General features: G+C 32.6%; 25 protein-coding genes and 1 long non-coding RNA gene across 41 annotated transcripts; 14 read left to right on the top strand and 12 right to left on the bottom strand.

Moving 5' to 3' along the window:
* Positions 1–27,961: 27,961 nt before the first annotated feature.
* On the top strand, positions 27,962–32,173 carry LOC132700926 (uncharacterized). The gene has a single exon (XM_060668519.1). The coding sequence runs from the start codon at positions 27,962–27,964 to the stop codon at positions 32,171–32,173; it is 4,212 nt and encodes a 1,403-aa protein (XP_060524502.1).
* A 22,800-nt stretch (positions 32,174–54,973) lies between these two features.
* LOC132700928 (uncharacterized) lies at positions 54,974–91,102 on the top strand. The gene is made up of 23 exons (XM_060668524.1): positions 54,974–55,045; positions 55,281–55,363; positions 60,620–60,759; positions 61,420–61,564; positions 62,058–62,364; positions 64,185–64,324; positions 64,377–64,530; positions 65,572–65,808; positions 68,008–68,205; positions 68,264–68,492; positions 69,263–69,405; positions 71,538–71,722; positions 71,781–72,153; positions 74,017–74,240; positions 74,320–74,420; positions 74,875–74,996; positions 75,062–75,221; positions 76,134–76,528; positions 78,085–78,341; positions 80,095–81,431; positions 86,484–86,828; positions 89,262–89,351; positions 90,972–91,102. Exons 1-23 carry the CDS (start codon positions 54,974–54,976, stop codon positions 91,100–91,102), a joined length of 5,568 nt encoding a protein of 1,855 aa, XP_060524507.1.
* Positions 91,103–106,097: 14,995 nt separating this feature from the next.
* LOC132700580 (uncharacterized) lies at positions 106,098–112,359 on the bottom strand. The gene is made up of 6 exons (XR_009618657.1): positions 112,245–112,359; positions 112,043–112,187; positions 110,875–111,468; positions 106,724–108,281; positions 106,391–106,642; positions 106,098–106,325 (listed from the first exon to the last, which is right to left on the bottom strand). It is a non-coding gene; the product is annotated as an uncharacterized LOC132700580 (long non-coding RNA).
* Positions 112,360–112,772: 413 nt separating this feature from the next.
* On the top strand, positions 112,773–120,875 carry LOC132700527 (PHD finger protein 14). Of its 4 annotated transcripts, none has more exons than XM_060667904.1 (16): positions 112,773–115,587; positions 115,646–116,121; positions 116,513–116,674; positions 116,773–116,912; positions 117,010–117,158; positions 117,213–117,370; positions 117,449–117,620; positions 117,678–117,952; positions 118,026–118,330; positions 118,785–119,303; positions 119,361–119,671; positions 120,027–120,132; positions 120,187–120,374; positions 120,426–120,560; positions 120,617–120,725; positions 120,785–120,875. In XM_060667904.1, exons 2-16 carry the CDS (start codon positions 115,995–115,997, stop codon positions 120,794–120,796), a joined length of 2,868 nt encoding a protein of 955 aa, XP_060523887.1. In that variant the 5' UTR covers positions 112,773–115,587; positions 115,646–115,994; the 3' UTR covers positions 120,797–120,875. The 4 variants fall into 4 exon arrangements, with proteins under 4 accessions (XP_060523887.1, XP_060523886.1, XP_060523888.1 ...); XM_060667905.1 differs by having other exon boundaries at positions 112,774–116,121; positions 118,785–119,049; positions 119,101–119,303; XM_060667903.1 differs by having other exon boundaries at positions 112,773–116,121.
* A 13-nt stretch (positions 120,876–120,888) lies between these two features.
* On the bottom strand, positions 120,889–123,453 carry LOC132700528 (uncharacterized). Of its 2 annotated transcripts, XM_060667908.1 has the most exons (11): positions 123,262–123,329; positions 123,111–123,182; positions 122,954–123,057; positions 122,705–122,878; positions 122,466–122,649; positions 122,280–122,416; positions 122,045–122,213; positions 121,873–121,990; positions 121,710–121,818; positions 121,541–121,659; positions 120,889–121,406 (listed from the first exon to the last, which is right to left on the bottom strand). In XM_060667908.1, exons 2-11 carry the CDS (start codon positions 123,145–123,147, stop codon positions 121,034–121,036), a joined length of 1,524 nt encoding a protein of 507 aa, XP_060523891.1. In that variant the 5' UTR covers positions 123,148–123,182; positions 123,262–123,329; the 3' UTR covers positions 120,889–121,033. The 2 variants fall into 2 exon arrangements, with proteins under 2 accessions (XP_060523891.1, XP_060523890.1); XM_060667907.1 differs by having other exon boundaries at positions 122,954–123,182; positions 123,262–123,453.
* Positions 123,454–124,074: 621 nt separating this feature from the next.
* Positions 124,075–126,885, top strand: LOC132701129 (importin subunit alpha-7). Its single transcript, XM_060668828.1, has 10 exons — positions 124,075–124,166; positions 124,317–124,493; positions 124,563–124,781; positions 124,963–125,088; positions 125,146–125,240; positions 125,296–125,512; positions 125,652–125,903; positions 125,963–126,090; positions 126,227–126,402; positions 126,468–126,885. The coding sequence occupies exons 2-10, from the start codon at positions 124,317–124,319 to the stop codon at positions 126,656–126,658; spliced, it is 1,581 nt and encodes a 526-aa protein (XP_060524811.1). The 5' UTR covers positions 124,075–124,166; the 3' UTR covers positions 126,659–126,885.
* A 5,115-nt stretch (positions 126,886–132,000) lies between these two features.
* LOC132700364 (cation-independent mannose-6-phosphate receptor-like) lies at positions 132,001–139,348 on the top strand. Its single transcript, XM_060667617.1, has 19 exons — positions 132,001–132,348; positions 132,400–132,554; positions 133,862–133,983; positions 134,184–134,532; positions 134,586–134,728; positions 134,780–134,927; positions 134,984–135,094; positions 135,148–135,299; positions 135,351–135,577; positions 135,830–135,965; positions 136,020–136,138; positions 136,189–136,295; positions 136,533–136,762; positions 136,957–137,070; positions 137,664–137,766; positions 137,955–138,013; positions 138,064–138,148; positions 138,202–138,326; positions 138,406–139,348. The coding sequence occupies exons 1-19, from the start codon at positions 132,212–132,214 to the stop codon at positions 138,418–138,420; spliced, it is 2,637 nt and encodes an 878-aa protein (XP_060523600.1). The 5' UTR covers positions 132,001–132,211; the 3' UTR covers positions 138,421–139,348.
* Positions 139,349–139,515: 167 nt separating this feature from the next.
* LOC132700365 (AN1-type zinc finger protein 6) lies at positions 139,516–148,839 on the bottom strand. Of its 4 annotated transcripts, none has more exons than XM_060667620.1 (6): positions 148,712–148,839; positions 148,312–148,365; positions 142,802–142,994; positions 142,587–142,718; positions 141,906–142,092; positions 139,516–140,819 (listed from the first exon to the last, which is right to left on the bottom strand). In XM_060667620.1, exons 3-6 carry the CDS (start codon positions 142,898–142,900, stop codon positions 140,671–140,673), a joined length of 567 nt encoding a protein of 188 aa, XP_060523603.1. In that variant the 5' UTR covers positions 142,901–142,994; positions 148,312–148,365; positions 148,712–148,839; the 3' UTR covers positions 139,516–140,670. The 4 variants fall into 4 exon arrangements, with proteins under 4 accessions (XP_060523603.1, XP_060523604.1, XP_060523605.1 ...); XM_060667621.1 differs by having other exon boundaries at positions 148,722–148,787; XM_060667622.1 differs by lacking the exons at positions 148,312–148,365; positions 148,712–148,839 and adding an exon at positions 144,820–144,952.
* A 422-nt stretch (positions 148,840–149,261) lies between these two features.
* LOC132700444 (transmembrane protein 138) lies at positions 149,262–150,100 on the top strand. The gene is made up of 4 exons (XM_060667766.1): positions 149,262–149,527; positions 149,582–149,654; positions 149,735–149,906; positions 149,960–150,100. The coding sequence occupies exons 1-4, from the start codon at positions 149,397–149,399 to the stop codon at positions 150,079–150,081; spliced, it is 498 nt and encodes a 165-aa protein (XP_060523749.1). The 5' UTR covers positions 149,262–149,396; the 3' UTR covers positions 150,082–150,100.
* Positions 150,101–150,293: 193 nt separating this feature from the next.
* On the bottom strand, positions 150,294–156,555 carry LOC132700441 (eukaryotic translation initiation factor 4B). Its single transcript, XM_060667764.1, has 10 exons — positions 156,402–156,555; positions 156,071–156,202; positions 152,117–152,298; positions 151,930–152,052; positions 151,510–151,873; positions 151,288–151,458; positions 150,796–151,166; positions 150,650–150,722; positions 150,501–150,594; positions 150,294–150,449 (listed from the first exon to the last, which is right to left on the bottom strand). Exons 1-10 carry the CDS (start codon positions 156,409–156,411, stop codon positions 150,344–150,346), a joined length of 1,626 nt encoding a protein of 541 aa, XP_060523747.1. The 5' UTR covers positions 156,412–156,555; the 3' UTR covers positions 150,294–150,343.
* Positions 156,556–156,844: 289 nt separating this feature from the next.
* On the top strand, positions 156,845–157,927 carry LOC132700442 (transmembrane emp24 domain-containing protein 3). Its single transcript, XM_060667765.1, has 3 exons — positions 156,845–157,123; positions 157,180–157,425; positions 157,547–157,927. Exons 1-3 carry the CDS (start codon positions 156,914–156,916, stop codon positions 157,772–157,774), a joined length of 684 nt encoding a protein of 227 aa, XP_060523748.1. The 5' UTR covers positions 156,845–156,913; the 3' UTR covers positions 157,775–157,927.
* A 144-nt stretch (positions 157,928–158,071) lies between these two features.
* On the bottom strand, positions 158,072–162,823 carry LOC132700440 (kinesin-like protein Klp68D). Its single transcript, XM_060667763.1, has 10 exons — positions 162,466–162,823; positions 162,216–162,409; positions 161,868–162,131; positions 161,436–161,794; positions 161,072–161,381; positions 160,560–160,779; positions 160,284–160,507; positions 160,005–160,224; positions 159,712–159,953; positions 158,072–159,044 (listed from the first exon to the last, which is right to left on the bottom strand). Exons 1-10 carry the CDS (start codon positions 162,499–162,501, stop codon positions 158,999–159,001), a joined length of 2,115 nt encoding a protein of 704 aa, XP_060523746.1. The 5' UTR covers positions 162,502–162,823; the 3' UTR covers positions 158,072–158,998.
* A 522-nt stretch (positions 162,824–163,345) lies between these two features.
* LOC132700450 (FERM and PDZ domain-containing protein 4) lies at positions 163,346–248,604 on the top strand. Its single transcript, XM_060667774.1, has 13 exons — positions 163,346–163,542; positions 173,207–173,481; positions 229,875–229,994; positions 232,659–232,842; positions 235,513–235,761; positions 237,673–237,921; positions 237,984–238,243; positions 240,494–240,788; positions 240,948–242,127; positions 242,176–242,624; positions 244,470–244,821; positions 245,070–245,431; positions 245,485–248,604. The coding sequence occupies exons 2-13, from the start codon at positions 173,255–173,257 to the stop codon at positions 245,845–245,847; spliced, it is 4,290 nt and encodes a 1,429-aa protein (XP_060523757.1). The 5' UTR covers positions 163,346–163,542; positions 173,207–173,254; the 3' UTR covers positions 245,848–248,604.
* A 1,915-nt stretch (positions 248,605–250,519) lies between these two features.
* Positions 250,520–253,690, top strand: LOC132700451 (acyl-CoA Delta-9 desaturase). The gene is made up of 5 exons (XM_060667775.1): positions 250,520–251,016; positions 252,257–252,387; positions 252,460–252,665; positions 252,743–252,928; positions 252,982–253,690. The coding sequence occupies exons 1-5, from the start codon at positions 250,824–250,826 to the stop codon at positions 253,292–253,294; spliced, it is 1,029 nt and encodes a 342-aa protein (XP_060523758.1). The 5' UTR covers positions 250,520–250,823; the 3' UTR covers positions 253,295–253,690.
* Positions 253,691–256,812: 3,122 nt separating this feature from the next.
* LOC132701381 (acyl-CoA Delta-9 desaturase-like) lies at positions 256,813–268,912 on the bottom strand. Of its 2 annotated transcripts, none has more exons than XM_060669241.1 (5): positions 268,583–268,912; positions 262,437–262,663; positions 258,634–258,764; positions 258,107–258,495; positions 256,813–257,812 (listed from the first exon to the last, which is right to left on the bottom strand). In XM_060669241.1, exons 2-5 carry the CDS (start codon positions 262,648–262,650, stop codon positions 257,494–257,496), a joined length of 1,053 nt encoding a protein of 350 aa, XP_060525224.1. In that variant the 5' UTR covers positions 262,651–262,663; positions 268,583–268,912; the 3' UTR covers positions 256,813–257,493. The 2 variants fall into 2 exon arrangements, with proteins under 2 accessions (XP_060525224.1, XP_060525225.1); XM_060669242.1 differs by lacking the exon at positions 268,583–268,912 and adding an exon at positions 264,971–265,110.
* A 4,105-nt stretch (positions 268,913–273,017) lies between these two features.
* Positions 273,018–276,807, bottom strand: LOC132701382 (acyl-CoA Delta-9 desaturase-like). The gene is made up of 6 exons (XM_060669243.1): positions 276,740–276,807; positions 276,430–276,690; positions 275,507–275,637; positions 275,200–275,405; positions 274,716–274,901; positions 273,018–273,727 (listed from the first exon to the last, which is right to left on the bottom strand). Exons 2-6 carry the CDS (start codon positions 276,668–276,670, stop codon positions 273,469–273,471), a joined length of 1,023 nt encoding a protein of 340 aa, XP_060525226.1. The 5' UTR covers positions 276,671–276,690; positions 276,740–276,807; the 3' UTR covers positions 273,018–273,468.
* A 1,108-nt stretch (positions 276,808–277,915) lies between these two features.
* LOC132700929 (acyl-CoA Delta-9 desaturase-like) lies at positions 277,916–283,355 on the bottom strand. Its single transcript, XM_060668525.1, has 5 exons — positions 282,687–283,355; positions 281,955–282,085; positions 279,882–280,087; positions 279,283–279,468; positions 277,916–278,186 (listed from the first exon to the last, which is right to left on the bottom strand). Exons 1-5 carry the CDS (start codon positions 282,955–282,957, stop codon positions 277,916–277,918), a joined length of 1,065 nt encoding a protein of 354 aa, XP_060524508.1. The 5' UTR covers positions 282,958–283,355.
* Positions 283,356–285,426: 2,071 nt separating this feature from the next.
* On the top strand, positions 285,427–302,100 carry LOC132701385 (glutamate receptor U1-like). Its single transcript, XM_060669248.1, has 9 exons — positions 285,427–285,483; positions 293,335–293,505; positions 295,019–295,259; positions 296,506–296,716; positions 298,516–298,686; positions 298,841–299,070; positions 300,712–300,920; positions 301,335–301,603; positions 301,748–302,100. Exons 1-9 carry the CDS (start codon positions 285,442–285,444, stop codon positions 302,007–302,009), a joined length of 1,806 nt encoding a protein of 601 aa, XP_060525231.1. The 5' UTR covers positions 285,427–285,441; the 3' UTR covers positions 302,010–302,100.
* Positions 302,101–306,394: 4,294 nt separating this feature from the next.
* On the top strand, positions 306,395–312,601 carry LOC132701383 (trypsin-1-like). Its single transcript, XM_060669244.1, has 6 exons — positions 306,395–307,365; positions 309,051–309,231; positions 309,741–309,903; positions 310,002–310,207; positions 310,513–310,764; positions 312,379–312,601. Exons 1-6 carry the CDS (start codon positions 307,291–307,293, stop codon positions 312,495–312,497), a joined length of 996 nt encoding a protein of 331 aa, XP_060525227.1. The 5' UTR covers positions 306,395–307,290; the 3' UTR covers positions 312,498–312,601.
* Positions 312,602–314,832: 2,231 nt separating this feature from the next.
* Positions 314,833–322,228, top strand: LOC132701384 (venom protease). Of its 2 annotated transcripts, none has more exons than XM_060669245.1 (7): positions 314,833–315,009; positions 316,374–316,494; positions 319,290–319,452; positions 320,932–321,137; positions 321,192–321,397; positions 321,457–321,514; positions 322,074–322,228. In XM_060669245.1, exons 1-7 carry the CDS (start codon positions 314,941–314,943, stop codon positions 322,193–322,195), a joined length of 945 nt encoding a protein of 314 aa, XP_060525228.1. In that variant the 5' UTR covers positions 314,833–314,940; the 3' UTR covers positions 322,196–322,228. The 2 variants fall into 2 exon arrangements, with proteins under 2 accessions (XP_060525228.1, XP_060525230.1); XM_060669247.1 differs by lacking the exon at positions 314,833–315,009 and adding an exon at positions 316,156–316,231.
* A 147-nt stretch (positions 322,229–322,375) lies between these two features.
* LOC132701380 (uncharacterized) lies at positions 322,376–324,813 on the bottom strand. Its single transcript, XM_060669240.1, has 8 exons — positions 324,627–324,813; positions 324,395–324,569; positions 323,886–324,205; positions 323,682–323,834; positions 323,481–323,622; positions 323,268–323,428; positions 323,077–323,132; positions 322,376–323,027 (listed from the first exon to the last, which is right to left on the bottom strand). The coding sequence occupies exons 1-8, from the start codon at positions 324,662–324,664 to the stop codon at positions 322,519–322,521; spliced, it is 1,554 nt and encodes a 517-aa protein (XP_060525223.1). The 5' UTR covers positions 324,665–324,813; the 3' UTR covers positions 322,376–322,518.
* Positions 324,814–327,064: 2,251 nt separating this feature from the next.
* On the bottom strand, positions 327,065–373,981 carry LOC132700390 (uncharacterized). 7 transcript variants are annotated; one of them, XM_060667665.1, is made up of 20 exons: positions 373,772–373,980; positions 372,463–372,517; positions 362,816–362,947; positions 351,037–351,250; positions 349,351–349,474; positions 348,977–349,265; positions 346,846–347,050; positions 346,362–346,581; positions 346,196–346,306; positions 345,975–346,134; positions 344,967–345,222; positions 344,592–344,908; positions 343,657–343,862; positions 343,498–343,605; positions 331,646–331,934; positions 331,441–331,467; positions 331,210–331,365; positions 330,955–331,104; positions 330,693–330,766; positions 327,065–328,338 (listed from the first exon to the last, which is right to left on the bottom strand). In XM_060667665.1, exons 3-20 carry the CDS (start codon positions 362,915–362,917, stop codon positions 328,152–328,154), a joined length of 3,195 nt encoding a protein of 1,064 aa, XP_060523648.1. In that variant the 5' UTR covers positions 362,918–362,947; positions 372,463–372,517; positions 373,772–373,980; the 3' UTR covers positions 327,065–328,151. The 7 variants fall into 7 exon arrangements, 6 of the variants coding, with proteins under 6 accessions (XP_060523648.1, XP_060523647.1, XP_060523649.1 ...); XM_060667669.1 differs by lacking the exon at positions 372,463–372,517 and adding an exon at positions 329,416–329,431 and having other exon boundaries at positions 328,196–328,338; XR_009618639.1 differs by lacking the exon at positions 372,463–372,517 and adding an exon at positions 328,760–329,431 and having other exon boundaries at positions 328,199–328,338; positions 373,772–373,981.
* Positions 338,546–339,509, top strand: LOC132700391 (uncharacterized). Its single transcript, XM_060667671.1, has one exon. The coding sequence runs from the start codon at positions 338,628–338,630 to the stop codon at positions 339,114–339,116; it is 489 nt and encodes a 162-aa protein (XP_060523654.1). The 5' UTR covers positions 338,546–338,627; the 3' UTR covers positions 339,117–339,509.
* A 3,978-nt stretch (positions 373,982–377,959) lies between the features above and the next one.
* On the bottom strand, positions 377,960–465,205 carry LOC132701521 (acetylcholine receptor subunit alpha-like). The gene is made up of 13 exons (XM_060669505.1): positions 465,018–465,205; positions 429,255–429,348; positions 399,455–399,594; positions 390,818–390,862; positions 390,511–390,620; positions 384,172–384,356; positions 383,386–383,497; positions 381,248–381,416; positions 380,291–380,427; positions 380,083–380,226; positions 379,690–379,842; positions 379,397–379,613; positions 377,960–379,062 (listed from the first exon to the last, which is right to left on the bottom strand). The coding sequence occupies exons 2-13, from the start codon at positions 429,304–429,306 to the stop codon at positions 378,865–378,867; spliced, it is 1,662 nt and encodes a 553-aa protein (XP_060525488.1). The 5' UTR covers positions 429,307–429,348; positions 465,018–465,205; the 3' UTR covers positions 377,960–378,864.
* LOC132701379 (uncharacterized) lies at positions 442,984–456,929 on the bottom strand. Its single transcript, XM_060669239.1, has 5 exons — positions 456,647–456,929; positions 456,426–456,594; positions 443,428–443,595; positions 443,211–443,363; positions 442,984–443,165 (listed from the first exon to the last, which is right to left on the bottom strand). Exons 2-5 carry the CDS (start codon positions 456,474–456,476, stop codon positions 443,016–443,018), a joined length of 522 nt encoding a protein of 173 aa, XP_060525222.1. The 5' UTR covers positions 456,477–456,594; positions 456,647–456,929; the 3' UTR covers positions 442,984–443,015.
* LOC132701493 (uncharacterized) lies at positions 457,269–458,728 on the top strand. Its single transcript, XM_060669449.1, has 3 exons — positions 457,269–457,575; positions 458,353–458,423; positions 458,477–458,728. The coding sequence occupies exons 1-3, from the start codon at positions 457,293–457,295 to the stop codon at positions 458,489–458,491; spliced, it is 369 nt and encodes a 122-aa protein (XP_060525432.1). The 5' UTR covers positions 457,269–457,292; the 3' UTR covers positions 458,492–458,728.
* Positions 465,206–475,094: the final 9,889 nt, after the last annotated feature.

The following is a 475,094-nucleotide window of genomic DNA, read 5'->3' on the forward strand; positions in this document are numbered from 1 at the left end:
AGCTTCTTTTTTCATCACTCATGAAATACCTGGCCCACCCCACTATGAATAAATTATTTATTAATGAGCAATACGATATACTTTGAGATAAACTATACCGAGAATTATATTACAACTGTTACGGCATTATAAAGTGCTTCATAGAATTATCCTGATGAATACAACAACACGGTTTTGTGTTGCAGTAACTAGTAAGTGTGCACAATAATAATTAATGGATTTTGTTTCAAAATTTGTAACTAAAACTAGTTCAGTTAATTAACTACCACAATGTGATTGGCTTTGACGTTGGTAAAAACATCTTCTCTATAGTAAATCCATTTTACGATATACCAATTTAAATCAAATTAGCTTTTGAATTTTTTTCTCCAGAGTTTAAAGAGATTAAATATTTTTTTCTACTTCCTACTCTAAAATACCCAAATATGCACCGATAATGCATGTAGGAAGTGTCACTTCAGACGTCGGTAACTAAATGGCGTGTTTTCGGTATTTTGGCCACGACTTTAGGACCGATCGGATGTTTTCATTTTTTTTTAGCCTCAAGGTATTTTGACGATTGCCAGTTCTGATGGTCACGACACACGTCATTTAGTCAAAATATTCGTATTGATTTGCACAAATGTACTTAAAAAATAACGGCCTCAGAAAAAGAATAGTATGCAGCACGTTATAAACTTGTGACTAAAGGGACGTTTATCAAACGTGTTGCGTAATATACTATAAAGTTGTAAAGTTTTAAATCAAGTTCAGGTTTTGCTCTCACGGCACAAAATTGAAATTATTAATCGACCGACTTCCTGACTTTTTATCTTTTTCCTTGAAAACTTTGCTACGAAAGCTCAGTGCGCAAATTTTAGTTTGCTTACACAAATGAGTTCAAAGTTTGTTCCTGGTTACTCCCAATTTTTCTTTTACATTTAAAACGTCTGAAAGTTGTTAATTATAAGCTGATATTCGCTTTGGCTATAATTTTGCTCAGTTGACTATGAATTTTTTAAAATGGCAGAAAACTTTCATATTCGTCTGCCTTGATAAGAAAACTACGTTTAGGCTCTACCATGCAGACAAAGTATGCGCAATTCGACTAAACACAAAAGCGTGGAGCGTTAAGGCACGTAGACAAGTAGACAAGGGTCTAACGTTTATACTAGACTGCCTGTCATGATATTAACCAGTTGCCTAAATTCCAAAAGCAACTTAAATTTAAATTATATGAGAATTTAAAGTACTGTTTTAATGATGGATAATATGCAGGTGAGCCGATATTAAAAAATAACCCTAGATAATAAGACACCTCAAAGGTGGAAACATCTCTCAAGTAACGGTGTAAAATTGGCTATTGATTGATATAATCTAAAAATAGTTTTGAGATATTTTGATTTGTAAAAGAGTTAATACCTATATTCATTTTTAAAAATCTATTAACTTTTGCACAGTTAACAAATTGAAAATTTCAATATCTTCACCCTGTACCATGGTTAGTTTTCGTTAGTTGTAAATCTTGTGGGTATAGTTTGAATTTGTTGGTACCTATCTCTATGTTTCTATCTATTGGTCCATGGATGAAAAATTGGGATGACACCAGTAACAATTTTGGCGTTATATTCGACAAACCTTCAACAACAATTACAGTTATAGGATAATGTTGTTTCCACGACATTTTGACAAATAGGTTTTTTCATAAAGAGAAAAAGCTATACAGTGTTGATACGAATTCTCCGTATTACGATTAAACATCCGAGCGGATAATTAAATTTTGTTTCACCCTATAACTTAAATTGCGTTATCTCTTTTTTGTTCCTTCCTTATAAACAAAAAAAAATTGGTTAGGTGCTATCGTCGGTGGATTACTTGCGGTTGAGAGAGTGAATCTAGGTGGAAACTTTTGACGCGGTATTTGCAATTTGCCTATTGAAAATTTGATTTATCATTGTATTCTCACCCAAGCCCAAATTCTTATGGTTATCTTTTGGTGTTGTGGTATTTCGGGTCTTTGTCGTATCACTGATTCTATTTAATCAGTTTGGTGCTCCGAATTTTGGTCAGTGAACGTCTACGTGTCTTAGGTGATCTAGACTTCCTCCCGTTCCCATTTTGACCAGGCCGTAATATAGTCATCTTTCTATCTTTAGGCGTTTTTTTTCTCTCTATGAGAGTACTCCGATTGAGATTGTTGTGGCCTAGGAAGCCATCTTGTTTTGCTCACTGTCATCTCCAGTGTCGTACTGTAATGTCATGTCATAGATATAAGAAAGTGACTAACTGATACGAATTAAGGAAAGACCCGGGCAAGCTGTAAGAATGAAATATGGCCGAACAGGTCCGTACTTTGCTTAGAATTTAATTATTTGGGGTTTTGCTATGAAAGATACTAAACAATATTTATTTATTTATGTATGTATTTATGTTTATTCACATAATATATCAGTAACACTATCGCTAGCATCGCCTGTTCTAATTATTATTTGTTCAATATTATTTGCAATATAGATATAGGCTTTGTTCCTCGTATAACTGATAAATTTTGCGCTGTATTATATCTTGATCATTTTCATCTACACTCGAGAAAAGGTCAGCATCGCTTCTTTTTTTCCTCGCTTCCATACAGTTGGTGTTGGAATTTTCACCAATGTGGCCGTTTCTTCTAAAGTTGCTTGCTTGCTGACACCACGTTTAATGAGAGTCAAATAAACATTGTTTATAACTTCCTTAGTCTCAATAGAATAGTGTTTTCTACATTTGGGCGGGAGCATCTCCTGAGATACACTAGACGCAAAATATGTGCGATTTTGCATAATTCGCACACGATTCAATACCCGCAGTATTACACACGTAATAAGAATGATTATTAATAAACTTAAACTAAGTAGTATACCAAACCAAATAATATTAAACACAGGTAGGTAAAAAATTATTTTCTATTGCGGATCACAATTTTACCTGAATTTATATTCCGAAACTCTAGGTCATAATCTTGTTGCATTATCTGTTAATGACCACCCGTCGATAATGCCATTCAAAAGCAATTGGTCACTTTCTTATATCTATGAACAGATCAGACCAGCGAGCCCGTAGTTTCAGTTTGCAGGGTTTGCAGAGCCAGTCCTGCGGTACCAACCGATTGGACAAGGCTAAGTACACCCTAGGGGAATAAAATGACAATTTGCGAATCGTTCTTATACTTACTATGCACTCGGTGTAGATATTACCTATACATATTCTCTTTAGGATGGTTCGTGATTATCTAGTAAGTTCTATAAACATCATACTTATATTGTTTCTGTAAAACCGGATTTAATTTCAATTTCAACCCTTAAAATGTAATCTAATTTTAGGTGAATATTATTGGCCAAACGTAGCTCTCGAGAGTACACCGGGTTTATATTATTGTGCGATTTTTCGGAAATGCTATAGGGTGTCACATGTTGTAAAGTCGCCCGGTTGTATTATATTATCAATATTGTTGGATTAAACGTTAACTGAACCTCATCAACCGTTTTTCCACTACGTAGCGTAATTTCCAGTTCCGACCGCGATTTTTAGTGTTTTTTTTATCATCGTCTTACTTAAACAGAGGTGTGTGTAAGTGATAAAACACTTGACGGCCAATTAAAAATTGTAATGAACTATAAACAGACGACACACTCCGACTCCACTGGCTAGTCTAGGTCTATGTTAGTAGCAACTCAAAAGTTACGTAACCCTACTGGAATATTGGAGCGTAATTTCGAATCCAAGTCCCAAGGGCCACATTCACATACTTGCACTGGTACAGAGTAAGTGTGTCAAATATCTACTATCAAATCCAGAATTTTCCTTAGTAAGAGAAATTCCTAGCTATTACTGCTACTTGACCTAAACTATTGCAGGAAGTAGAATTCCTAGCCTCTTCTTCGATAGCTGCTCTTTCGCCATTCAAGGCACAAAACTAACTACTATGGACAAGATGAAGTAGTTGCGAGAGTTATTACAAAATATAATAGACACGGCAGACATGGTTTTCATTTTCGTACTTACAATCTCTTTCTTGCTTACAATATCTTCAGTATTAATCACAGTTCAATAACAATTCGAAATATCCTTAAACGTTTAGAATTTAGATTTTACTGTAAATAGTTCCAAGACTATTTTCAGTTTATACAATTTTAATAACACTGTAATTTTGCTCCTTGTTTACGCACCCTATATGTAATTAACGATTTAATTGAGCAATTAAACCTAACTCACTCCAGTAATCTCTAAGTTACCTAAATTTTATTATTCGAGTTGATAGAAACAAGGATTGACATGAACGAAATTGCGACTGGGCAGCTAACAAGTTCCTTAAATTTGAGAAAACTTAATATACTTATAAGCGCTCTTTATAATAATACCCTTTTCACTGTGTGTTTCGAGCTGTTGCAGAGCGGAAATGATCATTAAGGATAAATCCTTCTTCTTCCGAGATTAGAGGTACACTCATGCAGAATGATGCGAAACGGATGAAGAAACGGGCAATAGATAATGCCGAATAAATCTAACGCCCCATCTTATTGACTAAAACGTTTCTTATAACATCTAACGGGCTTTGAAAAACTGTTCTTGATCTTTTCTCTCTATAGGCAGAAAATAACGACTATTCTAGACAGGTCGAAAGTATAAATCAGCGCTTGCACAAGAATTATATAGATTGGTGTACAAATAATTTGTTAGAAAAATTAATAAAGGTTATTATTGTCAATTTCTGATATTCGTCTTTCGTTAAAGAACTGAAATATTTTGTAATTATCTTGTACATTAGCAACGTTTAACTGAATCGCAATAAAACATTTCCTTTCTTACTTTTAAACCATTTTTATAAATTTCAGAGGACAGGATAAGAAACTTAATATTCTTCTCTTTATCCCTTTTATAACGTGCAAGGATACGACTCTGAATGGACAGAAATTTTAATAATGATCATAATATTTGCTTCAATTTTTTTGAATGACACTACAATTTGTTATAAAATGGCCGTTTGTTTCCGAGAAAGTCAGTTAGCTTTAGAATAATTTTAGATTTTTCTTCTTAGGCCTTAAATAAAAACCGCAGCCAATGATTCAAAATATAGAACATTTTGTTTATAATTAGATTTAGATATCAAGGAATATTGCGAAGGTTAAATAAATGAATGAATCAAAACATCTGATTTGCAAACGATATCGACATTAGGATAGCTGTATTTTGAGCGTTTAGCACACTCCGAATGAAGCCTATTTCCAATTTCCGATAACTAAATACCCACCAGACCGCCGCAGCCCGAACTTTCAAATAACTTTACAGGGTCAAAACTCACGCATTTCACTTTCCCTTGTTTTCTAATGAATTAGGGTATTTTGTTGCGCGAACAATTTTAATCAAATGGGAAAATTAATTTTAATCAAAAACGCAATATCATGCAAATAAATATGAGAAATGGGAGGGAACGGGAAACAAAGAAATCTCATTAGAAAATCTCGAAGAGATTTTTTAACTTTGTTCGGCTACGTCTTCTCGAGATGTATCACTTTTCTGCCTCGCGGCTTAATTAAACGCCTTTCATCAGTTATTTTAATTGGGCGGATTAACATCCACAAGATACGGCCCCCTAATTTACAGAAAATTCAAACGGCAAAATTCAATAGTATGTTTTAGTTGAAATGGAAGTTTATTCATTACACTCCTATTATTTCAATATTTTAAAATTAAATTTTGGGAAAATCTTATTTTTTCTCGGGTTTTGTCTAGTTTTGGTTGATTTGGTTAGTCTTATTGTTCCCCCATTATCTTATATGCGCTTAACAGACTTGTACTACATATTTTTAAAGTATAGAATGTGGTCAGTAACACTATCCAGAGCCTCACACAGATAGCAAATGTACAAAGCGCTCTATTCTTCTAGATAAAAGTATAAAAAATAAAAACATTTTGGTGTGTATTGATCGAGAAACTCAAAACAGTCCATGAAAATATTAGACACTCGAAGCCCATTGAAATCCATCCAGTATATTTGGCTTTGGTTTTTATGGAAGGGAATCGTTTATTAACGAGGATTTTTCAAAATAATTTCAATCGTTTTTCCTATGTTGAAGTGATGGCGATATATTTCGACTATTTTTACGGTGACAATCTTATATTCCTATAATATCTACTAAGTATATTGCTCGTATTTTGGTATTCTTTACTTATTTTTGCCACAACAGATAAAACGTTTTCCTCTATATTTTAAAATATTTAAAAATTATTATTAAAATTTAAAAAAGTATTTGTTAAATACATTTGGCTTAAAAATAATATTACTAAAATATTAGAAATTCAAATATTTTTAATTTCAAAGTCTATCAATTTACACGACTTTTTTTAAATGTTTTTAAAGGAGTTAAACGTTTAAAGCAAATCTAATGCCGAGAAAAAAAAAGACAACAATTCTAGCCTAGCCCAACCGTCTTTTTCTACAGTAAAATTTTCTTCAGTTTAGATCGAGTTCAAAGCTGAAGCTTATTACGTTGAATGTCATTTATATTAATCCGTTCGGTAGAGTTCATGTTGCACACAGCAATCACTTGAGTTTTTTGACGCACCGAATACGGGTAGAAAATTTCGGGTCTCGCCTCTTATTCTTATTTCTGACGGAGTCAATACTTTCGTATTAACTGAGATGGTCCATTACGCTTCTTGTTTCATGCGCAATGAAAACGTATTCGTTATCCTTTGATGATGGAAGTAACTTCGACAATGATGAGAACGCTTTCAAAATTCTCTTTGATGCCGGTTTGAAGAGAAATAGAAGCGACTAAGTGATCCCCATGTTATAAGAACACAGCTCGGCCAACTCAAAGGTAACTAAAGTTAAAGCGCAAGTAACTTTTGACTCAACCCGGTATTTACAAATTCTATCGTTCCTCGTTTCATCAGCGAGGGTCATCGGCTGTCAGCAAGAGAAATGAAATACCCTCACATGAACACCGATGCCTATATCAGAGCGTAACTATAATTATATCGATGCGGGAAATTTCAATTAATGTCGTCAGTTCCGCACTTTATTGGCCGTCTGGTAAACGATTATACGTCCACATCGAAAATCATATTCGGCGCACCGGAGAGTAATTTATTCATTTTTATGGACTGCTGCTATCGCTGTTGCACATGACAGTTGTCAATAATCTCCCCCGGTTACCATCGACACCGTCATCCTCGATTGAATAAATTGCGAAAAATTTTTTTCATTGGCTCTTTGTTAAGCGTAATTCCCGATCACTCCGAAATTTAAATCCATTTTATGCGTCTAAATTTTCAGAGACTGAAATACACGCGATTCAAAATATCTATTTTTTTAGATCAAACAATTGGTTTCTTGTTTTGCCAAACAAAAATCGTGTATAAACTACTACCAACATGTGTATGCGTTGATTGGGGAAACATTTCAGCAATCAATAGAGTAGAATAGAATAGAATACTAAATACCAATACTAAACTAAAAATTTCTTTGTTTTGAAACTAAACTAAACTCTTCACAAGACGCTTAACGAACTGAAATCATATACGCTGTAAACACTGTTTTATTAACAAAAAAAATCTGCAGCAAGAAGGATATGAATATGCGTTATGAAAATCAATTTTGGGGAAACCCAAGCAAAGAAAGTCTAATTAAAAATTGAGAAAAATATAATTGTAACCAACGAGAGAAGTACCTAATGCCCATTGTTCTTTGTATTTTAAAGAATTGAATTTTTAATGTTGTGATATTTCCTGGTGCTTCAAACTACTGCTAGTATCGTGTGGTAGATACCTTTTTCCTTTCTCGCAAAGGCTTATAGTTCGTTTTGATATTGGTTTATCCTTTTAAACGAATCGAATAAGATCCAATTACAGTTCGATATCAAGTTTCACGGGCAATTAGTTACAATTAGAAAAGGTTCGCCCTGATTGATTAGGCAATAAGACTCGTTCGTGTTCGAACGCTTAAATGTCCAATCCGAACTTTTTTCCGTTCTGTCAAACTTTAATAACCGAAGAGAAAGTAGCCCTCAGAATTTATCCGACTGGAGTTTATATTCTATCCTGGTAATAGGTTATGTGCGGAGAGAATTACAACCAATAAATAATCGGCGGCCCATATTTACTATTATAATTGGATTCAAAATTTTATGGCGACTGCTGTCAATTCAATAATTTAAATTGTAGGTTTATAAGGATAGGAAGGAGAAAGAAAAACAATCTATGACAATCGAAAAAATCATAATAAATAAGTAATTATGCATTCGGAAATAAAATCTAAAGTTTTCTCCAAACTACTTCAATTTTAATTTTTGTTTTCACATCCATTATACTATTCTGACTGTTCCGACATTTTGATAAATTTAGTCCCGGAAAACGGACAGTTACCAAGGAAGAACGACCCGGCAAAAATATGGACTACGAATTGGGTACTGGAATATCACATCATGGTACAACAAAGACCCAGAAATCATTTTAGAGATGAATAAACACAAAATAGACATATGCAGACAGTGTGTGTGTAACACCGAATGCAAACAAAATAATTGAAGAGAGAGAACACTTCTTTGAAAACATGCAACAGACTATAGAGAACCTAACAGAGAAGAATAAAATATTTGTAATGAGAATTTTCAATTCTAGGATTGGAAATCGACCCATCCCTGGTATCATGCATAAATTCAACGAAGCAAATACTAACGAGAATAGAAATATGCTGCTATTCCTCTGTGCTATCGATGAGCTTAGAATTAACAGCACATTAGTACAAATTTACATTTGCGAATACAAGGAGATAAAAATCAATTATCGATTATGTCATCCCTGCCAGATAGTTGATGTGAGATTATTTACGTCGGCAAACAGCACAGGCTGCTACTGTGTACGCTAAAGCAGAAGTATACAATCCAAAAGAAAAAGCCATCGAATTAAATCACGAAATTCAATATGGAATCGATTGAGAACGACAGAACGGGAACATTCTATCAGAACAGATTAGCTTAAAGATCAGGACGAACCCCATTACACCAAGAGTGTAGAAGAAGCATGGCAAAAATTTAAAGTAAACACAACACAAAGCACAACAGAATCGATAGGTGTAAGAACAGTTCACACTAAACCGCTTATATATTAATAACCGAAATACTAGTTAAACTACATAAACTCGAGGAAACTGCAAAGAGATATAACATCATAACATTCAATTACTTAAGGGACAGCATATCCAGCTCCAGATGTGAGGAAATTCGAGCACAAGTTAATAAAGAGACACGCATTGGAGGATATGTCAGCTGAAAGTAAAATCAGGATATAGAAAACGTGTGTAAGACCCGTGCTATCATATGCCGCGGAAACAAGAGGCACCATCTCAATAACAGAAAGAATGCTCCGAACTGCGGAAATGAGAATACTCAGGAATATAAAGGTGCAAATCCACGATGCAAGTTTTTCATGAAATTTTTGTGTCATGAGTCAAAACTTTCATGTTTCACAGTAGAAACACTATAGAGTTGCGTGAAATATTGTAAAATGACACGAGACATTTGTTCATCGGCAAGTTTCAACGTGTATACACGATATAAGTATTGGTTCATTTCAAATATTTACTTCACCTGCTGCACGTGAGTTTTGGTGTTCTTTCTGACACAAAGTCGGTGCATCCGGTGTGTTTATATTTATATTTAAGAAACTTGTCTTGATTATTGTTTTTAGTTGGTTTATTGTGACAATGCATGAAATAATAAATCAGAAAAAAAGCAGTAAAAGAAAAGCTTGTGGTAGAATCAATTAGTCACGATAAGTGACATTCAACTATACGAATCACATGTTAATTTATGGGATTGCTCATTAGAGCACTAGAATACTAGAAAGTCACACACAATTAAGAGAACATTAGCTAAAGTGGTACAATCTTGTAATTTTTAGCTACCTTTGACTCATAGCAAAGCCTTTACTTTGTATTTAAAGTATCCAGTCCAATCCAATCTATTTCCAAAGGTGTTAAAGAAGTCTGTTCAGTTTTCAACCAAATTCATAAGGATGAATGTAGAGGCAATAAAATATCAAAAAATAAATATATTTATAAAACAGTTTAATGACATGAAAGTGTAAGTCTAAATTAAATAAAAGAGTACTGGAAGTGGAACTAGATAGAAAACATTCATTACACTACTTTTTCTTCTATATTCAAGACATTTTTCATTTCATTCCATCTAGGAATACAAACAACAAACAAATAATAATCGTACTAATAGTAATAATAATACATTCATAGCTTTTGATAACCCCAAAAACCAATATTTTGGGCTAATGACACAGAAAATAATGTTAAAAGGGTCGCTTTTTCAAATCACTGTTGAATGAAATTTAATTAATTATTTTTTCTACTCCCGTCTGTAAAATGCCTAATTACACATTGATCTAGCGTGCGGGAAGAGTCATTTTACCACGTCAGTTTCGTTTCCCACCGATCCTACCCACTTCGGACATTTCTGGGATTTTACCGCACGGGTTTGGAAGCAATCGGATGTTTTCGGAGATATTTCCCACGCCTTGAATTTTGATGTTTGTCAATTTTGACGGTCATATCAGTGAATGTATTCGTGTTTTTTTGCGAAAATGTACCCAAAAACTAACGGTCGTAGAAAAAGTAGAGTATGCAACACGTTCAGTAAACTTTTTAAGTCACTCGTTTATAAACTCGTGAGTCAAATGTCGTTTACCGCACTTGTTGCATAATATACTATTTCAGTTTGAAATGTTGATAGTAAAAAGAGGGATATTGTAGTGATCAGGTTAACATTTATCAGTCAACAGTTTCTAGTCTAATTTTGAACCCCACATACGCCACCAACATCTGGTCAGATTCAAAATTTTCTGCCTCTATATTCTACAATTTATAAATTTTGGACTTTAATTTAACTTAATTGTAAATTTCAATTAATTGACCTTTAAAATATTACGGCATGATAAATTTTGATATCAATGAAGAAGTTTTCATACGGAGTCCTCTGCTCTAAGCTCTGAGCTGTAGGACCAAACAGCAATTTATTTTTTCTACTCCCTTTTGTAAACACCGATTTAGAGTGCGGGAGCGTCACTTTACCACGTCAGTTTCGTTTCCCACGGATCTGAGCCACTTCGGACATTTCCGGGGAAATATTTCCCACGCCTTGAATTGTGACGTTTGTCAATTCTGAAGATCATGTCAGTGAATTTATTCCTGTTGTTTTCCGAAAATGTATCCAAAAACAAACGGTCGTAGAAAAAGTATAGTATGCAACACGTTCGATAAGTTTAAGTTTAAGTTTAAGTCACTCGTGAGTCAAATGCCGTTTACCGCACTTGTTGCATAATATACTATGAAAGTATTGCTTTTACTTGTATGAAATTTTATCTTACCTAATTGGTTTTAAGAAACGAATTTGATATCAATGCCACTAGGTCTCCAAGCTATTAATTTATTTATTTTTTTGGTTTAAATTAGTTTAAACTAAATAATGATTAGTGGTATCACCGACCGACACGTTTTAAGTAAAAATAAGACAACGGAAGTTCCAAAAATATTTTTTATCACTTATAAATCGTTGTAAGGGTACATTTTTTTACAAAATAGTTAAAAACCTACATTTAGAAGTTTCTCTTCAAAAAAAAGTATCAGTGTAAATTAATAAACAATATTAAAGTAATATAACTTGTAAGTCGTAGGTAATGATTGCTGATTATAGAAAACTGAAGCATTACAACGAGTAGATTACCGATGCCGGAAGCTTATTTTTAAGACAATATTTTTGTCATTTTAACGAAATTAATAGCGGCACATAAGAGAAATTCCTTAATTTGATAAAAAGGGCGACTTCTCCGAAAAGGGAAAAACACTTTATGCATAATTCAGGCTCATTAATTAGAAAACGTCAGCAAGTAACGGGCCGATGGACCCAGGCTGACGCTCCCACGAAAAGCCTGTCGGTGCCTCGAAAATTTATCGGAACTATTTTCTAATTAGATCAAACTTCGTGTCCGATCCTAACCTTTCTACAAATTAAATCCAGAGCATGATACCGACATTGTTGCAGTTACGATTTCATTCGAATAAAAAATAAATAAAAGGAGATAAGCGCTTTACTTTTTAAGTCATATCATATCATATTACTATTTTTGTAATTACATGTAGTAATAGATAATAAATCTAAATTAGTCATACATGTAATGTATCTTGACTTATACCTAAAAGCTCTTATAAAAAAACAAATAACATGTGAAGGAATTTTTTTCCTGACCAAGTCCCTGATGGCTGTAAGTGTGCGTTTTTAGAAGCAAATTGAAAAAAAAATTACAAAAACGTTTCCCATAGAGTTCTTCAATGAAGAAAATTTTAATTAAATATGGGTCCTTTTTGTTGTTTTTTTTCTTCCGTACTATTCTTAGTTCGTACCGTAAAATACTCTTATTTATTAATATTATTATTAGAAAAATATTTCTTAAGTTAAGCGGATCTTTCGAAGCTTTTAACACGCCTCTAAAATATTTTTAAATTAATTAAATTTTTCAAGAAGAGGCAGTAACGGAGAGGCTAAATGCTAATTCTCCCACTTTATTCATTGTTAATCAACAACCATTAAAATTAATAAAAACTAATTAAATTGAAGAACTTTTAACTGATTGTTTTTCAAACTCTTGAAAATAATGATCGAATAAATTGATAGTTCATACATTATTTTTAGGAAAAGTGCAACATGAAACAAAACGAAAATTCCAGCAGCAGGCAGCTACTTGACTTTTTCCTAAATTTAAGGTATAATACGACCAAAAATATAGCATTCATTTCTTTTATTTATTTATTTTACAATACCTTAACCGCAGACTTTCGCAGGACCGTGGTAAAACCCATCCCAACCAGATGTTTATTCCGCAATAAGTAGGTCTTGCCTGACATGGACCGTAATGAATATTTGTAGAAACTTGAAATTTTTATTTGAAACATAAATTGACTGTTTTAAATTTGATTAAGCATTGATGCTGCGGGGTATTTTCGAATAAGTTGAAGCGTTTATTTTAACATCAGGTGATATGTTTCGTTCTTAAGAGTTTAATCTAAATTGCAATCGATTCGTGTATATATATATATATATATATATATATATATATATATATATATATATATATATATATATATATATATATATATATATATACACTATCCTTACGGCGTCTATCTAGAGCGTCAGTGTGCATGGAGCGTCAGTATATTGACGCTCTAAGCTTTAGCGATGTTTTAACATTGCAATAAACGTGAAAAGTATAATTTAGTTCCCAGCGTAGACCGTGCGCGGCGCTACCGAAGATTATGTGTATATTTACATTGAGTATATTGTATGGACACTTGTTCGCGTCTAGAGCGTCACACATCTTGGCATCAATGTTAAGGGTAAAAGATATACAAATCTGTTTTAATCATATACTTATTCGCGTATGAAGCGTCATTATTAACTTATATTATTATTTCGGTTATTTTCGCCAGTTCTGGTGTGCGTTGAGTGTAGCATGCGTCATGAATAGGTAGGTACGTATAATTTTCTTCCAGTAGGGGGACTTTTCAAATTGTCGTGTTTTTTGGCATTTTTCTGTTCTATTTCTAGATTGTTTCAGAACGAATAGGAGTAGCAAAATTATAATGCTTACTCGTAATAAGATTGGTAGTGATTGTTTAGACATTGTAGAAATTCCTAAATATGAATCACAAGACACCGATAGAAACGAACAAAAGCGATTTCTAAGTAAATTATCTGGTAAGTACCAAACTATTTTGTGTGTGTGTGTGTGTGTGTGAAAACGTTTTTGCTTTCTTCTTCTTATGAACTTCTTTTCTAAAGCGCCGGTTCTGACGAATTTGTTATCGGCCAGCAAAAAAATATTTTGAATTTTTTCCAGCACCGGGTGGCTCGGTAAATAGTAAATTTCAAAAAATTATAGGGTGTGCCATTCAAAGATTGAAAATTACATACTGTCGAAAAATTGAAAGTTTTAAAAGTTTTTAAAAGTTATAGCGTATTCCCGCTTTCATATGGCACCCGCATATTGAAAAAATATAGAGAATTATTCGGTTTTTGCATTTAGTTTGCAGTGCTTTGCAGCTTTTATATTTTGAAAACTACAAATTGTTATATAGAGAAACGCAGAAAAACCCCAAAACATGAAAAGTTTTTTGGTCTTTTATAAATAAAGCGGATAGCGCAAGCACACTCAAAATCACCTAAAACAAAAAGTTTGTATTAAAATTGTATACAGAATACACATAAATAAGGTTAATTTTGGAAAAAAAAAATTGTGCAAATACAAATAATTCTGCAAAAATTGTCATTTATTTACCAAAAGTACACGTTTGCTTAGCTGTGTTACTCTAATCTTAGCTAGGATTTATACACCGTGCTTAAGAATATTTTTTTCTCAACATCTTGTATGAACGGTATTTTTAAAAGATAAAATAAAAACTGATCTACACGCAAATAACGTATATTCCCAACTGCTGTAATAAATAAATAAAAATCTTTTTTTTGGATAATTTCAGATCATAATCAATCATATATGGAAAGTGCTACTATAATCGAAATATTCGGAATTTTAAATTAATAAAAATTAAAACAATTTTAAAATATCAATAATGGACAAAGTTTTTCCAGAATCTCCACTTCACTAACAAGTAGACGCATGTTTTTTTTGTTCTATTTCTTAACATTTAGGCCATTTAATTGCTGTAATACTTCAAACGTGCATTCACTATCTACAAATGCAATTAAGTTTTTTTTAGTATTAATCAAATTAACCAATTTAACAATTAGCAAATTAATTCAATTTAAAACTTTTACTGCACATAACAGAACCAAAGTTTGGCTAAAATTTTAAAACCGCTAAAATTTTTATTACATGCATAATAATTATTTTCTTTTGTAGATACCGAATACCGATGAAGAAGAAGCGGTAACTTCCATTGGTTCTCGACAAAGCTTAAATCCAATCCATCACAAAATTTGGGAGAGTTTAAGCAGAATGGTGAAAGAAGGAAAAGAAACACAAAAAACTTTTTGTATGTATTCTTAAAGCTATCTATTAAATTTTGCTCGACATCTATGTAGGGGCACATAGTATTGAAAATAGCGTGCAGAAAATTATCTCTTTGCCAGCTAGAGATCCTGAAAGAAGAAAATTGTGGAATTTCTTAAGAAGAAAGGGCAACTTTTTAAATAGTAGCGTGATTCAGAAGCCTGTTTGAAAACAATAATCTAGCCAAAAAATATTACCCTGCACACACTGTAAAGGTTTTTTTGCCTCAAAACTGCTTTGGCGTCACAGGAAAAAATGCATGGGAACATCGGATAAATTGCACTAAGCGAAAGGACAAAATTTGCTTCTTGAGAATTGAGAAAAAAAGGAAAGTCATTCATTTCTTTTCCAAACATATTAAAAAAATGTCAACCTCCCAAATAGTTTGAATGTTTAGCACTGAAAGAAAAATATCCAGGACTGTTCGACAATAAAGACTGGCCAAAAATCAAAGCCTTCGTTGAAAGAAGAAAAGGAGTTTAAAGTAAAACCGCAACCTTTTTGTTTGCAAATGCTTTTATAGATGGATAGATCACTGACGAAAGAAGTGTAAATTTTATTTTTTTTGTCTCTAGCTTTAGTTTTTTTTAATAAATAATATTTTTGTGGAACAGTACTAGTTTCAATAAGTTAATGTCGCGTGTGTGTGTGTGTGTGTGTGTGTGTGTGTGTGTGTGTGTGTGTGTGTGTGTGCGCGTATGTGTGTGCGTGTGTTATGTGTGAAATCACAAGAATAAATATAATAACCAGAATAGACCAAGCGCTAATGACAGAAAAAATGGAACATTTTTTTCTATTCTGCTGCACATACGTATAACTTCAAGATATTGAAAAACATATTTTAAAATCCTTATGTGTACACCAAAATTCTTCTTCGAGTAATAAATTTTCGGAAATCCTCTGAATTCCACTTGATTCCCACGGAATGCCACATAATTCCTTTATAATTCTTTTTCTATAAGCATTCACCTTAAACTAATAAGGAACAAAAATATGGTAGTTATCATAAAATAATACATAAATTAAACAAATCAATTAGTACAATTACAAAATAGTTTATAAATAGTGTAATTTGCCATCTAGGGTGGTCCGTAATTAATGCGCTAAAAAGCAATCGAAAGCGGTATTTTACTTGTGTGTGTGGATTAATTATTGTAATATATTGTCTCAAAACGTTTGCCTAAAATTCAGATGTTTTAAATATATATGGAATTTTGTTTCCATCCTGTACCTGTCGCGTTTTTTGGGTCGGATATTCCGTGCTCCGTTAGGACGATCCGCAAGTACGCGACCAGTACGACCGAGCGTTCTTTCGGCTTTCCGGCAAGCTGGACCTGTTCCGAAACGCAATTCACTATTAGTTTTTTCTCTCCTTTTCAATCGTCAATGAAGAAATAAACACATTGACATTGATATTAGCGTTGACTTGCATAAGTTAAATTAAAAGATATTTTTTAAAACTGAATAAAAACTTACTTCAACTGATGAATATGCCATAGGGATAATAAAAATATTTGTTAGTAAACTGTATCACCTGGTATATACCCAAATCAAATTAATAATAAAAGTTAGTGACACAGCATTGTTGCCGATTTTTTGTGGAGATGAGTGATAAAATAACGTCATTATACCACTTAACTGTAACTAAAGTTCTCTACATATCTTAGAAACTGGAATATGATCTTATTCACCTTCTCGAAAAACCTCCGAATCCAAATTTCCTTGTCCATATTTTAAAAATTGCTGTCGATAACTAAACTTTAAACTTTAACACTCAGTGAGCGACATTTTCGTAGAACACGTTTGGCTCAAAATCATTATTTTTGCGAGTTTAATTTAGGATTGGCTTTTGGTGCATTCATTGCAAGCCACCTGAGATAATTGAAACGTGTCGAATTACTGAATCGTTCATTTCAAAAACCAAAAACTAATAACTATACTAAATACTTATTCGCACCAACAAAACATTCCATTTTTCGTTGACTAGTTTTTAGTGTTTCTTAAAAATTATACTTTTCGATTGTTGTGTTGTTTGAAGTGAGCTATTCAACTATAAAAAGTAATTTTTATAAATCTAAATAGACCCTAAAAATTGGATGTCCGCATTCCAGAATGAAAATTTTAATTAAAATTTAAAAATGTTAAACCCGATTTACCGGATTTCACGTTATATTTCTTACCTTTTAATATGTGGCCAGGGAGGTTTTGGTTGTAAGGAACGACAACAACGGCAAGTGTAGGGTTGCTTTCGGACTCTCACATTCAAAAAATTACTGATAACATATCAAAAGTTTTTAAGAAATATAAAGTCAAAACTAGATTTACCACATGTCCAAAAATCTGTTCAATCAGTCAAAGACCAAATTACGTTTGTTCATACCCGTCCTTCAATTCCTCCACCCCTCAAACAATATATAAGCAGTTATAGAGTAAATAAAATACGAGCCAGTTTCAGTTAAACTCGGAAGAAGTCAATAGAATGTTGTAGTTTGTGGAATTTTCTTTGAAAAATTATTTATTTTTGTTAAATTTCATTTTCAACACTCTGTGGTTCTAAAACATTGAAACATTCTAAAAATTCTTTCCTCTTGACAGATAGATTAGACAAATTCGTAAAAAAACAATTGAAATGCTTCCAAACAAAAAAGTGAAAATATCCTACGGACTCGAAAAACTCTGATCTATATATATATATATATATATATATATATATATATATATATATATATATATATATATATATGTATTATATATATATATATATATATATATATATATATATATATATATATATATATATATATATATATATATATATATATATATATATATATATATATATGAACCTGATTCTCGAGCTTTGACCCTGCAAGGCTGTTTTCACTGGATAGTTCAAAGGGGAAGGACAAGTACCTGTACTCTATTTATCTTACAGGTAAGTTTGAAAATTATCATTTTTGTCTTGTGTGCCTGTCGATTAACAACATTCTTCTATTTTTGTGCCTTCTACATAGTTGTTTTATAAACAACAACAGGCGAAAGATTATATTCGCGGTAGATAAAGGTACGTCATAAGAACACATATAAATGTTTATTAGAATCTTACAATTAAACAATTTTTGAGCGTTCCTGTTTTTTAACACTTTAAAATGTGACCGTGGAATGAAGCAGATGTTGCCCTCTTAGAAGAAGACATGGAAAACAAGACAGAATTTGAAGACAAAGTGGAGATGGTAGTCGAACCTAATGATAATTTAGAGGACGGATGCTAAACAAATTGTTTTGAATATTTAAAATTTTATAAGAAATTCAGAAGGGGAAGTAGGAGCAGCAGTATAAACAAGTGACATGACCAAAGTTCCGAAGTTAACTGTAAGAAAAATTGTTACAAATGAGATAGTCAAGAGGAAAGTAAGAGAAGATGCTGGTACTTCTCGAGTTTTTAAAGAGCAACACGCAGATCTCATTAGGCCTATAATCTATGACGCTGGTAAAGTGAAAAGTGTTTTAACCCTAAAAGAACTGCATAAAAAAGTACTGACAAATTTAAACATTAGTTATGCCAAGGAGTCGTTGTACTTTTTTGATTTTCGCAATTGAGGCTGGATTATTTAAATTCCATTGACAAATTTCGAGGACAAAATAGGCCAATAGACCAAACTCACGACACAGTAAAAAAAGATGGTGTGATAACAGCAACAGTAGTAGCCTTCACATAGAAAACGCATAATTGATCATTGAACTAGGTAAGGACAGTAGCGACAGTGACGATTTTATTATTATTATTATATTTATTATTTTGTATATTAATAATGATACTATGTAGAAATGTAATGAAATAGAACGTAATAAATTGTTACTTTTTACTAATTTTGTTATGTTCATGTTTCAAGAATTGCTCGGCGAAAAAGATTGACAACATACTTGTATCCCGCTTTTCAATGTAGGTAGATAAATTCCTAGGAGGGTCCTGGAATGGTTACGAGTAAGGGTCTGCTCGGTAGGGTGTTCTATAAGGGGCTGCGGCTTTGGAGTAATAAACAGTAGGCAAAGCAAATCACGGGGTCGGTTGTAAAAGCACTATATTTCTGATGCAAGTACACTTTTTTAGATTTCTAAGGTGTTTGGGGTTAGTGAGAAGATCTAAATCTAATAAATCAAATCCCTTTATTCTCGGTGTAATTCAACGGGACATAAAACAAAAATGATACAATCTCGGACAATTTTCGCCACTAAATTACAAACGTTTACCTTCGTAGTCGTTGTAACGTTTCTCGTCATCAATATCCGGGCCCGATAAGTGACAAACGAGTCTCCCGGGTGTCCAAAGGGTATAAATTCGCTTGTCCTCTCTGCGTCTGGAGGTGCTAAGGAAAACATCCGGCGAATAATACCCAGACCGTTTGGTTTATTGCTGACATTTATTTAGGAGATAAATACCCGTTTACATAAAACTCGTATTGTGTGTGTGTGTGTGTTTCGTGAGTATGTGCCAGCCGCTGCTCTCTATGGGCGACGATGCTTAGGAATACGAGGCGAATAAAGGACGTCCCGACAATGGCCTCGCTGAAAACGAACAGGGAAATTGCATTCGCCCTTAATTTATCTTTTACTGTCGGCGAACAATTTACCGGCAAAACTGCACTTCAAAATTTCTACCCCGAACACCAACAATGGTTGTTGGTGTGTGTCAATAAAATTGGTTTCCGCAAAACGTTCGACTGCAAAGAATCGAGATTTTGGAACTTTCAGGAATGTCACTTGGTCGCAGGACGGTTAAAAGAGATCAACAATTCTGCCTCGACTGTCAATGTTGGCATAGAACGACTTTCATTGGACGAATCCTCTGTTCTAACAGACAGTATTCTAAATAATTCATTAATTAATGTGAAGTATGCTAAAACCATATCCATAACCGTTGCAAAAAGCGAATTTCGCACTTAGATTTCGAAAGTATCAGTGTCATAAACTTTAAATTCCGCTAAGATATTATCATTGCAATAATACATATGTACAGTGTTTATGTGTATAGAATACGGTACGGTACACCTTATCGGGACTTCAAGAGAAGCCAAATAACGACCCGACTATATACTGGCAATCCGGGGGTCACGTGACCGCATCCCAGAGGCTAGACGAATCTTCAGGGTAGCAATCGGGGGCCCAAGGGTGAGTCTACTATGCAGCACATGACCTAGTTCTCGTTTGAAATTCTTTTTTTTTTCACGAAAAAAATCTGGTTATTTGTAAACAGGTTGGATCAAAAACCTTATTCATATTTCGCGTTTCACTTCAAGCAGGTATATACTCCGTTTTGCAGTTCATATTGCTAGCAAAATTTTGCTGCCAAAAATTTAATATAAATATTTTAGCAGTCAGTTATGAAGTTCTACGTTTTTGGTGATGCTTTAGCTCTTTTCATTAATTTTGATTAAATGTCCAGGACGGCAAAGGCGAACTTAACGTTGTTAGTTCTAGCTCCACATTTTTTCCTATAAGGGTAAAATTTCGAGTTGGAACAACGAAATTAAAGATTCCTTATTTAGTTTTATGGTTGTGTCGTGCGAACCACCCTAATCCACATGTACAATTTAAAATCATCAGCGTTTATAGACAGTTTATTATGTAATTTAATATAAGATAAGATTGGAGCATATGGCTCGGAATATGAGGACACTCTCTATTCACAATACGTAATGCCTTTTGATATTCCCCGTCCAATGCACCTACTTACCTAGATGTTATTTATGGCTTCGTTACAACGGTTTGTGTTTCCCGTTGTCAATACTCACGGCTGTGATTAATTTAGTTCAGTTCCGGTTTGAGGCTTAGTCCGGGCTACCTTAAACCCCCAAGCGGACGCAGCTCGAAGCAAAAAGGTTTAGCATTGTTGGGTTTAGCAGGCGGATTTTAGTTCCCGATCGAAACTAGGCGACCATATTTTATATTTGCGACGAAATCTATCCAGAAAACAAACCAGACGACTTGCAAATTCATATTTCAAGAACGGAAAGTTTTCCCATTAACCATTGTCAGATAATATTTTAACGGTGTGTAAAAACTTCATTTAACTCTTTGTTTATTAGAACCATTAATCAATAACAAAGGCTGGTGCTGATTTGGTTTGTTTAGGACTTCTATTATTTAATACCTGACTTGTCTTCTATCGTGAGCTTTATCGCTGGCTTGTCTCTAACTCTCGATTCCCGGCTTCAAAACTGAAATATGTCTGATTCTCATCCATCACTACTTTGTACCGGTTATGGCAAAAAGATTCGTACATGTGAGTGCTATTGAATATGAAAAAAGCCAAAAAAATATTTACTTACTAGGACATGAAAAGATTTTATGTTGGGAACAGATTGGAGAAGATTGCTGCAAGGTTAAAATTTGGAATATAAAATTTGTAGAAAAACATTAATATCGTCTAAATTTGTCAAAATATGTAGATGTAATAGATATAAGTACCATTAGGATTCCAAATTATGCAACAAGTTTGATAAATGCAATTTTAGTCACGACAGAAGTCAGTGCTTAAGAAACGAGTGACTGAACGAGTGTATCTATATGTTAAACTTATTCTACGACCAAGTGTTTTAGGTACATTTTTAGAAAACAGAACGGAAAAATTCATAGTCATGTGTGACGTACCTGTTAGTAATGACCAAGGTCAAAATACCAACAGTGGCTAAAATCTACCAAAAATCTTCTTACAGTGATACTTTCGGCGCGCTCAATCAGTGAATAATTGGGTATTTTAGAGTAGGGAGTCGAATTTAATCAACACTTTGTAATCATAAAAGTTTTATAAATAGCGACAATCGCCTCAATTCGAGATTCTCCGCCAACACACTTCGGTGTCCCTAATTCCCTTGATAAATAACGTTAAACAGTCTAATGGGGGTCACCCGATACCTTTAATTGCCTCGTTTGTGTGCCAATTTGCCTTTCGGATTGGAACTTCTCGATTTAAATCACGTTCGATTTTACCAGAATACAGAATATCGCTTAATGAACCTTTGAGTGCAACTTCCTTGAACGGTAATTTGCTTACCCGAAACTTTAAAACTGTCAAAGTCGGTGAGTGACACAGGGAAACAAATTTTGACCAGCTTGCGATTGCTCCAAAGGCAATTAATTTAGTTCTACAACTCAACATGGCCTACTTTGAATAAATGGGTTTTATTGTGCAAGAGAACAAATAGGGCTAATTAAACCTTATACATTCAGTTCTGATTACAATAATTTCTAGGCATTCAATTCTTATCTATTATTAGGTACATAATGTCAAAAACTGACATAGAGTTCCTAATAATAACCAAAAGGACACTCCCTGATATTCAAAAATTATTAATGATCATTTTCTATTCAAATAATATTACAAAAATCACAAAAAATCTTGTAGAGCGCTGAATTCGGCGTAGCTGTTGTGATCATCGGTTTTGTCTTCACTTTAATTCAAAATTACTGGAATATATACAAAACAGGAAAAAGTCGTTTTTGTTTTCAAGTGAATAAGTTCTAAAATATATTATGTTAACGTTAACTTACTTTTCGATTAACTTTTGTATTTTAACTTATGACACCAATGTTTCTTACTTTGTGTATGGGCATCGAACATCGATGGATTATATATAGTGGGAATCCGTTCATATCAGAAATCAAACAATACAAAAGAATGCAAATTGATTTGAAAATGTCGATAATTTAAACAGTATTTTTCAACAAAATTTTTCTATCGATCTGATTCTGACCACAATCAGAAGACTACCGTCTTCATGGTCTATTGAAATTGGCAACAATCTCAGCGGACGTCTAACGCGCGTCTTGAGCAGTTCGAAGTAGGAAGTGATACCTGTCTAATTTTTCAACCAAGAATGTTTCTTCCTACCTATGCCACATTTACCTTCAATTTTTCTTTCTGTTATCAATTTAAGGAGTTTATATTTACTTACATGCATTATATCACCAGGTGTTTTTTGGTTTTATTTAGTTACTGTGGTTGTTGCGTGATCCGAAAGTTGATTTTACAGGTTACCCACGCCACGGAAGTATATTACCAGTCTAGAACAGTGTGTAAAAAAAAATAAAATAATAATTATTATTTTGAAAATTGATTATGCAAGTATCATTATTTTATTGAAAAAAAAAATTACTGCGCAGAGCAACTGCTGCTTACTGCTAGTGAATAAGCCATGAACCACTACAGTAGCCGGCTAGTTTGAACAGATATCATTTTTGATATTTGAAGTTTATATTCATTCCTATTTATTTTCATTACCTGGTTGACTGAGTTAAAAACAGTATTTGTAGACAAATTGATATGAATTATCCTACAAACACGTAAGTGACTAAAAGGGTTAAACAGGCACTTACAGCTTGCGCATTGTCGTTAATGGATGTATGTGTGTTCCAAAAGTACGACGCAGTTGTAAGTGAACACAAGTCAACCCCGCAAAGTCGAGATGTTCATCCAAACCATTTCATTTGCATTGCAAAACTTTCAGCGAGAGACACCGGCTGCTGTGGTCCAACTTAATACTTGAAGTTTTTACCTTCTGAATATTACATTTGGAACATAGATTCTATTTTAGAATTTTAATTAAAGTCGCAAATTTTCTCTAACTAAATAAAAGAAATTTTAATGCGGGAAGGGTGGTCGTATACATTTTTATACTGTTTCATAAATTTGCATAATGATTACAGATACAATGTTATATGCGTGTGAAACATTGAAATTCGAGGACTGAGAATACAGTTTATAATGAAAAATCATGATCACAACATTTAGTATTCAGTCATTACTTTTAAGCAGTTCCTCGTATTTTTGCATTATCATTTTATGTTTAATCACCCTGTAATGTACACAAGTATGTCTTCGTCTATACGAAGAAACATATAACAAAAATTACGTCCGGAATTTCCGCATCTGAGAATTCCCAATTAAACGCCGAATTTCTTTGCTTTTGGATTTATTTTTTTTGTAAAAGTTTATTCGTTCATTAATTCATTAAGGCAATTTGCCAAGATATTATTTATATATCTGTAAAATGTCGGACAAATACATCCACATTTACACCAAAAATTGAGATTCAAACCACAAACTCCAGCGTGTCTAAAATGAAAGTGAAGCAAATTATTGTTTTTCTCTTGTTCAATTCTATAAATAGAAGAATGTTTGAAAGTATTAATAAATTAAATTCTAAAACAACCTCTCAAAGAAGCCCATACAAATTGATCTACTAAGAAACTAAAAATATTTCAGTCTTTTCTAACGCTTTAGAAAAATTTATTAGTCAGCAAATAACATCATTTATTTTTTGAGGAGAATTGTTTAAAAAAGACTGAAAATGCCAAAATATGTACAGACGAGTCAACGATAGAGTAAAGTTTATTAACCTAATTGGTTTCAAGAGTTATCATAATGGTAAATAGAAAACGCGGGAAAAATAAAGCACCTTCTTTTTTATTAATGATGATACATCCCTAAACCCAATAATTTTACCAATATTTTAATTTTTCTAAAAAAATACTAGTTTTCACACTTGAAATTGATATTAGCGTTAGTCAAAGATCACATAAAAGCTAAATGCAACGGAATTTGATTTACATATTACAGGGGATCAAAATAAATTGAAAAATCTCGATTTTCTTCAGTGCCATACCATACATATTATTATTTTCTCTGAAAGATCTTACAAAACGTTTATTAAGTATATCATTTACCTATGTTTCATACTTCGCGATTTATTTTAACTTAATACCTTTATATGAATTTTCCTAAAGTTGAATTAATTGATATGATTTATTGTACATACCTGATGGAAAAAGTACTTTGTTGTCTGCGTTTAATGGAACGGTTTGATGCTAGTGGTAGTATTGATTGTGAATGGAAATTGGAGGGTGAGGAGGAAGAATTGGAAATCCCCAGGTCAGTAGTCATCCAATAGCTCATGTGATACATCCCAATCAACCGTTGATCGCACCATTAGAAAACACGAATATCATCCTTTCCATATGGAACTACACCGTATTTTTCAAGAAAGGGTAAACTTTTACACCATTATAAATGAAGCGATAAAGGCAGATCCAAATTTGTTGTCTAAAATAATGTTTTCCGATGTTTTGAAAAAGTGAAAAATTTAAGATTTTATGTATGAATTTTTGTGACAACAAAATATTTTATTTATTTATATACTCAAATTTGTATATTTTAATTACATATTAAATAAAACTCCTTTCAGAAAGCATCCTCAGAAAACCAAGGCAGAAAAATTAAGAAATACTGTCTACACTTCTCTGCCAACGTGTAAATTTTGCGTCAATCGATATTGGTATTTATTTCATTATTTACATACCTAAAGACTACCCAATAGCGCATATGAAACATACATACGGGAAGAATAGGAAAACGAATAGACAGTTTTAACCGAATTTCGCAAAATTTTGTAAACATTTCATTTAAACAAATTTAGCCCGTATATTAGCTGTTCATCTAATAAGCGGAGAGTAAGATCTCAATCTCTCTATAAAAAAGCTTAGCATAGTGCGCACTTGGTAAGGACTAAAAGATAAGTGACTTGAATAGGAAGATGACTCAATAAGATTGAAGATTCGAATTTTATAAAGAAGAATTAAGTCTGAGCAATTTCTGCGTGTTTTAAGTGACTTCAATTCATAAAACTGTAGGTTATGTTCATACGAATAGTATCGTCCATCTCTATTAAATCTAAAATATAGATTTCTAAATGAGCATTCCAAGATTGATCTGATGACGCTATTATAAATTAGAATGACTGATTTGTGGCTGTTAAAGCCTTTACTTTACGTAATACAAAACCAAGATTTCTCAAGTCTTGCTTTACAATATTTTCTACATGTGCTTCAAATGTAAACTGATGGTGCCGAAATCTTTAACCCGAGGAACTTTTTCAAGTTCCTTATTATCGAGTTTTAAGGCAACATTAATATGTTCCTTTTCATTGTAAATTGTATTACTTGGAATTTATTGGGATTTAAAAAACTCTGTGTGTTAAGAACCTATTAGTTTTCGTTGCTATATGTGAAACCCCGCTATGTGTGAACACGCCAGAGTCACGTGACTATCATGCATCAATCACGGTCCAAGTGCGTGCCAGACCGTTTGTGCAGCCAAAGGGATGCCGCCCAGCGCGCCAGTACCGAACTGACCACCACAAGGGAAAGTGCGTTTGACGGTACGAGAGCAAGATACAGTCCACACACGAAGGTGTATAGAGGTTCTATACATTTTTTGGTCCATTCGATCGGATTTTTGGACAGAAACAAGAATTTCTTGGCTATTCATTCGGATTCACGGTTCATTGAACGGATTCGGTTAGTCAATTGGTTTTTTCAAGAGTCTTCACATCCAGCAGCGTATCCTGGACAAGCATTTGAAGTTGTATTCAGTCGGGTGAGAGATTGTTGTCGCAACGATAAAAACAAACTCGCCGTCGGACAGCAAAATCAAGGTAACCTCGTTGCATGCAGAAAACTGTCGCCGTCGGAACTGTTTCATCGCGTTGTGCGTTCGCGTTACGGACAATCGGAAAAAGTGCCAAAGTTTTCCGTTTTCTAAGACAAACTGACGATCGACTGCGTATAGTTATTTGCGTCCATTCATTCATTGTTCATCAACGTTTTCCAAACAAAATTGTACATTTCATCCAAAGATCGTTGAATTTTTTTGTAAAAAGGAGTTCCAATCGTAAAGAAATTTGCCAATTTACATTTGGAAAAACTGCAAATGCAATTTTGGTGTAAATTTAATTCAAAGAGTCATTTACGTTGCATTAGGATCGAGATTTCAGTGCATCTCAGTGATATCGAGTTCGCAAAATTCTGAAAATAATTCATTGTTGATTTGATTTTAAAAATTTCAAAAAATGCCAGCCCAGATACCGAAGATGGTGAAGTAAATGCTCGAATTCAAATTTTGGTAAGAAAACGGGCTAGCATAAAAAGCAGGTTAACGCGTTTTTCAAATTATTTTCATGCCGCGAAAACTGAAAATCCTAATCGAGCGACACTACTCGAAATTGAATTACGCTTGAAAGAAATTGAATCGAATTTACTTTCGGAATTTTCTGAAATTCAGTTTGAACTTGAGGGCTTAAATTCGAATGATTTCACGGAATCTGAGTTGGAAAAATTTGAGTTTTCGTATTTTGCTTTAATTTCGAAAGCAAAACAGTTCATTTCATCGCACAATGATTTCAACAGAAATTCAACGGAAGATGAAACTCATTCGAGCACATCCATCATTGCCAATGTTCCCCAAAATTCAAATTTTCACCGGAAACCACATGCGAAATTTCCTACCATTGAACTGCCAAAGTTTTCGGGTCAATATGAGCGATGGCAAGAATTTCGAGATACTTTCGTCTCACTTGTACACAAAAGTGAATATCTTGATTCTATCGAAAAATTCCATTACCTGAAAGCTTCACTAGAAGGGCCAGCAGTTCAGTGTATCCAATCCATTGATATTTCCTCCGAAAATTATGATGTAGCGTGGGACATTTTATGTCAGCGTTTCGAGAACAAGCCTTTGTTGGTTCACAATCACATTAAGGCTCTTTTCAACATTCATGATATTAAATCTGATTCGTCAAATTCTTTTAGAAATTTAGTCGATATCATTTCAAAAAACATGCGTTCACTTGAAAATTTAGGAATAAAAACTCAGTTTTGGGATCCTTTGATCATATTTTTGATAACGAGCAAATTAGATGTCGATACGATAAGAGAATGGGAACAGCTAGAGTTCAATGAGGAACTGCCCACCTTATCAGAATTAAAATCATTTCTTTCAAATCGCGCTGATTTTCTTGACAAAGTTTCAATGCACAAAGGAAAACCAAAGAAAGCATTTTATTCCTCTCATGAAAAGAAGACATTTGCATGTTATCATTGCAAAGAACAGCATTCCATTTTTCAATGTCCGAAGTTTCTAGCACTGTCCATTGACCAACGATATAAAACAGTTCAATCTTTAAAATTGTGCCCCAATTGCTTACACAGTGGGCATCCTGTTGAAAAGTGTCGTTCAGGTCACTGCAGGCAGTGTAATCAAAAACACAACTCGCTATTGCATCAAGCTGAATCGGAAAAGGAATCGATTACTTCTTCTGATTCAAAACCCGAATCATCGAAAACTCCTATTCAAGGTAAGGTAACATTACACAATTCCTACCCCGAAAGCCAAGTTTTGCTTGCCACCGCGGTAGTTGAAGTATTTGATTCTGATGGTGAAAAACATTTATGCAGAGCACTTCTTGATAGTGCTTCAATGTCCAACTTTATTACTTCAGAATTTGTTAACAAGTTAGGTATCGAAAAACACAAATTCAATTCCTCAATTTTAGGCATTGGTCAAAGCAATTCCAGCATAAAACACTCATGCATTGTCAAATTCAAATCCTGTTATTCCAAGTTTTCAAGACAACTAACTTGTTTAGTTATCCCACAAATTACGGGTGAATTACCGAATTGCTATTTCGATCCCATCCAGTTAGAAATACCATCCCACTGTCAGTTAGCCTATCCTAAATTCCATGAACCAGGTCAAGTGGATCTTCTAATTGGCGCAGATACATTTTGGGATTTACTTGATAATGAAAAGATATCTCTCGGGTCACACAAGCCTATTCTACATAACAGTAGATTAGGATGGTTCATTTCTGGTCCGTTAGGCATTTCCACCCCAAATCATTCTTTCTGTCATCTCTCCACTTTAGATGTTCAAAAGCAGTTAGCCAAGTTTTGGGAAATCGAAGAGTTGTCAAGTGAGCCGATCCTGTCGGATGAGGAATTTCAAGCCGAAAAACACTTCTCTGATAATTTTAAGCGCGGTTCAAATGGTAGATTCACTGTAGCCATTCCACTTAAGAAATCATCAGAAGTTTTAGGGGATTCCAAGTTACAGGCAACAAACCAATTCTTGCAGCTGGAACGCAAACTTTCGAAAAATCCCATATTAAGGGCCATGTACACAGATTTTATGACCGAATACCACAATCTAGGCCACATGTCAATTTTTGCTTCATCCAATTCCAAACCTAGATACTATTCACCACACCATGGCGTTCTAAAGAAGGATAGCTCTACTACGAAACTTAGAGTAGTCTTTAACAGCTCAGCTCCCTCTTCATCAGGTGTATCCTACAATTCTATCCAGATGGTTGGGCCTGTGGTACAAGATGATCTGGTTTCCATCATGCTAAGATTTCGGCAACACCAGTATGTAATTTCTGCAGACATCTGTAAAATGTACCGACAAATATTAGTCCAAGAGGAGTATCATCCTTTGCAGCTTATTCTATGGAGAGCAGATCCCATGGATGAACTTCAAACTTTCTCTCTTAATACTGTGACTTATGGCACGGCAAGTGCTCCTTTTCTAGCCACACGCTGCTTAAAACAGTTAGCTATCGAATACGAATCATTGAATCCTCATGCATCTCGAGTCATCAGTAAGGATTTCTACGTCGATGATCTGCTATCTGGAGCTGACAGTTTCGAAGAGGCAGTACATTTGTGTCAGGACGTTTCATCAATCTTAAAATCAGCATGTTTCGAGCTAAGGAAATGGAAATCCAACAGTAAGCAATTACTACAAAGGATCAAGGCTTCACAGCCAGTCCAGGATTCGTATTTTTTTGGTTCATTCGAAACAAGCAAAACCCTGGGTATGCTATGGTCATGCGAATCAGATACTTTGCATTTTCGCATCAATTTGCCAGCATCGGCAAAACAGGTGACAAAGCGTACTATTCTATCTGAGGTTTCGAAAATCTATGATCCTCTCGGTCTTGTAAGTCCCGTGGTTATTAAGGCCAAAGTAATTATTCAACTTCTTTGGACTTTAAAACTTGCGTGGGATGAGCCGGTACCTTCAGACTTGTGTCGAAAATGGCTTAACTTTCGATCACAATTGCAGGAATTAAATTCGTTGCAAATTTCCAGAAACATTTCCTGCCAAAATCCTATTTCAATTCAACTTCATGGTTTCTCGGATGCTTCGAACATCGCTTACGGTGCTTGCATTTATATACGTACGAGTGATGCAGTGGGCAATGTTCAAGTTGGACTTTTAACCTCCAAATCGCGAGTTGCCCCTCTCAAAGTTCTCAGCATCCCACGACTAGAACTATGCGGTGCTTTACTTTTGTCACAACTATATGAAAAAGTTAAAAGGTCAATTACATTAAAAATTGACAACGTTTTTTTATGGTGTGATTCCACAGTTGCGCTTGCATGGTTAAGATGCTCACCGCACAGTCTTCAAATTTTTGTTGGAAACCGTGTATCTATCATTCAGAGTTTAACATCAAGTGAGGATTGGAGATACGTTCCAACTGAGCACAATCCAGCAGATATTTTGTCACGTGGAATGTCACCACAAGACATCTTATCAGCATCCTTCTGGTTTCATGGACCTAGTTGGCTTCAAGAGTCGGGAAATAAATGGCCAAAGGATATTACCTGCGGAAGCTCAGTTCCATTCGCGGAACTTCCAGAAATTCGAAAGATAGCTCAATCCTTTGTTCAGATACATCACAACGATCTTTTCCCATTTAACCGATTTTCATCCTTCATGCGTCTAATTAGAGTTGCAGCTTATTGTCTACGCTTTATTAAATCATGCAAAACAAAGTCTTCCAAGGGACATCACAAACCTTTAACAATCTTCGAACTCCGTCATGCAAAGGAAGTTTTAACCAAGTTGTCTCAACGCGAAAGCTTTTCAAGGGAAATACATGAACTTTCAAAGTCAAATCAGGTTTCCTCAAAAAGCAGACTTCTTAGCTTGACCCCTTTTCTTGACGATGGTCTAATTCGTGTAGGAGGTAGACTTAAACATTCATTATACCCATTTCATAAAAGGCACCCAGCACTTTTATGTTCAAAACATCATTTTACCTACTTGTTATTTAGGTACGAACACAAAGTCCTTCTGCATTGCGGCCCACAATTACTTCTCTCCCATATCAGGGAAACTTTCTGGCCAGTCGCAGGTAGAAATCTTGCCAAGCGCATTGTAAGAGAATGCATTGTGTGCTTTCGATTTAATCCCACTATTCCGACTCCAATAATGGGTAATCTTCCAGAGGCGCGAATTTCACCAAGGCCACCTTTTTCAGACACAGGCATTGATTACGCCGGCCCTTTCCAAATAAAAGATCGCAAGGGACGCGGATGTAAAATACAAAAATGCTATCTCGCACTTTTTATTTGTTTGACTAGCAAGGCAGTTCATCTCGAACTTGTCACTGAATTGTCAACACAAGCCTTTCTAGAGACATTTCAACGGTTCATAGCTCGCAGGGGTAGACCAACCAACATATATACTGACAATGGTACCAACTTTAAGGGGGCTAGTAATCAGTTGAAAGAATTGGGCGATTTTTTAAGAAACAACTCAGATTCTGTAAAAAATCAGTGCGGATTGGACTTAAACATACAGTGGCATTTTATAGCAGCCTACTCGCCTCACCACGGAGGTCTCTGGGAGGCAGGAGTGAAATCAGCGAAGCATCACATCAAAAGAATACTATCTAATGTCCTTTTAACATTTGAAAGTTTTTACACAGTTCTCACGCAGATAGAGGCCGTAATGAATTCTCGACCTCTAACGCCACTCTCTTCTGACCCAAACGACCTAGGGGTGTTAACTCCAGCTCATCTATTAATTGGTCGTTCACTTCAATCAATTTCCTATCCAAATGTACAGGATATTCCTTTGAATCGTCTTTCTCACTTTGAACAATTGGAAGTCCTTAAACAACACTTTTGGAAAAGATGGACGAAGGAATATATTGGTCAATTACAAGAAAGAGTTAAATGGAAAAAGAATCAGCATAATCTTGTAGTTGGTACAATGGTTTTAGTTCGCGATGACAATTTACCCCCGTTCAAATGGCGGCTAGGGCGTATAATTGAACTTCATCCAGGTAGTGACAATATTGTGCGCGTCGTTTCAGTCAAGACCACATCGGGAGTGATAAAACGCGCTGTCCTAAAGTTGTGTCCGCTTCCAATTACTAACCTTTAAATTACATTTTTCATTTTTCTACCTGACACTTTGTCATCATGTTTAAGTTTCATTTGACCATTGTAATAAGTGTTTAGTTTGAACTTTCTCATTTTGAAACAACTTACATTCTTTCTAGGCGGGGGGCATGTTAAGAACCTATTAGTTTTCGTTGCTATATGTGAAACCCCGCTATGTGTGAACACGCCAGAGTCACGTGACTATCATGCATCAATCACGGTCCAAGTGCGTGCCAGACCGTTTGTGCAGCCAAAGGGATGCCGCCCAGCGCGCCAGTACCGAACTGACCACCACAAGGGAAAGTGCGTTTGACGGTACGAGAGCAAGATACAGTCCACACACGAAGGTGTATAGAGGTTCTATACACTGTGATTTTTAAAATAGACTGTAAACCTCAGATCATTCTGGAGATCCAAAATGTCAGATTGAGAATAGATTTCTTTTTTGCTTTTAAGTCATCTACTAATGAAGCTGGTACTGAATGCTGAAAACAAATATAAAATATAAAAATATTAAAAGCAAGGGTCGCAAGTGGGGCCCCTTAGTTCTGAGTTCTATCGGTTTGGTAACTTTGCAACAAACGCACCGAAGTTTCCCACCATTTTTACCAAAGTGGAGTGATAGACATCGTTAAAAGCCTTAGAAAAATTAGTGCACACCGCAGGTCTCACAGTCATAGTGCATTAATATTATGGATAAAATGAATTAAGTTTGTAAGTATCGTACGTTTCTTGTGAAATCCATGTTGATTTATATTTATGTCAGTTTTTACCATGAAAAATAATTGGGTGTAAATGGTGTCAAAATGAAATAGGAGCGCGATAGACCTATAATTAGTTACTTCGGTGGAATCACCGGACGTCAGGATTGGTACGATTTGTTCAACTGTCCAACGTTTTGGAAATGTACTCTTAGCTAAACATTTATTAAAAATAATATTGAGGGGCATTGTCAAAGTTGAACACTACTTTTGCCCCTGGTCCTTCTTTTAGATCTAAAACGGATTCATTCTTTAGAAAAATTGTTGATTTCGACGCTCTTATTCAAGTCATTAGATGAAATGTAGAAATGAGTATTATTCGGCTCAAACACAAAATAGTGGTGGGAGTCTGACGCAGTTACCCAATTCTAGCTTATTTTAGACAGAAACGCTTTTGTATTCTTTCTGTTATTTATATATGACCAAAACATTTTTGTATCTTGCTTTAAGTTATTTTCAGTTTTTACTAAATAATCTTTATCGTTATCTTTACTTGTTTTCAAATGGTTTCGTAATAGCGAAAGGAGATTATGAGAAAATAGGAAAGTGCTCCTTTATAACGATTGATATGTAATTATAAAAGACAGACACGTCGTGCATGACTAAATTAGATTTTAGGATACCGTTCCAACTACAGAATTTGTTTTATAGGTAAGTAGAACTATTGCAAGGAAGTACACTTAAAAATTCATATTTATCTCAAGTGCAATATGGTGGAATTATTCCAGTTTTGATCGAGTTCACTGTTGTATAGTGTCAAGACTCGACCACCGAAGTCCTAAATTGAGTTACAAATCTTGATGTTCGGTCAAGATATTTTGCAAATTGAACTTGCTCACCGAACGACTCTCTAATCATTACTAAAGAACCGCCAATAAAACTTCACCAACATTTCCCACGAAATTCGAAGTTGTTGAATAGCATTTCGAGTTATAATAATTGCGAGCAGAGAAATTATTGAAATAAGCGCATTCGCACGAAAATGGGAATATAGTTTGTGTAGCTGATTCTGACTAATGACTGCAGCGTTAATCTTTGTTTAGTATGAATCATGTTTTATACGCTTCTAAAATACAAATAAGAATTTACAGTGTGACTTTTCGTATCATAATGTTTTATCTACTTCTCGTCACTGCTAACCTTTTAATATTTCACTCTCACGAAACTTTTTTATCCTTTAATCTGTTAATTTTTAAAATCAAGCATTTTTTTCCAAGTTATTTTCTAATTGAATCTAAATTCACTAATTTCAGAATTTTTCATGACTCGCGCATAGCGTTGAGCAGAAGTGAAGTCAATTTATTTTTATTTCACATTTCACGTAATTCCAAATATTCCCTTTCGATAACCCTTAGAGTAAATTGTTATCTAAGTACAAAAATCTGGATACAGTTATTGACAAAGTATGATTGTCGATAATATTCTGATTATCGGTCTACTCTAAAGAAAAAAGTTCTTTAATAATTCCATAATGACAGAAATTTGTATAAATTGATATCTTCAGCCGGGCTAACGGAATTTAAGGGTTCTAGAAAGTATATCGAATAACAATGAGCTGATTTTAAATCCTAAAATGGAAAGAAAATTCTACTTTATGATTATTCAAAAATTTTCCATTAATATTACTTTTGATAAACGAAACGTCTGAGTTAAAGACTGCGTTGTATGCTTTTTACAAAACTTCTGGATTCCTCCTGCGTCGGTTTTTACTGAGTCGATCTTGCTGAGGCTTCACTCAGCCAGAGTCACTGAACCCAGAATTAAAACACCTTACCTCTGCTCTTTTCTCTAATAATTTCCACATTAAAGATATTAAGCCTTCGATCAAAATATACACTTCACCACAACATTCCAATAGCAATGAAAGCAATCCTACATTTGAGACTGTGATCCTCCCTTACATTCAAAATATCACTGACCACATATCAAAAGTTCTAAAGCTGTTGCCGAACACCATCATGAAACCGGACATAAATTTTTGTTCGATAAAACTAAAATTCTTGCAAGTAATCAATTCTTCTACCCACGAAAAATCCGAAGATCTGTAGAAATCTATAAACAAAGCTCTGAAGAAGCCAACGGGATGATTGGCGAAACGTTAGCAAGTTCGACTCAGCAAAAACCGACGCAGGAGGAATTCAGAAGTTTTGTAAAAAGTATTACAGTGCCCTGTGCAAGTTTTTTTAAAAAACTACGTTGTATGCCAAAACCTAAACTTCAAAAATTATACCGACATAGTCTGCCTTGAAAAACGTGGAACGCTTGCATAATAATAACGGGAAACTTTAACAAAAACAGTATACAGAAATTGCAAAGAAATAATAATTATAATAGCACTTTATTACAGGTAACATGACCCACAGGAAATATTAAATATAAATCATCCAAATTGTGAAAACAAAAGAAAGTTTAATCTAACTAAGGTAGTCTAGAGTTAGGAAAGAAAAAAAGTCTTTCCACTTATCAAAAAGATTTTATTCGACAATAATAAATGGCATTAGTAGCCAGGGCAGAGCGACAAGCGCCAGAACCAGGACTCAATCCATCTAGCGATTCGACTTATATATTTGTCTCCAAACCATAAATAAATTGTTTGTATAATTCCTAATTGAAAAATTAGAGCTAATTAAATTATTCAGGTCCTGCCCACCTCTATAAAGAAGGCATTACAATTCCAGGATGCATTTGTTTTTGCATGGTAGTGGAGTTGAATAAATAAAATTGGTCTTCTTTTCGCGAGATTTAATAGTAATTGAGTTTTCCAACGCAGTTAGCCACAACCAAAACCTGTCGTGTAACGAGTTTTTTTTGTTTTTTAAAGGCTTATTCCTATTAAAGGTTGTGCGGAAATATTCCTTTGTTTGTATTATTCAATCTGGAATTTAAATATGTTAAAAATATTGTTGTGCGATGAAGCGTCAAAGACATTTTATCTTCAAAAACTCTGGATTTAGTATATATAATGTAATGGAAGAAAAATTTTGCAAAATTTTCTCTACTCCCTACTCCAAAATAGCCAACTTTCGGATGTTAATCAAAAATCATTTAAAGAATCATCAATATGTCGGAAACGAAATGAATGGATAATCAGTAAAACTGATTATCCATGTCGCTACGTTCCAAACATTAAATATACATTTAAGTATTTTTTCATAAAAGTGTGAAGAGAAAGGGTCGCAGAGATTTGAAATGATGGACCCGGAAAATCTTTTCCAAATAATAATTATTAATAACCTCTCGCATCAGCAAAAAGTATTTTATTCCCCCAAGATTCGAAAATTTCATCGAGGAGGGTTTATCTTGAGATTATTATTCGAACTCGAATATCGGGCAGGTTATAACCAGCGAATAGCTTAATACTGCGCTTTTTAGATCGGTCCCTTTGTGAATTTATTAGCATTGCCTTTATATTATTACCATTTTCAATTTGGGAGAGTGCTCTCGAGATGATCATTCGGTCATTATAAAGAGCTCGCCTTTTCCTCCCGCTTTACGTTGCATTTATGAACTATCGCTGAATTTTGGAAAAGCTTATAATGAGGTGAGACCGCTGCTGCCTCGTTTGCCCTCGACAGGGGTTCATGGGAAATTAAATTTTACCTTCGTCAGGTTTTATTAAATTTGATCGGTTGCCGATCGAAGCTGATTCGATAACTCAGACTGGTCCATATGTAGCCAACAAAAAGTATGCATCGAATATTAACTTTGTTGTTCTTCTTTGACGTATCGTTTTTCCGACCTCAAAGTTCAAATATGCAGGCAATACAAAATACAACAAAAGCGAGCATTTATTATGATGATTTTTTTTAAATTTTCTGTTAATTTTGACATTATACAAAAATTATCACTCGACCAAATATGTGCCTCTATATTAAGTATAGAAATGTATTCTAAATGACATCCTCAAATAATTAACTATTAATTCGAACAATTCGAAAGGTGAGATCAAGAAAATTTGAAATTAGAATATTATCACGAGTTTGTCTGGCACCAGCGGAGGGCAGCCAAGCGAGTGGTTAAAAAACGAGTGACTGTTGCGTGCTATATTTTATTAAAAACATTAGTTTTTGTTTTGTTAAGGCAAGTGGTCGACACTATTGTAGAACCAATGACATATTTCAATTATCATTCCTTTTTGGATGGATCCTTCCCCGGCATTCAAAAAATGCGGTAATCACACCACTCTATAAAAAAGCGGTGCAACAATTATTTCAAATTATAGAGCTATAGTACTACTATCTGTTTTTTCAAAATTTTTCGAAAGAGCATTGCATTCAAGACTTTCAATTTTTTTGGAAATTAGAGTTTTGTGCGGCATGCAATTTGGTTTTCGAAGAAAGCCAGCAACGCAGGATGCCATTCTCTATTTATATAAGCATATTCTTGGCGAGTTAGAAGAAAGGTAGCAAGCATCATGAGTTTTGTTCGATCTACAATGAACATTTGACTTGGTCAATGTTGGCATTTTAGTGGACATGCTTTGTTAATATGGTAGTCGAGGTAACGCCTTAAATTGCTTAAGGTCTTTTCTTGGGGATCGTACGCAGTTGGTCAAATTGCGAGATACCTTAGGATTTTAATACGTCTCTCACTCTAGGTCATTGAATTGCGGTGTACCTCAGGGAAGTTTACTCGGTCCTTTATTGTGTTTTCTTTTTTCTCCCATACTTACTTTTCCCTTTTTGCTTATGATGCAGTTTCAACCCTTTCTGCAGCATCGTCTGAGCAACTTAGCATTGGAAAAAAGACAACTATCAGACAAAGGAAACATTATGCAGGAATTAATAAATTGATACTAGTTTATGTAGACTCAAGACCTTCCTGTTCGAACAGGTGCATCACTTTCTCAAAAAACGGTTTATTGGTTTGTCATATGGAAGCTCCGCCACCAGGTTTCTTTTCCGTCGGTACTATTTTTCCTATGTCTATTCCTGCCTTAAATACGCCTTGATATGTTGGGGAGCAACTCTTTAGAATGCACAAACGCATTTTACGCTATTTAAACCGTGGAATTTTTCATGTCGAGATCTATTTTCACATTACTCTTTATTGCCTCTTTCTAAATTGTAACCACCTATGTACAGAACAACTCGACTCTCTATATGCTCTCAAGAAACTCAGATATTTAGTACAATTTAAGACCGAATACAAATACCTAAACACCGATTCATCTTATATCAAACTCCCTCTTGTTCTGACCTTAACTAAAGGAGATAGTTAGTCAAACAAAATTCAAATACACTCTTAAAACAAATTGCTTCGCCTCGACTATTACAATATTAAGGATTTTCTTTCTTGTGATACGTATTCGTTGTTTGTTATTGTCTATGTATTTGTTATTTATCTGACATTATTAATTATTATTATTATTAATTAATTATAGTAAGATAATGTTATATTACATAGATTTGTATTATACTGACAATATCTAACTCAAGATTTATGGAAATAAAGCTATCTTTATCTTTATCTATAAAGAAGTACGAATTCATTCACTGAATGACCGAAAACATTCAATCTCTCCCAAACCCGTGACCAATATACCAAGTTGATATCTTAAAGTGATACTTTCTGTCTTATTCCTGCAAAATGGGGTACTTTAGATTAGGCAGTAGAAACAAGCGTTCTACGCTAAAATACTCAATTATACAAGGATCGATAACACGTTATCTTTGTTACATGCGGTCACAAGATTTCCGGTGCTTTAGTTACGGTGTTTTCGGTAGATTTTAGTCACTGACCAAATTTTGACGATTTCGATTTTGATGATCACATTTCACGTCAATCAGTGAATGTATTGGCGCTGCTTTGCAAAAATGTAAGCAAAAGATAATAGTGGTAGAAAAAGTATGGTATACTTCTTCAGACACTCGTTTATCAACTTCGCTCGTACTTTTATAAAATTTATTACATAGTATCACATAATAACAGAACAAAAATGTCTTTGAAAAACTAGTTTTAAAAACGTCTTTGGGGCAGAATAGTTTAAATTTTTCATTTAATTGTAAATTAAAGTAACAAATGCTGCTCTCGGTTTGATAGTAACAGTAAAATAATCTCCACAGCACCAAAATCTCGCATAGGAGTATCATTTTGAAGAAAACTAGAAAAGAAATGATAAACAACGATTTTAAATTAATTTAATAAAAATGTAGAATGATTTCGATTAACGAAGTTGTTATTTTTGAGAAATTAAATTCAGCTTTGTGTCCCGGAGTACGCCTGAACAATTGTAGTTAAATGAATCAACAACAACAACAACAACAATTTTTCGAAATATTTAATCATGCATTTACTATTTGAATTTTTTCTAATATGTGGAATTGGTGGTTTGCCCTCTGTATTTAATTCCAAATGTTCATCAGTGTCTTTTAAAAGTACACATAGTCAAGCAAATCTATACAACGTTGCTTTAGTTGTCGTGCTTCCTCGTTTTCCGTGTTCTTTATAGTTTTCCGGGGCCATATTTATGTATGAAAGTCTACCTATCTGAAAAATTTCAACTTGAATAACTTCGACTTCAGAATTTTCAAAAAAGTCATTTCAGACATCTTCGTATGCTTAAATAAACCATATAACCTAAAATACTCTTCGTCGAGTTATTTTTACATACCAATCAGGTTTTAAGAATATACACTTGAAATGAAAAATTCTTTTGCTTTTGTGTGACTAAGAATTAATTGAAAAACTTACTCAAGCCCTAAATATAGGGCAATACCTAAAAATACATTTACATTAACCAGTATTTCTATTTATTTTATTATATATTAAGTTTTAAGTTTATATATATAACCAGTATTGCTATTTATTATATTATATATTAAGTTATTATTATGTAAAAATAAGATTTTAAGAGTGTAAGCTAAAAATAAAATATCTTATTGCTTCTGTGTGCCTAAGCATTTATTCAGAAACATATTCAAACTCTAAAAATAGGGGAATACCTAAAAATACATTTCCATCAACCAGTATTTCTATTTTAATTCGAACTAAAATTTGAATGCGCCTAATATATTCCAATTGCAAATAAACCGATATTCGGGAAATCTCATTTGATGGGCTCGCAATATGTTATAAGATTTCAGCGGTATTCACTTTGAAAACACTCTCAGAATTTCAATGAGACGAACGCGTAGTAGTTTAGAATTCGATCAGATATTGTACGTACGAATTTTAATGCTGAACGTCGCTCCGACAGATTTAAATAAGTAGACATTTATGGTGCGTTTTATTAGCGCCGAGGTGAACTCTGAGAAATTTTTCTTAAATTCGGTTAAATCTTTCGTGACAAAAGCGTGGCAAAAATGAATTTATTTTATTTCAACAGCCATGAGAACTTGAATCGGTTCGTATGAAATTATTGTACAAAGAAGAATGAACAACTAAAGCAACACTGATGTGAATTTGTATCAGTTCGAATGCTACCTTTCTAAAAACCAATAACCCCTTCAAGTAAACGAGAGATCGAGCAATCGCTGCAGTATACAGGCGTCAATTATCAATCTAAACGAAATGCTAACCAATTCAGGTCATGTGAATTTGTGGACACGTATTTAAATAATCACTTAAACTACTTTTGAATAGCAAAACGTCGATATCCCGAAGAACACAGGAGAAAAAAAAAATGTTCATAAATTGGAGCTTTTCACTACTACCGCATGCGCATGTCAGCATTTTTTACCCCTGTTAACAATTTCTAAAGCTCGCAAAGCAGGTCTTCTTGTTCTATATGGCAATTGGAGTTTTAACTTTACTTGCATGTTATACACTTGGTTATTGAGAATTATTTAATTGTAAATAGAACGACATTTTCATTACCAATCGAGAAATCTTTAATTTAAATTGAGAACTACAAACAGGGCCCACTTATAAACAAAAAATCACTTATAAGTGAGCTATTTTTCATGACAGATACCTACAGCCATACGTGATTGGAAAATGTTCTACACATTAATTTTTTAAGTCCCTAGTCGACTATCATTGCCATATGAAATTTTTTTTATTCATTTGTGGCAAAATGGGGAATTGTGAAAAAAAATGAGTAAGCTCTTGCATTGCTCAAAATGGCCTAAAATTGACGTCCCATATCTGGTTGGTGGTGATGAACTCATGCAACTTTTAACAACACAGAAGCTCCCAAAAACCAAAGATTACTTGAGTGGGGCAAAAATCCAATTTAAAATGTACTAAAAAACAAACTAATCAAGATGTAAAGGAGGCTTTTTATTAGTAAAAAAAGTGGGCTTTAAAGCGTACATCCTCTTACGTAACTGTTACGTACTGAGTAAGACTCTCCGTATAATTTTAAATTATTCTTGTAATCATTTGAGACAGAATGGCAGAAATTTTCTGAATTATCGCCTTCGAAGGTTTGGGACGCTGTTGGAACACCCTTTCCTTCAGGTTAAACAACCAAAGAAACAACATGCCTAGCAAATATATCTCTCAGAGCGCGAGCTGTATGGGTTGTTGCTCCATCGTGTATGATTCTCTAGCATCTCACAATACCGCGTTTAAAACTGGGGAACTGACTGACTGTGCACTAACTTGTAGAGCTGGGAGTTGAATTGGCTACGTAGGGTTTCGTAGTAACTCGGGTACTGCGCAGCAAAGATAAAGTTTTTACTAATTTTCAATTTCTTCTGTTGTTGCGATTAAAACTTCATTGACAGGGGTTAAAACTCGTCCATTCAATGGTTATATGACGATTCCATTTTTTTCAACTGTTGACCATTAGTAAACCCGAACAATCTTGCATTCACTGCAGTTCTGTCCACGGCGAACGTTACTAAAAACAATAGTAATTACTAACATCAATTTCCATGACAATCAGTTATATATTTATGTCAATCAAATATTTAAGCGTGTGCCTCTGATATACTATCAGACTTGTTTGATGAAATTAAGATTATACGAACAAAAATTCAAATATTTACCGGGAAGATTTTTAGATTTTGCTTTTCCAAATTTAACCATTGCTATAGAAATATTACCTACACTTTTTCTGCTTTATCACCCATTATAACTGAAAGCAAAATATGCGTGAAATAAGTAACAATAAAGGAAAGAAAAATTATGTCAGTTTTTTTCTAATACTTATTTGAGGAGGCCAATTAATAAATAGGTCAATAAATTAATAGGCATGAAAATGTTATATGTTTAGAAAAGGTCCATCCTAATTTTTTAAATCGTAGTCCATCTTTCAAACTGCCACTTTTGCATAGCTCATATTTAGATTAATTTCCGGGAAAGCGGTATTATATTTTCGAATTATGCTGAACTCCAAAACTTTTTTTATGAGATACTTCAACAAACTCGGCCCAGATATATATATCGGTTACCATAGCCCTTTCCATTTTTCGAAACCCGAATAAACCCCGGTTTCCGAACAACCCGCCTTTTTTTATTAATCCGTCGTAAAGACCTTTATTTTTATGTACATCATCAATCCGAAAGGCGGGCGATAATTTTTGCCCTCGGATTTAATAAAAAAAAGTGCTGTCTGTAAAATGCAGATAAGTTGGGAAGCATCTTGGCTGAAATTTTAATTTAGATTCAATTTTGAAAGTTCGCCGAGGCGATACTTTCCAATGGAAGTTTGTCGGTGGAGACATCGATTTATTTCAAGTACGCTTGAGAACATTCCGTTCACTTTACATCTCGAAATGGTGTCACACGAAATAGAATCGCAGAGGAAAACGAAAAATGACGCTCGTTTACTACGATTTTAATCCCAAAATATTTTCGAAATTGCGGTTCAATATTCCAACGAACTAATCTTCCAGGATTAAAATAAGCGAGCACGATGATACAAATGGTCTCTTTTTGATTTATAATTCAATTTCGCACTACAATATTGGTAAAAATCCCAAACTTTTGGATATTCAGTGATACGAAAATGCCAGCAAACTGCTATTATTTTATTACTTAACTTATACCAGAAGTGAAACCTTTAATAAAGCGAATAGTCTTAAAGTTTAGAACACAAATTAGCCATTGAGCAATTACATTCATAGGTGATTTATTCATAAAAAAATACAAAGTTTAAACTAACCAAAACTAATAAATTTTAGTAGTAGGGTTTGCTTACTTTTATATCCCCTGTCCTCCATCTTATTATCTTGTGATAACGAATTTATAAAAAAAAGGATGTAAAAAATATTAATTAGAGATCATTACTGTTAAGACGCATTTGTAACATGTTTAAGCTTTCAATATTGCTAGCCATGTCCACAGATAATAATAATCGTATTTGGCTAACATATATTATATTCTAGGATCTAAATAAATAAATGATAATATTGACTTCTAAGGATGCTAATATTAGGAAAGTATTTTAAATCATTTCCATTTTGTTTAATTTTTTCATAGAAAAAACAAGAAATTCTGTTAAACTAGTATTTACAAGAAACAAAATCTTAAAGCTAGTTTAGTAGTTACTTAATTGAAATATATTATGTACGTGCAAAAACCCAACCAAAATTAATCCAAATGAGGAAATTACAAAGTTTACCCACAACAAAATCATATGGGAAATACTACATTATGCAACAAGTGCGGTAAACGGCATCTGAGTCACGAGTTTATTTGGCACGAGCGGAGCGCACCGCAGCGAGTACTAATAAACCAGTGACTTAAAAAGTTTACCGAACGTGTTAATTATGTGATAGAATATGCTGATGAAATGCTAGCTTCAGTATTCCCAGTATCTGCAACGCGACGCTTGCATAAAAACTTTATATATATAACAACTTTGTACTTTGCGTTCAGTTCTCCTTGTAGCAGGTTAAATAAAACCTCGTAGTTCTGTTTGTAAAACAAAAAAAGTGTTTTTTAAAAACGAGATCCTTCGTTCGAAAACTTTAACTGGCGCAGTCGGTAGGATTTGGGGTAGTTTTCGGTCAAAGCCACGTCATCGGGACGATTTGATCGCGAAACGTGGGTTTCAACCCTTAGACTCCAAAACGAACCTGTGATAGACTGTCTGACAAACCCAACGTGATTGAGTTCGACTGAGGGCAAGGAAGGCAAGAAATCACCCCCGCAAGCAGTGCTACGCAAGGAAAATTCCAATAGGAAGAATAGGCTGACGACTAAGAGAAATCAAGGTTAGTGCCCAAAATTCCTATTGTTCTCCTTTCATCTTCCCTGGTTAGGACGGTGGAAATAATTTTAAGGATTCTTAGTTTTAAGTTCAATTTTAAGAAATTTCAAAATCAATTAAATTTATGAACGAAGATAGAGACGTCGACAATTTAAGTGCGTTTTTTTACTTCGTTAAATTTAGTGGAAAAGAAAGTAGAGAATAGTCAAATCAATTTGAAAATGAATTCTAATCAATCGTCGAATTCAGGTGTAAATTACACTTTGTTAAAAATGTTTATAGATAGTATTCTGCCATATAATGGTGATTCCAACACTTTAAATAGTTTTCTATCAGCTGGAGATTTCCTTTTTGATACATATGGTCAAGGAAACGACGAAATTTTAAAACAATATTTGTTAAGAACTATAAGAATGAAACTTGTTGATCGCGCACAAATTCTAGTAGGCTGTAGAATGAAGTTAGTAACGTGGGACAATATTAAAGGAGCTTTGTTAAATTGTTTTGGCGATAGACGAAATTTAGAATGTTTAGAACAGGATTTGTTTATGGCCACCCCCTTTAAAAATGAACATCCTTTAGATTTCGGGAAAAGATTACAAGTTTTAAGAAGTATCCTTGCTCAAAAAATGAATGCATTTCCTGCCGATACTATGGATAATGCAAGCAAAGTAATTCATTTACGTCAATACGATCAAATTTGTTTAAGGACGTTTATTTGAGGATTACCAGGACAATTACAAAGTATTATAAGACTTAAAAATCCAAGCTGTATAGAATTAGCTATGACCCAAATTATTGAAGGGGAAAATTTGCAATATACACAAAATATCTTCAGAACTCCAATTCAATCAAAAGTTTTGCCTAATACTTCTATCGAACCCGTTAAACAATTTTCACAAAATCCAAATTATTTTAGTAACCAAAATTTTAATTATGTACAACCGATTCGCCCTACAAATTATTTTCAAAACAATAATCACCATAATCAAAATTTTAGAATTAGGCATGATCAAAATCAGTTTACTCCCCAGACTAATAGTTTTCCCAGAGGTCCAATTAATATGCCTCAACCACGCGAAGTTCCAAGAAATTTTCCTACAAATAGGCAAGTTTTTGGCCCACCTAAAAACGTATTTAAACCGACAGGTCAGGTACCTAACAATAAACCCGAACCTATGTCAACAAGAACAAACTATACTATACCACGTCAAAATAATCAAATTAACCATTTCAAACCTACTGGCCCTAGAAATTTTATTTCGCAAGAATTATACCAAATCGACGAAAGTAACGCGGTACAAACAGATGAAACATCTGCGGTATTTCAAAATGAAAATATTCACCAAGAGGAATACTCTGAAACTGAATTTTCAAATCAAACTGAATACTTTAATGACACTCAAAATTTTGACGAACACCCTGAAATTGAAAATCAAATCTCTCAAAATTTTACAATAACGAGCCAATGCGACTCAACGAAATGACATTAGAAATGTATACAGAAATTAATAATAGTTTACCGTACATCCAGATTAAAGAACCCGCAATTAAACTTTTAATTGATACTGGTTGTTTTCACTCGATTCTTCGACCTTCCATTGCAGAAAAATTTTATTATGAAAAAATATATCATTCCCCAACTATTATTAAAACAGGAACTGGTGAAAAGGAAACTCTATTTAAAGCAGATATTCCGGCTTTCCCAGAATTAAAGGCTAATACCAACCTATCTTTTATTCTTTTTGACTTTCATAAATTTTTTGACGGTATAATAGGATTAAACGACCTAAAACGTTTTAATTTTTCTATCGATCTTGTCAATAAACAATTAAGGAATAATACAACTAATATACCAATTTTATTTAGACAACCACAAAACGAAATATATTGTATTACTGTGAATGCACACGAAATTGTTAACGTAAGAATTCCAGTAACACAAAACAATGATGTTATTATTCCCGAGCAAGTCATTGAAGGTCTCTATTTTCCAGAAACACTTACTACTGCAAAAAATGGTTTTGCGCAAAGAGAAGTTTTTAATTACACTGAGAAAAATATAACGTTAAATTTCCCACAACCTCTAAATGTTTTATCTTTTCCGGACTTTCATAAAGAAAATTTTGAACTTTTTAATTTAGAACACATCTTACCAAAACATAAAGAACAATTTAGTAAATGCGACATTTCCAAAATAATTCGTTGCGAACATTTAAATTTGGAACAAAAATCTGCTATAATAAGGCTTTGTAAAGAATATAACGATATTTTCCATCATGAAAACAAAAAGTTAACATTCACCAATAAAATCAAACATTGTATAAGAACAACGGATGAATTGTCTGTATACACTAAATCATATAGATACCCCTTTATCCATAAAGAGGAAGTTCAACGGCAAATGAACAAAATGTTAGACGACGGCATCATTAGACATAGCCAAAGCCCTTGGAGCAGCCCCATTTGGATAGTCTCGAAGAAACCTGACGCCAGCGGTAAGCAAAAATGGAGGATTGTTTGTGACTTTCGTAAGGTAAATGAGAAAACGATAGACGACCGCTATCCATTGCCTAATATAAATGATATACTCGATAAATTGGGACGGTGTAATTATTTTTCAACTATCGATCTTTCATCTGGTTTTCATCAGATCGAAATGGATCCGGAATCAATTGAAAAAACAGCTTTTAGTATCGAGAATGGTCATTTTGAGTTTGTTAGAATGCCTTTCGGATTGAAAAATGCCCCCGCGACATTCCAGCGCGTCATGGATAATGTTTTGCGTGATGTACAGGGAAAGGTTTGTCTAGTATACATGGACGATATCATAGTATTTTCGTCATCCCTAGAAGAACACATCAAACATCTTAAACTTGTTTTCCAAAAACTGCGACAAGCTAGACTCAAAATTCAACTAGATAAAACGGAATTCCTACGAACCGAAGTAGAATTTTTGGGTCATATAATAACAAAAAACGGAATTAAACCGAATCCCAAGAAAATTATTGCAATCCAGAAATTTCCTGTACCGAAAACAGCAAAAGACATAAAATGCTTTCTAGGCCTTCTAGAATCCTATAGAAGATTTATTAACGGATTTGCAAAACTCACCAAGCCATTCACAAATTGCCTAAAGAAAGGAGCGACCATCAAACACACGCCAGAATTTCTAGAAGCATTCGATCTTTGTAAAAATATCTTGTGCAATGATCCAATACTACAATATCCAGATTTCGAAAAACCTTTTATATTGACAACGGACGCCTCTAATGTTTCTATAGGAGCGGTTCTCAGCCAAGGAAAAATTGGTAGTGATCTTCCCATAGCCTTTGCCTCTAGGACATTGAATCCGGCTGAAAGCAATTACTCAACCATAGAGAAAGAATTATTAGCAATCGTGTGGTCAACAAAATATTTCCGACCATATTTATTTGGCCGAAAATTTGTGATAGTTACCGATCACAAACCTCTACAATGCCTGTTTAATATGAAAGAACCAAATTCCAGATTGCTAAGATGGCGACTAAAACTGGAAGAGTTTGATTACACAGTTCATTATAAGAAGGGCAAATTGAACACTAACGCTGATGCCCTGTCACGCATCGAACTAAATATGATAGATAAAGAGTCACTTTTCGGAAATCCTGGAGATATTAATGAAGATATCGATAAATACATACATGAAGAAGATCAAAATATAAGCCTTGAACAATTGGAACAAATTGAAGACGTGTTTAACCCTCTAGAAAATGTAAACATTCCAAAAATTAATATCATCTCGGACATTCAACTTAAACCGCCAAATATTCCTAATACTGGTGAGACAGTACACTCAGCAGCTGAAGATCCAATATTAAATATACCAATTACCGAAAATATTTTAAATACTTACTCTAATCAAATAATATTTAACCAAAAAACAAACGGTCGTTATCATGTGATTAGGAGTTTCAAAATAAATCTAGATTTTCTGTTTATTTAAGTCAGAACTATCAAAATGAAATAATTAAATTCTTTTTAAATTATTTGGATCCAACAAAAATGTACTGCCTTTATGTACAAAACACCGAAATAGATTTAAATCGAGAACTATCTGTTTTGTTACCAAATACATTTAAAAACCATGCTTACAAATTGGTAATATCGAAAACTCTTTTAACGGACGTCACTGACAGGACAAAACAAAAAGACCTAATTGCATATCATCATGAAAAAACCTGTCATCGAGGAATTAATGAAAGCCTAATAGCATTAAAAAGGCTCTATTATTGGCCAAATATGAAAACTGACCTAACTGAATATATTAATAATTGTGACACGTGCCAACAAACAAAATATGATCGACATCCACCAAAATTAAAGTTTATGTTGACACCGACCCCTTCTGAACCATTAGAATCCATCCATATGGATACTTTTCAAATATGTAACGTAAAATTTCTTACAATTATTTTCACGGTACGCCCAAGCTTATCCATTAGAACCCGCTTGCACAGCAATTGCTATCTTAGACGGTTTAGCGACCTTTATAAGTCATCACGGCCTACCTCAACAAATAACGTGTGATAGTGGTAGGGAATTTAAAACGTCTTTGCTTTTAGATTTCTGTAAATTGCATAAAATTGCAATTCATTTTACAACTCCCGGCAATTCTAATAGTAATAGTCCAATAGAGAGATTTCACTCTACTGTTGTTGAATTATATAGGGTACTAAAATTTAAAGAACCTAAAGAAGCCCCTAAAAATTTAATAAAATACGCAATTATAGGTTACAATTCATCAATGCATAGCGTAACAAAACAAAAACCTTTTGACGTTATTAATGGAAAAGTAAACGGTTTAGATCCCTTTGATTTAACGGATGAAATCATTGTAAATAATTATATCGCAGATAGACGTGAAAGACTAAAAACTATCTATCAACAAATTTACGAAACATCGTTAGAAACAAAAACACGTTTAAATGAAAAACAAAACGAAAAACGAGAAAATCCACCTTGAATGAAACAAAATACAAAGGTTTACGTTACTGACAAAACAGCAAAACATAGTAAGTACAAACCCAGAAGAAAACCTGTTATTATAGATCAAGATATTGGGAATAAAATTATTACAAAAAATTAAAAAATAATTCATAAATCTCAGATCCAAAAACCTAAAGCTTTTTCTTCTTCGCAGGTTAATGAACCGGACAACGCTGTTCCTTCTTGCAGCTACGCTGTTATTAGTGATAGCGAATAATGAATGATATTGAAGTTATCCCAATTAAAACACCACTTCTCCCCTTCCGCTTAGGAAATGCTCGAATAATTCAATATCAACATACATTTTTGCATTTTGTAGAAACATCTCAAATTTTTAATCAATTACGTAATTTAGAATACGCTTACGCTGTAATCTCAAAATCATTAAACTATACAAATAAACATAATTATCAGAATGTACACTATATTAATGGAAATAATTTACTTAATAATGTTCGATATTTAATTACTCAAGTAAAATTTAAACTTGGTAACATAAAACCTAATAACCGTATAAAAAGAGGTTTAATAAATGTTGTAGGTAAACTATCGAAATGGCTTTTTGGCACTCTCGATTCAGAGGATGGACAAAAATACGATAAAATTATCACAGAACTTGTGCGTAGTAAACATTCATCTGACATCCAACTAAAAAAACATATAGACATTTTTGAATATAATTCAAATAAAACCATTACTGACATAACTACTTTCATTAAGGCTCAAAATACACTAATGCAAATTATTCTAAATTGCCAAAGTTTTATAACTTTTTTGGATAATTTAGAAAATGCCATTACATTTGCGAAATTAAACACATTACATCCTGTAGTAATATCGGCGGCTGAATTAGAACAAATAATTTTTAAATTGACTGTTCTTTATGGTGATAATCAAATTCTAATTTTTGAAAATCAAAATAATTATTATCAGTTAGCAAACTTACAAGTTAAATTTACAAAAGATAAAATAATTTTTGCCGTCCATATTCCGATTTTTCTTAAAGATATTTTTGAAATATTCCACCTGTTCCCAGTACCTGTGAATCACTCCTTAATTATACCTAATTCACCCTACCTAATATTGGGCACTGACATGCAACAATATCAAGAATCAATCTGCCCAATCATTGAAGACACCTACGTTTGCGAAAATCAACTTACCCAGCCCATCGGTGATTGTGTGACAACCCTCATTAAATATGCCGAAAACAAAAATTGCCACGTAGTCAATGTAAATGTTTCAACGCATATAATACGACCAATCACTAGTAGATTTGTTTTGATAATACCATCGGAACAGAAACTTAAATTACAAATGAATTGTCAAAACATAGAAATAGCTTTTATTGAAGAAGCCTGCCTAATCAATGTTCCATATAATTGTGGTATAAGTACCCAAAATACTGAGCTTTGGAATAAAGAAAAAATTTTTAAAGCAAACCCATTCTCACTGCCACCCATTAAAATTGAAAATATGGAACATCACGATGTAAAGTACCAGCCACTCCAACTACAATCGATTGATCTCAATACGATCAAAAAACTACGAGAAGCTGCGAAATCATCGATCCCCGACATTGGTTATGAAATTCATCCAGTCACTTGGAGTCTCGCCACTTCAACAGAAATGATGTTTATTTGAATCTTGTTAATAGTTATAGCATGGAAAATCTACAAGAGCCATTTGCTGCAAGATTCCAAGAAAACCAAGAACGACTAGTCTTCCGAAAACAACCCTTCGTCCCTGTTGTTTTCCACTTCGGAGGGAGGAATTATGTGATAGAATATGCTGATGAAATGCTAGCTTCAGTATTCCCAGTATCTGCGACGCAACGCTTGCATAAAAACTTTATATATATAACAACTTTGTACTTTGCGTTCAGTTCTCCTTGTAGCAGGTTAAATAAAACCTCGTAGTTCTGTTTGTAAAACAAAAAAAGTGTTTTTTAAAAACGAGATCCTTCGTTCGAAAACTTTAACTTGTTGCACACTATACTTTTTCTAGGATCTTTGGTTTTTGAGCACATTTTTGCAAAAACAATATGAATACATTCACTGACATGATCTTCATTATTGACAAACATCAAAATTCAAGCCGTGCGGTAAAATCTTCGAAAAGATTCAATTGCTCCCAAACTGGTGAGGTAATATCCCGGAAATATCCGAACGGGATCGGATCTGGACAAACATTTATGCGGTAAAGTGAGACTTTCCGCACGCTAGATCTATGCATGTGTTTTACAGAAGGAAGTAGAAAAACGATCTAATGTACATGTTAAGGATTGATATTAGGGAGACTGTATAGTAAGTATAAATGTGGAGGACCATATTTTCAAACATTGTAGGATAGGTGGCAGAAGAAAGGGCTTCGTAGATAACATCTTAATTCATTAGACGATAATTTCAGATACAGAAGGCTATCAAAGATCAGATTGTCAAAAAATCTAATAATTCCACTGACACTGAGCAATCACTTTCTGATTTTGCATGCAGATAAATAATTTGCTTACATTTTACGTTTATAGTACTTTCGACATAAACAAAAACAAAAATACGAAAACGCAGAATTGCTTTCAGCTGTCTAGAAAATCCGAGTAGCCAAAATGGAAACAAAAGAAACGCAACAAAGCTTCTAATGAACGTGACGTTAAAATTAAAGTTAAATCTCCCTGATTTCGCCTCCCGCGTTTATTGTTCGACTAGCTTCTTCGTTTAATTAAAATAAAAGCAATTATTTTTAAAGAAGTATCGCATTCTCGAAATTAATGACAGCTTATTCCTCGAAACTGAACCTAAATAACACCGCGTCGAAGTTAGTGTAAGCATTAACTTTAAATTCTAACTCTAACGAAAAATGAAAATACACTTACCAACAAAGTTAGTTTTTTTTTTTAATTAAAAAAACTTATTAATTGTGAAAAGCACGCATACGTGCTATTTATATAAAGAAGAAAGTACCATACATTTATAAGAAAGCGTAATACTAGCGTATTTGCTACAAAAATAAAATTATTAATGTGAATGAAAAACGAAATGAAGAGAAAAGAAAAAAGAATGGACCCCCAGTTTTTATGAGATATTTAGTCAAATTCGAAAAGAATCCTCAAAGATTTTCATCGTTGTGACAAGAAAAAATGAAAATGAGTGCAGTTTTGATACTATGGAAGCTATAATTAAATACACTTTATGTATTAACTTTATAAACAGGTTGGGGATTACCAATAATGAAGACAAATCAATAACTTGCGGATATTGCGTGCTGTTTTTCATAGGCCGCCAACATTATTAAGGTGGTTTTTATTAAATACTCTGTTATTTTACTCGCCCTTCTCCTTTGCGCTGCTCTTGCCAAAAATATATCTTATCAAAAATTAATCGCCCTCTATAATAACAAAATTGTATCTCCAAAATCACTTTCAATCTCCCCGAACGATATCAAAATAATCCGCGAACAAATTCCGTTCAAGTTTCAGAATTCCTTCGTATTTTAAATTCTTTGAGATCTCCATCCCGCAGCAGACTGATCAATCCCGACTGACTAATTCCTAAAAGTTCTTTGGGATTTAGTTCAGCAGTAAGTAGACAGTAATGGCACGTAATACGGCTCAAAGGATGAGGCTGAAAAGATTAAAGTACGAAAATTGTAATTTGTGGCCATCCCGCTCAACAATACTGGGAGCAAAGGCAATAAATTCTCAAAATTTCTCTCGCGTGCGTCGGAAAGGCCATGCAACAAACATCTATCTAGATAACGTGTCAACTAAAAGGAATAATTTCAAGTAGAATATAATTAACATTTAACACAATTAACATTTCCTTTCATGGGTTTTTTTAGTTTTGGGAACAGGAAAAAGTGGCAGGGGGCCATATCCGGTGAATATGGTGGCTGAGACATGATTGTGGTTTTGTTTTTGGTCAAAAAGTTAGACACAAGCAACGATGTGTGAGCAGGAGCATTATGGTGATGCGAAACCCACGAATTGTTTTCCCACAAATACGGACGATTTCTTCGTATTAGCTTCGCAAACGGTACATAATTTCAAGGTAATACTGTTTATTGATAGTATGACTTTGTGGTGAAAACTCTTGATGTACTACGTCACGATAACCAAAAAAACAGTAATCAAAACCTGGACATTTGATCGAACTTGACGTGCTTTATTCGGTCTTCGCGATTCAGGGTTTTTCCATTGGGATGACTGGGCTTTAGTTTCGACATCATAGCCATATACCCCTATACAGCTCTTAAACGATGTGCCTTCGACGGTCCTTTTGTTCAAAATTAAGCGGTTTCGGAACAAATTTTGCTGCTACACGTTTTATGTCCAAAACTTCGGAAAAAATTGCATGATACGAGCCAATAGAGATGCCGACATCTTCAGAAGCTTCTCTAATAGTGGTTTGACGATTTTTCAACACCACTTCTTCAATGTTTTCATCAATTATTGACGTGCTGGAGCGTCAAGAGCGAGGTTCGTCATCGGCGTTTTCTCGGTCATCTTGGAACAGCTGGTACCACTTATAAACATTTTTTTGCTCAAAGTAGATTCACCAAATGCGGTCGTCAATATTTCAAGTGTATACCACAGCACTGTATACCATATTTTGCACTAAACTTTATGTTAATTCTTTGTTCCAGTTAGGGAAATATGTGCCAACATAACAAAAAAAAATATCAAAGATCGAATGTACGTAGCCCGGCCAATTACAAAAGTCACCTTACTTTTTGCACACGCCTCGTATATCGTGAAGCACTCGTTTTTTATTTAACTAAGCTCTATTTCTAAAAAACTCTACTACAAAACCGTTAAGTAATGGATGTGGGGTAATAAAGATGACTAGACAACGGGGAATGGCAGAAATCCCAAAATGGAAATGAAATTTTCAATATAACATATAACTTACTTATCCTAGACCTAAGAAATCATGCGGTAAAACAGCGAAGATCTCATAGAATTTTTAATTAATTGCATACAACATGTTAAGAAAATACTGTCCCTTGACTGGACTGGTTAGTTTTGTGTTGCAGTTTTTTAAGTTGAAAGTTAAAAAAATATGTTAGTCTGTCAAATTTAAGATCGTTTATAAAGATGTTTCTTAATCTCCTTGGGTTGTTTTAATTTTCTTATACTTACTTCTTTTTGTGTGCCGCTGGTCATTTCATTATATTCTTTGTTTTTGTTGTTTTTGTTTATTATTTGTTTGTTAAGATATCTGCAGAAATGAAATTCGAAGAAACAGTGTAAATTGTTATAAGATATTTTCAAAATAAATCTATAGAGAGACACCAATGAAATATCGATTTCATATTTTTCGTATTATGGATAAGGAGATACAAAGCATCCTAACCCAATCCAATATGTAACAAAATTAGAAATATGTTATTTAATGGTTTTCAAGATTGGTACTCCGATTTCACTGAAATTGATTATATAATGGCATTAAATATGGCACTGAAAATATACAGAAACCTTTGAAAGAGTGCTATATTAAAAATTATTCAAAGTAGCTGTGTGATGTCAAAAACTGTGATGAAGAAGGACATATCGTGGTATTCAAAACCGTAATATATACCTTTTATCACATTTATTTCATTTAAAAAAAACTGGGAACTAGAAATTAATTCAAAACAAGCAGTTTTTCAGTATCTTCCTTTATCCGCATTGGTTACTTTTTTGAATTCTGGCATATCAAAAACGAAAACCAGTAAAGTCAGAACTATAATTTATTATGTTGTTGTGTTTGTCAGCATTGCAAAAAGTTGCCTACCGAAAGCAAGGAGAAAAGAAAACACCGTAATAATGGTAACATTAAAAATTACTACGGTAGAATTAATAAAAAAAACTTAAGTAAGTCGGAATCAGAACATGATCAGAGAGAAACAGAGACGAAAAGGCGACTGAAATATGCAGCCTCCATCGCAAGAAGTTGCTTCGTTTTATGAAAGCGAAGCGCCGGTCCTTGAGCAGTCAGTCAAAGTAAAACCGGGTAGCTTGAAAATATAAATAGTGAACTGATATAAATAGAAATATAAATTATTAGTCGAATTGAATGATATAAATTTTCTGGTCCGTTAAGTTCTACTTGAAACGACTTGTTTAATTTTTCAATTTCACCCTTTCCATTGACAAACCCGAATCGATTTTTTCCGAATTGAAGACGAACAAAATTGTGGCGCTTACTTCGATTGGCATTAGGAAATCTTTTTTATAGTGTTCCCATTCCGATGCTCTGGAAACTTTGTTTTTATTGACGAAATTTCCAACTAGCGATAAGTCAGCATTGGGAATGCAAATGTAAGTTCGGTGGCATTTTTATCGCTTGTCAAGTTCGATTTGTATTTGCAACTTTTTATCTGCCCTGACCCGATTCCGATTTATATTGCGCGATATCGATGCGGCACACGTAAAATGGTCAGTTTTGACCCCAAGGACAATTTGTATCAGGTAAAAAGAAAGGCAGATTGCCAAGCGCTCGTGCGGAAACTACGGCATCGTTAGATGGGTTTGCAAAACCTGCAGTGTTTCGGGTTATTTTTATGTTTGCTGTATAAGAAACCCCAAAGAATACAATTTGCCATGCCGTTTTTGTTTAATATTTTCAAAATTATTTCGGAAATTTATTTCTGACAATTGCGTCTTAATTTGTTAAGCTGCCTCATAAATTTGGCATATATATATATATATATATATATATATATATATATATATATATATATATATATATATATATATATATATATATATATATATATATATATGATGACACTTTATTCCGGGATATCATCCGTTCGCTCGTTGAACTCCGACTGGAATCCTGCAAATTCTGCATCCGACTGGAATCCTGCAGACGTTTCGCCAAAATCTCACTTGGCATCTTCAATGCTCGCGCTCCGAAAACACTTCGAACACTCGGAGCGCGAGCATTGAAGATGCCAAGTGAGATTTTGGCGAAACGTCTGCAGGATTCCAGTCGGATGCAGGATTTGCAGGATTCCAATCGGATGCAGGATTCCAGTCGGAGTTCAACTAGCGAACGGATGATATCCCGGAATATAGTGTTATCACATTTTTCCATCCGTGAATCAATACGTGAGAATATATATATATATATATATATATATATATATATATATATATATATATATATATATATATATATATATATAAGGTGATTCACTCAACAAATTTCGTTTTCACAAGTGCAAGGGAAATGGGTAGACAAAGGAATGGAATGTGAATGCTAAACTAAACGTCTTAGCTTTCATTAGCAAAACAGGGTGGTAAATTTTCTGAAAAAAAAAAAAGTTTTTTGTTTTATCTAAGAAACTATTGTAGATATCTACCTGAAAATAGGAAAATGTATTGTGCATCGAAAGCTATTTCATATAGTATCTCATATTTATGAGAAAAAAAGTTAGGCCACTGAAATTTTTTCAGATAAATGTTTTCTTTATATAGTCGAGTTCTGTATGAAAGTAACATTTTGGTTTTTGTTATAAAATGCATTAATAAAATGACTTCATTTCGTTAGAATATTTTTTGAAGATACAAGTCTAGTTAGCTTGGAATAGATTATAATTTATTATTATTATTTATCATTATTCGTTTTGCTTTCATTGAATCAAAGTTTTTTAAAATGAGCTCAAGCATTGCTCCATTTACTATTGACACGTCATTAAGGAATACCTTGTATATGTATGGACATATTGTGGGGAAACAAAAAGTTCATCACGATAAACTAATGACATATGATGCGTTCTTTGGAAAAAAAATTGGCGTTCCTGCCTCAATAACATAAACATAAATATTAGAAGAAATTGTAATTGTAATAAATCGGTGTAGGTGGATGTTAAATCTACATTTTTATTGAGTATTTCAATTGGTAATAAAATAGAGTTTTCCAGTATAAATTCCACAAATGCCACCAGTTTTCGGGAAGATTTGTATTTATCACAATACTTCTTTGTTAGTTCTCTAGAACTTTTAACAAGAATCGCCTTTGTCTATTATTACCATTCAGAATATTTATCCGTTATCTTTTTTTAATTGGAAAATGCTTATCTGAAACATATTTTTCTTATAACGGTCAAATTTTTGAACAAATGTCGGGAACAGCTACCGGTTTTCCACTATCACCAGTCATCGCGAATATATTTATTGAATCCTTTGAGAAGAAAGCTCTCGACACTTTTCATCTAAAACCAAAATTATGGAAACGGTACGTCGATGTTATTTGGCCTCATGGTTAAGAAACCCTAGTAGATTTTCTTAGACATTTAAACTCTATACACCCTAACATACGTTTTAGCATTGAGTTGGAAACTAATAATAACCTTCCATTCTTAGATATTCTGATCAATATAAAATCAGACCTAACATTGGGTCATTGTCTTTACAGAAAACCTACGTACACAGACCGATATCATAATGAATGTTCACATGACCATCCGACCCAAAAATCATCGGTTATGAACTGTTTACAGAGCCGTAAAACTATCTCAGTCCGAGGCACTGAACCCAGAATTAAAACACCTTACCTCTGCTCTTCTCTATAATAATTTCTACATTAAAGATATTAAGCGTTCCATCAAAAAATACACTTCACCACAACCTTCCAATAGCAATGAAGCCGCAAGCAATCTTACACTGGCAACCATATATCCAAAGTTCAAAAGAAGTATAAAGTCAAAACCAGATTTACCACTTGTCCAAAAATCTCCGAACACAATCACGAAACCGGACATCAAATTTTATTTGATAAAACTAAAATTCTTGCATGTAATCAATTCTTCTACCAACGAAAAATCCGAGAGGCTATAGAAGTATAGTTTCACCAATATGAGAATCAGTCATCCGAGACGGTGTTTATGGCCCTCATTTTGCTCTGCCTCCCTCAAACAATATATAAGCCGGTACAGAGTAAAATGCGAGCCAGTTTTAGTCAAGCTCTGAAGAAACCAACAGGATGATTGGCGAAACGTCAGCAAGTTCCACTCAGCCGATGCAGGAGGAATCCAGGAGTTTTGTAAAAAGTATTACAGTAGCCGGGGGAGTTTCTTTGAAAAATGTTTCATGTCTTTCTATCTTTGAATTACAAATTCGAATCTTCCTTAGCTACAAAAAAGGCCCTCCAGACTCCCAGTTATCACGAATTCAAATTTGGAAAACACAACATAAAAAAAGTCAATTACAAACTATTTACACCCATATAGATAAACGGAAAAATATGATTCTCACAAATAGAGAAATCAGAAATAATTTTAAACTTACTTGTGGAGTCTCTCCATGTTAGCAAAGTTTTTGATGTTCAGTCAAATAAAGAGTTTCCCAGGCAACAGGCTATAATATTCCGAAATAAGCTGAATAACTAAACTGGAATGATTTTACCTGCTTTGAAGTTTATTTGTACGTAAAAAAACAACAATAAAATGGAAAAAGCTCTTGCATCCGCTTCATATAATATACATTCTACACTTAACGCTTAAACAGACAAGTAGAAAAATAAAAACAGAATGATTTTAACATTATGAAAATAGTAACTTAAATAATAATATATCGAAAGTGTTTAGTTAAAAATTTAATACATTTTGTTACAAATTTAATACAATAGAATAACGACGAACTTTTTTTTTTACTTTTTTGATGAACTGGTGAGGTTAAACGGATGGTTTTGTTAAATTAATTCCGAATTAGTTGTTTAATCGAAAAGAATCATCAGTATTTTTAAAAGAAAATTATTTGTTTCCAAACTAACTTTTTGCATAGTTAGTATCAATCCAAAATTGTTTGGCAAAGTTTGCCATTTATTATTTTTCCAACTTCAAACTTATATATAATTCAATTAATAGTTGAAGCAGATTGTGTATAATGTACTTTCTGTAAGATCATCTTAATAAACTGAAAAGTAAAGGACGTTGTGTCTTGCTGCAAATTAATTAAGCTCACTCTGTTTTGTTGCTCGTAGCATTGACAGCTGTCGTGCGTAAAACAAGATTAGTGTTTCGGTTACGGGCTTCAGATTTCTTTGCATTTTCGAATTGTCAATCAGACTCTGTTTTCAAAGCCCGGTTTCGTTCCTTTTTGCCTTTAGCCGCCCCAGTCGTATTGCTTTCCTCCCCGTATAAAATCCACGATCGACCCTAAGAGTTCCTTTTTAAACAAACGAAATCCTCTGATCGAATCGAGACGATCGTCCGTAAATTGGATATTGACCAGAATATCAAAGTCCCCTAAATGGATACATTCGTGGCTCAATTTCGATGTTTCTTTGGAAGCTTCTTTTGGAATTAAACTTCTCTTTATTACATTGATAGATTCTCGTGGCAGAACGAAGCAATCAACAATGCCGCAACTCAATCGAAACTTAAAATGAGCTCAAAACGTTTTATTAATTAAACTGCTTTCTTTGCATTTAATTAATTTGACTAATTACCCTCTTTTAATTAGAAATGCAAATGCATCTTCATCTTCTGTGAAAAAAATTGTTATAAATTTATGGAGAAAAGACCGATTCATAGGAAATAAATTCCCGCCCTGGCTGTCTAAAAAAATCAACTCTTCTTGAGAAAGCGCCCTTAGTTAGGAAACTAAGGAATAACCCGGAGTTAAGTGCCCATCGATTAGACCCGGCACTCAAGGATGCTCTATGAAAGAATCGATCAACTGTGAGAAACTGTTTACATAGACTTGGGTACAATAGTCGAGAAAAAAAAAACCTTCCAATTCAGAGGGTCGAGAGGTTTCAACGGGATAATGATTCGAAATATTTGGATATACTAGCGCAGGGATAATTAAATATTATATAATATGCAGGGACTTTCAAAACAAATGGAAAAACAAACTTAAAAATAAAACGTAGTGTTGGGTCAAAAGTCAACCACTAGAAAATATCGCGCTGTAGGTGGAGCCACTTTCTTGGACCCAACGTTTATATAAAACACTACCCGTTATTTTAAACAAAGAATTACCGCATTTAATTTTTTGGATTCGTTTTGATATAACTTTCGGCTGCAATTGGCTACCAGTTCTCAGTCATCAGATATTAATCCAATCATCATCAAGTTTGATACGGACAGAGGCTAAGGTTCGGATTACAAAAAATCAAGAAATATCTCCCTCCCTCCCTCCCTCCCCCCCCCCCTCTCTCTCTCGCTCTCTCCCTTTCTCTCTCTCTAATATGATTAAGTATCTAAGAGCTATAATAAAGCCTAACCCACATAATATTATGTTTTCAAAATACATTTTACCAACACAAATATTCATTCTAGTTATTTATCTGTGTGTAATTTAATTAAAACTCACAAAAATTAAAGACTGCAATAAATTTACTAAAAATCATATCCGTTAGGAGACTTTTTTGATAGATTGCACATATCCATGTATCAACATGAAATAGAACGCTATTTTTAACAATGACTATTGAACCATCATAATCATAGGCGGCCGTGGCGTGTGAAAATGTCATTTGTGAAGTTTAACACTGACATTCGTTTTTCTTTACGACGGATGAGTTTTAATGAATTGAAAATCGTTTTAATATCCACGCATTAGAACTCGACATATAATGGATCCCTTTGATCGAGAACTTCGACCCATTAGTGAAATTCCACCGACATACAGAAGTGTATTTGCCGGATATCCAACATTCAACCGCATTCAGTCTGCTGTTCTCGATGAAGTGCTTCAGACTGGTAAGTGCTTTTCAAATAACGTACAACTCAATGCTAATAAAGGTAAAACATTGTGTTTTGACTTCGACAATTTGGTTCGAAGCTGGTTGTTATAAACGTAAACTATTGTGTTTTGGCTCCGACAATTTGGGTAGTGTTTGATCGTTATATTTGAAGCAATAAAGTTATTTCAAAATTATTCCAAAGCAAAGGCTTATTTGCTAATCAATTTATTTATTATATTTTAATTTTATTTCACACTTTTAGTTGGCATATAATTCGGTAGCACAGAGGTTTGCTGTCCTTTTCCCCAAAGTTAATTTGGAATTATTGGTATTGGTATAGGGGACAGTTTACCTCCGCATTTTTGAATTGATTCTTATTCTAGGTACATGATTGATATCCCAGATACCTATACAATTTCTTAAATTAAAAATCCTAAAACCAAATTGACAATTGCCAAAATTGGAGGAATATCTAAAATATTACATGGATATTAATATTCAAATACGGCGGCAAATAAAAATTCAAAACTCTTCTCATAACGCTGAACGCGAAAGAATTTTCTCGTTTTTCATGAGTTTCCTAACGTTCCTTCCAATATACAATAATGTTTCTAGTATGCTATCAAAGAACGCAAAACAAACAAAACACTAGTCCTGCTTTTTTATATTTTTTTAGACAAGTCGTTGGTTATATCCGCTCCGACAGGATCCGGAAAGACTGCTATTTTCGAAATGGCTATGATACGTGCTCTTTGTCAAAATGAAAGTTCGGCTTTTAGTGACTTAAGAATGGTATACAGTAAGTATAAAGCAGAAATTTCATGTTATCGTAAAACATTACGAAAAAAAATTGAAATTTCGAAAAATTCTAGATTAAAACATAGCCCGCCATGTTTGCGCATTAGAACTGATTCTTGGAATTTAAAATTACAAATATTGTCTACGACGTTTTGGCTGCAAACCGATATAATATGTCATTCTTGTCATGTTTAGGTGAATATTGACGAAGCAGAAAATAATGCTTTGTTTCGATTATATTCTTTTGGTAGTCTGTCAATGTTTTGAGTAGATCAATGTTTAAGAAGTTGTTACATTTTAGAAAACTTTAAAACTTACCTTTGAAATTTCGGATTCCTGTTGGTAGTCAAATTAGTAAGTTTCAATGATATAAAACATTCTGTAATCTCGTATAAAATGAAAGGCCACTAGCAACAAAATACAAAAAAAAATATTGATTGACTAAAGCTAGATCTGGGGTTAGTTTTAAAGTAAGCGATCATATTACCTCGAATTATTGTGTGAAAATTTCATTACAATCATTTCATTACAATATATTTCAGTTTCGCCAATGAAAGCTTTATGCCAAGAGAGACACTTAGATTGGAACAAAAAATTCTCTAGTTATGGGTTGAAAATAATATGCATTACAAGCGACTACGAAAATTTTAATATGCAGCTTATTTTCTCCAACCACATAATTCTGTGTACTCCGGAGAAATGGGATATTTTAACCCGGAAGTGGAGAGAGTATGGTCATTTCGTCCGACCTATAAACTTGTTCATGATAGATGAAGTGCACTTACTCAATGCCGACGTTAGAGGACCTACACTCGAAGTAGCGGTAAGCAATAAATAATTTGTAGCGTTAGAGTGGATTGATTGAATATCGTAAAACATTTCATTGATGGTCGATTAAGTAAACTCATTCTAGTACTCGTGTGGCATATTTATACGGTTCATTCCATTGTTCATAGCCTTAACATGCCTCGAGTTCTGTTAAATTAATGTATATAGCTTGTAATGGCGGTTTCCTGGATTATGGTCCTAATTTATTTCGCTATTGTGTTTTCACTCTTCACTATTGGATGCAACATTATTTGTAGTTGTCTATGACTTTTACCCATGACGCACCGAAGCCTCTAAAGGTTTTTGGTTGAAAAGCTGTTCGTTGGAACTTACAAAACATATAAGGGACGAAAATTAAAATTCCTTAATATTCATTATTCAGTTATTCATGCTTGACAAATAGTGGATAAATAAAGCAAAAAAACGACATGAAAAAAATATTTCGAAAAACTCGGCATTCGCGAACTTAAACAACGAAGTAATATCAAACGAAATAATGCGTTAAACCATTGATCCCCAAAGTGGTGTATATCGTCCCCCAGGGGCATATGACAGCCTGCCAGGAGTGTAGGTCAGCGGAAAAAAAATTGAGGGTTTATGAAATGAAAATGGGAGTCCACGATAGCGGATTTTAAAATACACTGATAGTATCTAGTTATTTGCATTATACAATGTTATAATATAAAGACATCTTATCTATAAAAGTATCTATAAAGTAAAAAAAATATTATATGTGTTTAGAAAATTGTGTTAGTGCTAAGATGTAGGCCTTCGCTGGCACATGCAAAAAAGTATCATCTTGTTACAAACATACGCGCTGTAAAATTTCTTGGCAATTTTTGTCTCAGAGCTTCGCGCACTTGCATAGACTTGTTCAATTCGTCGCTCTATAAATACGAATGTCAGACGAACGGTTATTTGTGAATTTGTCTGAAGAAAATGACGAACGCTTTCATCAATTACTCCTTTAGGCTGAACTAGGCTGGCTGTCTAAAGGCTTATCTTTGAGAAGATTTTTTGCACTTTTTCATCTAATTGAAACAAAGTCCATCCCATCAGCTTTTCATGTCAGAGTTAAACTAATGAAGCAAAATACAAGTACAAACGAAAAACAAAGTTCAGTTTAAAAACTGATACCAACAATCCTGGCTGCAAAAAAAACATACCCGTTACTTATCGGGTATTATAGAATATTGCGGAAAAATTTCCTTCCATTTCCATCGTCCTATCTTGTGGAAAAGGGGTTTAGACTGGACATAATTTGCCTAGGAGATTTAAGATTAAACCTTACGAAATTGAAGCCAAATGTTGATAATTTATTGTTAAAGAATCAGTTTCATCCATTTCACTAAAAACCTTTACTTATTGCTTAGTTTATGTTAAGTTACGTATATTTTATAAACAGATACAAAATTTTATTTTGAGTAATTACATGTTAAGTTTTTAATACTAAATTTCACTACAGTTAGTAATTAACAAAAAATCAATATCATGTAAGTATACTCAAAACCGAGAAACATGCCAAGGGGTCTACGACACAAAATAGATTGGGAACCACTGCGTTAAACTATTGATTCGTTATTATTATACTCTTGCCAACACCTTCTACAACATTTAAAAAGGCTGCTCGTAAATGACTGGGCAGTTGAAGCAGAAGTCTTGCTCAAACGCTACTGAAATCGGTAATAAAAAGGATTGCTAATAAGTTGTGTTAACAGAGCTACCAGGTATATGCATCGATTATGTCAGCAGTATCAGAAAATATTGATATATTGTCGAAACGTTTTCAATCTTTTCATTTTCTTATTCTCACAGGTTTGTCGAATGAAAACTATCGAAACCTTCATGAATGCAAACAACCCGAAAATACGCTTTATAGCATTGTCAGCAACCATCGCAAACGTGGAAGATGTGGCAGATTGGATCAGTGGTTCCTGCACTACACAATACTACAAGTAGGTACTTTCGTCTGTCATCGGTTACTCTCTAAATCGATTTCACTTTTAGGTTTTCCGAAGAAATTCGCCCCGTCAAGCTTAATAAAATCGTGCTAGGATATCCAATTAACTCCCAAGTTTCCAGTTTGTTCAGATTCGATATGTCGTTAAGTTACAAACTCCCTAGTCTTATATTGAAATATTCCGAAGGAAAACCGACCCTGGTAATTCTATTTAATTCTGCTAAAATCAGAAAAGTTTTATCATAATTATTTACTTTCTTTTTATTTCTGGACTATTGGACGCGCGCCATACTCTGTCATTAATTTAGCACGAATTGCACTTTATGTTATGGTGATTTTGTTTCCTTATTTTGTTTTGAGGATTGTAGGCGTAAATAATTTTTACAGGGCCGACGATCTGATTTTTTTCTTCCTCTTCTTGCTTTAACGAAATATTAGATTATTATCTTAAATTATACTTTCAATTAAACAAGTACAACGCTTTCAAAATTAAATTAAGTATCGAATCGGAGAAAATGGTTAGTAGAACCCAAAAATAAAAAAAATACAGTACGTGCAATTTAAAATTCAATAAAAAAATCAAAGTCCAAATTTCTTTAACTTTAAGAGGAGTCTTCATACATGTTTTTTATATTTTTAAAAATTTCGAAATAACTACAATTAGGTATATACCAAGAAAAAAATATATTTCGTTGAAGACATAAAACTTCCTATAGTTGTTTTGGTTAGTTGTCTAAATTCTTGTGGTATGTTAATGGCTAACTGCGAAATAATAAATACTAGTCTGGAATTTGATCATCAAATAAAAAAGTGTCTTATACGTATAAAACGGTTTGTTATAGGTTTAACAAAAAAACAAAATAAAATTGGTAGATTTTATCAGAAAAAAATAGAATTAAGAAAAAATATTCAATAGTGCGTCACTTTGATTTAACATGAAAAGTAGACTAAATTCGCAAGAAAAAATGAATATTTCTAATTTTTGATTTGAATGTATGGTGAAATATACCAAGGACAAATAAAATTTAATAGAACGTGTGAAAACTTTAGCTGAACTTTTACATAAATTTTTGGGGCACTAAACAATAAAGAGAGACAGGCAGATAGTGTAGAACAGATTAAAAAAAGTCCGTGGGGGTATGTTTTTTGATTCAATTAATTTATTGATTAATTTAGACTTGATGATGATGGCGATTTGTCCTTTTTTACACCTGCTTCGAACGATTCCGGGTTTCCTTTCAGATTTTCTGCAATACCCGCAAAAGTGTAGAAATGACGGCCAAACTTCTTGTCGAACAATTGCAAATTCACCTGAGCGAGGTGCAAAAGCAAGCGTTGCTTGAAGTTCTCGCTGAGGTAAATGATCCGAAGCTGCAAAAATGCGCAGTCCACGGAATTGGTTTTCACCACGCCGGATTGATAATGCAAAATCGACGTGCAATTGAAAACGCCTTCAGGGAATGCAAACTGCCCATTTTGGTAAGTCGATGCGAAAGTAACATTTGCAATAAGAGATATGAAAATCGCAAACGTATCCCCCACATTAGCTGGATCTCATTGCTTCGATGTATCAACTCGTTACAATTTCCGATTTAATCAGTGTGTTGTGGCATTTTAGCAAATTTTGATCCTGAGTATAGTTTGGGCATCAAAAATGATAAATAAGAAATATTTAAAAAATTAAGTTATATGCTTGTTTTTTAGTTTTCTACATTATCAAAATTATCAAAAAACTCTGACAAACCTGATTTTGATTTGGTGCAATTTAAAGAAATAGGAATCAAAATACTAAGATGGACTAGACTGAACACTTTAATAAAGTTTTTCTCGAAACACACGATTTCAAGGAAAATCTTCAAATTTATTGTATTATTGTATTTTTAAAAGTTTGTAATAAAATCAACTAACCTTTTGGTTCGAGAATGTTAAAACCATATTAACTTTGACGATTTCTATAAGAGCATTTGAAGATTTTCTTTGAAATAAATTGCTCAAGATAAATTTAAAAGAAACTACTGTATCAAAGTATTCAATCTAGTCCGTGTAAACATTCAGATTCATATTTCCTTAAATTGCGATGTCCCAAAACAGATTAGGTTTATTTTGGTATCCAGTTTTCTGATAGTATTTTTTTGTATTATTCGCTTCCAATACATTTTATATAAAAAGTGGTACACATTTTTCGAATCAGAAGATTTTTTAGTGACGTCGGCAAACGAGGAGATTGAAAAAATATTATCCAAGCTACTGCTTCGTCTTAAACTATGTTGCAAAATTTTGTTTTTATGCTCCTAAGAGCTAAAAGTGTTTCGTGTTTTTCTGGAAATTACTTTATAAGGAGATGTCTGGTTTTCAATGGTCGCTCTTCAATAATGAAATAAAACATTACTTTAAAATTGGGCAAATTCGGAATCATACTATAACACCAATTTTGTTTGTTGAGATATAGGCTGAATTTGATTCACTGTCGACACACCCTCAACTTCAACGAGGAAACCACTCTTCTTCTTCTTCTTTCTCTGCTTATCCATTAATGGATGTTGGCGACTACATTTTCCATAGCTTGTCTATCTGTCTCACGTTCTTCAGGTATTCTCTTTCGTACCAGTCCTCTTCTACCCTTGATCCTGTCCTCAATTAGCAGTTGCAGAAATTGATATTTATGATTGCGCATTATGTGACCCAGTTATGCAGTCTTTCGTTTTTTTACAACGTCTTGGAGTTCGCGATCTTGGTGAATAATCCTGAGAATATCTTCGTTTCTCATTCTGGCTGTCCATGGTATCTTAAGGATTCTGCAGAATATCCAAACCTCAAATGGTTCCAATAAGTTTATGGGTTTTACCCTTAGTGTCCAACCTTCAACGTCGTATAGAAGCACTGACCAAACATAGCAGCCCACAAATCTCAACCGAATGTCGCTACAAGTGAACACTTTTTTGAATTTTAGAAAACCACAACGTCACATTTCTTCGTATAAATTGCGATTTTCCAGTAATACGCCCAAATCTACATGCGTAAGGATAAACGATTAATAATTTAGACATATATAACTGATATTTTAATATTGACCGGAATAATGAGTACTTATAAGGACACCAAAATTTTTTGATTTAACATCTTTACCATGTGAAAACACTAAAATCCAAATTCGGACCACACCTCAAAAGAAAATATATTTCATAGTATATTTTCTACTCCTTAGTCGAAAATACCTAATTATACGCTAATTAGCAGCGCGTAGCCGTGTCTCTTTAATACTTTAGCTCCATTAAACACTGTCGCGAGTCAATTCGAGCGATTAGATGTTTTGCAAAAATAGGACGTTCGTAGGAAAATTACTAGCATACAACACGTTCATAAACTTCTCAGTCACTCGTTAAATTGTCGTGAGTTTGTTTAGGCACGAACGGATAATAGCGGAGCGAGTATTTAATAAAGAAGTTTATAAATGTGTTGCATAGTAATTTTTTTCGTGATAAATGCAGAACACAATCAGAACCGTGAGAGCTGGAAAACGTCAAAACACCATCAGTAATTAAAATTGTACCGGAACCATTAGATCGCTGTGACTCCGTGACTAAAGTGTCGGAAAGACTCGAAGTGCCTCGGGCTGATCGGGTATTTTTGAGACGCGAGAAATTTATAGTTACAACCGAACATTACTTGCAATCGTAGGTAACGACAAGTACCCTCGCGATGGGTGTGAATTTACCAGCACGTCTAGTAATAGTAAAAACGACAAAATCGTATGACGGGAATGGTCGGTACAAAGATTACGACGAGATATCGCTCTTCCAAATGATAGGTAGAGCCGGACGAATTCAGTTCGACACACAGGGCACCGCCATCATATTAACCACGTCGCAGGATAAGGTTGGCGTAAAAAATAATTAAGTGTTTAATAGGTACAATGTGGTAAAAAATATCGCAGGAAAAGTATGAGAAAATGTTGAATTGCGCGCAACCGATAGAATCGCAGCTTCACAAATGCCTCATGGAGCATTTAAATGCCGAGATCGTGTTGAAGACGATTACGGATTTAGATGTGGCAATGAGGTGGCTTTCTTCAACGTTCCTGTACATAAGGGCTAGGAAAAATCCGGAAAAATACAAACTTCCGCGGGGACTGAAGCCCGATCAGATTGACAAAAAGTTGCTAGGTAAGCGTATATATCATAAATTGTTATTTAACTTTCATGGGTTGAAAAGGATAGGGAACCGGATATCTAACGAATTTCAAACAGTCCTGCCTATGCACAAATAATTGTAATTTTTAAAAGTCGTTCCAAATTAGTACAAAGTTCGTAAACACCTTTGCCAAATAAAACTTTTAATCATTTTATTTTATTCTATTTCTACAAATAATCTAATCAAGTAAAAAAAAATCATAAACTAAAATTTTTCAACAGTTCTTTTCGTTCGTATATTGGATGCAAAATTTTACAAAAATCAATGAATGAGATGTTTAGTTGGCCCAACCTATACTAAGAATATAAATCGTTTATGTACATTATGGGATATACAGAGCAAAAGCCATTTACGCGTTTAAAAAAAATAACTTTAATATATTGGTTGTCGATTACAAAACTGCCCATGTTTATAACCGTTTTTGAAGGATCTCAGAATGTAGTGAAAATGAAAAAAAAAGCGCTTGAACCACAGTTATTTTGGTATTTTGGATACATGTTTATTTTTGAACTTTTTAACAAATGTTGAATAGACATTTGATGATGTATAGTATATAGTACACGTATATCGTATATATTTATATTTCTTCTTCTTTCTATTAGTAATACAAATCAAAATGTGTTAACTTCTTTAATATGAGTAATCAACTAGTGCAAAATATTTTTTTGAAACTGATTCAGTCATGGCAATAATTTCATATTATTGCTCTATTTTAATCCACATCTTTTTCTAATACATCTAGAGATATGTCAGGTTGACCTGAACAAACTCTCAAGCGGTGGAATGATTAAAATCATGCAAGGAATAGAAATTACGCCAACCGTCATTGGGGAGATTATGGCAAAATACTATGTGGCGTTTGACACGATGAAGCTCTTCACAAAGGTAAACCGTAAGTTATAAACAAAGTTGTTAAAGATTGGCAAACTTATAGAAAAAGGAAGTTATTTTTCTCAGTTCTCAAAAAAATTCCGAACACAACTTACTACATTTAGGTTGTTGTCTACTAGCCTCAAAATTTGAGGGCCTTATAGCATTGCAATAGTGGGCTCTTTAAAAGTGTCCGCCTGGAATCCTCATCACGGTTTAAAAGAAATATAGCACAAGTAGCAAGCAAAAAATCTTTTTAATATAAATAAAATAAACCATATTAAAAAACTAATAAAGACGTTTTAAAAAAAACTACAAAAGCTTCAAAGTTGTTTTTTTCTATACGTAATTTAATAAAAAAACACTTGCTTTATGATTACCACACACAAGTTTATCGCTTTGACAATTGTTTCGGTACACTGTACCTTCTTCAGAAAGAATCTCTAAACTAACTATCACAGGGTTGATTACAGACTATCCATACAGTAGGTAGAATCTTTATCTAAGGGTTTAAGACGGGAGAATTATTGATGTCGGTTTGATCGTTTAGTAGCAAATTTGTATATTTCAGTTTATGTCTGACCTATGTATATTTTTGGACAAGATCCACATGTTAATTTGTATACTCTCGACTTACATAACTTATGTATTTTCGTTTTATTATTTTTATTTACAGATCCTAATGTCCTATTACATTTAAAAGCAATATTCCGATTTAGCCTTCTAAGTTTTTTAGCTATTTAACATAGTCAAGACAAAAGCAAAAAACTTAACTTATTAGAAACAATAGAAATTAATAAACTGAAATATACAAATTTGCTACTAAACGATCAAACCGACTTAAATAATTCTCCCCTTGTAAACCCTTAGATAAAGATTCTACCTACTGTATGGATAATCTGTAATCAACCCTGTGATTGTTAGTTTAGAGATTCTTTCTGAAGAAGGTACAGTGTACCGAAACAATTGTCAAAGCAATAAACATGTGTGTGGCAAGTATTTATTTTTATTAAATTGCGTATGTAATGGATTATCATCAAGTAACAGTCAACTCAATCAAATCTTTGTTTTTCTCTTTACAATTTTTTAATTTTCGTCAATATTACAATGTAGTTTTTCAACATCTCCATTTACCTATAAAGTTACCCCCACGACAAAACTATTTTTTAAGCAATTGTCAAAGAACTTTTTCGGTTTCCCCTCACTACCTGGACACAGTAAGCATTAAGTTAGTAAGACTTTATTCAAGTTTGAGCCATTTTGTAGATTGACTTTTGGTCTCAGGATTAAAATAAGCAATCCGCGTTTCGTCAGTGGCTATTCTTCGTTGCCAAAAAATTGTCTAAGGGATAGGCGCACATTAATATGACGAATGGTCATTCGCCTATCTTTATTCTGAGAGTCTAAACCGCTTTAAAACTGCTTTTAATCTACTAGATAAACAGTACTTTTCAATACTAATAAAAAATACTTCTTGCAGACGTTGCATAATTTCTAGTGTTTTCATAGCTTCTTTCCACAAAAACGAAGCTAATTTTAGGTTTTGCTGCATTTTTCATGGTTACAAAAACAATATTGCACTAGATAGTTGAATACACATGCAGACACTTTTCTGCAACAAATAACACTGCCTACAAGTTCTGCGTAATTTATAGTAGAATTGCTAGAACATTGAAAATGTCCCTCGTAATTGCACCTACACTTATGGCTGCTGTATAAGCACAGGCTTATATACAAATAATTGCAACTAACAAATGGTTTTAACTTTGCTTGTTTTAGAGTTACTTACAACTTTCGAGACGGCTCTCAAGCACAACCCACTAGGTTAACTTTAATATGTTTACATATCTAGATTCCCCGAAGGATATTGCAGCTCCCACAGTTTGTTATCTTTTAATTCGGTTGTGATGCACTTTTAGAGTTTACAAAGTTGACACATATTTAGATTTACTTAATATAAAATTGTTCGTATAGCAACAGTTAAAGTGAAGAGACCGTCAAAAATACCCAATGGTTTTGAAAAAAAAGAGCTAGTAACAACGAACTAAATTGTGTTTCGAACCTGAAAGATCATGTACAATTAAATTTACCTAACTCCATCTTTCAATATCATTTTATTTAAATTATTAAAATTCACGTATTTTTAGTTAAACGGCAATGAAAACTTAATTCAGGTACTCGGTTTGATTTCTCAGTGTCACGAATTTTCTGAAATATTTTTGAGAGTGAACGATAAAAAAGTATTAAATTTTTTGAATCACAACTCATCCAAAGAGGAAATCCGTTTTCGCCTAAAAGGAAGGATCAAAACTGTAGATATGAAAGTAAATTGGTAAGCGCAAATTTGTTAGTAGGTATTCGAATTTGATTCATTCCTGCACGTGTTTCAGCATAATACAAGCAGTGCTCGGCAATTTAGAAATCAGCGAGCAATCAATAATCAGCGACTCTCACCGGATCATGAGAAACTGCGAGCGTATTGCGAGATGTAATTTTTTTTCTAATGCTCGCCCGAGATTAGAAATCGATTCGATTTATTTTCCAGGTTTAATTGAATATCTGGAGACACGATCAAACGCCTACCAGGCATTGCTTAGCGCCATAATTATGGCGAAATGTTTTCACGCGCAGTTGTGGGAAAACTCTCCCTACGTGTCTAAGCAACTGTCGGGAATCGGTCCGGTAATATCCAGGCAATTATCGAAATCTGAAAAGAACACGTTTCAGAAAATTGCGAATACCAATCCAAGACAACTCGAAATGGTAAGTCACATCGAAGTTAGTTGGACCGAAGTCATTTTAACTTGATAAAAATCCATTTAACACAATTAAATTAGAACAAAAAATTTTCAAAACTCTATCACAAAATAAGATTTGCTTGATCGTTTAATAGTTTGTTTAGACCAAAATTATTTTGAATTTAATAGACAATTTCACTACATACAGAAATTTTCATGGATAATTTGGAACATATCATATCATACATAAACATCCTCTGAGTAAAGGATTATATATATATATATATATATATATATATATATATATATATATATATATATATATATATATATATATATATATATATATATCGAAAATCGAAGAAACTTGTAGATGACTTGTCCAATATCAGAAAATTATAACATTCGTTCAAATTATAGCTCGTTGTTTGCTTGCTAAATTTAATTTTTCATTGCGACGCAAATGTTATCCTCTCGATATTGATATACAATATTCCATATATGATTTTAGTTATTGGTTTTAATTATGAATTATGACATAAACATATATAATCTGCTGCTTAATGTGACAAAACACTGCCAAGCTTGACAGCGTTTTGTCGATGAGTTCTTTTACTTTGTGTCTCTCATTTTTAATTTCGTATCGATAATCCAAATCTACTTAACTTACTGAACTTGCATTTTAGAGGACATCTTATCCCAACAAGTGCGAATAATCGCCAATGAAGTTTCATTATCCAATTTTCACATTTCCCTCGTTTCTCAACAAAATTGAGTGGGGTCGGGTTTGCGCGCTAAAATAACATTAGACGGAAATTGAAATAATTCGTGGCGTTTATAAAGAGTACTTGAGTAAGTCGACGTTAAAGATAAGGCTTCATTTTTTATATATAAAATGTAACGCGTTTCCATTTTGAATTTTCATGCAATATGCAGGATGTTTTTTTAGCTACTGGTGCTATCCTTTCTGTTATGAATTTTTTACATCATGGTATAATTTTGCTCTCCAATTTTTGAAAAATTCTTTTTTAATTCGCTACATGTTTATTAGTTAGTGTTAGTATGCCACATATAAAAGCTGAGCACTAATGCAAACTAACCAAAACGGACGCAGCAATTTATGTTAACTGATATATTTTGTATATTATTCCAAATTTCAAATATTATAAACAAAACTTCGATTATCTGAATACAAAAACTAAAATCTTTTCAATTCTATATTGATTTGCTACTATAATAAGAAATACTAGCACTTAAATGTCAAAGCATGGATCGTATATTAACTACCACCCTGTATATTTGTACTGTAATACACTACCATACTAGAAAAAGGCGACGGTAGCCATTTTGCAATATTCAGTTATCTAGGTCACCGTCTTACAAGAAATTAAGACAATGTAAACAATGAAAGAGAGGGTAAATATGATGAAATGATAAATAAGCGTCTAATTTGAAAGTGTATAATATATATATAATTTTTTTTTAATTATTAAGAATTTTACTCAAAACGAAGAGTAGTCAGAAAGGTGACACCGTTCGCATCTGAAAATAAAAAAAATACCCTGAGTGCCAATACAAAACCACAAAGAAAACAAACTTAATATAACTTAATTTCGCCAGAATACATATAACAGATATCTTGTCACTGCATAAAATCTGGGATTGACTGTATGTTGGTACTAAGGGCAGAAACACACGACAGAAGCTTCGACTTTTAACCAACAACAAAGTAATACTGTTTATATTTATACTGTTAATATTTAACTAAATAAAAATAAAACCGATCAATGAATTATTTGGTACTTTGGTATTTTAGGCAATAATAAAAACCTTAATTATATACTAATTTACAACAGTCATATCTACAATTTCGCTCGTAACATTCCAGATCACTGCGAAAAAACCACCGTTCGGAAATCAAATCATCGATCAAGTACAGCATTTGCCTCGCTACGAAATAAAACTGGAAGTGAGCGATACAAATATCAAGCTGACAATCGCGTTGGCCAATGTTAATGCTTTAAAAGAAAAGTGCTCGGTGAATTTCGAGTCGACGATGACGCTCTTGGTTGGCAATAGTAAAAACGAAATTCTTCTTTACGAAAAATATACGTAAGTAACATTGCGTATTGTGTGAAAATATTGCGGAGTGTCTTTAACAACTTGGTCAAAATGGCGTTCCTTCTTGCAGGCATGAATGTATGATTCATAATCCCGAAGTGATCAGGAATATAGAACTTGAAAAATCGAGTGTTGAATTTGTGGCCGCGGACTTCATAAGCGACGATTGGGGTAAATTTTTAAACTAAATAATTTAAATTGAAATAAATTCGTCAAAGGAAACAAAAAATTCAATCTGAAATTTTTTTTTTAATTTTATTTTTTCAGAGTATTAATATAGTAACAAAGTTTGTAATTAGTCTATTATAATTATTAAATAAATAAAATTAACCAAGTCCATTTCAATAAAAGAAAATCTCGTATGTAGAATGCGCGATTGAACTTTTATTGTTCTCAGAATAATCATTCTATTAATTCCGAGATTAATTCCTGGAATTACACATGAGGTTTAACTTTCCTAAAAATTTCCTATTTCATTGTTCCTGATTATCTTATGTTGACCTGATCATTCCAAAAGCAGATACCTCGTTTTGGTTAGTTCTTTTTTATCTCTCCCATCTTTAAAAGTCTCATTTTTCCCAACGAAATGTCCCTTTGACAATAATACAAGTGGAAACCGTTTCAGTTGGTATCGATTGCAGCGCAAAGTGCGAACTAACTAAAAATAAGCCACCCAAAAATTATCAAGATCCGAATCCAGGGCAGACATTTTTGGACATGTACGCTACAAGACAAAAAGGCAATAACGTGAGCACACAAACCTTTCTGATTGATTATGACCGTCTAACATTTCGCAATACATATCTTCGTAGAACAAAATTACCGCGACCAACTCGAAAAGCAGATCGGTAGAAGAAAACCATTCCGCTAGAAAAAAGAAACCAGTTAAAGAAGCAAACCCGAAAACTCCGACGAATGCTTCGCTAGAAGAAAAACACACCCTTCCAGAGACTAGCGAACCCGCACTGACAGGTATTTTATAGTGATATATTATAATAATGATGTTGATACTAAAAGAACTTCGAGCTTGGAATTTGCAGCAGCTTATATTTCTCTATTTTTTATGTTATTGTCTCTTGTTTAAATTTTTATAAATCAGTCGTTCGAAATTATTGGGTTGCAAGTTTTGTTGATGACTTCTCCTCCTCATTCCATTATCCTTTAGAAAAGAAGCGGTGACACCATTCATATTTGATTCAGCAGTTGATTACATGCTTGCCTATCTTGTGCAATCTTCTCGGCATCATGCAGTCTTATTTTCATTAAGGGTTTTGTTTGGTCTACCCATTTAGTCGGAGATCTGCCTCTTGGGCGTTCACTCTACTACGCCTTCGTTAAAAGTTTAATTAATAGCTCGTTACTATGCGATATGACATTTTGTAAATTTACTCGTACTAGGGGAAAAAGTACTCCGGAAAATAACTCAATAAACCACAAGCCTAGTTAGCTTCTTTGGCAAATAATTGATGAGCAATCAACATTAAACATTTCTACTTGAGACAGCTTTAGTTCTGATTAGTAAATACACTGTAAGAGATAGTTGACGGTCGATCTTGTATTGATACTAGAGCGCTTAAGATTTTTCAAATAAAAGGGAATGTTTGAAACTTCATACAATGTAATCTTAAGTGCAACATCACATGAATGATATTATTAAATGATATAAATTTAGTAGTTCTGGTTTTGAAAAAGGTCCGGTATATACGCCAGAATCAGAGCGTCATTACCTGGCGAGAGCACCGCTCCTGGGGAGAGTTAGTTAGAGAAGTAAAACCGCACATCTCGGAAATATAAATAATCAACAAATATCAATACTAAACGTTATTATTCCGTTAAGTTTTACGCCGAGTGACCCGTTTAATTTTACGCTGACGATTTTTTTAGAAAGTGGCGCCAAGGGAACTAACCGAAATGATAACGTCAATTCTGACTCGGAGGATCTCTTTCCGGAAGGTGAGATGGAAAATTGGGACGAAATTTTCGACAAAGTTTTAAGTGAACAAAACGCTGCCGATGAAACGGAAAAAGACAAATCAAAATGCACGGACGTTGCAAAAATTGATGCTAACGAGAATATACCGGAGACGAAAAAATACAACTTGCAAAATACATTCGAACAATTTTTCGACCCAGATCTGTTGCGACTGTTGTGTGAAAAATATAACTATAAACAATCCGAGAATATATCTGAAGTCGAAGATGTAGCAGAAAATAACAAACCGAAGAAAATTGAAAGCGAAAATGAAAATTCTAAATCCTCGCGTGAAACGGATAACAAAGTAAGTTCGTGACTCTTTTTTATTTTTGTAGAAAATATGAATATTTACTGCAATAATATAAGTAACTCGGTTTTGAATTAGCAATTTTAAAATTTGCATAGTTTTCTAGGCCTGTTTTTGATGTTTAGAATGTTACAAGAGAAGAAATCTGTTATAAAAACACATCACCTTTTGACATATAGCATACACGTGCTGTTTTTTCTTTTTCTTATTCCGACACGAGTTCCGACCACTAATTTCAAGTTTACATTATTAATATCCTAAAATGATATTGAATTATTTATGGTAATTGCATGATTATTTGAATTATTAACCTGTATTTAAAATGAACAAAAAATATACTTTATAGTAAATTAGAAATAAATGTCTAGGAAATTTTATAAGAAAAAAAAATTAAATATTATAAAAACTAAAATCCCTAAGCCTTATATATTACTCGTGATATTAAGCACATTTTGACAAGCACAAACTTTACGACTTGACATGCATTTTCTCTCTATCTTTACTAGGCAACGCAAAAGATTTTCTTGTGCATAATTTTTTGTAATTTGAATAATAATGCAGAAAAAAGTGTGTAGTTATCATACCAAACACCTTCTAATTATACTAAAATATCACACAAATAAGCGCACACGTTTTATATTAGATCCATAGATTGCTTAAGTTGATCACACATAGTAGGCTTTGCCAAATAAATTCGATCTAAATTTTGACGTTAGAAGCGCTTAAAGTGTCAAGTTAGTGGTTAATCTGTGTTATGTAAGTTATTTTGTTTAGCGTATTTAGTTTAAGTTTAGATCGACAAAGAGCAATGCTCGAATTTAGCCAATATTTAAATGGATAAATACCAACGTTATAGAATTACCTGGAAACATTTTTATTGGACGACGATTCAATGTTAATTCTGTATATATTATATGTACCAATGGTGGATTAGGGAAAGGAATGCCCATTAAGTTAAATGTAGCACCAATTTAACATTAATATTAAAAAAAAAAACAACGGTTCACAATTGCATTTAGGGAATTAATTAAAAATTAATGGATCTTGCTCAATTGCCAAGTTACTCTCCTTTATAGTTAATAATTCCATTTTCTCCCCGTTTGACAGAAAATAAGTCAAAATAATCCCAACAATGTTTTTCAATTGTGCTTGATCGATTTTTGGCAATAAATTTAAAACATCAGAGACAAAACTGACAAAAGAAATTAATGAAATAAGTTGGCTAACTTTATATTGTTAATGGTTAGTTTGGTTAATAGTTGCATGTCGATCTAGATTCACTAAAGAGGCTTTTTTACTCTAAATTTTAAATTAGTGTTAATGGATGCTTACATGGGTCATAAATAATGATGTATAATTAAGATTACACACTCGCCACCGCAATTTTTATAGCAAATTCAACAAAAAAGAAATAACAATAACTATTAAATGGTTTTCTGCATTCATTCTTATTATTTAATATCTATTATTTTAATAGTATGTCAATAAACAAGGATTGCAGATCTACCTTTCAAAATAAGCGACAAAGCGACTATAAAGAAACGTATTTCTAGCCATATTCCATGGATAAACCAGATTCGACTGGAAACGAAATGCCTTTTGGGATTATAGAAGAAATAGAAAATAAACAAATTGAGCAATCTAGTGAGTTCAACCCAGACAGCGATTCTTTGCTAGGACTACAGAGCAAGACAATTCGCTGGCGTTCACCTCTGATTCATTCACCACCGAAATTCGGTTTACTTAATTTTCCAAAGGTTAATTCTAGAGAAGTTCACAGGCAGGGCCACACATTTTCTTACTTTCAAGGGTAATATTTTGGTTTTTTTATAAATTTTTTAATATAAATAGTATTATTTTACACAATCAATAACACTGAACATTTTTATATATTTTTAATTGTTTTTTAATATCAAGTTTAAAATAATACCCATTCAAAAACAAAATAAATATTCACAAAAATGCAAACGCAATAAATTCCCTATCTGGTCCATCTATTATACGTCTTTAAATTGGTTTAGAAGCGTCACGATTCAAAACGCCAACAACCCTGATGATGGTGTGAGAAAAATCAAACTTTGTAAAAGACTCCTATCTTTAATAAAAGATAAAGAACAAAAAGCTTCTCGACAAATTAAACTATTTTTTTTTGTTTCAAAATATTTTCAGAAAAAGGCGGAATCAAAAAAAAAAGAAAAGAATTTTGAATTTTGAAAATAGATCGTCTTTATTTGACTTAATTACACAGCGTTCGAGTTATACTTGATAACGATCCTTGATCTCTCTGTCTGAAACGTTGACCTGTTAAATCAAATCAAGACAATAGTTTCAATAAATAAATATTGTTTCCGTTTTCGTAAGGTTGATTGCATGAGCACGTAAAATCTATCGTTGAAGTACAAAGGATATCTTAGCTTTTGTTTAAAGCAAGACTTTAACAAATTAATTATGTGCCGTAAGTCCATTTGCCGTTGTTATTGCTGGAGTTTCGGAACTTTTTATGTAGAAGCAGTAGAGTCAGCATTTTTTTGTAAAACAAATATATAATTTTAAAGATGCGAGCAAAAGTTAGATTTTTTAAAAGTAACAAATGAAAACAGATCAAATGAAATTTATTAAATAATGAATACATCAGAACAAATATTAGGATACATCAGAGGTGTCTAAATACGAAGCCTGTCTCTGTGTGCTAAAGAAATAAAAAATACATTTTTTACATTATAATATCTTTGGTAAACCTACCCAAAGATTAAGCAAAAAATACTACCAGAGTTAGCGTATATAAAGCATTTTTTTGTTTATATAAATATATTATATTAAATATATTGTTTTAAATTAACATATTTTTTGACATTTTAGAAAATATACTTCTATTCTGTCTTGATTTTATTCCACTTAACAATATTATTATTGTTATTATTTTTATCAGAAAAAATATTATAACTACAAAATACAAAAAATAAATGTAGGACCAGAAAGTGATATAGCATGGTTAACGACAATAATTTATTCTTGAATATTCTCTCTACGATTTAGGTAATTATGCTCCTAAATGCTCAAAGGAGAATTTGTAAATTATGCGAAAACTGTCTGGCAACTGGTGAAAGTCAGTTTTTAGCAGTTTTTCTTTTAAGTTTACAATTTCTTGTTTCTATTAGTATTGTAAAGTAATTTTAAATTTGAAAATAATAATTACATGAGTAATATGCTAACTGGAATAAAATGAAGATAAAAAGCAAGTATAGCTTCTAAAATTCCAAAATATATGTTTGTTTAAAAAAATATATTTGGACAGACTGTTTTGAATAACATGTAAAAATACAGAGCGTTCCAGTTAAATTTGAGTACCACACTGAAGTTTACGTAAAAAATCTATAAGATTCAGTTTTCATCATCTCCTTACGAGACAGGGTGTTTAAAATACAAAGGGTAACTAAAGTGGCCAAACTTTCTGTTTCTTCCTGTATCTCAAGAACAATGTGAGCTGAGACTATTTAGTTTCACGAAAATCGATCCCAGAATTGTATTTTGTTGTATTTATGTCTGTTTATTTTTTCCCTTAGAAGTGACGAAACCAACACAACGGTAAGAAGTGTCCGTACTCCGACGCACTCTCGTGATCGTCAAAATGAGTCGAGGGGAAAAACAAAATTTCCACTTAGCGATCGCGAGTGTTACGAGGCGGAGTTAGCGACCTCGTCAAAACGAAAGAAAGACGGCGATCCGTTGGACGTCCCCAACATATCGATAGTGGAAAAAAACGAAAATCTCAATATAAGCGATTACTGTAATCAACTAATCAGATCCCAAAAATTAAGAGAGATGGAGCAACGAAAGCCGCGCACCCCATCTCCCACCGCAAATAAGTCGCGTCCTTCGCTCGACCATTCGAAGAAATTCGAAACTCCAAATCGAAATTTAAACAGGTCTCCTCCATTTGACGGTTATCGCGAGAACGACCGCGAACAGATAGCGTTTCATCCTAACCGATACCCTTTCCGCGACGCCAATACTTCGCAAATGCCAGAAGTGTATTTGGCACACCCGAACGCCATTTATAAACCGCAACATCGCTACGTTCAATATCGTCAAACACCATACGAAACGTTTTCAACAAACACCACGAATTGCGCTTGCTGCGAGAAGAATACTTATTCTGCTCCTACCAGGATCGTCGACGACATAAATAGTTGTCACCACACCCACCTAAACCGTTTTCATAATCCTTATCTAACGCCGAGCCTACCCTCGGCAAACCAGAGCCTCTGTTTTAATCGGATCGATGAACCATTAATGCAAAGTCCCTATCTCGCTACAAATCCACACCACCACTGGCCTGAACATTGCTTTCCGTTAAAACGTAGCCCATATGATGACATGTGTGAGCAGGAAAACTCCAAACGCGATGAATTTGAAGAAGGCTATCAGGCTAGACAAATGGAACATTATCTAGACCGCAATGCCCAGCGCGTGATTGACCCGCGCTTCCCATACACTGAACGACATCCGGTTCAACTTTCTAAACCGACACCGAGGTTTGGTAACGAGGAAAACGTGGCGATGCGAGATGGTTTCCCTTCCCCGCCCTTCAGTGATTTAAGTTCCGTCAATTATTATCCTTATCGGTCGCCGCTGCTGCCACGGAATGCGGAACACCAAGAGAAGGAGCATAGAGTGCGCGGCGGTCGCTTTGACCTTACTGGAAACGATATTCGCAACTCATACGGTAAACCACAAAAGCCAAAGTTCTTACCCAAGAACAACGCGGTTTCAAACCAGTTAAAAACGGAGTCATTTTGTACGACGCGGGCTCCCAAACAAACATTCGTTGAACAGCAGAGCTTCGAGCATCGGCTAAACGAAATGACTGTCCCACATCAACAGACTCTGATGTACAGAGGTGGGTTTAATTTTGTACCGCAGCCGATGAAAAACCAATCGGGGTCTATGTTTGAATTTGATTATGAAGATAATTTTAAGTGAATTCTGTTGTACTTAAGTTAATGAAATCTTTAATTTTTTTGTAGTTTAAATAAATATTGTTTTCTACCACAACGGAGTTTTAGTGCTAAAAATTGAGAATGTCATTTCACCATCAAAAACTCGGAAAAATTTTTGTCATTACCGTCATTTTAACACCACTTAATCAATTAACCTTTCAACCTACCAATACCAACAGCAGTAAAATGAATTCAAATACAAAACTTCAGCTTTTTTTTCTAACGTAATTTCGACCGAGACCCCCAAATATTCTGAAATTGGAATGATTAGGTTGAGCATTAAGTGTCATAGTACCAAAGTCATATCTGACATCATATATTCATAATGTTATTATCAAAAATCTAGATTTCTTCAAAAATACAAAATCGTTAATCAGTCAAAAATATCGCCGAATGTATTGGAAGAGTACGTTAAATAAACATGCAGGCCGCATTGACCAAATAAATCTTATTAACTAAAATTAAAATATTATACCAACAAAGATTGCTGAGAATTTGACACACCAGCTTCATCAACCGTCAGCTTAAGAAACTTTTCACACTAATTTCTTTATTTAAGAAACAATTAAGTTCTTAAATTTTTCCGATGAAATCCACTGTTCATCAATGATTACACAAGTCTACAGTGATTTTGATATTTCAAAGCTGTTTGCTTATTTGTATATTTTTGGATGTCCTTTCTCCAAAAATGCCTTAAAAATGTTATTTTATTAATATACATACTTATGATATGAATATGTTTGTTGCATGTTAGGCACGATTATTAAATCAATTGATTTTTATGAAATTAAATGTGATTTGGGAACATTGGATAATATTAGATTTCTCTGCAAAGCAACACAAATGGATTGGTCGTCGTACTACTGTGTTCACGGATGTTGTCTTCCTTTTGCATATTCCTAGTGTTCTAGAACGTATAAATATGGAAAGAACACATTTTTGTTATATCTGTGGTATTTATATCGTAATAAATGTGTACGGCGTTTATTTTGCTATAAAAATTGGCGACCAAGACGAGTCCTAGGCTCCACATACTGTTAGTTCCGTTTGCGTTGAAACATTAAAATACTGGCAAAAAGGTAGGAAGAAATTTTTAAGCTTTTGTGTTCCTATGGTATGGAGAGAGCCTAGGAATCACAGTGATGATTGTTATTTTTGTTCGTGTAATGTTCCTTGAACGTTCACATTTAGCGTTTTTTCTGTTGAATAAGGATTCAACAGAGAAAATAAAAAGCAAATTATGTATCCCAATCTTGACTCTGCTATTCGACCAGTTTCTTGTGGACCAGATGTACCGATATCTACCGCCCCATAAGAACTATAAAACGTTATATCATCATAATCAGAGAAATCTAATTTGGACTCAGATGACTCAGATATCACACCACATTTCAGCGAGCCCGAGGGGTTTAACTAGAGCAAATTAAATGATTTAATTAGAAATTTGCAGATTTGCACCTTCCAAAGGATGCATTCGAATTATTAGCGCCCAGGCTTCGTGACGAGCATTTACTGGTACCTGGCATCACATCAAGCTTTTACCGGGATCGCGAAAAAGAGTTATGTCAATATGTTACTCAGGAAGGACCACCAGTGTATTGCAGTAATGTTCCTGACTTAATTTAAACATTAGGATGTGTGCCGTACATAAAAGAAGAATGGTGCCTATTTATTGACTCAAGTAAGCGTAGTTTATAAGGTGTTTTATTGCACAATGGTAAAGAAGTGACTTCGGTTCCCGTTGCACATTCGGTACATTTAAAAGAAACTTATGAAAATGTAGGATTTCTTTTGAAGAAAATAAACCACCACCACCACATCAGTGGATGCTTCTGGTGACCTTAAAATGGTATGCATACTCCTAGGACAACAGAGGAGTTATACAAAATTTCTACGCTTTATTTGTGAGTGGGATTTGTTAAAGTTTGAAGAGTTTGTTAAAGCCCTAGATAAAAATGGAGAGTGTTTTTTGAGACAATGGCCAATGTCGAGAAAAACGCATGGATTTCGTTTAAAGAAGTAATTGATAAGTTTCTTGGAAACTCTAAGGACGAAAACTACAAAAGTATTGTTCAAAATATGTTACACTTTCATCATCTAGGTAGAAATATGAGTTTGAAAGTGCATTTCCTGTTTTCACATTTGAACTAATTTCCTGAAAATCTTGGAGAAGTTAGCGAAGAACGGAGAGAGAGGTTTCACCAGGACATTAAGGAAATGGAACGGCGATAATAAGGCAGGAATAACGATGATGACGGACTACTGCCGGATGTTAAAACGGGATATGCCCTTAAAAACACACAGCCGAAGGTTCTTTTTTTACTTTTCTTAACTACGATTCCACTTTTTTACTGAATACAAACATAAATTATTTTAGAAATATCGTTTTTTTTTTCTTTAATATTTTCAAAAAAACCTTACATGATACAAATAAATACATAGATTTTTTTAAATCAGCACCAAAATTATATAAAACCAGTTTTCAAAATATAGTATCCGGATGGATGTTTTAAGCGAGGTTTAGCGAAATGTTATAGCGTTCAGGAAACCAACAGAATCCTGTTAGGTGCACTCTTATTATACAAATTTCAAATTCAAATACAAATATACCAGGGAACGAGAAATATTTCGAACTACCTAATTTGAAAATATGTTATTCTCATCTAATTTTAGTAATTGTACATTGTACATTCTACGATTATTTGTCCTCTATAAAATTTATCAAATTTTGTACCTAAATTGAGCTTATGTTGCTTATTAATTTGTCAGACAATATTTTAAATCGGAGGTTAAAAAACTTGCAGTACACTATATGACATCTGAATCCGTATTTTAGATACCCTTTAAAGACCAACAAAAAGCAACTTTAAATATTATGTTAGACCACGAAAAAATTAATCGATAAAAGTAGACGCCCTGTAAATAAAATTGGTGTATAAAAATATTTAACTGCGTGTTAATTCAATTGGTCACATAATAGTGAATTAATTGCAAAGTTTTCTTCCAAAGGGAAGCACTTAGTACTTCGACAACTTTTACATCCGTCTGGAATTTAATGTGGTAGTTAAAGCGTTACAATGGAATTTACCTCGCCAATAGTTTTTTATTGAATTCGAACTAAGTTTTATATAGTCTTAAAACTCGAGCGAGGAAAGTTTGCTGCATTAAAAGGAAAGTTGGTCTGAAACATTTAAAATACATTGTGTCGCTCAATTGGTTTCCTGCGTAAACTAATTTAAGCATCGTGGAAAAACCGGACTTTAAAAAGCAATTAAGAGATAATGCTTTTAGAGAGTCGCATTTAAAAGTTTTTGTTATCAGGGGTACGTCTCTTGATGGTATTTGATTTTGTTCGCTTGTTGAACTCCGACTGGAATCCTGCATCTGACTGGAATCCTGCAGACGTTTCGCTAAGATCTCACTTGGCATCTTCAATGCTCGCGCTCCAAAGTGTTCGAAGTATATTCGTATTCCAGTAGGAGATCAACAAGCGAATGGATGATATCCCGGAATATATATATATATATATATATATATATATATATATATATATATATATATATATATATATATATATATATATATATATATATATATATATATATATATATATATATATATATATATATATATATATATATATATATATATATATATATATATTCACGTATTGATTCACGGATGGAAAAATGTGATGACACTATATTCCGGGATATCATCCGTTCGCTTGTTGAACTCCGACTGGAATCCTGCAGACGTTTCGCCAAAATCTCACTTGGCATCTTCAATGCTCGCGCTCCAAAAACACTTCGAACACTGGAGCGCGAACATTGAAGATGCCAAGTGAGATTTTGGCGAAACGTCTGCAGGATTCCAGTCGGATGCAGGATTTGCAGGATTCCAGTCGGATGCAGGATTCCAGTCGGAGTTCAACGAGCGAACGGATGATATCCCGGAATATAGTGTCATCATATTTTTCCATCCGTGAATCAATACGTGAGATATATATATATATATATATATATATATATATAATTTATAATATATAAACATGACGAATTTTTTCTTGCGAACTGGAGATATACAGAATACCTCCTGACCTCACAATCTATATATAATTTCGGTCAAACGAATGTTGCCGGATTTTCGGAGGTAACAATGTCCTAATGCTCTCTCTTCCATTGGCATGTAGAAATATTAGAACGTCGGGATTAAAATTTTTGTCTCTTTGGAATAAAAACTATTTGTATTGAAAACAAAATGCCGTCTGTCGGTTTTAAATGGTCAACTTATTGCGGAAGCGGCACTTGAAAAGAGGTAACAGTGGAAAAATATATTATCATTGCAACAAACGTATACTTTTTATAATAATGCTTCATAAAATATTCTTTTATTTTATCACCTTTTGAACATGTAGAAATATTAGAAATTGTATAATGTTTATTTCCGTTATTGAAATAAATAGTTTTATAACAATCTTTATTTATTATATCTCCTTGGAAATGAGTAAATGAAGGTGCCTCTCCACTGAACCTCACTGCCCGCCTATGACCTGAAACAAAAACATCGATTAAAGACATGGAAGAAGAATGGAAAAACAAAGTTCTACATGGTAGGTATGTTAAGGCGCCAAATGATGCTGAAGGCAACAAAAAACTGTTCACATTATATCTTACGCAAGGATGTCTTAGTCCAGAACCTGAAGGTTTCTTGAGCTCTATACCGGACCAAGTAGTTCCCACGCGAAATTAGAGAAAATACGTCTTAAAACAAGGGGTACCAAACGAAAAGTGTGTGGAAGCTGTCCTGAAACGATTCAGCATTTAATATCAGCGTGTAGTTAAGATTACCTTAAGCGGCATAATCAGGTTGCAGGGATTACGGATCAGCATATCTGCAACAACAAAAAGCTGATAAATAGTGAACTCCTGTACAAGGTTTATTGGACACAGGTATAATAACTGATCGGCAAGTAAGACACAATCGACCAGATATAGTGGTTCTCGACAAGAAAAAGAAAGAAGGGTTTCTGATTGAAGTGAGCATCCCATTGGACGAAAATGTAGCTAAGGTAAGGACCGATAAAATTACTAAATATCAAGATCTAGCACACAAGCGAAAAAGCACATACCACCTTGCAAAGGTATCCATAATTCCAATCATAATCTCTGCAAACGGAATTGTGGAAAAAGAACCTGCCGAAGTGTTTACAACTTTTGGATATAGAAAACTACAAGAAAATTACCACGCTGGTGCAGAAGGCGACAATACTGGGCACGTGCAACATAGTCCGAAGGGTGATGGCGCATGGAGGAGTCGATGACGAGTAAAGTCCCGTTTGTTCCATGGTGAAAAAGGACCCAACAAAAGTTGTGAGAAGACAAAAAAAGAATAATAATAATAATAACAGCAGGTCTTTATTTATATATTTGTCACTTTAATGGAACGGAGGTGCTGCAAGGAACTACAGAAATAAGCAAAATGAAAAGGAAAAAAAAGTATTAATTGGACGGTTTTAAGACGCTTCCTAAATTCGATATCATCTGGAATGGAATTAAAACATTTAGTAACGTTATAGCTAAAAAACATTGACAGAGGGCAGTATGCAACCGCGGGACAGTGTACAGAGAATAATAACGAGTGGAGCGCTGTTGAATATCAGATCCCTTGACAAGTTTTTCAAAAAGATACTTTGGAGAAAGAATCCTTGGTCTATTTTAAGCCATCCGAATTCACGATAATATGATTAAATGTGATCATATTTCCTGATATAACAAAACCTTAGACCATTATATTGCAGCCTCTGTAGTCTAAATCTGATCTTTGTTGAAGAGGGCAGGCTAGTATACTATATGACAGTATAATAAAATGGAAAAACAAGAGAGTCGCATAACCTTAGTTTGATGAAGGTATTTAAAATATCTTTGAATATATATAGAGTTCTTATTTTCCCATAACTTCGAATCGAAGATTGCTATTAAAAAACACACCCAAACTCTTGCAACAATCGGTAATATTAATGTTCTCATTATTTACAACCCTAAAACCAATATTCTTGAACAAGCTAGAGTTTTTTCCAAAAAATAACCTTAGTTTTCATTTCATTTATGAGAAGAGCACAAGAAATTTTTGAAACAACTCGCAAATCAAAATTAATTTGGCTGTTGGCCAGCACTGAGTTTTCGTACTTAAACGCTAAATATAACTGCATATCATCAGCATACTGATGTGATTTCAAATATTTTAAATGGCCAGCAAGATTCGCGGTGTAGACACAATACAATAAGGGGGTCAATATACTCCCCTGCGGAACTCCCGTGTAATATTAAAAAAGGGCGAATATGAGTCGCATAATGGTATTCCCTAACTTCGTTCACCTAAATAGCTTTAAATGAGACAAATGGCCAACTTATTAAGACCAAAGTAATGGCGTTTAGAGCAAAGAACCTCGTGATTCAGGTTCTCAAAGGCCTTGCTGTAGCCTAGGCAGGTTTCCTTTCCTTCATTGCTACTCTTAAAATATCATCGCTTACGTTCAACATACATTGCACGAAATCGAGACTCTGTGGAAGGGATAACTTCGAGGTGCAAGAAATGTTCATTAAGCTGTTCACACATTATCTTTTCTATCGTTTTCGAAAGCATTGGTGATAAACTTATCGGCTGAAAACTTGACAGTTCACTTGGATTATTGTGTTTTGGAATGGGAATTACATTGGCGCGCTTCCAGAGGTAGGGAAACTTATTAGAAGTTATGCAGCTATTGACTAAAAAGTTATTTGCCCTAGCAAATGGGGAGTTATATAATATCATTTTAATATCAATCCCATCACTATCCCTCGCATTTGTCTTTATCTGTCTTATGGCTCTATCGACTCTCATCTCGTCCGCCCGACAAAAGACAAACTCTCTCAGGTAACCATGAAATCTTGAAGTAGCATACTTGTGCAAGTATATATTATTGCTTTTATCAATGTCAACATCCGAAATACTTTCAATAAAGTAATTATTTGACTATTAGGAGAACCGTTGATATAAAGTAATTTTAAAGAGTGCCAAAATTCACCCGCATCGACTTTAAACGAATGCTGGAGATACGAAATTTCCAAGTTGCTTATATGCATTCCTTGCGACATCAATTTTAGTTTTGCTTAAAGAAAATGAAAATTTAACTGGACCATTCTGTTCGGAATTAAAAAGAGGTGTGCCTCCTTGTTAGGAAAATTTAGAAAAGCAAAATTAACATAATCCTTATAACATAACGTCAACAAAACAGGGCAACATGGCGTGAAAAAACAAAAAAATGTTGGATTTAACCCATTTTGTGCCAGTGGTGCGTTAATGCACCACCTATTCTATGATTTTTTTTGTAACATCCAGGAAATATTTTTGCACATCCATTTATACATTTTATTATTACCCCTTCTAAAAGACATAAAACCGTAGAAATCGCTAATTTATGTGTATATATTACATATGACTTCAAAAGTTAACAAAAGCGGTAAATAAATTTGTATCACATTTTCAAGTAAATCCAAAATAGTAAAAAAAAATATTTTGGATTTGTATTGCAATTTTTGTTAAGTCTGCATGTAGGTTACATCGCAGGAAACATACATTGGAAATACTATATTGATTATGCTTTATTTTTTGAAAATATTTATTGGTGAGTGAATGCACCACTGGTTTTATCTATGAAACAAAACTTTGTTAGTTTGTGTCTTGTGCAGTGAACGTTACAGTTCGTAGAATATGGCAAAAGGAATTAGAGGCGACTATGGAGGAGATCGTAATAGATGACGACAATAACAATGAAAGTCGTAAGTATTATTTAGATATACGTATTCTTATGTATTTTAGCCCATTCCTTGCAAATTTATGCTAAAAATAACGTAAAAAAATATTTACAGAACATATTGACGCGGTCTATATTCCACCCGACGTGGATAGCTTGACTGACGAAGAAGATAAGAGCTATAACAGAAATCTACAAGAATTTGGGGAACCAACTGGTATAGTTGGAACCTTCGAGTTACATACACCGAATGATAGAGCTCTATTTCAACAGTCCTGTAATTCACCAACTACTGAACCAGAATGGGACTCATCAAATGATAAAACCCTGGAATTCAAAAGAAGACATATGCTTTCTGCAAACAACAGGCTTGCTTCTACTGTGAAATGGAAGAAAGATCAGATTGAGTACTGAAATAGGCTTTCTGGAAAAACTCCGCTTGAAATATTTTTTATGTTTTTTGATGACGAAGTGATTGATTTGATTTTAAAATTTTCGGTGAAATATGCTCAAGACAATAACCGCCATGAATTCTCGTTGTCCAAAAATGAACTTTTAAATTGTGTAAGCATTTTATTGTTCTCGGGTTATCATTCATTGCCACATATTTAGCATTATTGGTCTACTGACGAAGACAAAGGAATTGATCTTATAAAAAAATGTACGAGTCGCAATAGAAAAGTTGCACTTATCTGACAATAATCTGTTGGATAAAAATAATAAATTTTGAAAAGTTAGACTCTTCTTTGATGTAATAAATAAAAAAAATCTTCAATTTGGCATATTTTCGTTCAACTTATCAATAGTACAAATGGTACCTTACTTTGGGCGACATTCCTGCAAAATGTTTATAAGGGGTAAGCCAGTTCGTATTGGATTCAAGCTTTGGTGCCTTTGTTCATCTGATGGGTACCTATTTTATTCACTTCCATATGCTAGTGCTTAAAATAAACCTCATTCTGACCTTGGTCTTGGCGGTGACGTTGTCATGAGTCTACTTTCTATTGTAGATAAGCCAGTAAATCACCACCACTAAATGAAACCGGGTGTTATCACCATAAAAATTTTTGCGTTTTTTTGTATGAAATCAAGTTCTATTTGAAAAATAATCTACTTTTAGTTGTTTTCTGTCGAATTTGAAATTTCTTTTGTATATTTATGTATAAATAATGTTACATCTTATGTGTCCTAAAATATTATTTAATGTTTTTTCCCAGTGGTTCGTTTACATACCAGTATTTTTTTGTAGGTTTCGAGTTTTTTTTTACACGTCATGTATTCTTAAGTGCAACAAAATAAATCATTTCAGAGCAAAAAGGTGTTTTATATTTTTTTATGTTTGAGATAATATGGGTTAAAATAACGAGTGTGAAATTTGAAAACAGGTGTACAAGGTCCCTAATAGCTATATGGTTGAATTTTCGTTCGGGGGTAGAGTTTGCGGCGAACGAACAAGAATGATTTCCCCATACATGCCGTCAAAGATTACCTCTCTATTATCTACTCGAGTACGAAGCTATCGTGCAATATCGAGCACGAGGGAACGTAGAGGGGGACGAGCGGTGTTAGCGAAATTATCAGAAGCGATTTCGGCTTGGAACAATAATTCAAACCGAGTTTCCTAATTAAGATAACTTTCGAACAGCCACAGCAGCGGCGGCAGCACCAGAAGTGTCGGGTTCTGTGCCGGTCCGCGTTTCCCGTTGCCGCCGCCGCGGCCTCCGAGGGTGTCAGACGTACAACGACTACGACGACGGCGACGTCAAGCAGCAATGATTAATTGCAACGACGCAACTTAACACAGCCAATCGATAAATCACAATAGGATTAATTAATCGAGATTGCCGCCGCGTCGCGTCCCGTTTCCGCAATATAATTGCGATTACGTGTCCCCCGTGCCATTTTTGTTGCAAAAAAAAAAATGGGGCCGACGCCGCCGCCCGTCGTTTAAAGATTTATGCGGCAAAGCCGATCGGCAATTTAGCAAACTAGTCGACCGGATAAACTGGATTAACCGATTCAGATTGTTGGAAATACTAACTTTCGAGCTGTTTTTCTTGAAAGTGGATTAGTTCCGAACAGTTTTTCGTTCGAGATCCTAATCAGGTGGCAAGGTCAATTGACGTGGGAAAGGGCAGAAAAATTCTTGGATTTGGTGCTGAGCTAAAAAGTATATTTTTTGAATTTATCAATATTTTGCAGGGATCGGAACCGAAATATTCTATGGACGCGTCGTTAACGCATCACTACGTCATAATTACTATAAGTTCAAAATGACATCATTAAACATAATTGTTATTACCAACTAGTACAGTACAGATGTACCTGGATAGATATCTAGTAGAACACTACATTTATAATATAATCGACCTATTTAGTTTTAATTTATCATTTTACGTTAGCTAGGTTCTTGTAGAGTTTTGTTAAACACAGAATTATCACATTCCGTATACGGTGTACTTAAATAGCTTTCTATGGCAGGACTATAGTGGTAAGGAGCACCATCTGGCCAAATTAAATTTAATCAGTCGTACTGAAGATAATAATAATTCAAAAACCGTTGTTTTTCAATTATTATTGAAAAAAATGAGAAACTGATGATACGCTAAGTATGACAGCACTGTAAGATTTTTTCTTCTAAATATTCATGTTGTACAAAATAAAGTTCAAATTGACCCAAGCGAATTTTGTATTTAACTTTTTGTTCAATATCTTCTAGTTCCTGAGATAAGATAGTAATGCCTCATAAACGCGCCACCATGTGCAATACTGTTAATGAAGTCGTTTATTTAAATTAGAACGATATTTTTTAGTTTTGTTTTAATTTTCATTTCACAACTAGTGAGCTAGTGCGGGTACTTAGTGAGTTAAATATTTTTGATCCTTTAATAAAATTTGAGTTTAGAACGCGACTTCGAGTAAAAGTTATTTGTACTAAGAGTTCTAGGTTTCATCTATTGAAGTGTAGGGTTTTCATACATGGATCAACCAAGTTTTTAAGGTACTTATAAACTTATACTATACTAACCTAATACACCAAAGCATCTACATCTCTGAAATTTTTAGTATGTTATTAAAACGAACGAAGTTGATTATTCTATCAAAAGCTTTCTGAATAGTTTTTAGGGTATTTAACACACAGCAATCAAATACGATAGTATGTATCGAGCAACGCAAGAGTTTTAATGTTTCTAACAGTTTTTCAGCAGGTTACTAATTATCAGTCAATCAATCATATTTAGTAGCTTTTTCGTAAGAATTTTATTGGAATTTCGTAAATCCCCCAAATTTTGATTAGTTTTTTTTTGGCTTACCTTTATAAGACTTTTTGCATCGCAATTTCATATGTCCTTAATGCAATGTTATCAATGAAAGGAAGAACGGACGACAATTTTTGCTATTGCCTAAGTGCTGTGAAAGACTTGAGCTTGCAATTCATACGCCGTGTAATGCTGTGCACTACGTGCTTAGGCAACTTTGTCATTCTAAACAGCGATTACCATACACTTAACTTATTATACGAAAACATTTAACGAGATCTAAGCATAGAAGATCTAGAATATACTGCCGTAAAAATGGCGTATCCAAACTTATTGACGACCTGTCAGCGGCTATGTTGGTTGTGAAATGCCGCAAGGGCATTGGATTAGAACCAGGTTTTAAGTCTCGTGCATGCGCATGTTGGATCCACCTTCTTAAAAAATGTTTTATAGTTGCTTCATAAATTCCTGTATTATCGGTATAGGAAGTGCCTCTATACCTCTACTAGCTATTTGATAAAAACCAAGAATGTCGACAAATAAAATTTCCCATACCAAGGCTTACCACATTCGAAAGATTTCTACTCGAACCGCCAAATTGTCAACATTTTGTTTAATTTTTTTAAATCTTTTAATAAGAACTGGGATTTTTTGTTTTTTTTTTTTGTAAAAAAATTCAAAAGTTTTGTGATAAATTCATAAAACATATTAAAAAAAATAGCTTTTCTCTAACTGAACGGAAGCCGAAATATCTTATAATGTTTTGCAAATTCTCTTCACTTTAAACATCACCACTCTGTATGCCTGCAAATATTAAGATAAATGGCTGAATGGCAATTGGAATTCCTAAAAATATAAAAAAAATGGTGTAACCTGGCACCAAATTTTAAAATACTCAATATAGATTTGAAACATCTCCATAAAAAAATGAGTATTCGATTTTCATAAATTATAAGTAACAATAAAACTCAAAAATGAAACTTTCAAACGCAGAATAATGTATTATATATATTTACCTTTGCGAAAATAAAATAAATAATAAATAAAATTTTCCAAAACCACATTTTAAAACATTTTTTTAAATACGTGTGTCATTATATGATAGTCGTTCATATTTTAAACATCATTGAAAAAAGAGTCCGAGTATCGGCAGAGCATGTAGCATTTTTTTTAAACCTAATTAATCATTTTAATTTTAATTAATTATTTTGATGTCTACATTAATGTTGACAAATACCCGCGTAAAGATATAACCATATTTGCCAACTAGATATCTGCCCATGATTTGCTTGCCTAGAAAAAATATTTAGTGCGGACAAAACCAAGTTTGAAAATGTATAATTACTATGTATACCGCGAAACACGTTTCAATATTCTCCTTTAAGCTACAACGGCCTATATTCTCCAAAATATAGAATATCGAAATCCCTAGAAAGCGACGATTCGGACAATCGATATTTGATAAACACCTTCCCATTGTGTTTGGCGAAGTTCCAAAACAACTTTTACTAAAGCCCGGGTTTTCCGACGTTTCCGTTTCGCCGAAAATACATGTTCGACTGTCATTTCGTATCAAAACCTGATTCTAAAATCCGGTTTACTTTTTATCATTTTGACAGATTTGTTTCGGGAGCCTTTGTTCGACAAAAAAAAACACATAAGTAAACTGTTAAAGCTGTGCTGTTTTCTTATTTGCGAACACACAGCGAATGTTGCTTTTGTTTTTTTATTCTTGGTTTTTGATGCCCACAGAACTTTAAACCAGCATCGGAGGAGAGAACAACCTTGAAACATAATTTTAGTGACCTGCCATATTACACTAAAGTAGAAAAACCAAAATTATATCATAATAACCAACTCGTTATGAGAGAATGAATTTTTTCCCTTAGAAGATTACTGGCCATAGCGACATCATAAGGGAAAAATTGGACTAAATAAAAGAATTCTATTGAAAATTTCAGCAAGGCGAATATATTCCTTTTTTAAAAATAAGTTGAACAATTTTCCAGCAATGATCACTTGTAAACCCAAGATTTAGGAAAACTATGATTGATTAGAAGCTATATCGAAAAAAATAATGGGTAAAATTAGAGTTTCTGTATATGTCGCTTCTATATAGTTTTAGTTAAGCTCTGAAAAAGTCTTACAGTGCATAGTGAGCCACGAATCACAAATATTGAGATACCCGAAAAAGCTAAACATTTCTACTACTCACGTTTTAAATCTAAGTTAAAGAGGCAAGTTCTGGAAAGCCATTATTGCTGGTAATCGGTAAATGTTGGTTCAACATATATCAAGCCGCCTTCCCATTTTGCGCGCTGTCAATTTGGAAATTGGTATGGTATATGTAGATTTTAAGGACCGTATCGCCTAAAAATATACCTCAATTTTTTTTTAATCTTAGGACAGTAAGCGTAGGGTTCCTGTATATTTTGCTTCTAATGAGCGGATGGTTTTCAAACTCAGTGTGAATGGTAAAGTCTGTTCATAGATATAAGAAAGTGATTAACTGATACGAATTAAGGAAATACCCGGGCAAGCTGTACGAATGAAATATGGCCGAACAAGTCCGTACTTTGCTTAGAATTTAATTATTTGGGGTTTTGTTAGGAAAGATACTAAACAATATTTATTTATGTATTTATGTTTAAATCTAAAATAAAATTACAAATTATTTTTATTACCTACTTAAATTACTTAAAATCGTTCACATAATATATCAGTATCACTATCGCTATCATCGCCTGTTCTAATTATTATTTGTTCTATATTATTTGCAATATGGATATACGATTGTTCTGCTTTTTCTACATGTTTAACAGAATTTGCCCAACTTTGTGGAGGGATGTTAAAAACTTCGGTTTCTATAAGTTTGAGGACATTGGAGTTAACAAGGGGGAAAACATTGTTACGACGAATGGCAGATTTCAGTTGGTGCCAAACATGTTCAATGGGATTAAATATACAGTGGTAAGTAAGGTCTTAAAACTGTATGCCCTAGATTTTTTGCAAAATTATCACAGGCGCATTCCTTTTGTTGGTTCAAGAACCTCAATTAATTTCTTTTTGGTATAATCTTCGTGAAAATAAATGTCGTTATTATACATGTAGTTTTGGATTGTTGCTTTTGTATCACATGAGGAAGAGGTTTTAGTCAACTGTCTACTGTGATAACTTGCATTGTCCATTACAATTGCGCTATTAGGAGGAATGTTTGGAACTATTTTGTTTTTAAACCAACGTTCAAATAAATCAGCGGTGGTGTCTTCATGGTAATCCAGAGAAGAATCTTTAATATTTTTCGCAGACAGAGAAAGTCCATTTCGAATCCAACCATCTTTAGAGCCGACATGCAAAATAGTTATTCTTTTACCTCTTTTTGATGGCGCGTTTGTTTTATACTTATCAGTTGAGTCAACCCAACCCTTTTGCAGGGTATCATAAGTGTCGAACCAGGTTTCATCCAAGTAAATAATTGGCCTTTGTTGTTCTCTGTAAATCCTAATTTTTTCTAGATATTAGAGTCGCTATTTCCGATTTCTAAAAGATTCCATTAAAACTTGCCTTTTGTCAATTTTTTTAAATCTAAAACCCATGTGTTGAATACACTTCCATAAGGTAGGTAAGTAAGGTAAGGTTAGTTCTGCCACATTAAACACTGGTTTCATCTTTTTCAAGCCCCCTAATTAATATATCTAATGTAGGCATGCTTTATTCCTCGTATAACTGGTAAATTTTACGCCGTATTATATCTTGATCACTTTCATCTACACTCGAGAAAATGTCAGCATCGCTTCTTTTTTTCCTCGCGCAAATGGGATTACTCACAATTTTCCATACAGTTGATATTGGAATTTTCGTCAATATGACCGTTTCTTCTAAAGATGCTTGCTTGCTGGCACCGCGTTCAATTAGAGTCAAATAAACATTGTTTATAACTTCCTTAGTCTCAATAGAATAGTGTTATCTACATTTGACGGGAGCATCACACTAGACTCGCACATATTTTGCATAATTCGCACACGATTCAACACACGCTGTATTACACACGAAATAAGAATGATTACTAATAAACTTAAACTAAGTAGTATACCAAACCAAAGAATATTAAACACAGCTGAGTATAAAATTATTTTCTATTACGGACCACAATTTTACCTGAATTTAAATTCTAAAACTTTAGGTAATAATCTTGTTGCATGGTATGTTAATGACCACCCTTGGATAATCGCATTCAAAAGCAATTGGTCACTTTTTTATATCTATGAACAGACCATACCGGCTACCAACCACGAAGTTGTCCACCAATGCCTCCAGCAGTCATCAATAAATGGGTATTTCTACGCTTGAGTTTGGTTTCTTTGGACAATACGATGTTTTTAGTAACCCAAGCTTGGAAAGGGAAAGAAGATAGAGGAAGAAGGTTCATTTTCATAATGACGTTAAGAACTAAAAATCTATAAATTTAATTAAATAATTTATTTTTTACTAGTTACAAATTTTCTGGATTTCTCGTGTGTTTTAGTAGGTTTCGCTGGTGAAACGTCAGCAAGTTCAGCAATCGACTTAGGAGGAATCCAGAAGATTTGTAAATAGTATTACACCAGCCTGTGGAAGTTTCCTTGAATTTCTATTATATTTTCCATATGTGATCAATACTGTATACATCAGCTAATATTCGAGCCAATGGGTCGTAAATCCCAGTTCCATTTTTTATTTACAGAGAACAGAGATATTTTAATAAGAAACGGAATTTTTCTACTGCATTAAATTATCTGCCATGATGAGTGTACCAGCAACTTTTTTAAAAATGAAATTTTCCATCGTTATATCCGTTACATTATTGGCGTGTTTCTCTATTCGGTAGGCATCCCACAGTAAATTATTTTTCTCCTCTGCACCAACTTTGTCCCATAAGTTGCCGATGTACAGATCTTTCTAGGGAATAGGTCGCCATTCGGAAAATGACCACGAGTAACATGTGTGCTCGGAAATATAAATGAGTGTGAAATAAAAACGGATTCAGACAGAAATTTTAGTAGGTTTCGCTGACGAAGGCGGCAAAACTAGTTGATACTTTACGTGCGATCGTTAACCGATCCAATTAAAATTAAATTCCTATTCAAATAGCAAATTGTGGTTGATTTCAAATCCAACTCGGTGCGAATACAACTTTCGGCAACTTTTAAAAGTTCAAGTTGCTTAACTCGCCAATACAAATTAATGCCTTAGATAAATGTAGTTCGGCAGCGGCATACGAAATTCATCATAAATATTCTCACTTCAACATACAGGGGATATCTCAATAGTAATATAGGGCAAAAATGAATGAGTATGAAATTATGGGTTTTAAGACACCCTGACAAATACCGGCACGTATTGGACAAGTTAAAGAAAAAAAGAAAAAAACAAAGTTTATACAATAAATTTGAGTAACAGCTGCTCGTGATACACTTTGCATTTCTTATTAAATGTTCTTTAAAGCTGTAGAAGTTATAAAAACCTTTCGAATTCGAATAACCTTTGCGTGCACAAGTTGGCCTTTTAAAAGTAGCCTAATTTTAAGTTTAGACCTAATAATCATATTTTAAATAACTAACCTAATTAAATCATGGAGTACTGATAATTTTACATTATTTATATTATTTATGATCTTAAAACAATGCGAAAAAGACAAGTAAACAGTGCTACGTGAAAAACTACAATAAAGGCAGTTTTTACATTTTCGATCTACGGACAACTAATATGGTCGTGCCTTATATCTCATCAAACGACTGAGAAACCCCATACACGCCAAACACTGCAAGTAAGTTTGAGACTTCTATTTACGAAATCGGTTTATTTAAAAGTGTTAGTCCATAATCAGCTAAAAACTAATTAAAAATGTATGAACGGTTCCAGACTATGTAATTGTTTTTTGGTTATGCGCCGATTATTTTCAATTCATTCATTAATTCAATCTCTTTCGATTACTGGCTCTGTCTTATTTTTCGCAAATATTCGAGTTCGATATTTGCTATTATTAGCCTATTTATTAAAAATTCTCATTTGCTCTGTAGCGAATTATCAACATGAATACACGTTTTTGTACTCCTTGCTCTAAAATACGCCTAAAAGTTCAGTTTTTGACGAAATTATATATTTTTACATGACAATTGTTTTGACAACACCGTGTCTTTATCAAATATAATATTTACAAACTACCTGCTACTATATATACCGAAAAATGACCATAAAACCTGAATTAATGTTGTGAGAATTTAAGTTCAATAAAGAAGAGGTATTTAAATCTAATTGATCATTAAGCAATACATTTGAATGTCTCATTTTGTTAATCTCCATGGCTTCCAATAAATATAATTTTCTACTTTTTGTGGCTGTATGTAAAATATCAAATTTGTCATCAAAAATGTGTTGTTCTGTGTTTAAGTGTGTAGCATAATTAGAATCTAGACTTTTTTTTACTGAAACTGGCCAGGATGATTGGTGAAACGTCAGCAATTTCGACTAAGCAAAACCGACGCAGGAATTTTAGGACAAGATTCGAATTTCAACCTGTAGACACCTGATTTTTGAGATTTTGGACATTTCGTTTTATTGTTTTTTAAATATTTTTCTATCGTGTTGTTTGTTCTGAAAGTTATTTTTAAACCACATTTTGTCAAATGATTTGAATCTTTTTCACTTGGGTCTCCTATGTATGTAATTGTTTTAAATTGTTCGTGTTCTGTGTTAGGTTTCGGACAAATAGAGTTTTTATTTATAATTTTATCTATAATGAACGGATTGTAGCCGTTGTTCAGTGCAACTTGTTTAATGATATTAACTTCTTTGTTGTAATTTTCTGTTAAGAGTGGCGTATTAAGAAGTCTGTGTATATAAGAGTTAAATGCAGCCATTTTGTGTGTATAAGGGTGATTTGAGCTGTTATGTATGACTGTGTCCGTGTGTGAAGGTGTATGATATATTGAAAAATCTAATTTGTTTTGCGCTTTCGTAATAATTATGTCTAAAAAATTAATAGAGTTAAAAAGAATTCAATTGTCTGTCCGTTCCAACAAAGCAAGCAAATTATTCATAAAAATCTCGGCTAACAAAGGACTAAGTGGGTTTCTCATAATCAAATCTTCATTAGAGATATAAATCTGTTCATTAAATTCAAAATAATTTTGGTCTAAAGATATTATTAAGCAATCTAATAAATCTTGTCTCACCAATGGGTTAACCTGTTTCCGAGTTAGAGTGAAATCTACTAAATCTATCAGATCCATAGGTGGAATACTGGTTGGTACTAATAGATTTTCGTTCGTGCATAGAACTAGTGTTGGCACTGGTCAATTGACCACTTCTTAATTGACTAGTTTAGTCTAGTCTAGTTATCTATCATTATTTAATAATAATATATACTTTATAATAAATTATTATGCATTGTGATGTCCAATTTACCTATAACCTAAATAAATATAAATTCCGTGGTATTTTCAAAATTATTTCGGTCAGGCAATTGACTGGTCAATTGAAACAAACTATTTGAACGGTCCCTACATAGAACAAATTTAAGGTAGCCTTTATATCCTCTACAGTGCGCAACATATGGGATTTTTTATTAATTACTTCACCAAAGCACAATTATTGCCAAAGTGCGTGTTCGACAACGATTTTAACAGCACTTAGATCACATGATTCCAAGTCAAACGGCATACAGCGTAGTTCAAAAAATATAAAAATTGTACAAATTAATCAAAATAATTTTATTAACTTCATCAACATTTTGTTTCTTTCTTATATATAAAATGTTAATAATTTTTTTTTAATTTAAGAATCAAATAAATCTCCTCGTTTTGTTCAAATTAAAGGTAATGTGAAAAATTAATTTAGATTTTCAATATTTTGGCATCACATCACTTAATGGTTATTCTAATAATATTAAAATACAATTTTGATTTTTCTAAAATATTGTTAACGAGGTCAAACACCATTAATAATAATAATAATAGATATACTAAAAAATTCTGATTCAAATTGCGAAATGTTTGTTTTAAATGAGTATTACAAATGTGTGTTGCCCAGTTAAGTTGGCATGCTGTATACAGATTTAAAATTATTTGTTTTGTTTAACATAATTTCCAAATTAACATTATCCGAAAATATGGTTTTCAGAATTTCAAAGTACGCAAACATCGAATTAAAATTGTTAGTAATTTTAATTTTTTTAGTGATTCGGAACATAGTGAGAAATTGTTCTGCATTTTTCTCATTCTCAGTCAAAGTAGCATTAATAATAATAAACGGAGCTTAAACTTAATTGAGCACGGTCACAATAGGGAAACACAATAATATCGAATTCGTTGATCGTTTTTCTCGAGTTTTCGTTATGTTGGTCCATTTGATGAAAGAAAAGCGCGAAACGCTGAACTGAAAGTGATAAATGACCCCATGAGGAACAAAACAACTGTGTGACGAAGGTTGTCAGCTTTAACCAGGTTGGTCTGAAAAAGTTCGTGGGGTGTTGTGTTACGGTTTACACGAACGCTTTTTGAATATAATTTTAATCATTGTAGTTAACGTTCGTTTCACGCTGGTTTGCTGTTTGGTTGAAACGTATAATTTTTGGAAAAATTTAATAATTGGTTTAGCTCTAGAAACAAGTGTTGAACAAGTGTAGTACCACCGTTTATACTGATGACGCAAGATGCTTTTAACTGGAAAATAATACGTCGATCTGTTACAAGCACTACCATTGTTTAAGTTTAAGTAGTGACACTAAACTTACGAATTATTATTCCCTATACAACAAAAATTATAAATTCAATTCGTTTATTTGTTGCATAGTATACTTTTTCTACGACCGTTAGTTTTTGGGTACATTTTTGCAAAACAACACGAATACATTCGCTGACGCATGGGTGTATAATTAGGTATTTTACAGAAGGGAGTAGAAAAAGGAACCTACACTTCTATTGGCTATTTAAATTAATTAGTTAGTAACTTGTTTGTTTATTTTCATCTATGTCACGATATCGTACTGATGTTTATCGAAATAAATTTTCGCATAAAACAGTCATGAAACAAAAGATACGGATGTTGTCGCCGAATGATTAAGGAATTAAGTAATTTACTTCATCCGAAATCGAGCAAGGGAGATGTAGAAATTTCATCAAAGGGAGCAGAAGAACCTACTGGAAGGGAGTCGAAAACAGCGAGTTTTGCAACGCACTTGAGGGCCAAAGCAATTGTGTAGTTTTCCGCTTCCTTCGTCACCAAATATTTACATTATTACCGAAAGAATGTAAGGTGGCGTTCGGTGTAAATTAAAGTAAGCTCGCACGGAATTTCTATTTACACTTTCGCGAGTGGTCCAATGCGTCATCGATCTTGGTATTTACTTTTCGATTTCGATTCAGGAAAATATTGTAATAATAGTAATAGTAATAATTTTGATTAATTAATTAAATCAAATAAAATATACTTTAAAATATGGGTAACAAAAAATTTGTGCTCGTTGCAACTCGTTACATATTTTTTGACGTCAGTCAGGTAACCAATGCCACGAAAGTGCGGTTAGATAAAAATATATCAAAAAAAGTTATTTGGAAAACTGTTTTGAAGTGACTTTTGCAGATCTAAATATATCTATCGATTTATCTATATTTGGAGTTGATTTTCTTATAAAAGGGGGATCTATTTTAGCGACCTGTATTGATGTTTTGAAAACAAATAAATACGAGGTGATCAAAAACTAACATTCAAAATATATATGACAAAATATTTCAGTCATTTTTTTCAAATGCAAACACTCTATTCTGGTAATTTTATCGTAATTAGTATTTTAAAAAATGATAACTTTGTTAAGATCGCCTATTTGAAAAAAATGCAGATTTCGATTCTGATGGCGAAACATGGCAGAATTTCTTTTTGTAAATTTCATAATTCAAATTAAGTTAGCAATTATCACAAAAGTGATTCAAATGTGTTTAACATTAACTAAAAATAGAACCGATTTTGTCAAAAACATTTTGGCATTTGTTGAACAATATCCAGAAGGACGAAAACCTACAAGAATCAGCCTATAAAAAGAAAGAGATAATTTAGGTAAATAATAAAACCGTCTTATACTAAATCCCATTGTTCTATATTCGATCTATACGTCACACATAATAAACTAATTTTCTAATTTAGTTTGTTATTGTTTTCTCCATTATTTATTACTATTGTTTTTAAAACGTTATATAGACATGTTATTATACTCAGACTAAGACCAGACTAAGAGGGCGAAACATAACAACAACATTTTTGACTTCCTGTGAGCTTGAAGATCAATGTTTGACAATTTTAGCCAACGTAACTTCCCAGGCCACCAAATACGTCACCACACGTTTTTCTGACTACTGTCTTATGTTTCGAATCTCGACGTGTCCATTCTGACGTCGAAGAAACGGCGAATTTGGATTGCCAAAATATCTATTAAAAATTACAATAATTTATCTTTGGCCCATTTAAGAAACACAGTTTTCTGTCTATTGATTTTATATCCTTCATTTTTGTATTATTAGGATTACCGAAAACATGTTTTAATGGAGTTGCCGTGTTCTTATTTAATATTTAGTGTGAAATGAATGGCAATGACATTGAAAAATAATAATGGCTAATATTTTGGAAACTTTTTCATATTGGTAAATTTATGCAAAGTCACCGTTTTTCTAAAAATAAGAAAATAATTAGAAATATATATATATATATATATATATATATATATATATATATATATATATATATATATATATATATATATATATTAGAAATATATATATATATATATATATATATATATATATATATATATATATATATATTTTTTTTTTTTTTTTTTTTTTTTTTTTTTTCACGTATTGATTCACGGATGGAAAAATGTGATGACTCTATATTCCGGGATATCATCGGTTCGCTTGTTGAACTCCGACTGGAATCCTGCAGACGTTTCGCCAAAATCTCACTTGGCATCTTCAATGCTCGCGCTCCGAAGTGTTCGAACTGAGTTTAAGTGCGGACACGTACGAGTGACATGGACGCGAGGCCTCTGAAGATGCCAAGTGATATTTTGGCGAAACGTCAGGCGAATGATCCTACTCCAGGGTCAAACAACGAACGGATGAACACCCGGATTACCAGCAATACACACACACACACACACACACACACACACACACACACACACACACACACATATATATATATATATATATATATATATATATATATATATATATATATATATATATATATATATATATATATATATATATATATATATATATACTTAAAAATACTTAGCAAAATGACCCTGTACTTACTTATTAAATCACCGCTATACTAATATTTATTTCTATAGTCACAATTTTCGCACAATAAATTGAACTGCGATGGGCTCAGAGACTATTAATTTTTTACGTAGAATATAAAAATGTAGAAATATATATAAAAATTGAAAGCAAGAAAGTTGATGTCACGGTTTTTCCGAAGAATATTTCCGACTTGCATTTACGCGTAGTATACAAAAATATAAAGACAGAGTAATTCCAGTAAAACCGGAGTTGCTATTCAATTGCTTTATCTGCCAAAATGTAGCCGTCCTTTAAATATCATTTTTGTTCTATTGAAATAAATTTTTTTTTTATAATATTTAAATTTTTTTTTGCTTCTTTGTTTTGCTGAAAAGTTCCAGACAATAAGATGCAGACGCTTGGTCCAGATACAAGGAGTCACAATTTTATTTTTAGATAATTTTTAATCTTTTGCATAAATTGTCGACTTCTTCACGAGACTTAGTACTTTCGGTTTTCTTATAATTTGCATTAATTTAGATCTTACTTGTTGACTGCTACATGCCTTTTTCTCAATTTTAAAGGCTTTTGCAAAAAAAAAATCCTCAATCATGTTTACATGCAAAACGTCCTTTTTTTCAACATAAATTAATTTTTAAAGAAATTCAACTAACCAACACTAAATATTATTTAAAAGATCAAAATCACAACAAATATCAATGACTCTGAAAAAAAACTGCAACGAAGCATTTTAGACTACGCGTCTACAGTAACTTCAATTTCCTAATTTAAAAAACGCGGCAAAAATCAACTGCTTAGCAGAAATAGCAAATTATGATAAATTATTAAATTCCATCGACATTCTAAAAATAGAATCCACCGTTGCCAAATCTCCGGTCTCACAACGCCGCCTAGACAACGAACCTTTAAACTAAAACCGTATAAAACGTGCCATTTTACCGATTTTTCAGACCATTTTAACATAGCCTAAAATTTGACATGGGGTATTACAGTAGGCTTGGGAAGCGAAAACCATTAAAAACGTTACCATACCAGCAAATGGGCAAGATTTCTGAATTTGGTAGAGCCAAAAATAATTTCAGACACAAATTCAAAAAATTCAAAAACGATTACGATAAACGGCATTTGAGTCACGAGTTTATCTGTCAAGAGCGGAGCGAACGCTTAATAATTAAATAATAAACAAATAAAAGTTTATCAAACGTGACATGACCCTCATAATTGACAAACGTCAAAATTTAAGCCGTTCGGTGAAATCTCCGAAAACATCAGACTTAACCCGTGCTGCATTATCCCGGAAATGTCCGAAGGGCCTCGGATCCGTGGGACAAGAAACTGTCTGCAAGCTAGATCGCCGTATAATTAGCTATTTTACAGAAGGAAGTAGAAAATTAATAATTATCATGGAAAATTTCGTTATTTTTAATAATTTAACGTCTGTCGAAACCCAATGTGTCACTAATCCCACTTGTATTAAATATAAACCCCAACAACTGTTGACATAATGCAACAGAGGGTGTTTGCTTGCTTAATATAAAGGGTAGTATGGTATATAAACATTGGGTTAAAAAACAACTCTTAAGGATGTATCGCGCTACAAATATGACGAAAAAAGAATTAGGTAGAACAAGTTGTACTTTTTGAGAGAGATTGAATTCCAGTACCCCTATCAGTCTTCATAACTAAATATAAAGAAATGACGCAACGACACAAAAAATATATATTTTTAATATGTTATTTAGAATCTATTCCCTCCGACAGTTTTAAGAGAAGTGTACTTCGTATCATTTTGTATTTAGTTTCAAATACAATACGCATTTTTAAATATAGACCCTTCATTTTATCTTTTCGCGCCAAATTTTAACAAAACAATGTAGCAACAGTGCCTGGTTTGGCAACGTCGGTGCAATATATGAATTTGTGATAAGAATGATCTGAAAAAGGAGTTTAACTGTTTGGTTGTATAATGTTTATCAAATAAGCTAAAACTTATCTGACCTGATCTGATGAGGTGCTCGTGTTTCAAAAAAATGTAAATACTTCAAAGAATATTAACAATAAATTTAAGAAATTGATTTAGTTCAGAACTATTAAAACTAAACCGTTTTCACAAAAATAAATTTATTCGAAAAAATGTGAAATTTGTTTTACAGTTTACAAAAAAAAAACATTTATTTTCAGTTTTGGGAAAGAAAATTATTTAACATGAAATATTCTGCATGGTCAAGAACATAAACTTTCACTGCAAAATTTAAAATTAATCAAACTTGTTCAAAATAAAATGAAGAACCAAGTTCTTATTTTCTTTAGTCCATCGAATACGACCACTTCGGGTTGTGGAAAAATCGGAGAGCATTTTTTTACAATTCTTCTTTGACAGTTGAGGTAGTAAGTCATCTGAAATATTAGAAGGAAACTCTTGACAATTCTTCGTTGAGGGTTCAGGTAGTTCATTATTTTACCTTGGACTGTTTGTTGAACTATCTGCATCACGAGACTCTAAAATATCCCTCATTTGTGTATTAACACAAATATCAGTTTTTTCAAGTTTCTTGTCGTCATCTTTTTTAGAATCTCTTTCATCGTAGTCTAAAATATCCTCAGTCACGTCTATATCCCCTAAAGATTGTCCTTTGAGCTCATCACCTTTTCCTGCGTTTAATAATAAGAGTACTTTTGCCACTTTCGCAGCCTGGTAAGTGTCTTCAGCTAGGCTTAAAAAGCAAATAAAAATTGAAAAGCACACTGCAAAAAAAGGAAAAAACGAAACAAATATTTAAAAAAATAACTTATACCTGTAAAACTCTCTGTGTGTCTTCTCCTTGTGTCCCATAAAACGAACAATTCATCGTCTTTAAAAGTTCATTAACTGCAAAATTGTGGCTATCTGTTTTCTAAATTTAGTTAATGTTAGTAGCTCAGGTTTTTTAGGGCCACATGTTTTTGCGAATTTTCTAACTAAATAGGACCCACACATCCATCTGTCTGATGAACCAGGGTTTGCAAACACGTACTTATTCTTCTTAGGAACAATATCAACATTTTCTCGTAATTTTAATAACAAGTCGATATATATTTGCATTTGTTTTGTAAAAAGTATTGGGACTGGTTTACTTCTTTTGCCAAAGACCATTACTCTTTTGAAATATTTGCTCATAATTTTTTCAAACTCTGTAAGAGCGTTTAAAAATTCCCCGTGATTTAAAGAGTAATCTCTTTTATAAGAATCGATGTCCAAAAATTAGATTTCGCCTATCAGTTTCCTATTAAAAACCAAAACAAGGCAAAGCGTACACTCAGCAATAATTTTATAATTAACAATTATCTCCTTATTTTCTTGCAAGTTTTGATATGTTTGTGATGCTCTCGTAGTAATATAATTATTGAAGCATTTAATATCTTCAGTCATTGGCACTAACTTGGGCCTTCCTACCTTAACCTCATTAAGCAATGGCTAGTTATTACATCTCAAATTTCAGATATTTCTTTCAATTTTTGTTCTCTTTCTTTATCAGACATTTGGGGAAATATAAGATTTCTTGTCAAAACAGCTCTTCTGGCTACGTCGCAAAGAAATTTCAAATTGGTTCTTCAAGTGTAGAGCCAAGGATGATGCTTTAAAGATTTTCTTGTCACTGTCATAATTGCAAATTATTTTGGAAGCAGCTACAATATTTTCATACATATTCGGTTTCAAAAAATCAAGAGCATTCTGTATTGAAGTAAACTTTTGTAAAGCTAATTTAAGTCGAGCCATTTCTCATAATCTGTTTGATGCGACGATATTAATTTGTTTTCTTTTGTGTTTATTTAAATACGATTCACCGTAAAGACATATTAGGGCATCTTTTTTTGCTGTTAAACTAATCTCATCTCCCCTCATTACTGGAAAAACTTCTAACTTTAAACGGCTTTCGTTTAAGTAATTCCCAAGTAAATCAGTTGCTGTTAAGAATGTTTGAGATTCAGAAAGATGTTGGATTTTTGAACCACCTCTAGTTTGAAAACTCGATGCTGCACTTTTTTTTTGTGTCTCCATAAATAAGTCTTTTTGTAATAACCCAAACAACCATTGCAGGGATAGTAGTCTACAGACAGATTTCCTTACAGGGTTTAAACGGGTTTTCTCGGATTTCAATATAAAATTTCCTTTTTTCGTAAAGCTATTATGGCTAGCCTCCTTTCCTTACTTTGACTTTTCATTTCGAAGATCTTTTCAACTGGTTCTTCGTCGTAGTGTATTCTTTTTAAATGACGCGAGAAATGTCCGACATCTTCGAAGCAAAATGGACACAGATTTTTTTCAGCAGTCGTTTTAATATTTTCAGGAGAAGTGATCAAAAATTGTGTTTCCTGTAATAAAAAGTTAAAATATTAACAAGATTCGACAGCTTTCAGCCTAACATTGTGTATATTGACAAAAATTCCTCTTTGTTTAGTTGCATACATTCCGGGCGATGCGTCGCCTGAAGATATGGAGGGTGTTCTGGATGTATTATAACAAATTAATACAGATGAGCGAACAGTCAATTTTAAGAAAAAAAGGTTTCTATTGGCCCATTTAAAACTTACATTAGCGCCCCATACATGGGCGGACTATCCGTACAAATCAGAGACCTAACAATTTGATTCGGAAATATGGAGAATATTTAAAAAAAAACACAGTTTCGATACTAAATATTTACTTTACCATTATTAAGCCAGAAATATGAGGTATTAATGAAGTATGTAGGGTATGAATAGTTCCTTGGTTAATTTTAAGATACAGATTTTATGTCATCGTTTGGAAGACCCTTCGTTCTTGAGGTACAGGGTATTAAAGTTTTACTTTTTTTCTCTAAATAATATTTGAAGTAACGAGTTACAATTTCTACCAAGTACAATTTTAAAATTGCATGCATCGATTAAATCAAATTTAAATATTTCGATAATGTTTACTCATAACTCAACATAAAAATTATATAAAAATCTAATCGCCAAATTGCGCTACCCGCTAACTTTCACCGCGAAACCCAAAGTCCAAACTTGCAAAATTTTTATGTACGAAATATTATCGCCTCGTATCTGGCTCGTGGTTCGGCACTCCCCCTAAAAGACGCTTAGAAAACGAAAAAGTGGTTCGCAAAAGGTAACCGCATGAAACCAGTTTCATTTGATGATATATCCCAATTGCAATATTTATATTTCTGCCATTTCTTGATATTTTTATTTAAAATTTCAAAGTATTTAAAGGAAAGTTTTATTGGTTAAAAATGTTGAAAATATATTATTTAAAATCGAGGTATTTTTTAATAATTATTCAAATTTTTAAATAATAATTTTAAGAATTGGCAAGAATACAACGAATTAAATAAAAAAAATTATTACAATTTTTCTCGATTTTCAACATGTTCCATAAAAGTACGTTTGACTAAATTTTGCAAAAATATGTCATTTGGGATATATTATTAAATGGAATTGGTTTAATTTTACCAACCACTTAAGTCGAAAATATTGAGGTACGCCGAAGACCACCGATATCTTTATGAATTTGGTTGATGGTTGATAACTTTCATCAGGGTCCTTCTCCGGATTCGTGGGTCGATTAAACACTTTCGTACCCTCTATAAAATTTGGAATTTAATTTGTTCAGTTTAAAACCACAATGAATATGGGACGTGCAATGAATTTTATTTTTCCATATGTTAAATTGGTTTAATAAAGGTAATACCGCGGAGGGCAACAAAATTTAGGGCTGCGTTTTTCAGAGCGCGATAGTTCATCCACTTTTTAGTTTTTCGCCTTCTACTCGAGAACTATGCACTTTAAGTTAAGTTAATTTTCTACAAAACGCCACCTTATTGGGTGGAATTTTGCATAAAATTAATCCAAAGAATTATGTCAAAAAAGTCTGTTTTTTATATTTTCTACTGTAACTTTTTTCTGAGTGGATTTGATAAAATTTCTGTTATAATGATGATAAGTTTCTTTCTACAAATAGATTTATCCATTTCAAATATAGTTGAAATTTTAGCAAAGAATTTTAAATTTTAAAACACCCAAGCAGATAGAAGACAAGATGTTATATGATGAATGTTAAGAATATAATTTCACCTTAAATAATAAGTAAATTTTTATTTTCAATTTAAAATATTTAGTTTAATTTAGAACAAACTTCATTATTCATTCATTACTGACATTAAATTACTTTCGGAGAGTTTATGAATTAAATAAAACCGTATTATTAATTAAGAAGCTAAAGTTGCCCTAAAGAAACAAAAAACGAGAAAAAATCTAAAAACTTTAATTAAATTTGAAATACAGTATCTAAGTTAATAGAGCATTTTATAATAAGTTCTATGAACTTTCTTTTTTGCGAGCATTATTTATACATAAATCAACTTATAAAAAAGTTATATGTGAAAATATTTAAAAAAGAAAATTTGTATTTTGTTAATTTATTCTGATATAGTTTATTGGGATTATTTTTGCAAAAATCCACGTTGTGTCATTTTTCGAGTTGTAGCCGAAAAACAAAAAAGTGGACAAACTTCCCCATTCTCAAAAATACACCTCCTTATACCTTCTTTTTGGAACAATTTAACATATTTCTTGAACCGCTGATTTTTTCGAGATAATCAATAGCCTGTAGAATTTGAAAACAAAATTATTACACAAAACCGTATTTTCTAGTGCGTTCATTAATGACTCCAAGGTCTTTAAATCTAAGAAGACATACCTATCTTTGATTTACATCATTTAGAACATTCCAACATATTATGACTGTTTGATAATCAATTTTATCCAGGCCTATGCTGTAGGTACTTGTTATTATACATGAATTTACCAAATATTAATTATAACCATTAATAACTAGTGAATAATTATTTCATTATTCACTAGTTTCACAAACTTCTAGATTCAAGTTATTTTAATTTGAAACGTAATATTCTATACAAATACTTACGGAGATTTTCATTTTCAAGGGCTTCGTTGGCATTCTCTTTAGACATATTAAAAATTATTGAACTTTAACCAAGAATACTGCCACTTCTATCTGTTTGATTATCTGTTGTGTCTGAAATATACTCGCCAGTAGAAGATTCAAACGTTGTCATAATTTGTTTGATTAGATGTAGGGTTAATCATATTTTTGGGACATTCTTCACTCTTGTATTGTCGAATCATCTCGATTGTGGCATCGCTGCTTTCAGTAGTTATTTTGTCACTTCTAATTGTTTGATTATCTGTTGTGTCTAAAATACACTCGCCATTATAAGGTTGTTTGGTGGTAATTTGTTTCATTAGGTATAGGGTTAATCATATTTTTAGGACATTCGTCATTGTATTGTTGAATCATCTCGATTGTGGCATTATTGCTTTCAGTAGTTATTTTTCTACATTCAAATAGATGACCTTCTTTATAAGCAAGTAAAATTTGCAATTGCTCTTTTTTGGTGCTTCTTTTGGTAGACTTATATTTTGGAAGATCTAATAAATTCTTCTCTTTGTTTGTCATTAGTGTTAACATTTTCTTTCCCCTGGTACCCATTTTATATTCCTGCAAATACACAAAATAATTGGGGTAATAGAAGGCGAAAACATAGCATCTGTGAAAAAATTTTCCGTTTCAATTTTTTGGCAGTCAGGTTAAAGTTTGTTTAAACAAATTTTAAAAAATAGGATTTTCATTACTAGTCCAGTAAATCCGTCAAAATAAAAAACATTCAAGTCACATCCGTACTAGGTGCATTCGATCAGGATAAAGCCATTCTTTCTAGATGACGCATTCTAGGACACTTTCGTGCATTCATTTTTACGCGTCTGATGCAGTTAGTCCGGATGTGGCTATAATTTTTTTTGCCTTTTTCACGACGGATTTACCGGACTATTTTTATTTTTTATTTACATTATAAATAAAAAAGTTTCCATGCATCATGCCGCTAAAATTAACCGTTTTTTAGTTAAAAACAATTTAAGTTGTAAAAAACATTAAATTGACAATTTTTAACTCCCGATTTTGAGATTAAAAATTATTATTTTTGAGGTTGACTAGTGTCAAAATTAAAGTTTGAGAACGAACATGTATTTGTGAACATGTTATAAATCTTATAACGCATTTTAACATTACTTACCTTCGATTAGAACGATTCACACCCGCATATCAATTTACTTTGGTTTTCGATCACAACATGGGCATGCTTTTCTTAACTCTTTTAAACTGTTGCTTTTAGAATAAAAAAGTTATCTCTATTGTTTATGTAAGTGGGCTCGGCATGTCTGCAAGGTATATGGGGAATGTTAACGTTTATTGAATATCTCAATTATTTTTTTTACCCCTCAAGTATTCCTTTGTTTTTTCGCATGTATTACGTCATAGTTATTTACTAACAATTAAAAAAAACATGTTGGGCCTGAGGTTGCCTGAAGAATATGCGGGCCTGACAACGACGGTTATATCAATTATATATATATATATATATATATATATATATATATATATATATATATATATATATATATATATATATATATATATATATATATATATATATATATATATATATATATATATATATATATATATATATATATATATATATATATATATATATATATATATATATATATATATATATATGTCTTGAATTTTCCTAAAAATTAAAAAATGTCTTAATATACAGAATATTCTATTTAAAATAAGTTATTTTCAAAGTGAATCCATACAACTGTTGCATTTTTTTTAATGTTTTTCGCGAATCATCCGAACTGAAATAGTTAGATTTAGTTACTATCTATTAAAAAACAAATTGAATTTATATATTTTTCAATCACAATTTTGTTTTTAACTTTTAACATCAATTTGCATTTTTTTTAATACGATCGGCAAACGATGGGACTCAAGCGTGGCTTTACCGTTTCCTTGCTAAATAAGCATTTAAAAATTCTCTGAAATAAACAAACGAAATAACGGATCAATATCCCAAAGTTGAAAAGCTCCAGGTTTGCAAAATTGTCGGCATTTAATATTACAAAGTTAGTTGTTTGACAATAGATTGGCCGACAAATTTTGTTTCCGCGAAAATGTGTACACATTTTCAAGTCTAGCAAACGCATTTGGTGTCTGGTGATATATTGTTAGAACTGCGAAATAAATCGTTGAAGCGCTCAAATAGGTTATTTTACAGGCTTAGGACAAGCTTAGCAAATAGATTGCCACCACTTATCGCCAAAAAGACATTAAAAGTGTGCTCAGCATCCGAGTTTTAAAACCTGGCATGTCGCCAACATAAAAGTATTCGAGGGAAATGGACGTTTTAAATCTTTTCATTGAATATGCATATCATCGTAAATGGATATAAGTCACACGCCCTGCGAATTGGCCGAATATAAACCGCACGATTAAATCGAAGTGTCAACAGAATTCCTTTGGACAAGACACAACGTTTCATACCTACATGTACATGCATTTCTAGATTGAACTCGCATAAATAATAATACCGATGTTGTTGTTTTGAAAAAATGTAGCCAAAAACTAATGGTAGCACAAAAAGTACGGCAGTAACACATTGATAAACTTTTTCAGTCACTCGTTAAGTAAGCACCCGTTTCGCTGCGCTCCGCTCGTGCCAACTGAGACTCGTGACTAAAATGGCGTTTATCAAATTTGTTGCATAATATACCATTAACACTCTGTAGCTCATTGATAAGCGATATTTTACTAAAGCATAATTGTCTCAAACACTATGTTCACCAGTTTTATTTAGTATGCTTTTTGGAGCATTTATTGCGGATCACCCTTATATAGATAGAAATGGCTAAAAAACATTCTGAATATACAAAACCTCTATAATCAAAATTACTAACTAAATTTGTTAAAGTTATCTACTTGGTAATTTAGAAATTATACTCTTTGAAAATATTAACCGGTAACAAATATTCTCAAAAGTTTTTCTGTATAATGTACAACGCTTTCTTGCTTTGATAAACTTCTTATGCTTTACTGTCCTATAAAACAAATAATAAGAAAACACCTATTTATGAGAAGTAGCAAGATATATGCAAAGTAAGCAAAAAAGAAATATAGAGGTAACGTTTTGAAAGCAGAATCAATCATGATGCTTATATATTCTAAGTAAAGTTCGCGTAAAAGTTGCCGGTGCATTAAAAAGTTCCTCTTTATTCCACACGGAGCCCATTAGGTATCTCCTAAAAGACAAGTTGCATATTCCAAAAAAGTAGAAATATTTTCTCGTCGCCTAGTTTATCAAACCTTACGAAAAATGATGGAAGAATTTCATTAAAGTTCGGTCTCGGCTTTAAACTCGTTTTGTTGGTTTTGGTATGACGCCTCGTCGGTGTTCCATTTTACTTCGGAAAGTAGATTTAAAATTGCAATTTATTTTTATTAGGCGGATATTAATATTATTGTTTTACGACCCTACAGTGAATATAGATTTTCTCCGCCTGGGCAATAAACTACAGGCACTTGCGATCCAAAATTCTCGATTTTGAACCCCCGATCAGAGTAAGTTGGGGGTAAGAAGAAATAAAATCTAAAACATCCTCTAAATATTTAATTCATTCCACAGATTAAATTAACTTAAAGCTTCAGGAAATTAAAATTTAATCTTATCTGCTGAGTGAATAAAAAAAGAAAAATTTAACTCATACCTATACAAGGTGGGCCAACTAAGATATTCATAGCACTGCCAGCCCTCACAGTAATACTCCAATAAAGAACTTTTTGGGACTATGGCGACTAGCTAAATATAAGGTTTTTAAAATAATAATTTCGTATGCTTTTAATAAATGGGACACTTTTAAAATACTTCATTACACAAGGTATGCTGTAGTGGTCTTAGCCGTAGTCTATAGGCGTAGTATTGTACCTATTATTATCCAGATTCTCGAGAGTGGGCGAGTAGACTGAAAGGTGGTTGACGTACCTATGCTTTATTCTTTAAAATTAAAATTACACTTATTTTCCGGCGGTTGTTTGCAAAAATCTGAATTTGAAATTCGAAAAAAAATTATTTCATTTGGCTCACTTTAAATAAGAATCGATCTCGGAAGGATATTGGAAAAAAGGATCTACTGGATATTGTAAATTTAAATAAACATCTTTGTAAGAAATTTGTTGTCGACGAAATCGCTTCAAAACGAAATATAACAGTAGAAGGCGAACCTTCCGTTACATCACTGTCAATTAAAATCCATAGAATTGGTATAGGCGCAAAATAAAAGGGTTTGTAACAAGGGATAACACTTTTGAAATAAGAAATAAAATAAACACAAAATCTGAAAAGAAGTTCTTAGGAAGCTGTTTTGGTTCAAATTTACGTTAATCCATGAATTTGTCAGTTTAATATCCGCGCATCATGTATTCTGCAACATTTTATTTTATGCACTTGGTACTCCTGAGGCATAACGCTCTTTGATTTTCAGTTATAGGTTATGTTAGTTGGAGCTTCTATGTTAAAAGAGAACTGATAAAAATGTCAATGTAAATAGAAAAATATCTTCGAAAAGTGAGATAAAAATGGGTTCTGGTATGTGTATCAATAGATAGCTAGATTATATTTATTATCCCCAATACATTACATTATGTATCAAGAATTAACAACACCGAAAATACAACACTAAAGAGCCGACCTAATCCAATCTCACATTCATCGAGGTTCGTTTAAAAATTCAGTTAATGTATAATATGACTTTTTAATAAGGAACTATTTCAGTTTTAGTTCTAGTATTTCAGGTCCCACAAAGTAAGATCAAGTCCAAGTAATTGGTTCAAACATTTGATGCCCCTATTGTTAGAATTTTGTTGGCATATTGATAATCTATAAAAAGGAGATTCAATGTCATTTTTTGTTGGCATATCATAAGTGTGAACCTCAAATATCTGTACTAGGAATTCCCTTTTATGTGAATTATAAGACAATATAGATAAAGTGCTCTCTGCATGACAAGTTGATTTATTTGCTATGGTTCGGGGTAATCTTTTCTGCACCAGGAAAACTTGAAGGGCATTTGACTCTTATTTTTAGTACAGCGGATATATCATACTCAAGTTCGATCTACTTCATGCGGCCATGTAAAACAATAATCGATCCGACTTATTATTTTAAGAAAAAACGGCTCGCTAGGGTTGTCGACAGTTTCCGCTATATTTTTAAAGTAAATATAAAACGTATTTGCAATAATATTAAGGGTACGTATGTTTCTTAGGAATTTTGATGTGGTGTCTAAAGTTTCGAAAATACCGTTACTTTTTTTTTTACCGCGTGTACCCTTTAGGATATTGCAGCATGTTTTATTTGTGTTGACCTTATTTTCCTCTAGATTAAAAGTCGAAGTTGTAAGTATTTTCGGTGTACGCTGGTACGTTTATTCGTTTTGGTATACGCGACATTTCCTGGACCATATTTGAGAATTTTTTGGTTTCTTGCGTACATATTTTTTTGGTAATGCATAATCGAAAATGGCTTGGAATTTCCGACGAAATCAATTAAACTGTCTACACACTACACAATTACTTAATTAACGCCTTTTTTTTTTTCTTTTTTTAACACTGTCATGTTTTTCTTTTTGTATTTGCGCAGTGGAAAGGGACCCAAACAAGAGAAGGGTAAAGCCTGTCGAACAAGCTTGCGTTTTAGATTTTGATGAAGAAAGTAGTGACGATTCAGATTTTCGAATCGAAGACCATCCCGACGTTAGTGATGATGATGATGATTCTCTAGATAGTCATGGTGATGGAAATGGTAAGTTGTGAATATCACATTAAATGAAAGTCACTACAAGAAATTTTGGACTGATTTATCCAGTTTTTGTGCAGTTATTTATTGATATTGATTTTCAGAAAATGATAGTGAAGAAAATGGTGAAGAATCTGATGGATCAGACTTAGAAGCTTTAAGAGGCTTAAGTCTTCCTAATACAAATGGGATTTCTTCTATTGCTGATGTTATTGAACAAGCAACTATTCAGTCAAGGCTTAATGTAGGTCCTAATTATTTTTTTTTTTTGTAGTAGGCCTCAATTGCAAACTTTCCCCCTATTTAACCACCATTTGCAAGTAATTAAAAACTATTTTTAGCTCACTGAAAAGGATGCTCAAGTTTTAATTTGCTGTGGTTGTTTGGGTGACCAAAGTGATGGTATAAATGAAATTGTTGAATGTGATAGCTGTGGAGTCACTGTCCATGAAGCATGCTACGGTGTTTCTGATTCAGCTAGTTTGACAAGGTACAAATATTTACTAAAATTCATTTATTATTACAATTGCTTTGATTATTTCAGTACGGACTCTCTCTCTCCTACAGCCCCATGGTTTTGTGAAGCATGTAGAGCTGGTGTCATGGAACCTATCTGTGAATTGTGTCCAAATTCTGGGGGCATTTTTAAAGAAACTGATGTTGGAAAATGGGTTCATTTAATTTGTGCATTGTATGTTCCAGGTAAAAATAAATTTTCTTCGTAACCCTTCTTTAAAATTTATTCTCTTTTGTAATTATTAGTAACAATATCTTTTGCAGGTGTGGCATTTGGAGAAGTAGATAAACTAACTAGTGTTACACTGTTTGAGATGCCATATAGCAAATGGGGTGCAAAAAGTTGTAGCTTGTGCACAGATGATCGTTTTGCTAGAACAGGTGTGTGCATAGGTTGTGATGCAGGAATGTGTAGAACTTATTTTCATGTTACATGGTGAGCAATGCTGCATTTGCATTATGTGTAAAATACAGGGAATTCCCTTATTTTTAGTGCTCAGAGGGAAGGATTCTTATCAGAAGCCCATTCAGAAGAAGTTGACCAAGCAGACCCATTTTATGCGCATTGTAAGCTCCATTCTGATAAAACTCTTGTGAAAAGAAGAAAAAGAAACTATTTGGCGCTACAGCTTCGAACCCACTATAGGAAAATCCTTTTTGAGAGTGAGGGTCACATGGACACTCCAGAACAAGTTAGAATTCAAAGGAAATTAGTAAAACAGAAAGTGCATTATTTGGAACACAAAAAACAGAAGCAACCACCATGGGGTAAATAGATGTAATTTTCAGCGCATATAAATGGACATTTGATAATTTTTTTCTTTACCAAAAATTGTCTTAGTACCCACCCAGAAGATGCCGAGACTAATAACGACCAGTGCATCTGCAGTGCGTAAACTGTTACGCAAAGCAGAATTAATGGGCATTAATACCATTGCATTGGAAATGCAAGAAGCGCAAACCACTGCTCTAGTAGATGTTCGGAAGAAATGGCACATTCCTCCTGCTTTCACAGTTGAATTTATTGCTTACTATTTAGACAGAAACGATCGTCTCAAGGATATGAAAAAATCATTGGAAACTCTAGTGGAAGACAACAAGCTTTTGTTAGACGAACAGCAAGAATTGAGAGGAAAATATGATAATGTGAGCTTACACATATCTCAAGATTGTTGTTTTCTTTCGTTCAAGGTGTAACTACTAACAGGGGCATGCCTAAACTAACTCACATATAATGTCAAACAATTGTTATTGGTAATTATTGCCATTAAATAATTGGTTTTTGCAAAAACGTATTATTTGTTTTTTCTCATATTTTGTTATGACTGCTTTGAATTTTCCATCTCACTTAAGAAATTATAGGGACCGCCTTGCACACTTCCATAAGCATGCCCCTATGATATGTAATTTTGTTGATTAATTAATTTATTAATTATCTTTTTTAAAACCACTTAAAAACACATTGTGAATCCTAATCCTAAAATACCAAAATCGACCTTTCAAAGAGTATGATGATCTTTTGGAAATAATAAATAAATATAAATTTATATTATTGTTAACACAGCAGGTATATTAATCAATAAAATATTTTCTTTAATAGGTCTTGAAGAAAAGCAGTGAAGTATCCACCAAAAATATAGATCTTAAAACAACAATTCATAAGTACCATTCTGCAATTCTGAGTGCATGTCCTACAAAAAATCTTCCGGACATAAATGACTTGGGAAAACCATCAGTAGCTAGGGCCCCTCAGCCCATGATGGTGCCTACAGCTGCTGCTCTAAAGATGGGAGTTGGATTTCCGCTTAAAAATATTCCAGGCGGTCGGACTGAGAGAATTTTGAGTAGTCATGCTAAGCAGCAAGGTATACTAAGCCGCCACACAAATATGCCATTAAAAATAAAATTGATTTTAGACCCATTGATGTTGAATGAATGTGGAATATGTCGTCAGCGTCATGATCAGCATATGTTGGCAAAATGTGACACATGCCACCTTTATTATCACATGAACTGTCTAAATCCCCCTCTTTCACGGTTGCCGAAAAAATCGAAACTTTATGGGTGGCAATGTTCAGAATGTGACAAAAGTTCAGACTCTGAAATAGAGGAAGTCAAAGTATGTATTTCCTCGTCCGGAATTGACCATGGTCAAATTAACTTACGTGTTTTGTAGACCCCTAGAAGGAGCCGTAGTCGGTATAGCCGCGAACATGCTTCTGATCCGGAAACCCCTTCAGCTCCGAAATTAAAAATTAAACCATTGGAATTGCAACAACTCGTTATGGAAGCTAGTCCTCCTCGTAAGCTGAAAAAAGAGCAAAGGATCTCTTTGCATAGTGACTTAAGTTCACCTGAAAAAGGAACACATGCTTTGCGGCAACAACCAGCTTCCTCCGATGGAGATATTCATGTTGTCTTGGAAAACGATTTCACAGAGAGTCATAAGTCGGCCAAAAAAAGAAGACGGGAAAAACATAGAAATAGGTAATATTCAATGACATAGTACACAGATGTTCCTTAATTGATTATGTGTTGGAAAACCTAGTAGAAATTTTAAAATTTGGGATTCCAGTATTGATATGTTTAAGATTGCAGCACTTCCCATTATGCCAAAGGAGAAATTGTGAAAGTAAAGTTACGAAAGTATCAACTGCTTTCGTTTCGTTAGCTCTGTTTTAAAAAGTTTATTTGCAATATTTTGAAAACTATAAAAACTATAAATAAAATATATATTTTTGCCAATAGATTGTGAAAATAAGTATGAATTTAATTTTTATTAAAATAAAAAGAAATAAAAATATATATGGTAAAAAGCTATTACATTCGTGATATTATTCAGATATAGCCCTGAATTGGGAGGAATGGGCAAAGAACATAAACGAAAAAGGAAGAAGAAAAGTTTGGACATGGAAGAAGCGCTGCCTCATCCCCGGATCACCATAAAGGTTTTATTTGGTTAACTTCTTGTTAGCAATTTCACGTACAAGCGCTTTTCATAGATAAAACCCATACCATTACCAGCTGGCGAAGTAGCTTCTGAATCTAACCCTCAATGCTTTTATGTGCCAAATGAAGCTGATGATAATGCACCTCCTCCGCCACCGCCAAAAATTATTCCTGCCGTAACTACTCACAGTTCAAATGTAAACGCCGAACTGCGCAAGACCAGAAAAAGCCGAAGCCCTCGGTAATATCCAGCTCTGTGTGTTTGTCAATAAACTGGAGTTAATTTTTCTAGCTTATCTTCAGAAGTTAGCGTTATACCGATAATCAGAAAAGATTCCGGTCTGCCAAATGTAAAGACTAATAGAAATATGGCGTTAAATTCTTGCGACGTGTGTCGGGAAAATGGATCTAATGCAGATTCTGTCAAGTAAGGCTTTGATTTTACATTCTATTTCTTATGCACTTTCAATTAATATTTTTAAGGTGCGACGAATGCCAGAAACTGTATCATTTTTCATGTCTGGATCCACCTTTAAAGAAGACTCCAAAAAGAAGAGGTTATTCATGGCATTGTGCAGACTGCGATCCAACTGTAAGTCCTGTATTGTTTTACTTTAGATTACCAATATTTTATTTATGGATTTGTTGTAGGCGTCAGAATGATTGCCATCATGGATAACTTCTCATGTTTAATAAGAATTCAGTGAATTATTTGTAATTCTAAAATAAATGTTTCTTAACAACTAATTTTGCTTGATTACTGCAGATGTGTGCACTGAATTGGGGGCATAGAAAGTAGCGGATAAAGATAATAAAACACATTTCAAAAATTTAATAGAAACGAACACAGTTCCATGGTAAATAAATAGAAACATTTGAAAAATAAATGTTAAACATTAATCATCTGAAATCTAAAAAATTTATCACAGACACATTTGTATCAAAATAAAGCAAATCCTTGTGAGCTTCAGGAATCGGCCAACCACCTACATATAGAGACTCATCTTTTTTGGCAAAATAAATCTTTGCGTGACTTCCTTGTTTACACTTGTTTAAAAGCTCTTGTATTCTACTGTTTCCAACAACTGTATTTTGAAAGATAGAGATGAATAGGAATAACAGTTGATCATTATATTCCAAAAAGTCCTTTAGAAATGACAGGGAGTGGATATCTGCACACTCACATTTGATAAAGATTCTTTGCAAGGTACCATGAGGTATCTGTCCCAAAGCCAAAAATAATTTGTCAAGGTTGATGTGAATATTTTCGTAACTAAAAATATTTAACAATATTTAAACATTGCCATTTCGATTTACAGATTTTATACCCGCCACAAATTACCATTTTGTTAATTACATTTATGTGGAATACATATTTAAAAAATATTTTAACCAATACTAACTTACCAAAAATCTCTTATCTTCTTGGCATTTTTTAATGACTCATATACATTGACATTAAGGTTCTCGTTTGAACCCATACTTACAAGTTTTAAAGATTTCAGTTCTGAACAATTTGCAAAAATCTGCAACAAATATTCATTCAACATTCGAACTCCAAAATCAAAAAACTTACATCATTTAAGAATTTTCCATCAAGATGCACTGGAATTTCCATTGTTAACTTTTCCAATCTAGTAAACTTGCTTATTAAAGGAAAACCCCAAAGAATGGTAATGTTACAGCTTATAAACAAGTACATGTCAATAAATTTATACTCATTTATAAAATTCACTTACTTTTGGCAACACATGATTTCCAATTCAGTTAAATATTTGCAATTTAACACAACATCTTCAAATGGATACTTTCTGTTTGTCAAACTTTGGATTGACTGTTCTTTTGTGTCTTTTCGACCTAGGTGTAATTTTATTGGGACATATCCATCTCATTTATTATGAACATACTTACATTGTAAAACACAAGACTTCAAACTAAGTTTTTTCAAATTTTCACAATTTTCTGATTTTAAAATATCAATTGTTGCTTTTATAAAAATTGGATTACAGAAACACTTGTTATGAAAAAAATTCAGCTCTTCAAATTGTATATCACGAATTTTTTTAGTCAAATAGATAGTCTAAAACATATATCTAAGCGAAGGTTCAACCAAAAGAAGTTAATGTGAAGGAAGCAAAAAACATACTTCTGAATTTTTTACCCCACATGGCAGTTCACAATGAAACTTTTGCAAAACATCCCATGCATGTTCCAGTTCAGTTTCATAGGGTTCAAAAATTGACACATCACGCAAGGGAATAATTTGGGCAGATGGACATTTCACTAAAAATGAAAATTTAATAAGATACCTGACTGAATGTTCACTCTCTACCATAACACATAGTTATTGATTTAAATCTTCTCGTTTCAAAAACTTTTGCCAGGCCAAAAGGTTTATAATCCAAAAAGGGAACATTCAACTTAGTTTTTATTACTAATTTTTTTAAAAATTTTAGATTGAATACAATATAATCATATTTTATAGGTTGCGAAATACTGTCATCTGAATCATAAATCTAAAAATATAGCAATGAATTTTTGTAACTGTAATTATTAGTAAGATAAGCTTACCCAAAGTTCCTCTAATCCTATTAATTCATTAAAAAAAGAATATATCTCGTGAAAGTCTCGCTTTTTAATAATGATTTTTAAGCACAACTTTTTCAATAAAAATAAGTTGTTGCTGTACATGGAAGGTAGAGCTGTAAATTGTCTAGCTTCGGTTGAAATAGCAAGTCTCTTTAACTGAAATAAAGATCCAAGCCATATATCACGTCAACATTATATCATGAAATAACTTTAGGAAAATATTTTACTTGCCTTGCTATAGAGTTTCAAATCTTTTTCTCGAACACTTAATCTGGTATCAAGAGCATACAATTCTTCCAGTTTTGGGAGAAGTTTAATCAATTTCCTCGCATCATCTAAAGATATCCAATAGAGTCTATTAATGTTTAGTGATTTTATATGCTCATACCCCACATTTTGTGCAATATAATTGTATAAATTAACATTGTAGAATTTAAAATAACTTCCAATGTTAAAATCTCTACAAAATGTAATTCTATTGAGTAATGTCATTTTTACTCACTTTAATTACCAAAAAGATTTTTTTACGTCAAAATTACCTTACAATGTCTTTGTCTCTTAAAAAATAGGACACTTGTTGAAATGTTTGACAAAAATTGATGATATCCCATGTTTCCAAATATTGAAAAATATTTAGCCAAATTTCGTTGGGAAGATGGTCCATGTTATTATTTATCAACTAAGCGAAATTCAAACGCAACTGTGTACTTTTTTTCCAACAATTTTGTCAACCTAAAAATGACTTAAATAAAATAAATACCACAGCAGCAGTACAAAAGTGCTTAAAATTACTAGGATCATTCGCCCATTCCCGACATATATATTTATCAAATAATGTTTCAAGTTGAAATTTATCTAAATCTTTTTGACTTTCTCCAGGTTCCTACCTGAACCATCTAAGAATCTGAGTTAGATCAAACTGTTGATCAGTCCAAGAAAACAATGAAGCCGTTCTACATCTACACATAAAAAAAATAATGGCGTCAATTGATCGATAGTTTAATATTTGGTAAGTTCGGTTATGGTCGTATGATATAATTTTGTTTAGTGTTGGATTACTAAAGAATCTTGTTTTATAGATTTACATGTACCGTAAGAGACTCGGAGTTATTATATCCAAATCCTGTGAAGAATTTATTCTTGTTCAGAGAATATTGATTGACAGTCGCTAAATAAGATCTTAAGGTTTCTTTTTATTATTGTTAAGTAATGCACCAATATTTTAAAATTTTCATGTATTGTAACATTCTCTGCAGATGCCGGTAATAGGCAAATGTCATTTGTGGCTCGTAACACGCTGTTCGCTTTCTTTCCCTCATTCCATGCAAAATTTAAGTGATTCATTTGACATTATTAACATTCTGTGACATTTGCAGATGGACATTTCTTTATTAAAGTAATGTATTTTTGAAAAAAAAATCCATATTATAATTCATTGGAAACCGTAAGTTTTTGTTTTTTGGTGTTATTTAGTAACTGCTTTACGGAAAATACACTTATTAAACTTAAAATTTTGGTCTTATTAACCAATAGTTTTACCCTTTTTATGGCTTTCCATTGTGCCTAAAAATCATCAACTGCAATAAATTTACAGATGTCTGGATCGGGTCACAAACATCGATACAAGAATACTGCTTTAGACAGTGTAGAATTAAGAAGGAGAAGAGAGGAGGAAGGGATACAGTTGAGAAAGCAAAAACGAGACCAACAATTAAGTAAACGAAGAAACGTAAATGTTAATCAGATACTATCAGACGATGATCCTCTACAGGTGCCAATCTAGTTTTGTTTTGTTTAGAATGTTATAATGTGTTTTATTATAAAATCTGTAACTTTTTAGATTGAAGGGGATATGTCTTCCCCAGTTACAACAGGTATATCCCAAGAAATGGTTGAGGATTTATACAGTAATGATCCAGAGTTACAATTATCTGCCACACAAAAGTTTAGAAAATTGTTGAGCCATGAGCCTAATCCGCCGATAGATGAGGTTATTCAGACTGGTATTGTACCCAGATTTGTAGAATTTTTGCAAAATACTACAAATTGTACTTTGCAGGTAAGCAAAGCTGTGTAAATCTTATTAATGTAATATTGATCAGTTACCTAGAATTTTATATTTCTGTTGTGAATCTTTTTTAAATGTTTGTCTTACTGTATGATTTTGACCTTTAGGTTTCCTTAAAGTAGTTTAAAAAATTACTGTTAAGTTATTATGGTTATAGCACAATAACTTTTAGTTTGAAGCTGCTTGGGCATTAACCAATATTGCATCCGGGACTTCCCAACAAACTAGAATAGTTATTGAAGCTGGAGCAGTTCCTATATTTATTGCTCTTCTAGCAAGTCAGTTTGAAGATGTGCAGGTTTGTGTACTTTATTCTATCTAAAATAGGACCATATGGTTGGAAATTACTTTTTAGGAACAAGCGGTTTGGGCTCTTGGAAATATAGCTGGAGACTCTCCTGAATGCAGAGACCATGTTCTTGATTCTGGTATATTAGTACCTTTGTTGCAGTATGTATAATAATAATTTATTGAAATTTATGCAAAGTAATTTTTTTATATTTAGACTGTTAGAAAAATCTGTGAGGCTGACTATGATTCGGAATGCAGTATGGGCCCTATCAAATCTATGCCGAGGAAAAAATCCACCCCCAAATTTTTCTAAAGTCTCCCCGTGCCTTCCTGTTCTGGCTCGATTGCTTTTCCACACAGATGGAGACGTTTTATCAGATGCCTGTTGGGCTTTGAGTTATTTATCTGATGGTCCAAATGAGAAGATACAGGTAGTCAATTGTTTTATTCAGACAACAATAAGTCCTGTATTATGTGGTATTTAAATTATTTGGGCTGCAATTGTATCATTACATCAATACATATTACCAAACTAACCAAATGTTATATAGAAAAACTATATTTTTTTAGGTTGTTATAGATGCAGGAGTATGTAGAAGACTTGTTGAACTTCTTATGTCTCAGCAACCTAATGTTGTCTCTGCTGCTTTAAGAGCTGTGGGCAATATAGTTACCGGGGATGATGTTCAGACTCAAGTAATCCTCAACTGTTCTGCTCTACCATGTTTACTTCACTTATTATCTTCTGCTAAAGAGTCAGTTAGAAAGGAAGCATGCTGGACAATCAGCAATATTACAGCAGGAAACAGAACACAGATTCAGGTAAGTCGTTCCCATTGACACCCTGAATTAAAAAATATATTTAATCAAAAATATTGCAGGCAGTTATAGATGCCAACATATTTCCTGTTTTAATAGATATTTTGAGTAAGGCAGAATTTAAAACGAGGAAAGAAGCAGCTTGGGCCATAACCAATGCCACTAGTGGAGGGACCCCAGATCAAATCAGGTATGAGTTGTATATATTCGATCAACATGAATTAATTTTATTTATTAACTTATGGCTAAGTATTTGGAATTAAAATAACAGAAATTTGAGTCAAAAAGTGTCCCTACTATACCTACCTATATGCTTAATTTTTTAGATACTTAGTGGCCCAGGGTTGTATTGGCCCACTGTGTGACCTACTTACGGTCATGGACGTGAAAATTTTACAGGTTGCCCTCAATGGCCTTGAAAATATACTCAGACTTGGTGAACAAGAGGCAAAAGCTCATGGGATCACCAATCCTTATACTATGCTAATTGAGGATTGTTACGGTAAATTTGTTTCCTTATACAGATTTACAAAAAAAAGCCCAGGTAAATCATCCAATTTTTTTTAGGGTTGGACAAAATTGAGTTTCTCCAATCTCATGAAAACATGGAAATTTACCAAAAAGCTTTTGACATAATTGAACATTTCTTTGGCACTGAGGAGGAAGACACCAATGTGGCCCCCTCAATAGATGGGAACCATCAGCAATATCAGTTCAGTTCTGATCAGTCTGTTCCCATGGGAGGTTTTCAGTTTTAGAATCTTTTTCTTTTAACATTCAGGACACATATTGTGGGTAAATCAAAATATATCTGATTTATTATACAAGGCAGTGCAATTGACCAATAATAAGAATTTTCATTTCTATCGCTTATAAAAAAACAAAATGTTTTTGTTGTTAGGTATCACAAACCTACTGAAGGATTACCGATGGAGTTGGAAAGGTTTTAAAAAAATAATACAAACTGTTTTCATTAGTCTTTGTTTTACTTATAAATACCTCTATTGAATATTGTTTAATATTTTACTTTTGTGAATTGAATCATTCAAATTTTAACACAGTTGTGGTAAAGAAGAAGATTGGTAGAAATAAAATATCACTTTAACATTATTTTTCTATTCCATTCTTTAAAATACCCACTTATACACAGCGTGCGGGAAGCTTCACTTTACCACATGAGTTTCTTGTCCCACGGATCCGAGCCGCTTCGGACATTTCCGGAATACTGCCGCACGGGTTTGGGAGCAATCGAATGTTTTCAGAGATTTTACCGCCCGGCTAAAATTTTGACGTTATTCAATTCTGACGGTTACTTTATTGAACACATTCGTGTTGTTTTTAAAAAATGTACCCCCAAAACTAACGGCCGTAGAAAAAGATAGTATGCAACACGTTTGGTAAACTTTTTAAGTCACTCGTTAATTAAAAACTTGCTTCGCTCGTGTCAAATAAACTCGTGATTCAGATGTCGTTCACCGCACTTGTTGCATAATATACTACGTTCTACTCCCCACTGTACAATACCTAATTATACACCGATCTAGCCTGCGGGAAGCATCACTTGTGTGAGTTTCTTGTCTTACGGATCCGGGCCACATCGGGATTTCCTGGACTTTACCGGGCGGCTTGAATTTTGACGTTTGTCAATTTTGATGGTCATGTCGCAATTTTTTTTTTTTAATGTATCCAAAAGCTATTGGTCTGTGAAAAAGTATAATATGCAATACCTCTAACAAACTTTGTCACCTGTTTATTAAGCACTGGCTGCGCTCGTGTCAAAACAAAACTCGTGACTCTAACGCCAAAGGTGACCAGATTTTTAGATGGACTAAGCCAAGAATCGTAAAACTAACAGGATTGTATAATCGGCCAAATCTGTCCGCAAGTGCAATGGGAAAACTCTCGCTTATTGGCGCGTTTACTATGTAAATGCATGGAAATAATCCGAAACTGACCAGTTTTGATGGACTTTGAGAATTTTGAGTAGCTAATATAGCATGTTTGATTAATCACTCGTTACTTTCATTTAATGTCAACATTAAATCGTTTTAGTATTATTTAATTATTGGGAAGTAGCGTAGGGTAGGGTCTCAGGTAGGGTAAAAATAATAATATTTGCAATAAATTATGGCTTATATGTATTATCTTGAAATATATATATATATATATATATATATATATATATATATATATATATATATATATATATATATATATATATATATATATATATATATATATATATATAAATTAAATATTGTTACACATAAATACATGAAACTAGCGAACAAAACGATTTACTTGTAAAACTTTGTGTTTTACGGCATTCTTCCATTTTAAATATACAAAAATCGACAAATACTTATAAACTAGAAATCCCTATTTTTGGATATATTAAAAAACAAAAAATATATTAGGCATAGATAACAACTATTGATAGGTGGTAGGTAAATAATAATATGTATTTATATATACCCCCATATGTACATAATATAAAAAATACATATTATACTTAAATCTTTATTTTACAATTTCTTTACCATACTTTCTATTTTTTTTTCTGAGGGTATCATCTTGCAAAGATTTTCTTTATAGACTAAGGTTATATTTTGCTTTTAAATTTAAAGTTCATACGAATTATTGTTCTCAGCTTACAAAAATCTCTAACTAAACTTAATGGTAATTCTTTTTCTGTTTTAAATATTTAAATATTTTATTTGCTAACTTTTTTACCACCCTTTGCCCTTTTCGAAACGAATCACCATGATGGGATTCAAAATAAAAGTTCCATTTTTTCGGAGATGGGTTCTGGAGATTTTTCTCTAGAATTTCACTTGTGGTATTTGATGTTGTTACTAAAAGCTCACAAAATACCTGCTGAGCTTTTTTGGCATTTTAGGAATGAAGTCTTTTTGATCTAGATAATCCTGCTTCTGTTGGTGACTTCTGGTTGAAGAATAATAGGGTGGGAACAGCAGTTTTTTTAGAATCTGTTTTAAAGGTAAACCTAAAATTTAAATTTTGTTGTGAATTTAATGTACTACTCAAGACAAAAAAAACCTAATAACTCATTTTGTAAGTCTCTTTTGTAATGATTTTCAGTAAAATGAACTGAGCAGACATAGCTTTTATCTGGATTAAGTTTGTCCTCTGTTCTACATCAAACTATCCACTCATTCTGAATAGTTCCAGATACTAGAACTTTCCCTTGGGAAAGCGATGAAAACTACATTTTCGAGAACTTGCTTTTTCATCAAAATAGTTGTTATTGCACCCATACATGGCACATCTCGTTCCAGGCATACCTAACTATTTTTTGATGTAACTTATCCCACTGAAAAAGGTAAAAGAAATGTATTTCTTACCTTTACCTATATTATTATGTGTAATATTTTGAGCTTACCTCCTAAGTAATAACACCGCTAATAAGCAGCACGAACACAAAACTTTTAAATCTTTGTTTAAGGTTAAAAATACTGTTTTTCTCAATTCTCGGCACTTAAGCACATACAATTTTAAAGTATTTGTTAAAGCTTAAAAACACTGTTTTGTCCGAGTTTTTTTTTACAGAAATACAATTAACACAAACATAAGCGCACTACTCTCTAAGTTAAATTATTTTAATTGTTCAAAGAACACAAAATACAACGGTTTAACAGAGGACTTCGCTTACGTCACAAGCGACCACGTGCGTTCCATAATTTTGGCGAATGGGATTGGGCAATCCTATTAGGTTTACGATTCTTGGGGCAAAGCAACAAAAATTTTCATACAAGATAAAAACATCGTAATATTTTGTTATTTTTGACATAAGTACGATTTATAAATATAAAAAACTGTTTAGTTTAGTTCGATTGACTTAATATATTTGTAAAATTTTATTCGTATATTTCTTTCTAAAATCTCTTTTAAGGTTAAGGTTGCTGTTATAATTTTTGTCATCAATATCAATATAAAATATGAAGGCTACGAGTATTTCAAGCTAGGTTTAAGAAAAATTATATATTTATGAAATCTATAAATTAATTTTCCTAGTAAATAGCAGATTTGTAATATTTATTTGTTTAATTAGGTTGCTAGCCCACAGTACGACCACGAAGTGTCTCTTCTGAGAGACAAATACAATGTAACTGGGTACCAAAAACAATATATTTGCCGTCATAGCCCGTAGGATTCTTAGAACGCAAAACAATGATATTCATAAATATAAAATTTCACTTAACTCTAAAAGTCCCGACTTTTGAAAAACGTCGCAGGACAAATTGTAAAAAATCGGGACTGTCACACCAAAAGCTGGACGTCTGTCTGGTCTCCTTAGGCATAATATAATATTGTAATCATACATTTTATTACTGTGTTTAATAATATCTTCCAACTTATGTTTTCTTTTAAATGATAGCACATCCTGTCAAACCTCACTATATTGTCACTACCCTAACCAAAGATCTACTACCCGCACCAGTGTCACAGACATGTCTAGTGGGCGTGATATAAAGACGACAGTATTCTTCAGTTTTCTTTTATTTTGTTGTGTTGTGTTTTGTTTCTGACATATTTAGCATTTTGTATTACATTACATTACATCTTCTTCAGATAAAAAATTAGAAGTACTTTATAATAGAAATGTAGTAATAATATAATTAAAGGTAAAGCGAAAAAAATGCAAATTAAAAATACTTGTCAAAAAAACAAAATTTTAAAAATAGCAAAATTTCAACAAAAATACTCAATTTTTCTTGAACCTCAAGATATTTTGGTGACGGTTTCCGCTTTTGCATATAACAAATTGCAGACGCAATCCATATTCAAATAATCTTCGTGCGTATAATTATTTTTTCTACTCCCGTCTGTAAAATACCTAATCACGCACCGATCTAGCGTGCAGGAAGCGTCGTTTTACCACGTCAGTTTCGTTCGAGCCACTTCGGACATTTCCGGGATTTTACCGCATGGGTTTGGGAGCAATCGGATGTTTTCGTTGATATTTCCCACGCCTTGAATTATGACGTTTGTCAATTCTGACGTTCATGTCAGTGAATGTATTCGTGTTGTTTTGCGAAAATGTCGTAGAAAAAGTATAGTATGTAACACGTTCGGTAAACGCTTTAAGTCACTTGTGAGTCAAATGCCGCTTACCGCATTTGTTGCATAATATACTATTTCGGCATTTGTCTCAATTGTATTTTAACGGTTATTTTTTCAACGTCTTGTATTATTAACAATCGAAGTTGGTAACTAAATTTGTCCATCAGGCCATTTTCTACAGGGTAAGTTAATAAAGCAAAATTTTTATGAGTTCCGTATGGGAAAAAATGACGTTGTTGTTGTTCGGTCTGCAAACATAAAATGCTCAATATCTTAAAAACGGTCAAATTTAGGTATAGTATATTCTTATACACGCAATCTGTCTAGAATTTTCCTGGGAACCCAAAAACGCAACCAAATGAAGCGTGGAAATACCAAAATTACATTTTTCAGATAATGAAGAAAAACTGTTTAAATTTTTCGAGATTTCCCGTTTTTTAAAAATGTTAGCCCTAAAACGGTTGGCGGTAAGTTAAACAAAATGTAAGGCACTAAAATAAGGACTCAATAGAGTGTGTAAACTACTCTGGATGACGATTTATCCCTAATTTAATCCAGGATTGTTTTGTGGAGCAGTCGCTTCCCAATATTAATTGCTATATATTATTTAAATTATAACATTGGGCATAAAGAAGGTGTTAATGTTCTTATTTATTTTGTTAAATGGATTTTCATCAAGTATAAGCGACCTTAGTTCAATTTTATAGAAGCTATTGATTATAATTAATTCATCTGTTTGTTAGAAAGGCATTTATATCATAACGTGTCTGCCGTTCTTGTCGTTTTACATAATATATGACAAATTTAAGCACGGTTAACTAAGAGATTTATTTTTTGATCTGTTTTGCGAGAACAAGATTTGGCATCAAAAAGTATTGAAATGAACGATTGATTGAAATGATTCGGTCCTTTTCGAAAACGTTCACTGATTGATTCGGTCCTCCTAAAATGAACGATTGACACAACACTATTTGTTACATTCTTTAGGTGCTTGTGACCAACAATAATTTATCTATGAAATGAAAACGCCTAAAAATCCCACACTTGATAAATGCCAAATCTACTACATACTTTACCATAACCTATGACCATTTATATTATGAATAGAATTCACGTGTTAACGAGATCAGTCTCGTTCTTCGTTTCTCGTAAACCTAATGGTAACCTATTCCAATATATGGTTATTGTTGTTGCAAAAATAAACTAAATATTTTTTGAGCCAACAAATGTTTTATTTCATGTTATACATTACAAGTGCAATGACAATTTTCAAATTAACCACTCAGAATCCGATAATTGTTGCCGAAACAGAATTATGTAGTTATAGCAGTTCAAAGAATGGAGAAATATTAAGATTTATTAGGTAAGCAAAGCAACTGTCTTTTAAAGATAATATATACTTTGTTAATTTTAGCGGACCCTATGAAGCAAAACGAGAAAACACGTCAATTTTTTTTACCCTTTGCAAAACCGAAAAAGAAACTCTTCTTTGTCCAGGAAATTCAATTGCTTGTCTTTCACGTGGAAATTCCCTTGAGATATTAAATTTGGGATTTGGATTTGAATTAAGTGAGAATTTCCATTTTTTTAACATTAATATTAAAGCTATGGCCCGTTTACCGGTGAAACAAGTTAAGAGGATTCACAAAAATAAATTAATACTGCAATTACTAGCGAATATTTAATTCTGTTGTATTTTATGTTTAATTTTTTTTCTTATTTTTCTCTGTTCAGTCTTTATCATTTTTGCTTTTGGTAGGTGCACATGTCCTTATTTGAAAACAAAAAAATTATTAAAACTTTAAAGTTACTCTACCATTTGATATTAATGAATTAGTGAAAGTGCATGAGCAATATGCATCTCGATTCAGTAAAGAAACATTTAATATTTACTGTACATGTATAAGTTCTGCATGCCTGTTTTGATAAATCATCAGTTTTTATAACAAAGTACATTTTACATTTAGTCCTTTGGTATAATATATTGTACCAAGTGTTAGTGACTATGTTATCAAATTAAAATAAAAAATTATACACCCATGCATAATAAACTCCTACTGAGTTTGTTAAAATAATATTTTCTAGCATGAATAAAACTACTTACTTGTAATTATCTATAAATACAGATCCATATTGTTAAACTTTATGGAGTATATAATGAAGATTAGATATTTATTTTTAGATATCACTCCACTCAGATGAGATAAGCTTAACGATTGTTATAATTTTAAATATAAAATGCTGAAACACTTAATAACAAAATAACTTATTTTATTATATTTATTTGAATATTAAATTATATAACAGAATAAAAAAGGAGTTACCTGACTGCAGTTTGGATTTAGTTTATATATATATATAAACCAGAAAATAATACTAGCTCTATAGTATAACTTTTAAATTTACAAAACAACCGAACAACAGTATCCGAAGATACCATAGTTCGCCCAAAAAATTGTTGATACATGTTTCACAAATGGTTTAACACTGATACTACTATAATTCGATTCGATTTGATTCGTGGAAAACTGTGTTATAAAAATCTGAATAAGTAATTAATAGCTGGAGGGGTTGGTTAGTTTGTTGTCACATGTACTTAAGTGACATCTTGATGGCATGTGATCCATCTGGAACATTTGGAAATGGTTATTTTCTACCTCAGAAGAATTAGACACTTTTCCCAAAGTAGTTTTCCAAAACTCTGGATGCTTATGAAGGACTTTTTTAAGATATTATTTTTATGCAGTTTGTATTAATAAAAATATTGATATAAAAGCTAAGGCGAAGGAATTACATTTTCACTGCAAAGCATATGTTGTGTTTCATGTTTAAAGTTCATGCAGAATTTTGCATTAATCATTATTTTTATATTTCAGATGAATGGAAAACAAGAAAAAAACCTAAAGGAACAAGTTTTGTTTCAATTCATGGTGATCAGTGTAATCCTACAAAAAATTATACATTAACTGTCAAGTATAAGTGCCACAAGTGTGCTAAGGTATTTGTTCTTGTTAGTTTTAACATTATTATAACTGTTTTTTTATTAAACTGAGAAAAATGATATTGTGAGTCCTTAAGTAATTAATTTAAATATTAAATTAAATTGAATTAACGTAATAAGTTTATTTAAATACCAAATACTTTTTTCTTGTTAAGAATTTTAAATTGAAACTATAAATTTTGTTTTCAAATTTTTAGGACATAATTTATAGTCTCACTAGTCCCGAAGAATGTAGTTACGAAATTGTAATGGAAGATCCACATTTTGGACCATGCAAGATTAGTATTCATGGCCAAATCTTTGACTTGAAAAGTCTGGAAGGATCGCTTTCCACTCGTTTAATGAAGGGCACCATATTTTATTTAAATTTGTGTCAAGCAAACAAAAATTGTATATCAGGAGGTGAGGAAGTTTACAATGCATGTAAAGTGACTGGAAATCGCTCTATCGCCGTTTCTACAATTGAGGAGTTTTTGCCTTTGTATAATGAGGATAGAAATATGTTACAATTTCGAGGTCATATGGAGGAGAGAGGCAGTAGAAAAAGTATGTTTTTAAATTGAATAGGGTTTTAAAAAATAAACAATGTATATTACTAGTTATACACAGGCTAGAGGTATCTCTTAAGTGTAGATGGGATAAGCATCTGAGTGATGATACCAATTTTCATTATCTTGGGAGGGAAGGAAAATTTGAATTGGAGTCATCTTTTGGGTGTGTGGTAAATCGAATTTCATGTATAGTATGTATGTATTAATAGCGAAAACTCCTAAGCTAAATATTAATATTTTAGGTACGTGACAAATTTCTTATTTACAATTTGACAGGCCTGTACTCATCTAAACCTGTAAAAGACAATAACTCTAATACTCTCAGGGAAATATATATTAATATGTGCGCGTCTTTACAATTACCCGATTTCAAGAACTGTACCTGCACAAGTGTGTACTGGAATGTGCTAAAATAAATATATTAATTCAATGTAGCATAATTTTAGAAACTTACTCCCAAGTTTGTGAAAAGTTGGAACACGATAAGTATGTCAATAGGGGATCAGTGTTAAGAACATTAGAAGTATCTGGGGACGTCTTAAAGGCTGGAATCGAGAGTAGGATCATGGCATCTTTAAGCAATTAGTATTAATATTTTTTTAAATTTTAGGTGGAATGCAGTGTGCGGATGACAGTACACGCCAGTATAGAACGTTTGTTAGCCTTTCTTGTGCAAATAAAACAGATAGTCCCTTATTTGAAAATTACAGCAATTGCGATACACATTTGAGTTGGAAAACATCATATGCCTGTCCACAATTCGTAAGGAACATTTATGTAAAAAATATTAGAACCTCCTTTTGTGTTTTTTAGAACGCGGCTAGCTGCTCCCATATTGAACCAAAAGTCTACGACTGTTACTTTATTGTAAATGGGTTTCATTACGATTTGAAGCCCTTAATGATCCAAAAATCGATTATAAACTCCACAAAAGAATTTTTGTTTAACATATGTGGTTCTCTAGTTATTGAAGACGCTCCCTGTATGAAAGATGTGTCTGTTGCTGTTACAAATTTACTAGAATTCAACAATAAACATAGGTAGGTATTACGTCTAATATAAGAAAAAAATATATACCCTTTTCAATTTTTATTTTGAAAGGTGAGCAATTTGTTTTACTTTTTGTTGTAATAGTAAGAATGTTGTTTATAGAGAAATGCAAAAAATGATTTTCAATTGTTTGATATGAAACTGTACACTGAATCCAAAGAATTAAATTTTACACCAACTTGATTAATTACTTTCAATAATGTTTTGGAGGTAAACCTTTTCCTTATGTGAATAAATTTCAGAACAATGTCTTTGGGAAAACTGGCCGGGTCCAGATTGCAAAATGGCGATCTCGTATTAGAATACAAAATCGGTTCATATTGCAAAAGTGGTGTCGATTTTACAAGCGAGATTAGGTTCGAATGTGGCATTGAGGAGGTAAATTATTGTATTTAATACGAATGAATCAGATTAATGGATTTGGGTTTTTAGGAAATGCCATATGTGGAGAGCCAAACAGAGTGCGAGTATAAATTTGTTTGGAAAACTGAAAAAGCATGTTCCTTGATGTCTAATCACAAAGGCTGTAGTTTTGTGCTCAATAATAAAAAGTAGGTACCTCAACACTCAGTGTATTTTGATAACTAAAATGGGTTTGAAGGTTTGATTTTAATGATGGCGTCCAAAGCAAGCTCAAAATTACTTCCAATGGATTGAACTACGTATTTGATGTGTGTCATGAATTCTATGAAATATGTTCCATGGCGGGTATGTAAATTAATCCTGATTATTGGTGCATTTGTTTGATAAAAACAGTAATGTACCTAGGCTAGCATATTTAATTTAAGTAAATCTCTGTAGGCAATACATTTTTTTTATCATACTTTCCAACATTTTAGTTTTGTAGAAATGTACCGCAAAAATTTCATTATAGCTCGTTTATAACTTGTAACTTCCAACTTCTATCGGGATTTTATAAAAAAAAAAATTCTTCGTAATTTTTAGATTGCTCGTATCACCCAATAAAAGAAAAAGTTATCCAAGCGATGGAGAACAGGCCTATCATTAAGTTAACTTTGTCAGACCAGTGTGATTCGTCTTTCAATGTTGTCCTTATCGAGTTTGTTTGTGACCAATGTAAGGAATGCACACAGAATGAACACATTGAGTATTACAAGACTGAAAATTGTGTTTTACACGTCCATTTTGTCACTGCTTCATTTTGTGTAGAACAGGTAATAGCTTCGTCATTATTATTTTAAGAGGTCGGGTGCGTATTTCCTGTATATATACATATATATATATATATATATATATATATATATATATATATATATATATATATATATATATATATATATATATATAATGATAATAAATTTGTTTTTAATATTATAACAATTGTATGATGTTAATTCAAACCTTATAGGATTTGCCAGCTGGAAATCACCCTGCATATATCAATGAAGGGGCAGATTGTGTAATTAATAATCCAATTGCAACCTACCAGTTAAGTCTGGCGGAACCCTACCTTCCTAAATTCGTAAGTTCTTCAATTTTTAAAATTAACTTTTAAAATTCACGTCCCAAGTATCCTATGATTTTTTAAAACTAAGTATTATTTTAAATATTAGTATAAATGTAAATATGACAATGCAGGGTTAATAATGGCCCTTTCCAACCTGTACTTAAAAAGCTTTTATCAAAAACTATTGGGACTCTTCCTTTTACAGGACATTAATATTATGTGATCAAATCAGCTAATTTACCAAAGATAACGTTTTTTACATAAATTTCAATTTAATTTGTTTAATAATTATCTTTGTGCTAATTTATGTAATTATAAAGTCATGGAGGTATGAACGTTCTGTATATTTTCCTGTACATTTTTGGTCAAAATTTTACTGATTTGACTGTATTCTACAACATGCTTGGGTCATACAGTGCCTTTGAAATTCACACTTTTCTCAACTTTGAGGTCGTATACAAAATAACACTTTGATAAATCAGTAAAAGTAGTTTTTGCTGCTTCTCAAAGCAAAAGGAAATCAATTCATTGTATTTAAAAAATTTACTGATTTGTGCACAGAGTAAAGAAGAAATTGAGAATGTTTTATGTGTTTTATAATTTCTTAGATATCATCAAATGGAATTTGTCCTAGAGTGGTGTTTAACAATTCCTTTGGTTACACCCAGCTAATCTATACTGATACACTCTGCAGCTCTCCAGCAAACCAAGGTACCACCACCTCCAGTGTATTAATAAACAAATTTAAATAATCTTGGTTAACTACCATTAATATTATCCGCAAAGTATTTTATTTTAGTTATTAACGGTAAAAAAGTTTTTGTATGAAAAAATTCTTGATTGTATTTTGATTTTTTGTGTGGCGGTATATTATGTAATTGCTCTGCATGCGTTTTTAGGGGGTGCATATGAGATGATTTTGCGATGCAATTCATCAAGTGTCAATCATGTCGTCAAGGTAATATAATTTTAATGTTAGAATGTTAAATAAAATGAATCCTTTTTAAGAGAGACGTCTGTCGTACCGAATTAAGTAGGCCCGAATTCTGCGCATTTTTTGAATCAAGTAGTACAAATTCATCTCTTTATATTGGTAAGAAACTGGTTTTTAGTCATCATGAAATATGTTAAAGTAAATTATTGAAGGTATTGGTATCGGATTGCTTATTTTATTATCTGGGCTTGTGTTTGCGACTGCAATTCTAAAAAGACGGTCTAGGTCTAGGCAACAAAGATTTAGGAATGTCGAGGATAGTATGATTTATGAAAAAGTAAGTTTTGAGAAAATTTTAATTAAGTAGACAGTTTCATTTGTTTGGCAACCAATCGCTTGTTTCCCTATATTTTCAGGACACTGAACTTTAATAACGAATGATGATGAGTGACTGGTTATACAGGGTTTTATTTTTGACTCAAAGATTGTAGCAAACATTACTTAAAGGAAATCAAATTTTTTGGTTAATCATAAGAAGTGCCCCTATAAGTGAATCACAGTGTTATTTGTTGTTTTTTTTTGAGTTCGCATTTAATCGGTAAATTGTTCATAACGTTTTATTTATTTTGTTTTCATTTTGAATATTTTTTAGTTTAATAATTTATTGTTTTGAAAATGTTGATGTGATACCACAGTATTATTTTTTGTTGGCAATGGCAGAACATGTGTACGATATTAAAGACAACAAAAAATATTTTTTATTAAATAACATTTGTCAATTGTAATCATGTTCTGTTTAACGCATTGTTATTAATTATCGTTATTATTATGATTTCAAGTAAAGCAAAAAAAAAACACAAACCTGAAACCCACAGTGCCTTTAAAGTGAAATAACTGTTTAATTATAAGATTTCACTTAGTTTCAGATATGCATTCCCACTAATACTACTATAATGTATATTTCAGTTCTGTATATACAATTGTAAATTTATTTGAAAAACAATAAAATAAAAATAGAACATAAGAGTTTGTGGTCAGTACTACCAGCATCCTCAGGCAGGTTTCGGTTGCATGACTTTCAATTAATAAGAAGTAGGTCCACTACATCCTTCCACATACTCATCACTAAGGATCAGCGGCACACCAAAAAGTTAAAGTTAATTATTGTGAGAATAATAATAAATATATAAATATATTATAGTTAGTTATTTAAGAAAAACTAAAAAAATATAAAACTTAAAACACCTAAAAAAGTGTTTCTGTAAATTTGAAAAATTCTCTGCTAAGTCTGTATCACCAAATCTTTTGACAACAAAAAAACTAAAATTGAAAACAAACTCAATTAAAATGTACTTAAAATCATACTATTCCACAAATGTTTTAAAAATAGAAATTATGTTCAGAAAGTTTATTTTTGTCGCCTATGCAAGTGTATTCTTTGCTGTCTTTCCCCACTAGTTTTTTATTCATACTTTTCAATAACAATTTGATTGGATAGAGTGAACTAAAACTTCATTTTAGAGAAAACAACATAATTTATTTTCTATCCTAAATTATATAGTCGGGATGATAAGGATACATACACATATTTTGGCTTATATAAAAATACAATGTGAAACCTTTGTACAATGCTTTCTACATGTAAGAGAAATGGATGCATTTAAATTTAATGGTCCGGACAATATTAGTTCCCAAAGGTCATTGCAAAACAAATACATTTTCGGTTTTATATTGGCTGTTTTTTTTTTGTGTTAGTGCCATATGAGAAATGGGAGGCCAAGTAAAACATACTGGTATTATTCAATATACATATACCCACTGATCATGAGTGATTATTACCGCAATATTTTTTTATTTTTAAAGTAAATGTTGGAAAGTTTCGAGATGATATAGCTAATATTACAAATTACAAAGGTTTTATTAAAGAAATGTTGAAAAACTTAATAAGGTTACATTCGTGGTCGTGGGGTAGATAGTTGAATTTAACCAATTAATGGATCCCATTTTTCAATTTACTAGAAATTTCAGAAACTAAATTATTTTGCGACCTTGGAAAGTAAGCAGTGTTAGTGGTGCAACAATTTTTCTGTTAAAATGGGGATATATGTAGACTAATCATCCATGTAGCAGAAACAAACCTAATAGAATAAAATTGCAAAACCTCAAAAGGTCACGTCAGAGTGATATCGAGACACTACATACTGAAGAAACTCAAACTTAACAAGAATAGTAGATTATATACACAACAAAAAAAGCTAAGTGTTTTACATATACCTATAATTTATTTATTTATTTCAAAATAATTAATAATTTGAGTGGCAATAGTTTGTGATTTAAAGATAATAGCATATGATGTCCTTTTATAAATTCATCATTTGAGTGGATGGCCTATAAAACAGCAGCGTCTCTTATCAGGTCTGGAGCCACCAATGAAACCAAAAAAGCGAAAATATATTAGAATTATATTGATCTAAACGCGCACTTTGATAAGCACGAGTTTGAGGTAACATGGATTAAAATTATGTCACTCCGGTCACATTTACATTCACACGGTGGCCACTCACTCAATTTTATGTCCGTTCGCAAGCACTTTAGTTTTGTGTAAATACGCGCGCACGGCATAAAAACATTTTGGGGGCACTAGAAGATGACCCTCAAAATTATTGAACTAGTGGCGGGGCTCAGATTTTCTGGATCTTCTCGCCGACCACCACTGGATTATTGCGTCTTATCTCTTGAGCGCCCATCTCTCGGTAGTTAAAGCTACAATCGTGTTTGTCGCTGTATCGGTGTACAGCGCAGAAAAGTCTTCCGCAGCGGCATTCAAACCCTATAATTTCAACAAAATAGCTTGCTATAAAGGATTCCTACATTTGACAATTGAAAGCGAGGATTGGGATGTTTTGTAGCTGTTACAGTTTTTTGCTTATATCTTTGAACCTATTATTTTCGAGAACGTGTTTGTTGGTTGTTGGAACCGTAGATGTTTTTGGAAAACGGAAAGAATACTAAAGGTATTTTAAATCAATAGAACAGAGTCAGACTGTGTTTCAAATTCATTCTGTTGAATTTTTTCTATGTTAATTGCTATATTAAGAGGTTAATTTAACCCTAACAGATTAAAATTATTAAGTCTAGTGGAGTTCCAGGGACACCTTAGAGAATATTATTGGCAAAAGCATGCACCCCACAGCCCTTTTTGTAATTTTAATATTTTTTGTTTGATTAAGCATCTAAATATACAAATTTTTGCTTCTTGTATTTTTTTATATCACTTCCTGTCCAAGAAAAAATAATAAAAAATTGGAGAAACTTGTTTTGTCAATTTTTCCTAAAAGTCACAAGTGCTTTGAAAACCCAAAAAACATTTCTGCATGGAATAATAAACATCTTTAGCGAAAATGAGAAAAAAACTACCTGGTGAAATAATAAATAATGCAAAAAAGTACATACAACTTTTTAATATAAAAAGAGAGGGAAGGGAGTCCTGGAAAAAATGATAAACAAACTACTTTTCTATGACCATAAAGCAAAAAGCAGGTAATTTTAAAAGCTGGTATTTTAGACACAGTTTAGCTTTGGGATTAAAGGAGTTTTCTACATTTTATGTAAGCTTTTTAGATTCGTGGCAATATTATTCTTAAGATGCACCAGAATAATGTCTTACACATATAAGAATAAATAGAATAAAAGAAACAGCAAATGAAAAAATAAAAATGAATGCAATTTACTTTTCATTGACTTTATAAAGGAAAACAGTTCATAATGTTGGAAAAGAATGCTGTTCTTAAATTAAATTTGATTGGATTGTCAGACTTCCCCCTCTTATATGTTGAAAAAGTAGAATACGGGAATAAAGGAATCATAATAATTAAATTGATTATTGACAAAAATTGCTTAATGTTCGTCAACTTACCTGTAAGTCCAACCTTCTTGCGGCAGGTTGCGCATCTATTTTTTTTCTTTTTAGACTCTTTGTCGTCTTTATCATCATTACCACCAACAGAATCTGAGGTGCTAGTTTGAGCCTCTGAGGATGTTACATTATCATCGGCTTCCGTGGAAATGGTCGCTGGTGACAGGTTGGAGAGTTCATCTGCGTTCTTAAAGAAAAAAAAAGAAAACTTAGAGCTAATTTAAGGCCAATGCAATATTCTGATGGAAAAAAAATCATGGATGCAATCACTTACAAGGTTATCTGATGGCGAAGAAATTATGATGTCATTGTTTTTGTTACTAGATAAATTTGTTGTTTTTTTAACCAAATCTTCCTTTGACATAATACTTGACAATTTTAATGACAGGAGTGTCACTAAAAATGCATGAACAAATAAGAAACCCATCTAACTGTTGGGAACCCACCACAACATTTAATTATTTTAAACTCATTTTATGAATTAAAAGGACTTGCACTTGGGATCTGCACATTAAATTTTACTTAGATCAACCTGTCAATATTACTGTTAAAAGTTAAAATAAACGAAATACGTTTGAAAAAATAAAGATTAGAAATTAAGAGATGACATAAAAAACGCAGAGACTGTTTTTTTTTTATAAAACAGATTCAAAACATGTCATTGGAAATTTTTAAACTTACTTGTTCGGGAAGGTCTACAACAGTTGAGGATGGAAGATGGCTAATGGTTGGCTGTGCAGTTGATGTGTCTCTGTAGGAGCTAAGACTAGCAGGGGTATTTGTTGGAAGTTGCTGTTTCTTCTTTAAGGCTTCCTGTAAACAGTATCAACATTCGAATACGGGATATTTGGATATTGTTTTTATAAAATATAATTTAGCACTGAACAACTAAGTACCTTGTAGCACAAGGAGCAAAGCCCATCTGTAGCTGGACTGCCATAAAATCCACACCCTGATCGACAGAGTGCTTGCATGGGGTTTTGCTCACGCTCCATTTTGTCGCGAATTATATTCCGAGATGGGTTTAGTATTCCTCTGTACCTTAGTAGTTGATTTAGCGCAGTACAAGTATCGTTCAACTTGTACAATCTGCAATAAAATATTGTTTTAGAAAATCTTGGATGTAGTTAAAAAAAGTTGCATTTCTATGTTGGTTTAAATTTTTATTAATGCATCCACTTAAGACAAGACGTGATTGTCAAAACCATTTGTATTAGACCTGTTGGAAAGTTCAACTACAGCCAGAATAATTTTTTTTTATTTCCAAAAAGTTATGGTGACTAAAAGAACTTGAAATATTTTTTAACCTTAACGAGTTGCTGCGACTATTACTAGCCAAAATATTACGAGACTCAGTGATAAAACTTACAGATTATCCTATTGAAATTAAAAGGGCACCCGAGGAATAATACTTATTAAAGGTGAGTAAATCTAGAACCCTTGTAGCCATAAAGTTTCAATTCAAAAGTACAATTTGAAATTAAACTTGAAAGCATAACAAACGATTTTGGATAAACAAAATTCACAAATATCTTTAGCAATTGTGATTTGACACTGACAGTGACATATTTTCATGTCTCCTTAGAATATTGAAAATTTGGCTTACTACTAGCTTACTCGCAAATTGGTAATTTTTTGAAAACCGATGTTAAGACATCAGAACATGAAACAGCTGTATTACTAGAGATAATATTAAGATATGGAAATAAAGGAAATTATTTTTATCGAACTGTCAGATCAATTAGATCTAAACATTACAAATTTAAGTAGCTAGTAAAGTTTATAAAAGTTTCTGCAATGTTAACTACCTTGATGAAGAAGCAATAAAACCCACATATAGGCATATCCTGATATTCCAGCTGCATTAAACCTATTTTCGTCAGTAAACCATTAACAATTATATAAACGAGAACTAAATTAAATTAAAACGTTTTCTTGAAATAATAATATATCGGTAAATGGAAATGGGTGATTCATATCACAAATCTTTTGTTAAACAAAAAAAGATCAACCAATCAGATACTATGGGCCAAATCTGATTATCACAATGAATGATCCACCATTTGAGTAACAGGTAAAATTATCTATGGACGTCAATTAGGCGTAAAAACATACGACGTTGCATTCAACTTTAGCGTCTTGAAGCGAATTGAAAACCTTACTTTCAACAAATGCGTCTCCATCTTGAACAAGTTTTGTTGATAATAAACGCTTTACGTTTACTCAAACGGAACTCAAAGAAAGGGAAACTTATTTAAAACTAGAAAACATTAAATTCTAACTCACACTTGGACTTTTGTCAGCGAACAATCATCTGGAAAATTTATCCTTTCCTATTGCGTCACTTGGTAAATTGTGCAACGTTTAAACGGAATATCCTTCTACGTTGTACACGATCCTTGAATATAAATCGGGGTTTTCAACTGCCCTGAACAGGCAAAAAGCTCTCTAAACGTTATTTCTAAATCACAATAAGGCTTGGCAAACAGCAGCTGGGTGTCTACGCTAGTGGGACGTCAATCAAATGAGCCCACAACGACAATGATTCACGAAGTATTCACGATTTGTAAGGTTCGTCGCGTGAACTTAAATTGCACTTCACCTCACCAACGCAATCGTTTTACTAATATATGCATTTGCACACTAAATTCTACGCAGTTCAATCCACAAACATCAAACTAATACCTCTCGTACTTGCTCGAACAAAACTGAATGACAAGCATCCAATGTGAAATGACGTCGAATTTTCGTATCGCCAACACTCGGTTCTACGAAAATAGTTGTCGAACGCACGCGCACCACCTTTGGAAAACGACAGATGAACAATGAACCGAGCAGGATAAAGAAGGACGAGGAGAAAAGATCGAAATCATGGCGACCGACTTAAGATGATTGAACAACTTATTTTACTTACCACTAAAAAATGCGTAAATTGGTTTAAAGGTTATCTTCCATGTAGCTGTACCATAATTTTTGGAATGTGCATCCTTTTAAATATAAAATCTGTCAGTCAAAATATCGTTTTCATCATTAGCGGACTCGTTTACAACAATTACAATGGACCGCGTTACGCAGTGTTTTTAAAATCACAGAAAATATATTAGATCAAATTTTAACTAATAATTTTTTGTTTTTAGCAAATCCCCAAATCACGTGCTCGCCAACATTCAAAGCTATTTTGAATTTTTGGTCTATATAGTAAAAGCTTCGACAATATGTAAATTGCAACCAAGATTACTGCAATATGATTTGGCTAGAATAAAATGCGTCTCTATGCAAAACGCAAAAATCTGGGCAGAACAAAGATTGTCACAAATCAGCTGTTGGGTGCGTGTCGTTGATCACGCTTGAAGGCCGACGCCTTGTAGTCGTAAATTACGCAGGCTGCGCTGCGTCGTCGACCTGTCAGTTTCCGTTTTGTTCTCCTTTTTTGTTCACCCCAGTACGACTTCTAATTTAATATTAATGACGCTTCATAAGTTGTCAAATACTTATGCAACAAGTTTTATTAACGACACTTTAATCACGAGTTTCTTTAGGCGTTTAAGCAGAGAAGCTGGTGCTTAATAAACGAGAAACTGAAGAAGTTTATTAAAGTGTTTTCTAGTTTTTGGGTACGTTACAATTGAAAAACGTCAAAGTACTCTGGCTAAAACTACCGAGCGCTCCGAAAACCGTCACTAAAATACAGGAAATGTGCGACGTAGCTCTGGATTGTAAGTAACGAAGCTGACGTCTTAAAGTGCCTTTTTATGCAGGCTTCATCGGTGTATAATTTGGTATTTTAGAGAAGGGCGTGCAAAAAATTTGTTGATACCAAATCGCAACTTAATTTTAATTCACTCAAAAATTTTTTTCAAGACATGTATTAAACCGTACAATTTCACATTAATCATATTTCTTGTTTTTTATTACGACGTCCATCTGATTGGCTGTTCAGTTTGTGGACTAAAGAGCACATTCGCAGAGACCACTTTTGCCCCATCACATATCTTCATAATTTCTGGGAATGGGGACAACTAACGAAATGAAACTGACTCAGAGACCATTATTATTAAACGATCAAAATATCCATTTTTATAATATTCGCGCTGCTAATAAATCGTCTTTAAAGGCATATTCCCTAATTTCAATATACATAAATTGGGAGAATACAAGGGTGAGCCAATCAATAGGGGCGGTGGATCACTCCTTTTCTTATGTTGTTGATATCTATATAACCTACATCTATAAAATATTTCCATTTTACAGGTTGATGTCAAGAATCCGTTATCGTACCCACCACTACTGATCGGTGGATATAGATGACTAAATGAAAAAATTAACTTTTTATAAGTTTCAAAGGAGATTGGGAAAATCTTGAGGTTAAAATCAAAAATGCGAAAATGGAAATTATTCTCAGCGCCGACAAATTCACCGGAAATCAAATGTTGCAATACCTGTATATTATTTTATCATGAACTAAAGTACGTTCTTAATCCCCGCTTCATATTCGATACGGTTTGGTATTTGGTAATAAATATGATTTTTATATTTAAAACATGTTTTACAATTAAACTTTAAGTTTTCCGACAACGAAAAATTATTACTAGAAACACTCATAGTTCAAATAATAAATATTAAATAATCAACAGCCTACAGAGTTTTAACGTCCCACTGTCACAGATTAATTGTTTAAATCATCAATTTAATCTTTCTGAAAAACCTAAAGAAATGAACTTTATTTATTTTATTTAGTCAATTTATTTATATTAGTCAATAAAAATTGGTCACTGGGAACAGTGGCAAAGGTAATATTTGATGAAATTGTAAATTCGAAAATAATAATTAAACTTCAAAGAGCCTAAGCTGTTAAAAGTAGCTACAAAAGCTTCTGTTCCATTGTTTCCGTCTTAGAGAAAAATTTATCGGTACATCTTTTGATTCGATATAAGTTTGTTTCAAATCTCAATTTAATTTTTTAATTCTACCCTTCAATAAAGTTTAAGTAAATTATTGTCCCAAATTCGGTGCGAATATACCTAAATTCGTCTCGAGAAACTGAAAATTTTACTTCTAACGTCTTGTCGAATTAATTTTTTAAATATAGCTAATTTATTACATATTCGCGGTACACATTGGCTTTATTTGGGATATAGTTTGTACATCCTAACAACAAAAAAAGAGCCAATAGGGGTCACGCAAGAAAATATACGATTCCACGAAAAGTTAAAGAAACGTTTAACAAAACTCGGAAGTGCGCCGAAAAATAAAAACAAAGCCGCTATTTTTAATATGACTTGCCAATTCCTGGTTCACTAGACTGTGGCAAGCAAGGCCGCGCCGGATAGCTCTAAAATAAAATGGAATGGAATTAAATTGAATACCCTGGGGCATGTTTTGTCTGCTAATAAAAAATGTTTATCACGCCTGCAATGCCCTATTTTTTTAATAAAGTTTCCAAAAGATATAAATAACGCAGACCTTCCTAAATTTTTTACTCTCTGCAATATAATAATCACTGATTCTTATTCGGTCAATCAAAGATGAATAATAACAACAATCATATAATCATTTGCTCTGAGCTAAAGTAAAAAATAACTGAAGCAGCAGACATGATCATACTACCTATACTGAGATATTATCTTATACCAAAAAGCAAATAATTCTGATATTGCAAAAAACAAAATTTCACTAAAAGACTTTCAATCTGTATAATTTAAATTATACCTAATTTGTGATCTTATTATACTGGTAATTCAAATTCTATAGTCATTACTTTCGGTGCTATGCAGTAAATGCTTGTTTTCTGGAATATTTACGTATTGTTACTATTGCGATTTTGCAGATACTTCTAATATTATATATTATTTCCCTATTACTTTACATACAGTGCTAATAACGTTTATAATTCAAAGGTGTGAACCAGATGGTTAAATTACTTACCTACTTGTTTTCAAAATTTTAAATTGTTCTCAGTTATATACCTGTAATAAGTTACGCAATTAAAAATATTAACTAGCTTTTCCAATCTTGGAGTTCGTCCAAAATCAGGTACTCTTATATTGGCTCGCTTGCCCTGCACTTACTTTCTATTGAAAATTCTATTTCTCTCTAGGCTATAAGATAATTATCTTAAGATTGCAGTTGGTTTGGGAAAAAAATATAATACTACATAAAAATTTAAAAATTGATCAGAGACAAGAATACATGGAATCTATAACAATAAAACAAAAAAAATGCTATTATAGCTGATTATTAATTTTACTATTTCTTCTTCTGCTGTATTTTGAATCAATTTTTGAGACAATCGCTGGCAGTAAGGGAATCATCAATGCACATGGTATTATTGAAAATTTAGCTGTTTAACAACTTCCTAATTTGCATAAAGCATGGATTAAAATATGATTTTAAAAAAATAGCTTACCAGAAAACTGGAAAAATCTGTTATCCGTAGAAAAGCGTTTCAGAATTTTAATTCCTGAAAGAAAAAAAACACTAAAGCTCTTTGCTCATATAACAATATACCAAAATATGATTTGAAAATTAAAAATGATTACTCATATACAAAGAATACTCATATTGAAGATACTGGAAGCAACATAATATCAAATTCTGGAGCTCAATTTCCATGAAGAATTTAATTGTTATTTTAAATTGCGAATGAACAATGACTAAAAATTAATACAAACGATCAAAAAGTAAAATCGTCTGTGACTCAAATGACACCATAGGACAAATCCTATTCAATTTTATAATAATTTATATACAATTACATACAACAACGCTACGTGCAATCAAACATTGTCATTGATAATTAAACTTACATGTACTTACAAAACCCAATAATTCTAAAAAAAATTAATGATAAACTTTTATGTACCAAAAATAAAAACAATAAACGAAGTTATATTTGAAGGACATTTCAGCAAATTTAGATCACGTGACAGTTAATGCGCAAAGCTAAGTTGGTATTATAACGTAAGACGCAACGTAGTTTCGCTGGAAACGGTTTGAGTGGCAAAAAAATTGAAAAGATTGTCTAACACGTATAGATAATCGTATACATCAGAAACTGACGTATATAAACAAAATATGAAAATGAATAAACATGAATTTGCCTAGCTCGTTTTCTTGTTGTTTCGAAGTTGAACGGTAAAAATTGTACTAATAGTTACACCACAATTGAAACCTATAATTACTATTTGGAAAAAGCATATACCAGCCACACTCCTAATTTTTGAATACTGGAATTTCTATTTCATGTATTCTCCATTCCCATTGACCAATTTTTAAAATTTACTTTGGCCAGTGGCCCAAAATGATATTCGAACATGGTATTCCAACCAAATTAGTTCTTTGACGTTTGTCAAAGTAGTTGCGCCGAATTTCAAATTGCAGTGATTGTGAAGTTTGTATCAATCAATAACACAAGTTTACTTCAAGTTTTATTACATTATATTATGTTATTAATTTCTTAAGAATTATTGGCGGTAACTTGCAGCTGTCAATATGAAGTTAACTACTTTCCGATTTTCGGTAATATTAACGATACAAACAGCGTTACTGGGAATTGACTTGGGTGTAAATATAATATCTTTATTAACTCGCCAGAGTAATGCTATCATGCTTATGCTATTTATGTAAGTATTAATGCAATTTCTGAAATATTTCAATTATAAATTTAATGTTTTTAGAATTCAGGATGCTTGCCTAGTGTTAGCTTTGTCAGTTCTGCTGCTGACTTTCTTTTCAACTTATGTTTTTCAGGTTTGTAAACATTTTTTAAGATGAGTTTTATTTGTGGATTGTTTTTTTCACTTTTTGATCAAAAAACTTTCATTTTTCAGACGGGATTGGTTTATCTCCTCTATGAACGATTTAGATTTACTTTGATAATATGCATGTTCTACTTTGTTCTTACCACGATCGTACATCTTTGGTCCTTAATTATGAGATGGAACCACTTGAAACACAATTGGAATGCAATATTTCTTAGTTTCTTTGTTATCCAGAGATTAAGTAAGTCGTTATTATTTTTGACTTTACACTTTTAAACAAGAAACCATTTTTAGCGTCAGTGCTCTACTATTACTATTATAAAAGAGCATCATTAAGAATAAGCGACCCAAGATTTTATGAAGAAGTCGAATGGGAGCAGAATAGGTTGAGGCAGGCAAATATACCTGGGAATTGAAAATTGCCTTTACTGAAACCTGGAGTATTGCGAAAAACCCAACATTTACTGAAATAAATATGTATGTAATATTTATACAATTACAAATATTTTAAATTTTAACAAAAATTATACACATACAAACATTGTCTCATATCAAAGGAAAAATATACTCTTCTGCAATTAAAATTAAAAAAGAAAATGCTTATTATTGTTTAGCTTATTTCAAACTCTTGTAAAGGGGATATGAATACAGCAGAACACATAAAATTTTACATTTTTGCTAATCAGAATTATCATCTTCCTGCAAAAAGGCGAATTTGTTACTCGCTGCAAAATTTGGAGGTTCTGGCTCTTGAAGTTTTGGAAACTCCTTCTCATGTTTTTCTCTGAAATAGAAATGTCAATAACTAAAAACATAATTTAATCGAATAATTTACTTTCTATCCTCTTTTCTTAGCTTCTCAGTTTTTCTTTTGTTATCTGCCGGCGATTTATGCTCCTTTCTACTCTGAGAAGATATACGATTGTCATCTTAAAGAAAAATTAAATTTGATTCCAACCAAAGTTGACAATATTGACTCCTCACCTCCTCTTTTTTCTTTGGCTGATAAATCGCCGTCACTTTCTTCTCTCCTGGATGGTGGTCTCCCCCGCTCAATCTAAAGAGTTCCAAATTATCATATATACTATTAAGGGTAAATTGGTACATTATAAAACTGCACATGCACTTACAATCTTGCTGTTGTCATCCTCTTTGTTTCTCTCCATGCTATGATGAAAACTTCTCTCCCTACTGCTGTCTCTTGCCCTACTTTCTTCCCTGTCCTCATTACTTTCATCTTTTCTTTCACTACTACCCTCTCTCTGGTTTCTTACATCCCTATTTCCCTCTCGCTTTTCTCGACCTGGCTCAATCAATCTGTCATCCTGCTGCTTCAAAAGTTTTTCTTCAATCTGCCGCTCCCTTTCACTGGTATCGACCGGTTTGGCATTGCCGAAAATGGCGGCAGAAGGCACTGCTGTAGCAGGATCGATAGCGGGTTGATTTTCCAGAGGTTTTGTTCTGGGGGCCAACTGTAATCTCGGCCTTTGACGCGGCTCCCCTTCAGGAGGGTAAGGATCAGTTAAAAAAAATGCAGTTCCTAGATGCACTAAGGAAAGCAGTGAACGGGTTTACGCAAGAAACAACAAAAGCAGATAATGATGAGAAATATTAATACTTACAACTAGCTGACTCAGAATCCCTATCCTCTCTACCATTTCTATTGTTACTTCTTGTAATAATACTCTCTTCCCTATCTTCATATCTTCTGTTAAAACCCCTCCTATCATCCTTGTCTCTATCATCAAAACCTCTGCTTCTGTCAGAATCACGATAATTAGATCTTGAAAATCCTGCAGAAAAGCACTCAATATTAATTCAACAACATATATAGAACTATTTGCCTCTGTCTCGATCTCTGTCGACATCCTTGGACCTGTCACCATCCCTCCATGCACCTGGCCGGTCATCTTGATCTCTATTTCTACCAAAACCACTATCCCTATCCCTTCCAAAGTCCCTGTCCCGGTTAAAACCACGGTCTCTATCGCGACCCACATCTCTACTGTCGCGCATGCCCTCCCGTGTGAATGAAGAAACTCTACGTTCGTCGCCTTGGTCACTGGAACGATTTCCTGATCGCCAATCACCAAATGAATCACTAGGATTTCTGTCAGAACGTCCCATGTCACCCATCCGCCCTCCTCTTCTGCGATCATTGTCCACATTTGCAGCAACTTCAATCCGGATGCGCCGATTTTTTAACATCTAAAACACCAAAGAATGCATATTTTCTGCACTGAATGTAAGAAAATTATACTTACAGTGTCTGGAATTATTAAAGCATTCAGTAAACTGTCTCGGTCTTCAAATTCTACATAACCAAATCCTCTGAGCTTAGGTGCCTCACCAGATCTTTCATTCTTGGGAATTTTCATGTTAGCAATCTGGAATTATTTCAAAATTTCAAATTATCAGTTATCTGGCAACAAGTTCAACCATTTTTCATACCCTTAAATTTTTAAAAAACAATGCGATTTCATCTTCATCTACATCATAGGGTAAGTTTGATAGGTACGCTATGTATGGCGGTTCCTGCGGTACCTTTTCACTAATATCTTCAACATCTCTAGAAGCTTTTGGCGCCGTAGGGAGGACAACATTAACCATTTTTGGTCTTGAATCATAGCCATCTTAAAAATATAATTACGAGTTTAACGATCGTCAGGTGCATTTACTTACTTTCTTCCATGCCAATCAGACTGTGTCAGAAACGACTTCTCAGTAAACATTCTTTTTAAAAGTAGGTCTACAATAGATTAGTCTGAATTGAGTTTTGGTGGTCAAAAGACTACCAACTCGCAAATTGCACTCAAACTGCAGGCTACGAGAGTTTCCATCCATCCTAGTGCAACACCTATGCCTAAAGAGGCAATCCCGGGCTATAATCACTAGTTTGGCATTTTTCTGGTTCCCTCGCCTTACTATTAAGTAAGTCTCCTTCTAGAAGATAGCCGCCTGACTCAGACCTTCCCGTTGCAAGGAATGTAACCAAGTACATAGTGTGTATGCCCCAGGTGCGAGATTATTGTAGACCATATTAAAAAGTGTTTCAAAGTCCAAAAATCATCATGGTTACCACATAAATTAATTCAACGTTTATTTATTTATACAAGCAAGGTTACTCAACAGATTGGGATAGCCCAATTACAGAGCAGTACAAATTAAAATCAATTACAAATATCGATACGCAAAAAAATGTCTATTATAAAACACAACACTAACGCCAAATAACAAAGTCGGTGAATATGAGAAGAGCAATCTTGATGAAAAATAATTAAGGATGAAAAGACCTACTTCTAAGAAAGTTCAATTCAAATTATACAAAATAGATCACATAATAGAACATCCAGCAGTGATTCCCCGTAGCACGTTAGAAAGATTTTTAGTGTTACCGTAACCTCAGTTTTACTTCTGGTAGGCCCTCGGTATATTTATCAGTTAAAGATTACCACGGGTAGGGTTAATTTGGTTATCGTAATATATTATTTTGACGCCAGTTTGGGTGGGTGGGATTTTATTCGGTTACGATCAACCTCTTATAATTTGGATTGATCGTCCTGACAGGTAAGGTGTTTAATCCTTAATAATTCTTCGATTGGTCACATCCAAATAGTTGCTTAGAGTAACTGCGAACGTGGTGCCACGGAAAAACACTCCTATGCAGAGAAGTTTTTATTTCAGCCACAAGTAACCTTTTTAACATGATATTGATATAATAACTCAATAATACATTGAACATTGCACAATCAAAAAAATATCAAATTCAACGGAGGATTAAAAAATGGAAAGCGGTGGCTTTTTACCTGTGGTTGACAACTACGGAGGGCGGTTAATGAAACATTCCGCAAAATAAAAGCTGTGTAGTAAATAATTAATAATGTTACTATGCCTTAAATATACATTTTTATGTAGTCAGCGTAAAATGTAGTATTACATAAGGGTTTATTATAAAATTTATTGAATGTTTCGTTTTTGTCCGACTATCCTGCGGTCTTCCTAATAGTTTCTATTGAAGCACCGGTTGTAAAGGCTGCAGATGAAGCTAAATGCCGCGCGCTTAATTTTTTTTCAATTTTTGATAATTTATCGACTGATCTGTGAGGTGATGGGCTTATGGGTTATAAATTCTCAACCTCAACCAATTCGCTTTTGTTTTTCTTGTATAATGTATTAAAGTGAAGTGAATGCAGTGCTCAGGATTCTCTTTAAATAAAGTAAATCTTAGCAGAGACTGTAAATCAAGCTTTAGTTTTAAGTGATCATGGGTTTCCAGAGTTTTTCCTAGCGTGAGGTTTTCCAGAGCGGAGAATCTGCAAGGCATTTGGCGTGATCACATTCAATTTCTTTTATTTTACAAATATTCAGTTTCATATTTTTTTCTTGGGTTTTTATCTGCTACAAAATGTATGTATGGATATAGCGAAAAGGAAGATGTCAGTTTTCGTACTACTGCCATAGCTGCTTTGCTGGATTATTTATTTTTTATGTTTTACGCTGCCCATTTTGCTCAAAACAGAATTGCAGTTTTACCATCGTTTTTAATAATATGCAATTTTTGCCGAAGTTCATTATACTTTTGTTCTTTAATTTATTTATTATTAGTGGCTCTGTTGACATTTGGGTGTACTGGTGGAATCGATAAACTAAAGGACATTTATACAATATGTTTTCAATCTAGCAAAATTGTTATTTAATATTTTTCTAGTGGCACCAACACAGCAATATGTTTTGTATTTGGATTTGAAACCCATAAGCTTTTCCTTTAATATTGACCTTTCAGATGAATAGACAAGTGTATTGAAGCGAGAACTATACCAAACATTCTTTTTAAACAATATCAACATAAAAAATGCAACACAAACAATTTTAATTGCAAACTATAGTAATATTTCTTACCGCTAGTGGTTTGATTGACTTGTAAAATCACCAACCACATGCCAAATTGGTATTACATTTGCAAAGAAGTGTCATAGACCATGTCTCAAGAGCATACAGATTCATGCCCAATTAGTACATACCTCTGGCATGTGTCATAGATCATGCAGAATCATTTGTTTATTATACCCCAGCCTTTTAAAATTTTTATTACGGGCTACCAAAAAGGAAAAAAATTAACATGTCTACAGAATAGACAACCCCCTGTCAAATTGGTAATTGTGTGTATGATCCGATTTGTAATGCCTGGAGTCACCTTATGGTTCCCCACTTCCATTCTTTCCCATCTTGATAGTCATCTTTCTGATAAATTCCAAATCAGCTATTTTTGTTTGTTTGTTTGTTGTGCCTTCATTATTTTTATCACGCGTTCGCATGTTAATGTTCAAATTTTGATATTTTGGACTAATGTAGAAACTGTTATTTAGAAGTTTACCTGTATGTCTTTCCCGTATTTTATTTACTTAAATAATTATACGTTATTTTGGTACTTACTTGAACTGCTATCCCATTTTTAAAATTTCTTTCAAGAATCCTCATTTTGTTTTTGAGGTAGTGCATTTCTTTGGCTGCTTTCTGTCTTTGCTTTGCATTTTTATCAGTATCACTTTTATCACTTTAATGACACCTATGTTGTAATTGTGCAAAAAGTATACCCAGGCTAGGAGCGGTAAGGTTGCATAGACACATTTTACACCTCGTGTCTGAAGTGCTACAGAGTTTTCTATTCGGGTGTGACCAATCGAAGTATAATAAAAATTATGTTCCTAATAAGTTATTTAAAAGCTCATCTTTGACAATATTATAATTTAATCTCAACCAACATATGAGAGGAGAGTTAGAAAAATAATTATTCGTGATAGCCACGACACTGAAAGTTAGCCTCATCCGAAGTGTACAGGGGCTAGCATTAAAAAGAATATAGTTCACACAAAACTCAGACTGCAAATGATTATTTACTATCTTATAAACAAAGAAAGTTGTCATTTTAGGAGTGAAACTCTGAAAGAATGAAAGTCTGTCTACTGTCTATCTATTAATTTTTTGTATTGCAGTTTGGGTAAAAAAGTAATTAATAAATGTAGATAAAATATACAAAACAGGAAAAATAGATGATTTAGCTTAGGGAAACTCTTTAGTCTGATGGTCATGTCAGACATCATTCAGTGAAAAGTATAATATGCAGCACCTTTATCAACTTGTTGCAAAATATTATTATCTCGTCAAGATTTTTTGCTTAAATAATTGCATCAAACAGAAAAATATTTACTGTAAAAGATCACTAAAACTTCGAAACTGCTCTTTTCAATATCAGTAATCAGTTTTCACCAAACCAATTTTTCATTTTGAAGGCATTTGAATTCTAAGATCTTTCGAAAAGAAAGAATATATTAAATTACAAAAAATGTATTTAAAATTGAAAAAGAAATATGTAAATAAATCTCTCTATTCATGAAAAAATCTTACCATAATCATCAACTTCATCCGCCCAGCTAGTAGTTGATTTCCTAATTGGCTGAGTCGGTAGAGCACCGGGAGTTTCTTGTAAAAAGTCGGTCAACGCAAGGGTTTTCCCTTTGGTCTTTTTTCCTTTTTTTCCTAGAAGGGACCAATTTATAAGTAATGGATAAATACGTTTTAAAAACACGAGGTCGCTTTGGTGAGAGTAAAGAATTTATAAGAATCAAAAATGAATATCTAAATGACTGTAAATATTAGTAAAATTTATTTTGAATACAGATTATGGTACATACGACAATAAAAAAAAACTACATCCAAGAAATGTGTATTCACTAACCTGAAGCCATATTCAAAGAAGCAAAAACTATTCCGTAATGGCAGAACTGGACAGGTTTGACGTCAGAAGTAAATGTCAATTGTATTGTTCCGGTAGGTTGGTAAACATAAGAAATATAAAATAACTCAAAATAAATTATTTTATAATTTTCTATCAACGCCACATCAAATATCTTCAAACAGGAATGTCAATTTCTAATATTTCTTCTAACCTCATTGCCACTGGAATATTGTTTACGTTAGTGACTACAAAGGTGTGTTGAGTTTGGGAGATTACAAACCATATGGCTACAAATCTTAAAAACAATTATATTCTTTATATAGCATTTTTGTCTACATTAGTTTTAGTGAAAGTCAATGTTAGCAAAGCAATATTTTTGAAGATTGTTAAGATAGCGAATCAAGTTTTTTTAGTAAAAAATATATCGGTATATTGGTAACACTGACGAACACCTCATCAAACTTGTCATTAAGTTGGGTGAAAAAGGGGTTATATCAAGAAAGATAAAATGAATGCGTCAGTTAAAATCGAATATTTTGAAAGTCAGTTTCTTTGGGAATGAAATTAAGTTAATGGGCACGATGTATGTCTGTTTGGTTGTTCTTTTCTCACTAATTTACTCGATCTTGGGTACCGAATTAACTTTCGAACTGACGGATAATGGAAAAGAGTGTTTTTATGAGGAAATTAGGGCTAATACAACAGCTACATTAGAATATCAGGTGCGGTTACACTAAATTTATATTTTGGAATAAAATTATTGTTGAAATTTATTTAGGTCGTCACAGGAGGCCAGTATGATGTAGATGTAGTATTAGAAGACCCGAGGAGGAATGTTCTTTACCAACAAGCAAAAATGCAATTTGATTCCCACACTTTTACTGCCCAAACAACTGGGATATATTCTGCATGTTTTAGCAATGAATTTTCAACGTTTTCCCATAAACTTGTTTATATGGATTTTCAAGTTGGAGAAGAAGAGCCATTGCCAGGAATTAGCAACCATATTACTGCATTAACACAGGTAATTTGAAAATAGAGACAAGTTATTTTAGTCAAGCTTATTCTGATGGTACTTGAATGTATCATGCACATAATATATGTCAATATCACTCATATTAACAGCATTTTTTAAAATTTCTTAGATGGAGTCATCTGCGGTTGATATTCACAAATATCTTAATGTGATAATAGATCTACAAACTCACCATAGGCTTCGGGAAGCACAAGGCAGGAAGCGTGCGGAGGATTTGAATGAAAGAGTGCTATGGTGGTCTATTCTTGAGTCTGTGGCAATAGTGACAATTATGGTTTCACAGGTGTTTATTTTGAAAAACTTCTTTACTGATAAGAAACCATTAGTGAGTCGATAAGACTTGTGTAAAATGTAATTTAACTGTGTTATAAAGTGTAAATGGTGGTATAAGTGGAACAGATTAGCAAAATTAAAAACTATTTGTTTCAATAAGTTATTGATTGCAAACGACTTTGTATAGATTTTGTGGTATCTAATCCTGTAATAAAAGCCGTAGCATTTTCAGATCAAATTAGTATGTTATAGAACCTTAGAACAAAATGAAATGAGAAAAGTTAAATCTAAATATTAAAAAGTAGTGGAGTGTAGACTTAGTGCCAAAAAATTGCCAAAATATTAACAAAAAAACTAAGGATATTTCTAAGATTCTTTATTGCATTTCTACATAACATTCCTGCTAACCCCTAAACTGGCAACCAACTTTGCATAAAATATAACAAAAAATCACAGTACACAGTAATACATAAGTTGACTAGAATCTTTTACAAAAATACTTTATTAAACGAACATTATTTTCTAACAGAGTGTGAATGTAGAACAGCAAATTAGCAAACAACATAAGATTCAACTCAATAAATAATTTGTTTCTTAAAAAGTTATTATACTAGAGATGTTTTGCCTTAAGTTATATTTTGGTTAATGGTAACAAATTTTAGGCGTCAATTTAGAAACATTTACAAAAAACTAAATATATAGAACAAAAAAAGGAGTGCTATTAAAACCATTGTACCATTTCAGAGATGTTTATCTCTATCTCTTATTTTATATACACATGTTTGTTGAAATAATTTTTTGTTGGATTTGCCAAAGACCTTTAACCCGCCTTAATATTTGAATTAGTTATATAAAAAAAATGCATTTTTTCATCATATTAACATAAAAAAGATTATAATTTTGAGTAAAGCACAATAAATACGCTGATTAGTAATTTTAGAAAGAAATAATTCACATGTCTCACAAACCTCAAATACAAAGCTGCTTAGATATATAGAATAGATAAGAATTCTTGAACAATTGCGTTGTTATCATGTTTACACCCAGTTATAAGTCAAAAAAAGTTCGTGGACCAAATAAACAGCAGTGTTCATATAATTCTATATATGTAATTAATGAGATACCAAGAATAAATAATGGAAAATTTAACAACAGGGGTTGTTTATACTTTTTTAAATAAACTTGTAAATATATTTGCGCAAAATATCTGTTAAAAACTAGTACATCTATAAAAAAATAAAAAGGCAAAAATATCACAAAAAATTAAAACATGGCCATTTCTTTCTTTCTAGTGGTGAGCTTTTGCGGACTTCGATTGCACTGTTCTATTATTTCTGAAATCAAATAAAATTCTTTTAATTTATAGTCGCAAAACAAAAACTAAAACCAGATTGGAATATTTAGGAGATCAAAACGTAAGTCTTCATGTGTACATGAAAACTGACTTGCATAACAAATTTAGGTGGCATTAAGTTTTATTGTTCTTACTTCCTCAACCCTTTGATGCAAGTTTTTGCTTTAATATTAAAAAAAAAACAACATTGGTTAAAAGAAATGAAATAAAAAATCTAGAATGGAAAATTATATTGTTTTTTATATATGCCAGGTGTTTTTAGCATGATTAACCAACCCTAGAGGGTATTTTGAGTACATGTACTCAATAAAGTACAAACCAGCGGCATAACCTTCTGCGATTTTAATATATTATTGTTGTAACATTTTCAAAAATTGATAAATTTTTGGAAAAATTTTCTTTTGTTTTAATATTTCTAGAAATACCTAATTGTTGTAAATTGTTGAAAATATTACAACAGCATTAACATAAAAAAAAATGGGGACGTTTAAGATAGGGGGTCTATTAAGAAAATACCTTTATATTTTCTGTTAATAATAAGTCGTATTTTTTCTTAGTAATGAAAAAGTGACAATCCGCTCCTGTCAAATTTGGATGAAACTTTCTAGAATTCTAATTCACGACATTGACCATTTAAAAATTCTTACTTTAAGTTGTGAACGTCGGTGAATATTTTGGTTGCCATCTTGTACTTATTTTCTTGTTCGAGTTTCGAGGTACCACGTGCGGACGAATGAGGTGCCATCTTAATGGTTAGATGACTATTATCTATTTCATTTTGTATAAGATCAGTTACAATAGCTTTAACTTGAGGGCATATCGCGGGTGGAGTATAGTCTTGGGTAATTCTCAGTGGCATGTCCAATTTCAAATCCAGGACATTTTCCCCCTAAAAATTAAGGATAATATTATATTTACTTCGATTAATAAAGAACGTTACTCTGTAATTAGGAGAGGTCCTGCCCATTTGTAGGGCATAGTCTGATATGGGTCTCCTATAATTATGAGCTATTGGTCTTTCAGTGGGTTCAATGTGACTCATTTCCTTTCTGAGCATCCAGTTGTCAACGTTCTCATCAAAGTAAGCTAAACTTAAAATCCTTGATCTTTCCTCAGAAGGAATAAAGTTGTCAATAATGAGAAATAGTTTTCTTAACTGCCTACAAAGAAACATTTCATCAAGACAGAAGAAAATACAGATTTGTTAACGACAACGAACATTGCAGCTTCATTATTAGCTTCTTCAAGCTCTTGCCTGTCCTTAAGATAAACTTCGTGATTATCTTTCATCTCCTGCCGAATTTGCTGTAACTTACTGTTTAACCTTTTCATTTTGTCCCTCTTGTAGTCCACCTGCTGTTGAAGGCTGGCAAAGACCTGTTTGAGTTCAGTACAGGTTTCCTCTTCAAGTTCAAGACGCTGTTGTATCTCTCTTTCTCTTTTCTACAAGCCAGTTCAACAAAAATTGGACAAACCGCAGCTAATAACTTCTCACTTTTCTATCAGCAATTTCGAGTCGTTGCTGTTCTAATTTTAACTCATTTTCATTGACACTGTCTAAGATATTCTTGCCGCCGTGAACCATCTGTTTTTCCAATGCTCTCAATTTCTTAGCTAATTCATCAACTTCCAGTTTGCCTACCTCAAGTTGTTTTTCTTTTTCGCCTTCATTAATTTCACTCTCTGAATTTTCATCCTCTCCTTCACTGTCAAGCCTAAATGTAATGAAATACTCCTATGTTAAAAATAAAAACTAAATCATTAGGGTTGATTTTTTTTTCGTGTTTAAAAAGTCTTTCGAACAAACAAAAATTATTAATTATTTTATTTATTGAGTTTGTTAGTTTGCTTTAAAAGTATTCAGTGCATAAAATGTAACTTATATAACACCATTCGATTTTCTTTAAATTCAATAAATACTCCCAAACTTCTTAACTCATTACTGCGGAAGAATGATTAGTGTCAAGATTCACTAGGCTTCCCTTGAAATTGCAAAAGTGGTCTTACCCATTAATCTCAATTCCATTGCTCTTTTCACTTATTAAAGCCTTCAATCTTTCAATTTCCTCCTGCAATAACAACAATTTGCCATTTTTAATATCTTCATTCTTTATGGGTTTATTTTTGATTGACTTGGCTCGATAGGCATATCTTAATGTGGTTATTGTCTCTTCATAATTGATGTTAGCTGGACCAACATTAGCTATCATAATGGTCTTGCTGTTTCCCCCTAAGGAGTCTTGCAACAACCTAGTAAGTTTTGAGTCTCTATAAGGAATGTGCGACGAATTTTCAGCGAGTGCATATATAACATTCCCTAGAAAAACAAAATTAGAAAAATTTTTACCTCCCGCTATCTTGTGGACGTTACCTAAGGAAGACAATGCTTTATTAATTTTAGTGGCTTCTTTTAGTCTATCTCCAGTAGCACCAGTTTTTGATTGCCTTTCGCTGCCTGCTAAATCCACCAAATTAAGCTTACCTACTTTCATGGTTTTTGAATCAACCTCTGCCATTTCAATAATAATTTGAAATATGGCGTGAGATCGAGAACTGTGTTCATTCATATTGGTGGCACCAGTTGTTCTGTTAAAATTGCCATTTCTCATGGCTTTCAACATATCTTTAGCGCTCTGGCAGGTTTGTGAATGCAAATTGGTAACAACAACTCCTGAATCAGGTAGCTCCCGTAATTCATGACTTTTTGTGCTTTTGATTCTTAATAAATCTCTAAAATGCATTTTTTTTTTAATGTGAATAAAAACTAGTGCACATTGTCTAGTCGTTGCTTTATTTATAGTACCTTATCTCTTCCATGTAAATCTCAATGTACCGAACACTGACTAAAAACTCTACACCGGTTTTTCTTGAAATGTGGCTCCATATTTGATTGAATGTTCTCGGAATAATACCCATATTTTCACCTTCCTCATCATCATCCCCCTCCATAGTGTACGTTTTTCCTGTACCAGTTTGACCATATGCAAAAACACATCCATTGTATCCATCCAAAACTGATACTACCAAAGGTCTTATAGTTTCATCATATATTGACTGTTGCGTTGATCTGAAAAATCGTCAATTTTAGGAAATTTATGTAAAGAACACATTGTGAGTTGATGTCACATCAGTGTATGTACTGAAAGCTTACATTTCGTCATAAACTGCATCATAGGTAAATATCTTATTTCGTTCATTTTCAGTCTTCGCCTTCAAATTCTCAACTTCAATAACCCCCCTATTTGAATACACTTTTACAATGTTTGAACATTCCTGCTCTTGTTCCTTTAAACTTAAAGGTCTACACCTGACAATGACTTGTACAGATTCATTATTGGAATTTCTCTGAAAATCATCCGTATTTGAAATCATGTTTAGCTGTATTTGTATATTAAACTCACATCTGTTGAATTTGGATCGGTATCAGTTGAAGTCATTATTTTATCTATTGAAGGTTACGTGAGAACCATAAAAATCGCTAGCTGTTTACTAGCTGCGATTTGTCTAACTACACCGGAGTTTTATCGATTTTGTGCGCCACCTTCATACATGAGGAAAAATATTTTTTCAAAATTACTAAATCTTGTTACCTTGAACATCATTAAAATTTGTGGTAAATAAGATAAATGGGGAAAAGTATTTTTATCCCTGTACATTTTTTGACGCATCTTTATGTAATAATGGGAAACGCATCATAGTATTATTTTAGAATAAGCTTTAAAAACTTAAAATATGATTGATAAAAAATATTTTGCGTTCTTGTTTTAAGTTAAACTGTTTTGTTAGTTTGCATTTTAAATGAATTAAATGTTTTAACTTTTACGTTTTGACGAAACAAAAATTCCTTTACAAGGTGTCACAAAAAATAGTCACAGAGTTTAGAGGGTCCTAAAAGAAATCCAACAAGCAAAAACGCAAGTTTGGTGATCTTCGAACCGAATGATAATATCGTTATACGAAGGTAATAATGAAAAAAATATATAAAAAGGTCTTTGTTATACCTTCGGTTCGGGCACAGAACAAACTTAAGTTAAAACACAAACTAACCGCGGTTATCCATAGGCAGAGACTAAAAAATTAATTATCTTTTAATATTCAAGGATCCACGGAACAAATTGCTCTGCTTGCCATCTATTGACAAGTAGTCAAATATTTTCCAAGCGCTTTCTTTAATTCCTGCTGAATACCAAAAGCGACGAACTGGTTTTCCTAGCAGGCAACTCAGGAACTGCAGGAACTCAAGAATGTTCGCTGAAAATTTTCAGTCCTGGTCTAACCAGTCGTGGTAGCGAGATTTACGCGTGTTGCCGGTCGCTTGCTTTATTAACATTTTCCGATAATTTTTACGAAAGTGACACCTGTTCTTTTCATTTTGATTTGATTGCTGCTATTTGAAATTTTGCTGCTATATGGATTAAGTTTAGTGTACAGTGTTCAACTATTATATAGTTTGTGATTCATAGGTTGCGGTTTTAATGGTAGGTTTAAATGTTTACTTCCTTTGCAAGTTCTTTTAGGTAAATGTAAATTTCTGTCTGTTTTTTTTTTTTAATTTCGAGAGTGATTTTTTCACACCCTAATTTAAGTATCATAATTGAATAATTATGACTCTGTAAGTTGTGAAAGTAATTCTAATTTTAAAAGCGGTCGGTTAATTGTTATGTTTATTTTTAAATCTAGGAATTACGCGGAAGCTAGACTAGACTAAAATGTGAATGATTGTTTTTGCTCTTGTAAAATAAAGAAATCTACAATGCAAAAATTAGACAGATTAGGTAATATTCAAAGCTCTTTTAAATGCATTTCTTTTTTTATTCTAAAGTATTTAAATTATTATGAACTATATCTTTAAAGTTATTTGATCTGAAATTAATAGTATATTAAACGATCGAGGAACTTTAGTATAAATATAGAGCTTGTCGCGTTATGAGCAAATCAAAAAAATCTTCAATTTCTTAGTAGATTATTTTGGCCGTATAAATAAACAAAAACATATTTTAGTTGGAAAGGCGAGTTTGAAACAAAGACAGGCGAGACGAAGGCAGCTGAAATATAAATCTATGTATTAACTCAATACCTAGAAATATTTCAAATGTGAAGTTTTTTTATTAATTGTTTGGAAAAATCAGTTACTCTTATCAAATTTGTAACTGACAGTGCAGCGCGATATATTATACTTTAATAAGTGCGTGGTCTCTGGTCACTAGGCGTGGCCAGCATAATATATTTTTATTCCAAAGCATTATATTTATATACTTTTAGCTTTTTTACTTGTTTGGTGTTCTATAAATTTGAAATCCAAACATTTATATCGAAGAAATAGGCAAAATTTTCGAAAGTAGGAATAATATTTTGGCTTTGAATGTATGAAGAATTATGTATTACATATTCTATCCCCCAATATTTAAACACAAATCGATAGTTAAAAATTCAATTTTTAGATAACTGCAAATCTAGTGTAGATCCAATTTTCTGCCGGATAAAACTGCAGTTTTGTAGCAAGCATTTTCCCCTTATTCCTGCATCGCGATTTGCCAACTTAACAAATTAATTTATTCTAATTTTTTTTACCTGATATTACGTTAAATCCGAAACTTGAGTTACGCGAAAATTAGTAAGTGCTGAGTGACGCGTCTGTTTCGATGATTGCTGTAGCCTTTCACTTTCCTAGCTGTCTCATACTGTATATCGTATTCATTCTTCGATGTTTCCTTAGATATCGAAAATCACGTTTTCTCATATCTGCCTGTCTATCGGTTTTTCTTGTGATGAATTATATTATTAAGTATTATTTATTTCTCGAGAGATATAAATAGCGACAGGGTTTTCACATAATACAAGGAAAAAAACAGGAAATCCTAAAAGGTAATTCTTCAAAATAGTCGACCTATATTTTCTGAAAATAAGACAACTATACGAAGAGATACCATTTATAATGCCTAGTGTATTCATAAACAGGACGTTGACCTTAGGTCTGTTTGACATTTATAGATTGTTCGCTTCGTTTAACACCGTTCAATGGAGAAAATTGTATGAAAGCAATTGTTTAAAAATGTCGTTACTATTATTATATCTACTATTTTCTGTATTACTCTTCTCTTCAATTTGAAGTCGGCAAGTTTAGTTGGGATGAGTCATCGCTTCATTGTTTATTTACTGGTAGGATTTATTAATACAAATTTATGTCCATGTTGCCAAGCTCATTGTTGCCGAAATAGATTTCTGTTAATGCGCAATAAGTTTAATCATTTTTATGAAAACGGTTTTTCGTGCTCATTACGTTTGATATGTCAAGCAAAAAATAAATAAATAAAATGCCTAAAGAAAATTATAAATAAATAACAGTTAAAGTTAAGTATTCTCAAAATATTCTTGTTAAAATTTTCAAAAACAACATTTTTGAATTTGCCATTTAAATGGACTTATATCTACCTAATGTTATTTGTTTGATGACTTTAGTTTGTCATTCTTTCCCAATGCTCCAGCCACTATTTAGTGCTCGATTGAGGGTTTCATATAAAAATTTAATGCCAGGCCATTCGACTTTTCTTTTCTAATAAAAATAATTCTAAAACACCAAAACTGATCAAGAATTTTGATACATCATGTCACGAGTTCATTCTGTTATTTTGTAAGATAAGATTATATTGTTTATAGCGTAAAACCGTGCCTCCACCATTATCAACAATCGATGCAAAACTCGAAGCATATAGGCCGATTCTCGAAGCGATGACGTTCATTTTTAATCATTTAAAAAAGAATCCATGTCCATAAAAGTCGATTTAAAAATATCTACTATAACAATATTTGATCAAAATGTTGATGACACAACACCTGTTTATGTTTTAGTAATGTTTCTAATACCATCCCTTTAATCCAGGACACTCATTTCAGTGAAAATAGAATAGAATTTGAGGAGAATTTGTTATTGTCAAAATCTAAATTATCACCTGCTCTATTTTCCAAAACGATCACTTTTGTTCTGTTGTTCTGCTATATTCAATGTTTTGTTACCATTTCATAGTGAAATTTAATTTTTTTAAAATTTAAGTTTTGCCAATCAAAACTAAGCATAAAACTTTGATATATATATAGGTCGGCCTGATGTATTCGCCTTTAAATCCGAGTTTCCTCTAACAGTATTGCTGAACTTTCCCATAATAAATAATTTATGCAACAATTATATAACGAAAACAATCGACACTAACGCGAAATGGATTTTCCTACAAAACCACCGTTGCGTTTACTCTCACTTTAGTAGTGCGAGTAACGGTAATTTTTCGCTGCTTCACGCGAAGAGATAAAAGATTATTAGAGAAGTGATTAACAAAGAATGAAATATTTTTCGACCTTAGTTTATTCTTTGTTTTTTAGTATTACTTTCCTTTGAAGACAGTGGTTGGTATTCTTTCTATTTATATTATTCCAATATTGTTGCAACCGCCATACTAACTCTGATGTATGGTATGTACTGATGTACTGATGTATTATATAGATGTTATTATTTTGCTTCAAATGTTCACAATTTGTCATACAAAACATATTTGGGTACATAATTTTAAGATGACATAAAATGCTAAATACAAAGTTTATTAATGTCAAATCATAATCACCTCAATATTTCAATTTTAATATTTGAATAGCTTTCGACTAACTGGTGACCAACTGGCATTTTGAACATAAGGTACAAAGAAACGAGAAATATAACTAATATTTTCGTTAAGTAAAAAACAATTTCATGTATTCTAACATGGATCGTCCCCGGACTGCGAACAGAGTTATCTTATCTCTGAAGTGAGTCTATCCCACAGAGCTTCTCTTAGTTAACGTTTTCGTAGAACTCAAAAATGAAGTATCAAAAAGTGTTATAGCAGCCATCTTACTTGTCAGTTTGCTTAATTAAAACATTGCTTACAATCTGTCTATTATGTGCCGGACATGGTTTGCAAAGTAGCTGGTGAAATGTTTATTTATAATTTCTTTATTATTGAATTAAATTGAAATAAATCGGTTACTTTATTAGGAGTCTTAAAATATCTATACATAATCCAAACAAAATTCTATTGCCTTAGAAATGAGATTTTCTTGATCTCAGCAATGTAATGATGGGTATTATTAGAGCTTGGGTTTGGCTATGTACGGCACTGGTTTTCGGTGGATGTCAGTTGTAACCTAAATAGAGATGCCCAGTAATTCGTTGGAGGTGGCTGTTACGAATTTAAGTCAAGCGTACTGTATTCACAACATATATTCGTCTCACCATGTTATTGCGAGAATCTGATACATTAACGTGATAGAAATTTGTCGTTAAGTTTGTACTACGCCGTTAACTCAAACTAAAATGCTATATTTTACGACCGATTTGTTTACATTGGACTCAAATCTATTGCAATATGTAAATCGAATTGCACGGTATTGTCATTGAAAGTCGGAGAGTGATTTATACGTGACAAATTTGTCTATGACCGCTGTTTGCTTCAATGCCATTGAAACTACCGTACCATTAAAATTAAGTGGTTCGCTTCATTTTAAGAAATTTGCAATGTGCTTTTAATATAATACGGATCCTCCGAGTAGGAAATTGAGTACTCGCTATAATGACCGCAAACGTCTTCTTTGTCAATCTTCTGCAGCAATTTTTATGCATTCGTGGAAGGATGCGTACAATGAATGCAGAGCCCGATTACATTTGTTTCGTAACTTTAATACACATTTTGATCTGTAGTCGAATAGTTTGAATAAAAGTTATAAATACTATTTTTAAAATTTAATATAACGTGTCTTTGTTTGAATGTGATATTGGTAAATCCTGACGTTGAGTATGTTTTATGATGGTTTTATTGTTGTGGATCATGAGATAAAACAAACCTAAAAGATGATTTTATTAAATCGCAACTGTTTTTATTTATTTATGCATAAAATGCAGCTAATTGAGTCTTCGCAAACCAAAATCGCCAATAACATATCAATTTTAGTTTTGAAAACAATCAACAATTTGTGCCCACTCTTTTCGAGTAACAGTTTTTGAACTTTGCGACGGTTGTGTTGCTATAATTGTTTTCATAATGAAATAAGGTTGTAGGAAAGCCAGTAGAAGATAGAGCTAATTCCAAGAATTTCTTATTGTCATTCTATAAAAATTAAAATTAACTGTGGAGAAGCAAATACTGTTTCAAGACATCAAAAAAAGTTGCAAGAGATTGTGAATATACTACATCGCTAAGGAAACCCAAAGCGCAGAAAAATGTTCTAGGGGAATGTTCGGTGGAATATTAAAACAAAGTCTAGCCATTTATTACTCTAGGTTCAGAAAATACATATATGGCCCGTGAGTTTTATTCGCAGTGGTTGTTCTAGCGATATTCGTTTATTTTTTAAGTAATAGATAATTAAAATTTCCTGTATATTATGGAACAATAACATTAAATTGTTAAAAATTGTAGCTACTGCATGAGACCATATGAATTGTACATATATTACATTAAATGAATTTTTAAGGATAGGCGGGAGTATGTCACACTAAGGCAAAAGGTGATATTTTATTGCAGATAAAAATGTATTTTTATTCTCAGGGGATAATTAATACTACGATGGCAATAGTTGTCGTCCGTGGGTACGTACTAATTGTTTAGAGAAACTTTTTAATTATCTGGATCTTTTCAAATATGTAATTTTAGTGTTTTGCTATCTTCCGGTATACTATATACTATATTCTATAAGCCAGACAAAATAAACATTATTTTTTAAATATCGGTTACTAATTAACCTTTGTCCTCCATGTCTCACAGTCGTTAGTGTTTAGTATAAACACAATAAAGATAAGGCTTTTCTTTTCCTTTTCATCCCAGTTAAGTACTTTGTAAATGAGATTCTTAAGTCAAACAACGTGAAATGTGGTGTTCACACTTTGTGTCAATAACGGGTAAATGGGCGTCGACGTAGTATAAACAACAGGAAGAAATGTCGGGAATACTTTCCTTTATATACTGCCTATCCGCGCAGGTGATATTTGAGTTTTTAATGGATGTAAAAATAGGTTTAAAAGAGAGCCGTTCAGATGCAGACGTTTGCTTTCTTTCTGATTAAAATTACGATTTAGGCGTTGATTTTAAAATCCAGGTTTTTGTATAAAGGAGGGCGTTGAATTTCCGTTCACGGACCATTATTAAATTAGCATAATGTTAAAATATTTAGTGGTTTAACTCTTTCAAAGTTCAAGATATTTTCTTTTTGTTTTTTTTTTTCGCGCTTAAATAAAATAAATTTCTCACAAAAGGCTTTAAATTTATAATTAAAATTAATTAACGCATTATATTTCATTTTGTCTGCAACAAAATGAAAGCAATATATAAGAGGTTCAATAAAGAATGCTGTTAATTTCTATTTTACATATAATGTGCAAAGGCTAACAGAGAAATATAATGCACAAATGCAGTTCGATTGTAAAAAGCCAATATTGTACAGGTTTAGCAAAAAGATATTGTGCAAGTAAATAATATTTTATTCCCAATTAAATCATTCGACTAAATGCAAATATGCATAAATGTATTTATATTTATTTTCGATTTGTAGTAAATGGATATGCACAAGAAAAATATGTTTGTTTTCAGGTCGATTATTATAAAATTGTTAAAATGTTTTATTGCGAGCATATTTGCTGAGACAAACATTTTAAATTAGGTAAACATGTATTCTTGTGTATAAGAGATCAACATGGTGCTTTATATCATTTACCTTTAAATGACCCCTTAGTTTATCGAACTACAACTTCAACAAAATTAGAAACATTCTCATATAGATATTTTTTTGCCAACTGTCTGTAAATTCATATATGGATGGAAAAATGTAATGAAAAATTATTCCCGGATATCATCCGAAGGTTTGTTAAAATCCCATTGAAATGTCGCAGATGATTCCCGATCAGTTGGCATTTTCAACGCTTCCACATAGAAATCAGTCTCCACACTGGGCACTTATCGGAGTAGGTGTATTTATATCCTGCGCCTGACGTTGCAATGACGCTAATTGGTCGGAGCTATCGATGGCACCGCCCCCGAGTTGCCTCGTTTTCTATTTCGTCTAACGTTAGATGGTTAAAATGTCAAACGAAGTCATTGGTGAAACATCCGCAAAACACCAGTTTTGTCTGATATTTATTTAAACAAGGCGAGACTCGCGAAACAATTTAATTTTTGAAGTGCAGCCTCGTGCAAACAATAAAGAAAAATATTTAAATTATCTGAAAAGTCCTTTTACATTTTCTTATCACTATATCATCTAAAAATATTTTTTTATAATATATCCATTATATATATATATATATATATATATATATATATATATATATATATATATATATATATATATATATATATATATATATATATACTACTGTAATGCTTTTTGCAAAACTTCCGGATTCCTCCTGCGTCGGTTTTTGCTTAGTCGAAATTACTGACGTTTCGTCAATCATCCTGTTGGCTTCTTCAAAGCTTGACTGAAACTGTTTTCAGTCAGTTTCAGCCAAGTTTAGTCATAAGTTAATAAGTACAACCACTAAGTTTAGGTTTAAAAGAATCTTGAATCATGAACCTTCGTAGAATAATTCATGATTTGGAGAAAATATGATCATTACATCAAAAACTATTTTCTGTGACACATTGACTAAAAAGAGTAAAATTTTGATATTATCCTGTACAGCGAAATATAAGATGAGTAAAAAAGTACGGAAAATTGGATACTTTGTCCCTGTGACAATGGTATTGCGTTCCAGTAAGATGTTCCTGAGTAGAACTAAGAATTTATTAATTACAATTTCAATGCCTGGTTGTTGCATGTTGTTAATATGTACAGATAAATGCGATTACAAGGTACATTCATTACTGTTATTAGTTGTAATTCCGTAAATGAAAACGATTAAACACCGAGATTACCGTTGGTTAAGCGCACGGAGTTTATATCGCTACCGGTTGCCGGATTCATTAATCTTTCATTAATTCAAAAATAACATTTCCTATTTACAACTTTTTGCTCCAAAAACGTGACCACTATATACGTAAAGCAATACTTATGATCTTTTAAATAAATAAACCTTGAACGATACCAAATTTCGCAGCTTTCGATAATAAAATGCGTCAATAATATTTGAGGAAACTCAGCTCAATTTTTATGTGACCAATCATAGGGACTGGCAGGCGTGTTTCATGAATATTGCAAGAGACATCTCTTTATAGAATTTACAGAGCGACGGTGTGGAATATTGGTTTATTTCCATAAACAAACTCCGAAACTGTTCATTCGGTTTTTAAACATTTGAATTAACTATATTTCAAATAGATTTATTGTTATAGTATTTATTAAGGGCTGCGTTTTAATGTATCTGAATTTAAGATGCTTTTTTGTATAATGTCATTTTACTTTGTGCCACTTTTAAAGAGCTAGAATATGGTCAATTTCTTCATCTAAAAGGGACAATAGAAAAAGAAGTTTTAATATTTGTCGTTGTAATGTAATATAAAAAATGTGTTTTCATTTCTGCGTTTAGTATTGTTTTGTGTCCAACTCGGTGTTCAAGAATTGTCATAGTTTATTTCTAACAATTATATGCTATACGTTATTGTTAGAGATGAGTTTGACTCTCGATCTATAACGACCATAATGCCGCGCGATTCGACACCATGGCAACCGCCTTCGTCAACTCCGCGTAGAAGTTCCGATCTACGGTTTCAATATATTTTTTTTGTTAATTATATTCTCTGTAACGCGCCTTTTTTTCATTAGAGTTCTTTACTCAGAACTTCAGATTTAATTTCCATTGTCGCTGAAATATCGAACTGTAAACAAGATTCGTTTCAGTTTAAGAAAAAGTACAAGAATTTCATCTTAAGAAATGTGTGCAGAGAAAATAGGTTTTATAAAAATTGCGGCGCAAATTGTTGGAAACAGAACAATAAATACCCGTATATAGATGGCGAAAAATTATGGTTTTTATCATATTCATACAAGCTTGCCCTAATTGAATAATAAATAAATAAAGCTAGGAAGGTCTCTTGCGGTACATTTTTGGAATTAGAAAAAAATTATGAAATCTTTTATTTAACAACATAAAATTTTCCTACAATTTCATTTTTAATTTGTTTATTATTTACATAAATATTTTACGGTAGCACGGTATACGGTAGGCGAATCTAGATTGTAGAAATTATTCTTAAAAAGATTTTACAATTTTGTCACCACTATTGTTATAAAGTTTGAGATATTTTAGGACGGGTTCTTTGGGTAAAAAAAACAACAATTAGTCGAGAACCATAACCATGAAAAACCTAATGGCTGATAGCATATAGGCTGTAAGAAAATTGTTACACCTCGGGCTACTATGAGGAGCGGAAACCTGTACTTTGTGTCTCCATACACTTAACTCGTTTTTTCTGACATCTTGGGAAAAAACGATATAGCTGTTGACCCTACCAAGGCAAAAATTTTCGTAAAGAAAAACTAACCAAAATACTTCGCGCCATTTTCCTTCAAACAGCGAGTTCCACAGACTTAAATTCGCAATTTTTTTTTCACAATTGCTTCATAAGTTAGTGTGTTACCGACATAGGTAGCGCCTCTATATCTCTAGTAACTATATGGAAAATACCGTGGCATAAATGTCACAGCCAAGGTTGAAAGCCAAGGTCTTGTTTGTTAAAAGGGAGGTTTCAAATGATTCGCGCATGTGCATATTAAAAAAATTAAACAGTGCTTACATTATTACATTTAGTATCAATATGTATAGAATTCAAGGCTCATGTCGTGTCTTTTCTAAATTTAACTCCAAAGCGTAACGAAAATAATTATCAATTTTTATTCACAACTTACTTAGCTTAACCGTTATGGATTAGGCTTCGCCTGTAGAGCTTTTGCGAATAATGCCAAAAAAAAGTATAAAAAATAAAAAAATGTAATATGTTATGTTAATTTCTTCCTTATTTTTTACCTTTTCCGTTCTTTCTTTATCCTTTATTTAAGGGTTACATTTTATTGTAGTCCGTTTTATGTAATTTTCGCAAATACGTAAGTTGATTTTCTTGATCGCGTTTTTTGATAGAAACAGTTCTATGCGTAATTTGACGCTAAACTCTCCATTATAATCGGTAGGCGCGCCAAAACTGCAACCGGTGAGAAATCTCCGGCAAGCATTTGAAAATGCTCCTGCAGGCGGCAACTACAGCGGGACCGGGCGATTCCACAGCGGGTCAGCGACCTTCCGGAAATGAAGACCACTATCCCGGAAGTGGCGCCCCTGCTGGCGGTGGCAATGATGAAACGCAACAGCTCCAGGATTGCAGCAGAGCGTTGCATGTGTTGGACTATGCTCCTGCTCCCGGCTGGACCGTCCACGTAACAAAAGAAGGACGATTGTACTACTGCAAGTAAGTTTGTTTATTATTAGGAAAGTTGATTGAAAAATATCGGTGTATCTGCTAGAACATCTAAAACTGTTTGAAAAAAGTATTGCACTAATATCTAGCATTGCCTGGAACTGGAACTAGGCACCTTAAATGGGATTATTTTTTCCATTTTATCTGAAAATTCTATACCTGTCTTGCAGTTTTCCGAAATTGTTGACAGACAGAAGAATCTACAATTTTTTTCTACACTTTTTACTACCATTCATAATTGTACTCGAGCAATTTTTGTGTATTTATCTCTAATGTGTGCTCTTATGTGCACTGTGTGAAAACTTTAACACCTATTTCCTAGGTAGTATTTTCGTTAGGATGCAGACTGTTGCTACTTCATTTAGCTCCTATAAAAAACGTCAAATAGTCAAGCGTTTTTCGGGACAAAGTTGCATAATTTAATTTTTTCTACTCCCGTCTGTAAAATACCTAATTACCCACCGATCTAGCGTGCGGGAAGCGTCACTTTACCACGTCAGTTTCGTTTCCCACGGAACCGAGCCACTTCGGACATTTCCGGGATTTTACCGCCCGGATTTGGGAGCAATTGAATGTTTTCGGAGATATTTCCCAATTGCCAATTCTGACGGTCATATCAGTGAATGTATTCGTGTTTTTTTGCGAAAATGTACCCAAAAACTAACGGTCGTAGAAAAAGTATAGTATGCAACACGTTCGGTAAAATTTTTAACTCACTCGTTTATTTAAAACTCGCTCCGCTGCGCTCCGCTCGTGTCAAATAAACTCGTGAGTCAAATGACGTTTACCGCACTTGTTGCATAATGTTCTATTTCCTTTTAAATTTTGTTCACACCACATTTACATTACAGTTATGGTAAACATTAATTTTGGAAACGAGTTGTTCAAATATATTTGTCTCTATCTGTAGGTAAAGCAATACCGCAAAATTAAAACCCTGTTATTATTATTAGTATTTTTGTACTACGGCAGTGCGTAATAAAACAGTTTAATTCAATATTTCGTTGAAGTCATTTTGCTTTCAAAAAGTCAGAAATTAATAGGCATTGACAAATTAGTAATAATTATTGTTTCGTCTCTGTCGCGTTCCAGTATCATTTGTGTATAATTTCAGCCAAAAATAGATTTAATTAATTGGCTTTTTAAATTACTGTTGTTACAGTTTCGTTGTTAATGAATATCTTTATATGAAATGTTGAGTGAGTATTTTCTAAGCAAAACTAAAAATATGTAGGTTATACAGAACCCAGGTCTACAAAATTGAACTTTTTGACAGATGTTTTTAATTTGAAAACTGATCTTATATAATTTTGGTAGGCTGATTTAAAATTCTATGCATTTATTTGTCTCACGTAAGGTTTTTTTACAAATATTAAAATAAATAAAACGGTATTTCTAAAATAATTTATTTTTTTATTCTGTAAAAAAGTGGAATCCTAGTTAAAAGAAGTGAAAAAAAAAAACACTTTACTCAGACTTTTTTTAGTGAAATCTTTGTCTTTTTGCCAGAAATTTGCGTTGTCCCGGACATTCGGCTGTATATTTTTAAGAGCATATCCCATTTTAACCTCCAGCAGTAGTCCGCCATTATCGTTATGATCCATCTGCCTTGGTATCGCCGTTCCATTTCCTTAATGTCCTGGTGAAGCCTCTCTCCCTGTTCTTCGCTAACTGCTCTCAGATTTTCAGGAAAACAGTTCAAGTGTGAAAACAGGAAATGCACTTTTAATAATTTCGTAGTTTTTGTCCTTAGAGTTCCCAAGAAACTTATCAATTACTTCTGTTCTTATCCGCGACCCGACAAAAATGCCTTCTTTTATCTTGGTTGGAAATTTCTTGCACAAATATTTGTCTAGGGCTTTGTCTAGGGCTTTAACAAACTGTTTCATCAAGGCAACTTTGATATGAAAAGAAGGCAGCAAAACTTTTTTGGGGTGAACTAAGCTATCTCTTTTTTCTACCAGGTGTGAAGTTTTTTCTAGAGGGCCATTCTATTTGAGTCCAGTGTCTATCTCTTGCCAGATTGTACCACTCACAAATAAAGCGTGGAAATTTTGTATAACCTTCCTGTTGTCCTAGGAGTATGCACAGTATTTTAAGGTCAACATAAAGCATCCATTGATGTTCTTGGTAGTTTATTTTCTTCAAAAGAAGTTCTAAATTTTCATACGTTTGTTTTAAATGTACCGAATGTGCAACGGGAACCACTACCATTGCGCAATAAAACATCTTTTAAACTGTGCTTAATTGAATGAACAAACAGGCGCTAATCTTTTATCTTTTTACGGCACGATGTCAGAACGCTAACAATTCGGATGCATCTTTTGGAAGATGCAAATCTCTAACGAAATCATTAATTCCGCTCTGGTCGGAATTAGATTCCTCTAATTCTGACGATATGACGTTTTCTAGTTCTTTTGGGGCGATAGGTATCGGTACATCTGGTCCATAAGGAACTCATGTAATAGCAGAGTCAAGATTGGGATACACAATTTGTTTCTTATTATTTCTGTTGATTCCTTGAACATTACACGAACAAAAATAACAATCCCCACTGTGATTCCTAGGCTCTCGCCATACCATAGAAACACCAAAGCTTAAACATTTCTTCCTACCTTTTTGCTAATTTCTTAATGCTTCAACTCAAATGGAAGAAACAGTATGAGGAGCCCAGGACTTGTCTTGGTCGCCAATTCTTACGCCAAAATGAGCGTGGTATACATTTTTCACAAAATAAGTTATTGGGATTTTTCACACAATGTTTTCCTTCCATATTTATACGTTTTAGAACACCAGAAAACATCAACAGCGAACACCAATACAGCCAAACTGCGCATTTTCAGGTTACAACGCTGTACTGACGCTTCTGCGCCAACTCTGTTGGTTTGCAGAGAAATCTAATACTACCCAGTGTTGCCAAATCACATTTAATTTCATAAAAAGCAATTCATTTAAAAATCATGCATAAGATGCAACAAACCTATTCATGTCATAATATTAATAAAATAACATTTTTAAGTTATAGAGAGCTATAAAAAATGACGTGATAGGGCAAAAACATGGCGTTTTTTGTAAAAAGGGGCTCCAAAAATTTACAAATAAGCAAACAGCTTTCAAACATCAAAATCACTGTAGACCTGCGTAATTAATATCAGTTAACTAACAACTAACAATTATTGATGATTGATGTATTACCGGAAGTGTCTGCTATCATAAGAATAATTTAGCCAGTTATTATCTAGTAACAATAATAATTTTCAAATGTTCATAGTTATCTCATAATAAATAGATGCACGCAGGTTCCGACGAATCCCTGTTTATAAACTGAAAAATAGTAATACATATTTTAATCTCCGCATTGTGGGGGAAGCTTGACTTATAGTGCAGTTCCGTTTTCAGTCCTACAGGATTTTAGCTGATGGAGTCGAGACGGGAGTGAGGATTTGATCCGAATAATAAGGTCTCACGATAAACCGAGATGGTGATTTTTAAAGAGACAGAAACATGAATGCCCTTAATTCGGCTGCTGCAAATACCCTGTTTGCGATAGGACAGACTATAATATACATAATCTACTTATTTAGAGCTCTAATAATTGTAATTATGAACCACAGTTGGAATGGAATATGAACAATTTGCTTTCATGTACTACACATCCAGGGCTCGCATAATTTAGGAACTGTTAAACCAACTTTGCAAACGTTACGTCAATAGTAGTTAACAAAGACAAATAGACCATTGCTAAACGTTCACAACTTTTACTTTCGCCTTGAATATAAATTTAGTCATTTTCCCGCCATTATCTTTTTGTTAATTGCATAGCAGTAAAGTATGTGTTAACTCCAATTTCGCTTTTGTCTTTAATTACCTGTGCCAGGAAACGAGCCGAAACAAATTAAATCGTTTTCCTCACTAAATCTTGATAATCTTCGGAATTGGAAGAATTCAGACTGCAGACGGAATAATGATTTATTCTTTGCTCGTTACTAGATAACGGTTGCCCGCGTAAAAAAGAAAGTGGTTTGGTTTAAAGTCCGTTTGAATTACAAGCATTCGCAATTTGTTATGCTTACGTTTAGGTCTATCTAGATCCCGTTAGATATACGTTTAAAGTATCATCGGTTAGTGTCTTACTGGGTTAGAATCAGATCGTGTACTTTATGTGGTTGTAGTTGAAAACAATTTCTGGCTAATGTGACATTTATTTCAGGATTTTGAAACTGCTTCTAATTTCATAAGAATTAACCAAACCGCAGTTACTTTAAGTGGGGGGTCGGTAACTTTATGTCTAGTATAATAATAATACCTTTGGTGCTTGATTTATCAAAAGAAAACTCTTTCGAGAAGAGTGCTTAGATAACCAATAGGTGGATGCATCTTCCTAAAAATATTCGAAAGCACACATTAATTTGCCTTGTCCGAGCTTCTACATCTATCTTTGTATGAATTTTCAGAAAACCGTGTTACGTCAATAACAAATTTTTACGTGCTTGAACCGTGTAGCCAGGCCAACATGAAAAAATTGGAGCATGCGCGAATAATTTCAAAACTCGCTTTTAATCACTAGGGCGTTCAGCAATGAACATGGCCGCCGACACATATCCCTTCAACACCAAAACGATATAGATTAACACAATTTCTCTTAGTATGAGCACGGTGATGTTTATTATTCCTGTTTCTTTCTTAGGTGTGTACACAGCTTAACGAAAATTCCGTTCTACTACCATATTGGTTGTCGTTCGGTAGTAGAGAAAAGTTCATGTTTCGCCGTTTTCTATTTTCGGTTAGATTTGAAATAGAATTTCTTTTCCGCGATGTTTGACTCCAAATGAAAATCTTGATATGCCGAACACGTGCTTGCGCTCATAAATATTCATAAACAGAAAGGTATCGGTATTTGAAACGTGCGTTGCTGCGTGGAATTTCTTTCCTCCTGTTCTATTATTAATCAGAGACAATTTCATCGTAATTTGTATGAGAAAAAATAGTAATGAGGTCTAGCAACAGGCTGCGTTCATTCATTTTCCGATTTAGACATTCGTAAACGCGAATGGTTGTTTTGTAAAGCAGTTACAATGAAATCCTAACCTCTATTGTATTGATTCAATCGACCATGTCAATGAAGTGTAAGTTTTAGGTTCTACATGCCCCAAGGTTGCTGGTATATCGATATAGACCAGCCACTTAATGTAACCCCTCAGAAAAGAATTTCATTGTGAAATTATGCGCTCCCTTATTCAACTGCTTTGTTTGATCTTTGAATAATATGGACTAATGAATCTACCTGTTCATAAAGAACATCAAGAGGTGCCAACAATGGTTTCTGGATTGTACTTCAAACGCACAGCGTATTACAAGAAATTTTCGAAAAATTCTATTTAATAATTTTTAATTTTTTAATAATAACCATATTACAAAGCTTCTAGTTTTGAGACTGTAGGGGCCGTTTAAAAATAAAAGCATTAAGTTTAATAAAAAACCTTAATTTAGAAGAAAGGCGTTATTCAAGTGTATGTACAATTGAAAAAAGTTCTGTTATATTAAACTATTGTTATACATGTGTACTAAAAATTGCCAATATTATTAGTAATCGCCAGAAAAAAAATTGCTACATATATATTTTTTTTCTTCAAGTGAACGTTGACAACTGCCATGTTCACGATGTCTCCATATCTTTCCCGATCTTGTGCTACATGGGGTAACTCAGGCCTGTCTATTGTCTCAGGTTTGTTAGCCATGAAAGCTTCTCACGCCAAATCCATTTTTTCCTTTTATTTTTTCGATAATGATACATCGAAGAAAGTCATTTTGAGGTCCTCTAATTATATGGCCCATGTGTTTAAGTTTTTTTTAGAAGTAGTCTGTGGTGTTGCATTTTTCGGAGAACTTCTTCATTTCTGGTTTTTGTGGTACAGAATATTTTAATAATTCTCCTGTATGCCCACATTTCAAATGCTTAGTGTATTATTTGAAACTTCTGAAACACATTTCCTGCTTGTTCTATGCGGTATCTTATTTTATATGAAGAATTTATATCTTGATCAATCCGGCAGCGGAGATATTTAAACTTTGTCACTCTCTCTAACGGTTCTCCGTTTAAAACTTAGAGGGTCTGGTCAACATCTATTTTACTTATAATCATATATTTAGTTTTGTTTATGTTAATAGATAGCCCCCAGTTCTTACAAGCTTCATTCACTCTGTTTACTAAGTTTTGCAGGTCTACGAGATTTTCTGCTATAATATGTTTTCAGTTGAACAGGGTGGGGGAGAGTAAGCAACCTTGCCTCACGTCACGCTCAATAGTAACTGGCTTCGATTCATTACCGTTTACGGTAATGGTAGCTGTTTGGTTCCAGTACAGATTCGAACTGAGCCTAATGTCTTTCTTATGTAGTTGGATGTTCTTTAGGGTTGATATCAGTGATGAATGCGGTCGAAGGCTTTTTCAAAATCAATAAAGTACAAGTAAACAGACTTTCTCACCTCCCTACCCCTTTGCTTCCCTAGTTCTCATACACCTTCGGAAACCAAATTGCTCCGAACCCATAGTTTCTTCGCATTTGTTACTAATTCTTTTTTGTAGAAGTAATTTACGTACATGACTCATTAAATTGATAAGCCTATGATCCGAACATTTTTTTGCATTTGGCTTTTTGAGTCTTGGGGTGAATACAAATTTTGCACACTGAGTTTACTTATGTTTCCATCTCTGAGTAATTTCACCAATTCATTATGTATTTGATCTGGTCTACTTGTCTTGTTATTTTTGGCTAAATTTATAGCTTTTTCTACTTCAGACTTTAGAATATATTTTTTAAAGATTGCTTATTTGTGGAAATACAATTTGCAGCATTATTTATCCCACCCATTTCCCCTATCACTTCTTACATTCCTAGTATTGAACCAGCAGTAATATAATTGTTAATAACAAATTATAGAAAATGGTTTTTCAACTAGTGGCCGTGGCTTAATTTTTTCTTGGACTAGGCAAGAGTTTTATGGGTGCTGCCAAGCAGAAGACCTAAACCTCTAAATCAACAATTAATCAATGGATTAGTAGATTTTTAGTATTTGCAACTGAAAATTATGAAATACATTTCATTGCGTACGCTTTAATATGAGAATGACTAGCATCATCCGTTTATTTTGCCGCTTGAACATAATCTGCATACAAAATTTATTAATTTCCACTTCTGGCACTGGCAACTACACGGTAGTTCAAAATTAAATTGCAGACGTTTTCGGTACAATTGGAAGGTTTCTAATTAAAATTAATTACCTCTTTTATGGTTATATTAAAAAAAAGACTATGCAGATGCTCCAATAGTTACCGATTGAGCCATTACTTAAAACGTAGTCGCAGTAGGGGATTTAGGTTACCACTTTGCCATAAGTAAAAATTCATATTTTTTCAAAATTTTCAAGTTTTTTGGACCATATTTATAAATAGTTTTTGGCATATTACATGATTACAGCAAGAATTTTTAGCCTCGCTAAAAACATTTTTGAATTAAAATTAACAAAGGCATACAAGATTGAAATTTTATTTTTACTTCATTTTAATTTTTATTTTACATTTTTACTGTAATTGACATTACTTAATTAGTGGTTTAGTGGTTTAATGCAGACATAATCTTCTGAAAATATATCAATCATATCACAACATGGAAAATGGAATAACATGATCAAGTAGACGACGAAAAAAATCATTCACATATTGAGCAATTTAATGAACGTAAGTATGTGTGTGCTTTCGGCGTAATTAAAATAGAGGCTACGTAAAACAATAATAGAGTCAAACGCATTTAGTCACAATGGTTATAATACATATTTTAAATGGTATTGATTGGTGCTGACGCTCGACAGAGCTTGAGTGGTGCAGTGTAGTTCGGTTTGCCCATTAACCCAAGGGAAAGATAAGCCGTATTAGATGTGCCAAACTGTTCATTCTGTTGTTATGCAACCAACATCTAATTAACTTGTTCTAAACGTACGATGTCCACATTTAAAATTTATATATGAATTCAATGTTAAGATATGCATTTGTAAAAAATAGCTGCTTTTTTGTTCTAGAAAATTTAGTGTTTCTATAAAGACATTTCCAAAACAACTTTTTTACTCCGAATTTAATGGATTAAATTTAATATTTTAAAATCAATATGTCAATCATTTAGTAACCGAAAAAATGATTTTTTATATGGGATATCCTCCTAATTTTTGGATAATTGAAAAAAAAAATCGAAAAAGATATTAGAAGTTTAGAACTTACAAGCAGGCTTTGAGTAGTGCAGTCATGCTACAGAAAAGAAATGCGTAGTGATATTTGTCCAATTGTGATTTTGTGAAGACGCAAGGTTTGAATTTAACATTTAATTTAAATTTCAATGTATTAATAAGAAACAAGTACTCGGTTACATTTTTTCAGGAACTACTTGCACCATACATTTTTGTGGTACTGGATTTTTTAAAAGCTCATTTTGCTTAATTTTTGGTGTCTTCAACTTTCGTGTTAATATGGTAGGACTATTTTTAATGATTCCTAAAACCACCTGTTGTTCTAACTCACAACAAGACAGTCGATGTAAGTATAGTTTTTTGGCCGCCGAATTTTGAATTTTTGAATGGAAAGAAAATTTTAAATTATTGCAGTGATTTAAAAATATCCAGCGTGTCCCATCTAAAAGATCAATTCTTTTGTTGATAAACTAAACTATACATGCACATTTTCCAAAACACTGTATAACACCGAAACGTAAGAATGCGAGGTTTTTACCATAATGTTTTATATGAAAATCGAACCCCAGACATCGACATTAATTTTATTTATATGACTTTTATGTGAGAGAACCGATTTGTGTTTAAAGTTAATTAAATAGACAGTTTTATAAAACACGACAGTGGTTGATAGCATATTTAATACATTACACAAGAAGAATTAAGAAAATTTGAAATCGTAGGCAAGGTACGATGGAACAAACACCTTTGCGTTTGTAACATTTACTTATTACATCCAATTTATTTCGATGTTATTTGTTACTAAAGTTCCCAACTTTTTGGACTTTTACTCATTTTTCAGTTTGTTCTTGGCTTGTGTACCAAATAGTTTTAGCGGTTTGTTTCTTCAAACTTTCAATTTAAGTTCTTGTTGGCGAGAGCATATTTTGTCAGTCCCTGATTCTAAAACTACTAGATGAGAAGTATTAAAAAAATAATATCTATCTGTTATTGATTGATTGAGCGACAATTCTCTAGGAATAAATAACTTATTAGAGTTGTTCACCATAATTCATTTGCGGTTTGTCTTTGTCATTATTTCCTTATTGTTTGTCGTTCTCGCTGTATTTTCCAATATTCTATATAATTTTTAATAAGCACACCAGATTTGTGGGATCGATTTTATATAAATTAATGAATTTGTGCACAATCGCAAACTGTCAGGTTTCGACGAAGTTTCGCAATTATTAAATAATATTCTCCACTCGGTAACACCGGGAGTGTTGGAGCATAATTAATATTCATTGATAGTGCCATCGCTAATCTACCGGTAAACCAATTAGTGCATGAAGTTAGGTTGTTGAAATTCGGGTCTCGCTTTCATAAATAATTTCGCCTAAATTCTGATCTGCACAAGAAATTATTGATAGTGTGCGTTAAAAGCTGCTGCTGCTGCCATTAATTCCATTTGACTCGTTCCTAACCATTCATTATGTGTTCCGCTTTGTCTAATAAAATTGCGTTTCCTTACGCGTTTTAAGTTTATAACGTAATTAATTAATTAACCCTTAACTTAAACATAATACGCTGCGGAGTTCTATATAAAACCCATTGCGGCAGGGTTGCGTGTACAAAAAGAGATTTACCACGAAAACTCAGTCGTTAATTGGCTTATCAGTTAAACTGAAGTGAAATTTGTCGCTAACTTTGGATAAATTACGACCTTGCTCGAGATCGTTAGCTTTTCCGCCGGTATTCCGCATAGTTTGCAATCCTTTTGCGAACTAAATCATCGCCTAGCGTGTGTAAATCATCGTGTATGTGGCAGCTCTCGTTTTTTGTGTCTGGGTCGCCTTTGTCGTGTCAAATTCCCTGAGTTTACTCCTTTGAGAGTCAACATCAATCAAATTTCTCATAAGACAAAAACGAGCTCAAAGGACAGCCCAAACAATTTTCTGCGTTGGTTTTTTGCTAATAATATTTTGATGTGCAAGGGGGTATCAACATTGAAATGTTTCTACTAAACGTTGACACAAGTCGTTGGGTAGTTTTACTTTGAATAAGTTTAAAGCCCGGTCGAAAGTAAATATTACATACATTTTGTCCCATTTTATATGGTTTTTCCTGCGTATTATGCTTACTTTTGGATTAAATGAAAGATTGCACAAACAGAAATGTCATAATTTTATTAGACTTGTTATTTGATTTATATAACATGTAAAAGCTATTTGAAATGCAAAGCGTATACCGTTCATTTAATTTAATTATTTATAAAATTATAAAGATAGGGATTTGCTTTGTATTTGAAACCCTTCCTATATGGTTTTTGTAAATAGTTTTACAGTAGCCCGTGTAAGTTTCTTTGAAAAAATTAACAATTTTTATTGTATTTTAAGTATAAAAATGTTGAACACATTCAACCGTGGAAAAACAGAGCCACAGGTGGTTTGCATCAAAAAAATCCTGCAAAGAATAGTAACATTTACTTGTAGGGCATTATTTTGATTTATTTTTGGTATGCTATTTCAACGAATTGAAATCCCAGATCGTTAGGAAAGAATTCCATTCTATAAAAAGACACAGTTGCAGTTTCCATAAATCATACCCCTAATAATAATATTAAAAAATATATTGTGGTTGGTGTTGTGTGCGACTTAGAACATAATGATTTCGTCTTATAGTAAATTCTGCTATGGGACAAATTTTAATGAAAAGCGAATGGCTCGTGTAAAATGTGGTTTTTGTTAGCGAGAATTTCTTTATGAGACTCATTCCATTTGAATTTACCAAATTCAATTACGAACAAACTTTCCATATTAAATTACTGCGACGTTACATTTCAAAATGGAATTCAGACTATTCAGTAGTATTACATTGCGCCACTTGGGCACATATTCGAACCTTTTCCCCAGAGAATATTTTTATATCGGTTCCTTTTTCCGCTTTTTTCGTCATTTTATTATCGCCTATTGTTATAAACTGTTTGGTTACGTTAAACATATTCATCGGTATGTTTGTGTGTATTTAGAGAATTATATAAAATATGCTATGGAAACTAGTGTCGAGTACTAAACTAAATAGTTAATTAAAACTGAGTAGTTAGTGGACATTCAGACTTCATAATTTGAGTATCTTAAAATGATATACGTTCGAATGAACAAAACGAAAATTTGCTGAAACAACAGACATGACTCTATCAGAGATAATTTGAAAAATCGCCTTATCACTCTTAAAATCTTTCATAATCGGTCCAGTTTTTTATCAGTTCCGTTGGATCTAATGTTGTTACAGCCGCCTAGTATTTTCCTTTTAATGTTACTGCACTATTTTTCTTTACTTCTCTCTTAACTTTGGTGGGAATTTGACGCTGAAGTTTTCGCCAAGGTAGTTTAAGAAACAAAAAAACATGTGGTGGATCGGATAAAAAAACAGAGTGGTCCTTTTTTCTCAAAAATAACCATTATTTTTCCTTATGCAATTGTGATCTAGTGGGATTTGAAGGTTCAGACAATATTGTGATTTCGAATAGCGATTTAAGATAATACTGTAATTTTAGATTTACGTCTTTCTTTCTTGCGTATTACCTTTCTACCTATTGTCTATTGCCAAGTAATGTGGAGATTGACAAAATTGGTTTCCATAAATCTTTCACATTTGTATTATGAACTATTTGTATGTTTGGTTAACTCAGACCGCTACAAAGAAGTATTTAAATTGTAAAGGCGAGTCTTTAGGACAATATGTTTTAAACCTCAGTATTTTTCTTATCGCCAACTATTTCGTGACATGATAATATTGACTCTTTCAAGTATTTTTTGTTTTAATAGCACATTTAATGATCGAAATTTTTTGTCATAAATTGTCAATTGTGGTCCATAATCCAGTTGTCTTGCCTATAAAACTTCAATGATTCTGATAATAGTTTATTATGCTGCTTTTTGTTATATATATATATATATATATATATATATATATATATATATATATATATATATATATATATATATATATATATATATATATATATATATATATATATATATATATATATATATATATATATATATATATATATATATATATATATATATATATATATATATATATATATATATTTATTTATTTATTTATTTATTTTGACAATATCTGACACTTTTTTTCCGCTCTCTGTATATACCTCATCTTGCCCACGCAGGAAAATTCAGAAGTTCCTCGCTCGTCCCTCAAGCCAGCCATTAACGATGAAACTTTAAGAGTACAATGGTCGGTCGCCACGACGAGTGTAATCGAATTTAACTTGGCTAACGGGCTCGCCGATATTCAAAAAGGAAAACTAAAGTAAAAGGCACGGTGCGTTTTCGAAATGTTCTTTAAAGGGATTAAAAACGCCTTTTGTCTTTGAAAAGGTTCAAAGGTTACTTCCAAGTATTTTGTATCGAAAGGGCAGGCCCTCATTCTGGAATAAACCGTCCCAAGGTTGTTTTTGCGTTGGTAATATTTGATCAGATACGAATGAATGAATTATCTCGTTGCAGTTGTACATATAGTGTGTCCCATTTTGGTTGCGATTACGAGGTATCGCCCTTCTTAGTTGTTATTGTATATCTCACTTGTCAGACGCCTTTTTAAATAGCACTTTTTATATTTATTATTATTATTATATTATTAATAGCATTTGTTTTCCGTATTATCAGAAGAATGCAATATGGCTGTACCTCGGAAATTAAAGAGTGTTATGAAAATTTTGTATGCCGCATCATTCGGTCCTTATACAGTAAAATTTTCCATGTTTGGATATCTTATCCCATTTAGGGTTAATTTTATCCCACATAGCTAAATCAAAGTGAGAAAATTTGTTTTTTGTGCTAGGATGAATCGAAGGAACCTTAAAACTCTAATAATAACTGAGCCTAGGATTTTTAAATTATTTTCTATTTATTTATCTATTGGCTAAACATTACTATAAATTGAGCAATGTTGCAGTTTGGCACTGCTGACAGACTATATCGATCACTGAATGACACGGTTCCAATTACTACCACTTCCAGTGGAAAAATTTTAAAACACATTTTCGCAGTATTTCTCTCGGACGATGAGAATAACGAGAAAACCAATTTCACGCAATCTTTTGTTCAACTTGTGACTGGTTCTGCTCACTAACACTCATTACTTTCGGAAAATCGCAATTTTTTAACTTCGAAAAGGACTTTATTAACCTATAACGACGTATATTAAAACAATATATGTAAAGGGAGTTGTGAAATCTACCCTTCCGATACTCACTATAAGAACGCAATATTAAAAAAAACGTTAAAAGAATAAAAAAATAACAGAATCCGGTGGCATAATCTGGCATAATCAGATTTAAGAAAAGAACTAAAGTTATGTTTTTTTTAATGGAAGAAGTTATATATTTTTTAAAAAATTGTGTAAATATATTTTTTCAAATAAACATATATTTTGAAAATATACTTCTATATATTCTATTATAATTTTATTTTACTTAGTGTATTCTTATTGTTATTTATTATGTTTAGTTTCATTACAAAATACAAAAAATAATAAATATTACAAAATCTGCTTCAACTGATTTCCATAAGCTTGCAGACATTACTAGCATAGTTCTTTTAAAAATATTGTAGCATTTTATAGAAGTAAATCAACCCACTGGTAAATATATATATTATTTTTAAAAATATTCCCTTATTATTATAAATTTTTAGCCTGTGTTAGCTTGTATAAGAAAATCTAAGTACGCCACTGATTTCTGGATTCTACGTTCCAAACCAATAATCCTAGTAAATGGCCACACAAGAATTCTTAAATTATGTGAAATAAAATAATAATAACAATAATAATAATAAAATAAAAGTAAAACAATTGCATTTTTTAAAACATTAATATATAACATATTAATTGAATAATATTTAGGTAATTATACATTTCTGGAAAGCGCATGATAGGCAAAATGAAATTAATAAATATATATAGCGTTAAAAAAAAAATCGTATCTTATAACTGTTGCAAAAATCTGAGTACGCCACTGAAATCTAAGAAAAAAGGTTGTTCAAAATACAAAGGGCCAAAATTTCAGTTTCACCCTATATGTATATTAAAAGCAATGCTAGCTAGGATTGTTTTCAAAACGGCATTTCACGAAAATAGGTATTGCGAAAATTGTTTCGCTCTCAATGCTCAACAAAACAGGAAAAGTGAATATGTTCCAAAAAAATAGGACGAAGAAGAAAATGAAGGACGAGACAAAACAAAAAAGAATTAATGATTTTATGCACATCGAATAAATGAAAGTAAAAGTGGAAGTAACATGACACTCGAATTAAACCTAGAAATCTCAAAGAGTAAAGTTAGTAAGAGTAAAAAAATTATGAAAGATTGAATATTTTAAGAAGAAAAAAGAGACCCAGACCTCAATCCTCAACTTCAAAAAGAAAAAAAAAATAGAAATAGCTGTTAAAATTTGAGTTAATTATACTGAAAGCCAATTTTGTCCCTTAGATTACTTCTAGATATTATTAATTAGATTCTGATTTTATTAAAGATAATTCTGCACGTCCACACTCTCCCTCTGAAGTAAGGCTACCGAATTCAGCACGTTTTCCCTAGACCAATATATAATAAGCAAAAAGTCACAAAGTTTTAATTTTAGTGCAATAGCAGGAAAAACTGAACCTGGTTTTTATTTTATTTTATCTAATACAGTAATATTTAAAAAAATATATTAATGCTGTATGGAATTTCTTATTTTCTTTTGATTGATTTAATTCATCAGGTCATTTTTCATGGAGATTATAAGTAAGCTCTAAAAGAATGTGTAAGCATGTATGTGGGTGGTATAAATGTAAAGTATATAGTGTTATAGTAATAGTATATAGTTATTTAAAAAAGGCTGTGTTCACTTTTTGTTATGTTTTGAAGTTTCATTTCTGGTAGCAATAATATTAGGCAGTGTTGCGATTTATATATTTTGCTTTGTTTTATTAATTTTGAAAGAAAACTGATTAAATATGAAACAATAACACAATTTTAAGGTAACTGTCCTCATTCAAAGTTGCCGCCACTTAATGCCAGAAAATGAATTCGCTTTTGCGAATACCGTTAAGATATTTACAGAACGTACAACTCTCACTTTTATTACCATCTATCGGCATTATTGACAATCAAACTGGAATTGAAAGTAAAGTATTTTAATAAATTGGATCTTGATCTTATTTTCAATAAAAAATTCTAAATGTTAGTTATTGCATTAAAGTTGTATAAGGCATGTATTTGTTTTTTGTTTTCTTGAAATGGTTGTTAGTAGCGAATTTTTTTAGAATTCTTTTCGAATATCTAAAAACTGGAATCTGTGGTGGCTTACTGCGTACAATTTAACCGATTAGCTGCCCTACAATGTGCTTATATTACATCCCAGTTTTATCATCCCAACGCGTATTTCTCATTATAAAGTGAATGTTTAAAACGAATCACACCACGTAATGTTACAGATATGGCCCAATTTTAGATCATTACTATGTTAAGCACTATGCTAATTACAATAATGAGTATTAATGATTCCATACTGAAAACGAGTTAGTGTCGTTCATATGGATTTGAGGTTTCGATGGTTTTTGTAATAAAGTGACCTGATTAAAAAAAACAAAGTGATGCCAGAAAGTTATACGTACTGATTAAATGAAGCTTGAAATTAATCAACATTTTACAGTTTACAGCGTTTGATTTACAATCCTTTTGCTTAATAGGTCAATTCTGCGTTTTAACCGAGCTACAGGTGCCCGAGGTTTTTTATTTTAAATGGTTATCAAAAGCAAAATTTAACACTTCTCCCAATTCTTGTGAATAGTTAATTTTCTAAGAATAACTTTGAGTGTATTTTAAGAGTGGCATTTCCAATTAATCTTATTGTTTGTAAATAATTATGTTGAAAGACGTAAATTTTGGTATTAGTGCGCAAAATAATAATAATAAATAAATAAATAAAATATATATAAATAAACAATAAAATTCGCTAGGGGTACACAAAACTACAGCACTTGCTAAAAACGGTACGGTAAGACGATTTGTCTTAATGTTTAAAAAAGCAGATAGTAAATTACACTTTCGATAACGAAACGGGCAAACAAGCTCAAAAACTCAATTTCAATGGTCGTTTAAGGGATTTTCTCCTGCTTTTTTGTCTCCGTCTGGCGATATTGGCATCGATTTATTTTATTTGATGGTTACGCATTGAAAACGGATTTCAACACTGCCACTAGACGACAAATCTGTAACGAAAGCTTGATTTTAAGAAATAAACTTATACTTAACGGGGTCCTAAATTTTTGTAATTGTAATTATTTACTCGGGTAGAGGGATTTGACGTCGAAACTAGCAATAATGTCGTCCTTGTCCATCCTGAGAGAACCTAAAATCTGAGTGAAATGTTCTGAGTTTTTAACATAGGAATCTGCCTTTTCCACTATAGGCTGAAGTGCACTGGCCAGATGTTGGCAGCTTGCATAATGGTGAGTTAAAGGCGTTTACGATTGGACGCAGGGGAACCCCGTCCTTATGGATCTTTGGGAGCCCGTAGAATTTTGTATCCTCGTATATTATTATTATTCCAGTAGAAGAGGCACTCTTGCTTATAGAAGAAAACGGAGATCTTCCGCCATACATAATGGATCTGTCAAGACATTGCCTGAAAAACGCTTACTTTATGTACAACGGAAAAATTTACCGACAAATAGATGGAGCAGCAATGGGATCAACTCTCTCACCTGTGATTGCCAACCTCTTTATGATTTACTTCGAAAAGAAAGCAATAGAGAAGGCAAATCTGAAGCCAAAACTATGGACAAGATACGTTGATGACGTATTTGTTATATGGCCTTTTGGCAAGGAGGAGCTTTTGAAATTCCTAGATCAGAGATAAAGAACTGAAAAAAATTAGTACTTGTCTTCGACAAAACGGATACCAAAGGCGCACCATCAGCAAGGCAATTAGTAAACAACAGCCGCAGCAGAGAGTGCAGGACGAGACCCAACGAAGATCGATCGCTGTCCTGCCATACATCAAGGGGGTTACTGACAAAATCGGCCGAATATTACGGAAACACGACATATCAACGGCATACAAACCTGACCATACCATCGGAGCAATACTAAGAAACCAAAAACAAAAAATTACTCTGGAAAACCAAGGAGTATACAGTGTAGCATGCGGATCGTGCAGCCTGACGTATGTGGGACAGACCAACAGAAGGATTTCAGTCAGGCTCGAGGAACATCGTTTAGCCATAAGAAACAAACAAACAACATCTGCTTTGTTTCAGCACCAACATCAGACAGGCCATAAAATTGATTTCGGCACTTGCAAATAAATAGCTAATATTCCTGATTTTAGGACTAGGATTATACGAGAGGCCATCGAAATAGAAAAGTCCGGACACCTCAATACGAGAGACGACGCTCTGCATTTATCCAATACGTGGAGAACGATAATCACACAGCAGAGCGATGCGCAGCAGCCAACGGGGACATCGCAACTACGTTCGGGCGAAATTAACAACGCGACAATTCGAGGGACGGAGCCACCTCCCCCCACGCACAAGCAGCACCGTTACCATCTCCGGCGCAGAGTATAAATACCGCACACACCACCGATAACCTCGCAGTGTTTGAAGTGTTTTCGGAGCGCGAGCGTTGAAGAAAACGTCTGCAGGATTCCAGTCGGATGCAGGATTCCAGTCGGAGTTCAACGAGCGAACGGATGATATCCCGGAATATAGTGTCATCACATTTTTCCATCCGTGAATCAATACGTGAGGATATATATATATATATATATATATATATATATATATATATATATATATATATATATATATATATATATATATTCTCTTAGTTATAAAAAATTGTGCATTGTCAGGACTTCAAGAAATGTAACAAGCTTTCAAAGAAACTTTCACAGGTTACTGTAATACTATTTACAAATCTTCTGGATTGCTCCTGGTTGTTGATAAATCATAAAGAAATAGTTTCAGTTAAGCTCTGAAGGAACCAACAATTGGCGAAACTTCAGCAAGTTCGATTTATGATTAACCGATATAGAAGGAATCCTAGAGACTTGTAAATAGTATAACAGTAGAGGAGGTTTTGTTTTATGTGGTGTCATGTCGAATTATAACCAGATAACCAGATTAAAGGAGCAGTTCCTTTTATACAGGCTCAAATGAAAATTGTGGAGCACAGTATGGAACAAGTTATTGAGATATTTCAGACATGAAATGAATATTATTGCAGATGGTTAGGTTTAATGACATTCTTCTACTTTTCTATTATGGTGCGTTTTAATGTGAAATAGTTGTTAAAATGTGTAACCGTAGAAAAAACAAAAATAGTCTTTATTGAGGAAATACAGATTTACTACCACAACCACGTTCATGTTCCCTGTTATACCACTGAAACAGCGTTACACAGATAAAAGTAATTCAATAATTATCGAAAGTTACGTAGTACGTGAAGTTTGTAAAAATTTTTTTTTGTAACCCTTTCTCGCTTTGTATTAGCATTTAGACACATCGATTAAAATGTTTTATCAGCTGGCACGTGTTATGAATCGAACGCCATTATGTAAGATACAACAAACAACCACTTATATTAAATCCTGTTGATTGAGTTTGCTTATAACAAACTAGCAGTTTGTTTTGGTTAGTCCGTTAAAATCATATTCGCCATAGTAAAACACGGCACATTATTCAAATTCAATTTAACTTGTTTAGAACGTCGCAAACTACTAAGCAGTTTAGGAGTTCCTACCCGCTGCCAGAGTTGGCAATTAAATCTGACAAAAATATTGCATCTCCTCCAGTCGGTATCGATTTTACATTTAGACCCGCCCGTTTAATTCAGGAAACATGGAATGTCAGCTATTCCCAGTTACAGATCTTAAAGGTATCAGACAAATTTCACGGGTTTACTTAACCATAATGCATATAAGCTTCCTTTAAACTGACGTCTATAATAAACCTAAGAACATTCTAACCTGCCCTTTGCCTGGAGAAGATACTTAGCAGTCATTAATATATATAATTATATATATATATATATATATATATATATATATATATATATATATATATATATATATATATATATATATATATATATATATATATATATATATATATATATATATATATATAATTTTTTTAAACTGTTTGTTGTTGAAAGAGCTGATTAATAGAAAGCATCTGCTATTCCTTTTTGTAGGTTAACTAAATTAGAAGTTCTTATTAGGTGAACGATATTTCCTGGTCCAAACCAAACGCAGTCAAGAATATTGTCCTGGCCTTTAACTTTAACTAAATTTTGTTAGGCAATGCTTTTTCTTAATATCACTGCAAGAGTTTATCATTAGTTCTATCCATTGCCAGTTCAAGAATTCACCACGAGACCTCTGCTTTAAAAGTGCTTTAGTGTGTGAAATTTAGGAGCATGCGCAGAACTAGATGAAAATGTCATGGTCGCCTCAGGTGCACGAATTTTATTATCAATTTATTTTATTATTTACTATTATCCATGTTTATATATGGTTTCACATTTATTTGCAAAATTGTTTAATAGACTTTAATTCTTTATAAAATAAAGGAACAGAGGTCTATCTAAACTAATTTTATAACAATACAATAATATATTGTAGAAAATATTTAATTATACAAAAAACAAACCAATAATTTGATTTTTGATTTGACTTGCGGCATGATTATTGCGTTTTTTCAATATACCGATTAAGGTGGCCCTTGAGTGTTTTTCTCTTCTGAATGCTAATAATTAGTAAAATATTCACTATTATCGTTTTTATTTAATACAGTACCATCGATAAAATTGTAAATAAAAATTTTAAATCAAAACGATTTGAACTCTCCTGTTGTGCTAACATTTTAGGTAAGATGGTAAAGCAGATAATTTTCGATGACCCTGAATATAGGTGGCACCTATTTCTAGTGTTTTATGTTAAGGGTTTAGGTTCGGGTTTCTCATTTTGTATTGTACACACACACTAGTTAGTTGCACGGCTAACAAAAATATTTTTTATCTATGATCTATGAAATAAGGACTGTAAATGTATAAATTCCAAATTTAAGAGAAAATTTTAAAAACTGAGATCTAAAATTTTGCGAAATAAAATTCTTAATAGAGTATTGTCAACGTTGCCAATGCGTAAAATCAGCCATCATTTTGCAATGAGATGTGCGCACATTATGATGACAAGTTAGTGTCATATATTGCAGGCACCTTGAAAAACACAACCGTCACTGCCTTACTATTACAAAGTCATTTCTAGTCGGAAATTAACTTAATGTAAAACAGATTTTTAATAATATTAAAAAACACTCTATTAAACTGTTTTAGGAAAAGGGTCCGCCAGGAATTAACTTCTATATAGATGGATTTTAATAGTTATGTTCATCTAAATATAATTAGTGCATAATGTACAACGAACGTGTACCTACTCAAACGTCAATAACTTTGCGGAATATTCCATAAAATGATGTGCGCGCTCGAGCTTAATAGCAAAACTGTGATTAAATGGTAAATAGTTTCACTTTGAGGTAGCAATTTCGTTACGCGCGTTTTAACTTGAGGCATCTGCCCTTTGAGCGATAAGTCCTGCGAACTATGTATGATGTCTCCATATTTACTACGAAAATGATATACGCTCCACTCAAGTGTCGAGAACAACTTTAGTGGTAACTGTGGCGTCGCCTAAGTTTATACGTTTCAATTAAATGTTTTCACTTGTTTTGTTGCATGCGAAGTGAAAAACGTCAACTGCTACGAGAGCAATAGAAATCGAGAGAACTGTACCACGAGCCCGTGTTAGTTTCCGCGGAAACCTAGAAACAATTTTAATTTGCAAAATGTAAATAGTAAAACATTATTTTAACGATTTTCCCCGAGTTCCTTCGTTAAATTCTCTCGAAACGGAGCTCTTCAACTCGCTGTATTAATTAAATAAAGGTGGTGATATAATAGAGAATAATTGCAAATTTCGCAGTAAATTATTTCGAATATTTTAATTATATTAAGTTTGAGGTACGTTTTAAAAACGTATGCAAATCAGAAGAAGAAGCATCAGAATATCAATTCGATTCGATTTGTAAGGTTTTTTTTTTAATTTTCCTTTGAGAATTTTTCACTGAATCAAAATAACGGACTAAATTTCGATAACCAGTTGATTAATAATTCAGGCGTTAGGTGGTTTAAGGAATATAATGCTTAGTAAACGGAAAACTCTCGTTGAAACTTTTGGCAGTCAATGAGGCATCGCAAGAAGGGATCTAAAAATACGATTAATCTTTTAAAGTTTTTCAAACCGATCGGCCATAAGATATTTCAGTTGGCCATTTCGTCATGTCAAATACTTGTTTAAACATCCCAATCGCGTTTCGATACGTTATGGCTTATTTTGATAAAAGAACTCTATTTATACTTATGGAGCCAATCGATTGTTTTTACTTGATTCCACCGGGTGCAGAGAATGATAATTTATGTGTTATTGCGATGCGTTACCTTTGTAATTATAATGTTGTAATGCTTGCCACGCATTGTCGAGTGGGTCGTTTGCTTATGAGGTGATTATGAATAGATTTTTGGCGTAGGAAATACGTGTTTGAATATGATTTTATCAAATATTTTATATAGATAAGCACAAAGTTGTCCTCCACTAAGGATGTCAGCACTAGCTTTATTAGTGGTTGCGAAATCCTAGTCATTTTCAGGCCTGGGTTGCTATGAATACAGTTTATTTAAATTTGTGCATCTTACAATGAGGTTCCCTATGGACAAGATGTATCTGGCCATTTTATGCTTTGCCCTTGTGTGTTTTTGTTTCGTTGAGTCGTACAAATTATAATCTCTCCTGATTCGATGTCTTGTTTCGGCGAAACTTTTTTTTCGCTTTATTTTTTCTCTAGTTATCTGACCTTTTACATACGGAACTGTTAAGATTAACTAGGTCTATTTTACTACTGAGAGATTTCAATAGGGAGATTTCTTTCAGTATGACCATAACCATAACCCAAAACTATTTCAAGTTTCCCGCTCCAGAATGGTTGTGTTTCGATATAAACATATGCTGACTGATCCACTTTTTTTAATCATACATGTTCCTTTTACATAACATAGTTTTTTTTACTATTTATGACCCCGCATAAGTAATATAAGCAAAATAATAAACTTTAGTATCCGGATGGGTTATGTGTTTGGCGATATTCATTACTTATTACGTCCAATACCCCAGGTTTCACCTGACTGTTAAAGGCTTAGATTTAAACCGCAGCAGTGTTAATTTCTTTAGAAACATGATCGTGGTAAGGCCACATATGGATTCATTCTCGTGCCTGGTAAATATTTTACTTTATGTGAATGAAGAGGCATTTTATTAAGACCTATACGATAATCATGTCTTACACTTTCATCAATTTTTATATTTTTCCAACCCTTAGAGTTACACAAAAATTTCTCTCATAATTACACAACCATATAATATATTATTTAATTCGATTCGAACTCCTTGCTGAATTTAGATTTACTAAATCGTCCAGGAATTCCTTCCAGTTTATTTTCTATAAAGTCCTACCAGGGTCAACTGAGAATTTTACTTTCAACAAATTCAGATAAAAAAGTTTTTTGCTTCAGAATGCAATTTATAATTTGAATCAGTATTTTTCCTAGATTTGTAAAAAATTAAAGAAGTTAAGACAGCTATTCCAATTTACTAGCCTCTATGGAAACATAGATTTTGTCTTATATTTTTCTAGAATTCCATACTTTTTAAAACAGCGGAATGGTGCAACAATCTTGCACGACCATAAAATTAAATAAACAATTCTATGGAATTTACCACAGAACCAGGACCACAACCATTTTTTCAAATTGAAGCGTTAAAACATATTTTGTTTGGTGTAATTACAAATTTAATGTAACATTGCGATATCAAAATTATGCGAAATCAAAAAATCTATACTTGCTGCGAATTGAGCCCACTGGCAATTTTATTGGAAAGTATCAAGTACGAGTCACCAGCGGAGCGAGTGCTTAATAAAAGAGTGATTGAAATAGTTTACCAGACGTGTTGCATACTTGCATATACGTTTTTTCAGACCGTTAGTTTTTGGGTACATTTTTGCAAAATCACAAGAATGCCTTCACTGACATGATCGTCTGGATTAATAAACATCAAAATTTTGGCCGTAGAAAACCAAAGTGACGTGGTAAAATGATACTTTCCGCGCGCTAGATCGGTGCTTAAATCGGTATTTTAGAGAAGGGAGTAGAAAAAAGAACTTATTCTGTTTCAAACAAGCCTCAGTTTGTTAAAGTCCGATAAGTCGTTTTGAAGGTTCAGGTATTTACACAATTAGACATTCAGAAGCTTCCCCACTCCTAATGAGCCTTAGTAAAGTTATAACTTAAATTAAAATTTTTGGCAAAATTTTGAACTTTATGATTTAGCCTATCGATTGCCCCTTGAACAAATAAAATCACTAAGTAAGTCCGAATAGTAGTCTGAAACTTATATTCTTTCCCGTAAACGCAAAGAACGATTTATTAACGCTTTTTCGATAAAGCCAGTTTAACTTCGTCTGCAATGTTACAACTTTTAATGAATATAAAACCTTTTTACGTTACATTTTAACCGCGGTAAATGTAAAGATTTAGTATTTTATTTGTGAGTTACGGCAACAAAGGGTGCAACTTCGCGCAAAAATAATTTACAAATGACATTTGAAAATCGGTAGACGGTAATTAATGGTTGTTTTAGTACTGTTTTTATTTCAGGCACAATGTTTTATCTATAGAAACTTATTTGTTACAGCCAAAAGATTCTTACAACGGGCTTTAAAACTTTAACGAAATGTTTTTAATGTTTGCTTTTTGGACAGTTTTTTTTTGTACAGTTTGAATTTCTGTCCCATGCTTAAAATAGGTTGTATAATAAATAAAGTTTCAGTAATGCTTTTGAATACTTCTCTCTGGGATGACATATTATTGTTCCTTTTTTACATATTTTTCAGCAGCAGTAGATAATATCGGTCAATTTGTGTTTGTGTTTTTATAATAAAATATTGATTGTGTTTGAACTTTTTCACCTAATTCTTCACTACTGCGTCGCTGCCTATGTAACTTGCAGTATATTGGTAATAGTACAGACGCTACCTTATTTTTCAATTTTGACTGGTTTGTTGATGGCTTTGTTCTCAGACACGCCAAAAATTGTCCCATCTAAATTGTTTTGGTTTTGTTTGGTTATACATTGCAAAAAACATTGTGCAATCTTACAGCAACTAATATATGCTTTTCAGAAAAGCGGAATATTGCAGCCATTTTCTGAGCAGTTCGCATTCGTATAAAGAAAGTCGTAGAATAAAACTTTCAAGTGTGCTGAAATTTTTAACACTTGAAAGTTCTGCGAGTTGTCTTGGTCTCCGAGCTTGGAACAAATTGAAAATAAATAAGAGGTTTCTGGTTCGTTTAAGATTTAGGCGTAGTTGCCAAGTTCTTATCGACAAGTTTTAGGCCAAATATAAAGATATAAAATATATGCTTGGAATGTCCCATGGACTTAACATGAATAACTTCGCGCTAATGTTCGTTCAAATGTTTTAAATATGAAACTTCGCACTAGATATTAAAAAGATTTTTTCGTAGAGAAAATGTCCTCTCTAAAAAAAATGTTGTTTGGAAAACGAATAAAAAACTTCCAACATTACTAATATCTTAAGTCCATTTCTTCGTTTAAAAAGTATTTGTCATTCGAAGCACGTTTTCTGTTCGCTGACCCAAATAAAAAATTCTAGGCCATACGTGCAATTATTTGTTTCATTCACTCATCATTTTTTTTTAAAACAATGGAGTTTTCTATTCGATAAAATTCATTTTAAGTAAGAGAGACAACGTCTGATTTCTTTATTAACTAACAAAACAGTTTGACGACCAGCATTTATTCTTTTCAATATGGCATTACATATTGATTCCTTTAACTTGCACCTTCTTAGATTCTATGTATGTTTGAATTTCCCATTACAATTTCATTCATATTTCATTTTAATTTTTTTAATTAGAATTCCAAAATTTAAGCTCAATAAGCTTCAGAAGACGTCATGGTATTTTGGACTTCGATTTTTCGAATTAAATTGAAAGTATACTACCCAGTTCACAAAGAACTAATTTTATAGTAATGATAATAATATTTAACAATCTTTGACATTCAATTTGATAATGATTTTAATTAAATTAATTCATTAAAATTTGACTGGGTTAAATAACAATGGAAATAAATTAAGGAATAGAACTATTGATATTTGCTTAAGGACGCAAATTTGGCACCTATTTTAGTTGAAATATAAAAATTCATTCGCGCCACTGGATAATAATTAATTGTTGCTTTTTACAGCAGCAGCAGCAGGCTATTGACAAAGAAATTCCATTTGTTTTTAAGCTGCCAGACATGGACGGTTAAAATTTTCGTATGGTAGACATATAAAAACGACAACGACCAGACAATTTTACGATATATATTATGAAAAGAGGAAACAGAGGTTGCCTAAGAAGAAATACGACTGAAACTGCCCACCGAATCTGTAGCGAAAATTGCGCAAATATTTATTGTCATTTTTTTTTTTTTGAAGAGAGGTGAGAGAAAGTTGCTGTAATATATTATATTACCAAACAATGCCATGTTTCACAGGGTAAGGCAAAGTTGATCATAAATTCCACCAAGCAAAGTTGACGTGGAAATTATATTTTTTTATTCATTTATGACGATTTTCAAACCGTTCTGATCTTGTTCAATAAAAAAACTCAAAACTCTGCACGTAAAAAGTTCATCGTGAAATCGAACCAGCAACCTAAAGCATTCATGCTAGAGGGCGCTGCGATCTGTTAAACTTAAACATTGTTCGGTAGAGGGCAGAATCAAGCAGATGGTAGCGTGATATTATTCGAACAATCGGGGCGCGAACAATTAATAGTCAGCTCTCACAACTATTTTACATTATTATTAGTGGTGTGTACTGGTATTGATTCTAGTGTTCATCCTTTTTTTGTTTAATTGCTAGAAAGTACCCTGAACTATTACTAGTATGTATATAGTTTTAGCAACATCAGTTGTTATTTTATTTATATGGTGTTGAATGTTTGAATTTTTTAGCTATGGTAATTATGGAGCTATTGGTTGGCTGTGATGGAACAGATATATTAACATTAAGGTTTGGTTGAGTTAAAAGGTATCGAGTTTGTGTGTTGTGTATTGTTCTACATGTATTAAATATTTTTTGTCGTTATACTGTTCTTATAATAATAATAAAATAAGTTTGTTATAATCTGAAATAACGCAAAAACTGCTTTTTGTTTTGTAAAATTAATGACACATTCATCGATAAGTTAAATTTACTTATTTTCATTTTCTGAAACTTTTAATTATTTTAAAACTTCGCGAGTTTCTAATCTAGAACGATAAATCTTAATTGAAAAACTTTTGCTGAATTTTTAGAGAGAAATGCAATAAAATTGCATTTTTGTTTGTTTTAAATTTACAATTTCGTTTTTAGAGGGAATGTGGGTAAATTGCTTTCCTCGTGCAGACGAATGACTAATTAATTAGTATTCCTAGTTTACGCCAATCGCGAATTTCATTTCGGTGCTTATCAAAAGTCGTGTTGTTTCATATTAAACTCAAAGTTGCTGGAAACCTCACAAAGTTTTGGGTAATGTATTTGCGCTCGAAGAATTCAATCTGTTTCTCAGTATAAATTAAGCAAAATTTCCTCTTATATTCGGTAATACGCGGCCGTAAACAATGCAGGGTTATGCCAGAACGCGATGATGAGCTGTTAACCCCGTTCGGGATTAATGCAAACCAACCAAACTTAACTGCTCGTTAATTAACTTTATTGCATAAGCGATGAAAACGGATGAGAAGAAATTAAAATGATTTTTCATTGCGAATAATCCGCACCACAATGAAATAAAACAGGAATTATTTTGGTTATATGCCCACACTGGGCATATTCTAAAAATTATACGTTGTATATGTTGAAAAGAGAGTTTCAGTTGGCCCATGCGCCACTCATTTAAAAAAACATTTTAGACCCATAGGACCTGTTATTTTAAATCTTGCTTTTAACCGCTTATAGTTTGGCTGTGGTATTTTACTCAGTATTTTATCAAAAACGAGTTAAGCATGTAGGGATCGCTGTTTAGAAAAAAATTGCGTAAGGTGCCAAATTGAAATTTATGAGTATATGCATATCATTCGCTTCCGTACGGAAATCGTAAAGTCGCCTGAGTGAATCAAAAGTTCGGTTTTATTGATAAATTGGGTGGTTGGATTACCAGTTCTATTTATTGAACAACTTTTCTGCTTTCAAAGATATGCTCACAAAATATTCTGGCATTCATATTCAGAAGAAATGCCAATTTTGTTAAGTCAGTATTTTTTGCAAATTTGCATCTGGCCTACGTGAAAAGATGAAATTTTCTCGAATTGCACAAATTACAAGAAAGAATTACATGGTTTACAAACCTAAAAACATAAAAAAAATCGTTTAAATGATATTTATTATGCTCTATTGGCATGTTTCAGGCTAGGTAATACAAAGCAGGTGCCATAGCTGCAAACCAGAGTAGTTTCAAAAGACTTTCGGATGTGGAACTTATGAAATCTCGACGCTACCTGAAGCATCAGTCATCATCTGATCGAGAGTTTGAGACGAGATCTCATAAAATGAGTAATTGTTCCAAGATGAGAGGGGGCTGGATTACTCCTGATGCAAGATTTATTTTTATTCAATGGAAATAAAAATAAATGCTATTTTTAACTTTATTTCAAGTTAAAATTAAAATAAAAATAAATTAAAAATATTGTTAAAATTACAGTGAAGTCCGGATATAGTGAACTCGAAAGTTGCATCAAAATTGATTCGCTGTATCCGAGATTTACTATAAGCAATAAATGAACTTTTGTACACACCTAATGTTTACCCGATGTGTGATATATAATAATAATAATAATATATAATAATATGTACGTTGGTTTTGTAAAGCAATTCCACGATATACTAGCAAATTAATTACTCTTGGATAAACTAGTCGGATATTTTGGTTTGTACGAGTCTGTCAGAAAAGAATATTACTTATATAGCTTTCAAGGTTACAAAAAGAATTCCAAACTTTCTCAAAAACGTCGCGTGACTCCAAGAACGTGCGAATCTCTTATATTTTTTCCGTCCTGTTTTTTACTGAAGGAACATTGATCATGGTCACTGCCTCAATAACCTCGTTCAACTCATCTTCACTCTGGTACATGTTGACGCTAACTGGATAATTTCGTATTCTGTCAGAGATTTGGTTGGAATAACTTGATCGTCTATGGAAACGTAACTTTCGAAATCGAAATGTTCAATCCTATTCCTAAACTCTGCTTCAAGGGATTTCTGGATGTCGGTATTTTCCTCAGTATTTTCGGAATCTCATGAATGTTTTTTTAGCCATTCCGTTAGAGACAATTCATCATCAGAGTCAAAATCATCTTCTGCTTCAAAAAATCCTGCATGTTTATAAGAGTTTGCAATAGTGTTTTTGTTAACTTCCTGCCAAGTGACACTTCAGGGAATGGATTAGGTCTTGATCCATGGGCTGCAGTTTTGAACTGGTATTGGGTGGCATAAAAACCAGTTTGATTTGGTTCAACGGAACATTGCTGTACAATTATCTACTAGAAGAATAATTTTTCTGTTCTTCTTCAATTCTGTATCTCATTGGAGCAGCTCTTCGGTAAATAAGTTAGATTTCATCCACGCTTTGCTATTTGACCCGTACTTGACTGGTAGGCTCTTGTTTTTAAAACATCTTGGGTTTGCTGATTTGTCGATAACACACAACTTTCTCTTTTCTGTCCCAGACGTGTTTGTAGTAATGAGAACTGTTTTCCCCCTGCACACCTTGGAATTTCAATGTCTTATCAGGGGTTAGTTTGTAGAAAAGGTCGGTCTTATCGCCGTTAAAAATATTGCCACTGTCATAATTTTTGTCCAGTGAGCCATTCATATCAACTGATGCAGAATCACCAACAATTTTTCCTCCAGATATATAATTTCTCTTCTTAAAACGTTCAATCCAACTTCCGGAACCCACAAAATCTCTTACTTCTATTCTACTTCCCGTGTCACTTGCTTTTTGCCGAAGAACTAGACCACTTATGGGAACATTTTAATTTCTTTTTTGAGTAAACCACTGTAATTATCCCTTATTGTCGCCTTCATGAGCTGATTTTCTGAGCCTTTTACAACTTGCATTCACTTGACCATAACACGAGAGCATCCAATCTTTTTTTCCAGGTAATGGAAACAGTTGGTAGCAGTTAGGCAAATTAATTTCAAGACAAATATCACTTTGTTTCATACCACTTTTAATTTTTTGTGTAACATCGTATTTTTCTTTCAAAGTTAATGCTTTTCGTTTTTACTTTTCCATTTGAAGGTCTGTCATCAATATTCTCTACGAAATCTAACTCAGAACTGAGATCAAAACAATAACAGAACAAACAGAACCTTGCTCCGGGGAATTAACGGGTGAACCCCCGAAAAAGTTCATTAAATAAGGAAAATGTATCTTAATATTGAGGAAATATAGTTCACTGTATCCGAAAGTTCACTATATCCGGGTTCACTATAAACAGTAAATATTTACATTGGTCTTATGAGACTTTTTGAGTATATTTCAAAAAGTGTTCATTATAACCGAGTGTTCACAATGAACGGGTTTACTATATCCGAACTTCACTGTAGATAATTTTTAAATCGCTTCGGTTCTTCCTAAATCAGCGCATGTGATTTAAAACGTCTCCCACACTTGGAATTTAAAACAATATTTTTTATAATATAATTAACAATATTTGTTGTTAATATGCAGATATTGTCACAATAATAAACACCCAGCTGGGATTTTCTTCGCCTTGGCGTTTATTTTGTGCTATTTAATGTTTTACTCTCAAAAACGCGCTCTGCGCTAAGGTCGATGTCAAAGCTTATCGACAATTTAATTTGACACATGAGTGGGTTCTCGGGTTCGGTTCAATTGATCTTCCTGCTGCTCTGCATATATTGACCGTGTCCACGTTCAGATCCCTTGTAAAGGATTCCGGATAAATATTATCTCCAAGGGAATAAAGGGAGCGGCATAAATAGTCCGAAATGTTTTGTGTGCCCGTTCAATGGTATTATTATAACGTCGCCATATATCAACAGCGCGTACAAAAAATATCCACTATGCTGCGCTTTGATTGCCTTTTATCATTTGCTTCCCTTATTAACAGCTTTAAAAAAAAAGTGAGCTCTAAATTCAGGGAGGTTGGAAAAATTTAATTAGCTATTCGGTAATCATAAAACCTTAACCAGAGGTGGATGTTGCCTCGCATTGAATTACACTGACGGCATTCTTCAGTCTACTTATACCTATAATTAATCAGCTTCTGTTTTAACGCAGCTTCCTGGCAACCCTTAATGAAGTCAGTTTAATATCATCCCGTAGTAACTGCATTAATAAATTAATAGCAAACGTCCAATTTATATAATGGCGAACTGGGAAGTAAGTAAGTGAATTAAATAGTTTTAAATTATAGTTTGTTTTTTTTTTTACTTCCTACTATAAAATATCGAATTATGCACTGATCAAGCGTGCCGAAGCTGTCATTTTAACACGTCAGCAATATTAACTACTCCAGCGATCTACTTTGGAGTTTCCGGTTCTTTGACCATGTGTTAGGGAGCGATTGGATGTTTTCGGTAGATTCTAGTCATTTGTCAATTCTAATGATTACGTCACATACCATTCAGGATAATAGAAAAAGTATGGTAAAAATAACTTGTTCCGTAATATACTATTTATTATATCGTTTTTGTTAACCACTGTTGCAAGAAACGAGTTTGGGAACGATCGGACGTTTTCTGTAAATTTTAGTACTGATGATGTTTTGAGTGAGTTTATTCGTGCTGTTTTACAAATATCTAAGCAAAAACTAATGCTTTCTCTAAAAAGTGTACCACATACACTCGGTCCGCGCTTGCCAAATAAAACTCTTGATTATAGTAACGTTTCTCAAACTGCATAAGATTCTATTTAGTTATCATGACAATGTCAGAATTTTACCCTTGAAGTTTAAGGTCAATTTACCATGTACCTGAAGATTGTTAGCCCAATTAAAAGTATCAGGAGATGGAACTTTTCGATTTATTTCAAATTGTCTTGAAGGTCGCGACGTAAGCGGAAATGAATGAATGTGGTAACATCCTGTTTCGTTTAAATGGGAAACATATAACTAATTTGACCTCTGTCCAAAAAATGGTATTTTTCAGATGCCCCGATGCGTTTATCTAATTTGCATTCAACATTAAGTTGCACTATTCTAAAAACAATATTTAATTAAAAAATATTTTCGATGAATTGTTAAAATAATACGAGCATTGAAAACTTTTCATTCACACAGACAGAACAAGTCTCAGTATCTATTTCTTTTCGTCTCGGTTGTTCATCAATTTTTGTCTATAAACCTTATTTTTGAAATATCGTATATCGTTTGTCGAAAATGTTATATAGTGTTATACAAAATCGGACATGGGAAGTCATTTAAACTAAATATGGTGTTGTCACGTTTATGTCGAATCATTTGATCGATTCTCCCAGATATTTCGAAAATCTGTGTTTTACTTCTGACCCGTGCTACATTTGGAATATAACGTTTTAAGAAAGATTAAAGTATAAGTTGATTTGAAGTTGGCTTATTAAAAGCTGCCTTATTAAAAGCTTTGGAAAACTGTTTAACGTAAAACTGTGGTAATTATATTTTATCTTCCTACTTTGCAATTGCATATTTAGGTATCATTTTCTTAGAAAGTCACTACGTAGGTAAATAGTTTGTTATGTAAAATTTAGCAAGACCAGGTGGTAAAAATAGTGATATATTATTGAAAATGAAAAATAATTGAACCGGTTCTTACGCCATCTCCCACAATTTTTTAAATTCGAGCAAATCTGTTCCAATATTTGAAGATCTAATAATGCTCATTACTTAATAAATAACCTGTAATATATCATTTGTCCAATACGTGCTGGCGTAAGACAATGCAAAGTATGACTGACTTTACAGAGAAGGTCGGATTTATCGCATCGAAGAAAACAGTGCTACTTCTTACAGCTCGAACTTCACAGATCGTCACCATTCGGTCAATAACAAGGAACCGGGCCCAAGACAACTTCATTCCTTTGATATCCAATATCTTGGGTAAGGGACCGGGACCATTTTCCAATGAGTGTGCAAGCTGCTATATATCATAGAAGTATACACAAATTATATTTCTATGTTCTTGTTTCTGACTATTTGTACCTATACAATGATGTACAAAGGAGCTGAATTATTTTTATCCTCTAGAAAATTGTATATATTATTGGAGTCCCTGAAAGACCTGCGCTCATATTCAATACTCCAATAATTTATATGAAAAACGAAGAAAATTATGCAAATTTTAATTAATTTTTGGTTGGTTAAGAAAGTTGTGGAAAAGTCTTTTTGACATGCTATTAGCTTGATTCGGGTTTAAAGGCCGTCGTCGGTTGGAAGCGGAACAAGCCCCGCCCACCACCAATCGGCATAAATACAACCTGCGCAGGAGAAATCGTCAGTCTACGTTCAACATCGGATATGGAAGGACCTCTGAAGAAGCTCGCCACTCGTGCTGGCGAAACGTTAGGAAGTAATTCCAACCGACGACGGCCTTTAAACCCGAATCAAGATAATAGCTTATCAACGGGCCGCGAAATCCTTAACCAATTTATCTTTTTGACATATTTAGCTTCCGTTTGAAGCACCCCTTTCTTGGGTTTTCTTATGTATTCTGCTAATTTGTTAAGAGTTCAAGTAACTAAGTTTAACCCTAGGTAATTTTTTTTGTTATTTATGTTTTATGTCAAAGTTTCGAGAAAAACAAGCACGATCGCAAAGTCCATATTCCTTTTTAAGATGCAAAAATGCGTATATGCTACGCATCACCACATGGCAACCCCTCTATCAGTGCAAAACAATAAATGTTTGCTGCCGAGAGATGTGCATTTTATGGCATCGGCTTCTTTATATGATCTCACTACTTGTAAAATATATCGCAAAAGAACAAGAGGACTGGAAATCAGACAAGAAAATTTACAGAACAGATCGGCTTTGGGCGTACTAGCGACTCGAAAATGTCTCGGAAGAATACAAATCCTGTATAAATATTTTTTGAGCGTAGAGCGCCGTGAAGTGTGCTTGGGAATCGGAAATGAGTTTGATTTAGATTTCCATCCCTTTACAGCATTCTATTGATACATGAACCGAAAAAACTATTTAACATTACGGCTTAGTGGATAATATGGAAAACGATTGTAACATTTCAAGAAATTTTACTTTTTCTTATTTTTAATTGGATTTTGGGGCATTTATTTAATTCAAATGTCAGTTGAACTGTTGCTGTGGTCTAGAAAACTGAATAAGTGTAAAATCAGTGTCCCTTGACAACAAAAATTAACATTAAAATATACTATCTTCTCTGAAAGCAAACAGAAACCATATTTTTAAAATGTAGTACCAGTTTTTACAATCATTAAAATTAATAAATTTTAAACTTACAGAGAAAGAAAAGATAAAGGATAGATAAGGAAAGATCACTTAAATCCTAAAATAATTTAAAAAAATTACACCTTTATATTATTAAGAATTGATGATGATGAGTCTCCTTTTACTCGTTAATTATATAGAAAATATTATTTCAAACAAACCATAACTTCGAGAACGGAACACGCAAAATTTCGACCATAAAATTTCGCAAGAAACATATGTGGAACTGTAATGTTAAACGAATTTTAACGATAAAATTTATTGCGAATTTACCACAGGGATGAATGCGGATCCCGATAATAAAACTTCTTAAACCTCCGCTGAATTGAAAACTTTTTGTACCTTTGGAAATAGAGAATTTTTAACGTTTAAAAAGTTTTCTGTCAGACCGGATGCAAGCCTGGTTTGGATGAAAACTTTTCAATATTTCCAGGGTATTTCGGACCTAAATGAATTAGACCCCGTATTTACGAGGCTAAATAAGAATTCCCGCAAGCAGTTCTTCAACTGAAATGTATTTTAGCATTTTTTGTTAGTTGTATTATGTATTATGCTTTTTCCTAGCACTAAACGCTACGCTATAAAAGCAATTCAAAAACATTGTTATATTCGCTTTGAGTGCACTCTCGCCTCTAGGATTTTCCATGTGCTTATATACATAGTGTTTTATTATTATATTATTATGCAGGTAACTCCTCATTTTTACACTTTAAGGCAAATTAATGAATGGAAAAGGCTAGCCCGGTAGCAAGAATTTTATTTCAAAACTACCTACCTATCTGTATAATGCCATTTAGTTTATTCTGACTGAAACTGTGAGAAGGATCATTTTATCAGCAACACCGACCCTATGAATGTCGCTTACAACTTAATGGGTTATCCAGGTGGAAATGTTGGATTGTGTGACCTGAAAAATAATAGACCCACATCAAAGTCTCTCCCTTAAATGAAACGAATGGTTACCTGCGTTGACGTAATAGGTCTAAGTCGATCTAAAATTAAATGAAAATTTCATATTTTCAAGCAAAATATTTATATACATATATATATATATATATATATATATATATATATATATATATATATATATATATATATATATATATATATATATATATATATATATATATATATATATAGGAGGGAACATAGATAGTAAGGCAATAGGACCTGATAAATTTTACTAATAATTTTTAAAGTTAATTAGGGCAACGAAATAAAACGGATAACAAAATATTTAATTTTATCTATAGTACTGGAAAAATTGTCCAGAGCTGTGACCTTGCTAAAGAAACCAAATGCAAAAACGTGTGATGAGTATAGAATTATAAGTCTTATGAGCTACCTACTTAAGACTTCCCTAACAATTATCCACAAGCGAGAATATAAAAAAATGCAAAAAACGAATAACATGTACACAATTTGGGTTTTATGTTAATGCTATATATATATATATATATATATATATATATATATATATATATATATATATATATATATATATATATATATATATATATATATATATATATATATATAAACACTTGGAATTTCTTCTTATATCGACCGTACTAAACTTATTTGAATTCAAAGGATATCGGGTAGCGGTCCGTGGTTAAGAGAAAAAAAAAACCAAGAAAATAGAAAGCTCCTTTTTTCTTTAACACTCAATATTTCGTCAATTTATTTGTTGACTTCTTTAGGAGTGAACTAAAATTTAATGAAAACAACAGGTCAAACTATATAACAGACAATTAAAACAATCGTGAGAAATACTTACAAAATTAGAGTCTACCACATAGTTCCTCAAAAACCATACTTTACAGTTAAAGTAAATGAACGAAGCGACATAATGAAACAAACGGATAAACACTTAGTATACAATTCTTAATAATGGTCCAACAGAGGAACCAGACGCTCGGATGTGTTACCTTATATTAAAAACCTCACAGACTCTATCATAAATATTTTCAAAGAATTCAAGGAAATAAAAATTGCTAAATATAATACTGAAAAAGTCTCTAAACTTTTTTCTAATGTGAAAGATCCAACTCCGCTACTATATAACTGTAATGTCATATATCGATTGTCGTGTTTGGGTTGTCAAGGCTGTTATATTGGACAGACCTCACAGTGGTTAAAACAACGTTTAACACAGCACAAAATTGATTGCCGTATTCATAAGAATACTTGTGCAGTGGTTGAGCATTACATAAAAACAGGACATGAATTTGACTACAGCAATCCAAAAATTTTGCAATGTGTCAATAATTATAAAGCCCGATTGTTTCTTGAAATGTGCCATATTAACAAAAACAAAGATTCAATTAATTACAAGTCTGATACACAACAAATAAGCAATATATACTGTAACATTTTTCAGTTAAACCACAGATAATGTAATGTTCGGCCACCGAGTAGCGTATTCGCGTTGCGTTGTTGATCCACGGAGTAGGTTATTTTGATGCCTTTTTTTTGTCATTATTTAGATCGATTGTTTTTTTTTTGGATTGTTTTTTTGTTTTTTTTTCGCTACCCCCGTTAGCGCAACTTTTGCCTACCATTATTAAGAATTGTATACTAAGTGTTTATCCGTTTGTTTCATTATGTCGCTTCGTTCATTTACCTTAACTGTAAAGTATGGTTTTTGAGGAACTATGTGGTAGACTCTAATTTTGTAAGTATTTCTCACGATTGTTTTAATTGTCTGTTATATAGTTTGACCTGTTGTTTTCATTAAATTTTAGTTCACTCCTGAAGAAGTCAACAAATAAATTGACGAAATATTGAGTGTTAAAGAAAAAAGGAGCTTTCTATTTTCTTTGTTTTTTTTTTTCTCTTAACCACGGACCGCTACCCGATATCCTTTGAATTCAAATATATATATATATATATATATATATATATATATATATATATATATATATATATATATATATATATATATATATATATATATATATAAATATATATATAATATGGTTAAACTATTTTAATTCGGAACTATTATCAAATGTTTTTAAACTTGTTTCTTATCGTATCTTTTAATAATATTTTTTAGTAAGTTTATTTAAAAAAAAAGTTTTTCATAGATTCTTTTGGGAAATTTTGATAATTAATACTAGTTAATACATTCTATTCTATTTGGTTTGGAAAATATATATTGCCAATATACTTCCAAACCCCTTGTATTTTGTATTTTTATCCATTGACGTTTATATTTAATTAATTAAATAAAATAATTAATTAATACATTAATTTAAATATAAATGTTTACTTGGGTAGTTTAAAGCGTTAAAAAAAAAAAGTTCTTGACATCCCTATTGAAAACGTTCAACAAAATCTTATACATTTCTAGTAGAATCGTTCTTTGTTCCACTTTTATTAGTTTAACCCTCGTACATTAATTATTATTTTTTTTTGCAAAAAGCACTTTATTCTCTCATAAATACTTTAGTCCGTTTCGTTTTTTATCTATCTAATTAGGAAAGTTTTATTGAAACCCATTAATAAGGAGCTAAACTGAAATTCATTTTGTGCAGTTTATTTTAATAAAAGCAGGGAACAACGGCGTTCCCTTGGCGATTTTATACAACACGTATAAAAGAATAATTCAGCGTGTATAAAATTTTATGCGGGGTGTTCAGGCGGCCGTTTATATTCTATATTTATCTTCTCCACCTGGATGTATATGAGACTATAAAAATAGATGTTTGTATGCTTTCGAATCAAAGTATAGAGGCGTGTATATAACCGCCCACTTCCCTAATCGGATAAAACAAAATGCAGTTAGGTTCTTAAATTCGATAGTGGATTTCTTTATTTCCGATATACAGGGTGTTTCAAAATAAATGCGAAAAAAATAAGGAGGTGATTGCTTGTTTAAAATAAAGGGTAGTTTGTTATAGAAACGTTGGGACAAATGCGAACCAGATATCCCTCTATAATCGCGGAAAAATAATGTTGATATTGTTTAGATAATAAATAAACAATAAAATATTATCTATAAAAACACGCTTCCTGCATATTTTTTTTTTTTTTTATAATTAGACTACCCCCATCATTCTTCTTAACTAAACTTAAGAAACTTGCAGACAATTTTCGATAGACGAGGTTTATTATAACTCTTTTTGTCTCCTGTGTTGTTTTTCATAAAACTTGCAGTTTTCAAATAAAATAATGTTTTTGAAAAAGCAACCAACATTTATAAATTATCTTCTAAACAATTACATTAAAAAACAATATTAATAAACATTGCGTAATTGTGTATTTTAAAATAAAAACGAAATTTACCAAAAAAAATGAAAAAACGCCGTGAGGGGTTGACCTAGTGACTGACTCAACGTGATAAAGAACTTTAGCTTCTATCTTTTCCAAATTCCTAGCCAAAAAATTGAAATTTTTTGCTGGCTTAAATTCACACCCTGTATAATAGGAAGGAGTTTAGGAAATAAAATGCGACAACTCCGACGAATAAACAAGGAACGACAATTAGCAGCACTGTCTGAAAATCCAATATGGGTAAAAATTGCCGAAGTTATTGTCCCACTTCCTTGTTCTGTTTATTTACCCTTTACCCTATATACTATTGTTAAAGTAGTTTCTAGCAACCACAGAACTAGGTAACAGAATAATTGTGTCTAGAAGACTTTGTAAATGTAAGACTTTGTAATGTAGCGTAATTGACAGTATTGTATGTTTTATTGTAGTATTTTGTTCGTGTTGATCATTTTTATCACGATGTAGCATTTTTATATATGATTCAATTTTTAGTACATGCTGCTACTGATAATTCCAAGATCTAAGTACACACTGGCCGTACGGCCATACAAATATATTTTAAATCCAAAGACTGATTAATGATCTAGGAAATGTAATAGAAATTCCCCGAAGGTTTTCCCCAGGAAAATGTACGTCTTAAAGATTTAAAGCAGGATTTACTGGAGCAAAAACATTCCGGGTTGTGATATATTTATTTTCGGTCGTTTTCAGTGATTTTCTTAACACGTCGACTTGGTAACAGCTACGGTTACATTTTATTAAAGATAATTTATTATTTATTGTGGTTATTATTTTCATCTGGGTTAAATTTGTTGACATCTTGATTGGGTCAAATTATAAATTTCTAAAGATAATGTAAAAAAAAAGGTTTCTAGTCGATTTGATGCGACCGAAATTCTAGAGAAGCCGTTCAATTCAACTTAAAATAGCAAGTCTATATCTGAAAATAAATTTCAAATATAATGCACGTGGGAAAATACGAGTGCAAATTTAGATCTGCGTCTTCGGGCACTGTAATCGAAATTGATTCGTTAGCGTTCGTTTTTAAAAGCGAAAAATCGGAAAAGCTGCGACGACAATTCTAACATAACCTTGGTTTTCACTTTATAATTCCCGTGAAAATATTTGTTAAATACTTACGGTTTAACAGATTATACAAAGTCTACTAGTATACTATCTAACATTGCAAAAGCCTTTGCGATAGAAATGCTAATGTTATGAAATTGATGGTGTTTGAAACTTGCGTTCTACATAAAAAAAATAATCTACACGGCGTACTATTAAAAAAAATTGAATGCGGTATGAATATGGAAAACGCGACAGACTGTATATATGTCAAAGACTAACAGTAATGGTAAAAATCCAATTTATCGCTGGTCCGTCATTAAATGTTTTGGATCAGAATATAAACGAATGCCTCTATATAAGTATCTTAAATTACATATAACGGAATTAATTTCAAAATAATAGAACTGGTACAAGTAGACTTAAAAACTGAAGTGGGCAACTAAAGACAAAGGTTTTGTAAAAAGCGAAAAACTACAATTGAACTGATCGTTTAACAAGATTTTAAAGAGCACTGAGAATATCAACAAATGCGTCCACATAATATGGTTTAAAAAATCTGATCATTGTGTTCAATGGCCTATGGTTGTTATAGTTGAAAAAAAAATACCGAGGTTTTCTAACGGAATTAAAGTTGATATTTTCTAATATTGTGGCAGAAAGTAACACGTTAGAAAGAACTCTACGTTTTTCTAGTGAAACCACCAAAGGAATTTCAACTACCGGACTTTAATTCTTAATCATCTGCATTATAAATATTTATGTTTGTTTTAAATGGCAAGATTTGCAAAAAAAAATCTTTTGAACTTTATCAGTTTCATCAATATGACAGTCAAAGATGGGTTACCAGTTCACTGAAGTATACTCCATTCCATTCAACAATTAATTTTGATTGATCCTTGACTTCCATGCCTTTAAGAAAGTGGAATGTAATTAGAGATTTAGAGGCTTTGTTTAATTGTAGGCTAACTTTATCAAATCATTTAAATAATATAACAGCTAAGGGCTATAAGAGCTTGGGTTTTATAGGTTTTATAAGCAGGTTTAGCGTTGATTTGTCACCACCTTGCCTTTAAGATTTTGTATTGCATCATTATCCGTTCAGTAATCAATATGCTAGCCCGGTTTAATTTAGTTTAAAAAGCTAGAATTTCATCAGACAAAATTTTTACTCCAAAACTGAATTTTAGAATTAATCATAGGACCCGATCTAAGCATTTATTTTATGTTCCATTCAGGGTTGCTACATGAATTCATCAGTTATTGGTTCGCTTGCATAGACTTTTTAATACCCATGATGTAGAATTTTCTGGTAGTGTAAAGAATGCGAAAAATAGCCTAAAGCATGTCCGACCTAGTTAATTTAGTTAGTTAACTTCTTGTAAGTAACAATTTTAATTTTAATAAATAAATAAGTACCTCATGGTATAGTTTTTTCATAGCTTTGTTGAATTTTATTAACATTAGCTGGAAATTCATCGCCTTTAACTGATTATCTATAAGCTTGGGACCTTAGAAACCTTACCTTTCGTAGAACAACGGTTTCTTAGGCTTATATTGTCGATCAATTGGAAATGCAGAATGATGTTTAAACTTTACCTTACGATAGAAAGCTTTGGTAATCGATACCCTAATTGACAGCAGCCGAGGCTATCAGGTGGATCTTTTCGACTTAATTGAATATTCGGCCAAAATTCAGTTTTGGTGATTACCGACCCAGAGCAGCGATTATTGCAAAACAATTCGAACTCCTTAATAAAATCGTCCATGTTAATTTGTGTTGATAAATGCCCTGGTGTGAATGCTTAATGCGATAATAGATACGCATGAAAAACATGAGCATAATATCTCGACTTTCAATTGTCAAAATTGAAACAATTACTTTTACTTGATATATTTAACTACCACCTGAATTATATTTACTTCTTTGTATAACCTTACGACACTTCCACATCTCCTCGCCTGTTTTCAGGCGATGAAACTGATTTTCTTTTTGAAGAGTGAAGCTCGATTGCAAAGTATTTTGTTTAGTCTCGATGAGACGTGATATGCTAAAAATATTAGGGTATAAGTAATTTTGACGATTATTGAACGAAACTCGTTCGAAAATGACTTCTTCAACCCATGATTTAAACTTAATTGGGCTCAGACTGTATTATATTGAGCACAGGTAAAGATTTTTAGGCTGTAGTGTTGTTGATTACGTAATTTCACCCTTAACAGAAAATTTGGTAGTGAATAGTGAATGCTAATTTGATTATTCATTTTAAGTTAGTTTTTTTCCTCGACGTCCACTCTTGTAAGAAATTCACTGTTTTGTTAAATAATATTGTAATAAATAACTTTGGAAACAATCTATTCTTTAAGAACTTCAAACTTTGTATTATTTGCTTCCACTTTCTTCGAACGTTCGTTGCAATTACCGTATATATGATCCACTTTATCTATCAAATAATCTCAATTAATGTTCAACAGGAGCCGGATTGCTTTTAAAGCATCGACATATTACAATGCTGAACTAGACGAGCTGACGGTATCGATTTATATTTCGGGAACATCCACTTGCCGGTTTCGTAAATTTGTTGTTGTCAGGTGGTACATTCTCCTCGAATATATTATCGTATTCGTTATACGCCAATTACCTGGGAAAATAATGTTCAATTATTGAAATAATGGAAAATCTTTAAATATTTTCTGCCGCTAAAAATCCACTAATGCCATTCTTATCTCTTAGATTACTTTCCAAAACTAATGAAAAATCAACATGGTCAGATTGGAAAAGAATAAGTTTTTCCGTCGGGCCCATTTTCGATTAACTTTTGGTCTCCACTAATTGTAGTGCAGTATATAATAGCAATGTATCCAAATAGTAGAAGATTAGGTGAACAATAAGGCTTAGGCCATTTTTTATCCGCCCGAATGATTGATTTTTAACTTAACACAAATATCATCACTATTAAATTAAAAAAAAATAATTAAAAGGCTGCCCTTACATATGAGTAAGATCACGTCAAGTGAACCCAACATTTAGCACTTGATCATAAAAATTTAATCTATATATATTTTTTATAAGTACTTATGATAGAAAATTGATCCCCCAAACGATTTTTTAAAATTTTAATTTTAACAAAAAAAAATTTTATAATGAAAATTTTAAGCACTTCTAATTAAAAAATGGATTAAAAATCGGTCGTAAGAGATAAATTTATGAAATTTTCAGCATCCATGGTCAAATGTCTATACTTTCAGAATTTATTAACGACATAAATTTTTTTGCTTATTTTCGTATTGTTAATTCTTTTAAATTAACAAATGAAAATTTAACTGATTTCTTGGTAAAAAAAACATTTTATTGTAATTGTAATAATGAAATTGACGAGTATTTTTTATTGTAGTTAAGCGTTCGAATCGTGGTTGGTATTTTTTTTTCATGTAGCTTATGACCTTTAATAGTACAGAAAGCGAAATCAATTTTTTTAAAAGAGCTTTGGGCTCACTGAAAAAAGGAAAGTGGGGTTGTTATGTGGTTGTTTTTATCAAGTTGGAGACTAGCACGATAAGCTTGTCTTTTTACATTCCCTGCGAAGCCATCACATGCTCCTTTGCGATGAAATGTAGCGAAAAAAATTATATATTTTTTTATATTGTGAAGCTGCTCCATCGGAAAAATACTTGATTTTTTTAATTTTATTGGAACCAAATTTAATTTTCAAAAATTCTATCAATTTAGTATTAAATAAATATACTGAACTTGCATCGTGACTAACTTTTTCTGATATCACAACAAAATTATCATTGATGACATAAAGGTGAAGTGTAGCCTGATCATTGGACCAATGGTGTGATTGAATAGCATCTTGAACAAAAAAAGAATAATTTTCGTAAAAATCGAGATATACTATAAACTCTATATCATCAACAGATTCTTTTTGTTTAGAGAAATAAGACGCTTGAGACTTAGCCACAAAATCATGCTTTAACAGCTTGGACCATTTATTTCCCAACTCAGCCAAAAAATCTTCCTTTGAATACGTAGCTTCAACGATTTCAGTCCTGCAAAATTTCAAAAGAAAGTATTGATGAAATTAAATTATTTATATTTAACCCTTTTCCTTCCTGTCGGTACTTATCCATTGACTAAACGATATTTCCTTTATCTCATGGCTTTCAATTACAGCTTACAATAACAGCATTAACTTCTGGACCCTTTTTACAGGTCGAAAAAAAAAACATAATGATGTAAGTTGCGCGCAAACATAGCTTTGAATCAAGTCATTGGAACTTTCAGTAAAATCATCACCTTTTTTTTCAGTTCATTTTTTAGTCCATGTAATTGTAATTTTACATTTTGGTGAATTTTGCGTACACATACATTATTCCAATTTTTTCATCAGGAAATTTTTCTTTAAATTTTTTATATGAATCATGTATGTTAAATAGTAAGAGTCTCTTTTGTTTCTGTGTTTTTTTACCATTTTCCATAACCGTAACATAATATTTCATTCCAGGAATCACACGGCTAACATCATCTGATAAATAAAAATTTTTCACGCGATCACGTGTTGAATTGTCCAGACTTTTGCCTTATTTATAGTCAGGCTGTGACGCAAATCCTGAATTTTTTCTAATATTTTTAGCAGCTTGTACGATTCTCTTTGACACTTTGAACTCACGTCGTATCATTTTGATGGCCCAATCCAGCGGAAGAGTAGTCAAAGCTTGGATTTTCTCGGTTCTACTAGTTTTTTGATCAAAAGTAGACTTGAAATTATTTAAAAGAACGTCATTGGAGTTATTATCATTAATATCATTACCACTCATTTTTTTTACAGAAGCGAAAAAAGCTTTCTGAAACTCACCAACACTTGACACTCATCTCAATTTTATCGGTGGTTCATCAACTTCCGACAGCAATTTATTAATATTTTCAATTTTCAGTTGATTATTAGTAGAATCATACTTGAAAGTCGGATCTTATCATCATCTGTAATTTTATCTATTTGTGGCTCAGTCGTATCAATAGGATCATTATTTACAGGTTTATTGTATGTATTTTTATGTATCTCAGGTTCGCGGCCAAGACAAATTGCTCTCTCACAAAAATTGCACATATAATCTCCTGTACAGGCTCTGAATTGGCAAGCACGATGAGATGTAATTAAAACTATTTTTTTAATAATTGTGCTTTTTTTTATTTAACGGATTGCAACATTTATTCATTCTGCCCATTTTAAATTTAAATTTTAAAAACAGAAAATATAATTATTACAATTAAAAATTATAATAATAAAATATTAACAAAAAAAACACAACTCAACAACACTTCAGCTTTTATTTTTAATAATTATTTCATGCTTTGCGTATAAACTTACTTGCTAGGATACGCGAAAAACAAATGACAATCGTAACGGAGCGGTTTTTCTTTTGTTAACTAAAGATGGAGTGTTGACTAGTAAATTTAAAAATAATAATTTACTAAATTACCTAGAAAAAATAAATATACACCAAAACAGTTTTAAATTTTTTTTTCTAAATTTATGCTGTTTGGTAAAAATAATTAAAAAAAAAACATTGTTAAAAAAAATAAAATTTTATTACTAATAATTATAAAAAATTAACATAAATCATAATAAAATTTCTTTTATAATAATATTTTGTATTATTATTTTAAATTATCCCTGATAAAACCTTCAAACCAGTTCGAGACGCTCGGCAACCCGGCGCTTCTACAGCGCTCGGCGCCCGGCGCGCTGTCATAAATAAATTCATTTTATTTAAAGTAATGAAGAGCAGTGAAATTTTCTTCCGGAATCTTAAACTTAAATGGATAAATGGATAAAAACCGATAAAAAAAACATGATTTTTTTGACCAAGAAATCAGTTAAGTTTTCATTTGTTAACATAAAAGTTAGTTAATAATACGAAAATAAACAAATAATATTAAGTCGTTAATATATTCTTATAGTATAGATATTTGACCATGGATGCTGAAAATTTAATACATTTATCTCTGACAGTCGATTTTTAATCCATTTTTTAATTAAAAGTGCTTAAAATTTTTATTATAAAAAAATGTTAAAATCAAAATTTTAAAAAATCGTTTGGGGGATCAATTTTCCATCATAAGTATTTATAAAAAATATATATAGATTAAATTTTTATGATCAAGTGGTAAATGGGGGGTCAACTTGACGTGATCTTACTCATATACGAGGTAGGATTTCAAAAATAATAAAAATCCTTATACTGGATACTTAGCGCCAATAGCGCATTTCCTGTAACTCTAACTCTAACTAATGTTTACAAATTTGAATTGCAATAGAAAACAGGTCGAATAAGTTGGTCGTCAAAAGCTAAGTACTTTGAATTACGAGTTATTTCAGTCCCCCAATACTACTGCGAAAAAGTATCTATATCCTACATCATAAAACTTAGTGATCCACAAAAGATGAATGTTTTATCAATTTTGTATTACTTCGCACTCAATTTTCCTGATATAAAATCAATAGATCGATTTACTCTTTGGATTTAACGTTGCTGTAATTATGAAATTTTGCTCCCTGTTAACCGATCAAATTGTTCTAAACTTCGATAGGATATAAGTTATATATGGACAGTTTCGATCGTTTTATAAATTTCATTTATTTCGAAACACTCGGGTGAATGTCTGTTATCCCCACTAGGTTTGAAACATCTATCACAAGCCCTTTGTCAGCTTGTACTAGCAAGCTTACCTGCGATCTTGGGCTGCTTTATAGATTTATACGCCCGGGAGTCCAAGCTTTATTTATAACTTGTCCTGGCTTTTACGCGGTAAGTTTATATCTTTGGCCCTATTCATTTCTGAATTTGAAAGGACTCATGTTACATTCATTTATTAGGACTTAAATTTGGATTGACTGTGTGTATTGGATTTGCACGACGTTTAAACATCAGAAAGCAATATAAATATTTCAATGCTCGGAGAATATTTTGATATTTTATAAATTCGCGAAATAGTTTTCCTTAGCTATAACGTGTCACGAGATAATAATTATGCGCCGCCATTGTAAAATGATGCGAGTGGAAATCATTGACCATAATGAGTGACCCTTATAGCGTAACGAATGCAATGCCGTGAAATTTCTTATAATTTGATTGCGTTCAATTCAAACCACGCCTGATATTGTTGTAATCATTGTTGAAAGGTAAATTTGAATAGTGATTTTTTTTTCTGCAATATAGTAATGTGCTTTACCCAAACTCCACCGTTAAACCTCAAATATTCTTTTTTGAATAATCTACAGGCAGGAAAACATAAATTATTAATGACTGCTGTGTCTGTCTATTTTATTTTCTTGGCTTCTGCGAGTTAATCACATATTTTCATCTAACGAGTATCACATGTGCCGTCGTAAGTAATTTCATTTGATTATAACTTGCTTATTACAATCTAATTGAGCAACAGCACTAAACTATACAGTAAAGCAAAATGCATACAGCATTTGTTGCTTTTAGCAGCTAGATCTAGATAGTTTGCTTATTATAAGAATTAATTAATAAAAGGTTTATTAACCACACATTAGTCACGAGTTTGTTCAGGCACGAGAGATGCCCAGCGGAGCGAGTGTTTAATAAACGAGTAATTGAAGAAGTTTGTATTCTATGCTTTTTCTACGACAATTAGTTTTTGGATTTATTTTTTGGCAAAAAAGCACGACTACATCAGAATGCCGTCAGACGTGGTGATCGAAACCCGCAAGCGTTAAAATGCTGTTAAAATATTCGATCACTATGCGTCACCAAAATATCAGAAACGCCTGAAATGATACAGTGTTGTGTTGATGAAATACTTAAATCCAATATATTATTACTTCTTGACACAATTTTTAAGATACATAACGATCTGTGGAGAATTTACGTCCAACGATTCCTTAGAATCATTTTTCCTCAATATAATTGCGTAGGCTTTCACGGACGGCGTCATAATCTGTGAGGTTGTACGGATTACCAAAAATCCACAAAACCGACATTCCGTTACGACCGGTAGTCAGTGCGATTGGATTTCCGACGTATGAATTGGCCCAGTACTTGTCGAAATCGTTACAACCTTTTACGTACGGGATTCGGGACACTTTAACGAAATAATCGAGAACATTGTGCTAAGACCAACGGACATGTTAGTCAGTTTTGACGTGGTTTCCCTGTTCAGAAAAGTCCCATTACGCGAAACCATCACTAAGATAGAAGAAAGATTTTCACCGAATTTAGCTAAACTTAGCCTCACGACCACGTACTTTCAGTGGAACAATTTGTTCTTCGAGCAAAGAGCCGGAGTCGCTATGGGGAGCCCCATTAGTCCCGTTGTTGACAATTTTTACGTGGAAAGCTTCGAAGAAACGACACTAAGAACTGCCAAAAAACGACCTAGCCATTGGCTACGGTACGTCGACGACACGTTTGTCATATGGAGCCCGGTCGGGAAGAATTGGAGAACTTCCTCCGGCATCTGAACGGTATACATCCAAAAATCCAATTTACTATGGAAATTGATTAGGATCGACAACTCCCATTTTTGGATGTAATGGTAAACCGAGGCGATAACCTAAGATTGGGACATAGAGTTTACCGAAAAGCCACTCACACGGACCGCTACTTGCAAAAAGAATCTAACCACCATCCAAAACAAAAGAGAGGAGTTATTAAAACACTAGTCCACAGGGCAACTAGAATATCTGTCGGAGGAATTAGGACATTTAGAGAGAGAGCGCTTCAAGCAAATGGTTAAAAAACCAACGAAACACAACGGGCCATAAGACCGAAGAACCAAAATAGACGGGAGCCTAACAAAGAAACGCCTCCTGACGGTTTGGATTTCTTCCAATATATCGGAGTAGTAACAGGCCGGATCGGCAAAATAATGGCGAGACATAACATAAATTCAATTTTTAAATCCACAGGACAAATACAACAATACTTAAGATCGGCCAAGGATCCCCGAAACCCGCTGTCTTCGGCCGGGGTATACAGAATCCCATGTTCATGCGAACACGTCTATATTGGAACAACAAAACGTACCATATCTACGCGCTTGACTGCACACAAAAGATCTTGTCGCTTGGGACAAATAGAAAAATCTGCGGTGGCAGAACACGTGTTTACTAATGGCGATCACAACGTCAAATTCGACAACATCGAAGTTCTGTCTACAGAGAAACATTACCACGCAAGACTACATCGAGAAGTAATTGAAATACACAAACACAAAAACAATTTCAACACAGTTGAAGAGGGGTTACAAGTAAACAAAATATGGCATAACGTCCTGCAAAAAACGCAAACAAAACCTTATACTAACAACACGGAGGGGGGTCCGGACGCTCAAACAGCCATTCAGTCCGCCGTCCGTCCGAGCGGTTTGAAACAGGTATGACTTCGACAACCGGCAACAGTACTGATTCAGTCGTCGCGCCACAATCTACGTTCCACTGAAGATGACTGCCTCAGTAGCAGCTGAAAGCTTTGGTAGGAAAACCAAGGGACCACGAAAAATCTCACAGATTATTTTTGGAAAATTGGAAAATACGGAGAACCGAAAATATTAAATTACATAAATAGAAATAACAGATTCCGAAGAAGTTTTTCTTCTCGTTAAAAATAAGTAAAGGCAGCTGATTTTAATTCATCTTCGAATGTATATCGTCAATGACATTTTTGCTACACTTTTCATGCCTACTCATACAAACTATTAATTAGTAATAGTAATTGCTTTCACCTGCTCTTTTGCAATTCCTGTATGTTTACATTATTGAATAATTTGCATTGTAAATTGAATAATTAATAAATATATTATTATTACATATTTGTTTCTTAGTATTGTATCTATGGTGGATATTTTACATTTTTTAAATTTTCTATGGAATTGTTGGCTGGTAGATGGATACAATTGCGTTTTCCAAATTTTTATTACTAACAAAATTGTTGCACAATACTCTGGAATATCCAAAATTTGAAACTTGTCCTTAAAGTATTCAAGACATTTCTTTTTTGTAGAGTTAATTGCCAATCGTATATAACTTTGATTTATGTTGTATATGACAAATTGTTGTATCGGTCGCGAGACCTATTAATAATCCGAGTAAGATTAGCTTTCCGGAATTAACATTGATGTCCGCTGACCTGGAAAGAAATTAAACACGTCACGGTTCGATTTCCTGGATCTTTTCGCAGAAGGTAAACATAAAATTGGTCGGAAAAGGCAGGCTAACCGAACGTAAAATCACTTTGTCGGTCGATTTTTATGGAGCACTGGCGAGACTGGCTGAAATTTCCCATCGGCAAAGTACTTTGTAATATTTACGACTTTAAATTCGCAGCAGTTTGAGACTGATAATAAATATCGCAGGCGCGGTTGGAAATTTATTTGTATTGATAGGTATTTCCTGGATTTGTTAAATATCACATTTCTTTTATATTCTTTTTATTCCATTCGGGTATTAGTGGCGAACGTTTTCAACTCATTTAAACTTTAGTTCGCCCTTAAGTTGCGGTTAGAAACATGTTTTTCTGATTAACCTTCCTTCAACAGTCTTATAGGCAGCACCACAAACATCAATCGAAGACTAGGGCATTAAATTTCATATTGGTTAGTAGATCCCTTGAAATTGATGATGGAAATGTAACTACCATGTAGGTAAGCTGTATTCAAGTATATCATATACTCATATACTCATATATATCAGATACTATACAGAATACTGGCAAAGTAGCAGTAGAGCTCTTCATAAATAACACTCGCTTTTTCACAACACTTAACCTTTTTTGATTTTTCGGCCACATAGAACTACTCGTGGGTGCGAACGCTGCTGTCATGATTGAAATTTGAGAGAGCGCAGTCCGACAGATCGAAGCTGGAGTCACGAAACAAGTCAGCTTTGAGTGACGGAAGTTCTAGCCTAATCACGAAAGTGTAGCTGCTCTGGGAAACATGAACAATTTGACTCCCTAGAGAGATTTTAAGATTTGTGTTCCCTAAAAGTTTCTCTGGAAATGAAACAGGGAGAAAATATTATATTTTGCAAATTTCTGAACAGGGGGGTAATGTTATCCTCACCCCCATATATTCTGACTGACCAAAAAACCGCATGTGATTTTAATCTTTCATTATCCATAGAATTACAACGTAATATAGCGGCCCTAAAAGTATTTGTAGTATTTACTATCAAGTTTATTACAATGAAAACGAGAAAGGTTACCGCCGACCACAGGTCTCATGATTTCGAATATAATAGAAAAAACATAGATATACACAAGTTGCTAAACAGGATGTCTTGTTAGTCTAAATGGCTGTATAAATTTCGTGTTAGAAACCTGAAAGAGATCTGTTTGAATAAGCACGTGTCTTGCAATCTCAATCTCTTTCAAAGCTTCGTCTTCAAAATCGGCATTGATAATATAATGTATTGTATATATTTATATAATATAACAGTAAGTAACAAAAATATTCTGAATAAGACAAAAGAGACACATTTTTAAGTTATATTCTCTCCCTTTTTTCCATTTCTGTCATTCATGACCAACAGAAAAAAATTTCTTTCTGGGGAGTAAAAATTTTGTTGGAGAAACACGTCCACAACATTTATATTCCCTGAAATTCAATAATTTCTGTTGAATGGGCCGTTGTTCAGGAGTTAAACCTTTGTGTACTTTATTATTGATTATTAATTAATAATATATACACCGAAAATGTTTAATCATACTCGTAATCTACCTTAGCACCATCTAATATCGTTAAACCAAAGTTACTTGTTTTATTGGAACAGTATATCCCGAAAAACGGTTATCGATATAAATAAGCAAGTTTCTGGCAATTTAATTGATGTTATGTACGCTATGTGATAAAATCACGGTTTCCGTGCTTTCGCAGATGTAGAGCAAATTGTTGTTCGTTGCCATATAGACAGATTTATTGGGAGTGGTAAACTGTCCTAGACTATTATTCGTCACATTTGGAACTTCGCAAATAACTGAAAATGACGACGACTGCAGTAATTTTTTGGAGCTACAGTTACGTAATAAATAAAACCACCTGGTTTTGTGAATAATTTCTATGAAAATTTAGATGGCTCTACCCATAAAGTTTATTGACCTTTTATATACTACAGAAGCGTATGGAAACTTAGAAAGTCATAAAATTCATGACACGTTAAAAAATTGATTTGATGTTTTGAGGTATATTGTTGAATTATTCTTTTTTTGTCAGGAGTGTATAAACTCGTACATATTTTGTATTTTGCTCTTTTTCTACTTTAATGGTTCTTTGGTTTTTTATTACAATTTAACCGTTCTTTTTGTTAGGTTCAAATATTATATAATTATACAACAAGCAACAATATATAATTGACAATTTAAAGGAAATTAGCACTTGTTTTTATTCTTCTCTATACTTTGGCTTTTTAGTGAGATTAGTATAGATAACAGAAGAAGTAGAAATAACTTTCGAATGTAGTGCGTGTAACGGAATAAACACCAGAAAGTTTGAGAATTCAATATTCCGAGCGTCACCTTTAGCATTCGATATGAATTAAATTTCAGCGATAGGAAAGCATTTTCCCTGCATTCCGACGAAAGCGCTATTTGACCTACGCGTTCCTTCACAATAAGATAATTGAAATTTTCGTGGCAGACGACTTAAATCATTGTCTGAGAATTTATTGAAGAAAAATCAAGGAGTTGATTGTCCTAAACAAGTCAAGTAGAAATGCACAATTGTTTGTTTGGCCAAATTAAATTACTTATGAGAACGGTAGGGAATTTTATGATTCTAGAGGTTTGGTTAATATAGGTCGATTCAAATAGTACTGTTCGATAGAGGAAGACTGTTTACAAATCAGGAGAAAAGTGGTTTTACTGAATTGCTCACGAGAAATGTTTGCTGTTTCTTATTTGGAAACATATTTGGCATTACTTAATTGAAATCACTTTTGCAAATTAGTTTTTTAATTTTTTGCATCAAAAGTCTTGATTGTTCTTTTTCTTTTGAGAATAAGTTCTTCACGTGATATTTTCACATTTGGTACTCGATAAAATGTTCAGACGTATTTAAATACCTACCAAATGTTCAATATGAGCTTCATATACTTCCATACGTTTTCTTGCGGCGGCTATTTCCCGCTGTCGCACTTGAAATAACATTGATTTATATTTAATGTTAGTTTTAGAATTTGAATTCGGGATCGCGCATATTTTCAAATGGGTTACGAAGAAAAAATTTATCAGATGTTTTATTGAAAACTAGGGTCATTTTACAATTTCCGATGAAAGTAGTTAAATCCTCTTATTTGCTGAGAAACTAGATCTTCTTCAAGTGCCGTGTCCTCCCAGAACATTAGCGATGCATATCACTGACGAAATTAGGAGCCAAGGCGACCAGAACCACATTTTCCCTCTATTTTTCGTTGAATGATTGTATGGAGCACTTCATATTTTTTATTTCTCATTACGTGGGCAAAATACTCCAGCTTTCTTCTTTTAATGGTATCTTTCTTTGTTTGTATATTGCAGAACCGCTTGATTGGTCACTGTGCCCACCCATAATATCTTCATCCACATTCTCCGGTAAGCCCATATTTCGAAAGCCTCAATCATCTTACACAATGTTTCACTGACGGTCCATGCTTCCATACTGTAGAATAATATGCTAAAGTCGTAAAACGTAATAAGTGTATTCTTAAGGTTCTGTTGGTTAACACATTTTGCATGTTCTTAGACGTTGTTTGTTGTTGCTCTTGCTCTATTCTGTTTTTGATTTCTGGAGTTGAGTCCCAGTTATCATTTACCCAGTACCCCAAATATTTGTATGGTTGTACTCTCTCCACTATTTCTCCATTTACGCTGATATTTGTTAAGTTATTAGTTATGTTGTTGTTTTTACTGACGCCTATCCATTTGGTTTTCTTTATATGTAAGCGTAGATCCATTTGTTGGCTATGGTCTGTTATCGCTGATAAAAGTAGCTGTAAATTATCCTCATCTGTTGATAATAAGACCGTGTCGTCGGCGTATGTTAAATTGTTGATGACGATCCGATTAACAATTACACCCTCTGTTCTTTCTTTGACGGCTTCCCTGAAGATTTTTTACGCATATAAAGTAAATAAAAGGGGGGAGAGCACACATCTTCGTATGTCAGCTGTCTGGTTCCAGTATAAGTTGGCTATGAAATGCCCCGACCGTCCAGGTCTATATTGATCAGTATATCTATTAATTTATCATTCTGAACAGTGTCAGGTGCTTTTTCGTAATCTACGAAACAGACATATACTCCATCTAATGATCGTTGCATGAAAACCTGGATGCTAAACAAGGCCTCTCTTGTATCGAAACTACTTTTAAAAGCAAATTGAACATACCAATGTTTTCTTCGCATTTTATGTATATTCTGAAGTGAATGATTTTCAACAAGTTCAATAGATGGCTCATTAAACTGATCGTTCTATAATATTTGCAAAAAAAACATTTAGCTTTCTTTGGCAGAGCAACGAAAGTTGACCCTAGGCAAACTAGATCGGAGTATCAAAATTATGTTTATCGTCAAGGGATTACATTAAACTTGCAGCAAATTGCGTTCTTGTAAATCGAGTGCGCCTAATTAAATTTATTGTGAGATGAAAGAAACCGAGTTTCCAAACTTGTCCAAGTCTAATCTAATTGGCATACTCTATTCGGGTTTCTCCGTGATAACTGTGGAATGCCGCTTAAATAGAATTAATTACAGCACGCGCTCGCATCAAAACTAGTTCTAGACTCTTCCGACAAATTCATACCCCAAGGTTTGCTACCATTCTATAACGCTTCTATTTTACATATAAAACATAAAATGCTTAATTTTAGTCCCATTGTGATTATATACATATCTCCTAATGCTAAGAACAAAAAGGTTTCATTGTCTTGATCTAAAGATGTCGAGATTTAGTTAACTTTTTAAGTCACACGTTTATTAAATACTCGCTCTTCGCGGGTCAAATTAACTCGTGACTCAAATGCCGTTTACCGCACTTGTTGCATAATATAATATATAAATTTATTATAAATAAATTATATTATAATTTTATATAAAACTTATTTCAAAGACCTTTAGATGAATAATATTCTGGCAATAATTAAATAATCTTGTGGAAACTGGTATCTTTATTTCACCTCAAATAATATTCTGACCCTAAATATTACCCAAAATCTGATTTTACATAAGGTACATAAATTATAAGAAAGCAATCTCAAATATATTAAAGGATATTTTTTTATGAGATGAGTTTCACCTAAATATGTGGTCTTAAAATTTTGCAATTTTTATCTGTGCATATATTGTCTATTTCATTTCATATTGGTAAGAAAGCTCCTATATTACCTTGCCGGCGGAGACTCTAAAACACAATCAAAATAACGTGGTGGATAGAAGGCAATTACAGTGAGCAAAAACAATTTACAAATGCATTTGGCGGAAACATCAGCGAGCGTTCTTGGCGGAAGTGACTTTAATTGCATTGAATTCGTGCCAAGTGCACGAGGCACACGGATCCAACGTTTTTTAATGCAACTGTCAGTCTACGAAGTAAGCAAATTAGCGACTACGACTTTGAATGTTTAACTTTGGATACAAACCCATTAAAATGCTTGCTTGCGTTGGTGGTGGTGGCAAGTGCGTAGCAATAGTTGAAAAGGCCAATGCTGCAATACCAACACGCCAATTAGTACCGATTTCGTTGCATTGTCTTCTTCAGATTCATTAACGATTCACATTTCCAGTTTGGGTACTATTGGACTTTAGTATTTTAATGGCGCAACTCAGGTTTGGATATTTGTACAACTGTATAATTGCAAATTTGGAGAAATGGTTTCCTCATAAATCGGACCTCATATAAGATCAATATAAAATAATTGCAACAAAATGTAGCCCCCGTTGAGGTCAGCTTTCGTCCTATACTTATTCCCTAGCTCCCAAGGAGGCAATTTTATAGTTCCTTAGATCCAAATAATTTTTGAGAAATCTTGAACTTGTCCATTATATGACGTCTTGAGGTTCCTTAAGAAATAACTATTACAAAAGTTGCGCGGCGAACGAAATCTTTAAAAATATGTGCAAATTAAATTAAATAAAAATACTTCATGTCAAACTTATACAAGACATATTTATACAGCAAATCGTATTTCGCCAAATTCTGGAGAAAATTCCAATATTCGTTATTATTAAATTCCATTATTATCGTTATAGTGCAACAGCTATTAAAATTGATTTTTAAAGAGATGTTCAATTTATATTATTAGGAGCGGGAATGTATTGTTGGCCTTTTTCACAGAGACCGGTTACTTGCTCACACACATTTTCCGCTAGTTAGTTCACTTTAAAGATACGGATATTTTTAAAATGGTTGCGTCTAATTTAATTAAACTTGATGTTCATCGGAATGATGAGCAATGTGATAAAAAGCTTCGTCCACAGCGGCGGGTCTAGTGAGAAATCTTTCCAATCGTTATGAAATTTTCTTCCTAGGCGTTATAATTCGATTCCTTTCATTTGTATGTTCTGGAAAAAATGAAAAAATAGATTATTCGCAATAGGTGTGAGCGCATCTTAGTAAAAATTGTTTTGGTTGTATCGACACCGACTCTCTTTAGAATCTTGGAGACATAATATTTCGTCTCATTTTCGATCATTTAGAATTTGGATTTCACAGGTAATAAAATATTGAAATAGGTAAATAGATTTTTGTCTTTGTATTTTGGTAAATTATACTCATTTTTTTTTACTCCTAGCCCCAGGCATTAGCAAATTTTCTAATAAATTATACTATACCAAAATTGAAATGTATTCTAGATATCGCCAGTAAAAATTGGCAATTTTCTTGCTTTTATAGACTGACTATTTCGGTAATTAGACCACACCCCCTAACAAAATCAATAAAGAAATGTAACAATGTAATTTAAATGTAATAATAAAAGCAGTAATTTAATTTACTATGGATAATAATCGGGGTTGGAAAAATGTATTGCTCTCCGCTGGACAAATAAAGAAATTAGCATCATCATTAGATTTGCTTCGCCTTTACTTTATAGATGTTTTTCTTTTCAGTCACGTGACCAGGACAGCAGGATGGCTGCCCCCGGCAGAAGCGTGGAAGGCAGGAGACGAAACCTTACCTTACGGTTGGGAACGGGCGGTGGATGATTCCGGTAGACCATACTACATAAAGTGAGTGAATGGAATTAAATTTATTGTTTCGTTGAGAAAAAAAATTCTTAATTATTGTAGTTTTTAAAACTGCTCAGAAAGATTATCAAAAAAAAATCAATAGCAAAACATTTTTTTCCATTTCCATTTGGTGCAGTTTAGATACGAAAATCCATTTAAAGTGTGCATGAAAAGTTTTGTTTTTTTGTGTGAAATAAAATTTAACTGGTACACTTGGCAGTAAAACTCCTCCACCTGATAACCCTTTATGGTGTGGACACCAGAACGTTTTGTAAACTCCTAAAAAGAATTTTTAAATTTAGGTAAATACTTCAGTATTGGAATGGGAGATTTTCAAATTTAAATAGAAATTTTTGCTTCAACATTGTATTTAAAAATTAATATGCTGTATAATCTATCTATATTGATGACAATTGAAGGATTATCCACTAGAAGAAATTATATGATTATTGTGTTGGACAGAGTAATCACTTGATGACTGAAGATCATAATAATTTATTGTTTATTAAAATACATGTTGCTTTGAACAAAATAATATTTAAGAGCGAGGTTCGTAAGATTCGATAAATACATTCCAAATTATAGCAATATTTCAAAGTTAAAAACTCCGTCAAATGAATTGTGAATCTTTAGTTTTATCAATTTTAAATTATTGTGATGTCATGTTTTAGATCGCGCATTGATTGAATACGTACAGACGCACCTTTTACAGTGCTTTGCTATATCACAAAACCTAAAAATCCCTCGCATCTTTACAACAAAATTGCTTTTCGTATCGATTTTCATACTTTAAATATGGTTCTGTTCAGTTTCTCTTGAAGTTACATTAACAAATAACGCTATCCAAGGTTGTGTTATGTCTTTGCATTTCGACGTTTAGCTGCTGGCAAGGTACTATACTTACATCTTATTTATTTATTTATTATTAATATTTTATTAATCTCTATACTGCATCCTGCATAGATTTGTGATTTATATGGCGTAGCGTGGAAGAACACATTGTATCGAAGTGAACTTTGCGTTGTCCTTTGAAGCTAATTTATTTGAAAAATGGTACATTACTTGAATAAAAGTTATTTATTATTGTTACTAAAATTATTATTAATTTTGAATATCAACTGAAATAAATCTCAACTGGACGTGATTTCGAGAATAAATCGAAATTCTGACTCATCTCGGAGAGATGAGACGACGTATAAATAAAACATCTAAAGTTCAACAAACAAATCGAATATTTGCAGGGCATATCGTTCTAAATTGTTTTCTCTGTTGTTGCAAAATACATATAAATTTATTTTTCAATTTAGGTTTCCATTGTTCGATGCAAAAGGTTGACCTAAATTAACGGTCGCTGACGGTAGGGATAACAGTTTTATTTTAATCTCGCAATTAAAACAATCACACTGCACTGAACAACGTGTCGATTTTATTTACGTTCACTGTTAAAGCAAAACGCAGGATTTTTATCGATTCGTGTGTCGATTCGCATAGAAATATTTTGAATTAATTGACAGAATGTAAACTTTCGCAAGGCGCGTTTCAAAAAAATTGTTTATTTAGCATTAATATCTTGACTTTGCGTGGGTAAGTTCTTGTAAAATTGCTGTAAGATGGCAACATCCAAAATATTGTGACGAGCATTGAATCCTGTCGAATATTCGATCCCCATCGAGAGAAGGAACTGCTACAACACTGAGCACTCGTCTGACACAAATAATAGACACCATATAGTAAACAGTTAGTGGCTTATTTTTTTGTGAAATTAATTTCCAGTTTCCCCGAGATTCAAAATTCTGGAAAGTGGTCTTTGCGATTGCTTTTGTGGAACTTCATTTATGATTTATATAGCATTATTTTTTCTTCATTGCAAATTACAAACCATTTTACTTGTTGCGCTTTATATTTCGTAGAGTTAACTAATTCAAGGTTTATGTATAAAAAAATGCCAGTTCATAATCCAGACTATTATCCATATTCTAATAATATTGACATTTTAAAGTCATGTTTAGAATTTAGTAAATTTTTTAAGTAACTCGTGGCTAAAATGCCTTGTTGTCTAATATGAGTTTTATTAATAAAATGTAATAGTCCTAACCTTGTTGTCTAATATACTATTCCTACTTCACTCTAGCCATAAACATTATTATTACAGTTCTTTAAAAACACAGTTTATGTGTTTTATTAATATAATGTAAAAGCCCTAACCACAAATTATGATTTAGGTATCTGATTTGTATTGCGAAAATGAAAATCCTGTTGAAACTTTTTGTGGCCATTTTTGGTTAAATATAACAAGAAAGCGGTTCAGGTCCTTTCTTAGTTTTAAGTTTAAGTAATGCCTACTATAATACAAAACATCAAAATAATTTGCTAAAGTGATTGTCTAAATTTCAAGTTAGTACACCAAGACCAGGTTCCTAGCAGAATTTAACCAACTAACCAAAACTAATTAAGGAAAACCATTTTGATCACTAACTTAAATATTATACTTCTGGTTCTGGTTGTAAAATTGGGAACTAAAAACCAAAGCTCACTTTGCTTAATAAAGTAGTTAGATTGATTATGATCGTCAATGTGAGCTGGGGGGGCAACCTTCATTTTCGCGATAATATCAATTTGAAAAAAAAAGTGCTTGACTTACCGTATATGTTGTTTTAATTTCAGCCATGTAAATAAAACGACCACTTACGAGACTCCTGTCTTTCGGGGCCTAGAACCGTTGCCAAAACCTGAACCTAGGTCGGTTACTTTGGAAAGGTCTCCCAGCCTTGGATTTGGATTCGTCGCTGGTTCCGAAAAACCGGTGGTAGTTAGGTTCGTAACAGAGGGAGGCCCCAGTGTGAATAAGGTGAGAGGTACTAAAAGTTTAGAAGCAAACATTTGCCAAGTATTTTTAATTTCTAATTGTAATTCCCGCGGTTTTACATTTTTTTCGACTTCCTTTGCCTTAAAATATTTTTATTACTCAGTCGACAGTAGTTAGTCTGTACTTTAAAGAGTAGAACATTTCCATTCTCATTAACAAATTAATCAAAACATCTAAAATTTGTAGACTATTAATTATGTCACTAAATAAGAGGTTACTGGATGTTCATATGTTCATATGAATGATAAAAAAAGTGAAATTACTTGAATTGAATTTAAGACATATGTGAAAACCAATTTAAAAACAAGCAAAGGAGTTTTGCCCTATAACGTAGAAAATGATTGGTATACATTTCCATGATAAATATTTTAATTTTACGTATTTTTACAGGTTCATTTTCATCCGAAGCACTTCCATATTTAACATAATCTTTTGTAAAATTGCTCTTTTAAGTTAGTTTTCACTTTACTCCGAGTGAATTTCTACGTATTAATTTTTCTTTGCTTTAAAAATCAAAACTTCAATTTTCAGCGTTATAACAGGCAGCATCACAAAAACAATTAATCCAGATCAGCCAGGTAGTAAATTTAATGCGGTGTGCGGGACTAAGTTTTCAATCTATTCCCGGAATTTGCTTTAGCATTTTTCCCTTAGCTTCGGGGTAAATCAAATTCGATACTCTTTCACAAGGAACTCAAGTTGGATAATATATTTGCTGACTTTTTTCGAGGTCCTCCACGGTCGTTATCCATGTGGAACAAGTATCAAACGATCATCGTTACTTTTTCGTGATTGAGGTTGCACGAAAAGTATAGCTTTAATGAATTGATGCGCTTCTACTTTCTAAGGCTTGAAATTATGTGTGAATGTTAATTATGAAATTTTATTTGATGACATCTTCTAAAAAAATTGTTGAGATTTATCTATACCTCTCTCCTATAATTTTCGAAAAAAATTGAATAATATTTGTTTCATAATTTAATTTAATTTAATACAAAATTCAAAATTTTATAGCACTGTTAGCTTTCATTGTTTATAACAAAAGTGTTAAACCCATGAATCATTTTTTAAAATTTCTCCAGGTTCAGCGTACCTCTGTGTTACGGACGATATGCTGCTCATAATTTTATGATGATTTAGCCTTGCCATTATATATTAAAAATGAATTATTAAATAGCGAGGTAGTGCGAGTTTTTTTTAGTTAAACGCTATCTGTATGAAAAACCTGGGCGAGGAATTAAATGTAATAATCTGTTATACAGTTTGATACAGTATTCAAAGATTAATTCGTGATATAAGAATCGTTAATTGATTTTCATTTACAGGCACATATAGACAGTTCAGCCAAATTCAGTAACATATATGTTTTCCTTGAAATAGTTTATAAGGGCATCTTATTTCAAAGGATTACAATTATTTAGATTTTCCTTTTGTTTTGAATCATGTTGTCAAACAGCGCATATTAAAAAAATTCTAAAGTTGAAAAAAAAAGCTGAAACTTAAATGTAATCTAAAATACAATCGGAAAATTGTTTTGTACAAAAATTTTAGTGCAAATAAGAAAATTATCGAGAGATGGAAAATCCCATACTTATTATAAACGCGAATTCAAAAACTACTTAGCAAAATTCGGACAAGTTCCTTAGAAATTTGCAGAATATTGGCGTATTCGAAAATAATTCTTTGCAGGATTTTCGAACCACTGGTATAGAAACCAAATAATGCGCTATGTAACAAACGCCAAAGAGTTCAATTAATTCAAATCCGATAAAACACAAATTTAAGTAATTAAAAAGAAATTAATTATGAACATTTCCATTAAGTTAACCTGATGAGCGTAGAATGTTTGGTAAAGCTTTTTTTAAACTAATTGAATTGCGATTTCTTTATTGATAATCTGAAAACACTGTACATTTAAAACGCCTATATCTCAAATTTTGTAATTTTTTCGTTTTCAAAATTCAAAAAAAATATTACATTAAGAAATTATATTTTTTAGCTTTGTTACTGGAATAGAAAAACACCTTTTTCTTATCACATCCTTTATAAACTCTATAAATAGCCAATCGATTCAAAATGTGATTTAGTTATTCGGGGTTGATAATGTAAACGATTCGGCAATTAGCAAAAAAAAATATTTTTACTTTTTCGGGATTTCAGTGATTAAAACTAAAGTAGTATAATTAAATTGGCAGCAAAATATATTACAACAAGAAACAACTTTGAAAAGATATTAAAATTTTAGACCGACTGCCCATTTAAGATACAATCTATCCAGTCCTCCTCACAAAAAGAATTTCATTTATTTGCGGAAACCCCTATTATAGTCCTCAGGAGTATGCCATTTCGAAATATCTTTACTTTGACGCAATCTAGCACTTTTATCGAAAGAGATAAAATAATAAAATTTGGGATTTCAGCGTTTTAGAGGATGCAAATAAGTCCGTAATTTCAGATTTCGAAAAAAAAGTGCCATACTTACCTAAAAGTTAACTGGAGGTTTTCTGGGTCAAAGTTGCACAATTACACATTATAATTTAAACGTTCTCTTAAGAAACTAAGTTATGACGAAAAAGTTCAAGATATCAACTTTTCCGCAAGCGTTTTTTGACTTTGACGTCAGACTTAACTTAATCCGTTTCATTTCGATAGCTTCTTCCGGGCGATCAAATCCTGTCGGTTAACGGAGAAGACGTGAAATCATCTCCCCGAGAACACGTGATTTCTATGGTGAGATCCTGCACCAAGACTGTCAACTTAGTTGTCTGTCAACCCCCTGAACAACAAGGTGTGCGAAAATCAACTCTTTTGTCTGCAACAAAACGAGCGAGATTGAAAAGCAAGCCGTCCAGAGTGAGATTTGCCGAAAGTGTGTGCGTTAACGGCGCTCCTCTGTTTCCGGTAAGTTTTGCTTAGTTCGAGTTCGCCACCATCTGTGAGTTAATATGTCGCGCAAATAATGTCGATTTATTCACAATTAAACAAAGCTTTGAGAACAATAGGATACACGTGCACTGAGAAATATCTATATCTTTTATGACAATTTCAAAATTTTAATTTAGAACGTCTTGCTTTATTTTGAGTAACACAGCTTTTTACTGAATTACTGAAAAAATGTAATAGCATATTTTTTGAGTATACAGAATGTCTAGATTTTGCCTTTAATGTTCTCATTTAAATATCGAAAGTGTTTTATTTTAATGAATTACATAAAAAATATATTAGAATATTTTTTGAATATACATAATGTCTTGATTTTGTCTTTATTGTTATCTTTTAAATATCGAAAATGTAAAAATTGATTTTTTCCACAATCGTAAGCAAAACTGATTGTAACTTAACTAAAAAAAGTGAGAAAAGTGCCGTTTTTCACACAAGTGAGGGAAACTAAATCATCGTGTCGTTTGCCTGGCAACTCCTGTCTCACTTTGATAGAGCAACAGCGAGCGAGTGTAAGTTGTTGAATTTCACTGTTGTGGGAAAACATGTGAGCAATGTCCCTTACTTGGTGGTCCCTTACTTTGCGCACATGTACCAGAATAGCTATTTATCTAGTTTTTTACATAGAGTTTAGTGGTTTTGTTGTTTTTTTTTTGCAAAAATCTTCCACAAATTAACCGAACTCTCATTTTTCTTCATTTTTGTTTTCTTGTTCGCCTTATATTAAATATGTAGGTACCACTAATTTACACTTAAAATATTATTATTATTGTTATTACAATATTTCAATATTACAATTACAATGACTGTTTGACCTAGACACCTAAGTTTAAAAAACCTGTATGTGTCAAAATTCAACATTAACAATAATTAAGATTAAGCATACTAGCTAAACCTGGAAGAGTTTTCTAGAATATAGTTCTTGGCCTGTCCACAAAATATCTTAACTTTTAATTTTTCTTACACTTACAGGTAGCCCTTAAATAAATTATCGTTTGCTGATTAGTAGTTCGAGTACATTTAGGGACGATAAAACGATAAGAAATAACAAAATGATATAAACTAAACCACATTATCCCGGTTTCCCTTACATTAGCGCTTATCATATAGCTCCGAATTTGACTGATATCCGCTGACAAAATTTTATTTTTCTTGACAGTTTAAAATAGCTTTCCTTTGATCTGGTCACTTAAATTGGGGCAGTTTTGTCTATATAAAATAAAAGTTGTTCACTATTGAAAACTTGAGGACAATTTATTGTAAATAAGTTTGTGTGCGGCTACAGAAAAAGTAGGCATTGAAAATATTAAATTATTAATTTATGAAATGAATTTAATTACAGGTTTTGGAAAATAAACCCAATAAATGCGTAAGAATATAGAAAGCTTTCCAAATTCGGTTTTATTGCAAATTAAAAATTTTCGAAACGGTGCAAGACGAAGCTTAATTTATACTACTGTATTCGACTTTTTTTCAAATATGACGTTCATTTACATAAAAAAAAAACTGATAGCTGTACACCGTTGGAAAGATCGTCTTAAGCCAATCTACTTTCATTCTTGAGGCATGTCGTTCGAACTGCTGCGACCAAACAATAATAAAACCAGATCCGGATAAAGTCAATTTATCTCAAATCGAGAAGAAATCATCCCCAGAATTTGTAGTTTTTCGTGTATTTTTTAAATATTCGCCACATTTTTGTTCTTTTCAAATAAAAAAAAAAAAAAATACCATTTCGCTCGAATTGGACGTAATAAAAAGTTTACCGCTATTAACAACATTAATTGGTGCCAGAGGGTGCGTGATTTAAAAATATCGCAACTTAACACTTTATCTACGATAGCACAGGTTAGTATCTTTTATCTTTCACAGCCGTCCGCGTTCTCCCTTGGCGATTTATGTGTTCCGCCGATGGCCAACGTCCTCAAAGTGTTTCTGGAGAACGGCCAAACAAAAAGCTTCAAATACGACGCTTGGACGACGGTGAAAGATGTCGTGGCGTCTTTGCAGTCGAAATTATGTATACAAGCGACAGAACATTTTAGCTTAGTGGTTGAACACATTAAGAGTTTAAAAAGAAATAAGCTTACCCTTTTGGATCCCCAGGATACGTTGGCTAGGGTAAGAGAGGCTATCTACTAGTAAATGCTTCTGTTTAATTAAGTTTTTTTCATTCCTGGCAGATAGCTTCTAGACCAGGTGCTCACAAACTACGGTGCCTTTTTCGAGTCGCCTTCGTGCCATCGTCTGCGGCTGCTCTGGCCCAAAGAGACTTAAACGCTTTGGATTATTTGTACATTCAGTGCTGCAATGATGTAATTCAGGAGCGGTTCGCACCAGAACTGCAATATGATACTGCTCTTAGGTTGGCAGCCTTACATATATATCAACACGCTCTGGCCAACAATATTCCAGCTGGCAAACTGACTGTTAAAGTAGTCGAGTAAGTACAAACATGGAAAATTCGCAACAACCTTATCATTTCAGTATATTATTAATTTAAACTCAGGTGTTTTCTTTTTTATACGAAAACTTGATATGCGTTTCTTTCTGGTTCTTGCAATAATTTTGCAACTTTGGAAATGGAACCGATTATTCCCCCAAAATTGTATAAAAAAATGTTTATACTAAAAATATTCATTAATAGTAAAGTTAACTCAATTTTTACAAACGAGATAAATTTAAAAACTAGAATTATAAAAAATACATAGTAGTTTATCAAACCAATGGCTCCTTGTTGCATAAGTGCCTAGTTCCAATTATTATTGGTAAACAAAAACTAAAAAACAATCGTTAAAATATTTTGGTTAATTAATTAATTTATTTATTTATTATAACAAGATACGATGACGAACTAACGTCACAATTTACATAGGTACACGAAAATTAAGTACATTTATCTTAAGTCAAAAGCGCAAGCTTGCTTGATTCGTAAATGAATTGAGTGGCAAATCAAAAATATCTATGTGCAAAAAGTAACTGTTATAATTTCTTTGCACATGCGTTCGAGTCATTACCAGCCTAGCATTAAAGGATAATTTTTCCAGTTTTGTAGAGTTATTTAACAATATTGTGCAAAAAATGCAACTATATATAATTCGCCTAACAGATAATTTCAACACATAATAGAAGTCAAGGCTTGCCTCATACGATGCACCTATTAGATTGTGGTTATGTCTAAAGTTCATGAGAAAAATAAACTTTTTTTGAATACTTTCAATTCTGTGTAGATACTTATGATATTGGGGACTCCATATTACACTGGCAAATTTATGTAGGTGTTATAGAGTACGACCAGCGACTTGTGATCTTTGAATTCTTTGCTAACCCTTGTAATAAAACTCAAGTTTCTGTAAGCCTTTTATGTTTTCCATATGAATTTCAAAACTCAATTTTGTGTCTATAGTCACTCCAAGATGCCTGATATGCTTCACTTCATTAATACTTACTCCAATTTTTAATTTACTGAACATATGATAGTAACATTTGTCAATATTTGAAAACAGTCGATTTCCTAAGCAGTAGTCATAAAACATAATAAGGTCCTCCTGAAACATGCGACTGTCGTCGATGCTCCTGACAGGCGCATACACTTCTTGGTCATCAGGATATGAAATAAATTTTGCAAAACGAAAACAGAATATTTTTTAAAGCAACTTCCACTTCCTGCGTCGGTTTTTGCTTAGTCGAAATTGCTGACGTTTCGCCAATCATCCTGTTGGCTTCTTCAGAGAGTTTCAGTCAAGCTCTGAAGAAGCCAACAGGATGATTGGCGAATCGTCAGCAATTTCGACTAAGTAAAAACCGACGCAGGAGGAATCCAGGAATTTTGTAAAAAGCGTGAAAACAGAATAGGTCCCAAGTGCGATTCCTGATGTATTCCAGACTTGATATCAATAGATTTAGGTTTGGTCCTATTTAACTCAACAAATTAGAGTCCTAGAACTAATGTATGATTGAAAAGTTTTGTAAAGAGAACCGTACACACCGAAATTTTTAAGTTTTACTAACATTGTAGGATGATGTACTTTATTGAATGCCTTGGAGAAATTGGTGTACGCAGCATCCATTTGCATTCTATTATCCAATGCCTCAGACACATCCTGAACATACAGTGAGAGATTTGTGGGACCTACCTCTGAAAAAGCCATGTTACTTTTCATCAAGAACGTACCTATGTTTAAAAAATGTTATAATTGCCTCAAGCATTTTTCCTGGAATAGAAAGAATTGATATGGGCCGGTAGTTTATGAATTACGGTATAATAATTTTATGTCCTGCAAAAAGATACTTTAGAAAGACAATAATATTCGCCCTCCTAGATTCACGGGTAATGAGCAACACAAACAATTGACAATTGCCAAAGTTCCATGGTTAAAGTGCGAAAACATGCATTGGTTTTGCAGTAATATGACTCTCCTGCTCTTTGCTACTGGTCAAAAGATCAATATTTTTCTCACCAATGTTATTTGGTGGACATATCCTTCAGAAGCATATAATTACGTTTATCAACTAACCAAAACAAAAAAGTAATATTTTAATGTAAATTCCTGAAAGCATCTTATCGGGAAAATGATGTTTTCAAAGTGATTTGCTCAAACTGATGCTCTGTCGCCACCCTTCTTCCGGCATCCTCAATATCTGTCATTAAATTGGGCATTGTTACGTCTAGAACACCACTTTTTGACCGTAGAAAAGAATTCGGTTTGGAACGTTTCGTGCCAGCCTCGATATTAGAAAATATGAAGAGGAAAGAGGTCTGCAAACTAGTGGGTCATTTCCTAAAGCTTCACGCCAGCATGACCGGTCCAGGAAAGCAGCTTACTGCGTTGCAGGCAAAACTGCATTATTTAGATATAGTTAGTCAACTTCCCAGTTACGGCGCCAAATGTTTTTCGGCTGGGCCTAGGGGTGATGCCATGGAACGAGTTATTCTAGTAAGTCCCAAATTTGGGATCAGTCAAATTACAGGAACTCGGAATTCAGTGGTAAGTATTTTGAAGTATCAAACCACAGGAAAGTAGGGCGGATAGAATTGTAATGTTGGCCAGTTTCTTAGCAATTCTCTTCCTCCTCTGCTATCCTTATATGACACCATTCACAATTTTCACGTTGAAGAACTTCTTAACTAATTTGATACTGTTTAGTTCCAGCCCATTCCGATAGCTAGCTTAGAGGACATGCGTAGAATTGAAGTGAGGAGCGACGACGAAGTTACGCGTACTGTATTCGTTAAACTTCAAAACGATAAAATACTTTCGATTCCTTTGGAAGAAAGAGATGCCATTGAACTCGTGTTGGTACTGCGGGGTTACTTTTTACTTTGCACAAACCAGATTCTGCCGGTTGATCAAGAAGAAGCTGCACCCATGGAAGATTTAGCTCCACCTTATTTGTCGCAACATAGGGTGGTGCCCGAAAAATGGAGTTACATCGATCAGAGCGCGATAAAGTCCGTATGTTTCTCCGTACAGCCGATATACCGTGGCGTAAATAAAAAGACTAATGGTTTATATAATACAATGGGTCGACAATCAAAACCTCCGCTCATGTTTTCGTATAGTTTGGACGATAACATGAACAATTCGTTGTCCAATCGGAATCATCAGTACGATGATTTCTCCGCGAATTCTTACGATTTTCAGAGCGTGGTGTCGATGGAAATATTGGAAAATGGCGTCACAGATGCTAAGAACGCCGAGGTACTTAAACGTGTTCAGGAGATGCAGCAATTGGTAGAAGATTCAGAAAAATATTTGACAGAACAGGAAAACTTGGAGCGGCTGCAGGAGCTATCCGAGTGGCAAGAAACGAGCGTAGACGTGGAAAGTGATACGGACGAACCCGGAAAATTAAAGCACAGCGATTCATTGTTATTACTAACAAAGGGACACCATAATACGGAAAGGAGACCTTCGTTTTCACATGCGACGATCGAACTACTCCGGCAAGAAGTTGCGCAATCGGAAAGCGATACAGAGTCGCTTTATACGCCAAACAGTTCGCCGAAGCACAGAAAAGACAGTCGCGAAGATGGAGCTAAATTGAACAGAGTAAGTTTCGGATTGCGATCCCCGGACAATTCCGTGGACAAGGACCAAGATTTCCAAACGTACCTGCAGCGTGTGCGCGACCTCAGAAATAACGACACTAACGAAATGGACTCCATTAGTGAAGTTAATTACATTTTCGACCCGGACATAATAGATTTGACTATGATTCCACCTCCAGTAACGCCCGACGAACTTGACTGTGCCTTACCTGTACCTATCAATATGCCACCTAAGTCATTCGCGGACTCTATGGACAAACTGAATCGATTAGAAGGTTAGTATCGTCATTGTGTGTCAGCGGAAACATAGTATCCATTTTTAGAAATTTTGGAAAATTCTAAAGACTTGGACGAGTTCTTGGCAAACGTGGCGGTACCTCCGCCCACGCAAAAAGTCACACCCGCGGTAGAATTGACTCCAGAAGAAATTATGGCTTACATAATTCCCCCACCTCCCAGCAAGGCGAGCTTAGAAAATCTTGTTATAGCCGAAGAACAAAGGAACAATCAAAATGTTTCGAATCAATCCAACGGCACAAGCAATCATTGTCAACCGGTTAAAATTCGAAATAGCAATTCCATCTTATTGCCGAACGTGATAGAATATTCGACGGTGGATCGAAAAGGCACGTTTAGCTGCTGCGGAAAAACTAAAGTCGAAAAAGCTTTCAAGGCGGATGAAACTGTTCAGAACGATGACGTCATTAAACCGCCGCCGAGGAGGAGTTCTGATGAAAAACCACCTGAAAGACCACCAAAAATTGTGACGCAGGTGAGTTAGCAATACTGAATTTCACTGCTCCATCTGTTTCGGGTGCAGAGATTTAATAGCTTGAGATTGGCATAGTTTTCATAGTATATAAAGCTTTGTCATTTGAATGTTTCTTAAGATTTATTGAGATTTTAGAATCAAATTTTCAGACCTATAGATTTGTATATAATATATATGACAGTATAGTTTCAAATAACATGTGGTTCTTGATAGCAGCATTTTCTGTTATAATAGTACAGCGAAAACTCCCACAACTGGACACTCACGGTTCCTCTAGTTTTGTCCGCTTATTAGAGGTGTATGAAAAAAAGAACATAAATCGTAAATATGTATAACGTTTATTTCTTTAAAAACATACAAAAAAACTATAGATAAAAAAGTAGGTGGACGAACTTATTATACAAATTATTATTTATTTATTTAATTATTTATTTGCAAACCCTAAGGTACTATTTATTGTTTTTTGCTGTAACAAACCTGATTGAAATTGATCTTCTAAATTTTTAAGGTGTTGAAATGTTAGCTTTTATATCGGTAATTATTTTTAAGGCTTGTGCTAGGATCCCCACTATCATATTCTTGATTCTTCCGGTTCAGATTCTTTCATGTTTTCAATTGCATCTTCAAAGTTCAAACTAGTCTCCTCAGTCGCTGTAATATTGTTGATTCCAAGATAGTTTCTAAGAGTTTCTCGAGTTATGTTCAATTCTCTAATACATCGTTCCATTTCAAGTATCGTAGTATCTTCTGTTTCCCATTCCAATGATGTAATAAATTCATTATCTTTTTGAAAACCAGCTTTGTTGAAACAATTTTGTCTGACGCCGACATTACTGTATCCATCTTGGATAAAATGTGTTTCAGTATGAGTCCACGATAATAGAATTTAACCTTCTGTATGATACTCTGGTCTAGAGGTTGACATACTGATGTCGTATTTGGAGGCAAGAAGATAATTTTTATGTTTTGTAATTTTACCTTATGGGGGCGCGATGCTGCGTCATCCAAGAATAATAAATTTTTTCGGTTATGTAGAGCCATTTTTCTATGAAATTGTAACACTCATTCATTCATAATGTCTCGTGTCATCCCTGCTTTCTTGTTAAATTTCCATATTGCCAGTAAATTTTTAATTGCTATATGTTTAAATGCCCTAGTTCGGGCAGCTTTTACATTCAAGAACAATTCTATCTATATCTATGCCTAGATATATATATATATATATATATATATATATATATATATATATATATATATATATATATATATATATATATATATATATATATATATACAGTATTCGAAGTGTTTTCGGAGCGCGAGCATTGAAGATGCCAAGTGAGATTTTGGCGAAACGTTTGCAGGATTCCAGTCGGAGTTCAACAAGCGAACGGATTATATCCCGGAATATAGTGTCATCATATATATATATATATATATATATATATATATATATATATATATATATATATATATATATATATATATATATATATATATATATATATATACAGTGTTCTGTTATATTAGCACAAAATAAAATTATAAGCCTCTCCTTGGAAAGCTTTCCACCACTACATTTTTCGGATTTCAAAGCAAGTATTTTGTTAGATAAAACACGAAAGAAAAGGCCAGTCTCATCGGCATTGTAAACATTGTGTGGCTGATATCCGAGGAGTAGTGTGGGCAACTTATATTTAAATTGATTTACGTCTTCTTGAATTACATCTGCTGATTCTCCGGAGATACGCTTAAAACTTATCGCATGTGAACCAAAAAAATCAGGATTAGATTTTATTGTTACGTTTGTTTTTTTATTGTTTTGGCGTTCTATCTATATTCCAGGAGAGGCAGCGTTCTCATTCTTTAACATCAACTGCCTCCAAGGGTACAACAACCGCAGATTTTCCACCTCCAAAATTACCCCCGCGTGGCGATAACAGTCATCCAGCCCCATCACACCTATTCTTGCCGCCGAAGAAACCTCCGCTGCCACCGGTCCCTCCCTTAGATGTTCTCCGTCAAAAGAAAACTGGCCACCATTATAAGGCACCCTCAGAGCTTAGGACGGCTAGTATCGGCAGTCCGCATCTCCAAAGAAATAAAAGCGTCGGCAATGAAAGTGACGAGAACGCAGATACTAGACTGACTAGGCATGTTAGTAGTGCTGTTAGTACACCAACTTCGCCACATCTGGGTAATATTTTTAAGTATCCCTTTCTTTCTATACTGACATTTATAATGGAAAAAGCAGTGTTTGCAGTTGGATATTGTAAAATATTGTTAGATCAGACGTTAAACCCTCAAGTTTTACTCTAATTTCTACTAATTAGTACACAATGCTGTATATTTGAAAAGTACAATGCACAATTGTCCCTAAACGTTACGAGAAGTTCTCTGTAAAAAATAAATGTTTCATAATATTTTATTTCATATACTATTTAGGTAGGAACGCTCAACTGTCAACGGTTGATGTTCATATAGAATCACCGTGTAACCAGTATACTTCCAAAGTTCCTGGACCATCCCCATTTGTAAAAAACACTTCGTATTTGCACAATTCGTACGATCGACACATTGATAAACGACATTTATCACCACGGGCCAACGAACAGGAGGCAGAGGCTCATTTCAACGGGGACTTATCGCCTAGGAATGTATGTAATTCATCAACTCGTGAAAATCTACTAGCAAAAACGGATGTGGCAATGGCGGGATTACTGGTCCGATTGGACCAAGTTGCGGCCCAGTGTACGGCTGCCCAAGTGCACGGTGGCGGGAAATTGATATCCGAGGAAAAGTTTCAGGTTTTGTTTCTAATTGTTGCTATATTTATGCATTTCATGTTATTTACTTCTAGCTCGCCAAAGAAGAGCTAACGACACAGTGCCTGCAGCTCGTGACATCAAGCAAGATGTTGGTAATAGCGATGTCGGATCCGACGCTGCCCGATTTGCCTGAAAATTTGGCAATTTGCCTGACGATATTAAGACGTCTGACGGAATTATGCCAGGACCTTTCTAACCACACAACAGCTCCGTTACAGACGAGAAACTTGATTCTTAAAGTCCACGACGTAACGGCAACATTCCGTTATCTTATTACTGCAAATATCGATCGAAGTTCTCAGAAATCAATCGAAGAACACTTGGCGGCGCAGGCCGAATCGTTAGCTAATGTCTTGGCAACTTTGCTGAGAAGTCTGAGAGTATTTTCGCCGTAGGAGGTGAAATATAATCGCTTCAGGCGATGAGGAGACTAACAAAATAATATCGACTGAATGTAATTTCTAAATGTAGCCACAGGTAGAATGAATTTTATAAATTCGTTAGATAAGAAATAGGCCCACTTATGAGAAGATTTTGAAACTGTGTAAATCTGTCGTGAAATCGGTGTAGACGATTGTACAGAAAATGAAAAAGTACATTGACGGGTTATTTGGTGTAGCCTCTCTAAAACGTCCATAAAATAGTAAATTCGAAACCATCAAATTTGTTTGCGAATGGAACAACTTCTCAACTCATCATTGTAAGGTTGTTTCGTTTACTAGTCGTTAGTTCTTCGTTTTTACTTTTTTGTTTATATTGGGACACTTTTTCATAATAATATTGGTAATAACGGCTATTTTCTCTCTCTCCCTCTCTCTTCTGTGACAAAGTAAATCGTTGATTAAGAAACGTTAACTCCTATTTGTTTCATTAATTTATGTTTTAAAATCGTCGACTAGCATAAAACAAATAAAACCACATAAGTGTACAAAATGTAGTTCATCCTCGATATATCCAGAATTTTATGAATTCCAAAAACAGAGCAATTTTATTTCACTAACATTATCAGTTGACCTTAATTGAAAAATTAATCTCAAATCGAGATCCGTCTCCATGAACACAATAAGAAGGATGCTGGATGTTTTTTTTTTTTTCGGTTAGATCAAATAGTTTTCGATCACCTTTCGCCATAGTTCCACAAGTGCTTAGGAAGAGTAGGTTAGAGGAATCGATACTTTTGACGAAATTTGACGTGTTTCAGGTTATTTTAAATAATATGATGTTACTGGCGGTTAACAACACTTTGCGGAGCACTTTCGTCATATTATTATTCTAAAATAAGCAATCGCAAAGCAAACTAATTGGAGATTGAAAATATTGTGCTATTTACTAATAAATCCTGCAATTAGATTAAGATCTAGTTCGGTGTGGATTCTTCTGGGGTTTTAAGTCGCTCTTTATATACTAAAGCAACGAACTCTAATATCGACTATGGAGTACAAAATGTAACACGAATTCTTCATTTCACTTTAATTCCTAAATATTCGAACGATTTTAAGTCAGCCACTGGCTATTTCATAATCGGAAGTATGTACATTTAAGGTAACTGCCGTAGGATAATATACCACCAGTTAAAGTTAGATTCCACTTTCATAGCCGCATTGTAAAAATAAAATGAAATGAAATGAGTTTGCAGCGAAACAAAAACCGCAGAAACCGTTGATATCGGTTATCTAGAATATCAACAAGAAACAATACCGAACTTGATCAAGTCTGTGAGTAAAGTATCACATATATTAGGGCAACATATCCGTTATATGAAATTAAAAGTTAAGTGATAAATTATATAGTTGTCAATGATTATTCCCTTTTTAATTAGTAAAAAAACGCAAATACTACAATTGCTTAGGAAACTCGAAATAAAATTTTGCTAATACAGTCAAATATCTAAGTAAATTGTCTTTCATAGACCGAAACTCATAAGTGTTAGGGTTTTTATGCACACAAGTATACGACTATAAATATTAATCTTTATGGACACATACATTAAACTGTTTTAACACTTCGATTTCTTCCACAAAAGTTCTTTTTTTAAGACCCCGGGAGATATGGTTACATTAACATTTATACGATCAAGTCTTGCTGCCATTTGATAATGCGGATCACAGTTTAAAAAGTTCTTTGCTTTGTTATTTTAATAATTTTGGATCATTTCAAAAATGCGCCTTTCAGATTTTATTTAACTAAAACCAGGTTTTCGTCTAATAGTTTCAAGAACTTTTCCTCGCTGTCATGTTGAAAATCTTTTTGCTTCTGGTGAACATTACCTTGGATTGGCTTCGATAGGTTTCATAAAGAATATGCGGGGTGTATCAGCTGTGGTTTGTCCGATCGCACTCGGTTTCAAATCGGTTTAATTGACTATTCACTAAAGGCAACCAATTTCAGTATTCCTGCTCAACCATGACATATTAGGAGTGCTGCTTTTAGTTGCTTATCTATTACTACCACATAAATGCAGGAATTTTCTTAGCCCTTAAAATACCTAGTGCACATCTTAGGATCCCTGCTTGTTTGTAATCAATTTTATAAAAATGGAATCTACCTGTTGAATGTTCAATTAAACAAAAGACAACAAAATTGGAATTGGAATTTTGGGAATGTTGGGTCCTTTTAACATTATTAAACCAAATTTGTTCCTTACAGTCAGACCTTATTAATTTAGGGCATTTCACAAAAAGCAAGCATCAAATCATTGAAATGTGTGACCAATTGTTTACATTTGTAGATAGGGAATGAATAAGACTAAGTAATTCGGGAAGTATATAATACTCCATAACTATATGTGATATTCATTATATTATTGGAATAAATGTGTGTACAGTTCATTATACTACATAACAAATGTTTAATATTTTAATGTTGTTTTATATAATTTAAAACTTTGTTATAATTGATGATTGATTTAGTAATTAAGTATAGTATAGTATGTTGTTTTTAGTCAATGAAGTACCTAGAATTGAAATCCTAGTCAGCAGGTACAACAAGATGAAAAATGTAGTTACCCATATTAACATTTCCGTAAAGTATTATTCTGTATGGCCCTTAAAATATATCTGTTAAAATGTTGAATATTTACATAGGTACGGACCAATGTCATACATATTTCCAGATTGTTGTAATAGATATATGAATTCTTAAAAAGAAACTGTTTTATAGCAAATATTGTTTTATTCCATCTTACTGAAGTTCTTTAACACCGGGTTCCGTTGATCTAAAAGTTCTTGCGTTTTCGCTAGTACCAAGTTTTTCTAGAGTTAGGAATGTAACTTTTCTCTGCCTATATCTTCTGTTTTGCACCGTCGAAATGGTATCAAAACAAAAAAAAACAAAGAAGAAATAAAAACTGCTACTAGCGCGGTTACTTATTTTGGAAATTCAGGAGCGAAAATATCAAATTGTATAAAACTTTTTTATGAACGTACATACTGACCTATTGCATATTGCCGTCTGTTGGGCGAGCTAATAAGGTAATTAAGGTAAATTGTAGAAAAATATATTATTTTGAAAACTTTAACTGACGTCAGTTTTAATTTAATCTAATTTATTTATATCAAAACAGTAGCAGTCTAATAATAGACAATAGCGATTTCAAATAATTATTAGAAAGAAAGAAAATATATATAATTACCTACTTTATTCAAAACTGGTTAGGAAAGAAATACCATCCGCAAAATAACTTTTAGGTATACCCAAACTAACCAATAAAGCAAGGATTTTCAAAAAATTTTTAATCATGCTCACTACGAAACGACGAAAAGACACGTTGTATATTTCTTTATACTTTCTATTAGAAACTTATAGCACATCTAAAATTAAAATGATGGCGGTAGAATGCATTTAAGTGGTTCTATCGAATCAGCGACGTCGTATCACTCGACCAATTTTCATTAAATAATTTAGGTCTTACTTAAATACATGTCTGTTCTAGAGGTATATTTTCAGCATGTCAAACATAGAAAATTAAATTTGCCAAAGTAATGCGCAAACATCCGAAATAGGGTTCTCAAGTCAATTTGCCGAAAACTTTTTTTTGGGTTTTTGTAACATTTTAGCACAATTTTATCTATGCGTTATTGTTCATAACATTTTAAAAATCATTTTGTTTTTAATTTACAGAAAATTCTTGAATATTTTATTTTTTTAGACAAAACAGAAGCCAGTAATTTTAATAAAGGGTTTAAGAGTCAAGTATAAGGTTACTATCCTGTTTGTATCATCGCCGTCGCAAATAACAATAACTCTTTATGCAGTAACGTGTCATCTTTCACCCCTGCTGCATTGTATGTAAATTATCTCCGTTAGCCTTTTCGTTTTATTCTGATAGTAATGCTATTTAGAAGCTTCGAAATTTGGCAATTAAGTTTAATTTTTCCATATTGACAGAAATCGTTAAAATGTACTACAAATTTGTAAACACTTCTCTCATAAAAAACAATATTAAAATAAAAGCTATAATGCTATAAGTAATTTGCTTTTATAGGTGAATAACTAAATTACCCATATGGCAAATTATGCGGTATATGGCGGCAATAATGTTTTCACTCACATTTGAAGCTTGAACACTGAAGGGTGAAGCGTTAGAATTTTGATAAGATTAAAGAAATAGAATTAAATATTTTCCACGATGAAATAATATCCACATTAACACATTCAGTGCCACTTTAAGACTTCAACAATATTAACTACTGTAGCTAGTTACTTCCGAGTTTCCGGTGCTTTAGCTGTGGGTTTAGGAGCGATCCGATATTTTCAGTCGAGTTTAGCCATTTGTCAATTATACTGGTCACGTCCTAATGTGCCACTCAGTAAACCTAATGGTCGTACAAAAAGTATTATTATTTTATTTTTAATCCCTCGATTGCTTGTTTGTTGGTTTAATTAATTTAAATGCAAGAGTAAAAGATAACAAAATGTAAACAGTTGTAGCTCGGAAATCTTTTTAACTGGAGACAACTCGCACCAGAAAATACTACACCAGACTAGTCTCACGGAGGCAAAATTATATTTTGACCTTGAGTATAGCACTATTTCAATTATTAGTGACATCTTAGGTACACAAACATTTGCCATAGATCGTAAAGTGCTAATGTTGCACTCTACGATAAAATTACCGGATACGTTGGTGTGTTGCAAATCTTGAGAAACGATTAGTGCCTTGCGTGAATACGAGCGTTAATCGAAAGAGGCTTTCAAATCGTTAACGTAGCGCGTTTAATATTGTTATAAAATTTCCATATTAAACAGCGCTTGGTTATAGCCACAATTGTTCGAATTCAATGTCAGAATGTTATCAGACTTCGAATGAATGAGTGGTTAAGAAGAAAACTCGGGTTTCGCAAGTGTCAGCACTATACATGCGCTAGTGTTTATGAGCTTTACCGGGTCGTTAAAATCGAAAAGATCTCAGATGGCTGACGCGAAAGAAAACAAAGAAGTTTACTCCAAAAAGAGGGAAACTGACTGGATACGAGTGCTGTTTCATCTCCAAATTAATGTATCTGCACTGATTTCCTTGGGATATATTTTTCTATATGGTTGCATGTGGCGAACATTAATCTTCAGTAAGTATTACGTTTATAATTCTTTCTTTTAATAAATTATCTTACACCGTTACAGAAGTGAAAGTGTTTCTGTGCAAAAAAAGACGCTATTATACAAATAATTGTGAAAACGTTGCATTTTTTTTCGAAATGTAAAATGATTTAACAACGCTGCATATAGAATGCATCAAACTTATACGACTCGCATCTCACATCCGAGTCATAACTCCTAAAAAGAAAAGAAAAAATGCTTTGAAAATAAGAACTGTGAAATATTGTTTTTGAAGTTGATTAATTTTGCAATGGGCAAAATATTGTAAAGGAAATTGTCAAAAGATTCATATGTAGCACGGTTTCAGTTATTCATCAAGATCGGTGTTTGGGAATTTAAATCCGAAACAAAACAAAAAATTGTTGTCGATAGAAGAAAAGGAGATATGAAACAATATTTTCACTTAGTAACTATTTCAACTAAAATTCAAATTTCTTAAATATTTTTTTGGAGCAATTGATATTTTGTAATGCCGCACGCAGAATTTCTTTTTTTATATCCAATTAACTAACTGCTGGTAGCAGTTATATGCAATGTTGTGTTGTAATCGCGGATAATAATTGAAATGAGAATTTTCAAGTAAATACAACATTGATTGCATTTAGGTCAAAATACGTAAAGCTTTTAAGTGGTTTCGTAGATCTACGTAAATTTGCAATTTTAAAATCATGTAAAATCGAAACAAACTATTTTGAAATCAGCGCCACATATGGTATGGATACTTAAATTTTTAACGGAATTTAATGACAAAGATGTTTCATTAATATCGAATGAGAATGCAAAATAAAAAATAAAACGCAAATTTGACACCTTAGGATTATACGGGATACAGGATAGCCCAAATTGTGTTGTAATGGTCACCCTGTTTTTGATACTGATTTTTAGTTTTATTTTGTAAATAAAAATCGAATCCCGATTTCCTTCGTTGTTAAAGATCATCCACAGTGAAAGAACGGTCTATATATGGCGATAGACATTCTTTTTTTTGTAATAAGTGGTCATAAAAGCGGACGAAAATTCAACGTTGCGCCCAGAAAAAAAAATGTTGTGTGAGTGTAAATGGTTCAGTAAAAACGAGAAGAAAAATCTCATGGAATTTTGAACAGACAATATTCAGTAATATTTGTATATCATTAATTAATAAATTTGGAGCACTTTTAAGGATGTTTTAAAAATGTAACTATTTTTGCACGATGTCTTCGTTTCCAGGTTTAGTATTACTTGCATTGGGTGTATTAGGAGTAACTGCTGGATCTCACAGATTGTGGGCTCACGGTTCGTATAAAGCAAAGACAGGGCTTAGGATATTTTTAATGCTTTGTCAAACACTCATTGGTCATGTGAGTACTGCAAAAATTGATAATATTCCAAAAATGTGTACTTATTTTTTCCAAATTTTTCTAAACTTTCAGGGTTCAATATATGACTGGGTAAAATGGCACCGACTCCATCACAAGTATTACGAGACTGACTTGGACCCATATAATCCAAGCAGGGGATTTTTTTATGCTCACATACTCAGTACGACTTTAAAGCTGAGCCCCGCCCAAGAGAAAGCTTTAGAGGAAATTGATATGAGTGATTTAGAAAATGATAAAGTTGTTATGTTTCAGAAAAGGTAAGCACCGACTACTTAAAGGCGTATTGAAAACTAAATAGACGATGAAACCTAAGTAGCTGCTTTGTTAATTTTAGGTGGTATAAAGTGTTATTCATTGTGGTAGCTTTGTTGTTGCCAATAAATGCACCGGCAGAATATTGGGGTGAAAATTTATACGCATCTACATTCATTGCCGGTTGGTTAAGATATACTCTAGGTATCCAAATCAGTTGGTTAATTCATAGTGCCAGTAGGATATGGGGCTTGAAGAAAGGAGAAAAGTGGGTAACTGGTTATCTTGGTCAACAATAACTTAACAGTTTCCTGTTGTCAGGTTCCCAGCAGATACAAATCTAGTTTTTCTCATAACGAAGAGTTACTGGTTATCGTACCACCATCTTGCCCCATGGGATTATCAAACGAGTGAATTTGGAAAATACGGGACGGACTGTCCTTCGAAATTTATCAGGGTCTGCGCCGCGCTGGGATATGCCAGCGACTTAAAATTAGTGGACAGTCGTACAGTTCGAGCTTCTTTGATCAAATCGGTTCTCGAAAATAAACCTATTACTGATTGTCTTTTGGAGTTATCAGAGAAAGAAAGTTTGCCTCAGGAACATTATTTAACCCCGGACAAATATTATTAGATCGTATTATTAATTATATGAATTATGTCGTTTCTTTTCAGTAATACATCGCAATTAAACGAGGTGTTTTCTTATTATCGGCGTATTGAAGACACTTTCATGATTTTTTTAAATAAAACTTGAAATAGGCTAGCAAAATATATCTAGAAAGCAACATGATCTAACCTAGCCGCTCTCATTAAAAAGCTGAGGAGACTAGACAGTTGTACAGGCCGTAAGTGACTGAATTAGTATTCAACAACTTGCTGGTAAACATGCATAGGTGAATATTCAAAGTACATAGTGGTAGTAATAAAACAGCTGAGAAAGTAATCGGTTAGTTAATAGCAAGCAAATACGCTAAGTCAAAATTTGTTGCAGAAAGGGATTATGACCCATGAACCATAAATAAAGAGTATTTGGAGAAATTGGAGAAAACTAATTTTGTTGAATGAAATCTCAAAAACATAACATATTTTTGTATTGTCTCCCCGTCCTCATAAAATATAACTGCAGTGATTTCTTTTGGCACGAAATCCTCCGAAACTGGTTTGAAATAGTAATTTTCACTAAAAAATAAAAATATGGTTGTATTCTTAGGCATAGTTCCGAATTCTGAAGATCTGTAGTCCTATGTAAAAATGTGTCGGCGCAAATTGAATGTTGTGAGTGGCGTTCATTGTTCTAATAATAATAAACAGTATTTTACGTCACTAAGGATGCCCTTAATGATTTTTGCAAGAATCCACCATTTAATAAGATATACCGATTGAAAAAAAGAAAAAAAGGAGGCCGTAAGGGGTCCCGAATTCGAGTCCTCGCATTGGGTTCAAGAACGTAGCTACTCAAATTATTCAAATTTTGTTCTTGTGCTCTTAATTTTCAATACCTTTTGTTTTTTATGTGATCCTTTTTTTTGTTTCGTTATTATTTATTATACATTTTGAAAAATATGGTAAATAGTTTGCCTAAGTTTTGTCTAAGATAAACCTAGGGAAAGGTATGAAAAAAGCATCTGAAAAATTTCATATCCATTAATGCTTTGCGATTTTAAGACCTTCTTGCCACGTTGATAGTTTTAATTGAAATTACAAAGTTATATTTGCTTTAGTTTTATTTTAAAATTAGGAATAATTAATTTAGGAGGAACAGTGGAATAATTTGATTTTTAATTTAATAAACAAGCATAGATCACGGTCAGAGAAGAGCAGCAAATTACAAAAAAATATGCCCTAAGTAATATTGAAAATCTGTTCGCCAACTTCTTAATACCCACTTTTTAATGGACACAATAGAATATTCGTTTTGTTTTTATTAGGAGACTCGATGGGACAGTGTTTGAAAAATGACCAGAAAAACTTTAAAAATGTGACCATATAATCTGTGAATCCAGTTTTGAAATTTGAACCCGAACTTTTTATTTTCAAGATATTTCATGCATAAATTATAAGAGGCTGTTTATTTAACTTAAAAAAAAAACCATTTCAAAATATTTCATATATCTCACGCTTAAACCTTATCAGAACTTTCTTTTAAAATTTATGTAGATTATATTCAGAAGAATATTTCTTAACAAAACTTATAGTTTATAATATAGCTCATATAATTAGCAGTGTCAATTAGTACCGAATTTTCCATATAAAAAGTGTTCATATTAAATTACATTTTAAGTAATTCATTTTACAGGTACCGTGCTCAATTAACAATTTCGTCTTGCGTTCATTTAAAAAAGCCGCATTTAAATCTTAGCTGCATACAAATGATCGGACCAGTCAATTGACCAAAATAATTTTAAAACTACAATGAAATTTATATTTATTTATATTGAGCGTTACGTCGCCGTCGCGTCGTTTTCAGAACTAATTCATAGTAATTTATTCTAAAATATATATTCTAATAATATACACTCTACAATTGCAAGATGTTATTTAAAATATTTTAATCCAATCCAATTTGACTACCTATTGCTTTTAGAGGAACATCGTTTTCAAAAGGAATTTGAAAACTCCAAACAACTTAAATTCCCGTCGCACCTTGTAATGGCTCATTTCAAAGTGCTCACATGAAGTGGACCTTTTTCGCTAGTCCAAAAGTTGTTTATAATTGAACACACTCTTACTTCCTCTGCATTAGCACTTGGTAGGCAGAGTGCAAACTCAACTATCAAAGATACGTTTTTAAACACCAGTTACTTTTTTGTACGATTATCAAAAACTTCAAGACATTTTTCCTTTATTAAAGATATTTCGTCACGGTACCTTCATTTATTAATGTTTCATTTTATAATAAAATAATTTTTATTGCAGATTGAATTTTTGAGTGATGTGGTCTGTTTTGAAGTAATAGCCATTTAAATGTATCAAATATTTGAGAAGGTATTCCTCGACTCGGATTTGTACTCAATTCATCTGTCTGGAGTATATTTTTTAAAATGAGAGGGAGGAATGAAGCACTCCCCTTTTTTTTTTTAAATAAACTCAGAATTCTGTTTCCGGATTCTTCAAAAAGTTCTTAATTATTATGGGGCATTTCGATATTGTCAAAAAGTACGACCTACGAGCGGGAAACAGGTAGGAGATAAAATGTATTGGAAAATCAGGAACAATCCAGGACGAGTAGATTTTCCAGGACATGATAATTTCTTCGTTAATTTGGGGGCACACTGTACATATATTTGAAATAAGACTGAACATAATCTAAGTAAGCTAAACAAATTTCGAAACCCCAACTTCCAAATTTAAAATTTTAAAGAAAGTTGAATAGTTATTCTTGTTGCTTTGGTGCATTTTTAAAACTTTCGGTTTGATCCAAAAAATAACATACCTGACTATGAAGACTGAATTAATTTTGCCCACATTTCTTGAAGGTCCCAATTATTTTCTAAACGTACATAAATGTGATGCCAAAGTTGTAAGAACAAGGGGCAATAACATCTTTGATTATTATTTACTTTCGATATTAGTTTTAGTGACGATTTTTTAAAAATGGTCGTCTGGTAAAAAATTCTTCGAACATGCTGATTTCTTATATGAATATTGGGCAAGATTGGGAGTCTTCGGAACGGCCCTGATCGATCCGGACTCAGTGCACGGTATTGGGCTAAAGGAGTTGCTGACCTTTTATAGGAGGGGCGGCATTCCGGACGCCCTCTAGAGCGGCCTGGGGGCACAACGGGCCCGTCTGCAGGCCTAAGTGCTTGGACGCCCCCCTTTAATACCAATACCAATAATATATGAATATTTAGTGACGCTATGATGTTCCTGAATTATTGGTTCATTTTAAAAAGAACACAAATGAGTGTTTCTTTCGGCGTAATGTACTGGCACACGGTACCTCAATTGTACCGCCTGTTCCTAAGTCTCCAGTTTTTTATACTCTATCAAAGTCTTTCCTGATGATGTCAGTGTTAGTTATAGCATCCCATGCATCCGCCTGTAAGACCGAAATGTGAATATTGAGAGGAACAGGATCCTGAGAAAAATGTTAAATATCTATTTTCCATGAATTGAAAGGGTGAATGCATGCAATAACGAAACAAATAATTTTTTACTTTTTATTTTTATTCAATAAAAATAACAAATAGATTTACACATTGGAAAACTAAACGCGACTCGATGAAATAAAGAGCATAATAACGGAAAAATACTTCAAATAAATAGAGCCCGTTATTTCATCTAGACGGGTTCCATGGACTATTTAACACGACATAAATTCGGTTAATGACTATATTAAACCTGTGGAAAACAAGTATCTAAAAACTAAAATATCACTTCTTTAATAGTTTTTCTCTGTTGCCTGTTATTGACGAACATATATTAAAGTGCATTTATAAAAAATATATCCTAATAATTAACATGCATATCCTATGATTTGGCTATAGACCATTATAGTCGCACAGCCTAGTAAAATTGTCCCCAAAAACATTTTTTACTTTGACATAAATTACAATTGTCAGTGAAGTAAGTTATATGTATGATAAATTATAATGCTTTATATTTTCGTAGATTAGCAATGACAACCTGCTGCCATGTGTTCCAGCCACATAATACACGAAATTTATCATGAATAAATATTTTTAACAATCAGTCTCTATTTTTTAAAGACTTACCAATTGTTATTGGTAAATCTTCAAACAACTAGCTTAAATTCTATGAATTTAAAACATGCACATACAATACTTTTGATTGAAATCTGTTACATCACACAAACCAGCTGCATGCTTAATCTGATTTCTTATACATAATTGTGGCATCTTCATAGTCTTCTTTTGGTTGGTCCTTGTCCCCCCAACCCCATACGTCGTGAGTTCCATCCCCCGTTCTCAATACTCTTTTCTTAATCATATCTTCAGATACCGTTTTAAGATCGTAAGCCCAGCCTATTTTGGCAAAGAAATCTATCAATGCAGCTGAGAAATTTACCGAATATTTTCCCAATTCTGATGTCTTATAATCCCACGGGAACGTGTGGTGATAATTGTGCCATCCTTCACCCAGCGCCAACACGGAAACGACTAAGTTTTCTGCTGGATTGATGAATCTGAAACAAGATACCAGTGTCAAAGACTTTCGAAATCGCCATTGTGAGAGAGAGGTCGTTTATCGAGAGAAGAATATTGTGCACACATTAAATTTTCTTTATATAATAATAATATATTAAATAACTAAAATTGTTAGTACAGCGTCAATTTATCAAGGTAGTTTTTCTTTAGAGCTTTCCGCTTAGACACTAAAATGCTTATTTGTTGTAATATGTTTAAAACTAGAATGAGTTCTGAGAAATGCCAGAGACCATCACAATATGTTACTTATATATTATAACAAACACGCTTACCTATCGTATGGCTTCTGTCCCCAGAGGTGAGCAGCAGAGTTAACCAACCAAGTGGCGTGAAGTGTGAACACGTAACGGAATATATTTAGGCAAAAAGAATTCACAAACGTTTCACCCCAGCAGTACATTGGTATCACAACAGGAACGATAAAACAAGTTAAGGGCATAACAATCATGTAGTATCTGTGCTGGAATCGCAAAATTGGATCCGCGTAGAGGTCGGACATGTCAATATTCTTCCCTTTGCTTTTTACTTCGGGATGCTTCTTGCACAACAACCATCCCATGTGCGAGAAAAAGAAACCGCGTTTCGCGTTGTGAGGATCAGCATCGGTTTCTGAATACTTGTGGTGAACGCGGTGATCCCGAGACCATTCGATTACGGAATTCTGCAATGTTATTGTCTGTATAAAATTTGTACCACCGATGTGGTAAAAGTTAAGAGTACGCGGATTAAAAAGTGCGAAAGACAAAAATACGGATATATTGGTAATATAACTTATCATACTGCAGTAACCACATCTTACCTCAAAGGCTAAAGTGTTGAAAATTGTGAGCAAAATTCTCAACGGCCACTTCGCTTTGTACGCTCTGTGCGACCAAAGTCTATGTGCGCCGGCAGTGATCCCAAAGCCACCAAGTTGATATAAGATTATAGCTGAAAAAAATAAGTCAGATATAATTTTCACACAATACAACACGGGGCTAGTTTGTTTCCGCATCTACAGTTGGCGGGATTTGCTTCATAGTGGAAATGCAAGTTGCCAAACCACGTCTAGTGGAATTTGACCAACATATGGACGGTTAGACATTTTGCCCACGGACATTACAGATTCGTGACTAACAAACCACATTATTACTAATAGGTTAACTTTATTTACATCTTTAAATCGGACACTTCATACCAATAAACACAAACAAATATAGAGTGTTCCACAGCTTATAGAGCACAGATAAAACTACACACCAAACTATCAACACATCCGGATTTGTTGAATAAACCTGGTGTCAAATACTGGTGGTTAACAAGATCTTCAAACAACTCGTACATATATTAAAACCATTCACATGAAATTCCTGGGTTTTGTACATTGGTAATATAAAATATTTAGCATCACTTTTTGAAAACGTTAGAACGCTAGTTCTAAATTTGATATATTTGAAAATTATTAGAATTATTCGAAAGAATTTTATTTCCAACCCGATTCACTTATAGTCGAAAATTTGATTTAAAAACTAAAAAAAATATATCACAATATAATTAAAGTAATTAACAGACAAAACAATTATTGTTCTTAGACGAAATGAACAAAGTTTAAAAAAAAGTTGCCGATTCCAACCAACCAGTAACTTTTTTTTTAATGTTAACCGGCGGGCGATTTTTCTCTTGCTATCCTCACTATCCGTTGTTCAGACATTCCATCTATATGTTGATTTCATTTTTGCTTTCCATTTCTTGTACAGGAATTAAAGTTTTCAATTGCGCATATGAGTCTTATGTTTTCATTTGTTTCTGTATCACAAAGCGTTTTCCCTGCTATTTTTCTTAATGTTTTCATTTCATTTGTTTCCAGGCATTTCTGAGTCTTAGATGTTTCTGGTCTTGTCGTACTATAGATCTATATATGCGGGATATTGTTTCGGTTTTTAAGTATTTATTCTTCCATATCGTGTCATTTAGGCATCCTGCTATTCTATTGGCTTTTGCAGTTTGTTCTCTTATTTCATCATCTATGTTATTATCATAAGATAATCTAATTCCTAAATATTTGATGTTCATTACCTGCTCTATAATTTAGTTAACAAGTTCCAGCTTACATCTAATTGGTTCTTTAGAGATTACTAGTGATTTAGTTTTTTTGGCCGATATTTTTATGTTTCTATTTCTTCCCATTTATGTTAAACTGATGTGTAATCTCTGCAAATCTTCGTAATTGTCACCTACCAATACAGTATCGTCAGCGTAACACTTGTATTTCTTGAACTTGACTGATAGAAACATCAAGGTCAAAGTATGGTGCAGAAAAAATAATCTGGATCGCGCGATGTTTAGAAATTAAATGAAATCCTTATCTAAATATAAACACAGCATTCAAAATGTATTAAATACCGCTAGACATGTTGACGACCAATTAACACGATGATCTACTAAGCAGAAATCAAGACTTATTAAAATCATTATGTCGACAATAGTTTACGCAACACTAATCGCGTAAAAAGCAACCGCTCGCTCCTATCACAACGACTCGGAGATCACTCCAAGGGTAAATGAAAGGTATTTGAATGCAGCTGGATTTTTTCCGCTACCAATCGCGATGTACATAATTCGATGGTTATATTGAAAGGCGGCTTACGATATAAAATTTAAATTGAATTGAAAAATATGGTACGCCACTGTCTAGTTTAAAAACAAAACTATTTTGTGCCTGATCTACGCAACATTATATTGGAGGTATGATTTTTCAACTCAGTGGTAACATTACGAGAGGCTTGTATGATAGTCAAAAAGTAGGTACATGTACGTACAAAAGTCAAACTTAAATGGACCATTTTTAAACAATGAATATTGGTGATTATTTTGCTTTTTCTGTCCGTTCAGTTTCTCCAATTCAATCATAACCTCGAACTTGATCTCCAATATTTCATCCCCTGTACTGTACGCATGCGATTGGTTAATTTTGGTTAGTTAGATGGAAATAAGATAATAAATTAAATTTTTACTCCCTACTTAAAAATACCTAAATAGGCACCCCTGATCAGGGAATAATTAGCTATTTTAAAGCAGGGCGTGGAAAAAATAACTAAGCAAAAGTCCATTTATGACTAGACTACTTAAAAATACCCAAATAGACTTAACTTAAAAATACCCAAATAGGCGCCCCTGATCAGTATTTTGAAGCAGGGAGTGGAAAAAATAATTAAGCAAAAGTCCATTTCTGACTAATTATTTTGTAAATACTGACTACATGTATCAAAGTAAGTCATTTGAAGTAATAGAGTTCTTTATTATTACAAAATTATATGTATTATAATTTATGAGTACGTTGGTGTTTTTTGAGGAAAAATATTAAAGTAATAATCAAGACGATCGTTATTGAAATGTCTAGGTATACGTGGAACTAATTACATACGGCTAAAATACAAATTTTGTAAAAAACTAATCTTATGTGTAAAAACGTTGAAAAAAATACTGGCATATTGCCATTACGATTAACGATTTTTTTTTAAAACGATATTTTACAGAAATTTTAACTGTCCATCAAATTAAGTGGTGTAAAATTGAGTTTTTATTGCAAAATTAATCTGTTTACAAAATACCATAATATGTGTTTTTACAATAGCAATTACGTAAGAATCAAGGTGACCCCAACAGAATTGTAAAAAAATCATTTTTAATAATCTGTCACATCTACACAACGGCAATTAAAGATTTAAATTTGAATGTCAGCGGTAATGGACCGTTCCCGAAATTTTCAGTAACTTTTAATAAATAATAATTGCAATGAAAAAACAACTCAATAGTAATACACTTGTATTTTTGCCATTGATAGCCTACATGTGGGGATTTCTTTTATTTGTCAGGGACGGTAAAATTTTTATCTGGGAACCCTCCCATTATTTTCGTTCCAAATTTCGTATACAGCTCCAAAATTTCATTCTAATTATTTCTTCGATATTTCTCATATAACTCTACTCTTTGTATTTTCAGTTCGAATTTATCGATCCCAATGACATTGGTCGAGTGAATGATGTCTAAATAATCTCGCAAGTAAATAAAAATAAAAAAAATATGTATAAAACCATTGCGTATGAGAAATAGATTATGCAACAAATTGGATAAACGCTAGTTGTTGGGTACATTTATGCAAAACAGCACGAATGACGTATTAAAGTGACAATTTCCGCACGCTGAATCATTTGCGTATTTTAGGGTAGGAAGTACAAAAATACATTATTTCTATGCCAAAGTACAAACAAATGTAATTAAATAAATAGTTGCCAAACTGGTAAATAATAGTATATTATGCAACAAGTGCGGTAAATGGCATTTGATTCACGAGTTTATTTGACACGAGCGGAGCGACTGTTTAATAAACGAGTGACTTAAAAAGACAGAATCGACGAACGTCAAAATTCAAGGGGTGGCAAATATCTCCGAGAGCATCCGATTGCTCCCAAACCCTTGCGGTAAAATCGCGGAAATGTCCGAAGTGGTTCAGATCCGTGAGAAACGAAACTGAAGTGGTAAAGTCACGCTTCCCGCACGCTACATCGGTGTGTAATTAGGTATTTTACAGACGGGTGTAGAAAAACTCGATTTGAGACTTACCATAAATGGTAGTGGCTAATTTGGCAGACGTAAATATGAGGTAAACTCCATAGACAGCAACGGCGTGTAAATATGCAAAGATTATGATGTTTCGCCAGACGAGTTGGAGCTTTCTTTCACTGGGTTTGCTAACTTCTGGAGGTATTATGCTGGCCGATACTTCGTCATCGTGCTCGTGTAAAACACCAGTAGGCATGGATATGTTTGGCGCCATTTTGTACCTTTTTCTGAAATAAGAAGACTATTTTACTGAAAAATAAAAATTTGGGGGCTCACATTGCCTGTTTTAAAATAATTACTGTCACTTACGAATGACAGCTACGATAAAGGAATGCTTTTAATGACATTCTTTATCACATTGTGGCTTTAATTGTATCCGTTAAAGAAACTCGTTAAACAAATATTAATTAGGGTTAAGCGAATTCGTGACTATGATAAAGAAAACACTTTGGCCTGTTGACTAGGATACCAGTGAAAAACTTAAAAAATACAAAAAAATAATACCATATTTAGGTGTTATTAATTGCATAAATCGCATTATTTAAAATATTCACACGAAAACAACTTCAAAAATATCCGATAAGGTATCACGTAATGGTAAGAATATAATCATTATTTTAATAAAATCGATTGTTTTCGTTAGATAAACGAAATTGGATATAAAACGTTCATAAATTATAACGTACGACTTGAAGTTAATACCGCCATATATTTCATGTAATTATTTTTATGAGATATTTCCTTTTGTGCCTTTCAGATTGTAATTTGGTACGACCTTTATACCTTCTACTTATTTTATTTTGACTTGGTCCCGCGAATCAAATCGCGATGTCAAACCCCATGTTTTACTTCTCGCTTGACGTCAGGGAGCTAATTAATAAAATAACCACCATATCGGAACTGAAGGAATTCTTCATTAATAATACATTGTTTCTTTTCAAATAATATATAAATAAATTAAATATTTACGGACTATAAATTATTCAAAAAAAATTGACCCGTAAATACGTAATACTACTACTTCACATTCAAAACACGTTACTACAATCTGTAGCTTATTCCATGCCAAGTATATTTCTATGGGCAAATAATCGGATACACCACAAGATCAGAAAATTTATCAGATATTTATACCGTGCACCGCAAACTGCAGAATTGAATCGGAGAAGCTTTATATACCTGTGCAATTGTTCTACTCCGCTTCACTTTAACGTTATTGAAAAATTCATACAGCAATTAGAATAATGTTATTGTACTTTGTTATTACGATTCCAGGTTAAAGAGAATACCAAAACAATACAGTGCTAAGCCGGTCAGTATATTTAACCCAACATTTAAATTTCAAAGGTTTTAATGAAATTGGAACATGAATTAGTGCACGTATATGTCAATGTTGAAAATTTTATGCAGAATACAAGTTGCATCTATTAGCATTATTGCTCATAATTCTTAAGACACAAAAACACAGAATAAGATTTGGTTTACAATATACGCACACAATGAAAAAACTGAAATCGATTGGAGTTATCGCACTTTAAATGAGAATAACAAATGAACGAAGCAGGAAATTCATGGACACAAACCGTCGTTTTACAAATTTTGTGGACAAACTTATATGATGACATTAGTTGCAAGAATATCATTGATAATGGCGGAACTTTTGCGAGTAATGAGAAATTTCTGATTTTTTCATAGCATGGGGATGATTGGTTTCTTGGTTTCATCTGACTCTTCGCTAACCAGGGCCAGAACTTCAACTTATATAATATCTAAAATGTTTAAATAGCAATATTGTTACGCTAATTGCTCCATATCAGTTACAAAGTTAATTTTTTGTCATTACCAAGCGTTAATAGCAGCCATTCGTTAGAACATAAGTGTAATAATCACAATTTAACTCAAACAGGTGGATGCTTTTTATTTATAAATTTTTTTTTTTTTTTTAAATTTAAGAATGTACAAAAAGGTAAAATAATTTAACTCCAACTCTTACATAATTTCTGAATAGAAGCTACTGAAGTATATATGTGCAAAATAAAACTGATTAAAGAACTGTAACAACCAACGTAAAAGATCTTTTACTAGAAGTAGACTAATTAAGTTGATGGATATACAATATAAATTAAATTAAGTTGATGGATATACAATATAAATAATATGAAAAAACTTTTGCAAAATCGGGCAATGTAATCGCAAGTTAATTCTTTAGATATCAATATTCAAAATTTATTTCGTTCCATAATTTACTAAGGTCGGTTAACAGCATTCGTTCGAACCAAATCGAATTACATCCCCGGATATGTAAAGATATTACTCCCTTGATATGAACAGGACAATCAGCTGTTACAATGTTCATTGAGATGTAAGGAAGCAGTTATAACTTATATCATGAATAGATATGGCTTGCTCCTGAAGTATGATGTGCAGTTCAGAAGATCATATGATGTTCATCCTGGGACTCTACATTAGAACATCTAATGATGTATATACCATAGATAAATAAAAAATCCCATACATTTTGGTAAATTACAAACCTAATTCTAACTTAAGATGGCAGTCAAAAACAACCAACACCTTCACTTTACACTAACAGGCGCGGACATCCACAAGTTGGCGTCGTTGCTCTTCGTCGATTCAAAATTGAATACTGACTGACAATTTTGCAATTGAGGATATATAAGTAGATAAGTCGCGCATGTAAATCGCATGATGGCGTTGCGTAAGCTCACTACTTCTGACGTGTGCCTTCGGAGCTTGACGAATGCTCCCGACACAAGTCACGTACGAACTTTGTGGGAGTTGACAAATATAAATGCTATTTTTCAGGAAACGACATGAAACTTTACAGTGCTTTAGGACTTTTCTTCTTTCGGGATTTGGGACTGGAAGAACTAGATGGTGTCAGACTATTCGATGTCTCTATATCCATATAGCTCCAAGTGCGCAGAATACACAAGTGCTTGAAAAATGAACAATCGGCTTGCTACGATTATCAACTAATTGATGTATTTTGCTATAAAACGATGAAAAATTTGGGCTGTTGGTGAAAATTTTACAAAATTATAACCTGCACTTAAGATGTCCCAGGCCAAAACTACACTGAACTCTGAATTTCCCCAGATATAAGACGACAAATACATTATATACAAAAAACGACAAGCCCTTACTGGACCAACATACAGATCACTTCATAAAAGCACATTGCCCAATTTAAAAATTTGAATTATCTAAATACAACAGTCATTTTAAACTATTAGTGGGTCAAATAAATTTCTATTATCGGCATTCAATTGCCACAGCTTAAACTAAAATCTGCACAATCCACCAACCATATATTCGTTTGCGAAAAATAATAAGATTCTTCATTAACTCTTTAAAATTTTAACCTCTAAAACCTAAAACCTAACCTAATAAAAATTGTACAAAATGTCAATTTGCGTAATTTTAAAAACAAAGAATTTTTATTAATTAATCTACTTTTATATAAAACACATTCTAAAGGAACTGGAATTTAGGATTGTAGAGATAGCATTTATTTTTATTACGTAGACTTGGTTTATACGAGAACAAGGGGAATACATAGTTCGTTTTTGATATATTATCGCGGTGTAGGAAACTGCTTGTCAAACTGCATCTCAAACTAGTTTTACGGGGAACACAAATGTTAAGATATCGTGTAAGGCTATTCCTGGAAAGTTTTATTACCGCAGATTTGATGACAGTATATTGAGGTCCTGCCACAGGATAATAAGAAACATTTCATTCAAAATAAATAAGAACTAAAAGTTCAGATTTTCACGAAATTATATTTTATGACATGACAATTGTTTCGACAACAAAAGCCACCTCAGTTCAACATTTCATTCGACGCACTCGGGGTTCTAACAGACCGTGCTATCGATCGGTTTATTTTTAGTGCTATTTAAAGCTGACATGCCAAAAATAATTTAATATTAATCGAAGTAGCGAAAACGCGTGAAAAGGATTGAAAGCAAGACGGGAAATTATTAAGAAAAATACTACAGAGTCCTTGGGATTTACAAAATACGGTAAACAATGTGACCCATTATTAGTGCAACAAAAACACCCCGTGTCCTCTCAAAAAAATGAAAACATAATTAGTATTCCACGCAGTCATTAAAATACAACGTGCCAAAAATCAGCGGGTTACATACATTAAACTAAACCATGAAATGTTTTATTAATGTCACAGTTTGACTTTAGCATTATTATCATTAATTGTATGTAGTTAGGCAACCAATATAAATGTTGTGAAATACTCAAAATCTGGTTTAAAACGCACAGTTCCACGGGAACGCAATGACGATTTTTTCCATTGAATATACACATGGTTTTCCGGAAATTATAGCGGACACGAGGATAGCTAAACAGCATCAAAGTTACTAATTTAAGTGCTTTTCAAAAAAATTACAAAAACCGGAAATACAATATTACGACGTTATTTTTTTCTGACGTTGGTAAGGTAGGCCCAAATCAAAAATACAGATTTATTCTCACATTTGCGAAGTTCCGTATTTCGGCACCGCATTGTATATTGAAATATATATAGTTTTATTAATGCTATTATCCTGTATATGGTATATTACAGGGGTAAGCATAGTATATATCGTATTCTACACTATGGGTAGGTACAGGTTAATTAATATTTATAGGTTCCAAAAACCTTATACTTAGCTTCTCTTATAATTTTCAGCGGTTGCTATAAATAGTAAACAACATCAAGCGAGCTAACCAGTCAAAATATTTTGAACAATTTACAACACCTTTTTTTGTTAAAGTTGTCAGCATTTGACGAGAATCAGTTAGTTTAATTACCACCGTAAGCAATATAGTTAAACAATTCTGACAGTGCAAAGACTTATGTTGATTCAACACTCATGATTCGCTGAATAATACGTTCTTTATAAACTCTTTAATCATATATTCACGCGTTATTAGTATAAAGCCAGTCAAAGTCGCTTACGACCAACAATTTTTCACTTAACCTACATTGTTTCTAGCCGTGAGGTTACCGACACTGATTCTAAACTTGACCGAGAAATACGGCCATGACTGGGTAAGCACACGCTATCGCATATAGCGATTCGGGACTGTGTTTTATTTGCAATGTACTTAACTGACATTTTAAACACATACCTATGAAAAATAAATTTAAAATAATTGCGTTCGTATTACAAAAGGGTTTTTGTTAATAAATGTTTACCATTTTTTCTGTTAATTATATAGGCGAAGACTATTTTTTACCTCTTTACCTTTTACCTCTTATTGCTTCAAACTGTTCATCATCTTCTTCTTCTTTCAACTACAAATTCTTTAAATGGTCTTTGGTCAATTGCTTACGATTTAGAGAAAGTTAGTTACGCGTTGCCCAGGGACATAATTCGCATCAAACCGTTACAATAGAAATGGTTCGTTGCGAATGTATGGAATTCGCTTGTCGTTAAATTTTGAAAGTGTCTAAAATCGCTAAACTACAATTGAGTCACAATCAAGCTGCGGTTACATTAGATTTTTTTAATAATTGTGTTTAAGCCAACACGTATCTGGGAGGCACGAAATTACTAAACAGACAATTGATTATCAATGATTTTATTAATTACAGTTTATCAACAACGGTATTTTTTGAAAAATTAAAAAGAATTTAATTAAATTAACAACGTCGATATTTTACTGATTTTTGGCTTGGTTCAGTTCCATATCTATATTTTAGTTTGGCAGGATTCAAAAATAAAAAATGTCGGTCGTTAGTGGTCACTAATCATATTAAGTCACTACGTAGAAATGGATATTATCTGGGTATCATCTGAGCGAAACTGTTGACTGTTAGCAATATAATAGCAAAGTGAATACTAGCACGGCCAAACTAAAATTTGTCTTAATATTTGACAGGTTCAACTTATGACCTCATAATTTACCAAACAAATATTTGTTATTAATACCTAGCGATTATTCCTACCAACGCTTTGTCCAGTATTTTAAAATATCATTAATCCCAGACGATACACCTATATCATATTCGAAAAAACAGTTTAAATTTGGGCCTAAACTCCTATTCTAAAACACACAACACACAACCACTTACTTTCCAATTTTGCAAAATGTTTAAGTGAAAGCAAAGTACTTACCTATAGAAACAGTAGAATATTCGAAAGTCCGGTAAATGAAAAAGATCGCACAATAATTAAAATTAATAACTTTCGTCAACTTAAGCAATACTAAATTTTTGATGGTTACTTCTAATAAATATCAATACACAACTGCTTAAATTTGACGCTACAAATTATTTATATGATAAATAGATCCTCGAAACGTTTCGATTACGTGGTATTAAAGCCGGTACACGTGGTGGACGGGCCAAAGTCTATCGCAAAACTTTAGAGCGAGCGGATCATTGCGTGTATTGCGCGAATGCCAATACCAGCGGCTCAGCTGTTGTTGAATCACGCGATATCTTCGGTTTGGGCAAAGGCCGACCGCTCATTTGGCGAGAGCGCGGTGGCGTGATGTTGGTCGATCCCCGCTAAAATGATGGGAATTGCAGACAGAAACGTGTATCTCGGCGTTGCCGCACTTGTTAAATTTTCTAGGACAAGTAAAATAAAAAAATAGGTTGTGAGTATCTAAAACCATCATTCTTGGATGACGGTTTTTTCGTGGTTTTTCACGAGCCCTTGCATTATAAAGAAATAAATATAGTGGCCCTACATTGCTACTATTAGTGCCTATTTAGTAGCCTTGTTTTGATTTATTGAATTTTTTGTATTATCATTATCAGTACATGCGTACTATAGGAATACGTACTCATAAAGTAGAAGTAAGTTTCAAATGATTATTTACTTGCCCGGTCCAATCGACGGTAAGATAACGCAGTGATGATGCAAGTTAATTAACCTGATAATTTAACCAAAGATAAAAGGTTTTTTTTCTCCGCCTACTACTGTAGCTGCCTAAAGTCTTAGTTCCGCTTGTATAAACGCAATAGTGAGCATTCAGCCTGAAAAAAATAGTAGTGGTAGCTTATTAGCATATCAAATATTATTGTTGTCAATATTGTCTTGATATTGACTTAGGCTAGCCAATCCTGCGGTATGTCTTAAGGTCAGATATTTATTATCTGTTCCTCTTCAGATTATATTGTTTCTGTACCCCTTGACTCATCGAACCGACGTCTTTGACACGATAAGATCTACAGAGTCCTAAACCCTAAAGAAATTCCCTACAGAACGGTTGATATATTTTATAAACAGAAATATTATTTATTTTATAGTATTTGTCTCCCTTAATGTAAGCTGTGCATATAAAATGTTTTTATTTTATAAGGAGTGCGAATCTTTGGTATGTGCTATCGCTCTTGTTATTTTCGTTTCAAACGCAGCTCATACTTTTGTCTATCCACAACTCTAAAATGTCTAAATACGATTTTCAAATATTTTTTTTCTTTCACGTCCAATTTTTTGTATTTGCCCCCATGACATTGACAACTGCACTCGTGTCAAAATGTTCATAAAAGAATTCTAATCCTTTACAAATTGAAAATTTTGCCATTATGGACACACTGTATAATCCCCGTCGCTGAAACATTTATTTTTTCGATTACAGTAATTAATTTTATACTTTAAATCATCAGTACCAAATGCCCTATAATTTTTCAAAAACTTTTAAAAGGTAGATTCTTTCATATTTAAATTTAAATGTCACATGGTACATAGTTTAGACTCAGAGGCATTTGGGTAGTACAATTTATTATATTGCCACAAACTTCGAGAGAAAAAACTGGAAATTTAAAAATATGTTTTGTTTTTCACATTGTCTAAATATGATTAGATTAAAATGCTAAATAATTTAAGAGCAAAGAGAAGAAAGGTAAATTTTTAAATTAATGAAATGTTTAATGAATCTAATAGAGGTCTAGCAGTTCTTTAGTTATTGTAACTACAAAGTTAAGACGAGTCATGAGTTTCAAATATATGAACTCCTATAATTAACAAAAGAATTACAGAAAATATTTTTTTTCTGGATCAAACCAATCAGTTTCTACATGAAATGACTATGTACAAAAGACTTGGAAAATGGGCAAACATTGTTGAAAAACGGGTTTCCTATAAATTTGCATATATCCTCAAGCCGCTCAGGGAGAATTACTCTGAACTTTAAAAAGTTATAAAAATACCTATGAAAACTGTAGTTTATCTTTATATGCGGTGGGTGATGCTTATAAAAACCGCGCACACTTATTTATTGCTTGCTTTAGATTATTAATATTGTCGACTGCAATTACTGTTTTTATTTTGCTTATTAACACATACTTCCTTGCGGTATTGGTTCAGAGCGAATAAACGCATCGTCATTGCTTTTATGCGATTATTACATGTATTAGCATAAATATTCATTATTACTCCCGTGTTAAGATTCAGCACATGCGATTTTATTAATTGCTTGGTGCGCATATAAACTTCATATAAATTTAAATTTTTTTGTGTCAAGTCGAACTTCAACCCTTATTTCAATATTCAGTTAAGCAAATTTGCAAACATGGACTTGCGTGTAGTACTAAGCTTTGGCATTTTTGAAATATTTTTTCAAGATTCTCTCTTCTTTTTCAATTTCTGTCAATGCGTTCCGAAACAATTAAAAATTAACTACTCCATTATCGGAATTTAACAAAAAACAAGCTTACGGAGCAGAATTTTCTTATAAAAATTAGTGACTTTCAAAAAGTCTTTCCTTTCGGGCTCTAACTTGGTTCATATAAAAAATCCTAAAAATTATAAAGTTTCCTATTTTATTATAGCATTTTAAAATTCTCCGGTCAAAATAGTATGTGCTTGTTGTTCTAAAAATTATAATAACTAAATCATAGCACAATTTAACAATTTGATTTTTTTTGCTGTACTAGACTAGACCAGATTAGAAATTAAAATTCGATTAATTAACATGTAACGCCAAATTTGTAAACCTATCAGTCAAATGCACTTTTTATTTATCCATTATTTCGTGTTTATGTGTACAAAATACGACATAATATGTTTTTTAATAAAATTTGCAACACAAGAAATTTAACAAAACTTTCCTTCTTTTCGCCTTTAAGCATTTTAGTACCAAATGATAAACTATTCCAATATCTTTAAGAATAGTTTCCCTATTCTAGGTCGGTTAAATTTCCCTTTTTAACCACCAACATTTAGCACCATAATTAGAATATCAATTTTCAAGCTGGCATACCGTATACAAATTTAAAACTCTCTTATTTGAAAAACAGTCTCCACCGTACAGTGGGGTAAGGGTATTTTTAGAAAAAAACTTTTATTAATTAACTTAGTGCAGCGAAGTCATCTTCAGCTTTTCTTTTCTAACGAAGAAAAGAGAGCAGCGGACGGAATATTTGTTGCTTTGATAAAACTTTCAGCGAATTGATTTTAATTGCGTCGCCTATGGACTTTCTGCCTTCTCTATTATTTGTTTTGTATCAAATGTGGATCTCCCACATTTTTACATTCTTCGATAATTGGTTCCACTTTGGATGGGACGACCAATTTCGTTGAAGTCTAATAATTTTGTAATTTGTGAAAATGCATTCATATAAATATGGCACGCAAATTGTCCCCAAACTTCTTGTTAACTAATGCTTTCCCGGGCATGATATGGACAAATTTTCCTCAACAGACATCGTTACACTATAGATAAAAGGTTCTTATCATCTTTCTTTATAACCAATTTAAAAATATTTGCTTTCTGACTGCTATCATTAGGTAATAAGCTCATTAGACATAATAGGTTTTGTTTCTAATAAGTTACTAGATGTTGATAAAAATTTCGAACTCAAAATTAATTGGCGCTTCAGAATTATGAAAAAAAGGGGGAGAAGAGCGCATGTAATAAAGATTTGGGTTAATTATGTATATACGAATGGCATTTTTTATACTTAATTAATTCCTAAATATATTGTTGTTTCAAGATTATGCACATTAGTTTCACAGCTTGAGGAGTTGTGTAGAATTAGATATCAGATTCTATTATAACAAGAAATTTGATAAAACGTGTTTTATTATGATGCGTACATTAAAGATACTGCTAAATTTCAAAAATATGAATTATTTGTTATGATGTTAGGCGATAATAACTAATTTTGCCGTTCGACATTACTAGGATTATGGAGGGTTACATTAGAGAAAAAACAATATTAGGATATAAACTGGTAAGAAACATACATTAACATATAATTTTAAAAAATTGTAAAATTGATTGTGTCCCATAGTCAAAATTAATTGGTGCTTCAGAATTATGAAAAGAAGTAGGAGAAGAACATGTAATTAAGATTTGGGTTAATTATGTATATACAAATGAGATTTTTTATACTTAATTAATTCATAAATATATTGTCGTTTCTTATACATTAGATTCGCAGCTTACGGAGTTTTGTGGAATTAGATATCAGATCCAATGTAGCAAGTAATTTGATAAAACGTGTTTTATTATGAAGCGTAGATTAAAAATTTCAAAGATTTCAATTATTTATTAAGATATTAGGCAATAATAACTAAATTTACTGTTTGACATTACTAGGATTATGGAGGATTATATTAGAGGAAAACAATCCTAGGATATAAACTTGTAAAAAACATATACATTAAAATATAATTTAAAAAATCGAAAAATTGATTGTGTCCCATTCACAATAGAGCAACAATATATAAAAATATGATTTGCTTATATTTTTTACCTTTCAAGTTCCTATTCAAGTAGATATTAACAACATTTGCTATTGAACAAAACAAGAGACTGAAAAGGTTTTAAAATTGAAATGTCACTTGTTCTAAGAATTTAAATTTTTATCAAAATTAACAATCTAGTGAATTATTAATTATCGATTTTTGTGAATTACCCAGATAACAGGTCATCGGTGACTATTTATAAATTATTTCATCAACGAAATAATGTTTTGATTCGGGATCGCAACACCAACTACCCCTTTTAATATTGTTGCAGGCTTTGAAAGCATTCAGTTTGGTTTTTAGTTGTCCTTTTTGCCCCACAGCGGATGAGTGCCGTCTCCGTGAGCTTCTACTACTTGCTTGACAACGTCCTGTGGGACGGTTCTCAAGTCATAGGCCAATCCGAGTTTTTTGAATATGTCAATCCAGAATGTGGTTACGTTGTACTTTCCAAATTCCGACGCCCTATAGTCATAGGGAAATTTGTGGTGGTAATTGTGAAAACCCTCGCCATTGGCTAGAAATGAGATTATGTTGTTTTCTACTGGCTGGAGTTCTCTAAAATTTTAAAAGACAAATGGAATTAGATCAGAAAAGTATTCTAGTTGTGAACTTGAATTGAAGTTATTGTTAATTATTTATTTATAGGATAGTGCGTTGTGTTTAATATAAATGTTCCATAGTTAATTTTTAATTATGCGTAATTTTTTAAAGAGAGCACGGTTTCAAATGGAAACAATATTCAAATTCCTTCAAATAAGATCCATTGGTAACTTTGGTTCCATATTTTTTCCTGATCTATGCAACTATAAAAGACATTGCTTTCGACTGAGGTCCTTAGGTGGTGATTTTGTCGTAATTCATGATTTCATTTCTTCCGAAAAAAAAAGCAACCCCGTAAGTTTTTGTCTCATATTTAACTTGAGATATTAATGATAAACTAAAAAAATTAAAAAAAAAATTAAATCGAAGCCATATGCGAAAGTTTATATTAATATTATATATATATATATATATATATATATATATATATATATATATATATATATATATATATATATATATATATATATATATATATATATATATATATATATATAATATAAATATTGAAAAATGTTGAAGGTAAGGTAAGATTGTGCGCAAAAATTTATTTGTTGGCTTTAATTAACAATTAATGATCTTTATAAATTTTGTCAGACATTTTTTGAAAAATTTAAATGTTTTGTTTTCGTTGGTTGTTGTTCGCAATAACCGTTATAATATAACAATAAGACAAATATATAGATATATAACGTTGACATAATTATATTGTTGAGTTTGAAAAGTTATCGACAAAAGTAGGCAACCAAAGCTGCAGTTAATTTGAATGCCAATGAAAAAAACCTAATCTTTCTGATTACCCACAATTTATTAGTTGGCATCTAGAAGTGATAATAAGTACTTGAATATTATTTCAGTTATTTCTCTGGGCCATATTTACAGGAAAACATTTCTGGTGGCTCTACCATTACTGGTTTCCCCGATACAAGCTGATCCTACTTACTTTTCATATGGACGGTTTCCCCAAAGGTGCGCAGCGCTATTAACCAGCCAAGTATTGTTTAGCAGTATAACATATCTGACAAAACATACTGCTAATATGGAATTCTTCCAAGATTCACCCCACCATAGTGGTGGTATAATAGTTGGTATAATAAAGCACCAAAGGGTTCCAAACCAAGCCCAATGCCTGAAATAAAAAAAAACTGCTGCACAAGTATTAAATTATCAATTTGACATTTATATAAAGTTTATTTATACCTATATTAAGTGATAAAATAACCAATGTTGTTTCAAACAGATATATATCGACCGCTATTTTCTACGAAGGAGGAATTTTTTATTAATCATAAAGTTGTATGACCCACGCTATCGCTTGATGCAATTAACCTTGTGAAGGCTAATGGACTACCAATTTTATAACGGGAAAATTTAATAACACCATAATATAATAATTAAGCAACCCATTGCGAGTTTAGTTAGCTTACTTCGATTGGAAGGTGACCAGCGGATCTTCAAAAATGTCGCTTATGTCAACCGTCATTCCTTTTCTCGTTACCTCTGGATGTTTTTTCATGCAGAGCCATCCCACGTGTGCAAAAAAGAACCCCCGTTTCGAATTGTGCGGATCGGCATCGGTTTCACTAAATTTGTGATGGACCCGGTGGTCTCTTACCCAATCCTTCAAACTGTTCTAAAATTTTCGAAATTTTGGAATTTATGATACTGAAAAGCTAACAACTAAATTAAAGTTTTATGATACTGTTTCTCCAGATTAATATCAGTAAGATTTACCTGACCCGTTGTGGAATAAAGAATAAGTAAGAGTACTCGCAGAGGGGTAGTAGCCTTATAGCTTCGATGTGTCCACAGTCTATGAGCACCAGCCGTTACTCCAAATCCTCCAATAATTCCGAAAATAGTTGCTAAAAGAAGTAATAGTAGTCGCAAAATTGATATAAATCCCATTGTCAATTTGTAATTGCACGTTGCAGAACTCGATGAATAAATGAACATTGAGTAGAGTTTCTTCATTATTTAATTTAATAACTTTGGCACTTATTTGTGTAAATCTGTAATTTCACGGATTCTGTTTCTTGTTGGGGATGGGTTAAATCATCTAGAGTTAAAAAGGGTATTGACAGCAGTTTGTGAATCAAAAAATAATAAATAAATAAATTTAGTTTGGAAACATTTGCCTTTACTTGCCAAAATTGCCATTTTTTCTAAATTTTCAAACAAATCAGATAAACGTGATTTTTTTACTTTTTTCCAATCAAAACTTTTTCGGTACATTGCCATGTAAAGTAGTTGATTTTATTACACTTCATTGCATTTGTTTACTTAGCTATCTGTCTGAATTGTGCACCAGAATTAGAATACTTTATTTAGATGTCATTTTTTCTAAGGAAACCGCCATTTGATACTTTTAAATATGTCTATTTGCTGCATTTATTTTTCCAAAGACTGGAAAACGTCAAGCTTTTACTGTTTTTTCATTTATCATTTCATTTTGATGGATTTATATATAAAACGACAACAAATTTAAGATTTGATTATCATATTTGAAAATCCTCGTAAACAATACACACCAAACGATATATCTTTCTGTTCGGAAACAATAATCAATTAAAATATATTAGAGGACTAAAACCATTAAATTTAGTAGACTAAGACCTGTAGAACCCATGAAAAGTGGTTATGTTCTATGTACCTACCGTATATTACTATTGCAATATGTGTTCCCCATTCGTGTTGCCAGATAGCCCAGACTGATACAACGTGGAGAATAAACAACATAATAATATTGGACCAAATTAAGGGCGTTTCAAATTCGCCCAAGAAACACTTGTACTTCCCTGGTTTCTCAACGATTGCTTCATTGGTTGTTGCCTCTTTCAGCACGACGTGGGATGAAGACAGAGATTTTGTCATGGTGACGTTGATGTTTGGTGCCATTTATTAACTAAATGAGATACCTACAAATTTTCTGATATAGAGGAGGAGGTTCTTAAATTACGGACTTACTTGTATAAGAAGAAATACTTTTGTTAACCAAATGTGATAATCACATTGCTGTTATATCCGAAACCTAGTAGGATCTGACTGACGCAAATACAAAAAAAAATTTTTTAAACAAAGCGCGTTTCCTCGAATCATTAATATACCAAAATCTAACGGTTAACAAACCCAAAATCCAAAATTTTGACCTATGAACTTTTTTGTTATAACGTGGCAGAAAACAATAGGTGCCTAAATATTCTAATGCCGAAAATTTGAAACAGTTAAAAAGCTAAAAAAATGAAAGATGTGTTTGCATTTTTCTTATTTAGATGCAATAATGCCTTCAGTTAAGCACCGATTGTGAGCACTCGTTGTAAATTGCAGCTATACGTCTGCAGTGTATGTAGTAAAAGTAAACATAATTTTTTTCTACTCCCTGCTCTAAAACATGGAATTATGCACTGCTCAAGCATGCGGAAAGTGTCACTTTAAGATTTTAGTTTCGTTAGCAACTGCCGCGAATCGCTTCTGACATTTCCGGTAATTTAATCACGGGTTTGGAGCGACAGGATGTTTTCGGTAGATTTTAGCTATGTTGTATGTAAAGTTTTAAAGAAAAAAATTTAATTTAAATTAACTTTAAGTTATATAGAAAGTTATTTATAGAAAAGATTCTAGATATCTTATTAGTTATTTAATTATTAATTATAATTAAATTAAACGTGTTTATAATATATAATATAATTTTAATAATAATAATAATTTTTGAAGATACAATTCTTTTTAGCTTGAAATAAATTACAGCTTATAAACGTGATTGCCAAATCACTCTTCGTTGTGTATTCCGTAAGTTAATTAACTTATTTAATTTGAATTTCCTTTTAAATTTTATGTCGGCAGAAACCGAGCGAGGGTGTAACGAAAGAGTGTCTGTAGAATACTTTATACTTTGCATTTTATAAGTTATACCTTGTCCGCATCTAATAAAAGCGTAATTGAGTATTTAGAGTAGGGAATAAAAAAAATAATGTTATAGACAGTTACGCAGTAAACGAAAACTCACACACGCAATTACACAAAAACATCAAATTTATTACAAAAATGTTATAAAAATATATTAACTAATTTATCACAAAGAGAATAATACAAATAATAAAATAGAATGTGAAAATCTGAAACGAATTGTTAATCTAATCAAGTCTAATGACTTAATTTTTTTCTGGACCGCATCGTTTCGTGGCTTCCATCTCCGTGTTTTTCTATCATCGTTCTGATAAGTTTCGGCGATGTTGTCTTAAGATCGTAAGCCCATCCGATTTTTGAGAAAAGATCCAGCCAAAGTGTGGTGCAATTCAGAAATTTTCCCATTTCGGCGGCACGGTAATCCCAAGGAAATGAGTGATGGTAGTTGTGCCATCCTTCACCCATCGCAACCAAGGAGACAAATTTATTTTCTACCGGTTTGATATCTCTAAAATATAGCTACACGTTAAAATTCCGTCTTTTGCTTGTTTATGTATAATAATAAATACTACGAAAACGTGCTTGTCCTGAAATATCGGTGTTTAAATTGTTTCTAACAAAAATTTCTATTATTGACAGACGCGACGATGGGCTCTGTGACTACCCTTTCAGTTTTGAAAATATTTTTGGTTTTTAACTATTTGCATCTTGAAAATAATAAAAAAAAAATGTCTAAATGGGTCGGAAATACTTATTAGGTCTTTTCGTGTAATTTTAATTATACATTTGTAATTCGTGAAAAATACGTCATTCCTCGACTTTATTTTTTTTTCTTTATTCTCTTTGGTAAAGAGCTTTTGGTGAGTACGTTTGTAAATTAAAAAAAATGACATTAAGACTTACACCAAATATTTGCAAACAAAGTTTAATATCAAACAGACTATTTGTTGGAAGCATATAGGTCAAACTCTTTAAATTGGGCATTCCTATTAAAAGCAATTTGAAACAATGTTTATCCAGGCTAAGAGTAGACTCCCAATGAGAAAAATTGGGAAAACTAGTCATTTTAGCAAATTTCGACGATAGAAGCTAACAAGCCGAACAAGCTGTAAAAAATGCTTTGTGAGTCGGTGTGTGCAATGATAACTTTGTAATTGGACACAATAAAGAGTTTAGGCCATTTTTATTCCCTTGTCACCCAATACCAAAAATACACAAAAATAATACGGTTATGGTGTAGTATAAGAATTTGATCATCAAATTATACTAATTCCTTCAACTGCAGTCGGTAGTAATGATAAGGCATAAGCCTAATTGCGTGTTTACATTTTTAGGTAAAAATTTTAACTACTTACGATGTAATTCTCGTTACTTTAGTGGGAAAGACAATAAATATTTTGATTGTTCAGTAGTACGGCAAACTACATTTGAGTAACATAGACGAAGAATCAATTATTTCAAAGTTCATGAACGGTAAATCTAATTTGAAAATTTAATTTTAGCGTGAAATAATACTTGAAAAAGATGAGTGTTAATTGGGTACTGACATTACGCATTGAATTCATCGCGAAATTTCAACAAAAAAATATGAGCAATCGACTTACTTTTCATAGGGCTTGTTTCCCCAAATATGTGCAAAACTATTTACGGACCAGGTAAAATTTAGTAGTAAACAGTATCTGACAAAACAGTTACACAGTATGGCTGTTTTCCAGGTTTCTCCCCAAAAATACGGTGGAATTAAAGTCGGAATGATGAAACAGAATATTAGCTTAAAGATCATCCAGTATCTGCAAATAAAAATGCATCGTTAGGAATTGAGATAAAAATGACCACTGTAGCATATGGCTTTTACCAGAAAACGACCCAATAGATCGATTTTTATTTATAAACGAAAAACCCAAGACCAGAATCAATTTATTTTTACGTTAAAGGAGATTTTATTGTCGTGTGCAAAGATTTTAGTAAATTTTTTAATTAAATTGATTAGAATTAACTAAAATTTGCTTTTGTATCAAAAACGACTTGATATATAGGCGGAGAACTCAAAATAAAATGAAGTAAGATGTAAATTGTATACCAGTAAGGCACTTCTGCTTACGTCCCCATGTTTAAAATAATTTCCTCATTATCATGTAACATTAAATTAACAATAATCAGAGAAAAAATGGAGACTATTAATTGAAGAATGACAACAATTTACCTTACATGAAAGGCAATCAATGGATCTGACATTATGTCGGTCATGTCGACGGTTTTTCCTTTCCTCAAAACGTCAGGGTGTTTCTTCATACATAACCATCCCACGTGCGAAAACCAGAAGCCACGTTTGGAATTGTGAGGATCCGCATCAGTCTCGCTAAATTTGTGATGTACTCTGTGGTCTCTTACCCATTCTTTCAGCGTATTCTAAATAGCGTCTCTTATTATTATTTTACATATTCAGGGTGGTTCATGTTGATTGTTCTATTGAAATTTCTGGGTTTACTAGTTGATTATGACTATGAATTATGGGAATGGGAATATTTCCAAACTTGGTATACGGTTTCAATATTTTCTAATATCTTGTCTTCTATCTATGTCAAATGATTCAAAGGGTTGGCAAGAAAGGTCCTGTACCAGAGTTGCGAGGCTATACAAGTTCTCCGAAAAAATTTTGCAGTTAATTTAAAAAAATTGTATTATTTTCCTTAAATGATTATTTATATAAATTACTATTATGTCCATGAAACTGCACATTACAATCGCTATACACCATCGAAACTATATATATTTTAAATACATCACAATGAATTTTATCATATTTTATTCTTGATTATAATTCATTATGAATTTGAAGCCATGGAAAATTGTAAACCTGACCTATTCGAATGTGAATATTTTATTTGTTTTTTAAGTCGTAAAATTAGGAATAGTTTGATGTTATTAAAATTATATTCTTGCTGGAGAAATAAACATGCGTGTATAGAAATCGGCCCATTAAGAACTTTTGACTTCAATTTTTTTTTTTTTAGAAACTACTTATCAGATCAAAAAACTAAATGCTGGAAGATAATTTAATATGCTTTAATACGAATTTAAATTGATTAACATTTTTTTCTGCTTTTTAGGTTTAGCATAGTAAAATAACTGCACGAGTGAAATTAACTTTTTTTTATACAAAAAGCCAATAGGGTTATTGACAATTAGGAACTCAACACTTATTTTTTAATAATGGGTATCGCTATTGATTCTAGTGGAATGTAAAGCCATTCTTCTTCTACTGCAACAATAAGCTCTGTGATCGAGGTTGGGGTACGAAGTCTAGCTCGAATTCTCCGTTTTAGCTCTTCCCATAAATGTTCGATGGGATTGAGGTCGGGACTACCTGTTGGCCACTCCATAACTCGAAACCCGACTTCTATAATATCTTCCTCGATACTTGCGGTCTCCGGTCGAGCATTGTCATGTATAAAAATTAATGATGAAAACGGGGTTGGTTCGTGTGTCCATAGAAATTGCACCCCATATCATGCAGGAACCGTCTCCATAAGGGTTCCGCTCTTCATTGCAGCATTCTGCAAAACGCTCTCCTGTACACTTCGGTACACTTTTTTGGTCGGTCACTATCAAAAAGGTATATTCTGGTCTCATCTCAGTACAGAACAGACCTCCATTGGTCCACTGTTAAATATAAATGATCCCGTGCAAAGTATAGGCAAGCTTGTCGATAAGCTGGAGTAAGTTTTGGACACATTGCATTTGTTTTTGGGGTCAGATTATTTTCCTTCAGTATTCTTCTCATTATCCACTGACTAGTAGCCACTTTTCGAACTTGTAATTCGTCTTCTGCCTTTTCTAGGGCGCCTAGCAAAGGATCCAGTCTCCTCATACCGTTAGCATACTCTTCGAACTGCTCCGCATGTCATATCCAGTTGTCGAGCAACAGCTCGCTGGCGAAGTCCACATTCGATTAAAGCGATAATTTGAGCGGCTATTTGCGGTGTAGTATGCATCAATTAAACAAGTTTGTTACTATCACAATAACTATTGCATGAACACGTTTCATTTGTTGAACCGTAGCTACGCATATAAAAGATTAACACTCTTGACAAATTTAAACTCACACTAGCATGTTTATTTTTTGGGTCAGACGAATAGTTTCTAGAAAAAAAAACTAAAATCAAAAATTTACGGTGGTCCCATTTCTATGCACTGGCAAAAATATTTTTTTATATTCATTTTATTTACAGTTTATAGGTAAATTTGCTAAAAAGGAGAGTTTTCTTTTACCCACCTGGCCGGCAACGGAATAACAAACCAATAGAATTATCTTTAGGGGAAGCTTCGCTTTGAAACATTTGTGTGTCCAATATCTGTGGGCACCACCCGTGACACCAAATCCTGATATCCCCCCTAGTATAAAACCTGGAAATATATTAAAAAGACAACTGCTATTACAATGTTGGAAAGAGCCGAATATCACTCCTTTCTAATTTGTTTTAATTTAATTCAAACTAGTACAATCGGTTATGAGAGTGAAAATCTAATAATTATATTTATTTTACAAAAATTTGCACCACACGATGAAAATGGTGCATTTCCATATACGATTTCTGCTTTTACTGGAAAATCAAATACCATTCACCAAGCAGTCAGATATTTTTGAAGTAATTTTATGGTGATTATAAAGTATCGCACTATAATATCTTACAAATATTACAAATATCACTGTATAATACGATTTTTTTATGCTTTATATTTAACTATTGTCTTTGTGAACGACGAGACAATTAATAGCAATAAATATAGAATTTTGGCGTGTTGGATTAGTAATTTTAATTTAATTACCTATTAACGATGATTCGTAAAACTTTTGGTACCTTACTTAAAAGCATCGTTTGCATACGAAATCGATAAGGTGACGAAGCACATTCTTAAATTAAATATTTTTACTATAAGTATGTTTACGAACATTGTATTAAAAATAAAAATTCCAAGTTTGGCACCATATAAAAATAATCTTTACCATAAATCACTGTTTTCCACTTGTTGATGTAATCATGTGTGGTAAGACCATATATCGCCCCCAAATGTAAAATAATCAGTCCTATTATGTTGGTCCATATAAGAGGGGTTTTGAAGCTTCCCAGAAAACATTTATATTCTCCTCTTGATGCCGATTTTTGCGAATTTTTGATATTAGGTTTCGCCTCTAGGACTTTAACATGGTCTATCTTGCATTCTTGTGTACTAATTTCGAGAACGTTAGCTAAAGCTGCCGTTGATGGTGGCACCATTGCCAGGATCTGGAAATAAAAACTAATCCAAATGAAAATTAGGGGCACATTGTCTCTTAATTCTGAAATCAGTTTGCAAAGCAAGTTTGCGCTAGAATACGGATACTATAAATTTAATGGATTACTTAATTTACGTAAGTTTCGCTTTTACTTGCCCACAAAAACTATATATGCATCTGAAACGAAACCTTCCAATAGATTTGTGTTCGTAAATTTCAAATGGGAAACATAAGTGACACAGGAATAAATCCGGAAGTCTAGTCAATATGTTAACAGAATCAATAAAGGCGAATTAAATACAAAAAGTGGACCTGGAAGATTTCAAAGCGTAAATTTTGGGTACGCATAATATTTAAAATTGTTAATAAATGCAAAATATCCGTTACCACCCCCGTGAACTTCAGCAAAGTATTAATGACTAATAAATACAATTACTCACGTAAAATACACGAACCAGTAATCGTAAACATAAATGAAAGAATAGTAACAAAAGACTGCGGACCGAACTTTGACACAATTTTCAGATGCAAACGCACGAGTACACTGAACGCTACTGAAGAAGTTTCTTCCTCTTTAACAGATCTAGCCGTCTCATCCGAATTAATTCGTCATTTTCATATATTTGTGTCAATAGCACTTGGGCAATTTCTAAGACATAAAATTCGCTAACGAAATCAATAACCATTTTTCAAAGTGACCAATAAATATTTATTAAACAAAAGATTTGGTTATGTAACGTGAAATCATGAAGTCCGCGAAGCCGGTTCACTAATTTTAGTTATTTTCTGAATATTTTTACATATTTGTTAAGTCCTTTTCTTTGACGTAATTAAAAATGTCGCTAATACGGGTTTGTTTCAAAAAATTGACGGGTTGAATTGCAGTGGGAATAGTGTACAGCGTAATTACTTTAAATACTGAAAATATTACTTTAAATACTGATAATTCGTTCATATTGTACGCCCGAATTCTTCTGCGGTTTCTCTCGGAAAAAAAGATTCATTTTATCCGACAAGCACCCTATTTGGTAGATTTGTACTGTGGCGGGTAGTAGTTTCAGCAAATAAGAAACTTATAATAATCAACAATAATTTTATTAGGCTATATTTCTTGAATTTTTGTTAAAAAGTGTTATGAATAATCTTTTAAGTATTTTGGGGTGTAATGTTGATCTCAATGTGTTAATTCAATTTGTTTGGTTGATAGGTTTTTATCAATTATTCCTTTTTGAAAGGTTTCAACACAAATAAATAAATAAAAAACTATAAATGGATAGACATTTGAACTTTTCGCTATTAAAGTCAACATCACAATATTATAAGCAGCATTATTCTCCTTTTGTATTTCGTAAAATGATCTTCGTGATACCGTTTGCCAATTTCTAATCACGCTTAATAAACATTTTTGATAGCCAAGAACTTTAAAAGCAGTTTTTGAATATAAAACTCTAAACATAAAACGAGCGATATACAAAATGTATTTTAATGATCACACATCCATATCTGAATTGCAATATTAATTTAAATTTTATTAATAATTGAACTAACCAAAATATTTTACAATAAAAATTGATCCACGGTGTTCATCTATTAAATAATTGAATTGCTATTGGAACTAATATGTGCGCCTATATTCAAGAGTCCACTTTCCTGGTATAGGAGAGTGGTTGCGTTTCATTTTGTTTTGTGGTATTTTGTCTTAGCATTTATATATTCGAAAAGGGCGAGTATAAAAAAATCTATGATAAGAAAGGAATGTATTTTGTTATATTTGCACCAATTATTTAATTTTTTTATATCTTGAGTCGAGCTGCTTAATTTAACCATTGTTTTGTGCCGTCATTTTGCACTGTTAGAGTTCAATCTGGCAAATGCGTATTACGATGTATTGATTATCAATTAGCTTTATTAAAATAAGCAGGCATTTGCATATCGACTATTATATTGCTTTTTCCTACTATCCGATTATTTTCCCCCGTTGGTTTCCCCTTCATTAATAATTAATATACATTTTCATTCCATTTTACAGTAAAAAAATCGTAATTATATTGATATTACTTAAATTAGAAAAAACTTTGTGGGTAGTTATTAATAAGGTTAATCTGTTAAGCAAGAGTTTTATTTAAAATTTAGGTTTTGGTTTAGCTTCAGCTTCAAGGAATATAAAACGTCATAAAGAAATCTTCTAACATAATTAGAAAGTTGGCTTGTATTTAAAAAAATTATTGTGAAATCTCCTGCTAGTAATAAATACACATAATAGAAATATCTAGTTAAATGTTAAGGTACATTCTCCCAGACTGCAATATAAATTTTGAAGGATAGTCCGCTAACTACCTGTGTGTGCTTGCCTAGGTCTTAAAATAGTGATTTTTCTTTAGTGCCAACAGCACATGCAACTGTTGCAGAACAATCTCCAAAATAATTTTTTATTTCGCAGGCGGGTCTATTCACAAGAAAATAAATTATATGTTGGTATCGACAAATGCATCTCTCCAGTCTCTACTGCTACTCAGGGTTCGAAAAGGTATTATGAAATTTCGTTTATTTAAGCTTTTGTGCGTAACTACCATGCAATTGTTTGTACTCCTGCCTGTTTACAAATATAAATATTTATTGCCCCGAAATTGAATTTGGCTTTCACAAAACCTAGAGAATGGGGAAATTGCATTGTGATGCAACACGGTATAACCTTTAAACAAATAGAAGTGTTTATTGTATTGGAAATAAATGATGTACGTGTACATATGATTGACGAGTTTGCGCAACTGCAGAAAGATAAATATGAACGAGGACTAATACACACTTGAAGACTGGCTAAATAAATTTGACTTTTTGCGATGATCTAAAGACAAACCGAGGAAAAACTGCCAACTTGGCAGTAGCACGGCAATAACCGTACTTCTAAGCAACCTACCCATTTTGTAGGTTGAAAAATCAAACGAACACTAGTATAACAGTTTGTTTGCTTAGATATTTACAACTTCCAATGTCTGCCTTTCTAGTCATATTTAATTTTGCTGTTTGATAAAACTATCGTTTTTGCAGTATATAATAACAAGTTGAGAAATAAGAAGAAAGAAGTTTTATTAAAAATAATACAAACAAATTTTAAGCTTACAAATTTTTGTCGATTAAAATGACATTCTTGAGAAGATTTAGAGGCTATACTTTTTGCTTGCCGAACACATTGAACTATATTCCTGAGTAATACTAATTAAATAAATTATATTTACCAATTTGTTAACCAATTTGTATATTCCTATAGTCATTAGTCTTTAAATAGCTGGTATTAGCACCTTTTGAAAAGCCCATTTAAAAATCCTAATTAAAACGAGTTTTTTATTTTTTTAAATACTGCTAATCAAGTTCACAAATAATTCAAAACTGACAGAAGGAACATACTATACGGTTGTTCTTGGGTAATTATTATTACATGTAACATGTAGAATTAATTAACTTAAATGATTATGATTATGATTATGATGATAAATGAACTTAAACTCGACAGAAGTTATCCCTATATTTATTTGAAAACATTTGTTTTGTTTCTGTATCTACCTATAGGTTTTCCGGACCGGAACTCCAAAACTGAAATACGGAACAATAAAAAATAAACACAAAACGTAAACTAAAAACGGGCTTTTTGAATAGTAATTCAATTGCTAATATTTATTTAATTTTTCACCAACCTTCTTTCGGATATTAAATCAGTATTCACAATTCACTCTGTTGTTCGTATCAACTTGAGAATTTTATTTCACCATGTGGGCTCTAAGCACACAGAAATTAAACTATCAACGAAAATGAAAAAAAATCACGTATATCAAACTTTATTTAAATTTCATCCGCCGCGTCCTCGTAACAATTTATTAATTAATAAACATCAATATATAGGTAACAACAACAAGATTTATTGTTTAATAGTTTAGTAATTTTCATTCGAATTGATGGTTGCTATTTTGGTTAGCTCTTTTTCACAAGTGGACGAGGAACAGAAAACACGTTTAATTAATCTTCACGGCTTAAATAAATTATTTAACCGGCACGGCGTTATTGCAAAGCACGTGTCGTTCGGTCACTGTTGCGTTAGGAAAAATGTTAATTTGGCAGATTTGAAAACGTTATTTCGGCATAAGCAATTGCGAAAACAAATGCCACGATTCGCTTAGTGTGGTAACATTTTTTAATTAGGGCAAACTGCAGCAGCTGTTATTCCTTTAACGTCACCCTTCATCCGAAGGTTTCCACTTTGATCCAAATGATATATTTCGCGCCAATATTTTCATTCCAACATTTTAACGGTTTGTTCCTTAAACGTGTCAGTTTTTGTTACTTCCTACGTCAATTATGGACTAACTAACAAACGGATGTTTTCGGTAGATAGACACTGTATTTTGTATTTTGATGTTCAAGCACACGTAAAGAATGTAAATAAAAACTTATAGTCGTTGGAAAAGTATAGTATGCAAAAGCTCGATATTATTATTGTTATTATTAGACTATATGAGTAGCCCATATCCTACAGTACAAAATGTTAGGCCAGTATTGGCCAATAAATCATTAAGTGTGATACACGTATTTTTTCGACGATCCAGTTCTATCAAAATATTAAATAAAATATGCAAGTCTGTATTTAAAAATATTGAGTTGATGATGGTCACACAAAAGCGAAACGTCATACTTAAAACTTAATAATGCCAACTTATAGGGATAAAAAATGAGAAAAAAAAAAGAAATTACGCACCAAAATGCTCAACTTTGCTTCTATTTAAGATCCTTCGAATTTCGATCACCGTTAATGGCTTTTTTATTATATAGTTTCCAAAAAATGGTGAAAGTAAAAGTGTGGTTGTTCAAAACAAATTTCCAAAAAAAATATACATTATACAGGGCGTTTCAGATATACTGAACATAATTGGTTTTTATTAACTTGCAATTTAATTTTGATTTTTGAATTTTTTAAAAAGCTTAACCTAACCTTACTTTTACAACTCAAAGTTTCTAATGCCCTTAAACATAAATTGTTAAGCCCTATTCAAAAGGTCCAACTTAAAATTGTGAATTGTTAAAATAAAATGGGGTGACATTTGAAATTTAGATATAATACGCCTACCAAGAAAAGAGAAAAAAGGTGTAACGTCTCACAAATTCTATGGTGGTCATTTGTGATTCTTGCGAAGACGATAAGACTCCAGCCAGCATGTTCCTTAACAAAAATATTTTTTTGCGGACGTAACATAAATGCAAAGAAAGAGTGTTCCCGTTTTTAATGGAAATGAATTCTTTCTTTGCATATTTATCTAGAAACTGAGAATAAACTTCTGATGACAGCTGGATGGGTGTACAAATTTTTCTTAAAATGCACCCATAATTATAGCGGATAGTAATAAATCTTATATTGATTTGTAATAAATAATTATAAAACGCCAGCTACTTTTGATCAATTAATTTAAAGTGACATGTTATTAACGGCATTCCAATTACCATTATATGGCGACGTTAAAAAGGAAAATAAACTTTTTAATTTAGCTTCCAAACACTAACTAACTTTGATTACCGTTTCTCGTGACTGAATTTTCTATAACAAATTTTTCTTTGATGGCGTTCTTATCCAGACGACGTATGATTTTTAATACAGAGCTGGTTATTCTCGAAACGTACGTAACATGAAATTTGTGACTCTTTGCTTTTTGCTGTACTATTCATGCTTTAGTAACTGTCAAAATTGGAAATGGAAGACCGAAAAAAAAATTCTTAATTCGGAAAACTCAACTTGCGCTACTTTTTTTACGGACGCAGTTGCTCAACTGATAGTAGATTACGCAAAATGGAGAAACATTCCTCATTTGTATGTGGTCGATGAGATGATTAAAACAGGTACCATTTGGACAAAAAAATTATTATTACTCCAAAGACAACCGGATATTCAAATTTATGTCGTAAAATTAAACGAAACCATTTCTCGCATAATATTATTTCTTTCACGTGCCCGCCTTCTCCGGCCAAACAGGTTTGTTTTTAGGGTGTAATTTTCAAGCGTTCAGAAAAAGAATGGATTGCTTTACATCTAACGGGATATCTGTCAGCCTAAAAAAGAGTCTCTATATTCAACAATTTTCGGCGATTACGAGAAGTCAAGTACTCATTGTTACGTTTATTGACTCCAAATTTGATACTGACAAATATATGGAACAGGTGAGTTATGGTATTTTATGAAGATAGAGAGTATATAAAAAATGGGATAGTCAAGGCTGACAACCAAGTCGACTTTGATGTTTTACTACTTTGCGATTTGCGAATATTTTGAGTGTGTTGCCCTAATTTACACATTACACGTATTTTCGGTTCCAACATTTGGAGTCGGGTACACACAAAATTTTCATTTGCAAAAAATCCATATGCTCCCTTATTTGAAATAGTGTGAATTTTGATTATACCCATACGAAACAAAAGAGGACCATTTGGCAACGCTGGCATTCTCAGCTTTCAGTCAATCAAATTTTAGCGCGGATAAGAATATTATTTTTAAAAATTTATTTATTGATATCGTTTTGTTAACAAAATACATATTTGTGCTTGCGTTTTCGGTCACGTACATTCTGAAAGTGCTTTGAATTCAAAGATATTTTTTAGCGCATCTGAATATCACTAACATTATCTGGGGCTATGATGATATTGTAGCCGCTCAAACCAATGACAAAAATATTGTTTTGTAAGCGCCCTTTGACCTTTAGGCCCTTTGAGGCAATTTGAGCTTTATTGCGGACAGTATCTTCAAAATATATTTGTTTATTATATAAAATTAAATGCAAATATTTTAAGGGTAGGACATGTGTCCTAATTTGTTATGTTTTGGGTGTCAAAGTACTTAAAAAAAATGTTTTTCTATTAATTACACTAAAACTCTTTAGTTGATAGCGAAAAAGCTTAACACGCTTATTTGTTGTCATAAGCATTTGTATTTTGTTTAATTAAAATCAAATAATTCACTTCGAGAAGTTGATGAAATTGAGAATGATCAATTGTTAATAATTGTATTTTGGAAAGTTAACTTAATTAATTAATGAAACATTTTTCTTCCTTCCGACTTTTATTTTGTATTAACTTTCGTTTTCAAGAGAAAAATTCAAAACCGTTGCCCTGCATGTTCTTGGAATTATTAATTACTTATTTAAGTTGGTGCAGGTTCGACAACCATGTCAAATGCACCTAGAATAGTTTGAACCACGGTTTGGTATGACCTCCTAAGCAATTGTTCAAACTCAAATATATTTGAAAAACTGACTTAGATTTTTATTGGTCTACAAATTAAATTAGAACAAAAAATGTTCTGATTTTCACAGTTTTTAAGGTTTTATGACAGCTGTTTTGGCAAAAACCGTGCCTTTATCAAATACAAAATATGACTATATTCCAACACATATATAAAAACAGGTAGTAATAGATTTTTCATTACATTAATTAAAAATCTAATACTACCTGTTTTTATATATAAATGACATTAATTAAAAATCTAGTACTACCTGTTTTTATATATAAGTGACGGAATACAGTCATATTTTGTATTTGATAAAGACACGGTGTTGCCGAAACAGCTGTCATAAAGCATTAAAAACTGTGAAAATCTGAACATTTTTTGGTCTAAATTAATTTGTGATAGATTTTTGTATTATTAGCAAATAAAGCTAACAATCAATCAATAATAATACAGCAGTAACTATTAAATGCTATTGAACTGTCATAATGTTCACTTTTAAATCATAATTTGTTTTAAAATAATCATAGGTAAAGTCTGTTCATAGATATAAGAAAGTGAACTGATACGCATTAAGGAAAGACCCTGGCAAGCTGTAAGAATGAAATATGACCGAACAGGTCCGTACTCTGCTTAGAATTTAATTATTTGGGGATTTGTTAGGAAAGATACTAAACAATATTTATTTATTTATGTATGTATTTATGTTTAAATCTAAAATAAAATTACAAATTATTTTTGTTACGTACTTAAATTACTTAAAATTATTCACATAATACAATCACTATCGCTATCATCGCCTGTTCTAATTATTATTTGTTCTATATTATTTGCAATATGGATATGGGATTGTTCTGATTTTTCTATATGTTTAACAGAATTTGCCCAACTTTGTGGAGGGATGTTACAAACTTCGGTTTCTATAAGTTTGAGGATATTGGAGTTAACACGGAGAAAAACATTGTTACGACTAATGACAGATTTCAGTTGGTGCCAAATATGTTCACTGGGATTAAATATACAGTGGTAAGGTGGAAGCCTTAAAACTGTATGCCCTAGATTTTTTGCATAATTATCACAGACGTATTCCTTTTGTAGGTTCAAGCCTTGTAGAACCTCAATTAATTGCTGTTTGGTATAATCTTCGTTAAAATAAATGTCGTTATTATACATGTAGTTTTGGATTGTTGCTTTTGTGTCACATGAGGAAGGGGTTTTAGTCAACTGACTACTGTGATAACTTGCATTGTCCATTAAAATTACGCCATTAGGAGGAATGTTTGGAACTAGTTAGTTTTTAAACCAACTTTCAAATAAATCAGCGGTGGTGTCTTCATGGTAATCCAGAGAAGAATCTTTAATATTTTTCTCAAACAGAGAAACTCTATTTGGGATCCAACCATCTTTAGAGCCAGCATGCAAAATAGTTATTCTTTTACCTCTTTTTGATGTCGCGTTTGTTTTACACTCATTAGTTGAGTCAACCTAACCAAGTAAATAATTGGCCTTTGTTGTTCTCTGTAAATCCAAATTTTTTCTAGATATTCCAGTAGCCATTTCCGAATTCAAAAAGATTCCATTAAAATTTGCGTTTTGTCAATTTTTTTAAATCTAAAACCCATGTGTTGAATACACTTACACCGGTTTCATCTTTTAATTGTTTCTTTCTAATTAAGATATCTAATGTAGGCAGGCTTTGTTCCTCGTATAACTGGTAAATTTTACGCCTTTTTATTTTTTTATTTTATCTTGATCACTTTCATCTACACTCGAGAAAATGTCAGCATCGCTTCTTTTTTTCCTCGCTGAAAATTCACAATTTTCCATACAGCTGATATTGGAAAGTTCGTCAATGTGGCCGTTTCTTCTAAAGATGCTTGCTTGCTGGCACCACGTTCAATGAGAGTCAAATAAACATTGTTTATAACTTCCTTAGTTTCAATAGAATGGTGTTTTCTACATTTGGGCGGGAGCGTCTCCTGAGATACACTAGACTCGCACATATTTTGCATAATTCGCACACGATTCAACACACGCTATATTACACACGAAATAAGAATGATTACTAATAAACTTAAACTAAGTAGTATACCAAACCAAAGAATATTAAACCCAGCTAGGTATAAAATTATTTTCTATTACGGACCACAATTTTACCTGAATTTAAATTCCGAAACTTTAGGTAATTATCCTGTTGCATTGTATGTTAATGACCACCCTTGAACAATGCCATTCAAAAACAATTGGTCACTTTCTTATATCTATGAACAGACCATACATATTATGTTAAATAGATCTAGAATTTTCATGCTTTCATTTCTATTTACGCAGTAGTCGAGACCTAATAAATGTTATTTCTTTTGTACACCGCTTTTGAGCAGTAAAAGACATTTTTTGAAAATATTTAACAGTTACATTTGTATGGAAAATGTTAAAAAAAAATTCTGAAATACCAGGCATAAACGCTGTAGACTTTTTTTGGGGAGACAATCAATTAGAACTGGCGGCTAACTACAAGAATGAATCCAGTCCTAACATTTATTAGAAAATACAACAAGATTTTGTTTATGTGGAAGAAAACGATTTACACTAATGAACACGTTTTACGGAATTGACCTGAGTTAATTTTACTTTTTATTAATTAAAATTAAACAATCAAAAAGTAAACAAAAAAAAGCGAAAATAATTTGATATATTAGGTTTTTAATGTTTAACATTTATATCACTTATTTTTTTACTTAAAAACGGTGCAATGTTTAGATAAAAATCAAGAGGTCAAATAAATCAAAATAATTTTGTTTTGCTGAGAAACAGATTCATTTTTTTAAATCCGTGTTCCATACTGTTATCGTAATTTTGAAAAAAAAATCACTTTAAAAAATAGCTTTTGCTGCTCGAAAGTAGTGTACAAAAAGTTAGCTTGGAAAATTCTGAAAAAAAAGGTTTTTTTCATAGAATTGATTACAAGAAACAATTGGTACTCTGACTTAAGTTAAGGGCCGCTAATTGTGGAGTACCAAAAAAACTCAATTGCTGTAAACTTAAGCGATAAATTTTAACTCGTTTGGAGAATATTACTAGAAACTGTTTTTTATCAATGATTCATCACTTCATTTATAGGTTAGTGTAATATCAAGCTACACTTTTGCGATATGGTTCAATATTCTTTCCGACGGGGACGTGTTATCTTCAACGGAAAATAACTTGCTCAATGTAATTCGGTTCTCGCCTCTTGACCTGTCAGATGATTTGGTTATCGCCGTTAACATGCTGCGAGCACGACCGAAACAGGTACCTATCAAACGGCTCACGAAGATAAGATGTGTGAAATAAACGTAAAATACATTCTTTTATATTTCTTCTTGGTTTTGCTAAGCAACTGAAATGCTGCCCCTAAACTGTTTTTCTATATGAGGCATGTGTTTTCTGTGTAATTGAATTTGTAGTTGTTTTTAATTACTTTACGTACTTTTACCGATTTCTTATATTACCATTTTAGACCCGGCATAGACATATAGCGAAGGAGAGTGTTGGACCAAGTTATTCTTTCTTCATAAAAAACCCACAAGTGTTACACTCATAATCTTTAAAGTATTTGTGTAGAAAAACAGGGCTTAACTGTGGTTTTGGAAGATAATGATAATCATTAATACAGAAATACAGCTACTATCTCAGAGCCATTACCTAATGGTTGCTGAAAGTAAAAAAAAACTTTTGTGTTAGTGAGCGTTTATGACTTCAGCTACCATAAGCATTCATTTATACTTATGCCGGTAGCAATATTCACTTGCCAACAACCCAAAAAAAACCGCAACTTACACGCTTTCAAAGATGAAGTATATATTATTGTTTATTTTACAAATGATGAAGCTTTTAGGCAGGGAAACGATAGCTATGTTAAAAAATCAATTTTTTCGCCACAAATATGGCAAATAATACGAAAATATTAGTTCAAAAGTCCCATACTTCCGAAAAATGTTCTGGTAATTTGCAGCTTGTAATTAATGATCTATTTACAAGTTTCTTTTAATTTCATCCGGGTTACTTTAAATATTAACCAGTTTGGTACTCGTGCGTGCATAATAATTTTGTTTGATAAAAAATCGGTTGTTTTAGATTAGTTAATAGCAGTCATCAGATGCAATTTGGATACGAAGTAGATGATTGACAAATTGACGATAATAATACCGAAACTTCAAACTTTTTAAACTATTCTGCTAAACTACGTGTCTTCGTGATTAAATTACCGACATCCTGCTGACTTAAAATCGAAATTTATGAGTCACCGCATAGCTGTCTACAGAAAAATTAACTTTTGTCCAGAAAACTACTAATTGGATTCCACCCTTAATTAGTTCAATAGCGTGGAATATTGCGAAGTTGCTCAATATGAGCTGTTGTTTATTGACACATCTTTGCTGTTATACAACGGCTCGTTTCATTGCCGTTAGCCTTTCGTTTATTTGTAAATAAAATTAATACTCAGGTATATTAATTACCTGCCGACAAAATACCAATATATTCTAATTCGAAACGCATTCAATTAAGATACATTCGGTAACGTTTAACTAAGCCCACAACAGAATGGCGTAGGTGGATGAACTTTAATTTTTTGCTGTTGAATTATGAAATTTGTCTTTACACTATTTATTTTTGTAAAATACTCAGCAAACACTCGAATTAATTAAATAAAAATTAATTTAAATGCTGAACAATATTTTATAGTAATTAGTCAGTTAATATGATTATTCTTTAATTTTAGAAGTTTAATTTTAGAATGTTCTGATAAAATATTTCGTTTTAGGTCGTACTTAATTGCCAAAGAAAACGTACAAAATTAGCACTGCTTGACGACATAAATACAAAGCCAGTTGAGTTCCTTTTGCCGTTTGTAAAATCTCAACACTCCAACGTCACAGTAACTGCTCCGCGCATGGAGCAATTTTGTAAATATGAAAATGACGCCCGCGATACTGTTTACTGTATCCTTCAAACGTACAAGATACGAAGAACCTCAAACACATCCTTAGCCGTCGCGCCATTAGGTTGGTCTCAAATAATTATGATCACAACAAATCTTTAATAAAAAACATATGATAAAAAAAATAATTTACTTATACTTAACTTACAAGCTAATTAGTATATTCATCAGTATCTAGTAGTTCAATTAATTTTATATGCATACCTATTAAAATAAGTTAGTCAGTTAGTCAGTCAGTATCACCAGAAGGGTTTCATTAAAAGCGAAAGTTATGATAAATAAAATTTCATGTGTGCTTTAGAGGGCATCATACATGGCCTCTTTAGAGCGCAATGGAATAATCAGTAGCAATAGGATGATGACTAATTTTCTAAATTTACATTTCAACAGCAATAACATCAGTCGTAAGGCGAGAGACAATCAATATTCTACTAAAAACTACGGTTGAAAATTTGCATTGTTGAAAAACAAACAAATATTTAGTGTTCTGTCGAATTATCATTATCATACAACAATGAGTACCGCATTTTAAATCTGTGAACCAATAAAAATATTACATAAAAGTTTTAATCATTTGAAAAATTTTGAAATAACAAAAATTTTTACGATTACTATTATTCACGCCAAAAAATACAACAATAATTCCTTTGGCATTTTTAAGACAACCTATGATATGATAAGGCAATAATGGGTAAGGAATTACTTGGAGTTTCATATATATCTATAACCATAGGACCTGTTTTGTTAATTCTGTAACGGTTTCAAACTAACCGTTTTTTCATCTCATCAGTCGACAGTTGACAGTTTAAAACAGTTCCAGTGTTAGCGAAACATATCCTCTGCCCTCTGCTTATATGTGAGAATCCTAGTAAACATTTTGTCTTTTAAAAAACAATGTTGTAGATTAGACTAATCATAAATGAAGTTCTAATTATTTTTCGATCTGGAATTCTAGTCAGAATATCTACTAAACAGATAAACTGTATTAAACAAGATCAACCAACGTTATTGTTCTTGTTTTGCAGTTTGTGATTAAAATCTTGATCGGCAGAAAGGATAAATGGCATTCGATAAAATCAATTGCGATGTTTGGTGGACGTACGACAGTATATTAGGTATCTTTATCGATAATAATCTACAACGGAATCCAAACGAATTGACCTTTGATTGATGATATACTGTTTGCTAAAACCAAATTTCAAGTATATGGAATTTAAAATCCTCGACCTTTGTACAAATCGCACTTTTGAAGACTACTACTCATTTAGCTGTATTCTTTGGCTAAAAAAATAAGGTAGACATTGTTTTAGGTTTTTGGACGCTTGAAAATGGTACTGAAAATTTAAGATCGTTTTTACCGGTGGAGCGTAGACTAGATTTTCACGGATTTCCATTAATTCTGGGGAAAAAGAAGTACACTCAAGATGCCACTGTGGCAAATGAAAACATTATCGAAGAAAACAATGATCCGGATAATATGGAAAAAATAGCGGATTACATCAGATCATTTTTGAATGCCAAGTAAGGAATATTTTTTTAATATAATATAATGTATTAATTTAAATTATTTTAATTAAAATTATTGAGTGATTTTTCATTACTGCAAAGAACACTTAAAACTAAATTATGTCCATGTAATATTTTTTATGACAAATCACACTGCCCCCCTAATAATAAACAAACAAGTATATTCCAACGCTATTTTACATTTCCAAAGCTCCCTTAAGCAGCAAAATATTTTTATTACATTTGCTACGTGCGTCACACCATGCCCATTAATTCTATAGTTACGACGGTTCGAGTCGTCTCCTAATCTGCGATCGATATTATCCAAATCGTCTTACTGACACTTTAATTATTATTAAAAAGGAATCGGCAATAATAATGGAAAAGTACAATTTAACCGTCATAAGACAATAATTCCGTCTAATTCTTTACAGTTTCATAAGGCATTTGTTTGAAGGTCATATACAATTACGAAGTTTTAGCAAATAATTTTGCATATTAGGTTTGTGTGGATACCACTATCAGGAAAATGTAACCTTAAATTGTGAACTGTAGATAAGCACGCATGACCGCACCCTGTCTCTCTGTTTTTTATCAACAATTTAGGCCTAACATTAATTCAATTTTTGTGACCAATGAAGACAATTGCGGGCACTTCTACGATCTAAACATAGAGAGCAAACAGAGAAAATAAATACATGTATTTTTATATTGATCAAAATAGTGGATAACATGACATCGTCGTATGCAAGTTTTCACCAGCACTAGATTTTGCTTTCCCATTACACTTATATTAACGTTTGAGGAAGTTTTCGAAATGGTTTTTAAATCATTCAACAAGTCAACAATTTTGAGAAAAAAAATACACATAACATATTTACAATGCCCTGCGAAAGCATTTTATCCAGTTTGTCATAAAACAGTCATAAAACACTCAGTTGCTCAAGATCAGAGATAAACTTGGCCACTAGGAAACAGGGTGTTGGCTCCGCTGCTATTTGCCTTATATGTCAATGACGTTTTCGAAATTTATATTCAGGCTTTCAAGTGCGCTGTGGGAAAGATAGTGTAGTTAGTGCGGACTTCTGTGGCGATCTCAAACTCATTGCATACTAATAATGCTAACAACAATTAACTTTGAAAAAATAAATTTATGATATTCTCGGTGTATGAAGATAAATTTCATTACATGCTTTTAAACCTCTCATGTAATTTGAATTTCTAAAGATCGCATAAAATTAATATTTGAAATTGAACCTGCAGCTAAACTCAACTAAACTCAATTTAAGTATACCTTACAAAATCATCGCATTATGAAATTCGCAAAGCAATTATTTTCTGGCATATGTTTCTAAAAAACGTTTTACTTGTTCAAATTAATGTAATTATATTAAATCGCAGTATTAGTGTTAGTATTCGGTACATGTTTGCAAAATAAGAACTGACAAATGTCAAAATACCATCAGTGTTTTCAACCTGCCGAAGTGGATCGCGACAGGTTTAATGAAGCCGACTTCTTAAAGTGACATTTTACACACGCCTGATAATTGTGCATTTTAGAGTAATCGAACAAATTTTAAGATTCGTTTTACTTGCATATGTCGTTCTTGTACAATAACTCAATAACTGATTATATTATTTCTTTAAAATTCATTTTTGCATTTTGATATCACAAACAGTTTTTTGATAATATAGTCGTATATGATGCCCATAAATAAATTAAATATATTTTCTTGGTAATTGTTTGAATTTATAACAAAATGCTATTTCTTATTTGTAAATCCTTGATATTATTTTTATCTGTTTCACTTTAGGGAGCGGGATATAACATATGTAAGTCTGGGATTAAAAGGGACAAATGACGAATGGAGCGACCTGTTGGGAGCAGTAGTTAAACAAGAAGTCGATTTAGGCTTGGACACGGTTATTAAAACACCCGAGAGATACGAAGATATGTCATTTTCGCATAACGTCATGTTATCTATGTAAGTGTTATATTGAAATAATATCGAAATTTATCACAAATCATAGTCCAAGTTTCGCGATTTATTTATAAACATAACACCTAATCGCTTGGTGTGATAAGGGAAAACTTTGAATTATTATTTATTTTATTGTACTTATGTAGATTTTTTTCAGACGAAACATTTACCTGAAGCCTGAAGAGTCGCACTCAGCCCGAGATATTTTTCTCGTTCCGTTCGGGAAGAAATTACTGCTCTCATTGGTTGCTACCATCATTATAATCGCCATCGTCATGGCGATTTATTTGAGATCGTTACAACGAACGAATTCCTCCAAAAATGTTTTGGGTCAGCGATGTTTCTCTGACTCTGCCGTCTGGTGTTTGGCTGTGTTTAGTATGCAGGGTAAACGTCTGAATAATTTAATGCCGATTTTTGTCCATTATAATATGTTTTTTTTTTGGTATTTGTAAGTTTTTGACACAAGAAAGAAAACATTTGGGAAATGCTCACAAACAACAAGGGTTATTAAAATATAATTTAATGTATTGCTTTTATTGGTTACTGAAATTTGTAAACTTCATGACTACTTTCATTCGAAAAGAAATTACTCCTCTTATTTGAGACGTTAAATTGGGCTCCTCTAAAAATGTTTTGAGTTAAAGCTGTGTTTTACCATTTTTAGTTTCCAGGGTCAAGAGAATAATAAAGATTTATGCTAAAACGATTATAAATATTTAAATTGGTTTTAATTTAAAAAAAGGTTGAATGTATTACTTTTATTCCTTATTGAAATTTGTAAACATTAAAACTGCCACCTTGTCGACGTTACTAACGATCTTTTTATCAATGTTGAAAAACTTTTTTTGTCGGCTTTTTTGTAATAAGCTGATGACGGATTCTTGTCAGGGAGTACTTAAAATATATCCAGCGGAGAGAAAAACTGAAAAAAATATTTTTTTTTATAAAGGAATTTTTGAAATATTTCAGGATCCGCAATATTTAAAAAAAGTCAAAAGGTAGACCAACCGAACTATTTAAATTTTATTTTATTTACAACTTACAATAAAAGTATGTTAGGCAACAAGTTTGAGAAACACAGTTTTAGTCACTAGTTTCATTAGACACGAGCGGAGCACAGCGGAGCGAGTGATCAATAAACATCCTATGGCTAGCAATCGCGAGACTAAAATACCGGAAACGTCCAGAGCTGATTGGATATTTTGTTAACTGTTTAGTGTGGGTTAGTTCACAGTATTGACTTTAATTAGCTATTTCTTTATAAATATGTAGTATCTTCCCTCATGATAAATTTTCTTTTCGGTAGTAAATGAATGATGAAGTAGGAACTGCATGGTTATCTATTTTTAATAAATCCCCTCATAAGTAAAAACATAATTGAAATCTTTTCTTAGACACCCTGTGTTGTGTAACATTGAAATTAAGTATCAGTATGTTTTAGGCGATCGTCTATACGAATTTACCATCAGTTTTTTTCTAGAATATCTCTAACAGCACATAAAATTTCAGCCTATAAAAGTGGCTGTAGTAACAACAAACAAAAAAATTATCCACTAATTCATTTCGAATTCGATTTTACCATTATATATTAAATATCATATCGTATATCCTGGCTTATTTCTCTTCCCGTTAATCAATAACATTGCCGCCACTGATTTATAATTATTATTGCGTAGAGTGAGATCACATCTTGTTTATCAAAAAGGAATTGCGCTTGTATGAACGACAATTTTATACCATGGCTACCAATTGTTTTAATTCCCATGATTATCAAATATTGCAAAATGAGTTGATAAAATAAGTATGCATCGTATTTAGATATTTGCATCATTTATTATTATTTATTAACATTTTAAGGTTATCTTCACAACGTCCCCATTGTAGGTGGCGCTATTTGTTTATAGCTTACAACTTTAGTTTCGATTTTGTAGTTTTCTACATCGTCAAATTGAAGCTATTGGTTATGTTTCTAATGATCTGGCACTATGAAAATGAATTATTTTAATGACCAAATAAAATTTTTAGGTAGCTTAATAAAACCGAAAACATATTCAGGAAATGTTATTGTGGTTACATCGTTATTGCTTGCCTTGATAGTATACAATTCATACCAGGCCTTCATCACCTCTGTGCTGTCAATAAAACTCACTAGTATTCGCACTGTAAGCGATTTACTAGATAGTGATTATGATATCGGCTACACGAAGAATAGCCAGGACGAAATTTTTTTACGAGTAAGTAACAGCAATATTTGATCGTTTATGAAATTCACGATTCATAGCCTTAACTTAACTTAACTTAACACCATAATTTCCGTTACCAAGTAAAATGGTTTAAGTTTCAATAAATATTGGCACTACGTATAATTGCTATTTATCGACAGCTCTGGGGGTATTAATTTAAATTGTACAATTTTTATGTTTAGTTGCTTTAAGTTGTTTTGATTTTGTTTCTTGGCCAAAAATTCTTTGCATTATCGTGTCATGTTATTAAATGGAATAGATAGTATTTTAATAATTAATCCCTACTAGCAATGATTCCTTTTTTAATTACTTTGTCGTTTGACCTGCGCATCCGGCAGGAATTCAAATTTCTAAAGTGGTGTGTATTATGTTATATTTTTATTTTTGAATGTTGTTTTATTTGAGTCCATGAACAACGTGTCTCAATTGAAAGAAATTTATCTGCGAGGATATTTACACAACAATATAAAGAACATTACCGAAGGACTAATAAAGGCAACGAATGGAAATTATGGATTTTTTGCGACAAATCATTTGGCGCGGAAACAGCTTCTAAAAATTAGTAGCTACAAATGTAAGTACGAAATTATGGAAATTCCCATTGCATCTACAATGAAGAGCGTCGCTTTTCCTATGGCAAAACACTCTCCATATAACAAGCTTATCAATTTATGGTGAGTTCCGCAAGTAGAGATGTAGCTAGTAAGATTAGTGTATGATTTGGGATATTACATTAGTTTTGCCCGTTTTGAGTTTTTAATTTTTCTGTTTGATGGAAAATGTTTTTCAGTTTGAGACATGAGTTTGTATTGTTATAGCCTTATAAAAATGTATGAGTCCGGAATACACGACTATATAATTACACTGATCGCACCCGGCTTACCAGCCTGCAATAAACCAAGAACTTATCAAAGTGCGAGGATCAACGATTTAACTACAGCTTTCGCCATATTGGGTCTGGGTGTTATGCTATCAATGGGAATACTAATAGCAGAGAGACTTTGGAAAAACAAAAATAAGGTTTTTAGGTTTCTTAAGGGCGATCGACATGGCGTACGCCCTTTTCATTTCACAAAATAAAGAAAAACTGGACCAACTGCATAATGTTTTCGGCATGGAACCTGAGTATTGTAGCTGGTATTTAAAGTTATGAATAGAGCATTAATCAAAAGTTAAGTGGTTTCAGTTTTACAGAGTCTTTTCTTAATCTTCTTTTTTTGGTAATTCTATATACGAACCAATATTTAAATAAAATATGTCACTAACTTAGCCTAATGTTAATAAAATAAATGCTAGAAATAATAAAAAGGATTGATAAAAGATTATATATTTTGAAACGGAACGCCCTACATATTTTTACATATTTTGATTTTGTTGATGTTTATCTTAAATTCAGTAACATCTTCGTTGAGTACCAATCCGTTAAATAGATGGTCGTCCAATATTTGCATTTTCGTTGACTACTAAAAGTAACATTTTGGCGTATTTTCCTCAGTGTTTTTGAAAGCGAGAAACTATTTTCGAATGTCCTTCAACCAAAATATCTATCGATCAAAGCCGTAACACAAACAAATGATAATTACACATATGCAAAAAAAATCAAATAATAATTTGCAACCATAGACTGCACATATTATTTAGAGAAAACAAAAATAAAAGCCGTGTGCTTTAAAAATAAGAACTCAGTCCGTAAAATTTGCAATACTTTAATTAAGACCGTCTATCCATAGTTTTGCGGCATATTGATCCTGCAACTGTAGACTTTGTTAAAACATATTATTTTTATTCATGGATATTCAAAATTATGCTGAGAATGGGTGAGCGATAAGCTGTACAAAATAGTGTTGAACGATTTTATGTGAAAATTTCAAAGCAACTATGGTTTGCTTTGAGTAAAAGGTTTAATTTAAGAATAAAAAACGAGCACTGATATTGGCTCATGATCCCTCTGCCACAAGAACGTGTTAACAAAATTTCAACGAAAGTTGCGTTGACAACGTCACCATAAATAAATATTACAAAAATTATTAAATAAATAAAAATATTCTGAAATGATTTACTCACTTGGGCATTATACTTCCAAAATACGATAATAACCTGACAATTCTATAGCATCCATTCGAAACCACCAATTACGAAACTGCGTTGCGTACAAGAACTAAGTAAACCATTTCTAACGAGATTCTCCAGTTTTATACCACCTAAATTGTGAAAAAGCTTATTACAGTTTAGAGTGTAGCCGTCAAAATAATTTAGAATTAATTTGATACGCGGGCAATTGCCCATCAGTAAAAGCTTATTATATTTGGCTAATAACGCCCCTTAATTAGTTGACCGTCTCTAACTGTATACGTCTATTCGGGAGGCGCTTTTATAATTGACCTTCCGGCTGTCTCGCAAATGTAACATTACTTAGGTGTCATTTATAATTTTCAAGTATATATAAGTAAGTTTACAAGTATATTTAATTTTCCGGATGATTCATCTTCGTTGAAATTAAAATCATTGGTAACTTTTTAACTAAAACAGACCTTTGAGCAACAGAATAAAACACTATTTTCCCTTCTCCAAAAACGGTAAATAAATTAATTAAGGTTTTAAAAATTGCCCTCTCCTATGCTTTGTTTGTTTGGAATATGACATAGATGTAAACGTACAATGACCACGAGTTACCGTAAGTTGAGCTACACTAATCGATCAGATAATAACAAATGACTTCAACGTAGAGGAGGTCCCGAGAAGCTTTCCTGTCATCAGTGATCACGAAACTATTGGCGTTCAAGTGGAAGTTCGAAGCAAGGCACTAGTAAGTGAGGATGTTTATATCAGAAATCTGAGTTCTCAAAATATTAATCAAATACGGGAAGCACTTATTGGTCAAAATTGGAATTACACAAAATATATGTGAATTTTATAGGAATTGTAGGAGCGCTTGATAGGATATCTCCGCTCCGCAAGACCCAATCAAGAAAATATCCGTGGTTTTCATGTGCGATAGGACAGGCGCAACGTGTTAACACGTTAGCAAAAAGTTTAAATGCACCAAAAGTGAAGAAGACTGGGAAGAATATAAAAGAAAAATAAATAACGTTATTTCAGTTATCAAAAATGAAAAACAAAGATACTATAACGAAAAAATTGATGATTGCAAGGGAAATCGAAAGAAAATGTGGCAGACATTAAAAGGACTTGTTGGAAATAAAAATAAAAAAGCAGATTTTACCAATATTGATTTTGGACATTACAGTGACAGAGAAGAAGAAAACATGAATGACTTTTAAACCGATAGCTTAAATGAAATAGCAGAGAGTATAGAAAACAAGCAATGGCACTCTGTGGGTGACATGGTCAGCTGTAGCTTGTCTTGCTTTAAAAAAATAACGATATCGGAGCTTGAAAAACCTATAAATAACCTAAAAAATAGAAGTACAAGTGACTCTGTTATAAATATTAAGCTCGTCAAGGATTTATTTTGTGTAATAGGTTATCCGTTGTTATATTTGGTACATGCGTTTTTAAGTGCCGGAAAAATCCCTGATAAACTAAAAACAAGCATCATAGTGCCCATACTTAAAGTGTCAAAACCGAAAACACCTGGTGATTTTCGACCAATTAACTTGCTGCCAGTAGTGGATAAATAAAATCCTGGAAACGATAGTGTGTGGGCAGTTGAGAGACTACCTGGAGCGGAACTGCCTACTCTACAGTGGACAGTCTGGTTTCAGGAGCAAACACTTGTGCGAATCTGCGTTGCAATGTGTGCAGTGTGGCGGAAAGACATGAATGAATCAAAACTAATTCTGAGTGTTTTTGTAGATTTTAAACGTGCATTTGAGGCTATTATCAGGGACATTCTTATTACAAAATTAGGTATATATGGTATTAAAGACTCTGCACTAGAATGGATAAAGAACTTTTTATCTATTAATTAATAATGTTTCTAGTCATAGGGAAAGCAGATGGGGAGTACCGCAGGGAAGCGAGTTGGTCCCGCTTTGATCTATTATTTATATAAATGATATGTATCAGGTTTAAAAAAAACTCTTTTGTTAACTTATTTACTGATGACACGTTTATTTTAGTCTCTGGAAACGATTGCAAAGAAATAACTACCAAACTGAATACCGAAATGCAGTATTTCTACGAATGGCTGTGTCAAAATAAACTGAAATTAAATAGCTCCAAAACCAAGTGCATGGTTATCGGTTCTAAGGTTAACTGTCAAAAATTTTATAAGTCGGGATATACAGGTTAATAAAATTGAGTTTGTTTCCGAAATTAAATATTTAGGGGTGATCTTGGATCCACAATTATGCTTTAGTAATCATGTTGAATATCTATACAAAAAAATGGGTAAGAAAATAGGGTTTTTTAACAGTGTATCGCGGTTTTTATTTTGCCTCATTTTCATATGTTTGTTCATTGCTAATATCTTGTACAAAAGAAGATTTAAATAAGTTACAGGTACAACAAAACAGGGTTATGAGAATCATCCTGAACTGTGATAGATATATTTGTATAAAGAGTATGTTAGACCAGCTAAATTGGCTAAATCGACTAATTAGAAGAGCAAGTTTAATGTTGGTTTATGGAATTGCGCACGTTCACCAACCAGGCTATCTTAAATTATGGTTCGAAAAAAGGTCAAACTTTTATCAATATAATATACGTTCCAATCAGCACTTCAATGTTTCTATGGTAAAAACAAAAAATTTACAGAAAACTCTATTCAACGATGGTGTTTGTAATTTTAATGAACTGCCGGATAATATTAAGGGCGCGCCTTGCCCAAGAGTGTTCAAGAAGAGACTTACGGGGTATTTGCGAAGTTTATAGTTTTGTTTGCAAATTTTACTTGCTTATGTAAATAGCCAAGTGCTAAATAAAATAAATAACTAAATAAAACTTGAGACTGATACCACCTCTATAAACCGTTTACTGCAAGAAATGTTGTTTGTGATGATAGTGGTTGGTGTTATTATAGGTGATACTTTGCTTTTGTGAAAATCACCACAAGAATAAATACAAAATATCTCAAAACTATTATTAATAATTACTACAAAGTAAATGTATATTTCTAATAAAGAAAACGAATGTTACAAGAGGAAAAATTATGTACTAATAAATTCACAGCAAACAAAATTACTATAAGGCTTGTTCCATGTTAACGTATCTTAGAATATAGTATGTTGGGTTTGAAATTGTTTGGATTAGAAGATTCCCCAGGTCTTACAGATGCTAATTCTCACGATGGAATATCATTCTATAACAAGAAAGCCACCTTATATCATAGAAGAAAGCCGATAGAAATATTAATTTAAGGACCATTTTTAAATAACTTCTAGGTTTTTTAGATATGATATGAAATTCTATTAATAATTTTGTGCTATGTATCTAATCTAAATAACAGGTGTTTTTTTGTGACGATTATTATCTATAAAAATTAGTGTGTATTTATTTGGTGGCGTATCGATTTTCATCCCTGGAAAGTCTGTTTTAGTTTGACCGTAGGGGAAAGTTATAACGAAACCAATTTACTTTTTGTAAACACTCTTTCGACCTGTTCCGTTCGACGGTATTGTCGGTAGAAGTATTAGCCCGGTCTTCCATAATGCGTTAATGTAAAGAACAAAAAAAATGTCTCCTGAAATACATCATACATCACGTATGGGCATTGCTCAATGATTTATTTTATTTTTTTATAGTACTTTTAACTGTAAATGAAACCGAAAAAACTATGTGAAATAAATATATTGTTTCGGTTTTTTCGTCCTACAGAGTAAGAGTTAAAGAGCGTTGGGAAAGTATGTTCGAGAATTTAATCTAGGCCTTCTCGACAATTAGAGGGTTGGTCATATACGTTAAGATATTTCGGTACCATAGAACTAAGTTTCAAAAGATATTAAAAAAAAAACGTTATTTTAACGCGAATTATTTAAACACCGAATATAGAAACAAATTAATTAACTAAACGGCTGGGGTTAGACAATTGAAATTTGTTTAGGTTTAAACTAAACTGAAAGTTAAATATTGTCGGCCAGTTCACAAACCGTATCTAGGTAAATACCAGATTATTACGGCCAACAATAAATTAATGAATAGCTGGTTCCGCACATGCGATGGAATTGTATGTGACACTTAAGTTTTCTCCCGAAGAGAGTTTACTTTCTTTTGAAGGACGAGTGAAAGATTCGTTGGACGTCAGTTCTGGCGCACGATTTATCGAATGCGTCTTAACTTCATCATCATTATATCATTTTCTTCAACAATTATTAATTTTCGGCAACACCACGCGGACGCGCATATTCGGTTTTAAATATCGACATGAGACGGAAATAATGCGGGAAAAATCAGATTGAAAATGAAAGTGAAATTTGGAGCAGCTGTAATTTTCTATTCCATTTTCATTGGATCCAGCACGTGCTATGTAGGAACGGTACGTAATTTTTTAATTATTTGTTCTATAGATCAATTATTTTTGTCACTTAGTAAACTTTGAATATTGATCAAGAACTTAGAGATATATTGTTTGCACGACTTAGTCTGTCTTCTTCAAAGTTATGTGGTTGTTGAGTAGTTGTTCTTCTATGAGAGTGTTCAAAATTTGACATGACACAAATAAACAACCAAATTTTAACAGAATCCGATGCACACAATATTTAGTCTGGTTAGTCTACTTCCCATAACCCGATCTTTTCTTTTATTAGGGCTTATCTTTGATGCGATTGCTGGAAGTTGATAATCTCCAGCTAAACTAGTTTTCTGGGGAAATATTAGCTTGAGTTTAATTTTTAAGTTTATTTGAAGATCTGCTGGCCTTTTTGAAAATAAACTCTTAAGGGCACCATTAAAATTATAGTTTATATTTGCCGTATTTTATGTAACGCCTTATGAAACATCTATTGTTAGGAACCGTGGTTATTATTTAAAATACAGGGTGTTACATCAAGTAGATCCATCTGGTTAAACATATTATTTTTATTCTAGAATAATATTTTCTAATGCTATTTTCAATTTCAAATATTTTCTATGGTCAGTTATATGTACTTTTTGAAGTATCTTTTTTTAATTAAATTAATTAAATAACCTTTGACCCGTTTTAGTTTTAAGTTAAAATTTAATAAGTTTTATTTAATTTTATTATTGTTTCATTTTTATGCATTATGTAAAATTTTGACTGGAAGCTTTTTTTCATATAACACATGATTTAATTTTTCTCTTTGATGCTGTAGTTGCAAAATATCTTCAAACGAAAATTGATATCAGTACACCTTGTAAAATTACGTACTATGTTTTAACAAGCCTTTCAATAAATTTACAACTGAACCTTTACTTAATTATTTCTACATAGATTTCCAATTATAGTTTATATATCTTGATTCGAGATTCAATAACACTTTCTTATAAGTAATTACTCTATGCCGTTCTTGTCTTCTTAGCTTTATAGAACTATAATAATCGCAGCGTTTCTCGCTGGAGAGATGCACGTAATTTGCAATATATTTTTTGTTTATTAATAACAAGCAATTTAAAATAAATTAAGAGGTTTGAATTAATTTGCACGTCCGTTGCATTATTCATGATCTATTTAACAATATTCTAACGAAAACTTTCACATTTGGTATTCGCACTACAATTTATCAAAAATTTTACTTTCTTTGTCTACCGAATAAAGCGGATTGGGGACTACCGGTCACCGCCGTGATCTAAATGAGTTAAATATGCAAATGGTCTTCTGGACATGCATGTTAACATAAAAGCGATCACAAATATTTCGAGGGACCTCATTTTCGGCATTGTGTTCGGTTAAGAAAAGAAACTAGCAACATTTGAAACACTATTATTTACTTTTGACAACAATGTATGTTCCAGTTATGATTATGAGGATTTACAATTTACTACTGATATTACTTTTAATTATTCCTAATAGCGGTCAGTCTCTAGAACTGTTCACCAATTTAAAATATCTTTTTAATTCAAACCATTTAATTGTTACTCCACAAGATGTACATTATCCAACTAATGTCAAATATTAGTTTCCTAAGGAAAATGTCCAACCTTTTAATTCATGATGCCATTATATATTAAAAAAAACAAAAATTTAATCCAATTATTTTACAGAATAAAATTAAATTCACTAACACAACCACACCGTTGTCTGTTAGACAAGGCCGCATATTTTTCAATCAGCTGTTTGGATTCACTAACATATTAGGAAGTGCTGATTCGATTTTGGACGATGGCGGACATGAAACTGAAAGTGAAGATGAAGATGATGGAACGACGAAAAATTGTACTTGCGGTAAGAAAGACAAAGACAAAGACATAATAATAATCACTCATATATACCTTTAGTTTCGAGCAACCATAAAAACAGTAACACAATTCAGAATTTTCACACACAACATAATATAAATGGTGGATCATCAACTTGTAAATTTTATGATCTATGCATAAAATTTCAAGCAAATTAATTAAAAGCAAAATGTTAAAGGGGGTTTTTATTATCGTATAATTCAATGTAAATTCTAAATAGATTTTTGTTACTTGAAAGCAAGTTTACTTGGTATTCATATTTTCTTTAAGGACATGAATGAAGTCAAAGAAAGAAAAAAATACTTTGATAGAGCTATAGTTAATTAAACAAAACTACCATGACATGCAAAGATTTGGTTTTGTTTTTTTTATAATTAGTTAATTTGAGTTTATTGCACTTTTAAATATTTTGGATGTATATCACAGGGAGATTTGGCAAATATTTTTCACTTATTATTGAGTTTAATTTGTTGAAACTATTTTTTTAAATGGTAGAATGTGGTCACTCCAATCATGAAACCAGAATAGTTGGAGGGCGTCCTACTGGAGTCAACGTTTATCCTTGGGTTGCGAGAATTGTTTACGATGGTCATTTCCATTGTGGTGCATCCTTGGTTTCGGAAAGTTTTGTGCTAACGGCAGCGCACTGTGTCAGAAGGTAAATTGCAACTAATTTCGGGACTCTTCGGCGATAGGGCAAATTACCATGATAAAACTGAGAAACTAAAATTTGATTTTCCTTTTAAACTTGTCCAGATTGAAGCGTTCAAAAATTCGTGTCATCCTTGGAGATCACGACCAGTCCACAACCGACGATGTGCCTGCAAAGATGAGGGCAGTGGCCGCGGTTATCAGACACAGGAACTTCGACAGTGACACTTATAATCACGATATCGCTCTACTAAAACTTCGAAAGCCTGTAGAATTTTCGAAAAACATCCGCCCAGTGTGCCTTCCTACCGGTAAAGTATTTTCTACATCTTTAATACGGACATTACATTACATTATACATTTTGCGCTACTATTTATAAATCTTCTCGATTCCTCCTGCGTCAGTTGTTGATGAATCGAACTTGGCGACGTTTCGCCAATAATTCTGTTTAACAGAAACTGAACCATGTTCAGTTAGCTGTGAAGAAGCTAACAGTATGATTGGCGAAATACGTTCGATTATCAACAACCCACTCAGAAAGAATCTAGAAGATTTGCAAATAGTATTACAGTAGCGTGTGGTTTCTTTGAAAATTTACATTTTGCGCTATTACAGTAACAGATCCTGCTGGCATTATGGGTACAGTGGTCGGGTGGGGAAGAACAACTGAGGGAGGAATGCTACCCAACATTGTTCAAGAAGTTGAAGTTCCGATATTATCTTTAGCCCAATGCCGGGCAATGAAATATCGGGCATCCAGGATTACGTCTTACATGCTATGCGCTGGCAAAGGATCTATGGATTCGTGTCAAGGCGACAGCGGTGGGCCATTGCTAGTCCATACTGGAGATAAATACGAAGTAGTGGGTAAGCATAAACAACGTGAACAATTTCAAGTGAACACTATTATTGTTGAAGGTACGAAGTTTATAACATTTGTCAAGTTATTATGTGATTGTAATGGGAAAAAAAATACGTTCCCAATTAATTTAAAAAAAAACGTATTTTTTTAATACAATCATGTATTCAGTATTTGATTGACATTTATTTTTCCAAAATAAAAGGCAATTATGATTTTTTTATAAACAAAAATAAAGTTTATAACATTAGTCAAGTTATTATGTGATTGTAATGGGAAAAAATACATTCTCAATTAATTTTTTAAAAAATCGTACATTTTTTTGTCAATATAAACATGTATTCAGTAATTTTTATTTCTTCAAAATAAAAGGCAATTATGATTTTTTTATAAACAAAAATAAAAGAGTGTTACTATTGAAAATAAAATAGGGCAAACTAGTGGCATTATTTAAGGTTTAAATTAATGCCCAAATTTACACTGAACATTCTAATACACATCTTTTGTATTCGGTACATTTTGTGAACACATTTAGTTAGTGGTTCTTGCTGTCTGTGAAAACGTATTTTATTTGGTAAAAAAACATTATTCCTCACTTAAAAAAATATATGTTATTCAGTTACAACCACTTTAGTAAGAGCAAAAAAAAAACAACTTAACTAATTGAAGCTACATCTCGGCTTTAATAATAATAAAGATGGTAGCAATACAGCCGTTTTGAGTTTGAAATGAATGAATGATTTAAAAAAAATTGAAAAAAAAAGTCTGAATGCGGAGTAACTGTTTAATTTTTTTTGTTAATTTTAATAGCGAACACTGTATTTCAAAAATATAACATTTATATGTTATAGGAAGCCTATTATCACACACAAATAGTAAATAGTAAATATGTAAATATATCCATACTGCAGATCTTCTCACTCACCATGTAAATTATTGCTCTTCCTATTATTTTCAATTGCTCAGTGAATAAGGATTTTTTATTTCCCAATTTTGTGAAAATTTCACGTTAATTTTGAATTAATCAAAACCCATATCAGAAGCTTTTTGCTTTTCTATGAAAAAGAAATTACTTTTGCTAATTTTGATGGGTTGGAATTTTCCGCATTACATTATAATTTGTTTGACCAATCCATTAACATTTAGGATGGAAAAATATTTCTTTTATTAAATTAAATTTAATTGATTAACTTTCCACGGTTTCCTGAACATGAAGTGAATTTTCTATGTCCATAACAAAAAAATACATTTCCAACAGAATGTTTTTAACAAATTTCAAGCAATCGAAATGTATTGAAGGTAAAATGAATATTTAAAGCCTTACAAAATTTAATTTCTTAATCTCTTCTTTATATTTTAAATCTGTTACAACTCTTACTGAGAGACTCGTTTCCTAAGTGTACTTATTAACTAAATTTGGAATAAAATTATGCTACTTGCCTTCTTCAGATTATTTATAATATTGTTATAATTAACAAACAAATCATTATTATATAAGTAAACGAAGTAGCAATGGTTTATTCCAAAATTGGCAAATTTAGCAAAATTAGATTTGAGCATCATTATTAGTATTTATTAATGGATTTAATGCTAATGTACTTGATGATGGTATATCTTTTCAGGTATTGTTTCATGGGGGGTAGGATGTGGAAGACCTGGCTACCCTGGAGTATATACGAGAGTGTGGAAGTACAATAACTGGTTAAAATTAAACATCGACGATGCTTGCTTGTGCAATTGAGGTGCAAAGTTCCTGATGCGCTGCCGACCCTCACTACTACCAGTACATAAATAACTGTATTTATTGTGATTCAAATTTATTTTCGTAATAAATTTCTAATGACAGAAAGGAAGATTTCTTTCCAAAGTCAAGTGGAACGATCAACACAACATTAAATTCTTCAAATTCTAACTATTCTAACTGCAGTTTAACCGCACCAGTGAATGAATTTGTAGCTACCGAAATTTTTCTATCGGTGTGGTTTTGTTGTAAGCGTTTAATGTGACTCCTTTTGATAAATATTCAGATTATCGAAACACGCCGGTTTATTTACCACCGACAAAATTAACATTGCTTTGATCCGATTACAAATTTCATTAAAGTAAAACGGGTTTGGAATAAACACGTATTATTGTTCAAAGGTGATTTTTAGGGGGACAATGACATAGACTGTTTAGCATACTTATTTGTGTCTCTTAAAAGGTCATGATCAATACCAGTTTTATTATTAATTTATCGTGTATTTTTTTTCTTTAGAACGTGCCTGCGAAATGATGCGATCTGCGTTACGAAAAAATCGGAGCCTTAAAAGATGGTTGGCTAATATTTTCCAAATGGTCCAAGCGATTTAAAAGCGCTGTCTTCACCTGATAAGATTTTTTTTTAAATACGATTGAAACAACATTGATCCAAACAAAGCGCCAACCATACGAATTTAAAATGTGTGTTTTTATGTTTTATGTTAAATAAAACGACATGGAAATAAAAAATGATAAAAATTTACCCACGATATTTTATAGGGGTGGAGGTATATTGTCACTTCCTCTCAACCCAAAAGCGACAGCTAACTCAAAATACTAACTAAAATAAAATTTTTAAAAAACTCCAATAATTAAATTTGTCCTGTACGTTTCAAATGCAAAAATAATAAAGAATATTTTGAAAATGAAAAAGATAGATGGCTAGCTACGTTATTGCAGAAGCATATTTAATATTTTCTCTTATACGGGATGTCTATAAATCACTTCGGAAATATTAAAAAAATAAGAATATTTTTTGATATGAACATGGACCCGAAAATGCATAGATGCAAGATGCAGGGTGTCCAACTTTATTCCATCTACCTAATTGGTAACAAATTCTAATAGTTTTTTTTTATTAATATCTTTAATAACCGTTATCCAAATTCCCTAGCAAGTTTATGGGTAGACAATTAGAGGCATGCAATAAATTGCTTTTTATTTTTTTATAGAAAACGAAGCAAGATAGGAAACAAAATTCAAGAGACCAAAAGTTGCATTTTTAGTTGCTTTATTTGCCAAAATTAAAATTGGTAAAAAATCAGAGGCGCCCTTTTTTTTTAATTCTATGGCGTGCCCACCGGGGCGCTATTGCAATTCATAATTTCAATTTTATTAATCCTAAATGACGCTATTGTCACCACAAACAATACTACCAAATTTCAACGAAATCGGTAAAAGGATTAGATTTTTGAGATATTTATTAATTTTAATTAATTTAATTTATTGTGTGCATGTTTATATGAAGAAAATTTATTTTTTATGTACAACCTCTTAAATTATTCTAACCAGATATTGACATGTTATCAATAATATTAAGCCTTCTTGAAACCGAACATCCTTCAACTCTCACTACTCATATATTCAAACCCTAAACAAAAAATACGATTGCTTTTAAACTTCAGGACGGTAGAAAAATTTTCTACTAGATCCTTCTTCATCTTATAGACTCTATTTGATAAGTTTAGACGGAACATGTTACATTAATTACACTAAATTAAAAATAGAGAGTAAAAGCGGAATTTTCAGTATATTTTAGTATCGTTTATTGTACTCTCTGTAGGTAAGAAATTGTATAAAAAAAAATTGAACGTGGCAATGAAGTGGGCTTTCACAGAAGTGTCTCAAAATGTCAGCAGTGCCTACTAAATATTGATAAAATGTATAGTTTAAAAGGACATCTAATTAATCAAATTTGACTAAATTCCAAATTATAGAAGTCGACAAAAGAGATCAATTGACTGGCTGAGCAATAATAAAATAAACTACAAATTTAAATTATGAAAAAAATTGTGAAATAATTTTCAGTTCCTTTAAATTCAGTAGATTGACATAAGAAATAGCAAAGAGCATTTGGAGACAAAATATTATAAACAAAACAAAAAGAAATTCTCGGCAAATCGGAAAACAGGTATGTCCACAAACGACTAATAAACCCGAAGAAACAACCTGACCGGGAACAAATGAAGATAATGTAAAATGAAGCAACGCAGTTGGCTTTGAACTTGTTTCTTTAAAGCTGATGGATAGACAGTTGAAGACAAGGCCTCGCTCGTCACACTCTTTGATCCAATGTGGTGGTCATTAAACCTTGGAAATTCATTAAAATAATCGTTTTTATCGAGATCTGTTTAAGTTTAGTGTTTGTCGCAGTGTTTGGTGAAATGTTTTGGCTAAGATATTCCACTGTGCTATTTGTGTGTTTTGCGTCTACCCTTTATGGAGCTGCAGATGTAAGTATACCACCAAATAAAGTAACTTAGGTAAGACGTATCGTAGAAGAAATCTAGAGAACCGTTTTATTACGTTTTTTGTCTAAATTATGTAAAGCGTTCTTTTTAATTTGAGAATAAGAGAAATGATAAGTTTATTTACACTATAAATCTGACGTTGCACAGGTGGGTAAATATTTGCCATTGTGCCCTACACAGTGGTTGCCTAATACGCCGCTTACATTTATTGTTTACATTAATCGCAAAGCATGTTCACAAAACATAAAGTTTAAGTTCCTTTTGACTCGACTAAAGAACCGTTAAGTAAATTTATTTAGGTGAATACACTTAGCGCGATGAATATTAATTACAATTTGTTCGAAAATAATTACGGACGAAGAGAAGCTTTACATCCAGCAACTATATGTGGTCTATGAAAATAAACTAAGTTTTGATTCTATCGAATATAAATGACAAATCGGTATTAGTGTTTAGTGTGCTTGAAATAAAAAAGGAGTGTATAAAAAAGCGAACTGAAAACTAATAGATATTGTACATTTATTTCTTAAAAATATAGGAATGTTAAAAAGTGTACTTGAAAAAATAATGCTTTAGAAACTATTAATTAATTTTTAAATTGCTTTTAAATTGATTAATATTTGTTGATATAATATTTAATTATTCAATTCGAAACATAAACTATTATTTACATTTTTGCCCTTAATTTATCTACTTAAAGTATCCAAAATAGTAATTTATTTTCTACGCTGTGATTTCAAATATGTGATAACATTCTTAATGAAGAATTCTAAATGAAAAATTATTGTCTGAGATCCGTACATACGTACGTGTTTTGGATCCTTGTGACATATTTCGCGCGATGAAATTTGTAATTCTCGTGATACGAAGATAGGTACATACTTTAAAAATATGATGCTATGGAAAAAAAAATAGAATTTTTACCTGCCGTACTAGAAGGCATTACCGCTTTCTGAATGCTGAAAATTTGTTAAAATGAGGTTCCGTTAGTTTCACGTGATTTTGCTTTGGCCAATCAATGTCGCAAAACCGTTACTTTATTGGGCATATCCTTAACGAAAATCTATTTATTATCCGATTATGCATCGCATTGACACCGTTTCAGCTTATGATTCGCGAATAAAGAGAACGAAATTGTCAAATTTTACATGGTTTGTCGTGTATTCGGTTGAAACCTGTCCGAAAAAAAAACGACCTGGATTTCGTACGTATATTGCAAAACCCAGCTACTTGTTTAAAGGAAACCATTTAGCATTAGCTGATTAATGTATCAAAACGGAACCAGTTTTCTATATCTTCACCAAGTCGAAAGAAAAAAGCCTAATAATTTCTAATTTTGTTTAAAGGTAGAAGCTTCGCCGCAATCTGATACCACAGTGTTTAGAAACATCCTAGGGCGTCTTGGTTTTGCTAATCAAAATCAACCTCCTCCCAGACATGACACACCTGCCTCACCGTGTCATTGCAGTAAGTATAAATAATTTCTCATTCCCGTCGTTTTCGTACCAATTCGAATAATACAATGGGATAAAAGTCAAATAGTTAGCTCAGAGAGTCTTTTGGAATATGGTTTCCTTTATGATACATTGCGAATTGCAACGTGTTGTGGGAATTTCAATGATAGGATGATGTTACCAACCATTCTTTTTTTATTCGAACTTATGTCAAGTTTGTGTGCTTTTTACAAGAATTTGATTGTCGTCTACTACCGGAGCAGAAATATAGTTTACGACACTCGCATTAATTTAAATTGACACCAAAAAGGTATCAGTCCAGCGTTTACTATTTTTGTGTGTGTGGGCATTAAATTGAACAAAGTTTTTTTTGGAGATATAGAGACTTATTTTTTTCAAAGGTCGCTCCTGGCTTTTAATTACAAAGTAGAGTAACAATTTTTTATTAGTTTTCAATATAATCCCCCTTACCTTCGATACACTTATTACATATCTTTATTAACAACTGAATCCCTTTAAAAAACTATTCTTTTGGTTTGTCTGCAAAATGAGCTAAAACCGCCTCTTTTAACTCAACTCCGTCGTTAAACCGCTGTTCACGTAAGTCTTTTTTCAAATATCCAAACAAATAATAGTCGGTGGGGGCCATATCTGGACTATAGGGAGGATGATCTATCTGTTGGAACCCACAATCTAAAATGGCAGCTTATGCAACACCAGCAGTATTGTATTGCATTATCGTGCAAAAGACGCACGCCTCTGGTCAGTTTTCCTCGACATTTTACACGTATGCAGTCTCGCAATTATTAATTTCTTTAAAATCCTTCAAAAGAATTCCTTCATAATTCCAAAAGATCGTGGCCATCATCTTTTTTGTTGACTGGCAGACTCTGAATTTTCTTGGAGGTGGTTCACCCTTACGACGCCACTACATTGATTCTTTTTTCGATAGAGGGTCATAATAGAGAACCATAGTTTCATCTCCCGTCACAATAGTTTCTATCACAGGCTTCAGTTCCGTCCCACAGAGTTCCAAAAAAGACCGCGCACACTCGACACGGCGTTGTTTTTGAATAGCCGAAAGGTTTTTAGGAACCCATCTTGCACTACCCTTATGCATACCTAAATGGTCATGTAGGATTCGACGCACACTTGTCTCAGAAAGCTTAGTAATTTCTGAGATTTCCTTGACCTTTAAACGGCGATCACTCAACACTACCTCTTCCACAATCGCAACAATATCTTCCGTCATGACATCCACTGGTCGACCAGTTCTTGAATCATCTTCAAGGGACTCCTGGCCCATTAGAAAACATTTTGCCCATTCTTTCACTACAGAATACGAAGGAGAACTTTGGCCGTACACACCATCCAGCCTTTCTTTAATAATTTTAGGTGTTAAGCCTTCTTTTGGCAAAAACTTTATGACTGCTTTATACTCAATTTGCGGTATTTGCGACATTTTTTCGGACATGCCTTTTTTAAAATGCTGTCAATAAAAAACTATTTGACGCAAGACTTCAATTTTTTTTTCACAGCCTACTATGATATATATTTAAAAGAAGACAAAGTTTTATCGTGATACTAGAGCTGCATCTATGTCGGGCCGGGAAATTTTGGCGCTAACCTCCTAAAACTGGACGACAGCTATTGGTGGTGTTAAAGATATACAGCTATAAAGGTCTATTTAGCAGATTTTTATGCATACAAAAGATCCTTTGATTTTATTGAGTTATTTTAATCGCAATAGTGATAGATTTTTGCAAGTACGAGTATTATTAAAATTTTGGCCCCTTACGCTGAAGACTAAGTAATTATTTATTCAAGTAATTGAGAGAAAATAGTTCTAATAGAAATTGACATATTTAATATATATTTAAAAAAGAAACTCTTCGACAAAACAACAAGGAGAACCTTATCCTCAGCGACGTGTAACTAACTTATTCGTTTGAATCCATGTTAAACTAACTGGACCAAGTTACTCAGCCAAACATATTTCTAAAACACGTGGCTTTGGAAAACAAATAGATTTCTTTGTGCGACATTAAATTGCGCACGACAATTAAAACTAATTTGGGAAAGAATTGTCAATTTTAAAATGCAATAATTTATTTAGAAATATTATAAATGCAACTTTCCTTCTTATGTTTATATAAAACTAAACTCATCTAGGGAACTTACGTCAATGAGATTGAAAATATATTGTTCATGCTTTAGATAATACAAAAAAATCTGCTCTTCTATGTATATATTTGATACTTAGGTTAATCTTTTGCAAACAGGCTTCTCATATTTTGTAATAGTATTATGTACTACGTCTTTAAAATTGATCTAAAAACCACCCACAATTTTTTATCTGGCAAATCAACCTCTTCTTAGGATTTTTTTTTATTCGATTTTGGTTCACTTTTTCATAAATCTGACAATCTGTATTTTGCACCCATCGCCAAACTTGACAATTTTAATTATTCTGAGATGTTTTTCTTCTAATTAGAAAAATAGAGAAAGGCTCCTTGCACGCAGATTGAAACAAAAATTAAAATAAAAAAAAATCAGGCAATCTTCACTTAACATTTAGGCGAAATACAACCTTAATTTGAATTATAAATTTCGCAAAACCAATTTTTTCTTCAATAGAGGCTATGGCAGTCAAAATTACCAGTTTCTTTTATATACAATTTTATCGAAGTATTTGGTTGTGAGGCATATCACAAATAGGTTACATAAATTGCAATTTATTTGCTTGCTGTATGGTTATACAAAACGAATACGCTTTAAAGGCAGCGCTAACAGGAAAAAATGTTGTAGCATGTGGAGAACGCAATGAAAATAGTAGAATAGTTGGCGGAAAGCCGACTCAAGAAAACGAATTCCCGTGGATGGCGAGGCTGTCTTATTTCAATAGATTTTACTGCGGAGGTATGCTGATCAATGACCGCTACGTCTTGACCGCAGCGCATTGTGTAAAAGGGTAATTATCATCTGTTTTGTTATTATTACGGTTTCTCTGATTATTCGCGTAACCAGTCGTTAAACGCGCATGCACGATATGTGAGGTAGTTTGCGAATGCGTGTAAATTCTGAAGAAAATTCGTGCCGGTAATTCAAGTAATTTAGCGGGAACGCGGCCCGTGGTTTGGAATTCGTTTGATATATGAAGGGAATGAATTCGTTCGCTTTTTCAGTTCTCTTCTGATCTTTTTAAATTAATATCAAATAGATCAATTTTCTGCGATATTGGTATATACAGTCTGTCCCACTTAAGTATACATCCTTATAAAAATTTTGTTTATGGGTCGATTTTGATTTTTTTTTTGTTGGTTGGATCTCTCAAAATCTCAGTAAAACCTTATTTTTCTTATAACAACCTGAAGTCATGGCTAATTGGGACTAATTCTTGGTGTCAAATATCGAGAAGGGTCATTAGTGTCAACGAATTCTTATTCAGGACTACATAAAACATAACTATACTAATTTTCATGAAGTTCGAATACAGGGTGTTCGAAATATCGCGAGTGCCGCGCTTAAGCAAGAATTTTTGTTCCGATGTTCGATATTGTGTTTAAAATGCGTTATTAAAATGGAATATTATGCAACATATTTTATGAATTTTAGTCACGAGTCAATTAAATGAATGTGGGAAGAACTTTATAAACGTATTGCAACTTATTTTACTGCATTCAGTGAATGACGTGTTCAATGCAGAATACATGCAAGAACATCAAAATTCATCTGATCGCTTCCACACGCGTGCCTGAAGTTCCGGAAACGCTAGAAGTGTTTAACGTCTTAAAGCGACACGCGCACGTCGGACAGAGCGTAATAGGGTGTTTTAGAGTACTTTCAAATATGATTGAAGTGTACACACTCACTCCCACATCTGTGCTCTTCTATACTAGACTACCTCTCTTCCACGGCCCATAATAGGAAAGATGACGGAGGTTGCTTGATATTTAAAAATCCGAGAGTCTATAGAAATCTATAAACAACCAAACAATCTTAACCGCGACTCAGGTCTCTACATGTCACCAATATGGGAATCAGTCATCCGAGATGGTGTTTATGCCCCTCATTTAGCTCCGCCTCCCTCAATCAATATATAAGCAGGTACAGAGTAAAATGCGAGCCAGTTTCAGTCAAATGTCATTTGATAAAGACACGGTGTTGTCGAAACAATTGTCATGTCAAAATATATAATTTCGTGAAAAATCTGAACTTTTAGTTTTTATTTATTTTCAGCAAACATCGACTCAGGCGGAATCCAGCAGTTTTGTAAAAAGTGTTACAGCAGCCTGTGGAAGTTTCTTTGAAAAATTTGCGCCATTTCTGTTTGTTTCAAACATATTAATTGTAAAAAGTTTCGAACAGGTCTTAGCATCTTTTTCAAAACGCTTAGGCACATATCTACTTTGCTTAAGTAGTATGTTTGACGCGAATTTTGTTTTCTTAGGTTTATGTGGTTCATGATCAAAGTTACATTTGGCGAACATGATAGATGCAACGATACAAGAAGGCCCGAATCGAGATTTGTACTGCGAGCCATATCGGGAGCGTTCAGTTTTCTGAACTTCGACAATGACATAGCCCTTTTAAGGCTCAATGATAAGGTGCCTATAACCCAACACATTAAGCCAATTTGTTTGCCTAAAGGAACAAGTAAGTACCCCAATTTTTGGATTTTAATGTTCAGATAACCAAAATACTGCGCAGGTAACACGTACGTGGGGCAAAGGGCCACGGCGGCAGGGTGGGGTACTCTTAAAGAAGACGGAAAACCTTCATGCATTTTACAGGAGGTCGACGTTCCTGTTATTAGCAACGAAGAGTGTCGGAACACAAATTACTCTGCGAAAATGATATCCGACAACATGCTCTGCGCTGGATATCCGGCAGTTGGGCAAAAGGATTCGTGCCAGGTAAAAACTGACACACAGATGCCCCAGTAGTAACTCGGAACGAAAATGTTTAATTATAGGGCGACAGTGGTGGACCCCTCATAGTAGAAAAACCAGATCAGCGATACGAACTTATAGGTGAGTCAAAGTTGTTGGTGATCAGGAGCTATTGAGGTGAAAATGATCACAATTATTTACAACTTATGGCTTATGCCAACTTTTGACAATATTCCCTTTTTTATGGTTGTTCTTCTCTTATTCTTTTTTGTTTATCAGATTTGGCATGCCTTAATCGCAGTTTATCGAGATTGCTGAAACTCTAACTGGTCTCTGGTTTCAAGTCGTTAATTTACTTTTCTTTATTCGTATCTCTTGACTACAAGTTATTCAGTTGATTACTATTAGTCTTTAGAAACTAGTACAGTTTATTGGAAGAAAATAAGTAATCTCAGAACTCGATTTTGAATATCACTATCAAAATTTTAACCAATAGAACTTTTAAAATAATGGACTTCTAATTATGCAGAAAAATAGTCAACCTGTTGTCCACTGCCAGCATAGTATCATGTGGTTGGTGTTTAAGCAGCACTGATTCACTATTAACCCACCTTATATCAATATGATTAATGCATTTCTCTTCGAAACCACTCCCGTTTTTATTAGTTCGATCTACTAAATGCTATCTCAATGATTGCAGGCGTCGTATCTTGGGGAAACGGGTGCGCGAGGCCAGGGTATCCTGGCGTATATACCCGAGTAACAAGGTACCTCGACTGGATTTTGGAAAATTCAAAAGATGGCTGCTTCTGCGATGACTGAGACTGAACTGAACTCTTAATTTATGGTGTGATATTTTTTTTGGAAAATTTAATTTTTCTGCTTAATTTAACACAGCGTTTCAGGCCGCGAAATTTATTTATCTAGATGGTCTAATTATTATCGGTAACACTGTTGATATAAATTTTATATATTTTTATTAAGGAAAATATAAAAACTAAATAACGCGATATTACGTTTATTAGCAAGGCAAGTGACTAGAACACCTACGTACTGTGCGTTGAAAATTGCTTAACTCTAGGAACTCTAGGAATTAACATGGCTAAATATTGTTAAGATGATGTAGGTACACAAATACCTGCATTTCATTCCGGAATTTCTTTGTCCAGAGTTAAATTAGAAGTTTCGTTTGTTGCATTACTACTGCTAGGGGAGTTGTTTGGCGGTGAATCAGAAATTATACTACGTTTCTCCTCTACATCTCCATCGTTCTCTTTACTTTCATCAATTGTATTGCTATATGCAATATTTTCACGAACAGACTTTTCAGATATATCGGTATCATCTTTACTGCTACCATCCGAAATTTCATCACAAGAGTCCTCGTTATTTGAATAATCTTCCATGCCTGCCTTAATACGATTTTCACCCGAAGGCCTCTCGCTATTTATAACTATCTTATTACAATCGCTACTATCATCAGATTCCTTATCCGCACCTTCATCAGAAGATCTATCTTCTCCTTTGTTGCCATCAACAGAGATATCGGAAACATCTTCATTCCTAATCAATTCATCCGACTTTTCGGAATCTTCCGAGTCTGAACTTTCTGATAATCGTTTCTGATTTAATTTTCTTTTAATGGCAACCATGCCTGAAAAAAAGTATCACGGATGCCTTCAAAGACTGATGAAATGACTTACACTTCAAGGTTTGTACAAGCATACTCCGGTTTTTAGGCTTGCGTCTTGATATCAATCTAAAACACAATGAAAAATGTAGTTTTAATAATCGAACAATATGTAGAATTTTCATAAACACAAGCCTTTAGCACTAGTAATAGTAGTAGTCAACTGAGTACTAATATTCAGATAAATATTTGACAATTACTTACTCTTGCTGACGTTCCTTCATTTCCTTTCTTAATATTTGCAAATGATAGGCGTCGTCATTCCTTGGTTGAAATAGTGCGCATTCTAAAAATTTGTTTGTGCATGGTACATTTTCATTTGCCTTGGAATGATACAGCCAATGATCAAAGAAATTGAGTACAACCTGCGGGTAGTTATTACCAATTGCGTGTTTTGAAAGCTGCGTTAAACCTTACCGATTTATAAATGTCTAGTACCAACCAAACGAGTAAAGAGCAATATAAACATATTAGCATAACATTCGGATAATCTGACAAAATTTTTAGGCCGAGTGGCACTGCAAAAGTTAGGGGTATAACAATTAGTTGAAGAAGAACACTGCAAACGAAATAGGTATGTGAAAAGAAATGTATATTGTTTACTCTGAATACACTCACTAGAGCCCCAATGTAAGGGCAAATAGGCCAAAGATAAGCATTGACGACAAATAGGTATTTTTTCTGGAAAGGCTGTAAATCAGCCTGGTTAGTTCAGTTGCAACTTGCGTTATACTAATAAGGCCCGTTAAAGAATACATTACTTCCAATATCCTAAAAATGTATGGTCATATCGCTGATACTCATTCTTCGCTTTAAACTTACCTCAGTATGTATGAAAATATACACAAAAACGCTAGAAACAAATACTTGATGAATGAGCTTAGCGATCCATTTTTAATTCCTTCCCAGAAGGCGGTGTGCAGATAAAAGGTGCATATTAAAGTATATCCCAGAACAACCTGGTCTGATAAATTTGTGTCTGATGGAACATGCATTCGTTTAAAATTAAATAATTCCATCTCGTTTAGCGCCAAAGTTGCCCCGCAGTAAATCAAGACAGTGCCAGAAAAGCCCAAGTACCATAAACTATCTTTTATTCTCGAACAGACATGTTGCTTGAATTTCAGCCTCCGCAAGAACGCCTGAAGTGGAATTGTCATTTAGGATGCAGACTCAAAGACCTTATCAAAACTGTTTTTACCGAACATTTTTTTCGTCAATTTTTGAAATAGGAATTTTAAACATTTTTTCTTTAAAATATAAGTCCAACAGTGGTACGGTAAAAATCAAACCAATTTTCGATAAAATCTTATTGTAATGCAACATCTTACGTGCAAACATTTGTCGTAGACAACATGCAAAACGTTCCATAAAAAAAACAGCCAGGTTGCCCCATTGCAATGGGCGTTGCTGTAGTAATTTTCAATAATTTTGTTTATTTCTCCTGGTATGCAAGTTAATTCGGCATGTAGAAATTTGTAAATATAATTTGACATTCTGTTTGTGCTACAATATTTCAGGTTATGTTTGTTGCGTTTAAATATTTTACCTTATTGTACTCACCTGGCAGATGCTTGCACAACGAGTTTATTTATAAACATCAGAGTTAAGGTGCGGAGAACTCCATTTAATTTCAGGAGCAAAACCGCACGAGAAAATACGATTTTTATTTTTAAGTTTCGTCATTGCAAAAGCTTATAGTTGGGCTAAATTGGGACAACATTCTAGCGGCATTCTCAGTGTAGGCATACGCATGCGGGCACGTGGCCCTGGTTGCCTAACAGCTTAAAAAAATCGATAATTTAATTCAATTGGCTGTCCGCAGTTATTCTGTTGGAATTTAGATAACGTACATAAAGGATATAATCCATTTTTAATATAAAAAAAGTTTTAAATTTAATTTTTTTTCATCGATTTGAATAAGCAAACCACGTGCATATTTACAGTAAAATTGAATAAGTACTTTTAACCAAAATGATTGGTTTCCCAATGGCGGTAAAACTGAAAAATTTCCCATTCTCTTTATTTTAAAATTACTATTAGAAATTCTAGACGTTCATTTCTCAATTAATTTAATTTTTATAGTTAAAATTGAACTTTTTCTATTTTTCTACTAACAAATAGATCATTTCGCTGTGAGAACAACTCAAAGCTGTCTTTATAATTTGAACATCAATAAGGTAATTTTCGAAACTAAGATATATTTTGTTACTTTCGAAAATCAATGAAATCGAATTTTCGAAAGTATCTGCGTTCGTATAAAAATTTTATATTTCGGTAACGGTAGGTCCTACGGGATCGCCGTTGGTACAGATATGATCACCGTCGAAAAAAAATTTTTTTTTTGTTTGTCCGTTTTCCTTCTAAAAAAATTAAAAATCGCCCGTGCAAGGATCTCCAAAAAAAAAACATTTTTCAAAAACTGTTTACGTGACCAAAAGAATTCTTGAACCAGAAGAAGCAGAAGATACGGTTATATAAAATATATAGGGTGCGCAGCAAATTAAAAAAAACTGAAACATGGGTCCCCCTTTTATTGAAAATTGACAATAATTTCAAATATATAGCCCATATAGACAGCTTAAACTTTTGTATTTGCGGTTTTTAAGTATTGTACAGGGTGTTGGCGATATTCCGTGCAATATTAAAAAACATAATAAGTACTCCAAATTTGTAGCTACCGACTTCAGACTTGGGAGAGAAGTTGAAGTCTGGACCCGCATTTAGACCCTTTAAATTGGGAGCAATAAAATAACGCGAAGTATTTTCTTTTAATTTTTTTTTTGTGTTTATCGGATCCGAAAAATTTTACATCCGTAATACGTGGGAGACTCGGTGCTATAACTTTTGTTTCATGCATTTTTTCGATTATATACAAGGTGTACTAGTTATAGACAAAAATCTACAAGACCCTGAAAATTGTTCTTTTAGAGAGTAAATTATTAACCGTAAATCAAAATTCGTACAAACAATATCTAATCCGTTCATACAGTGTTATAGGCTATATCAAGGGCTACATTTTTTGTATTTACGGTTTTCGTCTATCACATACGCTATTCGAGATATTTGAAAAAATCCAAATGAAAATCACTATTTCTCGCCCTCAATCTACACGCGATGACGTCATTTAATATTACCACCTATTGCATGCTTTCAGGTTACAAGTAGTTTTTCGAAAACCATTTACTCCACTGGAAAAATTTCGAACATTGTTGGAATTATATACAGGGTACGTCGTTTGTGGGCAAAAAATTCTAATAGATCCTAGAAATTTCCGGTTTTGTGAGTGAATTATTGGCGATACTTGATACGTGATAATTTAATATGAACAGTACTAGACAGTTTAAGGTTTCGTCTATAATACAGGGGTCGCAAGATATTTAAAAAAATATAATTTTAAATTGCAATTACCAGTACAAATTTTAATATTTACCGAAGTGTGCTGTAACTTTCAAGTTCGACGAGATGTGAAGGACACTTTATACAGGGTATATTCACAATCGAATTACATCGATTTTGCGAAAGTTCCATAGTGGTCCGCGGAAGCACGATAGAAAAATAATGCGTCCCTCTAGGACAAGAATCCGCGAAGCGCCTTCTTTTTAAAATAAAAAGGTGATTCGGGCTACTTGCTACGAGCTTGCCCCGCACACCGTCGATTTTTCGAAAGCAATCTTATTTAAGCTGGTATAAAAAAGTCCCTTCTTATAATTATTTTAGAGTATTCTTCGAATTTTCGTAATTGTTTAATTAAAATGCTTTAAATTTGTATATAATAGCTTCCCTCTAGCTTCTAAAATATGCGAGTTGAAAACAATTAATTTACTAGTAACAATTCTCCTTTACAATATTAATTTTATTGATGATTTTTGTCCCGTTTGATGTTAAACTATTTTTTCTTTCCTCATTATTTCTTGGTGAGTTCTGGATATTATTTTTAAAGGTTTTCGAGAAGAAACCTCCGAGTGAATTATTTGCGAGACCGGAAACGTAAACACCCATTAGAATGAATCATTTATTACGGCTATATTTCTAAGTTATTACATTATTAATACTTACGGACTGACGATAAGCTTTCATAATGTAAAAAAAATGGAATTCTACATTGAACAAATAAATACGTTCAAAATATACAAAAGTTACGAAAAAACGTAAGCCGAGTTTTCGGAAATACGTGAAATTTATCTCAGAAATAAATAGAATAAAATTTTGCTATAATTTTGGAGGCAAGTTTTGCATACCAGTAATAACTTTTTTAATTTAATTTTATAATTTTAATTCAATATTATCGTAGCTAGTTGGCTATGTTCGCCTATTAGTTTAAAAAAAGAAACTTTACTATTAAATAAAATCACAGTCAAAAAGTTACCTTACTCTTAATATACAAAAATATTTTGGAACATTACCAGCGAGTTACATAAATTTCTATTGGGCAAGTACGCGTAACGATGGAATGTACGGCCAAATTTAGTTAGCGATACGACCAATATAAATCGGTACCTAGATCTTATATATAATATATAGATCAAGTTTTTCTTATGGCAGAGTGTCGCCTCCTAGATCATTGCTTAATATTGACCTGACTGACTGACTGACCCTAACCCTGTAAGTTTCGATATGATTTTAAAGTGTTTGAAGAGGTCGATTAATACTAGACATTTATTTAAATGGACTCTCGACATTATCCAAAGTGGTCCATCACTGATGTGGTATTAACTTAACTGAAAAGCAGTGAACCACATCGCATGATGCATGCAACTATTCAAATACTACACGCAGCTACTGTAAACCTCAAGGAAAAATATAATGAGTGCATAATTTTTTTTAGTGTTGGTGGCCTGTTAAAATCGATAATAAAATAGAGAAGGAATGTGTAATAAGTCGTGTATCCAGACGCGTAGCCCTCATATGGTTTTCGAAATTATAGTGCAAGTTATTTACGCAATGTTGTTAGGCACTCTATGACCGCTACCGATTTCCTATAATTGGCCAAATACCGCTTTCGTTTTTAAAACATGCGGCAGTTAAATTGCCCAATAAAAATCCGAAAAACATAGAAGACATACTCCAAGAAATAGGTTTCCCAAATTACGATGATATGGAAGCCGGTGTTCTACTACGACTAGTCGCTCTTCTCGGAATTGATGAAGCGTAGCGCTGTGGTGATGGTGATTCATCAGGTCGACACCATAACCTTGGTGACCTTTTTGTAGGTGAACGTGAGCTGTTCTGCGCGATGCGATTATGCCGCTTGCTCTGAGACGATTCATTCGCACTGGAACAAATTTTATTTTTCATTTGCAATTTAAGTGACATTTTCAAATATTTGGATAGCCAGAGAAGTAAGAAAGTAGTAACTGAGAAATGCGAAGAAATCATTTCCTACTTAGATTCAATTAAATGTAACATATAAAAACTCGGGTTTCAATTTAAATAGGTTGGTCTAGTTGATTTTTTAGTAGTTCCAATTAAACTATTTTTTTTTCAAATCAAAACTCAACAATTTTTTGTTCTTTGAACTTGAAATTATTTCAATTCATTAAAATTATGGTAATGTTTATCTATATTTCCTTTAAAGATTTATTTATGGATTATGTGAAAAAATTGTATCCCGGTTTGGAAAAACACGGTCGATATCAATAGTGTCCAAAACCGAGAATGTACGTGCATAAGGTATCTGCCAATACTAAGCTTACCCGAAATTGCTACAGGGAAGCATGAAAATAGAAATACTATATTACAAGCACTGGTAATTTATGAAGGCACTTAAAACGGATAACAAATTAACTGCTTTTATTTCTTATATGGTTAAAGCTATTTTATGTTCAATTGTGGTATTATTATTATTATTAAATTTCCTATAACATCACAAAGTTTAGGTACTTACATTTTAACAACCGTTCTCTTACTGTGGGGCAAAATTCAATTTCATTTCGTTTAGAATGCTGGTTAATTTCGTATCATAATGTTTGAGTTAAATTGAACTAATTCTATTAAAACCCTTGCCCAGCATTGAATTGAAACAAAATTGAATTTATGTCTTGGTCCGATTGTTATTTAACGAGACTTTTGAAATAATTAACACATATAACAATATCTTCCACCACATGAAAATATTTATACAATCTAAATCTGCTACAGTGTTAAATTTTAAAACATGCACCAGTTTGTAGAACTAATTAGATCTGGTTAAAGCTATTTGAAAAACTTATTTGTATAGACTAGTTTTCTTTTAGAAGTTACTAGTGTTACCCAAAACGCAATAGCCGCATGAGTACATCAAATTTATAAGGCACAACAAATTAATTGCACAAAGGACAGTCACACCAAATATGACGTCTGCCAATACTACCTTCCCAATCCTAAAGCTGTAGTCCCAACCCAGGAACGCAATGACGAGAAGCAGCATAAAAAATAATATACAATTCTAAATCCAAAGAAAGTCACTTTTATGTTTCATAACTATTGATTATCCGATTGCCATTTTTCGAAAACATTTGATAAAAAACAACTTAGAGGTAACGACGAGTATAACATTCAATAAAACTTCCATAAACATTCGAATAAATTTTGCATTGGAATGTGGCTTGATTCTAGATAAATAAAATGATTAGTAATTAGTAAAACTACAGTCCTAAATGCATCCGAGTTGAAAATCGATAATTAAAAAAGGCAATTCGACGGTGATGGTATCGATATCTCATAATGTCAATAGCCAAATCACAGCGCTATTGAATTTTTTTTCGAAAATCCTCAGGAAATTGTGAATCCCTGTTATCTAAACGTAAAATCTCAGTGAAACAAGGATTGTTTTAACTCGATTTGTAAAAAGATACGGTTAAATGCTGCGTACTGATTATTTTTGTTTTAAATAACGTGGTAGTTCACCTTGCAATGATCTCGAACTTGTTTTGGCTTTGTATGACTTTGTTCGATTGATTTTAGGCTGACCTTTTCTTTCAGAATTTAACCTGATAATTCTAGAAGCTTTGCACATTTTTAATAATATATAAAATAATAATAATATATTACGCTCCTGATTAAGGTCTGCTAAGGTTTTTTTTTACATTTTGCAATATTCTGGGCATTTTGTGTAATTTGGAAGGTCCAAATCCAAAATTTTATCACTTTTGATAAAATTTGAAAAGTTTCCAAGCAATATAGTGTACTTAATTTAACAATTTGTTTTTAAGAAGGGTTTTGGCCAGTGTCCTTATTAATTTGTAATCACGGTTACATATTTGAAAGTATGTATATTCCATAAGGTCTTATTTCAACTTGAAAAATATGTGCCTCGAATCTGGGTATTGAATTTCTTGACACCGCGTATGTATGCAACATTCGTAAACATAGATGTGAAGTTAAGCAACAAACACATTAGGATTAAGATTATAACTAATAAATTAGCGACCTTTTGAAGGTTATTTTTACAACGTTCTCGTAATAATCACGGTTGAAAAGAACCTTCTAACGCGCGTTAATTTCTTCATTTAATTTAACATTAAATCAGGCTTCAAAGAAAATATTTAACAGCAGAATTGAATGTTAATAGTTTTGTACAAAGTTAGTTTTTATTTGTTTGAAAAAAACTACGAAGAAATTCTACTAAATCGTATATTAATTCATTACCTGACTAACGAACCCGGCGATCCGTCAACGGAAGAACCATTTAGTAGAGATGGACCGGCAGATATAGGGCGAATCTTGAAAATATTTTAGAGAATTATCTGCTATCCAAAGCTTCCCAGTGACAGGCTGGTAAAGCCTAAATGACTAGTTTCGATACTGCATCTTAACAGTTTTCATATCTTTATGGTATTAACATAAAAGGTTGGTCAAATATAAAATTAGTTTCCAAGTAAACTGTAATTACATATATCTAGTTAATTACCCGGTCTGTTTGTGTTGCGGCGTTACATCTTAGACTGTCCGATGTGATAGTAGAAGCTGGTGCGGAGTTGGATTGATAATTTTGATCTACGAGCTGCACCACTTGTTCCTGCAGATGCTGTACCGCTTTTTCCTTATCTTCTAGTTGGCCCTGAATCAAAATTTAATTTATCCCAGTGTTAACTACTTCGTTTGGTTTTTATTTCCAAATCAGAAGCCTAAGAGCAAGAAGGTAGGTTGGCGATATCACAATTACCTGAAGAAAGATGACTTGTCGTCTTAGGTCCGCCAATTCCAATCTAGCTTCTTGCATGTTGTCCTCGTTTTGTGCATTTGGCTGCTCCGTCGGGTAGATAGTGTTGAAGAGCCCATTCGCTAGAACCTGGTTCTCGAATGGGTTGTGAGTATCCGACTGGAATTGTAGAAAAAAAAATAATTTCACAGTTTGCACTAACTTAAAGCTTGGCTAATCATATAATGCACTTACCCTCAACAATAAATCTTCTTCTATCTGCTATTGAGTAGACGAACATAGAACATGCAAAAAAGTATTAAAATAATTAAAAGGCAACATTTAAACGAACATCATGCGCTAGACAAAACAAAATACAAACTAAATCCACCAAAATCAACACAAAATTAATTAAGCGGGAATTAGATGTTGCGATTTTAGTAAAGAACACGTTACTTACCTCGTTTAGGACCCTTCTCAATTTCAACAGCATGGTTTTTATGCCTACAATGTCCTGCTTGATGGCAGTATGGTTAGTTCTGTCAAGCCTTATACTGTCATTGTCTGAGTCTAGACCTTCAGATTGGTTAGGCAAATGAGAAAAGCGCGATCTTATTGGACTACTTGTAGAGGAAGGACGTTGGGTATGACGCAAATTAATTCGACTGTCCAGCGAACGGGGTGAATCTGGTACCGAATTAGGCGTTCCGGTTCGTGATCGGGAAAGAAGGCGTGCTCTTGAGTTTGTGCTGGAAATAATATTGGAAAATAACGTCCTTTTTCTTTAACGGTCGCTTATTAAAACTAGATATTAAAATCGCTCTGCCATAATAATAAAGTAATTGTACCACATATGCAGTGTATCATATATCACAAGTAATGATCCAATGAGTTAATGCATCCGATCCCTCAAATTCAAGGAATTCAGGAAACCCTTTAATGGTGATATAAAAGGTCATGTTGATTGTGATGACGAGTCAACAGTTAAACGAGAATACCTCTATGTGTCGAGACGTTTCAACAAGAATGGTATTTATTTTCTTTTAAATAACTGTAGATATGGAAGCTACGCAAAAAAAAACAAATAAAACTAAAAATTGGACTAGCTTTTAATATCCTATTACAATAAAATTACCTTTTAGCAAGTGTGTTCTTAATATCTTCGCTAGATGATTCGGATTTATTAACGAGTGTCGAAATGATATTATCTCTCCTCGCAAAAGATGGTGATTTATTGAGTCTTAACTCCGTGGTTCTGTTTGTTCTAATAAATGTGCCATTATTCATTATATTTGCGCAATAAAAATATATATTTTTTATTTACAACGTGTAGATTATCGAAAATAAGTTTTGTGTGTGTTGGGGCTGCACTACAAGGCACGCTGGTAGCAAGAAAATAAAAACGAAAGTCATGCCTCTTGAAAAACCAATTTCGACCCCGGAATACTCGGAATTTAAGCAGGTCACATTTTAGAGACGCGTTTCGATTGCAGCGTCGAAGAGAACTGACGCGGTTGCGCCGACAGACCAGAGTTCTCCATTAGCAGGAAAGTTAGTCGTTTAGTGAGAATTCGGCAAAATAAATGTAGACAATCGACATGTGAAAGAAAACAAATCACTAACGAAGATAGCATCAATAGCATAGCATTAATAACATAGCCAAAAATTATATTTTCGAGAATATTTTATAAAGTCCACATGATTTTAAGAGTTTTACCGAAGGTTTGAAATCAATAGCAGTTGGCATTTAATGTAATATGTCTTATTTACATTAATTGATTGAAAAGTAAGTTTCGTGCACTCAGAATTGATGCACATCATATTTTCGGAGGAATTCGTTTACTGGCATACATCGAGGAATACATTTTTTTGAATTTATACTTTGCGTAGAATTGAAACCAAATTGCAAAAGTCGTTTTAAATTTACTGAGGAGTGCCTCGCTTCTTTGCGAGATCGGACCAAATAAAGAATCACAACTAATTATCATGAATAATTCTAATTGAAAATTAGTTTTCTACGATATTCTTAAATTGTTAATTTGAATTTTGAGTATTAAAAATCCATTGAAATAATAAGTTTAAGAGAAATGTCCTCGACCTTATCCGCACTAATGTAATGCAAAATGCTTTTTCAGTTTCGGGCTGAGGGTGGAGGGCAGGGTTTTTATTTTCTGTGTTATAAGCCGTAGCTTAAATGAGCACTTGAGTTATCGAAACGTGTTCTGACGTATTGACGCATTTTGTGGACGAGGTTGTTTGTTTTCTCTTGAGTATATTACTCCACTTTTGGAATCTTAATAAATTTAAATATATTTAATAAATTTGATAAAAGGTGTGAAAACAAATTAGTTATACTTAGCTGTCCCAAGTGTTAGTTAGCTGATTAACAATAAAGAGCCAATTAGCATAGTAAGAACTTAATGAGCTATTTGATTTGTTTTGACACATGTGTAAAATAAATCCCTTAATATTAGTAAATATATTGCTAGATATACTACTTACTCCTAGTTACTATTATACTATTTTTGTATGGTAGTTTGAATGTAGGGCTAACATCTCAATAATTTTATTTATCATAAGCATAACTGTATACTATTTCGCCATTTCACAATGTAATGTTTTGGTTCAAATTCATATTTTTAAATATTAAGATTTGATATAAGTATGGAAATTTTTATTATTATATGGAAAACTATTTTATAAAAAAATGTCTTATTATTTTTGTTATTTTGTCGAATTTTCGAGCATCTGATGTGGCCTGGTATCTTTAACGCATAGAATCAACCCACTGTTGTGGCGAACACTGCGATTGTCGATTGTTGATTTTTAGAATTCGAGTACGCTGATGCAAGACATCCAAATATATTAAATCGGGCGATTGGGATGATCGTTCAAGTATAGTTAGGTTTTCTCAATAAACCGTTATTTCACTAACTTTAATGTGTGTTTAATTGTCCTGTTGTAACTGTATTTTAAAATACCTCTTTGTACTGAAATTGGTTCATTTTCCTTTGTACCTGAATGATTGGCCCTGTCCCAGCTCAAGAAAAACATATCCAGATCATTCCTCATGTTTTAGAGCAAGAATTTGGTTCTTTGCCTTCAATTTTACACCAACTGGTCTTCTTACACATTGTATACCGAAACAGGGGAAATTTTCTCAGTTCAAAAATCTGTATTCAATTTTTTTCTTGGTAAACTCTATTCGGCCCTTTCTATTTTTTCATGAGGGACGCGGTTTTTAAACAGCACCTTTTCCATGAAGACGTTCATTGATTAAATTGTTTTTTACTGCTATATTAATTACTTCAATGGCAAATGCCGGATTCCATTTTTAATTTGTCTGGATGATTTTCGGGGGTTCAGTTTCGATATTCTTAAAATGGTTTTAGAAAGTAGTTTTAAGAGGTCCTCCCAACAAAAGTATTTAAAGACTGCAATAACCGATTTTTTCCCCATTTCAAATCAATCTATAATTTTTTGTCTGAATTCAGATGAAAAGTAACGACCACTGGACATGATAAATAACAATATTTATACGATATTTGCAACGTAAAATCAAGACTGAATAATTTAGAACACAAATTATAAAAAGAACATAACAAACATTACTTTATAAATAAAATAGTAAAAGGTTATGTACATATGGAATACAAAAAATCATACTTGTCATACTTTTTTCCACCACTGCATTTTTACTCTTTTTCTGGTCTCTAATAAGGGCGATTAAATAATTAAATAATTTCTCGCAGTTTTTAATACACACAACCACACTGAATACACGATAACTTTTGGTAAAAATCACGGCCGAAGAAAAATTTTCTGCGATTAATTTAGACCCGAAATTTTGATGCCAAAACCGTTTGAAACTAAAAACGTAACTACTTTTATTATAGCTGTCAAGAAAGCAAAATTTTCATTTATTAATCTCAAAATCAATTTTGATTGGTTAAAAAGCACTGGTGTCAAATTTTCACTAGTAATACCAGTAAACGTCAAATTTGATAAGAAAATTCCACACCACCACACCAGTAGCCAGGTGTCAAAAAAACATGTTTTCGTTGGTTAAAAATTACAAGTGTGGAATTTTCATAAAAATGCTTAAAAAAGAAACAAATTTTACCATTTTATTGAAAATTTGTGATATAATAAAAATACCAAGTATTTGCCCTACTCTCTTCAACAAGACAATGGCATCAAAAAATAAAATTGTGTTGTTGTTTAGAATTCCTCCTGAAAAATTCCTGCACCCTTTAACAGAAAATATCAGATACATTCATATTCCGCTCGTTGCTTACCAAAGCAATTTTTTTAAATAATTAATTTCCGTAAAGTCGATATTAACGTCACGGTCTGATTGACAGCAATCTCCGAAAATGTATTTCCAAACCTACATTTCTCGTTCGGATGAACGACTCCGCTGTTTTGAAGATCGGCATCTTGAATGTTATTTCTGTTTTCGAGTAGGTTGTTGCGGCTATTGATTCGAAGAGCTATTATTTATCCTGCAGTCGAGCGTAACTCTAATAAAATACCTTTTTGGAGCGTCATTAAACGCGGTACCAGGCAGTAAGCTAACGACGAAATTGAAAAGGAAATACGAACGAAAATGTAATCGTCAAGCTATTTGCTGCCCTTTCCGATAGATAATTTATTTAAAACAATTGGAAAAAAACGGTAAAGGTGTCGTCAACACATTCCAAAGACATGCATTTATAATTCGTGTATAAGTAGGTTGATCAAGCGAAAAGTGATCTTATATTACGTCGTAGCCATTAAGCAATTTTATCGGCATATTGCTAAATGTCATGGCAATATACCAACATTGTTAAAAACTAACACGATTTTGCCATTTAACTATGAATTTATATTTATATTCCGAAATGATAAAGAGATATCACACTACATATTGTTTTATAGAAACTTGGCTTCTTGCAGATTATACTTAAAATTAGAATTTACTTTGTAAACATAAAGGTATACTGGGATCTCATTGAATATGCCATCAAATTAAAGTAAGATAAGGGGTGCCAGAGGTGTAGTACCTTTAATAGAATATTACTTTTATTAAATGTAACTTTAGTAACAACGACTAAAGAAGTGTTGAATAACTTTTTTTTTTGTACGACAATTAGTTTTTAGATAAGTTTTTACGAAACAGCACTGAGTGACGTCTAAAGTGACCATCAGAATTGTCAAAGGTTACAGTCCTATGGCTAAAATCCCGTGACTATTTATTAAAAATTTCTGCCTACTTTTAAAATTATTCACAGCATTTCTCTTAACCATTTTTTCATCTTTTTTTAGCACATGGGTAATACACCATATTTTTGTTTCGTGTTTAGATTCTTCTCAAAATGCATATTTCTTATGACTATATTCGCCATGATATATCTGTTGTGATTTAGTTTCAAGTAGCGTGCCTTGAATAAATATTTCAATCGAGATTTTTGCATTTCAAATTACCGCTTTAGAAGCGCTTGTATAAAACTTTACGCATGCATGGTTTCGTTCCAGGATTGGCGATATGTAAAGATGCAAATTTCCACTGAATCTTCCATGCAAAAACACTGCAAAGGCCCCCAAATGGATTTTTTTATAATATAAGCGAAAACTATTGATTTTTGTCTTAAACCGTGAGCGCGAATCCATTGAGAAACATAATGGCACAGTTTCCTAGCAATGCGTTCGAAAGCAACAACGTCTTCAATGCGTTTGGGCGGAACGTGGTAGGCAGGAAATTATGAGATCGCTTAAGAGTAATTTTGCTTCGCCGCATAAAAATAATGATGGAGTTGCTCAACCCAAGTAGTCGGTGTGCGGATGTTCGCTAAACGAAAGAGGAAATTATGGCTCGGTGAGATTGATCGGTAATTATTGTGAAACAACTTAACCTTAACGTACTTAAAGAGTGTTTGACGAAAGCTATTTAGATCAAGCATCAACGCACAAGAGAGAGTTTTCAGTAGAATTTGTTTATTATATTTTGCAATTTATTGACTCAATTAAAATGTTCGCGCCTCATGTCAATTTAGCACGTTTATGACCAATTTAATTTAAATTAAATTTGTTTACAGTGTCATTAATTATTAATGCATTATGGGATATAAAATTATTACTTTTCAATTTTCAGAAGATGTCGTAATAGAAGTACTCAAATTTCTTGCATTATCTCAAATAGATATAAAGAGTTTTGAAACATAACGTTCTATATCTAACTACTTTGTCGCCTTTAGTTATTCTGTATCACTTTTTTTTAATGTTTCCCTAAAGTTATCCATTATTTTTTTGCATTCGTTCTTATTAATCATATACAAACATCGCTTAACCTCTCGCTATCTAAGAATATTTAAATTTAACCACACTCTTTGCTTAAAAAACATTTTAGGTGATTGTGTACTGTTAAATAGTTTATATTAATTAACGTGTAAAAAACTTTGACATGACAAATAAAAATATTTGGTTTTAAAATACTTTATTATATTTTTGTATGTAAAGCGGTTTATTTATTACATTCAGCACGACTACAGCTCTTGATTTTATCTGAAACTTTATGCTTCGCGTAGCAAATATACACTTTTTATACTAGTTACTACTAAATATTGATCTCGCAAACTAAAATTGTAAAGTCGATAATTTTCTCTTTTAATTTTAATTTAATTATTCGAAATCAAGATACACCTTAAAATACAAAAAAAAAATAAAATAATAAAACATTACCAGTAAGTATTACTTTGTGGGTTACTTAGTTCAAAAAGTCTCTCGAATGCATAATTCAAATTTTGTCACCTTTTCATACAGCCATCTTGAAAGAAATTCATTGTTCTAATTCTTTACTCGATTTGGGTTAACTAATATATATTCGTTCTCTATGACTGTGTACTTGATGATATAGCATGTATTATAATATAATTTGTTTTTTCGATCCCATGCAACACCTAATGAAAAAATATAGTAAAAAAAAAACAATAATTTATGTTTCATGAAACAGGGATATATGCTTGACACTGGTTAAAATGTAATGTACTCTTTGGCATCCAACACATCATACACTTAGAACAGACATATCATTCTCATAAAGATTCATCCTAGAAATCGTAGAGAGAAGATTGAAGAAACGACGCTGAATTTCTTTAAGCACCGAGCACTTCACTTCTAACCTCTCATTAGCCAACAACAACAATTTGATAAAACATGCCAAACTTCAAATACTTTTAACATTATCCCGTCAATATTGATAACAGGGTTATCCCCCAGTGACGTTTGCAGGTATTACAAACAATGTCATATGGCTCTTGTATCGATCTGCAATCGAAAAAAATCCCCGTACGACTGTTCATATATGATCGGATCATCGTATATATGTAATTCATTTTAGAGGATCTTATCGCAGTTCAGTTTGAAACCGCATTCTGCAATAACCAACCGCACAGCAGGAGAAGATGGTTATTCCGATCGACAAGTCTAAACTTTATTCCACTTGCCCCGTAAATTATGTGGGTAACAATATGAACCTCCAATTTTCCACAAATTATAAATTCTTGTTAATTACCGGGAACAACATTAGCGTGGACATCGGAAAGAATTACGGCTTGCTTAAAGTGTTGGGTAACAACTGCAAGGTGAATATTGCAGAGTGCCATGGATTTGTGGATTACTGTGGAAACAACGGGCGAATTGCGGTATCTGGTAAAATAGATGATGATACGATCAGTTATTCTGGAAACAACGGCAACATTATCACTGAAGTTTATTCCAAATGGAATAGTGATGTGAAGAAATATCCGACTCAGCAGGTTTGCTCGAGTTTTGAAAATTGTTTTCCCAGCGCACCGTTGATAATAGAAAATAACGTCCTTAGAGCTTCGAGAAGTATCAAAATGCCCCAGATAGTGTTCGGTAGGCATTTCATCAAAATCAACAATTACTAGTTGTTATCGACGATTAGATAGTTGGATTTGAAATGCCGAATATATAGTTTGGTTTTGAAGACTTCGTCTTAGTTTTAAGTTCTAGCGCAATATGTAATAACATTTTTAATTATTCATTTAATACTACATAAAATTTTAAGAAAACCTAAAATAACCAAAACTAAAATTATGCAAACGATGATACTGTACATGAATAATGTAGTTGTTAGCGACAATTATTTTTATGATTGCCAGTTTGATCGTATGGTTAATCGATGGTTTTGAATAACAGTGAATTTTATATGCTATTTTTTCAGGTTTAGTTTCTGAGTTTCTGAGCTGGTTAAATAGATAGTTTAATAATCTTGTTTTCCAATTTATTTCTACAACAAATAAATATTATCTTTATAACTCATGATTTGTTTGTTTGCTGGTTTATTTATTATTAATGTATATAACAACTATAAAAAACATATAAAAGACGCATATTTAGGAATATATCCAAAATAAGCAGGTATATAAAAAAAAATTAAAATAACACAAAAACATGGAAAAGTTAATAATGAAATGAAACTATGTCAACTGTTCATCTTTTAGCAACTAAAACTAAACTAGCCATAGCCACTAGGGATGAGCTATTTAGTCAAACACAGGCACGCTGTACACGCTTGTTAAGAGCGAACACTTTCCATTATTAGTCCTATCAAAGTTGAATGAAGAAGGTGATAACCGTGGATCCAAAAAATCATCATTATCGAATTTTTTCTAAGGAATATCCAACAAAATTAGGAGAGAATCATATTAAATATCATCGTTCAGTCTACAGTAACAAAAAATAGTAACATCATGATGCTTGCTGCCGTTTATTTACGTACCTAAGAAATATAAAAAATACACACTCTTCTTGAACAGCACATGAGTAAAACCAAAAAAGAAGTCACCGCCTGTTTCGCAATGTAACTAGTAATTTTTCCATCTTTGCTTAATTATAATAATTTGCACCTGGCATTAGAAGTCGTTGTCATTCTATTCTATTATTCAAATTACAAAAACTTTAAACTTGTATGTTTTTTTCCAAGTTTCTCAATTATATTAAGTGAAAAGGGAAACAAGAGAAACCATTAAGCTAGAATACTGTAGTACAGTAAATAAGGTGTTCAGTAAGGAGACGGATCTATTGAACTAAAAATATCTCGAATTACACCCATTTTCACTATATAGAGGCGTTGGAAAATAATGGTAGAGCTTATAACATTTTTTGTGACAGTTTCGTTTAAACTCCTTATACATAAGCAAAAATATTTCTACAATTTTTTGGTTGTTCTAAATTGTCCGAGCTCTAGACTTTCAAGGGTTAGCGCAGCGGCTGTGAATAGATCAACTTTATAATGTATATATATTTATATATACAACATTCGCAAATTTAAAACGAATGGCCTATTAAACAAAACAAATGCCTCCATTTTATAGTTAATGCTCTGATTATATCTATTACACCACACAGCAGGTTTTTATGACCACGTCTTCGTTTAAGGTGTAGTATCACACAACTTTACCGCAATTACATGATACGTGAAACCGTGAGCTTTTAAAAATAAAATACTTTCCTGGGAACGAGAATAAAGCAGCCTAACGTTTATAGCGGAAATATAACAACAGGAACAGAAAAAATACTTATTTTTCCGAAACGTATAAATTCATAACGACAGTTAGTTTTCGTCCAAAAATGCCACGAAATACCCAAAAGCATTCAATTTATTTATCTTTCGATTAAAAAATATCGAGTCAAGGGGTGGGTGGGTATTTCTTGAAACACTAGAGATTAAAAAAAGGAATGGTATATAATATCTATGTTGCACGTGATGTCATTATTGCGTACCGTAATTGCTTATAGCTGATAAGATAGTAACACATAGTCTTAAAATGTAATTACATTCGTCATTCAGTATTTGTTACGTAAATAATTTCCAGTGATCATAGGTGTATGAAACGTGGTATCGAAAATATATCAAAATTAGGATCCTTTAACAAAATTTTTTTCTTTCCTTTTTCTTCTTAAGAAATTTACAAATAATAAAAAAAATAGATTATCAACAATAAGCAATTTCGTGTATTCCATATGTTTAGATTTTTAGGCCTAATTCTTCAAACTATTATAACATTCATTGATTTAACCGTCAAATGGTAAATTACTTTCTATTTCAAAACTCTGAAACCTCATTGACGTTAAGAAGGACAAACGCAAAGGCTGTCATTACAAGGTTTAACCATTTTAAAAGCGACTTAAATTTAAAAAATTGAAAAAGAATAAATATTTGAAATAAAATATTTTCTAGCGATAACAGAACTTAAATTAATAAAATTCAGTTTATGGAAATAAAAAAAACCATATGACCCAAGAGGACGAGAACTGATTCTATCATAAGTCGATTTAAAATGATTTAAAAATAATGTTGCATGGGTGCTATATCCGCAATTTAACCCCTTTCCAACCGTCGCTTTTAAATGAAATAGGTGTATTTTTTTTTAAATTAAAATATTTAACAAAAAAGATATCAGTAACAATTATTGTTTATCTGTATTTGTGTAATAGTTGTGTTTGAGTTTTAGAAGTGGAAAAAGAGAAAAATGTAAACTAATATTTACCTAATCTGGCAGTTTAGAGGGACAGGTATGTTTCCTCCGCAATTGTGACTTTTTAGAGCGTTAATGCTGTCTTTCATGACTTTTGCCGATTCGTTCATGTTAAAAGTAAACACCCCCGATTGTGAAATTTTATCACTAATATTCCGCGATATAGATAACGCTGCCTGCCTATTAATACATTAGCAAATACCGCACATTATTTAAGTTAATCTTGTAAATACTCAACGTTTTGTTGCCGAAGGGCGCAACATTTTTCTGCAGACGGCAATTTTCATTGTGAATGCCGACGGAGTTATTACCGGCGATGTAAACGCAAACACAACTGAATCACCTGTCAGGCAGGTAAAGCCAAGTAAAAGCGATGTTGATTTCGACGTTGCCAAAGATATTATTAGAATTTGTAACAAGATGGAAATTTGCCAGCCGCGAAGATTTATTTTTGTTAGTATTTACAAAGATGCAGAGAACCTTTGGTTGAACCCATTCCTATCTTCCGACTGACAGTTGCGTTAATTTAAAAATAAAACATTAAACAGGATTATTTCAAAGGAAAATAACGCAACAACATATTAACGTAATACCTCAATTGTTGAAAAATTGTAAAGATTCTGGTGCACTTTTCTATACTCTGTTAAAATAAGAAAAAAAAATGGCATAGGAAAAAAAATCCTGGATTACAAAATGTTAAGACGAAACGTCATATCCGTTATAAAACACCAACGCAATTAGATCTAATTAGATAAATTGGACATGAGCGATTGGAATACTTCAAAGAAGCTTTTTTAGCCGACAGAACCGTTTTGTGGTCATGAGAATGCATGAGAGTTTTAAATCTTGAAATGTTGTGTTGAAGAAAATTTCGTAAAAGACAACCTGCACCAACCGAGGACTCATTACAAATCATGGCAACGTCGCAACGTTAGATTTGGGGAACAGTATTTCACTAAAGAAACAGTTGTTTTTTAAACTGTGAAATAGAGCGAAGTGTGTAAAACAATTATTGCCCACTGCTTTGAAACAATATTGCTTTTCGTATTGTCTTTAGATTTTGCATGAATTTCGAAACCACATATAATTAAAGCAGAGAGAGTAATAGTAGTAACTATACAACAAAATTAATTGTCATTTAATTTCGGCAGTAATAGTTCCTTTATTTAGTTAAAGTTGATTCATTTTTATCATTTATTTAAAGTATTGGCAATTTTGTCATTTAACGGAGAATGAGAAGGTTGAAAGAAATGAAAGGGGATCAAGGATAAGTTATGCGATAGTACGCATACGATTAGCATTAAAGTAGGTAAATAAATTAATTTAATTTCAAACTCTTTGTTGTTAAAATAACATATTGATAACAAGTTTCGACGTAGAGCGTCTATGCAAAACGTTTCTCTTCGGTCTGCACTTATTTGTTGCAAATTTTGGTTATATAAAAAATTAACGATGTAATTATATCAATAAACAGCTAACAACTAACAATCTAAGCCCATTATATTTTTTACTTAGTTTAAAATTAATGTGCGGAGATAATCAGTTCATAGACATACGCTAAGATTACGCTGTTTCAGCAGTCAATTGAGGTTTTATTATTTATTATGGATATTACTATATTATCAACTCTCTTTATCAAATTTATTAGAAAACTGTCCATGTTTTCAAAAATAAAGAGCAACAAAGACCTGAATTTCTTATAGTTGTTTAGCATATTATAGTTATCTATACATATTTTAACAGACTTGACTATATAAAACTCGCTCACCTTTTTGTTGATCGGTCATTATTAACTATCCAGTCTTTCGCGGTCCGACAGTGTTCGGCTTCTTTAAATACTGGTGGTTCCTGAAGTGATGGAAATCCATAACTATGCCTATTAAAGTTAAATTTTATTTTGTACTTTACTAAATTATCAAGCTTTTACCTATCACAATCATCCAGTCCACTACTTTGACTAATACTTTGGCTGACATCATAGTCCATCATCAAATCATCACTGGCAATACTTTCGCATGGGGACAAGGTATCCAAACTTCCTGTTCTACTCTGAAGGAATTTTCTGCTTTTGATGTTTAAAGGACTTCCTTCAATTGATCCAGAAACCTTTCTTCTTGGCTTCGGAGTTGCATCCTGGAAAAAGTTACATTGCTATTCCATTAAATTGTCGCAGCGAATCAAATATATTATGTATATTTCATTTTATAATCAAATATCCACTTATTTAATACCGGAATATCAGCAAAAATCGAAAACTAAGTTCTAGAGTTGAAGGAAGTAAGCAAACATTCTGAACTATTTTGAGATCTTCACATCTGCAAAATTAAGAGATTCTGTGACACGGACTTCAGTATATGAAAGCTAATTTCATCAGTTTTTTTTACAGAGGGTTTATTTTTTGTATTTTTGATATTATTAAAGTTAGTAACATAAATAATTCAAACCCTAAATAGTTTTTTTTAATTGTCCTGTTTTTAATTTATTGTTAATGCTTCTTGTTTTACACAGTGTGAATAAAATTTTTAATTAAGTTTATGTTGAAAAAGTGTTGAAAATCTTGTAATTAAAAAAAATTATAATAAATAAAAATTCTCCTTTTCTAGAACTATTTTTTAAATTTAAATACTTTAACAATTTAGGAAAAAAATTTGGTAGGGATTTAAAAACCTCTGTAAAAACGCAGCGATAGCAGGTGAAATGAACCATCACATATACCGAGTGTTTGTTTAAATATTTTTCTTAGTGTTGCAGATATGGGCCACCCAAAACAGCCCATAATTCTTTTTTTCCAGAGTATACAGCAGCTAATTTATGAAACAATTATCTACTATTTTAGTTCCTATATTTGTTTATCATAAATACCTTAATTGTTGGGGTATTTTCCGAGTTATTTTGCGAAGTGCTGAAATTGTTGTCATTGGTAATTGTATCCTCAAACACCAACGCAGGTTGGTCGGCGATCTCATCATCAATAAGAAAATCGTCTTTACCATCTGATAATGAAAGAGAGTTAGTTGCGTTCGTAGGAGTCCCAGCAGGTGACGTGGGGGTAAGGTTCTCGTTGACATCTTTGGAGTTAGACGATGAATGAATTAACTTCTTTTTTACCAACTCCTCTGTGTCTGAACAGCTAAGCAAACTTTCAACGGGGGAGAGTATTTCGTCGTCTAATAAAGAACCTACAAAATCAAATACGAATATGAACAATTGTTACAAAATCGTCAATGGACTAAATACCCGTCGTGCTAGATGCAGCTACTGCGGCGAAATTGGGATCTTCAAAAGTAAGAAACACACTCTTTAGGTCTCTAGTTGCTTGAGTGAAGCAGAACGACGAAGACGTTGTTCCTAACGTCTGCAGAACCGTTTCAATCACTGCAGTCGATGCAGGGATGGAATTGTTATCGCTGTCATCGTCTCGTTTATCCTTGCTTTCATCACTGGAGCTCATGGTGAAACTTATGTCGTCGGCCATTGCTTCTCCACCGTGAACCTAAATAAAAACGCGAAACCAACGGTGATAAACAAACACAGAAAGAACGAATTGAATATATTGGAAAGAATGGCATCAAACAAAATAGAGCTGCGGGAGAAAAGCGAAAAAGAAACTATAAATTTAAATTGAAGTGCTATTATAAAAATAAATAATATTTAAACATGATTAATTTTAATCAAAATTGAAAAAATTAAATTAGTCAGTTACTTGGCGTCATTTGCTTTGAATGTAGTTATTTAGTTTTACCCAGGCATACGCGCCAATAAAACAAAAATAATTTTTGATTGAGCAAATTTTTGGATTTTGTCCACAGAGGAGGAAATGATATTTTAAAAATTACTTTCTGACCTCCTTTATTGTCTTATAACTTCTTCCCAGTTTTAGTTAGTTGTGTTAGTCAAGTTGGCATTATATTTGTATATTATCTTCGTTGTCTTAGTCATCTTAGAAGCTTTCTTTCTTGCATTATGCTGAGTTGTTTTTACACTCTGTTTTACCGTGTTATATTGAAATGAAAGAAAGCTCACTTGTAGTCAAAGGTTCATTGTCCAATCTTGTAGTTAACACTAGTTATATTATAGTTATTGTGGTATAATTAAAATAAACATATATTACCAATGCGCCTTTTTAGTTTAGAGGTTCTCCAATACTAAATATAAATAATAATAAAAATAGTAAAATAGTAATAAAAGTGCTTTTTTGGGTTTCCTTTATTAATAAATTAACGGTCTCGAAAAACCGCAACATACCCAATCTTGTTCGTCTGAACTTGGCGGACTGGAATCAGCTGCTTCTTTGATTTCATTAGCTCTTGATTTGAGGAATGTTTTGTGTGGAATTGTTTTGATAAAGCATTTTTCACTTTTAAATTTGTCTCTAAACGTCTTTTCTTCCTCTCCATAATCGTCGCTAAAAGAAGAACGGAACCCTTGAAAATTGCGCTGCTTCGACCGTTATCGAAATAATTTACCTAAATCCTTCCGAAGACGTCGCCGAAATTTTCCTTCCTCTATTTTCCCAATCTATATGACGCTGATACTCAATTGTTCTCTCACGTACTAGTCCCAATGCGTGTTGGGCGCTGCAGAGATAATAATAATAAATAATCCAGTTAAAGAAGAACCAAAATACTGTACTTATTCTTAGATGCGTTAAATGCGCTTGGCAACTGCGGCAAGGGTGGTGGAGCACAACTTTCTATGGAGTCGTTGGAATCGTTCATGTCTCTCACATCAAAGGTGTTTTTGCTGGTGGTGACTACTTCTAGGTTTCTTGGTTTCTGGTGACTCCTCCATCGTGCCCCAAACGTCGGTGACTCATTTAGCCTTTCGATTTCCTGCGCACCATCGTTCTCACCTAAAAACAATAATTACATATTCTAGCACTCTCATTATGAACACTTATATGGTGTGAGTAAAATCTTTCTTTCTACCTTATTAAGTTGTGATGATTGCGGATAAAGGTTTACATTTAGTCTTTCAATGAAACAAGATAGTCAAGTCAGAGATGTTTTAAATAACAGAAGTTATAAATAAAATTGGCTCTGTTGCTAGAATTTATACCGTTGTTACTTCTTTATAATAGGACTCAGACCCAACTTACGCACACCCTGTTATTTACCCAAGTATCCGCTAAAATGACTACCGACGCCGGAATCTTCAGTCAGTGAACCGTCTTTGGATGCCGTCTCTTCCTGGTGGTGTTGCTGATACATTCCAGCAAATCTCCGATGGTTATTGGCCAATGTTTTCGCCGTTTTCGATTCTATGACTTTTATAGATTCGGGTCGTGGCAACTGATTCGTTTGAAATGTAAATCTGCCGGTCTAAAGGAAGAAAATTTGGATTTCATTTATTCATTCACCCAGCGCCCTAAGTTGAGTATCGCTACTTCACGATGTGATGATAGTATGCTGCGGCTCCGTGCACTTAAACGTAATGTAATGTTAATATTGTTTATTTATGAGTAGAACATCATCAAAATTTGTTATTTACCTTCTAATTTTATTTAAGACGATATTGAAATATATATTAAGTATACATTAAATGAGGTAGGTCCCTTTGTTCCTCTTCTCAACTTATATTCTTAGATTGGTAAATATTTCTTATCGCTCTTAATACTTAATAAACATTGTATATTTTGAATCTTGTATTTTTTTTCTTTTATCGGTTAGTAATACAATTTACTCTTAAAATGTTTACTGGTCACCAAAAGTTTATCACTGATGAAAATAAGATTAATTTTATGTTTTTTTTCTCTCAGCTTACAGGGTGTGTGCCACAGAATTAAAAAAATATTTTAACTCACAAGTAATTGCATAGGTATTTCCAAATAGCAAATTAGTTTTTAAACGTAACCACCACCTATTTAAATTTACAAAAATTGAAAAATACTTTGCAAAACTATAAAACACAATGTGAAAATTCAAATTAAATGTGATTTCACAGTAAATTTTATCAATCACTCTAAGGAATCGTGTCATTTGATTACTGGCCCTGTGATGCTTCAAGAAACCGTTTGGTGCAGTGTCGGCCATTTTTCTATTGTCCATCAACAGGATTTGTGCCAATTCTGTAACTTTCTGTTATGTTTTATACATTTTGTATAGCATTAAGCCTATAGTTTTGCTTCCTTCGATTGTAGCGGTCCATGTTGTCTTAAACGTTAATATACCTAAATCCGATTTTCCTTTTATAAACAAACGTTTTTGATAGCAAAGCAGCAACATTAATAATGGATGTGAAGATTCAGAAATGTCAATAGAGAACACCATAGCAAAGGTAAAAGTAAAAAAGAATTTCGATTTTTTTTCAGCACATCAAAAACACATAACATACATCGCAAACAAAAGAAAAAGGTGTTTTAAGTATGTATATTATGTAACAGTACTCTATAAAACTTTGTAAATACGCATAAGTTAAATTTGATTATTATAAAACTATGTTTACACTTTATAATTTTAAATTTTCGACAAAAAATGTGTAGATATGACAAACAAAAATAGTATTCTACTTATATAAATTATGTAAAAGTACTCCATAAAACTTTATAAATAGATATAACTTAAGTTTATATAACTTATGTTTATAGTTTTATAGTAATTTATAATATTATTACTGTGTAAGTACATGTTGAATATAGAATTTCAGGTAAGATATCATTTCACCTTGCGTAGCATACAGATAGCGAATGATCTTATGTGTAATGTAAATATAAAAGAATACTATATATTTGTCCAATTTCAAATGAATGCTTAGTTATGAGCTATCAGTATACCGTAATTGCACCTGATAGCCAAACGCGTATTACCTCGATAGCGTATTGTTTGTAAAAAATGCTAAGTACAACCACACAGCGGTACATTTTGTATTTTGATAAGGTCGTAAATTTCTCTTTTTTTGTGAGAAGCAGTTCCGTCTCTCCCCAAATTGCTTTTCCAATTTTATTTAGAGTGTGCCCACAATCCAAAAATAAATACCCGTTTTGATTGCAGCATTCAACACATAAATAGACTGCCATGCAGTGCAATATTTCATACCGGGCCGTTTATTCACACGAATCAGCGAGATAAAAAATTATGAAGAAAAATTGTTTATCAAAATTATTACTACAAATTTTACTAACATTGTGACCGACACAACAAGCTTGCTCATAAGGTAAATCATTTTTTTAAGTAAAAAAGTCGCGATCTGGGAATCGGAATATGCTTTTTGCCGTTTTTTTTTTTAATTCGAATTGTTTAAAATAATACCTGATTCGGTTGAGCCGATCCTGTCGGTATTCTCTTCTCTACATTTCTATTATTGTCCATCACTTTTCCACCACCCGTTACGGCACCGACGATACTCCCATTTCTCGCTTGCACGGCTGCCACGCGTTTGCTGCCATTAAATTGAACACTGTCTCCTGTGGGAGACACGAGACGACTGGAGACCGGGACATTTTTTACTGTTGTCACGCCAAACTCAACAGGTCGACGTGCCGAGTTTAGATCCGCCACTTTGTTCAAACGATCGGTCGGATTCTGGCGGAAACCGAATCTGCAACACAAAAATAAGATTGAATATGAGTATTAAACTTTGACTTATTCGATTATGTTATTGAGTTGTAGTTATTTAAATGTACCTCGATACTCTGGTGCTCGCGTTAGCTTCCTTCTTTGGCGGTGCCAGTCTAGGGGTACTTCGTCCTGTCGAAGCTATATTACTTGTCAAAGGCTCAGCTTCACTCTCTTCGTTTCCATTTCTATCTGCAAAAAAATTAAAGTCAGCAGTTCCCACTACCATTGCTCTTCTATCGAGTTAAAAAAAATCTGTTGATGAAAATTTTCACCAATACCACCAAAAATATAGTGCATTTATTGATTTGACGTTTCAAGTATTTTATACCTTAACCGCAGACCTTCCCAGGACCGTGGTAAAACCCATCCCAACCGATGTTTATTCTGCATTTCCTGAGATGGATCGTAACGGATATTTGTGGAAACTTGAAATTTTTGATTAAGCATTGATGCTGCGGGATATTTTCTAATAAGTAGAATTGTTCATTTTAACATCAAGTGATATGTATCTTTCTTAAGAATTTAATCTAAATTGCAATATATTCGTATATATTACGGAGGTATTTGACTGTGATCCTTCCAGTAAGTATGCATTTATGAACCTGATTCTCGAGCGTTGACCCTGTGAGGATGTTTTCACTGGATAGTTCAAGGGGGTAAAGGTAAGACTCTGTCAAAATAAATAAAAACTAAAAGTTCATATTCTGGCGAAATTATATATTTTCACATGACAATTGTTTCGACAACACCGTGTCTGTGAAACTTTGGAAAAACAACGCAGAATTTGAAGAAGTGGAGATGGTAGTCGAATCTAATAACAATTTAGAAGACGAACTCAGCATATAAAAAAAAACGGATCCATTTGTCTTCGGATGCTAAACAAATTGTTTTTAATTTTTACAATTTTATAAGAAATTCAGAAGGGGAAGTAGGAGCAGCAATAAAAACCAGTGACATGACCAAAGCTCCGAAATCAAATGTAAGAAAAATTGTTGCAAAAGATTAGTTATGCCAAAGAGTCGTTTCGTACTTTTTTGAAGAAAATGGATTTTCAATTCCAAACAATTAATAAACGTCAAGTGCTAATGGAATCTCGAAGAATTCTGCAATGGAGGGTGGATTAAATGCAAATTCCCAAAAATTCCAAATACTTCTTCAAATAAAGCAGAAATTAAAGAATTTCTTTACGAAAATGATTTATATTTTGAAGACAGCTACAAGAAAAAACGGCTTATGGAATTATTAGAATTAAAACATTTTAATAAATACTACAAAATCGATTCGATAGTACAACATGAAATCTTGAGATTATCCCCCGTATCATTGTATATTTAACCCGATTGAGATGAGTTGGTCTGAGTTGAAAGGGCATATAACAAATAACACGGCACCAAAATTTAGTCATAGTACCATAAACGAAATTCAACAAGAGTTAGCTAAAATATCAGTACAAAGCTGATCTAACTGTGAAAAACGAGTAATAAAAAAAGAAAATATTTATCGAGAACGATTAGTGGGAAGTTAGTAGCGATAGTGACCATTTTTTTTAAGTGACTGATACTTAATTATCATTATATTTAATATTTTGTATATTAATAATGATACTATGTAGCATGTATAGTTACTTCGTACTATTTTTTTATATCTCGCTTGTTCGTGTAGGTAGATAAATTCCTAGAATTATTGCGGGTAAAGGTCTGCTCGGCAGAGTCTTCGGTTGTAAAAGCACTATATTTCTGGTCAAACTATACCTGTATTTTCAATTGCACCAGAATTTGCCAAACGCCTTGCTGCGGACGCGTTTGAGGCTATCGACGGCGCTCCAACACGTCGTTTGAAGCCAAACGACATCGCCACACCCTTCGTGCATCCTGGATTTACTTTTTTATTGCCGTTGGTTGTTAGAAGATGTCGGTCTTCATCCGATGTGATAGGAGATCGTTTGTTATTGTCATCATCCGGACTCTGAAATGCAAACAAATTTTGGAAAAGATCCAAAACAGAACAAACATCAGAAAATTCAAGGTTGCACCGCAAACGAAATAAAATGACAAAAATCATTAAAGAATAAATTATTAATTTACAAAAAAAAAGTTTCCGCATTCGAGAAAGTCGTTATAGGCAGTCGGCTATTGAAATATATTCAACCCTTTTTGTTTTGCACGTATTTACTTCCAGGCGATACTCCGTACTTTCTCAGCGTAAAAAACCGACTTGGACATATAAATTTGTTACACACGTATGAGCACACCGCTGCGAGAGTAGTTGATAGCATCGACTAATTTATCTTGTATGCCGTAATCTCTTTGATCAATTTAATAAATCTTAACAATCTCTTATATTACAAAAGATCATAGTGACCATAAATAATAAGACTGCATTTATATCCCGGAACAAGTTTGACACTTCAAAATAAAATATTGCGTAATATCCATAAATTTATTCTTAGGTTCTGGACCGTTAATCCTTAACTGAATATTTAGCCCTGATATATCCATCCATGCATCTAGCTTTATTGTAGCGTTGCTCCTATTTCTGCAGAAAGCTTAAAAATTATTCACGCACCATTATAACAACATAATATTAATAAGCATCGACTGCGAGTAACAACGATATGCACGGTTTGTTAAGTCGAAGCAAACTAAGAGGTTTATTAATTGTCACCAGAACTAATACAACAAATTGAGATAATTTGTAATGATCTGTTTAAATATTGATATACACACAGAAATTTGATTTATCTAATACTTGTTTCTTAGCTATAATTTATTAATGAATAATTCAATTTAGTTGATTCTGATTTTGGAGTGTCTTTTTAAAAGGGACTTTCAGGAACTCATATTGCCTACGCCTATTGAAAAATGTGCAAATCAGTAATTAGTCAGTGATTAGATGAATAGACGAATGTAATTAAATAAACGTGAAGGATATTTTCAATTAATCTCAATTTGATAGACTAACGGAACGAGTCAAAGTGCATGGTACCGTTACCATGCCAATTACGTAGTTAGTGTTAATTACATGCCGTAAATTATACAAACGGTAGTTACCTGACCTTACAGATGTATCTGCAATTATTTGAATAAAAAAAACTCCCACCTACTTTAGTTGGATGACGAATTTTCATACGGGGACACTTAAAATCATTCGAATCTGATCAGAACTCCCATTAGCAAATAAACAAAAGAGTTCAATAGAAGTTTCCGCAATAAGGCCACACATATATAGAACAATATTGAATATTCCGTTAAAGACATTTTTCAAAGAAAACTTGAATGGTACGTAACCGTAAGCAATGCCATGTGGACACTGTGACAACTTAAAGGGGCACTCCGACCCTTAGTGTGCCGCGGGAGCTCGGTTTTTAATCACTTCTCTAAGACTGGTTTTCTTCTAATAACCTCATACTGAATGCAACTAAAATGTAGAAAATTATATCCTTGCCTATAATGACCAAGAATGTTTGGAATTACTAGGGGATTTGATATATATCAAATGTTGACTGTATCAGAGTGAAGATTTGTTTAACAATCTGTCCATCAAAGTATACTTTCTGAATTATTAAACAAAAATTCTTAAATCAATTTTTGAATGTCCATACAACATAAGGACTTATAATAGACTACCATTCTAGTGAAGAACGTTTCATGCCGATATTGAATTAGGATATAAAAAAGGTATTGTCCAAATCTAACTTATTTTATATTATTCAAATGTTATGTTGAATACCACCTATTTAACTTAATAAATCTTCTATCATAATGAAGTGTTCAGAAATAAGTTTGGAGTAAGATTTTATAGATTTTTAATCATTTGTTTGTTTTAAAATAAATCCTTAAATGCAGGATTTGCCAACCTTATTTCGCAATGTCACATAATTTATTTAATTTAGTTTGAAAAGTCTAGTCTATTAGCTTTTGTAATGTCGGACTTAATATTCAATTATAAGATGAATTATGAATTTATTTATTATTTATCACATGAAACTCAGCAATTTCTAGTTATGAAAAGTTTGTTTTGCACGTTTATTGCTATCAGGACAACTCATATAATAACATTATAGTTCAATGACAATGCAACTAACATTGAAACCAAATTCGGCTTTTCACTGATAGACGGGACTCAAATAGAACGGTTACAGCTTGGTCTGATAAAATTTTTCTCACGTTAAGACATTTTTATCGGTCAGATTTTTCTTTGTTGTTATTATATAACCTACAGTGTACTTAAACAAAGTCTTGCGTGAAAGACAATTGCGGATCATTAATCTACTATCTGAGAATTAGGTTTGCGAGATGGCTATTGTCTTTGAGAGTTATTGCCCTATTATTCTAATTAGTTTCGTATTTGCAGTATTCAAAAGAACATCATGATTTCCTTTCTTCTTTCACGTCGCTCCGTTATGATGTATAGACGAGAAGATAAATTGAGCAATATTTCTCTTCTGAACCGAAGGATATTTAATTGACTGTCACGTCGTTTTAAATTTAAATTGTATGAGCTATTACAAAAATGAAACCAAAATAAGGAAATTACTGCAGTTCTTACCAAAATTACATTATCATTAAACCCCTAAACGTCCTGGATCAAATCAATTGTTACTTTTACTCAAACCAATTTCCTTCTCAACTTTTTCAATCGAGAAATTGTATATGATATAATAAATACCTTAACCGACAATTTTTGTGCAGTCGGTTTCAATTTCTCTTAAGGCATTAACTTATCCCAGCATGTTTTTTGCATCGATCGTTATTTGTCGTTGTTCCAGTCACTGAATGTTCAAACGAAGTGCGAATTGCCGTACGAATAACCATTAGTCATGAGCGCGAAAACAAACTTTGAAGTCTACATCTCCATTCATTTGTGACAATTACTTATGCCTACTAATATAATAATTACGCCTTTCCAACATTATATACTGGGCTGGCCATATTTTGTCGATTGGCGCCGACTTAAATGTTAATTGAGTAATTAGTATTTCACAATGACAATTTGAATAAGTTTAAGACCCGGTAATTAAATTCCCGATTACGTACCTAGGAAAGTGATCTTTCAAACCACGAGACCTCTCATTTCATTTAAAATTTTAAAAGTGGATGTCCCAGTCAATTTTACATAAACACAGCTTATTTCTCCCTCGAACAAATGTGTTTTGCCGCCTTTGCTAACTTCTTTTTCTATTTCTATATAATTATGCAGCAGGACTTTAAACGGCAGCTCATAGCAGATGACTAATTAAAAGCATCTGGAGAGCGAACTAAAAAATGTATTTGAAATTATATAAGCGGTTTGAAGGGCACAGAGTGTTATTTTTTTTGCATTTATTTAATTTTAAATGACTGTTAATTGGGTGCGAATTGGTAGTTTCATTGGTCCTATTATCGGCGTCAAAAAGTTCAATATTTTCTATTTTTATTTTTGTCATAAAATCAATCAATTTTTTTAACGCATCTAATAACCATACAACTTCCCATTTAAGGGACAACAAAAAATTGGGACAAATTTTAAAACCCAACGATATGAACAATAATTTTTTCACTGTTGGTTTGCTTCAATCATAATAATACTGGACACTGGAAAAGGTTTATTATTGCCTATAGTATTATCAGATAAAGAAATGCCTGTTTTTCCATTTTCAACCTGGTTCGCTTTGATGATCTTTAAAATGCTGCTGCTGTACATTTGTATTGAAACAATTTTTGCTGTCTGCGAACCACCCGGAACGTGAAATAATTCGCATCAGCCATTAAGTAGATTTTGATAACATGATAAGACTTTCAATACCATCACTATTCTAAGTACGGAATCAAGAAACACATTTTTCGTGACATTTGCGAGAAATTAAATTAACGTACATATAAAATGTTAATAAAAGGACCAAAGTAGCACGGTGTGGTGGCTGACATACTTCCGATATTAAATCCATTCACGTTGACCCCACAACTTTCAGACCTGTCCCGATTCAATTGTTCACAAAGCAGGTCCGTTCATTTAAACCTCTAGGGCATAACATTTCGTTTTGAAAAATCCGAAGATGCATCCATGGTTCGATCAGATTTTCCCCAGTATTTTATTTTAGTTCGTAATCAAATTTATGAATATTATTAACTTTTTCACCATTATTTTATTATTATTATTATTATTATTATTATTATACCAACGAACAAACATAACAAAAAACAAAAAACATTCAATTTTTCAACGGCAGATGGTATATTCATCTTGTTAGCAAATATTTATTTTGGCTCACGGTTTTTAAAGGTCAAATGTTTAAAGACCAAATGTTGTCATTCACATATTTGGAAAATCAGTTTTCATTATCAATGAATGATGTTGATATAATGGATAATGTTGCGGTAAAAAGATGTCCAAAGTATTTAATAAAAGTGCCGTTATTGTTCGCAATGAAATGTCAATGTCAATCATTATTTAAGAAAATAACTACTTTTTAATAAATTTTCCTTGTTGAAGCATTAATAGCACAATAAAGCCACAAGAGGAGAAGGTATGTGATGTCGTTACCTTTAAATTGGGCGGACATTCATCTTCCAGATATCCAACATCCATCACGTCGCAACTATTTAAAAATCTATTGAAATAATCACGTTACTTTGAAATATGTGTATATTTTCAGTATGCGGTAAAGGTATGATCATGTTTCTGGATAAGTATATCGATCACCGGTTTTGCGTCTCGGCAATGTCGGGACACTGAAATTGATCGTCGGGAAAGCGTCTGAACTCAACGCCACAACGCCATGCGCCGTAGGGTGAATGGGGGTGAGACTACTATTCCGTAGTGAGTGACTAAGACTCATACATTATTGAAAAGCTTCATGCTTTTGATTGTTGCTTATTCTTAATTTCAAATTCGCTAACCATGATCATTTAAATTGTGATACTAGATTAGTGTGATTAGTGTGATTAGAGTGTGATACTAGATTAAATAATAAAATTTTGTCCACCTCAATTTTTTCTTCCAGTTCTCGCCGGCGTTTTAATATTGCCTATATCACAAGGTGATCAGATTTTTATATGGGCAAAGCGGGACAACTCTGAATGCTGAAGGGGGGTGGGGGGGTATATCAATAAAAAATTTCATACAGAATAACAATAATATCGTAATATTTTTTTACTTTTAACATAAGTACAGTTTATAAATATAAAAAAATGTATGACATTTCATTCCTTCACATATTTTTTAATTGAGTGAATTTGTTTCAGTAGATTGTTGTCATTTTTTAAAATATTGTAAAAAATATTCACAAGAATTGGTCAAATTATATTTGACATATAAAATGGCTTTCAAAGTTTCAACACTTAATTTTGATTTTTCTGATGTCCACACTTGATTTACGGTAGAAAAAGGTAGTTCAGTCGCAGCGTTAGTTCCAGGTTCCATATTCCATAATTTTGTTTTTGGTTGGTTGGTTTCCAAAAGATGAGACATTTCTAACCATTTGTTTTCTACTGTGATTTTTTCTGATGCCCAATATTTTTCCTTATCAATACATTTTTTGCTAATTACACTTTATTATAAAGATCGTTTTCGGAAATGTTACCATTTGGGAATTTTTAGGAAATATATTCAAATAATTTTTGTACATAGTTCCAATTAAGTTCCGGTTTTAATGTAACCCAACGAAAATGATCAATACCATTACATCATTGTACCGTCCAGTCTTCCACATAATCTTTGAAGTTACTATAAAACGTTTTGACATGGGTCATCATATCTTTTCGGGCTGGTTTATACTATTGAGCATAGTTAACGCTAAAAAATGATTTTCTAACCTCTCTTAACATTGACATTTTGAATTATTACCTTTTATACCTACGTTTTATAACCTCTTGAAAAACAGCAGATTTATTTTGTAGAAACTCTACTCAAATTTTCGAAGATTCTCTTTCAAAAAAAACTTTTCTAAAATTATAGTATATAATTTGTCCTGTCATGGAAAGTAGGCTTTTAAAGGATCATACATTTTAAAAATTCTTTCGATAGCTGGTAGAAGAGCTAACTAACACGTTTTACTGTATCCAAGTATTTTCTGATATTCAACTTCCACAGTTTCACAATACACTTTAAGAATTTCAACGCGTACATTGTATATATAGAAATAAGACTATATTTTGACAACAATATTTTCTACATCTACGGGTAATAAGTCAGCAGCTGTTTGAATAACACCAATAATATTTTGATTCAGATCTTTCGTTAATTTTTAAAAAACATTATTTGTACCTCTCTACTTTTTTCGAGTTATCTGCACAATATGCAATAATTTTTTGTTTTAAATTATTTTTTTTCCAAAATATCAATAATGGAACTGAACATTATTTCAGAAGTTTCACCAGGCAAGAAATAAAATCTAAAATTCTAATTTTAATTTCAGTTTCTAAATCAAAATCTCTTATAATGGTTGGAAATAATTTTATTTCATTATGAATAGATGCGTCAGAACATGTGGATAAAAAACTAATTTTTTGTAAATTTTTGTTTAGTTCTGTTAGTTGGAAGATGTTGCAGCAGTATTTAAACATCTTTTATGTTTCTTCGTCTCCAAATCCTGTGAAATGTCATTCTTTCCTCCGTGCGAAATACTAAATTCACCATTACATGTACATTACATGTACACGTACATGTACCATTACATTTTATTATTTTTTAATAAAAGCATATTCACTTCTTAAATCATTGTTGAATTTACATCCTCTTTTCTAACTCATTTTGTTAAGAATCTAAAAAATTAAATCGAATTATAAATTATTATATACGCTAAAACATGCAAGTAACAATTTGTATGCTTGATTCTTAAAGATAAATTCAAAATTTTGAATTAATTTCACACACAGTACAAATATTCGTTTCACGTAGGCAAAATTTCGCCAAATTAATTTGCACTAAACATAATTTACATTACAACATATTTTATTGTTGTATTTCGTTATAAAAATTAGTTTGCAAAATTTTATTCGTATATTTCTTTTCAAAATTTCTTTTAAGGTTAAGTTGAAGAAAATTTATGTATTTATGAAATATATAATTTTCTATAGTAAATAGCAGATTTGTGATATTTACTTGTTTAATTAGCTTGCTAGCAAGCAGCACGAAGTGTATCATCTGAGAGACAAATCACAATGCAACGAGAACGCAAAACAAATTGTAGGATTCTTGGAACGCCAAACAATGATTTTAACGAATATGAAATTTAACTTAATTCTACAAAAGTCGGAACTTTTGAAAAATGTCGAGGGACGCGGGACAAATTGTGAAAAATCGGAACTGTAGTGCCGACAGAGGGACTTCTGGTCACCTTCCTCTATTACATCATCTTATCTTTCTTGAATATCTTTCTCTTTTCACTTTTAGGTTCAACAAGTACCTTCTTGGAGTTCTGATTTTTTTCCTTTGCTAACAGGACTAGGAGCATTGTTGCCATTATTGTGCTGAATATGTTGTTACAGTTAACAAATCGATTTATCCTCGTGTTGTGTATTGAATAGCTAAATTCTCTAGTAAAACAAATGCGGGACTTTTCGTGCTGACAAAATTATAGAACATATGTGCAGAGTAAAACTAAAATTCTTCACAATTGTTACTCCCAAATCTGATACCTCGATCAGTATTGCTGTCATATCAACGGAACTTATACAATAGTTATACATTTTATATTTCGTACATTTAGTTCAGTGGTCCACAAAGGGGAAACAGCTTTCCTAACAAAAACTGAAAAACCTCTATTAATACTCACATTTAAGTAATCTATGTATAGTAGACATTCAAAATTTTATAAAAGCCACGGAGAATTAAGAGAAAAATCAAGTATTATAAAAGTGGTTATATGAATTATATGGAGATTCCTACGAAAGAAACTTAAGACGCATGAATAATTTTACTGTTCTTCAACCTATCAATACTGATGTTAATATTATGGTTAGACTCAGGGTCAAGATTATGAAAGTACTTTGCAAAATCATTAACTATCTATTCGTGTATCTCATTACCTTGCATCATCGCACAAAGTAGTTAATTGTCAATGCCTCTTTTTAGATTCAGGAACGGAGATTAATACGAAATTGGACAAAAATCATCAAATCGCTTCAGAAACTACAAGTCTGCGGCATTTGTGTGAATTATTTCAGGTTATTTTTTTAAGTAATTTTTTTTTATTCTTAACCGCTCCTGATCTGAAAGCACAAATAAGGAGATAATCGAGATATCGTGAGTGACAACATAGTTTTATTAATCTACATTAAATCATTTAATTTATCTAAATGTTGGTTGGCATTAAAATGTGGTGAATTAGAATCTGATATTAAAAGTATATTCCCATTAATTAAATTCTTTCAAGATCTTTCAACTATGTACACAGGGTGGCCGGTTTAAGAGTTGCCTATGCCTTATTTCGAAATCTATGAGTGTTATATAAAAAGTTCTTTCCACTAAAATTATCTTCATTTATTGGTATTATTTCAATTGTCACTCTATTATATACAGGGTGGTCAAGTAAAAGCATATTTTTTAAATGAAACAGTATAATTTATTATATTAAATTAAATCGGTCTTATAATATTATTATGACAAAGTTATCTATTAAATGCCATAAAGTATCTGGAGGTAATATACATTATTGCATATATACATTATATGTCAAATATTGTTACTGTTTTCAAAATAATATAATCTATAATTTTTGCAGTATTTTAAATAAATGATTTTCGATTCAGCAATTTCATCAAAAAATATTAGAGACGCTTTTAGAATTAAGGTTATTTGCTTAAATATTACCTCGGAATTGATATATATATATATATATATATATATATATATATATATATATATATATATATATATATATATATATATATCTTTGGATTTGTCTTTTCAAATATACGCGGTGATTGACTTAAAATTTTTTTAGAGAAGAAACATTTTGCGAAACATTGCAACATCGCATATTTGATAAAAATATTTAACTTTTAAATATTCTCTGAAAAAAAAATGTTAGGCACAAAAATGTTTTAAAAGTTAATATGCAACGTAACAAAAACGTTTCGAACATAAATTGAATCCCGAAGATATTAGCTATTAACAATGTGTTAGAGACCGATATATAGATATTTATGTACATCCCTGGATTCGTCTTTTGAACTTTTAACTTTATTTGACCAACCTATGTGTAATTCATTGATAATTGAAATTTATTATAAACCGGCCACCGCGTACGTTTTAAATGTGATTAATCTAAATTAAGCAGCAAATGTAATTATTAAGAAAAGTACCCTACACTTAAACTGTATTGGCAAGCGCAGCATATACATTTAGTCCTCAAACATTTCCTAGCCCTATCTTTTTTGGAGAACACAAAAATATTTCTATATATAAAAATTTTATTAAAAATTATAGTTAAATTTCACCCTAACGGACACCTTAACTGCTTTTCTGGTTGTGTATTGTGAGTGTTTAATATTCCGGAAAACCTGAAATCAAAGTAATTGAACAAAATACGATATCAACAAAAAAAAACCTTTGCCGCTTTGATTCTCACAAGTTTATATAAAATTGGCGAGAATAACAATGCACCAAACTGAGGATTTTTCCTATATAATTGTATTCCATTTTCTCTCGTTACGGGTCAATTGTTAATTGAAAATTGTACAGGACTGCTTCTTTTTCTTCCACGGTTCAGTATCGAAGAATAATAAATCAACCCATTTTATAAATAAATTGAAATCTTTCACGTCGACAGAGGCGAAATTGATGTTACTTCAAATCGTGCGCCCGAGGATCGCAAACAATCTCTTCGTCTGAAACAACGTTTTCCATTGCACGATTAAAAAAATTAAGATCCTGTTCGTTTCATAGATCGTATCTTTTTCAAATACCACCTTAATGCGAATGAAAGCTCCGGTAAAGAACGAAGATATTAATTTTAGCAAACAGGTTCTCCGTTAATTACAGTTACGCAATATAAATATTTACAAATATTAAGTATGGTCTCTAACGGTACAGTTTAAAATAGTAATAGATTATACCATAGTAAAAGTTCTGACATGTACGAGTTCGGATTCTGATTGTCAATCAAATATCAAATTATTTATTCAAGAAACGGCCACGAAAAATCGATAGCTTTGTATGGCGCGATCTGACACAACCTGTTGTGGTCATTCAAACACAAAAAAAAATTGTGTCTAACAATACGGTAAAAAGTCTGATTTATAACAATAACCTGTTTAACTCACGAATAAAGTTACGCAACAATTTATTATCGTAATAAATAATGCTGTTATGCGAATCAAGAAAGGCAGTTATTTTCTCAAAGAGATATTAAGTCGGTAAATTAAATAAAAATAGTTTCAAAGCGCAACCTGAACGCAAATGTTTAAGCGTTTTAAATTCAGCTGAGCTGAAGTAGGTAGGACGCTTATCAAGATCGTTGATAAACGGCATAATAGATAAGATTTAATTGCAAACTTTTAGGTCGACTAGAATGTCGCACGCTTATTAATGTTTAAACAACTTTAGAACATAAACATAAAGAAGTTAACAGCAAAGACAACAACCCCTCTGCGACACACCCCTCGAAGTAGCAATTGTATAACAATGCTAGTCATTTTTTTGAGGTAAAAATGAAGCAATGAAGCCCTAAATTTCATGTGTTCGTGAAGGAACAGCACTAAACAACATTAAAGGAGATCTAACATTTTCATCACTACTAGAAAATCCTTGGTAGATAATCAGATACTTCCAAAATCAAAATAGTTCAATAGTTCAAATTCACAAATTGTGTATACATATTATATATAAAAAAACAAAGCAAAAGCCAATATAAGAGACAAATGAAAAAAAATCATAGGTTTCTGATGGTGTTTGTGGAGTCTACACAAGGTGATTTTACTTTTTGATATTTTTAAAGGAAACAGCAAGTATAAATGAAAATCTTTCTTCAGCAACTAAATGAGCTAGCATAAACCTGCTTCTTAATTGAATTAACTAATTTTTATTATGATTTGTAGTATATTAAGTTGGTTAAACGCCATTTTAGTGACTAATGTATAAAGAACTTTATCAACGAATAATGAGTGACATGTGATGTAGGAATAGAATTGACAAAAATATCGGAAACGTCCGAAATGGGACAGTGTTAATGTTAATGTTAGAGAAAAGAGTAGAAAAAAATTGTTTTTAAAGATTGTGTTGTAGCAATAAATTTTGAAAAAAAAATTGATAAATCCTGATGTTATAGGAAATTTCTTTTGCTTTTTGTCAATATAACTTTGATGTATGTAAACATGTTTTTTCAACCACAAGTAAAATATTTCTGGCGTATGATTTTTCTATGTATATATCTGTAAGTGCTTTTGATGGAGTAAGGATAGCGCAGTAAACAAGCGAAATGTCGACAGAGACACTGAAAAGATGTTAGTGTTTTTCTTTACCATTTCAACACACCTCTTGCTCCACCTCATCTATAATCTCTTTAGACGTGACGAGGCATGCAGATAAATTTTTAATCTACGTTCTCACCTGTTGGTCCTTAATTTTGTGCATTTTCTTAGGTCGTTTGTGTGACACTGCCGCGGATGCTGCAAAGGCGCCAGCCGCCTTACGCGAAGTGCATTGCCCCATAGGATTCGTCCGAAACAGTTAGAACCAAGCCTTGATATTGAAATACAACAATTAATAGAGATCATATAAGTCAAACACGGGCGGATTAAGTAATTAAGAATGTACAACCACTCCCATATTAATAAAAAGCGAAGCACTCCCAAAAAGTCAAGCCGATGTTGATGATGTTATAAAACTTTCACGATAACATCAAAATTTTTGAGTAACTAGACAAAGCAAAACAGTTTAAAAGCCCAACGCCCATTTCAAATTAACAGCAGGAGTATTTAGTTATGAAAGCATCAATTGCCTATGTTTCTATAGAAATTATTTTACCGTTGCGAATCAGAGCTCCGGCGGGATGAATTTTAACTAGACCATTTACGCAAATATTTTGCAATTTGCATTAAATTGCGCTCGAGTAGGCGTGTATTCTGCGGTGCGAAAACGTTGTGTATTTGAATCGAGCATTCAATTAAGCATTTTTTTATTTGGCTTCATACCCGATCCTTCCGTTTTAACATGAAAATTTTGCCGTTAATTATTGATTTGTATCATTAAATAAATATCACCTACTCATTTATTTTAGAAAAATTCTAGTTATTAATACTTGAAAAGTATGTGAAGTTTCCTCTTTGAGTCCAATTTATAGATTTCTGTGATGTGTTTAACATAATTATCAAAAAAAAGCAAATAAAAATATAAATAGTTTATTCATTCATCCATTTATCTGTGTATGTCAATCTTTACTGTGCTTTAGTGAAAAGATTAATTTCTAAGGATTATGTTGTAGCAAAGATAGCAGTTTATTCTAAAAAAAAATCTAGGAATCCCCTTTTCTTTAATAAAACTGCTGTTTTGGTCTTGAAATATAGATATATCTTTAGGAACATCCTGTAAACGTTATGACGTCATAGATCTAACCAATTAGGACTATTTTATTACCATATTAATTAACATATTATTTATTTCCATTTCCAAGTTTTCGAATTTGAAACAGCAGTACATTTTTCAGATAAACGCAATAAAGTCTTGAAACTATATATCTACTAGATGAATTGAACATGGAACTCAACAGTTTCGTACAATATCGAATAATCTTCACACACGAACCTGTACTTTGTGAAATTTTCAAACAGCATTGCATTGCATCTTGCCAAACATTAAATACATATGGACAACCAAATGCCACGAACAATGTGAAAATAGTCGAATTCACGAATTACCTAAATAAAATGAATATAATATTACAAGTATTGAGAAAAAGAAAAGAATAATAAAAAAGAAAAAAATATGCAACCAACATAATTTTAGAGCTTCGGAGCTAAGTTTGTAGCAGATCTATAATTACCATCCTTCCTAAGATAGAAACAAACAAGTTTTGGTTTATTTTTTGCCTAGTTTCGTATAACAGAATAGTTTGTATATTATCAGTGCATAGGTGGTTGGACAGAAAATGTTGTTTTTGAAATGCAATTTTTCAGGAGTTAGCGTACAGGGTTGCTGTTTAAGAGGGGCCTATACCTTATCTCGAAATCTACGGGGTTACAAAAAAAAAATACAAAATTTGTTTCTAATAAAATGGCCTAATCGTCACTCTTTTATGTACAGGGTGGTAAAACAAAGTTACATTTTTTGTAATAGAACACATTTTATTGCATTTTTAGATAGTCCTTTCAAAGATAAATTCAACGATGTATATGAGTATGGGTCTGGGACGCACCGTTTCGAACTTATTAGCGATCATCTTCAGAATTCGGGTTATGTTTAAACCACCATTATTGGGTTGGTTATTAACTTTTAAACTTTTTATATATGCTTAAAATATCACTCATATTACGACAACAGAAAACTACAATATACTATACACTATTCGAGTTCAATAATATACATTTAAGAAAATTGAGAAAAGTACAACAACAATAGAATATATTTTAAATATTTTAAATTTTATCATTACTAAAGAAAAGAATTATTTTCGTAAAAGTAATAGATGGAAAAAGGTTCAAAAACTTAATGAGCAAGCCAACAATGATGGTTTAAACATAACCCGAATTCTGAAGATGATCGCTAGTTCGAAACGGTGCATCACAGATCCATGCTCATGTATATCGTTGAATTTGTCTTTGAAAGGACTATCCAAAAATGCAAAAATGCAATAAAATATAAAATGTAGGGTGTTCTATTAAAAAAAAGTGACGATTAGGGAAATAAAATAAAGGTCATTTTAATAAAAAGAACTTTTGCATTCAATTTTTCTTGCAACCCTCGTAGGTTTCGAGATAAACGGGCCACCCTCTACGGATAGATATCAAAAACTTTTATTGATAAACTTACGAAGGGATCTAGCGACATCAGAGTTGCGCGATAGAAAAAAGAAAACTGGATCGTACTCTACTCTAATACTAACAATCTTTTCTTGTATATGTTCCAACCACGGTCATCTTCAGCTGTATGGATGTAATAAGTAAGTCGACAATGAGTCACAAAATAAACAAATAAAAGGTATTTGGATCAACAAGAAACTTCCCTACTAAAATTAAATACAGAATAAAAGGCTTAGTAGCTAAGTGTGATCGTGGTGACTAAACTTGTACGTTTATACGGATACATTGATTCTTTTAGCTGATATGTGGTGGTTTTAAATTTGTCGAAAACCATACATCACAGATATCCACTCAAGTCGTTATTCCACTATGTAGAGCGAGACAGAGTTTTATTTCTTCTATTGACTGAATTTAGTTTTTGCAAATAAATAGACGAATGCAGACGTAAAATTTGAAGAAAGCCACGAGCAAAATTTATAGCAGCTCAAATCAGCAGCCTCTCGTAATGGGTTTCTAAACATCTTAAAAAATCAACTATTGATTTTTCTTAGACTTGTATACTATATTATTGCGTTATTATTCTTTATCTGATAGCTATATATATGCTGCAAAATTGGATTTTTCAAAACGATGTAAAACATCTCGCTGTGGCGCGGGCTGGTGGACATGCTTCTGCTTTCAATCACATCCATAAACGGAATGTAATCAATTATTCGTGAGAAGCGTCGTTCCAAATTCACTTCATTAATAAACACAAGTCACGCATTATTTAATTCAATACAACCGCGCGGTTCTCATGACCGCAAGACAAAATTCCATCTGAGCAATGCGATGCAACGACTAAGGAGGCAATAAAGCTGCCGTGGAGTGTACATGGGTAATCTCTGTCGACAAACGGTGAAGTCTTATGCATAGGCACGAATTTCCAGAAATTTATTGACCGCTTGCACGGAAACGAAAACGTAATCGGGTGCAGATATTATGCGGATTAAATTAATCGGGGTCGTGTCCTCAGAACGAAAATGTTCTGGACACATAAGTTAACCATTGTAGTAAAACAATATGATAGAAAAAGCTGCGCAATTATTATTATCGTATTATCATGTCATCCTGTTATGGGAATTTAAAAATTAATCAATATTTTATGGGAAAAGATAATGAAGAAAGATAATTGCTTAGAATGTTGCATAAATTTATTTAAATAACATTCTTATTTGAAGTCAGCAGACAAGTACAAGTTTGGGCGTATATTTAGATAATAAGTTCCACATTTGCCTCCCAGTATCTTAAAGGCGTGCTGGTTTTCAATAACCTCTCGTATAATAGAGTCTACTAGTTTGTCCAGTATCTAGTTTAGAAAATGTAGAAAAAATTTGGAATCTAAAAATGCACACGATTAAAGGAAAGATCGATAAATTTTAATACGAAAATCGCTCGAAGCTGTTAGTACAGCGACTAGGTGTAGTATTAGTATTACCATTTATTGCCACATAGGGTCGTATATGTAAACCCATATACCCCCCTGCAAGCATCAACCTTCAAAGCATTGAAGTCAACCTACTCCAATGTTTTTTTCTGAATTTCTCGCATATAACATAACACTTATATTGTGTGTGTGTGTGTGTGTGTGTGTGTGTGTGTGTGTGTGTGTGTGTGTGTGTGTGTGTGTGTGGGCGCGTGCGTGCGTGTTGCTGTGTTAACATAATCTTTCAAGCTGTAGCCTAAAACGTGTTAATTGTTATTTAGCTAAAAAATGTGTGATAGAGCGAAATTAATTCCACACCTTTCTGTTAAGAATCTTTGGCTCATTCGTATTTCTTTTGTAGGCAAAAAGTCGATTTAAATAATTATTCCATTACTGAAGCCTGCAACAGTTTCCCGATCTTTCCAATCAGTGGCATTTACATTTCATAGTTAATTAATATTATCAAATTATCATATCGTGGGAAATATATATTTTTTAATATCTTATGGGAATAGATAACGGAGATAATTGGTCAGAATGTTACCAAAATATATGTACACTCTTGCGTGAAGTCGGCAAACAAGTTCCGCATTTCCGCTAGAGTCTTAAATGTGTGCTGGTTCCTTAATAATCTCTAATATAATAAGGTGTACTAGTCTGCCTTATTTCAAAAAGTTTGTTACTCTCAATATCATTCGTGATGTTAATTACATTTCCGAAATAAAAACTTTAAAAATTTTAAGTTATAACTGTGATTGTCTGTTTTAGGGCGCTTCATGAGAACAAAGATGTTAAATACCATCCCTTACTGTAAGATTTCTTTTGCCATTACCTTTGCCTTTATTCAGGTTTCTTTAAACCTGAATAAGGACAATTTTTCTTTTTATGATTATTTGTGCAAATATCCATTAATAATCATCTTACACAAAATTTATTGTTTGTTTTAGATAATTTTTCTCAAATTTAATCAACTTTTGTTTTTTTGCAAAGAAATATAATATGCAAAATGTGCAACAATGCTTTCGATAAGAGAATATAACATCTACTTGATTAAAGAATCATCTGGAAGATCTTGGTATTCAATTCAATGTTTTCTCTGAAATTAATTTCACTTTACGTTCCCGAGGAGCAGTATAATTCCTGGCTCTGCAAAAGTTTAAACCAATCAGTCATTATTGTAATAACTTGTTATAAGTACATCCCATTTCGCCTCGGAATCAGCTTCTCACGCGTTTATTAAAACAACGTACGTAGATTAAATCGCGTGAAAGTAAAAATATTGCTGTTAACCTGCCCATTACTCCTAAGTAGCTACACAAAAAGTCGTGCGGTGTGTTCCGACATCAGCCTCGTTTCGGAGAATATAAATTAATGAAAGGAAGAATCTCTTGTCCAATACAACTTTCATTTTTAATTTAGTGTCGTTTTTTTCTCCATTCCACATATGGAGTCAGGCAGTTGTGCCCATAAATTTTGATCAAGCTATAAAAATGTGTAAATGCGTTCGAATGAAGAAACGCTATATAATATATAGAAGGGGTAGATTTATTTTGTAGACTATCAAATTCTTAATGTCCGGAGTTGCAAAGTTAACTAGCAGATTAGATAGACTCTCACATGTAGGTCCCGGGTGCGCAGAATTTACAATGATGTTATAGGTTGGAAAGACATAAACCTATCAAACAGATGCCGTGAAAAATGACGTTGAACTATAAATATGGTTGCTAAGGATGATTATAAAGGTCGATTGTTATTCGAACACAATTTGTGAGGAACGGCAACTTTACGAAATTCATTTAAAAGCGTGATTGGACAAAAATTCAACGAAATTGTCAACTTTTTTAGGGAGAAGGGATGTATATAAGGAGCTTTCCGAGTTATACAGAGCCACATGTACGCCGTAATGGCTAATAGCTTTTGTTTCACATCGTATTAAGTTTTTATTATCCCGCCAAATAAAGAATAACCTTCAATGGAATATTAAGGAACTTTAAAGCGATGTTTAAACTGCCCGAAGAACAAAATTTCTTTATCTAGTTATGTGGTTAAATTTAATATTTCGCCTTAATGATGGTAGAGAACCTCACATATTACGAGTATTTGCGAAAGTTGGAACAAAACATAAATGCATCAAAATACTTTTTTCTACTCTGTAAAATACCTAATTATCCACCGATCTAACGTGCGGGAAGCGTCACTTTACAACGTCAGTTTTGTTTCCCATGAATCCGAGCCCCTTCGAACATTTCTGGGATTTTACCGCACGGATTTGGAAGCAATCGGATGTTTGCGGAGATATTTCCCACGCTTTCAATTTTGACATTTGTCAATTCTGACAGTGATGTCAGATGTGTATTCGTGTTGTTTTGCGAAAATGTACCCAAAAACTAACGGTGGTAGAAAAAGTATAGAATGCAACCCGTTCGATAAACTTTTTAACTCACTCGTTTATTAAACACTCGCTTCGCTCGTGTCAATTAAAATCGTGAGTCAAATGCCGTTTACCGCACTTTTTGCATAATACACTATTTTCTACTCCCGTCTGTAAAATACCTAATTACCCACCGATCTAGCATGCGGGAAGCGTCACTTTACCACGTTAGTTTCGTTTCCCATGAATCCGAGCCACTTCGGACATTCCGGGATTTTACCGCACGGATGCTTTGAATTTTGACGTTTGTCAATTTTGACTGTGAATGTAGTCGTGTTGTTTTGCGAAAATATACCCAAAAACTAAGGGTTGTAGAAAAAGTATAGTATGCAACACGTTCGGTAAACTTCAGTCACTGTTTTATTAAACACTCGCTCCGCTGCGCTCCGCTCGTGATAAACTCGTGAGTCAAATGCCGTTTCTCACCAGTAACTTGTTTTACTTCTGTAAGTAGGCATTGTATTAAATTTTCGTAATTTCCGAAACAGTCTTGAAGTTTTTAATATTCTAACATTTGTATCGAATTATGGGTGAATAATATGATATATTAAATGTAGATAATATTCAGCTTAGCTTTAAAATTTTCTAATAGATTCATTATTTGCTAAATTTTTGTTGGCATCATTTTTAAAACACATAATATTAGTAAATAACTCCCTTGTATTCTGAACAAAATATACGTCAAAATAACACTTAAAGTATAAACCACTCATAATGTTAGACACCTCAAGATTGTTGGAAGGATGGACTATATAAGGAAACCATATCCCAAGACTTTTTTGGTCAGCATACATTTCATAAACACGCAACTTTACTTGGGATTTTGCCCACCTTAATTAAATTTTTCGTAATCGGCTTAAGTTTGGTAGGTTTCCTCCTTAATCGTTTTTCAGACAGGAATACTCTATAGCGACTTTCTGATCAACAAAACGAAGCTCTCACGCGCTGAATAATATAATTGTTTATTTTCCCATGAAATACGTACATGTGATGAAACATCATCTGGAGATGATTGTATGTACAGAAATTTCACTGAATCTATTTAACTTTGCCTGAAATGAAACTAGTACGGATAATAGTGAGACTCTTTCGCTGTTGTATGATTTAATTGATTATTTAATTGCCGCTGTGAAGTTGCCTTCTAAAGTAATTTACTCGGCAATATAAAACAGCGAAATTATTTTTTTCTTATAAGTAATATATAACTGCTTTTTTTATTCCAATTAAAGAATTATTAACTCAAGACACCAAATTACAATCAATTAAAACCAAAATTTATAATTATCTTTATTTTTTATTATTATTATATTTTAAATAATTAGTTTCCATATTCTATATAATTTTGGTAATAGGGAATGCTTCTATTTCTATTACTTATTTTAAATTGATTAGTTTGGTGTAAGCTAAGGTTAGACATAAACAAAAATAATGAAAAAAAAATAAAATGAGGATTATTATTATTATTAATTATTGGCATTTATCATCCCTGTCATACAGAGCACTAAAATCTTATCTATTTTTGTATTTTAGTTGAAAAAATTGTATCTACTCAGTGTTTTTAACAAAGTTATAATTTTTTTGTTTTACATATTTAAAATAAATGTATCCATTGAGACATTGTTTTGTATTACATATTTCAAATAAATACATATATGGAAAACAATCTGATGAATTAATCTTACGTGATTTCGACTGGAACTATTACTTCATGAGCTTATTGTTAGCAAGTTTAAATTTAATTAGTGCCTTGTTTGGTAGAAATTAAGAGTAATTTAGTAAGTATATGCGGTATTTTAATTGGAAATTCTTTTCAGAATTAGTTAACAAAAAGTAAAACTGTATTTCGTTAGTGAAAGTTTGACTGAAAAAGGCCAACTTTGATTCTGTTTGAGTCCGTTCTCTAAATCTAAATAGTAGAATAATAATAATTAAATGTATTTCCTATAGACTGGGTTCGAATATAAAAATGAAACCTGGAGAAAAAAAATATATTTTTTTTGAGGAAACAACTTAGTAATCTATTTGGCTTACTAATTAAAATTTTTGTTTAATAGTTTACAGTTGCGATTCCGGATAAAAGCATTCATTACTGTTTTATTTCATTCATTATTTCATTAGATAACATTGTTATTTCACGAAATGTTTTTCTAAAAACTTGAGAGACAGATACGTCCACGGTTGGTTGATCATCTTTCATTGATTCTTAACGTCTTTCAGCCAAAACATATAATTAGCTCCGAGCGTTTAATAACTTAACTATTGCGTGTTCCCTAATGTTTTATTCATTTGTCGTATGAATGATAAAAGTTGCAAAATTTCCTGTCATTTACGTTCACTTTCTTAACTCCTCGTTTTTTTGCACACGAGAGTCATGTACCTAGTGATAGTAAACGTCAATATCGAACTATTGGCTATTAAACCATTTTGGACTTGATATCGTAAAACTACACGCACATATTATAAATAGATACCTCGAGATAGAGTGCACCTACAAGCCATGGAAGTATAATAATCTAAGAAGAACATGTATATAAGTATAACGTCAACCAGATGCCGTTATTTCGAAAGATGAGACGAAATAGAAATTTTCTTAATGTAGAAAATTTTAAGTTTTCAGCTTGACTTTTTGCGCTTTGGGCTTTGCAGCTTTGTAGTGTTTGTTTCTAGTTCGAAAACGACGCAGGGTGCGTATAATTGAGGTTAATGAGGTAAAAAACCATAATGAAAGTTTTATTTAAAGTTTCATAGAACAGATATCTTTAACTTTTTGAACTTTTATCCAACTAAAAACTTAATGGTTCAACAATAATGGACGGGTGAGATGACCAACTATAGTCCTGCATAAATCGATCTTCTCGTTACATATACACATTGTACGTTGAGAAAATATAGTGCTTTCTTGTAAAAATCGCATACGTTTTGATGATATGTGTGTTATTTACTTTATTATTAAAAAATTCGTACACATTGAGCATATACAAATTAAGCACAATAAGGAATAAAATAGATCATTGTGTAACGCTATGTTGGATTTTTTTAGCCCAACAAAAAAAAACAAAACGCCAGAAGAGTAAGTGTTTCCGACATATTTCCAAAGAACCAAAATTAACTAATTATTAACGATGTTAATTTTCAGCTAATTTGCACCACTCTGTTCTTCTTACTGTTTTCACCATCACGAATCTAGTAGTCTAATTCTAAACATTGACTTTATTTTATTATGCAAATTTTTGATTTAATTTAACTATTTTTTTTATTTCACTAATAGAAATGCTAGTATTACCACCACCGTAAGCCACTAAAGCTTGCTACCAAGCGGACTGGATAAATTACCCGTACTTACGAAACAAATAATTGCGTATCTAACCAATCGTTGATGATAAGATGTACTAGATATGCTGCGAAAAAATAGTTAAATGATAAAATGAAGAACTAACATGAGCCCCATGAAATTGCGCCATCCTGGAATGATTAAAAAATATATAAGTAGAGCCAATGATAAACTTTCATATCCATTAGGCAACAATTCTAAAAATTCACTACATTTTCAATGGCAATATTACAATATTACATTGTAATATTTAATAGTAAAATGGTATGGTTCTATAATTTTTTTAGGTAGGCTTTAGTCTTTTAATGTAGCTTTTAATAGGTTTAAATAACAAAGATAATAGGTTTAAGTAACAAAATATGTTTCAAATAGAGCGTTCCTAAAAAGGTTGTTACGAAAGGTAAGGTGAAGTAGATTCAAAAATGGTATAAAACTGTTTTAGAGCATCCTGACTGCCATACAGCCCTTTGAATGGATTGTATATTTGCTGAAATAATTTTCATTTAGTCGCTATGTCATATTATTATAAATTAAATAATTATTATAAACTCGATATTTGCCAAAAATACAAAAAATGTCACCTCCCTGAGAATACTAAAAAATTCTAGTTTATTGGTAAAAAACGTTATTCGGTTAAAAACTGAAATTCGTCAAAATTAAATTAAATTATATATGCGCTACATTGATGAGAGGCATAGCACAGCATTTCATTATCCTAATCACAAAAAGGGTTGTTTCGAGTTAATAATTATTTATTTCATTCTGTTTATATCATTTGGAGGGCTGAATATCAATATGGGTGCCCTGCATCCATTTGAACTTTATTTATACTATAGATATTTATACAATATGTTATTCATTAAAAGACATAATTTAACAAGTATTTTTTATTTCCATATCAATGACTGTTTACTATGACGTATTATTTTTAACCATCTAACTGAAATCAAAGGACTGCGGTGTAATCATTTTACGGTACTTTTTTATACTAATGCTCTAGAAAGTATTCCTTAATACGAAAAAGGTTGCCTTTTCTTTAATAATTTATTTAATGAACGCAGTCTACAAGTTTTAAAAATATTTTTTTAAATCTGCCATTCAAGTCTTGTTATCGCTTTTAAACGACAACGCTGATAAAACAAAAAAAATATGTGTAATAATATTTCATAAATAATTACTGACCGTCATTCAATGAGGATTTTTTCCTGTGATTAATTACTAACCAGATTCGGCTATCCGGCACATTTAAAATTCAAATCACGTTAAGAAAAATCTTCTATCTGAACGTAAATGTTGCGGATGGCAATGAAATTTAACGTACCTTTATACCCTAAAATGCGTCCCAAATCCAAATAAGACATTCTTAATTTGAAAAACTCGAGGAATCAGTCGTTTTAAGACACGAGTTTTACACGCGACCACCTGATTAGAAACATTTTAACCGCACACTCACTGCATGAACGGAATTCTTTAGATATATTCACGGTATTTTAAAAACGTACGCTGCTAGCAAGTGCACAGCGAACGATACAATACGCGCGGTATTCTATGTTGTGCGCAGGCTTGCTTTATACCGTTCAATCGCAGCAGGAGCAGCTCGCGTATAAAGCAGACCTTGCAGGAAAATGTCAATACGATCAGCCGGAAGTTGTCTAAGGTTATAATGAACTTTAAAAGATTCTTCGATCGCGTCTGTCTTTCTTTGACGATAGTATGGAAGGGCGTTTTCTTAATCAACCGAGGCAAAAAATTGCAACAGCTGTAGTTCGTTATTCGATTCCTTCCTCTTCTCATTTTTTGTTCTCATCACTATCTTTGTTTGCTGGATTTCAAGCAGTTTTGTCAGCTAAAAGTGATCCTTCCTTCTACGTCAATATTTAAATAATAAAATTAAAACATTAAATATTAGTTATTGAAATATAATCTTTAACATAAACAATTAATTGATTAATTAGCAATAAAATTTGGTTCCAATATTAAACCAATTGGAAGTAATAATTTTGAGAAACATACGAGAAAAGTTAAAAAAAAACACACACACACAGAAAATTAATTTAGATTTTAAAACTAAAGCCGCGAAAACGTATATTAAATATGGACTATTTTAATGTCGACTCCTAAAGTCAATAACAACTCCTTAGGGTGTGGTATGAACACAAATTAGTAATAGCATCACACGGTTGCAAATATACTAACAGTTAATTTCGGTTAGCCTTTAATGAAGTGCAATATTCATTACCTTAAAGCAAATCATTTTTTATTTTTTTATTTGTTTATTCATTAACATTCCCCTTTTTTAAGAATCGTTTTGTATAGACTCTCGGATTCTCGATATTTACGAATTGACTTCTTCTTACTAACCAAAATTAATTATTAGTATATTTGCAACCGTGTGACGCTATTGCAAATTTGTGTTCTTACCACACCTTAAGGAGTTACTATTGACTTTATACGTTTTCATAAAATTTGCAAGATTTCATTGATTCTACTATGTCCTTTATTAATATATGTTACACTGTTCTCTGTAAATAATATACTCTTGTGACGCTAAAGTTTCCAAAAAAAAAAGCAATAGGGCTCAGCCGATTAAGAGTAGTGGGTGCTCAATTCATTGAGGAACTATTTACACTCTCCATGAAAGAGGTACTGTACTTCCTTGAGAGTACTGGGCTCTTCTAGGGAAGGGAGTGAATACGTGCGGGCCTAAGGTCTGAAAGGACACGGACGCACCGCAAATAGAATAGGATCCAAAATTTTGCTCATTTAGATAATCATTCTTCTATTTACCATAGGCCAATTTGTAATTTCCAAAAATCATCTCTACCAATTATTATAATAATTATTTTCTTTCTTTATTATGTCAGAATCCGAACCCTAATTGTGGTTTTTGTTGAAAACAATTAATAATGGCCCTAACTTTGTAACACTTATCTATGTGTGTGTTCGAGACCTATATTTAATTCAGATTCAAAGTAATACAAGAATTTGCTGTTGTATTTACCACTTAAAGTAACTTTTGCCCCAGCAATAATCATTCGACAAGGTGCGGTAAAGAACTTTTTTGCGATATTTAAAAACGTCAGTGCCTGTCTAATCTTTGTTGGTATTCCAGATAAATATCTGATAAAAGTAGATTGGCATAATGCTAGGGTATTTGAAGAGTATTTGCGATTAATGAACTTAGGATTCGTTCTTCTTTTTTGATTCTAAGATTACTTTCTAGTAGTAGCAATACTAGTTCAAGTTGAAATTAAATAACATTTTCTACGATTTCATGTTTTACACGTTCTGCCAGTGGAAATCACGCCACAAGCTAAATTGTCAATTTTCTTGTGGTTATTTGGTGTTATTCGACATCGACATTTGGAATTCCTGGCGCATTCAGCTATTTATGAATGCTGTGCTATTTTAAACGCAAAGTTAATTTGACGAATACCTGTTTATTCTCGGCGTTGAAAAATTCTAAAATGACTCCCGTGTTTCAAAAAGGGGATTCAAAGGTGATGGAGAGTTATAGACCTATACCAATAGCACAGCAATAGCATATTTGTGATTAGGTCAATATCGGAAATACCGTGGTTGGAGTATTTCTCGATCTGTCTGGCTCATTTGACTACTTCAACTAGGATATAATGGCAAAGAAGCTAGAGGACCTCTTAATGTATGGATTTTATCACATTCACAAAATGAAAATAAGGTTCTCAGCAAATGAAACTTCTCGGATTTTTATAATGTCAATCTGGACACACCCCAAGGAATAATTTTGGGTCCCTTTCTTTCTATTTTCTTTTACATATGAAGATTTGCCCGCATTTCTAAACGGTGACTGCCGTGTCTTCATGTATATTGATGACACGTCCTTTTTCGACTATGGAAGGGATCATTTATGGTGTCTCGCTTGTCATTAGACAGTTTTATGATTTTTGTAAGCAAAACCAATTGATTGTAATTTTGTGTTGATTGTAATTGATTCATTTGTTGGGGGGCCGCTAATTGCTTTTTACTACGCGTCAGTGCACTCTTCTGTTTCATTTAATATTGTAAACTGGAGACAAGTTAATAATCGGGAAAGGGTGTTTATACAGCAAAAAAAGCTGCTTAGGTTGATTTTTAAACTTCCTTTGAGACAATCCTGAAAAGGGGTATTTTAAAAGCATGGATTATTAACCATGCCATGCAGATACATATTTAAAATACTCCTGATAGAACATATAAAGAAAGATTCATATCAGAAACACAATGATGTCCACAGTTGCTATACGCATATTACAGAACAGTTATTGAAACCAAAACACATGTTTTATACTATTATAATTTGCTTCCTCTAAACCTGAAAAATCTATCAGCAAAGCAATTAAAAAACACACCAAGAGGCTCCTGTCGGGCAATGCTTTCTACAGACCGAAAGAATTTGAAATGTATTTGACGGCATTTAAATCATCTAAGTTTTCTTTCTCAAAATGAATCGGTTTTTTTATGTCAAAATTGCTTGTAGTTCTCGTCTTTTTAAAGGAAATTTGTACATTGTTTTATCATATACATAAGTTGTAATTTGTTATGTAATTGTTTTCTGGCAAAACTGGGCTTTGTGAATAAATTATCTATCTACTTAAAAACAGGGTTAGTAAAAAATACCATAACGCTTAAATATCTCCAAAATTACTAAAGCCGGAACGTTAAAATTTGATACCTGGTAGTTTTTGAACATGCGAAATTCAAAAATGCTACAGCAATATTATCAGATTTACTACTTTTACGTTACACGTGAATTACGCATGTCGAATTTGGTAAGGACATATAATTTCAGTTTTTTCTTCTATTAATTACTGACATACAGCAACACCGCTTTTCTAGTAAAAAGTAATAGAACGCTTAAATATTTCCAAAACTGCCAAAGCTGGAACGACAACATTCAATAGCTCGGGGTTTTTAAACATGCAAAATTCAAAAATTCTAACGGCAATGTTGTCATATTTAGCGATAATATTTATTATAATTCTGGTAACCTTTCGCTGATACACTTCTATAAGTTTGGATGTTCAGAAACCTACAAAATTCTGAAATATTAGGAATTTCTTTTTATACAGAGTTAAATATGACAGCCGTTAGCATTCTTGATTTTTGATTGAGGTATTGAAATTTATTGTAACAACTTTGGCTGCTTTTTTAAACTAATAAATTTCTGACATGTAACGTAAAAATTGTAAATCTGACAACATCGCTTAGCACTGCGGTGTTGCCGTAATTCTGTAATTATTAGAAACAAATTTTTTAATTTTTTAAATTATGAGACTTTATTAAATTCGATATGCACAAGTCATTGCAACAAAAATAAATAGGGCATGGTTTTTAACTGATTGGAACCGTTATTTTCGGATTTATTTTTTAAAAACAATAATTAATTTAGCAATTTTATTTAAATTCTTTAATAAAACATTTTTTAATAAAAATTTCCTTAATTATACACATTTAAAAAACGTAATAATAATTATACCTATTATATCTAATTTATTACGCTTGGGCCATTTAATGTTAAAATATATATTTTAAAAAACAGCAACATAAAATTTACATCCCAATGTAATTTTTGGTCTTTAATAACACTTTTCTGGTAAAACGCTTTTAGAATTTTAAAGTTAACTAATTACGCAAGGACCTCAATTCAGAAGTTCCAGTGTGTGACAAAATGACGTGAAAATTTAAGAATTTGGTGGAAAAAACGTCGAAATAAACTTTTATTAATTAATTACTTCGAAATAAAATTATATCTTTCGCTCTTAAAAAATAATTACTTAAAAGTTGTTTTGCGAAACAATTAACTAAAAATTTCAGTGAAGCGTCGTTCCTTGATTAAAAGTCAACTCTATTAAACTAAAATGAAATGGCGATACAAGTTTAATTTTCCAGTTTTAATTCCATATTTAATAACTAAAAGTTCATATATACTGTGTCTCCTTTGGTATGCTTGATTGTAAAACTACACAAACTCTTAAAACTTAAAATTTGTCTGTATTTTCCTTGATCGCCAATTTTAAACCAAAGAATGTTTTTTAATTCTTAAATTAAAGTTTGAATTCTTGTTGATAAAACTATTTTGAGGCGGAATGTTTTTACAGAGAAATCATCTCACGATTTTTTTGACTTGTTTTGAAATAGTTACCACAATTCTACATTGAAAATAATTGAAACCCTGTTACAGTGACTTTTTACTCATGTGTACAGTGTTTTGGAAACAGGCGCACCCAACAAACAACAATTTTGTTAAATTAAACATCTTCTTAAAATTATTTACTAGAAACACAAGTCGTAAACCGCCAAATGTACAATGAGCCAAAACGGTCTACTCCTCGTCACCGAATATTAACAGCGGTGTTAATGGTCGGTGTCCTCGTATAAGAACGCCATTACAATATACTACAATGTAGACGCAACATGGGGTTTAGCAGTTGTGGAAGCTATTTCGGATATGCGCACGTCGATAGGCCTTCTGTCGTCGTATAGTGTTGGTGCTTGAAGAATTATACCGGCTGTTCCGATCAAAACTGCCAACGTAAAAATCCACAGGAACAATCTATCTAGTACCATCGCGACGTACTTCCAATCTTCCTTTACCTGCAACCCATTACTCTTAAAATTTGAAAAACGATTTCAATTTCATATTAAATTAAAGTAGGAAAACGCCTAGGAAAAATGTTTTACTGCAGGTTGTTTGCTAATATTATATTAAAAATACAACTATATCACATACAATATGACATACACACTTTTAGAAGCACTATGTTCAAAAATTTTTGAAATAAATATTCTAAATATCGTGTCGATATTCATAAAAATAGTTCTAAATTCTTTTTATTAATTTTTTAGTTTTCCATCCATATTAACATCTTAGTAAAAAAAACAAATCTGCTTTAATAAAACCACTTAAATTCAGAAAAATATTGCTCACTCTAGTGGAATCTTCTTCTCTTCGCGTATGGTCTGCAATAAATCGAACACCATCAATGGCTTTATGAACCTCTGGACAATGATGCCACGCATGAGATTCTTTGCAGGGCAAATCGTTCAATGGCAAAGAACTTAGGTCCGCTAAATTAAATTCGATTCCATGGGGCGGGGTAGTTCCATGAATTTCGCAACTTGAAAGGGTGCCAGCTTCTAATTCCCTGTAATAGAAGTGTTTTGTTTTGAAATTCCAAATTTGCAATTGAAAAAACTATCTTTTAGAATTTTTTTACTCGCCTAGGAGTGAGTTCATCTCGCGAGCTTGCACTGGGAAATATTCCTTCCGGAACATCGTCCAAAGCTGTCGTGCCGCTATACATGTCGGCATCCCTAACTTCCAGTCCGTTACATGTTCTAACGACAAGGCGATGATGGGGGTGCGCAAACATACTGAAAGAATATAAACCAAGCAACCGTTAAAAACGAACACGGGTATAGGCAACACAGAAAATTTTAATTCGTTTAAAATCGAGAATGGAGATAAATGTGATGTTATAGTGTAATCCGCTTATCATTTTATGCATACAAATAATTAAGCAGGAAATATCCGATGACGTATTTACTGTATTCGTTTTAGTAGTTTTCAGGTAACTTATTTTCTACTCATTAATCAACAGGAAAGTTACAAACCTTCTTCTGACTGGATACTGCGGTCGCCGCATAACCAATATTGTTGGCAGAAGATCTATAAATACTCGCTTCACCCAAGGCGCCATAACATGCGTTTGGGGAGATCGGAAATGAACGTTGAGTACCACTACCGTTACACATATACTGTAAGGTAAACATTGTCATTTCAAATTATTCATAATTCCTTCTCTTCAATTCAATGACTTACCTAAATGTATCTAAAATCATGGTAAAGAGTACAAATTTTCCGAGCAAAGGCACCACAAGCGATGTTGGTGGGATAATCTCAGCCAGCAGCAGAAAGAATACAGTCAGGGACAGCAAAATGGATATCGATAAACTGACCTTAAATGTAAAAGAGTCAACATTAGTAGCAGATATGACATAGAAATTGCAACTTTGTGCCAATGAACTAATTGTGCACTATCTACGACATATTTTAGTTTTCAAAACAACAGTTGTTAATGTCGTGTTGTGTTTTATTGTGATGTGAACAAGTGTTTTTTTGCACCCCATCCAACCAGTAAATGGACAATTAAAATGTCAGATCCTCAACTTTTTGAATGTATTAATTCATCATTGACGTTGGCTTGTTGTTGTTGTTCGCTAATAGCGCTTTCGCCATAATAATGCTAAGATATCCATAGTTGGTTAATTTCCTTTTTTAATGCCAGGATTAAACTGATATTTGAAATACAAGCTACTGATGTAAAATCATAATTATAACCAATTATAGAATAGGTTACAATTTCGATATCAGGTAGATGAGCAAGGTGGGTAAGTTTTACACTTGTTCAAAATCAAATTTACGAAATGGTACTCAATAGAGAATGGATATTTTAAAATTTTCATTGCATTCTAGATTCAATTAAGTTGAACTGAGGTGGCTTTTACTTGATGAAAATCCATTTAACAAAATAAATAAGAACTAAAAGTTCAGATTTACACGAAATTATATATTTTCACATGACAATTGTTTCAACAACACTGTGTCTTTAAGTAAAAGTCACCTCAGTTCAATTTTTGAAAGAAACTGAAATTGGTTTCTTGGCTATCTGGTATTTCAAATTGCTTCTACGTTGCCGAATATCTTCCCAAAATATTTAGTTTTGCAACAAATATCTACAAAATTCAATTAAGTTGTTGTTTCTTTTCCAGTGCTTACCTTCTCTCCGCTGTCTGATGGTAAATAGAACACAAGTATGGTGAGAAATGAAATTCCCATGCACGGTATGATGAGGTTTACTGTATAAAATAGCGTCTTGCGTCTCATGGTGATGTTAAACGTTATGTCGAGGTAAGGTTCATCACAGCAGGTATAAAACTTTTCGTTTCTGAAAATAAAGAAAAAAACTTAATATTGTTTCAAAGTACGAATTTAATATAAAGTAGTTGAGTTTTGAACATCGGTCGCTCAAAGACACTCTTCTAAGTGTATTGTTCCTCTTCCTTAAAAATCTCCACAAAGAAGCTCACTTCCGAAAACAAGCTGCCATTCTAACTCTTTTGCATTATTTATATCTGCTTTTAGTGTATTATGTAGCCTTCGCAGTCCATGGAGAGTAAACCTTTTACTATATTTTTAAGCTTAAAATCCATTAGACCTACTCTAATTTGGGCGAAAACGTACGTTAAGCTTTCCCAAATGCATTACAAATATGACAAAAAAAACTATCAAGAGATTAACACTAAGCTAACTTCTAAATATATTGCGATTTACGTTGGGAGGTTCTATTAAAAGTTCTGAAAAATTAAAAACACAATTTTTTTACAAATATGTATGTGGCTAAACGGATGACAATATTTAGTAAATTCAGCGTTGCCAGATCTGTTCCAGACAAATGACAACATTGGAATTTCAAATGAAATATCCCATATTTTGTTGCGGATCTTATACAGAACTCTTGTTTCTAGGCAGCGTACGAGCCTAAATAGTAAACTTCATTTATGTAGATATTAAATATTCTTTTTGAAATATTACGAAACAGCTATTCTAGATGTTAATAAAACGCTATTAAAAATTTGGAACAGAATTCTATAATAACAGAGTGCCATTTAAAGTTCCTACTTCCCTATATCAACAAATGCTGCATTAATATTTTTTTTTAAATAAGCCCACACTTAAATGTTTTCTTGAGTTACCTCGATCTGTCAGTAGTACACTGAGCTTAACAAAACTTAATAGTTAAATTATCTAATGTTTATGTTTTGTATTTATAAGAACCTCACCGTATTTCTAATTTAAAAACTTTTGCGAAACGCCTAGAATCTGAAAGATTCCCAAAAGATTTATAGATTATTCAATTTCAAGGGGATGGTTTTCTTCCGCATAATTTCGAAAAGATAAATCTGCAAAATTTTGTATACTAGCGAAATTTTAATTTTAATTGAAAAAGTTTTCTTTGCTTATAACAGTTCCTTTCTCCCTTTTTCAAAGGGAAATATTAATTATTATACACTTACCTCATATAAGAAGTATGATTTGTTAAATATTGGGTCAAAAAATAGAGAAGCCAGAAAAATTGGAATAAACTTCGGTTTACTAAGCACACACTATTGGTTAATAAACTTTCCACGAATTTATGACGCTTGATAGGAGCTCAAAATTTGAACTAGTATAAAATTATTTATGGATGGATAAATTATTTATAATGCTAAACAAAGTAGCTATCAATATGATCTGAAATTAGTTGTGCATAATGGATTATCGTGGGATATATCATATCAAATAATTGAAATTAATTGAAAATTATTCACTTGACATCTACTTGATAAATACTAATTTAATTTTTATATTTATATTATATTTATTGCAGGAGTTAGTTTTGGTATACGGGCTATTTTTTGGAAGGACTTTAAATGAGTTTAACGAAAACATGTTTCCGAGCTGCAGGATTTTTGTTGTTTCGGTTTTCCTCCTGTTGAAAATAATGAACAGAAATTTGGCGACACTTTGAATACCTACTCAATATTTGGTTTATGATTTTTTAAATAAAATACAATTCGTCTGCTTTCGGAATTTATTGCTAAATAGCAGTTTACGAAAAATACTTAAAAATCCAAAAAAAAATCCAAATTAAACAAAGAAGTTCCACAGGGTCAACACGATCCCCATAATTGTACCGCTCTGTTTCATTAACCCTTAAGGGCAAAAATTATAAAATTTAAGGCTTTGAAATTGCATGTTATGGATATCGTAAGATTTTAATTAAAAAAATTTCTTGTCTATGCCATTTAAGTTATACTACCACAAACTGTGCATAATATGGCGAGCATGTCAGAGAAAAAGTTAAAAGTTGGTACCTTATAGCTGGAACTTCTAATATGTCCCATTCAACGGATGTGTAGAACTCAGTCAAATCTATGCCAATATCGACGACACTTGATCCCTTCTTTTCATCCACATGACGAAGATCTACCTAAAATAGTACTTCTTTTAATAAATTATACAATTCCACAGTCTCCTCCTCCTGTTATTAATAAAAAATAGTCTCATAAATTTTTAAGCTGAGCTTACGACTTTCATATCATAACCAGGTCCCAGCTGTGAACCCGTATTTAATGTCTAAAAGCTATAAATACTACACCTCTCCTGAACTTTATTTTATGTATTATGGTTATTATGATTAGGTAGTTTTGTTTAAAAAATATTTACGCATATGGTTTATAATTTAATAATCGTGACAGGCAACGGCGAATTATTCTTTCTATGCGCTATGCATTTTGTATAGCTTCAGGACAAAGTTTTGTTAGGGATATAATTTTTATATATTTTTATATTAATCTGCCCCCAAAAATTATTAGCTGAAAATAATCACTACTTAGACACTAGATTAATCTGGAAGCCGTAGTTTAATGAATATATCAAAGCCGTTAGATACCGGATTGCCTTTTGTCAATTGTTGTAATAATTGGTAAGCCTGATTTTTGTGAAATTTGGTGTTATTGTGGTGTTCTACATATTTCTCTTGGATAATTCACTCTATTTGTAAATTGCTTGTTTTGTCTGATCTTATGCGATCGAACCGTCGAGCCGTCGAACCCGTCCTATAGAGGGATTGTTCTAGGTTTGATGCATTTTGTCACTACCTACCTGAAACCCATCGTAGGTCCAGGATCCGAACTTCATGACGCAGGTTTGTTCGTCGAAAGGAAAGTACTCGACATCGATCTCACAGGAAGACTTGTAAATGGCTGGAGGCTTCCACTCCACTCGCCCGGTGTAGTTCAAGGTTGCCTTTGTGGCGAGTGTCACCTCAAAGTTGCCATCTGCACTGATCCGAGAAAACAAATGAAAACTGCGACCGAAGCTGCACTAGTAATTTGTCAATGCAAACAATTGAGCCGCGCCGTGGCAATGTTAGCAGAATGATTTTTTTGACTTCTGAAGAGATGCCTTTTACCGAGACCCCCAACGACAATGCACCACTTTTCAAATTTCATTACTTTGACAATTAAATCTTTATTTATTTATTTATTTACTTTATTTATTTATTTAATCTTTGTTTATTGAAAAACTTATTTGAATACCTAATCGCTGTTTTAATATACAAGATCTTAAAGGCTTCTAGCCCTCCCTACAACGTAAATATTAGGGAGAATACGCTGTGCCTCAACACAGAACTGCACTTTGCGGGCGGTGGTTTATGTATAATGCGCTTTGAACTTTTAATCAGCATAGATATTTCTTTGCCCTATCATCCTTAAAACTGTATCGAAAGAACATTAAAGACGCATTATTAAATAAATAAATAAATAAAAATAATAATAAATAAATAAATGATTGGGTGTTTCGTCTTTTCATTAATGACAGAATTATTTCTATAACTACTACTACGGGTTCTCTTGTTATAAATTGTATTGTCAAAAAGTTGTATAATATGCAGGTTAATTGTCTTGGGTTAATGTTGAACAGCTGACGTAAAAACTGGAAGGTTTGAAAAGGGGGCCGTTAATGAAAATTTATCAGTATGAGTGTGAAAAGTGAAAGGTTATCGGCGTAGCATTGAGTAGTAAAAATATGATATAAGGTGGAAAACAAAGTCATGAACTTTTGAAAGTCAGAAAAGATATGCAGGTCGCGTCTCTCTACAAATAAGAGTTGAATTAAGAACAAACTCAAATTTCTTATGTCAGAAACCCTATATAGGAACCAATTTTCGTTCCGAAATCGACAAATAAAAATAAAACTTTGACTCCCTGCGATTCGAAAACATTTATATTAACTTTTTAATTTAGAAATACACCCAGTTAAATATGGGACAATACCCCGTATGTGGATTGTGTGTATTACAAAAAATGTACTTTGAACTTTTTCAAAAAAGTGTGTAATAATTAATTAATTTTACTAAGTAATTGGCAAAGCTGTATTGGTGCGAAAAATAGAAGCTTTAATGTGTTAGTAAAGAGTCTAAAATACTATAGCCCATTGCCCAATACGAAATATATTAAAAAATAATGTTAATAATAGACACCAACCATATTTTCGCTAATGGGTATATTCTATTTTTTATAATATCATAATTGTCATAATATGTCTTTTGCAAGAGAAGTGTGATGCTAATTTAAGCATCTAATTTGGTTTCAAGAATATGTAAGGTTTATCAATGAGGTCTTTAAACGATAGCATATATTTACAATATTTTTACCACTTTCATTTACTTATCCAATTTCATACTTTTGGAACTAAAATATTTGATTAGTTTTTTTTAATGTAATTTATTGGTCTAATATTATTTTTTTTGCAATAATAAATGCCCTTCCCAAAAAAAACTCTTGACGCTGGATGTTATCTCCCAACCCGCTGTGTAAGTTTATTTTGCGAAACCTCTATGAATTAACACCTAAGGCTATTTAGTAGGGTTTATTTTGGGGAAAAAGTTTTTATCAGAAAGAACACTCCCCCTTGGGGTTTGCTTTTCGCTTCCCATTCCACAGAGAATTTTAAGGAATGATCTCCGGGTTAACAACTGAAATGTGCGAAAATTACGGTACAGCGTAAGCGAAAAATAACAATTAACCGAGATCAGCTTTGAGAAATAAAACTGTTGCTTTCCGTAGAAACCATTTCCTCGGTGCTAATGCGAAGCATACATTAATTTTCCATTTCGCTACTGAAAGAACTCTCCTGAAAATATTTATTTACCCCAGAAAGGACCAATCTGAGTAAACATTTCTACATAGTCACGGGAAAACCCATTTCATGGCAAACAGTATCGGTTCTCAACTTTTTGCTCCGAAGCGTAAGGCAAAGGGTGCTAAAATCGAAAAATGTAGTTCCAATATTATATCGCGTCAGCTATTTGTGGGCGCGAGTGCATTATGCAGCCTGTCGACGTTATTGATGCTTGTATGACGGCCTGAAGTTTGTCCACACTGATCATATTTTTTCTAGAATTTATTGTTCATTCGTCTGATATCACTGCTTTCGATTGGTCATATTTTGCTTACTTTTGAAAACGTATAACAATATTGAAAATTATAAAATACAAAATGCCACTTTACAAATTTGGTACGTTGTTAAAAAAATGTCTTCAAAACTTTATTTCAATCATCTTTTCATTCATTTTAACTTTCCTTGATTCGCTTTTTAAATACTTGTCAATAAAATATTTTTTGTGCGAATGCTATTGTCAATTCCATAGCTACCATATGCAATACCTCAAAATAATTATTTTTCATTCTTTTGTTAGAAAACTGCTTTTATCTCAAAAACTTTACTGTTGAGGTGTCAGAGCACGATACACAAACTGAAAGCGCTTTTAATTTAGTTAAAGTTAGTTTTCTCGAATTTTATGCAGGACAATAAAACGAACGTAAGGCAGTGAATATCCAGAGCACTGATAAATTGCAGCTAACATTTCTAAGTAGCCAAGTACCTCAGTGATTAGAATTTTAATTGGGGTCTATTTCAATCGAAAAACGTAGAAATAGGTAAAATTATCAGAATTGTATAGAGTATCCCATTAAAAAAAAGTTTTTGCTACTTCTCGATACAATTGACAACACTGCGGCACCAGATCGCTACAGGAGTCAAGTCTAATACTTCATCAACCGTGATATCTGAGACTGTAAACTGCTTTAAATGGAATTACAAATTTGATATGATTTTGCTATTATGATAAAAGAAATACACACTTTCTGATGCTCTGTTATTTCGAATTGAACAAAATCCGTAAATGATGTCTATACAAAGGATTAATGAACTCCAGCGGCAACTCTGGTTGCAACAACCGATGAAATGGCTTGCAGTAAAGTTCTTACAAATATTTCATGAGGTGGCCGCTTTAAAAGTTTTGCAATCTCGTAATGTAAAAGCACTTTTATTGTCCGGTAAATGGTTCCAACTGAGGCTAAGTAAATATCAAATAGATTAGAAAATGCGATTCTTGTAACGTACAGAGAAACATTTACCAAAAATGTTAGCTTTCATGGTTCATTGTATTTGTTCTAAAGTTTTTCAATTCTTGGGCTAATTGAAGAATTGTTTTATGGTTTTTTAGGTTGAACGGGAATTTTCCTCTGTTCCTTTAGTTATTTAAAACATGTATTTTAATGTTATCAATAAAATTTCTTGTACAAAATAATATTTCCAATTGTACAGGAGGAAAAATTTCTCAATATAGTCAATCGGGAACGAACTATACATATTTCTACTTTTTATAAAACGTCTGGATTACTCCTGCGTCGGTTTTTGCTGAGTCGAACTTGCTGACGTTCATCATGTTCGCAGCAAAAACCGACTCAGAAGGAATCCAGAAGTTTTATAAAAAGTATTACAGTAGCCTGTGGAAGGTTCTTTGAAAAATTATATATTTTTCTTTGGATTCGAATTGTTATTTTTTTGGAAAATTTAATGCTTGTCTTCCTTTAATACTGCTTGATCCATTCAAGAAAATTAAACGTTATTCAATTAATTTATGAATTATTTGAATAAATGCATATTTTAAATGTATAAAAGGTTTATATCTGCTGATTGTGAACTTGGTTAGCAAAACAAAAAACAAAAAGGAATACAAAAATAATGCTTATGCACCCAGGGTTGACACGTGTGCTCTTTACGACTTTACGCAGAGAAGCTGGATAAAAGTACCACTTAATTGGAACATGGCGAGAATTTGTATTTATTTATATTTATTTAACGGTTACATAAACATTAGTTTGATGCCTAAAAAACCGACCGACATGTTTTTAAATTAGGTACAATTTTTCTTTGTTTACTTTCTTCCCGAAACTCAGGTTTAATGAATATTAATAATTGTAAAGTTATTATGGTGTCACATTATAGTTTTTACCTATCTTCTCAAAACTTAGTGCCAAATTTGTCGTTTTCTGACATTTTACGAAATTTACTGACGGCCGAAATTGGTCCAGCAGTATGAAGTTGTAAAACTAGCAGCAAATCATTGTTTCTATGTTGATCACCACTATCCCATTCTTGTTATTGTTGTCTCCAATGTCAATACAAAAAGTGTTAACCCATATAAAAATTCGCAAGATTCCAAAAAGATTAATTAAATAATGACACGAATTGCTATATTTCTTTTTTATATTTTTTCAAGTAATGAAGTTTAATAATATTCTTGTAAACCATTTTTCATTAATTATTGATTTTCTCCATTAAAACATTAATTTACATTAATCAGTCATAAATAAAAAAGAAAACGGGGTGATTCAAGAAAGTCACAATTTTTTTTTTATATATTTTGGCCTAATTCACCAGACTGGTTAAATTCATCCCAATGGCAGATTAATTGTTACTCAGTTATATAATGTGACCAAATGATTTGTGAACACCGAGGAACGCCACGGTACTCTAACTCACACTCCATCTGAAATGAGTTTATAAACTCGATTAATATTTTCAGATTAGAATATTGTTAAAGCTATTTCATTACTATTTTTCGCCCGATATTTTTGAGAGTGCCTTTTTATCAAATAAATATTTCAAATATGCATCGGTAGTAATAACAATTTATTTGGAAGTGTAGTAATTTAATGTTTACTGTCGTCGCCTTATAAGGATTATCAAATAGCCATCAAACTGTGTCAGTTTACCCACATCAGTCTCTGCTTCCGATAAGTCTTTCTGAAAGATTAATGGCGGAAAAATTGTATAGAAAAGAGATTTCGGATATTACGTCTCTTCCAGTGACGTGGCTGAAATAATCCTGTTTATCAATTCTCGAATGTTAAATTTTTTGCTGGTTTATTTTTTGGTTTGCAATTTTCCTTGGGCCAGTCACCATAAGACAATTTTATTCAAAATAAGGGTTATGGATTGGTTCATATTACCGATTTAGGATTGGTATTGTCGGTCGGTTGGTATAATTAACAGTAAGTAGGAATCAAATCAGAATTGAACATAGATCGGGTATTGTGAAAATGACTAATTGCTGAATGCCCATGACGTGAATTAATTCGTACGCCATTATCACGATAGAGAAAATAAATAATTTGGGGAATTTAGAATAACACATCAAATCAAACCACAAAGCCTGTATAAAAATATATTTTTGCACATACGTGGAATAAATTGTTGAACTTGTCCAGCTTCGTAATTCTAATCACGTGCGAGTCTTATTTAAATTTTGAAACATAATATTCGCTGGTTTGTGTTTCGAGTTCGAATAATTACATAATTTCCGTCCCATTGTGGTACCACATTATTCATTTAGAAAACATCGTTAGGGCCCTATACAGATTTCATATACTGTAGGTAACTCCTATGAGATGTATTTATATAGATTAATACTCGACACAACACGAACTAGAAAGTTTTCAAGGTATATAATATATAATTAAAATGTGGTAACATGAACGCTATGTTATGAAATGAACAGCATCAAAAACATCAAATTTCTGAGAAATAGGATCCTTACATTAAGGTATATTTGATTTTTTAATGAACTACAGTAAAAGCACCTACCTAGAAATAGCAAAACTCTAACTGCCAATTTCATTTAATTATAAATGGCAATAATAATAATAATAATTAATCAGTTAAATATTCTGCTATAGTTTCAAATTTAGTTTTAATTCAAATTTTATTAAATTATAAATTATATTATTATAAATTAAATGCCTCCAGCGCGGCCTCTGAAAAGCAGCAGTAATAAGCAGTTAATTATTACACAAAGAAAAGGCAATTTTTAATTTTTAAAAAACAATGCTAAGATGAAAATCGGTGGCTTAAATTTTCCTCACATAAACACTGAATTCTTATTAAAAAAATATATATAACTCCTTATTTCCAATACAAATGTTAAATTCACTTTGCCAAAACGTAAACGAATTCGCAAATTATTGTCGTTTTCTCAGACTAATGAGTTTTCCACACTATTAAGAATTATGTCACTTGGACTCTTTCACTGTTTGCACTGACTCAACGAACATCCTGTATAAAAAATAACAACATTCATCACTTACTTATTATAAAGAACAATATCCGGTCTCCAAATATGGTCTGAAGGAACATGGAGCATCTCAACTCCCCCGTATTCCTTTGGTTCCCATTTGAGTTTGTAGTCATACCACGACTAGAAAAACAACAGTATTGCCTTTGCAAATGAAAAATTACTAATTACTAATTACTAAGGTTTGATAATTAGTAAGTAATTTTACTTGTGAATGAATGCCCTTTTTAATTTACTATAGACCAATGAAACAAACTACGTTCTGTTTTTAAACTTGACCCCTAAGTATCATCAACGTAATTTCAAAAAGGAAAACCTACCTGTTCAACCCATACATTCGTCGTCATGATTTGGTTCTTGAGATTCTGAAAAAAAAAACATGCAGATTAAGAGCATAAGAATTGGGCTAGTTGGGGTTTTGGAAAAAATTACTTTGGGTGGTTATCATTCGGCGACTATAACTAACAAACATGAAATTCATATATTTTCATATATCTCTCATTTATAGACTTTTTGTGTTTTCGCATTCTAAGCTATTTTAGCAGTCACAGATACTGCGAATTTAATCTCATACTTTATAATTTATACAATTTAGGAAAGTTAGACAAAGACTTCTACGCCCATAACTTCTCAAACTTTATTCATAACTCAACGACCATCATTTATCTCCCGCTTAGCCTTAAGTGTTATTTCGACAAATATTTTTCCTTTCCATTGCTGAAATGTCGCAAGTGCCTCGGTTTTACCGAACCTTTCCTACTTCAAAGGATTTATCTTTAATAAGGTTATCGATGGAGAAAGAAATATAAGCGCGCCGTGTTCTTTCCTTGTTCCTGACCTGTGAAACGTTTCGTTGAGTGGAACTGACACGGCGCAAGAAATATTGGGGTAGTTTGGATGTTTGAAATCTTGTTTTCGGGTGTTAACTATTTTAAATCACATCGGAAGTTGCCGAAAAGAGTTGCTCGCGAACTACGCCGAATTACTAAACTGCGAGCTCAAATGTGTATGCCTGCATGTTCTTTTATTGTAAATGTCTTGATAATTATTTGAACTGTCGTTAGCAACCTGTTTACTAAAATTTAATTTTACTCCAACACTGAATTCAGTATCGTTATAAATATACAACACAAACACAATAATAAAGTTTTAACAAAAAAATAAATGTAGAAACAAATTATTTTAATTTTTTGTTAGGCTGGACAAAAGTTAAAAAATTGAGAACGCAAGTCTAGAGCTCCTGAGAAATGCCATTAAATATTGCAGAGTTCCGATAGGGATCTAAAAAAAAACTAGTCTCGGTTAGTTGTGGTTAATTAAATCCGATCACACCAAGCAATTTCTTGATGAGTTTGTTCAAATTGCATCATTTAACTTTTCCAAAATTGTTGTTGTTAATGAATATTTTTTATGAGGTTGTAAATAATTCTATTTATAAAATTGAAATCATTTAAATTTGCATCGAAATAGAGTTTAGTACAGCTAAGTCACCTAAATTCTAAAATCCAAAGTCACGTGAAGATAGTATGCTAAGAACTTTCTATTCATTAAAACAAAAATGGTCATTGGGCACGGACATGGCAGCTCTAATAATATAAAAATAAAATAAACATTTTTTCTGTTACCCCTTGGATCTAACAGGTTTGGCAGATTTCTTATTTGTTAAAAATGGACATTTGACAATTCTGGGTTCAACTTAATCCCATTTTTGATTGTGTTGATTTTTCAAGAAAGTGTATAACATAATTAAAGAATTTTATAATGAATTTATTTACAACTGCCGGAATGTGAGACATATTTATGATGAAAATATTTGAGATCGAATCAATACTAATTCGTCTTCAAAATTTTGATTATCTTTATTAGAAGCAAATTTGTTATTATTTGACTTTATAAATTAATAAAAAGAAACTCAATCCATCAATGAAAACAAAGAAAGGGAAATCATAAACTGCGATGTAATAATATTTCCTCTCTAGGTAGATCCATTTTTTATATTCCATTATTTAATATGGAACCGTATAGTTAGAATTGAATACAAAAATTCTCATAAAGGTAATAAAGAGTTTATATATATAGAAAGAACATGCTCTTCGTGTTTGCGTAGCACAAAACAAAACTTTTATTTTATTTCAGATACCTAATTTTTTCAATTTTATTCATCCATAATTCATCGAAATTACCTCTGTTTACCTTAGTTGCAATTAAAGCTAGGTAATAAAGCCAAATAAGCAAAAGGAGGAAAATTTAAATTACTACGATTGGATACGTTTTTGTTCGGCAAAGCTTTCGTAATATGTCAAACACGTTTTCGCCCCACACAATATGAAATTCTTCGCGAGGCCTATCGGGTTCCAATTTCTCTTCTTACGTTTTTCTCTGTCGATCTCGTCAAATTGCTGAATTACGTTCTGTACCTTATTATTACGGAGGCATCCTCCATATAAATTGCGTTCCTCGCGGTAAATATTTCACCGTAATCAAATATCATCTTTTCGAAGCGTACTAAAAGGAATGTTCATTATTATTATACGGCGTTGATAAGAACGAAAACAAAATTTTCGTTATCTTGTTCTTCGACGTTATTAAAAATATAGTCAACGAAGGTTTTGAATGATGGACGATCGTACAGGTTGTCCGAGAGATTATTGAACAGGGTTTTAAGTTATAAAAATTGAAAGTTGCCTGGTTAACGGGTTTTAAAATATATTGTACACGAATGATGTCAGTGATCAAAATGTTGAATAACTATGAAGGTAGTTCCGGAATCAATATTTAAACCGAAGTCACTTGTGCTATCGTCCATTTTTACAGACCCAGCAATTTATAGAATTAATAGGATAATATCTCGAAAATGCGAAAAAAAAACTCGGTCTGGTTCACTACTCTGATGGAACTATACAATTTTCTTCAACATATAGCGGATAAATTAATTCTTCCAAGAATCCCTCACATGCTGGAATCTGCTTCTGAATATCTTTTTTTCAAAACAGCTCATTTTTCTAATTCTTGGAACTGCAAAGTTGTGAGAAGAAAATGATACGTCTTAAGCGATCTTTGATTTCGACAATAGGTGAAGCTAACGTGATTTTTATAGCTTTCAAAATAGGACCTTAAGGCAATAATTCAGATTATCTACAATATTTTTGTAAATACCAAACAGAATACTAACGGGTCTAATTTAGGGTTTCCGTTCTCCCTTTTCTTTGCCGGGATCCTAATCGTGAAATGCGAATTTAGCAGCTATAGATTCCATTTTCTTTGTGTTGGTCACACGCTAGTCAGGCTTTTGTATATTCATCACGTAATAAAAAAACATTGACTAAGTTTTATTTTACCGTGAGCTGAGAAGTCTGACAAAGCATTACTTGTCATTTAGGAAAACGGATACAGCTTCAAAAAAAATGCTCAGTCAAGTTAGTGAAATCTTTCAAAGTTTTTATGCTATAAAATGTATTATAAGAATAGGCTAAGTAAATTTAAAAATTAAAAAAATAATATTGATGCCGTTAATTTTAAAAGGGATAAAGAAAAACTAAATATTGCCCCCTGAGGAAGTAATCTTTTCCACCTTCATAGGATGGCGATTACTTGTTTCAGCTAAGCGCACGGGGCGTACAAACCATTGAGAATGGATTGGATATGTGAAGAGCCTTTGGCATCATGATAATTTATATTTTCCACTTTCCTATTTTATCGTGGCGTCAATTTAAAAACGCCACAATTTTTTAAAAATGTATTTCGATTGTAGAAAAATTTTGATCCAAAACTTTTTAGCCGCACCTGTGTGTCCTGATAGTTATGTTCTCGATTATATCGGCCTTACAAGAATGATGCATTCAAAAATTTGTATTTAATTTGCCTTTGTTTAATACAAGATGTTTAGTACCCAGTAAACAAATAAATGAAACTTAAATCACTTTTTACACATGAAAACAACATCTCAGCAAGCCATATAATTAATAATTCATCTTTTAAGGGCCCTGTATGTATTTGAAAAAAAAAACTCAATTAAAACAAACATTAATATTTTCAATAGTATTCTGCTTTAATTGTCGATAAGATTCTGTAATTCGTTACTGTGTGAATATATCTTCTGTTACGCTTGCATCATTTTATAGAAACTTTTTTATTTTTATTTATTTGTTTTATGCATTTTGTTGTTAATTATTTGTGCGCATGTTAATTTAACTTATAATATATCTCTACTATTTACAAAACTTCTGGATTCCTTCGGACTCGGTTTTTAAGTCGAACTTGCTACCGTTTCGCCAGTTATCCTGTTGGCTTCTTCAGAACTTAACTGAAACTGTGGTTGTTGTTGTAAATAGTAGTTCCATCAAAAAAATTGGTTTCTTCGTTTTGTTTGGCTTTACTCCAACAAATATTGGTACAAAAATTTTTGTCACTTCATTTGTACCCTTAACAAAAAATTAAAGGATGTAATTATTATATTTTACGACAAACTAATTGTGGACAGTATAGTGGCAAATATAGGATTGCCTGTACCAGATTTTAACAATATATTTTCCAAAAAGACATTGCAATCAAGTTTGAAAAATCTTTACAATTTGGGGTAAAAGAAATCAATAGGTGCCATAATGTCACGAAAGGGAAATTAAATTTTGTTCTAAATGAAAAAAAATATTTTTAAAATTAAAAGGGTACCTCAATAATGTTTCGTGTATGCAAAATTTCAACTTGATCATTAGTGGTAGGCTCAATTTATATATGCGCAATACATCAAGCTTATTTTTAACTATGCCCCAATTAATATATTATTTTTGGTAGAGTAAACATCCAATTTTCATATTAAACCCCTCTTCACAGCGTGTAGATTTAACCTGTTTCCAGCTACATTTTGGGAGGTACGATAAGATTTCGAATAAATCGAGATCCACCAGTTCGTGCTTTTCAATTTAATTCGGAAAATTAATATCCAGATGTTTTTATGTCATCGCATAAATTCAAATTTAATAGTATCGGTGGTTATTTCACACGAACCACATAAAAAATTATCCAATCAATCTTTTAAAATAATTTTAATACAGTCCATCGAACTATTTCTGCAGGTCACCACTTGAAACATCCAATAGGAAACCCCTCTCTAAAAGCTTTTAAAATTTATATCTGCTTTGTATGCCGCGAGACTGCATTTTGCTATTTGGTGCGAGCATTATCGAAATAGCCGGACACGATGGAGTAATTTTAAAAGAATCGTCTTCGCAATATTCGTGGTTTTTCTATTGCCTTTTTACGTTTTCAATAGGCACGAAAAATTACTTATTAGGTTCGACTAGCTATTTTTTGGTTTTATATCTTATGTCGAAGAACATGTTGAACAATACATCAAATTGTGGGCAAACCAGAAAGTAATTTGGTTTTGGTAATTGTCAAGAGTTATGGAAAAGTCCAAACTTCGACCCCAAACCTCTATTATTGAAGGCACTATTAGTTTAGTGCCTTCAAAACCCGCGTACCAAATATGTTGATATCTCTGGGTGGATGGCGAAATAAGCTGAAATATTTGGTTAGCGCGCAAAGGAATCTGAACTTGTTGGTTGGTATCTCCCTAGGGGCGGTCGCAAAAGTTTGGCTTTTCAACTACTGTGAAGACACGTAAATCTATTAAAAATTAGGTGTTAACTAGTGCTTGTTTAGCAAAAACGGTGAAAATGTGAAATCAATCAATTTTCAGTACAAAAATAATTAGTATATAACCCGGGATTGAATATCACAACAAAAGCGAAATAAAATATGAAACAAGAGGGAAATGTGCGATGTACATTTCATTTTGTCAATAGGTGTAGTATCTACTTAATGCGAATATGGTGCCGTAGTCTACAGCTTTAAAGTTTAGTATTGGATAATTAAAATATCGTTAAGGTCGCAGAGAAACTTTCGAACACGAAAAGCATCTTCTTGTGACAAAACCAAAAGCTTACTGCTTCAAGTACAAGTCCGTCCATAAATTAAGTGATCGATTAAAGCAATTAATTTTGGTTGTCCTCAAACACTTAACCCAATAGGCGACACACAATACATATATTTGATTAATTGAATTTGATCAGGAGTAATTACAATTCTCGGTGGGGTTCTGTTGCAATAAAGTTCGACATTGACACTTTCCCTATAATGCGAGTGAAATTGTTGAACGAAAATATTTAAATAATGTCAGTTAAAAACACTAAGAAAATCAAGTATTGACTAGTTTCCAAGAGAACTGAAAATTTGGTATAACACCAAAATTGACTATTCCGCTAAAATATTTTGATTATGGTGGTATATTGGAAGTTTTAGAGATATTTTCAGTCTGAAAATTATTTGTGAAGAAAAAATGATTGCCTGAGATAAGGGGTTGGGGGGCTGAATGAATATTACTACAAATGAACCCCTAGTTTCTTTTCAGGTATAAGGGCTAACCTCTATTTTTTTAAACCACTCTTTCATTTTAAACCTCACTGTTTCAGAGGTCTCTATTTTTAAACTGCTAACAATAACTGAAACTATTATTTGGTACAACTTATAAGATATATTATAACATTGTAAAACAAAATATGTGCCCATTTGCTGGCACTTGTCTGATATATTGACACATTTTCACGATTTTTAAAATGTTAATTGCACTTGTAACTCCACCAGAACATAAACCTCCCTCTCTAAACTCTCATAGAGATTATTTGAGTTAAACAGAGATTTAGAAAATAGAGACTAGCTCCTATGGCTGAGAAAAGGGTCACTATTGATCAGTGACAAGTCTTTAGTTGATTAAAAACGTTTATGAGTAACTGTTATTGCTATCTATAAAAATGAAATAGAAAACAAAAATGGAAACTGGAGATTCTACTCATCAAATAATGACCGGGGGCATAAAGGAAAAATTAAATTTCTTGTTTTATTATGACTCCTGTTAAACTGGTATAAACAAAATTGCGATGTTATTAACGATGTTGCTCACCTAAGGCTGTTGGTTCAGTTTATTAAAAACATAACACAAAGAACTCATAAACGTTCGTTAGAATTTTGAAATTACGAAAAGCAATTTTCATGAACAAGAAACTTAATAATGTGAGGTTTGGTTAGTTTTGGTTAGTTTGCGGTATTAAAATTAATTTCTTGTTTTGTCTATTACAATCAATTAAGTTGAAGTTTTTTCAAATTAATAATACAATTAAGTAATATAAAATAACATAAACAATTGTCTCCATATAGAGACAAAGTTTACATTTTAAAAGTAAACACTAACAGGGAATCAATACGAGTTTCAATTTACTCATCTTCATTCGTCTTCGAACTTAACCCATTGGACTTTTTATCGGAGTCTGTCGATTCCGAGAAGCACTTTCGTCTTCACATTTCTAAAAGCTAACTTCATCCACTTCGAAGTTTGCATTCCTTTTCTACCCGACCCGGCTTCGCTAACTTGTAATTAGTTCCTTTAAATTATATTCCTTTGCTCTTCTGGTAACAGTGTTATGCTACATGTTGTTCAGGATATAGCGAGAATCAGAAAAAAAAATGTTCGACATATATTCCTATATACAAGTATCAAGGGTATATCAGTATATACACCAAGAGAAATTCTTTGTGTTACGTCATTGCTTGCTCCGTTATACCCACAAATATATTATACGAGCGAGCACTTCTTAATGGCAGGACGTTATTATCTTGGAGTTGCGATATATGTTATCATAAAGTTGCTTCATCAAGTTTTCGATTACTTTGTTCAAGCTTCAGAGAACATGAAATGTTCTAATTCTTCTTACTACGTATATAGACATGATTGCCTCTTTTTCTTCACATCCTTGCCATAATTCAGTCATTTGGGAGGTTGCCGCTCAACCTTTTCCTAGGTCTTTCAATGAACGTGTTCATTACATTTTATCTTTCGTCGCAACACCCAGTCTTTGATGTTATCTACTTCTCACACTCACCTAATAACTTCACTTCTTTCCCAATCCATTTCCGTGGTTCTAATATTCATTGTGTTTTTGAAGTTCCAGGTCGGGTTCCTGCTACATAGGTGAGTATAGGTCTAATAGTAGTTTTATTTATCCAGGCTTCTGTTTTGGTTCTCATGTGTTTATTTCGCCAGATGGCATCGTTCGTAGCTTTGTTCCTTACTTCTGTTTCAATTTCTAAATATTTGAATTTCATTTCTCGTTGTATTATTTTATTCTCAACCACAAGTTTGCATCTGATCGGTGACTTTGAAGTGACTATCGATTTTGTTTTTGCCGCCACAAGAGCCACGCCATCTGCTTAGCACAGAATTTTCAGTTCCCTATTTCCCATTTTGTATCCTCTTAGTTTGCGAACTTGTTTGATTATTTTATCCTTTACAATGTTAAAATGAAGCGGGCTTAAAGAGTAGCCTTGCCGAATGCCATTACTTGCAGAAATTTGCCGAGTTAATTCGCCATTTACTTTTGCTTGTATGTTACTTTTCGTGTATATATTTTCAATTGTTTTGATGATGTTGAATGGAATTTGTCGATCGTAAAGAACGTGTATTATATCTTTCAATTGTATTCGATCGAACATTTTCTGCAAGTCAGTAAAACAGATGAAGGCTGATCGGTTGCAATACGAAACCATAAATATTAAAAAATAGCGTAATTTGTCAATAAATATCAGCAAACAGCAAAGAAAAAAGATATGCAAAAACGGAAAGAGAGGAGATATATAAAACTAGAACTAGTTTTTGAATTTGTTTTATGAATTAAGACCATGAAAAGCAAAAAAATACTTATATTTAAACGTATACAAAAATAACAAACCATACTCAATATAATCCCCTAGAAAAATTGCCGAATTGCAATCGCAATAATTTAGTAGCGCGTCCGACAACACTATACAAAAATTGGAAGCATTTAACAGATTCTGGGTCAAGAAATGTTCAACCGGACTTCTGACATTTCGTTGCCTCCTGTAAATCACCACGATGTTCTACTTACAACGTCAATAAGCTGTGATAACTTGAGCTTGATCTTAACTGATAGGGCATCTGTAACGTTGACAACTGGGCGCACCAATTTATTGTAATTCGATAAAAGATCGTCGTAGAGGCGTTTGGCATCGGGGTTACCGGAGCATCCTGAAACAAACGAGGAAAGGGTTATAATTAAGGTTTCTTTTATGTAACCGAAATCCCATTAACATTTGATGTCAGAGTTCCGTTGACGTTTTTGGATTCTGTGGGTCATATTGCGTTTTCTTAACTGTTAACGCGGAATAATTTTTTACATAAAACACAGTCACTTAGTCAGATTCCAAAAAGAAAGTTGTTTTATGTATTCTATTATAATCTTATGTAATTGTTATGTTATAACTATTTCTGCAAACAAACCTTATCGTTATTATATATGGAATATGCTAAATAATTACAGTTGTGATTTCGTAATAAGGAATCAGAATATACTCTGTTTAATCTTTAATTTAAAATTACATCTCTCGTAGTTGAGTTGTATACCCAAAGGAAAAGAATCAACCTTATGCCCTCCCACACAAATTTCATGTAAAATCTGTTTTTTTATTAAAAAAAGATGTAGGTACATGTACTCAAGTACTCACCTTTAACTAACGCCTGACATAAGATATTTGCAGAGTCAATTAACCAAGCGGTAAACCTGGGTTATTTGCTTTCAACCCCTGGCTTCTTCCTCAAGATGGTGTAAGCCTATTATGTGTTTTTACTCCCCTCATATTAGTTTGCGGTTTCTGCTCAGGGTGGGATGCTGTTTTTATATTACAATAAAGTTTAAACTTGCACTACAAATATGTTATTTTAGGCGTTACTTAAAGATGAGCGCTTGAGCCGTCTAAACATGTGTGATGCCTCTTTTTTATAAAAAAAAGATTTTACATTAAATTGGTGGGTAGGAGGACAAGGCGGTTTATTTTCTTAACAGCGTAATATTTGAGACAAGGCTCTGTTAGTTTTGTTTCTTCTAGTAGTGACAATATATATCTTTAATGTTCTCTCTAGTAGATCCAATAGCAATTTACTCCTGAATCGAACAATTTTATTATTTTTTTGAATGTTTAAGGTTTTAGAACTGAAATGTAATATTTTTAAATCGAATTGTCCAGTTGAGTTAATTTAGAAATCCCAGTTTGTAGTAAATTTTTAGTAAAGGTTTGGTTTCTTTAAAATCATTGATATTTGTGATTATAGACAAAATATGGTGGATGGACAAAACCTGCCTGTCATTGAATTCTAAGAAATGGGATAAGAAGCTGGTCTAGAAAAGGCACTTTGCCATGTAAACTGAAATTTCTGTTAGCGGCACCTGTACACGAAAATATATAGAGCAGGATTGTGAAAAGCGCGACATTCTAAGTCGTCAACTTAACCTAAATAACTGTACGTGAATCGAGATATTAAATGGTTTTACGTACTTTTTTTGCTTTTAAAATGTAAAAAAAAAACATTGGTTTGACCAACATTCAGAAAATACTCAGCTATGAATGCGAACATTTTATTCATTAATATAGTTTATTTATTTATTAAGGTATCGGTCTGTGTGTGTGTAGTTTTTCAGAATGACCCAATGTTAGGTCCGATTTCTAATTAATAAAAATATATAATTATTGTTAGTTCTAATTGTTAATTATTCTAATTCAATGGTAAAACGTATTTTAAAGTGTTTAAATGGCTAAGAAAATCTAAGAAAAGGCTTCTTGACCATAAGGAAAATAACAAAAGTATCATCAACATAGCCTTTCCATAATTTTGGTTTTTGATGGAAGGTGTCGGGTGCTATCTCCCTAAAAACTTCCGTAAATATATTCGCGATGACTGCTGTTAATGGAGAACCTATTATTCCAGGAGATTGTTAATAAATTTGACCGTTGCCACAAAAATATATTCCAGACAAGCATTTTTCAATTAAGATGAGGAGGTTTGGTTCTAGAATCTCGGATTTTAATATATCTGAATAGGGAATAGGAGCTTTAGTAAAGACGGATTCTACATCAAAACTAACCAGATTATCGTTTGAATCGTTTGCAAAGGTTTTTAATTTTTCAATGAAAAGCAAGGATTTAATTATATTATCAGTTTTGGCTGTAAGTTTTTTTACATAGTAGCTTAATATTTTGCTATAAAATATGTTGGATAACGAATGGTGCTGATAATACGTAGAAGTGATAATCCTTGTTTGTAAGGCGTTGGAATATTAGATTTAGGTTGTTTGGTTTTTTTTTAAAGGATTTTTGCGGTTTCAAATCGAATTTTATCACCTGTTTAAGATGGCAAATTGTTTAGCATAGAGTCGACCTTTGAAATCTTTTTCTCTTTTGGGATAATACATGGGACAAGAACGAAGTTGGAACGTTTAGCAAGAATTGATTTTTCTGTCTCGGTGATTGAGAAGAGTTTTTATGGTTTCACTAAAATCAACGTTACTTTTTAAATTTTTGTGTGTGATTTTGACTAGAAGATAAAAGTGGATTTCCAACTATATCCATGAATTATATTTGAAAGGGTATCGAACTCGGATGGAAGCAATTTCAAGATCTAGAGCCAGAAGAGTCTTATTGATTTGATCTATTTCTTTGCAGCTATGATGAATTCTATCTCAAAGTTTTCACATCATGGGATATTTTAAGAGAATTGGGGACAAAGTTATGGTCTGTACAAAATCAGTATACAAAGTAATCTTACCAGTTTCAGTGGGTGATCTAACTTTTTCCTTTGCACTGTGTCCTATCCATAAATGTTTGTTAATTTTTGAAAGAAACTTCAACAGGCTACTGTAATAGTATTTATTAATCTTGTCCATTCCTTTACATATCTTGCGCACTAACTACATTACATTCAAAACATCACTGACCGCATATCAAAAGTTCTTAAGAAATATAACGTTATAACCAGATTTCGCACTTATCCAACATATTCGATCCTTCAAAGACAAAATTCCGTTTAAGATACCAGAAGTTTACAGCATTCCATGCACATATTGGCGATACAGGAATTAACTAGGCTGAGAGAACATGAAAGAGTCTTAAGACTACGATAAATAAACTCATCAGCAGTTGTCCTACTCAATCATAAAACCAGACATCACATCTTATTCGACAAAACTAGAATTCTGGCATATCATCAATTCTTCTACCAAAGAAAAATCCGAGAATTCATGAAAATCTATAAGCAATTTTACCGCAACTCACCAATATGAGAGTCAGTCATCCGAGACAATGTTAATGTCGATCCTTTAGCCCCTCAAACAACATATAAGCAGGCACAGAGTAGAATGAGAGCCAGTGTTATCTCTTCAGTGGACGACTTTTCAAAGAGTATTGTTTCCTATTTTGTGGTCAACATTTTTATTTGTTTATTTTTATTGAACGTTTTGATTGACATTTTTTGATGTTTTGAAAAAAGTTATTTTCGACACAGAAGAGCTCCAGGCAAGCAAGATGACTTTGACTTTTGTTACAATCTACTAAACTCTAGACGATTTTGTAAAAAAAAAAAGATCGTCAGCAAACTTGTCAAAATCACAATATTCAGGTTCAGACTGCTCTGAAAGACACATGTAACTCTCAGTCTTTTATATAACATGCAAGTCATTTCAGGAAGGAGTGGAATATTGTGCCTAAAGTCGGTGCAAATGGCATCGACCTTAATCTGGTTGTGTTAACATAAATGTTCACAGTGGATACTCTAGCAGAAATGTCTAATGCGACGGATGTGAGGTAAATGTGGAGAACGAAACCAATTAAAAAAAAAAAAGTTCTTTGACTTGACCGATTTCAACTCAAAAGTAACGCACTACTCACGTTTGTACCCGACAGAAAGACGAATAACGTCGTGGTAGATAAATCAGAACTGTTGCTGCTTTTAAAATATTGAAGGAAGTTTTCTGCACAATCAGAAAATGAAAATATTTTCGTTTTAATATTCCGCTTGGGCGACATTTTTATTTAATTTATTTTTATACTTTCGGTTGCTGCATTTTACTGCAAAATTTGGATTATTAAATGATTTATAATTCACTTTAATATTAACTACATCTAATATTTCAACTTAATTTTAAAACTAACTAAATTATTACCACGAATTAAGGCAGTAGTCTATGCCCCAAAAACAACTGCATCGCGTTTCAGTGTAAACCTATCTGCAATACACTATCATAGTATTGTTTCAGTTTCGCGTGATTTACTCTACTTAAACAATTCGAAATAATATAATGTATATTTTGACGTCAAACGCGATTATTCGGTAAAGACGTTACCCTCGAGGCTTTTAAGGGTAGAGTGTTTTGCTGGATATACCATTAACCCCAAAGAATACAGAATTGTAATTAATATTGTCTCGGGAAATACTGTCGTCAAACAATACATTTTCGAGTTCTTAGAAAATATTTAATTAAGGGAAGTGCTTACACGAACAACAAACCCCGTGGACGTAATGAAAACTCCGTTTAACGGGAAGAAGTTTAAACCATTTTACTTGTTTTGCAAATAATTTGATTGCGTCCTTTATGAACGATCCCAAAAGCGATGTAAGCATAAATAATGAGAAATTTCTAATCAAAAAGCTGATCTAAATGTTATTTTTGCACCTAAAAATATGATATCGGTTGTATATTAAGTAGGTTTCGATCAGATACTCGACATAATATATGAATAAAGCTATGGCATGCAACAAAACTCTTGCCCAATGCGGTAACTACTAGGTTGAAACGATACCTGACAATATCTAGGAACGAGTTTTTTACGGACGCAGATATTCTGACAAGTCGAACACCAATTTACGATGAGAAAAAGTAGCACCCACACATACATTCTGGACAAATGCTTTTGACTTTTCTTTTGCTTACAGATATTCTTGACAAGAGAATTTTTAAAAAAATTAAAATTCAAGAAACAAACTAACAGAGAAATGTTGACAGAGGGCTCAGCTAACGGAGTGGCTCATTTTACTCATTCCTTTCGTTGTTTTCGAAGAATTTCCTATTATTACGGTTTACGTTAAATGTTTGTACTTGTATTGAGAAATATTTCTCAAGCTACTCTCAAATTTTATGGCCATTGACTGTAATGGCGTCATTCAGACGATGCTATCTGCAACTCGAGACTTTGATAGATTTCTGCATGCATTACTACGTTGCGCCTTCTGGATTTTAGCTTTCAACTTTCGGAAATACTTTTCACCTTCACTGCCATTTACTTTTCTCTGTTATAGATCTCCTAATATTTTTCAGAATTTTGAAATCCATAGTGCAACATCTGTTCTTCATTTTCCTGTCTAATTAACTTTTAATAGTAAATAATGTTATATTTTAACAATGTCTCTCTATATTTCGAAGTGAATATTTTATCTGATTGGTGAATGACTGCACTGAATGGTCATGTATACGGAGTTAACGACAACGTGTCATTTGGTACTTCTAGCGTTACCAACTAACTGATTCTGAAAGCTTTTTTTTACAATCCCTTTCATTTGATTACAAAATGAATACTTGTGTGATCTACAAATCCATGTATCGGAAAATATCCAACTGACATATTGCAATATGGACGCGAGATATAACAGTTTGATCTAATCCATGAAGCTGTGTTTCCCGCCAATGTAACTTCATTTCCATAATGTCGGCACGTAGTTGGTATTAGGTCCCACAGCCAATTTTCAAGTTCGATTTGGAATAAATGTGTTGTGTCGGAATTGTCGATCATTGTGATTGGATCATAATATGTACTATAGCAATCAGAGTCTCTAAGTGCAGAATGCATTCAAAGTTTAAATTTGACAATAGAGACAAGATTGTAAAATCTAATTTTGTTTCCTACACCAAAATACATACTTTTATTCACCTTTTATTTGCTACACAAAGTTTTAAGTTTATAGACATCGTTAAACCGATATTAAAATTTCTTTTCAAATTTTACATTCTGATGAAATGTTCGTAGTGATAAAAATATGAATAAAAATGGCGGTGAATTGTGCACACAAATTACCAAAGCAAATTGGCATTTATTTTTATGTATAATAAACATACAAAATATTTTTTATCGGAGAGTTGAAATCCTTTCTCCTTCAAATTATAGTCCAAAATACATTCTCACCTGGTGGTTTTTATAATTTTGTCAAATTATTTTTGGTACTTATAATTTATATAAGATACGATCACATAATTTAATCAATTTCAAAACAATGTGTACAACATCATCGAGATATCCAAACAATAAATAAATAAATGGAGAAATAAAATTATATAAACAAATATACAAAAGAGACACAAATAATGTCTCTAGATAAGAGACGATAAGATCATTTATTTCAGGTATAGAAAATAGCAAGCAATAATTAAGTAAATAGAGAAAGAAAATGACATAAACAAACATTTAATTTCACAAAATATCACATCTCATTGAAAAAGCTCAGTGTTATTGTTATGTAGTTTATGATATACATAAGAATTAGAAACTTGACAAACTTGGAATGCTTTATGGAAATGAGTTGTTTTTTATAAGGTAAGTCATTAGAGATAAACTGTATCCGAGAAACGTACTTGGCAAAAGATGAGATTTTCTAAACAATATATCCCAGTCATCAATTTCCGATAAAATACTAATTTTTCTGTGACGCTTTATACACGGAATAATATGTAAATGCAGTCTAGGGGTTATAATTCAGATCACGTTGCTGTTTTTAGTCCGCCAAATTATACGATCTTACTTTGTTTGCTGATGACATCACGATTTATTGCGAACGTGAGGAACTGAATAACTTCTTAAGGGCTTTAGGAACGACGCGATTGGGAGTTGGGAAACCGTTGCATATAGCTTAAGAAGACAAAAATGGCGGATTTTTTCTCTTTAGTGTGATGGCAAGATCATGTTCCGAAACCATAAATTTAGTATTGGCAGAATGTTATAAGACCTTGAAGTTACACTAAGTAAAATTTAAGGATTCCTCCAGCCAATGAAATTTACCTTGTAATTTTTCAAAAAATCTGTAATACTATTTACTAAATTTCTGGAATCTTGATTGTTGAATCGAACTGGCTGACCTTTCGCTAATCATACTATTGGCTTCTTTAGAGGTTAACTGATTGGCTCGCATTCTCTGTACCTGCTTATATATTGTTTGAGGGAGGCGGAGCGTTTAAAATTTCATCTTAAACTCGCATTTGTGTTAAAAAAAAAACTAAATAACTGCAAATCGTGAAATCAGTGTTGTATAAATATAGATAAATTCACTAGTTTTTTTTTTTAGAAACTTCAAAAAATGAGAAGGTTCGCCCGTTTATAATAATGTGCAAAGTGACCCTTTTTCATTTTCCTACGTAATTCTCGCACAACATTATATATATATTATCTAAGAAAAAGGAGGTACAACATAGTAACTGTTGCAGGCAGATTTAAATGCAAAAATTTAAAAATTTGTGATGATTATCTCGAAAGGAATGCATATTCCAATAACAGAATATGCACATTATGCGTTGTATAAAATAACGATCCTCCGTTGGGGGTAGTTAAACCTGCTCCATAATGAGTTTTTAATAGGAGCGAGCGCTCCATCACACTTTATCTGGCTGGAGATAACACCTAGAAAGTTTTTGATTGAGTGCTGACGCATGAAACTTCTTTGGATGGCTGATGTTATTAAGATAGAAACTCTAACGTGTTTGTTAAGATAGGTTTACGTCTTACAAGATTGTATATGGTGTTGAACTTTTACACGTCATAAATTCCAGCGGAGTGCAGGGCTTGGATGCCGTTTTATGCCCAGCGCTATGAGTTACTTTAAAACGTTTTTATTTCCTGATATAAAACATCCAAGTTGCTTCTCTATTTTAAATTGCACTTAGCGTTCTTTATTGGATCTATAAACAAGCAATAAGGAGTATAAACCAGTTATAAAGCAATTTGAAGTGCAGATGCTTTATTATTTGATCTTGGATCGTAACTCAATAGAATGCATTTTAAACGGGAACACAGTGGCGATTCCAAGAATCCATGCAAGCCTAGCGGCTAAATGCGAACTTGTGGAAACAGGTATTTTACCCGATCGGTTATCCAAATGTTTATTTTGAATCAGCATTTTTTGAAATTAGTTTTTATATTACGTGCGGTGATTATCCTTACGCCGGTTGTCTACCAAATGGACCAAATAGAAACAAGACATGAACTCGTGTCGTATAAAACATAACTGCAACTTTTCGCAAACTTTTTGAAGACTGGCTTTGCGACAGTTTATGTTTTGTTTTTCGGATCCCACTCGGAAGCGGTAAAATCAAAAGGTTTCAGCTTTTCGACTCGTATTTAGGTTTGCTAATTTAGATGCCATTTTTCTAGACGAGAAAATTGTATGTCACCTTAAAAGCATAATTTTTTATAAAACATCGTATGGTATTATGTTTTATGATGGATAAGAAATATGGCCCCGAAAACATTTCATAGAGTCACTTTCTATGAAAGCGATAATTATCTGGCTTGTTTTTTTCTAAAGTAATTTGAACTTTTTTAAATGGCCTAAATTTTTTGCTCGCAGTATACGTAGATTGGTTTTTCAAAATCATTTTTGAAGATGATAAACTGAAAGTCGCGGAAGAAATACGGAAAAAGTTAGTAGTTTCGTAGATGCCCTCCGTCAACATGACAAAGTTTGTGAGATTCAAAGGATGCCAACTAACCACAACGTAGTTCACTTGATAAAAGTGTTTGTCAATGCAGTTGTCCTTTTGACCTTTCAAGTCCTGACCTCTTCAGAGCAGGAACCTATCTGCAGTACTATTCAAATTTACATTTGTAAAGAAAACGATTCAATTATGCAACAAGTTGGATATTTAGTATATTTATGGAAAAGAGCATGGCACCGAGTGACGTGGACGTGTGAGTTGACAAATCTACCGAAAACATCCGGTCGCTCTCAAAGCCGTGCCTCAAGTATGTCCGAAATGGCTTGCAACCGTGAGTAGTTACACTTTCTGCAAGCCCAGTGCATAATAGTATGTTATGCAACAATTGCTGAAAACGGCATTTGACTTATGAGTCTATTCGACACGAGCGGAGCGCAGCGGAGCGAGTATTTAAAAAACGAGTAACTTAAAAATTTAGTTTTTGAATACATTTTCGCCAAACAATACGGATACATTCACTGACATAACCGTCAGAATTGACAAACGTCAAAATTCAAAGCGTGGGAAATATCTCCGATTGCTCCCAAATCCGTGCGGTAAAATTTCGGAAATGTCCGAAGTGGCTCGGATCAGTGGAAAACGAAACTGACGTGGTAAAATGACGCTTCCCGCAGCTTGATCGGTGTGTAATTAGGTATTTTACAGACAGGAGTAGAAAAAGTATTTTAGAGAGAGTAGAAAATAGTATATTATGCAACAAGTGCGGTAAACGGCATTTGACTCATGAGTTTATTTGACACGAGCGGAGCGAGTTTTTAATAAACGAGTGAGTCAAAAAGTTTACCGAACGCGTAAAATTTCGGAAATGTCCGAAGTGGCTCGGATCAGTGGAAAACGAAACTGACGTGGTAAAATGACGCTTCCCGCAGCTTGATCGGTGTGTAATTAGGTATTTTACAGACAGGAGTAGAAAAAGTATTTTAGAGAGAGTAGAAAATAGTATATTATGCAACAAGTGCGGTAAACGACATTTGACTCATGAGTTTATTTGACACGAGCGGAGCGAGTTTTTAATAAACGAGTGAGTCAAAAAGTTTACCGAACGCGTTGCATACTATACTTTTTATACGACCGTTAGTTTTTGGGTATATTTTCGCAACACAAGAAGGGATACATTCACTGACATGACCGTCAAAATTGACAAACGTCAAAATTCAAAGCGTGGGAGATATCTCCGAAAACATCCTATTGCTCCCAAATCCGTGCGTTAAAATCATGGAGATGTCCGAAGTGGCTTGAATTCATGGGAAACGAAACTGACGTGGTAAAGTGACACTTCCCGCACGCTAGATCGGTGGGTAATTTTTTAATTTTTTTTAATTTTACAGACGGGAGTAGAAAAAAAATATTTCCAAACCTTTTTTAAATTCCACCAAACTAAAAACAGTTCTTTAATGGATTTCCTTAATTGTTTTTACAACGCATTTTGGTGACATCTAACAAGTTGGAAGTAACTAATCACATTAGGAGGCCATCATTTCACAAAACACATTTCACAATTTCGCTTGTTATTTTGCCAAAGCAAACTTTGCCATGACTAATTGAGTGAAAACTATTTTCCATAATTTTAAATTTTAACCCGACTAGCTTGGAAAATTCAAAGACAAAATCGAAGAGACATTCTGAAATGGAAATGGGCTTTTAGTTCTGGTTAACTGATTTCCGTTTTCCTTGCTAATGAAAAGAAATCAATGAATGTAATTTCTTATTATTTGCTATCTTAATTAGAATAATGTTTTCGTTACTAATTAATTCGTTTAAAATTTGTATGTTAATTACTCAAAGGGATCAAGATTGTATATTAACAGTTTCAGGAAAACAAATAAAAGTTTTTTAAATTACTAATCATGTTCAGGTTCGTTTGCAGGTACTACAATACTCGCGCAAAAAGATTCTGTTATTAATTAGTTTATTTCAGTATACATCCATCCATCCATCTATTCGTTCATCTATTTTAAAACATTCGCGCGGATCGTCGATTTTATATTTGTGAATCCATAGTGTTTTCGTGGAATCATAGAGGAAACTGTTGTGTACAAACGGCAAATAAAAATTCCTTCATAAAAGGGAATTTTAGGAATTGTTTTATTTTTCTCTTCCCTGTATTCTCAATAGCGCCTTTCTGCCCAAGCGAATGTGTCTAGGGATGCGAATATTGGTATTATGCCAACAACACTGAAAAATATATCTCAAAGGCTGTTTGTCATATTGAAAAAATAATATGTAGCGGAAGCTGTTTGAAATATGTACTTAATAAATATGTAATTGAAATAGCAGTAATTTCCGAACTAGATAATTAGTAAACTATTATTATTAATCAATAATATAGAGTGTGTTCATTCTTCGTAGTTAATGTACAGTATCTTTGTTATTATTAGAGATAGAAAGATGCGTAATTCAATGCTCGATTTTTAAGAAGCAAAAGACACCGTTTTCAAAACAATCCTAGTTGGCATTGTTTTTGAGATACGATATAAAACAGAAAATTTGGCCGCTTGAATTACTCTTCATATCTTAAATAATGTGAATCGCAGGGATGTGATGAAAACGCAATATTATAGAATTTACAGGTAGCATATAGAGTACTCAGATTCTCAGAGCATAAATTTTCTTTATGGAACTCCCTATATATATGTATTTTATTGGAATAAGTTTTTTATACGCTTTTCGAAAGTTTATAACTGTTTAAATTAATATTTTGAAATAAATATCTATTTTGACATTTTAAAAATTATGTTTGTTTTTTATATTAATTTTGTTGCAGTTAATACACCACAAAAAATAGTAAACAAAAAAATTGCTCAAACTGATTTTCGCCAGCTGCTACACCTTTTTCAAACAAATTGTGAATTATTTTTTTTATAACGTGTAAGTATAAAGATGCAAGCCAAAGGTAAATATTTTAAATTACATTGGCATATTTTTTTAAATCTTGCTTGAGCGTCTTTTACCTTTTCTAAAATGTAGAGAACCATTTTCAGAAATAGATGCAAGACGAATTATTGTCCTTGTAAATACCCATAGAGAATCGCAAAGTATGCGAAATATGTCTGGAAGCTGGTGGTAATCAGTTAAAGCAGTTTACTATTGTTTGTTTGAATTTAATTCTGATGATAGCAAAGACAATCATAATAACCAAAATAATATTATGTTAAGTGCAATAAAATTAAGATAGTATATGTAGTATATTTTGTTTGAGACAATTATAAATTTTTGAAAAGCGTATACAAAGAACAATCAAATTTTAAATATATATAGGGTGTTCCAATATAAAAATAACATTTGATAGTGCTTTAAAAAGGATATTCTTCACAAATCTGGACAAGTCACTAAATTGTACGTAAAAAAGAGTTATAAGGGTCCGTGTTCTTTATCTCATTACGATAAGGGTTGTTTAAAATTCAAAGATAACTAAACATGCCAAATTTTCTGTTTTACTCTGTACCTCAAAAAGCAAGTCAGCTGGTACTGTTTCGAAAACGGCATCTTTGTAAATTATGAGAATATTCGACTATTTATATCACTAAGAATTATACACATAAAATTGTAACATTTCAAAGTTTTTGCATCAAAATGATGTTTTTGGTGGTTTTTTCCATTTCCTCTTTTATACTGTTTTGTGAAAACTATATATTAATACCAAAGTCTTGTAAGATCTAATCAAATATTTTTCAACATAATTTGCTGCTAAATACAGGCAAGTTCAAACTTTCATATTTTAGTAACAAGAATAACAAACTGTTTCTCCAAAAAAAAAATTAAATATAAATCTAAACAATACCAAATTAATATTAAAATACTAAAATATTAGATATTTACTATCTACTAACATTTTAAAGATTAAGTTAAAAAAGTATATTCCAATTTAAGGTTAATTTGTTACAACAGGTATATTATGTGTCAAAGAACTAGGAAATTGTAATGGGAATCTTTTTTTATAGACTTTATCGATAAAAACAGAATTCAACAAATTCAGAAGTTCTGTTATCGTTTGTTTAATCTATGGTATTAGAAAATTTAAACCTATAACACATAAAATAAAAGAGAAAAAATATTTATTCGTGATGTTTAGGATGTTGCAATACTTACAATTTTCGTTTATTGAAATATAAGACTGATATTTTCAAAATAAATAAATTTAAATACAAATTGAAAAAGTTTCCATTGAGTAATCAATAACAGTGGCAATGGATTTAGTTACTTCGTTTAGTTAGTTATTTGGGCTATTTGTATGCATTTTTAATTAATTTGAAACTTTAACTTTGTGGTAATCAAGTGAAATTAAACCGTAATAAAAAGTATTTAATTAGTTAGACTTTTTGAGCAGTTTAAGTCCAAAGAGGTTGAGTAGGAATAGTGCTTCAGCAATAGACTTAGACAATGTGGATAGCAAAGGCTCAATTATATTTTGAATAAAAATTGTATGTTATAAGCATGACAATGTTAGTTCATTTAGGATGAAGCCTAAATTATTCGTCTAAAACATATTTATTTTTGTACCATACAAAGGTCATACAAGGCAATAAATTCAAAACATTTTTGAACTAGCGTATAAATGCAATATGCAAAGATCGCTAGGCTTTTACACAATAAATAAATTACTGAACATTTTTAATATATAGACTGCACATATGTTTTGTATTTAGTTTTATATTTTCTTTTCCATGTTCGCTATTATGCGGCCTAATAAACTCTCCAGTAAAATCTATGACCCGCTCTTATTATCCAATTGAATCTTTTTAATAACAGCAACGCAAATTGTAACGAAAAATGGTTGTCAACGCACACGATAGTTAGAATTCCCATTGGGAAAATCGACGTTGAAAGAAATACGGTAAAATCGTAACTGATTTCGTCGGTAATCTGACCCTTGCCTGGTGTTGGTTAAATCAAAATGTCGGCCATGGGATTTATCTCAACTGACCCCTCGAGGCCCAGTTTAACTTTCAGCTAAAGCGATAACGGAAGATTTCCTGGTGTAACGGAGAAAATTTCTTTTTCCAGTTTTTTCTCTAGTTGCGGGAGCGCCTAAAAACTTCTTCGACTGATGCCAACGAAAAGTTAAAATTGTTTTAAGTTTACCGCAGTTCGGGAACATAAAGCAAACCCGGCACAGGATATTCTACAAAATTTTTGCTTATCATTAAATTTAATCGTAACATTCGGTAAAGTAACAATGGAAGCTAATTCCCGGCGGCCTTTTGTGTCGCCATTAGGTTCAAGTTCCGTCAAACGTATCTCAAATCTCCATTCGTTGTGTCGTTAAACGTCTCGAATCACATCTGCCATAAGTATTTCACTATATCAAAAATCACTTTACCGAATGTAGATTTGTTTTTGTTTCACGGAAAGCGAATATTCTACTCGCAGCAGTAAATAGAAAACTCGAGAGACGAAACCTTTTCTTTCATAAATTTCATATTCTCAGCCACTTCTTTCTGTTAGAAGCTCGATAAAACGTAATGGTTTGACTGTTATTCTCCCTGAATGTTTCCCAAATTTATTTATAAACGTACGATGTAAAATCGGCCGTAAATTTTAAAGATCGTTAAATTAAAGCTATTTCTTTGGCTTGGATGTTTGCCAATGCGGAATGAAAGTAAAACCGATAAACCGAGTGATATACTATATACTGCTTCGTAATTTCTTATCAGCACATTTTAAAAAGCCTTAAAAATAGCGGTGCGGACTAGGACAATTTTTAAATTGCCCTCACACTCCCAGCTATACGGGCGGAGTGACGTGTGATATTGTCATTTCAATATAAATTCTGGAAAAAATGAACAAGAGAGTAAAGACGTATAGAAGTATAATAAGATCAAACTAAATTTGAAAAAAAATGCCTAGCATGTTGCCATTGTCAAAGCAAATTAAAATGAATAAATAAAATAAAACCGACTTTATTTTAAGCTCGGCGAATGTCAGCTGAGCTGTTGACTTAACCGAGCATGTAACAAGACAATGCAAACTTAATTTAGTACACCAATTTTACATACAAAGATATAAATTAAAAGCAATAAATGAAAAAAGAAAAGCGATAAAAAACGATATTAAATAAAGAGAACAAACTAGGTAGTTTCCCGCAAGAGATATTTTTTTAAATGAAATATTAAAAGCGCACATTCTGTGATTGGCTAATTTGAGGATATTTATTACGCAGTCTAACAGATGTATGCGAGAAGCAGCTTTTAGTCATAGACTTCTTAATTTTAGGTATTTCATAATGACAATTGAACCGGGTTCCACTGAAATGAATGCGATATCTATATAAGTAAGTTTTTCCAATAAATTTGAGGGGCATCTCGTTGTAACTAATTTGTGAAGTAAACAAGCAAATGTAATTCTTCTTGGCTCGATATATTTAACCATTTTAAATCGTGAAGTGTATTGCTTACATTATCTCTTCGTTCAAGGTTATAAATAAATAAATTATAATAATAATTAATTATATAAAGATGAATATAACCCTTTTAGAGAAATTTTGAAACATGTGTAAATCTGAGTTCATTATCAAAGATGATACTCAAGTTTCTATATATTCGACAAACGCTGGAATTTTAACTTCATTTATAAATATATCCAAGTTTTGGGTGGCCCAATACTTAGCGGGCCCAAATATATCAATGGAGACTAATTCGGATTTAATTTCAAGCCATGATCATTTGAGTATTTAAAGACCGATTACAAGCCTTTATTTAGTCTCCTTGCCGCCTCCATTGCACCAGACCGGGAAAAAGCAAGCCGAAATACCTGCTGCAGAAATAAATATATAAATGTCAGTTTATCTATCAAAATAATATTCCAAGAAGATACAGGGTGCAAATTAAAATTATAAATTTGAAAATATACTAGGGATTCCTGACCATAATGCCAAATAACAAAAGTATCATCGATGTAGCGTTTCCACAGACCGATCATATCGTCAACTTAAAAAAGATCCTACGTCATCAATGGAACGCAACCCTAAATCTCTTATCAAGGCTTCTTCTCTATCAGACCCCGTGAAAAAATCTGTCACCTCTCACTCACTCACTCTAAAATTCTTCGTCTCTACGGACTGTCAAAGATTCATAAACCAGCATTACACCTTGGACCTATTGTCAGCACCATTGGTTCTTCAACATATTCTCTAGCAAAATATCTAGCTTCCTTAGTTACAAGGAAAACATAGTTTCGTACTTTCACTGCATTTTAATAATTAAAAAGCAGTACATTAGATACCCAAGATATTTTGGTTATTCTGACGTAGAAACCCTCTTTATTAAAGTTCCTATTCCTGAAACTTTCAACATCATTTCAGATATATTAAAATCCGAGAATTTGGAACCAAAACTTCTCACCTTAATTGAAAAATGCTTGTCTGGAACATACTTTTATTATAACGGTGAAATTTTTGAATAAACGTTAGGAACAGCTGTGTTCTCTACCAGTCATCGCGAATATATTTATGAGAAGAAAGCTCTCGACACCTTTCATCTAAAACCAAAATTATGGAAACGCTACGTCGATACTTTTCTTATTTGGCCTCATGCTCAAGAATTCCTAGTAGATTTTATTAGACATTTAAACTCTATACATCCTAACATATGTTTTTCCATTGAATTCGAAACTAACAATAACTTCCCATTCTTAGATATTCTTATCATTAGAAAATCAGACCTAACGTTGGGTCATTGTGTTTACAGAAAACCTACGCACACAGAGCGATTCCTTAATGCATTGTCACATCACTATCCGGCCCAAACATCATCGGTTATCAACTCTCTTGTTTACAGAGTCGTACAACCGTCTCATTCTGACTCACTCAACCCAGAATTAAAATACCTTACCACTGCTCTTCTCTCTAATAATTTCCACATTAAAGATATTAAGCATTCCATCAGAAAATACACTTCACCACAACTTCCTTATAGCAATGAGGCCGAAAGCAATCCCATACTTGCCACATTAATTTTTCAAAGAAACATCAACAGGCTACTGTGGTATTATTTATTAATATTGCCAATTTCTTTACAAATCTTGCGCGCTTGCTACCGTTGCCCCTCCTTACATTCGAAACATCACTCACCACGTACCAAAAGTTCTAAAAAAATATATCGTCAAAACCAGATTCAAAGATAAAATTCCATTTGAGATGCTAGGAGTTTACAGCATTCCATGCATATGTGGCGAAGAATACATTGGAGAGACCGGACGAAAAATGTCAACTAGGCTCAAAAAACATTAAAGATAAATAAACTCATCAGCAGCTGCCGAAAACAATCATGAAACCGGATATAAAATTTTGTTCGACAAAACTAAAATTCTTGCATGTAATCAATTCTTCTACCAACGACAATCTATAGAAATCTATAAGCAACCTAACCGGGGCTCAGATCTTTACTTGTCTCCAAAATGGGACTCAGTCATCTGAGACTGTGTTTAGGCCCCTCATTTAGCTCCGCCCCTCAAACAATATATAAGCAGGTACATAGTAAAGTGCGAGCCAGTTTCAGTCAATCTGTGAAGGAACCAACAGGATGATTGTCGAAACGTTAGCACGTTCTTCTCAACAAAAAAAAGGAAGCAGGAGGTATCCAGAAGTTTAATTTTTATTTAAGTAACAAATTGGTATTATGCTTTATCCAGTATTTAATTTTGGTTTGAACACGTATTTAAATTTAATCAAAATAAATTTTCTACTTGTGACTTAAATAATATCGAATTTCTCGAAAATTCTGTCATACACTGCCAATGAATATAGAAAATTTGTATCAAGGGGCCATGAAATTATTTTCTAAATACAAAGTTCGGTCGAAATAATTTTCTTAAAGTATTGATAAGACCGTATACTTCGTGGGGGTCTTGCTTCGGCAATGCGAATGATATTATCATGACATGCGTTTAATTAATAGAATTTGGAGTCGGTTATTAAATTGCCTTTTCACTTTTGTCCGTATTGTCCTCTTCTTCAATTGGCGATAACTGCGAACGTTGAATTCCGCTTGATAACATTTCCTTCGGAATGCATTTAAGGCGATAGATGAATAATTTAGAATATCGTTGGCGAAATTAAATTGTGTCTGTTGAATAAAACTAATAAATTTGCTGACAAACTTTTAGCGACATCTGCAACAGTCTATTTTAAACGGAAATTTATGCGTTTCGGGGAAGTCCACAGTGGTTGTGCAGTGATATTTTTGTTGCTCGTCTTGTTTCCTTTTCGGCAATCTCATGCTGAAAAAATTCTTTCCGCACATAAAAACATTATATTTATATAGATCACATACAACAAATGGGAAACAGTCAAACAATTGATAAAAACTAAAAGAATTATTCTCATTGTTAAGAGAGTATCGTCGGATACATTTTAATTACAAAATCCCAAAAATAATCGCCAAATTCCAATGTCATTGAAGCATCATTAAATCTTTAATTCTCACATAAATAACAACGGATTAATTTATGGCATAGCCTGTAGAATTGTCTCCTCCAAAGGACTTAGTTTTTTTACATGTTATTATGCTAATTATTAGAAATTCATAAAAAAACTCATTATACAGAAATTTAAAATAATACAGTTTGTTAAGTCAGCCGGTCCATCACAAAATTCTAGCTAAAATTAATGCAAACCGTTAAATATTTTACAATCTCAAATTTACTTGCAAAATTATTATTTCTAATCTTATACTCCAATGGTAAATTGTATTAATTGCCATAAGTTGGTTCAACTAAATTTTTCTATTTCTTTTTTCTATACAAATAATTGTATTAATATATCATATTACATTAAGTTACTACGTGGAATTATTTGCCAGTTTTGGATAGTCTTTAATCTTCAAGAAAATAGGAAATATTCTTTTTCCACGTTTTCAACTCTTAATGAAATCTGGACCACGATGTTTTCGAAAGAACGATTTTGTTTAGATGTTTAAATTACTCCAAAAAAAATGATTTATTTTAAATTTTTACAAACAATTCTTTTGTATAAGTTAAAAATTCCTTCCTATGGCTCCATTTCAATTATTCTGGGACCAACTTATAGTTTAATTATTTAAAATTACGATATAGTATACAAGTGTGCTAACAGTAAGAAATTTGATTTTTTAAATGCATTATATTCAGCATTTTTGAATCCTACGTGCTCTGGATCACAGCGAGCGCCATAATGTTTTACAAGTCCGTACAGGTTTAATTAGTGGTAGTATGTGCCGCGTTGCGATAGTGTTGCCGTATATTTGTCTTACAAATGAATAACAATTAAATTGACAATCATGGATATGTTAAAAGGTTAATGTTATTGAAAAATTTCCCATATTTTTGTCAAAACCAAACATACCCAATATTAAAAAGAAAAAAGAAAGCAAATGCAATTTCTAAAATAAAAGAAAAAAGTTTAACAACCTAAAAAAGAAAGACTGATAAAAATCACACGGGATATAAAAGGATCGAACTGAAAGAATGGGAAACGAAATTTTTTAATTATATGGAAGTAGAAATAAATGAAATAAAAGACTTCTTCAATAATAAGACAGCCTAAAGGAAAAGAATAAAAAGTCAGCAATTCAAGGTAAAACTACCAGAAAGCGTATATTCGAAAAGATGTGACAGATGCAGCAGTAGGTAACTTTTAGGAAGAAATATTCCCATTCTTATGAATTTATAAAAATTTATATCCAACAGTTAATAATATTATTTTTAGATCATTATATGTTGGGTAATATGACCTTTAAATAATTTGTTCTTGAAGAACATAGGTACAATAAGTACATTGAAATAAATTTGGAATAAAAACATAGTTTCTACAAGAATATTTATAAACAGAACACCAACAGACTCGGCTACCAAATATTTTGTCTGTTAATGATTTACTTTGCCAAAATATTCAGAAACCAACGTTGCATTTGAAAGGTTCATTACATTTCTTATTTCACGTGTTTTCATGATTTTTTTTAAATAAAACTTTGTTTTGTTCTTTTGCCATCTTTGAAAAAAAGCCAAACATTTTTTGCTGCTTTTCTAGCCTTGAGGAAATTGGGCTACTTCTATTCGAAAGAACGATGAAAATTTACCTCCTTCCTAAAAATTACAATACAATCGACTATGAAACAGTCTAAATACAAAACTATAAAATTGCTAAATTTCACCAATGTTGGTAAAAATTGCTAAAATCCAAATCTATTGTTAAATTGTTATGTAATTCTGGGGAAGGAGGATTTTCACCGCTCTTTCGAATGGTAGCAGCCGTTTTTTCCTAAAGCTCGATCCAAGAAACGTTTTTTTGACTCTTCTTGAAACTTGCCAAAAGAGCACCATAATAGTATATTATGAAACAAGTGCGGTAAACGGCATTTGATTCCCTAGTTCATTTGACACCGGTACGGTAAAATCCCGAAAATGTCCGAAGTGGTTCGAATCCGTGGGAAACGAAACTGACGTGTTAAAGTGACGCTTCCCGCATGCTAGATAGCTGTGTAATTAGGTATTTTGCAGAAAAAGCTATATATAAAAAATCGCCGAAACACGTGAAATAAGAAATTTAATGAAGCTTTTAAATATAATATTTATACCACGTATAAATATGCAATATTACGCAAAGTAAAGCAGCTCAATACAAGAGATAACACTTTTCCTGTTAATACTGGGATTTAGTGTTGAAGTACAGGAAACCGCTGCTTCAGTTGACCAAAACATTCTTCTATTATAACATGTAATCGAGTTAAATGTCTATTGGACGAATTTTCTCACTGCAACTGCAGTTGACGGAAACTTTATCCATAAATTTGATTTTCTTATTATTGCGTTCATTACTTTTGCAACTGTTGACAAAACTGTTGTTTGGTGGACTGGTATATCCCCACCTACACCACTTTAGCATCCCGGGTCACCGACGTAACGGAAATTTTTTCAGTAACACTCAAAGCGCCACCTCTACTTTCAAACTCGTCTCTTAAAAAAAATTTTACTTTTATTTGTTAAATCTATACAAAACTCGATAATCGACATCTCGACAGTCTCTCTCAACTCTATTATTCTTTTATGCGAGAGCAACAAGGATATATTCGGCTATCACTTAAGAAACCAAATTTACAACTGATTTGAGCATTATAAAGAGGTAATTTCAAATTATTTGAGTAACTGCTTTATTTCTAGGGTATATGCTTAACTTTATTAATTTTATTCATATCACCCAGTGCGTCTGACAGGAAAGTTAGTGGAAGCGTTGGAATTCAGATTTGCTATGCATATAATATATTAATGTTTAAGATGCAAAAAGTAACAAATTATATTGCGCGTGTAAAAATAACTGTTGGGCTAGATATGACCATAACCCATTTAATTAAACCCAATTAGTTATTTGGTAATTCCACAAACGGTCAAATGCTAAAAGGACTGTAAAATCTTGCTCATATAAAATAACAAGTTAATTTTACCCCAGAAAAACACATTCATGAATGCAAAAAAGGTTCACAGGATAATATTCTACCCTCTCATTTTATACGCCCCGTACCCTACAGAAAGTTTCCGTGAAGAGCGTAAAAAACATCGTTTTTATATTTGTTGTACAAATTGTCGATACCTGCAAAGGTAATCCATTACCGAGGACACATTCGTTTAAGGATATTGATAGCGTTTATACGTACCCTAGTAATGCCCCATCCCTATACTTTGAAACACCTTTTATCCATTAGCAGGGGCACACCGCGGGTAGAGTCGCTCTGCCATTTATCCCATTGACGGGACCCTGACAGGTGGGAAACAAAAGAATTATTTATTGGCCGTTTATAAAAGCCGACTCTCGATGTTTCGCATTTTATTTCTGCAGTTATTTGGATTTCCTTGCGCACACGACAGATTAAAAAAAAATCGTCTGATTGCAATTGTTTCTCATTTCCGCAATTTACAATGAATAATAAATATATGACATCCCTAATTTTAAAAATAATTCCGGGCGAGATGGTCTAGCGGGCGTGGTTTATAATAAAATTGTTTTTTTCTATTCATCATTGACATTGTTGGTCGTAACTGCTAATATTTATTATATTGTTCTTTTGAGATTGTGTTCAGAAGTTTCATAAATGCACTTAGCTTTCTCAAAATATTCAGTGAGCCAGAAAAATAAAAGGAAGAATCATCAAAGTATGATGATATTTCAGATAAGTTGAAGATACACGAGAAGAAAATCCTTGGATGCAGTGAAAAATATAATATTATTATGTTGATTGGAACCAATAGTGGGGTCTAAGAAAATATTTGAAAATAACAGCACGCGGCAGATTTATTCATTTTATATAGCTGTTTGTTTGCCTTTTTATCGAAATGTTTTATACTAGCTAAAGTTGTGTTGGGTTCTGATGGAAAATAAAGATTTTATATTCAATTATCCCATTGTGTTGTCAATCTAAGCTATTTAAAGAAAGAAAATATTCTATTCATGAATACATATTTTGCCGTATCGAATTTGTAACAACACTATAGTTTTCGTTAGTTAATATTGCAAAGTGCAGTCGACCTTGTGCCCAGGAAAGCCTACAAATTAGGAAACAAAACTTGGCAAAGATACCGGAAGGTTTTCAAAGTTCAAGAAGATTGTTAGACTTTTTAACAAATCAAATCACAGCAGTGGAATTAAGTTTAATTCCTTATATGTATAAATAGTGTATATTGCTTAGTTTTTTTATATAATTGTTATTATTCATTGAACGAAATGTATTTTAGGGTTTATTTACTTCTCGAGTAGTGGGGCCCAATTTTATTTTACCATGTCAATGAAGAGAAAATGTAAGCAAAAATTTTGAAAACAAAAACTGCAAGATTCATTTTACAATTTAAAAAAATATATTGTTTTTAAGTGTTTTTTGTAATGTACTGAATAATATCGAGCATATATCAATCATTTTAGGAGGTAGTTGTTATTGGGAGGTTTTTATGGCTAATAGTGTCATATAAACTTTCTTGGACATAAGATACAAACGAAAATTTCTGAAACTTACTTTTGGTAGCCAAACATTCATTTGGAAAACATTATCACAACTACAAAACTCGAAAGTAGGACAAACCAAATTGAAAATTTTGCGCAAATTTTTAAATAATTATTATGATTATTCTTGCAGTATTAACACATCCTACATGGAGATATAAGTTTTTTTCAACTCATAACCGATAGTGCATGTTGCGTTATCTCGATCCGATGTGAAAAGACGGATGTCTTCGACGAAAATTATACCGAATAGGAAATTACTGGAAGAATATCGGAAATTCAGTTTTCCAATATCGGAACCGCAAAACTGGAAATTTACCTTCATTAGTTCGGATTACGATCAATTTGATGCAGAAAACCGATGATGAAGCCCTTATCCGAAGACTAAGTTCATTGCAAATCAGGCGACTTATAGTCAACACCGCAAACTAGTCGAAATTGATTTTATCTTTAACCCAATTTTATCTCGTAGGTCAGTACGTCTGGCTTGAAATGCATTTCCACTACTTTGAAAGTTTTACGTCTAAATGTCAATGTCTGTTGCGCCAACACGAAAATGTCAAATTTTTGTTCATAATATATAGTACTGCAACGCTATAAAACTCACACAGCTATCTATAACGTATCAAAGTCTGAAACACGAAAACAAGAATAGCAACACGTTTTTTTCTATGATGACGTCATTTTTTTAGGGCGCTCTATATCTTCTTAAAATGTTATTTTATTAAAATACCGATATGAATATGTTTGTTCCATGTTAGGCATTCCAATTTAATATAAAAATTTTATGAAATCAGTTCTCAAAATAAAAACATCTGTCATAAAGTTTTGTAGACTTGTGTTATCGGTGCGTAAATGGGTATTTTGAAGTAGAGACTAGAAAAATAATGTTAACATACAGTTTTTAGAAAATTTCTTAGATTTAATTCACGGTTTGGCTTATGTTATTTTCATATCTCTTTTTTTTTAATTAGCTACACTGAAGACCATACCGACAGTGAAGATCGAAAAGAGATACTTCAGTACAGCGGATCTGGCCTGCCTTTAAGGCCGAGTGTCCGACTTTGGGAAACAGCGAAGTCAATACTGTTATGAAGGCTGAAAGTGGAAAGGCTCATCAACAGCCATTTCTGCTAGGAGTGGAAGCAACAAACTGCAACACAGAAGGCAACGGAAAACTAATGTGTTATTTTTCCCAGGACATTCATCACGGTTGGAAAACAAAAAAGAGAGGCCCTTAGTCCTGGGCAGACCTTAAATGGTCAAAGGGTGCGAAGGATCTCCCGGCCAATAGGTTACACAGTGTACTACAGCGGCAACTACGACCGATATCATGGGAACGGGGTAGGCATCGTAATTAACGATAGGCTGAGACTTTATGTTATCAGCTTCTCCGCACTCTGATATAGTTATCATGATGAAATTACAAGGAGAATATTTCAAAGTCAACATAGTACAAGTCTATACACCTACGTGTGACGGTAGTAACGAGGAGATTGAAGATTTCTATAATTGGGTAGACGGACTCTTTCAATATATTAAAAATAAGAAAGTCACAATGATAATTGGAGACTTCATTACTAAAGTTGGACAGGGAGCTGTTGAAAACATTGTCGGATTCGGCCATAGAAATGAAAGAAGAGATAGGTAAATACAATTTTGTAGGGAAAATCAACTAATTGTAACGAACACCTTTTTTAAGCTACCGCCACGACGCCTGTACAAGGAGAAATCTCCTGCAGATACCCCAAAGAACGTAACAAGAAACAAAATTGACTAATCAACCAGAGATTCAGAAACAGTGTCCTCTCAGCAAAGCTACAGAAGCTACCACATAAAAAACAGATTCTGAGATATGACTTTAAAAAAGTCAACGAAACATAAGTAAGATCACACATTCAGGACGTTCTTAGTACAGAAATAAATAACATCGAGATTACAGAGGAAACGGAAGTGGAAGATATTTGGTGTGCTCTTTAGAATACACTCCTTAAGACCAGAGAACCCCTAATGAACACTAAATATCAAGCCAAAAACCCTTGGATGACACAACATATCCTGAGCTAAATGGAACAAAGGAGATTGGCTAAAACACCAAACTCTGAATTATACAACATAGTTCACAGAAACATCAAAAAAGAAATTAGGCATTCTAAAGTGAACTGGATGAGCAATGCCAAGAAAAGACCTTAGTAAACGACATGACACTTAATGTACACAAAAAGATAAAAGACGCGACTGACAGATATAGGAAAATAAGGCCGTTAAATATAAAAGATCAAAGTGGCAAGCTATTCAGTGATGTCACACGACCCAAAAAACAGTATCCATGAATGCAGAAGGTCCAACTATAACCGTTTCAGGGATCCAATACGCAATCAAGACGGAAAAAAATGGGAAAGCACTGTGCCTAGACAACATCGCAGTGGAATTACTAAAAGTCATGGAATTCTTGAATAAAAGTTACAACACTGAAATTATTCCAGATGAATGGTTAACATCCGCTTTTGTTACCCTATCAAAAAAGTCCAAAGCACAATGTGTTGAAGGTGTTCCTCAAAATAATTCTGTTAACTGCGACGTATACGCATGTTTTGTGGACTAAGGCGTTTGATACTGTACTGGGGACAAAAGGCGTATAGAGAAAAAAATACTCCGAACTTGTAGAAATTGGGAAGTAAGATAGGGATGTGTACTGTCGCCGCTGCTATTTAACTTCTAATCTGAGGACATCTTCAAGAGAGCGTTGGATGAAATTCGGAGTGGAATAAAAATAAATGGAGAAAATATAATCAACATCCGTTACGCCGACGACGCTGTTTTGATAGCTAACAGTCTTGAGAACCTACAAGAACTAGTGATGTCTCTTAATATTGTCACCAATGAGTATGCTCTGGAACTTGAGGCCAGAAAGACAAAGTACATGCTAATTAGCAAAACTCCAACACCATATACAGAACCGTTCATCAATAACGAAGTCGTCAAAAGGGTTGAGAAATTCACTTATTTAGGAAGCACTCTGTCTGTGGAGATTAAATGTGGCATAGAAAAAACTCGAAGCACTTTCACTACAATAAATAACCTATTTACAAACAGAGACCTCAGTTTAGAGTTTAAAAAACGAATAGTAAACTGCTACATCTATCCGGTGCTTCTGTATGGAGTGGAGGGCTAGACAATGTCAGAAGCTATGGAGAAACGAATTAATGCCTTTGCGATGTGGATTTACCCAAGATACCTTGGACTGATCACATAACAAATAATGAAGTCCTCAACAGAATGAGATGTCAGCCACAACTCTTACTCATAATTAAAAAACGTAAACTTGAATACTTTGGGCACGTCATAAGAAATGAAAACAAATATCGCCTATTAGAAAACATCATGCTGGTCAATGTAGAAGGAAAAAGAGGCACGGGTAGAAGGAGAATCTCCTGGTTGGCAAACCTTCGCAAATGGTATGGTGCCACCTCCACCGAGCTATTCAGATGTGCTGCCAGTAAAGTTCGAATAACGATGATGTTCGTCAACATCGAAACCGGATAAGACATTATTTTTTCCAATGCAAATCACTATCTTATTTCAAATGGCATAGTTATTTAAAGTAATAATTAAAACACATATATGTAAATGACCTTACAACTTTTCAGAAAACCAAATTAGGAAAACAACAAAAAGAACTCATCAGCTCGTATTGTTTTCCAATAATAATATACTAATGAATACACTAATGCACTAATAATTACATTCTTATTAGGAAAATAATATTCAGACGTTGGAAGTAATGGTTTATTTGTAGGTACTAGACAAAGGTCAATGTTGATCAATGTTCACCGAAAGACTACTGAAAATACTTGGCCAGTTGCAACGTTCTGAAAGAAAATGAAGGAATAATAAAAAATCTGTTAAGGACACAGGAAATTGGATGAGCTCTTTTGCATGTTTTCTGTTCTGAAAAGTTAGAGTAATTATACATTCTTATTAAAGGGTTTCCAGAAAAGGCACCTGAAAAAAAATGTCTGCAATTCCATAAAAAAAATTAGACTTGGTAATAACGAAATCAAAAACAGAGCAAATCTAAGAAAATCAGTAAAAACTGCATGTTTATATGTTTCCCAATTTTTGACTTATAAACTCTTTAAATGTGTTACTTTGCCTTGCTCATTATCCCGACTTCGTCATTTTAATGCAACGTATTGTGTAGTAATTTCACCATTTGACACGATAACGCAATTTGGAAATGTATCCCCCTCTGTACACTACAATAGACTCAATATTCAATTTTCGCCACTACAGACGATTAATCAATGTATTTCATCGAGATTAAAGTGTTTATAATAATAACTTAATTAAAAAATATATATTATAATGGCACATATAAATTGCTTAAATCAATCAATCAATCTGTTTAACACATAACGTGAGCGTATAAGGGTGTAATTTTTACTTTGCAAGGAATCCAAAAAAGGTCCGGCTCTTTTGATAGAGGCTAATTTCAGTATGAAAAATGATTTAATGGTATCGACTGACGTATTTGATAATTACAATGTGAGTAACGCTCAGCATTTTAAAAGCAACTTAAGGGCATCATAAATTTTACTAAATCTTTGAGATTAAACCTCACAGTCAAATGGCCTAGAGTAAGGGACAAACCAACAGGGTTGACTTGGGAGGCGTTAAGAAGAGAAGTTCCTAAGTCGTTGTTGAAAAATGTAGAAAGGTCCACCAAATGGTGGTTTAAAAAAACTAAGTGTACATTTCTCAAAACCAATATATTAAAGTGAGATATTATTTTGGCTGTTAACCAGGCTCGATTGATATTTGAATACAGTGACATCTGAATTGTCACCTGACGCCGCAAGTAGCTAAAGACCTTTTTGAACATCCAAAGAAGAACACTAATGCTCATATCGTTCTATATAAGAGCATTCCGACTAAGAGTATGGAATCTGGGAACGGATCAATAGATAATTATTATGAAACGAAACCTACGAATTATGGGATATCACTGCAGAAATGAAATGAAATTTCTCGACATAGAAGTATGGTAAAAATTTCTAATTTCTAATTTCTAAATGAATCGATTTTTAATTGTAGTGTGTAAATCTCAGCACTATTTCAACAAGATTTGGTAAAAATTCATTTAATTGCCATATCCAGATTTCGGCGGGCGAATGCAAATCACGAAACTTCGGTTTATTATTGCTCCATGTTCGTTCAAAGCCGCAGGAGACAGTTTTCAATTCTAATTAAAGTCCCGGTTGCATGAACAACTTTTAATGAAATTTAAATGCAACGGACAGTTTCGGGTTAAACTTTTTGTTTTATACACTGTGGTTGTGTATTCTGCGGCGAGAAAAAAAAGTTATAATATTCGTAAATCTTGGTCAATTATATTGTGAATTGATTGAAAGTTTTTGGGTATTAAGTTTAAAAGAGTGCATTTAATTTATCCACAAAGCGGCATTTATGTCCATGTGAATCAATCACAGGAAGTTTTCGGTTGTTTGTCTTAGTCTTAAGGCTGTTTCATGTTTTTTGAGCCCACCTGATATTTTTCGTCCGGTCTCTCTAATGTATCCTTTGCCGCATATGCATGGAATGCTGTAAACTCCTGGCATATCAAATGGAAATTTGTCTTTGACGGATACAAGATGTTGAGAGATTTTTGAACAAGTGGTAACTCTGGTTTTGAAGATTTGTAATGAAATTGGCAAATTTAACAAATAATATTACCGTAGCCTGTTGACGGTTCTTTAAAAATTAACAAGTCTTTGTGGACAGGACATCAAGCGCAAAGGAGAAAGTTAGAAAATGACCCACTGAATGTAAAGGACAACACTAGTCAGTGTGGGAGATTTCTTTCGGGCTCATTGCAATTGGAAAGTTGTAGTGAAGTGTATTTTGTGATGGAACGCTTAATATCTTTAATGCGGGAATTACTAGAGAGAAGAGCAGCGGTAAAGTGTTTTAATTCTGGGTTCAGTGACTCTTTAAACACGAGAGTTTATATCGCATGATTTCTGGATCGGATGGTGATGTAACAATGCATTAAGGTATCGGTCTGTGTGCGTAGGTTTTAAGTAAACTCAATAACCCAATGTTAGATCTGGTGTTTTATTCATAAGAATAGGAGGTTATTATTAGTTTCTAATTTGTGGGTAAAACGTATGTTACAGTGTATAGAGTTTAAATTTCTAAGAAATTCTACTAGGGATTCTTGAACATAAGTCGAAATAACAAAAGTATGATCTACGTAGCGTTTCCATAATTTTGTTTTCTTCTCATAAATATATTCTCCATGACTAATGATAGTGGAGAACCCATACCTATTCCCGATGTTTGTTCAAAAATTTGACCGTTATAATAATATGTTCCAGACAAACATTTTTCAATTCAGGTGAGAAAGTTTGGCTCCAGATTCTCGGGTTTTATTATATTTGAAATGATATTGCGAGTTTCAGGAATAGGGACTTTAGTAAAGCGGGATTCCACGTCGAAACTAACCGGTATATATTGTGTATCTAATGTAATGCTTTTTAATTGTTCAATGAAGTGAAAGGAATTAAGTACCAAACTATCAGTTTTTCCTGTAAAGGGTTTTAATAAAGAAGCTAGGTATTTTGCTAGAGAATATGTTAGAGAACCAATGGTGCTGAAAATAGGTCGAAGGGGTAATCCAGGTTTGGGAATCTTAGGGAGGTAGTGCGATGATACATTTATCCCAGTATTTGGTAGTACAGAAGAGTTTGATGGTTTCACTAGTGTTGACGTTAGTTTTTCAAATTTATGAATGTGATTTTGGGTAGAAAATGAACGAAGATTTAAAGTTTTGTCGTGAATCATGTTTGAAATGGTATGGAACTCGGATGAGGACAACGTGGGATAATATATATGCCGGTACAAAGTAAAATGCTTGAAAGTTTTAGTTACGGTCTGAAACGTTAGCAAGTTCGACTCAACAATAACCGACGCAGGACGAATCCAGAAGTTTTGCCAATAATATTACGGTAGCTTGTGGAAGTTTCTTTAAAATGTAACTAATATTGATAAAAACGGTTCGTGGTTTTCTATTAAACGAATTTATCAAATGAATTGATTGAATTATAAACCAAAGTCAGCAATCCGTAAATAATTATTTACCTGAGACAAGTACTAGTACTATCCACATGATCCCGACCAGACTCTTCATCATGCATTTGCCACGTCATGTCCACATGGCATTCACGGTTTGTTTCTGGAACAACAAAAAAATTAATGCTGTGTCAAGAATGGCAGTTGAAATGAATTGCTCTTGTTTCTAACAACTATAAATTTTCATTTCAAAGGGAAGTAAAACATCCGATTGAGTAAAGGAGAATTCTGATCAAACGCGCAATTTGAAAAAAGCCGATGCACACAGAGCGATACTTTTTATTGTGCATTGAGGTTCGAATCCTAAGTAAAATAAAGTGCACAGCCTAGGGAAATTTACGAAGAAATTTGTAATCATCGGGCGTATATTCTGTTTGAGTTTCACGGAGCGTTTCTGAAAAATCCTCGGCCGGCGATGATAAAAAATTCAAACTAGATAAATCACCACAAATATGAAGGTATTAAGTAGTTTACTAATGAATTTTTTTTACAGGAAAGCGGGTAAGATTGACTTAAGTGTCATGGGTTCGATTTTTGAGAAATATTCAAAGACAAACAGTGCAGTTCGATATCTGGACAACTGACCGCTTGTTAATTTTTGTCCATTTTAAAACTACTGATAATTTTTGTATTTATTGTTTACATAAAAAAATATTAGGATACATTTTTCAGTCAAATGCAGCTACATGCTGCATTTTTTAAGTCTCTGTTTTCCCATAAATGAATATAACTTTCTTGTTTTATATAAAAATTATAATTATTTTAAAATACCTTCAGTTCTTTTAAACTTCATTGACTGTATGCGTGGAATATTTTTACTCAAACCAAAAACACCTTATATATCACCCATTTTTCATAGTAGACACCATCATTTATTAATGGAAAGGGCTCAAGGCGAACATGAGCATGGGAGCCGATTTTGCTCTATCTAGTTTAGGAACAGGTTTTTGCTGTTCAAATACATACCTAAAAATACGAACACCAGAAGATGAAGAAGAACCAATCGCATTTTAATCGGCTGAACAGGATAAAGAGAATTTTTTAGAAGAAAAAAGTTACTATGTTGCTCAGTAGACCATGCATACCTCATGTTCTTGGAATATTTAAGGATGGCTGAGTGTGTAATGCGCTACTAAAGTTTAAGAAGGTTACGTGCGATATTTTTTTTAGTGGAATTGGTGTTATTCGAAGATAATAATAAAATAATAGTTTAAAAATATTGAGCTATTTGAAAAATATTTCCAGATTCCAGTTCCAGTTTTCTCTCATGGACACCAACATTTGTTACTAATTGTGGAGTGCACTACTTCTACTTCCTCTACATTAGCACTTTTTTATAGTTACAGCCATATATAATGCTACGGCAAAATTAATTAAGGCGAAAATTCGGATAGAGGAGTGCATAAATTGGAAACCAACTACCAAATTGAATGAAATTATTTACGATATACCTCAAACCAGCTATTGATCAGTGTTTGTAACGCAAATAATGATTCACATACATAATTTGGTTGTGTGAAATGTGTTTTTGGGATTAACGTCGCCAAAATAGCGCTCGTGGCCTTTCCGGTTTTAAGGTTTCTTTTTTTTATTTCTAACAGAGCTTTGCACTGCGTGATCAATCAAATTCCCCGATTATTGCGTTATGCTTCGAAATCACTAATTGGCGAATCCAGTGCAGAAGCTTATGAATATTTATCAGCTGTTCCCTACATTGACAACTTGACAAAAAGAAATCCTATTGGTGCAATCTGAAATTGGAATGGAAATTACGGTTTTTCTTCGCCAAGCATGCATTTAAAACGTTTAATACGTAATACAAATCAATTGATGTAAGGGTTAGTTACAACTGCCTAGAATAAGGTCTGTTCGGGGCATACTGCTAGCAAAAAATCAAAAATTTGGGATTATACTAATCCGAATGCGTACATTCGTCTACACTATTTTTAAAGATTGAAAATTTTTGTTTTTATTTCTTTTTATATATTTTTTAAATAATAAATTAAAAAAAAAATAACTCCTAATATATTAGTATCAATTTGTATTAGTAATATTACTATTTAAAATTGCTAAAGAGACCTTTCCCTGAAAAGAAATTTAATAAAAAATATTAGAGACCTCAAAAACGGTGTAACTTAGCTACAGAATATCATATTTGAAATATACCTAAAATTTTGGAAAGAATTAAAAAATGCATTAATTTATAGGAAGCGCTACTTAAAATAAGTACTAATTTCCAGTATAACCGCGAGACAGTACCAGTCGACTTTGGTATAATTTCACACTTCACAATTTTTTAAAAGTTATATTTTTACCATAACGGTTCGCAGATTTGGGACAACCTGTATATGTATATAATTCATTTCCTGTATTTAGCAGCTCGGCAATCCAAGTTATTGACTGAACGCCGAATACACGAATATAGTTTATTCAGCGGGAACTAAGTTTGATTAATTATTTCGACTAGGGGAATATTAAACAGACTCTACTCTAGGACATAGAAGTTTTGAAGTGCGGTCGAAAATAGGAAGTCCTGAAGACTACGCATTGGAGATGGAAAGCCTACGTAACCCACCATTGCAAATAATCTATAAGTATATTCATAAAATTCTAAATTTTATCCATTTGTTCCCAATTAGGTAATTCACTATTATATTTATATATTCACTAGTATAATGAATTGAATAAGGAAAGCAATGAAAATAAATCGTTCTTATTGCAAAAACAGTCTACCAACTTTCGAACCCTATATATTTGAGTGTATTTATTAGACAATTCATAGATTGTGTGAACAGATATCATATCTGGGAATAGAAGTCTCATCGTTTTCTACATTTTATTGTATGTCGCATAATAAGGGGCACAGCGGAAAGGTAAATTTTTCCTGTTTACTTTTTTTTTATTATCATTATTGTTAAAAGTACCATAACATAAATGATATTTGAAACTTTTCTTGGTCCATGCTTGTAGTTTGGGTAGGTTATTTACTTAATGTTCCCCCAAAACGAATGAAGATGAAAATTATTCTATTTAAGTGCTTTAGCTCTCGTATTTCAGCACTAATCTGCAAGACACTATATCAAACAAATCTTCCAGGTAACCAAAATGTTAAAATCAACGATTCCGTCTAAGGACATTGAGGGCATTTTCTGACAATAAATGCCTAGAGCTTTGTTGGATCAATTTATAGAGCGACCATTTTGTTCAAATAATCCTAACCCATATCTGAAAATTTGGCGAAAAATAATTTAGTCCACTGTTTCCTGAGTTAGATTTAATTACTATGGTTTGTTTTATTTGTATTTTTGTGGCAGAAATAATTTCAGCATTTTTTTTAGATTTTCCTAAGATGAGTTTTTCTCATTTAATATTCGCTTATGATTATTAGTTTTTAAGATTTGCTACCACTTATCATTGCATCAATGGCTTCGTGAAAATCCTCCAGACTAATTTAACTAATATTGTTTATGCCCGACAGGAAGAAACATAAAGGCTGTCTTTTTATATTGTTTGAAAAGCGGAAAACGCAAATACTTTAGGACACTTAATACAATTAAATCCATCTAAGAAGTAACGTTATAGTCTCAATCTTTCACTGTAAACACATCCGATCACTTACGCCGGAACCAAGTGTGACCTAGATTCAGACTCCTTCGCGCGCTGTCTGTCACGAGATGAATGTGCAGTCTTCTGTTTGACAAATTGCTTCAGACCCAACTCGCCGTTTTGGAGTTGTGAAAGGATCGTCTTGGCTGAGTATTGTTTCCTTTACAAAGTTTTGTGTTTTTGTTACTATCACTTGAAGACAAAGTCAAATATTTTGGTCTTTATGGCGGCCATATATCAGATTAAGTTGCACGGAAAATCTAAATCAAATTAAATTGCACTGCTAAACTTAAAACGAAAATTATTACTTACTTGTCGTAGTTTTCCTCCTTATTATTAGTGCACTTTTAAACTTTCCAACTCGCTAATACTCCAAAGTTTCGAAAGATCTGATAGAAACTAAATATTGACTACAAAAGTTTTAAAAATTACGCGATAGGCTTTAGAAATACGAATGTTTGTGCTATCAGATATGCTGGTAATTATATTTCGCATCCTCAGGTCCGTGTTCCAAAATATTAGCCCAGAACAATTCTTTTAACGTCGTTTAATGTGTGCGATAGAGTTAGAAAGTATCCGTTGAAACTAAATAAATATAGTTATTTCGATGAATCTAAGCTATATGTTTGTTAGAGAAAAAAGTATTTCAATTTAATAAGAGTGATTGACAGTAAGTGAATTGCATGAGATAAACTTAACCTGCTTTAATGAGTATTTCCATTTTAGAATCTGAAATTTGTCTGCTTTTGACATCACACAAAGTGCCTTGGTGGAGTTGGCGGATTTCTCGAGCAGAATCTCCAGTTCATCGTGATGTAAACTGTTCAGACGTAATCAATAATGTAAAAAAAAGTGCCATCAGATAAAACGTAACCTAATAACTAAATCCTTATGCTTAACCAAGCTACTTTCAAGCTGTTTAAAGTTGGCTTAAAATGACACCAATATATTAAACGATGTAGCATATAATAAAACTACACAAAATCAAGCAGGTTGTTAACTAAATATCACGAAATAATAATTCATCAGTAAACAGGAGATGAGCAAACTAAAATTGCACAAAGATTTATATGTGGACACAATTTTGTGCTCCGAGATTATTTCTAAACCGTAACCATAAACAATTTCGGGTCTTTAAAAATGAATTGAATGAAATGAATTAAAAATATCTGCTAGGCAACCCTAAAAATTGTTGTTTTTTAGTCCTTTGTGATTTTCGAATAACTTGCTGTGGGATATAAGCTATTCGTTAGTTCTTGAAAGACTATAGTGTCGCTCCGCCAATTCTCAGATTCTTCACAACAATTAATATAGGTAATCAAATCTTTTTTCTACTCTCGTCTGTAAAATACCTAATTACCCATCGATCTAGCGTGCGGGAAGCGTCACTTTACGACGTCAGTTTCGTTTCCCATGATTCCGAGCCACTTCGGACATTTCCGAGATTTTACCACACGGATTTGGGAGCAATCGGATGTTCTCGGAGATATTTCCACGCTTTGAATTTTGACGTTTGTCACTCTGACGGTCCTGTCAGTCGTGTTATTTTGCGAAAATGTACCCAAAAACTAACGGTCGTAGAAAAAGTATAATATGCAACACATTCGGTAAACTTTTTAACTCACTCATTTCTTATAAACTCGTGAGTCAAATGACGTTTACCGCACTTGTTGCATAATATAATATTATTTGTTCATTGCTCGATGGTAAGCAGAGTGTTTGTTTTGGTTTCCTCAGGCAATTTTTATTCTCCATTTTGAAAATATGGTTTTTGTATCATTTTTCTGCACATATATTGATTACAAGAAGACTTATCATAATAGTTTACTCACATTTTGGAAGAGAACATGCTACCAAAAGTATAATTCTATGATTCTAGGCTTGCGATGTGACTTGGTAGTAACTAATAATTTCGAATTTTTAAGCCGTTCCGCCACAGTTAATTATAATTTAGTATGCTTATTTAGTGTAGATTCCAAGCTTGGTGTTTACTATTTATACGTAAAATAGACTAGACGTAGAAATTTTCTACTTTATTATGGTTACAGAAATAGAAGAGAAATTAAAAATTATTTCTTCAACAGTAAAAGACAAACAAATAAATGAGCCAGTAAATTTAAAAATTTGAATTATTAAACTGTGCTCACGGGAGAGAAAAGGCCTATATTGGCTAAGCCAACTGAGTAATATTTAACTAAAATTTGAAATAGTCCATAGTTAAAAAAATTATTTCAGAATCCTGGATGCAGTGGATTTCGATATTCCCCACGGCTTAACCATACAACGTTTTGTTATTTCTTCCACAGTCTGGAAACTTGTTGTAATTTATAGATCCCCTACATCTGCCAAACGGAAATATTTTTTGCCAAGTTCCCGTTCGGTCCCAGGAGAAAGTCGAAACAATGGATATCAGCCAGATTTCACGGTCCATTTATTATGGCAGACGAAGCTCGATAAAGTAATTCACGCGTCGACTTTAGTACGAGCGTGGAAATATTGAAAACTGTTGTTCGGTAGATATTTTCATATGTTGTCCAATCATCTGCATTTTATGTTAACAAACAAGAACGTGTCGGCCCACAAATCACGAATGTAGCGAAGTAATAAATGTTTCCCAAGCCAGCTTAAGAAATGTAGCGCAGTCTATTATACGAGTTTGTTCGCCTGAAAGCAATCCTATATTAAGCTATTACGAAATAATGATATTAACAAAGCTTTAGCACAATGTCGCTTATTAATGGAATACAAGATGTTCAACATTTAAGTTAAAATCATACCGGGTCATGCAGGACGTAATTTTCTACTCCCGATTCTACAATACCCATTTATGGACAGGTGAAGCTTACCGAGTGACTTTAAGACTTCAGCTTCAATATTTTACTGGCGTCATTTTTCTAGTTGTGGTAAATAAATGTTTTCACTCACTCGTTTATCAAGCCCTGGTTCGATTCACACCAAATCAAATTCGTTACTAAAAAAACTAAACTAAACGTTAAACTTGCATAATGTACTAATTCTTGCATCATTTCCAGTATAAAGAGATGTTAATACTGTAAAATGAAGTAATTTCGTTTTATAAACAAACTAATTATCATTAAAGTAAGGCAAGGTAGTTAACCAAAACAAAAATAAACAATTACTCTTGGTCACAATTTTCTGTGTTTATGCTTTGGAACTGAAGACACATTGTGCTTTGAATTACCGGTTTGCAGTAGACTCAATCAGAATTGAATCCTTTCCATTCATAGGTTTTTTCCTATCTAAAATGCCACACACACCACAGAAACTGTTAGCGATTAGTTATCTCATTGAGAAAATATCAATTTCATAAACTATAAACAGTGAGATTCTATATCTCATTGATAAGATACACTTTAATATAGCTTTTTGGGAGCTTTACTGGAGACACACCTTGTTCTTATCATTTAATACAACTCGTCCGCAAGGAAATTTATCCATTTATAATTGAAAAATATAATGAAATATGTTTTCTTACAATTAGTAAAAACTCATTTTGAAAATGTATATTATGTGCTCGAATTGAATCACAAGGCCGAATTCATTTGCTTTAAACTACTAGCAACTTCAGTAGAGTGACGCTGCACAAATCAATAAAATTAACAGTCAAGTGTTTAAACGCTTTCGGCAACTTTAGGCACGGAGCTTTACAGATTTGAAGTATTTTGGAACGTGGACTGAAAACCAATTAAAGCATTAACTCCACTGTTTCCCGTCGCATTAAAGGCAGAATTTTGATAAACGGATACAATGGATAAGGAATTTGCGGATTAGAATGAGTTATTATTGATTACGAACAATAAATTTAAATAATAATATATCGACCAATATACACGAACTGCAACGCTAAATTGTTTATTTATCGTTAGTCCAATCTCAAAATAAAGTCAAACGTTAAAGCGTTAAAGAAACGGGCCTTTTATTCAATTTTAATTTATTTCTAGCCATTTGCATAGAGAAAATCTAAAAAAAGATGTCTGTTATAATTGCTTAAAGTTTCTTAATGGCTGTAGTTGGCTGACTGCTTCAGTTATAATTAAGATTTCCGGAATTCCCAGTGTTTTAAATTTCTCGGCATGGAGTTAATGTGCTTGTCTGGAGAAGTTTCGCTTATTTTGTGTATGCACACAAACGCATTAGACTGCGAAATGTCACTGCCATTTTTCTTTTGGGAGGGAAGCTTATATATGTGATTTATTGAAGTTTTAAATTAAAATTATTTGTTTCCAATTTGTTTTCAATGCGTTTTATATTATTTTGCGGCATCATTATAATCTTATTAAAATAAACCGGACAGAACGGAATTATGAAATCTCGGGTAAGACACAATTATTGTGGACTATTTCAAGTCTTCAATATCTAGAAAACTAAAAAAATGTTTCGGTATATAAAAGCTCATTGTTTTTTCAAATTGTATTGCTGACCAAATTAACCCAAAACTTATCAAAAAATGAAGAAAAATGTTATTGAATCATGAAATATTTCGATGTATTGAACTTTAAGTTCGCATTACTGTTCAAGATGACTACCGATTTAACAGCTGTCAAGTGATTTATTCTCAGTGTGGTTTGGCAATTCATCATGAATAGACTCACGCCTGAACAACGCTTGCAAATAGTGCAATTTTATTTCGAAAATAATGCTTCTGTGCGGAATAGGTATCGCGCACACGTCCGTCGACAAAATCGTCTATCAGAGCAGTTAATTCGATTAACCATGGAACGTTTTCGCACCACGTTTACTCTTATTGATAATTCGCATCCCCAGAGACGCCGTACTGTTGCTGCTGTAGAGCGTAGCATTGAGGAAGACCCGAATGAGTCCATCCGCCATCGAGCACAGGAATTGGATCTGTGTCCATCCACTTTATGGAAGATTTTGCGGAAGGATCTTGGTGCTTACAAAATCCAACTCATGCAAGAATTGAAGCCAAACGATCATCAAGTAAGGCGTAGATTTGTCGAATGGGCCCAAAACGAGATTGCCGTTGTTCCCGATTTTCATAAGCGAATTTTGTTTAGCGATCAAGCGCACTTCTGGTTGAATGGCTACGTCAACAAACAAAACTGCCGCATTTGGAGCGAAGCTAATCCTCAAGTGTACCTCGAAACACCGTTACATCCAGAAAAACCGACTGTTTTGTGCGCTTTATGGACTGGTGGAATCATTGGTCCGTCCTTCTTCAAAAACGATGATGGGCAGAACGTTACAGTCAATGGTGATCGGTATAGAGCTATGATTACTAACTCTTTCATTCCTGAATTGAAGTACCATGATGTCCATTAGATGTGCTTTCAACAAGACGGCGCAACATGTCACACAGCTCGTGCCACAATCGATTTATTGAAAGACACGTTTGATGACCGCCTAATTTCACGTTTTGGACCTGTGAATTGGTTTCTAAGATCTTGTGATTTAACACCGCTAGACTACTTTCTGTGGGGCTATGTAAAGTCATTGGTCTATGCAGATAAGCCACAAACCCTTAACCATTTGCAAGACAACATTCGCCGTGTTATTGCCGATATATGGCCACAAATTTTCGAAAAAGTCATCGAAATTTGGACGTCCAGATTGGACTACATCCGCGCCAGCCGTGGCGGTCATATGCCAGAAATCATATTTAAAATGTAATGCCACAAGATTATCTTTCGGATAAATAAAATTCATGTCAATTGAATTATCCATCGTTGTTTTATTGCAACTTAAAATTCTATACATCGAAAAAAAACACTCCTTATAAGGTACCTTCAACTTTTTTGGAACTGGTGTATTTATTATTGATTTAGTCATCTAAATACAATCTTTAAATGAAAAAATAAAAAATAAAAAAGAATATTTGAAATTCTGATTAAAATTATAAGTGCATTGCGCGCATATGATATATAGAGGACAAAAAAACGAAAACAAAAAGAGAAGCCAGTTTCAGTTAAGCCCTGAAGAAACGAACAGAATGATTGTCAAACTTTTGCAAGTTTAACTCAACAACAACCAACGCAGGAGAAATCCAAAAGTTTTGGAAATATTAAAAGAGAAATTAAGAAAGACATGTCCATCTTCGAGTCTAAATTGAAGTGTGATTGAAGAAAATTAAACTATTCAAGACCAACTCATGCCCAAGGGGAGAATAGAATATTTTACGGGAAATCGAAATCGTAAAGGTGGTGATGCAATATTTTATTGTATTCTTTTTAACAACTTTGAATAAAAAGTTTCCTTCTAATTCTAAGGTAAATCGGCTTCGTAAGTCTTCTAGTCTATTTTGGTACATACTATGCTAGACTCTAAATGACACAAGCAAAAGTTTAAACTTGTCACTAATAAGGTCAGTAATGATATGAAGGTGTTGATGCCCTATGTACAAAACAGTGGTTGAGCCAGTTTTGTAATTTGTGTTAAAATAGATTTGACTAATTTGTTTCCAAAAACAGGTGTGAATATAATTGTAATTTATAATAATATGTATTTTTTTATGAAATGCATATAATAATTCTGAGATGATTTGAAATATGTGCATTTCATAGGGGTGCAACCTAATTTTAGGAAAACGAATGTCATCGGGTGCAAGTGATATACATCTGAGCAACATCGCGATTTACGTGAACCGCAAATATCAGCACCTTCTAGGAAAATACAACATAATTTACGCTGCAAGTTTCCGTATGACTTGCTAAAGTTTCTGTTCGGAGTAAACATAAATTTTAAACAGACATCTTCCGCGAGCTATACGAGCTGCCATTTGCTTCGATGAATTCCATTTTGCAAGCTCTGCTTTTATTGCTCCGAAGGGAAACGATAATATATTCAGTTATTCAGTGTCGTTGTTAATTTCGAATTTAATTGCTAGGAAAATTATATCTTTTTTTAAGTGGCGATGATGAAAAAGGTGCTATTTACAGAAAAGGTACTTGACATATCAGTCCTATTCTTTTAGACAAGTTCTATTTTTTTTCCTAAATCAAAAAATGTTTTTAACAGCACAGTATCTTAAACGATGGCTTTAATTGCTAAAATATATGTATATACAGGGTGTCAACAGTGCACAAGTCCGTGACAATATTATTTTGCAAATTAAAAACCGACTCAGGAGGAATCCAGAAGTTTTCTAAAAACTATTACAGTAGCCTGTGGAAGTTTCTTCGAAAAATTTACTTAATCGATTGATTTTTTGTGTTGAAGGCACTATGGTTTTTCAACAACATATGAAAATACAGGGTTAATCAGCAATAAGAAATCAAATATCCTACATTTACATTTAGATTTGGAATTATTTAGACTTTGCTAATTTGTTTTATTAATAAATATTTTTAAAAAGTTAGGGATTTGTATACATAGAAAAGTATAAATGTATGTTACCTATTCAAAATAGTTCTAATATAAAGTCAATAAAAATGTAAAGAAATATTATGACACGAAAACGCATCGCTAGTGGACGTTTGTGTACATGCCCTGAATTATCCTTTAAGATGGGAAAAATATTGATGTTTTTATTTCTAAAAATAAAAATAATTCTTGCTGACTTTGATATACATTACACAAAAAAAAAGCAAATAATAAAATTTTAAAGAAAAAAAGCTTTCTTCACAAAATCAACGATGACTTTTTCATGTTACTTATTTATTGATATGGCTGGCCCGTGAAGGAATTAATCAAAAACGCTGCTCGACCGCTAGTAAAGCGGAAGCAATCAATAAAGCAATCGAAAGACTTGATTCGATAACCCCGTTATTAATACAAGTAAAAGAGGTTTTTTGCGACGCAGCGTTCACATGAGTACGAACAAAGTGGAATACGTGTTAAAAGGGCAATTGACATCGACGCTCATTTTTCATTTATTGCTTGCATGTCTATCTCCAACAAACGCATATCTAAAAAGTTCGTAAATTTCGTTGCCAATATTTGTTTTTTAAAGGAAAATGTTCAGGATTTTACCACGATTTCGTTGGGATCATAGCGGTTTTCATTTTGTGTAACCCATTGAAGCGTCAGTTGACCTCAAAAAATCAATAGATTTAATTTTTTTTAGTAACTTTTTTCAAAAATGATTACTTTGTAACAATCGATATAAAAAATAATAAAAAATTACCTGTAATAATAAACGTGTTTTTAACTCAATTGACATATCGTCCAAAGAGAGAAGGAAAAGTATATTACCAAAAAAATTAAGTCTGCGTCAACAACGTTAATATCCCTAAAAAGTAATTTATGTCCAAATATAAAATTTATTTAAAATAATGCATATAAAAAGCAGAAATGAAACTAAAACTTCACCCAGAACACAAGTAAATTGTGCCTATTTAACAAAAAATGTGATGAGAAGATCATAATCTCATAAAATAGGATTTATGTCTTATTTATATTGCAGAAAATGCTGTAATTTATAACAACACTTATTTATAAAAATGTGAAAAGTATGTACATATAAATATATATCAAAAAGGTTAGGTAAAGATTCGAGAAACTAAATCTACTCAGTGATTCGAAAAAAGATTAAAATAATTAGATATTTTTTTCAAAAATGCGTGGGTATGAAAAGATTGGATAAATTATTTTAAATGGCTTTTACATTCATATGGTTCCTGTTTAGCTTATGTTGCCCACAATTTGTTTTTGCTATGCAGAGTTGCGGGAATTGTTAGGTTATTATACTTTGTTCCGTTTTTACAAGCTAGTTTAAATTGTCTTCTTTGCACTTCAGTAGTAAATTTCGCTTGACCATGTTGCTTTCCAGTGTACTGAATAGATTTACCAATAAAAAAATACATACAGAACCAAAATTGCTGGCGACTATAGGAGTTCCCATATATATCCTGAATGAGCGCTGGTAATTAAGGTTGTGAAGCTTATGGGTGGTATTAAGAGGAAAAGTTAAAATATACATATATCCTACAGCACTTAATTTTTTGTGTTTTTGAATTGTATATATATATATATATATATATATATATATATATATATATATATATATATATATATATATATATATATATATATATATATATATATATATATATATATATATATATATATATATATATATATATATATATATATATATATATATATATATATATATATAAATTATTAATTAATTTTAATTATTAATTTAAACTTAATACAAAGCACACTCTAAAAAAAATAAATAAATAAAAACTAAGAGGAGAAAAAAAAACATCAGATACAATGAATGTTTGTTTTCCACTTCTATTTTTGATTCGTACACCAAAGCAAGAACGTTATCGGTTTTTTCAATGATGCATGTTATGGTACTATTCTACAAACAACGCTAATAATAGACATTTTGAAAAAATCAATTAATTGGTGAGTATGGCTAATATATGTAATTTGTTCTTGTAATATTTTGTAATTTTTAAATTCATATATGTCTACTGTTTTAAAATACGTAGTGTACGTTTTACTTTTTGATAGCGAACTAATTCTTCGTATGATCGCGCTTTTCTGTCCTTTGTTTTTGCAGTTTTTGAGAAAGACCTGAGTTGCCGGTCGAAACGTCAATGACAATTACAGTGTTTTAAAATTACCCGTGTGTCTTAACATTATCAAAGCTTATTCCGCTGTGGTTTTGAATTGATGAATAAAGTAGTAAACTCTAATTCTACGACAGCGAATTTAATTTTTTTTTCTATAATTATCTGACGTGACGTGAACTATGACGAAACAAGGCCTCCACATAGCGAAGTCACAGAAATGACACCTTGAAAATCTTGTGTATGTGAAACAATATTTCAATTTATACTTCAAGCAGGGTATGGATGCCTTGCTAAATGATTTGAGAAAATTAAACATAATGAAAATTTCAAATGTCTGTCTCAAATATTTCGCACCCAAAAAAATAATAGTTTACCAGAGTCTTCGAAATTGTTTATTTTGTAGTTTCAGGCCTAGGTCCAAGTGTTTTTTTTTTCATAAAACCTCAGAGTGTTGAAATCTTGTGTTTAATCTTTGACAGGACTCGAATTTGTTTGGCACATGTTTACAAAATTGCAGGTCCAAAACTCATGAAACGATATTTTAAAAAATAACAACATCATTGAATTTCAAAGTGATATTTAATTTTTTCTTAAATATGTTTTTCAATCAATAGTTAAGTTATTGTTGTGGGATAATTTGTTACCGATACGATCATCAATGTTTGTCAATTCGAAACATCCAGTTCACCTTAACGCAACACTTATTTTTTATCCAATACTCTAAATGGTTTTTCCATCGGCCTTCGGGGAAAGTGCTGGGCCAATTCACACCGTCCATTGTTATGTTGTGCATATAATGTTTACCCTAAAATAACTGTTGAAACGATGATATTATGACCATCTGCCTTACCTTTTTTATTGGACAGCTTCTTATATCGGAATTTTTCATTATGGTTTCAACACTAAATATGTGTGATCGAAGAATGTTGCATGCTTTCATGGTCCAGCTTATAGGAGTCTTTCTATATTCGTTTGATTTCCAACTGTAAAATTGACTTCGAATCTTAAAAATATCGGTTTCATATTCATAATATGCCATATTTTTTAATTGTGCTCTCTAACATTACCTCTATATCGTTTTCTAAATTTATTTCCTCAAACAGAGTAAAATTTAATGACATAGTAACGTCACTTCCTTTCTCTCTGAAAAAACTAACATGAGTAAGGATCATGTAATCGCAAGTTGTGTTTCCTCCAATTACTCGCAAATATTCATTTTTGATTTGAAATGTTTCCTAAAAAATAATCTAAAATTGGTATTTGTTGAGTAAGTATTATAAAATGTTGGCCACACTTGAATTCGAATATTTAAAGGCTCTTTCGCGTCTTCGCTTTGCTTCCCCGGAGTTTCGACCGCGTATTTGATACCGAGGAAATCAATCACAGACTGTAAAGTTAATACGAAGTTCTGCTACAGAACTCAAAGAAGTCACATTACGTTAAGTTTTTGTCCGTAGCAATTTATCTCGCGAAACCTTTGAGTGCAGGTCATTTTTTCTGAAATCGACTTACAGTCACTCAAAAACGCAACTAAATTCTATTTAACCGAGACGATTTTCAATGCAATGTTTAAATATTTATCCAAATTTTTTTACATTCATATGCTATTTAACTCACTAGTTGCTTTTGCTTTTCCGAGTTTTGGGAATTGTTAGTCTATTATATATTGTTCCTTTTTTAATAACTCATTTAAATTGTTTTCCAAGTACTTAAGTATAGTAATTTTGTTTATCAGATGATTACTTTGTATTGCGCTGTAATGGATTGTAACTACTGGAGCTCTCAATTTTACAAATAAAAATGCAGTGTTATACATTACTACTTTTAAAAACATTATAGTCCTCATCCTCATAACTAATGAGTAGGTACGCAGGTGAATAGATAAGAAAGAACTTATGACGACCATCAAAGAACGAAAGCTCAAGTATATAAGAAACGTAATGACTTGTCATCGAAAGAAAAATTGAGGGCAAAAGATCTGTGTGAAGAAAGCCGAGCTCTGGGCTCAAAGATCTGCGTCGATGGTTGGGAAGGACCTCTAGAAATATTTAGAGGTGTACACCATTATAGCCAGTTGGATCGCCAAACTGCGGAGAAAGACGGCGACCTAAGTAGAAGAAGAAGAAGGATTAAGGATGTTCTGGGTGGTTTTAATAAGATAAGTAAAAATCAGCATACCTCTTAAATTTTGTGATTTTTGACTTGTTAATGTTTTTAGAAAAAAACTTCTATTTCATCATAATTTCCCTACCCTTGTAAAAATTTATATGGAATTTTATACACCTCATTAAGCAAAATGTTTTTAAGTAATTTTTTTTATTTGGTGATTTATATAGTGACAGAACTACAGGATTTCAACTGAATATTTTTATACAAAACAATTGGTGAGCCACCGCTATCTCTAAAAAATAAAAATGATTTTTGGGTAACGCCATTGTTAAAGTAACTTTGATCCATTAAACTTACTTTTGTAGGAATGATCATTTTCGCGTTTAAGATAAAAACCGAAATATCACTGATACAACTTTTTATATATGGTTGGGATTAGGTAGTAGATAAAATAGTACATTAGGCAACAAGTGCAGTAAACGGCATTTAAATCACGAGAGAAGCGAGTGTTTAATAAAAGAGATTAAAAAAGTTTACCAAACGTGTTAATTATGTGATAGAGAAAACCTTAACTTGTTGCATACTACACTTTTTCTACTACCTATAGTTTTTTGATACATTTTTGCAAAACAACACGAATACATTCTCTGACATGATCGTCCGGATGGACAAATGCCAAAATTCAAGCTATGCGGTAAAATCTCCGAAAACATCCGATTCCTCCCAAACCTATGCCGTAAGATAACGGAACTGTCCGAAGTGCCTCGTTAGTATGAGACACGAAACGTTCACTAGATCGGTGTATAAGAGTAGAAAAAAATGTTTTTTTTTCATAATTGACGACAGGTTCATAACATATGTTGATAACAACTTTTCTTCTTAAAATTACCCAATGACTGGTACCCTGTATTAATAAAGGCCAATAGCGTACCCAAAAACGGGTTTGCACTTAAAACTTAAGAAAATTTAAAACTTTGTGGGAGTGTGATAAAGGTATGTGCAAAATTTTGCATGTTTAATAATTTTTGAAATTTCGATTTGCATTATTTTAATTTATTAACATTTTAGGTTCGAAACCGTCAAAACATTAATCAGCCTTTTTATTTTATTTTTTGCACTCTAATGGAAGTTTTTCTTAAAAACAATTTAAGCTGCGTTAAAATCAATTAAGTTGGTATCCTCTTGAAGTGGAAAGTATCTAATCGAGAAGGGAGAAACAAGGAAGTATAACGAACAAACAATTTTTGCCTTTACTAAATATTTAATTATTTCGAATGAACTTTTAAAATCCTTTTTAGGTTTATTTCTGCTTAATGTAGCTGATGAGGGATAATTTATTAGTTTTGAATTTATTATAGCGAAAGAACCATGCTGCTAATTTAAAAAGGTTAATGGCCCTTTTTTAATTAATCCCTGCTCGGCAAGGGGTTGCAAATATATATAAAGCCATTCTGGTTCGTTTCCCTTTTAAGCATTTATTTTAATTCGCAAAGCACTGTTTTGATGGATTTTTAAAAATGTTTTCAAATTATAAATGCATGAAAACGCTTTAATTATTACTGCTAATAGATTCGAATGACTATTCGAGGCCGAGATAATTACAATTAAGATCAACACATCAAAGTTGCCTGAAGAGTTTGCATGCTGTTGCCTGCAGCTACAGAAAATGATAAGTAATTGCTTCAATGAAAATAATTTGATGAAGGCTCAAAAAAGTAATTTATGGGCAGACTTTTATTGTCAACTTTTTTGAAATCTAGACTAAAGGTGGATGTTTATAAGATAATGTTGGCAAAAGAAATTTGGTAATGATGGACTGAAATTTTTAATATGACATTTTTATCATTTGTGGTTACACTTTTTGAAAAATTTTAGAATATAAAATGCTGAAAATCCTTGGTAGCATTTTTGACTAGCTTAATAAAGGCAGAATATGTAGTTATGTAACTCCAAATCAAATATGATCCTAAAAAATTTTATTACAAAGTAATGCAACTATTAAAATATACTCACATATACCCCTATAATTTGCAACAAAATTATTGCTCCAAAATACCACAATATATCCAACATATTTCTGTCAGAGCATTTACCTTACTACACTATCCTAATTTTATTATAATGTGAAACAATTATTTTAATATTAGGAAGATATTCAATTATTCTGATTTTTTATACGAAATTAATAATGGACACACGTAATTTACGGATGTTTTAAAAAAAGCATTTTCAGTTAATTCACATTAACGTTTTACAATCTTTTTGTTCATTCGAACCGAATTTACATTACATATTCATATAACGACTCTGATACTTGACGTATAAGTTTTGGCGGTTTGGAAATAATTCAAGGCTTGCAAGTATTTGTGCATCGCCATTAAACACAGCCACTCGCCAGAAAACAATAATTTAGGGTGTTTCTTAATCAACTCTTATCTAATATTTCAATTTTCAAATGTGTTTATTATTATTGTTATTATTATTTATTTCTATATTAACTCAAGGCAAAAGTTCAATTCTAAGAAAAAACATTCGATAGTCAGAAATAAGAATTAGCTATAGCTATGATCTACAGTTACTCTCAAACAAGTTTCTAATAAATAATAATCAAAATAAATAAGACCTAAAAGTTCAGATTTTCACGAAATTATATATATATATATATATATATATATATATATATATATATATATATATATATATATATATATATAAATTTTAGGACAAGATCCACATTTCAACCTGTAGACTCCTGATTTTTGGGATTTTGGACATTTCGATTTATTGTTTTTTAAATATTTTCCTATTGTGTTGTTAGTTCTGAAAGCTATTTTTAAACCACATTTTGACACATATTTTGAAACTTTTTCGCTAGGTTCTCCTATGTATGTAATTGTTTTAAATTGTTCGTGTTCTGTATTTGGTTTCAGATAAATAGAGTTTACTGTTGTCTGTATTTGTTTTTTATTTATAATTTTATCTATAACGGACGAATTGTAGCCGTTGTTCAGTGCTATTTGTTTAATGATATTAAGTTCTTTGTTTTAATTTTCTGTTGAGAGTGGCGTATTAAGAAGTCTGTGTATAAAAGAGTTAAATGCAGCCATTTTGTGTGTATAAGGGTGATTTGAGCTGTTATGTATGACTGTGTCCGTGTATGAAGGTTTATGATATATTGAAAAATCTAATTTGTTTTGCACTTTCGTAATAGTTAAGTATAAAAAATTAAGCAATTTAAGATTGCTTAATAGTATCTTTAGAGCAAAATTATTTTGAATTTAATGGGCAGATTTATATCTCTAAAGAAGGTTTGATTATGGGAAACCCACTTAGTCCTTTGTTAGCCGAGATTTTTATCGATAATTTGGAAAATATCATACTAGAACATCCTTTAAGTAAAAGTAAACTCAATACATAATCGTATAAAATTCACTATCGAGATTGAACAGGATAACTCTATTAATTTTTTAGACTTAACTATTGCGAAAGTGCAAAACAAATTAGATTTTTCAATATATCATAAACCTTCACACACGGACACAGTCATACTTAACAGCTCAAATCACCCTTCTACACACACAAAATGGGTGCATTTAACTCTTTTATACACAGACTTCTTAATACGCCACTCTCAACAGAAAATTACAACAAAGAACTTAATATCATTAATTAATTAATTAATAGCACTGAACAACGGCTACAATCCGTCCGTTATAGATAAAATTATAAATAAAAAACAAATACAGACAACAGTAAACTCTATTTATCTGAAACTAAATACAGAACACGAACAATTTAAAACAATTACATACATAGGAGAACCTAGCGAAAAAGTTTCAAAACATGTGTCAAAATGTGGTTTAAAAATAGCTTTCAGAACTAACAACACAATAGGAAAATATTTAAAAAACAATAAATCGAAATGTCCAAAATCCCAAAAATTAGGAGTCTACAGGTTGAAATGTGGATCTTGTCCTAAAATTTATATTGGACAAACAGGTAGATCCTTCAAGAAACGCATTAACGAACATAAAAGAGCATTTAAAAACAATAGTCTAGATTCTAATTATGCTACACACTTAAACACAGAAAAACACATTTTTGACGACAATTTTGATATATTACACACAGCCACAAAAAGTAGAAAATTAAATTTATTGGAAGCCATGGAGATTAACAAAATGAGACATTCAAATGTATTGCTTATCGATCAATTAGATTTAAATACCTCTCCTTTATTGAACTTAAATTCTCGCAACAACATTAATTATAGTTTTATGGTAATTTTTCGGTATATATAGTAGCAGGTAGTTTGTAAATATTACATTTGATAAAGACACGGTGTTGTCGAAACAATTTTCATGTCATAATATATAATTTCGTGAAAATCTGAACTTTTAGTTCTTATTTATTTTGATAAATGGATTTTCATCAAGTAAAAGCCACCTCAGTTCAATTAAATGATAATCTATGATTGATATCATTATTGTGTAAAACATAATCTTATGGAGAAAATACTCCAAAAATCTGGTGTGCTGCACATTAGTGATTACAACAGCTTTAATAAACTAGAAACCACAGACTAACCAAAATAAGAAGATAATACCTCTCCTAGTTCCACGCCTAAATTTTTGATTATAACCGACGTTGTCTTATTTGACACGTATCAATTTAAATGATAAATGATTTGACATTTCCTCGCCAAATTTTTTTGTAAATATGAATAAATTTAATACAAAATTTTATATTCTAATATGTTAAAAAGTCTGTCGAAACTATTATATTATGGAGGCCAAGTAATTTTAAAGTCGCTACATAAATCAATTCAACAGGAAATTGAACTCAGCCAGCATCTGGCTGAGATTCGACGTCACGCAGAATCTAATGAATATCAAAGCCGCGACAAAAATGATATATCGATGGATGAGGCGAAAAGGATACTGAATATCGATAAGGTGGAAACAAATATTGTTGAAGAAAAATTTAAAGCTCTCTTTTCGGCAAACAAGAATAACTTTTACATACAGGTGTTGAATGCACGGAGACGAATTCTTCGAGAAATTGTTATGGAAAATTTGAAGAAAACTGTAAACGAAAACGTAAACAACAATTCTGGCTGATATGTATCAGATATCAGTTTTAAGTAACGCTTCTAGTGCAAAATATTATTTGTCTAGAACGCGATAGAAATATAAATTTGGAGCCATTCATCCTGCTAAAACGACTCACATGGCAAACCGAATAAATCCTAAAACACCAAATCCAGACTTTTCTTCAGTGTCTGTCGTCTGAGTTGCTGAACACCACTACATATTTTAAATCGGAACTAATACAATATAAAATAATAATAATTATTATTAATACATACTTAGCACTAGTTTTGTAAAACCTTTGTAACTACCAAGAGAAATGGAAATGGATTAGATGTAATGCGGCCTGCAAGCTGTGGTGGAGGAGGGGTCACATACAACGAACTGGCAGCTCATTTCTCTAACTAACTTAGGATCATCAGAGCAGAAATAAGTTTATTTAATGAATTTGTATTAGTTTTGTGGCCTTTGTTACAAAAGAAGTACTTTCTTGAAGAATATTGTCTGTTATTATGGCAAATGAAATTCTTAATAAATCGGCTGCTGGAAAGACATTGTATACGAAAAAGAATTATTCCGAGAAAATGTGGAAAAAAGTTACTTTGACATAACAATTGCAATTTGAAGTTTTCTTATATACATTTACATTAAACAGGGAAATAAAGCCTTCGTTAAGTAATATTAGATCACTAATTTGAGTGGGCTTAGCAAAAGTATTAAAAAATAAAGAGTTTTTTGGAAAAAATGCATATGCTGTGTTTTGATTTTAATAACGTGTTCATTTTTTTTATCAACAGACACATACTGCGTTTTTACTGCATTAAATTTATGCATACAAAAAAAGTAAACAACAGCATTAAATACTTTAAAAACTTATACTTATAAACAGTTACAAAACAGGTAAAAAATAAGTCTTCGTCTTTCTTGTATAGTAGATAACAAAAAAAGAACAAGGTAACAAATAATTAACATTATTTTTAAGAAGATACGTAATGTTTTTGACAAAGTAAAATAACATAAAATGAAAAATAAATTTGGTAGATACTAAGAAACTAACGCAGGCTGCCGTTACTATTAAACTCACGCGATTGCTCACCTACAGAAAAATTTAGCCAAAACGCAAGATGTTTTTCATTTTAAGTACTAGGTCCTTGATTATAGTAGCTATTTATACAGCGATAGGTAGATGTTATAGGCGGGAGCTATTGGTATGGAACTTTTTTGGAGAAAATCAACCTTTTCATGCTGATCAGATCAAAACTGGTCTTACAGGAAAGTTCACGTTTACGTTTAACAAATTTAATTTCAATAATGTCTTGTAGAAATACATTAGGGGCAATTCCAGGGCTCTGGGTGTTTGCATCTTTCATCCCCTTTTGACGATTAGTATTTGTGCGCTTCTTGCATTTCCACTCTCGAAAGATTTTTTGTTTTTCAACATGTAGTTGTTTTCTGGACCTTTGAACAATTCTCACAAATTCGTGAAAGTTATCTATGGATTTTGCGGAACGCCTAGCTCTTTCGATGTTTCCATGTACAGAATCAGAGGACATATGGGTATGGCCCTTAGTCAAGTATCGTATTGTTGTGATCCCGTCTGTTGATTTACTATATGAACTAAAGAGGAATACATGATCCATTTCTTAATTTGGCTCGTGCAGTTGTGGGCTCAGATGTAAATGATGTTGCTTCATCCATGTTAGTAATGGTATAGATTATGTTTACAATGGAATTTGCGTTTCGCCCTGTAGTGCTTCGTGCCAAGGCGACTTATAAAGAAACTGTCTTTAATTTAAGGCATTATGGGCAACAAAATCACTTACTGAAGGTCTATTGACTATTTAGAAACTTTTTTGCTGAACAGTCGGCACAACCACTGACATCCCAAATTTTCTTTCTATAATCTTAATTAATTAATTAATTAATTAATTAACAGTCTTAATTTTTGCATTACAATAATAATCCTCCAAGGGGTTGGTGCTTTTCTCTATCATTTTGTTGTTTTTGAAAACCTTTCCTTATTTTTCCTTTCTTTTCTATTATTTTATCATTTGAGTTTTTTTCAGCAACTTGTCTGCATCTTCTTAACCACAGCGTCAATATTATGGCCTTTTATAAACTCACCTACAGCAGGAATAATTTCTGTATCTATTTGAAATCATTGCGGATACATCTATCATTATGGTCTGAATAGTATTAGGTAAACCTTCGTCTTCTAGATTTTGAAGAACTTGGGAGGTATTTATATTTTGTTCAGTGGCCTCAATACCGCTCAGAATTACTTACGGGTTTGGAACATTGTCAATCTGGTATATTTCGCATGGATTCTCTGATATTTCGCTAATAACGTTTGACTGGGTATGATTGGCTATTATTTTAGTGTCACTTTTTTGTACAAGTTCTTGGTGTTGTAAGTTCAGTGGTATGTTGTTACTGTAAAATGAATCCGCTTCCAAGTGGCAGCTGCCGGCATCATTATCTTCATCAGCACCTTTTCTTTTATTAACAATTTTTTTAGACGATTGCATACAATAATACTCATTTGTTATATTTTCATGTATTATCCAATACCAGACGTTCCTTATACCCATGTCTTTAAATATACCATAATTATAAATGAACCTAAAAGTCCAAGAAATATCAGAAATGCCGAAAAGACTCCGCGTGCATTTTAAATCTGTGTAAAAACAAGAATAATAATCTGGCATTAACCAAGATCGACACAAATTTCCTCTTTTCACTTCTTTCTCAGCCTCAGCCTAACGAAGCCCTAGTTTTTTAAACCCCTCATTCCAGTAAAAAATACCAAAAAAAGTCAAATTGATAATTCGCTCATCATTACTAGAAAAGAAATTCCCAAATCTCGTATAGGTCAAAAACATTCATTTCAACCTAACTTTGTTAAAAATAAAAGGAATAGGGCCTACTTTGCTTTAGCCAAATCCAATCGAACCATTCTATTGCCACGGGATCCTTCCATTATATTATTAGCCCAAGCCACTTGCATATAAGAAAAGATAAACCAAACTAACTAATGTCAAAACACAGCATCTGCAATAGCTGTTATAAAACGGTGATATCTGATTGATTGCTGCGTATACTGCGTCTCACACTCAACTAACACACAGATACTGTTTTTTTTTGGTTATTTCGCCACAAATTTAGTTTTGGCTGTTAAAATAGATAGATCATGTCCAAGTACCTACAGGTCCGTCAAAACCTCATTATTTAAAAAAATGCATATACTGTGTTATTCCTTGGGACATTCGAAATCTAGTAATTGCTTGATCCTTCTTTTTTTTTAATTACGAAATCAGCTCGATTTTTACAAAAACGAAAATATCGGATGACTACGTAGGCAGAAATTACTTTTTCTATAGTGCCACGCACCTCCTGGTGTAAACAATATATAAAAACAACGCGAAATACTTGTTAGGAAAAAAAGAGAAATAATTATGGTAAGAAAGAGGAAAAAAAATTTCTTGCAAAACTGGATCGCTGGGTGCTTGCAAATTAGTTACTCGTAGTGTTCAGAGTTCTGGAGCGATGGGGGGAAGGAGGTCCACGAATAATAAAGAAAATATAGCACTATTTAACCTTACTAACTAACTAACCAAAACTAACCCAGTCTCTCAGATGGTTTGAGGAAGCCGATGTTTTGCGATAAAATAAGAATATTAATGATGAAATCTACTATTAAATTTAAAATGGTGCAATCGATAAAAGTTAGTCCCTTACGTGATCACCACAAGGGTAATATAGACAATTATTAATAACTCGACAATGATCGTACTCAGTATAATTATATATAAATTTTCAAAGCATTTGTACACAAATTATTTGAGGGTAAAACTACATAATTATTGAATCTCCGTGTCGATACAGCAAAAAAAAAACTATCGATTGAATGACCGAGCGTAACAAAACGGAAAAGGAAAAAAGGTATGCCTAATAATATCTCGCGAAGCGCTTACATCAAATTGGACGAGCAATGCAGCCCAGCTTCGCGCAGTTCTATTAAGTGAGCTGCTGGTGAGGCAATGATTCAAATGTGCTCCAATATCCTGAGATCACAGGAACTTCGAAGTTTGGATCCTCCCAGCCTCCAAACGCGAGCCCTCCTAAAGGAGGTTCGGGTGCTCTAAGGATAGTACAGTGCTCCAAGGATAGTACAGTGCTTCAAGGACGGTACGGGTGCTCCAAGGAGGGTACAGCGCTCCAAGGACCCTATAAAGTTAGTGGCTAAATTCCGAAAACGAGCCGGAAAATTTACTGACACTTTAAAGAGTGAATAGAATGGTAAACATAACAAACGCTAAATAAAAAGACTTTACCTCGGTGGATGTTCTTGAGGGTGAAAGCTTGGTAGGCAACAAGTAGCCGGCAAATCCTCTTACAGAGTAAGTGTGGGCAATTCTCCAAAAGAACCAAAAATACGAACAGCAACGGAATCACCAAATCGCTGACCACACATCTAAGTGAATTTAACCCTATATCCGCAAAGCGATGGCTGCAGAAAAAGCCATTAGGTTAATCACTTTTGGCTAGCTATGGTCTGTTCATAGATATAAGAAAGTGAAAAATTGCTTTTGAACGGATTATCCAAGGGTGGTCATTAACATACAATGCAACAAGATTATTACCAAAATTTTAATTAATTAATTAATAATTACATTAATTAATAATAATAATCTTGTTGCATTGTATGTTAATGACCACCCTTGGATAATCCGTTCAAAAGCAATTTGTCACTTTCTTATATCTATAAATAGATCATACCCACTGTTCTTCTACCAAACAACAGGAAAGCGATATGATACGACGCATGTCCCTCGGAGCCAGGAGTGAGAAAGATAAACAGAGTACTTCCTCAGATATTCGAGTGAGATGCAGGAACGGAGAGAAATCACGCTCAATGATACTAGCGGTACGAATTTATTTCGCAAACGAATTATTTGTTTAAAGAAAATATGTACATATTTATTCCGCTGTCGGATTGAATTAATTCATTATTGATAAAAGGGTATAGTTTTAAGGAGACCATTTATTAGGAAGTGAGTATTTGAAATATTAGTAATAACAACTAAATAAAACGAATTAAATTACGACTTTCTTAGCCTGGTAGCACTGCCGTATACGTCACAGCAAATCAGGTGTTTGCAGGAAAAAAAAGCGCTTAGAATTTAAAATGTAGACGTGGAACTACCGAATCGTATTCCACTATAATAACGATTCTAAAGTGTTACAATAGCGTGGGCCAAACAAGTTATTTTTTTATTTGCACTCATTTTATTTTGGTTAGTTTTTAACCCCCGTTTCTGTGAACCGAAATTTTAAAAAAACTAATTGGTTTTAACGAAAATTAGTTATCTGCAACCTTTTGGCCTCTGGATGACGTTTTAAAACAAAATTCGTGAAGTTGGACAATTGTGCCGCATGTAAAGCTGCTGGAGAATAATATAGGTTATATTTTTTGGCTGCTTCTCTTTTCAGAGGTGCAGCGGAAGTGATAAAACACATTTTGGGTAAATTTTGTCTTACCATCTATTACTGTTATGGTATAGTGCTTTAGAATTCGGTATTTTTTGTTTGGAGCTTAACCTGTGATTCAACTTAACATTTAAAATTTAAAATACTCCCGAAATGAAAGGTAGTTGTTGGGTTTCAATGTTTAATAAAATATTTCTCCTTAGTCACCATAGTCACCATTGTAAGTGTAGTTATTATAAATTTTTTCAATTTTTCTCTTCACATACAAGAAAAATTATCCTCTAATAATAATGTCAAATATAATATTTGCTAAGAGCCAAATATTCTAAAGGCTTGCTATTGAAACAAATATCTGAAAAGAGTCTTCATAAAATATTGCCATATATCTTGGATCGTATGTGGTTTTAACTTTAACTGTTAAGCTTTGCTGTTTTGTGGTTCTATCGTCCAACGCGCGTCTAATACCTTTCAAGCTACTGATTGACAGTGGAGACAGCCAATGCTACGTAACCTTTTTATTCTAAAAATAATTTAACTTTGAATTTCAACATTTTTACAAAAATGTTCCGTTTACGAGTTACCCATAAAAAAATTAAAATTTTCTTTTGAAGCTCCCAGTCAAAGCTGACGAGTTTTAAAATATTTAACAATCTTTAATGCTTCGGTGCCAAGACATCGACGCTTTGAAGTCGTTTTCTTCAGTCTTGTTGGATATGCCCCCTTTATCCGTACTCAATAAAAACGGAGGTGAGGATTAAAGGAATAAATTAAAAATACAAAACCTTTTTACACAATTTAACAGAAAAAACTTATTCACTTGTACCAATATCCCATAAAAATTTTGAAATTTTCTAGTCATTTTTGATAGAGGTTAGTGAACCGAATCCGCAATATCTATGCAAAAAAAAAATGAAATCTCACCTGAAGCGTTATTTTTTATTACACGATAATTTTATACACAGATGGCTGTAACTGCTTTCCTATCCTATTGGCATCTGACAAATCTCAGCGTCACAGCTAGATTTCGTTAAATCATTTATATCGAGCGGCACTCGACTAGGAGTCCCTGCGGGAATAAAACAAAACCGGCACTGATATGGTTCTATGTTTTCTACATCACCGTATCTCACGTATTCGAAAAAATGTCCTCAGTCTGGGGAACTATTTGCATTTAAAATATTGCCGAATCGCAACTGAATATATTATCTGACGTTGTTGATATATGCTAACCAGATTCAAATTTTATTTTTTGAAAGGTAGTTGGAAAAAGGAATCCGATTTTGTTCAGGTTTTAGTGGAAAATAAAGCATCCGACACCGGAAAAACTACCCACGTCCCGATCTTTCTGTATCGCACACCTATTTTAAAAAAATTACCGTCGAATGAGATTGCGATCGTAATTCCCGGCAGTTCTTGTCACGAATCATGATGCAATTTTGCTCCGGTCCAACTGGTTCGACAATTCCCTGCGTAATTATTTTTCCTTATTACTGCGAATCACGCAACCACACTTTCATTTTGCGGCAAACGGGTGTCTGGAAATTGCTGTAAAGACGTTCTAATTAATTTTTGATAAGCCGAAAATTTACTGCCCCACCTTGTTATTTTCTTATATTGAGGAAACTAAATCGAATTTTCATTTTTTTTTATCGTGTGCTGCTTGGTTAGGTGCCATTATGTTGCTTAGCTTTACTACTGATATGATTATAACATGGTCACTCAATAACAAACTAATCAAAACGGATGGACTTATCTGGTACAGGGACGGGTCCAGAATGGGAGATCTGGCCGGAGCTGGAGCGTACTGCGAAACAACGGGATCAAGCTTGTCGGTCCCTCTGGGTCAGTACTGCACTGTGTTTCAGGCGGAAATTTTCGCTTTATTGATGGCGGCCAGAGAGGTGCTTCGGCTCAACTACGGAAGCAGGAGAGTCTTCTTCTGCTCGGATAGTAGGGCTGCACTCATGGCGCTTAAGTCAGTGCGTACGCGCTCCTTGTTGATAAAGGAGTGCAAAGGGGTACTGAGGAGGGTGGCTGAGGAGAGAAAGGTCACGTTGGTCTGGGTCCCGGGTCACACCGGTGTCCGCGGCAATGAGGCAGCGGACGCCTTAGCCAGGGTGGGCTCCTCGCATAGGCATATAGGGCCAGAGCCCCGCTTGGGGATCGCCCCGTGTGTGAGGCGGGGAACTCTCGAAGCCCGGGCGAGAGACCGGGCCGCGGGGGGCTGGAGAGTTGCTCCGGGAATGAGGCAGGCGAGGCTTATGATGGATGGGCCCGCCCTTCCTCGGACCAGGGAGCTGCTTAGACTGACCAGGAGGGAGTGTAGAGCACTAACAGGGGCCTACACAGGACATTGCAGGCTTAGGAGGCATCTCTGCTTGCTAGGCATTGGAGACGACCCGGAGTGTAGGTGGTGCATGGAAGGGGAGGAGACCCCGTATCATCTGCTCACCGAGTGCCCTGCCTTGACATGGGCAAGATTGGGAGTCTTCGGAACGGCCCTGATCGATCCGGACTCAGTGCACGGTATTGGGCTAAAGGAGTTGCTGACCTTCTACAGGAGGGGCGGCATTCTGGACGCCCTCTAGAGCGGCCTGGGGGCACAACGGGCCCATCTGGTGGCCTAAGTGCTTGGACGCCCGCGAGGGCGCCCCCCTTTAATACCAATACCAATACCAATACCAATCCCATATTATAAAGTAGAAACCAAAGCATTGATTTTAACAGACTTTATCAAAGCATAGTAATTTTACGTTGCATCGATTTACTTAAAAACTACTTACAGGATAGAGTTCAGTATGTAGAGGAAAATCCTGGGGTGGAACCGCTAACCAAACAATTGTACGGGTATCACAGGAGTCAATTTTTTGCCCGTTGTTAGTTTCAATTTATACTAGTAATATTACCAGCAAAGTGCATATTTATGTGGATCACGCGCAAATATTTATAATGTAAACTTTATATTCTCGCGTACTGAAACAATTTGATAAGTTTTGCTGAAATCAATACTTTCGCTACTTGGGACGCTTGATGATAGATTACGGTGAAACATTAAAATTAAAATCGGTGGAGATAATGTTCCATATTTCAGTCAGAGCAGGAATGGAGTTAGTTTTTGATTCTGAGTTAAGATTTAAAATTCACGTCAAGAATAGCAAACATGCCAATATATAAACTGAATATTGCGATAAAATTTTCGACTAAAAAAATTTATTTGTAAAATTTGATAATAACATGCTTCAAAATTTAACTTTTCGCTGAAATTACATTTTAGATTTTATTTAAATTCTCTGATATATCTAGGTTTGACCGTCTACAACCAAGCAAAAACATATGCTGCCATATTTAACGAGGTGGTCGACTGTAGTAAAAATGTAGGTACCATTATTTGATTGTGAATATGAACCGATAATTTAAACTTTGTTAGAATTACCGTCTATGAACAGGAACAGGCACGCGACGTAAAATTGCTCCAGCGAGATCCTTTATTACGTCCTGTAGAGTGTCAATTTACAAGCCAACAGTGTTTCTCCACACGCCTTGCGCTTAAGATTAAACGAATGAATTCCAAGCCGTTCAAACCGCTCGATATTTCAATATCGAGAACCAATAGTTTGTTAAAACAAGTACAAACATTTAGTAGCTATTATGTAAAATTATGGGGAAAGCTCTTACTGTTGCAGCATTTGGACATTTCTTCGAGAATGGACCAGTTTTTCAAAACGTAGTTGAAAATAACGCATTATCGAAATATTATACAGAGAAATTTTTTTCCTGAACAGAATTAAATCAATTTAACAACAAACACAGTAAATAAGCTTTAGTTGAGACAAAATTGATTACATTTTTACTTTAATTGTCTTCACTAAAATATTTAATTCAATAATCCACAATTTTGTTAATTATATTCTTATTGCGCCAACAAAGTTTTGCTGAAATTTTCTACAAAATTTATTACCTGAATTAAACAATTCTTAACATTGCATACGTTTAGTATTAACTGGAATACAAAAGTTATTGCTTGGAATAAAGCGAATGTTAAATTAATGGTATGTTACCATATTTCCTTAAATTATAATTTATTTGCTGCAAGTAAATCTCAAGCAGCTACGCGAACAAACCGACCTGAAGATAGCGAATTTGATTTTGCCAAAACGTCGAGTTTCGCTACAGTTCATTCAATTAAATATTATTGTTCGCAAGTTGCTCCTTTCTTATAACGTAATATAATTTTATATTGCTTGAAATAAATATTTCACTTTTGTTACTTCAATGAAAATTTCTCGCAAATAAATTATAATTGCACGTAGTATGCCCCCTTTTTTTGCAATAAATAAGTAGAACATAGTGATATAATTATAATTATAATGGCAAATAGAATTTTCTTTTAACAAATATATTTGAGTTGAGATATGAATTAAAAAAAAATAATTCTCCGAATTCGATATTTAATTGCTCGATACGAATTAAATTATTTCATTAGAACAAATGTGCTTTATTTTCAGGAACTAATTCTATTTCTCTGTGTAGCGATCAGAACTGGACTATTTTTTTAAGAAATATTGACTGTGGTTTTAAGCCCAAATTAAGAAACACTGACCATCATAATCGTAGGTCACTGGGTACCATATATTTTATGCCTCTAAACTGAACTAAGGTGTTGGGCATTGGCAAGCAATAATAGTCAACTGTTTTTTAGAGCGAAAATTCTCTATTAACTTAAAATATATTTGGAAAGAATTTTCGGGATATAAAATATTATTTTATCTTCGAATGCAGAACTTGAATAGTTAAATTTATACAGAATAAAGAAGAAATAAGACGAACATTTATCAGCGGATGACACTTAAGAGAAATTGTTTCTCCTATTATATTTATAATTTTTAAATGTTATGGAATTGTATAATTTATTCGACGAGTGACGAATACTTTCAAATTGGAAGGTTCAAAATTACTTTTCCCATCGGTAGTCCCACATCCACACTGACGAACAGTCGATTTTAGCATACTAAACCAGCAAATTAGCGTATTCATTAAAATTGTGGACCTTTCTAAGCCATGCCAGGGCATTTGAAAAGGTAATATTCCACTTAGGTTAATTGAAATACCGACCACTAAGGAGCTTTGGATGTTGAACCATCAAAATCAGGAAATATGTATTCCAATTTCCTTTGCTATGAATAATTTCACATATGAAATGTCGCCTTGTTCATGGTTAATGATATTATATTACAGCGTTGGCATCGATCATTGTAAAAAATAATAAGAAATTAAAAAAAATAACCATCGAAAGCACAAAATTACAAAAAACTGGTGTTAATTAACAACAAAGATTTAGTGGTATTCAATGAGAGTGCAGTTATTACAAAATATTTTTATACTGATCATATAACAAACCATGTTAAACGGATCATATAACAAACCATGATAAATGTGATTGTGTGTTGTTTTTTTCCACCAATCGCTACCTAAAAAATTACATTTCTGTCAATGATTCGCGATCTAGGTATAACAAAACGACACAAATTTCCAATTAAAATGAAAACACTCAACGCTTTTAGATTAAAGCTGGAAATGAAATTTGAATCAATACGAAAAAAGCACAATTGTGCTACGCGGTGCAGAAGAATACCTGTTTTTGTGTTTTTCCTATCGAACTACCTACGGATACAATTCATTTTTAGTTATTCATTTACGACTGCGTACACTTGTATTTTAATATTATTAAATACAAAAACAAAATGTTACCTATCATGCGTTGATAGGCATTAATTTATTCATTATCTGAATAAAAGAGACCAGACTAAATACTTCAAATATTTTAGTATGTACAAATTTTTCCTGGATAATCCAGATTCATCATTTTCTGAATCTGCCGGTTCCTAATTTTTATTCCCTTGTGCCTATCCCGTCTCTTCATCTGAACTCTCTAGCTGTTAGTTTTTCGCCTACCTCTCATTCTCTTTTCTAGTGGTACCTAATTAAGGAGAATAAATGGGTTATGATCGTTGTTGTGCTTCGAGAATTTATTTGTACTCTTTTCAATTAAAGCTATCTGTTCTACGTTCAGGATTTTCCTTCTTTTTATATTTTATTACTCCCTGCTCAATAATAAATTTACCGTCAGAACTGACAACGTCAAAATTCCAGTGCTAAAATCTACTCAAAAAATCCGACCGGTCCAAAATTCGCCACATTTTTCACACGTTTGATTCGTGCATATTGGGGTCCGTTAGGGTAGGGATTGTGAACCCAAAGATTTTTTGAATTCTCTAGGTTTATGTTATAAATTCATTTCTAAAATATCTACAGTGAACGACTAAAAAATGGAACAAATTCATTTAAAAATCAGGTATTTGATTTCAAGAAAAATGCTCGCACACCATCACAATTTTTTCTTGCGCATTTTTTGCAGTAAACAAAATATATATATGGTGGATCAAAAAGTAGATGTCGGTACCAAGTTCCTTGCGGGTATTAAATGAAGAAAAGCATTATCCATACTAAATTACAATACCATAGCAGCTGAACTAACATAATATCAACCACAGAGTACAGTTTCGTGAAACTATGATGGAAATGTGAAACTGAAATCCATTTATACTTTTTAGTCACGTTTTGTTTAAATGGTGCGGCAAGTAAATAAAATTGTAGATATTGGAGTACAAATAATCCCTGATTTAATGAGGGGAAATCATGCTCAACTCCCGCAAAAAGTAAATGTTATATAATAAATAATAAAGAAAATAATTAAATAAAAATAATAAATCGCTGCCGTTGAATTACAAAATTATTGGACCCTTCTTCTTCAATCAAAATCTTGCTGGAGCCCGATATTCACAATTTCATCAAAATGGCATAATTCCTACTCTCGCAGTTTCTTTCTCAAATCGAAATCAGCTGATTGCTGGGTAAATGCGTGAATATTTAAATACGGGCAGTGTATTGGTAGAAGGGGATCAATAGAACGGCCTGCAAAATCTCTGGATATTACTTCACTAGATGATTTCCTTTGGGGGTATTTAAAATCAAAAGTATATAAGGAAATCCCACAAAATTTAGGTAATGTAAAATTTAGAATTAGATCCACAATAAGGCAAATTAATGAAAATATCCTGAATAATATTTTTGAAGGGATTTTAAATATAATAGTATTATTTCTTCAACATATTCTTTTATTTTATACAAGTTTTATATTTTCTGTTTACTGCGAGTTAGAATTATGATGGACGTATGCGAGCATTTTTTTTTTAATTCAATACCGGTTTTAGTTGTTCATATTCCTTGCATAGAATTCACGTGTATTAGCTCGAGTAAATTAACTGAAATTTCAAATTTGAATTTGAATTTATACCCAGAAGCTTTACGGACGATATTATTTACACTCGGCACTTGCAGCGTGCATTCTTGCAATTTGAATTTACTGCATGTGATAGGAAACGTATATAAAGTCATAAATAATAATAGCAATGTCACTTTTCAGGATCTAAATCATAAGGAATTACGAAATAATGCCGGAAATTGCTGGCAATTTATTATCTTAAGCCTCCCGCTATTATTGGGTGGGTTATATCTCCAGGAAAAGAAATTCTTGCCATTTTCTGGCACTCATTTGCCGCAATTAAAAAGACCGTGGAAAAAGATTGATATTTTTTCTGTTCCGGAACACGAGACGAAAAATTTTGCAATTAAACTTATTTTGTGATTCCAAGATTTATGATTCTGGCCTCACCTTTGTGTAGCAAAATAAGAAAATGGATTTCTACGACAGGCGTAGGAAGGAAAAAGGCTGTTAAAATTTATTCCAAATTGTATTTGGATGACTATTAATGTACGACTTCAAGGATCAAATTTTATCGGCGTTTATTGTGCACCTGCGATTGTTACGAAATCTTATAAAAAGTCATTACATTAGCATAATACTAATTTTTACATTCACCTCATTCATGGATGGAAACCTTCTTCAGTTGTCGCTTACCAATGACAGCTGCGATCTGAATAATTAAAATACAGTCGCGAAAGACGTTCGAACAGGTCGGGAAGTATTTCCAAAAAGTCAAATCTATATCAAATAAGCCCTAGCATTTGTTCTATCCGTTTATCATTTTAGTGTGTTCCTTGGATTGTTGAGATGGCTAACAATAACGAACGAGTTAGGTATGACCTCATTTACTGCTGAGTACGGAATATGGCCATTTATTAGATTTATATCTTATTATAGTGAAAAGATTTACTTCGGCGAAAGTGTCGCACAAGGGCATATAAATTCACATTTTCCAGAAATTCGTTGAAAGAGAAATATTGCTTTAAAAATGTAGCTCACAGAAATGGCGAACAGCTTAGAAGGCACAAAGAAGCAAATCGGACACCCTATGCATTTGAAATTAGGTTTGATATTTTACTATAGTACATTAACACTTAATTCAAGCTAGTAAAAATGAACACTTAAATTAAGAGATTTAAGTTTGAGTTTTAAAACCAAGGAAGGGTCACTGTCGCTGCTTTTCAGGAGTTTGATCAAACAGTTTTCGACTTTGTTTATTAGGTATTTAATTAATAATTATTTTAGTATACTTAATATACACTTAAGAGTACAACGTATGAGATTTTTTAATCTGTTTTTCCACGAAAATACAATTATTGTGGAAAGTTGATATATATTATATTACATAATATATTATTTTGAAAAATGTTGTTAATGTTCCAGATTATTAATAACGAGTTATTCATTCAGCATTTAATACGGCACTTCACCATTCCCAAAGTTCAATTTTAAAAAAATACTTTTGTTACTTTGTTTTTATCCATTTCATTTTAGGTCATAAAACAAAACAAACTTAGTACAAGACTAAAGTACCGGTTTTTTTTATTCAGCAAAGTGGTATTGGCATATGTTGTTTATATTCAAAATTTTTGCCCAAATACGAAAGCATTGCTTCTAAATAATATTTTGTTAAACATATTTATAAATTAATACAAATCAAATTAACGTGCGGCAATTTTGATAAAATTAAAGCACCATTAAAAGATTACCTTGGATTTTTAATATTTTAGGCAATCAAACCTTTATGTTCATTCAAATGATATTAAAAACGTCGTACAATTTCGAAACAATTCATGTTAACAACATAAAAAATTATTAATACTAATGGAAATATAAATTTCTTTTTATTCAAGATGAGAAAATCTTTTTTTTAAATAATTTTGTTTTGATGTAAAAATTAATGAATAATATTCCAAAATAATGTAATAATAAATTATTATAAAAAGGCACTTACACTTAAGTGATCACGCTCTTTGTTCAGTACCCATGAGTGCTACAGAATGCTTAGTAGATATGAGGAAGTTATCAGTTTAACTCAAAAAGTGTTGCAAAAGATCTCCAAGCGGTGGATAATAATATCATTCATTTTTCTTTATAAAAATGTAGAAAACTGTTTGACGTCAATTTATTTCCATTTCGAGCATACAAGTTTCATTTGTGGGTGTTTTTACTTTGCAACTTTCAATGTCTCCCAAAAGGTTTAGTGATTGCCCCTGATACCGAAAACTAAAAAAATTTGCTTTTACTGAGCTAGCGGGTCGCAAGGTGTTCTTTAAAAGTTTTTACCACTAATTCTCGGAAAAAAGGCCGCCGTGCATTGGATAATCGATGCTCCAACGCACACGTAACACCTTCGGATGAAGACATTCCAGAAGGGTTGAGTTAAGTCGAGCAAGCAACAAAATAAATACCCAAACCGCGTCAAAACGCGAAAACGCGTTTATAAAGCCCTTGACTTTGCGTGACTTGGTGTACCAAGAGATCTTCCTCTTTTCGTTTAAGCATTTATCAAATTTTCGATTTTGAATTAGCTCGGACATTTTGTTTCAATAGAAAATATCTACAGTCGCTAATTTTTTTCATTAATACAAACTTCGATACTTCTTAAAACATTTAGAATATTTGCTAAAGTTTACATATTTACCGTCGCCGATGAGCACTTGAACACACCGAAGAACCAAGCACTACCGACAGCCTGGGACATTTAAAATCCTCCTGCGATTAAATCTTAAAAAGTTTCATTTATTGTTCCTGAATTCGAATGGAAGTCGGCGTTCGTCGTCACGTCGTCCCGTCACCTGAGCAGCGGCTTCGAACGCAGCAATTCCCACGTCCCTATCCAGAGACGGCGATCGCGAACTGCCCCAATTTACCGCCGAAGCCAATGTTTGGGGCTGTTACGGACACACGCAGGCGTAGGGCGTAGGTCCCAGCAGGTCTGCTCCCGCGATGCTGTCGACGGCAGCAGGAAAACAGAAGCTGAGGAATGGGCTTGAATGTTCTCAGATACAATAGGAATGATCGGCAAATTATTACGCTAACCCGGTCATCTTTTATACGGGCTGTCCGCTCGCTTGATAGGTTGTTTGGTCTTTATTTTCGCGTGAGATTCGCAATTGGTCGCGGCATTTTTGTGTGACACAGTGTGTCAGATGACTTAGGGTACTGAAAAATTCGGCAATTCGATCAAAATTCGGTCCCTTTAATATTGTATTTTTCGTGAGGGGTTTTACTATCAGAAAACACGGTAATACGAAAGAATTTTTTTCAGTTGATGAAACTGGAGCACCAAAAAATAAATGTAGCGTTTCTTGTCACTATATCTTCATATCTAACGCCATAAAAGTGAGCAGAAAATACATCGGAAATAGATATGAATAATATAATATATAAACGGTAATTCAAGCGCAAATATAAAATACAAGCATATGTTTTAATATGCGCATGGGCGGTAACTTGAAATCTGGTTTTCAACCAAAAGGCTTAGCGGCATTCAACAACGAATATGGCCGCTGACAGTTCTTAATTCAACAATTTTTTACAGTACTAGTATATTACTGCTACTATATCAGCTATTAAAGAAATGCGCAGTTGTGGTAGTAAAAAACTTGTTCATTTGTATCCGCTCTTCACCTAATTCATGAGTATTGTAAGCATGAAATTCTATTTGAGGTTTCTGTGCGTCTATAACTAATGACAACAATTATGTTGAAACAAAGAATGAGGCTAATGAATTATTATTTAATATAAAAGCAGTCTCGTAAGTAACTTCTATTTTGTTTGAGTGTTTCCTGTAATATGAATCGAGGTAGAAAGTTCAACTTCTTTTTCACAAATGCTGATTATCAATTATTTTATTTTTTTAAAACCTTACTTCTAAGTATACAAATGTATTCAAATATTAATTAGGTATAAAATTGTATAAATACCATTAAAGCAAGTTTATAACTACAAAATATTTAAATATGTATTTTGAACTAACTCGTAAGGGTCTTCTTAAAAGGAAATATCCTAAACAAATTCATTTATTCCATTCTTTCATAATAATATTCCGTGCCTAACCCATAAAGGTCGAGATTTAAAGTTTTAGATAATGTGATATTTTAATTGGAAAATGCAAATGTGCATTGGAATTTTTCGGCCCCTACGAATTGGTATTCGTATTTGAGCGCATAAGTAATGACCTATTGTTCGATAAATTCAGCAACTTTACCTTGATTTCGCATTCTGCTCGGCCCTAATGACAAAATATTCCGAATATAAGTCCGGATAAAAGTGGCACTCGGCCAAGAAATTAGAAAACTACGCTATCGATCTGACACGGAGAACCGAGATGATATATTACATGGACAATGATGGAATCTACATATTAAAAGCTTTCTCCGAAGCACGTTCTTCAGCTTCCAAGTTCACGTTTCTCATTCGCAGTGGCGGATCGTGTGACAATGGGAAACATCGTTATTTTCGTTGGTTACTACACTTACGTGAGTAATTCGGCGTAATCGTTGAGGAAGTTTAACTTTTTAGGAATTTATAAGCAAAATATTTAAAAAAAAATTTTGGATTTGTAAACAGATAAAAGTAAATAAAAGTTTCATTCTATTATGCAATTTATTTGATTCCACAATAAGTTAATATAATATTTTCTAGATCTGGAAATTCTTTTCCGGCTATAACTAGATTCAATACATATTGGTACTTACAATTGGTTCAAAATAAATATTTTCGGACTAGTTTTCCAAAGCGATCATTTTCTCTTGTTTGTGCCAATAAGATAAGAAGTTTTTTCTATGATATTCTTATGAGTGTATGATTTGTTACAAAATAGTCAATTATATATAATGGGTGTTTTTTCGATGTATAGAACTTTAAGTTGGCATTACTGTTCAAGATGGTTACCGATTTAACAGCTGTCAAGTGATTTATTCTCAGTTTGGTTTGGCAATTCATCATGAACAGACTCACGCCTGAGCAACGCTTGCCAATAGTGCAATTTTATTTCAAAAATAATGGTTCTGTGCGGAATACGTATCGCGCACTACGTCCATTTTATCGTTGACAAAATCGTTCATCAGAGCAGTTAATTCGATTAACCATGGAACGTTTTCGCACCACGTTTACTCTTATTGATAACTCGCATCCCTAGAGACGCCGTACGGTGCGTAAAGAAGAAGCTATTGCTGCTGTAGAGCGTAGCATTGAGGAAGACCCGAATGAGTCCATCCGCCATCGAGCACAGGAAGTGGATCTGTGTCCATCCACTTTATGGAAGATTTTGCGGAAGGATCTTGGTTTACGTGCTTACAAAATCCAACTCGTGCAAGAATTGAAGCCAAACGATCATCAAGTAAGGCGTAGATTCGTCGAATTTGGAGCGAAGCAAATCCTCAAGTGTATGTCGAAACACCGTTACATCCAGAAAAACTGACTGTTTGGTGCGCTTTATGGGCTGGTGGAAACATTGGTCCGTACTTCTTCAAAAACGATGATGGCCAGAACGTTACAGTCAATGGTGATCGGTATAGAGCTATGATTACTAACACTTTCATTATTGAATTGAATATCCATTATGTCCAGGAGATGTAGTTTCAACAAGACGACGCAACATGTCACACAGCTCGTGCCACAATCGATTTATTAAAAGACACATTTGGTGACCGCCTAATTTCACGTTTTGGACCTGTGAATTGGCCTCCAAGATCTTGTGATTTAACACCGCTAGACTACTTTCTGTGGGACTATGTAAAGTCATTGGTCTATGCGGATAAGCCACAAACGCTTGACCATTTGGAAGACAACATTCGAAGTGTCATTGCCGATATACGGCCACAAATATTGGAAAAAGTCATCGAAAATTGGACGTCCAGATTGGACTACATCCGCGCCAGCCGTGGCGGTCATATGCCAGAAATCATATTTAAAATGTAATGCCACAAGATTATCTTTCGGACAAATAAAATTCATGTCAATCGAATAATCCATCGTTGTTTTATTGCAACTTAAAGTTCTATACATCGAAAAAAAACACCCCTTATAATATATAACTATAGGGTTCTATAGAAAAAGGTCCTCCATTTGAAACAGGATTAAATTTCGAATATAGCACGAGAACACGAATCTAATACCTAAACCAGAATATACGCCTTTAATGTGCTGATCGCAAATCTTCAGAGAACATCATTCCATTTGCAAAAATTCCGAACATTTCATTGTGGAAATATGGAACAACAATTCCAATTTCATTCCAGGCATTCTCCTTTTTAGATTCCCAGCTATGTGTTTAGTGGACTATGAACAGGTCGTCGCTAACCGGGGTTAGTTTATTACCCGGTGATTGATAGTCGTCGGTTATTAATGATAGGGTATGCCTATTTAAATAGGATTATTACGGCTTTTCAAAGGAACCAATTTTACGCTTATTACCTTCTAGCAACTTCATCCCATAAAATTTGCAAGTGCCTCTAATATATTTAAATTAAAATTTATTTAAAGATTTCCGTTAGAGGAATAGAGGTGCAGTCAGAAATTTTTTTCGCTGCTGCTAGCTTCCGAGAAATTAATCATCATCCTTCGATTTAGGTGTAAATCCGAATTTTAATATAATTATATTGCATTAATAAACTTATTCTAAAATTATACATTTTGTGGAATAATAACTAATTCAATTGCTGGGTACTATTATCATACCACACACATTGAGAAAATTTACTAAGTCACCTTAGTTGACGAAACTTTAGCTAGATATTTTGCAATACGTTTAATAATATATATTTAGTTGTTCACCTTAATTAAAGAATACGTTTTTATTTACTAACCTTGTAAAATAAAATTCCGAAAAGTGTAGGTACTAAATTGTCAATCTAAAATAGTTCCCCATTAAAAATAAATAACTCTATCTAAAACTATCTCAGCCCGAATCACTAAACACAGAATTAAAACATCTTACATCTGCTCTTCTGTCTAATAATTTCCACATTACTTATATTAAGCTTTACATCACATAATACACTTCACCACAATCTTCCAAAGACAATGAGCTCGAAAGCATCCCCACACTTGTGATTGTTGACCTTCTTTACATTTAAAACATCACTGAGCACAATCAAAAGTTCATAAGAAATATAACCTAAAAAGCATATTTATCACTTGTCCAATCAGCAGTTGCCGAACACTATCACGAAACCGAAAAATCCGAGAATCTGTAGAAATATATAAACAAACAAATAATCTTACCTGTGACTCAGGTATTTACCCGTAAGCAAAATGGGAATGAGTCATCCAAGACAATGTTCATGTAACTCATTTAGCTCCGCCCCCCTCAAACAATATATAAGTAGGTACAGAGCAGAATGCGAGTCAGTTTCAGTTTAGCTCTGGAGAAGCCAATAAGATGATTGGCGAAACATCAGCAAGTTAAACTTTTTTATTTTTCAAAATAACCTAAAATAAAGAGAAATCGTAATTTCTTCAATTACGAGTATCGTGGAGCAAAGTCATACTATGCATAAGCAGAATTAAATATATCAAAACTTAACTGGTAGTATACGATAAAGCCAACAACCAATGTAGCAGAGAATGAAGAAGAAGAATACTTAACTGAAACAAAACTTAAACATACTTACAATGGAAAGTTATAAATTTGCTGCAGAGTTAGTATCACAAGTAGTGTTAGGAAGCAAAATATTAGGTCTAGAAGGATAATGTCTACATTAAAACAAAACTGCTTAACTAAATCTTTTTCACTGAAGCAATTTCAGTAAATCCCAGCATCACTCGCTGGCTGGCTGGCTGGCGCTGGCTCATATTCTATTCAAAAATGTTAGTTTAAAGCACTAAATCAATTTCTAGTGTACTGGTTAATTATTCCTTATCTATTAGAGAGAATTACATTTTATTTAATTAATTTTGCACATTTTCCATATCAAAATTTTCGGGAGAGTATTTCTCGTTTAATCGTATTAAGTAAATTATAATGCAAAATCTCCACTTACCACGGCGTAATTATTATTGCCAAATCAAATTTCATTAATAATTTTACTTAAACTTTCGCCTTAATTTATATTGAAATTTTGCAGAGGTTAACTATTATAAGCAATTAATTATCATTTAATTTCTGATTCAAACATCAGGAAAATAGAATTGTGTCCTTTGAAGTAAACAATTTCAGAATTTCTATGCTTTGCTTGCCTCGCTATGCTTTGTATTTCGCCAATTATTAATATAGTATATAGTAGGTACTGGTAAGTTGTACACGATTTTTTCATCTTTAAGATACGAGCTATTAAAGCAAAAGACCTGAAGTCAGGTTTTTGTAAAAATATTCGTAACCTTTACTAATTTGGTACTAATAATAGTTTCAATACTATAACACTTAGTGAGCAGAAATGATTCCTTAACGAGTTAGGGAGTTAAAGATATGCAAAAATAGTTGATTTACCCTGTTTTTTTATACCATTTGAGAGTTTTAGGAATCATAACCATTTCCATCAAAATATGTGATGTAAAATATAAGCATACAATGACAATTAAACAACAATTAAAGTCGATTGGCATGAAAATTTTATTGCAAATTGACTTTGTGACCATTGCCACTAAATTATTTGAATTGATTTTGAAGTTTTGCCCCTGAAATTAGTTAACCAAATTAGTTTAAATTTAAAGTATCAAGGAACTGTGACTTTTCATAAACACAGTTGTTTATTTAAACAAATTACGATACGGAAGCATTTAATGGATTTGCCAGCAATAATTATTTTGTATTATAAACAAAGACCAGTTAAATAGTTCTCCCACGCAGTATTTTAAATAGGTGTGAGAGCTGAAAATCAATAACAGTAACATTTGAAGGATTTAGTTTAGCGTATTTAAAATTCCTTCCAAAATTTTAAATCAGTCGGGAATGGTAAAAGTAAAAGATACTGAATAGAAATTCCAACAAAATGAACCATGTTTTGCTTTTATTAAAAAATATTTATACTCTTGACGTATGATGAGCTGGATGGTTGAACTAGATTGACATTTTTTGGGAATAAAGTTATTAGTATTTAAAAGATTTTTTATGTATAACTAAATATTTTTATCTTTAACTAGTACTCAAAAGAAACATTTATTTCAGATTTTTAAAAAGTTAATTGCTTAGATCATTTTAAAATCATGTCATTTTTCAGATACAACCGAATTTTATGATTACATTAACATTGTTTTAATACAATTTTTTTTAATTAAAGTACACGCGAAAAAATTCGAAGATCGTGATTCTCTTTGGAGCCCTTTTAAGCATTATATTTTGCTTATACTTGCTATTTAATAAAACTGTGCGATGTTTAGATATTTCAAAAGAGATTTGCACAGCACATAATAAATATATTGATATACTCGAGTACTATATAAAGCTAATTTTCGCCAAGCTTCGATTTGAGAAAATCTCACTCACTCGTCCTACAATAAATGAACTGTGCATGTTATATGAAGTATTTCGATTTCTTTGTTTAGTACTACCTCAATGTCAATCTCAAAACTAGTAGATCAGGTAGTTCAAAAGATAATTGAAATGAAGAAGAAATTTTACATGAACATCAAAACGAGACAATTTGTCCAATGAGTCCTAATATAATAAAAAACGACTTTAATAAATTTATTGAACTATATCAAATAAAATCATTAATAGATTATTCAAAAATAGAATTTTCAAAAGAAACTTATTAAATAAAGAACATTAAACCATTAATACTATTTTTCATTCAAGTTACATTTCAAAATAATCGATGATTAATTTGAAGAATTTTCGAGCGAAAATAAATATCTTATAAATCGGTTAAGAAACGCGACTATTATATTATTGTTCTCTCATTTAATTACGTAAAACGTATTATGTTGAAAACAATATAAGGTTATCTATTCTCAAAAAGCTATATTTCATTGTGCGAGGAATTACTAAAGATGTTGAAGACTTCATTAGAAAATGTGAAATTTGTCAAAATACCAAAGTTTATCTAAAAAAATTAACAAATCCTTTAGTAACAACTGAAACTCCAAAAACACCCTTTGAAAGAATTATTATATTAATCTTTCATATTTTAGAAATTCCAACGAAAAATTATATTCTTATAATTGGAGATGAGCTAACAAAATTTACGCAAGCTTATTCAAGTTCAAAAGTTCAAAATAATTGGCAAGTGCTATTTTACTTTATTTTCAACATAACGGGATCACACTCATTAATTCATTGTGACAGTGGAAAAGAATTTAACAATCAAACATTAAAAACATTAAATTAACATTTTCTAGCGTAGTTAAAAAATAGAAATAGTGCAATTTCTAGTAACAATTCTGTTAATAAAACATATGGTTTTACCCCCTGGCAATTAATATTTGACCATACCTCAAATACACCACGCGGAATTAATTACAAAATATGGAAGAGATTTAAATACCCGAATTAAATATTATTATGATTGAGCAAGAGATAAAACTGATCAACAAAAACAAAAGTAAAAGAAAATATTCAATAAACATGTTTCTAAACAATATCAATTTCAAGTAGATGATAAAGCTTATATTAAATAAATTCAAAATTCAGCTACTGCCATTAATTTAAAAATAGGAGCAAAAAGTAAAGTTAATTTTGATAGATTAGAACCTCATTATGAAGATGAAGATATTCCTTTATCCGAAAATAATACTGAATGAAATTTTTCTCCTTTCAGAATGTTTTTCGTTATTAGATCAATTGAAGCACAATACAACTTGCAACTAATGAAAAACGCGGTAGGGGTTTACTATGCACCTATGGATCGTGTTATCGTTTTAAATGTTTATAAAGATACTAAAGAATTAAAGGATTTATTAAAAATAAGAATGAAATATAGCTTTCTTAGTTTAATGGCGGCTTCAAATAATCGAATGCATGCCTTTAGAGCTGAGGTGCAAACACATTTATCGTTATTAACCCAATGATCAAATACATTAGAAAATAAGTTCTTAGAAATCAGAAATTTGATGTTTTTATTAGATACAAGCTACACACAAGAAATAAACGTGGTTTAATAAATGCTTTAGAATCAGTATGGAAGTTTATAACAGAAAATTCAGATGGAGAATATTACACCTACTGCATTAATAAAATCGAATAAGATGAAACTCAGTTTGAAGAATTTATGAATAAACAAATATCAGTAACAACATCAGTTATTAAGAACTTTAATGAAACTATTAGAAAATTACAAATTGAGGAGGAAACTTTTAATAAAGATTGAGGAATCTATTTATGATATATCAGACAATTTAAAATTCATTGAAGCAACAATACAAGTTTTAGCGATATGTGATCAATTAATTGAATCCTTTATTTTTACAGAAGATAATTTATACGATATTTTAAACGCAACTACATTATCAAAGTTGAAATGAATTCACACATCAGTTATTACCACAAGAAGATTTAATCATGTCATTAAGAAATATAAGAAAGTTCAAGAAATTATATTCGACACAACTGTTTCAGACGTATCATCTTATTCAAATATTAAGTTTATTACTATTAAATTTTTTTTTCCTTCTGGAGATCTCTCTTATCGAACCAAAACATTTATGTTGTATAAAGTACATCAAAATCCAATTCTAGTTAATCGAACGGGATTACATCATATTTTATTTGTTCCTCAGAAATACATCGCAAATGATGATTCAGATTTGTATATTCGTATCGAAAATATAGAACATTATAAAAACCAAATACCAAATACCAAAATGTCAACATCATCAAACACGTAGTGAAATATTTGAGAAAAACACAATTTTAACCTTGCATCCTTAATTTAATTCTTTCATAGGTAATACAAAATTGCAAGCAGATTTAACTGAAGTGTCGATCACATGCTGTAATAATTATTTATGATTGTTGTAAAAATTTATCAGAAAAAGTAAAATTGCCTAACTTACGACCATTAAATTCAAGTAATATTAATTTTGATGAATTAGAAATTCCAAAACACAAACATAATCAATCTTCAAAAAATGAAGATGATTTAATAAACGAACCATTCATTCAGAAATATACACCCTGATTTATTTTTTTATCAATAGTATTAATTATTTGTTTCATTATTTTATTCCGCTATTTTAAATGTAAAAATTGTAAAAGACGCTTAGCTATTGGAAGTTCAAACCAACCACACCCGCCCAACTCCCAAAAAATAAAAAATAAAAGAAGTATTCTCCGAACTTTCAAGAATCCTTGTAAAAATAAGACGAAGCATCAGAGTTGGTTAACCAATAAAAAAACCGTTGCTTTGTATCCAACTAAAAATTGAGTATAATCACATTTTGTCACATTGTTATCATGAAGCTCGTGATGACGGATATCCGAATTTGAATGTTAGTCGATTGTAATTGTTCAAATCGGTCAGTAATAGAGGATTGAGTCTCCACATTTGTTTTTGCAATGTTAGCTTTAACAATATTGTTTTTTTTTTAGTACAAACTTTAGCAAGGGATCCGAAGAATATTTTTGGAAAAGTTAACATTATTTCGATTTGCAATCGTTTGCAAAATAATTAAGACCCGGCAACCTTATGCAATAATTTTTCCCAAAAGTGAACGAGAATAGCCGTCGCTCTACCTACTTCCCTGTTCTTCTTTAAAAACTCGCTACCTTAAAAATACTTAAGTTCCAAGCGTAGACCGCTAGAACCACTAGAAAGGCCATCGTCTATTCCCTCCC

This window comes from Cylas formicarius, unplaced genomic scaffold, assembly GCF_029955315.1.
Source record: "Cylas formicarius isolate icCylForm1 unplaced genomic scaffold, icCylForm1.1 PGA_scaffold_4__25_contigs__length_36172078, whole genome shotgun sequence".
In the NCBI taxonomy this organism is placed as follows: domain Eukaryota; kingdom Metazoa; phylum Arthropoda; class Insecta; order Coleoptera; family Brentidae; genus Cylas; species Cylas formicarius.

Bases quoted from the DNA above. Each gene is read 5' to 3' on its own strand.
- LOC132700365 (XM_060667620.1), bottom strand. From the start codon at position 142,900: ATGGAGCGTGAGCAAAACCCCATGCAAGCACTCTGTCGATCAGGGTGT. The intron at 142,719-142,801 runs GTACTTAGTTGT...TACTGTTTACAG, and splicing joins TTTGCTCCTTGTGCTACAAG to GAAGCCTTAAAGAAGAAACA. The intron at 140,820-141,905 runs GTAAGTTGACGA...TTGAAATTATAG, and splicing joins CAAGAAGGTTGGACTTACAG to GGTTTGAATGCCGCTGCGGA.
- LOC132701493 (XM_060669449.1), top strand. From the start codon at position 457,293: ATGAGGCAGGCGAGGCTTATGATGGATGGGCCCGCCCTTCCTCGGACC. The intron at 457,576-458,352 runs GTATTGGGCTAA...TGATATATCTAG, and splicing joins CGATCCGGACTCAGTGCACG to GTTTGACCGTCTACAACCAA.
- LOC132701384 (XM_060669245.1), top strand. From the start codon at position 314,941: ATGTTTTGGCTAAGATATTCCACTGTGCTATTTGTGTGTTTTGCGTCT. The intron at 315,010-316,373 runs GTAAGTATACCA...TTTTGTTTAAAG, and splicing joins CCCTTTATGGAGCTGCAGAT to GTAGAAGCTTCGCCGCAATC. The intron at 321,515-322,073 runs GTGAGTCAAAGT...CAATGATTGCAG, and splicing joins TCAGCGATACGAACTTATAG to GCGTCGTATCTTGGGGAAAC.
- LOC132701379 (XM_060669239.1), bottom strand. From the start codon at position 456,476: ATGATTCGTGACAAGAACTGCCGGGAATTACGATCGCAATCTCATTCG. The intron at 443,596-456,425 runs GTAATTTTTTTA...ATTATTTTTTAG, and splicing joins GATCGCAATCTCATTCGACG to GAAACATTTCAAATCAAAAA. The intron at 443,166-443,210 runs GTAAGGCAGATG...CAGTTATTTTAG, and splicing joins GAAGCTGTCCAATAAAAAAG to GGTAAACATTATATGCACAA.
- LOC132700390 (XM_060667664.1), bottom strand. From the start codon at position 362,917: ATGGGGCAATGCACTTCGCGTAAGGCGGCTGGCGCCTTTGCAGCATCC. The intron at 349,475-351,036 runs GTATAGTTTGAC...ATTTTTTTGCAG, and splicing joins TGGTGCAATTGAAAATACAG to ATAGAAATGGAAACGAAGAG. The intron at 331,366-331,440 runs GTAAGTGCATTA...CTACAATTCCAG, and splicing joins AAGAAGATTTATTGTTGAGG to TCGGATACTCACAACCCATT.
- LOC132700926 (XM_060668519.1), top strand. From the start codon at position 27,962: ATGCACAAAGGAAAACCAAAGAAAGCATTTTATTCCTCTCATGAAAAG.
- LOC132701129 (XM_060668828.1), top strand. From the start codon at position 124,317: ATGTCTGGATCGGGTCACAAACATCGATACAAGAATACTGCTTTAGAC. The intron at 125,241-125,295 runs GTATGTATAATA...TTTTATATTTAG, and splicing joins ATATTAGTACCTTTGTTGCA to ACTGTTAGAAAAATCTGTGA. The intron at 125,513-125,651 runs GTAGTCAATTGT...ATATTTTTTTAG, and splicing joins GTCCAAATGAGAAGATACAG to GTTGTTATAGATGCAGGAGT.
- LOC132701380 (XM_060669240.1), bottom strand. From the start codon at position 324,664: ATGTTTATAAATAAACTCGTTGTGCAAGCATCTGCCAG. The intron at 323,623-323,681 runs GTGAGTGTATTC...TTTCGTTTGCAG, and splicing joins GCCCTTACATTGGGGCTCTA to TGTTCTTCTTCAACTAATTG. The intron at 323,133-323,267 runs GTAAGTAATTGT...ATTGTGTTTTAG, and splicing joins ATGAAGGAACGTCAGCAAGA to ATTGATATCAAGACGCAAGC.
- LOC132700442 (XM_060667765.1), top strand. From the start codon at position 156,914: ATGCGTCAGTTAAAATCGAATATTTTGAAAGTCAGTTTCTTTGGGAAT. The intron at 157,124-157,179 runs GTGCGGTTACAC...AAATTTATTTAG, and splicing joins CAGCTACATTAGAATATCAG to GTCGTCACAGGAGGCCAGTA. The intron at 157,426-157,546 runs GTAATTTGAAAA...AAAATTTCTTAG, and splicing joins ATATTACTGCATTAACACAG to ATGGAGTCATCTGCGGTTGA.
- LOC132700929 (XM_060668525.1), bottom strand. From the start codon at position 282,957: ATGGTGCCACCATCAACGGCAGCTTTAGCTAACGTTCTCGAAATTAGT. The intron at 282,086-282,686 runs GTAAAGATTATT...ATATATTTCCAG, and splicing joins GTGGAAAACAGTGATTTATG to GTTTTATACTAGGGGGGATA. The intron at 280,088-281,954 runs GTGGGTAAAAGA...GACGCTATTTAG, and splicing joins GTTATTCCGTTGCCGGCCAG to AATACGCTGAAAGAATGGGT.
- LOC132701521 (XM_060669505.1), bottom strand. From the start codon at position 429,306: ATGATGAAGAGTCTGGTCGGGATCATGTGGATAGTACTAGTACTTGTC. The intron at 384,357-390,510 runs GTAAGTGATGAA...TTCTCGGATCAG, and splicing joins GATATTGTTCTTTATAATAA to TGCAGATGGCAACTTTGAGG. The intron at 381,417-383,385 runs GTACCAACTTTT...CTTTATTTTCAG, and splicing joins TTAGAAGTTCCAGCTATAAG to AAACGAAAAGTTTTATACCT.
- LOC132700450 (XM_060667774.1), top strand. From the start codon at position 173,255: ATGCTCCTGCAGGCGGCAACTACAGCGGGACCGGGCGATTCCACAGCG. The intron at 238,244-240,493 runs GTAAGTACAAAC...TTTTGACCGTAG, and splicing joins CTGACTGTTAAAGTAGTCGA to AAAAGAATTCGGTTTGGAAC. The intron at 240,789-240,947 runs GTAAGTATTTTG...GATACTGTTTAG, and splicing joins CAGGAACTCGGAATTCAGTG to TTCCAGCCCATTCCGATAGC.
- LOC132700440 (XM_060667763.1), bottom strand. From the start codon at position 162,501: ATGACTTCAACTGATACCGATCCAAATTCAACAGAT. The intron at 162,132-162,215 runs GTAAGCTTTCAG...ACGATTTTTCAG, and splicing joins GATGCAGTTTATGACGAAAT to ATCAACGCAACAGTCAATAT. The intron at 161,795-161,867 runs GTACTATAAATA...AATGCATTTTAG, and splicing joins ATTTACATGGAAGAGATAAG to AGATTTATTAAGAATCAAAA.
- LOC132700528 (XM_060667907.1), bottom strand. From the start codon at position 123,386: ATGGACCATCTTCCCAACGAAATTTGGCTAAATATTTTTCAATATTTG. The intron at 121,991-122,044 runs GTAAGTATGTTC...AATTACACCTAG, and splicing joins GAAGTCTTGTGTTTTACAAT to GTCGAAAAGACACAAAAGAA. The intron at 121,819-121,872 runs GTAAGTGAATTT...CTTGTTTATAAG, and splicing joins GAAATCATGTGTTGCCAAAA to CTGTAACATTACCATTCTTT.
- LOC132701381 (XM_060669241.1), bottom strand. From the start codon at position 262,650: ATGGCGCCAAACATATCCATGCCTACTGGTGTTTTACACGAGCACGAT. The intron at 258,765-262,436 runs GTAAGTCTCAAA...TATTTTTTTCAG, and splicing joins ATTAGCCACTACCATTTATG to CTATAATCTTATATCAACTT. The intron at 257,813-258,106 runs GTAAGCGTGTTT...ATCTTGTTTCAG, and splicing joins GGACAGAAGCCATACGATAG to ATTCATCAATCCAGCAGAAA.
- LOC132700441 (XM_060667764.1), bottom strand. The intron at 152,053-152,116 runs GTATGAAAAATG...AAATAATTCCAG, and splicing joins TGTTTTTTAAAAATTTAAGG to ATTGCTAACATGAAAATTCC. The intron at 151,459-151,509 runs GCAAATAGTTCT...GCTTTTCTGCAG, and splicing joins CGACAGAGATCGAGACAGAG to GATTTTCAAGATCTAATTAT.
- LOC132700364 (XM_060667617.1), top strand. From the start codon at position 132,212: ATGTTTTATTTCATGTTATACATTACAAGTGCAATGACAATTTTCAAA. The intron at 134,928-134,983 runs GTGTGTACTGGA...GCATAATTTTAG, and splicing joins CAAGAACTGTACCTGCACAA to AAACTTACTCCCAAGTTTGT. The intron at 136,139-136,188 runs GTAGGTACCTCA...ATGGGTTTGAAG, and splicing joins TTTGTGCTCAATAATAAAAA to GTTTGATTTTAATGATGGCG.
- LOC132700444 (XM_060667766.1), top strand. From the start codon at position 149,397: ATGAAGTTAACTACTTTCCGATTTTCGGTAATATTAACGATACAAACA. The intron at 149,528-149,581 runs GTAAGTATTAAT...TAATGTTTTTAG, and splicing joins ATCATGCTTATGCTATTTAT to AATTCAGGATGCTTGCCTAG. The intron at 149,907-149,959 runs GTAAGTCGTTAT...AACCATTTTTAG, and splicing joins CTTTGTTATCCAGAGATTAA to CGTCAGTGCTCTACTATTAC.
- LOC132700527 (XM_060667903.1), top strand. From the start codon at position 115,995: ATGCGGCCATGTAAAACAATAATCGATCCGACTTATTATTTTAAGAAA. The intron at 116,122-116,512 runs GTACGTATGTTT...GTATTTGCGCAG, and splicing joins TATTTGCAATAATATTAAGG to TGGAAAGGGACCCAAACAAG. The intron at 119,304-119,360 runs GTATGTATTTCC...CGTGTTTTGTAG, and splicing joins CTGAAATAGAGGAAGTCAAA to ACCCCTAGAAGGAGCCGTAG.
- LOC132700451 (XM_060667775.1), top strand. From the start codon at position 250,824: ATGAGCTTTACCGGGTCGTTAAAATCGAAAAGATCTCAGATGGCTGAC. The intron at 251,017-252,256 runs GTAAGTATTACG...CTTCGTTTCCAG, and splicing joins GTGGCGAACATTAATCTTCA to GTTTAGTATTACTTGCATTG. The intron at 252,388-252,459 runs GTGAGTACTGCA...CTAAACTTTCAG, and splicing joins GTCAAACACTCATTGGTCAT to GGTTCAATATATGACTGGGT.
- LOC132701382 (XM_060669243.1), bottom strand. From the start codon at position 276,670: ATGGCACCAAACATCAACGTCACCATGACAAAATCTCTGTCTTCATCC. The intron at 275,638-276,429 runs GTAGGTACATAG...TACTTCTTTTAG, and splicing joins TATTGCAATAGTAATATACG to CAACTATTTTCGGAATTATT. The intron at 274,902-275,199 runs GTAAGCTAACTA...TTTTTATTTCAG, and splicing joins CTGGTCACCTTCCAATCGAA to GCATTGGGCTTGGTTTGGAA.
- LOC132700928 (XM_060668524.1), top strand. From the start codon at position 54,974: ATGCAGCCTCCATCGCAAGAAGTTGCTTCGTTTTATGAAAGCGAAGCG. The intron at 61,565-62,057 runs ATGTTATCGTAA...AAATTTCATTAC, and splicing joins AAGTATAAAGCAGAAATTTC to AATCATTTCATTACAATATA. The intron at 76,529-78,084 runs GTAAGTTCGTGA...ACGTATTTCTAG, and splicing joins CGCGTGAAACGGATAACAAA to CCATATTCCATGGATAAACC.
- LOC132701385 (XM_060669248.1), top strand. From the start codon at position 285,442: ATGCATCTCTCCAGTCTCTACTGCTACTCAGGGTTCGAAAAG. The intron at 295,260-296,505 runs GTTGGTCTCAAA...ACATTGTTTTAG, and splicing joins CTTAGCCGTCGCGCCATTAG to GTTTTTGGACGCTTGAAAAT. The intron at 299,071-300,711 runs GTAAACGTCTGA...TAAAATTTTTAG, and splicing joins GGCTGTGTTTAGTATGCAGG to GTAGCTTAATAAAACCGAAA.
- LOC132700391 (XM_060667671.1), top strand. From the start codon at position 338,628: ATGGTTATTCCGATCGACAAGTCTAAACTTTATTCCACTTGCCCCGTA.
- LOC132701383 (XM_060669244.1), top strand. From the start codon at position 307,291: ATGAAAGTGAAATTTGGAGCAGCTGTAATTTTCTATTCCATTTTCATT. The intron at 307,366-309,050 runs GTACGTAATTTT...ATTATTTTACAG, and splicing joins GCACGTGCTATGTAGGAACG to AATAAAATTAAATTCACTAA. The intron at 310,765-312,378 runs GTAAGCATAAAC...ATATCTTTTCAG, and splicing joins AGATAAATACGAAGTAGTGG to GTATTGTTTCATGGGGGGTA.